Genomic DNA, 521,250 nt, shown 5'->3' on the forward strand with positions numbered 1-521,250 from the left:
TTGTTTTTATTCCTGTAGCCAGACAGTAATGTTGAAGGCTCAGGCTGAGCCGGCGCATCTGGGTCAAAGCATCATCAGAGACAGTGGCAAACACACACCCCCACCCCCAGCCCCCAACAAACAGCAGCCAAAAATGTTCAGGGCAGAGTCTGATATTTGTAGGGTGGAGTTTATTTTGCTTTGAAATGTACAAAGAGCAACAGAAACGTTCTGCAGGCAGGCTTTGGTGAGAACATCATCAGATCTGGCCAACTAGATCAGAAGATACAAAACCAAAATGAAAGACACACTACCTGTAACAATGCCTTCATGAGTATATATTTATACAGAGATAGACCTACACTGTGTATTCTGTACAAACTCACTGGCAAATTGCAATCCAAGGACAATGTGTGCAGGAAATAAAAGGCAGAAACAAGGTCAGTAGTGAGATGTTTTCCAAAGTCAAAGATCTTTGGCCACAAAAGAGTCACTCTCTGGCCCAGGAGGAGCCTCTCGTCCCAAATTTGGAGCAGGCTCCGGTCCTAAGAGAACCTGCCATCCAGCTGGCTCTCCTCTGTGTGCCTTTTTAACTGGATGAGAGATTATGAGACTTGGGTGGTTGTGTGGCAGTGGAAGCCCCACAGAGATTGGGAAGCCACACAACAGTCTGGAGATAAATAGCGCATTCAGACTGTACACAACTGATGATAATGCATAGCAAGGCAGAGCACGGGGACAGAGGGAGGAAATGCAAAATCCCCGCTGGAAAGCCATGAGGGTTCAGAGCCAGGAAATGGACACAGGCTTTTAGGAGGTGGCTTCCCCACTGCAAATACATCTCTGTCCCTTCATTTCCTGGGTGCGACAGCATCTCCTGCAGCATGAATACAGCACCCGCTGTGGCCAAGTCTAGGCTCCAGAGATGGGGGTGCCAGGAACACTGGCGGAGGGCAAAGAGTTGAGGCCAAGGGCTATGTGGGTGGCACTGCAGAGCCCCCCTAGAGGAGCTCTGAGCTCCCTCCAGCCCCTGCCCCAGGGAAGCGTAGTGACCATGGGTCCCAATTTGTGCAGCAGCGGCCCCAGGGGGTTCCATGCATTGCTACCGCCCTGGCAGGGAGCAAGCGTGCATGATGGGGACTGGTAGCTAAAGGGGAATAAACTTGGGTGGGCAAGGAGAAGGGGCCCCTCAAATGAAAAGACAGGTCCCCCCATGGTCTGAGCTGGCAGGGGGAGAGCTCCTGGGCCAGTTCCTCACACTTGTGTCTAGCATCGCTAACAGCCTGGAGTTCTAATCTCCTGGTTCCATTGTTATCCTCAGACAACTGCTCCAACGCTGCCGTTCTCTAGCCCCTCTCATCGAGGGGTCCCAGGAGCTTCGCACACAATCAGGATGCAGCCCCCAACTACCCCTGTGAGGCAGGCCTCCTAATCCCCCTTTGAGATCCACGGTACCCGGGAGAGCGGCAGAGCCAAACACAGAGCCCAGGAGTTCTGGTCCCCCCCCAGCCCCTGCTCTAGCCCACATTACCTCCCGCCATCCAATGCACTTAGAATGGTGCACAGAAGGCTGGGACCCAGCCAGAGCCCCCTGTGAAAGTGAATCTGCCCATTCACAGCACCCATGCTATCCTGGCCAGTGGGTACGTAAGGTCTTTAATAAACAAACAGCCCCCCCAGCAAACTCCCCTAGCTGGGCTGGGCTGCTGTGGAGCCCCTGTGCACAGCGCAGGGAAGAGGAACAGGCTCCGTCCCAGCAAGCCGTAGAAATCCTGGGGGCTGAGACCGAGCACCCCCCACTTGCAGAAGTAGGCAGGGAAAGCAGAGCAGGGCAGGTTCCCAAGGGACCTGCAAGGATGCCGCCCTGCTGGGCTGACTGGCAGTGTATTGACTTGGCAGTAGCACATTGTCCTTTGCTCCTAAGGAAGTTTGGAAGAGGCAGGTTTTACATCACATTGTTGCTCAAGGAAAGCAGAGGCCAGCCCCACCCTGGCCCCACTGTTGCCCCAGAAACCCTCCCAACAGCAGCCCACAGAGTCCCCCCGCCCCCACCCCACTCAGCAAGTTCAATTTTACAGGCATCAGCATGAGATTTTCCATCACAAGTACCCACCCCGGGAAATGTAACAAAGCCAGCAACTTTGGCTCAGCTGCCTGGGCCCAAATATGGACTCGGACACACATGGCTACACACTTCCACTACCATGCTGAGCAGGCCTTGCAGCAAGCCACTCCAAAGCAGCAGCGTTCAGCACCAGTGCATGGGCTGATGGGCATCATCTAGCTAGCAATGACTGGGGACAACACAGCCCCATAGCTACTGCAGCTCAGGGCCACCTCCCAGAAAGCCTCTGCTTCTCGCACTGTATCTCCCTGCAGGAGAAGGCAAGGCAAAGGCACAGTCCATGGCAGTGTGTTCAGGTGACATTAACAAGAGGAGTAAATGTGTCGACAGTGTGAGCCCCGCGTTCCCCGCTTCGCAGCAGGGAGTGGTGACTGGGCCCCACAGCCCCCGGGGAGGCAGGGCTGTTACCCCATTGTAACAGACAGGGAAGCTGAGGGAGAGAGAGGGGAAGTAACGCCTGACCCAGGGCTACAGAGGGCATCTGCCAGAGCCAGGGTTGCCATGCCGGAGTTCCAGGCTCCCTGGCCCATGCTCAGCCCATGCCAACCCCTGCAGAGTCCTCTCCACGCACTGACTGCAAACAAAATGGGTCAGTATTTCTGCCTGGGAAACATAAACCCAGAGCCCGACAGCATCGTTTCCAGTCCTTGCGCAGGCAGAGAATCAGGCCCTTGGGATCCGGCCCATGGAAAATCAGTTGCAGGCTCAGGGGCCGGCCCTGGAATGCTGGAAAGCCTGTGAAGGGCTGGTAACAAGCATGAACGCAGGCAAAGATACGGCTCCCCTCTTCTCCAAGGCCAAATGTTAACCCAGCTGCCCTGTGGACCCTGGCATGGTTGCCTTTCTCCCTCTACCAGAAACAGCCCCAGGCCAGCATGCTGCAGAGCCACTGTGCTCAGAAGGGTCTGCGCATAAAGAGACTTCACTGGGGCTCCAGGTAGTCAGGTCTGTATCCCTGGGGTAAGCCCCCTGTGGCCAGCTCTGGCACTCACAGCCTGAGGGACCCAAGCCAGGCCCTCCCCTGCCTATCACATGAATGTTTAAAACACGAACCCCCTGCCAGTGCACAGCCTGGGGACACTAGTCTCCAATCACACCCCTAGCGCAATCCCACTCCCTCCCTGGGGGCAGCCCAGACTCTCTGTTCACCTACCAGGGAAGCCAGGAGCAGGCTTACATTTGCAATTCGGGGGGAGGGAGAGGGAGAGGGAGAGCGGAGGAGAAGAAAATGGACATCCCCCCCCAGAGGTCCCTGTCTGTAATGCTTCCATGGCTCTGTTTAGCAGCGGAACGACCTCTCTGCAGGGGGCTTCTGCAGTTACTATATTCTTGGCAATGGCTCTTCGCCCACCAGCGCAGGGCACTGAAGGCAAGTCTTGCTCAGAATTCATTTCCTGGGGCACAAGAATCAGAGCTGGCATTTGCCCAGAGTTGCCCATTTGCTTCCAAGAGGTAGTTGCTGGCTAAAAGGAGGAGGCGGCAAGGAGTCTCTGGGGGACAGGACTGTCCCAATGCCAAGGCCTCATGGCAGTTAGCAAGAGGTGCCTGGGACCAGCCTGCAGTACCACATGCCGAACTGTCCCACGCCCACACTTCCCTGCTCTCCTTTACATGGCTTGGCCAGGATGGAGACGAGGCAACAAATTAGACTGTGTCAATCACCGCCAAGGATGAGAAAATAACCAGCTAGAAAACACAGGCGCCTCCACTGAATTGTCAACGTCCCATCCCCCTGCCCGACAGAGGCACCCACCACCCTCCCTCCCGACAGAGGTGCTACGCCCACCACCCCCAATCCCCCTGCCCAACATTGGTGCTACGCCCTCTGCCCCGTGTCCCTGCCCGACAGAGGCGCTGCACCCCCTGCCTTCCCGTAACGCTGGTGCCCTGTTAATGCCCATTACAAAGTTTGGATAGGAGCCGGCTGCCTTTGTGGATGGGAGCAGGTCAGAAGGGCCTGGGGAGGAGACTGGCCCGTGGTGATGGAGCTCAAGGGGTTCCAGGGAGATCGATCAGATTACTTGACATAGCAAAGGGTCCCCTGTGCTCGAGGCTCTGCCATGAATAGGAGGCACAGGAGAACCCTTTGGCCTTCATAGGAGTCTCCCCCCTGGCCAGCACACTAATGTCTCAGACCAGTGCCAGAGCCTAGGGCAGAAGGGCTTGCTGGACCCCCCTCCCCAGCTCCATTGCCCATCACGCTGAGAGGCTGCAGCCCTCTCTCCCTCGCCAAAGCCACTGCTCACTCCCCACCTGCACGGTTCTCCGGGGAGGTCCTGCCTCCCTCTCCCCTAGCTCCATCTCCCTCCCTCTCAGCCACAGCCTCTGGATTGCTCCAGCCCCCGCCCTGGGCAGCGCCCTGGCACTCAGGGCTCTTCCTGGCTCATAGGGAGAGGTGGGTGGGAGCAGGCGGCAGCCTGGTGCAGGAGACAGGTGCATTAGGCTCAGGTGATTCACCCACCTCCACCCAGCCCTAGCCCAGGCCAGGCGTGCAGCAGTCTTCTCCCCAGGCCCCACTGAAGCCTGGATTCCTGGGGGTCAGGGCTGGTTACGTAGATGAGGGATGCTCAGTAATTCTGGGGAGTCTGAAATCCGTGCTCTGGAGAAGCACACGAGGGGTCACACTGTACAGGGGGAAAGGAAAGGGGGCCATTACTTGGTGCCCTCCTCAGGGTTCCCTTCACCATCTGTCTTCCCTTCCTCCTCTGTTTTCTGGTCATCTGTGTTCAGTTTCTGCTGCTTTTTCCTCCGCACGCACTTGACGATTACCAGCACCAGGATCACCACGGCCAGGAAGCCCCCCACCGAGGCCCCCACGATAACAGCCACCGTGGAGTCGCGCTCTGGGGGCACTGCAGAGACAGAAAGGGGCAGATGAGGAGAGAGGCCGGGGGGACGAGGGAGTCTGAGCAGCAGGGAAACCAGGCAGCTCCTGCCAGCACCAATGGGACCACGTTGGCAAATCCAGGCCCTGCCCTACCTTATGTGGGGTCTGATGGGAGGAAACTTGTGCAGGGCCCCACACACAGACAGGCCATGGGTGGGAATCAGGGATGTGCTGAGAGGCATGGCCTGGAGCTGGGAGGAGCAAGCCCCTATGTAGCCACATTAATCACACGGGCCATGGCTGGCACTGCCCATGGCCTGTGAGGGGAGGGCACACTGGGACCAGCCCCACAGCCAGCTGATGCTAGGATGGGGGCGTTGGGTGGTTTCCTTGATTGGAGACCCTGAAGTAACTGTCTGAGGAGTGCATCAGCTGTAGCTCACGAAAGCTTAGGCTCAAATAAATTGGTTAGTCTCTAAGGTGCCACCAGTCCTCCTTTTCTTTTTGCGAATACAGACTAACACGGCTGCTACTCTGAAACCTGTCTGAGGAGGGACAGCGCTGGGGTTCACTTCCTGGCCACCCTGGGGACAGTCACCAGCCAAACGAGCCCGAGTCCCCACTGAAACTTCCCATCAGCCTGGCGAGCTGGAGCCACTGTGGGATGCGGGCTGGGACGGAGGGGCAGGGCAGCGTGGGGCAGGGCAGCTGCTTACACTGTGCCAGCTCTGGCCTCTGCTGTCTCCACCATTGTTCAATATAAAACAGCAGCCTCCTCCCCCCACCCCCCCAGCGGCCCTCTCCTGTCGAGCCGGGCCAAGGCCAGCTGCGCACCCACCTTCGGTGATGACCTTGAGGAAGATGCGGGCATGGCCCCGGTGCCTGTCAGGCAGGTTCATCACGTAGCAGTTGTAGGTGCCCTCGTCCTCCAGCTGCACCTGGTGGAGGGTGAAGGACACGTCGTTCTTGCTGGGGTTTCCGGTGAACTCCACCCTATTCCCGAAGCGATCCAGCCGCCAGTGCACAATCTTCATTCGGAACTGCAGGAACTGGGCAGAGACGGGGACAGGGCAGTGAGAACACAGGGGGTGCTACACCCATGCTGGTGCCCACAGAGCTCAGCTGGCCAGACCTGGGGGGCCAGTCAGAGACCACAGTACCTCTCCTCCTTTCCCCGAGGCACACGCCACACAGAGCATGGCTCCCCCGGCATCACTGGGATCACCCTGCCCTGGGACAATCACACAGCTCCCCCGAGAGCTACAGGGTCCTGGGCCTGCCAGCGGGAACAGGAGGGATTCCTTTGGTATCACGGGCTGAGAGTGGCCACCCTGGGTCAGGGCACTGGGAGCAAGGCTGCCAGCTGGGGCCAGGGCATTGGTCACTCATGGCTGTTTTCTGCCTGGGCTTTGCCTCAGCCATAGCAGGAAAGTTTAAGCAAACCAAGGGTCCAGCCAGCCACTCAGCACCTGGACAGAGTCCTTCATCTCTGCCCTCTTCTGCCTCGTTTCCAGCTAGTCCCTCCCACTCCCACTTACATGTGGCTGGGCTGAGCAGTGGCCACCTCCCGAGAAATGGGACATTCCCTCCAGACACAGAGGGCTTTAATATTCATACGGGAGTGGGATCTGGGTACCTGGATAGACCCAGTACTGGATCAGCAATCCCCGTCCTCCCACACCTCCCCCCACTCAGTGTGTCCCTCCTTCCCCTTTATCCCCCAGGAACGCGCTCAGGACCAAAGCCTGGGGCCTTGCTCTCTTTCTACTCAGTCCTTACTCAGGCCTGGATTACACTAGGAACTGACATCAGCATAGCCACGTCTCTAAGTGGTGTGAAAATCTCCACCCCTCCCCCCACGAGAGACGTAGCTACATCGACCTGACCCTGGTGTAGACAGCGCGAGGGCAACAGAAGAATTCTTCCATCAACCTGGCTGCTGCCTCTCAGGGAGAACACCTCCTGTCAGCGCAGACAGAATCTACACAGGACAGAGCTGCAGCGTTTTACCTGCAAAGTCACTGGAGCTTCCCCCGAGCACACACTGAGACATGGCCTCAGAGTGGGCCCCAGTCATCAGTGGGACCCACAAACAGGGTTGTGGGACTTGAATCTGTGTCGCCAGCTCTTGAAATTTTATAGCAAGCCAAGTGACGTTTGGGGTTTTCCTTAAAGCCCAGCTCCTGGAGTCGCCAGGGCAGGAGAATCTCAGCTTTCTTTCTCTTTTTTTAAGGCAGGAAGTTCCCAGCCCACCTGGTACAGAGAAAAGTTTGAAAACGAGACCCTGCCGGCTCCGAAAGCAGATGAGAGCCCCAAGTTAGTACTTTGGTAAATCTGATGATTTTAAGCCAATGTCATGATTTTGAGGGGCCTGGCTCGTGATGTTTGACGGTTCAGGGCTGGGCCCACAACCCCCTGCAGGAGGTACTTACCAGCTGCTCGCTGCACTTCTCACATCTCTGGTATGTCCAGTTCAGGGAGAACTGTTTGTTCTCCACTTTGTAGCAGGAGTTGAAGGTGCAGGGGAGACGCACGGATGTGCCATTCAAGGCACTGACGGTAGATTGTGCCGTGATCTCCATGCCCAGCCCACAGGGTGCTGGGCAGAAGACAGGAACGAAACAGGAGGGAGGAGAGGAAAGGAAGAAGTGAACAAACACTGAAAATTGCAAGCACTAAAGTCTGTCCCACCCCTTGGGTGCTGTGGGCCTGGCCTGCTGGCAGAACTGCCCGGGGGGCGGAGAGACCGGCAGGTACCCAGAACACACAGTCATAGGAAAAGGGGCTTTTCCAAGGGACGCTAATCAGCCCATAGCGTTGCACTGACCTCTCAGCTCTCCCCTCGCCAGTGGCAGGGTAATAACGGACCCGATGACGCGGACACAAAGGACAGACACAGCTTGATCCCAGACTGGCCTGTCTGCCCCATAGGGAGAGCTGACCTGAAAGGACCTGCCTTAGTCCTTGGCTAGAGAGAGGCTGTGTGTATGGGATAGTGGGATAACCCACCTACATGGGATTTGAATCCAAGCCTCTTGCCTGGTTTAGCAACCTGTCTCAGCCCCATGCGCCACTGCCCTGCTGCCCCCCAACTGCACTGCAGGCGTTGTGATCTCTCCTGGCCCTTCCCCACTCAGCACTGACTTCAGATGAACTCTTTTCACGGCCACTTAAATCAGGTTTGTGATGCAGAGGCCTGAATGAGCTATGCAGAGGCCTGGATGCAGCATCAGTTATGCAGGGCTCAGTGCCACATCTGCTGGGGAAATTTATGGCTACGCTCATCAGATTTCATTCCAGGCAGGACGCACTGGACGAGTGACCAGCCCTGCCAGCGCTGGCCTCTGGGGGCTGTGGGGAAAATGCAGATTCACTTCATTTCCCCCCTTAGCTGGTGTTTGAGCAACACTCTCAGGCTGGCAGTAAAGAGGCCGAGCTGCCAGATGTTCCTGCAGGCAAAGAGGGGACAGAGCTGGTTTCTGCCATGGAGCCCACGCTGCAGTGCAGAAATGGAGAGATTAACACACACAGCTCAGGGGGCAGAAAACTAGCCCTGGGGCAGCATGGCATGGAGCTCCCTCTGCCTCCCGCTCCCTACACCCCCCCTCTCCCTGCGCCCCCCCACCCCATCGCCTTGCCAAGCCCCACCCTGGCTCCCACCCACTCTGTTGGCCAAATCCAGGACTGGGGAGAGCAGAGACCACAGTGGCTCATGCTGCTCACAGCAGGGCCAGATCTGCGTGTCTCCCCTCTGCTCACTCACTCCTCCTTTCTGACTCTCCCTGCCCGTCCTGCTCTAAGGCTCCCCCTGCCAGGCCTGTAAGGGCAGGATCCCCACTGAATTCCACAGAACGCCTGCAGGTCCAAGGCTGTGCTGGGAGCAACCAGGGGCTGATGCCATCTGATGGCTCTGGGACCAGGTGGATCCCCCTCTCTCTGCTCTCAGCTCTGGTTGGGGAGTGAGCCCGGCTATGCTGTGGGGCAGAGCCCAGCTGGCAGCGTTCCCACCAGGATAAGCTACATGAACACTGAGAAGTTAAGCAGAGGGTAAGAGGCTGCAGGAAAGGGGCCAAGGAGCTAAAATGTGGGGGAGGGCATGGGCCTTTGCCACTGGGCAGCACACCCCAGTGCAGTGCGCAATGGGCGGGGTTTGGTGTAATGAGCAGGTGGGTTGTGGTTCAGCATCTGGGTCACAGAAACACACCCCCAACCCACTTAGCAGAGGCCCAGGGCTGAACGGGCCACCAGGCTCAAGCTCCCCTTCCCGACTGCAGAAGAGACCTGCTCTATGGAGACTGACATGCAAGCACGGCCGAGCCAGCACCAGATTCATATGCCCCCCCCCACCCCCCGCATTTGCAATGCTTGAGGCAGCCGGATCAGCACTCCATCACAGCTGGGGAGTTGGAGACCCTGTGCAAGAAGAAGCAGGGGCCCCTTCCCCCAGGACATAGCCCCAGCAGGAGGGTCTGACTCACGGCATTTCTGGCTGGTGCAGGACAGGAGCCGCTCAGCACCTGCAGCTTCAGGCTTTTGCCAGGCGTGTCTGCCAAGGCGCCTTGGCCCGCCAAGGCGCCTTGGCCCCCCTGGGCTGTGCTCAGCAGGGGGGTGCCCAGCTCAGCCACACAAAAAGCTGGGTTTCTGCAGCCTCCCCCATCAACACCCCCCACGGGCTGCCACGGCCCACAGGGCTGGGGGCCCCACCTGACCTCACACGGGGCCAGGGCAGCATCACTAAGAGTCGTCTTTGGAACCCAGAAACAGGCCAGGGTTCATGGAAGCGGGCTGCATGTGGGTAGCAGACAGCTGGCTTGCCTAGGCTGAGCAGGGCCTTTCTGACAATGCGGGACCATCCCGGCTTCGACTGCTGTGCTAAACGTTGCTGTCGCTGAACTCTCACAATGACACCGTGTGGCAGGAACTTGCTGACCGAGATACTGTTGTAGCTGAGCCAGCTAATTTGTTCCCTTCCAGTTAGTTTCTGGTGCTGGGGGGAGAGGCGGGCGCACAGCTGGGTTTTGCAGCAGTGGCAGCTAGAAAACCTTTTGTCTTGTAAAATGAGCACATTTGATCACTATGAGATACCAAATCAGCAGCCCTGTAGCATCCTTCCAGGTTACTGCTCTGGGAAAGGTTGAGAAGCTCCTTCAAACGGAGTTTAGAAAAGCGAGATCCAAACCTGAGCCCTGGCACCTCAATCCCACATGTGAAGAGAAGACCTAGAGCTGACGGACTGCAGCGAAAGGGAGATCTGAAAGAGCTGAGCGCCATGGGGCGGGCAGTCTCCTCTGAGCCAGTGCCTTTGGAAATGGTTCCTGCTTCTGCAGATGGCGCTTTTAAAGATTTAAAGGTGCCGTATGCAAAAATTGAAGCCATAGCAGTTCCGTAGCTAAATACCCTACAGCACACACCACGTACAAACCCAGCCCGGGCCAGTCCAAGTCAGGGCTTCTGCGACAAGCCGTGCTGCCAGAGAGATGCTCAGAGAACACCATGGTGAGTGCTGGGGAAAGCCAGCCCGGGCAGGAAATATGCCCTGGGGAGTGATTCCTGCTGGCTGATTGCCAGGCTGTGGGAAGAGCCTCAGCCCAGCCTCTTGGAGAGAGGGAGGGAGGAAAGAATCCCTCGCACGAGGCCCAGGGGATCCATGTTGACTGGGAGGGGGAAGCTGGAGATGGTAAGTACAGCACCTGAGCACAGAGCATCCTGCACTGCTCCAGCTACTCCAGCAGCCACTCCAGCAGTTGTCAGACAGGCATCTTCCCAACTCAGCTCTACGGGGCGCCGTGAGCTGACCTGCCCAGGGGCTTGGGCAGTGTTGCAACGTGAGCTTAGGCCCAGTCAGAAAAAACCTTGCCAGGTGCATTCAGCGCTGTAGGCTCTGGCCAGGCCACGGCTGCAGACTCAGCACATGTGGGCCCAGTCTGACGCCCTAACCAGCCTGTGAACACCGTCACTCAGCGATGGGGATGAGAATCCTAAACTGAGACTGCCTTTCCCCGTCCGATAACTCTGAGGGCAACCTGCCCTGCTGGGACATGGAGCCCTGTCCCATGCTTTGCTCCACAGGTCTCTGGGCACGTCAGGCCACGGGGTTCTCAGAGGCACGACCTCCAGTGACCCCCCACCCCCAGGACCGGGGGGGAGAGAGGACACCATACCAAGTCTCCTTTGGGGCTCTCTCGGTGAAGTCAGCAGAGGGGGCTGTGACAGCCGCGCTAGTCACCTGGCTGAGGTCTGACAGCGTCACAGCTAAGGGCTCCTGGGAGAGGATACAGGGGACGACACACGTGGCACATTCAGCTCCTCAGTGTAAACGCTTGCATTCCTCCCCATGCACACATCAGAGCGTGGAACATAGGCTTCTTCCCCAGAGCTGGTGGGCACTGCCGGAAGCCCTGCTAATGCGGAGTCCATTGATTCCCTGCTGCTGATAGCTTTGGACTGCTTCCTTCCCGGATCTCCACACTGTCCCATATGCCCTGTCCCCTTACACCCCTTTCCCCCAGTCTTGGGAGGCGGCATTACACACAGCCTCTCCAAAGCAAACGACAGGCAGGATTCCTAGTCGTTGAAGATGGGGAGTTGCTGTCATTTTTCTCCTCCGTTTCCCAGTCTGTCTGAGAGCAACGCCCCTGCCCCCCAGAACTCTACTTATGTTTTAATCTGACAGTCTCCTGCTTGCAGGGAATCAATACAAACAAAAAGCTGCTGACACACATTCCTGGCTCCATGGCAGGGCAGAAAGGCAAGCAACGGAGACCAACAGCCCAGCACGCCACACACCCTGCTCCCCACCAGCATCCAACAAACTGAGGGCAGCCCCTCGAATGCATTGAAACACACACCACACACGTTAGACACTTTCTTCTCAATCTGCCGGATCCGAGCAAAGGAGCAGCAACCCCAGCATTCCACCTGCGCCGGACACTATCGCACCTGCAGCAGGCGTGCTTGGAGAGACTGCGGAAAGCTACACGGGCTAGCTTAGAGATGCAGACGCAAGCCTGGAGCCGACTTTGCAGACAGGTTCCTGTCTCATCTGTAACATCAACAAGAACTGCACCTTAGCCACGCTCTGTCCCCAGTTCCCACATCAGCAGCAGCCAGACCCGCCGTCCCTCACGCTCCCACCGCGGCCCTTCCCCAGGATTGTGCTGGGGGGTGATGAAGCTGCATTAATGAGGATGGTGCTCCCCAGCTGTGGGCTGCTGGGTCCCTGTCGGATGCCTGCATGCAAGATGTGCAGTAGAAACTTACCCAGAGAGACAAGCAAGCTGAGCCCAGTGAGGCACAAGGTGGGCCGGAGAACCCAAGGCTCCTTGCTCATTTTCAAGCACCTTTGTGTATGGCGAAGATTTTGGTGTTTGTTGTGGCTGGTTTTTGTTGCTGTTGTTTGGCTTTGTCTTTTTCAGGTGCACTGGGTTACTTCCAAGACACACATCATTTTAGAGCTGCTTTATTTCCCAACCTCCAATATGGCCGGCTGGAGGGGTGCTGCTATCAAAAAAAAAAAAAAAGGCAGTAAATTTTATGGTTGGTGGATTTCATCAAAGGACATGGGAGGGCCTCAAAATTTCCTCAGAAGCAAAGAAACATGCTCTCAGCTTCTCTCCTGCTCTGCACTCTGGGATGGGGTTTTGGTGCCTGATCCTGTTTAAAATTGCCACCTTATCAAAGAGCGGAGTGGGTTTCCTCTTGAGCCAGTTAGTGCCTGTGATGAGGGCAGGAAGGGCTGTATTATTGCAGACTGTTAGTCTCTCTTCACCTTCTGGACTAAGTAATACGCAGGGTTTATTTCTCCTACAGAGACTCCCGGGGTGCTCTGGGGACTATCACATGTTAGCAAAGCACATACCTGAGCGATGCAGCCTGTGTTCGGGCTCAGTTTAACCCCCAGCGGGCCTGCCCTCTATTCCTTATGTTGTGTGGGCTCTCAGTTACCTTCAGGTGTTATCTCGCAGCTTCCCAAGCCCTGCTTGGCTTCCCTACAGCAGAGAGTTACTTCCTGCCAGACCTCGTGCAGGTGTGTTGGGTTGGAGGCAGGAGAGCAGCAAGGGACTGATTGCCAATCACACTTTCCAGGGGAACCCCGCAGCTCTGGAATAACAGCTGCTTGGCAGTGGGGTGAGAAGAAGACCCTTGGTAGGGCAAACCTCTGACGGGCCTGGGTTTCCCTTCTTTGTTTTCCCACAAAAGTTTTGGCTAAAAGCTGGAGAAGGAAACGTGCTCTTTGCTGAGCCAGCGGCTCCCCTTCCCCATTATAAGGCTGTGACATCCAGGCCCTAGGCTGCAAACCACCAAATGAGCTCCCACCGTCATTACCATTTCCACACCCAGCTGCTAACTCCCTGGGCACTCCCGTCCCAGGAGCCAATAAACCACTAGACACGGGCCCTAGCAGCCAGCAAAGGCGATGCAGCCATCTCCGGAGCAGAGCCATGGGATGGGCTCTTACTAAGAGTGGGAGGCCCAGGGGAGTTTCCCTGGTGTGGGCAGAGGCAGGGGCAGGGGAAGCTTTCCTGGAAGAAAGTTGTGCGGCTAATGCAGTTCCCTTCGCTAAGGACTGGAGAGGAACTTGAGCGCCGCGATCGCCACCCACTGGCATGAAGACCTGCCAGGTAAATCTCTCACCGCCTAGTGGAGACTGAAGCACATGTGGAATTCAGCTCTCCCGCAGCCAGGACCCAGCCTGGGACTCAGAGCCCTGTTCTGCAGAGCGCTGGGGAAAACGCAGCCCGGCCAGAGAAACGAAGCTGCCATCACCACGCAAGCTCGCCACACGCTGCTCTGCCTATGCCCCAGTGCTGACTAGCACCGCCCTTCCTATTACAGTCCTGGGCCTCACCTGTGTAGGGCTCCTGTTAGTTAGGATCAGTTAGGTTCATGCCACCTGCATCACACTTCCTGTGGCCCAAGCCCACATCTGAACTCTGTTCATCACCCACCCCGGGGACCATCAGCTACACGCGTCTGGGGCTGCCTCACTGACAGGCCATGCAGCAATGAGTCCCTCTCCTAGGCTCGGGGGGCAGAATTCTCCTCCAGCCAGCGTGGATGGAGCTTGCCCACCTCTGGCCTTTCTCTCTGGCAGAGCACAGCCTGCTCTGGCTCTCCGCATGCTGCAGACTCCGGGCAGTGCTGAGACCAGGCTCAGCCCAGACAGAGGTAATTCACAGCGCCGCGTGGCCTCTGAGAATGGCTTTGGCTGCAGCAAAGGATGTGTGCTCACTTCCCCCATCCCAGACAGCATGACACTCACTGCTGTTCTTCCCAGCCGGTGCAGAAGGGTCACGTAGTGAGGGCTCAGGAACAGGGCGAGCATCCGACCTAAATGGCTGCAAGGTGTTCCCAGCGGCATGTCCCAGACTGACCCTGCACCTCAACCTCAGCCAGGCTGACGGGCTCTCCAGAGTCTTGATGCTCCACTGAGACATTTGCTCCCTTGGTAGGGAGCAGCATAGGAACATTCACCCAGCATCTGCTCCCATCATACCTGGAACTAGCCCACCCTGCCAGCCCCTCAGTTTTTCACCAGCACTGAATTCACTGTTGAGCGGGATGAGGGAATGGGATCTAATCTAACACCCAAGGGCAAATGAGTACAGATGGGGAGGGAATTGATGATGGGGAGCACAGAGGTCCTGGTCCCCAGGATGTGGAAGGGTGATCCCTTATCCATGTGTTCCCTACTACACAGAGACCAAAGCCACCTCCTGAACCATATTGTGTCAACAAGGGGAACAGGTTAAGGCCATCTGAGCAGAGTCCACCTTCACTGAGCAGGGGAGAGGTCAAACCACAGGAGCTCAGGAATAAAGAAGACAGGGAGCACGTGTGTCTGAGGAGCAGGCTCCAGTCAGGCTAACGAGGTGCACAGCTCCCTGTTCCCTCCTGCCAGGCAGGACTCGGTGGACAGCAGCACTCGTGCAGGATCAGGCTCCCTGCTTTGCTCAGTACCTCCTTCCTTGCCCTTATGCTGGAAACAGTCCATTGCTCAGCGCGGCAGGCAGGGAAATGGCCATAAACTGACATGCTGGCAACATCGGACAGCGATGCCAGGCCCACGCAGTCAAAAGTCACAAATCGGGCCCCCAAAATCATGAGATTGGCTTAAAAGTTGTGAGATTTGGGGTTGGGTTTTGTTTTCTTTGCCTTCAAGTGTCTAAGCCTTTAGGTTGCACTTGGGTCACATTTTCAAGCTTTTCTTTGCAACCATGAAGGCTAGAAGCTCTCTCTTGTTAAACGAGAGCTGAGAGTCTCACGTAGTGACAGGACTCCCAGCGCCGGGGCTTCAGGACAAACCCCAAATAGCATGAGACTCACCGTTTTGCTAACCTGATTTCAGGGTGAGACATGAACACACACACACACACACACACAAGGTGGGGGGCTGAACACCGTGTATAGTTTGTAAAGTGCCTCGTGACCCTGCCAGAGAGAATGCACCTGAAGTATCAGATTATTCATTGAAGTACAGGATTATTATATACTAAATCACGAAGTAGATCGATTGCTTGTGTAGCATGAAGTCTCCCAACTACACTGAATAACCCCAGGCATTCCTGTCTGGGGCACCGTTAGCTCTGACATAACAGGCCCTTAGTCATTACTTACAGCCTTATATTTGTTTCAACTTCCATAAAAATTTGTTGGCATATTTAAGCCCCTCGCTCCGGTTATTCTGCCTCACCAACAGAAAACGAGTGGGGTGGCAATGTGAAACAAACGACTGCAGCATACAGTAACTTTTGCTGCATTGGCCCACGTGCCAGAGCCCACGCTAAGCACAGCGAGTGGTCCCCCTTTCTCTCCAGGAATGGAGCGAGCCCCTCTCAGGTCACTGCACGTGGGGGTGTCAAGCATCTATCGAAGGAGCCTGGAGGGAGAGCCAGAGGCCTCGGGCAGTGCACTGGGGCAGGGTTCTAACCCCCCCCCTCCCCGCGCAAGGGAAGAGACCAGGACAGGGCAGGGAGCGGAGCTGACCCACTCAGAAATAAGGGGCTGAACCAGTCCCATTGTTCGCCAGCAACTTGGAACCTCACATGCAGATTTTGTCCAGGTCGAACAGAGTGAAGAATATTCCTAGTTATTGCAGGTGTATAAACGGAGACACAAACACGCGTAGGGGGTGGTGGTGCACATCTATTTACACACACAGAGCACTGGGTTTGCTACAGTTCAACTGAACTTTTTCCCCCGGACGTCGGTTTGCTTGTTTCCCATGTGGCTCTGGTGGAAGGTGCCAGGCTGGCAGCCCAGAGCCCGCTAGGTGCCCAGGAAGCAGGTCAGCTCAGGCAGCTGCAGGGCACCCAACGGCCGATCACCGCCTCCTCGTCTGGAGGTGGGACTCTCCCTGGAGTTCTCTCTCCCTGGGTTTTGACGGCATTGACCAATATCCCAGCTGGAGAGTGGAAGCTCTGCCCCAGGGCACTGTCCCGCCCACAGAATGAGGGTGAAACCAGAGCAAAGTCCATTTATCTTCATCACCCTCCTGTGCCCCACTCCTGGCCTGCCCCAGATAGCAAGAAGTGCCCTCCCACTGCCCTGTGTGCAGGCCAGGCCGTGCTGGGCTCATGGCGCAGTCGCAAAAACAGCAGCAGCCCCATCAGAGCATGGAGTCACCCTTTCGAAAACATCCTCAAGGAGCAGCAAGTCCACACAGCGCTGGGCACCATGGGGCCCGATCCTGGCTGGGGCTGGCAGGTGCTGTCACAGCACAAATAGATTATAACCTGGAAAGCTAGAGCGATATGGCCCATACCCTGTACGGACAAAGCAGCCCTGCGGCATGCTGACAGAGTGGGTAGAGTTTGTCCCTGGGAGAGGTCAATGTCCCTGGCCGTCGTGCCAGGCTGGGCTCAGAGGTGCTTTCCCCCAATCCAGGGGGCAAGGGAATTCCTCCGCTGGACAGTTGGACTTTTCACAGGTTTTCTTGCTTTCTTGGGCTCCTTCATTGCCCAGTCTCCCCTCATCCAGCCATTCCACTGGGATCTTCTTCCTCTGCAGCTGGACGTACACGTTGTTCTCCAGCTGTGCAGTGTCCGCCCCAGGGAAAGCGGCAGAGGGGTGCTGCAGGGGACAAAGTGCAAAGCCATCAGCGCTGTCAGAGCCAGGGGGCTGTGTTAGGCCTGAGCTATACTAAAAAGTTGGATCAACCCAACTACGTCAGTCAGGTCCCCATTTGCTTTGCCCTGCAGAGAGAACAGATCCTGCCTTACACAGAGAGTTCTATAGAGTTTGCATCCAGAAGCCACCCTTGGTATTACATCTCCAATTCCACATCACCGCCAAACAAATGGGCTAGAACCCCACAGCTCGCCTGGAGGCAAACTGCACACCCTGTGCCCTCAGTTGATATCAGTGGGGTCATGCCAGTGCATGGCAGGCCCTGTGTTTGGGGGGGGGGGCCTGGTCTCCTCTCCTGCCCCAGCTGCTTGGACCTCCTGACACAGAGCTCACCATGGTCATGTAGGTCATGTCCTTTCTGCTCCACAGCTCTGCCTCCTGCCCAGCCTTGAGCATCTCCGCACAGGGTATGAGGGAGTAAATGCCTTCCTGCCAGGAAGATCAGAAAGAGACTCAGGCCCTGTGTGGCCTGTGACATGCCCGTTCCAGAGGGTATTTCCAGAGGCTCATTTCAGCTGGTGACTCTCCAGAGCAGGACCAGGCAGCCTCTGTTTTGAGAGTTCCCAGCATCTGGTGGGCAGGATGATAGACAAATGCTGAATAGCTCACCGGAGGGCCCAGCTCTGCTCCAAACTCCTTGGTCTGCTCCCCTCCCAACCCACTCAGGTATGCTGGGCAAGGCGGGGGGGGGGGGTCACTTACCAACACAGCTGTATCAAAGCAACCACCAGGGTAACCTGCATTACAGTAAGTAAAGTGCATGCTGGCCAGCAGAGTCCCCAGCCTGGGCAGTCTGACGCCCACTAACTGGTGGCAGTCACCAACACCAGATGCTGCAGAGAGAGGTGTGTAAAGCCCCCTTAACACATCCAATGGGACAGTCCTCTGCTGTGTGGGGAGACACCTTCCTGACCCTGGTGAGGAGCTCGTGCCCTGAAGCATGAGGATTGAGTGCATTGATCAGCTTATCCTAGCTAGTGTCACTGCAGAGGCGACTCTTGTGCTGGATGGGACTCATACTAAACTCCCTGCCTTCATAGTACCTAGTGTGAAAAAGACCCTTGCATCCTCTGATAAAAGCTGAACAAATAGATACAGTGTTAGACAAAGTAAAGGGCCTGTTTATTCCTAATGGGACAACAGATCCCCACAAATCCTGGGAATGCGAAGCCCCCACTTCCCACTGAAGTCTATTCACTGTGAATGTTCAGGGCCTCTGTACCTTTAAGGCCACAACAACACTTTACCCTTCTCTTATGCTTGTCATCTGAGGACATCAAAGCACTTTGCAGACATTCATTAATGAAGCCCCATGCATGTTAAGGCAGGATCATGATCCCCATTTTGAAGACAGGGAAACTGAGGCACAGAAGTGAAGTGACTTGCCAAGGTGGCTAACGTGGAACTAGAATCCAAGAGCCCTGGTTCCCATTGCCCCGGCCTAACCACAAGCTTACACTCCCTGCACTGCCCTTCGGTTAGTTATATTGCACACAATCCGTCTGTTCTAGAACGTAGCAGCTCTTGTCCCACATCCCTCTGATATGATGATAAATCCTACATCAGTCCTGGGCTGCAACAGCAACAAAGTGGCTGGGACAGAACATTGTCACAGGCCCCACACCTCCTGCTTTGAACATAAAGATCTAGTCTCTGCCTGGGCATTTAGGTAGCAGCAGGAGCCCGTTAGCTCACTCTGCTCCACTGACATTATCTCCTAATTAGGAGTCACGGCAGGATGGAATTATCTGGGGTTAATTCCAATCACCTCCTACACTAATGGCCAATGATACAGCAAAACAAATACCAGGCTTTCCTTACTGGCCCTAGGCATGTGTGAACATGCGCATTCAGTGCCTGGGGCAGGCTGGATAGCAGCTCGGCTGTCCCAAATCCTCCTTTTATTCCAGGAACTATCCCCTGGATTCTGGTGTTTCCCTGTTACAGGGTCTGGCAACATTAGCCCCACTCAGCTTGGTAAGCAGAGACTGAGTTCTCACCTCTGCTTCATCCCGACTGCCACTATCCCGTCTCCTCGACAGGGGCCCGTTCTCCGTATGTCTGGAAGGAACATCAATTGCATGAAGCTGACTCCCACAGGAGCAGTCATCTCCACCCATCCCCTCCACACTTCAGTGGGTTAATTCCAGAACTAGTGCCTGGCTCTGTCTGCATTTCTCCCCAACACTCTGGCCTTCCCGTTGGTCAGGAACCCCTGGCGACAGAAAGGAGCAAGGAAAGGCCAAGTCCGCTGCTCAGCCATTTCATACCAGTGAGTCTGGGCCTCTCAGTCACTCTTAGTGACTGGCCTTGCATCTACCCCATACGCCTTGGCCTCGCTGCAACCTGCTGTGCACAAGAGGGCTCCAGCCCCATATGCAATTGCTACAGCCAGGGATGCAGCTCTTCCCCATCCAGTGCAGGGGCACATGGGCCAGGATATTTTGGGACCCCAGCACTCTGCCTCCCCTCCCTACCAGACAAGAGATCTGTCTGTCGAACCAGGGCAGTGGAGGATCAGGCATGTCAAGAAGAGGACGTCCCCTACCCTCCCTGCGAGGAGGAGAGCTCCCAGAACAGGCAGGTTCAGCAGGGACAGGGAAAGGAGCACATGTGGAACCCAAAGAGCAGCCCCTGCACTGACGAGAGAGGAGAGGACAGGGCAGGGCAGACAGAATTGAGCCACCAGGGGGCAGAGGAGCATAGTGTGTGCGGTCACCTCGAGCGGTCACAGGCCGGGATTCCCCAGGTGCTGAAATTCACCTGCATCCCACCAGCGTCCCCCTCTCCCGTGCTGGCCTGTGGCAGGAGGTAACCACCAGGCAGGATGATGCCACACCCACCCTGCAGCTGTGGGAGCCAGGGCCTGTTACCTCTGCCTCTGGAGAAACTTCTTCAGCCCATATCCCAACAAGAGGGCCAGGAAGGTGGTCGCACAGACGTAACCCAGGATGGCCCCCCAGCCACTGCTACTGGGGCTCTTGGAGTCCTGGGCCACTGCAAATCCAGACCCTTGGGGGTGAGAGAGACAGGCAGCAGGGTTAGCAATGTCTCTGCTCCAGCACACTAGCCATCAGGAGTCAGTCTCTGCCCAGCCCATGCTGGTGGATGCCCAAGACCTGGGGAGGGGCACATCACCCCAAAGGCATCCAGGAGACGTGGCTGTCTCCTCCCCTTGGTAACAGATTGGTTGGTTCCCACAGGACTGGGGCAGAGATCCATCTCCAGGGAGCACAGCATGGAGCCTGGGGGCTGCACAAACCTGGGGATTTCTGCCCCAGTTCTCACACTTGGTGGCAAACCTGCCCTGGTGAGCCAGCACCACACTCGTGCTTGCACATCACTGTGACTGCATAGGGCTGCAGACAGCGTGACCCAGGGGGCCCTTAAGCCAACACAGCCCCATCCTGAAGGGAGGCACTTGGCTCAGGGGAAGGGGAGACTGCCCTCAGCGAAAGGGTGAGCCGATGAGGCTGCTGTGAAATTGACCAGTAGCCAAGGGGAGGCATAAGCGAGCAATGGAGGGCGCGTACATCTCCGTCCGGCAGAGGCCACATGCAGCACGGTGTAGTTTTTGAAGATGCTGCTCCGCCCAAACACCCGGATCTCGCAGGTGTACGTCCCACTGTCGTCCGCCTGTACATCCTGCATCCTCACAGAGCCGTCCTTGCGGGCCACATCGCCCAGCCACTGCACTCGGTGCTGGAAGCGTCCCACAGGAATGCTGTGGTTACTGTAGTAGAAGAAGACCATCTCCTCCTGCAAGGGGATATGGCTCGTCATGTGACTGGATGCCAATATACTCCCAAGTGTGAACTTAGTTCCTCTGAATATCCCCCCCAGCTGCTGCTCCTCCCCGCACCCCCACCGCACGCCTCTTCCTGCCCTGGCAGGTCGCTCTTCCGAGGGGAGCAGTATTGCAGCCTACACCCCACTGGCTCTCTGTTGAAAGGCCCAACAAGGGGTCAGTCAGTCCGAGTTGATATGGTGGATTCTGTGACTTGAGCACCTAGGAACTGGGATGAGGTGCCTCCAAATCGCCTCACCCAGTGACCTCAGAACAGCTGTCAGCTAGGAACAGCCTCTCCCCCCGGGCGGAGTTGGAGTTCCATCCCCCTTAGAAATTGCTGCTCTCTCTGAGCTGGGGGTGCTGAACAGTATCTCTGCCCACCCCCCCAGGGCCCTGCTATGCTCTGTGACCAGGCGTCCTGTTCTCCCTGGACCTGTGGTGCTACCCTGGGCCCTTCCTGGCAATTGGACTCACCGCCTGAGTATTGTTTTCTGGCACATGTAGCCAGTCCACTTTGGTCAGGTTCCAGTCCCCTGGCACCAGACTTTGGAAGAAACATTCCAGCAGGACAGAGTCCCCTAAGCCAGCCTCCAGCTTGGGGCGAGTGATGACCAGGCCAGCCAACACCCCCCCATTCCCTGCAGGCACCAAGGAAGGAAGAGGGATGAGCCCCGAACGGCAGAATGCAGCATGGTGCAGAGAACAGTAGTGCTACCTAGATCAGCCTGGGCCTGCCAGGTGCCTGCTCACCCTCGAAACATCCCTTCCAACCCAAAGAGACCAAGACCCTCCCTGCACCCAGCCTGGCAGACCCTGCTCCCTTCACGCAGGCAGAGTCCTCCCCCACTCTCTGACTGCACAAAATGCTGCACCCCCTGAACCAGCTCCTTCACAAAACGTCACCAGACATGGGGAGCCAGGGCAGCTCCTTTCCGCCAGAGGGAGGGTCCATGCAGCTGTTTCACTGCCGGAACCAGCCCTGGGGCCAAGTAGCCCCAGGCTGCTGGCAGAGTCCTAGAGCCTCCTGACCGTGACACCAGAGCCAGCAGAATGGTCTTTCCGTCTCTGCCCTCCCAGCAGCACCGGAGAGGGAGCCCTCTGACCGGGTCGGTGGAGGTGAGGGCATTTGAAAAGACTGGAAGCATCGCCACATGCAGGACCACTGCTTTGCACATGTCTCAGCTTGTTACGCCCAGGCTGAGGCCTTGTCCCTCCGCAGTCTGAAGCCAGGGTGATGCCGTGATGGGCTGCTGCTAACCTGGCCTCTGGGAGGTGGGCAGAGCTGAGGATGAAGTGCTAGGTCTGCTATTGCCCCCACTTATGGGCACAGCCTCCCCTAGGGCCATGCTTCCTATTCACGCCTCATACCCTCCAGGGCAGAGGCCCGTGGTGCAGCCAAGACACAAACTAAATGCTTCTGGCCCAGCCATTCCTCAGGACAGGGTCATTGCAGCGAGCCCCCAGCACTGCTGCCCTGGCACCATGTCCTGGGAAGATCCCTTTTACCAAGTCTTAGGGGCGGAGGGGTTGTCAAAAATTGCACCCCAGGATTCACACTGCGCTGGTGCAAACTGTGACAGGACTAGGCCGCTTTGCTCTTTTCCACAGCAGCAGCCTTAGTGCTGCCAGTCCAGACACTCCGGCTAAGCCGGGCATTGCAGCCCCACGGTGCCCGTTCTCCCCGCAGGGGAATCCCGGCCTCACTTCCTGTCGGCAGAGGCACGGAACAGGAAGTGGGAGAGCGCTCCACGCACGAGCCCCAGCCATGTTGCTCTTTTGAAGCAGGGGGCTGTGGCTCCTCATGAACTGTTCTCGTGTACCACTGCCTATCACCAGCGTATCGGAGCACGCACAGTCTAACGTAGATGCCCTCCCAGCACCCCTGGGAGGCAGGGCAGGGTTATAATCTCTGTTGTACAGATGGGAAACTGACACAGAGACTAAGTGACTGGCCCAAGGTCACCCAGGAAGTCTGTGGCAGAGCAGGGATTTGAACCAAGGTCCCCAAGTCTTAAACTAGTTCTCTGACCATGGGACTGGCAAGGGTCATTCCAGCACCCTGAGCCTGGCATAGCACTGGTGCACGAGCTGCATTTAGTGTGTGAATGTCAGTTCTCTCAGCCCTTCCCTCTTTGCTTCCCCACCCATGGCCCTGAAGCTCTCAAAGCCAGCTGGCTGTGTCCTCGGCTTGTCTGCACACGCAGTGACACAGCTATTGCTCAGGAGGCTGCTGGAGAGCCCTGGCAGAGGAAACAAACAGCCGCGTCAAACTGTCCTAGCCTTCGCTGGCGCAAAGCGCAAGCTCTGCAGGGCAGGGGCTAGAGAATGGGGGCAAGGAAAGGACACTAGGGGGCAGAAAAGGCCCCAGAATCAGCAGCAGCCAAACTCTCAGTGCCCCAGAGGCTGTGCAGTTTGAGTGATGACAGAGGGAGGTGGCTGGGTGAGCCGCGCAGAGGGCAGGGGTAAGGTGGGAAGCAACAGGAAATTCCCAGGGGAGGGAAACCACAGGGAAATTACGGGCAGGGTCAAAATGAGCATTAACAGATCTCAGAAGGCAGGGGGCTGATTCTCCCATTCATGCTCCTTAAATACTGGGGATCTTCAGCTGAAGGCGTTAAATCAAAGCCGATCTAATCATGCCGCACGGACTCCTGGCTTTCCTGACGCGTTAGCCCTGCTCCCGAGTTGTGGGGGGAGCTGCGTCAGGGCAGAGCCCTTGCGGAGCACAAGGTGCACAGCTGGTACTCTGTAAATAAGAAATGCAAAGTGCTGCTCTTATAGCTGCTGTTTCGCAAACAGGCCTCCTCTGTGGCTGGCTGGGGAGTTTCAGTGAAGAACACTGGGCAAAGGAGGAGCTCAAGGCACCCAGCTGCCTCTGCAGCTCCAAAAATCAATAGCTTGGAGACACTTCCCTGCAGCTGGAGGCCAGTGCATGGGAGCCATGCTAGAGTGCCCAGCGTTCAGAGATCAGAGAAATCATGAGCGTTAAGGAGGATGCTCAGCTCATGCCCCTGTATGCCTTCAAAGCACCATGCAAGCAGCTTATTAGCTTCCCTGCTGGAGACCTGAGGCACAGGAGAGGTACGTGACTTGCCCCAGGGCCAGGCCACACTGACTCAGCAGCAGGCCTGGAAGAAAGAGTTCCAGGCTCCCAGCCCCATGAGCTCCCTCACAGTGGATGGCCTGGGCTCTGAAATTCACGGTCATGAGCGAACACTTCAGTAACGTCTTGTGCAGAAGTTATGGTGGATCTCTAAGCAAAGGCAAGGGCAGGGAAAGCAGGCAGTGTTTCCAGAGGTGAAGGCAAGGGGGGCAAAAGCAGGATCTCTGCTTACCCAGTGATAGCAGTATCCGCATGAGAGTGAGGGCAGGTACCATTCTCATTTCACTCTGAAAAGGGGAGAGACAAGTTAACACAGGCTGCATGGGCCCCTGTTCTCTCCAGGGGATGCACAGCACCTAAGTCACAGCCTTGGCCCAAGCTCCCTCCATTGCTTTAACAAGACGCACACCCAAACCATGGCAAAACAGGGGCCAGGTGGCAGGGGACTTTCTGGCAGTTTGAGTGATGACAGAGGGAGACCGTGCTATTGAGTTGGTACAAACTCCCTTCAGGTAACAGGCAAGGTTGGAGTCAACCCCAAAGAGCAGAGCTCCAACCTTCAAGGAGCAGTTCCCTCCATCTCTGTCCAGTGATTGTATCGCAGCCACATCCCATTCTATCGCCAACAAGCAGGTGATTCAGAGATGGACGGGGTTGCTGGACTGACACTTCCTTTGCTTTCACTGAGAAGGGTTTGACCTATACCCCCCCCACCCCCATCCTCAGAGTCTCAGGGATTTAGTTTAATGAATCCACCAAGTCCCGCCATTACAACACTCTTTGAAAACCATGAGGCAACTGTCAGATGCGTTTCTGGTTTGAGACAACTTTGAGCTACGTGAAGGGGAAGTTGACGAGAACTTATGGTCTGGTTTTAAAATTTCCTTTTGTGTAATGAATTTTCAGCTTGGCTTGAGGCCTAAAGTTTCTGCAGAAATGGGAGGTGGTTAGGTTGGGTTTGTTCGCAGATGCTATGGCAGGTGATAGGAAGTGTTTATGCTGATACTAACAATCCAGATGCATTAATCTTCAGACAATCTCCCTGTTAGAGTGCTCTGGAAAAGTCTGAGCCCCTCTCAATGAGATCAGATCACACAGTAACACCTTTAGTCACTAGCAACAAAGTGCTGGATTTCAAACAGTGGAAACCTCTATAAGGAGAGCTTCTTTTGGGACACCTGAAATGTCCCATTTTTTACTAAATGAATAAAAAAATGGTAATAACCACTGAAAGTTTGTTCCAGCGGCATTTCTGCACCAGACAGAATTAGCTCTGTGTTTACAGGAACAAATCAGTGGAAGAAGCATTCAGCGTGACACTTTGTGTTCCAAGCGAAGAGAAAAAACGAATGAATGCAGGCACACTCAGAGCTGTGCTTTTGCTCAGCATCTGATGATCATCTCTTTCAGAACAAGAAGTTCTTGGGAAACACACACGAGTATCACGGTTGAATCCAAAGCTGGCAGTACCAAGAGTAGCAAATTATACACACACAACACATGCACAGTCTCTCGTATGAGAATTTTGTCTCTCTAAAAAGCACCACTAAATCAGCCTGTTTTTTATTTTGAAAATCTTCTCCCCTTCTGTCTGTCTCTCATTCCTGCAGCCCTGGACAAGCCAGTGCCCCTAAAACAAATTTCAATGCAATTTTGAGATGGGGTTTATCAATCCCCAAGAATCAGGGATGCTAACGGAAAGGAGCTAGAGTAAACCTGCCTCATGTAGTTGGTTTAAAGTAAAGTCGTATTCCGATCGTTCTCAGAGAATAAAGATCATTGCCTTCAGCACTGGCGCAGTGGGAAGCCATGAGTGACAAGTCTGGGGTATTTAGATGGCAAACTCCACGAGGCAGAGTCTCCTTTAAGCTGAACACCCAAACAACAGTAACCAGTGAAAATGAATGGCACACACCTGGGGATTTTAAGACAGAGTGCGCTGGCTCTATGCATGTGCTCTGGAATGGTCTGAAATGATAAAATGCTGGGATAGTACAAAACCAATCAGGAGAGGAAAATTCTACACCAAATCTGGGGATCCTCACTATGAAGGATTTCACCTCTTCTCAGACAGACATCGCTGCAGATTTCTTTTCCTCATTCAATTGTAGTTGCACAGCCCCTTGGAAATTGGTAAAGCCGCTGCAGCTCCTGAAATGGAATCCAGAGCCATCACCAGCTGCCATGGATGCAGAACTGCTTTTGAGATTGAGAAATTAAGACTTTCCAAGCTGTTTAAGTGCTTGGCTAAATACAATGGTATAAAACGGACCCTACCTTCCATTGCCCTCTGTGTGTTTGTAGAATCAAAGTCCAGCTAGCAGTATCAAGGACCTCTGTAATTCTCCTTGCTTGTGCCTCTCAGTAAAGAAATGTTTGTTAAAAGTATTTAGAATCTGCCCATTACAGTTCTGCTCTGAGAGGTCTATCCTGCACTCAGGGCTTGCTTGGAGCATGTGTTGTTCGTACGTACAATAAACAAAGCAAAGCTCCATGCACACAGCTCCAAAATCCCTGGCTGCAGCATTCCCAGTGCACGTTGGTCACACTCCTCCTAATTTTCATGTGGGGCTAGGTTGTCATAACAGCATCTCCAGCGAGGCACTTAAATAGGGGACAAGATTCCAGAAGTGCTCACTATCCAGCTGCTCCTATCGTGACGCTTATGGCCAGAGTTTCAAAACATCTCAGCACTTAACAGGCCCCTAACGATTAATCATTGGAGAATCTGACTCTTAGCATCACCAAATCCTCCATCTATTTATTACCTTATTACTCAGAATCCCATCACTGACTCAGTTTAAGTATTTCTGCACAGCAAATCTGGCAGCAGGTGCTCTGTGTGTTGCAGCTGACAATGGAGTTAGCTCATTGGGGTTCTGTCAAGTACATTATGACACTAAGATATCACAGTCCTTCCATGTGATAACTGTCCCTCGAGAGAACCTTAACACAATGGATTTGGAACCAACAGTGCCCTTCTGTTCTCCTGCTATTGAGCATTGGGAGCTTTCAGCTGCTAGGTAGCTGAGCTCAGAGCATTTAAACATTCCCGAGCTCTGCTCTCAGAAAGAAAATGAATAAAAATTATTCAGATACTCACCAGAGAGTTTGTAGCAGACCTCCAGCTTCTCACGCGAAGTGTTCTCCGCTGACTAATTCAGAGACCTACCAGAGCCTCTACGATGGCCTAAGTGAATCAGATGCTTGAGGTTGCACGTGCCGTAGCTCGGTTTCAGATCTCGTTTGTCCCATTTGCAGGGAGATGGTCGCTTTTAAGTTAAAAGGGGAAGGTGCTGATAGTCAGAATGCAGAAAGGGTTTTGGTGATCAAAGGGGAAGAGGGTTGTAGACAGATGCTTGTAGATACACACAGCACTCACATTACCAGGGGAAAAGCGGCTATCCACAGACTTAGAATGTGCCTGAACCCCAAACTTTTAATCACAGCAGACAGCTCCAATCAAATCTACTATACAACATGTCCTCCTAAATGGGGCCACAGATTCTCAAAATTCAGCTCCCTGGCCTCCCCTTACTCTTAGCCCGAGCTCCTGGGACAAAGGAAGTTATAAAATAACCAGCTCAAGGAGGGAGGAGGCTTGGAACCCCAATGCATACGGTTGCCGTATAAGTAGTATAGCCCAGCTTGTGTCTTTGTGCCAAGAAGCCGCTATTTAAATGGTAACTTTAGGAAGTCATGTGTTTGATGTCATGCCACTAGCTTTACTGTTTAGATTCTGAATGGAAAGGCAGGATACTTGGCATACATAGTTATCTGCTCTGTTGACAATTACCTTCTCCACCCTAACTCCCAATTTCAACAGCATTGTGATCGGGGTCCTAGCAGGGAGCCAACGATGGTCACTCAATTAGGGTGACCTGCAAAGAATGGAGCAGACAATCCCCATAAAGCTGGTGGATATTCCAATACTTAGATTCACCACGCCAGCACAAAACAGCTTATTACCTTACTGGTTACTCAGAAGTTCAAACAACACAGTTCCCTCAGGCCTCCATCCAGGTACCCACATCAAATATGATGACCATTTCTGTAAATCTTATTTCCTCATATTAAAAAAGCGTTCTACCAATCCCAAAGGATCAGACACATTACCTCTCAGGTTAATGAATAGTCCAGATCTTACCCAAATACATGCTACAGCCTATTCTTATTAATTAAACTAAACTTTATTAAAAAACAAGAGAGAGTCTGGTTAAAAGTTCAATATGCATACAGACATGAGTTCAATTCATTGAGGTTCAGATTCATAGCAGAGATGGTGAGCTTTGTAGTTGCAAAGAGGTCTTTCAGAAATAGTTCACAGGTTATAGTCCAATGTCCAAATATCATATTCAGGGCATACCAGCATAACTGGGACCTCAGTCTTGTGACTCAAACTTCCCCTGATGAAGCCTAAGCAGATCTGAGATGACAGAATCAGGACCCAAAGATCTTTTATACAATTTCATGTCTTTTGACAAGATGGAGTTCAAAAGGTAATTAGCATGAGTTTGAAGGAAGTCCATCACCAGTACTTAGCTGTAGAATTAACATAAGACCATTTGCTTGTTCCTCCACCATTCACGGATTACTTTCTATACATTTCAAAGAGAGATGAATACAGAGATATCCTGTGTTTACAATTTATTTAAATAATAGGATGTTCTTTTGACCTCTGAACTATCAGAATACAGCCTAGACAGGGACTGTTGATTACATCTTCACCCTACTCTTACATATGTAAATACACAAAAACACAAACATTATCTCCCCACATGTCTTTTGAGGGTTATTTATTTTGCGGGATGTTTAACCCTTTCTGGCCATGCGTCACAAGCATATATCCTGCTTCACTTCTTTTCCTACACAGGTGCTGTTCCACTGCTGGTGTGATCCATCCAGAGCTGGATTTCCATATAGCTGACAAAGTAAGAGCCAAATTTTGCTCTCACACACATTCTAAATTCAGAGCAAAGCCACGAGCTTCAGGAAGTTAGTATCGCTTTGTACCAGCGTAATTGAGCGCAGGATTTGGCCATTGTTTGTAAATGCTTTGGCCTCCCTTGGACAGAAAAGTTCCGTAGAAATGTGAGGTTATTTCTGCAAAGCACTGAGCAGTTAGCTACTGCCCAGATCGTAAAACCAGCTCCCTCTAGCCTGCCAGTAACTTTTGGTTTGGACAGTCACTGCATCACCAGTAAGTTCAAACTTATAAAAACGCTTTAGCTGTGGAAGGGGAAAATTCTTATCATTGTGCGTTGAGGTCAAGGCAGCTACCAGCTGCCGGCCCTGAATACCATGTTGCTATGCTACTTAGAGAGACAGCCTCTGGACTAGACAGTCAGATTCATATGGCACGACAGCTTACACCCCATTGATGGGATACATAGCACCACACTGACAATGAGACACCCATGCCAGAGTTTGTGGCTAGGGATTGGAGTATGTGGTCTCTCTTCTATTTAAATCTGCTCCTAAGCATATTTCCCATCATCACCATGACTCTTTCTTAAGCTCACAGCGATCAGTCAGGCCGGATAGCTTCACAAGCGCCTCTTCAAACTCAAAGAGAAAAGGAGTACTTGTGGCACCTTAGAGACTAACCAATTTATTTGAGCATAAGCTTTCATGAACTACAGCTCACTTCATCGGATGCATCTGATGAAGTGAGCTGTAGCTCACGAAAGCTTATGCTCAAATAAATTGGTTAGTCTCCAAGGTGCCACAAGTACTCCTTTTCTTTTTGCGAATACAGACTAACACGGCTGTTACTCTGAAACTCTTCAAACTCAGCCACGTGTCGGCCTATTTCTAGCCAAATAAAGAAAAACGTGGCCTGGAATAAAACAAAATGATTTATTGGCCATGACACAGCAGTGCATCTACAGCAAAAGCGATCATCCAGCTAATGCCACATAGAGAAAGCAAGTGAGATAGCGGAGATGAAGGTCACTGCTTCCCGTCCTCTCTACTTCTTATTGGGCAGGGTTGGTGAAAGAAGATTCTCCACCCCTTGCTCACCATGGGGCAGCAGTTAGGTGCCCAGCCTTCTGGTAGCTTCATAATTCTTCATTCAACACTTGCACATGTAAAAGTTCAAACTCACTCCTGGAGTTACAGCAAGCTTTGAGCGGCAGAGGATTATGTCATCTCTGCCAGGCCACAGCCCAACAGGTCATAGCAAGTGGGACACGGCTCTTTACAATACTCTCATTTAAGGAGAGACTGGGATCTTTAAACCTGCCTGCTGTTGTGTAAATGCAGGCACCAAGTGCTTTGGCTTACAGGCAATCAGAGGCACAGGTGGCCTGCCAGAATGAGGCAGGGCACTTCCCAGTTGAACAGCAAAGAAAGGGCTAGGACAAGATACAACCCCAAGATACAACCCATCTAATTCAATGGTAACACTCCCAGACTTGCACAGAAACCCAAGAATTCCACAGGCAACATCAGAGTTGTGTTCCCAGGTGCAGTCCCTGCAGAGGGGAAGCACGCAGGAAGACTTCTGCCTCTGTTGGTCAGTCTGGGAGCTGTACTGGGAATCCCATGCAGCCCTCAATGGATGGAAGCTATAAAATGGACTTCCTGAGATGACAATAAGTGGTAAGTATTGCTTAGCTTGTCCTAGAAACATAAGAATACAGAGCCTCATATGTTATCCCCACTGCTCCTTGTCTTGCAGGACTCACTACAGAGACAGATCAGCACTAAAACAGGTGACAATACTCTGAGCATAGCGCCTCTGTCCTCACAATACTTATTGCTGGAGCTGGGGGTGGAAGAAAAGTCAGGAGAATTTTCTCCATTTCCTCTATCCGTCCATGAATTTCACACAACTCACTAAACACCTCCCAGTCTGTCTATGATGAAGGCAGCTACATATGGAGGCAATTCACTTTATGCACCAGGTAAGCTCTCTGCACCGTTCTCCCCTACTCTCAGCACCATAGCACTTGTAGAAGAGAAAATGAAATGTGACAAATGTGACAGCTAACAGTGTCCATCAATGTTCAGTTCATGCAGATGCTGACTGCCCTGCTCAGCACAGCAGAGTCAGCCACTGCACAATTATTAATGGTCACGTTTATTTTATTGGTCACAGCATTATTAATGGTCACTTTTGCCATTTTGAAGCCCACTCAGCAGAAGTTTGTTCAGCTGCTTTCTCATCGTCTGAGCCTATGAAAAGGGGAGGAGTATGGTGGTTTTTACAATAGAGCCCAAAGGGTTCTTCCCTTAGACATTGCCCTGAGATAATGGCCCAGACGGACGGAGCTGGGGGCACCCTAGCCACCATTTGCCATTATTAGAGGGAAAATAGCTGCAAATTAGTCACACTTCATTCTTTACAAATAATTCTGTGCTTAGAATGAAGTTATCTGGTGCTGCAGATTGCTGGGTAATGAAGATTCAAAGCAAAGAATACCAGGGTTTCATTACAACGCAGCTGACAACTTTTTAAAACCTTAGCTGAAAGGATGGGAGGCATAAGATGGTTACCCCATCATTATAAGGCAGATGACATCAGGAAGCAACGAAAAAGCAGCAAGCTCCTTTCAGCCCACATTCAGATATGTCCTTTGCCCAATGGGCCAAATCCAGCCTTCAGTCATGCTGGTGTAACACTTCAGCAAGGATGCACCATTGTAACACAAGACACTTTTGCTAGATGTGTCTCAAGACCACCTGCTTAAGTCGCTACCTCTCACTCCTAAGTAGCCTGTGCTTTAGGCAATTTCAACTTAAGGAAACTGGAAGACAGTCATGTGATATAGGGAACAATCCGACAGACACAAACTCTACACCAGAGAATGTGCTGAGTCAGATTGTTAGGAGAGAATGAGCTTGTTTAATTGGAAGCATTGTAGTTTCTTTAAATTGAAAGCTATATTTTAGGTTTATCTGCCTCTGCCTTAAGATATTGCCAAGTGGGTTTTGACTACAAAAGATTTGCTTTTTTCAATAAATAACAAGATTTTAAAATCATCATTCCTATGACTGAATAAAAGTTGGATTCTCCCATCTCAGAATTCTTCTCCCAACGTGCCAAGAGTCACTGGGTATCCAAGAGTCCTAGTGGCCTTCTGGATGGGGATTTTCAATACTGCACATTCTCCCTTCATCTGCAGCTTTGGCCTTCCATCAGTATGGTTCCTCCTCATCCGTGTCCTGGACAGAAAGTATTGAGAGCGCAAGATTAGTCACGAAGACATGAAACAATTCAGAAGTTCAGCATAGACATGAGTTGGGCCAGTTCAGACAAGAGATTAAGTGTTTCCCAGAAGCTGTTCATTTTGAAAAAGCCAGCATTCCTGCAAAAACCTTAGGCCTAGTGTCTCTATACAAGTCTGCAGTCAAATCCTTCTGGCACGTCACTGAGGAGCCCAGTTAAACTGGCACTGCAAGAAATTCACGTGGAGCAGGTTTAAGAGGAGCAACAGCCAAACCTCAAGCACAAGGCACTGCCATACCAACCCCCAAACACTAGCTTCCTTTGAAAGCATCACCACTCCCTACGGAGAGCTGATCCAGAACAGCTCGAGCAGCCATTTCCTTCCTGCAAAATCTCCACCCAAGACTGGAGAGCCCCCAGCCTGATGCTTTAAAAGAAAAGCACATGCACTCAGAGTGCGTGCAAACAGGCTTGTGGCAGCCACACAGCACTGTTAGTGTGTCTAAATCCTACTGCTAAAGTCTGCCTTTGCTCCTAGCAACCCCATGCCTTCAGATCCCCAATATTTTATGTTAGTGACCGTGATAATCTGGTGCTTTCTCGCTTCATGCTGATCTCAGGTCATTGCTCTGACACAACAGGATGCGCAATCGTACCTGCCTTATCAGAAAACACCTCCACTGGTTTCCCACCCCTTTCATGATCCAAGTGCAAGCAGGTTCCTTGGTTTTGCTGTGTGCGACTGATTTTACAATTGAAAATATTTTTATAATGTATTAAAGATTAACAGAAAAACACGTCACAGCAGCACCCCATGCTGCTACATCAGCATCACTGAGACAAGGAGACTCCTAGAGTGCTAAATATTCTATTGTCAGCTAAGAACAACCTCTCAAATGACTGATGAAACATTCAACATGAAATTTTTACAGGATTAAATCAAAACTAAACTAAACTTTACCGAGAGGTCAGAGGAAATTATCAGATTAATCCCTCCTTGTTTTAAAACTCCACACATTTGATCAAGCCTCTCTCACTGATTCCATCTGTCTCCATTCCTTTTCCTGCTGCCTCCAGCAAATACCACCTGTGTCAGTCCTGTCCCTAAACACAATCTCACCACTGTGTGCAAGGGAACCTTCTCTACTGCTTCACCCATCCTCTGCAATAGCCTCCATCTCCCACATCAACACCAGCTTTTTTCAAAACCAAAAACTTTCTGCTTTATCCCCATGTGCCCCTCGTCTGACCTATGGTAAATGGAGCAGATTAGGCGACTACATGAGACAGAGACATGGCAGTGAGTGTTGTAGGCTTATTCCCCAGCCCTGTAGGGAAGGACACGATGAGAATGCTCCCTCTAATCATGCACATCAGGGAGCGTGTACTGGGATATAACATGCCTTTGGCTGGGGTTGTTCAATGCAGCACGGAAAGCTCGGATATGCTTTCCAAAAAGGCAAGTGCAGAGAGTGGAAGGAGAGTTTAGAAGTTCCAGTACAATAAGTTTGACACCAAAGTCACTGCAGGTGCTAGAAGAGGTTGGTGACGGGGTGATAGCGGGTGAACAGCAAGAAAAGCACAGAAATCAGACAGTTTAAACAGGGTTCTGTTGTGACCAGAACAGCTTGAGTATGAAGATTTCTAGTCAAAAAGACCCAAGCTAAGCCAAGTCTGCATGCTACCACCTTTGGAAGAAAGTAAAATGCATGTATGCGTTTCTGCCTCCAGCCTCTCCATCTCCGCACTGCTTACCCAGCAGTCACAGCCTAATAGCCCTTCTCCACCTATGGAATAAAGAGACTCACCACAGTCTCTGCAGGAAAAGGGCAGCAGAGTGAGTTAAGAGGTTAAAGCACTAGGTTTTCACCACTGGCAACATGCGGTTTGATCTGGATTAAGTCTCATGTGAAATGAATTTGGTGGGTCTCAAGCTAATCACACACACCCAATAATGCAGCACTTTCTACGCAAAAAAGACCAGACATGGAAAGCACTGAGAGGCATCAGCTGAGCTGTGTGAGGAGCTCAAGCCAAGCTCTCGGGCACTATCCCTGGCTCTAGCTACTGCTCTCAGCCCTCACTCTTATGAGAGCTAACAATGATACTAACAATTACAAGAACGTTTACTTGCACTTACCACACACTGCAAACACCATGTCCCCATCCTCCCCAGGCAGGTGCCCTGCTCAGTGCGCTCAGGCCTGCAGAAAGAGCACAGTGTTAGGTCAATGTGTCTTCTGCTCACACCCCAATGCAGCCCCGAGATGGATTGTTTTTTAACACATAGGTCACTTTCCCAGTCCTTTTGACTAATTCATCAGAAATGCCTGCTCTGTAATTATATTTTAACTAGCAAAGCAGAAGGCCGGAATGTTAGGCTTCTTATTTCAAAGGTTTGGCCATTCGATTTAGGTTTCCCATGCAATCACACTATTAACCACAGAAACTGCTGTTTGGCTGGAAAGTTTCAGCTGCCATTAACCAAAATAATATAGTTAAAAAGATTGTGAATTTAATTCTGACTTGACACCCCAGAAGAACAAAGTGGTGCATTTACAAGGGAGCCAGTTAGCATTACAGTAGTGGGTTTTTGTGATACAGACATTTGGACTGAGACCCTCCACACAGCTTACTGATCTGGACTGGATTAAGTCTGGTAATGAAGGTGAAAGGTTCTACATCTCAACAAGTTTAGCTCAGCTGCCCCACAAAGAGGATGCACAGCACACATTTCACTCAGTTACATTTCCACAAGGTGTTTTCAGAGACTCTGACTACCAGCTGACTTGTGCCCATGGACAACGAAGTCTCACTGGCAGAACCCCAGACGTTGTGGGTTATGAGATGTAGGATGACAGAAAAAACCCACCCACAACCCCAGGCCAGAGGGGAAATGGGGATTAGGTTCAATGTAAAACTTACTCATCAGAGACTTCGATGGATGATTTCTTATAGCCAGATTTTTTTCTATGCTTTAGGACTCCAAATTTCCTTCCCATCCTCACCAGCAGCAGAATGACCACAATGGCAGAGGGGAGGAACACTAAGATGGATAGCAACACTGCTGAAGTTAGCTGGAAAGAAAAGCCTGCAGGAGAGAGGGAATAGCAGTAAAATATGCCTTTGTTTCATCTCTATGGCAAATATTAATCCCACACAGCATCCTGGCCTTTTTTATAAAAAGCACAGGGCTTGCTGGGGTTAAAGGAACTTGTGACAAAGTCCTGTCAGTGATCTCAAATTCAGAACTAGACTCCTCCCATGGAGGGGAGGACAAAGATTAAATCTATCTGGCTGCAGTGAAGGAGCACAACTTAAGCTATGTCTACACTGGCAACTGAACACAAAACTTGTGTCTTTCAGAGGTGTTAAAAAAAACAACACACCCATGAAAGACAAAAGTTTTGCCGACAAGCACCAGTGTGAACAGCGCTTTGTTGGCAGGAGCACTCTCCTGCCAACAAAGCTAACCCGCTCGTTGGGGTTAGAAGTTTTTTCTCGGCAGGAGAGCCAACAAACAGCGGCTACACAGCACGATTTCTAGCAGTACAGTGACACAGCTGTGTTGCTACAGCTAAAAGCTGCGTAGTGTAGACATAGCCTGAGAGCAGCACATTCAAAGCCAAGTGAGAGGAGAGTCACATCAAACTGATGGACACACCCAATCTGCAAGCCAGGGACAGCTCTCCCATACAGGGTAGATGAAGCATTTGCCTAAGGCAGCTATTCATTAATGTTTGTGAAATGTCAAGTCATTGTTAAGACATCAGCTCCCAGCAATGCTACCTGATTAATTCTGTGCCCTCTTAGGTGGGAATCCTGGACTGCCAATCTTGTGTACTCAGCCTCTGCCGAGGGACACCCATCACCTCCACTACCACCTCCTGTTCCACTGTACATGCGCTGACCCCCAGTGAAGCTTGGAATGATCTAAACTCCAAAGACAGACACTGAGGTAGATGCCTACTCTTAGGAAAATGCTGCTGGCATCTTCTGTCTCCATACAGGACAGACACAACCTTAAGTTTTCACCAAAAGAACACACACCAAACTGCATGGATCTCAAATTATCTATCCGGAAAGGAGAGGGGCTGAGCTGATGCCCTGGTGGCATTTAAACCTGTAGTTCCAGGGAAGCTAGACACCAGATCTGGTACTTAGACTCCAAAGATTTCTGGCAAAAGAGGAATGCACTCATGAGAAATAAATAGGGAGAATATTGCCATGCTACAGACTTACCTCTGTGTGTGACCGTCAGCTTGGTCTGAGGGATGTTGTGGTGCACATCTGGGGGATTCTTCACGGCGCAGGTGAACGTCCCATTGTCATTCATCGTCAGATTTCGGATAGCAATGGAGGCATCACCCTTGGCAATGTTCCCAACCCATAAAATCCTGTCTCTGAATGTTCCCACTGCAGCTGGGTATGCAACAGACTGATAATGAAAAATCTGAAGAGGGAAGACAATCATTGTTCCAACAAGTCATTCTCCAAAAAGGAGAGAGAAAAAAACTCCTTTCGGAGAGTACAGGGTCAAAAAGAACAACCCTTTCATAGGCATCCCACCTCAGATACACCAGGGGCTCACAAACCACAACGCTGGGCACCATTGCACCAGCTTTTCAGATCTTTTTTACATTTTTACCAAGGGAGAAGAGGGTGGAAATGCATGTCAGGGTCTTCCATATCCATGATACAGCCCCGAGGATCTCCCTCCTTGCCTACCAGTCTCCAGGGCTCGCATCAGAGTCACTGTCATCTTTCTGGCCATGGAGGATCTAAGATGGAAAAGGATGCTCTGGTGCAGTGGTTCTCAACCTGTGGCCCACTTACAGCCCAATCAGCACACAGCTGTGGCCGATGTGACCTCCTCAGGGCCATACAAGTAATATACATTTTGTGTGGATGTGGCCCACATAACACACAGAAAGCTGCATATGCGGCCCACAGTAGTAAATAGATTGAGAACCACTGCTCTGGAGGTTAGGGTGCTATCCTGCAATTTAGGAGACTCAGGGTCAATTCCCTGGTCTACCAAACATTTTCTATGTGACCACGGGCAAGTCACTTAGTTATTCTCTGCCTCAGTTTCCCATCTGTCAAGTAGGGATAACACATCACTACCTCCCAGGGGGTGTTGTGGGGATAAATACATTAAGATTCTGAGACACTATGGTAATACCTTAGACAGACAGCTTTTCAAGATAATCAGTTACTTAAAGCAACAAGGGGGGTGAGGTAATCTTTTACTCAGTCAACTGTCGTTGGTGAGAGAGACAAGCTTTCGAGAGACACAAAGCTCTTCTTCAGGTCACGGCTACAACTACACCGCATGCAATCAGTTCCTTGGTCATCTGGCAGTGCCAGTCTGGAATTGTAGTGCTCCCTCCCCAGCTCCTTGTAAAGCACTGGAACCCTGTCACAGGCATGGCATGACTGAATGCTGCAACTCTGCAGATCTGATTTTAGTTCACAAAAAATAGTGCTAACTTCCCTTCAGTTCACTCCTGCTGGCTGGCAACAGGGGACTTACCAGAGCCTACTTTACACAGACATTACCACATCCTTCCAGCTACAACATACCGTTCCCAAGAGCTTAACCTCAGCTGAGCAGAGGAAATCACTGATGATTTACACAGAGAATGAGACATTTATGAATGGATTTTACATCTATGCACCTGTGACTGGATTTCATACCACTGACAACAATAACTGGTAAGAGCCCATAAATCCTTTAGGACCATCTGCCATCATCAGTACCTGCAGAGTGGCTCTGCCCACAGACCGCTGCCACTCCAAGATAAGTTATACCTGCATTCTGCCACATGGCAAAGCTGCCATGGTATGTTCTGCATGGGAGACTTTCCGGACCACGTGATCCCCAGTGTATTTATATGGATGCCTAGTTTGCAATGGGACACTCATCTCTTAAGGTTATAATACTTTGCATTTACATGGTACCATTCAGCCCAAAGGATTTTAAAGAAATTCAACCTATGTATATACAGCAGCACTGAAATGCAGCCACCTCTGGAGTGGAGGATGACAGCCAAAGAGCCCACCACACAGCAGTGGAGAAGCACACTGAGACGAACACTGACTTTTTACACTAAATGCCATGGGATCTTCAACCTTCCCACAGAGTTCTGCCCAGCTGCAAGAAAGATTCTTTGGGACACTCATCTGCAAGCACTTACTGTCTCCATATGACCACCTGTGAGAGGCTGGTAAGTCCAGTCTACAGTCAGCTTCTGAGTTATGGGAGAGAAGGATCTGAATGAGCATTTCAGGGTCACCTGTTCATCAACAAAAGCTTGTATTTCAGGATCCACTTTAATTTCCAATGAAAGAACATTGCTGACACCTGATGAAACAAGCCCCAAAGAAAAAGATTAGATGGGAATTTTTGTAAAGGACACAAGTGAGATAGCAAAGCCACTGCAGTGAAGAACTGATGGCTGTCTGAAACTACACATACCTCTATCCCATCCCCTGGCACCCACCCAGTCCCGAGAAATGCAGGGAATTCCTCTAATGGTGGCAGGAATTCAGCACTGTTTCATGCTCAGCCAACAAACAGGGTATTTGTTTGGAGGTCACTGCCAAAGCCCTCCATGTACCCAGTTATGGGGATAAACTAGTCAAAGAGTAGGTAATCAAACACAACTGGACCAGAGAGAAGGTGCAAAGTGCCAACTTCAGGGCCCTTCTTCTCATTAATAAATCAACATACAATCCCTCTCCTGAAGTTCTGTTCTGCATTTGCTCATGCCGGTCTTCTTTACTTTGTAAGCTCTTTGGTGCTGAACACACGCTTCTTTTTAAGTTTGTGAAGCACTATGTATGTTTATGGCATTACAGAAGTGTTGTGCAGTAATAAATACAAAATACGGAGACTTGAAAACAAATTATTTTTTCCACAAATGTAAGCAAGTCTTAGTCCAACTGCCTGCACTGTAGAGCGAAGGAAGCAAAGGGAGGTGGGAAAAAGTCACAACTGTCACAAATTGTAGCCAGGGTCTCAGAAAGTATGATGGGGAGAAACCACTGGCAAGTTAGTTTATCAAAGGACTTCAAAAAGGGATTTGTTTCATCATCATAAAAACATAGTAAGATGATAAGAATGGCCATACTGGCTCAGATCGATGGTCCATGCAGCCCAGTATCCTGTCTTCTGACAGTGGCCAATGCCAAGTACTTCAGAGGGAATGAACAGAACAGGCAATCATCAAGTAATCCATCCCATTGTCCACTCCCAGCTTCTGGCATTCAGAGGCTAGGGACACTCAGAGCATGGGGTTGCATCCCTGACCATCCAGGCTAATAGCCATCGATGGACCTATCCTCCATGAATTTATCTAGTTCTTTTTTGAACCCCTGTATACCTTTGGCCTTCACAACATTCCCAGCGATGAGTTCCACAGGTTAACTGTTTGTTGTGTGAAGTAACAAGTCATCAGAAGACACTAAAAATTAACACTTAGACCATATAGCACTTTTCACGCATACATCTCTAAGAGCTTTACAAAGGTGAGTGGGAATCACTCTGCACAGCTTACAGATGAGGAAACTGAGGCCCAGACAGGTGAAGTGATTTGCTCAAACAAGTCATTGACAGAGCCAAGGATTGAACCCAGATGGCCTGACTCCCATTCTAGTGCTCCCCGATCCCATATCCATTTCTATTGCTACAAGTACCTCTAAATGATGGAGTGTCTAGAGCCAGGGCCCAAACACAGACATCAGGGGAGGCTCTGCTCCCTAGACAAAGCCTGGAAATTTTAACAGCACTTATGCACCATTTCAAATGCTACAGCTGCTCCAACTGCAAGGCCCTCATTCGCCCCCACCTACTGCTGATGGATCCAAACTGGGAACTGGTGTGGTCGGGTGACTCAGAAAAGCTTGCCGGGGTGCAGCTGGGTCACTGTTAATCACTTCTGGGACACCCCATCTGAAACTACATACGCTCCCCACCCCAAACATCTCTCTCTTCTCTTTAACTGCCCCCAAACCCCCTCTGCCCCTAAAACACTGGGGGGAGGGGTCTAGTCACACCCTCCACCAAAACAGAACCCCCTGAAACAGCTCCCTTAAACGTACAAACCACAGACATACCCTCCATCAGGCTGCCCCTAAACATGCTGCCAACCCCACGCGTAATCCTTTTTCAATTAATCCCACAGACACACCCCTCCCAAATTCCTGCATCCCTCAGCCAAACCCCCTTCTTCCTCTGTCCCACCAGTCCAGCCCCTGCCCCCCTGTCTGGTCTTTCCACCTCCAACCGGGACCACCAGACACACCCCCAACCCCACAGGTCGCCAGGGCCCTCCATCCACAACCCCCAGCCCTACAGACCTCCCCAATCCCACCCCATCACCCCCAACCCCACAGACCCCCACCCCCAGTTCCCCTGGGCCCCCACCCGGGCCCCAGCCCCGCTCCTCCAATCCCCCGCCCACACCCCCAGTCGGAAGCGGAGGGCCCCGGCCCCGGCCCCGGCCCGCGCTCACCGTACAGAAGCAGGAGCCCCAGCCGGAGGAGGCCGCCAGCCGCCCAGCCCCGCATCCCGGCAGCCGCTCGCTGTGTTTAGGGCGCAGCCAGCACGGGCCTACCTGGCGGAAGGCAGGGCAAGGCCCAGGTGAGGCCAGACCGGAAGTTCGGCGCCCCTAAGGGCCGGGCGTGCAGGCCCAAGATGGCCGCCCGGGATGTTTCCATGGCAACGGGGCCTAGCCCCAGCCCTGCAGTGTCCTTACCCAGCACTGGCTCTTTGCGTAGGGGGCAGCAGCACGACCCACGTACAAGCCCCCCACAGTCCTGGCCATGGGCTCCTCCACCACACCATGACATCCTCCCCCCTCAGAGCACCAGGAATGTGCCCTGATCACCCAGGGTTCTGGTCTAGTCCCCGGGGCCAGCTGCCTCCAGCCAAATAGCCTGAACCCCGGGGGGGTGGACCTTGCGTTCTGGTTCAGGACCCATCGCCAGACAGAGCACATCATTGTCCAGTGAGATGACGTTAAATCACCACCCCCTGGCGTCATTGTGCTGTACACAATTATTCTGTTGCAACAAAAGCTTGTCGTTCAGTGACTTAGGTTATTAGTGTGTCAAATACTCTTCTTTTATTCAAACACTTTCTCACCATCACGAGGTGGGGGCTTGACAGCATGGTGTCAAAAACCTCATTGCATAGTTTCATTAAATGAGATCACTGCATCAAAATGTCAACCCATTGTGTCAAAATGTCATCATCTGGCAATGTAGTGTCACAATATGATGTGTTTTTATAGGCCTCCAATGGTGATTTTTGAGCCCCTCACAAGCACAAGACAAGTGGCAACCGTGTACAATAAACAGTGCCTTTCCCTGTGCAGAAATATATTCTGAGGTGTAGCTGGTGTTCTCAAAACTAGGGACATAAAGCTGTAAATTAGTTTGGGTCCTCAGCAGAGGAAATTATTATATGCTGGACAAGGTGTAGCTATGATTCAAATGAGAGAGCATCTAGGATAAACCAGAGTAACAGCCGTGTTAGTCTGCATCCGATGAAGTGAGCTGTAGCTCACGAAAGCTCATGCTCAAATAAATTGGTTAGTCTCTAAGGTGCCACAAGTACTCCTTTTCTTTTTAGGATAAACCAGTTTGTAATGCAACTGGCAAGGTGGGTAGGAAAGTAAAGGAATGTTGGATTGAAATGGACACAGTGAGATGAAAGGCAAACAGTATTTCTTTAAAGATGACTCTGGATTTACTTACTTCCATGAGATGGCAGTCACTGGCAGCAAAATGAATGCGCTCAGGTATCCCTCTCAAGTAACCTAATCTTTGCAAACATTGAAGCTTGATTGATAGATTCTAGAGGAAGAGTTGCCAGGAGGCAGGGCATATGAGTAGGGAGGGAAGATAAGGAGAAATGTTGTATCTGTATCATCTACCTTCCCCACTCAGCAAATAAAATAGCACTAGATGGATTCTGAGATTAAGCAAGGTAGGTAGATAAATTCTACACATATTGATAATCACTTAATTTGCCTAGGCATTACAATACTATTTTGAAGACCTGTTTGCCCTAGACCTGCACCACCTTTCCTTGGGAGTTCAATTTATTTAAGTATTTGTGGGTCAGTAGCTTTCTAATCTCATGCCTCAAGCCACCCTTCCTTCAGAACCATCCTGTTATACACTTGTTCTAGAGCCCAGTCCAAGAGTCTTAGTTTGTGCCTTTTTCAGCCCATCAATTGCAGGAAGACCTAATGAGTGCACTCTGGCAGGACTGGATATCAGCAGCAAGGCCCTGCGAAATAAGTGTATTATACAAAGGGATTTGAGGAAGGTTACTTTGTGGATAAGAAGCTGGTCCTGATATAGGAGGCAACATGCATGTCAGCACATGGGAATAGACACAGGAAGTAGCTGAGAGATGTTCAAAGACCCTTGGCCACCAACTTTCAACGGAGCTCTGGAAAATTACTATACGGGAACTGCCCTGTCTGGTATGGTGGCACCAGATGACTATCACAATCACTCCTTAAGAAAGGGATCATTACTGAGCAAAGCAAAGTGTTCCCTTCCAAAGGAAATGAATGCATTTTTGCCTCCCACAAGCAAGCAACTCAGTGCTCTGCACAGTTAACTAGTCCAGTCTCCCAAAGAAAATAATTTTAAGTTATATTTATGGTAAGGTCGTGTAAAAACTCTTCGGGCATTGTGGAAAGTTCATACTAAACATATGCACTATGCAGTGTAGTTGTAGCGTGTTGGTTCCAGGATATTAGAGAGACAAAGTGGGTGAGGTAATATCTTTTATTGGACTCGTCTCTCTCACAAACAGAAGTTGGTCCAATAAAATATATTTATCTGACCTACCTTGTCTCTCTACTCTGTACTGTGACATCCATTGTTTTCTTACCATAATGAACTTGTGCAGTAAACCGTCTAGTTTTTCAATTAAAAACAGGCAAGTAGGACATGCTTTAATACTAAAAATGGTTTATTTACATACAATGACTTGAAAAGCTCATTTAAAATAAGTTACAGTACAAAAGAGTATCTGTCTACACAGATGGACACAGCCCCTTACTGTAGTTTCTCTGTGCTGAAACAAGTTTTACAGCAAAAAAAATGAAAATATCAAAGTTGTCTAGAACTAAGCAGCTGTTTGAGTAGTATAAAAATGCACATGCACATCATCTAGATACTGCCCATGAGTCTTGATCCTACAAGTTGTTCCATGTGAGCAGACCCCTGCACCCAACCAGAGCCCTGTTGAAGTACATGGGTCTCTTCTCTATTGAAGGGGTCTGCCCAAGCAGAATCAGGGCCTTGAAATTGACAAGCAGAATTAGACAATTATGTTTGCAGAAGAGGAAGTAGAGAAACTATGAAACACAGAAGGAACGTAATACTGCTCTAAAAACTGCTACTAAAATGGGTAGCTGAATACAGATGGTATGTTAAACCATAGGATGTGCGTTTCCACAGCACAGCAGCGTCTGATAATTTAATTTAATCTGCAGTCAGTCCATTTGAAGATCCAAAATAGTAACAGTACAGATTCCATGGCTGTGACTTGCACTAGACCCTCTATATGATTTTGGGACTTGGAGGACAGAAACAAATTTTGGGTCAAGTGAAATTTGGAGAGTTTGGATAAAATGGGTTTACCTATATTAGCAAAAAGAAAAGGAGTATTTGTGGCACCTTACCTATATTAATGTCTTGCGTTCAATGTTTTGTTTTTAGTTTGAAGTGAGACTGGACACTGTACAAATATGCTCCTTCCCCAACTAACTGCTCCAATCCTTCTTTCATTGAAGTCAATGGGAGCTTTGCAGGACTGGAACCCTTTTAGCCCCTGGTTTGGAATGTTCCTCCTTGGAATCCTGCTGCAATTGTATGCGAATCCCAGTTCCAAAGTTAGAGCTGTTCGATGAGGACATGTGTGTCTGCACCTGAAAGGGCATAAGATCTGAGAGAAGAGCAGTAGCTACAGCAGAAAGAAGCTGTTGGCAATTCATTTCTGCATTGGTTGCTGCTCCTTATATGCATTCCAGTGCCCCAGCATTGTGCTGCATACAATCGTACTTACATTGCAACAAAATGTTATCATTCAGTCACTAGGGGTGTGTGTTAAAACTCCTCTTTTATCCAAATAATCACTCATTGTCATGATGTGGGGGCATCTATTCCATTGTGTCAAAAACAAAAACTCTGTTGAGAACAGGATGGTTTGCAGTATCACTGAGAGTTTCCCTAGGCTTACATTGTGGTAGTTACACTGTCATAGCGTCTGACTGTCCACAAAACAAATTTATTTATGATATCCCTGATAGGAAAAGAAAACAAATGAATTGAGATAATATAGCAAGCATTTCACAGGCAGGGCCATAAAAACAAAAATACTTGTTAAGCAAACAAGCTCATATTTTGATTTAATGCCAATTTAATACAGAAACAGCTCTGAGGTGTTGATTATTTGTGTTTTTTATTTTAAACTGAGATCTGCAGCAGCACTGAATCTGTTGTGCTCACCACATATTTAGTAATAAGATGTGCTACTAGTAACCTGGAGCAGTAATTAGCATTGAGACAAATTCCTTGTGCAGCAATGTGCATATCTAAAAGGGAGCTGCTTGCATCACTGAGAGGACCTCCCAGAATCTTGATACAATGGAACCAAGCCATTGAACTTTGATATGAAATAAAACTTTACTGTGATTAGGCACAACTGGTAGTGTTTATTTAGGAGAGAGACTCTAGGTTGGAACAGAAGTGGCTGTTGTAAGCCAAAGTTGGAGGGCATCTGCAAACTGTGCATAGGTCCTGGGAAACAACAAGGGGTGCTGCAGGTCAGGACTGAGGTGAATCAATAGAAATGAGTTGGGGGGAATCAGGTCTGGAACAGCAGAGGGAAGTTAGGATTTTGGTGCATCAGTAGAATAGGAATGGGCAGAGACCGCCATAGTAATAGGCAGGGTTCTCAGTCTGTCACTTGCAGACACCCTAAGTCACCTAAAATGTAAAACAAAAGTCAAAACTGAAATATGCATCCACTTCTAACTACCATCCCAGCCAAAGAAACAGCACACAGTCCAAAACTGTAACACTTTTCCACTTCATGTAACAATGGGATCAAAACCCTGTTCTTTCAATAAGCTGTCCCTGTGATCAAACTGTCTCATCATTCTTTTTAGAAACATTTAAAGAGCTTCTTTGTGAGAGGAAAAATAGTTCAAACCAAATTTAAGAATTAAAGCGAGAACTAATAAGAGCGTGGCATGCACAGACAGTTTGCAATGGGAATGGGTTAACCATTGTCCGTTTTCATTCAGAGTGACGATCATTCTTTTCCCCCCATTTTCTTTTTTACACATATGGCAGGGGGTGGGGGTGTTGTTTTGTGGGGAGGGAGGGAGGGAAAAACAGGGAAAAAAAGTTTTAAAAAAATTAAAAGGCATTTTTCCAAAATTCTTCCACAGGCCAAGATGAGAATTTTGAAAAATCTGTTCCTGAATCTTTGAATTTCTTATAGTTCTCTTGGGATTGTTTTCTCTTCAACAGAGTGAATCAAATGCAACTCTGCAAAGGACATACACTTCTCCAAATGGCTACAGCTGGACTGACGACCAAAGACAACTTCACTGTTGATAGGACAAGTTTCCCCTGCGTTGTTTCAATGGAAGGAAATAAGATCTCACACATTATTTTAATCCCATTGTCTTGCCGTGGCACAAATTTTAAGGGGAACAAGGGTACCACAGTTGCGGCATCAGACATCTGTAATTCAGCTTTGTTCTAACATTTGAAATCAGAAGGATTAGCCACCTGCTTCTGAAACTTCTGCAGGGGAGAAGCTACAGGAAGGAAAAAAGACAACATATTACTACAACATTCTTGAACTTAAAATAACAAAGGCAGCTGATGATATCAAAAAGTGGGAAGGTAAAAGGATGTGTAAATGCACCACCAGAGCCTATTAGTAGCAGCAGGAATATTCGTCCTGTAACGGCCTTAAAACAAGGAACGCAAAGCGACTCTAAAAGTGGAGATGAAAATGGCACTCTTATTTATCCACAAAACAGCTATATACTGGGTAGCAACTGTTCAAGCTTCCCTGCAAATGAGAATCAACCCTGACCTGGAGACACCTCCTGTAGGGTCGAGAGGGAAGTTCTGTCTCTATGGCCCATTCAGTCCTTGTTCTGTCTCTGAGGGCTGCCAATGAGGAAGCCAGTCAGTATTAATGGTGACTATGGCAGGAGCAGTTTTTGTAATGTGGATACCATGACCTGTCCATTAGGAACTTACCCGAGACCTACCCACTCATTTCACACAGGTCATGGAACAGCCATGTAAAAAACACTCTTCAAAACCTGCAGCGGGTCAGAAAGCTGTTGGAAAGCACTTACCTGCACTGTATGTACCCTTTAATCAGAGAACTTTAGTCTTCTAATAGGACAGCTACCTTCTCTTCTGTACTCTTCAGCTTCTCCTTTTCTGTTCTAGAAAAGCCAAAAGCAGCCATCAGACCCCCTGCCCAACTGGCCTGGGTTCTGAGTCATAAGGAGGTAACAAGCAGGGATTCTAGAAATCTGTTTGCCTTGGAAAAACATGAAATTGGGGGGGAGGAGGGAGAGATTGGGGTTGTTGTTTTTTTAAACAATCTTTAGTTTTTACATTTTTTGAAAAAAATAAAACCTATTACCTACATTTTAGTGTTAAGTACCAGTGTCACTTATTCAGTAAGTGACAGTGGGAGCCACGCCGCCCAGGGTGTTTCATTTTAAGCACAGAAAAACATGGATTTTTATATTTTTTTTAAATAGGAGAATTTTGGGGGGTTTATCACTGAAAACTAGGCTCCCTGGCCATAAGCCTGTTAAGCGAAAGGTACACAGACAGCTCGTGGGGTCTGCACTAGGGAGGAAAGGAGAATCTATCATTCGGATTTTAATTGGCTGTGACCCCTTTCCCAGAGGTATCCCTGCATAGGTGACCCATCCCCCAGTCCACAGTCAGCACAACAGCCCCCTTGATGTATCCTTGACCCATTCACACTCTGCTAAACACCAGCTTGTGTTTGACTGGAAAAGAAAATACCAGTCATATCACTACATGACCCACCCAAAGGTCCAGAGGGATGGAGGTGAATAGCGGGGATGGAATCAACACCACCTGGAGATCCAGAACAGCACTAATCTCTACTGGTGCCCCAAATTTGTTCCCAACACATCTCCCCAGGTGCACCGGCTGGCGAGCCAGCCGGGAAGCACATGGGGTACAGTAACTCTATACACTAGAAGACATGGTATCCTGTAGGTTCCTTTATTTGCATGGCAAATTCATTAAATTAGTTGGTTACATGTGTTTAGGCTACAGCATAGCTGTATGTTCCTGCAAATTACACAGTAGCTCAATCACAGCTGGTTAGACATGGTCCCAATTGTTAGGATATAGATATTCAGGCCTATCTGCAAAGGCCTAGACTATAAGCATTTAGGTGCATTCTTATCACTTGGCTAGTTCTAGAGGTATAAAAGAAACAATCAAAATCACTGTCCGCCGGTGTAAGGGCCTTCTCTTACTGTGACAGTCTGAGGCCCTGTTCTTAGGCTAAGGCCTTTGGCTAAGCAGCGGAGGCAGCCATAAGCTGGGAAGCGAACGGTCACATCCTCACATTCCAAACTAGTCACATTGAAATCAGGTGCTATTGGGCTGTTAGGAATACAATCCTGTCCTGATAAGTCCTATCGCCTCCAGAGAAAGGGAAGTGCCTAGAAGATGTAAAAGGAAACTTAGTTTGATAGCATCCTGTCTGGCAAGAACTCACTTATCAATAGCTGGGATGTGAAATCCTCACTTCTGTATTGTTTTGTCATTATAGTTCCCACTTTGCTATTGTTTATTTGCATGGTCTCTGTCTGGTTCTGTGATTGTTTCTGTCTGCTGTATGATTAATTTTGCTGGGTGTAAACTAATTAGGGTGGTGGGATATAATTGGTTACATAATCATGTTACAATATGTTAGGATTGGTTAGTTAAATTTCAGGATAATGATTGGTTAAGGTATAGCTAAGCTGAACTCAAGTTTTACTATATAGTCTGCAAGTAAGGGGGAAGTAACGGGGGGAAATGAGAACAGGGAATGGGGGTGGGGAATTGGAATCATGTTTTGCTAAGGGGGGGAATGGGAACAGGGACACAGGTAAGGCTCTGTGGTGTCAGAGCTGGGAAGTGGGACACTAAAGGAAGGAAACTGGAATCATGCTTGCTGGAAGTTCAACCCAATAAACATTGAATTGTTTGCACCTTTGGACTTCAAGTATTGTTGCTCTCTGTTCATGCGAGAAGGACCAGGGAAGTAAGTGGGTGAAGGAATAAGCCCCCTAACACCAATCACTGCCCCACTTTCACCATCTAAACCTTTTGAACAATGGCTCCATTGTGATCAAGTCTTTTAATGCCACTGCCCATAACATTGCCTGTTCTGCATTCAGCCTTAACTCTGGTCCCCTTGCAAACTGCTCACTAAACCCCAACACATCACCGAGCTGCAATGCCTTTAACTACAGAAACAACAAGGAGTCCTTGTGGCACCTTAGAGACTAACAAATTTATTTGGGCATAAATTTTCATGGGATAAAACCCACTTCACCAGATGTGTGGAGGGAAAAATACAGTAAGTAGAATATATATTATAGCACATGAAAAGGACTCCTCGTTGTTTTTGCTGATACAGACTAACACGGCTACCACTCTGAAATCTTTAACTACAGCGTATCTTGATAGCCATGAGACAAGCAAATGCTGTGGCCACCAGCTCCTTTTTACAGCGTTCTGATACTGACCCTTCCCACCAACCTGTAGATGTTCTGTTTTAAGTGGTTGTAAAGCTTTCCTGCTCCCTTCTAGCAAAGAAGCTAGTTACATCATTCAGAGCTGTAGTTACACTTGATCAGAAAGTAATGAGTATTTGATGTACCCCTTGGTTTAGCGAACAAGGGGTTTAAAAAAGCTAGTGTTTCTCCTAATCACACAGGACATATCTTCTGTATCAGCCACTACTCCATGGTGCTGTGTTTATCCTTAGAACAGGCAAAGCAAGCTTCCCCCACACAGACACCTCCACAGTTGGCTTCTACCCTGACTTGATGGACCCCCTCCAGGGGTCAGAGGAGGAGCTCATTCATGCTGTGAGCTCCCTGGTGTAGCTACCAACAAAAGGGCCAATTACTGACAGTTGATGGTAGGTTTTGCACTATCAACTCTTGGCTGCCGTGTGCTAGGCACTGGCCAAACCCCGATGGAGACATTTTGAGGTTTCCCAGAAGCCTATGTCCTTACGGTTCTGTCTCCGCCATCTCAATGCTCGTCTCTTGCCGTCCGTTCCGATAGTGTCGCCAGACAACTACCGCTATCACCACAATGATCATCGCAGCACAGGCAGACCCTATGACCAGAGACAGGATGTGGATTTCCGAGAAATGCACTGCACAGAAGAGAAGCAGGTGAATGAGAGAGGGCGGCTTGGTTGGGAGGGGACTTAGTGGAGGACTGGGAGTCCAGAACTCCCGGGTTCAGTCCTTCCTCACCCACATCCCTTATTGCATTCATTTATTTTCCTGATACCTCCCCTTGGTAATCCCTTTCCCTTCATGCATTCCCCCACACACGGTAGGAGATCATCCACTTGTGCCAGTTCCCTGTACCAGCTAACTTCATATTGACCAAGACAGTGCCCCGAGCCACATACCTCGCTGCACAACACGGAGTTGGATTTCGCCAATCGTGCCATCAACATCTGGTGGGTTCTTCACCTGGCAAGTGAACGTCCCATTGTCGGTGGGATTCAAGTTCCAGACGACGATGGAAGCATCGTTCCGGTCAATGTTCCCATCCCAAGTAGCTCGCTCTTTAAACCGCCCACTGGTTGGGGGATAGGGCTTCTCATAGTAGTAGAGCATCTAGATGGTCAGAGAGGAAGCTTCATCACTACTGTGCAGTGTGTGACTGTGCTCTGCCCTGTGGAGGAGGAACCTGCCTGTCTGGAATTTGTGCTCAAGCCCATTCTGCAAACATTCAAAGCATTTATAAAACAGGCAGGACAGAGATCCCAGTGTCTCCATCTCAGGTTGGGGGCCAGAGGCAAGAGAGGCAGCATGGATGGAAAGCAGACATGTAAAGGAGCCTAGACAAGCACGGTGGGATGGGATTGAGGGGACATGTCCCCTTCAAATTCTCTCTCCCCTGTTGATGTCTCCTTCACAGTGGCTGCAGGTGCCCTGCACCCCGACTTCTGACCCCATTTTCTCACCTCTGAAAGCAGCTGCAACTTCACATCCACCCGGGGCCTGTAGGGAGCCAGCAAGGCCCCAAGATAGCACAGGCTGGAGAAAGTGAATGGCTAGGGCAGGCAGGAGCTGTGCTGCGTCAGCCTCTTGCAGCAGAACTCAGAGACCATCTGACCCCTCGGGGGGGATCCCTCCTGGGGCACGTCAGGTTCGGGCTGGCCAACCATGGCCCTTGCTGACGTACTTCCCCTCCCACTGTGGGCCAGGCAAAGTCACAGGCCAGAGCTGTGGCTTCAGCAGGGACACAGGACCAAATTAGGCTGCGATGTAAGCAGGTGCAGCTGCATTTGGCCCCCAGCATTTAACCATACACGCGGGAACTACCTAAAAATGGTTCCTCTAGCCAGGTTCAATGGCCAGCAAAGACAGGACCTGAAACCAAAACTCACTGCAGAGGGGATTAGTCAGCTGAATCTTTTAATCAATTAAAGTCACAGAGTCACCTACCAGATATGCCTCTGCTAATCTGTGGTCCCCACCCACACTCACACCCTCTATTGTTAGTTACACTCCCATTGCAGCAACTTCGACACAGCAGGAGAGGCTTGTATGAGCAATACCTTATCGCCGAAATGGAGCATAAAGGTCCCATTTTATTACCACTTACAGACTCAGCAGAGTTAATTCCCTGGGGCCGGAAGTTCCAGGTCACCGTCAGACGCTGGCCAACAGGGCTGGAGCTGGAAAAGGTGCATTTTAAGCGTACACTGGTCCCATTCAGAGCCTCTACTTCCCTGGAAGTGTGAACTTCCACAGCTGCCACAGGCCAGAGTGCTGCAGGGAAAACAGGGGATGGAAATAAAAAAAGAAGCTGCAGTCTAGAAGGAAGCACCTCACCCTTTTTTGTCTACACTTAGGGCTTCTGTTTTGGGGGTTTATTAATTTCATTGGGGGGGTATTTTTAGCAATTTGAGTTTTATGTAGATGTCCAAAAATTGGGGGGGGGGGTGTTCAGGGCTCTCTCTATATATAGTGTGTGTATATAGTACAATGAGTAATCTTTGTAATGTTCCCTAGTGCACTTTAATGTAGTGCTGTTTGTAACTGTATTAAATTAAAGCACACTAGGAAACTTTTAGTGTGCCCTGGCAGGGTCTACACAGACCAACTGACGTGCAACACATTAACATTCTTTGGAAAGCACACCTGTGTAGAGCGCACTACCCTATTGTGTAGACGAGCCCTTAGATACAAGTAACCATTTCCAGTGTATTTCCATGTTTGTGAATAAACACCAATTTCATTCTTTGTGTGTCAGGAGTCTTTTATCAAAGTTTATCAGTTAAAACCAAAAATCAGAAGCCCTATCCACTCCATCTGGACTGGTGCCTGCCCTGTCAGCTCCTGTTAATAAATTACACCACGAATCGCATAGCATCTGTTTGCAGAACAGCAATATACAGCACTGCAATTCCATGACAGACATGTTAGAAGAAGGTCTACAGAAGAATTCTTCCATTGACCTACCTACTCAAAGTAATTTTCCCTCTGTTGATATTCACCCCTTCTTGTCAACTGTTGGGAATAGGCCACTTCCACCTTGATTGAATTGCCCTCGTTAGCACTGACCCCCCACTTGGTAAGGCAACTCCCATCTTTTCATGTGCTGTAATATATATACACACCTGCCTCCTGTATTTTTCACTCCATGCATCTGATGAAGTGGGTTTTATCCCATGAAAGCTTATGCCCAAATAAATTTGTTAGTCACTAAGGTACCACAAGGATTCCTCATTGTTTTAGTACCGTGACAGAAAACTCCTTCTGTTGCTGTAGCAAGTGTCTACACTACAGCAGCTGTGCCACTGTAATGTTGGTGGTGTAGACACAGCCTCAGTATCCTGGACACATTCCAGCTGGAGTGATTATATTCTGCTTCTCTCAGTTCCCCATGCAGTTCCAGTTGGAAAGAATATTCCTTCTCTCTTGTGTAGCACTGCTAAGTGCTGTTAAGCAGCTACTATGTCCTACTCCAGACAGGGTGGATGAAATCACTTCTTTACACAGTTTGTATTATTACATTAAGCATTTCATGCACTGCAGGATGAACAGTGCTCAATGAATGCAAGGTGTCCCTGGATGGGAGCATGCACGGCCCCTGCTAATATTGTTCCACAGTTATTGCCCAGCTGCTTGGTGGTGGTTTTTGGGGTAGGTTCTGTATCTCATTCAGGATGAAAGGTAACCTTTGTTGTCATAGAATCTCAGGGTTGGAAGGGACCTCAGGAGGTCATCTAGTCCAACCCCCTGCTCAAAAGCAGGGCCAATCCCCAATTTTTGCCCCACATCCCTAAACGGCCCCCTCAGGGATTGAACTCACAACCCTGGGTTTAGCAGGCCAATGCTCAAACCACTGAACTATCTCTCCCCCTTTTGTAAGGGTATGTCAAAGAAACATCCACAGTTAACCAAACCACCCCGGCTGCAGTTTATGAAAACAGGATAAGTCTACTAGAACTACCAGGAAAGAGAGAGAAAAGAGGACTGGAAAGAGAGCAGAGAGAGAAGATGAAAAGGTTAACTTGTATGGAGGCCTTTCAGCTTTGGAATCCTGATTCTGCTCTTGCTCACACTACTGTAACTGCAATGATAGAGGCCATGTCTACACTACATTCGCTACAGCCCATAGCTACAGTGACATTGTAGGAGGCACCTCCTACAATGACAGAAGGGTTTTCCATCATTCTAGGATATCCACCTATCCAAGCAGCAGTAGCTAAGTTAACGGAAGAATCCTTCGGCTTACCTAAGAACATAAGAATGGCCATATTGGATCTGACCAATGGTCCATTTATCCTATTATCTGGTCTTCCAACAGTGGCCAGTGTCAGATGCTTCAAAGGGAATGAACAGAACAGGGCAATTATTGAGTGATCCAACCCCTGTTGTCCAGCCCCAGCTTCTGGCAGTCAGAGGCTTAGGGACACCTGGAGTGTGGGGCTGTGACCCTGACCATTTTGGCTAACAGACATTGATAAAACTATCCTCCATGATATTATGAAATTTTTTTTGAACCCAGTTATATTTTTGGCCTTCACAACATCCCATAGCAAGGAGTTCCACAGGTTGACTGTGCACTGTGTGAAGTAGTACTTCCTTATGTTTGTTTTCAGCCTCCTGCTTATTAATTTCATAGCATAACCGCTGGTTCTTGTGTTATGTGAAGGGCTAAAGAACACTTTCCTATTCACTTTCTCCACCCCATTCATGACCTAGCCACATCTACACCGGGGTTAGGTCTGTATAGCACAATGCTCAGGAATCCTGGAGCACTGGAGCTATGTTGACCTAACCTTTAAGCGTAGACCAGGCTAAATGACATTACTTCTAATTTACACCAGTGTGACATCAGAATCCAATCAAGCTAGTTGCTAGAATCAAGCTAAAAGGGTAAAGCTATGTCAATAGAGGTGTTAAGGGAGATTTCACTTGAGTTAAGGTAACCCAATTGAGCTAACCATTGAAAAAGCAAAAACCCACCTTTTTTTGGCCCATGGAGAGAGGGCTTTAATAACTGGTCACTCGGACACCTCCTGCATATTGCAGGCCGTGAACCTCGTCCACCCACTCCTGTTATAGACCCCTTCCCTAAATACACCTCCCTGACAGCAGGGTGGCACCAATGAAACCAATCAGGAAACTCTGTGTTAAGGCTGACATCAACAACCCCACCCCCCCACCCCCCCCGATTTATCCCATCGCTCTTGGACACACACAGCGTTGGGGGAAACGTGAGAGAATGGTTCGGCCACTGCTGTTACTCCCAACACTATGCTCTGTGCTGCACAGGGCACAAAGAACAGACCCTGAGCAGGCAGGACACAGTGCTGCCAATTCTTGAAATGTTATTTCAAGGCTCATTATAAGTGTTTTTTTCTGGAAAAGGCCCAACTGCTGGAATCAGGTTATTACCTGAAAATCTCAGCTTTCATTGACAAGAGAAAAGTTCCCAGCCCTTGTGGTTTCAGAGAGAAGCTTGTCAAACATGATCCCTTCTGCCCCAGCATGAGAAGGCAGGTAAAAGCACCCCAAACTTCTGATCTTTACATCTTACCGTTCTCCCTAAGGCCTGACACGCATGTAGTTGGCAATGATGTGACATACTGGGGAATCCAGATTTTTTTGGGGTGGGGGGGGCTCGATTTTACTTTTCGTAACAATTATAAACTCTTGTTGTGGGCACCTTGGAAGAAGAGGGTTTGAGGGAGGGCAGACAGTGGCTTGTGGAGGGACAGTGAGACTCTTCCCCACAAAGTGGGCAGCATGGGAAAATGCCCAGAGATGGGAGATGGCTCGAGGAGGGCTCTAGTCTCATCTGAGAGAAAGAGGTGTTACTCATCTGGATTGCCCATACAGTACTTGCCGAAGTACAGACTTCACACAGCAACTGCCTTTGCCTTCGCTAGCTGCAAAACCCATGTAGCGTCCAGCTGATAGGGTGACCAGAAGTCCCAAAAATCAGGACTGTCCCTATAAAATTGGGTCTTTTTCTTATATAGACTCCTATTACCCCCCACCTCTTGTCCCGATTTTTCTCACTTGCTGTCTAGTCAACCTACCAGCTGATCACCCAGACTCACCTTGCCTTATGGGCTTTATTTCCTATTACCCTCTATGTTACAGTATTTGGCAGTATCTGGTGGGGCTCTGATATATCCAAAATGTAATTCAAAACCCTGGAATCTCTGCTCTTGGCATCCTCCTCACTCAGTTTTCTAAAAAACCCCATGTCATTTCACAGATACGTTCATCTTCTTGAAACCAGGACCTCATGCAAAAGAGAAAACACCTCAAATATTTTTTCATAGTTTTGCATTTGAAAATCTCTTTTTGGCAAAGATCAACTTTTGCATCAAAGTGAAAACCACCATTTTGAAAAAACACTTAGCGCAAACTTGGGCTGTAATTGTAAATGTTTTTCACAACAAATCACAGAAAAGCCTGCATAATGACAGGTTTCAGAGTAGCAACCATGTTAGTCTGTATTCACAAAAAGAAAAGGAGGACTTGTGGCACCTTAGAGACTAACCAATTTATTTGAGCATAAGCTTTCAGCTGTAGCTCACAGTCTCTAAGGTGCCACAAGTCCTCCTTTTCTTTTTTAGAAAAGCCTGTGTGTTCACGCACAGGTGCCGAAAGTGAAGTGACCCAAGCATCCTAAAACCACATGGGGTCTATGGACCAAATTCTGGATCTCTTCTGCGAATGTAAACCCTGTAAAATTCCACTGAAATTGGGGTATTTATTCCAGATTTACATTGCTGCAATGGATCTGAAACCTGACCTGTCTCTTTAATAGCAGGGCAGTTCAAAGAGTAAAGCCCTCCGTCCTGGCCGGAGCAGGGACTGAGAGGCCAGAGGAGAGGAAATAGCGTGTAACCCGACCTCCGAATGCTCAGGCCTCAGTGTCTAGCTGGAACACACCTGAACCTGTTTGTCCAAGACTTGTGTCCACACGCACAGTCACGCCAGGCAGCTCGCAGCACAATCAGACCAAGAAGACTCTCCACCACGGAAAGACATGCCAGAATCCCAGGGCACGACTTTAGGAGGGAGGGAACTGGAAGAACAGGAGGGTAAAAAAAGGAGGCAGCTGAGGCCAAGGGGGAAAACGCCCGAATAATTCCTTACCTAGGAGCTGTCCCCCCAGGACGAGCACAGCCCCCATCCAGCTGGGGCCATGCACGGCGGGAGGCAAGTCCATAGTCCAGAGACCGAGCAGGGAGATAAGGGAACTTCTCCGAACTGGGGGAGAAGGGAGCTCCCCGGAGTCCTACCGCCACACGCGCCCCTAGCCAGAACACCTGGCCCCCCTCCCTGCCGGGGCAGGCTCGCAGCACGGAGTCGGCTGCTGCTGCCCGAGTCACGCCCAGAGCGGCCCAGCTTGGGAACCAGCCGCGCAGCCAGCTCAGGTCTGTGCACAGCCCAGGTGGATTTGCCTGTCCCCTCTGTGTAGCAATCACCACTCCGCCCAGCTTCCCTCCTCCTCCCGCTGGGAACCGGCTCTCGGGGGTTCTGGTGTTCTTTTCCCCACGTTAAAAGAGCTTTAGTTTTTGGAAGTTCGCTTTTTGTTTCTTTAAAGCGCATGATCTTTATCGCCACTGTCTCATGCTTGTGTCCTGTTTAAACATGCCAGATAGATTCTGAATAAATAAAGCGACAAAGCCCAAGTTCGCAGGGAGATTTGCTCCTAGAAAAAAGTCTGCCCCAGTGTATTTACATACAGCATAGAGCAGGATAGCGTGTCCCTGGCAAAGCAGAGTTGTATACAGGGGTGGGGTATATGTACACAATGTACAGGGTGCAGTCTTCATAGCCACAATACAGAGCCCAGCAAGACCTGCCACTGTTCCCTTTGCTCAGAGGGATCGTGTCCCTCTACAAACGGGTCTACATGTAGCCATCCCACTAGGGCTCTCGTTCTCAAACTTTTGTACTAGGGGCTGCCAAGCTGAGCTCATTAATGTTGGTGAAGTGCTTTGAGATCCTTAGCCAAAAGTGTTCTCATTAAACCAGAGATTACACCGTTTTCCAAACCACCTGAGCCCAGGGCTTGCATGGAATCCTTCCTGGTGCTCAACAAACACCACAAGGTAACAGGAAGAGATTTTCCCCCCCAGCAACATCCCAAGGAAGCATGACAGGAGCACACACCCTAATTCCCCTCTTGTTAGTATTAGAGGAACGTAAATCACTTTCCAACTCACAGTGGTTGGGACCAGAAGTTGTTACTGTCTGATTATTATATATGGTATTATTATTATTTAGTTGGGGTTGGTCCTGCTTTGAGCAGGGGGTTGGGCTAGATGACCTCCTGAGGTCCCTTCCAACCCTAATTTTTGATGATGTTCTACAGCCAGTGTGAAAACATTTGGATGTCTCAGTCCAGTTCCCAGTGCACAATCATCCATACGGCGGGCGGAAATCTCAGTCACGACTGGCACTGACTTGCTGACAGGCACAGGACTGAATGGACCTTGAGACCGAACTCCCCTCTCACTCCAAGGGGGAGCCCCTTTAGCTCAGTGCTCAGGCACATCGCCAGAGGCAGCGCGAGGGAAACCTTGCCTGCCTGGCGCCTGTGCCATAATGTACTCATTCCCCGAAAGGACAGAACAAGAGGCAAGAGCCAGGAGACTAGGCAGGTTGATAATGAGAGGACTGGAGCAGGGGCTCTCAGATTTTTCCATAGTAGGAACCACATCCTCATAAAGAGGTTCTCCCGGGGACACCCCCACCTCCTCATCACCATCTTCTAGCATCCTGGCTGGAAATGACTGAAACTTTTATGCAACTGAACATCTGGAAACAAAGAGAGAATCCCAGCACCATGTGCCCAGCCCACCCTCTGCAAACCAACAGCATAGCTGGTCTAGAGGGCTGCCGTCCTTTACCTCCCCCAAAGCACTGTACATTTCTAGTTCAAAGAGTAACCTGTCCCTGTCCAGTCCACTCTGCACTGCATGTCACCAGACTTCCCCTCAGTTGCTATTCTGAGAATAGTCTCTCCACTTCTTTCACGTCTACAAACCACATTTATTGTTGGGTTTTTTTGTTTGTTTGCATGATGGGACATTTGTTTCCTGCCACCATCCTTGTTGCAGTGCAAACACTCTTAGTTTAGGTTTCAGAGTAGCAGCCATGTTAATCTATATTCGCAAAAAGAAAAGGAGTACTTGTGGCACCTTAGAGAATGACAAATTTATTTGAGCATAAGCTTTTGTGGAAAACACTGATTGCATCCGATGAAGTGAGCTGTAGCTCACGAAAGCTTATGCTCAAATAAATTGGTTAGTCTCTAAGGTGCCACAAGTCCTCCTGTTCTTTTTACTCTTAGTTTAAGTCACTGTCAGAAAATGTGCTGAAGATGGTTTGTGGCTGAATAGGTGCATCATGCACACAAGAGCTATGAGTCAAGTCCGTGGACAGAGCACACAGGAGTGTTTTGTGCAGAAGCAAGCTGGAAGGAACAGGGCACGTGAAAATGGCCTGGCTCCTGTTTGCCGTAGGAAGTGGAGAGGGAGCCCAAGTGAAGTACAGAGTAGTGATTTTATAATGAGCTGCAAAGCTTGGGAAAAGTTTCTGCAAGGCCTTGGAGAAGGTGAAATGAAAATGAGCATGAGTGGAAACAGGGCAGGAAAGAGGACAACCAGCAAAGGGGAAACCCTTTCCCTAGCTCTAATGTACTATGGAGAGCACATCTACTGGTTAGAGCAAGGGACCAGGCACTAGAACTCCTGGGTTCTATTCCCTGCACTGCAGCTGAGAGTATGAACTTGGGAAGTCACTCCCCTTCTCTGTGCCTCAGTTTCCCCTCTAAAATGGAAGATCATGTTGACTTGCCTCTGAGGATTGTGGGAGTTGATTACTATTTGTGAAATGCTTGGAGATCCCTGGGAGGAAAGATGCTATATTAGTGCCAAAGGTTATTTATGATCCTAAACATGCTCCACTCACTACTGGGTCAGGGAGGGCAGGCTGTGCCCCATCTACTGTTTGAGGTGCAGTCCCAAGGAGCCCTTCCAGGCCTGTGTCCGTCTAAAGTACATATATGGCTCTCCTCAGCAACCATGCCATGTAGGGCCTCCCAGGTGTGCCCAGGGTGTTGTGCCAAAGGATGGAATTTGATAGGTGTTGCATAGCCCTTGCTGGTGTGCGGAAGTGTGCGCTAGGGAAGAGGAAGAGGCCCAGCTTTACCCACATGCATGCAAGTTTGTTCTTGCAGACTCAAGTCATCAATTCACAGCCTAGGCAGCAGCAGGGGAAACTGAACGCAGCTGCTGCCATGCCCCAACCTGGAGCAACCTGTCGAGTGGGTGAGCTGATTATGTGCAGGGACACCTCAGGGGATAGGACGGGCTGGAGGGGGCCAGTCGTTATCCTTCATGTCTGTTCTGCAGAGCCACAGCACCTCGGCTCCTAACGCAGCTGCAGGTCGGTCTAGAATTACTGGGCAGAGGAACGTGGCTTGAAGTCAGGCCTGAACTTGCAGCACTTTGGCAACAGGCTTCTGTTTTTAACCCTTCACTTTTGCCAGGCAGAGGCAGGCAGTCCGCTCCCATTCCACAGTCTTGCTTCCCATTTTGAGGGGGGGATCACAGGGTAGTGGTTTCAGCGTAGATGTTTGGGCTCACATAGGCAGGGAGGAGCACTGGGCAGGGCATGAACAGAACCATGGTGTGGACAGCATGAGATAATCTGTGACCCCTCTTAGAAGCCACGCTCCTTTGGGAATTGATGCTTTTGCACTATGTCCCTGGAAATGTAGCTTTTTCTAGTTGTTCCCAGAGAAAGAAAAACATACTAGTGCCTTGATTATCAGGGTGGGTCAATATTTGTATAACACCTTACACCCAAGCACTTTACAAACCCGTGAAGACAGCATCACAGAAATGCAGCCACCTCTGGGGTGTAGCATAGCAACTAGGAACACAGCAGTGGGAAGGATGGGATGTATAGACCTAGGATCCTGGAGCAAGACCCCTTCTCTTCTTATGAAAACTGCCCAGTGGGATCTTTAATGTCCATGCAGACAACCAATCAGCTCCTGCTCAAACAATTCAGCCTGACTGCCCTCCCACAGCTGGGAACAGAGCCCAGGAATCCTCATTCCTGGCTCCCTGCTCCTTCAAGCAACTGGACTCCACTGCCTTTGACTGCAACATTAAAAGTCATTTAAAACAGAGTAGGGAAATCCTGGCACTGTGTCCAGGCAGGTCTCCAGCAAGCAGGGCATGTCCCACAGATAAAGAGTGCAAGGCAGATTAGGAGACAATGACTCGTCAAGAGACTGAATTTCAAACCAACAAAGAGCCTTCAGAGAAGGCTGGGCAATGGCAGATGATTAACCCACTCCTCACCCCCTCTCAGCTTCTGTTCCTGGGCAGCAGCCCTCATTGGGCAGCCCCGAAGTCTTTAATTCACACTTTGAAGGAAGAAGCACAAAAGCCCCAACATTAACCAACCTTTTCTGCAGACCATGAAAGCCAAAGCCCTGCTCTTCCTGCATTTTCTGAGAGGCGGGTGAGACTCAGCCATACATTTGCAGTGCTGGTGTCGGTCTCTTTGCTCACTTAGCAAGAGCAGGTCCCAGGAACTCCACATGGGCTCAGCCACATGAATCATTTTCAAATGGGAGCAGGGTCTTGTGATGAAAGCAAGGAATTGTGAAGCAGGACACTGGGGTTCTCTTCCTCATTCTACGGTGAGTTGCCCCCCCGAGTTCAACAGGGCTCATTATACCTTAATAGATGGCATCCATATAGCTCTTTCCATATTCCAAAGCAGCCCCTGGTTTGGGGTGCCACCAGTCATAGAATCATAGAATATCAGGGTTGGAAGGGACCCCAGAAGGTCATCTAGTCCAACCCCCTGCTCGAAGCAGGACCAATTCCCAGTTAAATCATCCCAGCCAGGGCTTTGTCAAGCCTGACCTTAAAAACCTCTAAGGAAGGAGATTCTACCACCTCCCTAGGTAACGCATTCCAGTGTTTCACCACCCTCATAGTGAAAAAGTTTTTCCTAATATCCAATCTAAACCTCCCCCACTGCAACTTGAGACCATTACTCCTCGTTCTGTCATCTGCTACCATTGAGAACAGTCTAGAGCCATCCTCTTTGGAACCCCCTTTCAGGTAGTTGAAAGCAGCTATCAAATCCCCCCTCATTCTTCTCTTCTGCAGACTAAACAATCCCAGCTCCCTCAGCCTCTCCTCATAAGTTATGTGTTCTAGACCCCTAATCATTTTTGTTGCCCTTCGCTGGACTCTCTCCAATTTATCCACATCCTTCTTGTAGTGTGGGGCCCAAAACTGGACACAGGACTCCAGATGAGGCCTCACCAATGTCAAATAGAGGGGGACGATCACGTCCCTCGATCTGCTCGCTATGCCCCTACTTATACATCCCAAAATGCCATTTGCCTTCTTGGCAACAAGGGCACACTGCTGACTCATATCCAGCTTCTCATCCACTGTCACCCCTAGGTCCTTTTCCGCAGAACTGCTGCCTAGCCATTCGGCCCCTAGTCTGTAGCGGTGCATTGGATTCTTCCGTCCTAAGTGCAGGACCCTGCACTTATCCTTATTGAACCTCATCAGATTTCTTTTGGCCCAATCCTCCAATTTGTCTAGGTCCTTCTGTATCCTATCCCTCCCCTCCAGCGTATCTACCACTCCTCCCAGTTTAGTATCATCCGCAAATTTGCTGAGAGTGCAATCTACACCATCCTCCAGATCATTTATGAAGATATTGAACAAAACCGGCCCATAGCTCCAGCTAAGATTAATGGGAGCTGTGGGTACTCAGCCCCTCTGACAGTCAAGCCCAAGGAGGTCTCAAGCTGGGCTCCCAAGAATCAGTGACCTTTCTGACAACCTGGGCCTAATGATTGACAGTAGTATGTCCTCTCACTGCCAGCCTTTGATCCCATCAGCTGACAAACACACCCAGCCCATCCCTGTCTGTCAGAGACCATCAGTACAAGAACCGTAAAGGGAACAAGAGCAGTGGGTTGTGCTGAAAGGTGAATGATCAGACTGGAGGGGGGTTAATAGGGCAGCTCCTCAAGGAACTGTGTAGGGGATCAAGCTGATTCAATATTTGTATTAATGACCCCAGCACAAGAAGTAGGCACGTGCTAACAAAGTTTGCTGATCAGACCAAGGTGGGAGAATCAGAATATTACACTGGAAAGTCTAGAGGGCCTGGGGTGGCAGAAACAGGATGCAATTCAGTAGTACAAAGCACAAGGTCAGGCACTTCAGGCCTAACTAAGAATCGCTGCTACAAGCTGGGGGCTCATCAGCTGGAAGTGATAGAAGCGGGGTGTGGGCGTACAGGGGCTCACTCACCACCAGAGCATCTCTTGGGACCAGGCACGGCATAGCTGCTGCCTCACTGTATAGCTCCCCCTGCTGACGGTCACGCCATCATGGCAGTGATCTCTCTTCCCACAACTTGGCCCTTTGGCTAGATCACACTTCAGTCTAACAGGGTCCAAGCAAGCTACAGTCCAATGACCTTACAGCAAGTCCTGCCTCAGTCTCTGAGCTCCACGGTTCTCACACCCCATACCACCACGGGTTTCACCCCACATTCCTCACGGGCTATCAGGGGAACTCAGGCCCTCCCTCTATGCTGGGGTCCAGCCCAGGGACCCTATAGCTGGCAGTTAAAGTCTCCTCCCTCTGACTCCTTGGTGCCTCCCACCTCTTTTACCCCCCACAGAGTGACTACAGACCCTTTCTTTTTATCTTTGGTTGATTTTTGCTGCAACAACCTCATCACACAGCTCCTTCCTATTGCAAAGGTCCTGGCTTTATAATGACTATGACCCAGCCCCTCCCCAGCTGGGCTTCACATCAATTAACTGCTCTCTCCAATCAGGTATGTTAATTAGCCTCTCAGGCCCACAGTAACCCCTTCAGGGCTTGTGTGGGGTACACACCCCATCACAGGGTCAATCCCAGGATGACTATGAGCCACTAGTGTGATGGGGCTGTGAAAAAGGCAAATGCTATGCTAGGCAGTATCAGGTGAGGCATTTCCAGTAGAGCTAGAAAAGTATTCATACCATTGCACAAGGACTGGTGTGACCTCATCTGGAGTCCTGCACACAGTTCTCATCACCCATGCTCAAAAAAGAAGAATTTAAACGGGAATAGGTGTGAAGAAGAGCTACAAGGATGATGAGGGGAATGGAGGGCCTGTCTTATAAGAGGAGCCTGGAAGAGCTTGGCCTGTTTAGCCTCGAAAAAAGAAGGCTCAAAGGGGATCTGATTGCTCTCTATAAATACATCAGGGAGGTAAATACCAAAGAGACTGAGAGCTATTTAAGCTAAAGGACAGTGCTGGTACAGAAACAAATGGATATAAACTGGCCATGAACAAACTCAGGCTGGAAATTATAAGGTTTCTTACCATCAGAGAGGTGAGGTTCTGGACTGCCTCCCAATAGGAGTTGTTGGGGGCAAACAACGGATTAGTTTTAAGAAAGAGCTGGACAAATTTATGAGTGTGATTGTATGACAGGTTTGCTTGTGATGGTAGAGGTGGGGCTCAGCAGTCCTGTGGCTCACTTCCAGTTTATGTCTCATGTGCCTAAAAGCTCATGCTTCAGGGCTTTAGCTGGCCACCTGCAAGGGTCAGGAAAGGATTTCTCCCCACCCACACTATATTCTGGATATTGTTGTTTGATTTATCTCCTTCCTCTGAAGCATCAGGGATGGCCATGGCTGGAGATAGGATATAGAACAGGGAGGGCCCCGACTCTGAGGTGGCATTGAGCATCCTCTGTCAGGCACTCAGCTGGCTGGTTCCTGCTCACATGCTCAGGGTCTAACTGATCCCCATAGCAGGGGTCAGGAAGGAATTTCCCCCTGGGTCAGATTGGCAAGCACCTTGGGGAGGTTTCACCTTCCTCTGCAGAGCGCAGATGCGGGTCACTTGCCAGGATTATCTGTGTGTATCCCACTTCCCTGCCATTACAGAGACCTTGGGCACTGGTGCACTTCAGTCCCTCCTGTTCTCTGCCTGTGGCATGTAATAGTCTAGTTTCCTGGGGGCTGTGATGCCTTGGTCTCATTTCCGTTGTTGGGTTCAGTGTGCAGGTGCTGGATGGTGCTGGTGGCCTGTGACGTACAGGAGGTCAGACTAGATGATCTGGTGGTCCCTCTGGCCCTAAACTCCATGACGCTTGCAATACTTTTATTAACTTCCAGCAGCCTGCACAGTGTCCTGTGGAGCTGAAAGCCAGGAGTTTAGCTTATCTGTCTGTACTCACAATAAAGGCAATTCACAGTGTTAATATCATGGACAGCCATCCTGGGCCAATGGGGGCGGCTGGGCCTGGCTGGAGGCTTATGGGAAGAGTCCATTCTTAATCTACAATGTCTCCTTTGCTGGCTCGGCATGTCTGAGCAGGATCACGCCCCAGGCACCGCTGGTTAAAGAGAAGCCCTGAGTGCTCTTTTGAAAGAAGATGGCATGAATAAAATTTCCACTAGCTACAAATAGCATCTCATTACATGTAATGCAAGCCCAATATACTCATAGTTACCTGAAGCCTTTAAATAATGAATTTCCAGGAAAAAAGAATAACCTGAGCTGGATTCCCCCAGCCAGCTGGGGCTGGAGGCTGGGCATGTCTGCTGGGAGGAGGAGCAAAACCAGATACAGGAACGGGCTGTGAGAGGAGATTAGGAACTGATACATCCCCAGGTCTGGCTTCTGTCACCGTTAGAGGTCTGTCTACACTAGCCTTTTCCTTACAATCTCCTTGAACACTCACAGCACCCATGCAGCGCCACCAGGAGGAGCCAGAGAGCACGCTAATGTTTGAAGCCCCGTACCATGTAACTCTGTTCGGAGCAGGTCCCGGCGACAGCTAAAGATGTTGGCACCTTGCCCCCAGTAACACCCCCAAAGGTGTAGCTGCACCAGTGTTAGCAAGGAGGGGAAATGTCAGGGTGACAAGGTCAGCGTCGAAGGCCTGGGCTTCACCTACAACTTAGGCCAACCTAGCCACATCACTCAGAGCTGTGAACAATTTCAACCTACCCGCCACTATAGTCACAGCTCAGTCAAAGAAAGAATTCTTCAGTCGATCTAGCTACAGTGGATTTACCAGAGTGACGGAGAAACCCCCTCCTTCGCTGTAGGAAGCGTCTATACTGCTGTTGCAGTGTTGCATACCCTGAGGATTGGCCTCTCCCCAACCCTTGGAGGAGGAGAACTCTGCTCCCGTGGGATGTCCAAATTTGGAAAGAAAGTGAGTTCCCTGGGCCCTAGCATGCTACAGAGGAGAAGAGAGGATGTTGAAGAGGTAGGCGCCCTCCCCCTGGTGGAATTGTGTGGCTCTTACATGGATGATAAAACCCAGTATATCTGTTTAAATGCAGCTTCCACCTATAGGGATTTTTTTCAAAAGACAATTCAAGCCATCCACCCACCTGCACATAGACATCTCAGCTTCCCCAAAACCACAGCTTCCAATGCTGGCTTTGTTTGCTTGGCTCTATCCCTCCCAGGCAGACCATAAACTAGCTTCCAGGCTCTTTAATGTGTGGGGGTCTTTTGGACATGATTTTACAAACTAAGGTCCCACCTGCCCTTGGCAGCTTTTACAGGAGAAGGGGTTTATCCCAACACCTCCTTTCTGGCGCTGGGTGCTGTTTGGCCCTGTATACATGAAAAATGAATGTTACTGGAAATGGGCAAATATAAATTCAGGTTTGCAACAGAAGTATAAATACCAAATGAAAATACAGTATAGGCTTGCTTTGAAATCCCACACCGGGCTACTTGAGTGAAAGTGAGACAATGAACAAAACAGTCAAACAATTTCCTGTTTGGAGTAGATTGGCAGTTCCAGCCTTGACACTCCTGAGTCCTAGACTGTCACAGGGACCAAAGTCAGAGCTGTCGCATATGGATACAATTAACTTAGGCTTGAATAGAGACTGGGAGTGGATGTGTCATTACACAAAGTAAAACTATTTCCCCATGTTTATTTTTCCCACCCCCACCCCCCCACTGCTCCTCGGACGTTCCTGTTAACTCCTGGAAATGGCCCACCTTGATTATCACTACAAAAGGTTTTCTCCCCCCCTTTTCTGCTGGTAATAGCTCATCTTAAGTGATCACTCTCCTTACAGTGTGTATGATAACACCCATTTTTTCATGTTCTGTGTGTATATAAATCTCCTCACTGTATTTTCCACTGAATGCATCCGATGAAGTGAGCTGTAGCTCACGAAAGCTTATGCTCAAATAAATTGGTTAGTCTCTAAGGTGCCACTAGTACTCCTTTTCTCTTTACAGTTAGAAAAATAACTGATGCATGTTAAATAACCCACTGGAATTCTTTCCTGAGGCTGAGCCCCTGAATCCTGCACTAGGGACAATGTCTACTGGATGCAGCGTTCTCCTCCCCCTCTGTGTGCTCGTTCATCAATGATCATTTTATCCGCACCAGATATATGGATGCACTTTGGGGAAGCTTCATTTAAAGCATCAGCCAGGACATTTCACTTGTAGCTGGCTCAACGGTGTTCTCCAGTCTCACTTCTTTTGGAAGCGGGGGCGGTCCCTGCTTCCATGGACAGGGTTATTGGCAGCTGGAGTGAGGAGTCACTGAGGGTCTGATCTGATTAGGGTTGCCAAGTTTGGTTGGATGTATTCCTGGAGGTTTCATCACCTGACATGATCTTTAATCAAAGATTAATCTTTAATTCCTGGAGACTCCCAGACAATCCTTGGTGGTTGGCAACCCTAGACTCGATGTTTATCCCCTTCCCCTGCCCTGCCTCAGGCACCACAGGGCTGTCACTAGGAGATCCAGCTGAATCATATGCATAGACAACAGGGAATTGAGGGAGCTAAAAACCAAAATCAATTTCGGGGTTGCATTAGTAAATAAAGGAAACACTGTGTTTGGAACAGAAGTTTCTTTATCTCACTTTGTTAAAAATGAACAAATTTAATCTGGTACAAAACTGCTCATTGGAGCGCTATTCAAGAGCTATTAGTATATTATTTTTTAACTCTAGCCTCAAAATACAAAACTTATCTACACCCCCATGCATGACCAGGGCCCAAGTTTGTTGCTTTTCTGCTCCCAGCCAGGAGCTGCCGCTCTGTTAGTCACGAACTCCACCCCTAGAGGGAGAAGAGCCGCTATCCCCAGCTCATGCTGAACTTTCCGGTGTGACGAACAGAGTGCATCTTCTCATTCTGTAATCAGCCGGCAGGCCAGGAGCTGGGGAAATGGACACAGAGCCCTGCCCCACCACATCACAGCTCAGCATTATAACTAACTATTTATTTACTTCTGGCACAGGCCACCATACACGGGGTTCTTTAGAGGCGGAAACCTTGCTCCAAGCAGCTTGTCTGTCTAAAGACAGACCGGCCAATAGACAGGCCTTGGGAAGGCGTATATATGGTTACGGTAGTCTCAGGTAATTCCTCCAGCTCTAGCAGCAAATAGCGTGGAGGGTAAGTGGCCTCTCCAGTGCAGACAGGGAGAACGTTCTACCCACAGGGACAGCATGGCAGGAAGCCCAGAGATGTCCGGGTGAGAAGCTGACGCAGGCCGTGAGACAAAGATGGTTCCAAACCAGGCCTGCAGTGACTGAACACCACCACATGGCTCCTTGGTGTCTGGTGAGAAATAAAATTGGTAGGTGCAATCCAGTCCCTAGTGGCTTCTCTACCACAAAAACACCGTCACAGCTGGCACGCAGGCTGGCAGAGGGGCCTCGAGCAGAGTAAATCCAGCACCAAAGCCTCAGAATTAGTGAGTTACTCCATTTAATTTTGTTCTGATCTGTTTCTTGGTTCCAGGCGTGTTATTCAGCTCCCCTTTACTGAGGTTTCTCTCTGCGGTTCCGTACCCCACTTGTCGCCACAGCACTTGAACACCTGTTTCTTTGTATTATTGTCACCATTGTTGGTGTGGTTTTTTTGCAATAGCACCAAGGGGCAGGAATCAAAGTGCTAGGCACTGTACAAACCCATAGCTTAGGCAGAGGCAGCCCCTGCCCTGAAGAGCTTACAGGCTATTTTATGCTCGTTGCACAAGGTGTCTTTGTCTGCCGCTGGCTGTTGCATTTCTTGCAGCCTGTTAGTGGTTATGTTTGTTGCAGTCACTTTGCTAAATTAACTGTAACATTTTGAACTTAACTCAGAAAATATTGTTTAAAAATGGTGGGAGACTCTGAAAGCAAATCTGTTGGGGCCAGGTTGTGTGTGCTCCTTTCTCCAGAACACTCTCTGGGCTGGCCTGAGAGTCACCGAGGTGCTTGCAGCACCAGCAGCCCCCTCGTGTTCTCAGTGACACTCGGAAATGTAGGCATCTCGAGCCTCCGCACTTCCTGGCAGGTTTTTTTTTTTATCATAGACATCTGCTGTCTCTCTGAGCTGCTTGCATGTTATGCTGGAAACAGTGAGTCTCCTCCGTGCGCCGCTGAACTGATTGTTAGATCCAATTCTGGGAAATAATCCCAGGCCTCTTTCTCATAAACAGAAACTTGAAAGCTCCTGTGTTCTTACTTTTTGCAGAGCCAGACTGGGTGATGCCAATCTGATTGGAAAGGGACAGAAAAGAGAGGGAGTGCGGGGAACGCCAGGATGAAGCTAGAGCTTGCTCTGCCTGTTTTGGGGCTCCTGCTCTGTGTGGGTGAGTACAGATGTCTAGAGACCACCAGGTATCAGAAAAGTGACCCCCAAGGGCTCAGGCAAGGAGGGTATTGGCGTGCAGATGGACATCGCGGAGCACCAGCAACTAGGTGTTCTTACACAGCCACAAAGACTCACAGTAAAACTGAAGTTGCCATTTGCTGATGAGAAATGTACCCCCACTAGCAGTGACGTGAGGGGCAATGGAGCAAGGAATCACACCCTGCAGAATCAGAGCAGTCGAGAGAGAGGGAATTGAGGCACTTCATTCTATATTCTTTTTTAAAAGAGAAGTCAGTTGCTGAGAAGATCCTCGTTATTTATCAGCAAATTCAATAAACTCCCAAGCCCTCACCAATGGTCTGAACAAGCTGGTGAAGGGTACGGGAAGGGCAGTGCTTTGGGCAGCAGGGTGCTCTGGAATCTGGACTCCCCTGTCCTACTGCTTGCTGTTATATTAAATCGCCGTGTGCTCTTGGGCCCGTCGCTTCACTCTCTAGATCTCAGCTTCACAATGGGTAAAGCAGGGATAATAGTATCCCCTGAATATTGTCAGGGTTAACTGATTAGTGTGTGTAGAGGTAACCAGATGAAAGACAAAGCATGTGTAAGTGTTATCACTAGATCAATATGCTCATTGGGAAATGGGCAAAAGAAATTTAAAAATAAACTCTGGAGCCACTCTGCCCGTGAGCGGCAAACGCGAGTTGCTGGCTTTGATGTGAACTGAAAGAGTTCGGGTTCTCTTTGGCCGTGATCAGTTTGTGTTACTGCACCTGTATTTATTCCGTCTGTCTAAAACAAAGTTCTGTGTGGGGATAAAGTAGCCGATCACCCTGGGGTCTGTTACATGACTGGAAATATCCCCTATGAATTCATTGATGCTGTTTACACTGACTTGAAAAATCAGCTAAAATTAATTGTCAAGTAACCATTTTTAGTGCCATCCAAGCAGGATCGTGCGCCTGCAGAGACCAGAGAGGCACATGGAGAAACAGGATTGATCACTGGTGTATGGCCAGCTAAAATAAACGGTGCCACACTGGTGTTCTGACACTGATTTGTAGTACAAAGGGAACAGTGTAGGAACCAACTGACATTAGGGGAAAGAGAGAAAGTTTCTATTTTTGTTACAAAATCAAAGACTGGGGGGCAGCAAAGGACAGAAGGAATTACAGACCTGGAGGCAGGGGTGGGGGGATTAGAGCAAGTGCCCAGTCTTCTAAGTAGCTCCTTGGGTTTTGAAGGGTTTTTTAGCCTCCAACACTATTTCCTGCCTTCATCCCCATCCCATCTTTGTCTGTGTTTCTAGGATTGGGAAGTTTGATAACATGGATTTAAAACATGAATGCTGTTGGGACTGTTTTCCAATGTCTGCATGGCACCCAGGCGTTTGGCTTTCAAAGCAGCATTATTATTGATTAGTGTTTTGTGTTTACTTCTTAGAGGCAGATTGTTACTAATAAGGGAAAGGATATTTTTAAAGAGATGAACCAAGGAGAGAGGCAGATTTGCTAATAGCGTTTGTTTTCCTTTTGCAGCTGACACCGTGGCGCAGGAGAACCGTAAGTTGATTTTACCATCAATGTTTTTAGCCATAATAAACATCTCAAAAGTGCTGCTGCTAATATTGACCCTCCCATTTCTAACCGCTCAGAGAGAATCTAAGGAATGGGGCGTCTTTAACCACTAAAAGCATATGCCCATTTATCTAAGCGCCCATTTGAGTGTGAGCATGCAAGTGTGGTCTGGGCCTAACCCAGAACCCACTGAAGTCAAGGGGAGTCTTTCCATTGATTCCAATGGGCCCTGAGCCAGCCCCTACCTGTGTGTCTGTCTCTCTGTGTGTCAGATCATAGAGAATGTCTTTACTTCTTCTTTTTAAAAATACAGATCCAGAAAACTATACCTGCATACTGGGTTCCACCTGGCTCCTTTGCAGTCAGTCGGGGTGTCTTATTATTAACAATAGTCACTGAGTTTCCCCACCTGTAACATGGGGATACTGATTCTGATCTGCGTAAAGCACTTTGAGAGCTACAGAGGAAAAAGCAAGGTATTATATTATATAATAGTGGCATTTGGGTGGCACCCAGGCCGTATTTAGGAGCAGGGTCGCAATCGGTTTGTGTTACTGCCCCTGTATTTATTCCCCTTCTCTAAAACAACGTTCTGTGTGGGGATAAAGCAGCCGATCACCTTCGCCTCTAATCAATGGTTTTGTCTGTGGGATTTCATCTCTGTAGCTTTAGTGAGAGTGAGCTCCCAGCCTCTGTAAAGCAAGTGCTGGCTAAAACCATACACGAGGACAGGGTAATCAGAGATGGGAACACGGATCTTTCTTTTATTGGCTTATGCACCTTTCTTTTGTCTAGTGTCTCTGGTACACACTGTGGGTCTGATTCTGACCCGCTCCCTAGCACTGTTTTAACGTGGCTGTAGCTTCAGGATTTCAGTGGAGTTCCTCACACTCACAAATTGCTCTACAGAGTTAAACAAAACCATTTCTAACCTAAGGCCCTGATCCTGCAGCAGGCAAACCCATGCAACCACGCAGAGCCCTGCAGTTCTCATTGCAGGCTCGGGGCCCAGACCCCCAGGAGCCTCTGTCTCCGTGCTGCACCGTCGCTGTGTCATTGCATGTACACCTTGCAATTAACCACATCGTTTCTTTTCACAGCAAACAGGCACCTCATTTCCGTTTTCCACTTTGAAAAGGGCAGCCGGGGGGACGCAGCTTTGGTTTAAAATAACGTTGCCTCACTAATCTGCTTTAGCCACCTCCGCATTTCTAAAGCATCCCACAAGCGTGGTGTGCAATTCAAAACCTCTCCCAAGGGAGGGCTAAACTGCAAGGAGACGCATTTCAGTTTGGTGACTGTTATAGGACCGGAAATATCCCCTATCAGTTCATTGGTGCTGTTTACACTGACTTGAAAAATCAGCTAAAATTAATGGTTAAGTAATCATTTTTAGTGCCATCCAAGCAGGATCATGCGCTTGCAGAGACCAGAGAGGCACATGGAGAAACAGGATTGATCACTGGTGTATGGCCAGCTAAAATAAACGGTGCCACACTGGTGTTCTGACACTGTGATTTGTGGTACAAAGGGAACAGTGTAGGAACCAGAGAGAGAAAGTTTCCGTTTTTGTTACAAAATCAAAGACTGGGGGGGCAGCAAAGGACAGAAGGAATTACAGACCTGGAGGCAGGGGTGGGGGGATTAGAGCAAGTGCCCAGTCTTCTAAGTAGCTCCTTGGGTTTTGAAGGGTTTTTTAGCCTCCAACACTATTTCCTGCCTTCATCCCCATCCCATCTTTGTCTGTGTTTCTAGGATTGGGAAGTTTGATAACATGGATTTAAAACATGAATGCTGTTGGGACTGTTTTCCAATGCCTGCATGGCACCCAGGCGTTTGGCTTTCAAAGCAGCATTATTATTGATTAGTGTTTTGTGTTTACTTCTTAGAGGCAGATTGTTACTAATAAGGGAAAGGATATTTTTAAAGAGATGAGCCAAGGAGAGAGGCAGATTTGCTAATAGCGTTTGTTGTTTTCCATTTGCAGCTGACACCGTGGTGCAGGAGAACCGTAAGTTGATTTTACCATCAATGTTTTTAGCCATAATAAACATCTCAAAAGTGCTGCTGCTAATATTGACCCTCCCATTTCTAACCGCTCAGAGAGAATCTAAGGAATGGGGCGTCTTTAACCACTAAAAGCATATGCCCATTTATCTAAGCGCCCATTTGAGTGTGAGCATGCAAGTGTGGTCTGGGCCTAACCCAGAACCCACTGAAGTCAAGGGGAGTCTTTCCATTGATTCCAATGGGCCCTGAGCCAGCCCCTACCCGTGTGTCTGTCTCTCTGTGTGTCGGATCATAGAGAATGTCTTTACTTCTTTTTAAAAATACAGATCCAGAAAACTTTATACCTGCACACTGGGTTCCACCTGGCTCCTTTGCAGTCAGTTGGGGTGTCTTATTATTAACAACAGTTACTGAATTTCCCCACCTGTAACATGGGGATACTGATTCTGATCTGCGTAAAGCACTTTGAGAGCTACAGAGGAAAGAGCTAAGTATTATATAATAGTGGCACTGGGGTGGCACCCAGGTCGTATTTGGGAGCAGGACCCTCTTGGGCTGTGCTCAGCACATACGCATAGGACACCAGTCTCTGCCCTGACTAGCTCACAGTCTAAGAACAGTGTCACGGCTGACTCAGATGGGTAGACAATGGGGTGAATTATTTCCCCTTTTTCCATTTGCATTTTTCCCCTGGGGCAGCAGTCGCACTCACTCTCTTTCCAACTTTAATTTTTCTCCATCTAATTCCGGTCCACGGGCAAACAATCTCTCCCCACCCCCATTTACCTGTGCCCCGCCCACAGTCCATTTTCACTAATCAGAGCTATTCCACGCAGTGTGCATGCTTCTGAAATCTACATTCCGATTGGCCAGTGAGCTGGAAAAGGTGGTTTCTGGGATTGTGAAGGTTTACATAAGAATGGCCATACTGGGTCAGACCAAAGATCCAACTAGCCCAGCGTCCTGTCTTCCAACAGTGGCCAATGCCAGGTGCTTCAAAGGGAATTAACAGAACAGGGCAATTATCAAGCGATCCATCCCCTGTCGCCCACTCCCAACTTCTGGCAAACAGAGGCTCAGGATACTATTCCTTCCCATCCTGGCTAATAGCCATTGCTGGACCTATCCTCCATGAACTTATCTAGCTCTCTTTTTGAACCCTGTTATTGTCTTGGCCTTCATAACATCCTCTGGCAAGGAGTTCCACAGGTTGACTGTGCATTGTGTGAAAAAAATACTTCCTTTTGTTTGTTTTAAACTTGCTGCCTCTTTGTTTCATTTGGTGACCCCTTGTTCTTGTGTTATGAGAAGGAGTAAATCACACTTCCTTATTTACTTTCTCCACACCAGTCATGATTTTATAGACCTCTATCATATCCTCCCTTAGTCATCTTTTTTCGAAACTGAAGAGTCCCAGTCTTTTTAATCTCTCTTCATACAGAAGCTGTTCCATATCCATAATCATTTTTGTTGCCCTTTTCTGAACCTTTTTCAATTCCAATATATCTTTTTTTGAGATACGGCGACCACATCTGCACACAGTATTCAAGATGTGGGCATACCATGGATTTATATAGAGGCAACATGAGATTTTCTGTCTTATCTATCCCTTTCTTAATGATTCCCAATGTTCTGTTTGCTTTTTTGACTGCCACTGCGCATTGAGTGGATGTTTTCAGAGAACTATCCACAATGACTCCTAGATCTCTTTCTTGAGTGGTAACAGCTAATTTAGACCCCATCATTTTATGCATATAGTTGGGATTATGTTTTCCAGTGTTCATTACTTTTCATTTATCAGCCTTGAATTTCATCAGCCATTTTGTTGCCCAGTCACCCAGTTTTGAGAGATCCCCTTGTCCACATGCTTGTTGACCCCCTCAAACAATTCTAGTAGATTGGTGAGGCGTGGTTTCCCTTTACAAAAGCCATTTTGACTATTGCCCAACAAATTATGTTCATCTATGTGTCTGACAATTTTGTTCTTTAGTATAGTTTCAACCAGTTTGCCCAGTACTGAAGTTAAGCTTACCGGCCTGTAATTGCCAGGGTCACCTCTGGAGCCCTTTTTAAAAATCGGCATCATATTAGCTATCCTCCAGTCATTTGGTACAGAAGCTGATTTAAATGATAGGCTACAGATGAGAGTTAGTAGTCCTGCAATTTCACCTTTGAGTTCCTTCAGAACTCTTGGGTGAATACCATCTGGTCCTGGTGACTTATTACTGTTAATCAATTTGTTCCTCTAATACACCTCAATTTGGGACAGTTCCTCAGATTTTTCCCCTAAAAAGAATGGCTCGGGTTTAGGAATCTTCTTCACATCCTCAACCGTGAAGGCCAATTAAAAGAATTAATTTAGTTTCTCTGCAATGACCTTATCATCCCTGAGTGCTCCTTTAGCATCTCGATCATCCAGTGGCCCCACAGGTTGTTTAGCAGGCTTCCTGCTTCTGATGTACTTAGAATTTTGTTTGCTATTACTTTTTGAGTCTTTGGCTACCTGTTCTTTAAATTCTTTTTTGGCCTTCCTAATTATATTTTTACACTTCATTTGACAGAGTTTATGCTCCTTTCTATTTTCCTCACTAGGATTTAACTTCCACTTTTTAAAAGGATGCCTTTCTGCCTCTCACTGCTTCTTTTGCTTTGTTGTTTAGCCATAGTGGTTCTTTTTTGGTTCTCTATGTTTTTTAATTTGGGGTATACATTTAAGTTGAGCCTCTCTTATGGTGTCTTTTTAAAAAGTTTCCATGCAGCTTGCAGGGATTGTACTTTTGGTGCTGTACCTTTTAATTTCTTTCAGAGTGGTAGCCATGTTAGTCTGTATCAGCAAAAAGAACAAGGAGTCCCTGTGGCACCTTAGAGGCTAACAAATTTATTTGGGCATAAGCTTTCATGGGCTAAAATCCACTTCATCAGATGCACACAGTGGAAAATACAGTAGGAAGATATATATATGTGTGTGGAGATAGATATCTATCTATCTATATATATATATATATACACACACACACAGAGAACATGAAAAAATGGGGGTTGCCGTACCAACTCTAACGAGACTAATCAATTAAGGAGGGCTATTATCAGCAGGAGAAAAAAAACTTTTGTAGTGATAGTCAGGGTGGCCCATTTCAAACTGTTGACAAGAAGGTGTGAGTAACAGTAGGTGAAAAATTAGCATGGGGAAGTAGTTTTTAGTTTGTGTAATTTCTCTTTAACTAATCTCCTCATTTTTGTGTAGCTCCCCTTTCTGAAATTAAATGCTACAGTGTTGGGCCACTGTGGTGTTTCCCCAGCCACAGGGATGTTAAATTTAATTATATTGTGGTCACTATCACCAAGTGGTCCAGCTATATTCACCTCTTGGACCTGATCCTGTGCTCCACTTAGGACTAAATCAAAAATTGCCTCTCCCTTGTGAGTTCCAGGACTAGCTGCTCCAAGAAGCAGTCATTTAAGGTGTCAAGAAATTTTCTCTTGATCCATTCTGAGATTATATGTACTGTGGCAAGATCACCCATGTTAATATGGTGGGTCCTGCGCTTTTCTTGGCAGAGGGGCTAAGATACCACCCCTTGCCCTTGGGCCACTGAGGTCCCGGATAGTGGCCCAGGAAGGTGGTAGAGGAGGGAAGCAGGGGAGGGATCTGGGTTTGCTCCTCACTCTGAGCCTGAGCCCCAGCCCCTGCGGGTTCTTACCCTCTTCCCCCTTGGGTGGGAACCTTTGGTCCTTAGATGTTGGGAGATGAAGTCTCCCTCCCCTACTGGGGTAGGGTCTGCCTTACTTCAGTTGGTTGGTTGGTTGGTTGGTTGGTTGGTTGGTTGGTTGGTTGGTTGGTTGGTTGGTTGGTTGGTTGGTTGGTTGGTTGGTTGGTTGGTTGGTTGGTTGGTTGGTTGGTTGGTTGGTATCAAATCATTCCCCTCTATTCTCCTTCCTCCTCCTCCCATGACTACCTGAAGCAGGGAGTTTTATTAGGTTCCTGACAGGGCTTAATTGACTACAGGTACTCCAATTAACCTGTAGCAACCCTCCCTAGTCTACAGGGAAGCACACCTTAATTAGCCTACGGCTAATATATTTCCCCTCTACCACTGCTTTCTAGCTCTTCTGTATCACAGTACCCAGTTAATATGGGGATAGTTGAAATCCTCTATTATTATTTAGTTTTTTATTTTAATAGCTTCTCTAATCTTCCTGAGCATTTCAGTCACTATTACCATCCTGGTCAGGTGATCTGTAATATATCCCTACTGCTATATTCTTATTATTCGAGCATGGAATTACTATCCATAGAGATTCTATAGTACAGTTTGGTTATGTTCATCTATGTGTCTGACAATTTTGTTCTTTACTGTAGTTTCAGCCAGTTTTCTTGGTTCTGAAGTCAGGCTTACAGGCCTGTAATTGCCTTGGTCACCTCTGGAGCCCTTTTTAAAAATTGGTGTTACATGAGCTCTCCTCCTCCAGTCATTTGGTACAGAAGCTGATTCCAGCAAGGTTTATTCAGTGCTTAAAGTGGTCTGAGAAAAGATTGGGGCATCTATCACAATTCCAGACAAAATCAGCGTTCGTGCGCAAGAGAGACAATTCCCAGTTTAACTTTGTGAGTCCACCGATTACATAATAATGGTGATCAGTTAGCTCATGAAGCCATTGCTTGTGAATGCGGAGAGTGTTATGGACTACTACTTCCCCCGAACTGATAACTAGGTGAGAGGTTTTCCATTTAACCCAACGATCTCATTCCCAAAGTCCCTCCGAGAGACAAGGCAGTGCTCAAAGTGAGCCCTCAGTGACACAGCTCCATTGTTAATTATATTTTTGCTGCGTCTGGGACCCCCTTGTCCTGCCCATTTTAAGCACTGGTTTTACTGAATACCTCTGTGTTTCTGTTGTTCTTTCTTCCCCTTTTGCAGCAATCACGGTGGTGATCTCTAAGACCAAGGTGACTCTCACTTGCCCCTTTGAAGAAGGTGTAGTATGGAAAAAAGAGGGACAGGAGCTAAAAGGTGCAGAGTATATCTATGAGATTGAGGTGTACGAGAGTTCCAAGCACGACGGGGAGTATGCATGTGGGGCCAAAGGCGAACTCACCAGATTTCTTCACCTGAAGGCCAAAGGTAAATGGGAGAGAGCGCCCCTTCCATGCGAATAAGCAGGCACATGAGATGTCATGGGACGCTACAGAGGCTAGCGATTAACTCTGTGACCTTATTGCCCGAAAGATTCACATGCCATAACGTACTCAGAGGCCTGATTTTCAGGGGCGCTGCTGGGACTGACTTCGACACTCAGCTGCTCTGAGGTCCAGCCGGCCCCCCATGAACACTGCAATTCCATGGGGCACTTTTCAAAAGAGTATGTGTTTGCCATGGGATGTGTGGCTAAGTTACCGCTCTCTGCACTGTTGTGTGGTGTGCTTTGCCCTTGCTGTGTCCTCCATCCCAGAGGTGGCTGCATTTCAAAGGCGCTTTACATGCCTAGCTTGGGAGCTGCTTTGGGATGGGAGAGGCTGTATAAATGTGAAACTATTATCTCTCCCCAAGACCAGTGACCTTTCATGGGCTTCAGAGAATCCTGAACCTTCAGGATCTTGGCAGGAGACTCCAGGTCTGGAGGCTTGGAGAGGGCACAGTTCGGTTTCCCCAGGCCCCCTTGGAAACTGAATCAATTCTCTTCCATTCTGACAAAGCTCCTTGCAGCCCATGCGCTGTCTCGGGTGTCTGAGGAGCTGCTCAGGGAACCCGAGAATCCCTGCGCTCTTTCCGGCACAGACAGAAAGGGCTGGGGGTGGGGGGAGCATGGAATGAGCTGTTACAACCCGGGGATGTTTGCACCCTGCTGCCAGGGGCCATGCAGAAAAATGAGGGGACATTTCAGTCACTGACCGCTCCAGCCACCCCAGAGGTGTTGGCAGGGTGAGGCGTGTGTAGGGGGGAACAGAAAGGTCTCTCCCTTCCCCCTTCACTTCTCCGCTTACTGTTCTTGCTCCCCTTGTGACGTGTGTGGTCTCCATCCACGCAAAGCAAGTGGGTGAGGTCTGGGCCGGCCAAACATGGGGCATTTACCCAGCAGTGTCTCTGGGCTGGGACTTGTGACTCCCACCTCCCGCGGTCCCCCTGCTCTGCCCTTCTCCCTCTCGCTGAGCCCCTGATCTGTCCCTTCCCACCCCAGTCTGCGAGAGCTGTGAGGAGCTGGATGTCTTGACAGTGGCCGGGGTCATCATCGCAGATCTCCTCATCACCCTCGGGGTGCTGATCCTGGTCTATTACTTCAGCAAAAACCGGAAGGGGCGAGTCGGTGGCAGTGCCGGAGTTCATCCGAGAGGTAAGAGCTGGTTCGAATCTCTCCTGTGAATCAGTCGCGTGAGCACCCTCAACTGGGCTGGGGTCAAGCCCACCTCAGGCTCCTCCTGCTGCTCACCACACCCCAGGCTGCCCTTCGTGTGGGGAAGGTGCAGCTGCCATTTTGTGCTGAAAGTGCCCCAGCCACAGGACCCGTTGCACAGGGTGTGGTGAAGCCGCCATGAGAGAGGCAAAGGGAGGGCAGGGCAGGCTGGAAGGGCTGGCCTGCTCTAGCCGCCTCCCTGGCAGTATCATGGCACAGCACCCTCAAGCATTCACACCACGACTCAGGCCCTAATCTCAGGGAGTTGGCTTAAAAACCACGAGATTTTATTTAAATGAGAAATGTGGGGGGGTTGTCTCTGCGCCCATCGGTGGGGTCACATTTTTAGGCCTCTCTCTGCAACCAGGAGGGCTAGAAACTGCCTTGTTTTAAAATGGAAGCTGAGATTCTTGTGCAGTCTCTTGATTCCCGCAGTGGGGGCACTAAGACATACACCACAAGTCATCGGCACACCCAAGAGCTGGCAGCGCTGCATTTTGCACCCCGGGCAAAGCGTCCTTTGATTCAGGGGCTGGAGGCCTGTGTCTTGGAGGACAGTCCTGCGTTCTGGGTGCGACAAAGGCCAGGTGCTCAGGGCTGAGGTGTCTCAATTGGGCCCCCAAAATCGGTGGACATTTTGTGCCCTGTTCCTGAAACACCCACGGAGCCGCGGGGATGAGTCACGCCTGCGAAGCTCTGTGTCTGCACTAAGAATCAGTAGTTTTCCACCTGAATGTTCTCCCTGCTTTGCCTTCCAGGCCAGAAGATGGTGCGCCCCCCACCTGTGCCAAACCCGGACTATGAGGTAATGGAAACTAAAGGGTGGGGTCCCTCTCTGCTCTTGGCCTTTCCAGAACTGTTGGGATTGGGGTCACAGCCTTCTTGGTGGATGATGACAGCTGAGAAATTACAGCATTGGTCCAGCTCCAGGCTTTACCTGGGTGGAGGGGAAGGCGTGACTGAGAGCAGGGCCATGTGTCTTCCTAAGGGTAGTTATTTATCCGTACGACAAGGAGTCATCAACAGAAGGATCATCACAGCATGCAGGGTACAGTGTGCATACCAAGAGCTGCATGCTCCCTGCACCCAAGTCACACCTGGTGGTAGCACTGAGGAGCCCCAGCCCTGGCACAGAGCCCAGTTGTAGAAGGTGCTGTTACTGTGCTATGTTAACACAAGAGCCTGTTGCTCACATCTGCTCCTGTTCCCACAGCCCATCAGGAAGGGTCAGCGGGAAGTGTATGCCGGGCTGCAGTCCAGGGGCTTCTGAATTGCCCTGCAGATGGCAGGTTGGACAAGAGCAGCTAAGGGGCCCCCAGCTTCTGTCCCATGTGATACAGATTCTCTGCAGTCCGTGCTGGGCAGCCGTGCATTCTGGGGACCAGCCCAGCAGCTACAATGGGAGACGCTGCCGCTCCTTGGACACCCTCCTTTCTGCCTTCGATTTGACCCCAGGGAACAGACGCTGACTAAAGAAACAAGAAGAAGAGGTTTTCCCCATTAAATAACCGTAGCTTTCTCCTCTTTGGGCTTCTCCTGGGACGGCTGGGCTCTCCTGATCACCCTTTCCAAACTGCTGGGGAAACCCTTTCACTCTTCAGTTTTATTTATTTCAGTCACATGCTTTGATTTTTCTCTCCCGCACCCTGCGCCATTGATCTCATCCTGACACTCGGATGGCCTCTTTCCTGCCCAGGGCAAAGAGGGACACGGTCCAGTGTTCTGAGCACCAGCCCAGGAGCCAGGAACACCTGAGCTCTGACCCCAGCTCTGACACTGAGTCTCTCTGTGATTGTGGCTAAGTCCCTCCCCCTCAGCTTCCCCATCTGTATCACTTGGGCAGAGACTCACCCGCTTCCCAGAGATGCGTTAAGTAGTGCATGTAGACCCTCTCGGAGTACTGGGGCTTGGCTGGCTCTCTCCTGGTCCTCTGGTTTCACATTAGTTCCCATTTCCCTTCCCAGGATAGTAACGATGCTGTCACCACATTCCCTGGGGCTCGAAAGGGAGATGCAATGGTCACTATGGGCCATAAGGCGTAGAAGTGGCCGTGTGCACATCCACCATATTCCTCCTTCAGCCCTGTCCCCATCTAGCTTGTGCTTTGCAGTGTTCTTCTGGCCACCGCTAGCATTCGGGATGTAAGTCCCTGTGCTGCGATCCTTGGGCCCAGGTGCAGTCTGTCAGTCATGCTCACCTGGGCCTGTCTCAGCAGCGACAGAGCAGTTCATTGAAAACACAGCTCTGGCTGCCCTTTCCAGTCATGCTCAGCATGCCTGTCCTTGCTGTGGGGTCACAGACAGCCCCAACACCCCTTTCCGGAGACCTGCCTAGGGGGAAACAGGGCTTGAGCCCTTTCTGGCATCTCTGGGATGGATAAAGTCGGCCTGGAAGGAGGGGATTTAATCATCAGCAGTGGACACCTGGCACCGCCTGGTTTTGCTGGAGGACCTGGTGGTTCTCTCAGGAAGGTGCCATGTATGGGGCCTAAATAGAAGGCGTGTGGACCCTTCAGCACATGCCCCTTCTCCCCCCAGCCTCCTCTAAACTTTGTCACAAAGCAGGTCATCTGTAGGCCCCTCAGTAGGGTGCTTAAGTGGCTGATTGAGTCTTTAACCCTTATTAGTAAATTACAGTAGCACTTGGAAGCCCCAGTCAAGATCTGGGCCCCACCGGGCTGGGTTCTGCCGAGGAGCGTTGTCCCTCCCCAGAGACATCACTGTCTCAGGGGGACGAGACGTGTGAGAGAGGACTGGCACCGTTTTCCAGTTCCAGGGGAACTGACCTCAGGGCTCCTGACCCCCAGTACCCTAACCACAGGACGTTTTCCCTCTGGAGAAGTCCTATAGAATTTAAGAGCAGCAAAACCCATAGGGCTGTGTAGAAATTAGCCCAACCCATAGAGAACTCCAGACAGAATGAGACCCTTTCCATAGGTTTTTATTTTTACTCAGCCTGTGGAATTCTATAGCAGGGCCCCCCATTCCTGTTTCAGTTCTATAGCGTGGGCCAAAACCACATCTAGAAATAGGAGCATTTTCTAGTAACTGTGTGAGGACTTTCCCAGCAGGGCTGTACAAACCCCGTGTTCTGAGTGAGTCTCCTCTGGCTCACCTTGCTCCAACCCCCTTCCTTGCTGCCTCCTCCCTCTTCTGTTACAGCTCTGGCTCTCAGGCTGCGTCCTGGCTCAATGGTGTCTGTTACCAAGATGGCGAGTTTGTCTGTATTGAGAAAGGCCTGTTTGAACATTTATGATGCAAGTATTTCTAAAAGTGCATTATGCAGTCAATAAACTGGCAGAGCTCTGCCCCTGGATCTGCATGGAAGGGTGTTTCCAATTCATTCTTTAACAACACAACTGTTGCTCAGAGGCCTCTGCGCAGGAAAGACCCGGGACTGCAAAAGCTGCTGGGGTCACCTCTGAGGTGCACTGGCAGCAGTGTACAAAGGCGCCCAGGGCTAGGCAGTGCGGTGAGGGGTAGACAGCAAACAAGGGAGTGCAGTGGCCAGGCTAGAGGAGGGATGTCATCAGCAGAGCTGGGGGTAGGGCTGGAATAGCTGGGGGCTGCAGGTCAGGCCTGGGGCAACATAAACAAGGTTGTGGTCACTTACACTCAATTTAACAAACAATTTTCAAAAGCCAGTTGAGTTAAAATGATCCAGTTTCATGAAGGTGGCAGGACAGATGTGGGGAGTGGGATTCAGACTTGTGTCCTTTTCCCGAGAGCCACATGGGTGGCTGGGAACAGACATCAGTGTCTGGCTTAGCCCAGGGCTGAGCAGAGTCAGTTTTCTATTGCTCAGAGGGGAGACATCGCTCCGGAGAGGAAGCAGCAGTAACTGGGGTGGGCTGTGGTTTAGCCCTGGTGTCTCGGCACAGCGAGGAGCGAGCACCCAGCCAGCTTCGAGCCTCGAATCAGTGTGCTTGGCCTGGAGGATGTGGTTACAGAGGCAGGCACAGTTGGGTTTACATTGCAAGCCCTACATGTCGAGAGGAGAGAGTTTGCAAGCAAGAGCCAAACAGAACCACCACCCTCACCCCACAGTCCTGAAAACCCCCCGGGTCAGGTTCGCCACTGGTGTAAATGGATGTCACTCTACTGAAGTCAAGACAGTGGTGAAGTTATTGACTGCGGCCCCCTGGTGCAGCTGCATTGCCATGGCTGGGGTCAGAACAGGGATGTGATTCATTTCACAGCCCAGACAGGAACAGCTGCTCTGGATGTGCAGTGGGTCAGATCCTGCTCCCAGCCACACCCTTGTGATCAAACTGCCTTCCACAGGGCTGCCGGCATGAGTAACCATCATCTTCCCCACTTGTCATCTCACTGCAGTGTCTCTACACAGCAGCCTACAAACTGACCCGTCTGCGTCTTCTCGCTTGGCTGCAGTTGTACCTACAAACACTGTCAGCATCATGCCTCCTTAGGCCAGAATTGCACAGAGAAAACCCCAGCGCCACATAAAGGAAAGAGGCGAATAAGGGAACTGACCCTTTCAGATTTGTACAGTTTCTCTATGCCCTGCAGTAGCAGGCTCACTCCTGGATGGAGTTACAGACACAGAGCAGGTCTGCAATGGGTGACCAAAGTCTCTTCCCAAAGCAAAGGATGGTCTCAAAAGCTGTGATTTTGCCTGGCCCATGGTTGCTGCTTCTCTGGCACAAGCGGGGTGGCTGAATGTGGCCCCCCAACTTAGGGACCAATAACATTTGAATCCTGCCACTTATTAGTAAATTACATCTACTTACCCCACAGTAATAGCACTTCACTCCTGGCATTTTGGTCTCATGTTTGTCTCCTACACTAGCTCTAGTGTCTCCATATAATTACCCACCTATCACTATGTGGTGCCAGGTAATTACATGACCCTAGAACAGCTGAATTAATACAGGGGCATTTCCTCCATGTTAACACAGCTGGCAGCTCTCTGGTGCTCACTAAAATGTGTCACCCAAATGCTTAGAAAGCCAGGAGGAGACCACGACCCACAGGTGTCTGCGACCCACACAGGGAGGGTGACCTGGTTTCTGAGGTTTTTAACTGCTTGCTGTTCCCATCTGTTACTTGCCTCCCATTCCGCCCAACAGTGAGAACTGTAATAACCTGTAAACAGACGGTTCTATTCAAGGGCAGGGAGGAGTGGGGACCTTTGGATGGAGAGGACCGCGAAGCACTGGAGCAGTCAAAGCTGTTGCTGAGCAGCTGTGTTCCAGTAGCTGTAGCCAATAGGAGAGATGGAAAAGGCTTCATAGGTTACATCTAATGCATCACATGGCGGAGGCATGTTTGTCAATCCAGACACTGTGTTCTACGGGCATGCAGAAAACTAACCTCTGTGACATTAAGGAGCCCTGCAGTCAGATCCTGAGACACAGGCCTCCCAGACTTTCCTAGGAGGGCCAAGGAATCTGTCTATCCCTGCTTCACACCCCATTGGGTGCTTTTGGGAAGGAGGAGAAAGGCACTTATGATCCCGTAGTGTTTCCCTGACCAGGCAGCATGATTCCCTCCCCTGCACATGTCCTTTCCACACTGTAGGTGTGGCATGTGGGACAGGAACTGTGTGCCCTGATGGCTAAAGAGGCCCTGCTAACGTGAGGCCTGTATGTTCCAGGCTGCTTTCCAAAGGCCAACACTTACAGACATCGAGGCAGTGCAGGTGCAGGGACTCAGCTGCTTTTTGCTCCGTCACTCGGTCCCTCTTGTTCTCTAGCCTCAGGCTCTCGACGCTTGGCCAGGCAGCTGTAATCATGTATCACAAGAGCAAAGAACTTTCCCCAAGAAAAGCAACCAAGGGGTTAAACAACTGCTCCTGGGATCCTAGCGAAATCCCCAGGACTCCGACTGGCCCCAACCTGGCAGGAGAGCTCTTACGGGGGCATGCTGCTCAGGAACCTAACTGCTACCTACAGCTGGGTCCCCAGAGGGTGCTGGGTGAGGATACAAACCAGCCAGGGGGTGGATCTAACAATGTACACACAGGACACTTGGACTCACTCGTACCTGGCCTGAGGCCAACCCTGCTTGTCTCCTGCTCCGAGGACACGCTGCGGTGGGTTCATGCTGCCCTGACCAGCCCATCATTCGCCTCCCCTCGCTGACCAGAGAAACCCCAGCCAATTCCGCCCCTTCACCACAGCCCACAAAGAACGTCGGGCCAGAGTGCAGGAAACAGGCCTCTGCTCAACTAGACAGGGCCCTGGGCAGATGCTGGGCAGGGATTTCCCTGTGACTGACACAGGGAAGACAAACACCTGACTTCTGCTCTGACACATCACCTGGCCCTCTCTACCCCTCAGTTTCCCCATCCGTAGAATGGGGCTTCCATCCCTTGCCCACCTGAAACACTGCACTATTATTTAGGGTCACAGAGGGCAGAGCTGGGCCCCAGCTCGGAAGAAATCCCCCAACCCAGACTGACAACTGGGCCACCAATTGTAATCATCCTGAGAGGCAGGGTTGGAGTGGGGCAACACCATGCCCTAAGACCTTTAGTCTGCTTTGTGGCTTGTCTCTTTAGCAGTGTCCCCTCTAGTCACAGAAACAAAAGGGCTAGAAGTTACCCGCTGTGGGCAATGGGAGGAGCAGGCTGACCAGCGGCATCCCCAGAGCCCCCTAAGGTGGAGGGAGGCTGAGCAGACTTGGCTCGCTTTGCACCATCATCCCTGCCTGTTGACGGAGAGTGCTCTGCCCTGCCCCCGTCGTGCGCGAGCAGCTCCTCTGCAGCTTGTTTTGCTCCGAGCTCTTGCTGTTTCCATTTCCTCCTCGGTCACAGCACACCCATATCTGATCTTGGGGGGAGCCTGTGTCAGCCCCTTCTCCAGCAGCAGCACACCCAGCTCAGAGCACCCCCAGGTTTAGTGCTGATGGTTTGCCACCAAGCGATCAGGCCAGCTCACAGCCTGGGCGTGTGCTGGGGGAAGGCACTGGCCGTCGGGGCCTTGACGGCTTCAGTCGGAAGTGGAAACTTGCACATGTAAAACCAAACTTATTTTGGTACAAACAACTCCCCCACAGCCCCAGCCAGATCACAGGGGGCGGAGGGGCTGTCCTGCACTTTGCAGCCCTCTGATGGAAGACGCTGCAGGAGGGCCCGGTGTTACTGACACTCTCAAGAACTGTGCCAGGGCACAAGCAGGTCTAGGTGCACCATTAGGGGAGCAGTGTGGATCAAGCTGCTGCGGTGCAGTTCGTGCCAGGGGGGTGACGATATTCTCCCCACTCAGAGCGATTCTCCCCTCCCCTCCTCCCCAAGGATTTATAAAGATGAAACCCCCGCAAGGTGGGCCAATATCCTCAGCCCCCAGGTACAGGGGGTGGATTGAGGTGCAGAAACGAAGGGTAAGTGACTTGTCCATGGTCTCCCAGCACTAGGAATGGGAACCTGGGCCCTGGCTCCCAGCCTTCGATGAGCCACAACACCCCCCCTTCCTGCCACAGGTACTCGCAGACAGTTTATAGTTGCTTGGTGTCTCTCCCCTGCCCCCGCTCCCCAGCCTCAGTGTTTTTCTCCCACACAATGTTAACAACAACCAACCGCTAGCCCAGCACAGCCAGTCTCCACACCCAGGCAGAAGCCCCCCACCAGTTCGGCTTGTTGCACTCGGGAAGGGCCCATTACTGTTCAGATGGGGTCCTGTCAGACAGGACACTCCATCAGCTGCAGGCCTGCCTGCAATGGCAAACTTGGAATGAGGACAGCTAGGTAGGATTCTGCTCCTCTCACCAGCCAGGGCAAAGCCTCTTTATTGCCAAAGCAAAAGCATCACAAAAAGCAGAGAGCTCTACGAGCCCCCTCTGCACTGCAGGGAGCCAGAGGGATTTCAGACAAGCAAGGCCCAGGATCACCTGCGAGCAGAGATCATCTATTTCTTAGACACATTAGTGAGACACCCATCACCATGGTTTCTGGCCACCGAGTTGCAGAGTGAAGGCTTTGTCGGCCGCATCGAAGGCAGCAGGATTCCCCAATATTGTTGGCTCCCATGTGGAAAAGAGACAGGATAAAGGGCCAAGGGTCACAGTTGATGAGCCCCCAGGTGCTCTCCCTTCTCATTTGCGAGTCCTGGTAACTCCTAGTCGGCTGTACTGCTCATTGTCCCGCTCACCAAGGGGCTAGGAGGAAAGGAGAAGGTAAGGCTGCTTTTTAAAGTGTTTCTCTGCTATTCAGAGTCTTACACTGCGCCCACCACCATGGTATTTGACCCCACGAGTTGGGAGCTTGGGATTCTGATAGGATAAATGGGCACAGACAGCACCTCCCATATCCTCTGCATTCAAAGCTTCAGTAGGAAACAGGCAGCCTCAGAACAGAGGAGATGTTGCCTGCACCCACATATCACAGCCCAGTCCCTGAGTTCCCAGTGAGCAGAGTTACTTATCTCAGAACCAGCTGGGAGGAGGAGGCCAGCCAGTGCTGATTTCCCACCAGTACCTGGTCAGCTCACTTCTCCATATGCTAGTTCATCTTACTGTTGCTGGCCTTTCCCTGCCCTCTCCTGCAATGCTGGGGCAAAGTAGCTGGCACCAGTTTCAGGTGGTGGGGGAGCAAAAAAAATGATACAAGCAAATGAATCAGCCTGTGCACATCTGGGTATCTGTGCCTAACATATGTCTGGGGGGAGCCTGTGCCTGGATGTGTCTGTGATCTCCTAGACAGGTGCTTGGGAGCGTGCTGCTGCTTTAGCCCTTCCTGCCCCCACTACTGCAGGCGTTCTGCACAGATCAGCCTGCTTCAGGGAGAAGGCAGGCATTTAATCTCAGCCTGAAAGTATGAGAGGCAGGGAGGGGCACCTGGGGCTCAACCCTCAGGAGGCTGTCACTGTGCAAGGGCAAAGGGGTGGTACAATTGGCTTAAGCAGCCAGCTAGGCACTCCCTGAGCTTAAGCAGCCAGCACTCTGCAGGGGTGCTGGAACTAGGGGTGCAGCAGTACCCGCAGCTTGATGGGGTTTCCCTCACACACAGGGCTCACAGTTTGATTCAATTGCTCTCAGCACCCGCACTGTAAAAACTGTTCCAATGCCTCCGGCACCCTGTTCCAGCCGCAGGGCAGGAGGTGGGAAGGGGCACAGCCAAAGGGCGTCCCAGCTGCAGTGTGTGCACTGGGGCCGGCTGCTCCAGGATGATCATTTACACCTGGCAAAGAGGGGGTACATCACGACCAAGTCAGACCCCCCCTCACTTCCATTCACCCTGGTGGGAGCATTCTACACCTGCTCTGTAGAAATCTAAATCACAAGCCAGGCCCGGGGCCTCTCCAGGCCCTAAGCGATCCCTCCATACACCAGTCCGGATTTCCGAGCACTAAGTGACGTGAAAGGCTGGCCCAGCAACCACACATCGCTCACCTGGTAGAGCTGCTCATTGGCGATCAGGTTCTGTCGGTCAGAAGCTAAAATAAATCAAGCAAAGGTCAGTGGGAAGCTCAAGGGGAGGGCAGCATTTTCAAATGACCCCAAGTGGTGATTTTCTCTCCCCCACTCTGCATCTTGTACCCACCACTTACACCTGCACAGCACGGGGTCCAACGCCACCAGTCTGACTCACGGGCATTTCACACCCATTCCACACTTCCTGTGCATGCATGGCAACAGCGACACCAGGTGCAGGGCAGCGGGCCCAGGACCCCTCTCTGCTCTCCATGGACAGCTGGGAACACGTTGCTTTTGCTAAGCATAGAGTTTTGTTCACACTACGCCTGTTCTGCTAAAATTTCACTTATTGCTCCCACTAGTTCAGCTCCGCCAGTGCGGCGCTGTTGTCAAGAAGAAGCCAACATCTACTGGTGTCACTGGGTCAATAACATGGTGCTTACAATGCTGAGAGCTACAGGAGCCCGATCTACACTAGGACTCCCACTGTCCCGTCTGTTGGGAGAGGTAAGCTTGCAGTAGCAAAGGTGGGAAACTATTGCACAAAAGCCAAATGTAGGCATTCCCTTGAGGTTTACCCTCATGTGTCTGCCCAAAATTTCACCTCTCCCCAACTGTGCTCTGTGTTGGCTGCTGCCCTCCATGCCAGGTATGGCTGCATTCCCACATGCTGACTACACAGTTTGTAAAGTACTCTGAAACCTGCAAAATACAGTGTCTCCTGCTGCTACCCCCTCGCTCAGGCAGATACGCACACGCACAGATGACAGTCTCCCATAGCAACATGCAGACACACAATTACACACGCAGACACCCTCACACTCCCTCCCCACGGGCTGACATGCAGTCCTTGAGTCATGCATGTCGGTGTCATGTAGGAGCTCCAGGCACCAAGCCAGCATCATGTGCGTGAGTGTGATGGAAAGACCCCAGGGATACTGCACAGCGAGTCCTGTCCGACCAGCCATCCTTCACCCTGGTGTTAGTGGAGATGACCAGACACTCCCTGTTCCTGCGCTGGACAGCAGAAACACCCCTCCCCCGAGCTGGACAGAGGGACCCCCCCATCTCACCTCGTAAGAGACGGCCACTGTCTTGGCCGGTGATGCAGTACACGGCGATTGCCAGGAAGACCGTGGCGATGATATCAGCTACCACGATCCCTGAGATGGTGGCTGCATCCAACTCGATGCAATTCTGGCACACTGCAAAGCCACAGACACAACACAGAGTACTGAGAACCGGGCACAACTCTCCATGCCCCACACCCACCCGCCACCTGCACAGCAGCACAGGGAGCAAGCCAGCAGGAGAGCCCTGGAGGATTTCTCTGTTCCCCCTACAAGGCCTCTCTGCTGCCCAGTTAGAAAGAGAACCCCCCTAACACACACACATTCCTCTGCTCTCCCACCTCTAAGCCCCACTCAGCCAAAGGTGACTGGACAGGACCTCCGAGGGAGCCTACCAGCACAATGCTGACCAAACAGAACAGTCACTGCTCAGCAACTCCCATTCTCTGACCAAGGCAGGGCTCGCAGCCAGCGGCGGGAGAGCAAGGTTGGGATAGGGAAGGGAGCAGGGTCTCTGGTGTGTCAGGCAGAGCACTAGCTCAACCTGAGCCACAGGGCCGGTCCAGAATGAGCTGCAGAATGGGTGTGGAGTGAATCAGCTCAGCAATCGTGCACGTGTGCATGGCGATCCAGGAACCACCCATGCAAACAGGCACCTGCCCAGGCACAAGTGCACATCTTAGTGCCTGCTGCCCAGAGGCCAGTTTTGAACACTGGGGCCCCAGGCCACCACAAGGCCCAGTCTGAGAAGTGCTGAGATTTCTGGCTGAGCACTGAAAGTTAGAGTTCAGAGGTGGAAGAGCCCAAGCAGATCATCCAGTCTCCTCCCTCCCCTACTGGGCCAATGCAGGATGGTTCCTTCCAAGACACACAGCCTGGGGGAAAATTTGGGGACAGAGAAACACACACATCTGCCACTGCTGCAGCTTTACAGAGAGCTAATGGAGACATGGCAGGTGTGTTTCACAGAAAATTTTGAAAACTTTAGTTTCCAGAACAAGGCCATTCTTCATCCAAAAAAAAAAAAAAAAGTTTGGAATTAAAAATTCCAGCCAGCTCTAGTTTTTTAGACTGGTGAACGTACTTCGGAAATACACTTGTAGAGGATTGGAATCATGACATGTATAAACTCCTCTCGGGTCATTCGCTTCCGCGCCCAAATTCAACTCTTCTCCCATTCTCTCTATTTGAGTTCCATCTTTCCACCAGGTTATATTGGATTTCGTGCCTGGAGCCAACTCACACTTCAGGACCGCGTCACGGCCACGCCTTTCCACCTTTATTTTTGCTGTAAAACAAAAATGAAGGCTGGGAAGTGATAGGTACAAAGCAGCCTAGGGGCTGAGTTGTCATCGGTAACTGAGGTTCAGAACGGAGGTCTCTTATACAAGCACTTAGAAAGGAGCCATTTCCCAGTGAGACAGAGATGGCGTCTCATAGAAACCCCTGAATAAAGGTGTTCAAACTGAGAAAATATCCCTGATAATGCAGTGATAGCTATAACAGTCAGTTATAATTTAGGTATACAATTCAGTTTATAGCTACATAGATATAGATATATAAAACCATTGATTATATTAATAAATCAATCATGTTATATTGTGTCAATTATTTGCAATAAATAACAGCTCTGGGCCCGATTCTGCCAACACAACTCCTGGGACAGTGCCTACTGTTGGGAGTAGTCCTACTCGCCCCTATGGAACTAGTGATGGTCGGAGTAAGCTGTACATCCATAAGAAGTGTTTGTAGGATCAGGTCCTTAATTAGCAGCATCTAATATCGTTATGCAGTACTTATTAATATAATATTGCAACTGACATTTTATCAGGGAGATTTTCACTCAGGCACAAAATAATTTGGCCCAGCATCCTTTGACCTGCAGTAAATTCTGGGTGTGGATGTGAGGCCCTGATCCTGCACACCCTTAAACACAGGCTGAATGGTAAGTGAAAGGGTTTGCAGATTCCGGGCTATTAATAATTAGTGATGGCAGCCGGAATTTTTTAACAAGTTTTTAAAGTAAAAATGGTGCAGAGATCAGCCAAACCGGTTCGCAAAAGATAGTTCTGTGGTCAGCTCTTTAACTGAAAACTGATTACAATGAAAACAGTGTAAGATTCACAAAATGTGTCTCCTGTGGGGGCAGGGTCGAGCCCATGGGGATTACTCCCCAGCCTTCAGAACACAAAATAAAGTTACTAGGATTGTTGTTGTTTGAGCACTGACAATGAGAGCAGTGCAGCGCATACTGCAAGGGCCGCGGCAACACAGAAACAGCTGAGAATTTGGATTACACCCCCTCCAACACACACACACACACACACACACATGCCATTTTTCAGTCACCTCCAGTCTAGGAGTCTAATTCCTGTGCTTGTTTGTGTTTGTAAATCAGGTAGTTCTGTGTCTGCTACTTGCACACTCAATTGTCACCAGTTCAAAAACGCAGCCATAATTATTTGGAGGTTCAAAATCTTTGACTGCACAAAGATAGGCTGGCTTGAGGTCTGTCCCTATATTTATATACGTATTATTAATCGCTTATATTCAGATTGCAATTATATTCTAAATTATTATGAGATAAATACATTTTATTGCTAAAATAATTATTAATCAATAGCTTAATGGATATTAAACTGCCTGGAGTGGGGACTTTGTTCACTCCCTTTTCTGTGCCATGCTTAAAAACAATAATCATAATTTCATTTTTAGAAGAGCTCAGAAAGAGGCTTTGAGGAACTACACAAACAAATATTGAATAATAATAATTAAATACATTGCTACTAACAAAGCAATATCAAAAGGTAACTGCAAACTAGACATTCAGTTAAAGACACAGCTCCCAACTCAAAAATCTCACTTCTCTGTGGAGCTTTATTCACGTCAGATGACTGTAGCTGGAGAAGATAAAAAGATGTTTTCTCTCTCTGGTTTTGAGTTTGCAGTGTTTTAAGTCAATGAGGTCCTGTGTGAACGTAGTGCACTCACTGCAGGGTCGGGGCCTTAATAGTCTGTTTCTCCTCTTCATGAGTCTTTCACGTGGCAACAGGGGCAGAACTGGCCCAAACAGCTTCATTCTGTAGGCTTGTGCTTTTCCCCATTAATTGCACTGATTACCACAATGTTGGGCCTGATTTGGACTTCACTTGCATCAGTTTTGCCCTGGAGTAACTTTGCTGACTTCAGTGGGGCTGTTACTGATCCGCACTGGGGTGATCAGGGATCAGAAGCGAGACCTTTACATTTGTTGTTGGACCAGTTTGGACAACTGTCAGTTCTTGGTTTCCCCACTGGACAGGACTGAGAGCGATTTGTCCATCAGCCCTTATGGTGACAATTCACATGCTGGACTGGATTCTGAGGCCTCATATCCCATGAGTGAGGAACTGGCTCTTTTCCGTTATTTGCTTTTCCTGCTCTAAGCTGCTGCCTAGTATTGCTCCGCACCCACGCTCAGGAAGGCAGTTCTGAGAGTCGTGGGCCCAATCCTGCTTCCAGCGACATCAATAGGAGTGATGCCATCAACTGCAGTGCGGGCAGGATAGGGCCTAATGTGAATCAGGGTGCAGTCTGTCCTACTGTAAGGCAGACTGGGCTTGTAACAGGCACTATACAAGCTAGCAAGTCACCATCATGGGCTTACCTTATTATATATGTCTCTTGTAATGTGCTTTCTTTCCTTGGGACATGAATCGATGCCCTGCTATTCAGAATGATTACTACAGAAGTGAGCATGCTGCACAGGTGAAAGGTATGACACTGACCGCCCTAGAGACTGAAGCCTTGTGTTTATCCCCAGAGCAAGCAGGGCATAAATAATGACCACCTGTGCCCCCTCCAAGTCCCCCTCCCTCCCCAATGAGCTCTAATACAAACATGGGATGCAAAGTCCTGGATGCCACGGTTATCTGTGAAATAGCCACCCTCTGTGACTTTCAAGAACAAAATGTTTCCTCCATCCAACCCTGATCAAAAAGGGCTTTAAATGAGTTCTGTAGGTTTTTTTACCTTTAACTGAAGTCTCTTGTGTGACCACACCTGAGGGGAAAAAGAAAAAATGTAATTTAGAAGTGTCACAAACCTTCCTGCTTCAGGAAATAACAACAGGACATAGGAAGAAACCGGCCAGTCTCAGCGAGAGGATACAGGGCTATCTGGGCCCCTGCTCAGACCAGGCCTGGCAATTCCTATGTTCCTGATTCCATTTAGTTATAAAGACCAACATCTTCAAAAGTGGCCACTGATTTTCAGTGTCTGGTTTGAGCTCTCCGGGGCCTGATTTTTAGCAGCGCTGAGTACCCACACTTCCAACTGAAATTAATGAGAGCTGTGGATACTAAATCAGGCCCAGGTTGGCTGAAACTGGGCACCCAAAAATTGAGTCACCCAAATGCATTGGCCATGTTTTAAAATGTAGGCTTTAGTGATTCTAGAACTCGCTACCCAATCGGCGCATTGGAGACCAACTCCTTCATCGTTGTGGCTTACGGCTCAGCAATCCACTCAAACTTTTTTCCAGGGCTGGGTTGACTGAAGGGAGCATGCCAAGGTTTTTTGGAGTAGGGGAAATCTATTTACATGGCAATAAGGAACTATTTGTTTTTAACCTTTGTATGTGCACTTAGAGCCTGTCAAACATATGTATTCTATAAGTCAGATGAAATAAAATGCAGATGTCTCTTCAAACTCAAACATATAAACACATTTTGCACAAATCAAAGATACAAATATTAATCTAATCTAATTAATTTAAAATAACCTTTAATCTTTACCTGCACTCAGCAGAGGTGCTAAATGTTAAAATTTCACCATCATTTGGGGTGTGTTCAGCAATCACGTCCCACGTTTAGAGCCATGAACAAGAACGGATAACACAAAGGGGCAAAACATACCCAACGCATACTCTGTGCAATTCCTCTGATTGAAATAGTGTGTAACTTAGGGCACAATGTGGCCCAAAGTTCCACTAACACCAACAAAACACATCACAAACCTACTGACTACATCTGAAGAGAAGTGAGGCTGCATTAGGCAAAAAAACACTTGGGGAAAAAGGGATTGCTTCCCTTTGTTATATGTATGCACTTTCCAGTGAACTCCACAAACTTTACACACTATATAATATTAAAAGAGATTAAAACATTGTATGTCTTATTTGCCTAAAATGATACAACTCAGTATGGTACAAGGCTGCTACAAACAATTATTCTTGGTCACAATATTTGAGTTTGTCTCACAGAGTATTTAAAATGATCATCTTTTAGTTACTTGCCAAACTATATCACCACATGGTCTTTCCCCCCCTTAAACTTTGCAAGTGAGCTTAATGTTCACAGAAAGCACAAACAGAGATGGAAAAGGCCCATTAGGTCTTATTGAGTCCATCTCCCAGCCAAAAAACAACCTCCAAAACCAAATCTATATAATACAGATAAGAATGTATTTCTTAAAAAGGAGCTAACAAGTTGTGTGCCAGCCCTAACTCTCACAGCTTTGCTTGCCTATCCATCTATCTGGCTGTACACCTTCCCCCTCCATTTATTTGTCTGTGTTCAGTCTTACAGATTGTTAGCTCTTCACGGCAGGGACTGTCTTCTTACAATGTCTTTACAACACTGAACACATTTGGGGCATTATGGTAGTAAAATAGTAATTAATTATTAATAATGCAGGATTAAAGATCTTACCTTTGATGATAAATCCGACCATTATTACACTGACCAGATACCCATGTCTCCCCATGGTCCTTCTCCTTAACACTAAAATGCAACTGCGGTTATTTCCTCACTAGTTTAGGAAAAATTACTTCACCCGGTTTAAAAATCTAATTCAATCAAAGGTCTCTTTTCTAAACGGCAGAGAGATGTGAAACCAGTATCAAGAGCCTTCTCAGATGTTGGCAACAGGAAGCCTAGGGGTGGAAGCCTCTGTCTTCTTTCCCCTAAGAACATCAGCTTAAAGACGTCAGGGTTGTTACCGAAGTTGTTTCGCGGTCACCAAAGTTGCTACCAACGCAGATCAGGGCACAGTATTCAGTTGCAAATAAAAGATTCTCCCACTAAAAACAAAGAAGGAAAATTGCGCCTAACTTGGGCATCTCCACAAAGTAGCCATAGTGCAGCTACCTTCTTTAGGTCCAATCACACCCAATGGGCATTTTCTCAGGTATAGGATGAGCTGAATTACACAAGCGTACTGTAAAAATATCTGTGGCCACCTCGGACTTCAGGGTTAACACCCAGCCCTGCCACTCCAACTTTCTCAGCTGCAGCAGGGATAGAGTTCAGGTCCTGCTGCTCCAGAAGCATAGGCTAGAAGGGAGCTCAAGGAGAACTGCTGTTAGAGGTATAAGCAGAGGTATAAGCTGTGACACATGAAGCAGTTCCTACTCTATCCAGCACATGAGAATAGTGCATATGCACACTAGCTAGCTCATACAATATTCTGGTGGTATCTAAGCACAATTAACTTAGTTCTTTGACTTTAGGATTAGCGCAGCCATTTCCCACCAAATGTGTTTGCTTTAATATTATTGTTGCCCACTTTTGTGTTCAGCAGTGATTCCCAAGAAAGCCCTTTGCAGCAATATCCATAGATTCATAGCCCAAATGGGATCACTGTGATTATCTACTCTGACCTCATGTGTAACAGGCCAGAGAACTTCCCACAAAATAATGACTGTTTGAACTAGAATATCTTTCAGAAAAATATCCCGTCTCGATTTTAAAATGGCCAGTGATGGAGAATCCACCACGATCCTTGGTAAGTTGCTCTAATGGTTAATTACCTTTGCTATTAAAAATTTACATGTTATTTCCAGTCTGAATTTGTCTGGCTTCAACTTCCAACTGCTGGATCTTGTTATAATTTTGTCTCCTAGATCGAACAGCCCATTATAAATATTTGTTCCCCATGTAGGTACTTCCAGTCTGTGAGCAAGTCACCCCTTAACCTTCTCTTTGTTAAAATGAATAAACTGAGCTCTATCCATTAATATAAGGTATATTTTCTAATCTTTTCATCATTCCCGTGGTTTGTTTCTGAACGCTCTCCAATTTATCAACATCCTTCTTGAATTGTTGACACCTGAACTGGACACAGTACTCCACCAGTGGCCACAACACCAGTGCCAAACACAGAGAAAATATTGTTTGTGACTAGCTTACCAAGAGATCACAATTACCATGTATCAGTGACCTGTCCTCTTCATTATTTACCACTCCCCCATTGTTGTGTCACCTGCAAACTTTATCGGTAATTTTATGTTTTCGCTCAGGTCACTGATAAATGATCCCTGCGGGACCCCAGCAGAAACACACAATATTGAAGTCCAGGTTCTTCTCACTGTGCTCCTGTGATTCCTGGCAGTCATGTCTGTGCCTGCAAATGAGCAGAATACCTACTTATTTGCAAACCAAACCAGTGTTTTATTAGAAATGATTTGTGTTGAAACAGTTCCACCTCGTGGGGAATCATTTTTAAACCAGAGTGAGAACTCTGTGAAAACATTGTACAGGACTTTCCCTCTGTTCCTTTTCAGCTGCTACACAATTATTAAAATAACCTAATCAGTTTGTGCGGGTGATCTCAGCTTTGATGAGCAAAAATGATCTGGGTGGGGTCAGTACTTTGAAGCAAGTCTGTTCAAGGAAAACCCACGCATTACAGAAAATCCAATTTCTGATTAGCTCTGTATGTGGTCCCTGAGTTAATAGAGAACCCACTGATCCACCACAGTACTAGGAGATGATGGGCTGAGTTTCTTAATTCGGGTGAAATGCAAAAACTAAAGGACCAGATTTTCAAAGGTATTTAGGCACCTAAAGATGCAGCTAGGGACCTAGTAGGATTTTCAAAAGTGCCTAGGCACCTGATTTCCAATGGCTGCCTGAATACTACCTTTAAAAATCTAGCCCTAAGTGATAAGGGCCTTACCACTTGAGATTATTAACGATACCTTGCCACACTGTAACAGTAACTGGTGTCCTTGTCGAATTACAACTCAGGATGCCTAATGGTGTGTATAAGGGGATCCATAGCCAGACAGATATACAGAGTTCACAAAGCCCTTTGGATGAAAAGTGATCTATAAATAGGGCCCTACCAAATTCATGGCCATGAAAAACGCATCACAGACCGTGAAATCTGGTCTTTTGTGTGCTTTTACCCTATACTATACAGATTTCACAGGGGAGACCAGCGTTTCTCAAATTGGGGGTCCTGACCCCAAAGGGCGTTGTAGGAGGTTATTTTAGGGGGGGGCATCATGGTATTGCCACCCTCATTTGTGCGTGCCTTCAGAGCTGGGTGGCCAGAGAGTAGCGGCAGTTGTCCGGGTGCCCAGCTCTGAAGGCAGCACCCCGCACAGCAACAGCACTCTTCCATCAACACAACTGCATCTCCCTTAGGTTGACAAAGCTATGTCAATCAAGGGAGTGTTTTTCCACATCCTTAAACAGTATAGCTATTTCAACCAAACATTTAAGTGTAGCCCAAGTCCTAGGGTATGTCTACACTATGGAGCCTACAACAGCATAGCTATACCAACCTAGCCTCCTCTTGCAGGCAGCCTACACCCACAGGAATTTTTCTAGAGTCAAGGTGGGTGAGGTAATGTTTTTTTGTTAGACCAGCTTCTGTTGGCGAGAGATACAAGCTTTCGAGATTCACAGAGCTCTTCTTCAGGAATGTTTCTGACATTGTCGGAACACCACCTCCCCCAACAACCCGTGCCATGCGGACACAGAGCACTCTCCCCCTGATGCAGCTGTGTGGACAGAAGGGTTTTGTCAGCACGCCTGTGTCGCTCAGGCGGGTGTTTTTCCACACCCGACTCTGGAACCTAAGCCCAGGTATTAAGCGTAGACCAAGCCCTGGAGAATTGTGCACTGATGCTCCGCGGAGGAAAACCCCTCCCTGACCTCGGCTCTGCCCGGGCGTGCCCAGAAGCCCGGCCCGGGACTGCATCAGGCCTGGCGTGGCAACGGCCTGGGACAGCTCTGGCGCCCGCTGATGGCCCCCGTCGCTGTGCGCGTGCTGTGAGGGCGCCTCCCGGGGAGGTGCCGCCAGCCCGGGACTGAGCGCCACGCGCGGCTCCGCCGGCCCCGTCCCGCACTGCCGGGGCCGGGGCGCGCGAGAGCCACCCCCGCTACGGGGCGGGAGGGGGTGAGAAACGAGCGCTTGGCCCCTCCGCCCCGCCCAACACGTGGCGCCTACCCACGTGCTCCCGGCCTCCAGGCGCTTCCGGCGTTGCGGGGTGACGCGCGGCGCGGCGCGGTGACGTCGGCGGTTGCCAGCTTGAGGCTGAGTGAGAAGCGGAAGCGCCCGGGCCCCGGTAAGAAGCGGCTGCTCCGCCCCCGCGCCCGTGGCGGGCGGCCCGTGGGGGGCGGGCGGCCCGCCCGTGGGGGCTGGAGCCGGCCTGGGACCCGCCGCGGAGCCCTTGCTCCCCCTGCTCCCGTCGCGGGGGCTGCCAGGCCGGGCCTCGGTTCCCTCCCGCGGCGGCGGCGGCGCGGCCGCTCGGGGCTCAGCTCCCGTCTCCGGCCCCGCAAGGGAAGCGCCGCCCCGGGCCTGCGGCGCGGGGAGCCTGGTGGGCTGCCGGGCCGGGCCCGGGCCCCTTCCGGGCGGCGGCGGCGGCGGCGGCGCCCCAGCTCCCCTCTCCGGCCCCGCAAGGGAGCCACGGGCCGAGTCGGCGGGGCTCGGCCCCGAGCCTGCTGAGGTCCCTTCCCGCCCTGCCCGCCTGTGAGCCGCTGTCCGCTGGCTGAGCTTGTGGGGCTGCCGGCCAGGGGCTGCCCGAGGCCAGGAGCATAACGGGGTTTAAAGAAGAAGCGGGTAAGTTCGTGGAGGCTAGGTCCTTCATCGGCTCGTAGCCAGGATAGTCAGGGATGCGCCCCGGTGGTCTGAGCGACCCTGCGTCTTCGACAACGGGCTAGATCGCTTAATAACGGCCTGGTTCCTCGGAGGCTTCTGGCACTGCCCACTGCTGGAAGACGGGATCCTGGGCTCGGAGGCTCATTGGTCTGACCCTATGTAGCTGCTCTTACAAGTGGGAGCCCTGGCTCGTTTTAGGGCTAAACGGAGAGTACAGACTGGCTGTACCGCTCATTGTGCGTATGAGCTCACTTGCTTAGAGCGAAAGTTTTGGGGAGCTAAAGTTTACACCTACTAACGCTTAGCTCTTATGTGGTGATTTTCATCAGATCTCAGAGGGCCTTACAAAGGATATCAGTTGCTCATCACATGCAAATACTGACTGGAAGTGCTGGTGTTATGTTTTTTGGGTGCATGATTGGAACAGTTTATCATGCACAAGTTTCCCATCCTCAGGTTCTTTGAATTGTGTGTGTGATGCGGAGGGAGGAAAAGTGTGTGTGTGTGAGGGGGGAGAGCATGAGGAAGAGGAGAAGAACACTGCGGGTGGAGAAAGTTGCATGACCCCCACCAAACCAAATGAGTTTTTGTGGATGTGGGTAAAGCAGTGATAGAGCCTTGAATTTCACCTGCTTTGTGTCCCTGCTGTCACAGTGGCTCTGCCTTACCTAACAAAGCTGACCACAGGAGCAGCTCTCAAAGACGGTTAACTCAAGTTTCCTTTCTGTGCTCCTATGGCACTCTGCAGTTTAGCAGAAGTATATGTCTGCCAACACTCTGGAGCCAGTACCAATGGATATGCTAACGTGGAGGAAACAAGGAGGAGGGAGCTACAGAATAAGAACAAAAACAAGAAAGTTAGAAAGCAAAGAGGAAAAGGACAGAGAGCACTGAGGTAGATATGGGCAGGAGAGAGAGAATGGTCAGAAGGAAGATGCAGCTACCTGTGATGCATGGCATGAGGAGACATGGGGAGGGCATGTCAATCTCTTTCAAGGGGGTTTTCACCGGAAGAAGGTTGGGAGTCCCTTCTGTACAATATTGTGCTTCTAGGGTTTTCTTGCATTTGCTCTGTCTGCAAGTTGTGGCACATTAGCTACTTTTTGGCTTGAATTAGAGCTGTTAGAGCAGGGGTGGGCAAACTTTTTGGCCCAAGGGCCACATTGGGATTGTGCAACTGTATGGAGAGCCAGGTAGGGAAGGCTGTGCCTCCCCAGACAGTCTGGCCCCTGCCCCCATCCACCACCCCCCTTCCTGCTCCTTGACCCCTGACTGCCCCCTCCCAGGACCCCCTGACCCTAACTGCCCCTGAGGACCCCACCCCCTAACCAACCCCCACCCCGCTCCCTGTCCCCTGACTGCCACGATCCCTATCCACACCGCCCACCCCACCCCACCCCCCGGGACCCCACTCCCTATCCAACTCCCCCTGCCCCGAACCTCCGCCCCATCCAACTGTCCCCGACTGCCCCTTATCCAACCCCCCACTCCCCGCCCCCTTACCATGCTGGAGCCAGCTGTGCTGCCGCGCTGCCCCACAGGAGTGGTGGGCCAGAGTACTGGTGGTACGGCAAGGTGAGGCTGCAGGGGAGGGGGGATAGCAGGGGAGGGGCTGGGGGCTAGCCTCCCCGGCCAGGAACTCAGGGGCCGGGTAGGACGGCCCACGGGCTGTAGTTTGCCCACCTATGTTTAGAGCAACAAAGTGGGTGTGGGAATATCTGTTAGAGCAGTCATTTAAATGACATTTCACTATATAATAAATAAAACATTAGCAAGTACTTTTATACATATAAACCTAAATGCTAAAATTTTTTCACTAGCTTGATTAATGTGATTTGATGCAGAACTCTGTCTCCATTGAGGGGAAAGAAGGAATGTACTTACTGCTATTGTGACTTTGAGTCCTTGAATTTTTCTGCAAGTATCAGCTGTGTAAACAGGCTGAGTAAATTTGTCCTTTGGCTTTGCACTAGATTGACTTGTGCCCAGCAGTATTCCACAAGCTGCGATTCGTGGTCTCTTGAAATGTCTAGAAGGGGATAAATATAAATTGCTCTTTCAGTCTGACAGGGATGTTGTAGTCCAGTATAGGAACAGCCAAGGCTAGTTCCTTGGCTGTTCCTAATAAATGAAATACTGCCTCCGTTAAAAACCAAATCTGGCTGCGTGTGTTACAGATTAGGAAGTTATTCCATGGTAAACCAGCAAAACTCTAGGCTTAAAATTAAGCTATGTTGCTTTCTATACTGCCTGTATTTCTGTAGGGAAGGACAGGTGGAGTGGTTTGCTGAGTGTTGCATCTGATTATTTTTATGCTCTGATGAAGAATAAATAACTTTTAGAAGAAATAGTAAGGATCAACAAATGGACTGGGTTTCCTTTCCACCATTAGCTGACATCTTTGGGTATTTCTGCCCTGAGTTTTCTCTACAGAATCTCTCTCCATGGTACAGCTCCTGTAGTGCTGAAATGGTAGGAGTGCTAGCATAGACCAGATCCAAGCATTCTTACCAGTGACAGCAGATCTAGACAACATTGCTGTAAAAACATCTGTGTCCTGTCTCCATTAGTGTTCCCACCATGGATGTGGTCTCCCAATTAATGCTAGTGTAGGCATGGCCTTTGTCTGCAATACTGTAGGACTATTTCCATGTAAGATCACTCACTGTAATAGGTGCTAAGTTACCTTAACAAGAAATGAATTTTGTAAGGTACAACTGAATTCCCTTGCTCTTTTCAGTTTCAGTTCAATGCTTAATGTTAGTGAGTTAAAATATATCCTTAAACATTTAAAAAATGTATCAAGGTAGAGTGCTTCTGTACTTCAATTTTAAAAGCTGTGAAAGCAAGCATGCTATTTTTAATAGTGGGTTCTTGGATGTTGTAGTTAAATTGTCTTAAATCTTGGATTCCTAGTTGAAAAAATCCTCCCCACTAAGGCACTTCTGGTTTTATTTTTAAACTAAGAATTGTAGCTGCTGCTCTTAACTTCTGCATTGTAATTGTCGTACCTGTTCTTTCTTCAGCCCCTCTCCCCACGTCTGGATGGAGCACACTTTAAAGTGAAATGACAGACCAAGAAAATAACAACAGCATCTCCAGTAACCCTTTTGCAGCCCTCTTCAGCTCTTTAGCTGATGCCAAGCAGTTTGCAGCGATCCAAAAACAGCAGCTGAGGCAGCTCACTGGTAAGAGGAGAAATGAGACCAAACAATGCAGCTCTAGTTGCAGAGGGTTTTCCCTAACAACATATCTGTAAGGTTATCATACTCTGGTATGCGTTTACTATTCAGGTTCAGTACCCTGGGCTGGTTTGGGACCATCCAAAAACAGAAATATTTTTCAGGTCTGGACACTTGTAGTATAGGAGCCAGGAGTCAGAATTGTCAGGTGGCCACAGTAGTATTTGTATGTCAATATAGCATCTTACTTTGTGCACTTGAGGCCTGATCCAAAGCCCATTGAGTTTACTGGGAGTCTTGCAGTTGACTTCAGTGACTTTGGATCAGGCCCTAAATTGTTGAGACAACATTTTTGTATTCCACTAGAAAATCATCTTTGGGGAGAAGTCTGGTCTGAATTCAGGACTGGGAGCCAGAAACACCTGAGTTCTGATCCCAGACTGAACACTGACTCTTGCTTTGACCAGGTCACTTGTGCCTTGATTTCCCGCCCCCCCCCACTCCCTGCGAGGTGCTGAGCACAGGGAGCTGTGGGTGCTTGGCATCAATTTTGCTGCCTCCATTTTGGGAATAATGATATCAACTATGTCACAGGAAGTCTTTAAGAATTAATGTTCTAAAGATGGACATTAGTGTATAAGGTCTAAATATTATCATTTAAAGCAATACTCTTGTCTTACCACATCCATATGGGAGTCTTTTGGAAGATAAGGAAGGAACTGGGCCATGCACCATTGCAGAAGACAAGTTGTAGAAGAGGGGAGAATGCTTGGGAAAGGGTGTGGATGTCTCCTTGACCATTCACCAACCAATCTGAATGGGCAGGGTGACTTGTTTCTTCCCCAGAGAGAGTAGTAGTCTATTTTATTTTGTTGTGACGGTAGGTCTACTTTGCTTTTCAGTAGCAATTTATCTGACGTGAAAGGCTTAAGTTTCTTGTTCTAAGACTTGCACTGTTTGGCAGGTGCCTATGTTCAGACAGTCTTTTCACAGATAAATATTTTTAAATGGCACTTTGTATTCTACAAAACAAAATGCCATTGCTTCCTTAATTCTTCAGCGTGGCGTGCAAACAGTGTATTGGCCTGTAACTCTTCTCCACGGCAGTGCCAGTGGCACTGGCAATCAATGAATATAGTGTGTAGACAGGACACAGGGTTCTTTATCAACTTGTTGTCCAACCCTGGTCTGAGCAGGGTTATAAAGAAAGGCTGTACATCCCAGCCTATACCATCACTGCCTTCAGCAGAACTGCACTATAGCCATAGTGTGCTTGCTGCTCTGCTTGCCAGATAATGAATAGTTCATTATTTTGTATGTAGAAACCTAAGCATAGGTGCTTGAAATCAGTGGCAGCACAAAGATGGGAAAGACTTGTGCATGTCACTGATAGTGCTCCCTTGGGTTAGTTCAGCCCTTTTTGTTCCCAGAGATGCACTGCTTACTCTTCATGCCACAGTGTTAATTTCTTCCAGGGCCATAGACATGTTCATTTACTATCTTCTCTTTTCCAGCAGATGAAACCTCAGCCAGCCAAGATGACTCAGATAACAGTGTATCAGAGAGTCTGGATGACTGCGACTACTCTGTGGCTGAGATCAGCCGCTCCTTCCGCTCCCAGCAGGAGCTGTGTGAACAGCTCAACATCAATCACATGATCCAGAGGATCTTCCTCATCACCCTCGACAACAGTGAGTGGACGTACACTGAAGACTTGTGTTACCCACCAGACTCTCAGGGTTACAAGATTTACAAGCACGATAGCTTAGCCATGGGAGTAGTTATGAGAGTGTGTTAGAGTCTGAGGCAATCTTGGCTCCTGGGGGTTGAGATTAAGTCTGAAGACTCATGTCAGATGTGTGTGCCTGCAGACTGCAGTCATGATTATTTATTATTTGTATTACAGTAGCACCCAGACACTAATCAGGACCAGGGCTCTGTTTTGCTAGCCTCTGTGCAAACACACAGGCAGACACGGTCTCTGTCCTGAAGAGTTTAGAACCTAATGTTAATTTCTGTTGTTTGTTTTGCAATGTTGTGAAAAAATCTGAATAAAACAGGGTGGATGAAAATCAATATATTTTTTTTAAATAACTGGTTTAAAAATTAATTAAGTTTTCCTTTAAAAATCAACCCATTTAAAATCTGAATTTAATACAAATATATTAAGGTCTGCATTTATTATAAGCTTTTAAAACATTTAAATAAAAGATAAATATGCTGAATCCATGAGCCTCTATCAAAAACTTTGAGTTAAAGGCTGTTTTTCTATATAAAGATAGATCCACCCCCAATTGCCATTCTAACTTTGGATGCCAAGCTTTATAAATATGGCAAAATAGGTCATGTACTGTATTAAGGGCTTGATCCTGTGGGGGACTTGGGCTGTGCTACTGGGTGTAAAAGACTGGTAAAGTTGTCACAGTCTTTGGGACCTGGCCTCTGACTCTAGCAGACACCATCACGTTTCTCATCAGGAATCATCCACTGAGCCCACCTTGGTGGTCTCAGACTTGTGTTGCATAGCTTCTCTCTACCTGAGAGCTGACTGAATATGCTCAAATTATGAATATTTATGATTCTTCCCATCATTCTTCATTTTCTAACATACTAAAAATGTATAATTAGAATCTGAAAATATTAAGCTATATAATTGCTTAAATATATGCATATAGTTATAGTGTACCCTCCTAGGTAGCAAAAAGATGTAACAAATCTAGTGTAAAGGCTCTATTTAGTTGTAAATCAACATGTTTTAATGGTTATACAAGCCAATGAGAATGCACCTTTCTTTAGAAAATAACTGAACTACAAATGGAAAAGTTTGATTAAAATAGATCATTTAAATTGAGATTTTCCACTTGGTCATTTAAATCATTCCAGCCTGGAATAAATGTAAAGCGCTAAAACTGAGTTTGTATCATCCCCAGTTGGCATGACCATGCAGCTAGGATACAGTTCACATCTTGCTTTCCTAAAGCCCCAGTCGGTGCCGATGTGTTTGCCCCTTACTTGTAAAGTTCACTTGTAGGGATTGGATGGGAAGTGATTTACTTGATCATCAGGGTGATTTATTTGATGTTTCATAGAAATATAGGACTGGAAAGGACCTTGAGAAGTCATCAAGTCCAGCCCCCTGTACTGTGGCAGGACCAAATAAATCTAGACCATCCCTCACAGGTGATTGTCCAACCTATTCTTAACTACCCCTATAGTTAGAAAGTTTGTCTTAATATGTAACCTAAATTTCTCATGCTGCAGATTAAGCCCAGTACTATTTCTCCTACCTGCAGTGGACATGGAGAACAATTGATCGCTGTCCCTTTTATAACAGCCCTTCACATATTTGAAGACTGTCATCAGGTCCCTCCTTAGTCATTTTTTTCTTGAAACTAAACATGCCCCGTTTTTTTAACCTTTCCCCAGAGCTCAGGTTTTCTAAATCTTTTATCATTTTGTTGCTCTCCTCTGGGCTCTCCCATTTGTCCACATTTTTCCTCAAGTGTGACTCCTAGAAGGGGACACAGTACTTCAGTTGAGGCCTGTTCTGAATACATTGGGACAATTATCTCTGTATCTTGCATCTTAACTGGATGCTCCAGTTAATGCACCCCAGAATGATATTAGCTTTTTTTTGCAACTGCATCACATTATTGATTCATATTCAGTTTGTGATCCACTATAACCCACAGATCCTTTTCAGCTGTACCACTATTCCCCATTTTGTAGTTGTCTCTGATTTTTTCCTTCCCAAGTGAAGTATTTTACATTTGTCTTTATTGAATTTCATCTTGATTTCAGATGAATTCTCCCATTTCTCAAGCTCATTTTGAATTCTAATCCTGCCTCCAAAGTGCTTGCAACTCCACCTGTCTTGGTGTCATCTGCAGATTTTATATGCATGCTTACCACTCCATTATCTAACTCCTTAATTAAAATATTGAATAATAGCAAACCCAGGACTGACCACTGTGGGCCCCCACTAGATATGCTGCCCCAGTTTGACAATGAACTACAGTCTTTCAACCACTTGTGCACCCATCTTATAACAATTTCATCTCTAGACCTCATTTCCCTAGTTTACTTATCAGAATGGTATGTTGGATTTTGTCAAAAGCCTTACTAAAATCAAGATAATCACCCCCCCTCCCCCTCTCCAATCCACTAGGCCAGAAGCCCAGGCAAAGAAGGAAATTAGGCTGGCTTGGCGTGATTTGTTTTTGACATCCATGCTGGGTATTCCTTATATCTGTAAGCACCTTGAGGATGACACTAATTGGTTGTTAATTTGATCCAGTATATTTCTAGGTGTCAAAGGTTAGGCTGTCTGGTCTATAATTCCCCAGGTCCTCTTTGTTCCCCTTTTTAAAGATAGGTATGTTTGCCCTTCTCCAGTCCTCTGGGGGGACATCACCCATCCTCCACAAGTTCTTGAAGATAACTAATGGTGCGAAGATTGCTTCAGTTAATTCCTTAAGTACCCTGGGAGGAATTTCATCAGGACCTGCTGACTTGAGTACATCTAACTTATGTATATATTCTTTAACCTTTTCTTTCCCTAAGTTGTTAACATTGCATTGAGCAACTGATCACCATTAACCTTTTCAGTGAAGTCTGAAGCAAAATAGGCATTCAACACCTCAGCCTTCTTGATGTCATCAATTATTAGCTCTCCTTCCCCATTAAGATGAGGACCTACGGTTTCCTCTCATCTCTCTCTCGCTCCTTATGTATTTAAATAACTTCTTATTGCCTTGCATGTCCCTTGCTAGGTGTAACTCATTTTGTGCCTTAGCCTTTCTGATTTTTGTCTCTTCGTGCTTGTCCTATTCTTTTGTATGCCTCCTTAGCAATTTGTCCATGTTTCCACTTTGTGTAGGATTCTTTTGGATTTTCAGCCCATTAAAGAGCTCCTGATGGAGCCATATTGTCCTCTTTCTATTCCTCCTGTCTTTCCTTCGCATTGGAAGAGTTGCAATTGTGCCTTTAATATTGTCTCCTTGAGAAACTGCAAACTCTCCTAAACTACTTTATTCCTTAGATTTTCTTCCAATGGGACCTTATCTACCAGTTCTCTGAGTTTGTTAAAGATTGCTTTTTTGAAGTCCTTATTCTGCTTCTCTCACTTCTTCCTTTCCTTAGAATCATGACATCTATCATTTCATGATTATTTTCACCCAAATGGTCTTCCACCTTCAGATTTGCAGCCAATTCCTCCCTGTTGGTCAGAATCAAGTCTAAAATGGCTGTCCCTCTGCTTATTACTTCCACTTTCTGAAACAAAAAGTTGTTCCCAAAGGCAGGAAAGAATTTTGCACCTTTCTTGGTGTCATTTGGCTGTGGGTGAAGAATGTGATAATCCCAGTGGAAACCAATCATAGGTTGATTGACTAGCCTGGCATTAAAATACCTAGTAGAGCACACTTTGTTCTTGCAAAGTGAGCTTCTGTATGTATGTGTGAATTGGGAAGTTCGCTCTTTTATGGGGCTGGCTTTAGGGAACATTGGGATATTACAATTAAAATGGATTTTTCCCAAGCTGATTCTTCAACAGGATTCTGGTGTATACCTGTGTGTTGTGCAGTGGATGTTGTATTGTCATTTGTGTACCTTTTAAAAGGATAATTGGTATATCATGTTCTAGAGTGAAACCTGTTTTTAAGCAATCATACAAAAACTACTTGCTCAGAGGAGAGAGAATTCTGTTGAACCTTAAGTTAAAAGCTACAGGAAACCTTGTGGCGGGAGGTTGGGAATATTTGATAGTTGTTTACAGCAGTTAGTTCCCTATAGCAGGCAAGGTCCACAGTGCTGAACACTCTGTCGGTAGGCACATATTTGTGGTGGTTTGTTTAAGGGAATTTGATTTTCCCCAGGTGATCCCAGCATGAAGAGCGGCAATGGAATTCCTGCTCGCTGTGTGTACCTGGAGGAAATGGCTGCAGAACTGGATGAACAAGACTGGCTTGACATGGAAAACATTGAACAGGTATCACCACTTCTCTGTCAACTTGTCTCTTTCAGGTTGGTGTCCGGCAGTCCTGAGTGAAAGAAGGTGCAGCAATTAATAAGCAGGTACCTGATTGCAGAGTATCTCCCCAAAAGTCCAGTCCCAAATGGGTATTTAATGACTCCTCTTTAAAGATCAGATCTGCATAAAACATTAATGATCTGGGAGGAGAGCTTAACTTGTGCACATGTTACCGAGAAACCAGTGTGCTCCACTCTTTTTTTGTTTTTAGACTAGGCTAACAATAGACCTTCTTTTGGTAGTCTGCTTTGGGAAGCAACCGCTGCGCAGAGCCAAACTGGCTGCATTCTGGGCACTGGGAAGGCACTGTGGTTAGTGTATAAGTGGTTATTCCTCTCCAAATGGAGAAGGTGTCATTCATTTCTGTTCATGAGTTTTGTTAGGTGAAATTGAGTTTTACTGATGGGGACGGTTTAGTTCTTACAGTGCACAAAAAATGTGGCTCTCAGCTACTAACAGAACTTTGAACTCTGCTCCTTCCCTGCACAGCATATTAGAGTTTACCCTCGAGTGCAGACTTGTTCACTCATGGTCTAATGTGCTACTGCCTATGACAACTGGGCTGGAAGTGACTTCAGGCTTATGTGGCTGGAGTGCTTATAGGGTTACCTAATACTAGCTCCTCCTAGTGGCTGCAGAGATCTGCTGCCAATGTGGGAGTCTGAATGGGAAGATACAGATTAGGAGTATGGTTAAGGAATGGATAAAATCCCAAGGCCTCTCCCACTCCTCCAGTTTAATTTGTTGTGTCTGCCTTGTGGAAGGTAAGAATGCCTTTGCTTATAACAGTGGACAGTGGGAGTCAGTGCTCCAGCACTCAGCTCTGCCACCATCCACCTCATCTAAAAATTGTAAAGAGAGCCACTCCTCTAACCGGAGTGTCATGCTAATGCTTGTCAGGTTTGTTTTCAAAGGCAAGGGTTACAGATACCTAGTAGTAAAACTGCTGTAAATTCTGAAGGTGGATGGAGAAGCTGTTGGCCTAGCAGACTGGAAAAAGTCTGAGAACCCCTGGGCTAGCACTGAACTCTTTTTATTTTTCAGTAGTGAAGGAAAGCCTAATGGGCAAAAAGGAGCCATGATGTGGTGTGAGGTATTTTTTTATGGGGGGAAGGAGGAGGGTCGTGACTTTAAACGTTGGGATTGTGTGTTCGTTTTCAGTATATGTTTAATTGCGTGTGTAGGCACTCTTCACCCGCTTGTTGCTCCAGGAACCAGGAAGTCACCTGATTTACATGACCTCTGTCAGCACACAGAATCTTTCAGCAGATAGAGATGCTGGAGAGAAACAGATTCTTCGCTACTTATATGCCTGTTTCCAGAGAGCAAAGGAAGAGGTAGGTAGGCAGGCAGCCTTGGGAAGGGGAAGTAGCATCATATGCGGTCCGATTACTGATCTGAAATGAGCAAGTTGGCAGACTATACACACATACCAGTACACTTCAGGGGACATCATTCCTTCTGTCTCAATTTCTCTTTCCATGCAGATAACCAAAGTGCCAGAGAACCTGCTGCCCTTTGCGGTTCGCTGCAGGAATCTGACTGTGTCGAACACTCGCACTGTTCTCCTCACCTCCGAGATCTATGTGAACCAGAATGTCTATGAGCAGCTGGTGGACCTGATGCTGGAGGCACTGAGAGGAGCATGTAAGTTTATAACTATGCCCCTTTCTCCTGGTGGGTTAGTAGTTATCCTCAGATGACCAAATATTATTGCTTTTTCTTTCCACTTTATAACAAGAACATCAAACCCAACTATTCTATTTAAGGTCCAAGCTTGACATTCAGAATCAAATGAGCCATGTAAGCAGTAGATAGTCTTAGAGAAATGCCTAAAGTAATAGGGCAAGTTTGGTGGCCTTAGGGAAACTCAAGGTCTTGTGTAAAGGTGAAAGTAAACCAGTTGATGCTAGCAAGACAAACTAACCCCGCTAATAGAAGACTGTGGTGAGTGCAAAGCTGACTGAACCGTATTTTACCCTTTGAGGATCTGGACATTTTGTTAACTCTTTGTCTTGTATATTTTCATAAACATAATGGGTAAAATTCTGGTGCCCTTGAAATCGAAGGGAGTTTAGCTATTGACTTGAATGGGGCCAGGATTTCACCTACTGTAAATAACAGATCTGATATGATGTACAAATTAAAATCCAAACTTATAAGTTACCTAAGGGGCAAGAAATAAGAATAAGCTCTTTAGACAACTTGGAAGAGGAGCATCTGACCATGTCAGGAACCTTAACTAATAGGTCAATCCCTAGAGTTTATAATAACTTTTGAACGGGAGGGAGTAGAGCCAGAAATGGGATGGAGCCTGTGAACAGCTCAGTTCTTTTCAACACAAAGTGTAGGGGAAATTGCTGTCTGCTTTCTTGGTTTTCTGTGTCACTAGAGAAGTTAATACTTTGGGCCAAAGTGCAGTCCATGGATACCAGTCACACAGGGCCCATCCTGGGCTCCACTGAATATTTATGGGATTGGTGCTGGGAGGAGAACTGGTCTATGGGAGTCTCTCCCTCTCTAACAAAGTATTCTGCAGAATAAAATACTGAGACCCCCTCTTTAAAATCTATCGGGAAGTTCAGGTACCTCTATTTAGTGTCCTTATCCCATGTGAAAACACAACTATGTCCACTTGGCAGGAGGAAAATGTGTCTAGTGATAAGAATGTTTCTAATGTTCTTGTCAAGCACAATTGGTCCAACTTAAAATGTGTTGGCAAAACTTGTCTCTTGATTTAATGTATCGCTAAGTAGTCAGTATCTCAGGAGTCTCTAGATATGGATTTGCTAAAGCATGAGCTAACCCATGCAGCCCCCCACAACTTGCTGTACGCATGACCTGCCATCCTGCTATGGCTGGTATTTGACAATGTGGTGTTACCTAATTGGCTGATGGTGAGGGATTATATAATGAGATGAGCCTGAAGTGTTAATGGGCTGAAGCCACTAAAAATACTTTGAATATTTCTGTTAAATGTTTTTCTACCCCCACCCTTTACTTTTTTTATTAGACTTTGAAGATGTGACTGAGTTTCTTGAGGAGGTCATAGAAGCCTTGATGATGGATGAGGAAGTACGGACATTTGGGGAGGTCATGGTTCCTGTGTTTGATATTCTGTTGGGCAGAATCAAAGATCTGGACCTTTGTCAAATCCTGCTGTACACATATCTGGATATGCTCCTCTATTTCACCAGACAGAAAAATATAGCACAGGTAAGTGTGTGTTAGTGCTGGTGAACAGTGCCAGCTGTCCACTGGAAAAGTGCTCCATAGGCAGCAGCAGGGCAAATTCCGTCTACACTATCCCACTAATATGCCTCTGCCATTACCCAGAAAGACTACTTCTACATAAGAGAGTAATTCACTTTCTGTGGCACTTTGACCCTTAGCCTTGCTGATGAGCTTGCCAACAAGGAGAGCAACTGAATACGTCCACAGGCTGCTGGGTCTGATATAGATGTACCTTCCTGTGCAATGGCTAATGGCTTTTGCTTTGGCTTTGTTACTAAATGACAGGCTGGATATGTGCCAGGCTCACATTCTGCTCTGGTGAATGTGCACTCTCAGTAAAGTGTGTTGCTATGATCCATGCATTCCAGCTGTAGTAAAGGGATTGTGTATTGGCTGCATGCAGCATGCTACCTGAGTCACAAATTATGTATTCATCTTTATCCTCTGATTAAAAAAAGAGAGTGAAATAATTTGTTCCCACATTCCTTCTCTAACAAGCTACTTCTACTGTTCTCTGACCACTCCCAAATCAACAGGTTCTCTTCATACTTTTATGAACAATAGCATGCACATTTTCTGTCTCTTTAGGTTTTTGTAGACTACATTCAACCAAAGGACCCCACCAATGGGCAGATGTATCAGAAGACCCTGCTAGGAGTCATCTTGAGCATCTCCTGCTTGCTAAAGACCCCAGGCGTAGTGGAGAGTCATGGATACTTTCTGAATCCATCCCGATCCAGTCCACAAGAGATCAAAGTGCAGGAGTCCAACATTCATCAGGTCAAGCTGAAATGTATCAGTGCCACTATCTAATACTGAACCGCAGTGTGTGTTCCTAAGGAAAGGAAGCCTTGTAATGGGTTACAGGGTATGACTTGTGCTCAGAAGATCTGGGTTCTATTCCAGGCTCTGCCACAGGGTGGCTGTATGACCGTGGCAAGTCACTCCACCTCTGTGTGCTGTGATGCTGTTTCCCACCTGTACAATGAGGATAGCACAGGCCTCACGGGGTTTTGGGAGAATAACTCCATAGATGTGGGTAAAATGCTTTGGATTGCTCAGATGGAAGGTGCTGCAGAAGTGCAAAATCTTAAAGAACTTTCTAGACATTTATGAATGAAGCATCACAAACCCTGGAAGACAGCTGTAATCCCCATTCTGCAGGTGAGAAAACTCAATCACAAAGGTTCCTCATCGAGAGCCTGGCAGATCCGGAGCAGAACCCAGATCACCTGGCTCCCAGTCACGTGCCCTACCACAAGACCATCTTTCCACCCAGTGACCTGTGAAGAATTTTGGTTTTACTTTTCATTGAAACAATTCATTGTATCTCTTAAAGTGTCATCCTTCCTTTTTGCTGTTGGCTTCAGGGTTGCTCTGTTCATCATATGTTGTTTCTGACAGGAGACACTGGTAAGGGGGCGTGGGAGCTATACCTAACCACCTATGGGTATGTCTGCACTCCAGCTGGGAGCATGCTTCCCAGCGTGGGGTCAGCAGATTCGCACTAACTCCCCTGGAGCTAGTACACTAAAAATAGTCATGTGAACCCACAACTCAGGCTAGCCACCTGAGCTCGGACCCAGGGGGCAGGCAGGTTTGGACTTGGGCTGCTAGTCCACGTCACTGCCCAGGCAGCAATGTCCCACACTGCTATTTTTAGCCTGCTAGCTGGAGCAGAGCTCCCATGAGTCTGTCTAGCCAGGCTGGGAGGCTAGCTCCCAGAGGCAGGGTAAGCAGACCCTAAGTGACTTTCCAGAAGATTAGGATGACCTGTGGACTCTCAGACCAGCCTTGGAAAGTGCAAGTGAAATGGGCCTTTTTCAAAAATGCCTTCAGTGATGGATTGGGTTTATTTTATTTTATTTTTATTTTTTTGTAACAGTTTATGGCTCAGTTCCATGAGAAAATCTACCAGATGCTGAAGAACCTGTTACAGCTGTCTCCAGAGACCAAACACAGGATTCTTTCCTGGCTTGGAAACTGTCTCCATGCCAATGCAGGCCGTACAAAAATCTGGGCTAACCAGATGCCAGAGATCTTCTTCCAGATGTATGCCTCAGATGCCTTCTTTATGAATCTAGGAGCTGCCCTCCTGAAACTGTGCCAGCCATTCTGTAAACCCAGATCTCCTAGACTTCTCACCTTCGATCCCACCTACTGTGCCCTGAAAGAGCTGAATGAAGAGGAGAGGAGAAGTAAGAATGTGCATATGAAAGGTAGGTATGCTAGAAATGTTATGCTCGCCTTGTGTTGCATTTGCTTCCATCTGGACTCACAAGCACTCAGTCTTCCCTACAACACTATACCTCATGCCTCTCCAGGAGGAAAAGGAGGCAACAGATTAGCTGGGCAGTGGAGAAGGAGTAAAGGAGAAGCTGAAAAAAGTTAAAATATCACCCACACCAAGTCAGGTCTTTCTGACTGTGCTGAAGTCCCCTTCCCAGACCCAGCGGGGCAGGGTTAAGTCACTGGTGCTTTTAATTTCTTTAAGGCTTGGAAAAAGAAACATGTTTGATTCCAGCTGTGACTGAGAAGGAGCCAGAGTTTGCCCACAGCTACAATCTGGTGACCGAGAACTTAGTCCTGACACAGTATACGCTCCATTTAGGATTTCACAGGTAACTCCACTACTAGCCTTATAAGTCCAGGAAGCGGTGGTTATAAACAGCGTTGATAACAGGGAAAGTGCCACACAAAGCTTTATTTCTTATGGATTATATTTTAAACCGGGGTGTCTGCAGGCTTGTGGGAGAGATTGTTTTGCCTAGGCTCAGGTAAGATCTGGTGTTCTCAAATAACAGAAGAATGCTAAAATCATAAGGGAAATGTGTGTTTTTAGTACCACTTGTATCCATTCAATATTTAATAAATAAATAAATAAAGTCACCAGTCAGAAATACTCCTGAACAGGGAGTATCCTCCCAGTATCTCAGAGGCCCAGTGCTGTTATGCCTGTTCTTCTGACTGTGCTGATGACACCTGAGCTCCAGACGATAAATAAAAATTCAGATAAAAAATCAGGGGTTTATTTCACCTGTGCTCAAATACAGGCTAACAAGCCCATGAACCAGGCATTATCTTTGGGACGACTGAAGAGTTGGACCCCTGGTTTGACTTTGATAATGTCTGGTTCATGGGCTTGTTACCTTTCATTGTGGTTTTCATTTAGCTGCTGATCTTTCCCTAGAAGAGAAAAGGCCTATGTCTCCTGTCCTGGACATCGTCACAGTCTCAGGATACTTGTACTCTGTAGAATATTTGAACTGCCATAGTGAGTGGGTTTCATTTTAAGCAGATTAGGAAGATAACTGGCTGCTCTTCTCAGGAAGCGGTCTGCTGGACACTAAAATGTACTATTCCCTTAGCCTCCCTCTGTGAATTGTTGCTGGGATACTGTGAGGTCACTAATGATCCAAGCATACTCACCTTCTGTGTGGTTTATTTTCTAAATATAGAAATAGCCGAAAAAGTTATGCAAATAGCTTTGTTGCTGGGAAATTGAAAATGTATGCAAGACAACATCACCACATTACTTAGAAAATCCCTGATTTTGGTAATCCTGTGGATTTACAACTGCATAGGCCAAGCTAGCCCACTGGTGGATCACCAGATTTTTCATTCTGCAGACCAGATTGTAAGAGAGCCCCTTTTCTGGAACTGAACCCTCCCAATCTCTCACTGTGTGATTCTGATAGTATTCCATTCGGCAGACCACCAGACAGGATTATTCATGGGGGATAATTTGAGGACGGTGGATTAAAATAATGCTCACTCAGTTACAACCTTCTTTCTGCTTATTCAGATGGAATGGAGCAGTTTCTAAAGCTGGTACTGTGCCCTGCTTTTTCCTGCCCTCTCAGCTGCTTCTGCCAGCTGCACAACATCACTCAGTATTACACAAGCAGGGTAAAAGTGGGTGCACATTTATGTGGGCAGTCTGTACTAAATAGATTTTCATCTAGTCTTTGGTATTCTCATTTTTGTTTTGTGGGCAGGTTGCATGATCAGATGGTAAAGATAAACCAAAGCCTTCACCGGCTGCAAGTAGCCTGGCGAGAGGCTCAACAAAGTTCTAATCCTGCAACAGACAGTCTGCGGGAGCAGTTTGAACGCCTGATGACTGTCTATCTCTCCACCAAAACATCTGTGACTGAGCCACAAATGCTACAGAACTGCCTGAATTTGCAGGTGTCCATGGCAGTTCTCCTGGTCCAGCTGGCTGTAGGAAATCGAGGGACTGAGCTTATAGACCTGACTTTCCCTTTGTCAGAGGTGGAGCACAGTGCACTGGCTTACGTACCAGGTGAATGAGATCTCTCGGGATCACTGCTTTTCATTAAGACAAACGCACCTTTCAAGGCAGAGGGCCAAGCAACTTCTCACCTTAAAATTACTTTAGTATCCTTTTCAGTTTGCATTATGTATACAGTGTATGGCCTGACTCTTTCAGAGGTGCTGAGCACCTGCATTTTGCAGGAACTCAACACCTTGCAAAATCAGGGCTGTAGGAGCTGTACAGAAACAATGTGAAATTCTGCTCCAAAATTTCAAGAGCACAGCTGACAAATTGATAAGCATCAGAGAAATGACTGAGAGTATAAACTTGTGATTCTGAACAGATGGTGCAAGCTAAGCCAGGTTGGGGCTGGATGTGTGCTGGCATGGGAGTTGTCCATGGAAATTCTGAATTTTCCAGGAAGTGATGTTACATTGGTGATCCAGTAGAGAGCACTGTTCTGTGTCAGCTCTGAGCCAACACCCATGTTTGTTGACAGGAGTCTCTGCACTGGTGGAAGTGCTGTCTTTCAGATGAGACAAACTAAGGTCCTGGCCCCTTTTAAAAGTATCAGGCGCTTTCTGTAGGAACTGAAGTGTCCAGTCCCAATGTCCTGCCAAGTTCCAATTTAGGCAGAATGTAATTACTCATCTAACATTCCCCCTGCAATTTCAATTGGATATGGATCCTTCAGATGAGGTTTATTGTTATGTACTGCTAAATAGCTGCCAAGTTTCACCCCCAAAGGTAACTTACCTCCATGGTGGGATGAAGTGATCTCCATGTACAGTAAATTGTATCAGTTTGAGGATTCTTTAGAATTGTATTTTTTAGTCAATGCAAGCTGTTCCTGTTAGGTCTAGGGATACAGTTTTTACAGGCTGTGCTGGCACCCTCAATAATTGCTTCATTTGTTCATTGGCATTAAACAGCCATGTTTATTTTAATCACCATTAGAAGCCCTGGGAAAAATCGTACAGGGAAGGATAGAAAAGAGTGCCTGAAGGAACTTCCGAAGGAGACACTAATACTTATGACTTCTGTTCACAGAATTCTTTGCTGATAATTTGGGTGATTTCTTCATTTTCCTGCGGCGTTTTGCTGATGACATCTTGGAGACTTCTGCAGACTCTCTGGAGCACGTCTTTCACTTTGTTACTGTTTTCATGGGTGATGTAGAGAGGTAGATAAGTTTCCAGCCCTTTGTCCTTTTACACTTACTGCAGAGCATCCAGAGAAAGAGACAAACAAGTAAAAATCATAAGGGGTGTCTTGAGGTTTGATGTAAACATTAATGACTCAGCTGATCTACCGGGGGATAGCCAAGAATTCCACCCATGAGAGGCACAATAAGCAAAGAAGATTACCCCAAAGCACTTGGACTTCATGTAAGACACAAATGGGAGTTCAGCATCTAGTTCCTTGTTAAAGTCAAATAACTGTAATGTTGGGAGCCTAGCTAGTTACAACTGGTTGTTAGCAAACTTCAAGTAACAAAGGAATGCCTGGCACTTGCATTTCCATTAAATGTTATTCCCCAGTCTTCCTCATGTGTCCCCTAAAGGAGGAAGCTGAAGTGCATCCCCCAAAATTGTTTTCACAACCGGATTTTGAATATTTGTGTCAAAAAAAAGAAAGGGATTTTGACAGCATTTACAGTTGTAGGGAAGAGTGGTGGGGCATCAGGAGGGGTAGTCTGGTTTATCACTGCTGCAGAAGCAAGTGAGTGTGTGTACAATAGTGTGTTTACATGTAACAGATGGAGATGTGCTGACCTCGTCTATCGGAAAAGCACCTGAAAAATACTTCCTTTTGTTATTCTACTACTACCATGGTGCCTCAGACAAGGAAACAAATGGGTACTGTGTGTGTAAAGTGGAACTTGGTCTTAGTGAGCACCACTTGTGATTGTTTGGCTATGGATCAAAAATTACTTTCCAGAATCCATTGGTGCTAATGTGTTTGCCCCTCATTTACACTGATCACTGGGGCTTTTGATTATAAGGGTCAGACTGAAAGAAATTTCAAACCAGACTTTTATTTCCAAAGACAGGAAATAATTTTGCACCTTTTTGTTGCTGTTCAGCTGCAGGTAAAGAACGTTACAACGAAGGGCCAGGCCAGTTAGAGTTATAACCTTAGTGACCTGCTGGGGCACTAGGGGACAGATGTTCAGAAATGAGCACTTGCAATTCCAGGTTAAGTCACTGGGAGCTGCAGGTGCTCGGCACCTTTGAAAACCAGGCCCCACGTATCCAGTAGAACTTGTGCTGTCTTTGAAAAAAGGAGATTTTGCCTTATGTTCATGTCTGATTTGGGAAATTTCCTGTTTTATGCAATTGGATGTTTTGCTAATGATCAAAACAGGGGTTGTCTAGATTGGCCTATCTTAGTTGTTTCTGAAACATCTGTTGCCTTGGTGCTTGTTGCCTTAGCACTGAACAAAATTATGACCAGCATGATTGATCCTTGTGGTAAGGTGTCATTGTATACACTGTGTTCATGCTATTCATTTGTTAATATTTGTGTGTGCATAATTTTTTCATGGGAACAACAAGAGCAGGTAAACTCCATCTTCTCCTTGGGATGCTATTTGCAACTGCCCAGCATGGGAGTTGGGAGACCTGGGGTCTGTTCCCACTTCTTTCCCTGACTCACTCTGCAGTTTTGGACAGGTCACTAAACCCCTGTGCCCCACCTCTATAATGGGGATAATAATGCTTACCCACCCTTGCTGAATGCTCTCAGATATATTCGTAAGAGCACTCTGTAAGTTCAAAGTACTTCTGCTGTTATATAAATAGGAGACAGAGGCATTAGACAGGTTCAGCACATAGCTGATATAGCAGAATGTTTGCCACCAAAATACATTTGGGCTAGGGCAGAAGAGCCTCAACTGATGAGCAAGCACAAACGTGCAGTTGTATGCATCACTGAGAGAATGTTCTAGGAGGGATGAGGCCAAAAGCTTCAACCTTCACTCCCTTTGTAATCTTTCTGTCTGAGGTTTAACCCCTAGTTACTGAGAACGACCATGGCATGCTGTTAGGAATGCAAGTGATAGGTCAGATGCTTTCAGTTATGTCAGAAGTTTGGCTGCACAAGTGTAGTGGTGTTAGCCAGTCCTGCCCCATGTGGATGGCCACAATCTTTGGGATTCTCTTTGGTCAGTCAAAGTCCCCTTTTGCTCTAAACTGCCCTATTATATCTGTTTTTCTTTTCCAGGATGAAGAATCCTCACCTGCGAGCCAAGCTGGCAGAAGTGCTGGAAGCAGTCATGCCTCACTTAGATCAAGTCCAGAACCCACTTGTCTCCAGCATGTTCCATCGCGAGCGAGTATTCTGCTCCTACCAGCACGCTGCCCATCTTGCAGACGCACTCATCAAGGTCTTTGTGGATATTGAGTTTACAGGTAAACAGGGAAGGGGAGGGGTTTGTCTCTTACCCTGAGAAGAATCTGTGGGAGGATGTCTGCAGGCTTTGACATACCTTGTTCTATTGACAGTGGTGCACCAAACCTAATCTATTCAGGCTTGGTCAAATCCATTAGATGGCATTTTAGCAAAAATGCAGCTATTTTGGATTGCTGATACATGCAAAACTGCAACATATCAGGAAAGTAGATACTCTGGAAAGCTACATTTCATGGTCTAATCAGGTCTATTAACATACTTATCTAGCTGTGCCCACTAGGGGTTCCACCCTGCTCCTATTGAAGACAGCAAAACTCACACTGGTTTCAGCATGAGCCTGTTCAGCTGAGGGGGAAACAAGCACATTTCCATGCTCACAGACCATCCATAGGTGGCTTTTCTCAGAGGCCCCTCCTAGACACATTTGTATTCTGACTGCCCTACATCCCAGCCACCATCCTAGCCAGGATTCTCTTCTCCTGCTCGATCACTTCCATCAGAGAGGGAGAGTCACTAGGGTGCAAGGAGAGGTGCTCCCCCTTCCTCTCACAACCAGAGTCTAAGTATGCTGTCTCCACAGCATTTCTGGCTCCTGCTTCCTGGACCTGGGACTCTGTATTCCACTGGCCCTTGCACGCTAATTGTATACCCTGACATTGTGCTCTAACGGAATTATCATTTATTCAGAGTCCTCATCCCTAAGAGGTATCCAGCAGCTCAGTAGGGTGAATCAGCACTGCTTGCCTTACATGCTTAATGGTTAATCCAGCTCCCAGTGAAATCAGTGATAGCCTTGCCACTGATGTCCATTGGAACAGGATCGAGCCCTTTGTCTGCTGGGGGATGATTGATGCTGAGTGCTTCAACTTGGTTGCTTCCTGTGAGCTGACAGTCAGCACCTGTGCTATTGCAAACCATTGCCAGGGAAGTGGTTTCTACAACACAAACACAGTGAACTCCCAAGCTGCTGTTATTAACTGGGATGAAAAACAGGAGTACTTGTGGCACCTTAGAGACTAACAAATTTATTTGAACATAAGCTTTCATGGGCTTACAGCATATGCTAGAATAACTGGGATGCTTATTCTAAGGGAAAATGGAGCAAAAGCATCTGATGTATCAGTCACTTTTTAAAAGTCTGTCTTACTTTCAAAGGCACTAGCGTTGGCCTCTTTCCTGTTTCTTTGAGGTAAACAGGCCTGAAAATCAGGGCCGTTTATCTCCCCTGGAGTTTAACAATTCCTTTAAAATAGTACAGGAACCTCTCAGATGTCAGAGTCCTGTCATCTTCCCCAGACTGAGCCAGACTGGTTGCCTTAGTTGGGTAAAACTCTCCAAGTGCATGTAAAGTCTGTATAAAATAAAGTCCCTGGGCTCTGTGAAGCTTATACAATATTGGAGCTGCATAGCAAGAAAAGATTAGGCAACAATGAGTCCAGTGATGATGGCAAGTTTATATTTGAAAGTAGCATTTAATTGGCTTTTGCTTCCTGACTTTGGCTGTGTTTCAGGAACTTGCTGTGAAAGTCATTCCATGCTGAGCACGGTGCACTGTGAAGTCAGCTTTTGAGTTTTCTCAAGGAAGTGAGCAAGTGTTGCTCTCCGGTGGCCTGATGCTAAGTGTGAACTGTAGAGAGGTTAAAAATACAGTGCCAATGCTTGCTGCTGAATTGAAACTTCCTCTCCCTTTTGCTTTTTTTTAGGGGATCCCCATCAGTTTGAGCAGAAGTTTAACTATCGTCGACCCATGTATCCCATTCTCAGGTACATGTGGGGGACAGATTCATACCGGCAAAGTATAAAGGTAAGCTAAGATAAACACATCAGTAGTTTGTTTGGTTTGTACAATGCTGTATTAAGTGTTGAGTTGTGTCCTTAAGTTTGAACTGTGGTGGAGCATTAACTCATCATTTCTGTGTGTGACTTGTAGGGTCTGGCTGATTATGCCTCGGAAAACCTAGAGGCAATGAACCCTCCTCTCTTCCTACGCTTCCTTAACTTGCTCATGAACGATGCCATTTTCCTGTTGGATGAAGCCATACAGGTAGGGCTTGGAAGGCGCTCTAGCTGTGACACCAGAAGCAGGCACAGCTCTTGTATTTGAGATGGCTGATTAAAATACCAGACCTATATCGCAAGTGAAATTAGGCTCATCCTAGCTCCTAGTGATGTCTGTCTACATCAGATGCTCTCCAAGCAGTTTGGCAGAGTTCAGCTACATTGATCATCTGCTCAGGAGAAGCCAAGAGGTGGAATAGTGAGAGGTGCTGGAGGGCATGATCGAAGGACATTTGCAGAACTGTGTTGGGACCTGGGACTAGAACCCCAGGGCTCTTGCAGACCAAGATCAGTATTGGGTTGGTGAGGCTGGAGGGAGGGCGGAAGCCAAAGCAAAAGAAGGTTTTTCAGGTCAGGACTGAAGTATATTGGCACAGTCGTGAGGAAGTCTGCCTTTTGCTTATCTGAACTATAACTGGCTCATGTGAGTCTTCTTGCAGTTTGCAAAAAGAAAAGGAGTACTTGTGGCACCTTAGAGACTAACAAATTTATTTGAGCATAAGCAGTTTGTGATTACCAAATCCTTCTGGCTTCCTTTGCAAAAGCCTTATTATCTTAACAGGTGCTGCTGTCTCAAGACAGCCTTGTCCTTTGGGCTTACAAGGCATCAGACCCAGATGAACTTCTTTGTCCCCAGCGTGTGATTATTTTCTAACCACACCTTTTGGAGCTGCTTCTTGCTACTATAAAAAGGACCCTTTGTTTGGAGAGTTCAGCTGTATGTCCCGTGGTGGAAGTGTGGGCCTGGGGATTAGCAGAGGAGTCAGGCAGCGTAGGCCTGTTTGAATGTTTATAGGTTCTTCCTAATGTTGCTTGTGGTTTAAATGAATGTTCTGTGTTTTCGTTGTTAAACGTATGTGGCCATGGGAGCCTTGTGTAAACTAAGAGAGAAGAGCTCCTGTCATTGCAGAGTTGGCTCGCTGTGGGACTTGTTGTGACCTGGAACCCTGCTGTGTGAGGTTCACTACATCACTGGGAATACAAATAGATCCACAGCTGCGAAGAAACTTAAAAGTTACTTCCATGTTATGGCTGAATCTTATTTAACCCCAAAAAATGAAATCCTTGATTAATCTGCTTCACTCTTTACTCAATCCTTCTCCGCCCACCTACCAGTTTTTCTCTCCTAGTTTCCCTGATCCTTTTTGAGGCCCCATGTAATTGTTGCTGCTGTCTTGTTCAGCCACAGTGAACTAAACTCTCTTTGGAATCTATCAGTCAGCACTTCTGCTGGTAGTAGGAAGCTCGTGAGAACTTGTGCTGACCTGGCAAAGGAAAGGCCCAGTCTGGAAGTTTGAGTTCTGTTGTGCCTGGCACCCAGAACTTCAACTGATATCCTGGGCTAATTTATTTCCTTTCTTGGTTTTGATTTATTTGTGTAATTGGTGTTGGTGACAAATACCCAACTGAAAGTACCAGAGACTTAAACCCTCTGTTTATCTACAAACCACATTGATCACAGGCAGCAGTAGTTAAGGCTTCCCCCAAACTGCTCTGTCAAGGGGCTTCAGCCTACCCTCAAGGAAAGAGAGGAGTGCCTCCATGGTCCAATTCAACCCAGGTCCTCTTTCCTGGGGTTGCTAATTTTGTAGTGATGTTTCTCTGATGTGCATGTCTGCCTTCTAGGAGACTTCCCGAGACCTACTGAACTCATGGAATGATTTCCCATCTGAGAGGACATGAAAGCATTCTGAGCTTGCCAGGTTTACTAAGCAGACCATAGCTCACTTCCTCTGCTTTATCTTTACAGTACCTTAGTAAAATAAAAGTTCAGCAGATAGAGAAGGACCGTGGTGAGTGGGACAACCTGTCCCAGGAGGCTCGTCGGGAGAAGGAGTCCAGTCTGCAAATGTTTGGTCAGCTGGCTCGCTTCCACAACATTATGTCCAATGAAACCATCGGAACCCTGGCCTTTCTGACCTCAGGTATGGACAGCAAATCCTTCTGGCTGGGAATCAGAGAGTGGCAGTGGTTGGGGGAGCTTTGCCTGGTTTAAGGGGCTGGTGCAGAAGTGTTGATTTATTCTGATGCTCAGAGAGCTGTTGGCTTCTGTTCCAGAGATTAAGTCCTTGTTTGTGCACCCTTTCCTTGCTGAGCGCATCATCTCCATGCTGAACTACTTCCTGCAGCACCTGGTTGGTCCTAAAATGGGAGCGTTAAAAGTCAAGGATTTCAGCGAGTTTGACTTCAAACCTCAGCAGCTCGTTTCTGACATCTGCAACATCTACTTAAACCTTGGGTATGTGAGGGTGTGAGAAGCTGCAGGGGGGCAGCAGTCCTGGAGAAATAGGACCCCTGTTACAGAATGGATTCATGTTGTGGGGTGGCAAAGAAAAATTATTTCTGGGTATTTATCCTGGTAATTCCATTAGCAGGACGCTGCAGAGGGCCAAATTCTATCCTGAGTTGACTGCAGTCAGCATAAATCCAACCGGAAATTATTTTGGGTTCTAAAACTTGTTTTTAAACCATCACCCCTCATCTGAGCAAATAAATGTTTAAGGCTTTAAAGAGGGACTCCAAATAATGGAGAGTCTGTATATTAAGTATAGCAGACTTTTCTGTAGGAAATCTGGCAGGTATAATGCCATTTCATGTGATATATGTAGTTCTGTTTACATTGGGGGCTGAACTCTGCAAGCTGTGATCGTGTTTAAACATGGTGGTGGTTAGCAGAGTTCTCTCACAATCCCCTGGCCAGTGTGTTGTGTGGTGGTTTTGTATGTTGTGAAAATGTATGTATGTCTTTTTTTTTTTTTTTGAAAATCATGGTAGCCAAGCTATGCTATACACTGGCTTCTTGTCCCTGGTAGGATATAACACATTTTTTAATAGGGTTTTAAAACACCCACTCCCAAATGATCCACGCTAGCAAGGGAAAACACCTACAACCCTGGCAGCAGTAGCAGAGTTTAAATATTGTTGTAGCTATTGTAAAACCTATCCCAGTGTGGAGACCAGCTAGAAGAAAAGACTTAGCTGTTATGGAGAGGAGTCTTTCTTTCACTTTGCCATCTCCTGTATATGTTTACTGAAGTAATTCAGTTGTTGTGCGGGTTGATGTTTCTGTAGCCTAGCAAATCACTCCTTTTTCACAAATGTAAACTCTTACGTTCTCTTTCTTTTTGCAATTGTGCTTCAGCGATGAAGAGAATTTCTGTGCCACGGTGCCCAAGGATGGGCGCTCCTATTCGCCTACACTGTTCGCTCAGACGGTCAGAGTCCTAAAGAAAATCAATAAGCCTGGCAACATGATAGTGGCTTTCAGTAACCTGGCTGAGCGGATCAAGGTGAGAGGAGTAAGAGGGAAGGAGGACAGTGTTGGTGATTTCATCCGTTTATCGATGGTCCCTCTAAGCAGAGTTCTCTATTAATATTTTACTATGAAAGTTCTTGAATTTGCTCCTCAGCTCCTTATCTGATTTATCTCTTTCCTTCTCCCGTGGCCTTCAATTGTTGTTCTCCCCCCACCCCCACCCCCCAACACCTACTCACATTCTTCAGTCTCACTCTGGCTCCCAGTCCCAGTATACCTCCCTGGGCTCCTCATCCATTCCCAGTGTCGTTCTGTCCCAGGACTCCATTTCCCAGTTTCTTTGCCCTGGCAGTCCCACTTCTCCCCCACCACGGTGCATCCTGGCTTCTTGTCAGATTTATCTCCTGTTCCCCCATCCATTGGTTTCCAGTCCCCTTGCTCAGCCAGTCCTTGTCTCCTCCCACACCCTGACTCCCAGCTTCCCTCTCCCCTCCAGTCTGTCTCCCCATTCTCCTTGTGCCAGTCTGCGTCCCCCACCTCTACAGGGTCTGTCTCTCGTCCCCCTCTGCATGCAGACTAAGCAGCTTCCTCTTACTCACTGCCTGGGCGGCAGTAGCAGCAGGGTCATTGAGACTATGTCTACACAGGGATAAAAGGCACACATCTGGCTGGGGTCAGCAGACTTAGGCTCGCAGAGCTGAAAAATCATTGTGCAGACTTTCGGGCTTGGGCTGGAGCCCAAGCTCTGGGACCTGGCGAGTGGGAGGGTCCCAAAGCTTGGGCTCCAGCCTGAGCCTCAATGTCTACACAGCAATTTTTAGCCCCAGTTTTGGGTAAATTCCTGCTCAGATCCAGGCTGTAGCATGTCCAGTGCAGACAGAATCTTCTGGGAATTTAGGTGTTAATATCTAAGAAGTCTCTAATGAGCATATGTAAACTGCAATTTTTCCCCAAGGTCAAATGTGAGCAGATTCTCGCTCCCAAGGATGGCAAAAGGCATCTCGCTGATACACAGGCCAGCCCCTGCCAGATTTCAAGTCCCATCTCCAAAGTGTTCCAGTGCTAGAGGTTTTCAAAGAAAAGCTCGCCAGAATATTTGAACAGGGGCATAACAACTTATTTTTCTAGCCTCATCCTTGGAGGTGGCTGAGCCATTTTGGCTGAAATTCTCCAAAAAAATTAAGCCTGGGGCAGACACCTGCCATGTAAAATTCCAGCCCAAACAGTTCAAGATAGGCAAAGTTATAAACAATGTAAACAGGGTCTTACTATGTGAAGTGTTGGGCAACTTGAACAATAGGTTAAGAATACCATCCCTGCTTGTAATATGTGTACGTAGCTTTGTAAACATGCATGGTGTTTTACAAGCCAATAAAAGATGATCCCTGATGCAAAGAGGTTAGTCTACCTAGACAAGACAGTATGCTGTAACAGCTTCTGGAAACCCCCTCAGAGCTAGTCAGTCTCCGCATCAGTGCAGGTTTTGGTGGAAAGTTACAACCATGATGCTGCTCAGTAGTGATAGCCATGCTCTTCCAACTATGATGCTGGTCAGTAGCAATGGCTGCGCTCCTTCTAAAAGCTTCCACCCCCGATTTTGCCCTGAAAGGCTTCTGTCCAGCTAAGGGAAAGCTGGTAACTCCTGTCTTCCAATAGATAGTTATATTCTTGATGCTTTTGCTGTGTCTGAAACTGAAACCAGGAACTGATTTACATTTTGATAATACTTTAACAACTGTAACTATGCAAATTAAAGAACCATTAGACTTCAGGAGTTTGCGAAGCAAAGCTGTGTGCCCAGTGTTTATTTGCATGCCACAGCTGTGTTGTCTCTTCTGGGTTCCTGCAGTTTCTTAGCCATGCTGATATCTGAGCTCTGGATATAAACCAAAAGGTTTGGTAGAGCATCCAGTTATGTTCATGGACACATTCTGCCAAGTACTTCGCAAGTGAGAAGTCGTGCCAGACTTTCTGCATTGCTAGGCTGTACTCCTTTGCGAATGTGCAAACTTGAGCTGCTTAACAAAGCTTCACAAAACCTAGTGTTAATAGCTGTGCATCTATCTACCAGTCTCTTGCAGACCGACAGCAGCAGGAAGAGGAGACCTATGCAGATGCATGTGATGAATTCCTTGATCCTATCATGAGCACTTTAATGTCTGACCCTGTGCTGCTGCCATCTTCCCGAGTCACCGTGGATAGGTCAACTATAGCCAGGCATCTCCTCAGGTATTCGAGAAGAGTTAATGGTGTCTGAGTGAGGAGTTAGTGATTCACTAAGGGTTTGCTGGGGAGGGGTTGGTAAGTGTTTTTGCTCTCAGAGATTCAGGCAAGACCGAGTGGACATCCCCCATGTATACATACAGTCTCCTTTCCAAATTTCAAGAGTCTAGGCTCTTAGCTTTGTTATATTTGGAACTGGCTTTGTAATCCGTCTTTCTGTCAAAAGCTAACCATTTATCTAGCTGTGTGCAATTTTTGTGTCCTGGACCCTGTGGAATTCAGCTTTCTGAAACTTACAAGTTGCATCCATGTCCAGATTTGCGCAGACCAGACTCATGTTTTTTGATGGAATAAAGCACATGAGAGGTGCTCAGGCCTACAGACTGAAGTGTGTGTGTGTGTGTGTTTGGGGGGGGGGGGGGGGGGGAGATTAATACTTTTTCTTTTATTTAAAGGTGATTTCAACATTGGGGAAACTGCAGGTATTTCTTCACCCTGGTTTGTTCAAAAGTCAGTGGATAGGTTGGATAGCTTAGTGAGTACAGATAAAATCCAGAAATGTCTTCCAATAAAGCATGAGATTGCTTTTTTCATCCAAATAGTAGCACATTTCAGTCTGTCTCTAAGTAATTATCTTCTGTGTGTTAAGAGTCAGAGGTTTGCTAACTGATCTGGGTTGTGGTTTAAGTTTTCTCTAAAGCACTGTTGTATACTCTGGTACTTGTGCTTACCGTGAACCTGTTCTGCTTTCCTTGAAATTTTAGCCCCAAATGTACCACTGAGAATGTGAATGATGGTGTCATTTCTGAAGGGTCAGTCTTCTGGGGGATGTTTGGGTGAAGCCTAATGGTTATACCTAGTGGCTCATTGTCCACAGGCAGGTCTGATTCACTTGAAGGAACAGGGGCTGTGCCAGTCTCTGGTCCTTGTTTCTTGGCTTCATAACATTAGTTTTTAATCATAGGACAGTACTGTCAGAGAATGAGTCTCCTTGACTTTTCCTCTTTTTCTTATAGTGACCAGACAGATCCTTTTAATCGGAGCCCCCTCACTATGGACCAGATCAGACCAAACACAGAACTGAAAGAGAAGATCCAGCAGTGGCTTGCAGAGAGGAAAAAGCAGAAGGAGCAGCTGGAGGACACACTGAAATGAACAAACGAAAAAACATCCTGACACAAATGAACAATAATTTGTTTGCAAGAGAGTGAAGTCCCCTTGCAGAGACAATGGCTGGTGCTTCAGAGAACCTGTGAATCAGCACTCTGTCCCCAAGATTGCATTTAGTGCATTGCCACTAGACCAGGAGCCTCTTGTTTAGGCGCTTCCTTTTATCCCCTTCTATTTTTTGTTTCTTTCCATTAAGACGTCTCAATAATATCAGAAACCTCAACTGCACTACAGTTTCTCAGCCCAAGAATCCTAAGTCCCTTCTTGCTCTGTTGGCCACTGGTTAATTTTCTTCTGTTTGTTCTTCACAGTGTTCACTGTTCTTAATGACTGTCATGTCACACATCTCAGCGGCTGTCAGCCACCACCAACAATCTCTTCCTTGTGACTGTTTCCTCTCTGTTACTGCTGCTTTAGCTCCAGACTTGTTTAAACTATGTAACGTTCTATCATATGATGATTAATGTGAAAAAAAACCTTTGTTCACAGCAGCTCTTAAATTAGAGGCTTGTGAGGATGGAAGAGGTTCTCTTATGCAATTTTGTCTGTAAATATTGGTTGTGTACAAGGGTTTGTGTTCAGCATGGTACATGGCAGTGGGGCAGCACTGAAATCAAAACATTTAGAACATTATATAAAAGTTGGATGTGAATCTCTTAGGGATAGTTGGATGATGTAGCCGCTGCTATAACAAAACTCTCACTGGGACGAGGGAGGTCGTGCTGGAAAAACATGATACTGGTTTTAGAAAAGCTTCTCACCTGGCTGTCGGGGACAGCTAATCTGTTACCTGCTGTTTTGCGCAAGGGGCAACCATGCAGGAACTTGACATATCCAGACACACAGGACAAGCTGTTCTCTAATTAGGGTTCCTTGAGTCTCCACATCATTTAAATTAACCTTAATTAGTAATGACCATCTGCTAGGTTTGAGAGCCTGTTGAAAACGGCACTGTCTGTGCATAGACTGTATACATATTCATACAAGTACACTATAAATCCTGCCTACATTTATACTGTACTTTGTGCATGTTAATATGTACCCAGTGTGTATATATACTTAGACACATGCTTTATCAATAAAAATGTCAAGCTTCAAGTTTCTTTGAAGTGCATATTTGGTCTTAAGATGAGCTTGTTCTGAATGGGGGATCTGGGGCAGGTATAACTCCTCTCAGTCAAGTGACACTTTATCTCTGCTGTTGTATACAACTATTAAGCTGATTTTTCCCTAGCTGGTCATAACCATACCCTTCTACTGGGGACATGTCTGCAAAAAGAAGTGCAGAAACAGCTGAAATTTTTATAATGAAAACTAAGAGTGAAGCTTGGGCCTACTGTGCAGGTTACCTTAAAGAATCAGTTAAAATGAGCCTACTAGATAAGACCTTAAAACATAAGGATCCTTCCCTGAGGGTCATATGTATATGCACTCATGCAAACCTAGGAATACCAGAATTTGAGGCTAAATAAATAGTTTAATATATACGTTTTATTCTTGAGGGGCAGGTGTGTGTTGGTTAGTTATATTTATGCATGAGGTAGGCTTACTACTCAGCTTGTGGGAAGAGGGGGTTTTCCGCTGGGAGGGAGGGAGTACTACAGGGATGGCTATCCAGGGCACCAGGCACAAGGCAGAAAAATAAGGAATGATTTTTGTGGAGGCTATCTCCAGCCCAGCAACAGGTTTCTAGTTCAGAGGACTTCACCAAGATGGTCACTGAGACTTGCTATAATTGTTCCTTCCTAAAACAAAACATGGTGTAGCGTTTACCTAGCTCAGGCAGTGATACGTTCATTACAAATGCCTTAGAGCCATTGAGAACACAAATGGGAAGAAATGGGGGAGTCTGAGAGTGCTAAATCATGGAAGTGGTAGGATTTAATCTTAAATTTTTCAAGTACCCTTGAGAGGGGGCAAGCGTTTTGGAGGCTAATCCCAAAACTGTAACCAGCATGACTTGCTTCTTGCAAACTGTGCGAACCTCTCCATGGGGTTTCTCGCTGCTGGCAACACTGCCTGGGGGGGCTGCCCCAAGGGCACCGCGTGCCGCAGGCGTTAGCTCGCTGGCCTGGCCGGCAGCCCAAACCCTGCTGGCTGCAGCGAGAGGCCTGGTAGGGCCAGCACGTGGGCAGGGACACAGGAGCTTCTGCAGGAGGCTTCTGCGCCTGCGCCGCTTTGGCTCCCTCGAAGAGACCAGCTTTACGTTGCGCGTGAGCAGCCGTTCATGGCCGATAGGTGGCCTTGGCGGGCGCCTGATCAAAATGTTGACTCTGAACGGGGAAGAAAATGACGATTTTCCCCCCCCGCCGCCCCTCCCCGCAGGGCTGGGAGTGCGTACGGGCCGTCTGGGGGCGTAGCGAGTGGCGGCGACGTTAGGCGCTGCCCGGGCAGCCCTGACGCAGGGGGCCTTGGGGGGTCCTGCTGTAGGTGACATTCAGGCTCCGGCTCCTTCTTCGGCCGCTGCAGCTGCCGCGCGCCGGTTCCGCCATGGCCCAGGCCGCCCAGAGGCTGATCCAGCGCGTCGTCACCAAGGGCCCGCAGCTAGCGAGCGGTGAGAGCGGGCCGGGGCCGGGGCCGGGGCCGGGCGGCAGCAGCAGCCTGGCCAGCCCTGCCCCTTCCGCGCGGGGAGCGCTCGCTGCTCCGGTTAGTCCGGTGTGAACGTGGCCGCCCCGCCCCGCCCAGCGCGGGGGGACCCGGTGTGGCCTCGGCGCGGGGCGCGGCCTAGCTCGGGGGCGGGCGGGCGGGCGGCCGGGAGCCCGGGCCAGGCCGCCAGGCGGACTCTGAAACCTCGTGTGCGTATTATGATCTTTTTTTGTGGTCGGTTTATCTGGGGTCTGGACCTTGGCCAAGAAATTTGGGACTTGGCAAAATAATTCACGACCCCGGTCTGAGTTGTGAGCGCATCGCCAGGTGTTGGCTCCGTGGGAGGCTTGGCTGGACGGCCTTTGTCCCCGGATTGGCCCACCCGTGTCGGAGGGTCGAGGCCTCTACTTCCTTTTACTTTCTTCGGTTGCAAGAAATGGGTTTTTGTCACTGTCCAAGTGACTCTCTCTCTGTACCTTGTAGCCGCATATTTTTAGCTTAAGAAAAAAGAAAAGCTTAAAGTGAACACTAAGTAGCTAAAAGAACAGGAGGACTTGTGGCCCCTTAGAGACTAAATTTGAGCGCAAGCTTTCGTGAGCTACAGCGCAAGGCTACGTCATACTGTTCAGTGTCAGTGAAAAGGGAAAACTAAACAACCGAGAAACTTGGCTATTGCAAGATTTTGCAGGATTTTATTGATGACAAAATCTCTGAGTTTGCAGTAAGTAGTTACTAAATGCTAAGGGGTGGGGAAGAATAACCATAGACCAATTTCAGTTTATATCTATGATAAAGAGAATTTTTTTTGAAGTATAACTCCTCTTCAGATTAATACTTCTCAGAGGGCTTTATAAAGTAAGGTATTTTTCCTATTTTAGTGATATAAAACTGAGGTACAGATATGAAGTGACTTTCAAAGGTCATGCAGTAGAGTCCATGTATCCTTTTCCAGTTCAATACTTTATCACATGGGCAAGTAAACAAAAATGGTGGAGAGAAAACGAGCTTATTATGAGCCTTTTAAATGTAAGGCCCATGTCTGTCAAGGCATTCCAGTTGTAATGGGGAAAGGGGTTAGAGGCAATTGATCAGATGCTTAATAGCCATATTTCCAGATATACTGAGCACCTGTAAATCTCACTGAAGTCTGAGAGGAGTGAGTGCTTAATACTTTCTGAAATCAGGCCTTTCCACCATAAGATGGATCCTCACAACATCCTCCTTCTACCCAAAAGAAACCAACCAATCCCAAACCACCTGAAATAAACCAATTTTAACCAAAACAGTAAATTAACAACAAAAAAAATTAAAAATCAATCAGAACCCCCTCCCCCAAAAAAGGGGGGGACATGGCAGTGATTCCATTAAGTCTACTATGGATTTTGCTATTACCAGCTTTACATGTAAGGTGCACAGATACTGTGGTGATGAGCAGCAGTATAAAACAAAATTAGAACTGCTGTTCCCCCGCTCCTACACCTGTATCTTTAAAGACAAAGATTGAGATGTACAGGGTGCACTAACTTTGGTTCCGATATTTGATGTTAGGATGTAGTGATAAGGGAAATGCTGTGTGGTGCAGGATGTGGTGGACTGTGAGCGTAATGGATGTGACAGATAGCTATGAAATAGGGAATCAGGATAGTGAGTTGCTAATAGCAAATATATAAACTTTGTTTTTGCTAACAAGCTGTATCAGCTCTTAAGAATTCTGCCTGTTCCTCCTCTTGTTTTTTGTTCTGTGCTAGTCTTGATACCAACTTTATCTTGTACTTTTGGGTCTTTCCACTTGTAGATATCTCAGCCAGTGAGAGCTTTGTAATTACAATGCAGCTTTGCCTATATTATCTGAGATTCTTTTCCATATGAAATATATGGTCTACTCTGTAATAGGTTTTCATTTAAAAATACTGCAATCTGCCTGTCCAGCTGGGGAGAGTATCTCTAAGAGCAAAATGAAGTGTCTTGAAGAAGAATCAAAAATAGACAAGGCATGACCTATTAAGGGTATTAAATATGAGGTTGTCATTAACAAAACTTCTTTTACTTCTGTGAGTTTAAATAAGTGGTTCTGTTGGCGTAGTATCAAACTACTTCACAATATCCACAACTGAAAATGCCTCAACTGTTGAAGGGTCAAGGGCATAGACTATATAGGCTAGACTCTAGGTTGAACATCTTTTGAGGTTTGAAGACCTTGGCTATACTCTAAATTGTGCTGCAAAACAACTATCCTGGCAGTTGAAGAAAGCATGGGATTTGGTGTAAGGGCTTTCAGTGGAGCAAAGGCCCTTGACTTTGGAATTCACTTTCTCAGTTGGTCTAACAGACTGAATTTTTGATCTTTTGGGTGCAATGCAGAGCGTCTGTCTCTTTTTCTGAAACTTTCACTTTATGCTGGGTTTAATTTGGAGGGTGGGTTTCCCCCTTTGAATTACTAATGTACAAGCATCCAATTGCACTCAGAATGCTTTTGTAAATTTAAAAATATTGATTTTATCAAACATATGCTGAATTGAAGGTCATTTATTCTAAAACAAAAGATGGAATCTACCTTCATGAGCAAAGACTTCATTCAGCTGTGATTATGGAGACTGGAGAATTTCCACCACAGTGTTAATTACTCTAATAGTAGAGAGAGAGGGTGTGTACTGAGACATGTATGAGAGATGTAGTTTGCAGGCCACATAGATTGAAGTTTACCTAATGTTTTAATTCTTTTGCACCATATAGAGCATAATTGTCAGTAGTTAAACTCTTTTGTGTTTAAATGCTCTCAGCCTATGCAGGGATATTGTCTTAGGTGTAGAATGCTGCGGGAGTTCTGATTGATTGAAACAATAACATTGTTTTCATATTACCACTTCTGCAACTTTTGGGGAGAGGTAGTTGTGCTGCCTAACTAGGAAAAGCTTAATAAAACCTGTTTCAACAAGCCCATCAATGGCTGTTAGCCAAGATGGTCAGGGATGCAACCTCATGCTCTGGGTGTCCCTGGCCTCTGAGTGCCAGAAGCTGGGAGTAGACAACAGGGATCACTTGATGATTGCCTGTTCAGTTCTTTCCTTCTGAAGCACTTGGCATTAGTTACTGTCGGGAGACAGGATACGGGGCCAGATGGCCCATTGGTGTGACCTGATATGGCCGTTCTTATTAAAATGGTTTGACTAGTTTAATTCTAACATCTAATTATTCATGCTTCCAATGTTGAGGCATGACATCTTAAGAATAGGAGCAACTAAAATGTCCCCTTAGAAGATTTTTATTAGTTAAAGTCCATAACACACTCTGCTGGCAAAGAACAGTGATGATATTTATCTTCTTTTTCTAATCATTATCTGGCAACTTAAATTTGTAGCTAATTGACTGACAATTCACAATCAGCTGGTAGAACTAGGTACTGACCTGGGTTCATCACATGATAAACTTTTTCATACAGGCTTCCTTGAATGGCTGAGTTCCTAGTGATACACATGTAGTGTACCTTTAATGTTGTATACAGCCTGCTTAAGTGGATTTGGATGTTGGGAGCACATTAGACCAATAATCTCCCCTGGCTTCAGTAAGCTTTGGAGTGGAATGCCAGGTGTTCATTTTCACCTAAAAACCCTTAAAGGTTTGGGACCTGGTTACTTGTGAGACTGCCTCTCTCCTTGTGAGGTGCTGCCACGGTTGAGATCAGAAGAGGTGCTTGAGCTGGAGCTTCCTCAGTATAAATGAATGAGCTTCTGGCAGGGTATTCTGTGAGGAGTCTTTGATATTTGAAATCATCATCCCATACCTGGTCGGCCAGAGTCCAGATCTGTTAACCTTCTGAGCCTGCTGCTAAATCCACTTATTTCACCTTTCTAAGTTTGAGGGTTTGGGCAGTGGTGGATATATTTATGGGCAGTCCTTCATGTTCATATTGTGACTTTTAATTAATTAATTAATGGAATAGGCAGCCAGAGCACTGGATGGTTGATTAGAGCTGTATTTTTAAAAATTAAATAAATAAATGCTCATTACCAAGGAGCAGCTCTGACTCTTGAGACTGGGTGCATGTTTGGTGAAAGCAGGAAATGAATGTGATGCATGAATAAATATTTGTGTCCAGCCCACACATCTGTTTCTTTTAGCCTCCAGTGGATTCATCCTGGTATTTTTCTCTTCCAGCTGCTGTGACTTACTCCAGGCCTCGTTTGGCCACATTTTGGCACTATGCCAGGGTTGAGCTGGTTCCTCCAACCCCTGCTGAGATCCCCAAGGCCATTGACAGCATGAAAGCTATGGTCAAAAGCTTTCAGTCTGGTCACCTCGCACAGCTCACAGTCAAGGTAACTGCAGGCTAAATAAGAACGGATGTGAATAACAGAAGCATGTTTCCCCTGGGGTTTCTCCAGCCATGCTGGTTAACACATTTTTAGCTGGGCTACATCTAGCAGCATAAAAAGCAGCCCAGAAAGTGACTTGTGCTTGCTATTTGGACTGAACAGTTAATTTGGTAGACAAGTTGTTGATAAAGCCAGGCTGAACCTGTGCTCTCAGTGAGCTCATTCTGTGACAAAAAAGAAGTTTGACTGGACAAACATCACTTCTGCCTCATGGTGGCTTTTTTCCTAGTGAGTTTTTATACACATTTTAGTATGGCCAGCTGTTGATCTTTCCACTTGGTGTGGGCAGCTGCCTTATTGTCAAAGGGACTTCTGAATGCACTGTCACACTTCTAATAGAAATACCAACGTAGCCAGCCCAGCATGTAGTGTGGTATGAAGGGATATTGGATAATTGACTAGTTTGGAATTGCTGCTTGGCCTTTGCAATAACAACCAAAAGCTTAAGGCTAGTTTTAAAACACTGCTACCTTCTACAGTGCAAAGAGGAGGGGTGGGGCTATGTTCTGTTCCTGCTAAGGCAGTGGTTCTCAAACTATTGTACTGGTGACCCCTTTCACATAGTAAGCCTCTGAGTGTGGACCCCCCCTTATAAATTAAAAACACTTGTTTATATATCTAACACCATTATAAATGCTGGAGGCAAAGCAGGATTTGGGGTGGAAGCTGACAGCGCGTGACCCCCCCATGTAATAACCTCGTGACCCCCTAAGGGGTCCCGACCCCCAGTTTGAGAATCCCTGTGCTAAGGGCTGTAACTCTCTTTTGGGTTTGGCTCATAGATCCATTTTTTTTCCCCTAAAATATTCTATCCTTAATAGGAATGTGGGCATTGACCGGCTGGATCAGACCAGTAGTTCTCCTAGTCCAGGATCCTGTCACTGATGGCGACAAGTACTAGATACTTAAGAGGAAGGTGCAAAAACCTAGAGTTGGGTAGCTATGTGATAACCTGTCCCACGGAAAGTTGCCTTCTAACTCTTAGTTTTTAGATAGCGCCTTATTCCCTTCCCAACTCTTGCAAATATCTGTTACAAATTTGAATATTCATGTCACCCATGTAAATAGCTCTGTCTCAATTAGTTTTTTAACTTGCTGCTTTTCAGTTTCATTGAATGTCCCCTTGTTCTTGTATTGCATAATGGGGTTAGCCTCCAGGCGCTTCTACAATATAAATAATAAAGCAAGGTCCAACAAACCAGTAATTTCTAGGCCCCTTTTCCAACTAGAATACCCCCTTCTTGATCTGTAAAGTCATTCAGTAATAGACTTCTTTCCCTTAGGAATGGGAGTGCAAAATGAAGACTAGTTCTCTGAACTTATTACCTGCCGATCTGGTTCTTTAATTGCTGAGTCCAGGTCTTCTGATGGATGCCCCTTTAACGCTTCACATTTAAATCTCTCTTCCTGAAGTTACCTCCAGCATTTTGAAAACCTTGTTCATTTATATAGTGTCAGTCTTCAAAATAACTTTTTAAATAAAAATGGGTCGTCTCTGCTTCAGAATTAGCTAAAAAGCAGAGGTCTGATCTTATGATCCTGAAGCATCGCACGTCTGCTGCATGTTTCTCTGGAGTCTGGCAGATACAGTTTAAGAGCTGCAGGTATTTTGTGTACAGGGTAATATTTTCCAGGAACTTATTGAACCACTGGCATCCTAGCTTAAAAACCAATAGAGCTGTTGTCATTAAGGAGTGAAACACTTGGAGAATTTGTAGGTTAAGTGTTGAATAGCATTTTTAATGTAACAGTTTTTCATTTCTTAATCCTACCACTTCTAGTAGAGCATAGATGTTTTTTTGGCAGCCGGCTTTTCTTCAACATCCATTCACGTGACTCAAATGTCAATAGGTACCAGATCTGCCCACCAGTACTGAACAGCTATTTCATAGGTCTAGTGTATTGCTTGGCACTAAAACTTGGATGGTCTTTTCAGTATTTATGCTTTACAGTATTCTCTTTGAAGGGCTCTGACAGCTAAGCTATAAGACTTGAGCACACTTTAGTATGTACTATGATTGCTTGGGTGGGGGAGAGTAAATTGTTAATAGCATTCTTTGCTTTAGCTAAAGATGCTACCTCATTAACATGGGTGGCTTTCTTGCCATCACAACCAAACTTTGTGTATGGTTAACAAAGCAAAGGGAGACGTTACTGCAATAGCAAACATTCTAAATTGTGGCTTTCTTTCTTTCAGGAAGCTCTGAGGAACGGTTTGGTGGCCACAGAGGTGCTGATGTGGTTTTACATCGGTGAGATCATAGGCAGAGGCAGCCTGATTGGATACAATGTTTGAAGACTAATCTTTAGTAGTCTTATGTTTCACTTTTTTGTCTCCTAAGTCTGTAACAGTATTTGACAAAATAAAACCAGGAAATGATGTGGAGTTGTGGTGGTCTCTGTTAGTGGTGTTTACAGTGTGAGCTTGTCCCCATCCTGTTAGCATTGCCAGCTGTGCAGAAAGGATCAGTTAGTATCTAGCTGCGTGGAGGCCATCCCTCTTCAAGCATTACCACACACAAGGAAATAGTTATACCCCTGTGCTGCTTTCATAACACTTGAAAATGTGCATCTTTTACCATACCAGGTTAACTTGGATTGAAACTTTTTTTTTCTGGTCATTTAGGACTAGTGCTTGGGAATGTCTACTGGCTATGAAACCCTTTTGTTTGGTCTGCTAAAGTGTTTATAGCTGGGGATTGTGATCCTCAGATCTGTATCACACAAGCTGCATTTTTTATTTTGATGCTGACAGTTTTAGCAGCAGATGTTACAGAAACAGTAGAAGTCAGTGCTTTAAACCATGAGACAGCAACTTGGCACCCCAGATTTATCAAATGGTATAAAGCATTTTCTTTAATTCTACCAGGCTGAGTTAAAATATGTCAGGTATACGTAAAGAGCTGGAAAAAGAAGGTAATCTGAATAGGCCTCTAAAATCTTACCTCACAACCTGATAGGTACAAGTCATCCAATAATCAATAGTCTTGCTGTGTTCATCTGAGAGGCTTTCTGAGATACAAGTACAAAAACTTCCTCACTGTGTGATCTAACCCATATGGTTAATTCTACAAACTGTACCTTTCCCTACTTGTTTTAAAATCAGGCAGAATGCTTGATAACGGCACTATCTGTTTGATGGGACTTATTCTTTACTATTTATATTGCCATAGAAAATAGAGTTTCTATTAAAAAAACAAATCAGCTGCTTTTCCTTCTTTTAGCAAGACTAGTAGTGGCTCAACTTAAAATCACCTGTTAAGCCTTCTGCAACCAGGCATGACTGCTAGTCAGATAGAATGGTGACAAGTTTCAGAGTAGCAGCCGTGTTAGTCTGTATTCGCAAAAAGAAAAGGAGGACTGGTGGCACCTTAGAGACTAACCAATTTATTTGAGCATAAGCTTTCATGAGCTACAGCTCTAGTACTCCTAGTACTAGTGGCCACTAGTACTCCTTTTCTTAATGGTGACAAGTGTTTCTCTCCATCAGAACTTCATTTAATACATGGCTTCACTGGACAAAATCCAGCCTCCTCCAAAGTAAAGATATAGAACAAAGCATAGCTTCTGTTCCTTAGCAGGATCTCTAGGCTGTGAGGTTACAGTATTGGTAGAAAAACATGATTCATCTTAAGTTTGCTGGCTCTAGAGCTTAGCACCTGACCTGTGCATAAATAGAAGATATTGGCTTACACTGCTAATAACTCCATGAGCACAAAAGTTCATTAGCAAGGACAGAGGGAACAAGCACTGAATTTCCAACAAACTTCTGCTGAAATGGGCATGTAATTTCCACTACTTCATCGCTAAAGAAAACAAAGTAGGGGCTCTCTTCTCTGCATCCAACAACACTATACTTGCCGTGAAACTGGGTATTACACGTACTGGAAACTAGCTGTTTCATAGCTAGTAAAAGCTAGTGAGTTGGAGTCAAACATCTATGCTAGCTATTTTGATAGAGAATTATGATCTGCTACAGTCCTCTCTTGGCTTGCCCTGTGATCTTCTGAGTCTTGCTTTCAGCTGCTTGGTGAGCTTCCGGTACTCTGGGCTCGGCTACTCTGTGTGACATTAGAAATCTCTTGGCATACTAGGCTAATACATAGATTACTCTTGTCTTTGGAGCAATAGCATAGGCCTTTGTCAAAAAACTTCTTTCAGTGGGAAGTCTTGCACTTATCACTTTATTGTGTAACATCCTCACTGTGCTTTCTGAATCGATACCTAACTTCACCTGCCCCTGAACTGTAGCCAGTTATGGGGTGTAGTTGCTGCTGTTCTATTGCATCAACATTTTGGATAAAAGGGACAACATCCATTTGAAACAAGAAGTGTTGGAATTAGGCCAGGACACCACTGGTAACAAGCCTTGTCTTAAGTCCCTTGGTATCTTAAATGACCAGAAGTGGTCTGGGTCTTGACCGTTCTAGGAAGCAACTTTTTTGCCACTGGTTCGCTACTGGTGAAGGGGGAGGAGGATGGAGACGGCTCTACCACACTGACAGCAAAGTACTCCACGCTATTCTTATACTAATAGCCAGTTTGTATCCAGTAGGTGGTCTAACATTTGCCAGTCAGTGAATGACAATCTCAGCAGATCCCCTTCACAAAGATGTAGTAGCCACTACTTACCCACCACACATTCCACTTTTGATTTGATATTTTGCATTTCCAGTAACTAACTTGCTTCAGAGGGGATACCAATACCAGACTCCTTACCAAGGCTGCTCTTACACTATTCCTGCCCCTGTTCTCTAGAGATGGGCGCATGGGGCCCAGGCACCTTTATGTCTGTAACTACTGAGTAAGCCTCACATTAAATGCATTCATATTAACATGAAGAATTCCTGAGCCAAAAGGTAGGATACCTCACCATCTGGTGGAGTTCAGGCTTGATGGAATAAGCTGAGACATCAGCAAGAGAGAGCATTCTATTATTCTCTGTAACATGAGCCATTTAAAGCTTTATTCATCACATGCCAGGACTTCAGAAGTGTGCCTTTCACACTTGGAAAGCATAATACAAATAGCAGGCTCACCATATACAGCTCTGATTATGGAACAGGCAACCCTACCAAGTACTAAGCAGGAGAGATGCTGACGTTTTCTTATGGAGCAAAAATGTCTTGCTCATAAGCCACAGTTAACGAATCTTTACTGGTGTCTGGCTGACCTTGGGCACTGCTTTCAAAACAAGAGTAGGTAAAACAATGGAGTGCTTTTGTCACCGCTTCCTTGGGCAATCTTGGAGTAATCTTTGAAGAACTAAGCAAAGGAGGACTTGTGGCACCTTAGAGACTAACCAATTTATTTGAGCATAAGCTTTCGTGAGCTACAGCTCACTTCATCGGATGCACACGGTGGAAAATACAGAAGATGTAATACATACAAACCATGAAAAAATAGGTGTTTACCACTACAAAAGGTTTTCTCTCCCCCCCACCCCACTCTCCTGCTGGTAATAGCTTATTTATTTGAGCATAAGCTTTTGTGGAGAACTAACGCCAGCTGCATCCTGGTGGTGCTCTTCCTTCTGATGGATTACTGAGTTGGGGCACAAACAGAGTCTGCTGCCACTTTCTGATGACAGATACAACTGTGACCCTAATTAGCTGTGGCCATTAAAAATGTATCAATAGTATTGCTGTAGCAACTAGAGGCCCAAATGGAGACTGGACCTCTATGCTAGGCATCACACAATAAAAAGATGTGCTTGTTTTTTAACCCCGGGGTTCTGCTGAAAATTCTGGGACCGATTCAGTCCCCTATTAAGTGCCCTTCACGCTGCTCTAGCGATGTAGACAAGTTGCTGCATGTGGCTTTATGCCATTCCTGCTGTGTGGATGGAGTGCTTGACCATTAATCTTTTCAGTGGCTTAGAGCAGCTGGCCGTTGGGGGTAAGATACTCTAAATTACACTGGGGAACAAGTTGGCCTCTCAAGATCAGGTTATGGGTGGCATAAAGGTGACTTAGTCACCTTTGGCCTAGCTCCTGGTTTGTGCCTCCTGAAGGTTGCAGCATAGAATCTGTCTCTTCTGCCTAATTTTCCTTATTTGAAGTAATTTTTTGCTTCCTGGCCCAAACTATTGGGTGTGCTGTGTATCTCAGTGACAGATATTAATTTATATTACCCCACCTGATTAAAGCCCATTGTGCTGTGTGCTGTACAAACACTGAGTAAGAGACAGTCCCTGACCAAAGTTCACAATCTAAATGGGTAAGAGAGGAAGTAGCAGTATCCCCATGTTACAGAGGGGAAAAGGAAAGTGAGCCAGAGAAAGATTAAGTGATTATTTTATATAAGCTATTGAAAGCCTTTTAAACAGCTGTGTAGATTTAAGAGTGTTACTGCCATCCTCACAGGCAGTCCTAGCCAGGACTCGGAGAATAGCCTTCTGTATGGTTGCACTGGAGGGAACAGACAAGAAGTGCCAGTAGGGAACTCCATCTGCACTAGGACCCAGGAGCATTTCTCCTCTCTGAAGGCTAGGCGGCTTCTGTAAGACACCCCAAAAGCTGTTGAACCAATCATTCACAACTGGGACCAGTGATGGGCAAGTCTAGCAGTAGACTCCTATGGGAGGAGTTTGGGCTGCAGAGAGGCTTAGGGACTCAGTTCCCAGCTGTCTGGAGAATGACAGTGTGTGGAATTACGTCACCCCCAACGTCTCTCAGTAGCTGACTCAGAGTGGCTTTCATGGCTGATAAGAGCAATAACCCACCCTCCCAGCAAGCAAGGAGACTGCTGTGCACCATCTGCAGAATGGGAGACAGACTAAGCATGGATGGAAAATCCTGAGCCACCTCTGGTATCCTCGTCCCTGCTTCTAGGAGTGGAGAAGTTTGTTGCTGTATAACCTTGGGCTAGAGGGCAGGGTCTGTGCTGGATGGCTGGAACCTGCAGATAAGCTGTGGTTAGTGTAGTGTCGCATCATTTTCTGCTCAGATTTTTCCTAGGCTACCTTAGATGGATCTTTGAGAAATGTTAGCTTCTGACTTTTAACCAAACCGATGAATGAGATGCTGCTGGCTTCTATTGCCTCCTCTGCCATAGCATTCATGGTTAATTAAAACACCTTAGCACAGCTTTGAACTGTTCCCTGCATATTAAAATCCTTACTCGTTTCCCAACAGACCCTGCATTTCTGCTGCTGCCTGATGTCATCCCCTTCCCTGCCTCCCACAAGGAAACAGCAGCCCTAGCTCTGCAGTGCACATGGCAGCAGAGGTTTATAGCTATTCCCACTTTTCTGAAATGACTTTAAAGGGGGAGTGAAGTACAAATGCCTGCCCACATTTTAGGGCAAAGTCCTTTATCCAGGCTGTTTAACAGAATCAGGGACAGAAAGAGGGCATTGAGTCAGCATGAGAGCTGCAGCTGAAACCAGTGTTAAGTGCACACTGACAATAGTTAGCAATGACACTAGACTTAAAGAAGAGCTCTGTATGGCTGGAAAGCCTGCCTCTCTCCAACAGAAGTTGTTCCAATAAAAGATATTACCTCACCCATTTTGTCTCTCTAATTTCAACTATGAGGCATTTCATCTGGAAAGAGAAGGCATTAATCTTTTCTTCCACAGCACGCCTATACCAATTTGTGAAATGTGACAGGGCCCAACAGAAGTTAAGAAGCATTAGGCTCCATTGCTATTTGGGTGGGATACATACAAGCTGTGCTGTGAGAAGTGGGATAAGTGACTCAGAAGGGGGGCTCTTTCTTGACAGTGTTGAAGTTTATGCTTCAGCTTGGTGTTGGCATGCTGTGCTACTGGAAGTGCTGTCTTATAGATGAGAATTAAGCTGAGATCTTGGCAGTTTGTGGTTATTAAAGATCCCAGTATTTCTTTTGAAAGCAGAGGGTTGTTATCCTGGCTAAATTTTAATTCATAGAATTACACACTGCCTCCCTCCAAGTTTAAGTGAATACAAGACTCTACTTCTTGCACTAGAGCTGGTGTAGAGAGTTGTTGGGCACTGCTAAACAGCTGATTGATTCCACCCCAGAGGTGGTTGCATTTCAGTGGTGGGAGGAAATGGTCTCTGTTTGTAGCTTACTTTTGCAACACACTCTCAGCGTGAGGGTACTATGAGAAATGTCTCTATTATTAATGCTATATTTTTCTCTAGAGCTTCCTAGCTGAATACCTTTGCTAATGTCATTTTCTATATGCAGGATGCTGCTATTCTTCCTCCTTTTAACAGGGACCCTTCCAGCCTTTTCCTCACTGGTTCTATTCAAGGGCTTTAGAGGGATCATCTCCCCATGCACTATGCCATGCTCAGTTGGCTTCCTATTTCAATTTATTTGTATTTGATACAACTTCATTGTGAAGCATTTTCTATACAAAATAAATCCCCAGATGTTTATATATGAAGCAGAGGCCCTTGGGGATGCAGCTGCCGGAAAGGAAAATCTTGTTGGCACAAACTGCCTGGGCAATTGAAATATACATGAGAGAGAATATCTGGTCCCTGTTTATGTTTAGTTCTCAAAATGAATTCAGGTTTCAGAGCAGCAGCCATGTTAGTCTGTATCAGCAAAAACAACGAGGAGTCCTCATGGCACCTTAGAGACTAACAAATTTATTTGGGCATAAGCTTCGTGGGCTAGAACCCACTTTGTCTGATGAAATGGGTTCTAGCCCACGAAAGCTTATGCCCAAATAAATTTGTTAGTCTCTAAAATGAATTCAGTTGTACAAGCATGAAGCTGAGAGCTACCACTAGAGGGCATACTTCCTACCTGCCCCTTACAGTGCCAGTGGGTTTGTCTCTTGGAGAAGTCGTGCTTAGAACACTTACTGTTTTGTCAGCCTTTGGTAGGTCATGATGTGCCTCAGCAGCTTGGCTTCGGTATCCCCTAACAAATAGGGCCCTTGCAGGAGGCAAGGCAGGTAGATTTGCCTCCATAAGAACATAAAAGGTAACTGGTCAAACTCACACAAAGAAAGACGTGCTCTTCTCAATCGCTTTCAATCTGGATTTTGTTTGAAAGTAATTGTGCCTTTTTTTAAATAAATTCTCTGCACAAAATGAACAGTAGATCCAGCCACAAGCCTCAAATGCAGCCTGGCATAAGCAAATGGAGAGAAGGGCCATCACAAGTGTCAATGTCCACCATTTTCTAGGCAAACTCCCCCTTTGGCAACTGACCCCCGAGAACACAGCATGTCACAGAAATCAAGTGGGTACTCTCTGCCTTTCATGAATGCTAAGTAATTGAGCCTCCCAACCCCCTTGCAAGGTAGGTCAGTCACCTCCATTTTATAGCTGGGGAAACAGAGGCAAAGAGAGATTGAATGACTTTCCCAAGTTTGTGACAAGCAGGAAAGTAAGTCAGGGCCTCACCCCCAGTCTTTAATGAGACACATTAAAGTTAGTGTATTTTTAAAGCCAGACATTTGCATCTAACCTAATACTAGCCCTCAATATCCTCTGCTCTGAGTTTAGCAAGCAATTGGTAATAGATCTATGACCTGTTCCCCCATTCCGCTTCCAATTACTACACAGAGAGACTAACCTCATTATGAACAAGAGGCTGTGACACCAAATTATACATCTACTAAGCTCCAAACTTTCTTCAGAAGACCATAATATAGCTGTGACCTGCACATACAGTACTTTCTTTAGAGGCTATCTAGAATCTACTAACTCTCTTCCACACACACTTGCTCTTTTATATGAACTTTTCTCCCAGCATGTCCGGCTCGGAGTTGGCCCTTTAAATCTGGCAACTCCAAGCAGATGTTGACCAAAGTAACCATTTTGTAGCTGGCAGTTGTTGACTGCACCTCCCTCTTCCCTTGCTAATAAGTGCCTGTTCTGTTTTTCCCTCTGCCTGCTGAGGAGATGGCCCTTTTCACAAAGGGAGGCATCTAATTTGAGACAGCATTGAAGTATGATGCTCTGTTTAGTGTAGGTCTCAGTAAGTACTGTTCTTCCCCCTCCACAATAAAGCCTGTGCAGGCTGCATAGGGTCAAGTGTAAGTTCCTGGGGTTTGGCTTCATTGGTTCAACAGCAACAGAATACAAATCTCACCCCAAGCTTGGCTGTTCATAGGCTTTACTGCAGGGTCTTCTTGTCTTTGCTCCAGTTCTATCTGACCAGAGATTCACTCTTGCATTTCCAGTGGCCTAATGTAGTTAACCATGCTGTACCAGCAGCTTTACTCAGCACTCTAACTTCTTTGTTAATGGGATGAGTCAACATCCAAGCATGAGGCTGCAGATCCTCCCATTCTATTCCAATTCCTCCAGGTAATCCAAGAATGGGGGTTTGGAAAACTTGTTCTACTGAATTCAAACTTGATGGGGAAACGTGCAACTTAATTTGGATACAAGGATTTTTTTTATTATTATTTTGCTTCCTATCCTACACTGTTCTGTAGCATTGCCATGTGCTGTTAAACATCCTACCAGGTAAGACTATGTCACTTGAGAACCAGGTGAATCCTGTATATGGTTGTGTAGAATGAGTTTGCAAAGTGCTTTGAGGTTAATTGGTATGAAAGATCCTTGATGAATGTTTGATACTATTATTATATTGTGGGAAGGAATTGACCCTCTTTCTCCTTTGAGTGGCAGTATAGGTACCCTGGAACAGGAAGATATCTCTAGCAATTATGTATCTCCCTTGTCACACAGTACCTATCTGTGAAGGGAAATTGTCAGACTACTTAATGATGGGCTGCAGCACCACTAATTAATTAGAGAAAGAAGTCCTGTTTGGGATTACAATTGTGATCTTGACTTCCAAAACAAGTGCACTAGCCGTGGGGTAAAAGAGCTACTTCCTGAAGGTAAATCACCAAACCTCTTGTTATAATTAACTCAGGCTTCCACTGTAGCTGACCTATCTATGCTGTTAATCCCCACCTACATTTACTGCTCTGTCCATGGATGAGAAGTTACTCAGGCTCAGACAAGTTTGACACAAACAGGGTTTGTGACGTAAATAGCACATAAATGCCATGTTGCAGAGGCTGCCAAACTCACTTCATTTTAGGACAGGAGATTAGACTTGACTAGTGAAGTGGCTGAGAGGACCTGGCAGCATTCCACCCCATTCAGGGTGCAATCTATTTTAATGGACTTAAAAAAAAAAAAAAAAAAAAAAGTCTGTATAAAAAAGTTTTAATGAAAAACCATCCTAATAATGCTCCCAAAGCAGGACTCCTGCAGCATGACAAGTGTGAAATAAATGGATGACATGCCTACAAACTCAAAATGGGCTGGGCCAGCTATTCTGTGTTCTCTTTGCTACCACTGCAGATATTAGTGTTTGGTTAATGACTTTTCTCCCTTCTCATCCACCTTCTCCTTGATTTGACAATGATGCTTTAGGGAAACACGGTACATTATGTTCAGACTTTAGGTTTTCTTTTTAAAATTAATATTAATGGTATTTCTAATAGTTTAAATCCCAACAAATTGCTGTTTTAATTAATTAAAACCATCTCCTGCAGCATTCCTAAAACAAAGTGTGCTTCTCAGATCAGAAGCCAAGGCTCAGAGAGGGAGCTCGTTACCGAGAATATGTTACATCAGGTGTTGTACTGTATTTTTGAGGAAACATGTCCCGATAGGACATCTGAATTGGATATCAAACCAATTCTTCCATGACAGATAAACTGCGAGTTGGCAGCAGGTAGACTGTGATTTTTGGGAGTGAAATCTTAGAATGACTGTTCTTCAGTCAGGTCAAAGTACTTTTGATTGGTTACTTACTGTTTTTTGTTGTTTGTTTTTCTTCCAAGAATAAAGTTCTTGCTACTTTAGCCAGACTTCCTCTGCAGAATTTGCAACCAGAGAGTTCTGTGCTAGTGCAAGAGAACAGAAAGAGAAACTGATCAGAGTCTAGGCTATTTTAATTGTTCAAGTTGAATTAAGTATAAAAAGTAAACAAACAGCACAATTGGTGCCAAGTGAATTAGATAGTTAATGGGTGCACAGGGTCAGAAAGGTCTATATCCAACAGAGAACACTCCCTCCAAAACCAGGAATTGAAGTCAAGCATCCTGAATCTCTATTTTTATTTTCTGTTAGTAGATAGCTATGAAACCTACTGGCAAAGTGTGTCTCATCACCCTTTAGTGGCCGGTCCACATGGATAACTGTACACATGCTATCCTTACTGCATTGGCTAACGTGGTGGAGGTCTGTGCTGTGGATATAAAGGTGTGAACCCTGCTGATCACCTGAGTTGGAGGTCAATATATTTCCACTTGTTAGAATTTCTTAACAGTTTTTAATTACATGATCACATTCTATTTTTCCATAGGATTCCTGCCTCGTTCAATGCACAGGTTGGTTCTGCTTTGAAGGATGAATCAGGGTTATGTAGTGAAGGAGACTGTTGTCTATACTAGGACCGCTGCCTCATGTGTTGCAGAAGTTGGCAGGTATGTAGTGAATGAAGCAGGGGATTGCAAGAAGAGAAAGGGCGGTCTCATGGTTAAGACTGTATCATGAGGCATACACATAAAGGGGCTGAATTAAGGTTGTACCTTGGCTTTTCCTAACTTCTAAGTGCTTGACTTTACAACCTTAGCATTCTTTTAACTTGGAGTTTTGGATGTAACTTACCAATTTTAAAAAACAAACTCAAAAATAATAAATTCTCTCATGTGGAACAATATTGACCCACAACTTGAGTCATCAACAGGGTTTGGACCTTTAGATCCACAGCTTGACTTTGCATTCTCAATGTTTTAATGGAGGTGTTTGATAGAAGTATCCTTATTTTATAGATGGGGAACAGAGACACATATTAATGAATTTGCCCAAGGTCACCCAGGGAGTCAGTGGCAGAGCTCGGAATTGAACCCCTCTTTCCCCCCCAATATCCTGAGTTCCATTCTAGTGCCTTAGCCACCAGATCATACTTCCTCTCAGTGCAGCCGCATGGTAAGGAGCAGGAGACATGGGCAATTGATTTATGTTTCAACTGCAAGCCTGTCCAGAGTGAAAACCCCACATTGGTAATAAATATTATGGCTGAACTCCCCTACCCTGGGAGCCAGAGCTGACCCTCAGGCTCACCCTCTGCCCACCTGTGGGGGCCAGCGGCAATGTCATGCGTGGTTCTTATGGCTGCTTTCCCTTCGAGCTGAAAATGCAGCGTCCAGTGAGGGCTTAGGAGGTGGGGCTCTGGGACCTCGGCGCTGGGAGGGTTGTAAAGAGAAAGGAAAGCACACCAGGAGGAAAAACAGGTGTGTGGGCAGCAGCAGATGGGCAGGGAGTGGTGCAGCGCGGCTGGGGATGCAGTCATCAATTGCTGCTCTCCAGAGACCTGGCTGTGCAGGCAGGCCCTGCTCCCCTCGGTTGAAGGGGCGTCGGCGGGGGGGGGACGGGGGACGACAGGACAGATTCCAAGTAGCACCAAAGTTGTCTTGTAACCTGCTCAGGGATCTTCCCTCCAAAGACTGGGAATGTTCCCTTCATGGCCATATTGAGTTTGTAAAGACTGGAGCAGTTCACAGTTTTTGTAACTACCCCTGCCCTGCTTCCCTTTGCTCTGGGAGCTGGCATTTCAGCAAGAGGAGGGATACTGGGATGTGGGCTTGGCTTGGCCTCAGACAGCTCGCTGGGGCAGGGTGGAGGGAGTGAAGACAACGGATTCTGCTGGCAGTTGAGCCTGAGCTAAGAGGAGGGCAGCTGCTGCGGCACCTGAAGTCGGAGAGAAGAGGACTGAAAGGGGCAGGGGGCATTAAAATATACCATGGAAGCATAAGGGGACAAACAGACTGGGGGAAATGGATTGGTGGGCACCAGGGAGCTGAACAGGCCAGGGGTCCACATGGGGCAAACAGATGTGGGGGACAGGAGGTTAAAAATCTGACTTAGGGATTTCCAATGGGTAAATCAGAACATGGCGGAGGGGGCTACACAGGTAGAGCAAAATAGATGGGGTATTACTGGGTGGAAAAGGAACTCTTGGAGTGAATGCTGTGAACAGGGGCAAAAACAGATTTGGTGGGAAGCTTCCCATCAATTTCAGGATGGTCAGGGACGCAACCCCATGCTTTGGGTGTCCCTAACCTCTGACTGCCAGAAGCTGGGCAGGATGACAGATCGCTCAATAATTGCCCTGTTCTGTTCATTGCCCCGAAGCATCTGGCACTGGCCACTGTTAAAAGACAAGATACCGGGATAGAAGCAGCACAGACATAAGCAGCTGTGGAGGGCACAGAAAAGGAGGTTACTTCCCCACCTGCTGATGTCCATCTGTGGAATGCAGTGCATGACAAAAACTCAAAATGAGAGAGAGAAAGATTATTCATTCATGAAATAGAACATACTGCAAGATGCCTTCCTTTAGTGTGACATTCTCTGTAGCCTCAGTTTCAGGATTCTTTATTTCTGAAGGGGATGCTAAATGTATGTGAAGTACAGGCAACTTGGGGACTAAAATTAGTGATGTTCTCTAAAATAAGGGGCATTTGAGAAGTATGAGAGAGAAGGTTTCAGCCAGTGAAGAACAGGGGAGGAATCTAAGTGTCCCAGAGGTTCACTGAACCAGTACATTTGTTTTGGAAGCTGACATGCTCCAGAATCTCAATTTTCATTAGGAAAAAAAAAAAAAAAAGGCACGTGTGTTCATTCTGCATTTAGCTCTGGACATGGTGAGGCCCATGTGGGTTCTTGGGTGATTGAGTTGCATGGTCTGGGTCCAGCTCCTATGGAAGTTCTCTGTGTCTCACACATGTGATCTGTGTGGGAGACAGACACATTGCAGTAGTCAGGGCAGGGTTGTGGTGTTTCATTAATTCTTGTTCATCTTGGTTGGGTAGAATTTTCTGTAAGTAGGTTTTAGAATTTGTCAGTTGCTGCAAGTTTTCAAGCTTGCTCCATGGTGGTGGTTTCTTCTTGGCTTCCAGTAGGAAGGAAGCCACCTGTAGGAGGAAAGTTCTGCCCAGAATGAGTCTGATATTGACAGCCAGCTGGATGCTCCAATCCAGGGTGTGGCTGGCTGCATGGGTTGGTCTGGAGAGATTCCCTGTGAGAACTTGAAGGGAAAAGGTCTGGGTAAGGAGGCTTAGGATTGTTGTATCAGAGTTGTGGTCCATGTGGACTTTGAAGTCTCCCAAGATGATGACTCTTGTGAGCTCCATCCCCATCAGATTGTGTGTATCTCTCTCTGTCCCTCTGGGAAGCCTTTGCTGCCTGGGGATCTCATCAGTAGGATGCCTGTATTCCTTTTCTCTGAAGTGGATGCACTAAAAGAATTGTATTGAGTTAACTTTCTCTGTGTCTTTGTGTAGAAGGGAATGGAATTGTGACTCTGTCACCAGGCAGTTGCTCCCTACGCCAAATAGAGCAGTCAGGGAGGGGAGACTGGGGGGGCCATTCCAGTTACGGGGCTTGGGGTGGGGGCCTGCTGGTGCTTGGCAGGGATGGGACGGGACAGAGAAGTGCTGGGTGTGTATGGGATATGTGATCCAGCTATGGCTAGGTGTGTGTGGATCCTGGCTGAGGAGCTGGTAGTTTATTTGGGGTTCCTGACTGTACAGGAGCTGACAGTGTATTGGGGAGCTGTCCTTTTATGGGGGGAAGTGTCAGTGTATTGGGGGTCCTATGTAAGAGGAGGAGGCCTGTCACTGAAGGGAGGTTGTCAGTGTATTTGGGGGGCTGACAGTGAAGGGGGGCTGCTATCTGGAGGAGCAGTCCTGACTGGGAGAGCTGGCAGTGCCTGAGGGTCTTGGCTGTGGGGGATGTCAGTGTATGGGGAGGGGGCTGGCTGTGGGGGCTGTCAGTACAGGGGGTTTCTGGGCTGGCAGGGGGTTCTGGCTGGGGGGCTGTCAGTGTATGGGGGGTCCTGGCTGGGGGGGGCTGTCAGTACAGGGGGGGCTGGGCTTTCAGGGGGGCCTCTGCCTGGGGGGCTGGCAGTAGAGGAGGGGTCCAGCTTAGCAGGGTAAGGGGGGGGCTTCAGGCGGGGGACTCTGGCTAAGGGAGCTGGCTGGGTGGGGGGAGCCAGGCTGGCAGAACTGGTGGACTGGCAGGGGGCTCTTGCAAGGGGGGCTGGCAGGACAGGTAGAGGGTGAGGGGGGTCCTGGCTGGGAGGGCTGGCAGTACAGGGGAGTCTGGGCTTGCAGGGGCGCCCTGGCTGGGGGGCTGGTGGTAAAGGGGGGGGTGGGTCCAGCCTGGCCGGACAGAGGGAGCTCTGGCCGGGGGGGAGGGTGTTTTGCCCTGGGGGCTGGCAGGGTAGGGGGCCTCTGGCCGGGGGGTCCAGACTGGCAGGGTGGTGGTGGGGCTCTGGGCGGGGGGGCTGGCGGTAGAGGGGGGTCCGGCCTGCCAGGGTGGTGGGGGGGCTGGCGGTAGAGGGGGGTCCAGCCTGGTAGGGTGGTGGTGGTGGTGGGGGGTTCTGGGCGGGGGGGCTAGCAGTAGAGGGGGGTCCAGCCTGGCAGGGTGGTGGGGGGGCTGGCGGTAGAGGGGGGTCCAGCCTGGCAGGGTGGTGGTGGGGGGTTCTGGGCAGGGGGGCTAGCAGTAGAGGGGGGTCCAGCCTGGCAGGGTGGTGGGGGGGCTGGCGGTAGAGGGGGGTCCAGCCTGGTAGGGTGGCAGGGGGTCTCAGGTGGGGGGGCTGGCGGTTGAGGGGGTCCAGCCTGCCAGGGCGGTGGGGGGTCTCGGGCAGGGGGGCTCTGGCCGGGGGGCTGGTGGTAGAGGGGGTCCAGCCTGCCAGGGTGGCAGGGGGTCTCAGGTGGGGGGGCTGGCGGTTGAGGGGGGTCCAGCCTGCCAGGGCGGTGGTGGGGGGCTCTGGGCGGGGGGGCTAGCAGTAGAGGGGGGTCCAGCCTGGCAGGGTGGTGGGGGGGCTGGCGGTAGAGGGGGGTCCAGCCTGGCAGGGTGGTGGGGGGTCTCGGGCGGGGCGGCTGGCGGTTGAGGGGGGTCCAGCCTGCCAGGGCGGTGGGGGGTCTCGGGCGGGGGGGCTCTGGCCAGGGGGCTGGTGGTAGAGGGGGGTCCGGCCTGGCAGGGTGGTGGGGGGGCTGGCGATAGAGGGCGGTCCGGCCTGGCAGGGTGGTGGGGGGGCTGGCGGTTGAGGGGGGTCCAGCCTGCCAGGGCGGTGGGGGGTCTCGGGCAGGGGGGCTCTGACCGGGGGGCTGGTGGTAGAGGGGGGTCCGGCCTGCCCGGGTGGCAGGGGGTCTCGAGCGGGGGGGGCTCTGGCTGGGGGGCTGGCGGTAGAGGGGGGTCCGGCCTGCCAGGGTGGTGGGGGGTCTCGGGCGGGGGGGGGCTCTGGCCGGGGGGCTGGCGGTAGAGGGGGGTCTGGCCTGCCAGGGTGGCAGGGGGTCTCGGGTGGGGGGGCTGGCGGTTGAGGGGGGGTCCAGCCTGTCAGGGTGGCGGGGGGCTGGCGGTAGAGGGGGGTTCAGCCTGCCAGGGTGGCAGGGGGTCTCGGGAGGGGGGTCCAGCCTGCCAGGGTGGCGGGGGGGCTGGCGGTAGAGGGGGGTCCAGCCTGCCAGGGCGGTGGGGGGTCTCGGGCGGGGGGGCTCTGGCCGGGGGGCTGGCGGTAGAGGGGGGTCCGGCCTGCCAGGATGGTGGGGGGTCTTGGGCGGGGGGGCTGGCGGTTGAGGGGGGTCCGGCCTGCCAGGGCGGTGGGGGGTCTCGGGCGGGGGGGCTGGCGGTTGAGGGGGGTCCGGCGGTTGAGGGGGGTCCGGCCTGCCAGGGTGGCAGGGGGTCTCGGGTGGGGGGGCTGGCGGTTGAGGGGGGTCCAGCCTGCCAGGGTGGCGGGGGGCTGGCGGTTGAGGGGGGTCCGGCCTGCCAGGGTGGTGGGGGGTCTTGGGCGGGGGGGCTGGCGGTTGAGGGGGGTCCGGCCTGCCAGGGCGGGGGGGGGCCTCGGGCGGGGGGGCTCTGGCCGGGGGGCTGGCGGTTGAGGGGGGTCCGGCCTGCCAGGGCGGTGGGGGGTCTCGGGCGCGGGGGCTCTGGCCGGGGGGGCCGGGCAGGTGGGAAGGGGGGCCGGGAAGCGGGGCCCCTCTCGCCGCGCTCCGTGCGTGCCGGGGCCAGGCCGAGTCCCGGGCCCCTCCGCCGCAGGGCTGGCCCCGGGTGCTGCACGGCCCCGCCGCTGGGTTGTGCAGCAGGCAGGGCCCCGGGCCCCGCTGCCGGGCCCGCGCCTGGCGCGGGGTGGGAGTTATACAGCGCCGCTATGGCAGCGTTCCGCCGCATCCAGGCCCCGGCGCCGCGCTCTGGGGTCGCCCGTGCCCTGGCTGCCGGCTCGCCTTATGCTGGGTGTCGATGGGCGGCGTATGAATTATCCAGCTGCCCGGGCCACGCCACGGCGGAGCCCCGCACCCTGTATTGCCGCGGCTGCATGCAGCGCCCCTACCGGCGCGCGCGGGGTATCCAGGCCCCAGGGCTCAGCCCGGCCCCGCTCTCTGGCTCGTCGCCTCACAGTAAAGATGGCGCACAGCGGTCGGTGGCGCTTCCCTGCCCGGCCCGGCAGCGGCGGCTGGGGCCGCCGGGGGCTGGGGGGGTCCCGCCTCCGCGTCCCGGCCGTGCGGAACCTACGGGCCCCGGAGCCGCCGCCTCAGGCCGGGGCGGGCGATGCGGAGCTGGGGGGCCCGGGCTCCGGCGGGGCGGCGGGAAGCGGGGGAGGCGGGGCAGTGCCGGGCTCCGGCGGCCCCGGGGGCCCCGCGGCCGGCGTCGGACCCGGCTTCGATGCGGCGCTGCAGGTCTCGGCCGCCATCGGCATCAACCTGCGGCGGTTCCGGGCGGCCTGCGGGTCCGAGGCGGGCAGCGGAGAGGTAAGGACGGGCCGGGGCAGGGGACAGCCCGGCCTCGCGCCCGGCGGAGCCCCGCGCTGGGCTCCGGGAGGCTGAGCCAGGGGCTGCCGGCCCCGGAGAGCATCTCCCGCTCCGCCCTGGGCCGGAGGGCACACCCCTTCCGTGCGCACACCCAGCGGGCGGAGCGGCCGCGGCCCCGGCCCCGGCCCCGGCCCGCGAGCCGCTTCCCCGGGCAGGGCACCGCACCGCACCGCACCCCGTGGGGTCCGGCCTGCTGCCCCCAGCTCAGAGCCTTCTGCCCCCGCTGCCGGCGGGCACGGCCCCTCTGCCCGCCGGGGGGCAGCCCGCCCTCCGCCCCGCGCGTGGCGCACAGCGCAGCCACGGCGCAGGTGAGCCGCCACCCCACGCATCCTCCGCCGGCCTCCTCTGGGCCGGCACTGGCCCCCCTCCGCAGCCGGGGACAGGCCCTGCTCCCCTGAGGTGGATGTGGGAGATGGAGGGGATGTGGCAGCAGCCGCAGCAGCGTTTGGTAGAGAAGGAGATATGCCTCCCATGCCGTCCCCAGGCTGAGCAGACACTCCCCACCGGCCCTACTCGGGGGCAAAGAGCAGCCCGCCTCCCCCGCGGAGAGATTGCTTCCCCCCAACTCAGACATTTTGTTATTGATCCTCTTCCTCGGTTCTTTCTCCATCATCCTTCTGGAGGAGGAAGGCGCCCTAGCAACTGCCTCTCGTGGGAGGAAGGATAGGAGGGAGGGGTGAGGGTGGGTGAAGAGCGTGTGCTCCCCACCATCAGTAGCCGCAGAAGGATGTGGGTAAAAAGCTTCCCCCCCATCATGAGCAGGTAGGGCTGATAAATGACATTTACTCTTCCTTCTCTGTTGTGAGAAAGTGAGGGGGGGGTAAACCACATCTGCTCCTTCCCTTCCCTTGATCAGGAGAGGATGGGTAAAAAGGAACTTGCCCCGTCCCCCTTTATAAACAGTAGGCGATGGAGGTCCACGACTGATGCTGAATCTTTATTCCTTTCCTTCTAAAAGGACAGTTTTTCAGATAAATGCCTCTTCTGATATGTCTAGACGTTAGAGTTTCTACATTTGTTTTCTTTAGGATTGAATGAGCAAAGGGATTTAAATAGGTAGGATTGGGGAACGTGAACAACAGCTGCTGGGGGCTGGGGAGGGGGCGGGAAGGATGCTCTGAAGTGCGCTTGACTGAAACAGAAAGGGAAAGATGTCAACAACCAGCCGCCTCCTGTGTGCCCTGCTGTTGGTGCCACAAGCGCGCTCACACAAATCCTGTTCAACCCTTCTCCCTTTCACCGCCCCTAGCTGCACCTGGGCTTGGAGGGAGACCCCAGGGGCAGAAAGGATGGGGGAGAAAGCAGCTTAATTGTAAAAAGGAAGGTTGGCATTTTTGTAGAGTTGTTCATCTTCCTGCCTTAATTTTTTTCTAAGCGTTTCTAAGGCAGCCAGATCAGGAGTCTGACAACAACCCGCCTTTTGACAGTGCTGGGAAGACATGATGGGGGCGTGTTACTTACTACTAGCTGCAGCATCCCCTTTTCTTGTTTCTCTCCTTTTTGAAGTACCACCATTCACAGCCTTCCAAAGATGGAATGTTTTCAGGCAACATATCAGGAACATATTTACTTTTGAAGGGCCAATTCCATATCTTGATTTAAAGGAAAAATCTCAAAATCACACTCTTAAAAACCAACAGGATCGCTTTCTTATGTTAATAATATCCAAAGTTATTAAAAATGAAATAATTATAGAAAGCTAATTTACTTATCATAATTTTTACTGTTTACTTTTTGTATTGTCCTCATCTGGTAAAGTAAAACCAGGCTGGTCAGTTTCAAATGTTGTTTATAGTAATTTTCACTTTCTGGGGCAGTTAGCTTACCACTAGCAGAATCCTACAGTATATGAATTGCATTGCATTGCAAGGGGATGTTTAATTACAAACAAACTATTAAAACAATTTCATGAAAACATTCCTTTTAATGTTACCTGAAAATTTTAACAAAAAATAAATATTTTTTTAAACCACTCAAATTACGCAGGTGAAAACATCCCTTTACTTAATAACACAAACTCCCTTTGGCTGGATATAATGATTAAAAGATTAGATTAACCCTGAAGTTACTGTATCAACTTGAAGGAAGTTAGTATCTTATAAATATGAATTGTCTGGTAAAAAATGAAATCTGAACAGTCAGCCTACTGATCATAGAGTTATTATTTTGAGCCATAGGAGGTAGGGGTTATAAAGAAAAGAGGATTACATATGGCAGTGGATTTTTGTCCTTTCATCCCCATGTGTATTTTGGAATTTAGAGACAATTCTAATATGTATTAGAAAATATTTGTGCGTTTGAATCTAAGGACATCATATAAAGAAAGCAGTGAGGACAAACTTGTCCTTTACTGTTAATGAAGAAAATATTTCTTGTCTTCTAGATAAATGCGTTTACTAAATGTTCAGCTAGCAATGACTTTTTGAAGATAAGCAGAAGAGCAGTATTTTGTGGTAATTGACAACATCTAATTACAACTCTGTATGAGGAAGAGCTTTGTTTGCTTGCAAGAAGGGTTTATCTATTGGGCTATGACAAATGACCTTTTAATTTTTATTAAGCTGCTGAAAAACTCCTGCCTTATAGTGTTATGGAATGGGGAAAAAAATATAGTTTCCCTGATAGCTTATTGGTTATAGCCTGTGAGGAAGCATTAGTTGAATTTCAAGTGACATCATATGGACCAGTATGGAATAATACCTGTTCAAATTTATTTAAAACTACATTGTTAGTGGTATGCTGAGACTCCACAGTAGTAAGGCAGATACCCATACACACTAAAAGTGGAAGGCAACTTGAATAGATTCAGTATTTTTTCTCATAACTGGTAGAAACACATTGCTCCCTCCTGTGTTTTCAGTAGGTAGTGTTTCCTTAAGATCAGACTAGCTGTTAGTCTGTTGCTTTCCAGGGACTTGGTTATTTTAACAGATGATCTCTGAATATGGAGGTCAGAAGGTTCGGGGCATGTTCATCATAAAGATTACACTAATCTGAAGTAATGCAGCATATTACTCAAAATCCAGCTCAAAAGTTTGTCTCTGTTCCCTGTTGAATGGGATGGAGTAGTATTCGGTTTAATATCTGGCTAATAGGGTTCTAGCCCCTGATTGTGACAGGAATTTGGGAGCAGAGCTTCTTTATCATCCTTACCTCCAAGAATCCAGTCTCCTTTTACCTAGGACTCATTGTACTTAAGTAGTGTCCTGTGAAGAGTTGCATAACATCTACATTGTTCATGATTTCCATGAAGTCAAGGATTTTTCCTGAACTAAGCTGATCAAAACCTGCTGCTTACCTGCTCTAAAACGACTCATCCTGAGTTGAAATCTTAGTGATTATGTAATATTTTATAAGTCTGAATGGAGCTAGATGTAATGTCCAGGAATCCTTGGAGATCAAAATAGCATGTAAGAAATTGTTGTATTATTGTGTACATTTGTGTTATGGTTGGTACTGTTTTTTAAGCAGCTGTTACTCTGGTCTGGTCTTTTTTTATATAACTATCAAAAATGTGGTGTTAACATTGATTCTAATTTAATGCAACAAACTCAGAAAAACTCAGTTAAGTGTGGCACTCAAACTTTCACTTACCTCATTGTGCCATCGTCCAGAACACAGTTAATTTTACTTATTATGCTGCATGTGCTGCAAATCCTAGGCACAAAAGAGCCAAAGAAAAACAGAGCAGCTCCTTCAGAGATGATTTCTTGTTTCTGTCCATTCAGTGAAACTTTAACATTATTAACATAGTTGTTTTAATTTTCTTTGTTACTCAATAATAATGTAAGGGGCGAGGAAAGCCAATGGATCTCCTCCAGTCCCCTGCCAATGTTGATTTTGTGCAAATCCATTGCTTCTAGTACAGTTCAGTTTCTTTCACTGAGCTGCATTATCTTTTTTTTTATCTGTAGAATGAAATACTAAAATGTTAGGCTTTGACTTTGCAATAGTTAGGGAGAGTTTTCACATAGTAGAACCAAAACAGATTGAAAAAATCTTGTTCACATCAAATCCTTTCTACTTGATCTGAGTGGAATCCTTTCTACTTGATCGTTACCTTGAGTTTAATAATCAGGAGGATTTTGGATAGTATTTGTTTACTTATTCTCCAGACTATAATATGGAATTTTTGTATAGTAGAAACCAAGAAAAGTGCTTATGTACAACTGCTCTTTATCAGAGTTAAATGTCGGCCCGTTATGTTGTTTCAAATAATGTTTAATTGAAGCTTTATGTTTAATTGAAGCTAAGCAAGTTAAAACAGTTACAGATCCCTGGAAAAGGCATTTAAAATGAAAGTCAGATCGTAACAGTGATTGTCGTGGCACTGGTAGTGTTGTTGTAATTGTAAATGGATCATAATCTTCTCTGAGGCAAACATCAGAGCTTTAAAGGGTTACTAATGGCTGACTTGTTTTGAAATTGCACTAGATACATGTGTTGGGAGGAGTGACTTTCTATTACTGCCGTAGTCATGCCTGAGCTGAATAGCACAGATGATTTCTTTCCTGCACTTGCATTAAAATTTTGTATCTCAGAACTTCCTCTCCTGATTTTATGTTAAAGGGTCATTATAAAACTGTGTGTGTGTGTGTGTGTGTGTTTAATTTCTGAAGTACAGTTACAGAGCTCTGCCTATTAGTGGTAGCTTATTAAGTATGTGTGGATGGAGAGATTTAGACTATTATTAGATATTTATGTAAAGCAAATCCTGACCGATTAAATGCATGTTGTAACCAGAGATATTGAACATTCCTTTTTTTCCCCACACCTGGTCTTTCTGAACTGTTCTAGGCTCCTTCATAAGAAATATTAAAATTCAAGTATAAATAATAACCATACTAAACCAGGGTCCTTTTAGGTTTTTCTCAGTGTTTCCTTACTTTGCTGAATGCTGGTTATATGCAGCTCTCAGAATACAAGTGTTCTGGGTTGTAGATTCTGAGAAAGTAGATTCTTTCTGATGGAATGTTTTATGTCCAACTTTTCAAAGAAGGCAATGATTTATAATGTACTGTTAGGTTAGGGGTGATGGTGTTGTCTCTTACTGTGTCTTGGCATGTTAACACTATGAGCATCAGAACTCTTTGGCATCATGGTTCTCTCAGCTATGCTACTCACAACACAATCCTTACAATGTTTTATTGAATTAATATTGTGTTCCCCCCCACGCACTCCCCCCAGTTTTCCAGTGGAGGAGTCAAATTATTTAACTGTGGATATTATCATACCACATCAGATTCAGTCCAAGGAATCAGAGTGGGTGGGGACAGTTGAGTAACCTGTTGCCTCCTTGAGGTAGCAGTTAATTTTTCTGCCATTCTTAATTTGGGGGAGAGGGTATAAAGAAGTTCTGGGAGTTGGGTTTTCATCTCTCTTCATCGTTAGGGTTGCCTTTACTCCCATACTGTTGCATGTGTTACACACAAACACAATATTTTGCCATATGTGTTCCACAATCACTTGTTACAAGGTGCAAAAGCACTGCCCTCTCTTTTCCCCTTTGAAACTGTTTGTGATGGATATGCATACAGGATTTACAGACATAGGTGCAAAAGCCTGCCACCTGCTTCATTTATTACCACTTAACCCTTTGAGTACTGCCTATAGCTAATGAATTGGCATTTCAAGGACCTTTTGATGTATGTCTTGTTCTGCTGTTCCCTCTTATTTTATTTGAAGTCATAACAAGATGGTTTTGGGGCATGGCTGAGAGGAGGAATAGGGTATGCAACAGAGTTAAGATTAGGAAAGATTAGATTAGGGGCCATTCAGTCAACATTTAAGTCAGTCAGAAGATGTTTGTCCCCACCACATAATTTTTTGAGATTTGGTTTTGAAAATGTATCTTGCAAACTTTTATTACTAGTTTAGAGTATATTTCTAAATTGATTCTTAGCCAGATCCTTTACTTGCCTGTTTCCACCACTCTAAACAGCCAGACAAATGTTGTAGAGGGGTGATCATAGGCATTGCAACTTTGTGAAAGCAATAGCCTGGGAGCTTCCATCCAAGGAGACTACAGCTATGGACCCACATATCTTTGAAAGTTTACCCAAATTCTAGCTGCATGTAAGGGTGGTAGCGGAAATGCCCCTGATCTTTAAATCTGTTGAAAGAATTCTCATTGGTTTAAGTACATAAATGCTGAGGCAAGAAGGCATTTTGCTGGAGTGTTGTTTTGGGAAAGTTCATATTCATATGAAGAGAAAAATATACCTTGCTTTAAGGTGGGTATTTCAGTGAGAGGGACTATGTTGCATTGGTATGGAAGGAACATGCAAAAATCCCAGTATTTTTATTCCCTTTTCAATTCATCCTATTAAAAGCTTGGCTAGAACTTAGCCAAATGGCTTTGTTGATGGTTCATCAATATGAGACAGACAGTGGTATCATTGCTGAACCCTTGCCTCTGATTCCTGCTGTCAAAGCCATTAAAATGCTTGTCAGGATACAAAAAGGGTCTGGAGATCTCTCTTATGAGGTTATTGAAAGATGCAGTTAGCCGCTTCCCCAGGACTTTCTTTCCAGATTGGTACAGCATCTTTAGAGTACAAGTATATTTATGTCTGGAAGTATCTGAATTATTTCACTATTCTGCTTTGATGTGTCTGGGCATCTTTGACTCTTAAACATAAAATGGACATGAATGATTAAAAAAATCTACAATATTTTATCTATTCTCAGTTGTCTCAGTTTATCCTAAGTATTGCTTTCTAAATGTTCCACTTAAGAAACTGACAGGGGAAGAGCTAACTTAGCAAAAGTGATGCATTGACAGGACTGATCAGTTTCCCAAATTCCATCTGTTTCACTTTTCACTCACTGAGTGCAGGATACTGAAGTGATGTACAGTTTCTTTATAACACTTTGGGTGACCCTCTGCTTCACAGGCCTTACTGAAAGGATGTTGCCGTCAGAATGAAACTGTTTCAGGTGATTCACATTGCAGAAAGCATTTCTTGTTCACTCAGGGTGAAAGTTGTGACGAGAGATTATTCATATGGAGTAATGAGAGCATGGGCAGGGTTGATAGAACACAACTAGAGGTACACCATCAACTACCTGGAAAACCTTGGACTGATGATATATTTTGTTGGAGTGTTGTGTTTTAAGTCTGAAAGTTGTCTTTGTGGCTGCTGCTTGGGATTTAGTTCATGGGGGTGATCTTTGCATTCATCTTAACTCTGTAATAGCATTGGATTTTTTCTGAGTTACGCCTAACAAATAGTATCTGCTTTAACAGACCAGACTGAGCCATATACTACTAATGCTCCTAGAATGTGCACTGTAGTAACTTTGTGAGAATAGGCATCATGATCAGTTTGATTTTCTAATTCTAAAATTAGTTGTCAGTGGAGACTCTGGAAGCTGGAGTTCTGATTGTGTTTATGCTGCTCTTCCTGTAACTTATAATTGCTAAGAATATGGGGAGCCAGTTAAAAATGTAGTGTTCAATTTGAAGCAGAATTTCTTCTATTCCTGTTGTTCCACGTTAGAGCTTGTCTTATGTGGAGGCAACACAGTGAATAATTCTGCTGTGCTTTCTGAGAGGTCTTACAAACTGATTTTGCTTAGTACCTCTATTTCTAGACTAAGTGCCAACAGATGTGACATTCTTTCTCAGTTTCTGGACAGGCATTCACTTATAAGAATATGGAAGTCAAATGAGTCCTCACTTTGCTAGGCTGGATATAACAAGAACTCCAACTGCTCTGGTGCTTGTAAATGACAATGCAGCTCATAGTAGTACTTCAGAAATTCAGGGATGTACTTATTGGGCTAGCTTAAGTATCCAGTTATTTTTGATCAGAAGGTGCACATGAACATCTAGCTTGATGCTGACATGGTAATTTTTTGCTTTGTCTTCTTTTCAATATGATGGGAGTGCATTAGATGTTGTGCCAGTAACTACTGGACAGTCTGCAGAGTTAGCTTCTGAAGACGGCCTCTCGCTTGTCTTTCTGAGGAGATAAGATACTATAGAACTGGTTGACTTTTAAAGAATGAACCAAAAACTAGGGTGTAGGAGATGAAGTAAAGTAAATCATTGTTGAAATACTCGTCTTTAAATTAAATATGTCCCCTTCCCCCAAGTGCTGCCTGGAAAGTTGCATTTTTATTTCTAGTGCTTCTGCCTGTCAGTTTTGATGACAACAATGATTCCGTTTGCCTCTAAGAATCCATATCGTGCTCCAAAACTGAGACACCACTGGAATCAGTATCTTTAGGAGAACTTTCCAGTTGAAACCCATTTTAAAAATCAGAATTCCTTATTAAATCTTTAGATAGAACAACTTTGGAAAATGCTGTAATGTTGCTCCAAAGTCTTACTAAAATGGTCTGCTAATTCATCATCATAAAGATTTGGATATGATTTTCTGTGGTTGAATTACACTGGTTGTAGTGAAAAGATTTTGTCCATTGAGTAAGAACTTTAACCTATGAACCGTCTAGATAGTCTGTAATATTTTGATAGGAGAGTTTCAATGTATTTCTGCCCTCTAGATTTAGGGGATGCTGCACCCTGTCTGTGCCATTGGGCTTTTTGCTTCCTTGTCATACTGGAGGGACTAGCCTGTTCTCCTCCTTTTTTTTTATTTTCCCAAGTGACGTTTTTGTGTTGCATTATGCTTTCTCAGGTAAATGAGGTCATGTTTAAAATCATCATGTTTTTAATCACCCTGTTATGCTTTATGGTAACTTACATTAAGATAACTAGAGAGATTGTTTTCATGCTTCAGTCTACTCAGGATGGAATGTCGATACCTGTCGTATCTTTAACTGATTCAGCATTCCAGCCTTCCACATGCATGTTGGGATTTCAACAGCTGCCTTGGTACTTTCATCTCTGATTAGTTACCAGACTACCTGGATAGATCATTATTACTTCTTGTCCATCAGTGGTGGTATTGTCATGAACAGGCCACTTACAAGCATGATTGACAGGTGTGGCCACACCTCTTTCAAGTGCAAATGAAGCAGAAAGAATTATTTGTGAAGAAAACAGCCTTTTTATTGAAGGTACTCCAGCAGGCAGTTCTAGTAACTGCCTGGTATGAAATAAGAAAGAAATAATAATCTCTAGGATATTGGGTCAAATCCAGAATTAGTTCATCCTTTTGGAGAACTGGGTTAACAGAGCTCTCAACTTAAAAATAGTCTGAATCCCAATTCTGAATTGACTAGGGTGCACAATTGTAGGAATTGTTCCAGTTTGTTGATTTATGACCTGCAGATTACAAAATCATCATAGAATGTCTGTTAACAGAATGAATAAAACATTATGAATAGTCAAAGTTAACTGAATTATGGAGAGACAAAGTCATTCCATAGTTAAGGTTGCAACTGAGTTTCTTCTTTGAGTGAGTGCTCATGTGTATTCCACAATAGGTGTGCATGCTCGCCACGTGCACCGGTGTCGGAAGTTTTTCCCCTAGCAGTACCCATAGGGGAGGAGTGCCCCCCGCAACCCCTCGAGTGGCACCTGCCTGGCGTGGTATAAGGGGATCTGCGCACTCCCCCCACCCTCAGTTCCTTGTTGCCAGACAACTCTGACAGAGGGGAAGGAGGGCAAGGTGTGGAATAAACATGAGCAACACATCTCGAAGAACACTAGTTACAGAAAAGTTAACTGTCTTTTCTGTTAGAATTTTTTTGTCAGTCCCCGTCCCCCCCACATACCCTCAGAACAGTCACATCTGCTTCAAAATGATTGCTACTAAATATGAAATAAATTGGATGAGTTCCTGAGAAATGGCATCCTAGAACCAGAGATGTTCACCAGAGTTCAAAAAGCTGTCAGTTTGAAGTAAAATGTATATAATACAAAACCTAGTAGGTAGCGCACTGCACTTGGTCTCAGGAGACCTGAGTTGTATTCCTGACTCTGTTTCTGGTCTTCTGGTTGACCTTGGGAAAGTCACAGTCCCTCCGTGCCTCAGTTCTCCATCTGTAAAACTGGATAATGATACATATCCACCTTGTAAAATGCTTTGAGATCTTCTGATGAAAAGTGCTATATAAGAACTAGATGCTATTATAATATTCCACTGGCTCAGATCTAGTGCACAGCAACACGGTCTTATTAATTAATATCCAACTTAAAAAAAATTGGAACCATTGTTAGCGATCATAGACTCTGTTGGTATTGGTATAGCATGTCAAATGACTGCTTGAAACCTATGCTTTCATGTAAAAAACCACTTCCACCTGCTTTCCTTGCCTAGGCAGAATTCATTTGAAATACAAATTGTAAATAATAATGCCCTTCAATCACCTCCCCCTCTGTCAGCCAGGTTCTCACTTAGTTTCCCCCTTTCCTGAGATAGATGCTCTAATAGTCTTCTGTAGCCCAGAGAAAGGAATACCCTTTAAAAACCGACAGGAAATTTCTCAGATGGAGAAGGTAGAAAACATTAGTTCTTTCCTCCTGCCCTGTCTTTTCTTGCTACATTCCTGAGTGGTTTCAGAGTAGCAGCCGTGTTAGTCTGTATTCGCAAAAAGAAAAGGAGTACTTGTGGCACCTTGGAGACTAACAAATTTATTTGAGCATAAGCTTTCGTGAGCTACAGCTCACTTCATCAGATGCATTCAGTGGAAAATACAGTGCTTTCTCCTCACTGTGACAGCTCTATTCCTAGTTGTCTCCTTATTTTCTTTACCGAGGCACCTGCTCCTCTCCCTGCACCCCTCTATTAGAAACACAAAGTGAGGGGGAAGTGTTCAGGAAGAGAACATAGAGGGAATATTTAATGCTTCTCTCCCTTTTCCACCTGACAGACTTTATGTGGACTGCAGCAGTTGGGGTCCCTTCTAATGACTCATAGGAGATTTGCTTCTGTTGCAGACCATAGGGAGGCAAATTGAGGGGGGGAGTTCTAGGAGCCATTTGTCTTCTGCTACACTCTGAATTCCTCAACTCTGCCTCCTCATTTGAACCACTATCTTCCTTGCTTAATTCCAGTATTCTCCAGCAAGGCTCCCTTTCCCTCCATCCCCTCTACCTCATGCCCTTTTGAACCAGAGACTCAGTGACTGGTGGTGGAGAGAGATGTGTTAGGATCTTAAGGAAGGATCTTAAGAAGACAAGGGAAAGCATTAAAATTTTCCTCCCTATTCCACTCAGTGTGCCTTCTCTGGTTTGTAGCATCAGGACTTCCTTTTGATGAGCCCCAGGAGGTTCTCAGCTCCTTTACCTAATCCTCTCTGCTTCTTGCAGACTTCATCAAAAGCCCAGCCTCCCTCGGGCACCTTATGGCCCATCTTCCCCAAATACCCCTCAAGCTTTTAGGTGTTATGAGATGCTGCACAAGCATAAGGTTGGGGGTGGTGGTGTCTCGCAGTGTGCAGAGTAATTGTGTGGGAGCCCTTGATGAGCCTCATCAGACTTACTAGGGAGTTGATGTATTTACCCAGGTGAAGCCCAACTCTTAAAGGTTGGAGGAGCTGGACTCCCCTTCTGCAGAACTGAGGGAAGGCGTTGGGAGAAGCTTCTCCCTTTCCTCATCTGAATTCTCTGCTAAATCCTATGTTAAGACTAGTAGGGAATTAAGGAAATTTATACACACACCCCCCCTCTACCTTTAAGGTGAAGCAAAAGTTGTGCATGTGGGTCATGGGTTTGAATACAAGTTGCCTTTCAAAAACTTTAGGGTGCACTTCTCAAACAAGAGAAACAAACTACTTTAACTGCCTCTGTGGAAAACCAGCCTAGCATATTCCCTTCTTTGCATGTAGAGTATCAAAAACATACACCAGAGCAAACTGATTTTATAATTTATTTTTTTTAAATTGGAAACAGGTTTCCAATACTAAGGTGATGATTTGTCCCCATACTAACATTTGTTCTTTTCACTTAAGAGTTCTAATGGGATGATCTAGACATATAATATTTACATATGGAGACATGCTAGCTCTATGTTTTTATGATATTTCCAAAATCTGATTCAAAGGCAGTTTTTATGGGATTTATTATACGAAATTAGAAATCAACAGCTCTCACCTTTTCTGAATCAGAACGTAAGAAAAGGTATGAACCATTCATGTAGTTCAGCACTAGGTGGGTGAAAGCATTTACTCCAGAGCAGTGTGTTGTGTTAGATTACATCTTGCCCCTTAGTGATTTTTATGAATTATTTCCAATCACAGGAGTGAGAGCTTTAAATAAAAGTTAGTATTAAGGATGTTTCCATCAAGGATGGAATTTTGCAAGGACTTTTAGTGGACAGAAACACCACTGAAACAAAAGGAGCTCTTATAAAGTTATGAGTTGTGTCCTTCAGCACTTCTTGACAGGCTGGGTCTTGTATATTTTCATGGAGGCTGGATTTGTACAGTTTTGGCTTTTTCCTTCTCAGAACGTTACAGGAGTGTTTCATATGTTTATGATTAGATTTTTAATGTTATTTAAAAACAACATACAAAGGGGAACTATGCAAAAATGAGGCGGTTAGTTAAACAGAAATTAAAAGGTACAGTGACTAGCGCGAAATCCCTGCAAGCTGCATGGACACTTTTCAAAGACACCATAGTAGAGGCTCAACTTAAATGTATACCCCAAATTTAAAAACACCGTAAAAGAACTAAAAAAGAGCCACCATGGCTTAACAACCATGTAAAAGAAGCAGTGAGAGATAAAAAGTCATCTTTTAAAAAGTGGAAGTCGAATCCTATTGAGGTAAATAGAAAGGAGGATAAACACTGCCAAATTAAATGTAAAAATGTAATAAGAAAAGCGAAAAAGGAGTTTGAAGAACAGCTAGCCAAAAACTCAAAAGGTAATAACAAAATGTTTTTTAAGTACATCAGAAGCAGGAAGCCTGCTAAACAACCAGTGGGGCCCCTGGACGATCGAGATACAAAAGGAGCACTTAAAGACGATAAAGTCATCGTGGAGAAACTTAATGCATTCTTTGCTTCAGTCTTCGCGGCTGAGGATGTTAGGGAGATTCCCAAACCTGAGCCATCTTTTGTAGGTGACAAATCTGAGGAATTGTCACAGATTGAAGTGACACTAGAGGAGGTTTTGGAATTAATCGAGAAACTTAACAGTAACAAGTCACCGGGACCAGATGGCATTCACCCAAGGGTTCTGAAAGAACTCAAATGTGAAATTGTGGAACTACTAACTATGGTTTGTAACCTATCCTTTAAATCAGCTACTGTACCCAATGACTGGAAGATAGCTAATGTAACACCAATATTTAAGAAGGGGTCTAGAGGTGATCCTGGCAATTACAGACTGGTAAATCTAACATCAGTACCGGGCAAATTAGTTGAAACAATAGTAAAGAATAAAATTGTCAGACACATAGAAGAACATAAATTGTTGCGCAAAAGTCAACATGGTTTCTGTAAAGGGAGATCATGTCTTACCAATCTATTAGAGTTCTTTGAAGGGGTCAACAAACATGGACAAGGGGGATCCAGTGGACATAGTGCACTTAGATTTCCAGAAAGCCTTTGACAAGGTCCCTCACCAAAGGCTCTTATGTAAATTAAGTTGTCATGGGATGAGAGGGAAGATCCTTTCATGGATTGAGAACTGGTTAAAAGACAGGGAACAAAGGGTAGGAATAAATGGTAAATTTTCAGAATGGAGAGGGGTAACTAGTGATGTTCCCCAAGGGTCAGTCCTAGGACCAATCATAGAATCATAGAATATCAGGGTTGGAAGGGGCCTCAGGAGGTCATCTAGTCCAACCCCCTGCTCAAAGCAGGACTAATCCCCCATAGTTGCCCCAGATCCCTAAATGGCCCCCTCAAGGATTGAACTCACAACCCTGGATTTAGCAGGCCAATGCTCAAACCACTGAGCTATCCCTCCCCCCAATCATATTCAACCTATTCATAAACTATCTGGAGAAAGGGGTAAACAGTGAGGTGGCAAAGTTTGCAGATGATACTAAACTGCTCAAGATAGTTAGGACCAAAGCAGACTGTGAAAAACTTCAAAAAGATCTCACAAAACTAAGTGATTGGGCAATAAAATGGCAAATGAAATTTAATGGGGATAAATGTAAAGTAATGCACATTGGAAAAAATAACCCCAACTATACATACAATACGATGGGGGTTAATTTAGCTACAACTAATCAGGAGAAAGATCTTGGAGTCATCGTGTATAGTTCTCTGAAGACGTCCACACAGTGTGCAGCGGCAGTCAAAAAAGCAAACAGGATGTTAGGAATCATTAAAAAAGAGAGAGAGAATAAGACGGAAAATATCTTATTGCCCTTATATAAATCCATGGTACACCCACATCTTGAATACTGCATACAGATGTGGTCCCCTCATCTCAAAAAAGATATACTGGCATTAGAAAAGGTTCAGAAAAGGGCGACTAAAATGATTAGGGGTTTGGAACGGGCCCCATACGAGGAGAGATTAAAGAGGCTAGGATTTTTCAGCTTGGAAAAGAGGAGACTAAGGGGGGGATATGATAGAGGTATATAAAATCATGAGTGGCGTGGAGAAAGTGAATAAGGAAAAGTTATTCACTTGTTCCCATAATATAAGAACTAGGGGCCACCAAATGCAATTAATGGGTAGCAGGTTTAAAACAAATAAAAGGAAGTTCTTCTTCACTCAGTGCACAGTCAACCTGTGGAACTCCTTGCCTGAGGAGGTTGTGAAGGCTAGGCCTATAACAGGATTTAAAAGAGAACTGGATAAATTCAAGGAGGTTAAGTGTATTAATGGTTATTAGCCAGGATGGGTAAGGAATGGTGTCCCTAGCCTCTGTTTGTCAGAGGGTGGAGATGGATGGCAGGAGAGAGATCATTACCTGTTAGGTTCACTCCCTCTGGGGCACCTGGCATTGGCCACTGTTGGTAGACAGGATACTGGGCTGGGTGAACCTTTGGTCTGATCCAGTATGGCCGCTCTTATGTTCTTAAATTAAGGGTGTTCAAATAACACAGTATTTAATGCTATTAGGTGTCTCACCCTGTTTGGGACTTGTAATGGTTTACCAACAGAGAATGACTTTACATGCCATATATGCTACAATTGCCAGGCAGTTTGGGTTTGGTATAAGGTGGTATTTTAGCTTAAACTGAATTTATTTGCCTTTGTGGTTGGGCATAGTCTTCTGTTGAATAATATAAATAAATCTTTGTACTTATTGCTTTTTTTCTGCAAATACTTTTGTGCATTTACATTGTGTTTTGTATTGTGGTATGCTTCTTGCATAGTTTCTTGATGGGCAAACCACACTGGATTGTATCAGAACAAAAGTCAGTAAGACCTCCTTTCTGTTTTTTTCCCCCTAAGTTTTAAAATAGCTCATTGAAAGTTGAGTCCTTGAAGTATAGCTATTCTCATCAGTCTTAAAATAGTTATCTTTAGCTCTGTTCACTGTATGGTTGAAACTGTGCTAGCAAGGACTATGTTTTTGTCCAATTCTACTGTTTCTATATCAATGGTTCTTGAACTGTAGGCCATGAACTATTGTGTTCATAGTCCTTCCAGGTACATTGCAGAATAAAATATTGAGAACCAGTCAGTGGGGAGGCTGAGAGACTGCCAAGTGAGCTGGTTTGTTTGCTTTTTTAAAAAAGTCTTAAAAAGTGGTCCTCAGGATCAAATATTTGGAGAGCTCCACTTCCATTATACTACTGTTATGACAGGGTTCTGCATGGCATAGAGTTCTCCACCTATTGAAACCTGCCCAGTCTCCTTTCCTCAGAGATTTGGTCCATTGTTGTTCCATTCTCATTCTTTTTCTTCATCCTAGCTGTACAACCTATTGCTATCGGATAAGAAATTCTTTCCCACCCAGCAACTTGTAGCTGTGCACCGTCAGTTCCAAGACGCAGCCTCTGTGCCTTCAATCCATGGTTTGTTGTGGTGGTACTTTATAGGAGGAAGTGTTCTACTGTAGGTGGCTGGGGTGGAAAAAGTGGGGACAAATAGGACACAATTTGGATTGCTGAGGTGAGTGGGAGGCCAGAAATGACATAAAGTAGTACTGGATCAAAGTTTTGTGGGCAGGGAATATTGGGGATGGGGGAAGTAGTGGACCATTGCTGTTGGGAGTCGTTGCTAAACTAGCCTCCAGGGAAAGGAACTGAGGCAACTGCAGGGGAAGAGGGTTAATGGGGATCTTGAGGTAGAAAGTGAAACTAAATTGACATAGGAAGGGAAAGAAGGAAGGGAATTGTGGAAACATTGCTGGTCTGGAGGACTAGGGCTCTTATCTGAAATTGGAAAGGAATATAGACTAGTGTTCAGAGGAAAGGTTGGGAGTCTGGACTCTTGGGTTCTATTCTTGGATCTGGCAGAAACTTATTTTCATCTTGAGCATGTCCCTTACCATCATGATGCCACACTTCGCCTATCTGTAAAATGGATGTATTACTTGCCTATCTGCCTTCATGTTTGTCAACAACTTCGATCTAAAGGACTCTGTAAATACTTCAAGGATTTGGGAGCTCTGGTCTGTAAAGAATAAGCATCAGTGGTTTCTTGCCTGCACTTAGTATTAGGCTACAGTTTGTTTGAAAATGCTGTGTATCTATGTTCTTGGCAGCCTTAAATCAGGGAAAATGTATTTGGGACAAATGGCTCTTTGGGATAGGTTTTGGAATGTAACTGATCATATGTAGCTTGTGATTTTTCTGTGCTTGCGCTCGCTCGCTCTCTCTCTCTCCGTTTGGAGAGGATAAACACATGCTAAAATATTTGATGGAGTTGAATATGTAGATTTTCAACACCCACTCCTTTTGTCAGTTTTGTAGAACACTTCCCTCCCCTCCCTCCCCCCACTGCAAGTATTAATCCTTTCTAAGTCAGTTCTGTGTAACATTGTTTACATCTTGCAGTGAGCCCCACGTGTTCAAGGGGAGTGGCAGAAGAGACATGACAAGGCTATTGCTCATTGCAGTGCTGTGTGCAAAATATGAGCCCCTGAGTGATGCACTTCTGCAGCATTCCTTTCACCGCTCTGCTTGGATTTCAGTTTAATTCTATTAATCTAAAATCTACCTTAAATTTAGGCATAAAACCCCTGTTTTTTCTCTTTCGGTAAAACAGTAACTAGATCTTTAAATAAATTTTGTCTTTATATTTTGACAATGTATTTGATGTGTATTTGTAGAAGAAAGTGGTTGAGCTTTGTGGTTTTTTTTCCCCCAGTGTTTTTCCTTTTCCCTTTCCCCTGGCATCAGCGCCACAGCACTGAAAAGAGACTGTGTAGTGGTGAAAAACTAGCAATTTCTCTTGTCTTCCCTTTCCCCCCAACCATACTGTGTGTGTGTGTGTGTGTGTGTGTGTGTGTGTGTGTGTGTGTGTGCGCGCTTTAACATAAAATACAGAGAATTGTATTTCTATGTGGCAGTCTGGTATTCCAGTGCTACTTTGGGGCCTATACAGATGTTATAAATAAATTTGAATGTCAGCATAATCAGAGCTAAATATATCTTTCTAGCATTGAGTCCATGTTTAGATATAACAGATTTTTGAAACTAAGAAATCTAAATTTTGTGTTGGGCCTTCTCTTTCTGGATATAATTTGCATTATTTACCCGTCTTTGCAGCTCATATTAGTATTGCAGTTCATGGATTTACCAGTGTGCCCCTGTATATTTATTGGTAAATCCCCAGAGGTCTGTGAAATGCATAGATTGCCACCTTATTCCATGAGAACAACACAGAAAGCAGAATGCAGTGACTTTTTTTGTATTTAATTAGAGCATTGAAAACCAGAGGCAATTTTTGCCAGGCAGGAAAGAATTTCTTTACCTTTAAATATTCATTTAAATCTTAATTTATTCTTAGAGTAGCCAGTAGTAAGAATTTATACAAATTATATTAATTTGCATAATTATTTTTAAAGAGACAACTCAATGGAACACATTTTGGTTCGAAATTTTGAACGGGCTTTTGTTCAGAAAATTGCGTAGTATTCTGTAAACTGTCCAGTTCTTTACTACATTATTATGAGATGGCCTTTAGTTGGACCTTTCTTTGTCTTGCTGAAGGATGTTTCAGCTACTGAAGGAGTTAAAACACACAGACTCCAGAAATATTTTATCGAGTTAACCCCCCCATGCCTTTCATGTCCTAACTTGTGTGAAGACATGTAGGGAGACTTTTCCCATTGCAAGCTCTGTAACTGGGTAATAAATGGCAACTTAAAAATGTAATTCCTGGTGACTGTAGACAGAATTCAGAGATCACTTAAGCTTTCACGCTGATTTAGCTTTTTACAGAAGATTTTGAGGGATTAAAGATCTTCTAGGCTGACTGTGTTTAGTGCAGAAGAGTTTCTTAAAATACCCATCAAGAGCCTATAGCATAAAGCCCATGACTTCAGCTCCTGGAATTATGTAATGACATCACACTCAACTTTCATTTGAAGAAGAAAAAACAAAATCTCTAGCTCTTATGGTTGTAAGTAGAAGCTTGTTAACATGAACTAAGTGCAACAGATCTAGTGATGTTTGCACACAGCCTGAGAGAGTAACTGGGATGTGTGACATGCTACATGCATCTCAGTATGGTCTTAACTCTCAGATGCACTTTGTGGGAGGCCAGGCCAACACCACCATGGAACTGTAGGACTTGTATATGGCAGGAGAAAAGTGCAGCAGGTCCAGTCAACCCATCTCAAGTAGGTACGTGCCATATTCTGGGCTAAATATGGAGTTGTGGCTGCCACCTCTACCTCTCCAGGGGGAAGAGGGGACTCCTGATGAGAGAAGGGAGCCCTGTGCTTCTGCCTCTCTAGAAGTGGGGACCCTGCCACCACCACTTTTAGTGGGGTGTGGCAAAGCCATGGGGAGCTCTGTGTCATGTTGTGCCTAGAGCCCTGGATTGCCTTAATTCACCCTGTCCCATTTCTGTGTCAAATAGATACAATCTGGAGTCTGCCTCTTGGAGTAAAAGCATGCATGTTGGGCCAATTTCTGACCTCAGATATGTATGCATCTCACATTCAAGTCATTTAACGTTATATGCTTGTGTCCAAGGGCAAAATTTGGCCCTAAGAACATAGGTTAGTATGTTTTGATCACATTCAGCAATCAGTTTATACAGATTTTTTTTCAAATATTTCCTACTGAGAATAACAGTTAAGCAGGTTAGTAGCATACGGTAGCTGTAAGCAACTGGTTTGACAGCCTTTCAGCAAAAACTCATAGGCACTGATGCTTCAGTGGTTGCAACTGGGTTTTGTTGCCTACGCTGCAAAAAATGGAGGAGGAAAGTGTGTTTCCTTCATATGTAAGGCACAAACTTACAAAGGTTTTGTGTTGTTTTCAGGCAAAATATTGCACCATAGACACAAGAAAAAAGCTTTGCTGTTGGTTCATCTTGTCTTCCTGATCAAGCAAAGTTGAAAATTAAGAGGTGGCCCAAGCTAATTCAGTGACTGGCCTGTCGGGTACTGTACTGGCATGGTTAGAACTTTTCTTTTCTGTGATTGATTGGAGTTGCTACCTTTTATTTTTAATCACTTACATTTTTGTAGTACCTCTTACCCAGAAGAATCTCAGAGCTCTTTACAAACTTAAACTGTTATAGAAACTGTTCATTGAGGGTCACGACAGCCATCTCTGAGGTGTAATATTACACCATACAACAATACATAATAGTTTAAGACAGGAAGTAGAGAATGCCACATCATTTTAAATTGTAGAGGAACTTTAGGGAGGGAAATGTAATTGCCCAAGTTGAAATTTGGCTAGGACATCTGGATCAACATGCTACGCTTATGAAATGTACCATGAAATCTTTAATTACCCCAAGTGAATAGGGCTTTTGTTTAATATGTTGTCCAAAAAGCCTGCCTTAGCAGCACAGTGCCCCAAGCCATGTTGGAGTATTGTTTTTGCACTTTTCAAAAAGGAGTACCATCTACTGAATCACTGACAGCCTTTGTTTCAGCATCTAGGTGTTGCTCAGTTGTCTCCCATCTAAACATAGATTTAGCCCAACTCTGGTTCGCTTGTGTTTTAATCAGTTGCCCCTCCCCTCCTTTTTTCTCCTATCTTTTTTCTGCTGCAGTTGTAGAAAGGCTAGGCTGAAGAAATAAGTCATGCATTTTATTCTGAAGGCAGTGAGAGTTGCGGTCATTCTTTTAAAAAAAAATTTTTTTTTTTTTCAAGAAAAATACTAAAACAAAAGCATCTCTGGAAAAAAGTTCTGTAATTTTGGGCCAGTTGCTGAGAAAGCTCTGTCCTTAGTTTTCAGATATATTACGCTTTAGGTTGACAGTTTCTTTGAAGTGTAGCTGTTGATAGAGATCTTGATCGCTTAGCAAGTGGTGCTTCTGTAGGTAACTTGGTCCATTGCTATGGAGGACCTTAAAGATGAGGACTGCTGTCCTGTAACTCAATGCCTTACGACAGTGGTTCTCAATCTATTTACCATTGTGGGCCGTATATACAGCTCTCTGTGTGTTAAGTGGGTTGTATCCACACAATATATATATTACCTGTATGGCCCTGAGGATGTTACATGGGCCGCAGCTGTGTGCTGATTGCGCTGTGGGTTAAGAACCACTGCCTTACGATAAAGCAATCTGAGTGGAGCACAAGAGTGATGTGCGTTTCCATGGCTGATATCCCTCAGGTGGCCTGGTATTTGAGCTGCAGCACTCATTTCTGAGTAAGTAAATTGCAGTAATCCAGTCTGGGAGTCACAAAGGGGTGGATTGCTATAGCCAGAATTTTTTCTGACAACAGGGTACTACTATCTTCTTGGTGAAAGATGATTTCAGCAGCTGTAGTTATTTGAATGTCGAGAAACAGGGATGAATCCAGAAGAACTTTGAGGCTGTGGACTGAGTTGCCTATTTGTGTCCATGCTTGCTCAAGAATGGGAAGGTATATAGTAGCTAGCTCTTCAGAATATTTAAGACTTCCCACTTCTGATTGTTGAATTTAGTTTCCACCAGCTGCTTTTCTTCCATTTGGTGATCTCAAACAGTGATGGGAATAGTTGGGTGATAGGGCTAACCATGTCAATGAGTAAAAGACCTGGGTGTCATCTGTGTATTGATGTTTAAGTCATGATTTTCCCAAATAAGGTTAATGAAGTTTTTGAATAGATTGGGTACTAATGTACAGGTCTGACGGACTCTGTAGGCGAGCACTCTGATAAGGGAGGATAAGTTGTCCATCACCACCCTCCAAGTGTGATCTGTAAGAAGGGATTACTTATAACTCACTGTTTTCCTAGTAACCCCATATACCTCTTCAGGGTGGGTTAGTAGTACACTGTGGTGCACAGTGACAAGGAACTCAAAGATCTGATAATATAAGCATAGATACCCTCTTCTGTCATGGGACAAAAGATCATACATAAGCATGACTAATGCCACTTCTGTTTCATGTCCTGGCCTGAAACATGGTTGGAATGGGTCCAGGATCTTGGCAGTGGGAGGGTATATCAAAGACGGCTTTTTGCGTGTTTTTTTTTTTTTTCCAATTTAGTTTTCTCAGTTGGATACTGGATGATAACTTGCAATGTTCATAAGGATCAGTGTTTGCTTCCTTGTTCACTTTAGGGGATGTGGTAAGTTCCATTTTCATAGGGGTGGGTAGTTGTCAGGAGGAGACTTGGACAAACCTAAGGCCTGGCCTACACGGGGCGGGGGGGGGAATCGATCTAAAATACGCAACTTCAGCTACAAGAATAGCGTAGCTGAAGTCGATGTATCTTAGATCAACTTAGAATCACTTACTTTGCGTCCTTGTGGTGTGGGATCAACGGCTGCCACTCCCCCATCGACTCTGCTTCCGCCTCTCGCCGTGGTAGAGTTCCGGAGTTGACGGCAGAGCGATTGGGGATTGATTTATCGCGTCTACACTAGACACGATAAATCGATCCCCAATAGATCGATCACTATCCGGCGGGTAGTGTAGACGTGGCCTGAGCGTCTTTTACTAACCAAGAAGTGTCTGGGTCAGATTTGCATGGCTTCAGGACATTTCTTGTTACCCAAATAAACTTATACATGAACTTTATAAATTACCTAGTTTAAGGCACTGGTAATATAAGGGAACATAAGTCTATTTATTCATGGAGCTGATAGAGCAGAAAATCTGTATTGGAAAGGTTTCACTCTGTGTGGGAGCTCAGCTCTGATTCAGCCCTCCTTTGGTCTGAAAACTTAGACCTTGACTACACAGGAAAGTTTTTATATAACTTTATTTTTTCAGTATAAACTGCCTTGTGTCCACACACACACACGTTTTTTTTCTTGTGTCTTAACCTGCTTTAAGTAATCTGCTTAGGAAGTGACATAACTCTATCCCAGAATGAGGTATTACAGGTATAACATTTGTGTGACTGCAACCCTGTTTTGGATTAATTATACTGCTTCTAGCAGTCCTCCAATTGCTATCCCACACTACATTGTTTCGCACCTGGAATGGCCTGTTTGATTACCTGTGGACCTCTACAGCTCTGGGGTCATCTTGACTGGATGTTACCTTTTTCTATTTAAATATTGGCATGCAGCCAGGTGTGCCCCTTTGTAATTCCAGCTCATGGCAAGTTAACAAACCAAGTCACATACCCATTATAGCAGCCATGCTTCTGGGTGATCCCATCAGGAGGCCCTGGACTTTCTTGACTTTTGGGGAGACGAGCACATCCATGCCCATCTGAGCAGCAATCACCAGAATGCCAAGATCTACTAGAGGCTGCCAGAACAAATGCAGGAAAAAGCGGTTCTATGGGGACACAGCCCAGTGCTGTGTCAAAGCAAAGAAGCCTCCGACAAAGCTACAAGAATGTAATGGACTAAAACAGGACTGCTTGTAATGCTCCCAATAGTTGCCTGTACAAAGAGGAGCTGGACTGGATTTTTGCAAAGGAGAACATCTCTGGAGTTTTGGACAGTTTGGAGTTGATCACGGAAGGCATCCAAGCGACCAGAAAAAGATTCTCCCAGACAGCCAGGGTCTCTTTGGCACACCCAACCCTGAGCCAGAGGCCCAGGAACCAAAGATGCCACCTGAATCTCAAATGGGGCCCCAGCCTGAAACTGTTGAGGAATGGAGTTGTACCAGTAAGTATTATGTCCTGTATTGCAATACAACTGTAGAGGGGGATTTAAACAACTTTGTTCCAAGTCCACGCTGACCATCACCGTGTTGGGAGGACATTATGTGCTTCCCTGCCTGCTCAGCTCCCCTTCTTCTCTCTGTGTGCTCAAAATGGCATCTGTACTGGAGATTTCAAGCTCAGAAGGGTTTATTTCCCTTAACTATCAACTCACACAACCACTAGTCAAATAGGTTGCCTCTCTAAACCCCTTTCCATGCTGTTTGATTCTTCCTGTCCCTCATGGGGAACCTCTTCCTCCGTTCAAGATGGAAGCATTTTTGGGGTTAAAACATCAAATACAATAAACATGTCTCCCAAACAATGTAAGAGCAGATATAGAAAGAGAAAAAGTAATAGACTAGGTACTTTGGCTCACAGTTTGATCAAGGCCTTGTGCTTCTAGCCACCTTTACATTGTATGAGGTAAATTGCCAAAATTAGGCTACAGGGGCATTTCAAAATGAGTAGTCATTTTTATTTTTCATTCAGCATTGTTAACCCTTTGGGTTCAAACCAGTTACTGCATGAGTGTTTGTTTTGCAGTGCTCTCTGTGCTCATCTTCAGTTGTTATAAAACAGAAGTTAAAGCAAAGAGAGTGTGCTATTTGGTATATATATCGCAAGACAATGCAGCCTTCTTGGTGCTGCTCATATTGGTGGTGTGCTTCCTTTCAATTCTTGTACCAGCTATGAGGGCATCAATTTGGTAAACAGCAGTGCTGCATATCTTCCTGGTTTGCTCATTTTCTTTTTGAACATGATCCTTCTCTGCCTCTTGGGAACACACCTTTGGGTAGCATCCCCCATAGTAAGCATAGCCTCCAGAGGTGCATGTGTAATTACTAACCTGCTCCCTTTTGCCCCCCCAGCCAACCCCCCCACCCCCATTGGTACAGGGGCCCTATATAAGGGGGAAGTAAGGTAGAAAACATCTTATCTCCAAACTCACACCAGACTGGACAGAGCAGTTGGGAATAGCATTCTAAAATTGTGAAAAAGCAACATTTTATCATTTTGTATTAGGACAATAACTACTTGTGCTGTTTCTCTGTTCTTCTAGTGCCTGAAATGCTCTGGCCCTCACAGACAGGGATCTTATCAGCTGCTGAATGCCTGGCATACCTCTGAAGGAAGTGAAAGAGGGCAAGGAAGGACAGGTTCACTGACCTCATGACTGCATTCTATCAGAGGGCCATAAAAGCAGAAGGGGGAAGATTTCCTGCAGCAGTCTTGGAGGCTCTGAACAAACGGCATGGACAAGGACGTTCAAGAGGAGGGATACTGGACCTAAAGGAGAGGCAAACAGCTCTGCTTGAGAACATTGTGTTGCTGTGTTCACAACCACCAGCCCAGCCTAGCCTGGTCCTGATCACTGAGGAGAACACAGGATACTGGGGAGCCCCTTTTCACTTCTCCAAATGACAGGGCCTTCCCACACCATTCCATCCCAGAACAGCGAACAGTTCCTACTCTTCTACCTTTTGCTTTTTTGTGGGCCCTTAAGCACAAACTTGTGTGCACCTGGCACTTTAGTCATGGTTCTGCCACAGTTCCACTGGTTTTAAGTTTGTAGTATAATGATGAATCAATAAAGGTTTTTAATATGTAAAACTCCACTGAAAAATTTAATTGAGGTATTGCTTCTCCCTAATAATATCTTTACACAAACACCTTTCATTCATTTTCTTGATTACAGTACACTACTTTTCCACCAGTACACTCTGGCCTGAAAGTTGGACCAAAACACACCCTTTACTCTGTTTCCCTGACTAGTTGGAGCACCTTGTGGAAAGGCAGCCTTTTTGGCTGTTCATAATGTACAGAAATCTCTCCACCTCGTTCTCCCACCCACTGGTGAGGATCTCTTGCTTGCTTTCTCAGATGATGAGCAAAACAGAGCAAAAAGCACTTATTCCAATAGGCAAAGATTGTTCAGAAACATCCAGCCTTGGTATGAAGCACCTCTACCTTCCCTTCAGTCTTTCAAATGCACCTTCCACTGTCATTCAGCAGCTCCTCAAATATAGTCAACAACTTCTGTCTCCTGTCCGAGTGTCCGGTATAAGGCTTCATAAGTCAGGGAACCAGAGGGTTAGCTGCGTCTCCCAAGATGACAGGAGGAATCACAGCACCATTAATGTCTGTAGACCTGGGAGAAAAAATTCCCTTTTTCAGGGCAGAGGTTTTAAATAGCTTGGCATCATGGATCTTTCCTAACCATCCCACGTTAATATCAGTAAACCTTGCACGAGGATCAACCAGGGCTTGCACCATGGAGAAATACCCCTTTCTGTTGACAAATTCTGAGGCCTGGTGTGGGGGGGCAGAGAATGTGGGTCAGGGTGGTTAAAAATTGATGATTTTTAAAAAATAAATACAGATTTTTGTATTTAAATTGGAATTTTTCTTTTTAAAAATAAACTGTTTAAAAATAAATCTGAAATTATGTCAACCTATGTTAAGGCCTAAGCTTCTTATTTATTAAAATTATTTAAATAGTGTGTGAACCCTCCTCAAATTTGAATGATACTTGAAGGGTGCAGTTATATACAGAATTAGGGGGGAAAACATCTTTAACTTTTGAAGTCAACTCATGCTTTATAAATACTTCACAATGTCATGTACTGCATTAAGTATTTGTTATTTTCAGTCTTACAGTGGAGCAAATGCTGGTGTTTATATTTTTCCAAATGTGTAAGTATTTTCAGTTTTTGTTGTGCAGGAAAGCTTTTGCCTTAGTTACTTTTGAATTCAATTTAGCAAGCAGATTCAGAATAAATTAACTAGTCCAAATGATGAAAATATTCTAAGTTCAGAAACAGGAAGTTTGAAAAAGCTAGAAAGCTTATTTTCCTCTTTAAATCTATGAATAAAAAACAGGTGGGAGAGGAGGGGATGGGATCTACTAATTCGGAAAACTTGAAGGACATAGACAAGCTTTTCAAGGTTATTTAGGCACTTAAAGATGCAAGTAGGTGCCTTGTGGTGATCTTCAAAAATGCCTATACCAATTAGGTGTCTAATTCCCATTGACTTCAGTCCGTCAATTCACTAACTACAGTTATGACTTCTTTTGTTTAATAAATCTTTTAGTTTTAAATGAAAACTTTTTTTGCTTATGTATCCAGCACATTTAAGGAAGCTTTATTTAACTAGTAAAAAACAGTTTTAAAATGTTCTTTTTGTACATTTTTAATTGAATTCTATTTTCCATCCAAATGCAGCTTGACACAGTTTCCAAATTAAAAAAAAATCTAATAAATGTCATTAATCACTTTCTTGCATAATAAAAAAAAAGTAAAAATTAAGATTCTGAATAAATGTATTTCAAGCTATATAACTGCTTAAATAAATGTATAGCTATAGTGGTGCACTAAATTTGGTACCTTTTTGTTAATGGGTATATTTGGTTGCAAATGAACATATTTTAATGTTTAGTATAAACAGCCAGTGAGAATGAACCTTTGTGTAGGAAAATAACTAAGGTAAAATGCCAAACAAGATGAAGATCAATTATTTAAGTCAAGGTTTCCTGTTTGCTGAGTTAAATCATAAGTAAAATCAGTGATTTAAATCACTGTGATTGAAATCAATCCACCCTGGCATGGGTCCTGTCAGTGGCCCCAATATAACTTGGAAATTCCAACCATGCCAATCCATTAATAAACTTCTGTGCGCTGGCAAGCCTTATGACCCGGGGGTAGCAGCACACTCTCAATAGCATGACAACAAACTTGACAGTTGGGTCTAGCAACACCAAGCTGGTAAGCTACTGAGCAGCAGCAATTGGGGGTGGCGAGCTTCAAGATGGCCATGTCCATGTGCTTCTCCCTGATAAGGTGAACTCTCATGTTGGTGTTCTTTTATTGTCCCTGTGTGCTGAGCTCTGCACAGATCTTAGGGACAGTAACTGTCTGCATCCTGAAGTTGTGCCACCGTTGCTGGTCATCCCAGTTCTGCAGCACTGTCCTGTCCCACCAGTCAGTGCTGGAAGGCCACACCCAGAAATGGTATTTTATCAAGTGAAGCTGATTCAGGAAAACGCCCTGCCAAAGTATCAGCTCAGTTTTTTCATCCTTCTCCTCATCTAGCCATCTCACTGTGTCTGTCTCCCAACCCATCCAAAGCCGTTCAGTATTATGAATGATGAAACATTTGGTGGAGCAGTTTGTTTCTGTTAATGATTCTCAGGATTGCGGTATTCAGTAGTGTTTCCTCGACTGCAGTTTGAAAATAGTGCTGGCTTGCAAAAAACAGTTGAAATTATGGGATGACAGGAGAGGAATCGTGGGACTTTAGTTTGAGCCCATGTGCCAGAATTTCAGTAGGTTCCAGTGGACCTTCCACAGTGCAGCATGACAAAAATCCCAGAATGTGTAGGGTCTTGCAGCAGAACATTACACCATGGGTTATTTGCCCAGAATGCTGTGTGGTTATTTTTCAAAAGCACAGAGCTGTGTGGGCACAGTGATTCTGAAGGGAAATAGTTTAAGTTGGCATAAAAATGTGGTGTGGACACATACAGTATAGTTATACTGGTATAATTGTAGTAGAAAAACATACATTCCAGTGCCAATAAGCCCTTAGGGCTGGGGTGGGCAAACTTTTTGGCCACAGGGCCACATCTGGGTATGGAAATGTATGGCGGGCCATGAATGCTCATGAAATTGGGGGTTGGGGTGCAGGAGGGGGTGAGGGCTCTGACTGTGGGTGTGGCCTCTGGGGTGGGGCCGGGGATGAGGGGTTGGGGGTGCAGGAGGGTGCTCTGGGCAGCGCTTACCTCAAGCAGCTCCCAGAAGCAGCAGCATGTCCCCCTTTCGCCTCATATGCGGAGGCGTGGCCAGGCAGCTCTGCGCACTGCCCCGTTTGCAGGTGCCGCCCCTGCAGCTCCAACTGGCTGCAGTTCCCAGCCAATTGGAGCTGCAGGGGTGGTGCTTGGGGTGGGGGCAGCATGTGGCGCCCCCTGGCTGCCCCTACATGTAGGAGCTGGAGCGGGCACATGCTGCTGCTTCCAGGAGCCGCGCGGAGTGGGGCAAGTAGCCGACCCTGCTCCCCGGCTGGAGCGGGGCAAGTCCCAGACCCCGCTCCCCGGTGAGAACTCAAGGGCCAGCTTAAAACGTCCGGAGGGCTGGATGTGGCCCCTGGACCACAGTTTGCCCACTTCTGCCTTAGGGTAAACTGTGTAGTTCCTACGGGTTAGGTCTTTATCTCTAGTTTGTGGAGAAGAGTGTATTGTATAGTACAAGATACGTTCTCATCTGAATGTGCTGTTTATTCCCTTCTCAACTCTTTTGAGCATTCTGTGGCTATCACCCATGTCTAGATATTATTTCCTTTTTAGCCACAGTTTGCTGAAGGAACAAGCTTTACTATAGAACAGATTTTATTTCCTGGAATTTTTTGATGGTAGTTAAATTTTTTAAAGTTCATGCCCGTGTCTTTAACTTTAAAAATCACTTTCATTGCAGGATGAGCAGTTCCTAGGTTTTGGCTCAGATGAAGAGGTCAAAGTACGAAGTCCCACCAGATCTCCCACAGGTATGTTCAACTCATAGGATTGGAAGTTGTGACATGTTGTCACTTTGCATGGTTTACTCATGCCTCTCCCTGTTCACATTGCAATAGCTTATTTTATTGAGAGCTTGCTGGAAAACAATTGTAGGTCTTTTTGTCCCACTCTGAGTGGACCACTTAGAGAACTGCTGTTCCTGAGAGGCTGTGCTTTATCCATATCTAGCCCAGGCTGTCCTACTTTAGGAGCTGCTCTTTGGCAGGGTCACAATATAAAGCGCTTCTTAGTGTTTCTTCATAGTACAGTAGGAGATATGTCAAGAAATTTTGAATAGAAATAAGGCTGACCTCCTGATCTTTTGATGTGGATTTGGAGTCCTTCACTTGCTCTTCACTCTCCAGTGAGTGTAATTAAAGTGAGAGGAGACTTTAACACACTGGTCTTTTTTTATTAATGAGAGGAGGTGGTGAGCAATGATAAACCAAGCAAAAATGGAAACGGACGAACTAAAATTAGACCTGCTTAATCTTCCTATTTGTTACAACATTGTTGTATCTTTTCACTTTGTCTTCTGAAATGTAGTGGTTGGAGTCTTACTGAAGATACTAAATTACATTGGGCAGTCTTTATGAAATTTACTTTCACAAAAAAACCTCTAAATTAAAGTGAACTTGGGTAGCTTTCTCTGTTGATCTTGAAACATCATAGACTCATAGAACTGTGAGAGATCTTGAGAAGTCATCTAGTCCAGTCGCCTGAACTCATGGTAGGACTAAGTATTATCTTAGAAAATGGCAACAATCTATTTATTCCCAGGAATACCAAGTGAGGATCGTGGGGAGCTCCCATTCTGCCTCAATTCCAGTTCTACATGCTGGGTATGTGGCAGTGGGTGGAAGTGTGGGGGAAGGAGATAGACATCTGCAGAAATTTCACAGGATCTCTAATACACTAGTACTCAACCTTTTCCAGCTGATTGTATATCACATTCTCTGTCTGGTATTAGTTCTATTGTGGACAATCTTAACAGCCCGTTGATCCTGGTACTAATGATGGTACTAACAGAATATTGTGAAAACCCCTCTGCAAACGTGCTGTTGCTGCTCAGTTGTATGTAGCAGCAGTTGCCCTAAAAAACAGTTGTAACCTTTTTTCCTCCCCTCTTGTTACATTACATTTTTTTTTTAAGAGAATGGCCCTGAAATCATACGATTGAGCATGCACACAGTGCTCTTTAAACTATCGTAGTAGTGTCATCAAGATGTAATTTAAAGAAGTCTACAATTGCTTTTTCCAAGTACCAGCCTGGCATACGTAGGTTTCAGTTCATTTCTAAAAAACCTTAAGTGAGCTTCCTTTTCCATTAGGAGGATGTTTTGAAGAATTTTTGAATTTTAGTTTAACAGGAGATTTCACTTGGAACCAGAGAAGCCATGAAAATTGGTCAGGTTCAAGTCCACTATGAAGATGACAAATCCTATACGTGTTTTTTGGCTGGGAGTCCCTTTCTAATGGAATTAAGTAATGGATTCACTGTAGTTCCTTGTATTCCCCATTCCAATGCTACTTTGATAATATGACATGCTTTCTTCTGGAGACCTAGAGACAATTCCATCTTACCTAAAAGTTGTATGTGTTTGTGGAACAACAAAATAAAACCCAAATCCAGTCTTTTGATTCAAGTCGGCAACTGTTTAGAAATAGCTCTATCATGGTCTATCTTTCTGATCTATCATGGAGCAGGGAAATTTTGTGGGAAAGAGAGAGTGAAACTGATATTAAAAGGTGAGACTAACATTTGAAGGGAGACTAACAAATAAACGGGAGTAAATTTATGCCTTAACTGAAGGTGTGGCGTGATGAGGTGTCTTTTGCTAATGATGGTCTAGTTTCATGAGAGTGTCCAACCCTATGGTAGGCTTAAGTAGCCAAAGGGAGAGATGGAGGAACATAACTTGCACATGAAGATATGATGTATTTCTCTGAAATACTGACACAAAAGTAAGTCTTTATAAGGTAACCCTTCTGACATGCAATCAACACTGGCTCAGCTGGGGTTTTTAACTCCATTTTGTTTAGTGTCTCTGATCTGATTTAGTGAGCCAATGGTACATCCTTGATAGGAAACTATTCAACAGTTGAATTTGTGTGAAACCAAACAAAGATGGAGGGCTTGGGAGGAAAGGTGCAATAGCTTATTATACTTCCTTTCAGCTCTGGAGCCCTAGGCTCAGATTTTGATTTGGTTGCAAGTGAATGAGTTTGATCATCTTAATCTAGACTTTAATGGATAAATGTACCCATTACAATATTCTACACAGCTTGGCCCAGACAACAATGTCTGCTAAGGAGAGACTTTGTACTGCAATCATGTGAATGTCTCAGGTAATGGCTGACATGCATTGGCAGAGCTGTGTGGGGACTATAGGTTGAGATTAAGGTGCATTGGCAGAGGTGGATAATGAAATCTTGCACAACTCATGGCCGACACCACTTCTGAGTGTAGTCACAAGCACTAAATTTACTCCAAAATTAAAGCAAAACAAAATCTTGAATTAGTAAAATATCAGTTTTGATTCATGCTTTTCCCAAACACTATTCTTGGTGTGGTGGCCTTTGTATTAGCAGTGGGGGTGGATGATAACCAAGAAAAAATTTTCTTTTAAATGAACTAGTTTTGAACTTTTTTCATTCTTTGTATATGATGTTTCAAGAAAGTTAATCTTGGGGAAAAAGAAAAGGAGTATTAGTGGCACCTTGGAGACTAACCAATTTATTTGAGCATAAGCTTTCGTGAGCTACAGCTCACTTCATCGGAGTTACTATTCCCTTCAAAAAGTTATTTTTGGTATTTGTTTTTATAAATGTAAAAGTTATTTTGGTGGAAAGATATTTGTACTTAAAATATGTTTTGGAAAATAAGCTCCTTATTATAAGGGAAGTGTTTTATTTGTCTGTGATGGAACCCTTTTATGTACAGGTTTCAGAGTAGCAGCTATGTTAGTCTGTATCCGCAAAAAGGACAGGAGTACTTGTGGCACCTTAGAGACTAACAAATTTATTAGAGCATAAGCTTTCGTGGGCTACAGCCCACTTCATCAGATGCATAGAAGATGCTGTAGCCCACGAAAGCTTATGCTCTAATAAATTTGTTAGTCTCTAAGGTGCCATAAGTACTCCTGTTCTTGTTATGTACAGTTCTTATTAATAAGTTGTATTTATAGGTGGATCAAAATTATGGTAGCTTGTTCTGTGCATGTAATGTGACTTGTGATGAGTAAAGTCAGATGTGACCTGGATAGTGTTGTAACAGCGTACAGAAAAGCCTAACGTGCTCTGCATTCTCTACTTCCCTCTCAGTGAAGTCTAGTCCACGAAAACCTCGTAGGAGACCCAGAAGCAGTCCCGATCGAAGTTCAGCTGCACACTCAGACTCTTCATCAGTGTGTTCCCCCCTGAGCAAGTCTGAAACCATGTCCATGGAAAAGTTAAAGAAGAAGGAAATTAAAAGTGGGGAAAAGAAACGAGGAAGACCTCCAACACTTAGTAGTGTGAAGTTCAAGTTATCACAAGTAAAGGACATCTCAGATATTCATAAGGGGAGCAAAGAAGCAAAAGAGAATCTAAAGAAAATAAAAAGGGCACCATCCACTACATTTCAGCATGCTGCAAAAATCAAGAAGTTACGAACTGGTAAACTCTCCCCACTGAAGTCTAAATTCAAGACTGGGGGGAAACTTCAGATTGGGAGGAAAGCGGTTCAGATTGTGCGCAGGAGAGGAAGGCCACCCTCTTCAGAGCGTTTAAAGGCTGCCTCACCACTAGTCATTAATTCACAGCTGGAGAAACCCCAGAGGGTACGTAAGGAGAAAGATGGCACGCCACCACTCACAAAAGAAGAAAAGACTGCTGTCAGACAGAGCCCGCGCAGGATTAAGCCTGTTAGGATTATTCCTTCGACCAAGAGGACAGATGCAACAATTGCTAAGCAACTCTTGCAGAGGGCTAAAAAGGGGGCACAAAAGAAGATTGAGAAAGAAGCAGCTAAACTGCAGGGTAGAAAGGGAAGGACTCAGCTCAAAAACATCCGGCAGTTCATCATGCCAGTTGTGAGTGCTATCTCCTCGCGGATCATTAAAACACCCAAGAGATTCATTGAAGATGAAGACTATGATCCTCCTATAAAAATAGCTCGCCTCGAGTCCACACCGAACAGCAGGTTTAGTGCTACATCTTGTGGGTCCAGTGAAAAATCAAGTGCGGCTTCTCAGCACTCATCTCAGATGTCTTCAGATTCCTCACGATCTAGTAGTCCTAGTGTAGATACATCTACCGACTCTCAGGCGTCCGAGGAGATGCAGGCACTTTCCGAAGAACGCAGCAATACTCCAGAAGCTCATACCCCTTTACCTATTTCTCAGTCTCCAGAAAATGATAACGGTGATAGGAGAAGCAGGAGGTTTTCAATGTCAGAAAGGAGTTTCGGTCAAAGGGCAGCTAAAAAACTGTCAACCTTGCAAAGTGTGTCCCAGCAGCAGTCCTCTTCCTCTCCTCCTCCACCTCTGCTCACTCCTCCCCCACCATTACAGCCTGCTACTGGCATCTCAGACCACACACCTTGGCTTATGCCTCCAACAATACCATTGGCTTCACCTTTTCTGCCCACCTCTGCTGCACCCATGCAAGAGAAACGGAAATCAATTCTACGAGAACCAACATTCAGGTGGACCTCTCTGAAGCATTCTAGGTCAGAACCACAGTACTTTTCCTCAGCAAAGTATGCCAAAGAAGGTCTCATCCGTAAACCAGTATTTGATAACTTTAGACCTCCACCACTGACTCCAGAGGATGTTGGCTTTGCATCTGGTTTTTCAACATCTGGTGCTACGGCTCCAGCTCGCTTGTTTTCTGCTCTTCATTCTGGAACAAGATTTGATATGCACAAAAGAAGTCCTCTGCTTCGAGCTCCAAGATTCACTCCAAGTGAGGCCCACTCCAGAATTTTTGAATCTGTAACCTTGCCTTCCTCTGTTAGTCGAACCACTGCAGGAACTTCTGTGACAGGCATATCTTCTAGGAAACGAAAGAGAAGAGTGTTTAGCCCGATCCGATCAGAACCCAGGTCTCCTTCACACTCCATGAGGACAAGAAGTGGAAGACTTAGTACCTCTGACCTGACAACTCTCACCCCTCAATCTTCTGTCTCTTCCTCACTAACTAACATGTCTGTTAGTTCTCTTGCCACTAGTGCCTTAAACTCAACTTTTACTTTTTCTTCCCATCCCCTGACCCAGTCTGGGGAATCAGCAGAGAGAAGCCAGAGACCAAGGAAGCAGATCAGCACTCCAACTGAGACTTTCTCATCCACTAATCCTACTCCTCTCTTTCCCTGGTTCACACCAAGTCCCCAGACAGAGAGAGGGAGAAATAAAGACAGGGCTACAGAGGAACTGTCCAAAGATAAAGATGTTGACAAAAGTGTGGAAAAGGACAAGAGCAGAGAGAAAGACAGAGAAAGAGAAAAAGAGAACAAACGCGAATCGAGAAAAGAGAAAAGGAAAAAAGGGTTAGAAATTCAAAGTAGCTCTGCTTTGTTTCCTGTAGGTAGAGTGTCCAAAGAAAAAGTTGTTAATGAAGATGTTGCAGCAGCATCTTCAGTTAAAAAAGCTGCGGGGCGGAAGAAGTCTTCAGCAGTAGATCCTGTGGCAGATGCTTCCGCTGTGGCTCTTGTAGATATGACAGCTGGCAAAACCAAAATGCCTAAGAAAGGTAGAGGGGGCTTAGAAAAATCAGATCTAAACCTAAGCCCCACTGTTCCGCCCCTGGAGAAAGACAAAGCCCTATGCCTCTCTGCTCCTTCGTCAAGCACTGTTAAACATTCCACTTCCTCCATCAGCTCTATGTTGGCTCAAGCGGACAAACTTCCAATGACTGATAAGAGGGTGGCTAGTCTCCTAAAAAAGGCTAAAGCCCAGCTGTACAAGATTGAGAAGAGCAAATCCCTCAAACAAGCAGATCAGCCAAAAGCACAGGTATTCTTTCAGACTTATTTATGAGAGGGCTTTATGGTGCATTTTGTTTTGTACTTGGATTGAAAATTGTTAATGTCATTCAGACGCTGAAAGAGAACAAATAGCATATTAATTTGAATAATGGTTAGAGCAACAGATGGTAACTAATTTGAAAATGAGAAGCACTGGGCAGAAGTTGAGGGGGAGATAAAGCTGCTGGAGTCAGTTCAGGATGGAGCTGCACACATTTTCTGAGAACAGTGCAGTGTAATTGCTCAGTAGATTTTTCTGGCTAAGTCTGATGGAGATGTTCTTCGAGTGTATTTTGAGCTTATAAAGGCAAGGCTATGGTGAATCATATAGTGATCTCTTGCCCCTTGATGTATGTTTTTGGTACCCCACTTGCTTACAAAGCTGGCATCCAAAAATGACAGTGGTCCTGATCTGATTTTTGTTTAAAGTGCGTATTGCCATGATCTCTGTCTTGTGGGATGGAAGTGAGATCCCATGAGATTTTGCATCTAAAGGAATGGGACCTCACACATCTCTCCTTCTTGGCCCCAGTGTTCTTTCACATGCTCTCACTGTAGTCCATTTTGGCTACTAAAAAAATAAACATCATACAGATGCATTTTCAGGTAATGGTTCCTATTTTTGGTTTAAACCAGAATTTGGCTTGCTGTCAGTGGTAATATTCAGGAATTGTGGAAAATAGATTTTTCAGTAGAAAACCTCCAAAGTTTTTCTCCCTGCCATCAAGTTCTGCACCCTCCCACTTGTCTACTCTGTACCACTCCATGCATTGTTGGCCAGTTTCACATAAGGGAAAAACGACTTGTCCCTAAAATTCAGCTTTGTGGGAGTACATTTGTTCATCAGAAATACCCCTGAATCTTTGGGGGGCAAATCCTGGGGAAAAAAATTAAATTACTCGATTTCTTTTAACAGCAGGGATTAGAGGCTGGTTGTGCTGTAATTTCTAGAACCTTATAAGGGGGAATACAGCCTTATTTTCATATGTCCCACTGACTACAAGGCTTTCAAACAGCCTGATTCACTTCTCTGTCGGGGTAATTAGACTGTTAGGATGCTTTAGCCTCTTTTATCCTAATTATACATGCCAGCTCTGATGTTTCGGTACTGATGCATTTTACATGAGTATATAGTATTAAGGAATTCAGGTCCTTGAAGTAAGAGGTTAAAATTGGTTATGGAACTTTAGTAAAAATAATAAGTGTTCTGCTTTACTGTTCTCTAAAGTACATCTTCACTAGGAAGGAGGCTGTGAAAACTATGGCTGACTCTCAAATTCTTATGTGACCTGCAGTTTGAACATCTGGTTTGAACCACTGTCTTTTTCTTTAAGTGTGCTTGTTGTATTTTCCAAGTACACTCAGAATGCCTTCTTCAGAAATGCATATGTTCTTGCACACCTGAAACTTAGGGTCAAGAGAGTGATTCATCAGAGACTTCAGTGCGAGGACCACGAATAAAACATGTCTGCAGGAGGGCGGCTGTAGCACTAGGCCGTAAGCGGGCAGTGTTTCCTGATGACATGCCTACTCTGAGTGCCTTACCATGGGAAGAACGAGAGAAGATATTGTCTTCCATGGGGAATGATGGTAAGTTCAAGATTTTTCATCGTGGGGTCTGTGGGTTCATACAAAATTTTTGATGCAGTTGCCCATTAGTTTAGTTTCTTGTGGGGCAATACTTATATGGTTGAATATATGTTTCTATAGACTGGACAACATGCTGCATAAGATTATACAGGGGAAGGGGAGTTAAACAGATTTCAGATATTTTGAATAAACTTCTGGTCTAAAAGGTAATTCACTAATCTGTTGACCTGTGTTCATTTGATATTTCATGGCACAAAAGTTTTATAAGTTTTTCTCATCTAAAATCTTAAACAAAAAACCACTCAATTTGTATGACTCTGAGGATGACCTTAAACTTTTGATGGGATGGATGATTTCTGAGTAAACTTGAGACTTCTGAAATGGTGTTGGTGGCTGCTGAATTCACAGCAGGTTTTTTTTTTTTTCCACAGATAAGTCATCAATAGCTGGCTCAGAAGAGGCTGAACCCCTTGCTCCACCTATCAAACCAATTAAGCCAGTTACCAGAAACAAGGCACCCCAAGAGCCTCCAGTGAAGAAAGGTCGGCGCTCAAGGCGCTGTGGGCAGTGCCCAGGCTGCCAGGTCCCAGAGGACTGTGGTGTCTGTACTAACTGTCTAGACAAACCGAAGTTTGGTGGACGCAACATAAAGAAACAGTGCTGCAAGTAAGTGTCTATTTGACAAGCTGTTTAGCTAACCCTTGCGTTGAGAGAGGAAGCCCTGGGATTATAGGTGGAGATTTTCTCATTCACTGTTTAGAAGCAGGGTTGACAGGCTTTGAAGGGAATCCCTTTTGTTTAGTCTTGGCTGGTGTTGGGTAGAGGTAGGTAAAGGACAAAAGAAAGTAAAATTGCTGGAGTATTTTTGCTCTGAATTGTGGACACCCCTTCTTCTCTACAGCTCCCCCTGCCCTACGCCACCCCCCAAAAAACTTGAAAGAGGATTGTAAGGCATGTGATATAGGAAAATGCACTGATAATAATTGCAGGCAACACCTGTACAATAATTGCAGGCAAGATTGAAATGTATTTTCTCAGATAATATGTAGAGAAGTGGATTTCTCGCTGCGTATGATGTTTCTCCAGTGTGTCTTTAACATGCAGTGAAGGAAACTCTGGACACTGGCTGAAAATGTAACTTTTTTTTCTTGATCCTTTTGATCAGTTTATCTGAACATTTTTGTGTACAAACATCCCTGGATTTGGAATTTTCCTTCCTCCTTTCTACAGTCTCTGCATTAGACTGGTTTTACCAGCCTGGATAGTCTGTTTGTTTGAGAAGGCAGCAAGTGAAGTGGCAGAAGTAAAGATTGTTGTGATATAAAGGCTATTTATAAAGTATAGCTGTGAGAATTGCTGCATAGCATGCATCTGTGTGAAAACAATCTGCAGAGTACAATCTGTAAGTAGTTTGTCTCCAAGCAGGTTTGCCCTGGCCCTGGACAAGATTTCAAAATTTCAAAAAAGATTTCAGGGTCCTGCTGCAAGAGCTAAAGGAGAAACAAACATTAACTGAGTAGACAACAGATATTGTATTCTTAATTTTACATGAAATCTAGGAATTTAAGTTATGGCAAAATAACAACTTGATGACCTTGTCTCCATGCCACTCTGTATAAATGAAGGAGCAGTTCCCATGTGGGAAGGATTCCTTTCTTATGAACCAAGTCCAAATTAAGTCACCAAATGGTTGGACCCACCCTAATTAGCCTTAATCAAAATTCAGAGAACTTGCAGTTGATGGATTTGACATTGTTTTCCAGATCTTTTAAATGTATCATGGGACTTCTATGCCTCTCAAATCCTAGTATATGAGAAAGGGAACTGATAGAGATATCACCATGATGGGGACAGAGCCACTCCATTTCTTGTGGCACTATTCACATACCTTTGCATTGGATGATTGTAGTTATTATGAGCCAAACAGAAACTCTAGGATTCCTTAGCCTTAACACTTTTGAAGAAAAAATGAATGGTTCAAAAATGGTAAGGGGAATATTGACTGGAGAAAAGGCTTTTTCAGCAGAAAACCCTGCTGAAGGGTGCTGCCGTCCTATATCAGTTTCTGATTGTTCCAACTTATCCCTTTCATCTCAGGATGAGGAAATGCCAGAATCTGCAATGGATGCCTTCTAAGGCCTATCTCCAGAAGCAAGCTAAAGGTATGCAGTGTGTATAATGAACCATCCTTTTGGCAGGCCACAACTTCTAGAATCATGGTGCTATATAGCATTTTCATTCTCCAAATCTCTAGATTGCCTTCCTTTTTGTGATTTTTGGCTGTTATAATGAAACTTTTGATACATTTCCTCTGCACTCCATTTTTAACTCCCTGCATGCTAAACACTGAACTCTTAAAAGTGAGTGTCTTGGCCACTGTGAGCTTCTCAAGCTAAGTTGCTGAACTCTTTGAACTTGCTGTGCAAAATTTCCTTTTTTTCGTACAGTTAAGGTAAGAAGGATCCATGTCATGCTACAGAAAGATTGAATGCAGAACCAACTTACTAGAACAGTGGTTGTAGCATAGGATATTGAACATGTCCATTTGACTGCCTATGTGCATTCCTTTTAGAGCACTGAGCCACTTTTTATGCTAAGGAACTCCAATATGAGAGTTCCGAGAACAGAATACGTTTTGTTCCTTGTTTGTATATAATTGTAAAATGAGATGGGTGGCTTGAAATCACATAATTGCATCTGACTTTTATTTTATTTGTGCCTTTCCTTCATAGGAACATAGCTGCCATATTGGGTCAGTATCTGGGCAGGATACAGCCCAGTATCCTGTCTCTGACAGTGGCCCATACCAGCGCTTCGGGGGAGGATACAGAACAGGGCAATTCTGGAGCGATCCATTCCTGTCTTCTGTCAGTCAGAGGTTTAGGGTCACCCTCAGTGTGGATTTGCATCCACGACCATCTTGGCTAATAGCCATTGATGGACCTACCCTATGGGAACTTTATCCAGTTCTTTTTTTGAATCTAGTCAGACTTTTGGCCATCACAACATTCCTTGGCAATAAGCTATGTGAACAAGTACTTCCTCTTCTTTGTATTAAACCTGCTGCCTATTAATTTCTTCAGGTGACCTCTGTTTTTTGTATTATAGGAAAGGGTGTAAATAACACCTCTCTGTTCATTCTTTTCATTCCATTAATAATTTTATAGACCTCTATCAGATCCCTCCACCCCTTTAGTAATCTGTTTTCTAAGATGAACAGCTCTAATCATTTTAGTCTCTCCTCATATGAAAGCTGTTACACACCCTTGATCATCTTTGTTGCTCTTCTCTGAACCTTTTCCAGTCCAACTGTGTCTTTTTTTGAGATCAGGTGACCAGAACTGGACACTGTTTGAAATGTGGGCACATCATGGATTTATACAGTGTCATTATAATATTTTCATTTATTTTCTGTCCCTTTCCTAATAGTTCCTAACGTAGCATTAGCTTTTTTGATTGCTGCTGCACATTGAGCTGTTCTCAAAGAACTATCCACAGTGACTCCTAAATTAGCTGTTACAAGCCATGAAAGATCTTGAACTCCTCATTGTATATGTATTTTTGGGATTATTTTTTCCAACGTGCATTACGTTGCACTTATCAATGTTGAATTTAATTTGACAGTTTGTTACCCAGTTTTGTGAGATCCCTCTGTAATTCCTCACAATCAGCTTTGGACTTAACAATCTTTAATAATTTTTTATAGCCTACAAATTTTGTCAAATCACCATTCACCCCCTTTTCCAGACCATTAATGAATACGTTGAACCCGACAGGTCCCAGTACAAATCCTTCAGGGATCCTGCTGTTTACTTCTCTCCATTGTGAAAACTGATAATTTACTTCCTACCTTTTGTTTCATAGTTGTGAAAAAGAAAGAGAAGAAATCCAAGACCAGTGAAAAGAAAGAGAGCCATTCTGGGAAGAACCAAGTGGATTCTGGACAGAAACCAGCTCCTCAGACTGTTTTAGCAAAAGAAGATAATGCCTTGAAGAAGAGCAGTGAACCTGCCCGAAAGCCAAGTGAGGAGAAGAATGAAGAGGGAAATACATCTGTCCCAGTGTTGGAGTCCAAACAGGTCACTGCTTCTGGTGCCAGAAAAACTGGCAAACAGGCACCCCAGCCATTGCAAGTTCCCCTTTGTCAGCCGCCTAGCTCAGGACCACTGAAAAAAGAAGTACCTAAAACCATCCCTAGCGAGCCCAAGAAAAAACAGACACCCCAACCAGAATTAGGTAAATGAACAAATGTAATGAAAATAATCAGTCACTTGTTCAAAAACAAACTAAAAACTAGATTATTTTGTAACAACTGAGAGTCTTGTATATTGAATATTAAACATCATTGAACAGTATAAAACTGGAAAATATTTTATATACTGGTGGTATCACTCTAAAATGTTTTGGGAGATGTTTGTTATTTAAATTGGATTTCTTTACATTAAACTTAATATGTGTGTAGGAAGGGATAAGGATGTCTTATCTTTATGTTTGAGTTTCCCATTCAAACCCTGGTAACCTTAAAACAGAGTTTTATAGTGTTTAGTTAAACTTTTGTTATTATCAATAAGTGGCACATCACAGTAGAGTGAAAGTGCTAAACAAAGAAGAGAATCCCTACCTGAAAAAGTGTAGTCTAACAGATATGGACTGTTACTATACGGGCAGTTTTGGGGCAGTGTGTCAGCATTGCATATGTTATGCTCTGGGGAATCAGGTGGGTTTTCAGGAGTGTTTTGTGGGGAGTGCATGTTTGCTGTGTTGTTTAGGAGGCTGCTTAAAGCATAAATGGTGGTGTCTAGTCACTAAAAAGAGATAAGGGAGCAGTTGGGAGTAAAGATTGGGCAGATCAGGGAGCAAGACCTAAAATATCTTTTCCTCAAGTGCATTATTTCTCTTCTGTTTCCTGGAAGTGGTTATTCATTCCAAGATCTAAATATGTCATTTTTCTTTCCTTCCCTAGGCATAGAGCAAAGCAAACAGAAGAAAGTTACTCCCCGTCCAAGTTTCCCTGTGAAACAGAAACCAAAAGAAAAGGTGAGATTATTTTTTTTACTACATATTCAGCAAATTACAAGAATTTCAAACTTATTTTCTATTGTCAAATACCGGTGTGCAACCCTAACTTACCTTGTTGTGGGCTTTTCATGATTAGGTAAAGTTATTACTGTGAACAGCATTTTTAGAATTAAACCCAACCAGAATTAAATTCAGTTTCTTACCCCTGGAATGTCAATCTAAAACAGACTTCAATTTGATTGCTATCATGTTTCTGGATCCTTTTAGACACTTTTAAAGGAAGAAGTTTCCATTACGTGTCCCAAGGGCAGAGTTTGCGGCTTCTTACCCTCCAGACAAGCCTTACAGATGTAAAAGGCTCCTCCTACCTCCATTGTATGAAGTCCGCAAAAATCATGAAATGCATTTAAGACATAATTGATGCATGTCAACTTGTTTGACTAAGAAATCTAAGTAACTGCAAAAATGAGTTCCATTTTAACTAACAAAATATGAACAATTTTAATTTTTAAAAACAAGCGTGATGTTTCCTTTGAAAAACAAACGAAACTGCCCATTTTTTAATTCTGTTTAAAAAAAAAAAAGGAAAAATTTGTGTAGACATTGATTACCCACAGAGCTGCCACACCATAGTAAGTTAAATATCAGCATTACAACAAGCATAATTCTGTGTATAAAGTGCTCTAAAAAGGGTTTGCAAAACTGATCATCTGCTTCCACTTTCTGTAAGAACCTTAGTTCTGAGATGCACTCAGTCTCTTTGTATAAGAATTATCAAAGATTTGTTTACTCTGGTCAGTCCTTTCTTAAAATAGTTATTTGGGGTTGGAATAAATGCAAATGTCTTTTCTTTCATCTTTAGGAAAAACCTCCTCCAGTCAACAAGCCAGAGAACAGCACACTAAATTTGCTCAGTACTCTGTCAAATGGAAGCAGTTCCAAGCAAAAGGCACCTACGGATGGAGTCCACAGGATCAGAGTGGACTTCAAGGTAAAGGGGTCAAATTATTATAGAAATATTTTGAGTGTAATTGGCTGTAAAATGAACATTGGAGCTGTTTTTTCCCTCAGGAATACTATTCTTGACTTTTTAAGTTAGTGATGTACTGTGGTATGCTCTATCCTAAGATGGTATCAATAGGAACCTCAGTATCTCTCTGAAAAGTTTTTCTGCTGTTGGAAATTCTTCCATCTTCTTTATTATAACATCAGTGTTGGATGAAGAGAATATTAGAACTTTAAACAGTAATTCTCAATCTGAGAGCAAGAATGGATGGACAGGAGTAACATTGTCAAGGAAGTAATTTCATCAAGGTGGAACTGTAAAACCACGACAGCTACTGGAGTCAAGAGAATTTGGATATTCTATTAATCCTGTGTTATTCACAGCAGCACTGGGATATGTTTGGGAGTTTAACAGTTGAATTTTGCATCTTTTTTTTACATTAGTCACTTAAATATATAACGTAATCATCACTTTCCTAATCCACCCTGGGAGTGGTAGTCTCTCTTCTCAAGCCCCTCAAGAAAAGTTTTAAAAGCAGAGGGTGTACTGAGGTCTTATATTACTTAGACTTCATACTTTTATAAAATATATTACAGTAAACTGTGAAGTATGGTCAGATTAATTAAAACAGAATTGTGAATATTAGTGTATAAAGTACACCTTGTGATATGTTGTTCTTATATTCACTTACTAATACACAAACCTGTCAGTTACAGTGGGTCCACTCATTAGCAAGAATTAGTAAGATGTGATTTCTGTTTTTAATTTATGTTATATTACTTGGACCTAAGGTATAAGTTTTTAAATGTTTCGAAACTGAAGCTGCTTAGGTACGCTGACTAACAGCAGTTGTGCAAATGTTGTGCTATACTTTTTTCCTATTGTTGCATTTTTCTTTTGTGCTTGATGTACCCTTTCGTGCTTTCAGGAGGATTGTGAAGTGGAGAACGTTTGGGAGATGGGTGGGTTAGGCATTCTGACCTCGGTACCTATCACTCCCAGAGTGGTCTGCTTTCTCTGTGCCAGCAGTGGACACGTGGAGGTAAAGCATCTTGTTCTGCTGTTGATCTTAGAATGTTTACAGGCACCAAAGTATTCAGCAATTGTGTATGCATTTCCTTTTTTGTGAAATCATGTAAAATGAGGAAATTCAGGCTAGAAGCTGTAACTCCATCCTTTGCTAACCCCGTTGTGTCCCACAGTATCTAAACACAGAGTATACAAAATCAGCTACTGTTTGAAGAGTTCTGTAGTCCTCCAAAAGAAGTGATCTGATCTATGTTAGGTATTAGGGTAACGTTTTTAAAAACACCTAAGTCCCGTTTTCAAACATGGCTTAGGAACACAAATCTCATTGAAAGTCAGTGAGACTTAGATGCTTTTGAAAATTTTGCCTCACAGGTATCTCAGCCTGTTCAAGGTTGCATGCAGTAGGGGATATGTTTGTCCCTGAAAAAATGCCTGTCGTGCTTTGTGACCACCTAGACACAACAGGGCACCAGTTGAAACTTCTGAGTAGGGCTGTCAAACGACAACAAAAATTAATCGTGCAATAACTCGTGCTGTTAAACAACAATAATAGAATACCATTTATTTAAGTATTTTTAGATGTTTTCTATATTTTCAAATGTATTGACTTCAGTTACAACACAGAATACAAAGTGTACAGTGCTCACTTTATATTTATTTTCGATTACAAATATTTTCACTGTAAAAAAAAATAGTATTTTTCAGTTCACCTCATACAAGTACTGTAGAGCAATCTCTTCATCATGAAAGTTGAACTTACAAATGTAGAATTAAAACTGTTTTATTTTTGAATGCAGTTTTTTTTCTGCAATGTAAAATTTTAGAGCCTGCAAGTCCACGCAGTCCTACTTCTTGTTCAGCCAATTGCTCAGACAAACAAGTTAGTTTAGAATCATAGAATCATAGAATACCAGGGTTGGAAGGGACCCCTGAAGGTCATCTAGTCCAAACCCCCGCTCGAAGCAGGACCAATTCCCAGTTAAATCATCCCAGCCAGGGCTTTGTCAAGACTGACCTTAAAAACCTCTAAGGAAGGAGATTCTACCACCTCCCTAGGTAACGCATTCCAGTGTTTCACCACCCTTTACATTTGCAGGAGATAATGCTACCTGCTTCCTGTTTACAATGTCATCTGAAAGTGAGAACAAGCGTTCAGATGGCACTCTTGTAGCTGGCATTGCAAGATATTTACGTGCCAGATGTGCTAAAGATTCATATGTCCCTTCATGCTTCAACCACCATTCCAGGGGACATCTGTCCATGCTGATCATGGGTTCTGCTTGATAACAATTCAAAGCAGTGTGGACCAATGCATGTTCATTTTCATTATTTGAGTCAGATGCCACCAGTAGAAGGTTGATTTTCTTTTTTGCTGGTTTGGATTCTGTAGTTTCCTCATTGGAGTGTTGGTCTTTTCAGACTTTTGAAAGCATGCTCCACCCCTCGTCCCTCTCAGATTTTGGAAGGCACTTCAGATTCTTAAACCTTGGGTCGAGTGCTGTAGCTATCTTTAGAAATCTCACTTTGGTACCTTCTTTGCCTTTTGTCAAATCTGCAGTGAAAGTGTTCTTAAAATGAACATGTGCTGGGTCATCATTTGAGACTGCTGTAACATGAAATATACGCAAAAGCGGGTAAAACAGAGCAGGGGACATACAATTCTCCCCCAAGGAGTTCAGTCACAAATCTAATTAATGCATTATTTGTTTAACGAGCATCATCAGCACGGAAACATGTCCTCTGGAATGGTGGCCAAAGCATGAAGGGGCATACAAATGTTTAGCATATCTGGCACATAAATACCTTGCAATGCCAGCTACAAAAGTGCCTTGCAAATGCCTATTCTCCATTTTCTGGTGACACTGTAAATAAGAAGAGGGCAGCATTATCTCCTGCAAATGTAAACAAACTTATTTGTATTGGTGATTGGCTGAACAAGAAGTAGGACTGAGTGGACTTGTAGGCTCTGAACTTTTTAACAAAAACAAACAAACAAACAAACAAACAAACACTACATTTGTAAGTTGCAGTTTCCTGACAAAGAAATTGCACTACAGTACTTGTATGAGGTGAATTGAAAAATACTATTTCTTTTCATACAAATATTTATAATAAAAATATACACTTTGATTTCAGTTACAACACAGAATACAATATATATGAAAATATAGAAAAACATCCAAAATATTTAATAAATTTCAATTGGTATTCTGTTTAACAGTGCCATTACAACTGCGACATGGGTGCTTAAAGTGGTTTATAAAAAGAAAAGGAGTACTTGTGGCACCTTAGAGACCAACCAATTTATGAAGTGAGCTGTAGCTCACGAAAGCTCATGCTCAAATAAATTGGTTAGTCTCTAAGGTGCCACAAGTACTCCTTTTCTTTTTGCGAATACAGACTAACACGGCTGTTACTCTGAAACCTGTCATAAAGTGGTTTATGTGTGTGAATTCCAGTGTAAAATATTTCAATGCAAATACTTGTTCTGTGAATTCTAAACCAGAATTAGAAACAGAATAGGGAGCAGTTGGGTTTGGTTGAGAAGTCAACAAAGCGCTTGACATGCTGATGTTTTTCCCCCTTGTAGTTTGTGTATTGTCAGGTCTGTTGTGAGCCTTTCCACAAGTTCTGTTTAGAAGAGAGTGAGCGCCCTCTGGAGGACCAGTTGGAAAACTGGTGCTGTCGTCGTTGCAAGTTCTGTCATGTATGTGGGAGACAGCACCAGGCCACAAAGGTACTAAGAATAACAAATGTGACCATTTTGAGAATGCTGTTTTCTTTGCCAATCAGTTCACTACTTCCAGGAACTCTGTTTAGCTTAATTTATCTAAATCATTTAGCATAGGACTGGATGTTTTGTGGGCTTAGTATTGGGATAAAGAACCTTTCAGTGCATGTGATAGTGTAGTATTGTCATTCTGGTGAATTCAGATTGACTAACTTACATATGACCTATTCCTGGAACACTGAATATTGAATCTAGTGTAAAATGGATTTTTGCATTTCTGTAGCAGTTGTTGGAGTGTAATAAGTGCCGAAACAGCTATCACCCTGAGTGCCTGGGACCAAACTACCCAACAAAACCCACCAAGAAAAAGAAAGTTTGGGTGAGTTTGCTCTGCTTGACTTACGTTCCTTAGGAACTACCAGCCAAAGCTCAAGCTATTCAATCTGCAGATCTTTTATACATGACAGGGTTTCTTACACTATGACAGAATTACAAATTCTATGTATATCCTATTAAAGGATGCTTACTGTTTTATAAGGTAAATTTGGAAAAAGTTTTATTATTAAAGGCTGGCTTTTGAATGCTCTCATGGTGAATGAACTCTCTAGCACTGTGTGAACGAAGAAGGGCAGGGATACAAGAGGAGACACAAAAACAAAAGGAGGACTTGTGGCACCTTAGAGACTAACCAATTTATATGAGCATAAGCTTTCGTGAGCTACAGCTCACTTCATCAGATGCATTCAGTGGAAAATACAGTGGAGAGATTTATGTACACAGAGAACATGAAACAATGGGTGTTACCATACACACTGTAGCGAGAGTGATCAGGTAAAGTGAGCTATTACCAGCAGGAGAGCGGGGAGGAAAAAACCTTTTGTAGGAGACACCTGTCTTTTAGCCTTATTATGAATCCTCTTGAGCAAACTGAGTGCACAGGGGCCAGGGAATTCCCTTATATTAGTAAGTAAACACATAAGTTTCCATTCTGACGTTACTGTCAGTGGACACTGGTATGGTGATGGGTGTGAATGGGATTAATGTGCTAGACTGTTTCTTGTATTTCAGGTTGTTAGCTCTTTGGGGAAGGGACTGTATTCCTCTGTACAGTGGCTAGCACATTTTGGATACTACTGTAATATAAATAAAAGTGTTTTATGCTGCTATACCTATGGCTTTGTCAACTTTCTACATTAGCCCCTCATCTAAAACAAGAGGTTGTACAGAATGTCTTAAGAATTTTGTACTTGCCAAAACCATGTTTTTTTTTTTCAAATTAAAGAGAGGTTTGAGATTAATTGTACCACAATTTCTAATGGCAAAAGTGCTAGACTGAAGCATATTTTCTGTTGTATGGTCAGCATTTTACCATGAGGAGGGAAGCATCTTCTCTGCTTCTGAAGTTGTCTGAAGTGAGGGAAATGCCTAGCCATAGAACATGGACCCAAAGATGCATATATATGGGATTTTATACACACATCCCCCCCTGTTAAATAATAAAAATTGCGAAATGGATCTTTAGAACCGTCAAAAGATAGAAAGTTGCTAACTCCTGTCAAATCTCTGTGTCCCCTCTTACAGATCTGTACCAAATGTGTTCGCTGCAAGAGCTGTGGTTCAACAACTCCAGGCAAAGGATGGGATGCACAGTGGTCTCATGACTTCTCACTGTGTCATGATTGTGCCAAACTCTTTGCTAAAGGTACAGAACGGCTGACGTTGCAACATTGTTTACGGTGACTGTAGTTTGAAGCTATTCTCAAGGGGATCACAACCATTGTAGGGAAACGTTATCACAGAATGAAGTGATGGCCTATGAGGCAGCTGAGCAGTGTTGCTGATTCCAAGCCACCCCAGTGTCACGGCCAAGAATCCGTGAAATCATAAACCAGAGAAGCTTTTGGTATGGGAAATCAGGGAAAGCAGGGTTGCTTTTTACAGTGGTTAGCAAAGAAAAGTCAACACTGCCTCTTAGTGACAGAGTTTGGGACTTCCATATAATAAGCACTATAAATTGTTGCAAGGTTTATTTCAGAACTGTTGTCTAAACTAAAGATCCTTACAGGAGTGGAGAAGAGGGTACAAATAAATCAGGCCGTGACCCTACGTACAGCACTGCATAGGTGCAGCGGAACTGGTACAGCTGTGCCAGGGCAACACATGCGGTGAAGATGCTCTATGCCGATGGAAGAGAGCTCTCCCGTTGTCATAAAAAAAACTACCTCCACGAGTGGCATAAGCTATGTCAGCAGGAGACGCTCTCCTGCCAGCATAGTGCTGTGCACATGAGTGCTTATGCTGGTGTAATTTATGTCGCTCATGGGGATGTCATATTCACACCTCTGAGCAACATAAGTTTTGCTGGCATGGGCTGCAGTGTAGACATAGCCTAAAAAACAAATACTTTGGGTTAGGTGACCTCGTCCTCCTCCTCAGTCTCCCGTGTCAGTTCAGGATCTGAATCTAAGGGGTATGGATGATAGGGGGAGGGGTAAATGACTAGACCCTGGTGGGAAATTGAGTTTATCCCACTTTCCAGATTAGCAGGATAGGTTTTTCTGTTTTATTTTGCCTGTAGAAGTATATCTTTTTCTCGTTCTCACTTTTCCCTACAAAGCTATCTGGTCAGTCTTTTATTTTGTTACAAGTCTTGCAATAAAGGTAAAAATGAAGTGCCTCCTTATAGTGGAATTGTAAGACCCACATGGATTGTAGTTTATTTTTGTAGGCATTCTTATTTTTTCTGTGTGTTGTAAGGGTAGAAGTAGCAGCAGTTTGCATTTGGGCGGGAGGTTTCAGTGGGTTTGCTTCTCAGCAATATAGTAAGTAGCCAGCCAGCCTTTGTGATGTGTATGCAGCAGCTGGAATGATGATTGAAGGTCCTGGCTTATTTACAGGAAACTTCTGCCCACTCTGTGACAAGTGCTATGATGACGATGACTATGAGAGTAAGATGATGCAGTGTGGGAAGTGTGATCGCTGGGTCCACTCCAAATGTGAAAATCTTTCAGGTGAGGCAAACTGTCTTCACTACTCAGCAGGCTTCCCTTGGTCCCTGGGCAAGTAATATGGATATATGGAAACTTTTAATGCATGGGTGTTACCACTAGACTAAAGGGATCAAATTTGAGACATTTGTCACTACTGGAGTGTCTGTTGAATTAAGCCACTGTGTCTTGTGGGCAGTATTTTAAGAAAAATACTGATCTTCCTACAGTTGAACCCATGTTTGATACTGACAGTTTTCCGCAAATTTTGATATCCTGCTTCACAAGCTACCTAACGTATTAGCACCATAGCTGAGTTTCACAGTTATCCTCTATGCAAAGATCATAAAATATTAAGGTTGGAAGAGACCTCAGAAGGTCATCTAGTAGTCCAACCCCCTGCTCAAAGCAGGACCAACCCCAACTAAATCATCCCAGCCATGCCTTTGTCAAACCGGGCCTTAAAAACCTCTAAGGATGGAGATTTCACCACCTCCCTAGGTAACCCATTCCAATGCTTCACCACCCTCCTAGTGAAATAGTTTTTCCTAATGTCCAACCTAGACCTCCCCCACTGCAACTTGAGACCATTGCTCCTTGTTCTGTCATCTGCTACCACTGAGAACAGCCTAGCTCCATTGATTGTTGATGGGAAAGACTGGGGTATGTCTAGACAAAGTAAGTGTGGTATATAGAGTGGGTCCTTTATTTATATATATATTTTTTGGCCTCTCCCTTTACCCCTCCTCTATTTAAGCAGCTCGGGTTGTGTTTGTTATATTTTTTTGTCTCCAGATGAGATGTATGAAATCCTCTCTAATCTTCCTGAGAGTGTGGCATACACCTGCATTAACTGCACAGAGCAGCACCCTGCCGAATGGCGGCTGGCACTGGAAAAGGAGCTGCAAGTTTCTTTGAAGCAGGTTTTAACAGCCTTGTTAAATTCCAGGACTACCAGTCACTTACTACGTTACAGACAGGTGGGTTCACCTCTGTGTGGAGCACAATTTTATGAGTTGCTCATCTTTGGATTGGGTTCTACTGTTGCTACATGTCTTCTTTTGGGAAGTTGATTCATTATACTTGATAAACCACAGTATATGTAATAATGTTTTTATTTTATATGGTAATCTACATAGGTAGACGTGAAGGATATGTAATCTTTAAATTAGTGTAGGACAAGTGGTGTTTTAGGGAGAGGGGGAATTTGGGACTTCAGCAGCAACAATGCCTCTCACTGAGGGTGGAAACTTTATGCTTGTAAGAAGTTGTCAGACTTGGGGAAATGAATTTGTGTTCCCACCGCTGATCACTGCCCTTTGCATGTGAACAAGCTGCTACTTGCGCCCATGCTAGGAAGTGTAATAAATTGTAAAAATGCTTGCAGACGTGGAGGAGAATTGCCCCTGTGTAGTTCACAAAGCTGGCTTTTATGAATTGGGGCTTGTTGCTGCTTAAATTCAGCAGTGAAATATTGGAATGTATTCATTTTAAGCTCTGCTGCTGAATGATTTTGCTTTCCTGTCCAGACATCATCATGTGTGCGTGTTTTATTGCCACAGTTCTGGGATAGTCTCCCTTTCGTGCCCATTACAGTTGAACTGCAATAATGGGATAATAAAATATCAAAACTTCCCACATATGCTTATCATTTCCTGGTGAAGTGACACTGTGGAACTACATTATAGGGCAGTGGGAGTTTAGGTCTCTTGTTTTGTATTCCCTACTCTGCCACTGTGCAACCCAGGATAAGTGCCTTCTCCATTCTGCCTCATTTTATCCTTCTGTAAAATGGAGTATGTTTACTTACCACACAGGATGACGATAGGCTTAATTAATGTTTATAAATCACTTTGAGGAACAGCACTGTACAAGTACAAAGTATTATGTGAAGGCAGTGGTGTTCCGCAGGCATGTATTTGTGTGGCTGCATTTCTGAATGGTCTGAAAATTGGTCCAAAACTTTGGCAGCTTGCCAGAAAGTTATTTTGTACAGCACAATAGGCGAGCATGTTATTTTGGATAAAAATGATAGGTTAATGCCTTAAGAAGGAGTCTAAATTAGACACAAAACAGAAAGAGATAACAAACAGGAGGGTGTGAGCGAGGGGCAAGAATAAAGATTGACCGTGAAATAGCAAAGGGAATTATTATTGTAGATTGCACAACATTTTAGTTCTTCGGTGAATTGTTTTATAGAATTTGGTGACCATGTCTGAATGAGGAGTAAGGGTAGAAGTCAGCAGAAGGAATCAGTTTAAAAAGAGACATTTTCCCCATTTATTTTTTTGAGGGGGACTCAGAGCTTTGTCCATTTGAGCCTACTGTTCTTACTACTAACATGTGACTGTTTTGTCACCCTATCTTTATTTCTGCAAGAAAAAGTTAGCGTGTTTAAGTGTGACTTACACTCAATATAACGCTGAATATAGAATGTTTGACCTTTTCCTTTTAATGTTAACAGGCAGCCAAGCCACCTGATTTAAATCCTGAGACAGAAGAGAGTATCCCATCCAGAAGTTCTCCTGAAGGTCCAGATCCTCCTGTTCTAACAGAGGTCAGCAAGCAGGAGGAGCAGCAGCCTCTGGACCTGGAAGGAGTGAAAAGAAAAATGGATCAAGGAGGTTACGCTTCCGTGGTATGTCAAAGTTAGGGGGTAACATCTCCTTGTTACAATTGCTCAGTTATAATAAATACCCTTTTCTGGTGACTTAACACCATCTGTTGTGAAGTAGCTCATAGAATGCCTAAGTCCTATCTTTATTGAACAAGGGAACTTTAAAAAATATTAAATATTAAATAATATTAAAGGGAAGCCTTTAAAATATTAAATTTACACCATTTTGTTACATGTTCTTTTACACTGAGAAGGCATTTGGTTACAATTGTTACAGTTGCTGGTGGAAAAATCTATAGCCAAGAAAACAGGAGAGGATACCTTTGTGTGTTACTTCTAACTAAATATATGTAGTCCAGTGACTTCATTGATTTTGCTTTCACCTGAGTTCTCTGGAAATTAATTATTCATATCTGGAAGGAAGAAAGTTTTGGGAGCAGTATATGTACAAATGCTAATGTAACTGAATCAGCTTGCTCTGTAGGGAACCAGCATTGAATAATGTGCTAATCTTACCAATTTTATTTTTTTCAGAAGCTTTTTCATTTTAAGATAGTCTTGCCTTTGAATGTATGTTCTATTTCCACTGCAACCACATGCTGTGTGTCTTTAAAATAACCGCAAAACTTGACGAAGACACTGTATAAAACACTTTGATTTTGCTTCTCTCGGTGTTGGGTGAGGGAATGTTCCACATCACTTAGAAGCAACCTCACCAGTCAGTTCGCAAATCAGTGTGCGACTTGAGGTGTAAAGGGGGCAGGATCTGACCTTTTGAGGAGCAGCATCCCATTCAGTGCGGGCTTACCGTGTGGACTAAGGATTTGGAGATGTCGCAGGTGTGCAGAAGATGGTAACATGCTGATATGAACTGTGTGTTTTCTTGTAGTTGGAATTTAGTGACGATATTGTGAAGATTATTCAAGCAGCCATTAATTCAGATGGAGGGCAGCCAGAAGTTAAAAAAGCTAATAGCATGGTCAAGTCCTTCTTTATTCGGGTGAGGAATATAGTTTATTTTTAAATGCTGCTTTCTATGTAATGATCTGTTTTTAAAAATAAAAAATAAAAAAAAATAATTGTCCATTGATTCCCAAACTTCCAGATTAGCTGTTTGTGCTGCCACTGGAATTCAAAGAGTTCATCACATTCTGTGTACTTTGCTTCTTTCTGGTTAAGCTTTTGGTTGGCTGGCCTTGGGAACTAAGTAGTACCTTGGCAGAGTTCTCAACTTTAATGAAGTCTTCTTGACTAACCTGAGATCTGCACATTTCCTGTGGATCTTGGATGAATTTCTTGGATCTTTTCATTAATATTTTCTTATATTCTAATCTAGCATTTTTTTATTTCAGCAAATGGAGCGTGTTTTTCCATGGTTCAGTGTAAAAAAATCCAGGTTTTGGGAGCCAAATAAAGTAACAAGCAAGTAAGTAACTGTTCTGCATCCAGGATCAGCACCCTGCAGTTTGTCAGCTGTCAAAGCAAAAAAGAACAAAACATGCTATTACTTAATAGTAAAAAAACAATCAGATTCCCAGATGGGTTTATTGGATGCATTTTGTGCTTCTGAAACTGAGAGACTAAAAGCATGATATAGAGCCTGGTTTAGTGTATGCTGATGTGGTGTGAGCTGCCCTCTGTCTAGCATAGCCTTCATTCTGTGTTTATATCATCCCTGAAGGAAACAGACGACAGCAACACAAATGTTGAAATGTAACTGATTGGTAGTAGTGATTTTAGTTGAGAGCATATACAGGTTTTAAGTATTGAAGGGAACTGTAACTGGATACAGACTATAGGTTGTTTACAGTGTCCAGGTCACTCGGTAGAGCCAGGTCTGACAGTTGACTCCTCTTTACGTTTTCAGCAGTGGGATGTTGCCGAATGCAGTGCTGCCCCCTTCACTTGACCATAATTATGCTCAGTGGCAGGAGCGTGAAGAGAATAACCACACTGAACAGCCCCCTTTGATGAAGAAAATCATTCCAGCTCCAAAACCCAAAGGGCCTGGAGAACCAGATTCACCAACACCGCTGCATCCGCCGACACCACCTATCTCTAGTAAGAAACCAGATCCCTGGACAGATGGCCCCAACCCTGGTGTGCCCATCCTTCTTCAAAATCTTGAGAGCCAAGGGGCAGACTGCATTAGCTCCACATAGGGACTTGTACATGTTCATTCTTTTAGAGAACTCTTGGGTGTATTTGAACAATCTGTGAATGGTTTCATGATCTCTTGCAAGTTCAAACCTTATCAAGCAATCAGCATATTTGCTGTTTTGCCAGAGCTGATTGAGGCACATCCAGGATCCTGGCAGCTCCACTCAAATAAACTGGGCACACGGGCCGACTGTAGGGAGAGGAGAAGAGGGCAGCAGGACATAGGCGGCTGGGGTGGGAGGCAGGGAGGAGAGGGGCAGGGACATGATACAGAAGGCAACCTGAAGTTGCAGAGCAGTGCCAAAGGCAGAAGAAGAGTGGCTCCATTAAAGACACCAGGAGCTGCAAGGATAGACACCACAAGCAAGATCAAAGGAGGTTCCAGTTGGTAATGGGAGCAGCCCTATAGCATGGTACTGTTGCACAGGAAGCCTCAGCCGTTGGGGTGGTGGCTGTCTTTTTTTCATCTTCTTTTCTCTCCCTGCCCATGAGGAGGATTAGGGGACTAGGTGTGAGACCTGACATTCTACTGGTCCCTCTACCTGCCTCTTCTGGGTCAGGAAGAGACAAATACATAGAAGTGCCTGGCCTGAAAGGAGGCTGTGAAGGAACACCTTAAAATAACTTAACCTGAACAGTTGTCTGGGATTCCTCTGCTGAGCCATGGCCACTATCATTTTCATTTCTCCCCAGAAAGTAGCCATGCAGCCCCTGAGGTCTGCCTTACTGACCCTGCTCTTTGGTTTAAAACACTCAGGCTAGTAATGAACGCTGCATATGCTGCTATTTGACTCTTCTACATTTGTGCACTTAAAACTCTTAAACTGAGAAGTTTTCTAAATAAGTATTTCCCTCCCCCACTCTCTCTTTAAGAACCAGTTGCCAAGAATAAACATTTTTTCTTTTTGCTGTAAGGCTCTGATAGAAGCCGGGAGGATAGCCCTGAACTTAATCCACCTCCTGATGTAGAAGACAACAGGCAGTGTGCACTCTGTCTGAAATATGGCGATGACAGTGCTAACGTAAGTACCTACACAGCTTTCTCTCTATAATAGTGACAGACTGTGACAATGGATGTACTTTTGAGCTGCCACTGATAACAGGATAGATGCTGACTGATTTCTCTGTTCATAGTTTAATATTAAAGTATTATTGCTTGCCTTTTTCTTTAAGCCTGGTTTGTTCTGATCAAGAGTGGTTTGGTTTTCATTCCAGGTTTTAATTTATTTATTTATTTATTTATTTTTGGCATTTTAAGAGTCACCCTTTTGATATGAGTTCACCAAATAATGCATGGAGGGAAATTATGAGCTGCACTCATTTCCGATGATATTTCTGATTCTGGGACGCAGAAAGAAAACCTGTAGATATAAAAGTTTAATTTTTCAGCTTCCAATACCACATTGAGAACTATGGAGCATGTAACAGGTTAAAATTGGAGCTTAACTACTATTTAGGCTGTCCTTTTTTTAAATTGAGATTAGTGCTAATTTGCTAAACTTCCTTTTTGGGTGGATTGAAATCCAGTACAAGTGGAAATCTGCTGGGATCCTTTGTGCATTGCTGTACCTTAGGATAGTGGTTTTCAACCTTCATTGAAATGTCTTAGATTTTGAAAGGAGTGCACACATCCCGTCAAAATTTTTAGGGGTCTGCAAATGAAAAAAGATTGAAAACCACTGTCCTAAGGAATCTTTGAAAAACTACTTATTACATGTTTTTCTTTAGGATGCTGGACGTCTCCTGTACATTGGCCAGAATGAATGGACACATGTAAACTGTGCTTTATGGTCAGCAGAAGTGTTTGAGGATGATGATGGGTCTCTGAAAAATGTACACATGGCTGTGATCAGAGGGAAGCAGTTGGTGAGTATAAGCAAATGTGGCTTGGTTAGGGTTGAGACTGGAGTCCATCTAAAGAATTCTTGTGGGGTTTTTCCCTCCTCTCCCTTCCTATTATTAATCTGATTTCTGATTTTAAGTTTTATCACTGTCTGTAACATAGAGTATGTTCCCCAGCTAGTCCTTAGGCTGGCTGGCATTTGAAAACCTACTTTTCCTCCTGATGCAGTGTGAGCTCCTGGTGTGGAAAAATGTTGGAGACCAAAGGGTTAATTTGCTTGTAATAGGAGGGCAACACTTTATGGACTCAGAATTTTTCAGGGGAATCTCCCATGAACAAATTCTTTGTGAGTTCAGCACTTTAGAACCATGGCTTTTATTTTAAAATAAATAGCAGCGACGAGGGATGTCAATTGCACGGCTAAATGTTGCACTAAAATATGAAATATATAACTACATGCTTCAGAGTAACAGCCGGGTTAGTCTGTATTCGCAAAAAGAAAAGGAGGACTTGTGGCACCTTAGAGACTAACCAATTTATTTGAGCATGAGCTTTCGTGAGCTACAGCTCACTTCATCGGATGCATGCTATATATCAGGGGTTCTGAAACTTTATTGCACTGCAACTCCCTTCTGACAACAAACATTACTACATGACTGCAGAAAGGGGGATTGAAGGCTGACCCCAGCCAAGCCCCAATGCTCCAGGCGGAGGGGCCAAAGCTTGACCCCCACAACCTGAGCTTGGGCTTCAGCCACAGGGCTTGGGCCTGAGCCCCAGGCCCCAGCAAGTCTAACACCAGCCCTGGCAACCCCATTAAAATGGGTTTGCAACCTGACCCACAGTTTGAGAACTGCGGCTATATATAGTTAGGACTTTCTGGTTCATCTCTGTCTCCATTTGCCTTGATTCTAGTGAGGCTTGGGTAAGAGAAAAATGCTATTCCTAGATCAAAATTCCAGGATAACTGGGCTGAAGGGTGTTAGTTCAAAATAAGTTTTTGACTAAGCCGAAATGGCTGCTTGCCATTTGAGGATATTCATAAAATCCAGTGTAGGTTGGTTACTTTTTAGAGATCTCACGTACAGAGAGAGCCATCATAATAAACTCTGCAAAAGGTTTTTCTAAATTCTGACAAGACTTGGAAAATGGAGTAACCTTCTTATTGTGACACAGTGGCTGCTTTCTTTCTAGAAGAAAGGAAATGGGGCTGAAGGCAATTGCATAAATCAAATTGAAGTAATTTGGCCAAATCTTGGTATTGCATCATTTCTCCCTAAACAATGGTTTTCATATTAAAGCTTCAAAAATAGTGATAAATTGTGCTTGTATTTTGGTCAGCAGCAAGCCCCACAGGAGAGAGTAGTTGCCATTTCTAGGTCAGGGGTACACATGAACAACTTAGTTGTGCAGGCTTCATTCAAGAATACCTGTGTGGTTCTTGTCCTGAAGGGTAAGCAAGATAGCATCTCTGTGGATTTTGAGGGACCCAGAGTTTAGGTGGAAATTAATATGTTCTTCAGGGAATTTTCTTCTTTCTCCCCTGCAAACACAACACCCGCACCCCGTTTTTCCCCCTCCACCCGCCTGCACATGTGCGCTCTGTCTCCTGTGGATGGGTTTTTGGGTGTGAGCCTATGCAAAATAACTCATTGTATAATTTTTGACTTTCATTAACACAAGCTCATTCAAAGTCTAAACCCCTTTTTCGGTCTGTGAAAGAAACAAGTGGTAGCGACGTGATGATTTGTTCAGAAATGCGTCTTTGTCATTGTTCCACGCTTCGGCTTTGTAGAGATGCGAGTTCTGCCAAAAGTCGGGCGCCACAGTAGGCTGCTGCCTCACTTCCTGCACAAGCAACTATCACTTCATGTGCTCCCGAGCCAAGAACTGTGTCTTTCTGGACGATAAGAAAGTGTACTGCCAGCGGCATCGCGACTTGATCAAAGGAGAGGTGAGATCACACACTCACACCCCTTTTTGTCTAAGGCTTGGGAGAACTAGCAATCAGCATTTTTATTTCTTAAAAGGTTTAGGTGAATGTGTCCTTCATGAGAGTAAGGACCTGACACACTAGTGGGGAAGAGAGGTTAGTAGTGATGTGACTAAGCGCTCTGAACAGGTGGGGCAAGTGCTGTATAAATCTCCACACAGCTCCATCTGAGCGACCAAATCACGTATCCATTGAGCAAGACTGTGTGAAACATGCATAATGTTTCCTTTAAAATTAATATGTTGCTTGGGGGGGGGGTTTCTTGCTCTAGGTGGTACCGGAGAATGGGTTTGAAGTTCTTAGAAGAGTTTTTGTGGACTTCGAAGGGATCAGTTTGAGAAGAAAATTTCTTAGTGGCCTGGAGCCAGAAAACATCCACATGATGATTGGTAAGGCCTGTGTCTCTTGGCATTTGTTCTGTCTTTTGGTGCTGGAATCTGATCTCCTCTCTCTTCTAGAACTCTTCTTGTTCTCTTTCTGGTTTAGGTTCAATGACTATAGACTGCTTAGGAATTCTGAATGATCTGTCAGACTGTGAAGACAAGCTGTTCCCCATTGGTTATCAGTAAGTACAAACTGTTTCATCATTGAGTAGATCTTACTGTACTTCTTATCAGTCAAGGGCTAGATCCATAGGTCTTTATTCAGGGAAATTTCCATTGAAGCTTATGGTAGCTTGCTTAAGCAAAAACTGCTCAAGAACCTTGGGGTTTGGCTGGAATGACTCCAAATAGTACAGGAAGCATATAGCCTCCAGAGTTCTGAGAAGATGAAAACTGAAGACAGGAATGTGGAGGTCTCTCTCTACATTAGTGACAATATTTATTTTATTTTCTAAATATTTTCCAGGTGTTCCAGGGTGTACTGGAGCACAACAGATGCTCGGAAGCGCTGTGTGTATACTTGTAAGATCATGGAATGTCGACCTCCTGTCATAGAGCCAGATATCAATAGCACTGTAGAGCATGATGAGAACAGGACCATTGCTCATAGTCCAGCACCCCCAACAGGCAAGTTTCTTAAGATACTTTTCTAGCGGCAAATCCTCTGTATATTTTTTTTTCTTCAACCGCATGGCTCATGATTTTTAGTAAGCAGGTGAGGGATATTCCAAAAAGTGAATTTTTTGTCCTGTGCGTTCTTGGACATAGAATTTGACACAGAATGCACTCTGTGCTGCAGAAGTGTGCTCCAGTATCTTATGATTTTATTTTAAAAAATTGTTTCTCGGACTCATGGTTGCATAGGTAATCTTGGAAACGTGAACCCAAGCTGATAGCCTGAAACAATAGCTCTGAGAGTTGTGAACTGACCCATTTGTCACAGGGGTGTTAACTCTGAAACTGAAATTATGCTTTAAATGTCAATATTGGTAAATATTTCACTGCTGTTAGTTTTAGCAAAATCACCTAACTGCTATGCCTGTTCCATAATTCCAGACTGCTTCCTACTCTTCCACAGATGCTGACAGCCTCAGTTATCTCCTTCCAAGCTGTCAAAACCTCCAGCTTCACTTCCAGACAACTTCTACAATGCAGTTATGCGTTGTCAGTACAAAAACCTGCAGTATATTAAAAACATACACAAAAGGGCGTCTGTCTTATTATTTTAGGCACCTCTGACAAAAATAAAAAACAACCTGAAACAGCTAAATGCACCAACAATCTCCAATAAAATTCCTCTCCTCTTCAAGCCGTACATCCCCAAAAGCCTGAGTATTCAGATAAGCCTTGTATTGCACCTTGAAGATCAACTGAACCTAGTTGTTCTGACCTAGAGTGAGGATAGCTCCCAAAACAATGAATCTCTCTGAAAATATCCTATCACCTTGGGGCTCCAGTTCAAGTCTCTCTTAATCACAACTGTGGCAATATTGCCGAAGAAGAGACTGTTTTTCAGGTAGGCAGGTCCTAGGCCATTTAGATCAAAAACAAATTATATACATCCTTCATTTAAATACAATTGCCACAGAATTTCAAGTTTTCTGCCCCCAGACTGCTGCAACAGAACCCTTTGAGCCTTGCTGTGGAATTGAAATCAATCTTGCTGAAGAATACGTGGGGACTTTGACTGTAGTGCAAGTCTATGGACAGAAGGGGACAGTAAGGGTTTGTCTACACACTGTGGCAGTGTGCACTAGACTGGTGTAAATTGCAGGATGATCCAAAGCATTGCTCTCTAACTGTCCTGTGTAGACACAGCTAATGATTTCTAAAAGGTTCCTAGTGCATGTTAGTACTGTTTCAGAAAGAACTACGTCAGCGGGCACTGGATACCTTTTCGAGTATGTCAGTAGGGTCTACATGGGGCAGTTGGGGCACACCAGAATATATACCCTTCTGGTACGCATTGCTTCACTGAATACCTAAGTAGGTGGTTAGAGCCAAGGCTTGGGAGTCAGGAGGCTTTCTTATTACTGCAGTGGCAAAGGTGTTCCTGGGTCTTTATTGACATGTAAAAAAACAAGGTCGTTGCCCCAGGACAAAGTATTAGTGAAGCTGCCACATGGATGGGTCATAAATTAGTTTTATGTTGTGTGTTTTTTGTCATAAGTGTTTCAGCTGAAAAAACGTATTTAGGAGAGAGAAATTAGACTATTACTTCCTGAGGATCTAATACAAGATGTCAGTGGTTTTATGTTTTGTTTAAAAAATGTATCTTGACTTCTCTGAGTGAAACTTGACAGCAACAGATGCTCCAGGGTTTTAGTTCTTAATGTCTGAATTTTTATTACTCTTACTCTGCAGCAGAAACTCTATCCAAAGAGAGTCAAAATACACCAGAAATGGTAAACCCTCCATCTCCAGATCGTCCCCTGCATTCTCAGACCTCCAGTTCCTGTTACTATCCTCTGATCGCAAAAGGTCCCAGGGTCAGGACACCAATCTATCCCCTAACACAGCGGTCTCCCGGGTCTAGGCCTTTGCCCTCTGCAGGTATTGTGCTGCTTTTCTTTTGTTGTTTGTTTGTCTGTCTCGTGCTTTGTTTCTCAGAAGTTCTGCTCACTTTAGATGCTCAGTTTGCTTGTTGTGGAGATGATAATGCAAAATGGGACATGAGGGAAGAAGAGAGATTCTGGGGGATGTGCAGGAGAGATTATTTTTCAAGAACTGCATACTCAAAACAAAAATCTGCCCAGGAAAAGGCTCTAGAATTGTAATAGCTCTCACCAGGGATCATAGTTCTGGCTTATTAAGGTCCCAAAAACTTTAAATGGCACTTTTTAGCGAGACTCAGAATTGCAATGTCTTGGGTGATCTACTGTTTTTGTGTGGTGACCATGTGTTCTTTAGATTCTACAAATGCTTTTTACAGTGGAAAGCATAGCTGCCTCTGTGGCAGGAATCTTTCTGAAATTCTTACCCCGGTTTAGATTAATTCTAAACAGATCTATTCAAGTAGAATATACTCTAAAAAGAGGTCAAATATTGAGTCACAATTTATTTATTTATTTATTTATTAAACTAAAACATTCAGAGAAGTCTACATAAAGCAGACTGTTTAGAAATCTTAGAGGAGGGAATGTTGCCTAGTGATTTTGGAGCAGGAGATTGGAACTCGGAACTCTCCAAGATTTTATTCTGAGTTTTGCCACCAAGACCAAGTCACTTCACCATTTCTTCGTGCCTCGGTCTTTGTCTTCTGTAAAATGGTTAGAAAGTTTTCCTTTACAAAGTTGAGGACTAAAGTTTATAAAAAGCTTTGAAATCCTTTGGATGAAAGATCTATAGAAGTGTAGTTTTAGTCAAAAAGAGGGGGCATACTTATTGAATTCTTTCCAAAGTGTTTTGAAAACCTACATTAAGCATGAGTTCAAATTTAGTTTTAAAGACAAAATAGTAATCCTCTTCAGTTGTCCTGAAGCTAGTATGCTCTGACATGCTATTAACATGTGTAATGTTGCCAGCAGTGAGGGGTAGCAGGTAAAATAACACTTCTGAGTTATTTTGGAGTCATTTGTTTAACTTTTGTGGTGTCTTTGTAAATCATAATTAGTTCTTGAATTCCAGACTTGAAATTGTATAGCATCGAACCCTATAGGGTATAATTCAGAAATTATCAACATTAGCTTCAAAAGATGCATAGCTGACAATATTGGATGTTTACAAAGAGTCTGGTTTTTGGGGAATACATATCTTTAGCCTTATTTTTTATTTGACAGTATTTCTAAAATGTTTTGTTTGTTGAATTTCTTAGGTATGTGCATCGTTTGTATAATCAAATTGCATGTATGTGTTGGCTATGTGATACCTATATTGTTTCACTGTATTTTTTTCCCTGCTTGTCCTCTTCAGGAAGTCCTACGCCAATGACCCATGAAATAGTAACAGTGGGAGACCCTTTATTATCATCTGGACTTAGAAGCATTGGCTCTAGGAGACAGAGTACCTCCTCTTTGTCACAACAGCAGTCAAAACTCCGAATGGTTTTTCCCACCAGAATTGGGAACACTTACTCCAGACACACTGTGCCTGGAGTATCTAGTATCGGATCCTCATCAGAACATGAATCAAGCGCAAAAAATATAGACAGCTTCAAAGGGTCAGTGAATTTAAGCGCTTCAAGTGCGTTAACTCAAAATAGCCCTAACTCTTCAAGCTCTCCAAGAATGCTAGCTACAAGTGGAAGTAAAACTTGTCATTTGGGTGGATCTCAGTCTTTAGAAATAAAACACTCTACCAGTTCAGAGTTGATGTCCAAAAGCACATCTTCAAAGGGAGAGAAGACAAAATTGTCGAGTTCAAAGGACTCAGATTCTTCAGCTCATATTTTTGCTTCACCTGGGAATACTAAAATGTCCACCCAAGTGCTTAGTACATCAGGCATAGAATTAAACGTTAATAAAAAGGGAACTTTTCAAGAACCTTCTTCTGCAACACTTTCTTCCAAAGATACAATGCCCTTTTCATCTTTTCATCAGAGAGGCCCAAGGAAAGATAGAGACCTACATATGGACCTCATACAACCAGAAAAAATCTCTTCTGTTGAAGACATAGATGGAAAGAACTTAAAGCCTGCTGGAATAAGTAGCAGGTCTTCTGCATCAAGTGAGCATGTGGTTTCCGCTTGCAGAGACAGACGACAGAAAGGAAAAAAGTTAACAAAAGACACTTTCAAAGAGAAACATTCTGTAAAAACTTTTACAGACTCAAATCAAGTGACAGCCAGTGATGAAGGAAGCTTAAAACCAGAATTTATCAATCAGGTTTTGGCAACTGAACAGATTAGTCAGAGGTTGTGTAGTAATGTTTCTGCTGAGAAAACTGGGGATAAGTCTCCACCTGCACAAGGGGCATCTAAAGCTCCATTGGTGCAAGTTGAAGTGGCCTCCAAGGAAGTGCAGGCTCCTAGAAAACGCACAGTTAAAGTAACCCTGACTCCTCTCAAGATGGAAAGTGAAAGCCAATCTAAAAATGCACAGAAAGAAAGTGATGCCGAATCGCAGAGTAAGGGTGCAGAACCAACTGCTGTGACAGAACTGTCTTCAACTTCTGGAAGCCAAGGAGATGTTGTTCAGGGAAGTCCAAGTGATATTCCTACCCAGGAATCTCAAAATAATTCTTATCCGAATCTGCCCGTTGAAGACAGAAACTTGATGCTTCAGGATGGAACTAAAGCTCAGGAAGATGGTTCCTACAAGCGGAGATATCCCCGGCGAAGTGCTCGGGCAAGATCTAACATGTTCTTTGGATTAACTCCTTTGTATGGTGTGAGATCTTATGGAGAGGAAGACATTCCATTCTACAGCAACTCAGCTGGGAAGAAGCGAGGAAAGAGGTCTGCAGAAGGACAAGTAGATGGTGCAGATGACTTAAGTACTTCTGATGAAGATGATTTGTACTACTACAATTTCACTAGGACAGTGGTTTCCTCAAGTGCAGAAGAGAGGCTTGGATCCCATAATTTATTCAAGGAGGAGGAGCAGTGCAATCTTCCAAAAATCTCCCAGCTAGATGGTGTGGATGATGGAACAGAAAGTGATACAAGTGTTACAGCAACAACAAGAAAAGTAAATCAGGTAACCAAAAGAAGTGGCAAAGAAAATGGGACTGAAAACTTAAAGCTTGATCGAGCTGAAGAAGCTGGAGAGAAAGTACAGGTCACCAAGAGCTCTACTGGCCATAAAACTGACCCAAAGATTGATAATTGCCATGCTGTAAGCAGGGTTAAAACACAGGGTCAGGATTCCTTGGAAGCTCAGCTGAGTTCCTTGGACACAGGCCGCAGAGCTCATGCTAGCACACCCTCAGATAAGAACTTATTGGATACTTTTAACACAGAACTGCTAAAATCAGACTCTGACAATAACAATAGCGATGACTGTGGAAACATTCTCCCTTCGGACATCATGGACTTTGTACTAAAGAATACACCATCGATGCAGGCTTTAGGAGAAAGCCCAGAGTCATCTTCATCTGAACTTCTAACACTGGGGGAAGGGCTAGGTCTTGATAGTAATCGTGGCAAGGACATGGGTTTGTTTGAAGTGTTTTCTCAACAGCTGCCAACTGCTGAACCAGTGGATAGTAGTGTTTCTTCCTCTATATCAGCAGAGGAGCAGTTTGAGCTGCCTTTAGAACTTCCATCAGATCTCTCCGTTCTAACTACTCGTAGTCCTACTGTGCCCAGCCAAAACCGCAACAGGCTTGCTGTAATTTCAGAGTCTGCACTCTCATCTTCGGGAGAGAGGTCTATATTGGCTTTACCTTCCACAGAATCTGGAGAGAAGAGAGTTACAGTCACAGAAAAATCTGCCTCTGGTGAAGGGGATGCAGCTCTTTTAAGCCCAGGGGTAGACCCAAGCCCTGAAGGACATATGACTCCTGATCATTTCATCCAGGGTCACATAGATGCAGAGCACATAGCCAGCCCACCTTGCGCCCCAGTAGAGCAAGGACATGGCAGCAACCAGGATTTAACTAGGAACAGCGGTACTCCTGGACTCCAAGTGCCAGTATCTCCTACTGTTCCTCTTCAAAACCAAAAATACGTTCCAAACTCCACTGACAGTCCTGGTCCATCTCAGATTTCTAATGCTGCAGTACAGACAACCCCACCCCACCTAAAACCGGCCACTGAAAAACTTCTGGTAGTCAATCAAAATATGCAGCCTCTGTATGTCCTCCAGACTCTTCCGAATGGTGTTACACAAAAAATACAGCTGACTCCTTCTGGTAGTTCCACACAGAGCGTAATGGAGACCAATACTTCAGTGCTAGGGCCCATGGGAAGTGCACTTACATTGACTACGGAATTAAATCCAAGCCTGCCATCATCTCAGTCTTTATTCCCCCCTACTAGCAAAGGACTGCTGCCTATGTCCCATCACCAGCATTTGCATACCTTTCCCACAGCTACTCAGAGTGGTTTCCCACCAAATATTGGCAGTCCTGCATCAGGTCTCCTTATTGGTGTACAGCCACCTCCTGATCCTCAGCTTTTAGTGTCTGAAGCAAGCCAGAGGACAGACCTTGGCACTACAATTACCACCCCGACCTCTGGCCTTGGGAAGAAAAGGCCAATATCCCGACTGCAGTCCCGAAAGAATAAAAAGCTAGCTCCGTCTGGAACCCCTTCTGCCATAGCGCCTTCTGAGATGGTTTCCAACATGACTTTGATTAATTTTGCTCCCTCCCAACTTTCCAACAGCCCATTAGATTTGGGGACCCTTGGAAATTCGACACCCCATAGAACTGTTCCCAATATTATTAAAAGGTCCAAGTCTGGAGTCATGTATTTTGAGCAAGCGTCTTTGCTGCCCCAAGGTGTGGGAGCAGCCCCTGCTGCGGCAGTTGGCGCTTCACCCAGCATTATTGGACCAGAGGCCGGCCACCTCACGACCGGGCCAGTGCCGGGACTAGCATCAAATTCGTCAGTGCTGAATGTTGTGTCCATGCAGGCCACAGCAGCACCTAGCACTGGTGGGTCAGTACCTGGCCATGTTTTGGGACAGGGTTCTGTAACATTAACTAGCCCTGGATTGTTGGGAGACCTTGGCTCAATAAGCAATCTTTTGATCAAAGCCAGTCAGCAGAGTCTTGGTCTTCAGGAACAGCACATGACTTTGCCACCAGGTTCTGGGATGTTTTCACAACTGGGGACGTCACAAACTCCAGCTACAGCAGCAATGACAGCTGCATCAAGCATATGTGTATTGCCTTCAGCACAGACTATGGGCATGACAGTTGCTCAATCATCCACTGACCCAGAAGGTCCTTATCAGCTTCAGCATATGACACAACTTTTAGCCATCAAAAATGCTTCTTCTCAGCTGGATCTTGCCACTGCTTCAGCACCTCAGTTGTCAAGCTTTCCACAGCTAGTGGACATTCCTAACAACACAGGACTCGAGCAAAGCAAGGTTTCCTCAACTGTAATGCATGCCAGTTCAGCTTCGCCTGGAGGCTCCCCATCATCTGGCCAACAGTCTGCAAGTAGCTCAGTGCTTGGTCCCACAAAAATGAAGCCAAAAATTAAACGAATTCAACCACCTTTAGACAAAGGGAATGGAAAGAAGCATAAAACTCCTCACATGTGGACCAGTCCCCCTGAAGTACACATTCCAGACAGAGGGGCCAATGCTGTATCCCCAGTCTCAACTGCAGGGTAAGAGAAACATGTGTTTGCTTTTGTGTATGCTTGAGGTTTTGTTACCATGGTAAAAAACTGGCTCTTGTTGCACTGGTCCCCACATCAAATTTCCTTTTTATCTTCTCATAGTGAATCCTTTAGTAGTAAATTCTAGAGTAGCATTCACTGCCATCAATGGACATCTGGACAGGGAAAGCAGATTTCTAAAGAAATCAACACACAGTCTTTGCCTTAATTCATGATGGACAGCCCTGACAGATTTTTGGTAACCATTTATTTGGGGGAGCAAAGTTGTTTGCGAACATGGTACCTCTAGCTGTGCTATAATTTAGTTAGTGGTTAGCTATCATGTTGATAGGTGCTTTGAATCTATCGATATATACTTTTAATCCTAAAATCTGGCAGCATTTGGCCTGATTAGAACTTGGATTGAAACTCTGCAAGGAAGACATGGTGGTTATAGGAAATGGTGGTGGTCTGAGGAGGTTGCAGTCTTCCAAGCCAGTACCAAGAGACTGCTCTGGTATGTTCCTACAGAAGTACTATGCTGCTTGCGATACCAGCTTTTTAGGTAGAACTTAAAACTGAGCCACTGACCAGCTGTAATCACTTGAAGATCCCATGGTACTTTTTGCAAGAGGAGAGTTGATCCCTAACATCCTAGCCAAATTTCTAATTGGATTATTACAGTCTGCCTTCCCACATTCCCCTGCTATTTCAAGTGGCAATGGGATTCTGCACACCCTAATTGTTGTGTGGTATTGCTGTGTCCTGTTTCACTTTTAGAAATGTCTATATTTTAGTGGCTAAAATATCCCTACATATATTTTGTATATATGTATGGTATCCCTACATATAGTTTGTAAATTGTTTTGAATTCATTCTGCCCTATATTTTGCCCTTTCGTTTCTCTTTCTTGAATGCCATGGTCCAATTTTAAAATGTCACGGGAGTAGAATACTCCCCATTAAATATTGTTAATAGTATGTTAATGCTGCTGAGATTTAATTATATGGTTAATTGTGTGTTAATGCTTCTAGAGCCTTGGACAGATGTCTTTTTAGTTGTTTAATTAATTAAAGGGTTAAAGCTGTATGCCAGTTAATGTCAGTAATCACACTCCATTTTCATCATGCAACTGAGTTTTCTCTCTTTCCTTTGGAAAGAGGAATCACAAGTTATAGGGAATGTTTATAGAATTTAAGGCCAAAGAACTAATTAGATAATTTAGTCAGATCATATATATTACAGGCCAAATAATTTCACCCCATTACTCCTGTACTGAGCCCAATAGCTTGTGTTTGACTAAAACATCTTCATTAAAAGCAATCAGTCTGCATTTGAAGAGAGTTTACCACTTTCCTTGGTAGCTTGTTTTGATGGTTAAATGCCCCCACTTTTTAAATATTTGTTTTCTAACTTGAATTTGTCTGGTTTTAACTTCCAGCCAATGGTTCTTGGTCTTCAGGAACAGCACATGACTTAGCCACCAGGTTCTGGGATGTTTTCACAACTGCCAGTTAATGTCAGTTTATAGAATTTAAACCTATTTTAAAGAGCAGTTTATTACTTGGTATATTCTCTCAGTGGAGATACTTATACACTGTAATCAAGCCAACTCTCAATCTTCTTAGGTCCTTTCCAGTCCTATATTTATATAATTCTGTGATTTGTTTTGATAAGCTAAACAGACTGAGCTCAAGTGTCTCACTGTATGGCAATTTCTTTCCAGTCTTTGAATTGAAGTAGCATGTGTCTTGGTGATTTTACTTGAGGTGCAGATCTGTAGGAAGAAGGGAGAATAAGGACTGTGGACCTGGGTGCTGAATGTGACACTTAACATTTTCGTTCAGAAAGTCCCCAAGTATCCTCTCTGTGTGACGTTGCCAGCAGTCCATATGATAAGGGATTTGACCAAGGGCAACCCAGCAATCCACTACAGTTCCTGGAGGTCAAGGGACCTGCCCAAAAGTACTGGGCAGGTCTCTTGACCTTTAACTCCGGTTAGTTGGGTCATATGACTCCGGTCAGATGACTCAGTTCTACAGTTCTTCGATGTTTTTAACTCAGTGCTGTAAGTCTGTTTTGAAAAGCAATTGATCCACAATCTTTTAGACATAATTGGTCTTCTATTTGTAAATATTTTAGGCTATTTTTTTTGCCAGCATACCATCCTTTATGGAGTGACCCATGGTTCCATGCTTATGGTTATGCAAAAACATCCTTGTAAAGATCCTAGAGTACTCCATCCCTTTAAAGTGCAAGTCTTGAATCTGACCTAAAGCACTAGCAATTTGATCTACTTTCTGTCCTCTGGCTTTACAGTAGCATTTGTTCCTATTTTTGTAGTTTGCTGAAATGGTGAATCACTTATGGCAGGTCCCACTAGATCCATTATTTCTTGGTCACAGTAAATTCTTATTTGTATAGTCTTTTGAATTATCCCAAATCTTTCTGTTCCAGGACTCCTGCAGTGAAGGCAGACATTCAAGATACAAGTATAGATCAGCTACCACAAAAGCCATCTGGGCAGCCTGCAGGGTAAGTATTAAAACAAACCTTTCCCATTAGGTTTTGCTGGTTTATATTCAGTACCTTATAAACAAAATAAAACTCTGTTCTTCCTCCTTGTACTTGTTGCTGTTGTTGTAAATTAAAATACCCCGGTAGCTTTCAGTCTGGAATGTATGTCACTTGTTAGCCACAATATTAAATCCTTGTTTAATCTAGTAGAACAAGATTCATTGTAATAACATAATCAGAGCACATGTTACAGTGATAAATGTCACAGAAATAAACGTTAATATATAAGAATTTTTTCATTTTCAGTTGAAACCAGCTGATTTTTGAATACTTGATTCAGGAGTAAATGCTTAGAAATAGTTGCATACTTGTGGCTTTTAAATGTTGTTTGTAATTCTTTTTTTAGGGCTGGTAAAAACTACCAGATTAGCAACCCTACAGGTCAAAATCTGATATCCACAGAATGGATACAGTAGTGCAAGCTTTCCCCAGTTTTCTTCAGTTGATTGCTTTGCTTCATTCTAGAGATGAGTTCAAGACTGTCATCCAGGGGCCAGTTTGTGATGGATTTTGTCAGGTGGATTGTTTCCCCTGAGGACTGACTACCTCTTTTTAAAAATCTACTCTCAGTTCTTTAGTGGAAACGTTTGATAGTTGTCAGTGTCCTGGTTGTGATTGAGTCTTAAAGGAAGACACTTAAACTGCAATATTAAAGAACAATACTAATCTTCAAAAATAGATCTACTTAACTGGACACTGTCAAGTTGAAAACCACATTTCTGTCTGAAAACTTTGGGGCCTGATTAATTGTTGCTGTTATTCCAGATTTAAATCAGCATAAGGGGTTGTCTTCACTAGCAAGTTAACATGAGGTGGTCGTAATAACTCAAACCACTTATGCACACCCACCTACCCACAGAAACAGCCCCACCCACCTGTCACTCATGTGATGACCTGTGTGTGGTGTAGGCAGTAAAACAAGTTAGCTGTCATGACTTGAGGTAATGGGACAGACCTTGAGCTTCCCTCAAGAGCCACTAACTTCACCTGTCTATAACGTGGCCACAGGCCAGAGTCATAACACAACAGTTGAGGGCCTAGGGTTGCCAGGTGTCTGGTTTTCAACTGGAACGCCTGGTCGAAAAGGGACCCTAGTGGCTCAGGTCAGCAGTGCTGACCAGGCCATTAAAAGTCTGGTTGTCGGCGCAGGCAGGCTTCCTACCTGGCTCCGCATGACTCCTGGGAAGCTGTTGGCATCTCCTTCTGGGTCCTAGGTGGAGGGATGACCACAGGGGTTCTGAGCGCTGCTCCCCCCTCCAGTGCCAGCTCAGCAGCTCCCACGTGGCCAGTGGGAGCTGAGGGGGCAGCGCATGCGGGCAGTGCCCAGATCCACGTGGTCGCGCTTCCACCTAGGAGCCAGAGGGAGATGTCGTGCTTCTCGGGAGCTGCCTGAGGTAAGCGCCGCCCGGAGCCCACACGCCCGCCTGCGCCCCAACCCCCTGCCCTGAGACCCCTCCTGCACCCCAAACCCCAGCTCCACTCCAGAGTCTGCACCCCCAGCCAGAGCCCTAACCCCCTCTTGTACCCCCAGCCCAGAGTCCCCTCCTGCACCCAAATCACTCACTCCTGGCTCCACCCCAGAGCTGCACCCTCAGGCGGAACTCTCACCCCGTCCCACATCCCAACCCTCTGCCCCAGCCCGGAGCCCTCTCCAGCACCCCAAACCCTTCATCTCCATCCCTACCCCAGAACCCGCAGCCGGAGCCCTCACCCACCTCTCGCACCCCAGCCTGGTGAAAATGAGTGAGTGAGGGTGGAGGGAGAGCAAATGACAGAGGGAGGAGGATGGAGTGAGCAGGGGGCGTGGCCTCAGAGAAGGGGTGAGGCGGCGGGGAGCAAGGGTGTTCGGTTTTCTGCAAATAGAAAGTTGGCAACCCTCTGAGGGTTATTAGTCCTCTAGTACCTGCCCACAATCCTTTGGGGCTACTACCCTATGGCCTTTTCTTGCTGTCTATTTCCTGACCAGGAGTCCCATGCCATGACATCTAGGCCTGCTGAGCCTTTGTTCTGCACAGTCACACTCAGCTGCCAGTACCAGCAACTGCACTGATCTATCTTTGGCATAAAGCTCAAGTTTTTTTTAGAATGGCCTCGAAGAAGAGGCCTCTCAGTGTTCTGCCAGTTGCTTGGAAGGAGCTTCTCACACAACTCCGGGAGTGTGGCCCACTCTTAGTTGTCTCATGGCTGCTTGGTGATGTAGTCTCATCACTCAGTGCTTGAGGGCCTGATCCGGAACTGCCAATCAGTTGCTCTGCATGAAGCTTTTTGCTCTCCTTGAGAAAGCATACCATCACTTCTGCATGGTGACAGGCTGCTGCCCACCATGCCATATGCCCTGCTTCTTCCTATTTTTGCCAAAATGAGAGTTGCACTAGTGCCAACACCTGCTATAGATTGTTTTTCTGAGTTAGATCCAGGCCTTGCCTCCAAGTTGGAATGAAGGAAATGGACAGAAATTTTGAGTGCACCAAGCCAGAACTGATTTACTTTAATGACTTGTCAGGTTCATACCACTTCTGCCCAGGATCCCCAAAAGGCACGGATAGGTTCTCTCTCAGTACACTGAAAACATTCATAGAATTGCACGGTGGTGCTATGAACCATGAGATGTGTCCCAGGTCCCAGGAAGTCTTAGTGCTACACACAAGTGAATAGAGTGCCGGTGTGGATAAAGGCCACTACAGCCCCTCTTCTCCCCCAAGCTTGGCGGCTGTTCTGTAGCAAGGCCGCTCTCCGTTGTGAAATGCGTACACAGTGGAAATAATGAGGGTGAATCAAGTTAATTCTGTAGTGTGAATGCATGCTAAGTGTTATAACAGCATAAAGCTGAAATTATGCAACGGTGAATCAGGCCCCTTGTACCTACTGTAGTCACAGGTAACACGAAAATTTCTGTACTGAAATCTAAAAACTAGTTTTTTTCCTTTTCCAGCTTGTATCCTTTGTGCATGGATAGGCTATGTCTACACTGTCAATAGAATGACAAAACTTTTGTCTTTCAGAGGTGTTAACATCCACCCCCTCGCCCCCCGAAAGACACACGTTTTGCCACGACAAGTGCCTGTGTGAAGGAGAGCGCTTCTGCCGACAAAGCTAACGCCGCTCGTTGGCAGTGGAAGTTTTTTGTCGGCAGGAGAGCCGACAAACAGTGGCTACACTGTGCGATTTTTAACGGCTAAAAGCTATGTAGTGTAGACAAGCCTATAGATTTCAAGGCCAGAAGAGACTACTGTGTGACTTCCTATATAATACAGGCCATAGAACGCCCCCAAAATAAGTCCTAGAGCAGATCTTTTTAAAAAAAAATCCAATCTTGATTTAAAAATTCTTAGTGATGGAGAAGCCACCACGTCCGCTGCTAAATTGTTCCAGTTGTTAATTATTCTCACTGTTAAAAATGTACACCTTATTTCCAGTCTGAATTTGTCTACCTTCAGCTTCCAGCCATTGGCTCATGTTATACCTTTCTCTTTTAGATTGAAGATCCCATTATTAAGTATTTATTTCCCATGTGGATACTTATAGACTGTAATCAAGTCACTCCTTAAACTTGCCTTTGAGCTCCTTGAGTCTGTCAGTATAAGGCATTGTGAAGTTCTGGGGTGCAATCAACTTTTGTCTAGTTAGGGCAGTGTGGTTCGTGGTTTATGGATTACATACATTTCACCATGATATCATTGACCAGTGAGTTATTAGTTTTCCAATATAACTCTCAAGGCATATTTTGTACAAAGATCATTACGGTAATGTGTAGGGTGTGAATACAGAGGTACTTTCAGTCACAGGCATGCAGTTTGGTTCACTGTTCTCTTGCACAGTCAGTTTCTTCCTTTCTGAAAGGATCCTTATAAAAATCTACCAGAGAACTGAAAAACTCTTATAAACATATTTGGAATAAGAGTATTATTTAAACTGTGTTCTGTTAGAAACTGGAAATTTTTATATGTAATCAATTTAAAAATGTTCAAGTTGACATTGTCTCTGTGAAACACAAACCACCCCAACTGGTTAGATGGATCAGCCAAAGGAAAAAACAGGAGCTGCCTTCTGAGGGGGGGGTTTATTGCCGAGCATTATATTTCATTTTCTCCCTTTCCCCAAGGCAAATGGCAATTCTTACAGAGCCACAGTCAGTGCAGAACACAGCAAATGAGCAAGAAAATACAGGTATGTCGCTTCTTCCAAAAATACAGTTTCTTGGCAGCCTTTGATGTTGAACTATATAGAGTCTTTTCATGTTTGACCACTTTAAAGAACTCTTAGTAGCCACTGTATGGTTTTCTGCTAGTTTTGGAGGCAGTTACGTTCCAGTCACAGAAATGTGAATTGCATGTGTGGTTGTAGTTGTAGAAATTTGCAACTTTGATTTTTATGTTCTCACGTTGTGGTGTAATCTGGATTTCACTTTCTAAATGGATGTAAATCCATGCTCAGGACCTCAGTTCTTGATCAGGAAATGAGAGCTCCAGAACAGTTCTAAACTTTAGAAAGTCCCATTCTAGACTTTGTTTGGGAGTTGAGTTTAAAGTCTGCTTATCACCCTCGTGCCCGTATACAGAGAACGGAATTAAAATTGTTGTGGTAAAGCTGTTGTCCCATTAACTGCAGTTTTCTTTCTGTTCATCATCACCAGAAATTGATATTCCTGTAGTAGCTCCCCTGGAGTATGATTCATGGAAAGACCTGTCTTTGTTTTCCCCTTTTATCATTCCCATTGCCACTGGTGATGGTTCAGTAGGTAATCCATTATTGTGGAACTTTAACGAGTCACTTAATATCATTAGCAGAATTGTTCTGGCTGAGTCCACATGCCTGCATGTGGACGTGGATTCTGCTGAAACTGTACAGCTGACTACTATAGTGTATGCTGTTCTCCATGCAGAGGTAGATGTTAAATTGCATTACAGATTCTACAGATTGTATTAACCTCTAATGCAGTGGTCCCCAACCTTTCTCGTGGGACTAGAATATTGCTATTCCCAGAAGACTCTGGCGGGCGCCGAGCACCCCGCCACTGAAATGCCGCCGAGAACTCAACAATTCTCGGCGGCATTTCAGCGTTGGGGTGTCCTGCGGGTGCACAAAAGTGCTCCAGTGGGCGCCATGGCACCCGCAGGCACTGTGTTCGGGATCCCTGCTTTAAAGCAACCAGGAGTTGGTTTGCATGAAAAGGATCTCAAAGCTAGGGAGTAATCCAGGCACACTGATAAGGGAGGCAGCTCAAGAACGATACTTACGTTTTGGTGGCTTCTTAGAAATAATCATCCATTGTTCAAATCAGGGACAAATTCTTTTCACCATTAGGTATCTGTTTGTTTGGTGGTGGGAGGTACAATAAAACTTCATTCTGCCCAACTGTATCTTCATATCGGTCTGTCTGTCTTCCAGGATCCAAAGCTTCTGAAGAGGAGGAAGGCACTTTCAGCTCCCCACTTATGTTTTGGCTGCAGCAAGAACAAAAGAGGAAAGAAAGCCTTGGTGAGAAGAAGCCAAAGAAAGGACTAGTTTTCGAGATCTCAAGTGATGACGGTTTTCAGATCTGTGCAGAAAGTATTGAAGGTGAGGACAGTGATTTCTGGTTGCAACTTTCTCTAAGCTTTGTTCCCAGAGGTTAAAAACAAAAGATGCTTTTTGAGAAATTGTGATCTCTGTATCAAGCGTCTCCAGAATAGACTTGTCTTCTCTTAGAGATAAAGCTTTGGAACAAAATCCTATGCCAGAGTGCCTGGTTTGTGTTAAATGTCTGCATTGTTCCTCTTCGTCTTGAAATCATTGACCAATAGTGTTGTTGGTATATAAAGTAGTGGTGGGACAAAGCAAATAATGAACACAGACCAGGCATTAGGTCATCTAAATTTTGTTTCAAAAGTCATTGCTAAAGCAACTTATTTGCCTGTGCACCATTAAGTTTTTTTGAAGAGGGTGAAAACTGTATAACTACAGGAGAAATAATGAGTTTATGGCCACTGATTGCGCTTCTCTTTACATTTGCCACATGGCTGGTACTGTGTGCGCGCGTGCATTCACACCCGCTGGACTTGGCTGCATCGCTGCAGACCTGACTGAATGAGAAGACAATCAAGAGACATGCCGAGCAGCTGTTCCGGTTACTCCTGATGTCTGATAGATGCAAAGCTTCTTTTATTGTTTTGTCTTCCATTTTCTAATCGCAGATGCCTGGAAATCACTGACTGATAAAGTTCAAGAAGCTCGTTCCAATGCCCGTCTGAAGCAGCTATCGTTTGCAGGTAATACCAACCACTGAGGTTGTTTCCTCTTTGTCAGCAAGTGTATTTTAAAAGCAGATAAACCAATGTCATGAGGAAATTGTCAAACAAGAGTAGAGTCTTCAGAAGAAAAAGGTCAGTTGCTTATAGACAGCTCACTTCTTTGAAGGAGAAACATTTTCGGTCGTAAATATTTTGATTTAAGCCGGGCAAAGCTCCTCAAGGTTTGCATAAATAAAAAGCTCCAACATTGCAGCAACAATAACGTTTATATGAGAATGATCGGGGCGGGGATTTTCTCTCTTATTACCTGATTCATTACTTTGTGTCAGGGTTTGTGTCTGATCCACTGAGCAAGCTACATTTGCTGTGAAATGTTGGACTTTTATTGAACAAAGCTTATGGCAATTTTGCTACTTTTTCAAATGAGAAAATTATGGTACTTCTCTTAATGTATGGTGGCTGGCCACCTGAGCCTATTTGACCTTTTTATTCTGTGTATGAGCTGCACAGATAACACTAGTTTAGATGTGTCCTGGAGTTCTGCTGTGAAGTTGTTTAGCAGCATGGTATGATCAGAAATCTCCTCGCTTCAGGTCAGACGGCCTACAATGGCATGTAGCAGATCTGCGATGCTAGCAGCAAATACCTCTGATGGCCAGCGATGGGACACTAGATGGGGAGGGCTCTGAGTTACTTCAGAGAATTCTTTCCCAGGTGTCTGGCTGGTGGGTCTTGCCCACATGCTCAGGGTCTATATGATCCCCATATTTGGGGTCAGGAAGGAATTTTCCCCTGAGTCAGATTGGCGGAGATCCTGGGGGGGGTTCGCCTTCCTCTGCAGCATGGAGCACCGGTCACTTGCAGATTTAAACTAGTGTAAATGTTGGATTTTCTGTAACTTCAAGTCTTTAAACCATGATTTGAGGGCTTCAGTAACTCAGCCAGAGGTTAGGGGGTCTATTATAGGAGTGGGTGAGTGAGGTTCTGTGGCTTGCAGTGTGCAGGAAGTCAGACTAGATCACGATAGTCCCGTCAGACCTTAAAGTCTATGAAACAGTAGTGTAACTACATAGTATACAAGTGGAATGTCCAGAGTTACCCTATAAGCTCCAGTGTGTGTTTTTTTATTAGTTAGGCATAGTTTATAAGCCTGCTATAGGAGTTAGCATTCTGACCAACTTAATCACCGGTTTTGTTCAATATCTTCATAAATGATCTGGAGGATGGTGTGGATTGCACTCTCAGCAAATTTGCGGACGATACTAAACTGGAAGGAGTGGTAGATACGCTGGAGGGGAGGGATAGGATACAGAAGGACCTAGACAAATTGGAGGATTGGGCCAAAAGAAATCTGATGAGGTTCAATAAGGATAAGTGCAGGGTCCTGCACTTAGGACGGAAGAATCCAATGCACCGCTACAGACTAGGGACCGAATGGCTAGGCAGCAGTTCTGCGGAAAAGGACCTAGGGGTGACAGTGGACGAGAAGCTGGATATGAGTCAGCAGTGTGCCCTTGTTGCCAAGAAGGCCAATGGCATTTTGGGATGTATAAGTAGGGGCATAGCGAGCAGATCGAGGGACGTGATCGTCCCCCTCTATTCGACATTGGTGAGGCCTCATCTGGAGTACTGTGTCCAGTTTTGGGCCCCACACTACAAGAAGGATGTGGATAAATTGGAGAGAGTCCAGCGAAGGGCAACAAAAATGATTAGGGGTCTAGAACACATGACTTATGAGGAGAGGTTGAGGGAGCTGGGATTGTTTAGCCTGCAGAAGAGAAGAATGAGGGGGGATTTGATAGCTGCTTTCAACTACCTGAAAGGGGGTTCCAAAGAGGATGGCTCTAGACTGTTCTCAATGGTAGCAGATGACAGAACGAGGAGTAATGGCCTCAAGTTGCAGTGGGGGAGGTTTAGATTGGATATTAGGAAAAACTTTTTCACTAAGAGGGTGGTGAAACACTGGAATGCGTTGCCTAGGGAGGTGGTGGAATCTCCTTCCTTGGAAGTTTTTAAGGTCAGGCTTGACAAAGCCCTGGCTGGGATGATTTAACTGGGAATTGGTCCTGCTTCGAGCAGGGGGTTGGACTAGATGACCTTCAGGGGTCCCTTCCAACCCTGATATTCTATGATTCTATGAATCACTATCTAAAAGCCACTGTCCTAGATGGCTGTAGTTCATCTGCTAGTTGCTGAACTGGGGATATGTCTTGATGCAGAGACTGAAACAAAAGAATTTTTATTTTAAGTTCTCATTAGAAATCAAACAATGTAGCTAATGCAGGGCTCTGGCAGGAGCTTCCACTGGTTTCTAATGGGCTGGTTTATTTTCCAGACTGCCTGTTTTCACTGACGCCTGGTTTCTTACCCTTTCCTTTTGTCCTTGTTCTAGGTGTGAATGGTTTGAGGATGCTGGGGATTATCCATGATGCTGTTGTGTTCCTGATTGAGCAGCTTTATGGAGCAAAGCATTGCCACAATTACAAATTTAGATTCCACAAACCAGAGGAGACCAATGAACCCCCATTGAATCCACATGGCTCTGCTAGGGCTGAAGTCCACCTCAGGTAAGCGTGAGCTTTCTGATGGGTGGGACTTGACCAGTCTACTAGCCAGAGTAAGAGACTTTTCCCCTGGCAAGTGAGAGGCATAAACTGTAAACTTCTGCAGAATTTAATCTTTAAACTAAAAACTAAATTATAGGTTTAATGGTATCTTCCAAATGTAAACTGATGGCCTGTATATTCCTGAGTCTACATGCAGCTCTAGAACTTCTGTTGCTCTTAGCTTTTTGCCAAGCAGTAGGAAATTGAAATTAATAAGACTTCCCACTTTACCATTTCCATTCACAATCCTAAAGATTATGTTTATTTGGTGTTGCTGCCTTACAGAGCTTTGATCAGCACCTGAGGTGAGCATGAATCACTGAGAAGGAGATGTTTCAGAGTAGCAGCCCTATTAGTCTGTATTCGCAAAAAGAAAAGGAGTACCAGTGAAGTAAGCTGTACTTCTGAAGTGAGCTGTAGCTCACGAAAGCTTATGCTCAAATAAATTGGTTAGTCTCTAAGGTGCCACTGGTACTCCTTTCCTTTTTGAGAAGGAAATGAAAGTTAGGCCAGAGAAGTGATAGAGTACCAGACACACATAGCCCTTGCAGCAGCCAAGATATTGTTGAAAACTAACTTTGCCAGTAATACACATGTTCTTTGCCCTCCAGGAAGTCAGCATTTGATATGTTCAATTTCCTGGCTTCTAAACACCGCCAGCCGCCAGAATACAACCCCAATGATGAGGAAGAGGAGGAAGTGCAGCTGAAGTCTGCTCGGTATGCAACTGGATTTATGTCCCCAAAAGGGAAAAGGGGAGGGTGCTAAGAAGAAAAGCCAAATATTTTGGTCTTGTCTATTGCACCTGGAGGTGTGGTGTTACAACTTTAAATGTACAAAACACTAGAAAATAGCTTGTAGAGGACAATCCTGCATTAGCAGGGGAGCTGGCTACTGAACATGGCCAGCCTCTCTCAGATCTGTTTTCATGCTACTGCAGGACGTTCTGATCAGAATTCTGGGAGAATAAGGCAAAAAAGATTACTTATATTAAATTTGCAGAAGAGGAGAGCTGGTTAGCAGTAAGGAGTTTGTCTGAGATCAGATGTTGAATTAAGAACAGCTTTATAATATAATATTTATAGAAAAATACATTGTAGTAATTTTGGTTGCTTTCTCAGTGGGCATTGGGCTGCAGTCTCACAGTGACTAATTGTTAATATTTTTGAAACTATACCGACTAATGCTTGGCATGGGCTCTCGAATAAAGGTGATCACTTAGCAGTGTCTCTTTGTTCTAGGAGGGCAACTAGTATGGATCTGCCAATGCCCATGCGATTCCGACACTTGAAGAAGACCTCCAAGGAGGCAGTTGGTGTCTACAGGTATGGTTTTACTCTGGTGCTTTAACTCTGTCTAGGGCAGAAGGAGATTAAAAATTGAAAACCCTTTCTAAAGTCCAACAGGAATGTTGAAGGGAAAGAGTTCTCTCTCTCTCCCTTCGTCTCTTCCCTTTCTTTGTTTTCAGGTCAAATCTTTAAAAAGCTGATCCTCAGTACAAACCACTTATTCCTGCCAGCTCACCTTGGTGATAGCTCAGGCATTTATTTTTGGGGTGGGAAGGGAAGCTAAAAATGTTTTGGTTACTTGCATATGGTAAAAACACAGTGAGGAGAGTCAAACCCTTCATCCCTTTGATGAAGAGTTAGCCTGTGTGCTAAGGTTTTCTGATCTTCAGTTGAAACAGCATGGTCCAGTTGCATTGGTTGATATATTCTCTTACCTTGTTTCTTTTCACTAGGTCTCCCATCCATGGCCGGGGCCTATTCTGCAAAAGGAACATTGATGCAGGTGAGATGGTGATTGAATATTCAGGCAATGTCATTCGCTCCATCCTCACTGACAAACGAGAGAAGTACTATGACAGCAAGGTGAGTTCTGTGGCTTTCATCAACATTTGTAAAAGGCACAATTAAACTCATTCACAGCACTTTTCTCCGGTTGGCGAGCTGAAGGGAGCATTCCCAAGAGGAAACTGATAATTGTCTTTCGCAGGGGTTATGGAACTGAAACCCTGTGTAACTATGGAAAAATATATGCCCTAATGTGTGGGAATCCTATAAAATATTAGCACTTACATAGTACTCCTAATCTTCAGTGTACTGTACAAACAGCTGATCCTCACAACCCTCTGTGGGGTAGGGAGTATAGATGGGGAAACAAAGGCAGAGGAGCTAAGCTCTTAGCCCCAGTTCAGAGAGGGGATTGGTGTCATAGCGAACGTTAGTACAGAAGAGTTTCTGGGTGCCATTCCTGTGCTCAAACCACTAGATAATGCATCTGACCACATAAATTGTAAAGGCCAAGCAAATTTTACATTCTGATGTGTTTGCTTTGGACAAGGCCTGAATAAAATGCCCATTGTTGGCAACTTCTCCTATACATATCAGCAATTTCTTCTTGGAGACTCTCTTTTCTGTTTGTGTTGACGTAGACATTTGCAGAAAAATGTTGAACTGAAAATAATTATGAAAAAGAGGGAAGTTTCACATTTGTGACCTTCCAAGTGCTTTCTGACAGAGCCAAGATGTGTTTGTGGTGACTTTAAAACTAGTGACTTCCAGTTGCAATTCAGTGTTATGACCTCCAGCAGCAGTTTGTAGAGAATGGGCCCAGATCCTGGCCAGACTTGGTCTGTGGGGATTGCATGGGGCTTAAATATGTCTGTCTGGGTTCAAGGGTGGGTTAAAGGGAGTCAAGTATATGTACAGTGCAAACTTTAATAGGCGAGCAAACTGCACTTGAACTCTGTGGTCTGGGGTTCTAGACTTCCCAGTTTTTCCAGCACTGACTGGAGCTCTAGGAGCACTTCCTTTGCTTCCTCCAAGGGCTTAGGAAATATTTGAGCCCTGCATCAACACTGCGGATTCAAAGGGTATGAGGATAAAATGGCTCAAGCAAGTACCTTATAACTGAAGAGTGGCTACAGGATTCTAAGGAGATCATGGTTCCACACCGACTACATGTTGATTTCTCTTGTTTAGTTATGGTAATAAACAATCTCCTGAAACTCCAGGCAGGGGAGAGGGACTCTTGGCTTCCCTGAACTCTAAATGCCTTTCTTTCCTCCATGCCCAGGGGATTGGCTGCTACATGTTCCGCATTGATGACTCCGAAGTGGTAGATGCCACTATGCACGGGAATGCAGCCCGCTTCATCAACCACTCATGTGAGCCCAACTGTTACTCCCGCGTAATCAACATTGATGGCCAGAAACACATCGTCATCTTCGCCATGCGCAAAATCTACCGTGGGGAGGAACTCACTTATGACTACAAATTCCCCATTGAAGACGCCAGCAACAAACTGCCTTGTAACTGCGGCGCCAAGAAGTGCAGGAAATTCTTAAACTAAAACTTTCATGAGCTGTGAGTGAGCCCTGAAGGGCCTGGGGCGAACCAAAGTTACAGTGCATTTCTTTCCTGCCATTTGGGAGGGAGAGGGGAAGACAGAGACAGAAATGAAGATTGACTGGGGCTCAGGGACGTAAGTGATGGCTGCGCTTCTCCGTCAGAGTCCACATCTTCATGTCTCACGTGCGCACAGTTATCCTTATGAAAGACACAGACGATCAGAGAAGATCCTCAGTATGATTGTTATGCTTTTTCCACTGCCCTTTTTTTCCCCCCTCCAGTATTTGTCCGTCATTGTGGGATAGTGAGTGGGAGAGGGGGAGGGTGGATGGATGAGGCAGAACAGACCAAAACTCATATATGGGTAGAGGCCTCAGATTTTTGTCCTCCTTTGTTGTTTCTGGTTTGTCGGGACTCCATGACCAGCTTTGCCAGGAACGGCAATGTGGAGTTTTCAGTTTCCTTCGCTTGCTGTGTCATAATTAAAAGAAGCACAGTATGTGACTGAGCTTTTCCACTGGAGAGAGATTGTATCCCATCAGCCAGCTCCATGAAGGACATTGAGTGTCTGTGGTTCCTTCCACCATGCATTTCCAAAACACTATTTGTGAGCAGGCTGGGTTTTATCAGACTTCTTAGAGCAGCCATAGGTGACCCAGTGCATTTCTCTTGGTTGGTCTGTCTTTTATTGGGGCCTGGAAAGAGTAAATAAGGCTAGGGTAACCTACAGCAGCCTGTAAGTGAACTGAAAAGGGTTTCAGTAGGATTTTCCTCTGAAATTTCTGTTTTTGTATAAGAGAATTTCTAGCTGTCTCTAGTAAAGGAAGGGGCTGTATTGGGTTTGCCAACTGATTACAGTGATTCACTCTTCAGGATTTACAGCCCAAAGTGGAAATCCTTGTCAGCAAAGCCTTGTTTCAGTAATGAAGTCCTCTGTAGAGTAGGAACAACTCTTCTCCTATGTTTCTGCCATCAGAAATGGGCACTCTTCTTTGGTCTAGGGAGCTGAAGGGTTTTCCAGCCGCACAGAGATCTGCCTCCCTGCCTCTGAGCCTGTCCAAGCAATGGAAATCCATGAGCAGAGTAGGAGGACCCGCAACTGTCAGAAATGGAGACCAGTTCTATTAGCTAGCCAGTACTCCCAAACAGAAACTAGCAAGGGTGATTTGCAGAGGTTTCAGCAGGAGAGGCTCTGCTCAGATGGTTTAAATAATGTAGTAGGATAAACGAATCAAGCAAATGAGTGATTTCTCTAAGCACATCCCTCTCTCTAGATCCATTTCTAGGTTATGGTTACTTCAATCTTCCTTGTAAGACATAGGAATAGGCACCAAAAGGGGATATAAAAGCTCAGTAGAAATGCAAAGCCAAACACTAACAGTCTGAGCATACTCCTTGTAGCATTTAAAAATGTGTTTAGGAAACCAGTTTGCAACTGCCACAATTAAACCCACCTGAGTGAAAGAGCAAATTCATTTAAAAAGCAAAACAGAATGACACTAGTCCTGGTTCATGTGGGATAACTCTTCCCCCCTCCCCCCCCATCTTTGGATCCAAAAGAAAAAAAAGCCCCAAGCCTGTTAAATTAAGTGATTGGATTTTACTCTGTTCTGTTTACAGTGTAGTATTTAAGGTTTTATAAATGTAAATATATTTTGTATATTTTTCTATGAGAAGCACTTCATAGGGAAAAGCACTTATGACAAGGCTATTTTTAAACAGTGGTATTATCCTAATTTAAGATAATCTGTTTTTAATAATTTTTTATTTTCATAGGATGGTTATTGGAAATATCTGGCTGGACATAGTCTGATCCTTCCTCCAGAGAGAGGGATACTTTTATTTTTATTTTACTTTTAATCTTGTTCTGCCTTGTTGACTTAAGTAGCTGTTTCCTGGAAGCTTTGGCTGGACCTTAATTATATTAATTTGTCAAGGGGGAGGGCATGGGGAACAATCACCCAACTCAGGAGGAGTTTGACTCAGTGGAACTTTATTTGAACGTCTGTGTTAACATTTTTGGTACAGTTTTCCTACCGCTGGGCAGAAAGAGGCATGATTCTGCCTTGACACGTGCCACTGTTCTATTTATAGAAAGGTAAAGGAGAGGGGGTAAGAATTGCTATCTTCACTTTTCCATTAGTTTGTTCAGAGCTCAGAATTAGGAATATGGCAGGAAATATGAATTTTTCCACCCTGCTCTTTCCACTTCAATCCTGCAGAGCAGACGTGTCCTCCTCAGTAACTCACTGATTCTGCCAGGATACTTACTGAGAGTGAGTGGTCCCTGCATCTCTGGAGAGATCACTTAAACTTAAGCCCAGGACTGTGATTGGTAGCAGGGAAAGCCAACTTCCCATCACTCAACTATTGTGTTTCTAAAGCAGCTTCACTGGATAAAGAGCCAGAGTGGGTTTTCATTCTTGGAAAATTCTCAACTCTTCAACCAGAGAAACTTGGTCCTGTGGAAATTGATCAAAGCAATAGAACCCCAGCCCTGCCTTTGTTCACCATCATTGTTAGGAACAGGTGTGGGATTTGTACCCACAAATGCACTTCACAGCCCCGAGTGCCTCTCACTTGGAAACATGAATTTTTCCTTTGAACAGTAAAATTATAATGCACACCCACTCCTCTCCTCTGTCCCTGTGGACAGGCCATCTACAATTTGCTGAATTAGCAAATTGAAAGGCTGCTATGAAACAGCATCAGCAGCTGCCTATGGAAATTGGACAGCATTGACTAATAACTCCTTAGCGCTCACAGCTTAGCACTATGTATCTGTGTCATTCAACCCCCAAGACCTCTTCCTCTGACCTGAGAATGAAATGCAGCACGCAGAAGGGTCAGGAATTGCTGTTTCCTTTTTTATTGCACTGTGTGATTATTATTTTGTAAAACTTTTTTTTAAAGGAAAAATCAAAGTCAAAGCTGCCTGTGTTACTGAAATGATTTGATGCACTGACAGTTTGGGAATGCACACACACTGAGAGGCCAGAAACCATGTCTGGGGAAATCTCAGCTCAGCATCCCTAGACACAGCTCTTCGCAGCAGTGCTGGGGAACAGTTCCAGTGCTGGACACACCAGTGAATTTTACCTTCAGAATGGTCTAGTTCAATCATTTCCCCCCCCTTCTCCCTCCTGCTGATATCCCTTTATCTGGCAGAGAATCAGCCTCTGCAGCTGACAACAATCCCATTCTTTTCTCTTGCCAAAAATCTGTGTCGCTATCAGCTATTTGATCAGCAAAATTGAGTCCTCACCAGAAATCCACACTAAGAGCAAGTTCTGATCAGGACACACTGCTCCCACAAAACCCCTTAGTTAGGGGAAAAAACACAAGAAGAGGGGGAAAAAATAAGTGAAGGAGAAAACAGACGAGAGATACCACCTGAGTCTCTCTGAGAACCAGGCACTAGAAATTTCCTCTACCGTGAGGACTGAGAGCGCAAATGGATCAGGCTAGAATTTGGTGGAAGATCCAGCTCACTGAATGCTTTGCTGCTATACCTGTTGTGGCTGCCTTAACGAGCAGCCACTGTGGCCAGTGAAACTGTCTGTAAACCAGAGAAGCTGAATTGTGCTGACCTACAGGCTGGGCCAGGGGTCCCCTTGGCTCCCCACTTCCATTGTTCTCACCAGTCTGTCTCCAGCACAGAGGTTTTCAGTCACTTACAGTTTTAAATAAATAAAAGGAAGGTGGGGAGAAGCCTTGGCAGCTAGTATTTAAGTTTTCAATGATTCATGTGTAAGACACAGGCCTATGTGCCCTTTAACCCTGTTCTGCCCAGGCTAATAGTGAGCACAATGCAGCTTCCTCATATATGAATGTATATTTTATAAGGACTGACATAGATCATGATATCTGAAAATACTAAAAGTCAAACCTTAAGGCATTTATTTTTATTTGTACAAACCAATTTTTTTAAAGGAAAAGCGGGTCATTGCAAAGGGCTGGGTATAATCTTTTTATTTCATTTTCTTTCATTTCCAAGCAATACCAGGTTCTTCAGCAAGATGGTCTTTGTGCAGAATCATGCCATTCAAACCCATACTACTGGTCCATACTCAACACACTTGCGAGTTTTTTTTATAACTATAAATATGATATATATATAGGAACTAATATAGTGATGCACCATGTAATGAAGCCTAGTTCAGTATCGGTCCATGGCTTTTAATTCTCTTAACACTATAGATAAGGATTGTGTTACAGTTGCTAACAAAGGCAGGAAAAATAATCAAGCTGTGTACTTCTGGGTTAACAAATGTAACCTGAAGGGGGCTTGCTTGGCTCTAGAACACCTCAGCCTGAAGAGTGTAGCTTCCTGCAGAAATGAAATACTTAGCCCGTCGTTTCCCTGCTTGAGGATTTTTCTGACCTTCAATGTTACCAGTCAGTACTTGTACAACTTGTTTCTTTGTTTTGTTTTTGGATTTTTTTTTTTTTTTTTTTTGGTTATGAATGTTGGGGTACCACCTGCATATAGGGAAAATGTGTTCTGTGCTTTCCTGGTATCTTTTTAACAAGGTACTGTAGCTTTGTCTATCAACCAAGAACTATACTTGTGGTGTTTCTTTTATTAAACTTAACAGTCTCTTTAGTAAATACAGGTAGGTGAATAATTGTTCAAAAAAAAAAAAAGCTCTACAATGGCAAGGTCACGTTCTAGAAATAATACATTTCTCGACAACTTATCATGTGTAACGGATCTTTTTATTTCTTTTTTTCTTGTGTTCTTCCAAGCTTCTGGTTTAAAAAAAAAAAAAAGAAAAAAAAAAGAAAAAAGGAAATGTCTAAAGTACATCAGTGTTAACTCCCTGTCACAGGGATGAAGGAAATACTTTAATAGTTAAAAACAATGCTGAAAGCTCTGCGAAAGACTGAATGTAAAAATAAAAGTGTATATAGTTGTAAAAAACAAAAAGGAGTTTTTAAACATGTTTATTTTCTATGCACTTTTTTTTATTTAAGTGATAGTTTAATTAATAAACATGTCAAGTTTATTGCTGCAGAGGGTGACTCTTGATTTACTTTATTTTTTAAAAAGCTGGAGAGGAGGTGTCCCAGTGCCACGGTCGCTCAGCCTCATCATGTGAGTCACCCTGTCTTCAGAAAAGGCACATCGCTGTCACGTGGCTTCGTTATTACTATTTGTGTTGTTGTGCCAGAGATGGGACTGGTGCGCTGCAAAAGAGATGAGTCCCTGTCTCAAACGGGGATGGTTCTTGACAGGTAACCTTGAAACATAAGGGCATGCAGTGATGTCATGAAAGAAAAGTGACCTATGGAAGGGTAAGGAAGAAGGCCTCGTCCCTCCCAAGTCCTTGATCCCGCATCGTCACAGAACAAGTGAAACACCATTTGTAAAAGTCACCCAGGTGTTAAGCAGACCCTGTGTGTGTGTGTACCTGGTGACTTGTTTGTGGGATTTTCTGTGGCATTGGGCATCCATGTTCTAAGCTCTTAGGGAAACATTCACATATATTCAGCATCTCCCTAGCATCTTGGCCTGTGATACAGAATTAGTTCAAAGCGTTATGAAACTCAACCCACTGGAAGAAGAGTTTGCTATCCAAGTGGTCTATATGCTGGTAGAGCCCTTAGGCCTCAGTTGGGGCCGCATTGCAGGGCACTGTACAAACAGCCAGCCAGCCAACAGCCACAGATACGCTGAGGGAATATGGATACAACAAACAATCCAACGACCCTGGGGAGGAATTGGCCCTCCTGGGTTAGTTTCATGGATGGTGGATGGCTGGTTTCAGTTGAGGGCAAAGGAAAGAAGGGGAAGAACAACAGGCCCCACTTGTCACCTGCCCAGCAATGACCTCTGCTGTGGTGCCTGGAGAACCATCCAGAGGGGCATCCTGAGACGGACAAGGCAATGGCAGTGGGGATTTTATCAGGGGTTTTCCTCAGGCATGAAGGCAGCACAGAGGTGTCAGAGAGAAACTGCCTTGTGGGCAGTGAAGACTGGGAACACTGGCAGAGCGAACACAGGTTGACATCACCATAGGTAAGTAGGTCACCAAGTGGAGTGGGGCAACATTATGAACTGCCTTGAAGGTAAAGACAAGAAGCTTTTATTTGATACACAGGTGAAGGAGAAGCTGGCAGAGGGACTCAGGGCCTGACGTCAGAACTCCGAGAATAAGATCTTGGCAGAAGCATGGTGAAGACACAAGGGGAGAAAGGGTGCAGGAGTCCAGGCCAGACAAGGAGAGGATTCTGTAGCCAAGACATTCAGGGATCCGGGCTTGGACAACAATTCTGGCTGTGTATACAGGGGGGAAAGGCTGATGCCAGAGGAGACGTGTAAGAAAAATGTCAAGATTTAGCAATGGCCTGAATGTGCATCCAGTTTATTTCCATGTCTGTGCAATAGAAACTGGTAGTGCTTTGGGTGGGGCTAGAATCCCTTTCCCTACCCTCTCCCACACACATCCTGTTACTTACCTCAACACCCGCAATGGTTTTAGTGAGTTCCGCTCACATTTGACATTTTGAATGTCTGGACCCTGCAATTCTACTGCTGTCCTTGCCTGCAATTAACAGCCAGCAGGCCCTCTGGAGGCTTTATCTGCCTCTGGCCAGGGACAGAATGCTAAAAGGCCATGTGAACATTAACCTCCCCTGCTGCTCTGCAGTTCGGTGCCCCCATCTCCTCCCCCACTCCTATTGGCTGCTTTTAGGCCAGCCCCCCACTTGTGTCTCCAGACACCATTCCTGTCTTGCTAGAGGTGCCTTTTCCTGCCTCTCTCTGTGTGCTGTCAAACATGGCTACAGCCCAGGACAGGGCGGTTCTTCAAACCATCTTTAACCCCAGTGCTCCTTTTGGGGACATCCCCGCCTCAGATGCGGGAGAGGAGGCAGAGGCAATCCAAGGGGAAGGTGAGGTTTGATTCAGCAGCAGTTGTACCTCTGGGGGCTTAGATTCTTGTTGGTAACTAAATGTCTGTGCAGCGGCTGTGATTTCCCCTTCCCGGTGGTGGACTTTGCCACTGAGGAGGTGTGTGCTGGCACTGGCTAATGATGGGAAGAACTGTCTTCATTGTGAACAATGGCACTACTGTAATCCGAGAGAAGTCAGTGGAGTTACACCAGGGAAGAACTAGTCGCATGGATGTTGTGGAATGATCCTGTGTTCCCCTGGCAGTGACTGATGGGGGCTTGGAAGCTAGGGCAGAGCTCACTAAGAGCTGGAAGGAAAGCATGCTGATCTCTAGAAAGATATGCCAGTTGGACTAACTGGACCCTGATGAGACTGGGGCCCTCACTAGTTAGCACCTGAAAGCTCTTCTCAGCCCTGGAGGGGAAAATCTCTACAATGCAGAGAAAGTGATGCAAGAGAGCTGCCTGCTTGCTGTCTGTCACTTAGCTGAGCGGGCTCCATGCTTGCCGTGGTATGGCGTCTGTACAGGTAACTCAAGAAAAAAGGCGCAAAACGATTGTCTGCCCTCGCTTTCACGGAGGGAGGGAGGGAACGGGGGCCTGATGATATGTACCCAGAAGCACCCACGACAATGTTTTAGCCCCATCAGGCACTAGGATTTCTACCCAGAAATCAAATGGGCGGTGGAGAGTGCGGGAACGGTGGGATAGCCACCCACAGTGCAACGCTCCGGAAGGCAACTCTAGCTTCGGTAGACACTCCGCCGACTACATGCACTTAGAGCATTTGTGTGGGGACACTCACAATCAACTGTATAAAAACGCTTTCTCCAAAACTGACTTATATAAATTTGACCTAATTTCGTAGTGTAGACAAGGCCTTAGATGAGAAGAGAACAGCAGGTCCCTGCATCTGTTACTCCTTACCAGATAGTGGTGCCGCTGGGAATTGGGGGAGGGCCCACAGAGCAGGGCCATAATTACAGAAGGTGGAAGTGTGGTAGCAAATACCTGCCTGATCAGCTCAGCCTGCCTTCTACATTCGGCCAGCTACTGAAGCATCTTTTGGCCTGTCAGACTGTCCTGCCATGAGCACCAATGCAGTTGGTTTGAGAGGCATCTCAGGGCCACGTCGCTTTCCCCCAAACTCACAAAATTGTTACAAATAACCAAGGAGTCTGGCCTGGATCAGGGTGCTGACTGGATCCCACTGGACCCACCCCTGGGCCAGGCAGCCCTTTGGAAAGGAATCACACAGGAGACTGGAGAGTTCCTCTTCTAATTCACTGGGGAGCAGCTTGGACACTATGGCATTGGGGCCAGGACCCAGGCACTTTGCAGTGAGGTTCCTGGTCTCTCTTTGGGGCAGCAGGTTTATGTGAATCTGAATGTGTGGGAATTAAACTGCAAGTTGGATTTAAATGCAGCCTGCTGCCCAGTCTGCATATCTGCCTGAGTAAAGGTGACCAGTAGGGATCTGCTGTCACAGCAACCCATGACACGCCTGGGCACAGCTCTCAACCCTTGGTGGATCAGGAAAGCAGAGCCCAAGACTAGTTCCGAGCCCCCATATTAACCCTTGGTCCAGTGGGCTCCTGTCCCATGCCTGGTGGTTTTGAGACTCTCCCCTCACTGTGCCCTGGTCTGGCACAGGGGATCACACCCCCCACAAGCTGGGTGTCTGCCCAGAACGCTGCATAAATTAAGTTTTTCTTTTATGCATGTCACAGATGGAGCTTTCACCTCAGAGCTGCTGGAGCAAGTCAAAGAGCTGGAGCTGCAGGGAGTTTTGGCAGCTGAATCGGGAAATGTGAACATGGCCCTTGAGAGATTCAGCCAGGCCATTTGGCTCCTTCCGGAGCGAGCCTCGTGCTACAACAACCGTGCCCAGGCCCTTCGTCTCAAAGGGGATGTGGCAGGTAAATGAGGAGGGGGGTCATGCCCATCACCCCTGGGTTAGCAGTTGCCATTGGGGAAGGCTGCAAACAGGTGGTCTGGTTCTAGGAGTGACGGGGCCAGGCGTGGGGTCTGATGGGCAGCAGTGCAGTCACAGCACAAGGTACGTGAATTGCACACAATAGAGAAGCAGGTTCTAAGCTCAGCACTGGGAGCCAGGAACTCCTAGGTTCAATCCTGACTTGTGACCCAATTTTTCATGTGATGTCCCTGTGACCCAGGACTTTCTTTTGTGGGTCCTGAAATGTCCCTCTTTTTTCAGTCCTATTGTTTGTTCCAATATGTAGCAACACTGTGTAGAATTTGCTCTGCATTTACCAGGAACACGCTTTCAGGGTGATAAACGGGGTTTGGGGTGGAATAGGAGGGGTGGAGACACTACTGGAGAGGCGCTGGGGCTCACAGTCGATGTTCATGATTCTTGGTCCGTGTTCCGCAATAGATAAATTCAGAACAAGTTACTATGGAAAAACTCTCCCCTCTGAGAACCTGCCCATGTTGTGGATGGGTCAGAAGCTGGTGCACAGCATAGAAAATAGGCACTTTTGTCTATTGAATGAACATTTAATAACCCTAAAACAAGTCCTCACAAAAGGACCCTATTTTTTTATTTTGAAAATGTTGTTACAGCATCTCAACTGTGAGACACACTCAGAGGATGGCTTTGGTCACTGCCATGTGCCCTGTCTGTACAAGAGGGATAATACTTAGCTCTTCCAACAGAAGGCAATGGAAAGTACCCAGTGCTGTGCATGCTAATCATGGATCTGAACCCCTAGGAGCCTACAGCTGAGTCCCAGCACATTATACTGACCAAGGCCAGGCAGAGTTCACCCTTCTTCCTTTCTGTCTCCAAACAGGTGCGCTGCAGGACCTGGACACAGCCCTGCGCCTCAGCAGGGGCACAGGCCGTGTGGCATGCCAGTGCTTCGTGCAGCGAGGTCTCATCAATGTGCTGCAGGGCCATGAGGATAATGCCAGGCAGGATTTTGAGCAGGGAGCCAGACTGGGTAGCACCTTTGCTCGGCACCAGCTGGTCCTGATGAACCCCTATTCAGCGCTCTGCAACCAGATGCTGTTGGAGATGATGAGGAAGCTGCAGAACCCAGACATCCAGGGAAGCAACTAGAGCCCATCTGTCCAGGCAAGGGGTCAGCTGAGATTGTTCCAGGGGAGAGGGTTGCCGCTGAATCATTCTGCTGGGCCCGGCAGACAGGATGCCTTCCACGTGCCCCACATAGAATCCTGAACTCTCCACTGAGGCAAGGACAGCTGAGATCAGGGGTCTCAACCATTTTCTTTCTGAGCCTCCCCCCCCGCCCCCAACATGCTGTAAAAACTCCACGGTCCAGCTGTGCCTCAACAACTTTTTCTGCATATAAAAGCCAGGGCCGGTGTTCGCAGGTAGCAAACAGGGCAATTGCCTGGGGCCCTGTACCACAGGGGGCCCTGCAAAGCTAAGTTGCTCAGGCTTCGGCTTCAGCCCCAGGTGGTGGGGCTCGGGACCCTGGGCTGCAGTCCTGTGTGGCAGGGCTTTGGTTTTTTGCCCTGGGCCCTAGAAATTCTAATGCCAGCCATGCTTGGTCGACCCCCTAAAGCCTGCTTGCAGCCCCCTGGTTAAGAACCACTGGTTTAGACTGGTGCATCCTGAGCAACGGCCGGATGTTTGTGGGGAAGTTTGTCTTTTGCAGAGCCTGAGGCATCTCAATCCTGGCCACCTCCCCTGCCCTGGCACAAGGCATGATCTGCAATGTCTTTGTCACAGGCAGGTTCCCAGATGAGGCCCCCAGGCAGGTGAGCCACTTGGCAGGAACTCGCCAGGAGTGGGCCACTGTGTACAAACCAGCACAAGCCACTTCCTCCCCAGAAGCATTTGTCGTTTCTCGTAAAGCTTTCGAACCTCATGAGTGGATCGGCTGAATTGGAATCGCGCCATGTTCTGGACAAGCCTCCCCTGCGGCTGTTTCTCACACTTGCCTGCTCCAGAGAAGAGCTGACCCTGCTTCAGCTTGGGCATTGGTCTTCCCTATCACAAATAAACTCTCTAGTTTGACTGGTGCTGGGCTCCAGTTGTCTGGGTGTAATTAATGTTCTTTTCACTTTTAGATGTAAGTAGTAATAAAAGAGTGCTCTGAAAAAACCCAGCCCCTTCCTATGTCCCTAGCAAATGTAGCCATTGGGTTCTTCAGTTCCCCAGGTCCTTGTTCACATGTCACTCAGCTGGGGCCTGGAACTAGACTTGCCTATGCTCCGTGACGGTAGCCTACTCGACAGCACACTGCACTGGGTCTTTGGAAACAGGATTCAATTTCCTGCTCTGCCCCGGTCTCACTGTGGGATCATGGGCAAGTCACTTAGTCTTTCTGCCTCGGTTCCTTTGTTGGTGGGGCTTGTCTTTTTTAACTGTTGGCGTTTTGAGGCACTGTGCATGTTCAATACTTAGCACAATGGGCCCTTGATCTTGACTGGAGCCTCTCTATGCTCCTGTGGTTTGTGTTTTGATTGCTTTCCTAGTGCCGGAAGTGGCTTAGGCACACTCTGTACCTTCATTTACACTCCCTCTTGGTGCTCAGCATGGTGCTGTTGTGTTTAGTTCTCCAGTACTGACACGAAGGGACTGTCTAACCTCAAACATTTCTCATCTGAAATCATTGCAAACATCCCTCTTGGCAGTGGGGTTTTTAACCCTCTTTTCATTTTGTTTCCAGAATGTAACTTCTAGTTCTAAGCTGGGGCAGCATCAGCTCCAGGTGTGTGGGCTGGGCCTGCATCTGCTGTTACAGCTGGGCCTGCTCCATCAGCGCAGCACTGTCCTAGGGTTGCTCAAAGGGCATTTTACAGAGGAACTGTATGCGTGAAAAGCAGTAGACCCAGTTAATCCGACCTCAGCGTTCACACGAGCCAGCGGCTCCTGGAGAACGGAGTGGGTTCGGATTGGTGCTCAGGCCGAGCCCTTTGGCCCCACCCTGCCAGCCAATGGGGTTTGCAGCCCAGCCGCAGGGCCGCGCGAGCCCCGCCCCCCGCGAGGCCGGGACTGCAGCGGGCGGGCGCAGAGCCAGGGCCGCTCCGCTGCGCTCGCGCCGGGCGGCTGCCGCCGGGGCCGGGCCGGGCCGGGCCGGGCCGCGCCGCGCCGCGCCGCGCGCTCTGCAGCGCCCTGCCGGGATGGGCGGGCCGCTGCCCGCGGGCCCCTGCAGCGCCCCCCTGCAGCGCCCCCGCGGGCCTGAGCGCTCGCGGGGCCGGCGGGGCTCGGCGGGCGCAGCTGCTGATGGAGCCGCCGCAGTGATCCCAGGTAACCGGCCTCCGCCCGCCGCGGCCTTGGGGCTCGCTGGCCAGCAGCGCTGGGGGCCGCCGCCCGGGGGGAGCCTCTGGGGGGCGCGGGGCATCGGCCCAGCCCGCGCGCCACCCCGGGCTCCTCGCGCCGTGTGCCCCGCCCGTGCGCGTGCCCCGTGAAGGCACACCATGGGGACGGGTGGGTGCGTGCGCTGTGCGGGGTTCGGTGTGAACCCCCTTCCCCCCCCCCGTAGCTCCCCGTGCGGAGGCCTGGCGGGGGATGTGCTGACACCCGGGGGCCTGCAGTTGGGTGGTGACCGCTGAGTGGCGAGCTGGCCCCTGGGGGTCTCCAGGGGTCGTGGGGGCCGCTGTGGGCAGGCACGCTGCATTGGTCACCTGGCTAACACCCGGCGCAGTGATCGCCCCTCGCTTGGCCGCGCAGGCAACGGACCCGAGTTCAGGGGATCCCTCGGAGCCCACTCTAGGAGCAGCATCCCTGCTCCGCCCTCCCCATGGCACTCGGTACTGTCTGACTCTCTCCTAGTGCTGGGGCGCTGGTGAAACTGGGGACCCGACCGGAGCACAGATGGGGCTCACCAGGAACCTGGCCGGCTGCGGTGCCATCCTCTCCCATGCACTGCTGCTGCTCCACATTGGGGCACTGGTGCAGTCAGGTAAGGCCCTTGCCTGGAGGGGAGTCCCCGTGCCCTGTGGGGAGCTGGGCAGGCCTGGGCCCTGTGCATGGATAGTCCATGCAGTTCTCGGACTGGACTTGCCCCCTGCCTCCATGCCAGCTTGTGGGGGGCCCCCTGAAACTGAGTGAACAGGCGCCGAACCTAGCCCTCTGCGTTGGCTGTGAGGCAGGAGGCTCCTGGAGGCCATGCCTACCAAGACTCCCTTACCTGGTCTGCTGCAGTGTCCTCTGCCCTGGCTGGCCCAACTTCCAGCTCCCCAGCTGGTGTCTTAGCCAGCTCAGAGCAGCCCCACTTAGATTCAGAGCTCCAGGGACTTGTTCCAGCCGCCTAGGGCCTGTTTCTATGTTGGTGAAATGGATCCCTGGTGTGTATGGAGTTGGAGCAGGGCATAGGATGAGCTCCTGGCTCAAGTGTGCTGCTTTGTTGGCTTTTCCCTCCTGATTCCCTGGCAGGGCTGGGGGAACCAGATCCCAAGATCAATGGGCAGTCACTGTTGGTGAGCACCATGCAGGAGGATGAGAGCCGGGACTTCACCTGCCAGGTGGACAGCTGGCAAGCCGTGCCCATGCTTACCTGGTACCTGAATGGCGAGAAGCAAGAGACCAATGGTTCCACAGTGTTGGCCACCTTGGCTGAGGCCTTTGAGCAAAGCTCCAGCACTTTCACAGTCACGGCGCAGCGCGCAGACAGGGAACTGAACTGCTCACTGACAGACCCAGCCTCTGGCAAGACCTCCAACGCCTCGGTGCTTCTCAACGTGCAGTGTAAGGGCTGGCCCCTTGGGCTTTGCCAGGGCTCCTGCTCTGTACAGGCCAGGTCCCTCGTCCGGAGAATTCATTAGGGGAGAGACCAAGGGGCACCCCTCCCCACAACACACACCTTAATCCCATTTTGCATCCCCTCTGCTATTCCAGCCGTGCCCCCTCTCTCCCTCTACAGCTCTGATAATACCCCTTGATTCCAAGCCATGGCCCCTGGCTATTCTAGCCTGGCCCCTGCTCTCCTCCCAAGTTCTCAGTCCTGACCCCACTATTCCAGCCCTTCCACTTTTGCCCCCAGCTTTGCTGCTGCTGCTTAGTCCTGGCTCGCACCCAAAGCAGAGGTGGCTGGTCATACAGAGCTCTGAGGTGGACACAGTATCCTGGGCTCCACCAGATATATTTCTCTGGAGATCTGAGGAGGGTTGGTCCCAGCTCCCCTGAACAGAGAGGCTAACAAGACCCCTCCTGCACTTTCTCCAGCCAAGCCCTAGGCAGTTAGACACAATGGAATGGCAGAGGCTTCCTTCCCACCCATGGTTGTGTGTCTGGACCAAGGAAGCAGCCAGAGCAGGGGCTGGACTGGAAGGGGTTAATTGTGGAATGCCCTGGATGCCCTGGCCAGTTGCAGGGAGGCTGTCATCATTATTCTCATTAGCAGCTAATTGGGGCCCTCAGGAGCTCTGTGCTGCCAGCACCTCAGGGGTTTGAGCCCCACATGTCATGGTCAGATGTGCAGAGAACACAGGACACTGACCTGAATCCATCACTAATAACAACGAAGCCTCCTCATTAAAGTGCTGCACAAACATGAAATTATGACTTTTCCCTCCCACCGCTGAGACAGGAGGCCAAATTCAACCCTGGCAGAGGAACCCTGCCCCTCAGCTCACAAGCCCCTGCTCCCAGCACACAGCCATCAGCCCTGACCCCCAGATTCCTGCTCTAACCACTAGACCCTGCTCCTTGTTCCCCAGCTCTAACTACTAGACCCCGCTGCCTCTCCAGTGTTCACTAGGTTCACGACCAGGGGCCAGCTTTGTTTCATACACATTGGTTTGTGTCCCTTCTTGCCCAGTTAAACCGGAGATCATGACGATGAATGCCAAGTACCAGGAGGCCAAAGACCCAGGTCTCTTCATGGTTCTCTTTGTCCTGGTGCGGGCCAATCCCCCAGCCAGCATCACCTGGATAGACCAGGACGGGCATGTGATGGTGAATACATCCGACTTCCTCATCCTGGACACGAAGAGCTACCCCTGGCTGACCAACCACACCGTGCAGGTGCAGCTCAGCAGTGTGGCCAAGAACTTCTCTTTCACCGCAGTCAACAATGTGGGCATCACCAACTCCTCCATCCTGCCACCAGGTAGGTGGGACCCCTCTGGGAGTTGGGCACTGGGACTGGAGAGTGTTGCAGAATCAGGGCCCTTCCCCCACATCTCATCTTGGTCTGGGGTGATCCACAAATCCGGCAATGGTGGGAGAGGCTGCAGCCAGTGCAAGCAGGGCTGTGGGGGCAAGTGCCTGAGTGAGGGGATGTCCATGGGGAATCCAGATGTTCTGAGAGCTTGTGGGGATGGACACTTCTTTTCTGTTACTGCCCTGTAGAGGAGCTGATACCTCCTTTGTCTCCCCAATATACACACCCCTGCCCTGGGGCAGGATCAGAGCTGGCGCCTCCTGGAGGGGAAAGGCCCTGTATCCCATTCCCCCCCAAGAAAGCATCTGTTTTGTGAGAACAGTTTTACAGAGGAGCCCAGCTGTGCTTCACGCTCCCTGCTTCACTTTGGGGGAACTGGGTAGTGAATGTAGAGACCCATGTTATCCTTCTGAAGCGCAACATCCCAGAGCTGAAAGCAATTATGAGCCAAATCATAATTCTTCCTTGTGGGCTTTTAGGCACATATATAAAACAAATGGAAGAAAGGGGAAGTTGTTAATAATGAATATAAATCAGAAGTTAAGAATTGTAGAAAATTAATAAGGGAAGCAAAAGGACATAAGGAGAAATCTGTGGCCAGCAGAGTTAAAGACAATAGGGACTTTTAAAAATATATTAGGAATAAAAGGAATCCTAACAATTGTACCAGTCCACTGCTAGATGGAAATGGTAAAATTATCAGTAATAATGCAGATAAGGCAGAAGTGTTCAATAAATATTTCTGTTCTATATTTTGGGGAAAAACAGATGATACAGTCTCATCACATAGTGATGATAACACTCTTTCCATTCCGCTACTATCGCTGGAGGATGTTAAACAGAAGCTAGACATTTTTAAATCATCAGGTCCAGATAACTTGCATCCAAAAGTTTTTAAAAAGTTGGCTGAGGAGCTCACCGAACCATTTATATTAATTTCCAATATGGGTTGGAGCACTGGGGAAGTTCCAGAAGACTAGGAGAAAGCTCATGTACCGATTTTTAAAAAGATTAAATGGGACAATCCAGGTGATTGTAGGCCTGTCAACCTGACATCGATCCCGGGCAGGACAATGGAGTGGCTGATACAGGACTTGATTAATAAAGAATTAAAGAAGGATGTAATTAATGCAAATCAACATGGATATATGGAAAATAGATCCTGTCAAATAACTTGATATCTTTTTTTTATGCGATTACAAATTTGGTTGATAAGTGTAATAGTATGATGAAATAGATTTCTGTAAGGCATTTGACTTGGTACTGCATGACATTTTGATTTAAAGAAGTAGAATAATATAAAATTAACATGGCACACAGTAAATGGATTAAAAACTGGTTAAATGTAAATGTATCCATCTAGGAGCAAAGAGTGCAGGCCATACTTACAGGATGAGGGACTCTAGCCTGGGAAGCAGTGACTCTGAAACACTTGGGAGTCGTGGTGGATAATCAGCTGAACATGAGCTACTACTGTGATGCTGTGGCCAAAAATGCTAATGAGATCTTGGCATGCATAAATAGGGGAATCTTGAGTAGGAGTAGAGATCATTTAACCTCTCTATTTGGCACTGGTGCGACTGCTGCTGGAATCCTGTGTCCCGTTCTAGTGTCTACAATTCAAGGGGAGTGTTGATAAATTGGAGAGGGGTTAGAGAAAAGTCATCAGAATGATTAAAGGATTAGAAAATGTGCTTTATAGTGATAGACTCAAGGAACACAATTTATTTAGCTTAACAAAGAGATGGCAACTCGATTACAGTCTATGAATATGTACATGGGGAGCAGAGACGGGTAGAACAAGATCCAAGGGCTGGAAATTGAAGCTAGACAAATTCAGACTGGAAAAAAGATGTAAATTTTTAACAATGAGAGTAATTAAGCACTGGAACAATTTAGCAGGGGTCATGGCGGATTCTCCATCACTGCTCTGGGAATTTTGGGGCAAGTTCCCTGGCCTGTGTTATAAGTTCAGACTAGATGATCACAGTGGGCCCTCCTGGCCTTAGAATCTATGAACCTGTGATGTGGGAGCCATAGATGCCAGACAGCCTCTGGTGCTGTAGGGGAATGGCCAGCGAGCACAGCCTGTAGGGTGGTGTAGGCCTGTGCGTGCTGCGTCTAGAGGTCTCTAATGGGGGTGGCTGGCTCTGATGCAGGTCTCCTGGATACCCGTGTGGAGCTGCCCCTACTGGCCATCATTGTTGGAGGAGCCTTGGCACTGGGGACTCTCCTCTGTCTCAACACCCTCATCATCTGTGTCATCTGCAGGAAGGGGAAGAAGGCGTCAGGTGAGAGGGATGTGTCCTTGCACTGCTGGTGCCCTGGACACCAGGACTTTTCTTTGGGCCTGGGAGCGCTCCCTCCCACAACCCCTTGGGTCACGGGCCCCGGTGCCCCTGCTGTGCCCAGCTCTGTGTAAAGGCCAGGATGCCAACTTTGCCCCTAACACGCTCTCTTCTTCGCTAGGGCTCTCTGGACCTATGCCGCTGCCTCCAAGGTAACCCACCCCTGCCCCTCGCTGCGGGGTCTCTGTTCTGATAGGACTTGGTGGAGGGGTAAAAGTGCCTTATTATCCGCCCTCCCTCACCGAACAGCCTGAAGCCTGCACCTCCCCTCCCCCCATGCACCAGTGCCTGCCTCTTTAACCCCTTCACTGCTTTGGCATGTGCAGTTTTTGGGGAGGGTCTGGGGCCGCTAGGAGCACATGGGGATGGCTGAGCTCCATGTGGTGGGATACCCTGGGGCTGGGATAAGTTTGACGTTGTTGCAAGGTGCCAGGTTCACAGTACTGGAGATTGGAGTCCTCTACCCCCAGAGCAGGGGCAGCCTGGGCACCCAAGCCCTGCCCTGCCCTGCCTGGAGAGACCCTGTGTAGGGGCAAGAGGAGAGTCCAGTGTGTAGGGCCAGCTGGGGCTGACTGTAATTTGGGCCCTTGGGAGCTAGACTGACTCCTGCCAACTTACTTCAGAGAGGGGCCCCAGCTGCTGCGTGGGGAGTGTCCAGTCCCTACCAGGCTGGGCAGGGCTTCCTATCCAGACCTCCCCTCGATCAGTGCTGGTTCCATGGGACACAGATGTAGCAGCAGGGGCTGAGGGCCAACCCAGCCCGGAACGAGCCAAATCCGCTGACACCTAGGCATGAGCTGGGGGCCGGGCCTCTGGGCTGGGAGGGGGGGGGGGGGGGGGCGGCGGACGGGCCTCTGGGCTGGGGGGGGCCTGCGCTGCAGTATCTGCTGTGCCACAGGAGGGGCTCTTGCAGCCATTCAGTCTTTGTTCTTGCTGCAGCGATTCCAACAACCTGAAGTTGAACAGCGTGCGACTGCCCCGAGAGAACATGTCCCTCCCGTCCAACCTGCAGCTCAATGACCTCACGCAGGAGGCCAAAGGTGCGTTCCTTACCAGAGCCAGGCAGTTTAGAGGGATGTCCCTTCTGAGTTGGGCCCAGCTGCCCATAGCATATAGGGTGAGATTTCCCATTGACCAAGTGTGAGCCTTTCCCCAGGACTCCTCTCCTGCCTCTGTCTGGGGCAGTGGCTTCTCCTTTGATTGTAGCTCTGAGCACTGGGCTGGGTCTCTGCTGCATTTGGAGGTGGGTTGGGACTGGGCCAGTATCCCGAGGTAGGGGAGTTCCAGCTCTGATGGGGGAAGTATAGATATGTGACACAATGTGTGTGATTCCTCCTCACTCCAAACACGTCCTTCCCCTGACAGCCAGCCATGGAGATGCGGGACTCCAGACCAAGCGGAAGGACGATGCCCTGTCGGAGCCAGAGAACAGCCTGGGCCTTGGTAATAGAGGTAGCAAGTCTGGGTGGCCCTGTAGGGGCAGGGAGTGGATCTGGGAGAGGTGGTTCCATCCTGTGATAGACTAGTGCAAATGGCTCACTACTGGGTGCAGTGTCGGCAGCAGCTCTGCACTGGAAGAGTGGGGAGATCACGTATAAAGTGGGAAGGCAGCTGCTGCGTGGGGATAACAGTGTGGGGGCTCAGAAGGGCCATACTGCCGGCTCTAAACCATGGGAACCTCTTGCTTTGGGTCAGTGCTAATATGGCCCTACAGGCAAGTATTAGATAAACAGCAACGTACGCCTACCTCTTTGAGCAGGATCCCTCACTGAATCTAATTGCCCACGCTGTGGTTCAACTTTCTTTAAAACTTTGTAGCAAACATAAGGAGGTCAACAAGCGTGTGGGCAAGGGGGTTATAGTGAACTTAGATTTTCAGAAAGCCTTTGACAAGGTCCCTCACCAAAGACTCTTAAGCAAAGTAAGTTGTCCTGGGATAAGAAAGATCCTCTCATGGATCGGTAACTGGTTAAAAGATAGGAAACAAAGGGTAGGAATAAATGGTCAGTTTTCAGAATGGAGAGAGGTAAATAGTGGTGTCCCCCAGGGGTCTGCTCTGGGACCAGTACTATTCAATATATTCATAAATGAGCTGGAAAAAGGGGTAAACAGTGAGGTGGCAAAATTTGTAGATGATACAAAACTGCTCGAGATGGTTAAGTCCAAAGCACACTGTGAAGAGCTACAAAACATGATCTCACAAAACTGGGTGACTGGGCAACAAAATGGCAATGAAATTCAGTATTGATAAATGCAAAGTAATGTATATTGGAAAACATCCCAACTATATATATAAAATGATGGGGTCTAAATTGGCTGTTACCACTCAACAAAGAGATCTTGGAGTCATTGTGGATAGTTCTCTGAAAACATCCACTCAATGTGTAGCGGCACTCAAAAAAGTGAACAGAAAGTTGGGAATCATTAAGAAATGGATAGATACGATATTTTCTGTCTTATTATTGCCTCTATATAAGTCCATGGTACGCCTACATCTTTAATACTGCGTGCAGATGTCGTCGCCCCATCTCAAAAAAGATATATGGGAATTGGAAAAAAGTTCAGAAAAGGGCAACAAAAATGATTATGGGTATGGAACAGCTTCCATATGAAGAGAGATTAATAAGATTGGGACTTTTCAGCTTGGAAAAGAGACGACTATCATATCCCACCCCCTTAGAGGTCTATCAAATCATGACTGGTGTGGAGAAAGTAAATAAAGTGTTATTTACTCCTTCTCATAATGAGTGGGGTCCTGCAGGGATCAGTTCTGGGTCCGGTTCTGTTCAATATCTTCATCAGTGATTTAGATAATGGCATAGATAGCACACTTATAAAGTTTGCGGATGATACCAAGCTGGGAGGGGTTGCAAGTGCTTTGGAGGATAAGATTAAAATTAAAAATGATCTGGACAAACCTGAAAAACGGTCTGAAGTAGATAGGATGAAATTTAATAAGGACAAATGCAAAGTACTCCACTTAGGAAGGAACAATCAGTTGCACACATAGAAAATGGGAAATGACTACCTAGGAAGGAGTATGGTGGAAAGGGATCTTGGGATCTTAGTGGATCACAAGCTAAATATGAGTCAACAGTGTAACACTGTTGCAAAAAAAAGTGAACATCATTCTGGGATGTATTAGCAGGAGTGTTGTAAGTAAGACAGGAGAAGTAATTCTTCCGCTCTACTCCATGCTGATTAGATCTCAACTGGGGTATTGTGGCCAGTTCTGGGCACCACATTTGAGGAAAGATGTGGACAAATTGGAGAAAATCCAGAGAAGAGCAACAAAAATGATTAACGGTCTAGAAAACATGACCTATGAGGGAAGATTGAAAAAATTGGGTTTGTTTAGTCTGGAAAAGAGGAGACTGAGAGGGGACATAACAGTTTTCAGGTACATAAAAGGTTGTTACAAGGAGGAGGGAGAAGAATTATTCTTCTTAACCTCTGAGGATAGGACAAGAAGCAATGGTCTTAAATTGCAGCCAGCGATGTTTAGGTTGGACATTAGGAAAAACTTCCTAACTGTCAGAGTGGTTAAGCACTGGAATAAATTGCCTAGGAAGGTTGTGGAATCTCCATCATTGGAGATTTTTAAGAGCAGGTTAGACGAACACCTGTCAGGAACGGTCTAGATAATACTTAGTCCTGCCTTGAGTGTAGGAGACTGGACTAGATGACCTCTCGAGTTCCCTTCTAGTTCTGTGATTCTATTACGCAAGAACTAGGGGTCACCAAATGAAATTAATAGCAGGTTTAAAACAAACAAAAGGAAGTATTTCTTCACACAAAGCAGTCAACCTGTGGAACTCTGCCAGAGGATGTTGTGAAGGCCAAGACTACCAGGGTTCAAAAAAGAACTAGATAAGTTCACTGAGGATAGGTGGCTATTCGCCAGGTTGGGCAGGGATGGTGTCTCTAGCCTCTGTTTGTCAGAAGCTGGGAATGGGTCACTTGATGATTCCCTGTTCTGTTCATTCCCTCTGGGGCACCTGGCATTGACCACTGTCTGCAGACAGGATACTGGGCTAGAAGGACCCCTGTTCTGCCTTCTCCACCTAGGATGCCCTGCCCCTTCCTGCTCTCCCACTTGCCGGTGATCAGCAGGTGCTGGGGGGGGAGGGGGGAGCTGATCTGGGGCTGCAGGTGTGTGCTGAGCACCCACTTTTTTTTCTGGGGGTCTCCAGCCTCAGAACATGCACAGTGTTGGTGCTGTGTGGCTGTTCTGATGCTCTTAATATTAACTTTACATGTTTAGACCTTAGCAGAGGTTGTCATTATTTCAAACCTATTTAACTTTAAATGGGCTGAAAGTGGAGGGACTGACAGGCAACTGGCATGGATATGCTTTGAAATGGCCTGAGTGTTGGGGCTTTAGCGAGCCTGGGAACAGTGTAGCACCTGCCCCCATCAGCTTAATACTGCTGCATTCCCTGACCCACAACCTGGGCTGACTGTGCAGTAGGGCCCTTGTAATGGGATTTCTTTTGTCCTCCAGGTTTCGCCCAGTTCCCGATGGTTGGGCACATTTACAAAGTGTCCAGCATGAGCAGTGATGAGATATGGCTGTGACTGCTGCGGGGTCCAGGGTATCCCTCAGTCTCCTGGGATGAGTCCACTGATCCATCAGCACTGCAGACCCATCCAGGAGCTGCCATTCTCCCCAGAGGCTCCCCCAGGATCCCAGACAACAGAGCCAGCTCAGAACAAGTTCTCCGTGTAACCACCACCAGAGCTCCAGGTGAGAAAAGTGCAACGTCACTAACTTCTTGTGACTGCAGGTCTTCCACACCATCCTGCCCCAAGGATCTCTGGGTTCTTCAGCTCTCGCACTTGAATAGGTTAGCTAGTCTCACCTAAAACATCATGGAGTCTGATTTTTAAGAACTCTCCCGTGTGCGGGGAGACAGGTGGAGCACCAAGAATAGGAATGGCCTGTGCTCCTGCCCAGCAGCAAGAGGAATTCATGCATGCAACAGCCATGGTCATTTCATTTCCACTCAGCCCTGGGAGCACCCAGCTATGTTCATCTCTGAATGGATCAGGGCTACGTTCTGGAGCTCCTGTGAGGAGTCTGAAACTGGTGAGAGTGGAAGAGGGGGAGGTAATATCAGCATCTTAGGGAAGTAAATGAGTAGAGGGGGATAGGCAGTAAACCTGCCTCACTCAAACTCCAATCTCAGTCAGTCATACATTCCCTCTCAGGCCTGGCCAAGTATCTCAGTCCAGTGACTTCTAAAGTGGCTCCTGATGTTGGTGTCCAGTCTGACTCCTGGGGCTGGTGCCTGCTGCTCGGAGGGGAGAGAGAGTAGGAAACCCAGAAGATCGGGATCTAGGGGTTCCAAGACTACTTTAGAAAACGTGGCCTGTCCCCTGTGTATGTTGAGTATCATACAGTGGGAGATGGAACAGACTTACCTCCCCATGGGGCTGGGAGGGGAGAAGCACTCCAGGAACGGTATAGTGCTAAAACCTGAAATAGCAAGCAGTGAGGCTGTTATTTGTCAGCTGCTCTAGTTCTGTGTACTCACTCTGCTAGGGAAAAGTAAACCTCACCAGTTTGGGACGAAACAGCAAAAAGAGTGTGAGTACCCCCTGGTGCTTCTCAGCCTCCAGTTAACTCCAGCCCTGTATTGGGAGAGCAGTGATGGTCTGCTTCTGGGTATCCTATAATCAACCTCTTTGTGAGAAAGAACATGGGGTAGTTTCTGCTTGGAGCCCACAGCTGTCTCCTGGAGAAGAACTTGAGTAATAAAAAGGGAAGTTCTTAATCTTTGAAAAGAACATTTATGAGAGAGGTGTCCCTGCTCTGCCCTCATTTACACTCATGCAATTCCCCTGTGGACACTGGACAGGTATGGGTGTGCCTGAGGGTAGTTATCACTCTAATTCTTCACCCCTCTGAAGCTAGGCACTGCAGCACAGAGGACACTTCTATGTGAAAAACCACTGTGGAACCCTAACCCTCCATTGCAATAACTGGTGTGTAATTCCTACAGTCCAGAGTTGCTGCAGCACCTGGTCACTAGGATGGCGCTGAGGTTTTTAGCCTTTGCTTTGTTAGTGTCTTGCTATGGCAACAGTCTCTCTTGGTGAACGTGCATCTGGAAAGGGCAACTCTTTCCTGGGAGACTCCTATTTGTGACCCTTCTCTCATGCCAAGAAGTCGGCTTGGCCTGGGTGCCAGTGAATAAGTACAAATAGAGGTGCTGGTGGAAATAAATACACATGGCCATACAGGCTGACCAGCCTCTGAGTAAAACATTAAGCTATGCATCAAATTATCTAGCAGCTGTTAGCTCAGTTACTTGTTTTAAAATGCTGCATTGTTAGCTGAGGCATGTTTTATGTAACTTAGGCACTTTAAGAATAAAATGCTATAATCAAAGTGTAATACAGAGCTGCTTCTGAATTGACTGATGCTCTGCCTCTGGCAGGAGTTGATGGGATGGAGGAACCTACCTTGGCTTAGCTGCTTTAATGGCTGACTCCCCTGAGGGAGCCTTAAGTGGTCTTCGCCCCAAGGATCTCTTTCAGAGCACTGACCCAACAGTGTCTGGAAAATTCTTCCAACAGCAATAAACCAAATAATTGTCTGTAGCAGTGACTGGTTGTTTCTGGTGATCCGTCCTCTTCTCCCAAAATGCAGGACATGGCTCAGAGGTAGTGCCCCCATCTCTACCCAGAGCCTGATAAAGGGGACATTTCATGTGTTAACTGATGCTACCTACAGGAAACAAGGGGGAAACAGACTCCACTCTGCCTTAATATGAAGGTAGTACCACCCTCTGCCTCATGTCCATCCCCTTAATTTTCTCCCTTGAGTGGCTACTACTGGGCTCCTGCTACAGAGCAGAGGTCCATCCACAACACCACGTTCTCCCCTTCAATTGCTTCCAGTGACAGCTCTTCCCCCTTGCAGCACAGGTTTACACAAGCACATGAAGCGTGGTGAACAGATCACTATTAGAAATGCCTGAGCCCACCTCCAGGTGAATGACATGTTTGTGGCCCTTAGTGCTGTTCATCTCTCCATTTAGTGGCTGAATCTTATACTCATCTCATAATGGAGACTGCTGCAGAGAAGCAATTCAAAGCCCATTCCTGCAGTGAAGTCCTGGTTCCCCAGCAATGCAGGCTGGGTCTCTGGGCTAAATTCTTTTAAATATTTGCGTGGGGGAGAGAGAGTCAAGTTCCCAATCATTAGAACCAACTCTGAAGCTCAGCAGGCTGCAGAGCCACAAGGTTCAGAGTCTAGAGAATGGCTACAAAAGGAGTCCAAACATCTGCCTGAGCAGAGGGAGGGTTATGTCCTTAAGGAGATGCTCTGCCCAAGCTGATTTCAAGTATCAAAGACACCGTTACCCTTGCTGAGGTGCTCCCACTCACAAGCACTTGTTTAATGCTGAATCCTCTGGGAATGAGCCAAAGGAAAAGGGTCATGCAGCATTTACAATTAAACACCATGAGCTAAATTCTGACCTCTGCTAATTCATTGGAGTCGTACGCTGTCCATCTGCCAGTACACACAGAAAGACTGAGGTTTCAGTCATGCTTTGCCTTGCTCTGCTGATTGGCTTAGGCCAAGGCTCTACTCCTAGGTGCAGGTCCCAGCTCATGAAGAAAGGGTCTTTTTCTCAGCTGAAGCTTAACACTTCTATCTCTCCTGCTTGTGAGGGTGGATTCGATGGAGGACTCCCTACCTTTCTCCCTTCAGCCAGGGCTTTGAAATGCTGTGGGGGAAAGGAGACTGCGTTAGTGTAGTTACTTGCTCTCGTCACTTGACGACACACACAATCAGCTGTTTAGAGATAAAATATTTAGACCACCAACTCCCAAAAAACCATCAAATTCCACTACGACAATATTGTAAGTATGAGGCATTCTTTCAACTCACCCCCACAAAAAGGTACACTTCTAAGCAGAAATTGATGCAATTTGAAAAGCTACTCAGCTACATTTATGAAACATAATGGCTTCCTTTCCACTCTACACAAAATAATCTGTTATTTAGAGGAAGAAACTACATTGATAAAAAGAGAACGTTGATGGAGGAGGAAAGGGGAAACACGGGGCATACCCCACACTTCCATAAATACATTAATAAAAAATGAAAAGTACATTCACATTCATCAGTGGAACCTAAGTCCCCTTAGAAATAAGTGAATTTATTGTACAGGGATGGGCAAATACTGGAGAGAACGTAAGGAGGATTTCTCCATATATAGCATATTTGTCCAAAAAATAAAGACATTTTGGAAAATCCTTGGAGACTCGAGAAGGGAAATAACAGGGCGTCAGTATTTTATTGAATTGTCCTGCAAACTGCTTTTTATAAGAGCCCAAAAGAATCGATCATTCATTCTCCAGCTGCTAGCAGAAGTACCACAGCATTTGGTGGAAGAGTAGTGACTCTAAAACCAGTGACTGAGATCAAGAGGTGTGGGAAATTCTGGTACTAGAAAAAGTAACTCAAGTCAGTGTTCTACATCAGAGATAGAATAGCTATGTATTGACAAAGGGGGAAGTTGGTTGGAGTTTGCTGGAAGAGGGTCACTATATGCAAGTGTTGTATGAAGGAATGAATCCTTGTGAGGCATGGGCATGGGATGTGTGCAAGGTCAAAAATGCATTACAGCTAAGATTATTAGGAAATAACGGTAACACTTCAGAAAGTGATGTTCTTTGGCTAGGACAGGCACTGTTGTCCTGGGCTCTTCAGCAGTGCAGGGGAGCTATTGTGAATTTCAGGACAAGTGGCTTAACACTGCCTCTCTTTCTCCCTGCGTGCCCCCGCCCCTTGAGCATTCTAACAGTGATAGCCTGGAAGGTGGCGGACAGGGCTGAAGTCACCTACCTGTGAGTTCTTGAACTCTGAATACAGCGAGAAGAGGACATGCAGGGACTGGACCCGACTCTTATAGACAGGAATGTCCAGAATAGCTAGGACAAAATAACATAAGGATACTGAGCACAACCCTGCTGCCTGGATATTGGCCTCCTCCGAGTAGCAGTATCCCCTGAGCAGCCCCAGTGTTTGGGGCTTTACACATTTAGTTCTTTCTCCCAACTGCAGTCACCAGGAGATGCATCAGCTTAGGTCAGGGCTGAACTTAACTGCAGGTGTCTTACATTTCCTAACTGTCGTTCCATCTCTAGTGCTGCTAGGCTACAGTGCAGTCAGGAGGTTAGCAGTGAATGGTGAATAGGACAAAGCCTGAACCGAATATCCAGAGGGAACAGACATATTTAGAAATATGGGACCCATCTGTTTCTTTGCACAAGGACATGATACTGGGAGCACAACACCCATCTCCAGGAAAAACAATTTTTGGAATGAAAGCTCTGGGTCAGGGTTATTCACCTTGATGCAGTGTGGAACTGCTAGAGGTTCTGAAGGGACCTCCTATCAGCCCGCCCACCGGGGGCAGGCTCTCTCCCACACCTGGGGCATGATGACATAAAAGACTAAGCTTGAATGGGAGGGGAATGCAACTAATTCATCTGCAATACCTCCTCTAAACAGCCTGAGAGCACTGCTGTCGGGAGGAAGTGCTGCCTGCTCAGACACCCCTTTAGGCACATAACACTTTAGCTTGTGCATGGTGGTGCTTGGAGGATGGTGAGGAGCTGGCACTCCGCTGCCTCTGAGAAGAAGATGAGAGTGACACATATGGGTCCTTTGCTTACCACATATCATGTCAATATACTCAGCCAGGCCACAGTTGATGTCCGCAGTTGGAAGGCTTACCTAGACAGGACATGGTAAGACATGGAAAGAGTGACTCATGATCCAGCTCTTGTTCAGTTCCCATACAGCAAGAATACGTACTAGTGTTACCCCAGCACAGAGCAGGCACAGCCTGCTTTATATGGAGGGAAGCCTCTGGGGCTCATTCTTTGCTTGGTGTCTTTACCAACATGTGGATGCCCGTTCACTAGAAATTGAGCTGAAACTCACTCATTTCACACAGGCTACTGAACAGGCATCACAGGGTGGCAGCTCTCAAGCACCACTGACTAACCTGGCTGGCTTGAGTTGATGAGCTAGAACATACCAAATTAGCCTGGTCATTGGTTGCAAGGTGGTTTTCCATTATATTAATGCAAGAAACCCAAACAACTCTGAGCCAGCCTGCATTAATGAGGGATAACACAGAGTAGGCAAACAGCAAACAGGCCAAAGTGAAACAAAAGCCCAGATTATGCCTGTAATACACAACTGGGGTAGCTGTTAGACAGGCTGACAACATACCTTTCCCAAGAGCTCCTCAAATTCTGGGGACCATTCCTGCATCAGAGTCTCGATATCAGGCATTGGCCTGCAAGGGGAGAAAAACAACCCTGCACGTAAAAACACAGTATGCCAGGATTAATTTTGCTGGATGTGGGGCTTCCTGACAGTGCACTGACAACAGACTGGTGTGAATGGTGAGAGTGTGACAGCAACAGCACTCTTGTCCTCACAGAGAAAGAAAACAGACACACATTCGCGCCTATAAGCACACACAAGTGTGGTACTGATTAAGTAGCTTTCACAGTAGTCAAAACAGGTGCCAACTCCATATTGCAAGAGACAAGAGCAAGTCATCCACAGATTTCACTACACCTGCTATAGAATGAGAGTTACCGTACTACACCTCTGGAGGTCTGGGATCAAGTCTGATTTGGATCACATGGGAAAATGAGTTTGATGGTCTCAGATTAATCCACACATCTGGACATCACAATCTATATACGCTACAAATCTCTTCACACGAGAGGCTTATGGGACAGCAGTGGGGCTTGCTGGCTGGGACTGAGGAGTTTTGGCAGAGGTGTGTGGTGAGCTCAGGCCTGGAAAAGCGGGGAGTATCCAAGTCAGGATTGGGGATACTGGCAAAGCAGGGTGAGAGCTTTTCTAATAAATAATAATATCTTCCTCAAAGCACTTTGCAAAGGTGCTCAGGATTTAGAGGGGGACCAAACTCACTTGCAAAGTTATAGACACAAACACAAACAGCTGTATGTTTCAAAATCAAGGGAGAGTTTTGCTGAGGAGTTATGAATCCATAGGAATTTCAGTTAAGAGTGGATGAGCCAAGTAAAGGTAACATGGAGAGAATGCACACATTCATTCCTAACTCTTGCCTGTGTCAGAGATTTTGACTTGTACACACAATCCATAGCTGTAACCATTTACCAAGTATCTGATGAGAGATCAATTCCTTCTTCACAGTCATGGCAAGAATAATTCTGATGAGGTGATGTTTTTATCTTCTCTAAATAAATCATTAGTCTAACTCTGTATCTGCATTTCTAAAACCCCTTTCACTGCAGTGCAACATACTGTAGGTCAACAAAGTTCCTCCTCTCTCCTGACTCTGCATTTTGAAAAGAGTTAACTATAGTTCTTTGCTGTCATACAGAGCCTTTCATCTCAGGGTATCTAAGCACTTCACAAACATTAGAGAAGCCCCTCAGTCCTACTCTCAGGTAAGTCAGTATTACTATCCTCATATGACAGGTGAGGAAACTGAAATACAAGGTAAGTGACTTGTCCAACATCAAACAACAGGTCAGTGGCAGGGGGAAAATAGAACCCAGGAGTCCCAACTCTTAGTCCCCCCACTCAAGCTACTTACACATGCACCCTTTCTACAAGGGCAAACTAGAGCTATCCGAATTACACAAAGTCAGCAGGAGAGAAATTCCATCCATTAAAGGATACTCAAACTGCATCTCTGCATGTAAGACAAGTGGTAAGGAGTAAGCCGAGTAAAATACAAATGCGGGAGGGTACAGAGAGCTCACCTGGTGTAGTGCACAGTAGCAGGAGGTTTGAAGCGATGTAACTCGCTGATGCTCTCGATCCAGTTATCAATAGCTTTGGGATTCTTCTCTGCATTCTCCAAGCTCTTCACTTTTATTTGCTGCTGAGAACAGAAATGAGAATCTGGAGACAGACTTTCCAAGACTGGTGGGTCCCTGCAAACCCTATGCTTCATTCCTGGCTGGATTGTGTGGTTTTGGTCTCTTTCCCAGCTGCGCTATACTATCCAGTGTCTGCATATTGGAGCAGAAGAGCAACTGGGAAAGAACACAGTGACCCAAACCAGACAGCAACAACCACAGGGGAATGAAGCTCTAACCCAAGGAAACAAATGGATCCAAAGTCTGTTTATGAAGACGTGTGTGTGAATGAGAGCAGACACACTGTAGTCTAAAGGCGTGGGTGGGAAAGATGTTTTCCTGTTCATGAGAACTTAGTCAAATCCTCACTGTGCTGTAACCATGGTAGTGGTACAGCCACACAGGTTAGAACAAGACTCCATCTTTCTACCAAGCTTAGTGTGGGGTAACCAGCTCTTTTTCATTCATAACTTACTGCAACATTGTGCTGTTTGGAGTTTTCCGTTAACCAGAGAGAGAGCACCGTGGAATCTGACTGTTTTGTGGATGGCTCATCCAGTACCAACAGGCCAAGGTTATCTGGCTTCCCATTGGGACATGGAACCTGCAGATAAACAAAGAGGAACTGAATTTTTTTTCTTCTAAATTCAAAACTGGAGTTTAAAGGCTGTTTAAAATGAGCTTCTCTAAGTTATAGACTTGGAAGATCAATTTTCAGAGTAACAGCCGTGTTAGTCTGTATTCGCAAAAAGAAAAGGAGCACTTGTGGCACCTTAGAGACTAACCACACGAAAGCTTATGCTCAAATAAATTGGTTAGTCTCTAAGGTGCGACAAGTCCTCCTTTTCTTTTTGGAAGATCAAAAGAAACAGACTGGCCTTAGAGAAAGAGGTGAGAGAGAGAGAGAGTTGTAGAGCTGTATGGCAATTCTGGAGCAGAAAAAGAGCTGCAGCTTAAATGGGATGCTACAGAAAACAGAGCAAGAAGGAACATCAGAATTAAACGACTACCTGAAACCACTGAAGGAGGATGTACATGGTAAAGTTGTTAAAGCTGAGCTCACCGGAAGAGGTGCAAGTGGAGAGAGCAAAAAAAGCTCTGCTCTGTCCACTTAGGTCTCATTGCCAATTGTGCCCACATATCTATTCAGGGGACACCATCACAGGGCCTAATAACATCAGCCACACTATCAGAGGCTCGTTCACCTGCACATCCACCAATGTGATATATGCCATCATGTGCCAGCAATGCCCCTCTGCCATGTACATCGGTCAAACTGGACAGTCTCTACGTAAAAGAATAAATGGACACAAATCAGATGTCAAGAATTATAACATTCATAAACCAGTCGGAGAACACTTCAATCTCTCTGGTCACGCAATCACAGACATGAAGGTCGCTATCTTAAAACAAAAAAACTTCAAATCCAGACTCCAGCGAGAAACTGCTGAATTGGAATTCATTTGCAAATTGGATACTATTAATTTAGGCTTAAATAGAGACTGGGAGTGGCTAAGTCATTATGCAAGGTAGCCTATTTCCTCTTGTTTTTTCCTACCCCCCCCCCCAGATGTTCTGGTTTAACTTGGATTTAAACTTGGAGAGTGGTCAGTTTGGATGAGCTATTACCAGCAGGAGAGTGAGTTTGTGTGTGTATGGGGGTGGGTTTTTGGAGGGGGGTGAGGGAGTGAGAGAACCTGGATTTGTGCAGGAAATGGCCCAACTTGATTATTATGCACATTGTGTAAAGAGTTGTCACTTTGGATGGGCTATCACCAGCAGGAGAGTGAATTTGTGTGGGGGGGTGGAGGGTGAGAAAACCTGGATTTGTGCTGGAAATAGCCTAACCTGATGATCACTTTAGATAAGCTATTACCAGCAGGACAGTGGGGTGGGAGGAGGTATTGTTTCATATTCTCTGTGTATATATAAAGTCTGCTGCAGTTTCCATGGTATGCATCCGATGAAGTGAGCTGTAGCTCACGAAAGCTCATGCTCAAATAAATTGGTTAGTCTCTAAGGTGCCACAAGTACTCCTTTTCTTTTTGCATAATAGACTCAGAGATCTGATTGTGAAATTTCATCATTATCAGCAGAAAGATTTAATTTTAAAAAAACAGAGAGCAGTCAGAGCTTTTATTCAAAGGCCTCAGTTTTTCCATAACCTCTGTGCCCTTACTTTAAAAGAGAGAAGAGAGCTGGAGGAAATTACAGCAGCACTCAGGAGGCCAGATATCCACTGCAGACGGGGATCCCATTTACACTCTCATACAGCTTCCAAAATCAGTAGTATGATACAGTAAGAGACTGTAAATAAGAGAAACCAATACACTCCAGTCACTCGGGTTAGAAATCCAAATCTCAGACATACTGGAGGATAATCCAGAGGTAAAACTAAGGATGAAATTCTGAAAAAAACCTTGGTAGATGGTGAAATCCAAGAAAAGAAGGATAGGAAAATACAAGACAAAAGACTGAAATAGCAGAAGTGAAGCTGAACAAGAGGACTTGGATCCCTGAGGGACATGTGAAGAGTAACTATGTTAATGTTGTAAGAAGAACAGTACTAAATTTGCTTTAATTGTGGTGATCATAACTCTGATAACTGTGTTCTGTATTTTAACAAGTAGACAAAATAAAGGACAATAGGGGGACTACATAGGGGGCCATGGACAGAAGAGATTGGAGCAAACTTAGAGCAGATGGGGAGGAGCCCGTAGGGGTCCTGTATTAATCCCCCCCATGTAACTCAAATGACCAGATGGTAATCTATCCCTATTTCCACGGCATGCATCCGATGAAGTGAGCTGTAGCTCACGAAAGCTCATGCTCAAATAAATTGGTTAGTCTCTAAGGTGCCACAAGTACTCCTTTTCTTTTTGCGAATACAGACTAACACGGCTGTTACTCTGAAACCTATCCCTATGATAGAGGCTTAAGATCCCATAAGAGAAGAATATACCACCTTTGGTATATTGCAAGAGAAGCAATCAAAGAGTTCATAGGGAGAATACAAAGGTTTAGGGTTCAGCAAAGGACATTTGTTTTGGGGACTGATTTATACACCATGTTGGTATTTTATTTTTGGATTTAAAAGAAGAAGAATGCAGGAGAGGGGAGGAACCAGGGAGGCAGTGGGGAATTAATACAAAAAATACTATGGAAGTTCACAAACCGAAATCAAGCCATATTCAGGCACACAATTGTGAATACAATGTAATTAGAAATGAGAGAGAGAATGTCCACACAAGGATTCATGCCTTCAAACAGCTAAAGCATCATAATAATTTCAAGTTTTTCCATAAGCCATTCTCATGATCCCACATGTGGCAATCAGTTAGACCCCTGAGCATGTGAGCGAGAATCAGCCAGCCAAGCACCTGAGAGAAAGGATGCTTGGTGCCACTCAAGAGCTGTGGGTTTCCCTGTCCAATGTCCCCAGCTCCAGCTGTGGCCACCCCTGATGCTTGAGAGGAAGGAGATAAAAAACAAAACAAAAACGGAGTAGATGGTGGAGCATCCCTTTCTGACCCTGGCTGATGGTCAAAAGAAACACTGAAGGATGAGCTTTTAGGAACATAAGATGAACTGGAAGTGAGTCCCAGGATTGCTGAGCCTTGCCCCCTACCATCACAACCAATCTTGACACACAATCAGACTCATAAAATTGTCCAGCTCTCTCTAAAACTAATTGAGTTGTTTGCCACCACAACTTCTGTTCCAGAACCTCACCCCTCTGATGGTTAGAAACCTTCTTCTAATTTCCAACCTTAATTTTGTGCATGGCCAGTTTATACCCAAATACTGCAACATTTTGGAGACTGGGAAATTATACTTGGAGGAGACTTCAAATGCACACATATTCCTTACTGGTACAGATTGGATAAAAGAGACAAGGTGGACAGGGAAGCAGGTGCAGCATTGATTTCTCTGATTGCTGGAGAGAATTGAACACTGGGGAACAAATTCACACATTTTAATTCATACCCTCATAATATATATACTAGACTAGATTTAATGTTAATCACTAAATCCTTAGTGAAGCAGACTAGTGCTATGGAAATTGGCACCATTACATGGTCAGGTCATGCCTCACTGGAAGTAATATTTGTTAGCATCATCCTAAGATCACTTTTTTGGAAAATGAACTGCTTGCTTCTGCAGGACAAAAATGAGGTTGCAATAATTAAAAAGGACATTGTTCTATACTTTAAAATAAATAATAAGACAATATAAAAAGGTCTTCTCTGGGAGGCAGGTAAAGCAGTATTTAGGGGCCAGTTGATAAGCAGAGCCTCTAAATAGAAAAAAGAAAGCAGCACTTAAGAAAAATAAAACCAGAATTGCAGATAAAAATGTTGCGACATTCATAACAACACAGGTTCAAAAAAGTATATAAACAAATAACTAATATCAGGGGAAACTGAATGTGCTGATGGCAGATGCCACTGAAAAAAACCCTTAGGTATAAAAGCAGATGTTTTATGAAAGAGGAAATAAAAGTGATAAGATAGTGACACAAAAATTAGAGAGGAATAGATTATTCCACCAATTAAAAACCATCAGCAAAAAATAGTTACACAATGCAGTGAAATATATGCTACTTTTGTTCCTTATTATAAAAAACCCTAAACTTCAGAGTTTGACCTATCTGAGGTAATTCAAAAATATTTGGAATTAGCAGGCTTGCCAAAGATAAACAAAATTGATAAAGAAACTTTAGATAAAGAAATAACAGAAGAAGAAATCTCAAAGGCAAGAGCAAGGATAGAGAAACAACACTAGCACCTGATGGTTTTGCAGCTAAATTTCACATAGTAGTTAAGGAGTTATTAGTGGGTCCCTGAAGGGTATCTTCATTGCCATTCTGCTATGGGAGGGACTTCCACAACCTATGAAAGAAGCTACTGCTGGTCTCCCGAAAGTTGGAAAAGACTTTACTTTATGCAGCTCCTATAGGCTTATATCACTGATGAATCACAGCGAAGATTTTAAACAAAAATACTAGTTAGCCAACTGCCATCCATGCTCTCAGTTTATATAAACCCAGATCAAACTCGACTCATTAAGGATAGACAAAGTCAGACAATATTTGGAGAGTACTCAATCATTCATAATGCCAGTTTAAAAATAATCAATTAATTTTGTTATCACTTGACCCAGAGAAAACTTTTGATAGAATAGGGCAGAACTTGCTATTTCAAGTCCTGTCCCATACAACACTGGCCCACAGTTCCTTAATTGGATAAATGCTCTTTACATGAACCTAAAAGCAGCTGTGTGAATTAATGGTGCTTAATCTCCCATGTTTGAATTATACAGAGGGACTAGGCTGGGATGTCCATTGTCTCTTACTTTTTGCCTTTGCATTGAGGATAAGGAATAATGAATTGAGCACAGAAATAAAACTTGCAGGAACACAACAGAAAATAGTTTTTCATGCTGCTGATATTATATTTTTTTTATCTAACCCAAACATTTTCCTAAAATCAGTATCTTAAAAAAAAAAAAAATCCGTGACTTTGGAAAGTATCTAAATTTAACAAAATTTTGACAATTCTGAAATGTTAGCTATGAATTTGCTGGACTCTGATAAGTCATTCCCCCAGAAAACATTTGGGTACAAATGGGCAACAAATTCTATAGGGTAGCTAGGAATTCAAATCTCAAACAACCTAGAAGAGTTATATGATTAAAATGTCAAACCATCAAATGTCAGCAAATGAAAAGAGATCTGGAGTGCTGGGGTAAATTTTCCTTTTCTTGGTTGGGAAGAAGAGCCACAGTTAACATGCCATGGATATCTTTCTTGTTTCAAATTTTTTTGTAACCACCCCAGATAAAAATCCTAGCAGGAATACAAAGGAGGATGTTAGATTTTATATGGAATATGAAAAGAGAGAGTGAGTGCAGATACTTCACTCAGACCCATTAAATGGGTTGGACTAGCTGTTTCAAATATTACAAGGTACTGTCAAGCCAGCCAGCTCAAAATAGTAGCAGATTGGGAGCATTCTAACCCAGTCACACACTGAGTCTTTACTGAAAAAGAAAACTGTGGCTGTGTAAATATTGCTAGGCTACCAAGGATTAATAAAAAAAATCCAGATATTTATACAAATCCTTTAGCAAAGGCTATTCTATGGGTCTGTGAAAGAACTAGATAAAAAAAAAAAAAAAAAAAACTTATCTCCTGATACTGTGACAGGGTGCACCAACCCCACACTGGTCCAGCAGGGGTTAACCCCACACTATGGGCCAAGGAGGCCAAGTCCCCATAAGTGGGTTTGAGCCCTTAGTCTAGCACCCCGTGTGCTGAAATTGCTGCTCTTCCAACAAAGAGAAAAGCAAATGCTGCTTCTCTCACTAGATTAATATTGTTTTCATGGGAGAGAGCACTGTTTGATCCTGCACAACAGGAGTTACAGGGGAAGGTCTGAAAGCTGGGTACCTTTAAGAAGGCATCAATGTCCCCAACAGCTGGAATGAAGTCTGGAATGAAAGGCTGCAGTTTGTGTTCAAGCTCTATCATTTGTGGAGTGTACCTGAGAATTACACGGGGAAATTATCATCCAGGAAAGAAGCATTTCCTTCTGTAAACATTTCACCCCCCACAACAACATCCCAATGCAGACTAGTTCTCCTTCTACTCACCTCCTTATATACTGGAAGAGCTCTTTAATCTCTGCAGACACTGGTAGATACTCGTAATCTGCAGGGTTGTAGGCACTAGAGAAAAGAAGAGATATTCAAGACCAACAGATTCATGCAGATTAACTTTATGGGGTACTTATATCTGATTCTCTGTGGATGTGATAGAGGAAGAGAGGGCCTTGGATGCTTTCCCCAGTTTAGCACACCTATGCGGAGGGGTGGATCTGGCTACAGAATAAATTTACAGAAGAGATCAAGAGAATCCAGTCTCTGACATCTTTAGGAAATGCTGCAAACTCTTCCTCTTTGAAGACGTGTTTCCACCATAAGAACACCACTCACAACACTGACACCCCCTTTTACCAGATACTCCCTTTTTTTGATTGGAGTTTAATTAATAATACCATGGTGATGGGCAGCAGACCAGACTTTCAGAAAAGTTATATTACAATAAGTGTAATGATAAAACAATTATTTCCCATGGGCCAGGCTGGCTTGCATGCTAGACATCTGTATGCAGATGAATTGTCTGCAAAAAGGCAATAAATGTATTCTTTGTCTTTGTGCAGCACAATGCATTGAGCATATTAATGGGCCCCCTAATGTACCGTGCCCTCTATTAGTGCAGTTTATTATACTAAGTGACAGTTTATGCCAGGCTCCTGGGTACCCCCTACACTACCTCCAAGAGGCTGATTGCATTGGTTATAAAGTTCATGAGTAGGCATTTGCAGGAAGAAAACTGGGCAGCTGTATTTGAAATTTAAGAATCCTATCTGTGTCAATAAACAATCCAATTTTCAAGCTGTCTAAGAACAGTTCTATTGTATGAACAGTGCGCCTTTTCTGATGCTTTTTAAACCCCAGTGACACTCTTTCTGTCCACATGGTCAATGGAATTCCTCCTCCTCCTCCTCCCCACTTAATATAACTATATCCTTGTATCTTCATTTTCAGGGCTGATACTCTGAAAACAGCTCTCCAAACCTTGGATTCAGACTTACAGTTCCCATTGCAGCACTCCAACCATAGTACCACTGAGCTGTTTGGGGATACTTGCACCTGCACATTATCTACCTCAGCTTTTAAACCCCTCATTCCCACAATAGCTAACCTAAAGACATATCTGCACAGTATTGTTAGACTGTAACATTATTCAACTGGGTTGTTAGGAGTCTTCTCTCAGAATGGAGACCTTGACTTTAATTCACATGGCTACTCTCACTGTTATTAGGAATTAATAATCCCTCATACCCCTCCAGAGAGGCTCCATGCTCCTCTTCATCATCGTCATCATCCGAGTCAGTTTCAGACGAGTCGTCCTCATCCTCCCCATCCTCATTCTCACTAAATACTCGCTGCGGGGCCAACTGGGCTAACTTCTTCTCCTAGGTCAATGTTAAAACCAGAGTTATGGTGCAACATACATTTCTAGCAGCCCCATTTTCCAGCTCTATCATCTTTCATTCTAAACAGAAAACACCCTCTGTCCAAAACTGCCACAAATAGGGTGGGGCACAGCTGTGTAAGAAAAAACAACTTCCTCTAGTAGCATGGAAAAGGAATGCCACCACAGACATTTAATCTAAGGTTGCCACTGCTCTCAGTCTGACTCGAATGAATGGTTTTCAGTGGTGGTGGGGGGAATGTTCAGTTCTAATAAATAATAATTTGTCTTTCTCCTAGAGGATCTCAAAATGATTTGCAAACATTACTCCGCCCTCTCCAAGTCCCTGCAAGGTAGCTGGTAGTATGACCCCACTTTACAGCCAGAGAAACTGAAATACTGATGGGGGGGAACTGGCTCGCCCAAAGTCATTCAACTGATTGGTGGCAGAGATGGAAACAGAACCCAGGAGTCCTGACCCAGAGTCATCTTATCTTCTCTAACCTGTAAAAAACACTCCCTACCTTTACAGCCAAATGTGGGTGTAAGCCCTTGTTTTTCCCATCCCTCTTTTTATCCCACTTCAGCCACTGAGTGACAATGGGCCTGGTATTCATTATATCCACACTGGATGGTGTCAGCTGCCATGATGTGAAAATCTCCTTCCAGATCTATTCTTCCTAATACACTTAAATTGTTCCATCTGTTCTAACTGAAGGAAAAAGCAATCTGACCCTTCTTACCTTCACCCTAGTATAAATAACGTGTCTTGCCAAAAGATACTTCAACTACATTTCTTTCTACTCAAAATGTGTCAAAAATCACAGAACTTTCCAAGCTGTTTTCCTGCAATTTCCCCAGTAGGACTCAACATGCAGATAACAAGGCCCCAGTAGATGGGGCTACAAAATGCTGTGATCAAGCATAACAGCAGAGAACATGGGCAACCTCATACCTTGTTTATTTCTTCATCATACTCATCACTGCTGTTATCAGCCATGTTTTTGAGCTGTGGGCATGTGGACCTCGGACCTGTTGAAGAGATCACCAAGGTTTCCGTATGCTACCCAAGTTTGGGTTGTGGGATTGCGACATCGATTGTTACATTGAGGCACTTACGAATGAAGCCCTATCTACACAGGCCTTACACCCAAGTTTAACAATCATGCTTATTCACATTTTCAACTTGCTTTGGCTGAACTAGAATATAATGCAGGGGCTAGCCATGGTGGTGAAGCCCAAATCCATGTTAAACCAACCATGTCCTAGATGCAGACCTAGATTTCAGTGACAATTGCCATTACCACATCTGATCTCACTAGCTTTGTTGCAATGAGCACATTTCATTAATAAAAATGTGTGAATGTATTCTATTTTACCTCCTGATAGTAATATGCTCATGAGCAAATCCCAGTGAATCTGCTCACTCTCCCAATTTTATGGAGAAGACTTAAATCCCATCAGAATATTTTTAAGAAGATATAATAACCAAGATCAAGCTGCCAATAGCATACCTGAGGTTGGTCAGCGTTTTAGTTTTAAGGAAAGAGACAAATGGTTTTAGTAAGATAGACAGAAGCAGGATGTGAAATTAGGCTTTCCCTACCTTGCTGCTGCGGAGTTGGTGTGTAGATACTGGCAACCTCTTCTGAGTCGTTAATCTCTAGACTCTCATCATAGGGCTGGTTTTCAACTATTTTGGTCTAATAATAAACACAAACACTTTCGGATGACGTTTACAGGGCCGCACTTTCCCTTTCATGGTATTATGGGCTCGCCCTAGTTCATGACCGCAAAGCACTTTGAAGATGAAAAACCTCTTTAATGCTGCTCATGTGAAAGGTCCCATCTGCTCCTGGGGGTGCCTCACGGAGGGACCCAGTTCGGCACGTGGGCGCTCCGCGGGCCGTCGGGCAGTTAGGGACCCAGAAGCCCCGCATGGCCAGTGCCCCCAGGCCCGGGGCTGGCATCCCACCGAACGCCCCCGGCGACTGTTTTACTCCCCACGGGCGCCCCTGCGGGAGACTCGGGTCCCGCCCCCGGGCACCTCGCGCCGGGCTCCCTCCCCCGCCGCGCCTCCTCCCACAGGCTGGCGCTCGGTCACCTGCAGGGCCTCCGCCATGTCCCGGCCTTTCAGGGCCCTGCTCGCCGCCTGGACTCCATCCCCGCCGGGCCCAGCCTCTGTACCGTCACCATAGCGATTGGAGAGCAACTCTCGCGATAATTTGCAGTCCCAGCTCTACGACTGTCCGGCGACCAGCTCGCCTCACCCAGGATCACGTGGAAATCTCCTCCCCCTAGTGTCTATGGTTATGGGAAAGCTTTGAGCAGCGGCCCCTAGTGGTCGAACAGCTTCACGGCAAGAAAAGAGGGACGGCGCGTCGGGTTTTGGTTCGCCAGCCTCATGCACAGCTCCAACTCAGGTTGGCCTTACTCTAGATCGGGTAGGCTTGGTCTAGCGCACTATCACCCCGCCCAGTGCAGGAAGAAACGCTCCGAGCTGTTCTAGTTCGAGCTAGATTGGTTTACAGCACTGCAAACTCCCATCGTTTTAATGCAGGAAGGACGGGAAAGGGACTGCAGTGTTCTAAAATGGACTAGACTGACTCCGAGCAAAGCAAATCCTTCTAACGCCTCTCGGGCTACAAGGCAAGGGGAGCTTTCTAATCCGTCATAACTTGCCGAGTGCACGTCAAAGCCTCCGTCAGCCTGCCTGAGAAGAAAAGTGTTGTAGCGGTGCGAGTGGCAGGGTGTTAGAAAGACAGGGTGGGGCGGGAACATCTTTTATCGGACTAACTTCTGTTGGCGAGTGCCTCAAGCTCCCGAGTTTGTCTCTCTCACCAACGGAAGTTTGGTCCAATAAAAAAAATGTTACCTCACCCCCTTGCCTCTCTGGGAGGGCAAAGGCGGCAGGGGTTAGGTTTGCGCTACATCAGGAGTTTTCAATCTGAGGTCCATGGATGGAGAAAGCAGGGGCGGGATTGGCAGACCCTCTCTTACCATGAGGTCTTCAGGTGGACAAGGCCCGGACTAGCCTGTGCCCTAGATCCGTCTAAAACAAACTCCCCTCAGCTTCACTCTGGTTGCATCGACAAGCCCTCGCTCCAGGCTTGGCCATGCCCAGCGCTCCCTACGGGGTCAGCTCGCCTGCTGTGGGGCATCTGCCGGAGAGGCCTGGGGCGGGGGCTGGTCTAGAGCAGTTGGCTCTAGAAGTGGGTGGGAAGCAGACCCGAGAGCGGCCCTGGCGCAGCAACCCCCCAGGCACGGGGGACGGCAGGCGACTCAGAGGCAGGGCCCCACGCCGGGGAAGGCGGCGCGGCGCGGCGCGGCGCGGCCCTCCCCGCATCGGGACCCAGCGCTCCACGGGGGCCAAGGCGGAAGGCCCGAGACCTGCGCCCCCTACCGGGGCGGGGGAAGAGCAGGACGCTCCCGCCCCCTTGCGTGGCGGCGCTTCCGGCTGGGGACGTGGCTCGGCGCCGCCATCTTGTGGGGCCGCTGGAGGGAGACGCGGCGGCCGCTGCTGAGGCCGCGAGAGACTGAGCGCGCCGGGCCGCACACACGCTCCGCCGCCATGGTAAGGACCAGGCCGCATCCCCAGCCTGGCCTCCTGGGTAGCGGGTACTCGGAGTGGCTGGGCCGGCCTGAGCCGGTCGCGGGAGGCTGGGCCGTGGGGCACGGGGTGGGGGCGAGGAGCTGGGCCCAGCCCTGAAATAAGGGGGTACCAGGCCTCTTCGTGCCCCTTCCTAGCGCCTTGTCGCAGAGGCCGCTCCGTGGAAACAGACTGGTCCCCTCAGCCAAGGAGTCTCAGGCCCCGGGGCTCCCCACCGGCTTGTGTCTCGTTGTCGCTGCAGCCGTAGTTCTCAGACCCTCGCGTGGGACCTGCCTCTCTGGCTGCCACCCTGCACCCCAGCAGCGGTGCGTGCCTTTCCCCGCTACAGCCGGAGATCCCCTACGTCTTCCGTGCACGGACCCGGGACAGGCCGCCATGCCTGCACCTGGGACTGGTTCTCTGAGGTACGCCTATGCCCCCTCGCAAAGCAGCCTTCTCCGGCAGGGTTCCCAGAGCTTCCTGGAGCCAGCCCCCGTGTAACAGAGGGGGTGTCTTGGGGGCACTTTGCCTCCCGTTCCGCATTGTGCAGACCTCCACTCCCATTCTTGATCACATAAGGTCTCTGCAGCAACGACAGCAGCTGCTTACAAGGAAAAAGAGACTAGTATGGTTTGGATCTCAATCTAATTTGACAGCTGAAAACAAGGAGGACCAGTGACCAGCAAGTGCTCTGCGGCCCGGAGTTTGAAAACTTCTGGTTGGAGCACAGGGTTTGTAGTCAGGACTCTTGTAGTCTTCTTCCTATTGCTGTCCCTCAGAGTGAACGTTGGCCATGCTATTTTGTCTCTGTATATTTGTTTCCCCACGTATACCAATATAATTATATTGATGTGAGAGTATTGAATATTGAGTAAAGCAGTTAGATTTCACAGATGAAAAGTGCTATAGAAATGCAAAATATTAGTATTTTTTCCTGCCATACATGAGACAAATGGACCGTGTGTATATATGCATATATAATATCATGACTATATATACAGTTGATTAAAATTGGCTGTTTGAATTACAGTATTATCATACATGCTTTTTTACAGTACTTTACAGGCAGTAGCAACCCTGTGATGTAGATATTATCTCAATTTTAGGTTGGTAAAACTTGAGGTACAGAGCAGTTAAGTGGTTTGCACAAAATCACATGAATCAATGACAGGTCTGGGGAAAGAATTCAGTTGTCCTTACAATCCTGTTGTGACCTCAGATCCCTGTCCTTATAGAAAATGCACTTATGTTGGTTTCTTTATATAGTCCATGGCCAACGTTTTCAAAACTAAACATGGACTTTGAGTGCTCAACTGAAGGTACCTTATTTTCAGAGAATGGTTATTTTGCACTTTCTGAAAATCAGGTTCCTTTAAGGCATGGCAAGTTGGGCATGCAGAATTACTAGTCCCATAGTTTAATATTAATCCAGAGTTTGTACAAACATATTAGAAGAGCTATGTGATCTGTATTTGAACTTCGATCTATACAAATTGTTACCCATCTTGCTTCATGCAGGGGATTTGAAACTGGTACGCAATTATTTTATTTTCTCTTTTTATGAACTCAGGTATAGTAGCTATTTGTATTGTAAAGAGGCTAGCTTGGCTCCTAATTGCAGTAAATCACATTTCACTCTCCTTCCTTTGTAGTAGCATGGCTTGTACACAGTTTCAAGCGTGTGGTTTTTGTGACCAAAGACAGTGTGTAATTTGCTTACATTGCTCAATAAATTAGTAAATGGATTTAAAACAGCTTCGTACCCTGTTGGAGGTGGTGAAACAACTTGGATTTGATCAGAGAAAAGATTTTTAATTACAACCTGTCAAATTTTCCTCTAGTTCATTTAACAAGTCATGACAATCTAGCAAGCAAAGTGCAGCATGAGATAATATACACAAAAGGACAGCTTAATTTAAAAGGACATTAACTTTTGGGATTGCTCCTTTGAATAATTGTTCTTCCCTCAAGCTATTTTTGTGATCTTTGAATTTAATGGGAAAAAATATTTGTACTAATGGGAAAAAAAATTGAAGTAATTTGAACCTTTTCTTAGTAAGCAAAATGTGTAATGCATCAAAATCAAGTGCTGTATAACTTAATTCCTGTTTCAGGTTCATAGATCATTTCAGATCCTTTCTACTCAAATATCGGGTAGTGATTGAGTATTAGTTTGATATAATTTTTCACTATTCACATTTCACGGCTCCTTCTACAAGGAATTGCTTTGCTATAACCTTTTATTGCTGGGAAAATGCTTTACTTAATTTAGGGAAGCTAAGAACAATGTACTTTTAAAACAAGTTCCAAACCAAGAATACCTAATTTAACTTTTGTCCTCTGTCCAAAGGAGTTAATTGTTTGCATAGCAGAATACGGATTTTAAGTACCTTTAAAAAGACTTATCCCTTGCTTTCACAAATTAGTAGTCTGAAAAGAATTGTTATGGCAGGTTGAAAATTTATCTTTTTTTTTATAATGTGGTGTGTGTGTAATGTGCTCTCTCCGCCCAGAAGATACTGTCCTCCCAGTAACAAAATTGTCGATTAATAAATAAAGCCATCCTTTTAAAAACTAGTTGAATATTCAAGTGGCACGTTTGTAGTATTAGTTACGTCTAATTAAAGAAATCCAAACAACTGAAACTGGTGTTTGCTAACGTATTCTGTCTTTAAGTTACAAACAAGATTTGCCATATGTAATAGTTCAGCATAGGAATTTCTTGAAATATTTGATCTAGTAGTCTTAGATTACTCAGATCACTGGGACATTTAATATGGTAAAACAGTATTTTCATACTCTGGATCCTTGCAGAGTAGAGACTGAGGATGCTGTTAACTTTTCTGAATCTCCTCTCTTGACATGGTTATTGAAGCACTATGTACATCGAATAAACACTAACAGGTCAATGTCCAAAACCACATGGTGTGACTGAACAGTGGAATATGCTCAAACCTGACACACATGCCCTTTTTACAGTCCTATAAGCTGTTCTGTTTGGGTTGTCAGTGATTGGGATGAAGCAATGACACATAATCAGTCTTTGCTTCCAAAGTGGTAGCTCTTGAATCAGAGGCATAGTGTCAATTACAGGATCTGTGGTACCTTATAAGCATACAATAACCTGTGATTACTCCCCTAGGTAAACTGCCTGTACAGTTTAAAGGCCTTTTAAGAATATTAAGGCTGTCTTCTTTAGTGTAGCCTCATGTTCTTTTGTGTGTGTGTTTACTGTCTCATTCAAGTGATAGTAGGTCAGACTCAGCCTCCTAGGAAAGTTGAAGGCTGTAAACTTTTCAGTCCTGTCCTTGCTTTCCATTCACAATCCTTTGCTTCATCTGATGGGAGATCCCATCTCCAAAAAGGCTGCCAGTTCCTCATACAGAAGTGCCCCTTTAAAGGGAGGCATTAATTGTGAGTGATGCAGTAAGTATGCTTGGTGCATTTGGACTGTCCAGCACCATGCTCTGAGTCCCTACTAGGCAATGGTAGGAGCCTGAGGCTCACTTCTAACCTGTCCATACCATGGACTTGCATTACTCTCTGAGTTGTTGGTTTAATGTAAGGACATTGCTGTCTGGATGGGATTTAATCAGTTTCATCAAGGCATCCAAGCATTATGTCCAGCTATGAGTAGCTTGTGCAATGTGTGGTTATGAGCATATTTTGGCAAAGGGTCTTAAATTTGTCTATATTTGATAATTGCACTATTTGCTTAACTAACAAAGAGCTCAAAATAAAGAAGCAACATCTTTGTGAGACTTCAACAGAATCTGCCTTGTATGGCTAAACAATTCAATTGAGAAGTTATGGTAATCTTTTTCCATTAGAGAGAAATTATTTGATAGGAAGCTGCAGGAAACTGATAGAACTATAAGAGATAAATTGGCATCCGTCTCACTACTTTTGAATTTCATCAATGTGATAACATCTATGAAAAGCCCAAGAGATGCTCAATGAACAGTAATTAATATGTTTAATATTTTATTAGCATAAATGTGTTATCAATTGACTTTTTAAAGGGATAATGTGAAAAGAAAAATTAAATTTAAAAGCATTCCCTCATTTGTTCTTAATGTTTATATTAAAATAGAATTTAAAACAATTCTACCTTACTTTTCAGTATCTTTGCGTTTGGATTACTTTTTGCGCGTTACTCAGTTTGGCCAATAAAACTTGGCTTGTCAGTTTCATGATAACATTCAGAGCTCTGTGTTTGTTCTATTACAACTACAGGATGTTCCAGTGTGGGTTTCCAGTACCACCTGGGAATATCATTTAAGAAAATCAAGTTTGGTGAAAAGAACCTTTAAAAGAAATCTCATTAAATCCTTTCTGTTGATAGTAGATGTGGTAAAAATATTATATTTTTCCTCAAAGGCTACATTTTGGGCCTAAACTCCATAAATGTCCCTTTTAAACAAGCTTATCTATGGAAAAGGCAGCATCATTTTAATAATGGCCAAAGCACATTGAAGGCATTGCAGGCAGTTAATGTTTTCGTAGCTGTGTTCTGACACCTGCCCTTCCCATTGGCAAGTGATCTTTTGGTGTGATTGAACTATTAGTAGCCTCACTGAAGACAATGTTAATGGAATGTATAACTTACTTTGCTACTCTAGCAAGTAACATTTGAGATCCTTTTTTGTGTGCTTGTGCATTATTAAGTGTTCAGAACACTTTTGCGATTTTACTGTACCCTACCTCTGTGTTAAAACTAGTCTGTGAATTAGCTTAGCTATGTCAGCTCTGAATGTGGGAATGGGAGGAGCACCAAAAACAGAAGTGGGTCTCCCCCTTGAAAAATTCTGTTCGCCATGCTAAGAGGAAGCATGGATGAAAAATATACATGTTCATGAAAATGTTTTTTGTTTATCACTAAGTATGCTAGGCACTATACAGATGAGCGTGAATATATGGTCTCTGACCAGAGTTTCACCTACATAGACAATTAACGTTATCTCAAAGGTTTTGTGGGACTGTCTAGTCTCAGAAAATCTGTTTGCTTGATGAATTAAACTAACCACTGCTTGTCTTGCCCATAGGTGCTCTTGGCGGCAGCCGTCTGCACAAAGGCAGGGAAGGCCATAGTTTCTCGGCAGTTCGTGGAGATGACTCGAACCCGCATTGAGGGGCTGCTGGCAGCCTTCCCCAAACTTATGAACACTGGGAAACAACACACATTTGTGGAGACAGAGAGTGTGCGATATGTATATCAGCCAATGGAGAAGCTGTATATGGTATTGATCACCACCAAAAACAGCAATATCCTGGAAGATCTAGAAACACTCCGGCTCTTCTCTAGAGTGGTAAGGACTTTATTCCAAGCTTACTTAGGACAAGATCATCTGAATTTTGTATTGAAGCAATGATGTTACAGAGTGCTGTATTGGAGAGCTATTACTACTGTATCTACTGCCTCATAATAGAATCTGATCTCCTATGGTCCATTAGTGACCCGGAAGTAATCATTGAGTGTGATCCCATAAGCTTCTGCACTATTCTTTGACTGAGACACATGTGGAGGAAGTCTCTGGCTTTGAGTTAATCAATGAGATTTAAACCAAAACAGCCCAATCCTTCAGTAAATTAAGTATTTGTTAACAAGTATGTAGTGCTGTAAACAAAACTTTTGTACCAGTTGTACAAAATAAATAAGTAGAGTGGATTTAATTTACTGTATGCAATTGCTATAGTAGTACTCCTACTGCAAAAATCTATCTGCATAGTATTGTCTGTATAAAGCTTTGTTTGTCAGCCAGATACAGCCAGGGGAACTCTTGGAAATCACAGCTTAGTATCTGCTGCCTGTTCAGGCTTCTGTTAAAATGTAGCTCAAATAGAATATTATATTTAAAGTTAGTCTTAAAAGTGCATGCTTTAATAGTGACATTCAATCTGCCTATTAAGCAGTGTAAAAAAGCAATGACTGATTAATGGCTTTAAATAGACAGTGTTGGGGTGGCATTTTGGGGCCAGGTGAGGCGGGGAGGGTTACAGAAGTGATGCCTTTGGTTGAAATTAACCCCAGTGCAGATCCTACACGAAGCTGCAGCACCTCTTAAGTCTCACACCATAAAAATAGAATGTAAGTAGTGCATAGGCCTTCTGCTAAATCTCTGCACAGGGATGAATTCACCCTGTACATGTGGTAGGAGGGTTTGCTGAGGTAGTCATCTTCTCTTCCTCTGTGGAGACTCTTCTTTAATTATTCTCCCTAACCAGATTCCTGAATATTGCCGAGCTCTGGAGGAGAACGAGATCTCTGAGCACTGCTTTGACCTGATTTTTGCCTTTGATGAAATTGTTGCCCTGGGCTACCGTGAGAACGTAAACCTGGCACAAATTCGGACCTTCACAGAGATGGACTCACATGAAGAGAAGGTGTTCCGAGCAGTCAGAGAGGTGGGGCAGAGCCATTCCATGTCTTAGTTGTTTGAAATGAAATAGTCTGTCGTGTGTCCAGGAATTACTGCTTTTTGTACTGTGAAGTTGCTGTTTGTTCCAGGTTTGATCATAACCCTTAATTCTTCAGATCAAATTGTTTACAAAATGTTAAAATAAATTTGTCCTGCCTTCATCTCCTCTTTCTTTTATTGATTAATGCATGGAATAGAGCAAAGTCTTAAAGGTCTAGTCAGTCTCTGGTCTTTTTCCTCTAGACTCAAGAGCGTGAGGCAAAGGCTGAAATGCGCCGTAAAGCCAAGGAGTTGCAGCAGGCCCGAAGGGATGCAGAGAGACAGGGCAAAAAAGCTCCAGGCTTCGGTGGATTTGGCAGCTCGGCTGTGTCTGGGGGCACGACTGCAGCCATGATCACAGAGACCATTATTGAAACAGAGAAGCCCAAAGTAGCACCAGCACCAGCCAGGTATGAAACTGGTTCAGGTAGACTAGAGCCCTACCTGGGACTAGTGTAGATTCCTGCATCAGGATTGGGGTCCCGCAGGATCTGTTGATGTAATAGTGGGAGCCGGATTAAAATGGTCCGGTGCAGGGCTCTAAGAGAGAGTGCATCAATCAACAAGAGAAAAGATATTGTGGACTGTTTGTGAAAATGAGAGTCCAGTTTTAGGTTGTCCTGCTGATTAACTGCTTTGCTAGACAACTGAAATTAAATGATCTAGAGGGATGTTAAAAAATGCACAATATGTAAGTGAGGGAGGTACCCATGGACAGGGTGTGTGCGCTAGTGCTCTCTACTACTTTGTGCATATGTCAGTTTCTTCTAGCTAAGTTTGAGTTTTTCTACCAGCTAACATGTATTTTGGATGTTTTGAGCTTTGACTTTACCTCATGATTCTGCATGTTTGCAGCTTTCTAGTAATCATGGTGCTTCTATGCATGCGGCTGCTGAGTGGAATAAAGATGCTGGATATTCCCACTGGGTTGTTTTAAAGCAGTATTGAGAATTTTCATAAAGCAGAAACCTCTCTTCTGACCTTGGGTGGATCTGTACTTGTTCTTCTAACAGCCTAAATTGCTGCCCATGCCTGTTGCAGCCATCACATGCTCTCTAGACTGCCCTTTTTATGTATAGGAGTTTTTGTGGCACTCACCACGACCGTTTCCAAGTGCCTCATAACATTAACGAATCTAACCTGACAGATAAAATTATACTGTCCTACCTCACAGATCTATCCCCATTTTACAGATGAGGAACTGAGGTATGGATTAAATGACTTGCCTAAGGTCACAGAGCAATTGGCAGTGCTGGGAACAGAATCCAGATTTCCTAAATCCCAGTTCAGTACCTTACCCACAAGACTATCCTTTCTATTCTTAACGTGTCTTGAAAAGGGTTCAAAAAGTAAAAGCTGCGATGATGGAATGGTTCAATTGTAATGACGTGAAAAAATTGTGGAAAGTTTGTATCTGCTACCATAATTGTTGGATAGATGCTTACATCTTATTTTTGTTCTTTAGACCATCAGGTCCCAGTAAGGCTTTGAAGCTTGGAGCTAAAGGGAAAGAGGTGGACAACTTTGTGGACAAGCTGAAATCAGAAGGAGAAAATATCATGACCTCTTCTGTAGGCAAGCGTTCCTCAGAGGCAGCCAAGGTTCTCGCTCCACCTATTAATATGGAGAGGTAGGTATTGTCCTGGGCTGTAAGAGGATGCTCTTTTCAGTGTGACTGCAGGCTCCAGTGATGGCTTCTAGATCTGTCAAAGCTCTTCACTTTATTTTATAAAATAGATTTCTTCCCACCATTCGGTTCTTACATGCTGACCTTTAGCTCTTGTGTAAAATTTTCAAGAGGCTCTGAATTCATTTAGGCAAAGTCCCATTTTCAAAAGTGACTTAGGTGGTTAGGAGCATAAATCTCATTGAAAGCTATTGGAACTCATGCTCTTAAGTCAGTTAGGTGATTTGGAAATGTTACCCTTTTGAATTTTAGTTTCAAATATCCAGCCTAATTTTTCCCTTTCTCCCAATACTCTCATTTCCTGGTGTCTGTATCCTTCAGATACTTTGAGACAGCTGTCTTCCCACCTCCCCCATCTGCTGTTAGCTAAACTATACAGAGTTTGTAATAGTTCTTCATACTTCCATTCCTCTGACTCCTTAACTATTTTTGTTGCTTTTGTCTGGGACTTCTCAGTTTGTCAGCAGATACCAAGTATCGAGGTGGCTGGATCAGAAATCTGCTTTCCCTGCTCTGAGTGTTGGTGGAGTCTTGAAGAGTTCCTGACTAATTGCCAGTTAGAGTACATGTATGCACATTTCTAGTTTCCATGTTGGAGCACAGAGCCGTCTGCTCCCATTAGAGATGACATACCAGTTTTATGAGATTAAGTGAAACATGACCAGGGCTGCCCTCCTTTCTAGACAAGTTTCATATTGCCTACATGTTTTCTGTTCTGTTCTGAATAGAATAGCTTGGCAGTGCAGTACATAAACTCGCTTAGTGTCTTTTGAAGCACCAAAGGTGTCCCTTTGTTTTTAAGGTAAAATGTAGAATTCCTCCCAGTGTCTAGCTTTTTCTTTTGAAAACTGCCTGAGCTTTCTGCAGAAGAAGAGCCAGGGTTCTGTATTTAGGCTCTCATCTGTTCGAGACTTATACCACACTCAGTTGATTCTAGTGTCTTCTGTGTGAATCTGTTTAGAGCAGAAGAGCATGTTTCCATAATTCTGTTCTGCACCACTCTGCTCTGGGTCATTCTTTTTATGACATCATCTTCTTGGACACCCTTTTAAAAAATTAGTTTGTCCCTGTCAGATCTTAAAGGGAGGAAATAACCATCTTGCCTGTCAAACCAGGGCATTTGGTGTGTATTGGGCTTTCTTTTCTGTGCAGCGTGCATATGAAAATAGAGGAGAAGATTTCCTTGACTTGTGGCCGTGATGGCGGGTTACAGAACATGGAGCTGCATGGCATGATCATGCTGAGGATCTTAGATGAAAAGTTTGCCCGGATTCGCCTCCATGTAGAAAACGAAGACAAGAAGGGGGTACAGCTACAGGTAAGGCTGGCTGATGGTCCTGGCTTCCGTACATGCTTCTGTCGTGGATGGTAGCAGCACTGTATTGTATATTTTTATCCAAGTTCTCCCAATAGATACAGTGGAAAATAGCACACAGTTACAGTAAATATAAGTGCAGCACAAATAAACAGCTAAATCTCATGCTCAAAAGACTCAAGTTAACTTGAAAACTACAGTTCCTTACACTTATCATGCTCCCACAGCCTTATCTATCCTGTGATGTATATTGACGCACACTTGATTTCACTTGGACTTTGCAACAGTCCCAGTGTGTTGCTTGACACTAGTTATATCATGAGAGCTTCCTTTGTAAGGAAGAGAATGTTTGTATCAAGTTACTCTCAGCCAATGAAAAATGATTTAATCAATCAGAAGACTGCTTATTCTCCCAGTTACTTTTGCTGTTGTCATTGCTCTTAATATCAGAGACGGTCTCTAGAACCACAGCTTTTGGGCTACAGTCAGTATTGTAAACTCAGGAGACTGTCACATGTTCAACCTTTCCTCTCTCCACGTGGTTCCATGTGCTTGCAGAGCCCTGAAGGTTTCCCCACTTCATATGCCCTGTGTCATGGCCATCATTAGAACTTCTACAAACTCAGTAGTGCTTCTGCTTAATTGGTCAGAGGGTCTTGTGTTCAGTGATGGACTTTCCCAGGATATCACTTTCCCAGGGGGCTGAGAATTCTTCCTCAACACTCCAGCACCTGCTGCTCCAGGAAGAGTCAGGTGGCAGTGACAGCTTCTCTCCTTCCAATATAACTTAGATGCTAATCACCAAAAAGTGGCTTTGCTGAAATAGCTGCACACATCTATTGCTATAGTATAATAAACTTGTTTTTTATAATCCAAGTGTTAATTTTCCCTATTTAGATGGTTTAACTTTTGCATTTATCTGAATTTGGTCAAGGAAAAGAGTTTCACTAGTGTCTAGTCTGTTCCACCGAGTTGCAGAAGGCAGGGGGCTGTTCTTTTGTTTAAAAATAAGTTTCAGTTTGAATTTATTTTTAAGTGGAAATATTCCTGATGATCTCAAGCTTCATTAAAACTTATTTTATAAAAACCTAAATGTCAGCCCCAGTTTATCTGCTAGAATCCCCTTTAAAAGGAAAGCATTGGAGAAATAGGCTAAATGAAACTTTTTGGTAAACTGGCCTTCTGTTTCTTGGAGTGAACTCTGGATTGCCGAGCAACCGAGATCCTGTAACACTTCGAAGTCGGCATTTTTCCCTGGCAAAGGAATTCATGTGTGGTCAGGAGCACCTCACAAGAAACAATATTACCTGGACAAATTTGTGCTCTCCATTGAGTTAAAACTAAAACAATGAACAGTTTACCCAGTCTGTGTGTTCCCATCTCCTTCATTTCAGACTCACCCAAATGTGGACAAGAAACTTTTTACTGCTGAATCTCTGATTGGCTTGAAGAACCCAGAGAAATCATTCCCCATTAACAGTGATGTGGGGGTGCTGAAATGGAGGTTGCAGACCACAGAAGAGTCTTTCATTCCACTGACAAGTGAGTGAAAGCATGCATGTGGCATTCTTAAGGTAGGATACTGGAGCTTGGGCTGAAGAGGCTGTGATTGGCCTTGGATAGGAAATGACAATTCATCTGCTACAGCAGGCTCTGCCTTCAGCAGAATGTTTTACTCTTTGATATTATCCAAGGGAAGACATGATTTTAGTGCCTCTTCCCTCTGTAACAATCACTTTAGCCAGTCAACAGCCATTTTCAGTAATGCTAGATGATACTGAGTTTCTTGCTCTGCAACTCAGTCAAGTGGGCTGGCAGCTCTTGAGTGTGATTGATATTGATGACTATTCCTCCTTCATTCAGTGCTGTCCTGCATTTTTCTAAGTGTGTCTTTCTCTTGAGGCCTGTTCCTATAGAACAATGTCACATGATCCAGTGTGCCCTTTTGTACCCTTAGTTAACTGCTGGCCGTCAGAAAGTGGGAATGGTTGTGACGTTAACATTGAATATGAGCTGCAAGAGGAGAGCCTAGAACTGAATGATGTGGTCATCACAATCCCATTGCCGTAAGTAGGATTTGGGGATGGGGCTGGAGTCAGTAAGTACCTGTAAATATCCTGTAGGTTCTTTCCCTTTCCAGCAATCATGGGGGTAGCGTAGGAGGGGATGGCATTCATATGAAATGCATGTGTCTGCTGTAAATCCAGTGCTGTCTTGTTCCCCATCTGAGGAGCTGTGACTGCCTCTCTTACCCTTTGCGGACTGACTGTTCTCCCTCCCTCACCCATGGTTGGGGCCCTATCAAATTCACGGTTCATTTTGGTCAATTTCACAGTCATGGGATTTTAAAAATTGTAAATGTCATGATGTCAGCTATTTAAATCTGAAATGTCAGTGTTGTAATTGTAGGGATCCTGACCTAAAAAGGAGTTCCAGGTGTTGCAAGGCGGTTATAGCGGGGCTGCAGTACTGCCGCCCTTATTTTTGTGCTGCTGCTGGCGGCAGCGCTGCCTTCAGTGCTGGGCAGCTGCAGAGCGGCGGCTGCCAGCCGGGAGCCCAGCTCTGAAGGCAGAGTTGCCACCAGCAGCAGCACAGAAGTAAGAGTGGCACGGTCTGGTATTGCCACACTTACTTCTGCGCTGCTGCCTGCAGAGCTGGGCCCTCAGTCAGCAGCTGCCGCTCTCCGGCCACCTGGCTCTGAAGGCAGCAGCACAGAAGGAAGGCTGGCGTGGTGTGGTGTTGCCACCTTTACTTCTGTGCTGCTGGAAGAGGCGCTGCCTTCAGAGCTGGGCACCCGGCCAACAGCTGCCTCTCTGTAGCCACCCAGCTCTGAAGTCAGCTCTGAAGTAAGGGTGGCAATACTGTGACCCCCTAAGACAACCTTGTGAACTCCCTTTTTGGTCAGGACCCCCAATTTGAGAAACACTGGTCTCCCCCTTGAAATCGCTATAGTATAGGGTAAAAGCGCACACAAGACAATTATCAGATTTCATGGTCCGTGATGCATTTTTCATGGCCGTGAATTTGGTGGGGCCCTTCCCATGGCTCTTGGAGAGCTTTTAGGAGTTGAGCTATCCCCTTTGGGGCTGTTACAAATGTGTCTTTAACCTGTGTGCAAATGAGCAGCTCCTTATTGCCCTGCTGTAGGTCCAGTGTTGGCGCCCCAGTGATTGGAGAGATTGATGGGGAGTATCGCCATGACAGCAGGAGGAATCTCCTTGAATGGTGCCTACCAGTGATAGATGCCAAAAACAAGAGTGGCAGCCTGGAGTTCAGCATAGCCGGGCAGCCCAATGACTTCTTCCCAGTGCAAGTCTCCTTCATCTCCAAAAAGAATTACTGCAACATACAGGTATGGCCACCCCCAACTTCTTATGTGTCCTTCTGGTGCAGAGCTTGGGAGGTTCTGCCTAGAAGCCCAATGCACTGCAGTCCTCAGAATGAACAGTCGCAGTGGCACACTAATTGTTTTGTGGACAGGTGTTTGGCTCTGCGTTCGTAGCACCCACTCACCTGTGTCACTGATACTCCTGGAGCTGTCCTGATACTGATACCGTCCAGCCCTTGCTTCCCTTTGCTGGCTGCTCTGCCACACACCCTGTTGCACCATTCTCTTCTCAGACAGATTCTCTTCTTATTCTTTTTCTGCTGGATCTTCCCCAAGAGCAGCTTCTTCATTTTATATTGCTGCAGTTCCCACTCACTGCTTTTCAGCCCTTGCGAGTTGCATGGAGGCTACTCTTCCTTCAGCCCAGTACATTATTCCCACCTGGCACTGCTGAAAGATAGGCAGCAGTAATGAGGATGGCTTGTGCTGTGGTTTCTCAGATCTCTCAAGTTTGGGAGGTGGGGCTAGATTAGCACTAAATGGGAATCTTCCACGAAATGGTTAAGTGCTACCTGAGGTGGTTGTGGTGAATCAGGGCATATTTGCCCCGTTTGCACTGCTCCAATCGATGCAGCAAGTGTTGATTTAGCAGGTCTGGTGAAGACACGCTAAATTGAGGGGGGAGCACTCTCCCATCGATTAGTATACGTAAGGGAAGTTGATGGGAGATGCTCTCCCATCGACACAGTGCAGTGGTAAGTGGTAAGGGGATCTAACTACGTCCACTTCAGTTACGTTATTCACGTACCTGAAGTTAAGAACATAAGAACGGCCATACTGGGTCAGACCAGAGGTCCATCAAGCCCAGTATCCTGTCCTCTGACAGTGGCCAATGGCAGGTGCCCCAAAGGGAATGAACAGAGAAATTATCATCAAGTGATCCATGCCCTGTCACCCAATCCCAGATTCTGGCAAACAAAGGCTAGGGACACCATTCCTGGCTAATAGGTCCATCAGTGGCTATCTTCCATGAATCTGTCTAGCTCCCTTTTGAACCTTGTTATAGTTTTGGCCTTCACAACACCCTCTGGCAAGGAGTTCCAGAGGTTGATAGTGCGTTGCGTGTAAAAACACTTTCCTGTGTTTGTTAAACTTGCGACCTATTAATTTCATTTGGTGGCCCCTTGTTCTTGTATTATGAGAAGGAATAAATAACACTTCCTTATTTACTTTCTCTATACCACTCATGATTTTATAGACCTCTATCATATCCCCCCTTAGTCGCCTCTTTTCCAAGCTGAAAAGTCCCAGTCTTATTAACCTCTCCTCATACGGAAGCCATTCTATATCCATTCTAAGTTGTGTAAGTTAGATCTATTTACTGCAGTAGTGTAGACCAGCCCTCTGTAAGTGCACACAGCCTGATGTTAGGGACGTTATGCTGCCATCTCCTTCATAAGAGAGACAGTTCCTAGGCACCCGTGTTAAAGATATTTTTCATGAGCTAGGGCATTAATGCTGGTATCCTGGCCAAATTCCATCTCAGATAATTCCACTCAGCTTTTCTAAAACTTGCCCTGCAATTTCAGTTGGATCTGGATTTCTTCCTCAGTGCCTTTCCTAAGCATTAATCACGCTTGTCCTCATGAGATGGTGGCTAAAGCAATCCATTTATCAAAGTGTTTGAGAAGTGTTCTGGGGTGGAAAGCGAAGGATGATAGATCACCTGAAACAAATGAAAATTCCCTTTGTCTTAATGTCAAGGCTTGTTTGGGTGGGGTAAACAGTCACAGGATGGGGAACTGAAGGCTAATTATCTACCTGCTTGGTCAAAATGAGCAGCTGCAGTGTGACCTTTCTCCTCCTTGACCCTTAACCAGAAGCCACAGTTCAGTTCAGTTCTTTCCACGGTGCTCTGAGCAGAGACTTAGTTGTTATCATAAATGAGGTAACTGTCTGGATCCTTGTCCTCTAAGGACAGCTGAGAACCACACTCTTCTTACTTAGGATCTCAAGCTGAAGTTGACATTGTGGTTCAGAGATGATGTGCCCAGCCTCCCCAACCCCTTTGTTGTCCTGGTGTGAACTGAAAAATCTCTGCTTAATTGTGTATTGGAGGTAGAATATCAAGTGCTGAACTAACTGTGTGTGTTATCTCCACAGGTTACCAAAGTGACCCAGGTAGATGGGAACAGCCCTGTAAGGTTTTCCACGGAGACCACCTTCTTGGTGGACAAATACGAAATCCTGTAACACCAGCAGCAGGGAATAACAAATGAATTTTTTAAATTAAAAGAAAAAAAGGCTGAAGTTTATTCTGAATGTCTGGAACGCCGCAGCCCTCTCTCTGCTAGGACACACGGCTCTGTCTGCCCAACTGCAGTGTTCCTGGGTCACGGGCATTCTTTGGCAGAGAATTGACATGATCGTATGGGGGGAAAGGCTGCTAATTTCTTTGGCAGATTGTACTGGCCATCAGTAAAGCAGGATCTCCATTGAGAAATCCTGGCTTTGATACCTCCCCTTCCTCTCTCCCACAAAGCTGGCTACTTAGCTCAATGCCAGAATGAAACTACACCTCATTCTCTTCCTTTTTAGTATATCAAGAGTTCTGTTTCTTTTGTTATGATTGTTGCAATTTTAACTTATCCCCTGCCTCCAGCACTTGTTTCCATGGATTCAAATATGCATTAAAATATTCTATACATGGGCATTATGCCTGCTGGATCCCTTTCTCTTGGGAATGGAATAAGCTGATCAGACTAGGCCTCAGTTTTAAAGCTGAGGTTTTGGGTGGTTGTAGTAAACCTGTTCCTTCCCTTTACCTGTACTCCTGACTTGCTGCCTGTTCAGCTCTGCTTCTTGGTGATGGACCTGCACTTGGGCCAGCTCCCACAGTGAGCCCATGTGCCTTTGGTGTGAGTTAGAGCAGAGTTGTCTTCCAGCTGGCAGAGAGCATGCAGATTCTGAATTGACTGGTTCAAACTGCAGAAGCGGGGGGCACCTGGAACTACTCACTTTTGCTGGAATTTCCTGTCACTGTTTGGTGTAGCCCCTAGGCCAGATGCTTGAAATAATTTTGCCTGGTTTAAGTGAACAATCTTTGTTGCCTTTCTTGATCCATTTGAATCTTCCCCAGTAAATTGAGCCCCCATACCTGCCAGTATGCATCTTAGCCCTTCCTAGATGCAGCTTGTAAAAGGGTATGGAGCCTGCCTTGTTCAACCCGATAAACAGGTCTGAATTACTCTGACATATTCATGCTTGGGTAAGTCTGCTTGGGCCCACGTAAGAGCCAAGGAGATTTATCCTGTTGGCACTTACTGATGGAGTAGGAGAAGGGAACCCTTGGTTGCAGCACAGAGATTTCAGGTAAAAGTCAAATGTACTGTAGTGCTTTAAGTTTGCCCTGTGGTGCAAGGTCTGCACACAGCCACACTCCCTTGCACCATAGAAAAGGTGTTTCCTCTCTGACTAGCTGGAATAGCATTGTCTACCCCGTCCTCACTTAAAACATTTCTCACCTACTTTCTTTAGAACCATTTTTGATGATATTGGGAGGTGGTCTCAGCCTGACTACATCTGAGCTGTGCCTGGCTGATCGCACAACTTCAACAAGGAACCTTGCTAACCACCATTGTAGCAAGGCCTCATGGTTCTATCCAAACATAACTATTTTGCTGGTTTGTGGGTGACAGGAAATGAAGTTTCTTGCTCATGGAAGTCCTAGAAACTCATGCACTGTGCTCCAGTGCGAGAACACCTGTTTCAGACTAAGTGCACACCAATGCTTGTAGGGTCGTCTGCCAAAGAAGTTAGCTGTCTCTCCCGTGTTATCTTAATTGCATCAGTGAGGAAACATAACTCCAGTTCTTTCCATGTGAGGGTGATGTATTCTGGGAGAGGGGAAGCAAATCCTGTCCTGTAGTTAAGTAGACTATGAATCTTAATTCAGTTGTGTTCAAGAGTTGCTTGTCTGTATGATTTTAAAATGGAGTCAAGTTTAGTTTCAAACATCAAAGGAGCATTTTTCTTAAATTACTTTGGGGGTAATATTTAAAAAAAAAAAAAAGTTTTGTAACCCTGTATAATAATGACCTAGGGAATAGAACACATTCCAGTGTACACAAAGAATACAAATCCTTTAATCAAATAAAGAGTATTATAAAAAGCAATCAGCCGAGGCTTTGGCCTATTCATGTGCTGGAATGGTTCGGCTTTGATTTGTTCACAACACACTCTGGGAGATAGGGGGAGCCAGTAATATCAAAAAAAGTGACCACAGCTCCATGGAATTCATTGGAATAATCAGGATTGGGACAGCTCCTGGGCAAGAGTGATAAATTTATCAGAGGGATAAATACCGGAGAGGAATTATTTAAGCTCAGTACCAATGTGGACATAAGAATAAATGGATATAAACTGGCCATCGGGAAGTTTAGATGAAGGTTTCTAACCATCAGAGGAGTGAAGTTTTGGAATAGCCTTCCAAGGGAAGCAGTGGGGGCAAAAGATCTATCTGTCTTTAAGATTAAACTCAGTAAGTTTATGGAGGAGATGGTATGATGGGATAACATGATTTTGGTAATTAATTGATCTTTAAATATTCATGGTAAATAGGCCTAATGGCCTGTGATGGGATGTTAGATGGGGTGGGATCTGAGTTACTACAGAAAATTCTTTCCTGGGAATCTGGCTGGTGAATCTTGCCCATATGCTCAGGGTTTAGCTGATTGCCATATTTGGGGTCGGGAAGGAATTTTCCTCCAGGGCAGATTGGAAGAGGCCCTGGAGGTTTTTCGCCTTCCTCTGTAGCATGGGGCACGGGTCACTTGCTGGAGGATTCTCTGCTCCTTGAAGTCTTTAAACCACGATTTGAGGACTTCAATAGCTCAGACATAGGTGAGAGCTTTTTCGCAGGAGTGGTGGGTGAAATTCTGTGGCCTGCGTTGTGCAGGAGGTCAGACTAGATGATCATAATGGTCCCTTATGACCTTAGTATCTGTGAATCTCAGAGTTCTGTCTTATTTCCTTTAAAAAAAAAACAGTAAAAAATGACAAACTTCATGAAGGATTTTTGCTCTCATTGAATCTTTCCAGGTTGCATTTTGGTGAGCGGAATTGGATGACTACTTCCCTGTAACAAACACTTTCCAGACTGTTTCTTGCCATATGTTATGTGCAGAATCACATCCAGCAATGTCTGCTAGCTCTACTATGTAGGTATGACCTGGATGACTTGTGAGAGGCCATGGCAATTACTCTGTGTAGGTCTTGGACCTGTTATTCCACTCAAGAAATATTAAACCCAGAAAGGTGACTGATAGAGTATTTTTTTAAATTGTTGCCCCAGGGTAAGCCAATATATAACTTAAGTCAAACCTATTTTGGGTTGGGGGGGTTGTAGTGACCCCTCAAGAACACAGGTGTGTTCAGTCTGGCCAAAAATATTAAAGGTGTTGTGGTAACGCCCTCAAACTGTGGTAACCTCTCAAGTATAAAAAATTAACGCATCGTAGTATAAATTAAATAAATAGGCCTTGGGGGGTGTGTGTGTGTCAGTGTAAGTAAGGGTCACCAAAAGACGCCCAAAGCACCCTGCAAAACCCACAAGCTCGTGATCAGGGCCGTCTCTAATGCAAGCCCGGTGGACCGCACCTCAGTAAATCGGTAAAAAATCCTAACTAAGGGGGTTGTCTCTGCATGGCATCGCCTGTCAAGCACCCTGCCTGGATCTAGGGTTGTGTGCCTTTATCATTCTTGTCCCTTTCTCCCACGATTATGAGCCACTGACTGGTATGACATCTCACTAAAAGCGATTAAAAGTAAGCGGCAACTAGCCAACGCTCTGCCAAAAAAAGATGTAAAAGGTTTGTAAACATCTTTATTTTTATAGGAAGAATTTTTTAAATAGTATGGTGGGTTTTTTTAGTTTAAGCCATTGCAGCGGGCAGGGCAAACTTTTTCTTAAAAAAAATAGGTAAAAATCAGTCCAAAACTGTCCCTGCTCCACCAAAAAGTACACCTGCTTATTCAATGTTTGTGCATTATAGTCCTAAAACTTATAAGTACTTAAATGAAATTTTTTACACGTGTAATAATTCATCTAAACAATTCCCACTAAAAGGTACCTTCAATTTAATTAAAATTGTCCGCCTCAAAGGCGCTCTTGTGTCACCAAAAATCCCACATGGGCAGTAAAAACAGTTTATTAGTTTAAAAAAAAAAAAAAAGCTACAAAGAGACTCCATGAATCTCGGGTGCAGAGTCTAAAAGACTCCCCAAAAATATTAAAAACACAAATGCAAAAGTTAAAAATCAGGTGTAAAGCATCTGGCTGTTTCCCAGCCCGAGCAGCAACTTCAACTCCCTCAGCTCCCTTGTATCCCCAATTAATTAAATCTAAAAGCAAAAAAAAACCCCAGCCAAAAATATTATGAATTTTTTTAGTGCTGTTTGGCAGCTGGTAGCGCCTTCTTCCCCTGCAGCATGTTTTGCAGCCTAATAATTTACAAACAGGCAGTAGTGTTTTACAAAGGCAGCCATCGCCTCCTGCTTCTCCCCTACAAGTTATTTCCTCATCATCAGTTCAAAATGCAGCATCTTCAGTGCTAATACAAGCACGGGCTTCGCCAGCCGTTCTTTCGGGGGGGGGGGGGAGGGAAGGGAAGTCTCCTGCTGTACTGCCCAGCCTTGATGGGTTGGGGGCTGTTCCCGATTCCACCGGTATCTCACTAAACTCAATCGCCAACTGTACCAAAAATTAATTAAAGTAGTCAGCACTATTCCAGGCTCCCTTAAAACAACTGCCTAAAAATAAAAACAATTTGGTTACAGTGCATGCCCTTTGGACACCTAAAAATCTGGTTAAAAAATTCCCTAATATACAAAAAAATCCAAACATTTTTTAAAAAACAACCACCTCCAAACAGTAATTCAATGTTATAATCTATCATGGGCTAACATCAACCAACTTTTGCAAGCAGTTATACCCTCTAAAGTGCAACAACAACTACTTGCTAAAGCCCAGTGGCCCCCTGCTAATCCCGAACAAAAAGCTAACCTAACTCAAGCTAAAAAAAAGTTTAGTAACTGCCATTCCGGAAATTTGTCCCCAAAAAACAAACAAAAATTGACAGCTGTAAACAAAATAAGGGCAAGTCCCCTGCTAATTACTTAAATAGGCTAACTAAGGTGTTTAAACAGCATTTGGGAATAGCCCGGCCCGTTAACAATGCCAAGGAAGCAGTTAGAGCTGCTTTTGTTCAGGGACTTTTGCCAAAGGTTCATCAGCAGCTAAAACTATTTATATTAGCTGGCAAACAAAACCTCTTTCTAAATTAATAACGGTTGCCAACCACTGTACAGCTTGTCTAAAGCAAAAAACACAAAAACAAAACTTTTAGCTTTGCAGCTACAAACTTACCAATCCAAAGATCGTGGGGTAATAAAAAGTGGCCAAAAACACAACAACAACAACAACAACAAAAAAGGTCCCCCATATTTCCCCCCCCCCCCAATACTGTGTGCCACTACTGTGGCCAGGTAAAGCATTAAAAAAATAAACGCCCAAACCAACTTCCTCAGAATCACCCAGCCCCTTTCCCAAACCCTGATGCGCCTACCTTTTCTCCACCAAATAACCCCTATTAAAAATTGCAATAAAATCTAGCATGTTCGGAAATTCAGTATTTCCTAAATAACCAGCTAATGGCCATTCAAAATAATCTTAAACATCAGGCTTGGCCCACTGCCCTTACTAGTGCTTCAAAAGTACCATCTAATTTGTGGCCATAAAAACACACTTAAAAATTTTCAAAATAAATGTGCAAGTACTCACGGTGCTCCTTCCAAGCCTATGGGCCGGTTAAAGAGGTATGGGCTCCCACATACCAAATCCTGCCGGGTCCATAAAAAAAATGCATATAAAACTAAAATATTCACCATAATATCTAAAAAATTAGACCACCTAATGTGCCTAGCCATTTTATTGTTAGTGCTCCTAAAATAACACCCAATATTTAAATTAAAATCAATAAACATTTTAGCCTTTAAAACCCCTGCAGCTTCAATGTGTAAAAAAATTAAAGCAAAAAAAAGTTGTCACAGCGTTTAACAAGGTTTGTTAAAAAGGTATAAAACAAAAAACCACCCTAACAAAACAGTTACTATTCCAAGTTAATAATATCTGTGTGTATGTAAAGGCCACTACTTTGCTAAACATGCATTTTAACCTCACCGTGACCATGGAACATCACTTTATATATTAGCCAGCAAAATAAAACCCTTCAATTAAATCTTAGTTTTCAAATTTCTTTTATTTAAACCAGTTTAATACCCAATCAATTCCAAAATTTGCCTTCACTCCTACTAAAAGTTCAAAAAATTTCTAATTTACAGGGTCTAATCCATTTGCTACAAAACATGTATCAAATTAAAAAACATGCTTTTCACACAGCCTATAAAGTGTCTACTTTATGTATTAATTATAATGTAATGTGCTATATAACTAAAGCAATAAATCAACCCCAGCATATTGTTACAATAAAAGCAGTAATGCTTATCTTGCTTTTGTTTAGTATAAAAATGTTGTTATAAAAAAAGTAATAACAAAAATGCCTTTCATATTCATACTAATCATGCATTATCATTGTATCCAGCTAAAATTTATAAAAATAGTCCTAACCCTTTTAAACTAAAAACAAAAATGCAAAGCATAATGCAATTAAAAACTTTAAAATGTTAGTTGTGCTGAGGACCGCACAAAAAAAAAATAAAAACAAAAATTAAAAAATTTAACTATAAGCCCCTCAGTTATATCAAAACAAAGCACAGTCAAGCTAACTCTAAAATCTCATAATGCAAAACTTAAGAAAGCAAACTGTGTCTATAGCAAATAAAAAACAAAATCAATGTAACCTAATCTTACAAATTTTATAAAAACAAAAATAAAACAAAAATAAGCAAAACATAACATAAATTGCAAATGTTTTTTAATTAATGCATTCCATAAAAAATATAAATGTTAATAGCTTATTGTTTATACTTTAAAAAAACTGAAGCAAAAATACTCTGTCAGCTATATTTCTTCCCTGGCAATTGCCTAAAATAAAGCTGTCTCTAATTTTGTTGCATTCCAACCTAAAAAAAAATTTATTTTCTTTCACAAGTGAATACATTTAAAGTGTGATTCAAATAAATTAAGAGGACTCGGGTGTTTTAATGTTGGGTTAAGCGGATATGGAGACCCTCTAGCAGGTGCCTAACAGCTCTAGCAACAGTTACATTCCCTTTCAGCTAAGCCTTGGTCCCCTATAGACATGGAGACCCGCTCCCCTAAAAACCTGTAGCTGAATATTTTTAAAACGTAGTGTCTCCCTAGTCTCCAATAACACAGGCAGCACATGACCAATGAGGAGTACTTGCCTTACTGGAATCTACTACAGGTCTCTAAATGTTATCTAGAGTCCTTAAAAGAAAGATAAGTAAAATAGTCCAAGGGTGAATGCTACTGTCTCTTCCCTCACCCTCACTCTCACCCTGGTGTATTATGTGAAGAGTGGGTAATATGGCAGAGTAGTCTGGAACGGTGAGGTGGAGAATAAATTAGAATTTTGAAAGTGTGTTAAAGAACAAACTCTGATAAAAGATGAAGTTGCCCTGAGTGGAGCCCTACGCTGGATTGTTTTTTAATCCTACTCCCACCTGCTCCCACTATTGCGAGATCCCAGCCCTACTGCAGGTCTCTACGCTAGTCTCGTGCAGAGCTCTAGCCCAGAGAACATGTTGTCGTTCTCCTAGCCCCTTCCGTTCCCATCTCAAAGCTCTTCTTCACTAATAGTAATGAATTACATTTCACTATGCTCCTCTGCCACAGGGAAGCATTATCCCAATTTACAGATGGGGAAACTGACACAGGAAGACCTTGGAATGGAACCTAGGTTTCTTGGCTCCTGGTACTGCTCTTTAAAAAGGACTTGGGGAGATGGGAAGGAATCAGGCTTGTCTTTTTTTGCTGCTTGTTGCTGAAAGGTTTTTGTCAGTGTTTTCTGCTTCTTCTTTTAGATTAGTGCTTCAGATCTTGTCTATCTTGGGAGATTCTGTGGTGACTAGAGAATGAGTGAAATTGTGACAGAGACCACATTGAAAGCTGCAGCGAACAGAGACCACATTGAAAGCTGCAGCGATTGAGGGGAAGTGATTTTTAATCATTATAATCACTTTGTATTTTGTTGACGCTTCTTTCACTGCACTTCGGAGAAAAGATGTCTCTTTAAGCTACACAACTTCGTCCCCTCAGTTCAGATGTGAGTGCTCAAAGTACCCATTTCTGAGACCCCCAGCAGACTTCACATTCCTGTTTTTTGCCAAGGTAATAAATCATGCAAGAGAACACTGTAAAAAATGGTACATCCTTCTTTTTAATACTTTGTGGGTCGCTTCTAGCCTTCTCTTCTCCTTTACCTGTTCCATGGTGTGGTAAGCCTATGCCAGCTGATGTCTCTGCACTGCTAGGGATGGCTCTTTACTATCAGCAGCATAGTTGCTGCCTTGCAGCTCTAGTCTTCAGATGCAGTGTACAGTAATTTTCCCTGAAGTTACTGGCAGCTATTCACATCCTGATATGGGAAAACTTCAGCTGATATAAATCAAACTCCTAGCCTGTAGACTGCCGTAGTGTTGCTTTGGTGCCCCCACAATCCCAATCCTACTGTTAACTCAGGCACTCTCTACATGGGAAAGGTGTTTTCTGTATGAACTAAGCTGTGAATTTAAACTGACAGTGTTGTTGCTACCTCTGGTATGGAGACACTCTTATACCAGAATAAGTGTCTCTTTTAAGGCTTTGTCTACACTACAGAGTTTTGTCAACAAAAGTTATGCCACTTTCATTAAACCACTGTTGCATGTCTACATTATGCTCCAGCAGAGCACATCCACACTAGCAGCTCTTGCATTGACACAGTTATCTAACTGGGCATAGGGTACTTTGGGAAGGGTTTGCAATGCCTCATGGGCCGGGTACAGCATCCTATGATGTAGATTTCTCAATCCCATCGCTCCATGGGCATCCTATGAGATTGCCAGCTGCTTTTCAACTAAAGTGGGGTGGGGAGAAGGGGGAAGGGAGAGTGTGTGACAGGGCGTGTGTGTGTGAGGTGGGAGAGACAGACTGGGGAAGTGAGTGAGAGATTGTGTGTGTGGGGAATAGATATGTGAGAGAGACTGTGTGTTTTGGGGGAAGGAGGGGGGAAGAGTGTTTGCATGGTGTCTCTTAAATTGACACAGCTGCCTGAGCAACCAATCCTGAGGGAGGGGGATGCCCTCCACCCATATCAGCCCCCCCATTCTACGTTAATGGCTCTGTGATTCCCTCTCAGTTCTCCCATAGCCTCCTCAGCAGCTCTGTGAGCACTCCATGCTGAGAAATGTCAGAACTTCCCAGAGATGTGAAAGGGGAGGGGCACGTGCCTGCGTAGCTAGATGCAGGGTAGACAACTTCAAAACAGTGAACAGAGCGGGCATTGTGAGATACTGGGGGAGGCCAGTTATGTCGACATAACAAACAGCAGCACCTACACTGACCCTTTTGTTGCTTTAACTCTGCCACAAAAAGCTCTATGCTTCTCATCAAGGTGGTTTTATTTTGTCAGTGAAACAGAACAGTTTTGCTGCCAAAGGTAGCTTTATAGAGTGTACAAAACTGTTTTGTAAGAAAAAGCTGCTTTTATTTTTATCTCATAGTCCTTCCTCATTTCTGCGCATTGGATTAGTAGGAAGACATTGGTTCTTTATATAGACACATCCCTAGCTTCATGTGTCCTGGAATGTGGCTACAGAAGACTAGACAACCACTGACTAATTGCTGAGCATTCAGCAAAATGTGTCTCTGCAGACACTGCCCAGTTCAACTCCTACGTTGACCCTGCTTAGAGAGTTCTAAAGAAGATGGGCACCAGCTTGCTATTTCTGAAAATCATTTCCTGTCCAGTTCCATGAACACACCTGGGCCCTTGAACTAACTGTGTTTGTGCTGGACCAGGAAGCAAAAAATGATGAGCAAATTTAACAAAGTGGGAGGTCTTGTACTGAACATTGACATTTCAGCTGTCCTGTTCCAAACATTTCCTGAGCTCCCAGGTCACGGTGCTTCATTATAATGGAGAGGGGTTTGGGTGGCCAAGAGCTGATGTAATTTAAACGATAAATGGATCTATTTATTTTTTCAGTGAATTTGGTTTTAATTTGAAGTGTGTTTGGAGAGAGTCCCTGACTGTTTATCCCTCCTCTTGGACAGCAGCTGGCTTTGCTGCTATCTGCAGCAGGGTAATTTAGCTTAACTCTCCTGTGAACTGTGAGTATAGCTAGTCTGTTTGTTACCACATCCTCTGTTTTTTTGTTTTTGTTTTTTAACCCAGCAATTATGTCTAGATTGTTAGCTCAGTGGGGAATAGGGACTGTTATTTACCATGCATTTGTTTAGTGCTAATACGCTGGAGCTCTGACATGGTTGAGGGCTCTAGGTCTAGAGATAGATGTGAAGAGCTAAAACCTCACCAGCCCCCATGCACAGTATGTCCCCTTGGTGGGTTTTGAAAATAACTACTAGTTTGACCAAGTTTATACTGTTCAGCCCAAATGTGTTTGGAACTGATTTAGCTGGAACTGCAGGTTCATGCTGCTTCCAAAGCCCAGTGTCAGGTAGGGCCCAAGTGTGTGTCCTGGTGTATCCCTGCCCACTTCTCTCCCTTGTAGGAAACTCTGGAGTGGCTGAAAGATCTGCCCTCATGCCTGTTCTCATCCTTCCTGTTCTCATCCCCGAGCTCTTGGGCGTCTCAGCTGTACAGTCTGTTGCATAACTAAAAATGCAGGGCTTGATAGATTGCAGATGTTGTCCTGTGGCATTGTCCAGTTTACGCAGTGACTGTGGGAACTGGAAGTTAAGGCTACAGGCTGCATTGCATTGTGCTTTCATCATGTCATTTGTCAGACTGAATCTGACTAGCGTGCCTGGAAGTTCTTCCTGTCCTGAGCTGCTCCTGCACAGTGCTGTGTCTTGCTCACTCCATGGCTTCCAGTCTTTAGACACTGAAATAGCTGCTGAGCTTAAAGACCTGTTGGGCTGCAGTGATTTAGTGCTCTGTATCTAGTCAGGCTAAGTTTCCCCTCTGCACAGCTTTGGTAGGGTTCAAAGGCCCAGCTCCCCTGTCAGTGACTCAGAGGAGAAAGCAGGGCCAGGAGCATTTCAAGGGCGTTTGTCTCAAGATTGTGGGAATCTGTGCCTTGATTTTTCTCTTTTCCCTTTGCCCGCCCTTCCTGGCTTTTCAGAGACGCCTTCACAAACCTGTCCTGGATTGGTCTGTGAATGGGCCAGGCAAATCACTACCACATGCCCCCTCTACCCTGTGTGAGTGAGGGTCTTCGTGGCAGTGCTCAGCTAGGGAGTTTGCTGCCAGGAAAGTAAGGTCCGTTCTTGGAACTAGGTCTAGGTCCGCAACAGTAGGAGAGCTCCTCACGCTCTTTGCCATCTGCCTTTTTATCATTAAAAGGAAAGGGTTGGAGAAGTATGAGGGGGTGAAGTAGGAGCCAGACTCTGATTCTCTTCCAAGAGGATAAACATCTCTATAAACACACACCAGCATATGCATGTACCTACAGCTGTACACCCTATCAAACCACTACACACTCCTCACAATTCTCCCCTGAAGAGGATGGAAGAACACATCGCAGGTTGTGTGACAGATGTTCCTTACTGCATTCCTGCTTCTCCACGTGGGCGCCAATGATACTGCCAAGAATGACCTTGAGCGGATCACTGCAGACTACGTGGCTCTGGGAAGAAGGATAAAGGAGTTTGAGGCGCAAGTGGTGTTCTCGTCCATCCTCCCCGTGGAAGGAAAAGGCCTGGGTAGAGATCGTCGAATCGTGGAAGTCAACGAATGGCTACGCAGGTGGTGTCGGAGAGAAGGCTTTGGATTCTTAGACCATGGGCTGGTGCTCCAAGAAGGAGTGCTGGGCAGAGACGGGCTCCACCTAAAGAAGAGAGGGAAGAGCATCTTCGCAAACAGGCTGGCTAACCTAGTGAGGAGGGCTTTAAACTAGGTTCACCGGGGGAAGGAGACCAAAGCCCTGAGGTAAGTGGGGAAGTGGAATACCGGGAGGAAGCATGAGCAGGAGCATGTGAGAGGGGAGGGCTCCTGCCTCATACTGAGAAAGAGGGGCGATTAGCGGGTTATCTCAAGTGCCTATACACAAATGCATGAAGCCTGGGAAACAAGCAGGGAGAACTGGAAGTCCTGGCAAAGTCAAGGAATTATGATGTGATTGGAATAACAGAGACTTGGTGGGATAACTCACATGACTGGAGTACTGTCATGGATGGATATAAGCTGTTCAGGAAGGACAGGCAGGGCAGAAAAGGTGGGGGAGTTGCACTGTATGTAAGAGAGCAGTATGACTGCTGAGAGCTCAAGTATGAAACTGCAGAAAAACCTGAGAGTCTCTGGCTTAACTTTAGAAGTGTGAGCAACAAGGGTGATGTCGTGGTGGGAGTCTACTATAGACCACCGGACCCAGGGGATGAGGTGGACGAGGCTTTCTTCCAGCAACTCACAGAAGTTACTAGATCGCAGGCCCTGGTTCTCATGGGAGACTTCAATCACCCTGATATCTGCTGGGAGAGCAATACAGCGGTGCACAGACAATCCAGGAAGTTTTTGGGAAGTGTAGGGGACAATTTCCTGGTGCAAGTACTGGAGGAACCAACTGGGGCAGAGCTCTTCTTGACCTGCTGCTCACAAACTGGGAAGAATTAGTAGGGGAAGCAAAAGTGGATGGGAACCTGGGAGGCAGTGACCATGAGTTGGTCAAGTTCAGGATCCTGACACAAGGAAGAAAGGAAAGCAGCAGAATACTGACCCTGGACTTCAGAAAAGCAGACTTTGACTCCCTCAGGGAGCTGATGGGCAAGATCCCCTGGGAGAATAACATGAGGGGGAAAGGAGTCCAGGAGAGCTGGCTGTATTTTAAAGAATCCTTATTGAGGTTACAGGGACAAACCATCCCGATGTGTAGAAAGAATAGTCAATATGGCAGGTGACTGGCTTGGCTTAACAGTGAAATCCTTGCTGATCTTAAATACAAAAAAGAAGCTTACAAGAAGTGGAAGATTGGACAAATGACCAGGGATGAGTATAAAAATATTGCTCGGGCTTGCAGGAGTGAAATTAGGAAGGCCAAATCACACCTGGAGTTGCAGCTAGCAAGAGACATTAAGAGTAACAAGAAGGGTTTCTTTAGGTATGTTAGCAACAAGAAGAAAGTCAAGGGAAGCGTGGGCCCCTTACTGAATGAGGGAGGCAACCTAGTGACAGAGGATGTGGAAAAAGCTAATGTACTCAATACTTTTTTTGCCTCTGTCTTAACGAACAAGGTCAGCTCCCAGACTACTGCACTGGGCAGCACAGCATGGGGAGGAGGTGACCAGCCCTCTGTGGAGAAAGAAGTGGTCCGGGACTATTTAGAAAAGCTGGACGAGCACAAGTCCATGGGGCCGGATGCGCTGCATCCAAGAGTGCTACAAGAGTTGGCGGATGTGATTGCAGAGCCATTGGCCATTATCTTTGAAAACTCATGGCGATTGGGGGAGGTCCCGGGCGACTGGAAAAAGGCTAATGTAGTGCCCATCTTTAAAAAAAGGAAGGAGGAGGATCCTGGGAACTACAGGCCAGTCAGCCTCACTTCAGTCCCTGGAAAAATCATGGAGCAGGTCCTCAAGGAATAATTTCTGAAGCACTTAGAGGAGAGGAAAGGGATCAGGAACAGTCAGCATGGATTCATCAAGGGCAAGTCATGCCTAACTAATCTAATTGCCTTCTGTGACAAGATAACTGGCTCTGTGGATGAAGGGAAAGCGGTGGACATGTTGTTCCTTGACTTTAGCAAAGCTTTTGACACGGTCTCCCACAGTATTCTTGCCAGCAAGTTAAAGTAGTATGGGCTGGATGAATGGACTATAAGATGGATAGAAAGCTGGCTAGATTGTCGGGCTCAATGGGTAGCGATCAATGGCTCCATGTCTAGTTGGCAGCTGGTATCAAGTGGAGTGCCCCAAGGGTCGGTCCTGGGGCCGATTTTGTTCAATATCTTCATAAATGATGTGGAGGATGGTGTGGATTGCACCCTCAGCAAGTTTGCAGATGACACGAAACTGGGAGGAGAGGTAAATACGCTGGAGGGTAGGGATAGGATACGGAGGGACCTAGACAAATTAGAGGATTGGGCCAAAAGAAATCTGATGAAGTTCAACAAGGACAAGTGCAGAATCCTGCACGTAGGACGGAAGAATCCCATACACCGCTACAGACTAGGGACCGAATGGCTCAGCAGCAGTTTTGCGGAAAAGGACCTAGGGGTTACAGTGGACAAGAAGCTGGATATGAGTCAACAGTGTGCCCTTGTTGCCAAGTAGGCCAATGGCATTTTGGGATGTATAAGTAGGGGCATTGCCAGCAGATGGAGGGCCGTGATCGTTCCCCTCTATTCGACACTGTTGAGGCCTCATCTGGAGTCCTGTGTCCAGTTTTGGGTCCCACACTAGAAGAAGGATGTGGAAAAATTGGAAAGAGTCCAGCGGAGGCGACAAAAATGATCAGGGGTCTGGAACACATGAGTTATGAGGAGAGGCTGAGGGAACTGGGGATGTTTAGTCTACAGAAGAGAAGAATGAGGGGGGATTTGATAGCTGCTTTCAACTACCTGAAGAGGGGTTCCAGAGAAGATGGCTCTAGACTGTTCTCCGTGGTAGCAGATGACAGAGCAAGGAGTAATGGTCTCAAGTTGCAGTGGGGGAGATTTAGGTTGGATATTAGGAAAAAAATTTTCACTAGGAGGATGGTGAAGCGCTGAAATGCGTTACCTAGGGAGGTGGTGGAATCTCCTTCCTTAGAAGTTTTTAAGGTCAGGCTTGACAAAGCCCTGGCTGGGATGATTTAGTTGGGGATTGGTCCTACTTTGAGCAGGGGGTTGGACTAGATGACCTCCTGAGGTCCCTTCCAACCCTGATATTCTATGATTCTAAGTGCTCAGAACTAGTAACTTCTGAGGATGAGATAGGAACCTGAATCAAGTCCCTGGATCTTTATGGTAAGTCTCTTCTGCTCTCTGTGTAGTAATAGACAACCACCTAATTCTCAATTATTGAGGGACAATCGCCACTCCTTGATATGTTTTGCTTTCCACAACCAAATTTCTGTACAACTTTTCATGAGTGATGTGTACCTGAGTACTGGGATTCTAATATCTAAACTGTGTATTGTTAAATCTATTCAGCTAAATTTGGGTTATTGCTAATTATGCACTATATGTATTGTATGACTTTAAAAACAAACTTTGTATTGGTGGATAATCTAAGCACTCTACCCAAATGTACAGACACTCTTTTTTCTTAACGGATGTATTATGTAATTTTTTTAACATTAGGTTTAATAAAAATTTTAAATCTGTTTTTTTCCTCCTGGAAGCGTCACGGGGAGGCGCTGATGTTTGCAAAGTGCCTTGGAGTCCCTGTGCTGGGAAGTGCTCTAGAAATGCACAGATTTGTTCTCTCCACAGTACTGACTACACCAAGCTACAGGCGCCAGCCCCAATTGCTGGGTGAAGCCCGCAGTTCCAGGCTTGTGGAGACCACGAAGTATTTTTAACCGGGGGGGAGGAAGGAACGGGGGTTGGGTGGCACCGCTGTGGGAGGCAGGAACCCTGCGTTCTGTGCTGGAGTGGGGCTCGCTCTCGTCTGACCTGAGGCAAGTCCATGCCCCTCGCCCTGCCTCAGTTTCCCCAGCAGCAGCGGGGTGCGAGGCTTAGCTCCTTGGTTTCTGCAGAGGACGTGAAGCGACTTGGCGGGGAGGTGGGGTGAACGCCGCCAGTTCCTTTGTCCCCTTTCGCCGGGGCCGGCGGGGGGCGGGGCAAGGCGGCAGCGCACCTCCGCTGCCCGGGGTCCCCGCGCTGCCCCAGCCTCCTGCTCCCTCCCGTCGGCGTCCCGCCCGCCCGCGCGCGCCCGCCCGCCCCCGCCCGCCGGGGGTCAGTTTCCCCGCGCGCTGCGGCCCGCGCGCGCGGTGGGCGGTGACCGAGCTTCGCCGGCGCGCGCCCAGCGGCTGCTCTGAGGGGAGCGCGGCCCGGCCAGGTAAGGGGCGCCCGGGGGCGGGCTCCGTCCCTCCGAGAGCCGGGCACCCAGGACGGCCGCGCGCCGCGACCCGCGCGGGCCCCGGCGAGGCGGGGGCGGAGCGCGTTGCCCGAGGGCGGCCGGCGGCGGGTGCCCTGCTCGGCCGGCTGCGCCTCGGGTCGGCGCCGGGGGCTGTGTGTGAGCCGGGCCGGGCTCTGCTCCCCGCGGGGCCCGGCCCCCAGGGCAGGGCGGGGCCCGGGGGAGCGGGGCCCGGCGGCTGGGCAGGTGGCGTGTGTGCTCCGCGGGTGGCGGGGGTTGGCGCTGCCCCGGCACTGGCTCTGCCCGAGCGGGGGCTGGGCCAGGTGACCGTTGTCTGACCCTGTTTGGCCCGCTGGGGAGCGGACAGCCCAGGTGCTGGGACTGAGAGCCCAGCGGGTGACCGGGCTAAATGTCCCCTGTAAATCTGGAGCCCTTTTCTGAGCTGGGTGACAGGAGCGCGGGACTCGTGAGATGCCCCTACCCCCGGGTGGGTGCTCGGGTTAAATGGGAGCGTGCGAAAGGGGCTGTTGCAAACAACCCGAGCTCTGTCCCCTACCCGAGTCAGGGCTCGTGCTGTCCCAGGGAAATGGCTTTGGCAGAATTCCTTGCATTTCTGACATTTTCTCCCATAATCTGTAACAGCAAATCTTTGGCATGCAGCCTCCTCTCCCCGGGAAGCGGAGGGAGCTCAGGGTTGCAAAGCCAAAGTGAAGGGGAGTCCTTACAGACCTGTAGCCTCCCCACTTCTCTGAGAGTTGGGTTAGAGTCCCTGGACAGCTTAGTGCAGATGGCTATTCAGAGTCCAGCTACACACAAGGGGAGGCATCTTGGTTGAATGGACCTATGGCTAGGGGTTAGGAGCCAGGAATCCCAGCTTTGGTGTTGACTTGCTTCACCTCTCTCTGTGCCTGTGAAATGGAGAGATGCTAACTAACTAGGCATCCGATGAAGTGAGCTGTAGCTCATGAAAGCTTATGCTCAAATAAATTTGTTAGTCTCTAAGGTGGCACAAGTACTCCTTTTCTTTTTGCGGATACAGACTAACATGGCTGCTACTCTGAACCCTAACTAGGCTTAGAGTCTGTGCTTTGGGAATGGTCACTTCTGTGTGAGTGTGGCAGGAGGGCTCTTGTGTGGGCCACTGTTGCCAGCTGCTGCTGTCCTTGTGGTTATTTAGCCATTGGCAAGTCAAGTGAAGGAATGATTTGAGCATAGAATGCACTTGGAGGAGAGGACAGTGATCAGGAACAGTCAACATGGATTCACGAAAGGCAAGTCATGCTGACCAACCTGATTGCCTTCTATGATGAGATAACTGGCTCTGTGGATATGGGAAAAGCAGTGGATGTGATATATCTTGACCTTAGCAAAGCTTTTGATATGGTATCCTACAGTATTCTTGCCAGCAAGTTAAAAAGCTATGGATTGGATGAATGGACTATAAGGTGGATAGAAAGCTGGCTAGATTGTCGGGCTCAACAGGTGCTCAACGGCTCGATGTCTAGTTGACAGCTGGTATCAAGCGGAGTGTCCCAGGGGTCGGTCCTGGGGCGGTTTTGTTCAAGTTCTTTATTAATGATCTGGATGATGTGATTGATTGCATCCTCAGCAAATTCGCAGATGACACTAAGTAGAGGTAGAAACACTGGAGGATAGGGATAGGGTACAGAGTGACCTAGACAAATTGGAGGATTGGGCCAAAAGAAATCTGATGAGGTTCAACAAGGACATGTGCAGAGTCCTGCACTTAGGACGGGAGAATCCCATGCACCGCTACAGGCTGAGGACTGACTGGCTAAGCAGCAGTTCTGCAGAAAAGGACCTGGAGATTACAGTGGATAAGAAGCTGGATATGAGTCAGCAGTGTGTCCTTGTTGCCAAGAAGGCTAACGGCATATTGGGCTGCATTAGTAGGAGCATTGCCAGCAAATCGAGGGAAGTGATTATTCCCCTCTATTGGGCTCTGATGAGGCCATATCTGGTATATTGCGTCCAGTTTTTGGCCCCCCACTACAGAAAGGATGTGGATAAATTGGAGAGAGACCAGCAGAGGGCAACAAAAATGATCAGGGGGCTGGGGCACGACTTACGAGGAGAGGCTGAGAGTACTGGGCTTGTTTAGTCTGCAGAAGAGAAGAGTGAGGGGGGATTTGATAGCAGCCTTCAACTACCTGAAGGGGGGTTCCAAAGAGGAGGGGCTCGGCTGTACTCAGTGGTGGCAGATGACAGAACAAGGAGCAATGGTCTCAAGGTGCAGTGGGGGAGGTCTAGGTTGGATATTAAGAAAAACTATTTCACTAGGAGGGTGGTGAAGCACTGGAATAGGTTACCTAGGGAGGTGGTGGAATCTCCATCCTTAGAGGTTTTTAAGGCCCAGCTTGACAAAGGCCTGGCTGGGATGATTTACCTGGTGTTGGTCCTGCTTTGAGCAGAGGATAGGGTAGATGATCTCCTGAGGTCTCTTCCAACCCTGATCTTCTATGATTCTATGATGGCTGGGACCCTGTGAAGTGGGGATTATATATTTTGCCCCTTATCCTTGTCTATGTCTATGCACAATCCTGGGGTTCCCTTTGATTTGGTACTGTTAGGTCTCAACTTGGCTGTCCCCTCTGTGGCAGGGAGTGATGGCTGATGGGTAAGCCCACACCAACCAATAGGAATCCTGATCTTCCATGCTCATGCTTGGGAGGTTCCTCTATGGCCAGATATGTTCTTTCTGCCCTGTTCACCTCCTCCTTGAGGGTTCCTGAGCCCGATGGCCAGTCTGCCCCAGAGGAAACTGCCCAGCTGCTCTGTGCTGTGTGTGAGGATTTTCTTCTTAAACGTCCACTTGCTTTTTCATCCATCCTCATGTAAAAATGCTGAGATGGCTGAATGGGCCTGGATTTCAGCTGTTCCCTATGCTGGGTTTCCAGCACTTCTCTTTTTAGAACTCGGGCACGTTCTTTGTCAGAAGTGAGGGGTGTGAACTGCCAGTAATATTTACACCCCTCACCAAAAGAGGCAGGACCAGAAGCTTTGGTCTCCTGGCTCCAGCCCAGTGCACCTTCTGTGAGGCCTAAGAGCATTTCCTGGGGGAATTTCTTCTTCCTGCCTTGTGATACTTTACCTAAGATGTGTGACAATGCTGCCAAGAGTGAGAGAGTCACCCGGTGCCTAATGCTTGGCAGGTCAGCAAATAGTCTCAATTCCCTTGTTATGTCTGTTTGTAGAGCTTTAAAACAGTGACACCTGGAAATATCTGTGGTTGGACTCTCATGTAGTGTGTGTCCCCTCATGCCCTGGTGTTTTGGCTGGTGCAAGTGAGCACTGCTGCTGCTCTGGCTTGGTGGGATTCCTCAGAGTGTCTGTGGGTGGCAGTAGAAGAACACCCTGCTGCTCTTCTCTTATTGGACCTGGGCACTGTCCTGTTCCCATATAATGAATTCAAACAACCTTTATAAATGATGTTCAGGTCAGAGCTGCCTTGGGCGTACTGGTGTGTCATATCTGCTCCTTGAGATTTGTTGTAAAATACAGATCAGTAACCTCAGCCTTGTTTTCCTTTATCTGGGAAAGGGAGTGGGGTGGGATGCTGTAGTTTGGATTGAGGGGCATAGGCAAAGCTGGGATAGCAGGGAGCTAGGAGTCAGGGTTGTGTGCACGTGTGGGGAACCATGGGGGACTGTAGGTTGGGATTGAGGTCATCTGCTGATCTGGGGGTGAAGGCATGGCTCCGGACTGGGATACCAGCAGCGGGCTGCAGGTCAGAATTTGGGGGCAGGAGCAGAGCTGTATGAACGTGGGGGACTATAGGGCAGGGATAGCAGGAGCGCTGTGAATTGGGACTGAGATGTATTGGGTTGCCTAAACTCAAAGCCTTCCATGGTGCAAAAAGGCAGAAGATAGAGATTTATCTAGTTAATTCTTTGCAGACTGCAGTCTTGTTCCTAAGCATTACTTTGACAGGAAGTTCTGTTGTGGTAAGGTGTTAGCTGTCTTAGCTGAGGATTCTTCATGTATTAGGTACCCTATTTAATTGAACATCTGAGCCCAGTCTGTTTGAATAAACCCTTCCAGACCTGCCCCTAGTGGGTGATGGGGGAGGCAGCGCTTGCTTTATGGTTTCTTTCTGCCCCTCTGGATGCCTCCGTTTGCCTTTGTGTCCTTTATATTTCCATAGTGTTAAAAAGCAGGTCCCTATTTTGACTCCAAATCTCCCTGGCTAGCAATACCTGGTGGTGGCAGGCAAAATGGAATTTGTGTGGGGCTGGGGGGCAGGAGGGGTTGACTGCTTTGTATGGAGTATGGCAAGAGGAGTTGAGGAAATGCTCAGGGCTGGAGCTGGCAGCTGTGCACACTTTAATGACCCCAGTAGGGGAGCTCATTTCCTCTGGGGAGCTGAGATCAGCGGGTGGGGCAGAGAATTCTGTCTCCCAATGTAACTATCTTGGAGCTAATTTATGTTACTGTTATTGCCAGGCGTGTTGTGTCGCCTTGGCAACATGTGACCAGTGCTCCACTGTGTGTAGTCTTCGGGATGGAGAGTGTATGGGGTGTTTCCGCCTAGAAGGAGCAATTGGAGAAAAGAATGAGGGGAAGGAGCCTCTGGGGCAGGCTGGCCTCTCTACTGGGCCTTGCACCTGTGGTGACATGGCTGGTCGTTTGCCAAGAGGGGATCAGAACAAATACTGTAGCTGGAGTCCCAGCAATGGGGAGCACGGCCTTTGAGATGAGATCAGACCCAAACAGTGGATTCAAATCCAGGCTTTGAGGCCAAACTGCCCTCCCAACCCTCTCATCTCAACATGCTGAAATGTGGAGTGGGGAGCCTGGGTCACTGGGTCACACTGGGTCCAAGCTTTCCTGAGCACCAGACTGTTTCAGCTTGTTGTAGAGATGAGTGCAGGCTGAGTTTAGCCTATTAACAGGGACTGGGCCTGATGGGGTGTTTCAGACAGTGTGACACCAGCTCCATATTAGCTCTCGCCAATCTGGGCCCTTGCTGCAATTTAGTTACTGTGGGCTGCCTGGCGCAAGTCCCCTTCCCACCCACGTTTGTCTCCAAGACAATGCTCCCGCCTCCGACATTCCCAGGCTGGAAGCAGAACAGCCCATTGCTCACTGGGATGGGGTGGCAGCTTTGGTGCCTTAAACTCATTAACAGATGTGGAGTGAATGTACAGCCAAGTTGAATGCAGGGCCTGGATACTGTGTGGTGTACCTGTTAACTCAGCTGCTCTGACTGCTTCCAAGTGACTCATTGAAGAGAATGGGGGGTAGGGGGAAGAAAGAGGCCAGGGATGCTATATTTCAGGGCATGTAACATCGGGTGCTGCAACTCCTTGTGGGTTACCCAAGTCCCCTTCTCTTACGCATTCCTTCTGCCACACCTGCATTCAGCCGTTAGAGAGGATGATAGACATTGTCCAGCTTCCATATGGTGTGTATAGATGTACACATGGCCAAATACTGTTCTTGGGCACACCCAGGCTTCCATACTCTCGGTGTATTTGCAGACTGATTCCGACCTTCCCTTTGTAGCTGCAGATACAACTAAATGGGGCACAGATGGGTGCTCCTTCCCCTTGTGTTTTGTTGGTTTTAAGTAAGATAACAGCAGGTACCATCTACAAGGTGCTTTATAAAAATAAATTAACCCAGGCTCACAGTGCCCTTGGAGGCAGGGCAGGGTTATTATCTCCATAAGAAAACTCAGGTACAAAGCGGGGAAATGATTTGGCCACGTGTGACTGCTGGAGGTGTGATATGCATCCCCCTCTGTTTGGTTGGGGGTGGGTTACAGTTATACAAAGCTGCAGTTACTATAGTGTCTCAAAGGGACCCCATTTGGAGGCTCGTGCAGCGATGCACAAGAAGAGGGGAAGGTGAGCACTTTGGAAGGCAACATCTAAGTCGAATGGACCAGCTGGATCTCAAAGGGAAACAAACTTGATCATAGAAGATTAGGTTTGGAAGAGACCTCAGGAGGTACTAGTCCAATCCCCTGCTCAAAGCAGGACCAACACCAACTAAATCATCCCAGCCAGGGCTTTGTCAAGCCGGGCCTTAAAAACCTCTAAGGATGGAATGACCTCTAAGGATTAATGAGACACCCAGGAGTAAAAATCCTCCTTCCCCAACCCTCCTGAAGCCAAACTAGGCTCCCAGCCCTACCACTGCATTTCAGAGTGTTGCCACTGATAGCCCCAGCCCAAGAGAAAGGGGCAGGAGAGATTCAGCCACAAGGCCAGTTGGTCCCACCTGATGCTTCAGCTCACTGTCCCATCCCTGTATTGTGACCAGGCTACAGAGACTGCTCAGCTCAACAAGAATCCGACAGCAGCAGCTGACATTTGAGTGCAAGCTCCAGCCTGAGTTGTCAAATATTTGTAATTTTCATGTCCAAATGAGGGGCTTTGGCAGAGCTGGGTGTAGGATCCCAGTGCTGGAACAGTAGGGGGGCTATGAGTTGAAATTGAGGGACTTTGGCAGAGTTGTGGGGTGTGTGGGGAGGGGGAGGTCCAGTGCTGGAACAGTATGGGGGGTTATGAGATGGAATTGAGGGGCATTGGCAGAGCTGTGGAGGAGGAAGCCCAGGGGTGGAATAGCAGGGGTGCTGTGAGTCAGGATTGAGTGGCACTAGCTGAGCAAGACTGAAATTCATTTTTGTGGGTGGCCTCTGTGCACCCATCCTCCTTACGTTGAGGTAAGGTCCTCCTCCGCGCTTCCCCTCCCATGCTCACCTCTTCCCTTCCTGGAAAGAACAGAGGTCTTTTTCTTAACTTTTTAAATCATTTTGTATTGGGATTTCTGTGGGAACTGGAGACATGAGCCCCGTAGATGCCAAGGAGGGAGCAAGCAGGGGGGAGTGATCTCATGGGGGAGTGTGAGGGGTGAGCATGGTCTCTGCTGTATGTGAAGGCTCTGGGGCTGCTTTTCTGTTGACCGTTGCTATTTCATGGTAGCTGAGCCCGACCCTTTGGCATTTGAAGCCTGCGCCTTTTTTTGTGGCAGGAACAAGTGAAGTGTTTTGCAGGCTGCTGTGAGAGAAGAAAGGCTGCCTTGTTGCTGCCAGAGGTGGGGCACCCGGCTGGGCTGGGCCTCACTCCTTTGCTAGCATTCCTAGAACAGAGTCTGCTTGTGAAGGGCAGCAATCACCCTTCGTGCTGGGGCTTCCCAGGAGGTGAGGTGAGAGGCTGGGATGGGGGGCATGGAGGAAGCATGAAATATGCCCTGAGGGGGACTCCCCAGTTCCTTATCTTCTTGCACTGGGGCGTTCCCTTTGGAGAGCCTTAGAGATAGCCAGGTCCTTGGAGCGGCCACTGGCTCCCACAAGAGTTCCAACTGGGGCACTGGGATGGGGGAGATGGTATCAAATCTTTGTGGAGTGGTCTGGGGGATCAACATCCCCCTCCTCTGGAAAGCAGTAAAATCCCTTATAAGGGTTATAGCATCTCCATGGTTATGGGTCGGAGGAGGTGGCCTGCTAGGCTAGTGTGAGAGTGGGAAACCTGGACTTGTCTTGTAGTTAGAATGGGGTGGGAGAGGAATCAGGACTCCTGGATTCTATTCCTGGCTTGAGGAGGGGAGAGGAGTCTAGTGATTAAAGCTGAAGGATGTGTATGGAGAATCTGAGAGTCAGGACTCCTGGGTTCTAGTCCTGGCTCTGGTATAGGAGAGGCAGGCACCTAATGGTTAGAGCTGGGGTGGCAAGTCTGGGAGACAGGACTCCTGAGTTCTATCCCCTGCCCTGCACTGCTGTGGTGACTTTCCCTCTCAGTGCTGGAGTTCCCCCATTTGTGAAGGGGGTACCTGGCTCATGGGAGCTGGGTGGGTTTGGTGCTGCCATGCCCAGATCGATGGAAGATGCCAGAGCATGGCCCAGTGTGACGCTTGCCCCTCACCTCCCACTGACTCTGTGGATATGACTGCGATCCTGTGGCCTGCTGTGGTGGGAAGGGGTTAATCTCCAAGCATGATTCCATCCTGGCCTCCTCTCTCTTCCTATTCAAGAGTCCGGCCCCCTGCCTGCCTTTCCTCTGGCCTAGCAGCAGCCAAGAGCTAGCAGCTGGCTGCAGCTGCTTTTGGGGAGAAGGTGCAAGGGTTGGGGAGAGGTTAGGGCTGTGGGCCCTGCTGGCCTGGCTCTCCCCACTGGGGTCTCCTGCCTTGATGCACCTGTCACCTCCGCAGGGAGCTGGCAGTGTAGACTGTTCTCTACGACTTCTCCTGCAGCTGGGGTAGGCCGCACCCCAAGGCCACGGGATGAGCAGAGCATAGGAACATGAATCCCCTCCACTGAAGCTGGTGGTCGGTGCTTGGCCCAGTGCCAGGGTGAGGATCCAAGGGCAGGTAAGATGCGGACCTCAAAACCACACTGTGGCTAGGGGTGTGGCGTGTGTGGACTGGAGCAGGGGGATCACAAACTCTAAGGCTAGCCCTTCCCAGTGCTCATGGGTCCAATGGGCTCCTTGTCCTGCCAGCATCCGGGCTCAGACCCTGACTTGGGGGAGCTGGAGCCCAGGCCCAGGGGGGGCTCCTCTAAACATCAGGGGTGGCTCTGGTCCAGTAGGTGGCTGGCACAGGCTCAGCTGCATGGTAGCAAATGTTGTCTGAGCAGGCAGGGGAGCAGGTCCTAGAGAGTTCCAAACCGCTCCATTAATATGCTGTGTGGAAGCTGTGTTTCCCCCTGCACAACCCCATTACTGTGTCTCCTACTCTGCCACGACCACCCCCGATCCCAGTGCCACATCTTTCCTCTAACCCCTTTCTCGCCCGCAGTGCCACACCCCACAGGAAAGGCCCTGGCTGCACAGCCCACTCAGGAAATCTCATGTAGCAGGTTGGAACTCCTTCTGCAGCCATAGGAAAGTGGCAGCAAATGGAGAGAAGTCCTGGTGGTAATGAGCTAGTGCCCCTTCTCTAACTTGTTCACAAAAACACACACTGGCCCTCTATGCAGCAAGGGATAATCCTGCCCCTCAGTAGCTGTAGGCTTGCGTATGAGAATCAGGGAGTGAAGGGAAATGGCCCTGCGTTACTGTCCAGATCGTGAGATGAGGTTCAGATGTGCTGATCACTGGCAGCTTGCAGTGGCAGGAGCTCAGCCCCTCTGACAGCCAGATCCACATAAATTCTCCTGGCTCTAACTCCAGAGCTATCACTCAGCCTCACGTCCAGTGTGCTTCTTTTACAAATTATATTTCCAACTAGGCTCCTCTGCTCCATACCCAAGGCCCCCCTAGGGGGGAAGCCTGGCTTTCCTTGGTGTCAGTGGGGGCTGCTATGAAAATTGGCCCTGAATGCCAGTCTAGGCACTTCAGCTTGAATTCTGTCTGGTCTTACTCCCAGATGCTGTCCTCTTTCAGCTGCCTGTTCCGGAGGGAGCCAGGACCTTTACTGTGAGCTGATGGTTGTTTTTGTTCTTTCCCAGCCCTGGAGTCAACGCTGTCTTTTTCCAGCCTTTCATTTTTTCCGCAGTGTGTAATAGCTACCCACTAGCTCCCACTCTTCCTGGCTGGGCTGTGTGCTCTCGCTCTGGGTATGGTTTGTGGTAACCACAGACCATGCTTGCTTTGACAAAGTAGGGAGAGGATCTCTGCTTGCTGCACTGGTCGAAGCCTGAGGATCTGGTGGGCTAGCATTGCCAGGGCAGCCTGTAGATAGCTCTATCTCTAGGGACAGTAGGAAAAGCCCAGACTTTGCCCATCTGAGGGGGCTGCGCTGGCATTTTTCTCAGAGCCCAGCCATGGGTTATACATATGCTGTACAGCAGAGCAAATCACAGCTGCCTTCAGCTGGAACCAGAGAAGCATTGCATGCTGGGCTAGCACTGGTATTTTCCAGTGTCTTGGGTGCTCTGATAGGTGAAGGCAGCACTGGGTCTTTGAGAAGCCCATGAGGTGCAGTGATCCCAGGCTTCACTAGGGCCTTGTCTAGGCCCTCACACTCTACTAACCCATCTCCCACAAATGGCCTGTCTTCTGGATGGGATGTGGACTGAAGTCCTGGTCATTTGGGAGCAATAAAGTTCCCAAGACACTTTCCACAAGCCAGGGCATTGACTCCAGTGTCCTGGCCAAAGCCCATCTTGGGTAATTACACTCCGCCAATCCTGCCCCCAGCAGTTTCAGTTGAATATAGGTTGTTATTCCCTGTCTGCCCTAACCTGTCACTGTGCTGGTGTGTGGCAGCTGCCATGTTTCACTCCAGAGGTGGTTGTATGTCAGTCCTGGGGGAGTGATGTTTCTGTCGAGCATTGTGGGATCCTTCTAGGTGAAAAGTGCTATGGGAATTATTCCCCTCTTCAGGGTCTGCCTCCGGAGCATCATACTCCCTGCTGGCCAACTGAAAGAAAAGGCCTGGGGACTGAATATGCATGTCAGGCATGGTGAGCCAGATTTCAATCCCCAGGGCCCTATAGGCCCTTTCGATGCATTAGACACAAGCATCTGTGAGATCTGGGTCCCTTTAATGTGACCCAGGAGCAGCGCAATCCTGTTCTGGCTGTGTCTGCAGTGGGTGGGCTGCTGGATTTGTGGGAGCAGAGACTAAACAATCTTTCCATGAACTCGGAGTGGCCCCAGCCCTTGGCAGGAAAAGGCACAAGAAATGCCGAGCTGGTGGAGAACAGCAGGGAGCTACTGCAGTGTTGGGAGGTCAGGAATCGCCACTGACCCGTGGTGGGACTTTTGCATGTGTTACAATCAAAAAGAAAAGGAGTACTTGTGGCACCTTAGAGACTAACCAATTTATTTGAACATAAGCTTTTGTGAGCTACAGCTCACTTCATCGGATGCATTCAGTGGAAAATACAGTGAGGAGATTTATATACACACAGCATGAAAAAATGGATGTTTATCATGCACACTGTAAGGAGAGTGATCACTTAAGATGAGCTATACATATATATATGATCAAGTTACCCAAGCCCATCCTGTTCTCTCAAATCCTGTTGGGGCCAATGCTGACCGGGGGTGGGTGAAGCAGGGCCAGGGAAGCTTCCTGGGGGTAACAGAGGAGAGTTCAGTGTGTTTTCCTGAAAGCATGCTGGGGCTCTTGGGAGTGTCAGTGGCTGAATTCGTGAACATTGTTCTCCATTGACAATGATAGGAGAAGGCTAAGTCCATGCTATCACCTGCAATGCAGGCTTAGCCTGTAGATGGTGCACTGGTGTCACACAGCTTAGCATGCTTTTAATGAGCCATATGTGACCTAGTTCTGCCTTAATACCAGCAAAATAACGTTTTACAAAGAGCAGAGGCCTGGTCGGGGAAGGAGGGGCAGGGCTTCCTCTTCCCCAGACAAATGCGACAAGCAACTCTAATTCCCCTCAGACCCTCTCTCTGTAGTCCTGTTTGAGCCCTGCATTGGTGGGGGAGTCAGTAGTCCAGTGCATCTTTCCAGCTCTGAATATTTCAGCACAATACTCTTCCATCTGAGTGATTTGTCTGCAGCTCCTTGGGGAAGGAGCAGTGGCTCCCTCACTTGGGGTATTTACACCAGCCTTCACTGGGAGAGAAGATTCTTTTTCCTGTCCTGCCAGTCTGAGTGCCGTTAAAGAGCTGCTGTGCTGGAGAGCTGGCTGGCCTGTTCCTGTACACCTCCCCTGACCAGCCTTGTGCAGGGTTTATGATGCTAACGTAGTTCATGTTTGTAAAGAGATCCTGGGAGATCCTTAGGTGAATGGGGAAACAGGGCCATGTATCCCATGCTCTGCACATGTTCTGTAGAATTCTGTACATAGGTGCTCTAAGTTACTGTGCTTTTTGGGCGTTTGTACCACTCACTGTCATTTCGCATCAGCGGAGACCCTGTGTGCAGAATTACCCAGTTCAGCTGGGGTCCAAGCCACATGCCCCTGTGGCCATTTCTCCATTGACTTGAGCAGGAGCCAGCAGAGAGCAAATGAGGATCAGGGACTCAGTCACGCATAGCCCCGCTGGTAAAAGAAGGTTATAAGGCCATAAATCGTGCCCCCTGGTGTCCAGCTCTCAGTGCTGCAGCCATCAATCTCTCCTAATGCAGTGTCTCTTTAGTCCTGGGATTCATACACCGCACCTGTTTCTAGAAGAAAATAATGCCAATGCAGAAGCTGGGTGAAAGCCTGAAAGCTGCTTGTGTCTATGGGATAGGGGGAGCAGTATGATGCAGAATGTGTAGTGCTGATGATATGTTGCTTTTCTTTGGAACTCTTCATCCAAGTACTGGTTACAAGCGGTATGAGCTCTGACAGCCTGTGTGGATAGGTGGGTGTGGACCTCACTGTACAGATAGGGAAACTGAGGCACAGAGCAGTGAAATTACTTGCCAAAGGTCAAGCTTGGAATAGAACACCGACATCCTGATTGTCCATCCCCTGCTATAATCACTAAACCACTCTCTCCTTTCATTGATCAGGCCTAGATAATGGGGCCTCTTGATCACTCACCTGTGCTTGCTGGGCTGTTTTGAACTTTACTCTCAGCCTGTGATCTCATGTGTCTCATTGATCCAACCTTCTGCATCCCCTGTTGGGGAGGGAGAGGCGTGTCTCTGCCGCATAGCCCCATGTACAGTGCTGATTTGGTTCTGTCGTTGTATTCCTGTTACTGGAGTGCTCTCTCAAGTCCTAACACCCCCTCTGTGTTTCTGGTTCCTTCCCAGGAGAGTGCCAGGCACATTGATGAAGTTGCCATGGAAGCTTCAAACAGGAATGTTACCAGCCCGACCCGCAAAGTCCAAGCAATCATCCAGGTGAGTGTGTGCCAGGGTCACCTCCTCCAGCCAGTGCATCACCACTGCCACCTTGTGCTGGGGAGGGCAGACTGAGATAGCTTTGGGGGCTAATGCCCTGTCCTTCCATCACCAGAGACTGGCACTGGGGTCACAAATGAGCAAAGGTTATTGGTCCTAGAGAGGGATTCAGGGGCGATGCTGGCTATACAGGCTGCTTAGGTCCCCATAGTGATGGGGCCAGCAGGAAATCAGGGCATCCCGAAAACGCAAGAGAGAGCAGCCCCAAGTGCTGGCGGATGGGCCTGGCAATCCCCTGAGAGCATAGAGAGAGTTTATTCCCTCTCCCAGGCCTGAGTCAGGCTTCATACATGACCCTGCTTCGGTTATGAGCCAAACCCCAGTTCCAGATGGGGGTTGGGGGCACTGGTTCCAGGATGGGCAGTTCAGCATCCATGTCCTTGCACTTTGGCCCAGCTGGCCCTAAAGGCTCCTGGGGGATCTTTTGGAGAAGGGACATGGGAACAGCTTGCCAGTGAGGAATTGTGGCCCCATCACGCTAAGAGGCTGTTGATGATTTATAGTCAATGAGGCATGATCCCCCACCCCAGAGCTGAAGAATGGCATGGCTCTGTGCCACATCTCCCACCCTCTACTCCCTCCCAGAGTTCAACTCTGAAGGGATCTTGGTATCCTAAATAACCCCAGGACTAGGGTGTGGGTGGCTGGTGCTGCCCTCTGCCAAGTGCCATTGGGTCTTTCCTCCCAATCCTATTATGGGATTGGCTGTAAATCCAGTTGGGCTAAATGGCTAGTACCTTGGATCCTATTAAAAAGAACCTGAGCCCATGGAATCCCCCTTGCCCTAGGGCTGGGCTGTTTTCACTTTTCATCCTTCTAGTCTCTTCCCCAAGCCTGCAGCACAGAGCAAAGATCACAACCGGCCTGTCCTGAGATCTGGAGACGTGGGGAAGGCTTACAACCCTTGGACTCCACATCTGAGGAGTCCACTCCTCAGCTTGCTAGTCTGCTGTCTGGAGCCTACACAGGGCACTCTGTGTGCTCTGGAAAAAGGGCTGAGGGAGACACCCTCAGAATGTGGAGCCAGGGGCCCAGCAGTCTGTGCTTGTGGGTTTGTGTGGGTTCATGTTTGTGTGTGCTTGCATCCATGTCTGCATGCATGTACATGTAGCTGGTGGGTCTAAGTGAAGCCTGGTTGGATTCTGGTTTACCTGCAATAGGTTCAGGGGCCCAGGGCAGAGGGGAGAGCCCTGCCCTGCTCGCTGCAGCCAGCCATCCTGTGAGACCTCCACTTATGCTCTGCCGTGTCATATAGAGCAGAAAGATAAGGAGCTCATAAATATTTATGATCGATCTTTGCTGTGCAAAGTGGGAACAGCTATAAAACCTATCTGAATCACTGATTGTGGACAGACTGCTGGGTAGGAGCTAACCCACAGCACAGACCCTGTCTGTCTCCCTGTCCATCCATCCATTTACTGGCATGTTTCAGGGGCTAAAGTGGCTCCACTGCAGCAAAGGAACCTGGAGAGCATCTCCCAGTTGGAGGCCTCAGCAAATGGGGGGCAGGGGTGGATGCCTTCTTGTCATGGTTAGGTGTGGCCCAGAACCTGCAAGGATGCAGGGGGATTATGGCTGGTGTGTTGTGTATCCCCACTTCCACTTCCTGCTTCTCCAAGCAGGGGAAGGTTTGGCCGGTGAGTTTTCTCTGGAGCACTCCAGTATGGTATGATCTGGATTGGGAATTCCCCCACCAATGCTGGCTCCACCTGCACTCAAGCCCTAGGGACTAAGCCACCCATGGATGAGCAAGTCCTTGGAACATACCCCATCCCTGCCTTTCAGAAGCCCCACTGGCCTTGCTCCTCATTTCAGGGGTCTTGTTTGCACACCCCTACCTGTTCCCCAGACATGTATCAGCCTTGTCCCTGTGGATCTGGGCTCCTTCCATCCCTGCTTCCTCTCTTCCTTTTCCCGCATGTGGGGTGCTGCCAATGCAAGAGCCACCTCCTCTGCAGCAGCTGGTGCCATATCTACCTCCCTATATGTATGTCCTGATGCCGGACTGACAGCTGTGGAGCCCTCTGCTTACCTCCAAAATGGTCAGTGACAAGGTCAGCATCCACAACCTGGCCTGCGCTGGAGGGGTGAGAAGAGAGGGCAGTCCCAATGGCCTGTTCAGCCCTTCACCTTTTTCCTGACGCTGCCAGTAAGGGACTGACTGGGGAGGGAGGGGTTTGTACTGTGGATGCTGGTCCACCAGGAATTGACTAAAAGAAAAGGAGTACTTGTGGCACCTTAGAGACTAACCAATTTATTTGAGCATAAGCTTTCGTGAGCTACAGCTCACTTCATCGGTTCCACAGTATGCATCCGATGAAGTGAGCTGTAGCTCACGAAAGCTTATGCTCAAATAAATTGGTTAGTCTCTAAGGTGCCACAAGAACTCCTTTTCTTTTTGCGAATACAGACTAACACGGCTGTTACTCTGAAACCAGGAATTGACTGTGACTCACCAAACTCACTGCATTTCCTGCCAGTTGGAAAACTTCTCTGTTCGCATCTAGGAAGGGCTCAGGCCAGTGACCTCTCCCCTGAGTTCAGGGATGAGCACGTTCTAACCAGGGGTTCTGCTTTATCCTTCCCTACAGAACAGCCCTCTGGACCTAATAGACATGGGCAAGGGGCTGAAGGTCCAGACCGATCAGCCACATCTGGTGAGCTTGGGCAGTGGCAGGCTTAGCACCGCCATCACTCTCCTGCCCCTAGAAGAGGGTAAGTTCCCCTTGCTTGTGCTGTGACGATGGGCCGAGGCTGATAGGGGTTTGGAGCTTACCTGGAGGAGGGGGTGTCACTTTTCCTGCCCTCCTGTGGCTGACACCCACTGTGTAACTTACACTGGGTGGAGACCAACCATCATACCATGGGAAAACCAGACTGTGGAGAGGGTGTGCTTGTAATGGGTAGAACAGGAGGCCTAGGGGTTCCATTTCCAGCTGTGTTATAGACTCGCTCTGAGGCCTTGGGCAAGTCTCCTACACCCCAATTTTCAAATTAGCTATTAATTTTGAATGGCCCATTTTAGGAACCTTGGGCCTGATTCTAAGAAGTGGTCATTAATTTGGTGGTGTCCAACTGGAAACGATAGGGCCTGACTTTCAGGGGAGCTGAGCACACACAAGCTTCCAGTCATGTCAGCTAGAGTTGTGGGTGCCCAGCACCCCTGAAAGTCATCCCGTAGGAGTCTCCAGTTGGGCTCCCCAAATTAGTCACCACTTCTGAGAATCTTAGCCTGCCTCCCTCCATCCCTGTTGCTAAATGGAGCTAATATTCCTGCCCCACCCCAGTATCTGATATGGACCTCCTGCCTGCATGGATTGTAGGGTATAGTTAGTGGAAGATTACATGGTGCTTTTGGAGCCCAGATGAGAGGGGCACAGTAAAAGACATGGCTGTTGATGGCCTGGCACGCAAGATGCTGCTGCACTGCACTTGCCTTCTGCCACAGTCGAGGCACAGACTGAAGGCAGTGTTTGACCTGTGGGATTCCCTCTGCTCTTGCTGACTACTGTCAGTGTTGGCCTGACTGCTGCTGCCACCCATGCCCTTGCCCCCTCCCCCCCCCTTCCCCTCCAGGTGTGTGGGCTTTGCTGTGATCCGCTTTGTGTGGCTGTAACTTCCTGCAGGGTGCTGAGAAAGCCCCATTAAAGTAGCCACATCTAGAAACTGAATGTGGGATCCAGAACCTGGGTTAGTCCCACTGAAAACTGGGGTGGGGAGGCACAATCTGGATCTGGCTGGGCTACCCATAGCCCCTGGGGGCGGGCACTAAGTCCCACCCTTCTGTAGTCCCATCGGTGGGAGCTGGTGCTGCCACACCCTCTCGTCTTGCAGGGACTTGGGTTAACTTCACACCGATGTTCCTGGTTTATGTGAGCTCAGCAGCCCAGAGCCAGATGGAACCAACATCCCAGTGAAATATGGGTTGGCAATTGTGTTTCAGATCCAGCCTTGGCTCCCAAGAATGGAGGGCGGGAGAGGCACATAGGGCATCTGTTCCTCCCCTCCAGACAGTGGGTGGCTAGCTCCTGAAAAGTTTCAATCCCCAATAACACCCCTACCTGGCAGCCCCTGTGAATGGCCCTGCTACAGGGACAAGCACATGATGATCAGAACCGAGCTGTGCCTCCCCATCCCTGAGCCACTTGCCCCCTGCCTCTCAGTTTAGGATCAGAGACTCCAGCTCCTTCATGGCTCAACCCCTCCAAATGTCAGCCCTTCTCCAGCAGTTGGTGTTAGGAAGCGAGGCCTTAGGCATGCATCTGTGTCCAATAATTGTTATTGAGGCCACAGTGCAGCATCAGATTAAAAACCGGAGAGAAGCAAGAGCCAAGCTCTCCCTGGAGACATTGCCGTTAGCAACCTGTCTGCATCCTTGGCCTGAGAGGCAGGGAGCTGCCAGATCTGCTCCCTGTGGAGACATCCAAGATCTCACTGGGAAGGATTCGCCTGTGCATGTGTGACATGCCCACATGCCAGCCCAAACCACAGACCCTACCGAGCCCCCTGCACCTCAGACAGGAAAGGGGAGCAGAGCCGAGCTTCTTCTTGGGCCATGCATTTGTTACTTAGTGAGCCTTTCTTTTGGACACAACTCACAGTCTAATGTTAGTCAGCAGGGGCCTGAGAGTGTGAAATGGGAGGGAGCCAAGGGGGGTGGGGGAGGGCTTAGCCAAGAGCTTGTGGCACAGAGTCAACAGAGGAAGCTGCTAGAGATAACTGGATCAAAGGAGAGTGGGAGTTGCCTGCCCAAGGAGGCAGCTGGAGATTGGGGTTGCAGTGGGGTGGGAGGAAGAAGAGGTGGAGGGGCCATGGGAATTTGCCTGTCTGATCAGAGAGAGGGAAGGAGATAGGAGTAGGAGGAGGAACCTGGGGGCACAGTGGTTAGTATGAAACAGGATTCTTTATCGCTAGCCTCCTCCTGCCTCTTCTGCTGCATCTCTGCTTGAGTTCATGTTCCAACAAGGGACAAGACTGGGATGTGTGGGTCGCTCTTTGGGTGTCTCTGACCACCTACATTTAGCTCTCTGTTGTCTGTCCCCAAGTGGCCCCATTTCTTTCCAGCAGCTAATATGCTGAGACCCTGTAGGGTGAATTCCTGTCAGGGAGCCAGTGCTGCCCAGGAAACAGCGTGATCAATAGCAGCCCTGATAAAAGCCCCAAGGAGCATAGGCTCTGACCTGAGGACCTGCAAGGTCCCAACTCTCTGGCCTGGCCTTTGCAGTCTGGGCCACAGACAGGAGCCCAGTGCTAATCTCTGCAGCTAAGGAGAGAGCAGCGCTATGCTGGGCCCTGCAACGCTGTCCAGATCTTCTCCGTGGAAGGACTCCCCTCTCCTCTGAAGTACGAAGCAGCCCTGTTCCTCCAAGCGCTGCAGAGTGCTGGGGCAGGAGGGACAAATCAGCACTACCACACAGCCCTGTGGGTGCAGACTGCCTTGCCTTTGGAGCTTTAAGAGTCAGCCTGGCCTAGAGGAATGAGCACAGGACTTCTGGATCCTATGTCATGCCCCTATATGAGGGGCTTGTACCTCCATTTCCTGAGGTGGTGTGTGTGGGAATCAGTGGCTGTTCGTGGTTTGTTTGTGTTTGTGTGCTGGTGATGGTTACAGGTGATGGTGATGGTTACTGGAGTGGGGAGAGGCTGTTTCAGTCTCTCTCTAGGGGACCCACCATTGTCTAAAACTTGGTGGCTTGATGTCCAGGCCTGCACTTGCTCTGCAGCATCAGGGCAGGAGCTGCCCTCAGCCCTGGCTGCAGTCCCGTTATTCCACACAATTGAAGTGCTGGTTACGTGTCCCCCCTCCCCACTTTCCAGTTCAGGAGCTCCTCTTAGCAAAAACTACAGAGGATGCTTCCTGCCCAGCCCCCACCTTCCTATCACATGGTTCCCACGCAGGGTGGGGTGCACACCAAGTGGGGTTTTATCACCAGTAATACAGGGTGAGTGGTCACCTCTCAGCCTCTGTAAATGGGGGTGCTTGACCTGCTTTGGCCTCCCTTCCCAAGCACTGGATCTCCTTGTTATGACCCAAGGAGCATTAAGCAGATGTTTCTCCTTGCAGGGAGGACCATGATCGGCTCGGCTGCTAAGGACATTGTTCTTCAGGGGACTGGGTTGGCCTCTGAGCACTGCTACATCGAGAATGTGTGTGGGACCCTCACCCTGCACCCCTGCGGGAATGTCTGTGCCATTGATGGCCTGCAGGTTAAGCAGCCCACTCGCCTGACACAAGGTAAGGTGCCTACCCTTGGGCATCAAGGCTGGCTGTGGTGGGGGCAATGCATAAGAGGACACTCCTGACTGCTCAACTAGCTCCAGGCCTGTGCCCCTCAGTCCCCAAAGATTGGTGATGTTTGGGTCAGGTTCTGACTTTCCTAGCTTTGTAAGGTGGGTCCTGACTTCCTCTGACTTTGGATATGTTTGGAGCCAGCTTCTGCTCTGCAGCTAGGGTACATCTTTGCCTTGGAGCTGGGTGAATCATAGTTCTCCTGAGAGCAGATGAGGGTAACTAGGCTTGAGAGAGTGCCCAGTGCAACTTAGCCCAGCCTCACCGTTTTACGGAAGCTTTGTTGATCTGGGATCGGCTTCAGGGTGAACTTGGCTTGTGTTTTCAGCGAGTCACTGCTTTCAGTGGAACTAAAACCCCAGCCCTGGGTGCGGGTGCAGGTCCAGCGCCAGTGGTGACTGCTAATTAGGTGAAGCCCAGTTCCAGTAACTATCCTGTTGGGGTGCTGGGTTAGTGGGGATGTCCCACCAGGAACAGAACCTGGCTTGGTTAGTGTGCAGGTGGCATGTTCTGACTGCACAGCTTCATTTGAGTCCTGGCTGAACAGAGATTCCCCATCCTCCTTCCTGAAGGTGCCTCCAACAATTGCTGTAGGTTGGAGTCTCCTTTATATTTTAGCCATTGAGTGCTCTGACTCAGCTGTAGGGATCTGCGTTTGCCTCCCTGGTTATGTCTACATAGCAAATAAAAATCCACGACTGGCCCATGCCAGTTGACTTGAGCTCACTGGGTTTGGACTGTGGGGCTGTTTCCTTGCTATGTAGACTTCTGGGCTCGGGCTGGAGCCTGGGCTCTAGGACCCTGTGAGGTGAGAGGGTCTGAGCCCGAAAGTCTACCCACCAATGAAAAAGCCCCAAGCCTTGCGACCCTGAGTCGACTGGCATGGGCCAGCTGCGGGTTTTTCTTTGCTGTGTAGACATACTCCCTGTTACCTTGATGAGGGCCAGTTCTCCTTAACGTCTGATTGTCTCTTCCCCTGGGCACATGTGCTCTTTCCAGGGGGATGATGCTACAGGCCCTTCTTGCCAGTGTTAATTGGAATTGTCCAGGCTTGTTGTATTTCTGAAGAAGTTTCTGGTCCCTTTTGCCTTGCTAGCATGGCTGTGTGCAGTTCCAGAGCAAGGAAGGTTGGCCATTGTGGAAATGCAAGACTCCCAGCCTGCCGCCACATCCTCTCAGCCTTCCAGAGCTCCATGGAGGACAAAGAGGGCAAGGACAGCACAGGCAGCTCTGATGATGGGAATTTCTTTAGCAATAATAATCCTTTCTAGAACCTCAGTGTGACTCACTGGTCAAGCTTGTGTTGTGTCCCCTTCTATTGGCAGTTGCACTAAAGGGTAACAGCCTATTACTGCTACCAGCTAATGGGATTACTCCTTTAGTTTATGTGGTCAGGGTGCTGAAGATCCTTGGGTTCAAACCCTGCTACAGGCTCATGCAGGGGGCTATCATCGTTTGAGAGGTCAGTCTTTCTGGTGTCTAAAGGAGGGCTGTAAAGAGGAGAGAGTGCTAGACTGTCTTGGGGGGAAGGCAAATTTGGGACTAAGATGAGGGGTAGATGGGGACAGGTGTGACCCATCCTGCATCCTCAGTTTGTCTACTAGGAGCAGGTTTGGGCTAGAATCCCTAGTAGCTGGAAGCCTGGCATGGACTAGCCCTATTGGCCCATTGCCACATGATGCTGTCATGCATGGCTCTTAAAAAGAGATGCTTGCTGAACTTCTTTGCACCAGTTCATCAATTGCACTGGAAATGGCTCTCTGCTAACCTGTGCCCCAGTTTCTTGCTAGCCGATGGAGAAGCATGCTGCTTTAGGGGAGCTGCCATGCGCTTTGCTGGGTAATCTGGTATTAAGGTCTCTGGCACAAAACACAGAATCCAGCTCCCCCTCTCTGATGGAGAGTTTATACTGTCAAATATCAAAGGTGCATCCTGAGCCATCTTCTGACAGCTGCAGAAAGCAGAGGCGGGATCAGCTGCCAGGAATTTATTAGAGCCTCTAATAATGGTTGGGCTTGTTTGAGGCAGAAAGAGGGGAATTTAAAGCTGATTGTTTTAAAAGAACCAACCAGCTGACAAACAAAAAAGGCTTTTTAATCCAGATGCCTCCTTTTCATGTAATTATTTCAGCTTCTAGGGTTCAGCTTTCCTGGGCCATTTCCCAGGCTGTCCCCTTCCCCATCTATCCTTAAAAATCTCAGTGTGCCTGAGTCACTCCCTCTCTGATGTACTTCCTGTTGGTTTCATTTGCCATAACCAGGCTCCCTCATTTCCCTGCCCTTTCCATTTGTCCCATGGCTGAGATTTGCCTGGCTTAGACTTAAAGCTCTTTGAGGCAGGGTCCCTGTCTCTCTGCTTGGCCCTTTACAGAATTTGGGGGCGGGGGGATCCTCAATGTTAACAGGCCTTCTTGTTGGGGTCATTCTAGAACTTTAATTGCCAGGGTAATGTGCTGCAATGACATCTCTCTAGAGCTTGAGTTGCCATAGCAATGAGCTGCAGGCTTGTAACTGTTATGGCCAGCTGGTGGCTGTGCTCCGGGAGGGGGCTCTGAACACTGAAGAGGAACAAAGAGGCATGAGCCTTGCTCCACCTGGAGAAAATCCCAGCCTAGAGGAAATGATGCAGTGTGGCCTCTGGAGTTGCAGGCACCATAAGTGTTATGGGATAGCCCAGAGCCAGACCTTCTTTCTCCCAAATGCTCTTAACAGAGGAGTGCAGCATTTGCCAGGACAAATCTGAGCTAGCCCTGATTCCTCTGCGTGCCACACTAGATCAGACCATATGGCCGGGGGTCCTGGATCCTCATGCAGTGTCCAGTGCTTCAGAGGAGGCTTAAACATCCTATCAGATGCCTGGCCAGTTGTGCTGAGCTGCGTGTGGGGTGTGAGACCTTGGCTCAGCTCAACATGCTGCTGGAGACAGGGATACTGGACTAGACAGACCACAGTTCTGTTCCTGTCTGATAATGCCAATGGCCACTGGGCTGTGAGGTGGAGCTGCCGCCCCGGCCTAGTGTGAGGGATGGTCTGAGTTGACAACCACCTCAGACCTGTGTCTCCAGTAAGGTGTTTTGTGAGGCAGCGGGTGGGGCAACACACCTCTCTGCTAGCAGGGTTTGCTTAGCTGTAGTGTACCTACTCCCCGTGTGCTCCAGCGTGGGCTGGCACTGTAACGCATGGCACAGCTGGCCAGCATCCTGTCAGGCTCCTCATCTTCCTCTCAGTACAACTGGGAACATAATCCTCACCCAGCTAGCAACACTGTCTGTGATGTAAGCTCCTTTGTTAAACCGTCTGCTGTGTGTATCCATCAGGGAAGGAGCAAGGTCTGTGCCCCCAATTGGGCCTGTTGTCCCAGATGGAAACACCACAGGCTCCCATCTCGCTGACCTGGTGCTTTGTACCCATTTACCTTGATTTGTAGCACAATACAGGGTGCAAAGCAGATTGTATGTTACTTTTTCTAGTAGTTGTCACAGGGAATGGGGAACCAGGAATCCTGGGTTCTACACCTGGCTCTGTTGCTGACTCACTGTCTTGGGCCCTCTCTGTGCCTCAGTTACCCCACTTAGAAAAGGGTGCAACGACACTGGCCCTGCTTTGTAAAGTGCTTTGAGACCCTGGCAGAAATGCTACTGTTAGTTATCAGAGATGCCCCAAGGCACTGGCTGTGCAAGCCCACAGTTTCACATGACCTCTTTGTTCAGTGGAAGGAGCAGGGGAGTGGGAGTAAGGACTCCTGGGTTCTTTTGTTCCTGGCTCTGCTATTGGTGCTCTTGGCTTGACCTCTCTGTACCCTGATTTGTGTCTGTGAAATTGAGATACCAGCTCCCAGCCTCATAGGGGAAGGGAGGCTGAGCCAGTTGATATCTGCACCAGGCTTTAAAGGTACTGAGGGCTGGCTATTGCTGAGCTCAAACTGGGATGAAATGGTAATCCTTACACACTCAGATTTCCTATGGGCGATAGTAGGCCCTAAAATATTTGCAGGGGACTCTGCCTTTCTGTACAGGCTGCCCTGCTGGAGATTTAGCTCATGCTATGCCTCATAAATAAACCCCCAATTTAGCTGTAAATGACACAGTCAGCCTTAATACTTCATGGCTGAATGACATCTTTTACAGCACTGGCCCTCGTGTTACCATAGGAGTCAGCATAGTTACAGCTTGTAACAGTTACAATGTTTCTGTTTGTGATAAAGCAGCTGCATAGAGCTGCGTGGCAGGGGGGGAAGAGATGGGGGCCACAGGGAATTTTTGTGCTTGTTTTTTGCTTAAATGTTTCTTAGTATACTTGCATTTTTTACAGGTTTGGTGACCTGTTTGGTTCCTAATTGATATTTCTGCCATAGGACAAGTGTAATTCATTACAATCACCCATGCACGTGCTTTGGAGGATAGGATTAAGATTCAAAATGAACTGGACAAACTGGAGAAATGATCTGAAGTAAATAGGATGAAATTCAATAAGGACAAATGCAAAGTACTCCATTTAGGAAGGAACAATCAGCTGAACACATACAAAATAGGAAATGACTGCCTAGGAAGGAGTATGGCGAAAAGGGATCTGGGGGTCATAGTGGACCATAAGCTAAATATGAGTCAACAGTGTAACACTGTTGCAAAAAAAAGTGATCATAATTCTGGGATGTATTAGCAGGAGTGTTGTAAGTAAAACAGGAGAAGTAATTCTTCCGCTCTACTCCATGCTGATTAGATCTCAGCTGGGGCATTGTGGCCAGTTCTGGGCACCACATTTGAGGAAAGATGTGGACAAATTGGAGAAAGTCCAGAGAAGAGCAACAAAAATGATTAACGGTCTAGAAAACATGACCTATGAGGGAAGATTGAAAAAATTGGGTTTGTTTAGTCTGGAAAAGAGGAGACTGAGAGGGGACATAACAGTTTTCAGGTACATAAAAGGTTGTTACAAGGAGGAGGGAGAAGAATTGTTCTTCTTAACCTCTGAGGATAGGACAAGAAGCAATGGTCTTAAATTGCAGCCAGGGATGTTTAGGTTGGACATTAGGAAAAACTTCCTAACTGTCAGAGTGGTTAAGCACTGGAATAAATTGCCTAGGGAGGTTGTGGAATCTCCATCATTGGAGATTTTTAAGAGCAGGTTAGACGAACACCTGTCAGGAATGGTCTAGATAATACTTACCCCTGCCATGAGTGCAGGGGACTGGACTAGATGACCTCTCGAGGTCTCTTCCAGGCTTATGATTCTATTTTAGGATAGGAATGGTAGGGCGTATAATAAATCAGGACTGAGGGGCACCGGCAGAACTGTGTGAGGTGGGGAGCCCATGGCTGAGATAACAGTGCACCTGTGGGTTGGGATAGAAGGGCATTGGCAGAGCTGGGGGTGGGGGGAATCCCAGGGCTGGGATAGCAGTGGGGCTGTAGATTGGAATTGAGAGGCACTGTCCAGAGGTGATGAGGGAGGGAGCCCAGAAGAGGAATAGCAGGGAGCTGTGAGTTGGGATAGAGGAACATTAGCAGAGCTGGGTGAGGGAAGCCTGCACTGTGTCTTGTCTAACCCAGGGGTTCTCAAACTGGGGGTCGTGATCCCTTTGGAGACTCACAGCTCGTGACCCCCCACCCCAAACCCTGCTTCACCTCCAGCATTTATAAAAGTGTTAAATATAAAAAATGTGTTTTTAATTTATAAGGGAGGTCACACTCAGAGGCTTGCTGTGTGAAAGGGGTCACCAATACAAAAGTTTGAGAATCAATACTGTAACCTATCTCAGGGTTTCCCCTCTTGCATGTCTTAGTAGTCATTGGCAGCACTCTGCACGCAGATCCACTCCTCACTATGCTGGTTCCTGAAGTTTCTATTTGCAGGAATCTGACTTATGCAGAGCATCTGAACATAGCCTGACTGCTCCCAGGGAGCACGGTCAGTGAAAGTTCCTTTGCCTTGCTAATGAAATCCCAGAGATAGACTCAGGCTGAATCAGATTTGTCCCTAATTTACTCTCTCTAAATTGAGGCTTCCTCCCACTACAATCACTATAAACAGACTTGTTCCCAGACCCCACTGCTCCTTCTCTGTGCCTGTCTGGGAAGTTCATGCAACGTGTAGAGAGTGCGATCCCGAGGCCCAATGCATCCTCACACTCTCTGCCCATGGGCAGATAGCACAATAAACACACATACCACAGTGCACTGGCCCACAGGCAGTCTAGACAGATGCAGACAGACACATGTGGACACACGCATGTGTGACTCCCACCTATGCCCATTGTTAGCATTGGAGCTGCATTTCTTTGGGTTGTATCTCATAGCAGAGCTGGGACCTGATCCCAGTATGTGCTGATTGCTGTAAGTGAAGCCCAAAACATGATCTGTGCAGAGGCACCGTGGGCTGTTATTAAGGTGTCGTCATTTTGCTGTATGGTATCCAGGGGAAGGGAGCAATTCAGTTAATGATAGCGCAGTAGACACAGACTCTGGTACAGACCTTCGAGCGTGGCGGAGGAGAATTTCTCCAGACCTGATCCTTCCCCCTAAATCCCACTGCCGCTTCCTGCAACTCCTCCTTCCCCACTCCTGGCAGTGCCTGGCAGCCTCTCCCAGATGCTCCTGTGTAAGGCTGGCTGGTAGGCTGTTGGCCTCTGATACGTTACCTTTCCAGAACCTTCACACTTGGGGAGATTTCTGAAGGGAGAAGCTCTTGAACGGAGACAGGTGATGCAGGTGATGGATCTGGCCTTGTTCAGAACATTCTCATGAGTGTGTTGCCCTGGAAGCCATCTATCGTGGTGAGAGGTAATATCGCTCATCATTTTGCTTTTGACATCAGCTTTGTATCTGGATGGATCCAACCAGTGGAGAAATAAGGGCAGGCTGGGCCCTCGGGGTGGGGGAACTCAGGATGCTGGAGGTGGACACCATCCCAGCAAATCCTGCTGCCACTTGCAGTCTGCTCTATTTGATGAGATTGGCAATAACAAGCTTCCTTGGGTGCCAGATCCTCCCTCCAGCTCCTGTCACAGGAGGTATTTAATGCCATTTCCATGGGAAAAGGGGAACTGGGGGAGGCTGGGGACTTCATTGTGCCCTTCTTTTCTGTTTTCACTCTTTCCCCCTCTCTGCCTGCTGCACTTCTTGCCATGTCAGGCAGTTAGGAGCATTTGCGTGAATTATTCAGCCCTGGGAGGCACTGTGACCTAGTGCACAAGATATCAGACTAGAAGTCTATTCCTGGCTTTGTCACGGATTTGCTGTGCAACCTCGGACGAGTCACTTAACCTCACTGTTTGCCTATCTGTAAAATGGGGATGGTAAATGGCTTTGAGAGCCATTGGCTGGAAAACCCTTTGTAAGTACTCAATGTAATCAAGACAGAGGAGTCAATCCTGCACTCTGTTATTCTGGGACATCCCAGATTTGGACCTAGCACCCTTCTATGTCTTCACCCCCCAAAGACTTGATTCAGCTGTCTCATATTAGTGTAAATCTGGAGACACTCCCCTGAAGTCAGACTCATTAGCTGTTCTAAATTGATCTTGGTGTGACAGAGATCAGAATCTGGCTGCTGAACAGGAATGAGACCATGCCTATCGTGAGCCCATGGGGTCTCTGTGTGAGGTTCTCCTGCACCATGCCTGGGAAATGGGTCTCCTTTGGAGCAAGTTTGTCTACAAGGACAGCAGAAACTGTTTTATCTATGCTGCTCTAACAAGCATCCCCTGCCCCTGTGCTGTGTACCAGTGTTGCTGGCCAAGGATCTACTGTCCTGGCTCATTCTGTGCTGTCTTATTTTGTACAGCATTTAAGATATTCTTTTCATTCTCCTCCCCGTCAGGTTGCCCAAATTGTGCTGCGAGGGGCGTTGCCCCCTGCTATACCTGTACTCTTGTGATGGAAATTACAATGCATTTTCTGGATGTAGCAACAGTAATGCTAGCAGGGTCATCAGCATGGAAGCTAAGCTGTTCAGAATTCCTGGTCAGAATTCAGCCATTTCCTCTGATAATTATGTATATTTTCCACATTACTCTGGAAACTTTGAACCAGATGTGTGAAAACTCACATTAGAATAGAAAATTACACGCTATAAGCAACTCTAACGCTGGAGCATCTGAGGCCCATCACTTAGGCCTGTTAGAAAGCAAAAACTAATTAGGCGAAGACACAGGGACTGAAGACCAACCAGCCCATACTCTATGCTTATCTTAGAAACATGGTTAAAGTGTTTTATTGTATTCAGCCCTGGCAGCGCCATACAATGTACGTGTACACACACACACACGAGTGTGTGCATGTTCTCTCTTCCTCAATCTGGAGTCACTCCACTGACTTCACTGGAGTTTTGTTGCTATAACAGAACACAGACTTTGGACCACACATGCTGGAGCATTACATCTTACACCTTCTAGGTTGTAGCTGCCTTACTGAGGAGCATGTTTCTCTGACGAATTTATACTGGCTTCTGTTTGGTTACAAAATGGGAATTTCCCATGGACATCCCAGGAGCTGACTTCACTCTTGGTGGGGGTTGGGGGGGACAGCAGTGCTATGTTGATTTAGCAGCCGTGAGTGAGCACAGGCCCTGAACAACAAGAAAAAAACACCTCAGAACACTTCCAGGTTTCACAAGGACAAAGGGGCTTATTTTCCTACCCTGTCCTTCAGTAATGCTTTTCACACTACCACAGTCAATATCTTTGTGCAAAGATGGTGTCATATTTTCCACAGCTGCTTTAGTTTTCCAGTTGAATCACATTTTCTGATCATACTCTTAAAAAAAACAAAAACATTTTTTAATTTTTCTTTTACAGTCTGGAAGCCTTCCCTGGGGTGTTAACAGGGATTTTAATGGAAAATAATGTAGATATTTTTCTCCATTACTGAGTCACACGGAAATCTTCACCACTGTCACCACCAGACTTCTAGTGTAGCGTAGATTGCCTCTAACTCTGGGAAATATTTGGTAACATTGGAATTCTTCTTAGCAGGTTCACACACACACATACTCCGCTCCTGCCAATAAAACATTGCTGATCAATAGTGCTTTCCAGTTCTGTGGGGAAAGAGAGAGAAAATGGCCGCACTATTTATTCCTGCCACTATGGATCCTGAGCACAATGTTTTCCCTGTCTACACTGGCACAAAGTTAAACTGCTTCCAAAAATGGCATTACTCCCAGTGATTGATGCTCCATCAGTGCATCAAGTTAAATCTCATCCATAACCTTGCTTGAATGCGCTTTGCAACGTGTGAGCTGCGCTCCAAGGCAAAGTAGGATCTTGTATTTCTGGATGCTTTTTATGCTAACCTAATTAAACTAGCAATTAGAGCAGTGGGCTCGGATGGAGTGAGGGCTCCTGGGTTCTATTCCCAACACTGTCACTGTAGCTCATAGAGTGAGTGAGTTAAATTATTTAAACTTTGAGCCAATTTTGTCTCTAGTATAACTCCTTTTAAAACTATGGAGTTACATGAGGGATGAATTTGGCACTCTGTGCGTCAGTTTCTGCATTTGTAAAATAGGACTGTTAATATTTCCCTCCCCTCTGTAAAGAGGATAGGTTCTCAGATTAGAGCAGCTATATACACAAACTATCCCATTTTGTAATTTATTTACCAGAATTGTATTGCATGTATGGGAGGAGTGTCTTTTCTACGATCTACTTTGGTAGAGCTGTGTATTGTACATGGTAACGTGGTTGTACAAACCCCCTAGAGTCTGATTTTCCGTTCTCAGGCTACCCTCTGCTCCACAGAGCTGCACTTGAGATTAAACCTCTCTAGCAGCATTCGACCATGGCTCTTCAGCCTGTTTGCAAAATTGTTTTTCAAAGCTGTCTTGTGGATTCAGAACGATAGGCTCATAACCTGTGCTGATCTCCTTGGTATGCTGGCACCTATGGTCCCTGCCTGGGTGCTAGTACCCTGCAGGGTAGGGGCCTGTTTCATGCTGCTTTCAGGTGTCACCTTATAGCAAGGTGACTCAGGAGAGTTTAGGTCTGGGTCAGGCTATTCAGGGAGTAAATTGCCAATAAAGAATGAATCAGAAAAAATCAAACTAAGGAAAAGCCCCTGCTGAACGGTCATGACAGTGAGACGCAGACACCACCATATTGCTGGGGATGGGGGAGAGATGCAATGGTTGGAAATGGGACTCAGCCACAGAATTCTGAGCACTACCGTTCCATTGAAATGGTCTTGCTGATCCTATGAGGTGTTGAGCTTCCTCACTTTCTAGGGAGTTACAGTACTCAGCCCCATGCCCTCATTGTGAGGTTTCATATGCAAACAGAGATGCTGCTTTTGTGCTAAGTTTTAAATGTTTTTTCACTTGGAATCCTAATGGGTTTCCATCTGCTCCAGGTGGTGCTGTGAACCCTTCCCCCAACTGCAGTAGACCACTGGAATTCACTGCAAGCCAAGGCTGAACTGACCATGCTAATTTTATTGTCCAATCTGGGCATAAAGTGCAGGATGTAAAACAACTATCTGCAGAAGCAGTAGGAAGTAAACTTTTCAGAATTCACTGCTTTACGAGCTTCAAGCAAGAGACATTAACTATATTACTCCTGGGGGAATTTTGTACCACTGTGCAATGCAGAATTTTGCAGAAATTAACGTGTGCGCAGAATTTCCTTTCCCCCACAGAAATGGGCTGCAGTGCTGCTGCCCACCATTAGGGGCCTTTGGACCTGGCAAAGCCCAGCTTGCATATAGAAGAAGACACTGCCCAGGAGAGGGGGAGGGAGCTAGAAGGTTCCTGCCAGCTGCAGTTGCCATCATGCCCTGAGGGAAGGAGAGGGCTGTGTGCAGGAAACTCCATGCAAGCCTGGGACTGCGCATCAGGCTGTTTCTCCCTCTGGATCTCGGGGGAGGTGGGGCGGGTTTCTGGGCAAGGGGGGGTCCTGCGGCTGGGCTCTCAGGGGAGGGAATGTAGGTATCTGGGCAAGGGGGGCCTGCGGCTGGGCTGGGGAGAAGGTGTGAGTATCTGGGCCAGGGGGGCCCTGCTACTGGGCTCGAGGTGGAGTGGGGTGCAGGTATCCAGGCTGGGTGGGCACTGTGGCTGGACTTGGGGGGAGGAGTTGTGGGTGTCTGGCGCCCTGGCTGGGCTCTGGGAGTGGGAATGGGGCAGAGCAATAGGAACTGGGTTGTCATAGGGGTTTCTTAAACTCTACTCCTGGGGGAATGTTTGTGTGTGTGTCTGTATTGTTACAGACATACTTGCTGACAGGTATTTTAAAAAAAATTACCAGAATAATTGAAACTGGTGTGATTAGGTGGTGTTGTTTTGACAAATAAAATTTGCAGAATTTTAAAATATTGTGCGCAGAATTTTTTGGTGTAGAATGTCCCCAGGAGTAACTATATACATTGTAACAACAAGGAGTCCAGTGGCACCTTAAAAACTAACCGGACTTTGTTGTTTTTGTGGATACAGACTAACAGGGCTACCCCCGGACACTATATATACATTGTAGTAAATGGCATGACTGCCCTCTACTGGCTGCAATCAGAACTGCTCTGCTACATGCCAAATGCCCTGTAGGGCTAATGTATAAAACAGGGTTTTTCTGGCTTAGGTGGCAGGGGTTCATGCTTTGGGAATGGGAAGCACTGGGTTGTGTCCTGGTGTTGCTCTGAAGTTCTGAATGACTGAACATTTGTTAGAGCAGGGGTCCCCAACCCTTCAGTCTGATGCGTGTGTGCAGAGCCCTGTGGGGCTGCCAGTGTGGACCGGATTGCAGGATCTGGGCCTGTATTATTTTTATCTTCAGCGTGTTCCCTTTGAAATAGAAAGTGTGGGCCACCATAGGAGCCTACACGGGCTGTTCTGAGTGGAGGCCCAGTGCTGGGACCTGCGAGGAGTCGTAGTGGCTTAGCTTGTTGCACTCTGCACTACTTGCCTGGTGGGCACACTTTGAGGCTACAGCAACCTTTGCTCCCCATAGCATAAATGGAAAGAAGGAGGCAGAGATAGCGGGAGAAGGAAAGGCCAGAAGGGACAATAGAAGAGGGGGGATGAGAGTTATGTCCGTTTGGGACACCAGGGGTGGGCATAGAGTGGATCTCTGAGAACAGGGCCTACCCAGGGCACAAATCCAGGCACCGCCAGGCTGGGATAAGGGAGACAGACAGCAGGCATGGGTGTGGTAGGTGGGATACAGTGGATGGAAGGGAAGATAGAAGCAGGCAGGCATTTTCCCGTTCTGCTAGGGGACAAGGGCAGTGCCTGCTACATCCTTCCTGCTACTGAGAAACAGGGAGAAGCTGTAAACTACCTTAAGCGCAGCTTCCTCCTGCAGCACCCTTCTCTGCCCTGGCCCGGCCCCTCGCCCGGCCAAATCCGCTCCAGTGTCTCCTTCCCCTCCCTGTTCTGGCGCCCCCCCACCCCCTTTATCCTCTCCCCCCCTCCAGCTCTCCTCGCTGTCCCCTCCCCTGCCGGGGGCGGTGCGCTCCCCTCCATTGGAGCCGCGGCCGCTCTGTCTGCGGGGAGGAGCCGCCCCCTGAATAGACCCTTCCACTCCGGGGCGGGCACCGGGACGCTCGGCAGCGGCGCGGAGCTCGGCTCGTAGCGCGTCCTTCCAGTCCGGTCCCGCGCTCATGGTTAGTGCCCCTACCCGGGTACCGAGCAGGGTCTGGCGGCGCAGCTCGGGTAGGGTGCATGAGCAGTCTCCTTCTCTCCCGGCCCGGCGGGCTGCCCAGGGACATGGCTGGGGGACTGGACCCCCCGCCCCGGCCCTGAGCACAGGGAGCCGAGGGGCCCAGCAGGCTCGGCTGCTTCCTACTGCTGCGAGCCCCAGTCTGGCTGCCGCGGGAGAAGGGGGCACTGGTGACGGGACGAAATAGGCTGGACTGGAGGATACATGTAAGCGGAGCGCACGGGCTGGGGTGTCTGGCCCGGCCATGGTCCCTCGGACCCTCTCCGCCCTGGGTGCTTAGCGTGACGAGGGACGTAGCCAGGAGGGCCGGGACTAGGGGCTCACGGCAGCACTTGCTGGGTCCCTAGCTCGCGTCCGCAGTCGGTGGGGCTTTCGCCTTGTGTAGTACCCAGCCTGCGCTGGGCGCACGGCGAGAAAGGAGCCCGGCGCTCCGTGCCAGCCAACAGGGAGGCCAGGGCTCGCCTCTGTATCGCGGGCTGGTCCTTGCGCCGTTAGACTTTAATTATAACTCCTCCTCCCCGCTATTTTGGGAGGCTAGAATGTGGTACCAGAATTAGCTTTGGGCGCTGGAGCGTGGCAGATGGTACAAGTCTCCTCCCACCTGGCTATACACTAGCCAGAGTTGTGTCTTGATGGCATCTCTGTGTGCAGGTGTGTGTGTGTGTGCATTCACTCGTGTACCAGTACGTACATATCTGTGATGTATGTATTTGCATGTGACTTTTTAAAAGGATGTTTTCTTAGGTCACTTTGTTTGAAAATAATTGGTCTTGTTTGCACTGGGGGGTGAAATTTATTTCCCCTCTGATGTGTTGGCATTTTTCCTTGAGACCTGGACAGCTGTGCAGCTGAAACTGACTTGAAAAAAAGCTACATATAGCATGAAATACTAGCTAAATATTCCTCTGTGTATTATATATACACATACATGTCGTGAATGTGTGCTTGAGGGGAATTAATTGCACTTATTTTCGTGTGCTAGTTGCACATGGTCATCCCAAATGAATGAAAATAGAAAGTTAGTTGCCCTCCCAGCCATCAGTGCTATTCATATCACAACAGAGAGCTGCTAAAGACATAGTACTAAATTCAGCTCTGGTTTAGTGGCTTAAAACTTTGTTGAAGTAGAGTTGTACTTCTTTGGCCCATAAACATTTTCCTCTAAACACAGTGGTACACTTTAATGGTCTCTGTCCCCAAAATGATGCATTGATGTGACATGCATACCTCACTCCTGGGAACAGTCAAATCCTGAATGTGACACACCTCCCCATTGACTTTGTTTTCCTTGCTTTGTGGATCAGATATTGGGAAATTCCAACGTTTATTTTGGGCTACTGTTCTGTGTTTGGGGGGAAGCAATGGTATATCACAGTGCCGTTATAAACTGAGTTCATAAGTGGTTGCCACACAGTGCTGTTTGCGACCTTCACTTTGCTATCATAGAATCATAGGGTTTTTTTTTTTCCTCTTTCAGGTTTGTTTATTTTGTGGCTGTGAGAGCAGGTATGGGACCTGAAAAAACTTGAGTGGCTTTTTTTTTTTTTTTTTAGCTGACTTGATTTCAATTTGATGATACCCCTCTAAACAAAGTGAAAGTAAGATCTGTATTGTATTCCTGGCTGTGAGAGCTGGAATCTTAGTGCCTCTAGGTTGTACAAAAAACACACTTGTGTCCACATGAGCAGGACCGTGGGGTAAAGGGAATGTGTTCCATTAATGTTTTGGGGGAGGTCCGGATTGTTGTTGTCTCAAGTTGCAGTGGGGGAGGTTTAGATTGGATATTAGGAAAAACTTTTTCACTAGGAGGGTGGTGAAACACTGGAATGCGTTACCTAGGGAGGTGGTAGAATCTCCTTCCTTAGAGGTTTTTAAGGTCAGGCTTGACAAAGCCCTGGCTGGGATGATTTAACTGGGAATTGGTCCTGCTTCGAGCAGGGGGTTGGACTAGATGACCTTCTGGGGTCCCTTCCAACCCTGATATTCTATGATTCTATGCTCCTTTTCCAGTGTTCTTGGAAATTAAAGTGAGGAAATGTGATCATCACAACTAAAGTGTTGGCACTAGCTATATTTTGTTACCCCTTCTCCACTCCCCACCACTTTTATCTTTCTTGGTGTTGGATTGCATTGGAGCCAGAAATCAGGGTTCTGTAAGGTGGTGATTTATCTTTGAATTTCCTGGAGTGGAGGAAGTCACACAAAGGGCTGGGGCTAGAGCATGGAGGGAGACCCCATGAATGATAATCCAAATCCCAGGGAATAGGGAGGCAGGGGAATGCAGGCTAGTCCTTGACTGTTTAGAACCAGGGAACAGATTGTTTTAAGAGGGGGATTTGCCCACCCCCTCCCAAGTACAGCAGTGATTACATACTGGGGAGCTTTTAGTAAAGAGCCAGGCATGTAATTCTGAGTCTCCAAATGATCTGTAAACCCAGCTGTCAGGGTTTATACAATCCCAGGATTTCTACATGAGACTTTCTTTTTTTGTTAAAAAGCCAAGGAGCATTGAAAGCTTGTTGGAGTCTGTGTTCAGAAGTGATTTCCCCAAACTCCACTCTCTGCTGTAGGAACCACCTGTTTCTTTAAAGCTCCTTGTCCATGACTTTCTGCCCCTGTTTCCGCTTTTCTGTGTCTAATGTGGCTGGATTGAGGCAGGTTGGAGAAAAGGCTCCTTGCTCACCTCCTGTGGTTCTTCCCCTGACACTTCCCCCTTCTTCTGGCCTGTTGTTAGAGATCAGATAAGCTTGTGACTCCAGTGGAAGGGATGGGGCTTTGATTAGTGTGTCTATAAGTTGGAGTTCTGCAGAAGATGTCTTTCTCTCCGTGCATCTTGGAATGGTGGGAGCCATATGTTCAGGAGTAGATTTGAGGATCCTTATAAAACTTTTAATAAAATGGACTGGTGTTGTCTGTTAGTTTACTAAACCCTCCAAGGGCAGTAGATTATGGGAAGCTGCTGCTTTCTTGGTCACCAGCAGCAGAGAGGCTTATATGCGAATGGTGGTGGGAGAGAGCTTCAGGGTCTACTGAGAGTGGATGGGAAGGCAGGGTTAGGCTGTTCCCAAGAGACTTCATTGGAGAAAGTGTAAAACTCACACCCAGGCTGTGTGAGATGCTGCCTGGTGACAGGGCAGAGGCTGCTTTTCATCTGTTCACATAGGTGTGACCATGACTTTCTGCTCCATCCTTGTAGGTAGAAAAACCCCAAACTTCCTCCCAGAGACAACTGCAGAGCAGCAAGTTGAACTGATCATGAGCTATAGAGACCATGCTGATAGTTGTGTTAGAAATGCTTCGCTACTTAGGGAGTGACTGGAGTCTAGTAGTCTAGCAAGGAAATTAGAAGTTAAGACTCCAGCTCTGCCATTGACTGTGTGTCCCTTGGGCCATTTTATACTTAGCCTATCTGTGCTCTTGCTTAACTAAGGCATGAATTGGTTTTAGGGTCTAATCATCAGGTCTGGAATAAACAGATTCCCTAAAGCCACAAATCCCTGCAGGGCTAGCTCAGCCTGTCTTCCTGATTTGGATAAATCAAGTTCCGTGCAGCCTGCTGTGTGTGAAACACACTAGACCTTAAATAGCAAGGCCTGATCAGCCCTGCATGGACAGTAAAGGTCCCATGGCACTTTCTGTAAAGTTTTTGTCCAACATTTTCCCTCCCCCACTGCCACGTGCTATTTCGGTCCTATCCCTGTGAAGGTGACCACATCTCAGTTTATGCCCATAAACTGTGTTGGGACCCTCTTCCAAGCACTATGGATGTGGAAACGGTTCTCTCATTATGGTCGTTAAAAGGAGGAGTGCGTATTTCCCAAGTAGAATAGACCTGGAGTAATAGGATTATTAAAGTCACTGGGTCGGAGGCATGGGGCACTATCTGTGAGCTCTATTTGCCAGGGCTTGGTGGGGGGACATGTTGCCATATATGTGTAATGATTGTGGGGAAGAGCAGTGTCTTATTTTCTCATCTCCAGTTTTCTGCATAGATAGTGCTGGTGCAACTGTCTTTCTTACACCATGCAGGGGAAGGGAGGGGAGGGGAGCTCCTGAGCAGCATTGCAATAGTTGTGTCTGTGGTGGATGCAGCTTGGCACTGCATTGTAATATAGCAGAACAGCTGCATTTTCCAAGAGGAAGATCAGATATTACAGTGGGGAGCTCCCCAAGTGTTCCAGCATTGGGGGGCGGAGGTGGGGAGAGGAAGTGCTGTATGCACTGTAGACCTGGGAGCTCTATCCCTATGCTGTGGTTAATCCAGACAATGTGTCAATGCTGCTGTAGTCCTAGCTACTATTTCCCCACATCTGGACACTAATATAAAAGCTATGACTGTCTGAGCACTGGAGAGAAGGCAGGAATCCCCAGGGGCAGCTCTAGGTTACTGGCACACAGCTTGCTACCCTCCCCGCACCATTTTGTTTCTTAATATTTATTTTTCTGTTCCTTTTATTTTTCCTGTTTTTTTTTTTAACACAATCTTTGTGCTTTGGGGGCTTTCCCCCTTTTCCTTCTTTGTTTGCCCGATCTGAGCCTTTGTTTTTTCTAGCCTCAATCCATGACCTCAGGTACAGGTTATACCAAAAACCCCAGGCTTCAAACCATGCCAGACCTGGCACAGCTCTTTGCTCTGAAGCAATGGACATTAAAACTGCCTCTGCTGCCTTGGGGTGGCTCATGTGCCCTCCAAATGTAAGGTCTGTTCAAGTTTTAAAAGCAGATCTTGAAAGCTTAGGGAGAACAGGATGAACTTGCTACTGATGGAGCATTCTCTGAGACTGCTATAGACCACCGGACCAGGGGGATGAGGTGGATGAGGCTTTCTTCCGGCAGCTCGCGGAAGCTACTAGATCGCATGCCCTGGTTCTCATGGGTGACTTTAATTTTCCTGATATCTGCTGGGAGAGCAGTACAGCAGTGCATAGACAATCCAGGAAGTTTTTGGAAAGCGTTAGGGGACAATTACCTGGTGCAAGTGCTAGAGGAGCCAACTGGGGGGGGAGCTTTTCTTGACCTGCTGCTCACAAACCGGGAAGAATTAGTAGGGGAAGCAAAAGTGGATGGGAATCTGGGAGGCAGTGACCATGAGTTGGTTGAGTTCAGGATCCTGACACAGGGAAGAAAGGTAAGCAGCAGGATATGGACCCTGGACTTCAGGAAAGCAGACTTCGACTCCCTCAGGGAACGGATGGGTAGGATCCCCTGGGGGACTAACATGAGGGGGAAAGGAGTCCAGGAGAGCTGGCTGTATTTCAAGGAATCCCTGTTGAGGTTACAGGGACAAACCATCCCGATGTGTCGAAAGAATAGTAAGTATGGCAGGCGACCAGCTTGGCTTAACGGTGAAATCCTAGCAGATCTTAAGCATAAAAAAGAAGCTTACAAGAAGTGGAAGGTTGGACATATGACCAGGGAAGAGTATAAAAATATTGCTCGGGCATGTAGGAATGAAATTAGGAGGGCCAAATCGCACCTGGAGCTGCAGCTAGCGAGAGATGTTAAGAGTAACAAGAAGGGTTTCTTCAGGTATGTTGGCAACAAGAAGAAAGCCAAGGAAAGTGTGGGCCCCTTAATGAATGAGGGAGGCAACCTAGTGACGGAGGATGTGGAAAAAGCTAATGTACTCAATGCTTTTTTTGCCTCTGTCTTCACGAACAAGGTCAGCTCCCAGACTGCTGTGCTGGGCATCACAACATGGGGAATAGATGGCCAGCCCTCTGTGGAGAAAGAGGTGGTTAGGGACTATTTAGAAAAACTGGACGTGCACAAGTCCATGGGGCCGGATGAGTTGCATCTGAGAGTACTAAAGGAACTGGCGGCTGTGATTGCAGAGCCATTGGCCATTATCTTTGAAAACTCGTGGCGAACGGGGGAAGTCCCGGATGACTGGAAAAAGGCTAATATAGTGCCAATCTTTAAAAAAGGGAAGAAGGAGGATCCTGGGAACTACAGGCCAGTCAGCCTCACTTCAGTCCCTGGAAAAATCATGGAGCAGGTCCTCAAAGAATCAATCCTGAAGCACTTACATGAGAGGAAAGTGATCAGGAACAGTCAGCATGGATTCACCAAGGGAAGGTCATGCCTGACTAATCTAATCGCCTTCTATGATGAGATTACTGGTTGTGTGGATGAAGGGAAAGCAGTGGATGTATTGTATCTTGACTTTAGCAAAGCTTTTGACACAGTCTCCCACAGTATTCTTGTCAGCAAGTTAAGGAAGTATGGGCTGGATGAATGCACTATAAGGTGGGTAGAAAGTTGGCTAGATTGTCGGGCTCAACGGGTAGTGATCAATGGCTCCATGTCTAGTTGGCAGCCGGTGTCAAGTGGAGTGCCCCAGGGGTCGGTCCTGGGGCCGGTTTTGTTCAATATCTTCATAAATGATCTGGAGGATGGTGTGGATTGCACTCTCAGCAAATTTGCGGCTGATACTAAACTGGGAGGAGTGGTAGATATGCTGGAGGGCAGGGATAGGATACAGAGGGACCTAGACAAATTGGAGGATTGGGCCAAAAGAAATCTGATGAGGTTCAATAAGGATAAGTGCAGGGTCCTGCACTTAGGACGGAAGAACCCAATGCACCGCTACAGACTAGGGACCGAATGGCTAGGCAGCAGTTCTGCGGAAAAGGACCTAGGGGTGACAGTGGACGAGAAGCTGGATATGAGTCAACAGTGTGCCCTTATTGCCAAGAAGGCCAATGGCATTTTGGGATGTATAAGTAGGGGCATTGCCAGCAGATTGAGGGACGCGATCGTTCCCCTCTATTCGACACTGGTGAGGCCTCATCTGGAGTCCCGTGTCCAGGTTTGGGCCCCACACTACAAGAAGGATGTGGACAAATTGGAGAGAGTCCAGCGGAGGGCAACAAAAATGATTAGGGGACTGGAACGCATGACTTTTGAGGAGAGGCTGAGGGAACTGGGATTGTTTAGTCTGCAGAAGAGAAGAATGAGGCGGGATTTGATAGCTGCTTTCAACTACCTGAAAGGGGGTTCCAAAGAGGATGGCTCTAGACTGTTCTCCGTGGTAGCAGATGACAGAACGAGGAGCAATGATCTCAAGTTGCAGTGGGGGAGATTTAGGTTGGATATTAGGAAAAACTTTTTCACTGGGAGAGTGGTGAAACACTGGAATGCGTTACCTAGGGTGGTGGTAGAATCTCCTTTCTTCGAGGTTTTTAAGGTCAGGCTTGACAAAGCCCTGGCTGGGATGATTTAGTTGGGGATTGGTCCTGCTTTGAGCAGGGGGTTGGACTAGATGACCTCCTGAGGTCCCTTCCAACCCTGATATTCTATGATTATGATTTCCTCTGGTACTGAGATCTTGGCACTGGATAAAAAGATTACACCATGTACTGAGAATCACATCCAGTAAACAGCCTGGAGCGGTACCAGTATCAGTACTGGACTCAGTGCCTTCAAAACACAAGGACTCTTCTAAATCCAAACTGAAATCATCATCAGTTACAATGTCTTGGAGAACGCATGGACTACACTTTGGTACTATCTTCAATATCTCCTGATGTACTGATTCCAGAGTACCCAGTACTGTCCAGGGTCCTCTTCCATAAGGAATGTGAGTTACCATTGCTGAGCGGTACCGAACGACATTCCCAGCTGGTACTGACTTACATCCTGGAGTCGACCCTTCCATCTGCATCGACGACTCATCCTTTGGTGCTGATACAGCCACTGGTTCCACACCAACCTTTTGAGGGTACTGAGAGGGTCTTCCAGTTAGTACTGACGTATTATCTGGAATTCCCTTAGCAGCCAACACCTCAGCCCTCAGTACTGATGCAGTTGCAGGACTCATCATGTTACCAACACAAATACTGTTACCGGCACCGTTTTCTCCTCCTCCCCTGATGGTCATGGGTGAGAACACCTCATCTGATTCTGAGGTGTCTATACAAGGCTTCTCTACCTTTTCATTTCAGCCACCCCTCCTTGAAGTGCACCCTGAGGAAGAAACTCCCAGCAGGAAGTGTACCCAGCAATACTGGCAAGAATAACTTTTCAGGCCCAACCCCCTTCCCTTATGCCCCACCACAGTGGGGATTTTGGAACCAGGGGCCCCTTATGGCAAGCTCTTCTACAGGGTTCCATTGTGTAAGAGGTCATGCCAAGAGCACCAAGCCCAGGTCCTTTTCTGCAGGAGTTGCTTACAGAGGAGCAAGAGCCAGCTGGGGAAGAATAAGTGCCTCCTTCCGATAAATCTGCCTCCTCACCAGACGCCTAACTCTCTGGGTGTTGAGGTGGTTAATGAATGAAACGGACAACATTGTTGCCGCTTAACACCATCTGACAGGGAACTGAAATGGCTAGATCTCCTTGGCTGCAAAAGCTACTCCTTGGCCTCATTGCAGTTCAGAGGAGCCAGTTGCCAAACCCTGAGGGCAAAATATGATTTTACGAATTATTCAAATTTTTCATCTTTTGTTGAATATCTGCCACAGAACAAGAGGGAACAATGTCAGCTCCTCATAAAAGAAAGCCATAAAATCATCAAGGCTTCTCTCCAGGCCTTTCTTAATGCTGCCAATACAGCTGCAAGTTCCATGGCTATGGCAGTAGTTGTGTGTGGTGCATCTTGGCTGCAGTCTTTGGCCTCCGCCATAAGGTACAAAATGCATCAAGGACCTTACCTTTGAAGGACCTAAGTTGTGCAGCAGCGCCAGGGGTGGGTCCCTTCATTCTCCTGAAGATGCCCAGGTGATACCACAATAACTGGGCATTTATATACTTGTGACAAATTAAAAATATAGTAGATCATAGACAGCTCAGTGGTCTCATCTAGTCTACTGCCAGCTCACGAGACTGACAACCCTACAGGAAGAAGCCCAGATTCACTGAAAAGGAGCTGTCCTCCATAGTGACACTGCAGTTGGCAACATCCTCAAAACAACCATTTTGACCCATTAGTTGAAGGCCACGAACTGTTTTCCTCTCTGGATCCCACATCGCACCTATTCCCCCTTCCACCCTTACAGGTATCGTCTCTCCCATTGTCTGTCTTCCTGGGAGCTCATTACTTTGGACAGATGGATGCTGGAGGTGATTTCTATAGGCTATTCCATCCAGTTCACCACCTTCTCACCCTCTCTCCCCAACCCTCTTCAGAGACCCACTCATTAGTGTCTGATATCAGGGGGTTGGTTCAAAGCACAACTGGGATCTCCTGAAGCGTTAAGAGGCCTGTCCGTCTGATGTAATTGCTGCTGAGTTCGGCAGTTTGGCACTGTCAAGGTTCCTTCTCCACTCTGAACTCTAGGGTACAGATGTGGGGACCTGCATGAAAGACCCCCTAAGCTTATTCTTACCAGCTTAGGTTAAATGCTGCCACCACCAAAGCGTTAAACAAAGAACAGGGGAAGTGCCCACTTGGAAATGTCTCCCCCCTCAAAATATCCCCCCAAGCACTACACCCCCTTTCCTAGGGAAGGCTTGATAAAAATCCTCACCAATTTGCATAGGTGAACACAGACCCAAACCCTTGGATCTTAAGAACAATGAAAAAGCAATCAGGTTCTTAAAAGAGAATTTTAATGGTATGGATGGTAAATACCTTACAGGATAATCAGATTCAAAACATAGAGAATCCCTTGAGGCAAAACCTTAAGTTAAAAAAGACACAAAAACAGGAATATACATTCCCTTCAGCACAACTTATTTTATCAGCCATTTAAACAAAACAGAATCTAACGCATATCTAACTAGATTGCTTACTAACTCTTTACAGGAGTTCTGACCTGCATTCCTGCTCTGGTCCCGGCAAAAGCATCACACAGACAGAGAGAACCCTTTGTTTCCTCCCGCTCCAGCTTTGAAAGTATTTTGTCTCCTCATTGGTCATTTTGGTCAAGTGCCAGCGAGCTTATTTTAGCTTCTTAACCCTTTACAGGTGAAAGGGTTTTTCCTCTGGCCAGGAGGGATTTAAAAGTGTTTACCCTTCCCTTTATATTTATGACAGGCACCCATGGTGCATTCACTGCCTCCTCTGACTAGGGTGCAGTGCCCTTGGCCTCCCATAGCAGTGTGTCCAACCAAGTCTCAGTCAAGTCTTGTGTGCTCTGCTGAGATAGCTCCCTCTACAGTCCAGGCCGGCAAGCTGGCCTGGACTTTCCTGGCAGAAAGCTGATTTTGCCCTCTCTCATTTGGTGTGATTGGGTTGGAGGACCCAGAGGTGTTTTGATCTGGGCTTTCAGACCAACCCCAAATCTTATAAGGGACTAGTTAACATCTATACTGGCTCCATGCCAGTGCCACAGATAGGTAGAGGTTCCTGCTTGGGCTCCTCTCTGCCCCAAGCCTTGGTGTGAATTCTTCCACTGGCATGTTCTGTGCGCGCTGATAGCCTGAACATGAATAGCTAGGTGCTCTGTAGAGCTTCCTCCCTTCCCTTCGCGGTGTTGAGTGTCTGTTCTAACCCTGCTGCTCAGGCCCACAGCACCCACTGGGGGGAAAAGGGGATCATCCCAGACCCCCTCCTTCTCCTATGATTGTTTTTCCCTGCACATCTCGCTCCCCTTGCACATCGCACTCCCCCAAGATAGAAGTTCCTTCCCTCCTATATGAATGAAGAACCATCCCCTGGAGGGAGATATTTTCAGCCCTGGCTGAAGCTGAAGAGCAAGGTTCCGCAGGGGATTGGCAAAGTGCTTCAAAGCTAGGCGTGTCTGAGTAGCATTCCAGCTCCTTCCCCTCCAACTGCAGGTCACACAGACATGTTCTGCAATGTGTTTCTTGCTCAACACAGAAAAGGGGAGAGAAGCTGATCCTAGGAATGCTGCCCCCGTCAGTGCTCTGGGATGGGGTCACACATGGTGGTGCATTGCTTGCCGGCCTATGACTTTGGGGTACCATGTGGCAGCATTCTGTCTGGTGCTCAGTGCTAGCCTGGGTCTGTAGCGCTGGAACAACATCTCTGAGAGCCATGCCTATGGGCAGAGAGCTGACCTGGGCACCGGGTTTCCTGCTATTTGCCTTTAAGTTTCAACCTTAACTTTTTCCTGCAGTTTGTGGGGGTGGAGCACAGGAATTAGCAGCAGGACTCCTGAGTTCTCTTCCTGAATCACTACACCCTGTTACCTTACACAAGTCACTGATATCCTGGCTATCAGTTGCTGAGCACCCCTTGCTGAGTGGAGTCAATGGCAGATGTGGATCCCCAGCACCTCTTGCCGTTGGTCCCTTCCTCTTTCTGTGCCTGAGCTTAACATCTGCCCGGTGGGCCTAGCAGGGTTCGGTAAGTCATAGGGGAACTGGGGAGGGGGGCGGGGGGGAAGAGGGGCTTGTTTGTGAAGGTTTGTAAAATGCTTTGGGATCATCTGATGGTAGGTGCTAGTGGAGGGCAAAGGGTTAAATGAGTCTAATTTTCTGTGTTCGCCCTCTGTCTAAGCTAGAACATGACCTGGTTCTTCCCTCACTTATTCTAGTGCCATTACACAGACGTCGGGGAACTTCCCCAACAGGAGGAGAATCAGACCAGGACATAGATCAGCATTTGTCAGCATACCAAACCCTTTGCAACGTCTGACTCTCCCTCCAAACTCTGAATGTTCAGTTCCTCCCCAGCCAGGGGAAGCAATTCACCCTCTTCTTTCTTGCTGGTTGGATATATAACAACACACTCTCTTCGCCAGGTTGCAAGTTTGAGATCTCTGTGCTATAGACACTATTCTGTCCTCTGCAGCCAGGAAGGGACTGTGCTTCTTATTTCTACTTTCCATTAGCTCTGCCTTCTGCTCCCCTTTTGCAGCTCTTTATTCTGGTAACTGAGTCAGCGTTAGCAGTGGGACTCTGCTTAGGAGCGGCTCTGGCCTTTTCTGGGTTGAGATCCTTGCCTCTAAAGTGTGACTTGTTGGCACTGCTCTGGGACTTGGTCAGACATGTTGATAGCAACAGAAGCAGAGCTAGATGGCAAGCATGGTTGCTCACTCCTTTGCACTCAACAGGGCATGAACAAACACTCAGCATGTGGGTCAGCCGGGGAGACTATGCCAGGCAATTGGAGTAGGAATGGTCCTGCCTGTGATCAGGCCAGAGCCCAGAAGAAATTCCCCACAGTCTCTGAGCCTTGCCACCCTCCAGGAGAGATTTCAGCCCCCAGCTTTGCTGAGCCTGGCAAGAAGAGAGATCAGTCCCCTCCTCCTCTTCCTGTGCAAGGTGGCGAAAGCAAGGGGGTTGCTGGATGATGTGAGCAGCAGGTAGGAAAAAACCCCTTCTTTGTGCAATGTGTGGAGTGCCACACCAGGGACAGAGTCAAACACTGCTGGGCCTTTCTGACCCTGACTGATATTGGCATATATGCCTGTAGTTGGGGCTCGTGCTTCAGAGCATGTGCTGGTTCCTGAAGAGGGTCAGGAAGAATAACCTCCCACCCAGGTGCAGCATTGTCCCAGGTGCTCTGTGGTCTCTTCTGCTGCCTGCTGAAGCCTCCATGTTAGGCTAGGAACTGGAATTGCTGAAAATGGTCTGATCTGGTACGGCACATCCTGAGTCCCCTGGGATCAGCTTACAGATGTGGGATTCTTCTCATCTCAGGAACAGTCAGGAAAGAAAGAGATGCTGGAGCAGGAAGGTGCTACTCTTGTATTAGCGATTCACAGACCAGAGGTGTATAGCAAGAGCTGGATGTTGCAGTCTGGCATGCTTATGGATTTGCTTGTACAAATTTATGTCTTCTCCTTACCCACGGTCTGAAAAGGCTGTTTAGGTTCCTGGAACGAAGGGACAGGGACTAGCTTCTGTAACAGGCTGGGCTGGGCATAGCAACAGTGGCTAATTATAATTGCCATGTATGTGTCTTGTTCATCTGTCGTCCTTGAAACACTTTACACAGGTGGGTAAATAGCCTGCTCCCTGTGAGCCCTGCCCTTGACCCACCAGAGAGAGGCAGTGTGCCCACACTGAGTGCGTGACAACCCCATTCTCCTGAGCCCCAGACCTGTATCTGATTCACTGCCCCATGCCACCTCCCTGGACAGTCATTGTGTCAGCTGTCCTGGTGTCAGTCTAAAACACCCCTGGGATGAGTATCCAAGTACCACACTGCCCTTTGTCCCCCTTACAAGAATGATCCATGCTCTTGACTATAAGGTCTCTGCAGCTTTGCTGAGACCGCATCTTGCCCGTCCTTGGCTGATGGTGCATAATGTAGCAGCTTCTGTGAAAGAAGACATGTGGATACCATCAGAGAGGCCCAACCAGCCCCTACTGAATAGGAAGGAACTCGCCACCCTCACCTTCTTCTCTGTCCACTCAAAACTTGTCATAAAGATATTTAAAGCCATGACTTCTTACGTGGGGCGTGGTCAGGAGGGAGCTAACAGGAACAGCTACAGCCAACAGAATTATCTGCCTATTCTCTGTGACCAGCACTTTCAAACCTAGCATTAAGCACCTATTTCTGGACTCTGAGGGGCTGAGCATGTCTGCTGCATATGATGTGAACTGTGGGTGCTCAGCACCTCTGAAATTCAACCACTTATTTGGGTGCCTGATATGGATGTAGGTGCTGGACTCTAGGCTCCTTGTTTTAAAGATGCTCTATTTATTTTTGGATTAGGCTCTCCATGGGCTTTTCTAACATTGAGTTTCACAACCCACTTCCAAGGTGATACTGACCCCATTTTACTGCTGGAGAAACTGAGACAGATCTGAAGTGACTTGCCCTGTGTCACACAATGAATTTGTAGCAGAGCTGGTGCAACCCAGCCTATAGACCTAAGGAGTCCTGAAGTGAGCAATATACCAACAAGCCTCCCTCCCTTTACTATATTATCCACTGCCATAATTGTCGTGTGTTGAGAGATTTGTGTGAATATTGAATTATTAAATGAAATTGTACAGAGATTGTCGGGCATTTGAATTGTAACTGGAAAAAAGTGGGCAGTGACACCATTGTTGTAGCCCTGCTGCTCACAGAGACCTGTCCATGTTAGAGCAAGGAGAGCAGCGGCTCTAGATTAGAGGGGATGGATTCTGGCAGGGCCAACTTGCTCTGTGGTGGAGTGTGCCCTCCCCAGCCTCAGCTCACCTTAGAACTGCAGGTGACAGTGCTAGCCAGAGTGTTCTCACAGCCTTCAATGTGACAAAGGTCTCCACTCCTCATGAGTGTGAGGGGCAGTTGCTATTCGCTGCTTGGGACTTGAGCAAAGATGGTGATTTGCAATCCCCTTTCCAGCAGCCCTGGCCACAGCTCAAAATCCTCTCTGTCAATTAAACTTTATTGTAGTGGTGCAGCAGCACCACTGTCGTTAAGGTTCTGTCACAACATCTATTTAACGGTTCATCTTTCAAAGTACTCTAAAATTGACATGCTTTATCAGATTTCTGTGAAATTTGGTGTGCCTGAGGAGGGTGTGGGGTTGGATTAGTGACCCATATTTGGAGTCATTTGAGCCAAGGGTTCCAGAGATATAAATTCCTCCCCTCTCCCCCTCCCAACCCAGCCATATTAAAAAAAGCTTCTAGGTATGAGGTTTTTGGTTTTGCCCAGCACTAAAGACCAAACTATTGAAGTTGTGCAGGTCAACCTGGTTTCAAACTAAAGTTTTACCTAAGGTAATGTGTGGCACTCACTAGGACTGTGTCTACACCATAAAGTTTTACCTAAGGTAATGTGTGGCACACACTAGGACTGTGTCTACACTGCATACCTTACAACGGGCAGCTGTACCATTGTAAGGTGCACTATGTAGCTGCTCTTTATTGCCAGGAGAGAGCTCTCCTAGCGACAAAATAAAACCACTTCCAACGAGGGACAGTAGCTTCATCAGTAGGAGCTTAGCTCCTGCCAATGAAGCACTGTCCACACAGGTGCTTTTCTTCAGAACTTTGGTTGTTCAGGGGGGTGTTTCTTCATGTCCCTGAGCAACAAAAATTTTAACAACGGAAGTGCCTGTGTAGACATGGCCTACATTTTCGGGGGACTGAAACTGAGAACAGTATTGAAGAAAATGTGCACTTGTTACACTGCCCATGCACCAGTACAGAAAAATGGCTAAAGGGTTTCCATTCCAGACATTTTATATGCTTTAATCCTGAGTCCCCTCCCCCCCCTTTTTGTCTTTTAATAGTGTTAGGTGGAATCCAGTGGGTGAGAGGAACGGATTGTAAAAGGAGATAAAGAGCTTGTACATTTCAGCAATTGTGGGGTTGGCAGAGTAAAGCTATATGTGTTAATGGGGTGTATTGGGGCAATGCTGAAAGAGGGCAGAATTAAGGTTGCATGGGCAACCTTAACTGTATATTTCCCGGTTTTCATAAGTTTGAGTTTTACTCAATTTGGTGGTCTGGAAGGGGATGACATACAGTAGTTACGAACAATACTGGAATGGAGGTTGTTCATAACTCTGAAATGTTCATAACTCAACAAAGCATTATGGTTGGTCTTTCAAAAATTTACAACTGAACATTGACTTAATACAGTTTTGAAACTTTACTATGCAGAAGAAAAATGTTTTTAACCATCTTAGTTTAAATGAAACAAGCACAGAAACAGTTTCCGTACATTGTCAAATCTTTTTTTAAACTTTCCCTTTATTTTTTTAGTAGTTTTACGTTTAACACAGTACAGTACTGTATTGGCTTCTCTTTTTTCTCTCTCTGCTGCTGCCTGATTCCATTTTTCCTGTTCCAAATGAGGTGTGTGGTTGACTGATCAGTTCATAACTCTGAGGTTCTAGTGTACCACCAAGCAACCTTAACTCTAGGTTAACATATTTTTTTGGCATTGAATATATACTTTTATAAACATTAATTTAGCTGGATGAGGCCCCTGTATTTGTACATGGGGCAACTGAGCACAAAGCAGTGACTTACCCAGCTTACAGTGAATTTGTGGCAAGGCCAGGAATAGAACCTGGGAGTTGCAAACACCCATCTCCTTCTCTTGCAGCTATACAGTGCTCCCTCTGTTAAGGAATGGGAGGAGACTGGGGAACAGCCTGAGACAGAAAGTAAAGTGGTATAAGAACAGAAAGCTACCAATAATAACATGTTAGGAGCCCTATTGCTTTGTAGGGAAAAATTCTCTCCTCTCCCCAATTCCCCTTTGATCGACAACAGGAAGTGTGAGATTGCCTGGGGAAGTGGAGTGAGAGCTTTCAGCAAATACTGGAAGGGAGCAGTTGGTTGGTATTGAGGAGTGTTGCCACTTAGCCCTATATAACTTACTTATTACTTACCAAAACCCTGTAACACCTTACCTGTCCCAAAAAAGTGCCCCAGTGCCTGCACTGATGTCTTGGGTCAGGGCTAGTTCCTGGTTTGCTGGCTCCATGAAGCTGAATGCACTGGCCACATGGCTAGTCAAGGGACTCCAGGAAAGGCATACTCCCTTTTTAATAAGGTAGTAATTCACTTTCCATGTGGAAACACAGTGCTGGGACCTGGTCTTCTCTGGATGGCTGATTCTGAGTGCATTCCATCCAGCCCAGGGGCAGAGTCACTCTTAGATCCTCACCCATTTATAGAACTCATCTTGGGTCCTGATTTCAGAGAAGCTGACCTGCAGCTGTCATTGAGGTCAGCGGGCCCAGATCATTTGAAAATCAGGCTCCTAGTCTTTAGTGATGGTCTTTTTACCCCTGCAGTCTCCGTGCACATGCATCAGCCATGAGTGCCTTTTCCTCTCCTAGGGAGTGATAACAATTATGTGTGCTGGTGGGCGGCAGGTGACACAAGTTTGACATTTGGCGCTGATGTGTGTATGTGCAGGGCCTGTGTTTATATGCCTGTCTGCACATCCCCCAAGCCACATTCCACACTCATGGCTCATCACCAGCTTTCTCCAGAGAAGGCAGTTGGTTTTGGCCAAAAAAGATGATCTGCTCATGCAGACAGGAGCTGTCTTGTCTGCAGTGCAGACTGCCAGCTGTGGCATCCCTGGGGTGTTGCTGACTTCCAGTAAAATGTGAATCCGCTGTTTGGCCTCCTGCACACAATCACATTTTCCCCTGGAACCATGCTCCCTATCCATACTTGTTTCCCCACCCTCTTGCTCAAGATGCTGTCTACTCCCTCATTTCCATGATGCTTTGGGGGGAGGGAATGGCGGGGAGGAAATATACCCTTGATTCCAGCCTCTCTCCTTGGTCTCTGAAGATGGCAGAACAGCCTGTCCCTAGGAAGAGCCCTCTGGGCTGCGCCGTACCTTGAAGCCCAGCTGTTCCTGGCTCCATCCTGCCTCTTTCCAACACTTTGTCTCTGTGTCTTTGCTTTCTGTCATGAGTGGAAGGTGGAAAACACCACACAAGTGAAGAGCAAAGGCCTGGTCTCAGTGTGGAATAGCAGAGGCTGAGTCTATTCTTTTCTGTGTAGGTTTTTATATCACGCTTATTACTGTAACATCTGAGCACCTTCCACTAATGCATTAAACAACATGAGTACATGTCTGCAACACGTTTGTTCTCTCATCCTCTGCCCAGAGGGAGAAGCATATGTAAAGGAGTGTCTTGTTTTGGTAGGGTTTTTTGTTTTTTGTTTGTTTGTTTAAATAAATATACCTGTTGCTATGTGTTTATATTAGACATTACAAAGTCAAAGAAATGTGCCTTGCTCTTGGAGTGGAAAGTGGTGAGGTTTATGATGGTCCTTAGTTCTTGCGAGTTCATAACACAGTCTTGGACTGCCCTCCGAGAAGGTTCTGTCTCCTTCACAAACCAGCTTTACTCCTATTGTTGAGAATTTGCTTGGGTTCAGATTCAACCAACTGCTCTTCATCCATGAGCTAAACTCATCCAAGCACTGGGAAATCTTGTTGGTAGTGGCATGGTCGTATGTGGTGAAGGATAGATAGAGCTGTGTCATCTGTATATTGCTGGCACTTGAGTCCCTGTGATCTGACCAGTTCACCTACTGGTTGGATATAAATGTAGAAAAAGATCAGAGAGAGAATTGATCCTCGTGGAACCCCACAAGCAAGGGGTAGTGGTGTAGGTGCAGTTTCCCATCTTTGGATGCAAACTGCGGGAAGGACCCAAACCATTTTAGTGCATTCCTCTGGACTCCTGCCACCTCTCTCAGGTGAGACAGCAGTATCTTGTGCTCAGCAATGTTAAACACTGCAGAGGGGTGCAGGAGGATGAGAATGGATATCCATCAGTGCCACAAAGCAGTTTCAGTTCCACATCTTGTCCTGAATGCAGATTCTGCCAGGTCTAGATTGCTGGATTCAGTTAGATGAGCTTGCTCAGGAAAGGGAGGTTTGACACTGGGCAATATTTGGCTAGGACTGATGCAGTCTTGCTGCCAGCCCATGTCTAAGGAGTGCTACAGCTGGGCTGCATGTATCCCAACCTGCCTTAGGAAAGGAAAGGAGGATCTGGTGATGTAGGAAGTCTTGGGTATGGTGAGTCAGTGACTGCACCCATAATTGGCGGTCCCAGCACAATAGCCTCCCAGTGATCCTTCAGTCTTATGGTATTTGCATCATGTCTCTGTGCAAAACTGGCTCTTATCTCCCTCGCTGCCCTTGGACTTGAAGCTGGGTGGGTGGATGGACACTCCTGTCTCAGCCCAGGCAGGAGAGAGGAGGGTGTACAATAGAGAGCAATTGTCTGAGTCTGGAGCACAGCTGCGCTCCTCTCTTTAAGATGCACAAGACTCTTCTTTTTCAAGCTGCCACCTCTTTGCAAGGCTCCCTCTGCTCATTCTTGGGAGGCACAGATGAGCGCAGCAATAACCAATCACAGAATGTCTAACAGGGGAAGTGAATGGCTCAGTGGGGAGGTCAGATGTCTAGTTAGCAAGTAGGTTTGAGGGGCTTCCCCTCAACCACCTCCAATAGGCTTGTGCAGGAGATATTCATTCATAGTCTCACACCTCTTGACAGGCTATGGTCCTGTACCATAGGCTCTTGTTCTAGTGCACCCTCACAGCACATAGTATCTGCAATACCCACTGAGCAAAGTGACACGCCAGCTTCTGTGAGTTCCACATCAGCCCTGTGACCTGACAACAAATCTCCAATGTGCCTGAAACCCACCAGGCCCCACCCTCAACCCCTCTGTACCTGGCATTTGTGTCCTCCTCGCTTACGCTACGCTGCCAGGCATAAAGGGGTGGGCTAAGAGTTCTGTTGGTGTCTCTCTGCCACCAGAGGCTCCTCAGGCCTGGCTCTTTAATCAGGAGCCATGTGTGCAGCTCCAGTGTGGGCAGTGGGATCACTTCATGTGTCCAAGGGTGGAGTTTAGCTTTGGCTCTGTGTAAATCCTGGTGGGACTTCCGTAAAGCTCCTTGTGGTCCTTCAGGAAGGGAAGTGTAATGGCAGTGATTCTGTGCCTAGCTCAGTGGGCTCCTGCGCCATGACTCAGGATCCTGGTGCTATGGTGATACAAAGAATGATTCCATCAATGTGCCTACTGTCTCAGGGCAGCTGGACAGCAAGCTGGTACATTTGGAACAGAGAACCTGCCAGTTCCCTGGCCATGACCAGAGTTTCCCAACTGTTGGGGTGTGTACAGTAGATGAATCCCTTGGGGGTGCATTGTGGACAGAGAGACCCTCAAGGACTGGGGTGGCCATGTTCACTGTATGCTATAACCTGCTCCATCTCACTCTCTTTCCCCAAGGGTGCATGATCTGCCTGGGGCAGTCGACCTTCCTCCGGTTTAATCACCCTGCTGAGGCCAAGTGGATGAAAAGCATGATCCCAGCTGGAGAAAGGAGTCCTGGGGCCCCATATGGACTCATGGCAGGTAGGTGAAGCCTCCATGCTCAGGGCCTGGGAGTGAGTACACCTGTGTTCTGTTCTTGACTCTGCTGCTGACTCAGGCAAATCAGTTTCCCCTCTCTGTGCTTGTTTCCCCACCTCTAATGTGGGGATAATAATCCACCCCACCCCCCCAAGCAGCAGCAGCTTTGTCGGCAGGAGAGTGTTCCTGCCAACAAAGCGCTGTTCACACCGGAGCTTTTCATCAGTAAAACTTCTGTCATTTGGGGGGAGGGGGTGTGTTGTTTTAACACCCCTGAACAACAAACGTTTTGCCCACAAAGTACCAGTGTAGACAGAGCCTCAGTGTAATGAGCTCAACAGAGACCAGATATTCAGTGGGGCAAAGGTCAAACCCTGGGCCTTGGAGAGAGAAGTTTGGGGAGGAGGCACTGCCAGGGCTCAGATTGGCATTTCTGTCCAGTGCTGTGGTCTTTTCTTCTGTAGCTACTCCTACTCTCTGCCAGGTTGTTGCTGCGCTCTCTGAGCTACTGTGAGTCACCAGTGCTGGGTTTGGTGCCTGTCCAGAGTCAGAGTGGCAGCGATGTCAGGCAGGAATCTCTCCCTCTCTCACCAGTAAAGGAAGGGGAGAAAGGAACTCATTTGCTTCTGAAGGATCAGGTGGAGGCTGCTGATGGAAGTGGGAGATTGGGTTTGATTGACAGGTCTGCTCCTATAGGCCAGTTCTGCCATCACACCAAATGGAAATGCCGTGGCCCAGGTCTGCAGTCCTTACTCAGGCAGCACTCCAGTTTGCTTCAGTGGGAATTTTGCCTTGAGCAAGGGCTGCAGAGCTGGGCCAAAGCCTTTCTACTTAGTGTGATGGCAGAACTGGTCTATTGGATTTGCAGATGTGTCCATCAAGCCCAGTCTCCTACTTCCAGTTGCAGCCATGACTGACCTTTGTTTAGGCTGAGTCAAAGCTGATGCCATTAGGGCTGGCAGTGAGTGACTGGGGGAAGTAGGTGAGGGATGATAGCTCAGTAAGTCCATTCCTGTGAGAGCATGCGCCTAACATGGTTGTACAGCCACACGTTGGAGTTATGGTTCGCCATGTGACCCAGCCCAGAGAAGCTACAGGGTGGCCTGCACAACCTAGGATTTAATGTCTCTCAAGTGCTGAGCTTTCTAGTCCCTGTAGCACTGTTTGGTTTAACCCTTCATGTGCTGTTATCAGAGCACCCTCACCAAGATACCCGCTTGACCCTTCTTGGGGGATGGGCAGTGAGGCGGTCTGGCTGATGCAGACTAAATGTTGTTCTCCTTAATGGCCACTTGATACAGACTTGCTGACTTGATGCCTACTGTGGGAAGCATTCAGTGAGAGTCTGTGCTAGCAGCACAGCGATACTGGGAACCAGCCTGGGAGATAGAGAGGGAGCAGAGGAGGGAGTTCACAGAGGCTTTCCAGTAAGGGAGTCTGGCTGTTGACAGCTAGTCCTTTCCTGCTTGCATTCCTCTATCTGTACAGTGGGGCTTGTATTGGGGCAGTCTCTGAGCACACCACTTTGTGGCATGGCACGCTACTGCACAACCTACATAGCTTTCAGCACATCCAGTTGCTGCAGTGACTTAGGGTATGTCTACACTATGAAATTAGGTTGAATTTCTAGAAGTCAGTTTTGTAGAAAGTATTTTTATACAGTTGATTGTGTGTGTCCCTACAGAAATGCTCTAAGTGCATATAGTCGGCGGAGTGTGTCCACAGTACCAAGGCAACCGTCGACTTCTGGAGCGTTGCACTGTGGGTGGCTATCCCACAGATCCCGCACTCTCCACCGCCTATTTGAATTCTGGGTAGAATTCCCAGTGCCTGATGGGGCTAAAACATTGTCGCGGGTGGTTCTGGGTACATATCATCAGGTCTCCGTTCCCTCCCTCCCTCTGTGAAAGCAAGGGCAGACAATCATTTTGTGCCTTTTTTCTTGAGTTACCTGTACAGACGCCATACCACGGCAAGCATGGACCCTGCTCAGCTAACCGTCACCGTATGTCTCCTGGATGCTGGCAGACGTGGTACTGCATTGCTACACAGCAGCAGTTTATTGCCTTTTGGCAGCAGACAGTGCAGTATGACTGGTAGCCGTCATCAATGTAGTCCTGGTTGCTCTTTTAACCGGGTGCCTGGGCAAACATGGGAGTGACTCAGCCAGGTCATTTCCCTTGTTTCATCTCATGGCGATTCAGTCCTGCACTGTCTTTTAATCTGCAGCTAGCAGAAGATGATGGCCAGTAGTCATACTGCACTGTCTTCTGCCGAGCACCCAGGTGTTGACGATGGCTAGCAGTCGTACTGCACAGTCTGCTGCCAGCAAGATGTATAAAGATAGATGAAGTGGCTCAAAACAAGAAATAGATCAGATTTGTTTTGTATTCATTTTCTCCTCTCTCCCTTCCTCTGTGAAATCAACAGCCTGCTAAACCCAGTTTTGAGTTCTATCCTTGAGGGGGCCATTCAGTTTCTCACAAAGCCACCCCGTTTGTTGATTTTAATTCCCTGTAAGCCAACCCTATAAGCCATGTCGTCAGTTGCCCCTCCCTCCATCAGGACAACGGCAGACAATCGTTCCGCGCCTTTTTTCTGTGTAGGCGCCATACCACGGCAAGCATGGAGCCCGCTCAGATCACTTTGGCAATTAGGAGCACATTAAACACCACACGCATTATCCAGCAATATATGCAGCACCAGAACCTGGCAAAGCGATCCCGGGTGAGTAGGTGACGTCAGCGCGATGACGTGAGTGATGAGGACATGGACACAGATTTCTCTCAAAGCACAGGCCCTGGCAATGTGGGCATCATGGTGCTAACGGGGCAGGTTCATGCGGTGGAACGCCGATTCTGGGCTTGGGAAACAAGCACAGACTGGTGGGACCACATAGTGTTGCAGGTCTGGGACGATTCCCAGTGGCTGCGAAACTTTCGCATGCGTAAGGGCACTTTCATGGAACTTTGTGACTTGCTTTCCCCTGCCCTGAGGTGCAAGAATACCAAGATGAGAGCAGCCCTCACAGTTGAGAAGCGAGTGGCAATAGCCCTGTCGGAACTTGCAACGCCAGACAGCTACTGGTCAGTCGGGAATCAATTTGGAGTGGGCAAATCTACTGTGGGGGCTGCTGTGATGCAAGTAGCCAGCGCAATCAAAGATCTGCTGATATCAAGGGTAGTGACCCTGGGAAATGTGCAGGTCATAGTGGATGGCTTTGCTGCAAAGGGATTTCCTAACTGTCGTGGGGCCATAGATGGAACCCATATCCCTATCTTGGCACCGGAGCACCAAGCTGGCGAGTACATAAACCGCAAGGGGTACTTTTCAATAGTGCTGCAAGCAATGGTGGATCACGAGGGACGTTTCACCAACATCAACGTGGGATGGCCGGGAAAGGTACATGACGCTCGCATCTTCAGGAACTCTGGTCTGTTTCAAAAGCTGCAGGAAGGGACTTTATTCCCAAACCAGAAAATAACCTTTGGGGATGTTGAAATGCCTATAGTTATCCTTGGGGACCCAGCCTACCCCTTAATGCCATGGCTCATGAAGCCATACACAGGCAGCCTGGACAGCAGTCAGGAGCTGTTCATCTACAGGCTGAGCGAGTGAAGAATGGTGGTAGAATGTGCATTTGGACGTTTAAAAGCACACTGGCGCAGTTTACTGACTCGGTTACACCTCAGCGAAACCAATATTCCCACTGTTATTACTGCTTGCTGTGCGCTCCACAGTATCTGTGAGAGTAAGGGGGAGATGTTTATGGTGGGGTGGGAGGTTGAGGCAAATCGCCTGGCTGCTGGTTACGCACAGCCAGACACCAGGGCGGTTAGAAGAGCACAGGAGGACGCGGTGTGCATCAGAGAAGCTTTGAAAGCCAGTTTCATGACTGGACAGGCTACGGTGTGAAAGTTCTGTTTGTTTCTCCTTGATGAAACCCCCCGCCCCTTGGTTCACTCTACTTCCCTGTAAGCTAACCACCCTCCCCACCTCCCTTCGATCACCACTTGCAGAGGCAATAAAGTCATTGTTGCTTCACATTCATGCATTCATCACACAAATAGGGGGATAACTACCAAGGTAGTCCAGGAGGGATGAGATTGATGAGATTACTGGTTCTATGATGAGATTACTGGTTCTGTGGATGAAGGGAAAGCAGTGGATGTATTTTTTCTTGACTTTAGCAAAGCTTTTGACACAGTCTCCCACAGTATTCTTGTCAGCAAGTTAAAGAAGTATGGGCTGGATGAATGCACTATAAGGTGGGTAGAAAGTTGGCTAGATTGTCGGGCTCAACGGGTAGTGATCAATGGCTCCATGTCTAGTTGGCAGCCGGTGTCAAGTGGAGTGCCCCAGGGGTCGGTCCTGGGGCCGGTTTTGTTCAATATCTTCATAAATGATCTGGAGGATGGTGTGGATTGCACTCTCAGCAAATTTGTGGCTGATACTAAACTGGGAGGAGTGGTAGATATGCTGGAGGGCTGGGATAGGATACAGAGGGACCTAGACAAATTGGAGGATTGGGCCAAAAGAAATCTGATGAGGTTCAATAAGGATAAGTGCAGGGTCCTGCACTTAGGACGGAAGAACCCAATGCACCGCTACAGACTAGGGACCGAATGGCTAGGCAGCAGTTCTGCGGAAAAGGACCTAGGGGTGACAGTGGACGAGAAGCTGGATATGAGTCAGCAGTGTGCCCTTATTGCCAAGAAGGCCAATGGCATTTTGGGATGTATGAGTAGGGGCATAGCGAGCAGATCGAGGGACGTGATCGTCCCCCTCTATTCGACATTGGTGAGGCCTCATCTGGAGGACTATGTCCAGTTTTGGGCCCCACACTACAAGAAGGATGTGGATAAATTGGAGAGAGTCCAGCGAAGGGCAACAAAAATGAATAGGTGTCTGGAACACATGAGTTATGAGGAGAGGCTGAGGGAACTGGGATTGTTTAGTCTGCAGAAGAGAAGAATGAGGGGGGATTTGATAACTGCTTTCAACTACCTGAGAGGTAGTTCCAGAGAGGATGGTTCTAGACTATTCTCAGTGGTGGAAGAGGACAGGACAAGGAGTAATGGTCTCAAGTTGCAGTGGGGGAGGTTTAGGTTGGATATTAGGAAAAACTTTTTCACTAGGAGGGTGGTGAAACACTGGAATGCGTTACCTAGGGAGGTGGTGGAATCTCCTTCCTTAGAAGTTTTTAAGGTCAGGCTTGACAAAGCCCTGGCTGGGATGATTTAATTGGGGATTGGTCCTGCTTTGAGCAGGGGGTTGGACTAGATGACCTCCTGAGGTCCCTTCCAAACCTGATATTCTATGATTCTATGAGGGGTGGTGAAGGAGAGAAGCACCAGGAGGGGTGGTGGAGGAGGGAAGGACAAGGTCACACAGCACTTTAAAAGTTTAAAACTTTAAAACTTATTGAATGCCAGCCTTCTGTTGCTTGGGCAATCCTCTGGGGTGGAGTGGCTGGGTGGCCGGAGGCCCCCCCACCGCGTACTTGGGCGTCTGGGTGAGGAAGCTATGGAACTTGGGGAGGAGGGCGGTTGGTTATACAGGGGCTGTAGTGGCAGTCTGTGCTCCTGCTGCCTTTCCTGCAGCTCAACCATACACTGGTTTGATCCTCCAGCAGCCTCAGCATTGAATCCTGCCTCCTCTCATCACGCTGCCGCCACCTTTCAGCTTCAGCCCTCTCTTCAGCCCGCCACTTACTCTCTTCAGTTCACCACCTCTCCTCCCGGTCATTTTGTGCTTTCCTGCACTCTGACATTGTCTGCCTCCACGCATTCGTCTGTGCTCTGTCAGTGTGGGAGGGCAGCATGAGCTCAGAGAACATTTCATCACGAGTGCGTTTTTTTCTCCTTCTAATCTTCGCAAGCCTCTGAGAAGGAGAAGATCCTGTGATCCTTAAAACACATGCAGCTGGTGGAGAAAAAAAAAAAAAGGGACAGTGGTGTTTAAAAAGACATATTTTATAGAACAATGGGTACACTCTTTCACGGTTAACCTTGCTGTTAACATTACATACATAGCACATGTGCTTTCGTTACAAGGTCGCATTTTGCCTCCCCCCAGCACGTGGCTAGCCCCTTCCCCCTCCCCATGGCTAACAGCGGGGAACATTTCTGTTCAGCAATGGGCAAACAGCCCAGCAGGAATGGGCACCTCTGAGTGTCCCCTTAAGAAAAGCACCCTATTTCAACCAGGTGACCATGAATGATATCACTCTCCTGAGGATAACACAGAGAGATAAAGAACGGATATTGTTTGAACCCCAGCAAACATACATTGCAATGCTTTGTTCTACGATGATTCCCGAGTGCGTGCTACTGGCCTGGAGTGGTAAAGTGTCCTACCATGGTGGATGGAATAAGGCTGCCCTCCCCAGAAACCTTTTGCAAAGGCTTTGGGGGTATATCCAGGAGAGCCACGAATGCCAGGGCAAATTAATCATTAAACATACTTGCTTTTAAACCATGTATAGTATTTTAAAAGGTACACTCACCAGAGGTCCCTTCTCCGCCTGGCGGGTCCGGGAGGCAGCCTTGGGTGGGTTCAGGGAGTACTGGCTCCAGGTCCAGGGTGAGAAACAGTTCCTGGCTGTCGGGAAAAATGGTTTCTCCACTTGCTTGCTGTGAGCTATCTACAACCTCATCATCATCATCATTTTCCTCGTCCCCAAAACCTGCTTCCGTGTTGCCTCCATCTCCATTGAAGGAGTCAAACAACATGGCTGGGGTAGTGGTGGCTGAACCCCCTAAAATGGCATGCAGCTCATCATAGAAGCGGCATGTTTGGGGCTCGGACCCGGAGCGGCCGTTCGCCTCTCTGGTTTTCTGGTAGGCTTGCCTCAGCTCCTTAAGTTTCACGCAGCACTGCCTCTGTCCTTCATGCCCTGGGAGATTTTGACAAATGTTTTGGCATTTCAAAAACTGGAATGGAGTTCTGATAGCACGGATTCCTCTCCCCATACAGCGATCAGATCCTGTACCTCCCGTTCGGTCCATGCTGGAGCTCTTTTGCGATTCTGGGACTCCATCATGATCACTCTGCTGATGAGCTCTGCATGGTCACCTGCAGCTTGCCGCACTGGCCAAACAGGAAATTGAAATTCAAAAGTTCGCAGGCCTTTTCCTGTCTACCTGGCCAGTGCATCTGAGTTGAGAGTCCTGTCCAGAGTGGTCACAGTGGAGCACTCTGGGATAGCTCCCGGAGGCCAATACTGTCTAATTGCGTCCACAGTACCCCAAATTCGACCCAGCAAGGCCAATTTCAGCGCTAATCCCCTTCTCGGGGGTGGAGTAAGGAAATCGATTTTAAGAGCCCTTTAAGTCAAAAAAAGGGCTTCGTTGTGTGGACAAGTGCAGGGTTAAAATGATTTAATGCTGCTAAATTCGACCTCAACTCCTAGTGTAGACCAGGGCTGAGTCACATCAGAGTCCACCCCTTCCTGGGCAGTAAACTCCAAACAAACACAAAACCAAAACAATCCTCTATCCCCTGTGGGCTCAGCTCCTCAGCCCTCCTGGGCTCTGCTCAGTTTCCATCACTATTTTATAGAGCCCTGACTCGTGAGGCAGCTCTCCCTGGAGCCTCTAACCCAGGGGTTTCTGTGGGAGCCTCCTTCCAGATTCCCCTCTCCCCCAACTGAGCATCTCTTGACTTTTTATGAGCACCAGGTGCTCTCTAATTTAGTCACCTGACCCTTCAGCAGCTACTCCACCTTCGGGGCTGGGACCAGGCCCCATTAAAGGATGCTAACCCGATGACAGGGCCCGTGACCTTGCCTCCTTGTGAGACTTAACTCCTTACTGTTTGGAAAGCACTTTGAAGAGCTGAGTGGTTGGCAGTAAGGGGGAGGTCAAGCTGGAATCCTGTACCAGCAGTTTATAGCAGAGTGCATCCCTCCTCCCAAGCACCCATCATGGGCAAAGTACATCGATGAGGCACTGAGAAACCCTAGGGGTGTATTCTTGGTCCCATTGAGATTGCTAGCAGAGCCCTTGCTGATGTAAGTGGGGCCAGGATTTCACCCCAGGACTTGGTGTTGGGACACAGTTGGGAGCCTGGTGCGAGTCCCATGTGAAGATGTGTGGGGTAGGAGGGCATGTTCTATGTAAGAAATGCTGGCTGTGGTGAAGCACTGCTGGCTCTCCCTCCCTCCTGCGTTTTTTGTTTCTCAACATTGTAACCACGGAACCTGACCATGCGGTGTCTGGTTAAGCAGTACTGTCTGGGACGCTAGCCCCCACTGCTCATGAGGGAGCGGTGCTTATGTGGCTGAATGCCACCTGCCCCAGTTCACTCCACTTTAATAAATGAAACACACAGGCAGTTTGGCAGGCAAAGCTGCTATTTGCTCATGACATAAATGATCGTTATTGAAGTTTCGGTTAAAAACTCCATTACACTGAATGCAGATGTCACCCAGCACAGATACAGGGCCATCTTGAGAAAAGCCCTGCGTTAATTGGATCTCTCAGTTTAGACATACCAGCGTCCCCACTCCTGCCGAGGGCCATTGGGACACTGGACCCTGATAGAGGAGCTGTTAGGAGCTTTGTGTTTCCAGCTGGTGAAAAAAATCCCAGGGTTGGGGGCTGAAATGTTTCTAAAATGATCTCTCTGCTTGCTAAGAGATGCCTGCTATTTGCATGAATACGAATAGCATTTACTCTGGTTTGTGGCCTTTCCGTTCCTGCACCCACTGTTGACTCAGCTCAGCAACTGCACTTCTGTTTGTTAATTATTAATAGTTGTCTCCAAAGAGTTTAATTGTAGCAGCTCCTGAGCTGAACCCTTGGCTGAACACACAACCTGGCTGGCATTTCACACCAGCTCTCCTGGTCACAGGGCAGGTTCCAGAGACCTTCTAGCCCTCAGAACAGCATAAAACACAAGGTCATGAGCCTCATCTGATGTGTCTGGAGCTGGGTTGGGGAGCTGCAGGCAGCGCTTGTCTGTAAGGGCGAATAAATGTGAGATTCAAAGGCTGCTTCTTCAGCCCGGGGGTTCATTGTTACTTGCAACTTATTTTATTTAGTGTTTCTCTATGGAGTGCAAGTCTCCTTCACTTTCTGTGGCTGTTCTCCCCCTCTCCCACTGGCTATTGATGGGAGACTGGGCTAGATGGGCCTTGCTTTTATCCAGGCCAGTGTGCTGTTTCAACACACCTTCTCAGGCTGTGCAGAGCTTCCAGCGCCACTCCATACCTCCCCTGCAGCTCCTGGCATGGTGTTATGGCCAGGATGTTGCTGTGCTCTGGCTATTCCTGGTTGCCAGAATGACCCCTTGGGGCTATAGGCAGTCTTCAGACATAGGTCCCAGGAAGAGGAAGCACACAGGTAGGGCAAAGCCTTCTTTGCCCTTCTCCCCTGCTGTCCCTGCAAAGCCAGGACAGAATTTGGCCCACACTGTTTACCAAAGCTCACAAGAGAAGGGCTTCTTTTCTCTCTGCCCACCATACCTGTCCTTTGCGACCCACTCCCATCAGGAGAGGCTTGGGTTCTACTCCCTATGAATGAAGTATTGCAGGGACCTCAGATTCCTCATGCTGTGCAGTCACACACAGCCCCTAAACCCCAGGTGTCAGGGGACGGGAGCTTAATTCAGAATGACATCTTCCCCTTTGCAGACTATTAGCAGTCCCAATGGAAGTAAGCTCTTTCTCTGTTGCATCAGGGTTGTGTTTGTCTGGGACTGTAGAACAGAAGGCATTAGCTGTTTGCATGGAGGAATGGACAGCTGCAGCATCTCGGGCCCTGACTGCTGTCTGGGCCTGCATTGGCTGTATCAAACTAGCTAGGATGATGCACAAGGAGAGGAGATAGCCTATGTCACAAGCCTGGGAGATTACTGCCTGGGGTAGCTTGATACCCACTAGAGTGTGTGAGGGACCACATGCTGCTGTTAACCTGCTAGAGCAGCATGTGAGGGAAGGGAGCATGTGGAGCCAATTAGTGTGTCAGAGCTTCTGGAACCCCAGAACCCCCCCCCCCACCCCCACCAGGAGGGCCAAGAACCATGCCTGGGTAGAAATTGGAGAGGAGAGGTCTTACACTTTTCTTGGACAGCCTCAAGACTTTTCACTACGGCAATTTGGTCTGTGGCATAGAAGTATCCATTCCCTGCATACACAGAAGTCAGCCTAGGATGAGAGTGGGGAATTGTCACTGGTTCCCATTGGATACATCCAGCAGAGCCCTGTTCGATGTCAGCCGAGGGCTCCAGGCAGAACTGAATTCACTTTTCTTAAGTAATTTGATTTCTGTCCCTTTATTGCCTATGACTGCCTCTGCAGTGAGTGCTCGTTCTGAGGGGGCAGGTCCCAGCACTGCAGTCAGCCAGGGGGCCGTCTGGATTCTGGCTTGCTGTGGTTTCAACACCTGGAGATGCTTTTCAAAGGGAGCTAGTCCAGCTGGTCTGATTCACCTCTGAAAATGGTCTCCAATCTGAAGGCTGGTCCTCACCTATCCTGTAGCCAACTCTGCCCTGATGTTTTGAAGAGAGGGCTCTGCAATGTCCTTTGCTAGCATGTGTTTGTATTACTGATGACTGTTGATGGTGCTGGCCACTGGGGAGACATAGGGGCAGAATGGGTTGTATGAAGAGGAGGGCTTGGATAAAAATTGGTTGCTTAATTTTTTATCCAAAAAAAATGAGATTTTTGCATTTAAATTAGAAACAGGTTTATTTTTAAAAATAAAACTATTTAAATGTAAATGTGAAATTATGACCAGTCTACATTAAGGCCTAAACTTACTGTAATCTATTAAAATAATTTCAATTGAATAAAAAAATATTAAGCAGTACATATTTGCCGTGAAGTTTTGAAGAACTGGAAGTCACTGGCTAAGCACCTGGAACCAGAGTTTACTGAAGTGCTAAACCAGCTTTCAACAACAGTATCTTTTCTGCAGGAGCAAAGAAAATATTTTTTTCAGTTTATTCAACTATTTCAGTTCAATAACTAGTTCAGTCAAAGTTCAAAAACCAGTAGGAGTTGAAAAAGCAGAAAAACTTGTTTTCCTCCTTCAATCTATTAATAAAAACCAGGTATGAGAGGGCTGAGATTTACTAATTCTAAAATCTTGAAGACCAGAAAAATCGGTTCAATTCCCTAACTACTACTTTTATTTAATAAGTTAATTTTAAATGCAAAACATATTCTGTAAATCTTTTTTTTTATTTTATATCCAGCACATTTAAGGTAGTTTTTAATTAATAAAAACAAAATTAAAAAGCTGCTTTTGTGCATTTTTTACTGAATTTGAATTTCCATCCAAATTGTACCAAATCACAAGTAAAAAATTAATCATCATCTGGTTAACAAAAATTTAAAAAGTAAGAATCTGAATAAATATTTAAGCTATATGACTGCTTAAATAAATGTGTATAGATATAGCATATCCTCCTGGTTAGCAAAAAGAAGCAACAGATTTCAGTGTACAGGCTGTATTTAGTTGCAAATCAACATATTTTAATGTTTACCAACAATGAGAATCAACATCTCGTTATGAAAGTAACTAAAGTACAAAAGCAAAGCAAGATTAAAATCAGTTATTCAAATCAAGGTTTCCTGCATGCTGATTTAAATCATGATTAAAATTGGTGATTTAAATCACTTTGGTTTAAATCAATCCACCCTGCTGGGTCTTTTATGTCCTGCATAACCTGTGGGTATCGATGCCAGGCCCCTCTTGGGGGAAACTGGGAGATTCTTGGGCCGCCCCTGTGCTTCAGAGAATGTCTTGTTCTGACCCAGACATCCTGCTCAGCATCTTCCTGCATCCAGTGCCCTTGGAGATGGGGTATGCTGAGAATTTGCTGTCTCGAGATCAGTAGCGGGCAGGGCTCTTAAGGGCTTTCACTCTTAGGACAATCCAGCCACTTTGCCACCAGGAACGATTCCGATTCAGAGGTGTTGGCCTTTGCTGACTGCCCAGCCATCATTCGACCAAACCTGTGATGCTGCTTATTGTAGGCTGAGCATGTGGTGCAGACTCAGAAATTCCGTGACCCATCAGCCCCAGCACTTCCTTCCCTGCCACCCATAGCTAAATAACAGTGGAGCCAAGGCCATATGTACAGTTGGAGGAAGGAATTGACAGTCTAATAGGTCATACTGGCTGTAGAATGTCCGTGCCTGATCAGGTAAAGAATGTGAGCGAGGCCAAACAGCAAAAATTAAGATGTTTGTACACCAATGCGAGGAGCCTAGGTAACAAAGTGGAAGAACTAGAGCTACTGGTGCAGGAAGTGAAACCAGATATTATAGGGACAACAGAAACATGGTGGAATAGTAGTCATGACTGGACTATAGCTACGGAAGGATATGTGCTGTTTAGTAAAGACAGAAATAAGGGTAAAGGTGGTAGAGTAGTACTGTATATCAATGATGAGGTAGAATGTAAAGAAATAAGAAGCGATGGAATGGATAAGACAGAGTCTGTCTTGGCAAAAATCACATTGGGGAAGAAAACTACTAGAGCCTCCCCTGTGATAGTGCTTGGGGTGTGCTATAGACCACTGGGATCTAATTTGGTTAAGAATAGAGCCCTCTTTAATGTTTTTAATGAAGTAAATGCTAATGGAAACTGCGTGATCATGGGAGACTTTAACTTCCCAGATATAGACTGGAGGACAAGTGCTAGTAATAATAATAGGGCTCAGATTTTCCTAGATGCGATAACTGATGGATTCCTTCATCAAGTAGTTGCTGAACCTACTAGAGGGGATGCCATTTTGGATTTGGTTTTGGTGAGTAGTGAGAACCTCATAGAAGAAATGGTTGTAGGGGACGACCTTGGTTCACGTGATCATGAGCTAATTCAGTTCAAACTGAACAGCAGGATAAACAAATATAAATCTGCAACTAGGGTTTTTGATTTCAAAAGGGCTGACTTTCAAAAATTAAGGAAATTAGTTAGGGAAGTGGATTGGACTGAAGAATTTATGGCTCTAAAGGCAGAGGAGGCCTGGGATTACTTCAAGTCATAGCTGCAGAAGCTATCAGAAGCCTGCATCCCAAGAAAGGGGAAAAAATTCATAGGCAGGAGTTGTAGACCAAGCTGAATGAGCAAGCGTCTCAGAGAGGTGATTAAGAAAAAGCAGAAAGCATATAGGGAGTGGAAGATGGGAGGGATCAGCAAGGAAAGCTACCTAATTGAGGTCAGAACATGTAGGGATATGGTGAGAGAGGCTAAAAATCAAGTAGAGTTGGACCTTGCAAAGGGAATTAAAATCAATAGTAAAAGGTTCTATAGCCATATAAATAAGAAGAAAACAAAGAAAGAAGAAGTGGGACAGCTAAACACTGAGGATGGAGTGGAGGTTAAGGATAATCTAGGCATGGCCCAATATTTAAACAAATACTTTGCCTCAGTCTTTAATAAGGCTCATGAGGATCTTAGGAATAATGGTAGCATGACAAATGGGAATGAGGATATGGAGGTAGATATTACCATATCTGAGGTAGAAGCGAAACTCGAACAGCTTAATGGGACTAAATTGGGGGCCCCAGATAATCTTCATTCAAGAATATTAAAGGAATTGGCATATGAAATTGCAAGCCCATTAGCAAGAATTTTTAATGACTCTGTAAACTCAGGGGTTGTACCATATGACTGGAGAATTGCTAACATAGTTCCTATTTTTAAGAAAGGGAAAAAAAGTGATCCGGGTAACTACAGACCTGTTAGTTTGACATCTATAGTATGCAAGGTCTTGGAAAAAATTTTGAAGGAGAAAGTAGTTAAGGACATTGAGGTCAATGGTAAATGGGACAAAATACAATATGCTTTTACAAAAGGTAGATTGTGCCAAACCAACCTGATCTCCTTCTTTGAGAAAGTAACAGATTTTTTAGACAAAGGAAATGCAGTGGATCTAATTTACCTAGATTTCAGTAAGGCGTTTGATACCATGCCACATGGGGAATTATTAGTTAAATTGGAAAAGATGGGGATCAATATGAAAATGGAAAGGTGGATAAGGAATTGGTTAAAAGGGAGACTACAGCAGGTCATACTGAAAGGTGAACTGTCAGACTGGAGGGAGGTTATCAGTGGAGTTCCTCAGGGATCGGTTTTGGGACCAATCTTATTTAATCTTTTTATTACTGACCTCGGCACAAAAAGTGGGAGTGTGCTAATAAAGTTTGTGGATGATACAAAGCTGGGAGGTATTGCCAATTTAGAGAAGGACCAGGATATCATACAGGAGGATCTGGATGACCTTGTAAACTGGAGTAATAGTAATAGGATGAAATTTAATAGTGAGAAGTGTAAGGTTATGCATTTAGGGATTAATAACAAGAATTTTAGTTATAAGCTGGGGACGCATCAATTAGAAGTAACGAAGGAGGAGAAGGACCTTGGAATATTGGTTGACCACAGGGTGACTATGAGCAGCCAATGTGATATGGCCGTGAAAAAAGCTAATGCGGTCTTGGGATGCATCAGGCGAGGTATTTCCAGTAGAGATAAGGAGGTGTTAGTACCGTTATACAAGGCACTGGTGAGACCTCACCTGGAATACTGTGTGCAGTTCTGGTCTCCCGTGTTTAAGAAGGATGAATTCAAACTGGAACAGGTACAGAGAAGGGCTACTAGGATGATCCGAGGAATGGAAAACCTGTCTTACGAGAGGAGACTCAAGGAGCTTGGCTCGTTTAGCCTAACCAAAAGAAGGCTGAGGGGAGATAGGATTGCTCTCTGTAAATATACCAGAGGGATAAATACCGGAGAGGGAGAGAAATTATTTAAGCTCAGTACCAATGTGGACACAAGAACAAATGGATATAAACTGGCCATCGGGAAGTTTAGACTTGAAATTAGACGAAGTTTTCTAACCATCAGAGGAGTGAAGTTCTGGAATAAGTTTATGGAGGAGATGGTATGATGGGATAGTATGATTTTGGCAATTAATTGATCTATAACTATTCATAGTAAATAGGCCCAATGGCTTGTGGTGGGATGTTAGATGGGGTGGGATCTGAGTTACTACAGAGAATTCTTTCCTGGGTATCTGGCTGGTGAATCTTGCCCACATGCTCAGGGTTCAGCTGATCGCCATATTTGGGGTTGGGAAGGAATTTTCCTCCAGGGCAGACTGGAAGAGGCCCTGGGGGTTTTTCGCCTTCCTCTGTAGCATGGGGCGTGCCACTTGCTGGAGGAATCTCTGCACCTTGAAGTCTTTAAACCATGATTTGAGGACTTCAATGGCTCAGACATAGGTGACAGGTTTATTGCAGGAGTGGGTGGGCGAGATTCTGTGGCCTGCATTGTGCAGGAGGTCAGACTAGATGATCATAATGGTCCCTTCTGACCTTAATATCTGTGAGTCTGAGACACAGTTTTATTCAATGAGCTTTTATTGGCAGGACAGGCTGTATAAGTGTTTTATTGGCACGACAGGCTGTATAAGTGTTGGCAAATCTTCAGACCAAGTGCACATTGGGATCTTCAGACCAAGTGCACATTGTTATTATAAAAAGAAAAGGAGTACCTGTGGCACCTTAGAGACTAACCAATTTATTTGAGCATAAGCTTTTTTTATTTTAAAAAAATATATATTAAAAAAAAAAAAAGGCCTAGGTTGCTGAGGTCTTTGCCGGGCAGGACTGCTCCCCTCAGGATGGGATCACTCCCAGCATCTGGGGCTTGATCTCCCAGGGCCAGGCGTGTGTCATTCCTCAGCTGGTGGCAGGTGGCTCTGCTGTGTTGTTCTGTCTCCCATGGTCAGGTGCAGATTTTCCTTGTCCCTCTGCAATGAGATCTCTCTTATGATTCTGGGTTTTTGAGGAAATCTCTTCCTTGCACTCCCTCATATTTAGGATGTTGGATGGAAAGTGTCTGTGTCTCAGTCTCTCCTCTGTCCTGCTAACTGCACAGTTGCTTCTTTCTGGGTTCTGACCATGCCTTGTGGCTCACAGTTTGCACCTGGTTCTCAATTTGATGGGAGTCTGCCTTTGTTTTACCCATGTCACTATGGCAAAATATTATCTGGTGTGACTTTTCTGGGCAGGGACCTGGCACAGTCCAGCTTGTTGCTGTTCTTGATTTGTTCTTCCCAGTGACAGGTGTGTTGCTGTTTTAAGCATTGGTCGATCACACAAGCTGAAACAAAAGGCCGGTGCTTCCAGATGAAAAGCACAGAGAATTCGGTGTGTGTTTGAGGTATGGAGATCCCTGTGCGTGTGCTGCAAGAGAATTTGGAGTCCTGTCAGGCTGTTGCTTGCTGGTGGTTACCTGAATGGGGCAAGCTGACTGGCACAGAGGGAATTACTAAGGGAAAGTTGGTGTCAGGTTTTCTTGGCCTGCCTGTTGCAAATGGGAAGTGCTGTCTTTGCTATGTGGCTTCTGTCTCTGTTCCCTTTCTTGTTCAGTCATTTGCATTGTCTCTTGATTTAGGAATACTTGACTGAATTAAATAGACTTGCAGGTCTCTGCTCCAGGTGATGAGAGTTCAGGGTCAAGACTCGTGGGTTCTGTTCCCAGCTCTGTCACTGCCTCGCACTGTGACCTTGGGCAAGTCACTTACACAGGTACAGAATAGAGCTTATGATACAAGGGTTGTGAGGCTGCAGGATGTCTGTGAAGTGCTTTGGGATCTTCAGACCAAGTGCACATTGTTATTATAAAAAGAAAAGGAGTACCTGTGGCACCTTAGAGACTAACCAATTTATTTGAGCATAAGCTTTCGTGAGCTACACACGAAAGCTTATGCTCAAATAAATTGGTTAGTCTCTAAGGTGCCACAGGTACTCCTTTTCTTTTTGCAAATACAAACTAACACGGCTGCTACTCTGAAACCAATTGTTATTATAATAACCAATTTACTCCTATGAAATAATTCCGCAGGCAGATGTGGTCAGGAATCTTGTATCTGCGGAAGAGCTGATTTAATGGAAATAAATTGAGCTTTGGTCTGCCTGGAACTGATGAGCAGATTAACCTGCCAATCAATCTCTTCTCTTACAGTAACTGGCCATGAGACCATGGCTTTGCCCATTAATTCAGCACTCACTGTGAGCCACTCGTGCCGGGAGTCTGTCTAGTCTTCCAGAAAGCCAGACAATAAGTGCCCCTGATTGGGTTATTGCTCTGGCAGTATTATTACTGCTTCTCCGTCCTTCCCCTTCATGATTCTTTTCATTTATTAAAGGGGAAAAAACCCAGCCACTCTCAATCCCGGCTGTGATCTAACCGTGTCTGACAAATGCTGCAGGCCAGAGCAATCTGGTTTCAGCTTGACATTTATGTGGCTTCAAACAAGAGCAATACTTTCTCCAGGAAGCCAGTCAGCTGCCTTCTGCCAGCTCAGACAAGTAGTTGGGCATTGGCCATCCAGGGGGCCCAGCTAGCTCTGCAAGCAGAAATTGGCGCCCCGCAGGTGAGTGCCGTCACCCCCCTCTGTAGAGCCTGGGATGATGTGGCACTACAAGGGGAAGGGATTAGCTCAGGGTCACACAGTAGGTGAGTGGCAGAGCCAGGAATAGAACCTAGGAGCACTTGAGTCAGGCATCCTGATCTAACCACTTGACCTTGTTGTCTCCACAGCTAGAATGACTCGAGTAGCTGTTATTGGCCCTGTAGAAGTCGGGTGGAGACAGGAAGGTTGGTCTGTCCATCATTTGGGTATCAGCAGGCAGTCGATGGCTTGTGTGTTTAGAGGGGATGCACCCTAGAAGCTTGTGACCTAGTTGGCTGTTTGTTTCCCTCTGCTGTGGTTGCTGGTTGCTGCTGGGAGCGTTAGAGTTGGAAAGGTGCCCTGAGGTTGTGGCTTAATTAATTGGTGTTTGCAAAGTGTTTGGAGATGCTCTGAGGAAGGGTATAGCAGCACAGAGTGATGGTGCTGCTGCTGCTTTTGGAGGTGGCTCTGCCCTTGGAGGGAGCTGCCTCCAGACGTGGCTCACCCCAACCCCAGAAAAGTGTGTATGGGAAGGGGGAGCTGGTACTCAGGAGGTGCAGAGGCACTTGGCAGCTTTTGACCAGCTCACATGTGCAGTGTTTGCTCAAAAGGAGGGAAGACGTCTAAACTCACCTGCTGATGCGGGTCTATCCTGGGGATGAGCTTAAAGGGTTAATTGAGTGTATTGCTTCTCAGAGCCTGTGTAGCTGTGGGGAGCGCGGGTTCTATGAGGTCAACATTTGGGACCTTGAGATACTGTGCCATGGATAGTTCTTGCTTGGCGTACGGGGCCAGTTTAATGGGAGCCAGAAGCTTCAATCCACCTTGCAGTTTATTGAGCAAGGAGCTGATAACCACACACCTGTTTAGCAAAGGAATTGGCCATTTGCCACCTGCTGAGATCCCTAGGGTCCTGAGGCATTGGGGGCCAACACAACTTCAGCTTTAGGGGTTTTGGTGGGGGGGGTGTTAGTTCAGATCCAAGCGGCAGGAACTGTGGGGGGAGCCGCTTTGCATTTATCCCCCATGTCCTGAGGCAAGTGTGTCCTGGTCTGGTTTATGGCTGACACATGGTCCCTCCCCCAGCTCAGCCTGCTTGTCCCTGTTTAGAGATGTGTTGTATAGTTCAAACTCTAGAGCCCGGGCAAACGTTATGGCAGCAGCTGGCTCCATGCTGGTTAGTTAAATTGTTTCTAAGGGACATTCAATCAAATAATATAATTATCTTCCCCTTTCCCCCCCCTTATTGTCCCTGAAACTCTTTAAATCCCCAAGACAAGCCCCCAGAGGCCCCATCCCCAAATCCCACCCAGGGAGCAGCTGCCCCTCCCTCCGGTCTGCCTGATTTCTGATTTTGCAGATCTTACATGTTCTTCCTTCCCCTGTCCCTGATTGCAGCTGGGGAAGGAAAGGGAGTGTTGACTCTGGGCCTCAGAGAAGCAGGGGATAGTGACATTTTAGCTGGGAGAGTGAAACTGGAAGTGCTCTGCACCCTGGCTGCTGCTGTAGTGGGAGTGGGAGGCAGATGCTCAACCACATAACAGATCTAGAGTTGGCTCTCATTTGCTGCATCTCCCTCCCTTCCCTGCACTGCGGGTTCAGTTTTGTCTACAAGACTCCAGAGAAAAAGACAGGCAGCCCCAGGGACTGATTATTATGTGAACAGGGAAGACACAACAGCCAGTTCCATCTCTGTAGGAGGAGGTGAGGTATGTGCAGCTGCTCCCTGCCCACAGGCAGAGCCAGAAAGAGGATGCATTAGCATCACAGGGCTTTGCAGCCTGTGTGCTGGAAAGAGCTATCAAAAGTCACTTGCCTGGGCAATAGGGCTAGTGGGACCCCCGGATAGTTACTGGAATATAATCCCCACGCACCTGAACTCCACGGAGATGATCAGCATGGAAGATCACAACGCTTCATAAGGGCAGGGCTTAACCTGAACCCCAGGGGCAGTAGGGCAGGGTGGGGGGGACAGTTCAGCACAGGGCCAGCCCTGTGTGTTTGAGTTTCACAAATGAAAAGCTCCAGTAGAGGGTCCAGGACCGGTTACTAAAGCAGCTGTTCTGTACAAAGTAGCTCCAGGCAGGAGATGAAAAAGACTCTTGTATCTGACTGAAGCTGCAGGAGGAATTTAAGGAAGTGGAATTTAGCTAGGTCAGTTGTTAATATTCCTTTTCTTCTGAGATGTGTCCTGGTCTCCTACTGGCCCCAGGTAGTCAGGGCCTCTGCTTGGGTCACATCCAGAAGATGGCACATGCACAGCCCCACGCTGAGGCACTGGCTTGGAGAAGAGCACTCACAGGAGCATGGACATTGCCAGGCTGGCTCAGACTGTGTATCTTTCTAGTGCAGGGGTTCTCAAACTGAGGGTCAGGACCCCTCAGGGGGTTGTGAGGTTATTATGTGGGGGGTCGCTAGCTGTTAGCCTCCACCCCAAACCCCACTTTGCCTCCAGCATTTATAATGGTGTTAAATATATAAAAAAAGTGTTTTTAATTTATAAGGGGGGTCGCACTTAGAAGCTTGCTATGTGAAAGGGGTCACCAGTACAAAAGTTAGAGACTCACTGTTCTAGTGCTTCCTCTCCTCTCCCCTCCCAAAGAGGCCAGTCCCAGCTGCCGCAGTGAATGTATCCCTCTAATGGCTAAGTATGGAATAGCCTGGCTATAGGAAAATGTCTTCTGAAACCTAGTCCTCATGCTTAGAAACTGAAGGGTTACTTTCCCTTATCCTGTCTAATGGAGCTGTGGCTGTTCCCCTTTGCATTGCTGGCACCACTTCCTACAATGCCGAGCATTCCAGCCAGCATGCATATGCAGCACACACCTGCAGCGTGGCTCCGGCCTCCTCCAGAATGCAAAGTGCTAGTTCCGAGCAATTAGAACTTCCAAGGGGTATCCTGTAATGTGGGAAGTGAGGAGAGGAGGAGGAGGATTGGCAGGTGGAAATCTCTTGTGTGGGCACCTCCTACTGGCAGCTTCCTGCTGCAATGTTTCCTGTGGGAGAGGACAGTGATTTGACACTGGCTCCTGTCCCTTCCCTGTAGTGAGGTTGGCTGTGGTAGCAGTAAATAGCGGTTCCCTATCAATGGCTCCATGTCTAGTTGGCAGCCGGTATCAAGCGGAGTGCCCCAAGGGTTGGTCCTGGGGCCGGTTTTGTTCAATATCTTCATCAATGATCTGGAGGATGGCGTGGACTGAACCTTCGGCAAGTTTGCAGATGACCCTAAACTGGGAGGAGAGGTAGATACGATGGAGGGTAGGGATAGGATACAGAGGGACCTAGACAAATTAGAGGATTGGCCAAAAGAAATCTGATGAGGTTCAACAAAGACAAGTGCAGAGTCCTGCACTTAGGACAGAAGAATCCCATGCACCTCTACAGACTAGGGACCGAATGACTAGGCAGCAGTTCTGCAGAAACGGACCTAGGGGTTACAGTGGACGAGAAGCTGGATATGAGTCAACAGTGTGCCCTTGTTGCCAAGAAGGCTAACGGCATTTTGGGCTGTATAAGTAGGAGCACTGCCAGCAGATGGAGGGACGTGATCGTTCCCCTCTATTTGACATTGGTGAGGCCTCATCTGGAGTCCTGTGTCCAGTTTTGGGCTCCACACTACAAGAAGGATGTGGAAAAATTGGAACGCGTCCTACGGAGGGCAACAAAAATGATCACGGGGCTGGAGCAAATGACTTATGAGGAGAGGCTGAGGGAACTGGGATTGTTTAGTCTGCAGAAGAGAAGAATGAGGGGGGATTTGATAGCTGCTTTCAACTACCCAAAAGGGGGTTCCAAAGAGGTTGGATCTAGACTGTTCTCCGTGGTAACAGATGACAGAACGAGGAGCAATGGTGTCAAGTTGCAGGGGGGGAGGTTTAGGTTGGATATTAGGAAACACTATTTCACTAGAAGGGTTGTGAAGCACTGGAATGGGTTACCTAGGGAGGTGATGGAATCTCCTTCCTTAGAGGTTTTTAAGATCAGGCTTGACAAAGCCCTGGCTGGGATGATTTAGTTGGGGATTGGTTCTGCTTTGAGCAGGGGGTTGGACTAGATGACCTCCTGAGGTCCCTTCCAACCCTGATATTCTATGATTCTGTTATATAGAGGAGAGGTAGGTAGGTCCAGAGACCGAGGCCAGACTGATCCACCAGGCTTTGGTGGCCATTGGTTCCTCCATCGCCAGCCTTTTGGAGAGCAGGCCCTGCGTTGTCGTCTTTCCCCTAGAGTCTCCAGAACTGACTTGCAGCTGGGGTTTTGTGGGACAGTGCTTGGGCCGTCCTGCCTTAGAAACGGGCCGTTTGCCTCATGTGGAGCAGGGGTTGAATGTTTGCTCCCTGGCACATGTTGGTTCTGGCCTGTCTCTGCCCACTTGGCCTGGTTGAGTGGAGGGGTTTGGCATGGGTTGGGCTGTGAGGTTAATGGTGCTGTCTCCTTGGCTAACATGTGCTCCTGTCTCTCCCTCTGGCAGAATCGGAGAGTCTAGTGAATGGCAACCACCAGCTGTCTCTGAATGATATCCATAAGGGGCAGGGAGTGAGGCCCCGGCCCAGCCACAGCTCCCTGGTCAGCTCCATCGAGAAGGACCTGCAAGACATCATGGACTCTTTGGTGATGGAGGACTCGAGCTCTTCCAGAAAAAAGCTCTCTGCCAATGTCCAGTCCCCTGTGTCCTCAGTGGTGAATGGTGGCGGGCACTACTTCTTGTCCCCACCCTTGAGCCCTGGGGCCATGTCTGTGGGCTCCAGCTATGACAACGCATCACCACCCTTCTCCCCGCTTTCATCCCCAGCCAGCAGTGGCAGCTACACTAGTCACTCTCCCAGTAGCCAGGAGCACGGACCGCCCATCCCCCCAGTGGTGCCAGTGCGATCTTCCAGCTACAACCATGCAATGCAGCCCCCACAGCAGCGGCCACTTCCACCTCTATGTGGGGGCTCCAGCCTGGACTTGAGGAACAGCACCATGGACACAAGTGAGACACAACTTGCAGAGAGTCCCAAGATGCAGAGGAGGGCAGTGCATGGCATTCCCCTGAGCCCCACGCCTGGCCAGAGAGCCCTGCACCCTGAAGGCCCTGGGCTTTCAGCCTTTTCCAGTACCCGGAGAGCTGTTGAGAGCGCACAGGTGGGCCATCCTAACCAGCACATGCCCCCGGTGTCTGTAAGCCTGAGCGACTATGTAACAGGGAGCCCCCAGGCTCAGCCTACCAGCAGCCCCCGGCTGGCACCCAAATTTCAGTCACCATCTGCTCAGAGGTTGAAAATGGTAGCTCTTCAAGAGCGCCCACCCAGCCCCTTTAGGGAGGGCAGGGAGCCCCCTGGTATTGACAGGCACCTGGCCTCCAGCCCCTCCCGGCAGGTGTTGGCAAGAGTCTTCCAGCCCCTGGAGACTGCGGGTTTCATCCACATCAATCAGGACAGCCGCTCTCTGCAGCCCCCTGAGAGTCCCAGAATGAGCAGAAGGAGCGTGGAGAGCATGAGGGACTTGCCTCCCCTCAGCCCTTCCCTGTCTCGCCGGGCAGCACCGCTGCCCTCTGCCTTGTCTCCCCAAGCAAGGACCCCCCAAGAAAGTCCCTCTCAACAGACCAAGCTGGCCAAGGAGGTTCCTGAGAGCCCTCGCATCCGGCGCAAGGCAGTCAGGCCCCTGGAGAGGCATGAAGACTTCTCCTCCTCCTCCTCCTTGACGGGAAAGAATTTGAGAACCAGGAGCCCCTCACCCATCTTCCAGTCAGAACTTACTTCCCAGCATAAGCCCAGCTTCGGCATCACCCTCAGCCCTGCATACAGCCTGGGGTCGCTGGTCATGCCCTCACCCCGTCAGAGCCCCCGGGCACAGAGGAAGCTGTCAGGAGATCTGCGGCTGCCTGTGAGTACAAGGGAGCGCAAAAACAGCATCACTGAGATCAGTGACAATGAGGATGACCTGCTAGAGTATCACCGACGGCAGCGCGAGGAGCGGCTGCGTGAGCAGGAGATGGAACGCCTGGTGAGAGGCATGGCATGCCATGGGGACAGGATGGGACGGGGCCTGGTGAGGGGTAGGGCATGGCACGGAAATGGGGCCTGGTAAGGAGTTGGAGATGGGGCATAGCTGGGGAAGCGCTACAGATAGATGTGGAGTTCTAGGGCAAGGGGGAGCACTGGATGTTGAGGGAGAAGTGAGGTCTTCTTTAGTCCACGCTCGTTGATACTGTTGCCCATTCTGAAGAGCACAGGTAGCACCACAGTGGGTGAAGCACTGGATGTTTAGGAATATCCGGTTTATCCAAGACCCTTGCAGCAGCTGGGAAGAGGCTCTTGATGTTGCTGGAACTGGTTGCTGTGATGCTGGCTAGGTTGCTTTGACTTAGACCAAGGTAGATCAGGTCTCAGGGCATCAGTTGGTCATTGAGAGGGTCAGAAAGGAGCCGCCATCCCACGTGGTACTGTTGGCCGGCTGCATGCTGGGCTGTTTTGCCTCCCCTCTGTGCACCATGGGAGGCAGGACACCAAACTACCTGGGTACGTGGCCTGAGCTGTGCTGGTCAATCCATTCCCTGTGGGATTTGATTCCTGGGTCCTTTCTGCCCTGCCCACTTCAGATTCACATGCTGTATACAAGTGGCTGCATCCTCCCACAGCTGGGGCAGCAGTGGTAGGAGCTGCCCCACTCATTAGTCTGCTGAGCAGCTGGGTGAGACTCTGCATGTGATCCTTGCCTGCTTTCCTCAGCACAGCATCCTCAGCTGAGGAGTTAATGTGCTGCATCTCTGACCTTCATTCCTCACAGCTGTAAGCTCAGATGCTATCATCTGCTGACTGTATCCTGGGCCCCTCCAGTTTCACATCATGTCTGGCAAGTTCGCTGGAGCCCTGGGGGCTGCTGTCGCCCTTGTTCCCTGTCAGAGCGGTGTTTGCTGAGAGTGAGACACTGGCTGCAGTGACCCCTTTTCCCTCCCCCTCTGTTCCAGCTGGCATGCTGCTTTATAGGAGCAATAGCACTGCAATTCCTGCTATAACGCCCATTACACATCCGTGGCAGGGGGCATAATTAGTGGTCATAGTAAGGTACTTACTGGTGAGCCCCAGGCTTGTAGCTTGCTACAGAGCCTGGAAAGCTCTTGCCTTGTGTACATGACCTACAGGCCCCCTGACACCCTCAAATGCCTAGCAGGGATTTGTGAAGGGGAGGCAGGAAGCCAACCACAGTGCCCTCCACAGGCCCAGCCGATCCCTCAGATAGGGGAGAGAGCGGCTCTGCTGATGGCCGAGGGGCTTGTGGCATTGGCTACTGGGTTGCTTTGGCCTTGCACAGTCTCCAGGATGCATAGGGTCTGGGATCCTCCTTGTTCTGGAGCAGTTGCCAAGCCCTCCCCTTAGTCTGACTCTGCCTTGTGCTTGCACACACTGCTGTGGGCCTGACCCTGCTGTGCCACATACTGGTACGCAGAGCACACGGCACTGGAAGGTGTATACATCATTGGAGAGCTCTCTAGTCTCTCCACTCACCTCACTGGCACTATACGTTCTTGCTGTCACAGTGACCTGGGATTTTTTATACCCTCGGTGATGTTTTGAGTTTAACTCTTTCGAAGCCCAGACCTGCACCCAGATACCAGGGAGCCAGGCAGTTGGAATAAGGGCTTGTGTATTCTTGCAAAGGGCTTTGGAATTTTACTGTTTTCAAACTGCTGTGCATTTTGCTGCAGTTACTAGCAGCTGCATACCAATAATGTGCATAGGCCTCTGAGTATCTGGACTCCTTGCTTATCTGGAGAGATTACCACAAGGAGCAGCACTTGAGCCTCCCTTCTGAATACAGATAACTGGATTATGCAGAAGCCAATATGCAATTAACTATCATAATAGGACAGGGAACCTAATGGATTCAAGTCAGGACAGTGCTGGCAGGTCATGTAGCTAAATGATGTGCATTTATATGGGGTGAACTGTAAATCTGCAGAGCCTGTGGGTTGTATTATTGAGTCTCCATGTACAGGGTGGGGTGTGAGCCTACAGGGTATTGACTGGCAGAGTCTGGCCTGTGTGTATAAGACTTTGAGGCCTCTTCTCTAAATGTAGGCCCTCAGGATTTGACCGTATGCTCTCTGGGGGATGCCAGACTGGTACTCCAGCTTCCTGCCAAAGTAGTTAGCTGCCTGGGCCCTTTTAATTGAATTGCACGTATTGTGCAGATAATGTTCCAAGGGTCCTGGCAGATGGGAGGTCTTGCGGGCACTTAGGCCCCATATTTAGGCCATGGGATAGAGTTTTTATAGACTAGGCAGCTGCCTGGCTTGGGAGAAGGGTGGAGTTTGCCTAGTGCATCTGTCTCTTCCTTTGTCTGTGTGTAGCCAATAAAGGGGACCAGTCCAGGGTGATTCAAAGAGATTGTGTAGCAAAACCCCTCCCCTTGCTACCAGGTGGTGTGCTGGGGCAAGCTAGATGGTAGTTGCTGGGCAGAAGTCTCTGCACAGGTAATGGGATCAGGGAGGCACCTATTGACTGCACTGCTTACCTTAGGGGGTCACTGCTTCAGCCAGAGCCAAAACCACCGAAGATGGCTGTTGAGCTGTCCTTTGTGAGAGCTCATGGAGTGTCTGGTCTGTTTTCCCAGGAGGCTGTCCAGCACCCAGCCATGTGCTTGGGGACAGGGGAGCACAGCTCACCTCCCTGTCCATGGCCTCAGACTGCAAGGGTAGGATTTGACTAAGGCAAAGGGCTCAGTGCCTGAGATCCCTTTCTTTAAGGTAAAGGGTTCCCAGAGGAGCGTAGGGTTTGCAGACAGGTCTGCCTTCAGAATTGGGACAAGTATATGAGGCAGAGGGCCTGGGTCTGGGGTCGAAGTGTTAGCTGTCCCTGACTAGCATGACTCTGACTGGGCTGCATGCTGTGCATGATCCAGGCTTGCTCTCTGGCTGCGCCCAAGGCTGGGGGATGGCCAGGGAGTAGTTCTACTCCTTAATGTCTGGCTCAGGCTGTTATGCTTTGGCAAGTGGCAGTCAGTCCCTTTCCTAGGTGCTCCCAGAGCTATGGCGTGGAGTGTAAGAGAGTCTCTCCACACCCAACATGGAAGGAATAGGGTGGGTGTCAGCTTCCTGGGTTGGTGCAGGGTATCATCACCCTCTTTATCCTGTGCACTGCAGTGAGACCCCGATTTCCCCTCCCTTCCATGCTAGGGGCCCATTCCAGCCCTAAAAACTCACCCCTGAGAATGGTCCTTCCATCCCCCAGTACCTCATTATGCCAGCCCAGGAGAGGCTTACGCCACAGCTCAGCAGCCTACGGGTGCCCCTGCTTTGGGGATAGTGAACACTGCAGCACGGTGCCAGCTGGAGGTTTATAGCGCCCTTGTTAATGTGCTGTCTTGCTCAGTTCAGAGTTGACATTGGAGAGAGCCTGACTCTCCCGCCTGTTCTCTCTGGACCTGAGGGTTGATGGTCACTGTAGGGCTGGGGAGTACATAAACCCTCAGGCAGTGGCTGGAGGCATCAAGTTGTGGGAGGAGGCATAAGGGGTGAGACAGGCACCTCACAGACAGGATGGGAAGGTTGCTCCTGCATATCCCTGTCCCTTCTAGCAGGAGAGCGAGAGCCTATGGGCACTTTGTCGGCCCCAGCTATAGGGAGACACTTTCCACCCTGAGCAAGGCTGGATTGGGAGTCTGGGATTCCACAGACAGCTGGGCGGAGGGGGAAGAGGGCCAGGTGGGTGCTGGGAATTTGCTGTGGGACCAGTGTCAGAGGGGTGCACCCCATTTTCTTAGACTATTCAGATGTAACCCACTCCACACATGGGGCCTGGCTTCCCAACCCAGCCCCTTCTGTGTCTCTTGGCTGAGCGGGAAGCTGATGTTGTGCCCTTGCCCCTGGCAGTCTGGTCCCCAGAATGAGAGGGAGATGGTTCTGAAAGCACCTACAGCTCTGTGAATCCACAGCAGCGGAACACAGGAATGTCTGGGGCAGTCCAGCTTGGTTGGGGCTCTGCCTGAGCCAAAGGCCAGGCTGTCCTTGGGCCTGGACATCCACCCCCAATATTATTAATCATCTTTGCTATAGTAATCCCTCAGGACTAAGCAAGAATGGGGGCTGCTGAGCTAGGTGTCAGAGCCTGGCAGGCTGCCCTTGCCCCCCCTTGTGAATCCTTCTGGTGGCCAGCGCAGTGCAAGGGGCCATGAGGTGCCTGGTGCGGGCTTCCCAGGGTAAGGCTATGGAGGGGGCAGCCAGGCACTAGGTTCCTGAGCTGACTATCCCCCTCTTTTATTCAGGGCCTTTCTGTCTGAGGCCATCCCTTCTGTTCCCCCAACAGGGAGCTGACCTGGCCCACAGGTGGAGCCCACACTCACCCCTCTCTTGAATGTCCTTTGCCCCCTGCAGTGCTTGCCCCCTGGGTCTCCCAGCCTGTCTCAGCCTCTCCCAGCCCAGTCAGGTCAGGATCATCAACCGCCATTGCACCCATGGGGAGACGGAGGCACAGGGAGGGTGTATATCTTGCCAAAGGTCATGCAGCGTGTCAGTGGCACAGCTGGGAATAGAACCCAGGTGTCCTGATACAACTGGGTGTCCTGACTCTGTTCTGTGTTATAACCACAAGACCATAATTCTCCTCACGCAGGCTCAGAGGAGGATGGGGGATCCTTTCTCCCAGGCTGCATCTGGCTGGGGTGGGGGAGGGAGTCCTGTTTACTCAGAACTGACTCAGGTTGGAGCTGCAGTTTGCACTCAGACTGCCTGATTCACCGTCCAGAAATAGCGCTGTGTAGTGTGCGTGGAGAGCCATGCGGCTCTCCAGCCTGGGGCTGTAGTCTATGTAATTAGTCTATCTCTGACTCCCAGCCGGTCACGTGTCTCCCGTGGGGCAGCGGGTTGGCACCCTGCATGGGGTGGTGCTGAATCCAGGTGGGCGAGAGGGTGAAGGTGAATTGCTTCCCTGGAGGAACATCTGACGGACCATGAAAGTGGGGCTGGATCCCTCTGTGAGTATGTGGACCTGGGGGAGGAAGTTATGTGGGGGTGGGGCTAGCAGGAGCAGCTGTGAGCTGGGTGCTGAATCCGTCCCTTTGAGCCATGGGGAGCACTTCTTTTGTGGCTGCTGCAGTTCACCCCCTCAGTCTCTAGCCAGGGTCAGTGCAGGTTGGAAAGGCTGCTGCAAGGCTTTTTGTGCACCACTATCCCAGGCTTTCCTTTGTTTCCCTCCCTTTCATTGCCCCGTTTCCTTTGTTTCCCTCCCAGACCTTTGCCCCGTTCTCCTCCCTCGCTCTACCTGGGCTGGGAATGCACCTGGAGCGGAGTGGGTGCTTGCGCGGCTGTGCTATTTCAAAACTAAACTCACTCTGCTCTGTGGCCTGTCAGTCATTGTTCAACAGTGGCCCAGGACTGGAATAGCTGGGGGCTGCAGGTTTGTACTGAGGGCGCTGGCAGAGCTGTGGGACGGAGGTCGGTCTTCATTGTCCCTCTGATGCTATGTGTGGTGCCTGCTGCTGTACAATCAGTCCCTGATTTTCATCCCTTTCCCAAAAGCTGTCAAGGCCCAGTGTCTGCCATCTGGGCTCTTCAGATTCTTCCTCTCAACTTGCAGAGCTGTTTAATTGTTGGCAGCACCCTTTGTGGCATGTGACCCGTATCTCTGTGGGTCCATCAAGCCACTGGCTTCCCAGACCAGTTGAGATTGGCTGTGAGACTGAGCTGGTAAGGGTTGTGAGTTTGTATCTGCATGTGTGTGTGTGCACACAGCTATTCTTGCTTCCTTAGCAGTCTCCTGCCACTGATTCACAGGACAGCACTGGCATCTGCAAAGCTGGTGGTCACTCATGCGCCCAGGCAGGTGATGGGAGCAGCCTGTTGGGAAGGAGTAGAGGCTGAAAACTTGTTGGAATAAATTCCTGGGATTGGGATTGTCAGGCTTTGGGGAGTGGTAACAAGGGGTTGCAGGCACTTTTGGTTGGGTAGGGCTGCTTGGGAAAGCAACTCAAGGGGTAGCCTGGTCCCCTGCATACCAGACAAATGCTGTGTGGCTGGTGGTTCCTTGCAGTGGGGATGGATATCAGTTAGGGAGAGAACACAGATTAGTGGTTACAGCAGAGCACTTAGAACCTGGAGTTCTGGGATCATCTCCCAGATTTTCCTTGGACCTGGTGTGTGGCCATGTTAACCTGTATGAAACAAGTGGTTCAAACAAACCCTTCCTCGTCCCTGCCCTTCCTGTACATTGGAGTGAGTAATAGCACTGTACTCTGGCCCAGAGTCAGGAGTGTCAGTGAGCAACATCTGGCAGAGGGCATGGGCGGGGCCAGGAATGTGTTAGGACAGGTTGTGTTGTGTGCACACTGTGTAACTAATGAGTGACGGGGACCACTTGTTCACCCAGGTAAACCTGGGGAGCTCTGCAGGCTTTTAGATAGACACGTGTGTCCACTCACCTCCCAGGAGTGTGTTAATGAATGAGAACCAAGTCCCTCGGCACCAGGTGGGGATTCGTGGGGCCTTGGAGAGGCACAGTCCTGCCCCTCATGATCTACCAGGAGTTGAACACTTCACTATGATTAGGAAATGACTGGTCTTGGCACGTCTGTTTTGTCTCTGTGCTGCTTCTCCTTTGGGGGGAGGGGATTGCTTGCCTTTTGTAAACAGGGGGACCCATCTGGGGTGTGATTTGCAGCAGTGTACTGAAGCTTGAGATGCTGTAGGTGACCTTGGACACTGATAGAGAGGTGGGGAAGGGGATGGGTCCATGCATTCTGCTCCCCAGGGTGACTAGCAATGTAGATAAATCCCTGCTGTGTGAGTATGACTTTTGTCCTGAGAACATCCCCTTAATAATACGGCACCAGCTTCTGCTTGGTTTCCTACCCCGGTGGGAAGCAAATGCTGCCAGACCCTGGGGGCTCAGATCATGGGAGGGAGAGTGCTGTGGAATCAGTGATTCTGGAGAGAGCTGGCAGAAGCAAACCCTTCCTCTGGTTGTTGCAGAAGCAGCTGCCCCAGAAGCATGTGGGATGCTGTGTCGGGGTTGATTTGCTGGTGGGATTTGAAGAGGATGGGACATTTGTTGGGGTTCCCTTGTTTTCCTTTTCCCTCCTCAAATGTCCTGGAGCAGCTGGATGGGCTCCACTGAAAGCAGTGTAGGCTGCTCCTATCTCTTTCAATCCCCACTCCAGGGATAGGCAGTCTGGCTCCACACCCATCCAGTGGAGAGGAGGACTCTGGGTGCCTCCCTCTGGGCTATGTGGAGCTGTGCTGCTGAGCTGTCTCAGTGGCCAAGGCATGAAGCTCAGATTGAGCTTCACAGCTCATCCAACATCTCCAGGTGCCCTTCTGGCCAGCAATGCCTTGATACAAATCCAAGTCCTGGGAGAAGCCCTGCTCTTGAAACAGCCCCTGGCACCAACAGGCAATTGTCTCAGGTCCCTGGTTCAACTGAAGAAGTGCTTTAGTCTTATTTTGGCTTTAAACCAAACTTAGTTCTGTTTAGCTTTAGTTGCTTAGGAATCAATTTAAGCTAAATTGCAGTCAGAGCATCCACACTGGTCTGCTCCAGTTCAACTAAATGAGTTTAACAAACAATTTAAGCTAACCCAGTACCACTTTCTCATGTATGTCCAGACTCTGCCCCATGCCCTTGCAGGAGCCTGGGGAGGTTTGTTCCAAGCCATTCCCTTATGCTGGGGCCCCTTGTCTCTGGTCCTGAGCATAGTCAGGGTGACTCCTCAAGCCAGCAGTTCAGTCTGTGAATGCAGCATCGAGCTGCCTAAGCCCAGGGGGTTAGGGTGTCTTGGTGCACCCTGCCTGTTTGTCTGCAGCTGGGCACTCCCTTCTGTGTGGTCTAATGGTCTGAGCATCAGGCATGGAGAGGGAGCTCCTGGAGTTGCAGAGTCCACTGAGTTCCTCATCCTCCTAGGTACCAGCCTGCAGCTACACAACATACATCTACACTGGAGTAAGAGACCTGTGGCAGAGCTGCAGCTGGGCCTGATCAGCTAATCTGGGCATGTGGGGCTTGGGCTAAACATTACTGTGCAGATGTTCAGGCTCAGGCGGGAGTCTGGCCCTGGAACTCTCCCACCTCGCAGAGTCCCAGAGCTCGGGCTTCAGCCTGAGCCTGGACATCTAGGCAGCAGTTTTACAGCCCTGCAGCCTGAGACCCGTGAGCCCGAGTCAGCTGACCTGGGCCAGCCACAGGTGTTTAATTGCTGTGTACATGTACTCAGAGGGTCTTTCAGCCACAGCTTTTAAACCCAACCTCCTGTCTGCTCTCCATGGACATTACAGATCCCCTCAGCACAACTGGCAGCAAGAGAGATTCATCCCCACGCACCTGAGCCAGAATTTCTCCTCCCATCATTTGTGGGCTGGTTAATGTCATCTGCCCCAAAGGCGGCTGCAATTCAGTGGGACTGCACATGCATCCTGGAGGATCCCAGACTCCTTGGGTGAAGCCCTGTTAGCGAGATGCAGCTGGATGCCTCTGTGTTGAGGATCCCCTGAGAATGCATGGGGATACACTTTCCCCATGTTGGCCAGGCTAGAGATGGGGAGGCTTTGGAATGAGCTTCCCTTCCTTATCTGGCTCACTGCCATGTGATCCAGGCCCAGTTATGCATGCTAGAAATGACATGGCAGCAGGAGATGGGAGAGATGAATGTTCATGATGTCTGGGCACTTTACTGGGAGAGCTGTATTAAGGCTTGGTCCAAGCAGGTGTCTGTGTCCCCTGTTTCTTCCCCCCAGGACTCAATCCCATCTGTCAGGCCCAAAAGAACAAGGCCAGTATGCAGGGGAGCAAGGGGTGGGGGATCAGTGTTTTAGTCCAACACAAGTGTCACTTCAGGGAGTTTGATGTCACAGGGTGATGCAGGGATGGAGTACAAGGGGGAAAGCCCAGGGCAGTGGGGCCTGGGTTCACATGCCTTCCAGTTCCTGCTTGCTTGGCCCCCCATATCTGTGTGAGGACCCATCCCACCAGGCAACCCACCCACCCCTTCCTCCCTGTAACCCTTGCCCAGGAGCGCCAGCGCCTGGAGACCATCCTGAACCTGTGTGCGGAATACACCAGAACTGATGGCCTCACAGACACAGGCAACTCGCACCAGCACTTCCCAAGTGACGGAGATGCCACCACCAACATCCTGACAGCCAGGAGGCACTCCAGGGGCTCTGCCAGCTTGGCTGCCTTGGGCCTTGGCAAGGCCATAGTGGAAACTGGAGAGGCCACAGGGCCCCAGCAGAGGGAGAGCCTGGAGAAATCAGATGAGGAGAATCTGAAGGAGGAAAGTAGCAGCACGGAGAGCACACACCACGAGGTGAGGGGAGACAGGGCCCAGTGCATGGAGAGCACCCACCATGAGGGATGGGGGGTCAGGGCCTCCCCAGCATGGAGAGCACCCACCATGAGATGGGGGGGTCCCCACATGGCGCAGAGCACACACCACAAGGTGCATGTGGGCGGGGTCCACAGCACAAGAAAGCACCTGCCCTGAGGTGGGAGGGTGGAGGTTGTTGGTTCTTTTTTTGGGGGGGGAGGAGGGGGAATGTCCTGCAGGGGACCATACTGCTGCTGGACTCAGATGTGCTTATGACCCGATCTGGGCATGGGCAGTGGTGGGTTTCTGGGTGTATCAACACAAAACCCCATGTATGAGACTGCAAGGTTGACTGGTGGTACAGCAGAATCCCATGGGGGCACTGGTAGCAGGCGCTGGGTGGAGAGGGCTGTGCATTGAGAGTCACACATTGTGCCTGATGCACCCCCATCTCTGCCCTACCTTGGAGGGCTGTCGCTGGTGGGCTGACGGGGATTGGGAGTGGCTGTGAGCTCTGGGGCAGGGCCCTCTTTTTGCTGAAGTGTTGTGTGCACTCCCTACTCTGTGAATAGCAAATAAGCAGTCCCCCAGTGATGTCGCTGTTTCTCCCAAGCAGCACGAGGACTCAACGGGCTCCAAGACCAAGGAGGCTGCCCTGCTGGAGGAGGAGTGGGTGCGGGTGCTGGGCCATGTGGATGAGCTCAAGAGCCATGTCAAGGAGCTGGAGCAGCAGCTGCAGGAGTCGTCCCATGAGGTGGAGCGAAACCCTTTCTACTGCTCCTGGGGTGGGGGAAGAGTGCAGGACACTCACTGGGGGCCAAGGTGGACCCCGGCTGGGCTCCATTCCCCTTAGACTGGGGAAGGCAGGGAAGGGAACCCGGACCAGAGCCTTAAATCTGACCCCTTCAAAGTTTTGTTTGTTTGGTGGGGAAGAGAAGAATGGAGGGTCAGAACTAACCCTGACAGGTTGGGTCTGGCTCTGACTTGAGGCTTCATGGGGCCTGTCTCTAATTCCCATGTTTGATGGAGCCGAGATCTCATGGGGAGAGCATGTGAGGTCTGAGAACCATTGAACCTGAGCCATTAGCCTCAGCGCTGACCTCCATCTGGGCCTGACCCAAAACCAGTTGCCCTCCTTGGCTTATCTCTGCCAACAGAGCCATGTCCCACCCAGGCGTTGCTGTGCCTCTGGGGGTCCTGCGATGAGGTTGGGAGATGAGGGCTGGCGGGGGCAGCACTGCTGTGACATGGCTGTGTCTGCCTAGGCGGAGATGGAGCGGGCACTGCTGCAAGGGGAGCAGGAGTCGGAAGTGATACAGCTGCAGCAGGAACAGAAGATCGTGCAGCAGCTGCAAGAGAAACTATGCGAGCTGGACTCCAGCATCCAGAAGGAGCGGGACAAGGTAAACCCCAGAGCTGAGAGTTCCCCTGTCTGTGCCTTGGAGCAATGGGTGCAGGGTGCACCCCCAGAGACCCCCCAAGGGGCTGCTGAATCCCAGGTCTCTTCCCTGCTGGAAAGTGTTGTTCCTTCGCACATACTTCTGGATCCGATGCCAAAGAGACTGACCTATCTGGTCATCTGCTGATCTTGGGGGAGAATGGCATAGGTTCTGTGCACTGCACACACTGGCCATCCGTCCCCAAGAAAGCCTGTGTCATCTGCCTCTGGGCCCCCCTTCTCAAAGGGTTTGCCATCACCTGGTGGGCATCTAAAGTGCCATTTCCATGAGGAGGGGGCTGCCGCAGGCATGTTCACCCCCAGATAGGAGGTGCTGGATTTATTGCAGCCAGCTTGAGAAAGCACTTCCTCTACTCAGAGCATTTCCCTTCTCTCTGCCATTGTCTGGTATCCTGATGTGGACTGGCCACTGGCTTGGGAGCTTTGTCAGCCTGTCTGGGGTTGGAACTGTCCATTCTTGGGGCTCTGGTGGGGGAGGGCAGCTCCTTTCGGTGCTTGGGGTGCACTTTGGGAGTCACCTTTGCACTCATTGAACCTTTCCACAAAATGCCAATTTCTGGAGCTTTCTCTGTTGGCCTCAGCCTTCACCTGGGCAGCACATGGGTTACTTGTCAGTCATGCCCCCTTGCTTCCTACACTGGCCTTGGTGTATAAGGTTTTGCAGTGAGTTTGTCAGTTCTCTATATGTCCCACCAATCGACAGCTCCAGGTGCTTGTGTGCAAGTGGTGATGACAGCTGCAGTGCTTAGCTTGCTGGAGACTCTCGTGTCACTCCATTTAAAGCATCATTCAGCTTTGACCATGATGCCACCAAGAGGTCATTAATTTCCCAGCTTGTTGCCTGAGACGTGGTTCCCAGAATGCTGGAGAGGAGGGGGACAAGAGCCAGAATGCACCTTCCAAAGACCATTATCTCAGCCTCCCTTCCAGTTCTGGGGTCTTGCTTGCTGTATGCTTCTTAACAGGGGAAACAACACCTCCACACCCATGCAGAAACGCGCACAACTCCAGAAAGACATCTGAATGCAGCTTCCTCTGTGGTACCCATTGCAACCTTCCAACACTCAACCCTGAATGTCCCCTGCAATAATCTCTGCAGGACAAACTGTACCCCCATTCCCATCAGAAACTGCACCAAAACCGCCCTTCCTGCTGATGATTTCTGCCCTTCACAGCAACAGAACCCTCTGCTGGTGCCCCCTCAGAACTGCATATCCACACAGGGACCTATCTCAAGGAGTCTTGTTGGAGACGATCCATTCCCATGCAGGAAGGTAGCTGACTGCACTGGAGTGCAGTCCCAGGCTTGCCCGGAATGCATCACTCTGTGGAGCAAGGATCAGTGGGAGCTGAGCACATTCCCAACAGTGAGATCAACTTTCACTCTTGTCCAGCTCTCTTAGAACCTTTGCCCTTGTCCCTCCAGGGATTCCATACTGTCCCACACAGTGAATGGATGTTTTTGCGGTCCTTGCCCTCTCCATGGCAACCCAGTGGGGTGTAGCCATGCTGGCACCAAGGCTAGAAATGCACCAGGTCCTGATTCATTTCATTGGTGACTATTTCTGAGGCTGGACGAGGTGAAGCCTGTGAGTGGCAGGATGCAGGCAGCCCCTCCTGCACAGATGCAATGTGCTGGGATTGTTTTTTTTTTAAATTTTACAGCCCTTTTGCAAACCATGCCTAGTGAAACAACCAGCTCCATATGGAGTCAGGAGAGGGACTAAAAGAAACCACACTCCCAAAGTCTCTGCCGTCTTAACCCTTCGCTTTCCTAATCAGTCAGCACTAACTCTCTCTAACGGCGCCCACTCTGAAATGTGTCTCTAATCCCTCATGCCTCTGCATGCTATGGGGCCCCCATAACCTCTAGCACTTGTGCACACTCCAAACACCTGGGCCTAACTTGGGCAGCTGTTCTTTAGCAGTGCTGGTTCCTTGAGACACGTACTCTGAGCTGCCCTGGGACAGGAACTGGTGCTTCTGGACTAGCACCTAAATCCACCTGTTAGTATAAATTCAGATCTCCATTAACCCTGTGGAAGCATGTGAGAGAGAGAGACATGGATCACTGTTTGTAGTGTTCCTGGTTTTTAAATTTCCTTCCCAACATTTAACCACATGGTGCAGACAGAGGAGGAGGTGCAGGGGGCATATTAGGGACAGTCAGAGTAACCGCAGCTGGACATGTGCCTCTGGGAATATTGTTTGCTTTACACAAAATATGATGAAAAATCAAAGCTAATAGACTTTGATATTTGACTTGGGTTGAGAATTCAAGCTTTCTTACATGATCTTTATTCACCCTGGTCTGAGTGAGCAGCATGAAAATCAATTTGGCTGCTCCTCTGACCAATTAGACCCTCTCTGTGACAGCTATGTGACTGCTTACCAATTGTTAGTGGCATAACATCCCTGGATCCAGGTTAATTTGGGGACACAGTTGCCCATTCTAGCCTTGCTGTAACCAGCTCCTATGACCCACTTCTGATTGTAGTGTAGATGGGTTCCTGGTGTATCTAGTAGCCTACCCTGTGGGGCACTGACATGCACAGAGAGAGTGGATTCTCATGTTGATAGGGTCTCATGCTCTGACTCTTTTGGTTACAGTGGAGTGTTTCCTGGCCTCTTGCTAGGAGTTGGCAGAGGGAGAGGGGGATTGGGTTAGCTCCTCGGAAGATGTTACTCCTACTTTTTTTGCATTGTGATTCTGATGGTTTAACCACCACCCCAAGGTGAAGGAAATATCCTGTGTGGCATTCTGGCTTTGCAGGTATTCTTGGGTTCTTTCATGGGACTAACTGGGGTGATGTGAGCTTCAGCATGGAGAGCTAGTTGGAGGCTGAGCACCTTGGGGAGCAGGGATGGATTTGCTGCCAAGAGGCTTGTTGGTAGCCACAAGGTATAGAGATGAAGGGCAGGGCATAGTTCCATTCCGTCAGACCTGGTGTAAATTTGGGGTGACAGTGATGTAAAACCTGTGTGAGTGAGGGGAGAGTCAGGCCTGGAACTCTCTAGGTCACCACCTCCCTCCCCTCTGGCTACTGCAGGAGCATTCATTATGGTCTGTCTGTTCTGTGGAGATGCCCCTGTGCCCCGCACCCGGTATGCCCCACTTCATACTGGGAGCTGCATATGTAATGTTTCCTGGGAGCTCCTTAATTCTAAGGAGGATTTTGCCTGTGGCTTTGATGTGGTGACTTTGCTTGCAATGGGGGGTGAGTCTGCCCCAGCTTGCAGTGCAGAGCAATGAGGCATCTCTGATTAAAGCGAGCCTCCTGGCTTTCACACTGAAGTGCAGTAGACACCTTGAGTGCATGAGACACCTTGAGTGCATGGGGGTTTCTTGCCAGTCTGGAGACGTGACTCACTCCGCAGCACTTTGTCAAGTTAAACAAGCCATCTGGCATGAGGATGCTGGCATGCTTGCGGATTGCTAAAAGGCAGCAGACTACTGCAGGGATGAGGAGGTGGCAGGGTACTTGATGCAGCTCTGCCCAGGAATTCTGTTGTCACTGAGAAGCAACTGACTTTAGTGGATGTAACTAGCTGAGCTTGTATGGCAAATTCTATTCTGTTAGAAATGAATTGTGTGATCTCATCCATGCGCATGTGTAGATAGGTATTATAGTGTTGTCTGAAATGCTGGGTGGTCATGAACCTTACTCACATCAGTCTAGTAGTGCAGGACATCTGGCGATGTTTGGCACTGGAAATTTGGACCCCAAAAGCATAACATTAGTGGTTAAAGATTTCCTAGAAAACTGCAGGAGTTTGTTTGGATGAGTCCAAATCCTCCATTTAGCAGCCTCTGAGTGTGATGGGGAGAGCATGGATCTCTTGTTTTGGAGACAGCCTACAGCCTTCCAAGGCCTGTGCCCATGTTACTGTATGGAGGGGTGGCACTCAAGTTATAAGGTGCAGGTACTCTGAGGGATTGCTTTCTGGTGCTTAGAGTATGGGTCAGGGAGTCTGGACTGCTGAGTTCTATTCATGGCTCAACCACTGACTTCCTTTGTGTTCTGAAACAAGTCACTTTACTTGTTAGTGCCTCAGCTTACCTAGCCATAAAGTGGGTTTCATAACACTTCCCCTCACTAAAGTGTTGGTAGGGGTAATCAGCTTCTGTTTCTGACTCTTCAGATAAGAGATTCCTAGAAGCCACAGAACATTGTGCCATATGTAAGTAGATGTTGTAAATGCTTGTGGTCACAGGTTCATACTTCTTTTAAAAAACAATTGCCCAGGTAGCCAGCACTCGGTGCTGAAAACCAGAAATAATAAATTCTAGAGCTGAGCCCAAACTAGTCCCCAGATCTTTCATTCATAGATTTTAAGACCAGAAAGGACCATTAAATCATCTAGTCTGACCTCCTATATAATACAAGCCTGATAATTTTATCCAGTTACTGCTGTACTGAGCCCAATACTCATATGATATAATATACTGCAATAATCTGAACATCCCAAACTTCTCAGCAGTTTAGATCCAAACTTGGGTCCAAACTTAATGGTTCAAACCATTTTTAACATATTCCGTACTGCCCTGCTGGTGCCACCCTGTAAATAAAGACACTTGTGCCTTGTCCAAGCCAATTACTGCCACTGTTGTTATCTCATTCAATCGCAAACTTCTCAGTGACTCCCAGGGGATTTGAAAACAACGCAGGGATTGGAGGGAATATTCCTATTTCCTCTTTCTAATTTGCACTAACTGGTCTCATCATTCTGGGTTGGTATGAGAGAGAGTCTCACGTTAGAGGGTTTTGATGCAGATTTACCCCAAATTAGGGGTAATCCAGTCTGGGGTTTCTCCCATTCAGTTAGTTACTTATTCCTGTAGGTGGAGGTAAAATGGGCAGGATGGGAGGAAGGATTGTCATGGGGCTATTGCTAGGGAAAGGGAGTCGAGAGTGTCCTGGTTCTCCAAATGTCTCACTGTGTGACATTAAGCAAATCACTTGCTGTCTGTCTGCCTCAGTTTCCCCACCTGTAAAATAAGTATAAAATCCCCTGGACGTCTTGAGACCAAAGTGTTGCTTTCACTGGTTGCAATGCATTGCTTTGTTAATCCAGGGTTCCTGGACACATGAACAGTGGGTTTTATCATAAATTTTTATGCTGGCAGAACCCCCAAAAGAACCCTAGGAACTGCAGGGGGCTCAGCTCCTCTGAAAATGCAGCATGTTGATGCAGGACTGAAGCCAACTACATATTTCAACTGGGTCGGAGAGTGGGGTGGTGAACCTATTTCTTCCTCTCTTTAGACCAGGAACAAGTGTTTTCTTTATATCCTCTCCATCACTAACTCACTTAAATAAAACCTGAAATGTTCCTGAGGACCCAGGGAGTTAACCTGTATTAACTGAGCAGAGATTGGATCTTAGTCTCTTGTTTTTCATGTTGTCCATAAGGAAACAGAACGCCAGGACATCCCTGTCTATGGAACAGGACGTTTGACTGGTAGTGTAGTCTCCGCATTTGACCTGCTTTACAATTATTTGATGGTGTCCTGGATTTGAAATATCTGTTATAAAATGATGTTCCTGAGACTTACTTAAAATAAAATATAGGGCCTACGAAAATGCCTCTGATGACCGATTGTGCAGAACACCTAATTGACAACGCCATTCCCAGTGCTGTGCTGACATCATCCCTGATGATTGAAGGCGTGTTAACATTAATCTGCTCGAGACCAAGAGGTGGCCTGGTATGTGCTTTCTGTAAAGCCTTTGTCTTGAGACATGAGACTGAGGTCCAGTCCTGAGCAATAACTGTTCTAATCCAATCCAGCCCTGGATGCCAACTGCTTTTGCTGTTTAAGTCTTTTTGAAAATGCCTCTTTGACATGCCCCTCCCCTGTGCCCCTTCTCTCTCTGGCTTGAGCCACTGTCTAATTCTCCAGCTTCTGCATGGCGCGGATTTGAGAAGTGTGTTTTCTCTCTTTTTTTTTTTTGTTTTTTTGTTTTGTTTTTTTGTTTTTTCCCTGATTCAGGAAAGGGCAAAGGTTGATGCTGAAAGGAAGGAGCTAGAGAAACTCCAGGCGCTTTACAATGAGTCGAAGAGCCAGCTTGATAACTGCCCTGAGTCAATGCGGGAGCAGTTACAGGACCAGATGAGAAGGGTCAGTGTTTAACCCCCACCCTCCTGGATCACTGCCCACTCCCCCTCACCTCCATGCCCACAGTTCCAGCCTGAGCCAGCACTCCACTGGTGCCATGTGCCAAACTGAATGCAGTACACCAAGGGCTGGAGGAGGCTGGCATCCAGGTGCCATGGTATTGGTAAGTTTACCACCCAGGATGTAGCCTGGCTGGTGCACCAGCAGATTGCAGAGCAACTCTCCGCTGCTGTTGATACTGTAAGCAGCTCCAGTTCCACATGTCCCTGTCTCCGAATGCCATAACGCCTCATTGCAGCCTCTCCTCTTGGCAGCAAGTGAGGAGGGGGCAGGTTTCTTTCCCTAGTGCTCTCCTCCTTTTCCATCGGCCGCTTCTCTGGTCACTGCTACTGTTCTCTGGGGAGTGCTAATGTAGCAAGTGCTGCAAGCTCCCTTCCTGCCCCCCCCCCCTTGTATTAGTGCCTGGAGGGGGAATTCTGAGCACTGGAGCAATGTAGTACAAATCCCCCTGTCCCCAGATGTGAATTCAGTCCCACTCTCCCCCCACCCACCAACAGAAACCAGCAATTTGGCTGCTTGGCCAGCTCTGATTTTGACTACAGACTCCTGTCAAGCATGGAAAATGGGCAACCCTGCAACACTTGTCTCCTTGAGCTAAATCCTCCACCTAGGTGCTGCTCCTAAGCACCTGCCTCTGCCAGGGACAACTCCTGTGTGGCTGGAGGCCAAGAGATGTAAGGTGGGGTTTCTGTTCAGGCAGTTTTTGTAGAGGAGTCTGCACCAGGGTGCAAAGGAATGAATGTCTAATTCAGAGACCCCAGGCCTGATTACTTAGATTGGACCTGCCAAGTGAAGCTCTTGCGCTCTGCCCCTTGAACTGCAGTGCAGCAAGGATACTCGGCATTGGTAGAGATGGAAGAGGCCTATTGAAAATGCAGGTGCAGCCAGCCTCTGGGTGCTGTACTGATACTGGACACAACTTTAGCCTTAATCCAGCTTCTGTGAAACGAGAGGCCGGCAAGCCTCAAGGGACTAAACTCTATATCAGTTTTCTGCTGTTTCCTGTGGACATGTATGTATACAATCCAGGCCAGATAATGTCAATATCGCAGTGCTGCAGCATTTTTTCCCATTAGCTGGGATTTTCCAGGAGCGTCTGGGAATGGAATATCATCCTTTTATTATGTCCAACTCTTTTAGTGCAATAAATTAAAGCATTTTTCCTGGTCCCCGCAGGAGTCACAGCTAATCCCAGCCTGAAAACCTATGTCCAGTTTAAAATGGAACTCAACAGATGTCTAATGCATTGAGTGACATGTAGAGATATGTAGAGCAGGAAAACAGTGTCTCCCCATTGACACTGAACAGGCACGTTTCAACTAAATAGATGCTAAACGGTTTGCATGGAAAAATTCTTCACTGAAATGGTCAGGCTGAAAAATATGTATTTTAAATAAAATGCAAAAATCCCAAGCAAGCTAAAACCTAACCCTAACTTCTGCAGCTTGTTACTAACCGACAGAGTGACTGGAATGTAAAGCATTTAAAACATCAGATGCACTGTTCCCGCAAGGCAGTGTTTGCCTCTTGCTTCCTACACAGCAAAGCTAGCCTGGTCAGTTTCTTTTTTGAGTTCCTATGCTCCAGCTCCTGTTGGATTTGCAAGAGTTGCAGAGGGATGTTTACATGCAAACAAAATCTTGTTTAATTAATACAAAATACATTAATAACTAAATAAAAATACATGACTAAAGGCTCTTGCTGTTAGTGTAGAATTTACAAACCCTGAATTTTATCCACACTTGCCCAAGAGATGCCATCAACATTAAAAACTAAATAAAACAAATGTTTTTTACACAAGCTCAGTACTGCACTGTCCAGGAGGTGATCTAGCTCAAACCCTGGGAGTCTCATCCATCTCTGGGCTATGTGGTCACATTCCTGGAGCACACTAACATGTTGGCTTGGCCATACTAATTATATTGGCGAAAGACCTTCATGTGACCCCAGCTCGACAGCCCCACTAACCTATGCCCACAGAGTGCCCAGCTGGCATCTTTCATAGAAGTAACTTTTAAGAAAAAAAAAAAGAAGTAAGGGAACAAATCTGCTGTTTGAATCTCTGCTGCCAAGGATTGGTGGGCTGTGCAGAGCCCCTGCCAAGACTGCTTTGCCCTGACCCTCTTTCTAGCAGATCACAAGTCCCCATTGTCCTATGGTGCACATCATCCCCTACCCCAAGCTATTATCTCTTTTTCTCTGCTGTAGTCGGCAGGGAACTCTCTGGGCTGGACCTCTCTCTGCTGATCTGTGAGCATCACATAGGTTTGCAGCACTGTGGGAGGATGGGTCAGGCCAGTGAGACTGGTGGCGAGAGTGCATTTCTTGTCTAGAGTTTGTGCGTGTGGAGCAGGAGACCTTGCCTGGGTAGGTCCCTCGGCTGGGCATGATTGCAGGTCCCTGTTGAGCAGGAGGTCCATGTCTCACGCAGTCAGAGCCACCAGCTATGCACTGCCCCGTGCCTCCCAATAAGCAACAGGGACATGTAGAGCTTCCCCCCTGCTGCAGCAAATGGAGCTTTGCTCCTTGCTTTCTCAGTGACCTGCTCTCCTGTCAGAGCAGTCCCTGCCTGGTACATCTGAGTGCCATGGGGGCAGAGGGGAGGCATCTCTGTTTCAGAGGGAGCTGAGCAACCATGGTTGTGTGTTTGAAGGAGGCAGAGGCCCTGGAGACGGAAACCAAGCTGTTTGAGGACTTGGAGTTCCAGCAGCTGGAAAAGGAGAGTCGCCTGGAGGAGGAGCGTGAGACTGTGAGCCAGCAGCTCCTGCAGAGCAAGGCTGAGTGCCACCGCAGTATCGCCAAGAGGAAGGTGGGGAGAGGATCCTGGACCCCTGGGCAAAGATTGTGGAGCCTGGGCTCTCCCTTGTCCCAGAAGTGTCCACTGCAGTGAGGGGGAAACTGACTCCTCTGTAATCCCCTCCCAGCCCACCTTAGCCTAGGACTCCCCAGCCCAGCTTTGCTCTGGTCTAATCTCCTCTCCTAGCCCCTTCCTGTAATGCCCTCGGCCCTGTGGTGTCCCTGTGCTCACAACAGCCCTTTGGCTCCCAAGCACCATCCCCTCCTACAGTTCTCTCTCTGCCCCAAGCCAGCCGTATGCCTGTTCTGGGAGTGGATGGAAGGGCTCCAAATACCTGCCCAGACTGGTAAGGCTTCTTCCTCCCTCCCAGCCAGCTACTTCTTCCCAAGCTGTCCTGCAGGGCCTGGTGCCAGCTCACCCTTGCCTTATTTTCTTTAAGGAGCGGGTGGCTGCATTGGAAAGCCAGGCCAATCACATCCGGCTCCAGGCTGCCCAGGAGTCTGAGCGCCTTGCCAAGGAGAAGAATACCGTGCTCCAGCTGCTGCAGAAGGTAACATCCTGGAATCATGCTGGATGGAGATGGGGAAAGGGGTTCACTGGGGTAGTGTGTGCCAGCCCAGGCACACTTAGTAATACAGAGTGCACTGCCTTGGGGGACTGGACCCTGTTTCTGCACTGCTATGTCCTTCAAGTCCAAATGAGTCCATGTAGCATACGTGCTCTGCTCTCCAGCAATGGGGTCATGTTACACATTGCCTGTTGGAAATAGAGAGGGCAACTGTACAGGCTGCACTGTCCTGGCTCGGCTTGTCATGTCTCTCCCACCTTGATGGAGATGGACCTGGTACTGAGCCCAGACTTTTCAGCTGGCCTATATCCAAACACTGCTCCCCCTGTCCTGGGGAGAGGTTCCAGTTGGGAGCCCAGCTGTACACCCTGACTCAGGCTCACCTAGTGATAGGAAAAGGGCTGAGAACCCCTTTGCCTGAGGCTGGGCTAATGCCACTCGTGTGACTGTCACTAGCTGCCTCTGCTTGTGGCTGGGAGAAGAACGGATCTGAGCAGGAACCTCAATGACATGGTCTCTGTCAATGTGGTTGCTGGCAGGAAGGGCCCAAGACGTTTCTGTGGCTGCCCTGGTGTTGGCCTCACTTTGGGATGCTTTTCAGGACAGTCACTAACTCTCTTGCTCTCCCCCTTTTTCTCCTTGTTGCTGTGCGCTCAGGAGAAAGAGAAGCTTGTCTCCCTGGAGAGACGGTACCATCTTGTTACCGGCGGCAGGAGCTTCCCCAAAACATCATCTGCACTCAGAGAGGTAACTAGGGGGAAGAGGGATGATTAGTCACTAGAACTGCCCTCCCTCCACAGTGCCATGCTTTCCTGGGACTCCGGCTACCTTGATGGCTGGGACCCTGCCTCTGGACCCCAAGAGGTGTAAACAGTGCTCAGACTTGTGTGATTTTTGGCACAAATGCCTGAAAGTCCCAGTGCCCTGACAATGAAAATGCCTCTCAGCTGGAGAGGGCTCTCTCTCTCTCTCATTGCAGCGGGGATCCTGTATCCCTTTGACAAACCCTCCTGGGGGCAGAGCCACCAACACCATGGAACCAGAGTTTAACCTCCACACATGGGTTTGCCGTTAGCTGGGTGTCCTAGTCATGCCATGCAGCATGGAGCTTAGAGACAGGTTCTTACCTGGTTGGCCCCAAACACTGACAGGGAAAGGAACCTGATCCAACCTTGGGAGCAGAGCATCATTCCCTGGATATGTGTTGCTTTGGACACCTGAAAGGGGGGTGGCCTTGGCTAACCCACCCCAGCCCCCAGACCAGTCCATGCTGTTAGGGTCTGACTAGCATCCTGTAGCCCAAGAGTGCATGGCATGTGTGAGGATGGGGGTTCTAATGGAAATCTTGCATGGCTGCAGGAGCATTTCTCAGTACGTCCCATTGCTTAGTGGGGACTGCAAGCACCAGTTGCATCAGCTAGGGCTGGAATCCTTGTTCCATGTACCAGGAGAAGAGCATGGCACTGGCTCTGTGCAGATCATACATACCAAGGTGTTCAGCATGGGAGGAGGGGATTAGCCCGTTACCCCCTCCCCCACCAATGTTATTAAGTACCTTTATTCTGGGGAGGGGCAAAGTGAGCTAGTGGCCAGCTGGCCCTTCCACAGACTCCGCCATATTGGGTGCGTGATTGGAATTGGCAGCCAGGTGGGCATGTGAGTGTGTTGATGTGGAGACTAGGAGCATCTCCAGGGAGGGTTGGCTCTACACTGGAGGGCACAGACCCTTTTCTTCCCTCCTGTGGTTAGAACTCCCAAGGGCAGAGCTGTGACAATCCAGCCATGGGATATGTGATGCCTGGTGCCTTCAGTCCTGTTACTGAGATGGTCTGCAAGGTGAAATCTTCCCTAAGGCTGTGCCATGAAGCTGCAGTGCTGTCAGCCAGGACTGGCTGGCTGGAGGCTCCATTAGGCGATGTCCCTGCTTTATGCCTGAGGCTGTTCAGTTGGGAAGGGATTCCTCTGTGCTGTTTTGATCTCCCTGTTTCTGTGCCTGCTTTGCCCTTCTGACCTTTACCCTCCAACAGGAAACACTTCATATCTCAGAGCCTTATGACCTGTTAGAGGAAACTAAGCCCCAGAAACCCCTGCCAGGGGCAAGTGCTTCCTTAGGTCCTTTCTCCGCCCACTCTTACCCCAAGATGCAAGAGGTAACGGGACTAAATGCATGTGTTCGCTTGCTTACTGCTTCTGCTCCTCTGCCCAGAGTGGGGCCAAACTGCTATGTGCAGCCGTCTTATCAGGGTCTTGTAAATAATTCAGTCGACAGGCAGGCCAGCAGCTCTTAAATGGGCTTGTGTTACCATCAATGACTTAGGCCCTCTCAGATAGGCATTGAAAAGGCTCACTAACAGGGCACCATCAGATTAACAATCACATATTTCTCACGCACCTTTGAAACACCTGGGATTAACACTCCTCACACTTGATGCTCTTTGAACTTCATTCAGCTGCACAGCTCTCGTTTCTAGCCAGTTTGGCTTCCTGGTTCACTTGCATTGGCACCATACTGCAGTGTGGCTTAAATCCCAACAAAATGCCTTGAATGTGTTTTTCCCTCCCATTTCGCAGACTGCAAGCTTAAAGCTCCCCAACAACATCCCTTTAATTTCTTCTGTTTGCCTGTTTGTTTTCTATTTTTTTTAAATAGCATCAAAATCTTTGATTTAGAAATAGTGAGAGAGCTGAGAACCAGTTCCAAACCAACTGGCAGGAGAGGCTGGGATTCTTAATTGGACGTTGCTGCCAGTGTCTAAACAGTTTGGGGCTTTAACAAACATTTCTATTAATGATGCTTGGCAACAGATGCCAGATGCTGTGATGTCTGGCTGGCGACAGCAGGGGGCACTATGGATGGGTCTCGGGGTCTGCCCTGACCCACCTACCCCCTTTGCTGTGTTACTTGGTAAAGGGGGAGCTTGTTCCAATACCACATGCCAATTCCTATCCATCAATTGCTCTTAATTTAGTTGCTTTCCTTGGGCCAGTATCCAACGTGCTGTGTTTCCTATTGCTGCTATCTCCCCTTGGTGCTGGAATGGAGCATGTTGGGCTCTTCTGATGGTGGGATTGCACTGGATGTTTTGTGTGGTGTGTGCAGTAAAGCTCCATTATAGGCTGAGTACTGCAGCAGCATGTGGTCCCTTCTCCCACCCACCTACCACATGTTCTGAAGCAGGCCAGCTGAATCCATTTCCATCTATCGATCCCTCTGGATCAGATGCTAATTCAGATGCCAAAGGAGGTCCAGATTCCCTGTCTCAAACTGTCTCAGGTGTGTATATTGCAACCAGGTGGCAGTAAATGCAGCCAAGCTGCGGTTGGCCCAGTCCTCCAAGTTCCAGGAGAGAGAGAACAGGAGGGCTGGCGACCAACGGGAGACACTAGGAATCCTCAAGCTCTAGGCCAGTGGAAATAGAACAGCAGCCTAAAGGTGAATGGCTGTGTGTGCCATGGTGATGTCCTATTCCATGGACAGCCAGACCACCTAAGATAAAGCCAATTACACAGTCGTGTAACCTTCAGAGACTACAAGTCCCAGCATGCTCTGTCCCCGTCCAAGTGGCACACCTGGGATAACAAGTCCTGCCCTGCAGTGCTCCTCCTTCAGGATGAAAGATTTCAGAGTAACAGCCGTGTTAGTCTGTATTCGCAAAAAGAAAAGGAGTACTTGTGGCACCTTAGAGACTAACCAATTTATTTCAGCATAAGCAACATCCGATGAAGTGAGCTGTAGCTCAGATAAATTGGTTAGTCTCTAAGGTGCCACAACTACTCCTTTTCTTCAGGATGAAGTGTTCCATGCTAGGACTTGTAGTCCCCACAGGCTGCACCTCTCTATGGAAGAGGAAGTCGGTATGTAAAAGAGATCAGCCAGCTGCACTATGGAGCCCAGGCAGCACTGTGGAGCTTTACTGCTGTGTTGTGGTCGGTACCATGGGACCGGTGCATGAGTCTAATTCTCCTCCTTCTTCATCGTGGATTTCTAGGAATACATGAGGCTGTCTGACGTTTTCAGATTCTACTGCAATGTGTACGGCCCTGGCCAGGACACTAAAGCTTCTGCTGCTGCCCCTGCTGCTGCTGCTCCACTCTCTTGCTTGCCTGCTGTACCTCCTGCAACCAATGAGGTACCTGCTCCTGAGCACGCTGAGTTTTGCTTACAGTGTTTCTGGCTGGGTAGTAAAATCTGTACTCTAGTAGCTGACACCGAGAGCAAGGTTGCCTTATTGCTCAAGATGGGTCAGGCTGGTGCAAGGGATGGGGCCACCTTACCATCACCGGTTCCCTCAATGCGCCTTCCTGGAGCAGGTTGGTTTTGGCTTGGTGCAGCCCCCTGGCCTGCAGCTGATCAGGCAGTGAATTCATGCTGACTGGTGAGAGAGGCTGAAATGGTCATTTCTCGTGACTAGGGATCTCTCTCCCTTGTGCTGTAAAATAGAGAGCTTTAGACTCGTAGACAGCACTGGTGGGCTAAGTTCCTTCTAAGCTGAGTGGCTGCACAGCAGGCTATCAAGGGCGATGCAGGTAGGGAGAGGTGCCTCTTCCCCAGCCCCAGTCTCGGAGCTGCTGGGGAGAGGCGCCTCTCCCCTCGTCCTGGGCTGCTGCGCTGAGAGAGGGCTGGGGAGAGTCCTCTCTCACCGCCGCAGCCCTGAGACAGCCTGCACCCCAAACCTCGCATTCCTGGCCCCACCCCAGAGCCTGCAGCCTCAGCCAGAGCCCTCTTCCCCTGCACCTCAAACCCCTCTGCCCCAACCCTGAGCCCCCTCCAGCACCCCAAGCCCCTCATCCCCGACCCCACCCCAGAGCCTGCACCCCCAGCGAGAGCCCTCACCCCCCCCACACACACAACAACCTTCTGGCCCGGAGCCCCCTCCCGCATCCCAAACCCCTCAGCCCCACCCAAGAGCCCGCACCCCCAGCCAGAGCCCGCACCCCTCTGCATCCCAACCCTCTGCCCCAGGGCTGAGCCCCCTCCCTCCAAACCTGCTCAGCCCCTCACCACACCTCACCTCCATATTGGTGCACATAACAAAGTTAATTCCGCACATGGATGTAAAAAATTAGAGAGAACATTGCTGGGGGTGGGGTGAATGAGTTAATTCTTTAGTCCTCTGAAGTTGGCTACCTGGGCAAGGTCCCTCCCTGTTCTCAGTGGAATTCCCTTAAAGAGAATTTGGCTGCTGGGGTCTGCAAGTGAGATATGTGGGATCAGCTTTAGGTTGAATTAGAACTTTGTTACAAAACTGCCATTCAGCTTGGCATAGACAGTCTCAGCTGAACGGCTGCAGTAGCTTTGGGGCTGCAGGTCAGGATTGAGGGGCATCGGCATAGCTGTGTGGGGGGAGCCCGACACTGAGGTAACTAAGGATGGAGGTGACTTGGCAGAGCAGCATGGAGATCCTGACAGGCTACCAGCCTGGCCTCTCTCTGGCTCAAGTGGGTGCTTATCAGTCCCAGGAGCAATAATAGTTCCCACAAAAATTAAAAAGTAAAGTGAATCCCCCTGCAGAGCTTATGCAGATGCCACTTCTGATGTGCTGCAAGACCTTCGGGCAAGTGGGTGACAGCTGGGCTCAATGCAAATAGCAGCTGTTCCTGATGCTGCTCTGTGGAGCTGAGCCAAAAACCTTTGCAGCTTGTCAGGAAGTTAAACTCTCCTGTTGTAATGATCTCCCCTGGGATGGGCTTTCAGGCTGCTGAGGTCCTTGCCTTTTCACCTCTCTGCCTGTCTGGCTCTCATTGCTCTGATCCTGTTTCCGCTTTTCACTCTGCTGCTTCTCTCTGCCCCAGTACGTGACTGTTGACCAGCTCTCAGGGATTCTGGGCAATGTCAGAGCTGACCTAGGGCTAGCCCCTCCTGCTTCCCCATTGGGCCATCCCACTTCAGGTTTCGCCCCTCAAGCTGCTTCGTCTGCAGGCTGCCTTCCTTCTCCTGTGCCACCTCTCTCCTCTTCCTTCATCTCTGCTGAGGTTTGTGTCCATTGCATTTTCCTCTTGCCACCCCTTGCACTTTCCAGGGGAACACTAGTGGCTAGCTGGAGGGAGGGCTTGTAAAACCTCAGAGGTCCCAAGCTGGGCGTCAGCACCCCCACACCATGTGCTTGGGATGGGTCCCAGAGAGAGGCTACCAGGCAATAGGGATCCCTTCTGGCCTGGGATGCAGTCTGAATCCTAGCAGGTAGGCATGCCCAGCACAGACACCACTAGCATCATCAGCACGTTAGCGACTTTGGCAAACACTGAATCATCAATGGAGGCTGATTCCTCGCAGTGCAGAACACCCACATGGGGCAGAGGAAGAGCTGGTCCTGCTGCATGATCCCTCCACAGTGCCACACCAGCTCCTCTTGCCAGCTCTAAAGCCTCCAGACTGATTTAATGTTGAGCTCTCATTTGGTTGTGATGAGGGAGCAGCATGGCTCACCCCTTGGGGCAAGGTGCCCTGTGTGGGTGTGTCCGGCCACAGAAGGGAAGGCAGATGTGGGGCTCTGGGGCCTATGACCCACAAGCAAGTAGGGAATTTTGTTTGCTCTGGATCCAGATGTGCAGCTGCTCTAGGGGCTGAATCCTTTTGCCAGGGACTCTTGTACTGCTCGGTCCACTGAACTGTCTGAATGAGCGCCCTTTGCTGGGCACTGCCATGCAGCCTTGAGGGGAGCTTGTTTCCCAAGAAAGGGGTGTCCACCTGGCCCTGGGAAGGTCCATCTTTGGAGTCTGCGGTGGGACCTGTGTTCCAGAATTCAGAGCTGAATTTCCGCAGAGCCCTGGAGTTCAGGGCTGTCTGCGCTAGGGGCCAAGCATCCCTCACTGCCATGTCAGTCCACAGGGTGAGGGAGACGGGCTGGGATCCCCAGGTTCCCTCTCTCACTGCAAAGCAGAGTTGTGTGCTGCTCCCCTGCCCAGTGCCCTCATCACAACACTCAGCTGGAGGAAGAGCTAGGACTGGCAGCAAAGGGGAGCAGACCCAGCAAGAGGACTGGTAAGGGGTAAGAGTTCATGGCCTAGGACTGAGTTTATGCCAGGGATGTCTGACATCTTCCTGTGTGTGCAGGGTCCCTTGTGAGCCTTGCGGCATACCATAGGTGGAGGGGGAAGGAATGACACCCTTTTGAGCCCCAAGCCATGGGCATCTACTCAGAACAATCTGTCCCAACACTCCTGGGTTCAAAAGGGGTTTGAGAACACAGTGTCTCCGTCCCAGCCAGCCCGACCTCGACCCTGCTGCACTGTTGCCCCGCTTTGCTGCAGCTCCAGGGTGAAGCAGGAGTAGCTGTCTGCACAGCTCCCATTGCAAGTGTTGGTGCCTATGTCCCCCCTCCCTGCCTGTGTCCTCTGCTGCCTTTCATTTATCTCAGCCCCTCTGTGAGGACTCACAATGCTCCTACAGGGCTTCCGTGCCACATCCAGTTGGTTTTGCTCTAAGCCATGCAGACTGCGGTTGAGTGTCTGTGGCTTTCCAGTGCTCGCGGTAGCGCCTGCTGCTCTGGCTCCTTGATGATGGGTTGTGGGTGGAAGATCCTGGATCTGTTGTCAGCACAATGCTGGGATTTGGCTGCAGATGAAGGGTCCCATGTTTTAATTCCCAGGAAGAAAGGGATGGCGCCAGTTTGGGCCCCTGGTGGGCTGCAGGGAGCACTGGGTTCTGTTTCCCTCTCCCCACATCCAGGTCCCTGGTGTGAGCATGCAGGGATGGTGCAGGGTTTCTCTTACTGTTTCATCCTCCATCTCTCCCCTCCTGTCTCTCACACCCTCTCTCTTTAGATGGAGAAGCAGCTTCAGGGGGGCCCAGTGCAGCTTTCTGCCCTGGATTTAGAGAAGTGGTACATGGCTGGCTTCGAGGCCTCCTCCCCCGCCTCTCCTCACTCTTCCCCTCCTCCTCTTCCTGCTAAAGCTCACTCTTCTCGAAAGCTGTTGCAGGTAATTGCCCCACCCACTCCCCATCTCCGGGCCCTGCAGGGGTGGACAGTTTTGGCCTTTTGGGTGCTCACAGGCTGCAGGGTTGGGATCACAGAGATGCCTAGGGAGGGGGCTCTTGGCAGCAAGGCCAGCTGCAGCTGGACTCAGCTAGTTAGATTAGTGAGACTGGTCACCCAATGAGGGAGTTTCCGAGCTAGGGATGTTCTGAGTCCCTTCCCAAAGCCAGCTGGGATGGAGGGAAGACAGAGGTAGTGTGACCCAGATTGCCAGTTAGTGTCAATTGACTCCGCTCCCATGAATCAATGGAGCCAATTTGCTCCCTCAGTAGATTTGACCCAGAATTTGGTTGTTGCTTTGATTTCCCACTGCCTGGCTGGGTCTGTTACTCTCACAATGTTGCAACTGGCGATTTGGGGGGGGGAATTATTCGCTCAGGGAAGTATTTATTATAATTTATGCCATGTCATGCCAGCACACGGTGCTCAACAGACACATTAAAGAGCCCCACTCCTTGCCCTGTCTTGTGTAATTTAGGGTTCGTCTCCACAGAACACAGAATCAAAGTAATGAAATGATTTGTAGTTCACTTTTAGTTACTCCACTGCAAGTCTGTGAGCCCCAGTGCCAAGTGAGAATGAATTAAATAGATTATTTATCAGTGTAAGACCTGTTGCAATAGCTGCTCATGCAGATTTTCCCTTGGGGAGCTGATGGTTCGTAGAATCATAGAATATCAGGGTTGGAAGGGACCCCTGAAGGTCATCTAGTCCAACCCCCTGCTCGAAGCAGGACCAATTCCCAGTTAAATCATCCCAGCCAGGGCTTTGTCAAGCCTGACCTTAAAAACTTCCAAGGAAGGAGATTCCACCACCTCCCTAGGCAACGCATTCCAGTGTTTCACCACCCTCTTAGTGAAAAAGTTTTTCCTAATATCCAATCTAAACCTCCCCCACTGCAACTTGAGACCATTACTCCTCGTTCTGTCATCTGCTACCATTGAGAACAGTCTAGAGCCATCCTCTTTGGAACCCCCTTTCAGGTAGTTGAAAGCAGCTATCAAATCCCCCCTCATTCTTCTCTTCTGCAGGCTAAACAATCCCAGCTCCCTCAGCCTCTCCTCATAAGTCATGTGTTCTAGACCCCTAATCATTTTTGTTGCCCTTCGCTGGACTCTCTCCAATTTATCCACATCCTTCTTGTAGTGTGGGGCCCAAAACTGGACACAGTACTCCAGATGAGGCCTCACCAATGTCGAATAGAGGGGGACGATCACGTCCCTCGATCTGCTCGCTATGCCCCTACTTATACATCCCAAAATGCCATTGGCCTTCTTGGCAACAAGGGCACACTGCTGACTCATATCCAGCTTCTCGTCCACTGTCACCCCTAGATCCTTTTCCGCAGAACTGCTGCCTAGCCATTCGGTCCCTAGTCTGTAGCGGTGCATTGGATTCTTCCGTCCTAAGTGCAGGACCCTGCACTTATCCTTATTGAACCTCATCAGATTTCTTTTGGCCCAATCCTCCAATTTGTCTAGGTCCTTCTGTATCCTATCCCTCCCCTCCAGCGTATCTACCACTCCTCCCAGTTTAGTATCGTCCGCAAATTTGCTGAGAGTGCAATCCACACCATCCTCCAGATCATTTATGAAGATATTGAACAAAACCGGCCCCAGGACCGACCCCTGGGGCACTCCACTTGACACCAGCTGCCAACTAGACATGGAGCCATTGATCACTACCCGTTGAGCCCGACAATCTAGCCAGCTTTCTACCCACCTTATAGTGCATTCATCCAGCCCATACTTCCTTAACTTGCTGACAAGAATACTGTGGGAGACCGTGTCAAAAGCTTTGCTAAAGTCAAGAAACAATACATCCACTGCTTTCCCTTCATCCACAGAACCAGTAATCTCATGATAAAAGGCGATTAGATTAGTCAGGCATGACCTTCCCTTGGTGAATCCATGCTGGTTGTTCCTGATCACTTTCCTCTCATGCAAGTACTTCAGGATTGATTCTTTGAGGACCTGCTCCATGATTTTTCCAGGGACTGAAGTGAGGCTGACTGGCCTGTAGTTCCCAGGATCCTCCTTCTTCCCTTTTTTAAAGATTGGCACTTCAGGTTACAGCCCCTTTCGTTAATTGAGTTCCAGACCAGCCCTTGATCTCAGCTGAGGAACAATAACCTGTTGAATGACATTGATGAGTGTGGAGAGGAGAGAAGTACCCGCAGTAAAAGGCCCCCTCAGTATACCACAAGTCCCAGGCACCAAACCCCAGGAAGTAAGAGCTAACCCTCTCATGTCCAAGTCCGCTGCATGCAGCAGCAAGCTTCTTTAGTGCCTGGGGCTCTTCAGAGGAACCAGAGCAGCAGCAGTGGGAAGGTCTGAGCCCTCAATCTGTACCAGTGCATGTGCCATTCCATCTTCGTGGAGGTTGTACTGAAGTTTGTAGAGGTGACTCAGCACAACCTTATGGGCTCTATGCTCACTCTCAATGAGTCCAGCTCACAGGAGCTCAGCTGCTGAGTCCAAAAGTTGCTTTTTCTCCAGGTTGGAACCCATCTCCTCACCAGGGGTAAAGGCTCTGCTATTGGAATAGAGTGTAAGGCAACCTAGAGGCCAGTTTGCTCTCACTGTCTAAAAGCCCTTGAAAGCAAGTGTGAGTCACAGACACTGCATCTGGAATGAAACACAATCTCACTGTAACAAGGTCTCTTCTCAATTTAACAATGGGAGTTGGTTTTCAGAAGGGCAGGTGTTTGCTCAGAGAGGGCACGTTCCTGGGCCCTGGGTATTTTGTACCCTGTGGAGCAGCTGGCCAGCATGGGGCACATTCAGACAAGATGGAGCAAAGCTATGGGGAATATCCTGTAGGGAGGGAGCCTGTGCTGAAGGACTGGGGCTGAAGGAGGGACGTAACTGAGATTAGCATTACCTCTGCTGCTGTTAACAAGCTGGGCTCTCAGGCAGCTGCTGTCTGCGCATGTGTCTTATATGTTGAAAAGATGCAGATCCTTCAGGTAGATCCAGGTTGCCATCGTATCAGAATCCCAGTTTATTCTCCTGTTGCTACCTAGGCTCCTTTCCCCTCTCTCTGCCTCTTTCGGGGTTGGAGTGGTTCAAATGCCATGAATCTCTGTTACGGGTGCTGATGGCTCTGGTAACCATCAACTCTCCCTAAGCCTCAGCCAGTCCACAGGGTCCTGTGCTGTGGCCTTCATCTGCCCTTCTTAGTCATGTCTGGGTTTGTGTCCAGGTCTATCGTGCTAAGATGGACAGCGACCCTGGCAGCAGCCTCCCACGCACAAAGAGCGGGTCTGCATCATCCTCACAGCTCAGTGTGGCCACACTGGGACGCAGCTCCACACCAAAGGTATGTGCTGAGGGGGGCTGCAGTACCAGCATTGTCACTCACTTCCCAAAGGAGGGGCTTGTTCCAATCCATTGACCCTGGGGTGCCTGGGCTCTGGGGCTCTTGGTCTGCAGGAAGATAGTTGGGAGGCACAGCCTGGAACCCTGACTTGATGCCCTTTCACAGCAGTACAGCAGGTAGATCTATTAATATCTCCATCAGCCAGACTGTGTATAACTAAGGCCCTTTACTGCAGTTTGAGCCCATGAGCCAGGGACTTGGCATCCCACGGGGGCTTCCTCATCCTTGTTTTTTCACATCCCTAGGGTCCCCTGCACCCACAGAATGGCACAGGTAGCCTGCCACGGAACCTGGCAGCCACACTACAGGACATCGAGACCAAACGCCAGCTGGCCCTGCAGCAGAAGGGTAAGTGCCTGCTCCAAGGGCATCCCACAGCGGGGTGGGATTCAGTCTGCCCAGGGAGCGATAAAGGAGATGCTCCAAAATGCGCTGAGTGGTTTCTCTGGGAGCTGGGGTTGCTCTGCCCCTCCCAGGATGTTACTGCCCTTGCTTGTGCCATGTGTCCTGCACAAATATCTCTGCTCATTATGTGTTACTGCTGGCTGTGGTTCATTAGACATCCCGCCTGGGGAACTCCCAGTGCCTTTCTCATGCAGTGGTAGGAGGAGAAACACCCACTTCCTAAGCTGGCGGCAAACAGTCTCTTTGCCTGGAGCTTTTACTACTCTGCCCTCCTGAATGATGCAGGCCCAGACCATGCTCTAGTCTGGCTGTGCGTCACAAACACATGAGGCTCTGGTGATGCTCACAATTGAGAGACAGGGAAGGAGGGTTACCACCGATCTGCCTGTGGAGGGAGGGTTGGCTTGAAGAGAAATTATCTCTTTGTGAGAATGGTCCTGGGTCTCTTGCTCCCTGGGCTGGAGTTACCAGAAACTCAGCAAGTACCCAGCCCAGATTGGGGAAATCCAAATCCACTGGGGAAAGATGCCCAAGCCTCTGCAACTTGGGCTGAGCTAAGCCTATGGTTTCTCCTCATGTACTGCACCTGCCTCCCAGGTGCTGGGGGATCGGTAACTGTTTGTGTTAGGAGGGGGGCCTGAGAATACCTGGGGGCCACAATTGAAACAGAACAACCATCTAGGTTGCTATAAGCCCCTCTCACTCCAAGGGGTGTGTCAGGCTGCTGCCTATGCCACTGGCTTTGGAGTCTGGAGCAGTAGTTGGGCCTGTCTTCAGAAGGGTGAAGGGCTGAGTTGACCCAACTGGGATTTGAACCCATTTCCCGGGAGTCAGGGTGTCTTAGCTGATGCTTGGCCCCTGAGGCCATCCACTGGAGCCATAAACATGCCCACCATGAGGTGGTCTCTTCTAATGGGGGAGAGGAAATGAAGGAGTATGGATCCACGTCAGACCTTTTGACAGTCTTTTGACTTTAATATGACTGGTCAAGTCAGCTGGAGTAGACCACGAGGATCACGGGAAGGGGAGAGGTCAGGACTCTCGCAGGTGGGTGGGGGGATGTCATCACTGAGTTGTCACATGCTGCTTTGCTGCATGTGAGCAGCATTGGCCTGTCTGGGCCCAAGCGCTCAGCTCAGCTGGCAATTCCCAGGCTCTGTCCATGCTTGGCCCTGGTCATGCTCCAGTGTGGCTGTTGCTAGCAGTTGCTGTGACCCATGTGCGCAAGGCTGTCTTGCCGGAGAGCCCAGCTAGGCCTTTAGCAGTTTGGCAGGATTCTCGGAGGAAGAACTCCCATCAGTGATAGACCCAGCAGTGCTCCCAACAGATTTCATCTTGCGACTCGGTTGCAATCCCTCTGACCCTTGTGAGATCTGTTCTTTGGCAAGACAATAGCATGGTCCTGCAACACAATGAAATGTGGCAGGTCCCATCTGCCCACAGTAACCATGCTGGGCTGCAGCATGGCTGATCGAACACTGTAGATGAGACTAAAACCTTAGCTAACCCTGCACAAGGGCACCCTTCCCAGCAGCAGCCGCAGGGAGAAGGCAATGCCCAGAGGAAGAGGAAGAAGCCAGGAGCCTACCAGGTTTGGTTTGGCTCTGACACAGACATTATGGCTCTCTCATGGTCTCTTGCTTTTCCCCTCACTCCCAGCTCCACACAGTGCATCTCCAGCTGTTACACTCCCAAGAGAGCCATTGCAGCCAGGCGATGTGTCAGTTAGAGAGTAGGAAAGGCTAGGACTCCTAGATCAGCCCTAGGACTTGGAAAGGCTAGGACTCCTAGGCAGCAGCATGGCTGTGTGGTTCAAGAAGACACCTGATGCCATCTGCCAAGGGTGGGGAGGAGGTACAGACCCAAGGCCAAGGTGTCAGTGTGTCTGTGAGTCCGTTTGCAGTGCTGGACAAACTGGCCAGATGCTTCCGGGGCATCTTCCCCCAAGAGCATCTCCAGCTTGCACTTGGGAACCAGCTTGTTTTCCCCTGGCATTAGGGGCTGGTGCTGACTGACGCAGATGGCTTGTTCCTGACCAGCTCAGGTTTCCCCTGGATCAGAGAGCACAGCCTGGAGGGAAGCCCTGAGCATTTTTCTCCCCCATAGGCCATGTCAGCCAACACCTTTCCTACTTTGGTCAAATGAGCTCTGCAGGACCCTGCCTGCCTCCTCTTCCTGCACAGCAGCATCTCCAGTGACAGCAGCTCAGTTTGCGCCTTTCGGTGCCTGTGCCTGCCAAGCAAAGTGCCGAAAGCTGGAGTTCCTTCAGGAACCTGCTGCCTAGTCCTTCTGCCTCCCTGCATCCCCCCTCTCCCTGCTACACCCCCCAAAGCCCCACTGAGCACGCAAACCTAGTATCAGGCTGCCTAGTCTATGAATGCTTTGCCCAGCCCTGCCAGAATGAAGCATGCGCCCTCCCCTTGCTGTCTCTGCTCTGAGTGTCTGAGGGATGGGCTGGAGGCCAGGGGAAAATAGAGACCCAGGTGGAATGGTCCATGCAAGCTGGGAACCTTGAAGGTTGGATCTGGTTATGTGCATTTTTGGCAGGAGGGAGGAGTGGGGGTAACTGATCTAAATGGGTCTGGAAAAGGTGAGGAGCCCCTTATGGAGCCACATTGGGAGCTTCCAGTGCATCCACCCAGTGATCCAAGAACACAGCATGACAGTGGGGTGTGCCGTCAGTGGCCAGTATCATCCAGGCAGTTTGGGTCAGACCTGCCTGATTCCTGTCTCACTGCCAGCTCCCAGATGGGAATTAGAGCTGGGTAAAGTCGCCATGCGGCAGGGCTGCTGCAGCTGCACAGTAGTGGCAGTGGCTCCAACTCCTCAGGGTGAGTGACTTTTCAGGGAAGCCCTGGTTTCTTGGCTGCTGCATGGCAGCAATGTGCATCCTGCCCAGAGACCAGGCTTATCCCTGGCTCCTCACATGCACAGCAGGGAATTCCCTTTGCCTTCAGACTCAGTCACAGCTGTGGTTCGAATCCACATTTATCTCTATTCCACTTACTCTGCATTCCCACAGTGCTGGATAGGGGCTGCCACAGGAGCTGTAAAGAGGTTTGGCCATGGGTGATGGAGTTCTCTGAAGACTTAGTGTGCTGCTTTCCCTTTGGCTGAACAGGCAGACATGAGGAGACAGGGGCATGTTTGTCCTGGGAAATGGATGGGCATGCACAGTGTTTAGCAGGGTGGGTATTCTCGCACTTGCATGGATATCATAGGAGAGTCTCTGCTCACCGTCATTAATGCTCTGATAGGTGTAGACGTATTTATGGACACTTAGACAGCCACATACTTGTAAGTCCAATCACGCACTATGTGGACTTAGTCCATGACAGCTGGATGCACTGGGCAATTCAGACTCGTGCCTTCCTGGCCAGAGATGGCACAGTAGTAGAAGCTCTGTGTGAGCCATGAGCCCCAGGCAGTCATGGCGCTGGGCACAGAGTGCAGGCTGCTTGAAGGCTGCCTGCCAGTGCCCAGGCCGTAGCTACAGTAGCCAGTCAGGCCCCCTCCTTACCCCTGGTGATCTGCCCTCTGTTCTTCTTCCCTGGGGTACAGGGCAGCAGGTGATTGAGGAGCAGAAGCGGCGCCTGGCGGAGCTGAAGCAGAAAGCAGCTGCTGAGGCGCAGTCCCAGTGGGAAGCCCTGCACGGGCAGCCTCACTACCCCCCTTCTTCCTACCCTCCGCTCATGCATCACTCCATTCTCCATCATCATCCTTCCCATGGCATCGGGCACCGGGCCGAGGACATGGACCACGCCTATGACACACTCAGCCTGGAGAGCTCAGACAGCATGGAAACCAGTATCTCCACTGGTGGCAACTCAGCCTGCTCGCCTGATAACATGTCCAGGTAATCCGGGCACCTGCTCCAAGCCTCCATGGGCAGGGTAATACCTGCCCTCTGGGCAGCCTGCAGAGGGGAGGGGTGCACACGGGCTGGTCCCTGTCCTGACAACAGGTGATGTGGAGAGAATCCGACCCGTTCAGGAGAGCACATTCCAGATGCCTGGCCTGACCTAAGGGAGCAGCCAGCTGGTTTGGGACAGAAAGCCTTTCACCAGAGGGCCGCCAGGTTGGTAATGAGCAAAGCATGTCCACTGGCCTCTGTATGAGGTGAACTGGGAGGGGCTCAGTGAACCTAAGGTGCCTGAGGTCTCTGATGGGCGTTTACTCCGGGCAGCATCTGCCACAGCTCACACGGCCGTGGCAACACTATTTTTAGCAAACTTGCTAGATGAGAGTTAGCACAGGTGCATCTACATGAGCTGAGAATCACCCTGCCCCCACAGCTGAGGGCAGGAGCCTGGTCATTCAGGGCAGGGGGAGAAGGGACCTGGTCACTAGCAGGAGGGAGGGCTAGTTAATAAGTGCAGGGGCCTACAGAGTTTCACTGGGTTGACAGATGAGACATTTGTGAGCATTTCTGACAACTTCATTGCAGCCACCTTCCATCATCCATCCCACACACCCCAGCCCCGCTCCCCTGCTCTGAGACTCCCCAAACTCCTCAGCACCCGTCTCAGAATCCTTGGGCAATAACAGCCCCCACCCCCAGCTGATTGTGGGAGGGTTGGATGAATCTGGTGAAGCTTGAGGCTGGCTCCCCTTGCTCTGCCCAACATGAGAGCCTGACTGTCAGGCTCTAAGTGCAGGGTGTTGGGAAGTTACTGGGCTGGGCTGTGCACAGCAGCCATGCAAGTTGGGGATTTACTGGCTTGTGTATGCTCTTTGGGAAGGAATTCAGAGCTCAGGCGTGTCAGTAAAATCATGAATTCTGTCTGTCTGGAGGTCCATCCTGGCTCTGTCTGCTCTGCAGCAGGGTGTTGGCAGAAAAAAAAGCCCATAAAACTTGTCCATGTTAATTCTGTCGGTGTCTGTGGTGATTGGTGGTGTGAGGCAATCCTGTGGCAGATGCAGTGTTAGAGGCAGCTCTAGATGTATGAGAGGCATTGGGCTGGGGCAGAGCAGGCTGTGTGGCCCCATTTGATTCTCCAGGTTACCCTCTACAATGACAGGTTTCACAGTAACAGCCGTGTTAGTCTGTATTCGCAAAAAGGAAAGGAGTACTTGTAGCACCTTAAATTGGTTAGTCTCTAAGGTGCCACAAGTACTCCTTTTCTTTTTGCCTCTACAATGAATCCCTGACTGCAAACAGATCCCAATAAAACCCATGGTTGGCATCATGGCTTGGACCCACAGTGTTCTGCATCCCAGATCCAGGTCCCTCCCCCTCAAGCGAAGGGAGAATTTCCATTAGCTGTTCCAGGGCCTTTATATTCTAGCCCTTTGGGACAGGAGTTGTCTTCCTTCAGGCAGCACCACAATACACTCATACAGATTTCCCTGGATGTCAAGTGAACGATCCATGTGTGGGTGTCTCCCTGAGGGGAACACATGCTCCCAAAATGTGTTTGTGGACCCCTGCTGGGCTGAGACAGAGAGGGGGGTGCAGTGTCCAAGTGCAGAGGGACTCATCATACCTCCTCCACAGAGTAGATGCCACTGCCAGTTAATCCCTAAGAGCCCTTTCTGTGAAAAATCATTCCCTCACCGAGGTCTGGCTCACTAGTCTTGACCCTGAACTCTCAGGAATCCCATGCTCGCCCACCCCTGGACACTAGTTAGGCAGCAGGGCCAAGCAAACTCCCAGTTCCCTAACTGCTATCCTTTCCGGACACACTCTCCACCTGTGTGGAGCAGCCAGGCTCCTGGCCCAAGCGGGGATTTCAGGCTGTGATGGTATCAGCTTTGTCTTGCAGTGCCAGTGGGGTGGAGGCAGTGAAGATTGAGGAGATGGAGAAGATGCTGAAAGAGGCCCATGCAGAGAAATCTCGCCTGATGGAGTCACGGGTGAGTTGGGTCTGTATGCCAATGCTAGGGAGCTACACTCAGGAGCATTCTCACCCTCTGTTTATGGGGACGAGGAAACTTGCATGGAGAGGGGGATCCAGTCTCCAGGGTTGCCAGCCATCCACTGTCACACCCACAAGTCCTGCGTCATTGAGTAGTGCCTGTGGTAGCTAATGCCAGGCATGGGGTAGGCAGGGCAGAGAGGGGATCTTGCCATGTCCTTTACTTGGCAGGAGCGTGAGATGGAGCTGCGGCGACAGGCCCTGGAGGACGAGCGCAGGCGACGGGAGCAGCTGGAGCGGAGGCTGCAGGATGAGACGGCTCATCGGCAGAAGCTGATAGAGAAGGAGGTCAAGATGCGAGAGAAGCACTTCTCCCAGGTGAGGGGAGGGATGTGGAGCAGAGAGGAGGGCAGAGCAGGGGATCAGGGGGCAGTCCTTTTCCATCTGCCTCTGGTGTTAAGGAGGCTGCATAGTGCCGTTTCAGCCATAGACCTAGCATCCATGCATGCATGGAAGGTGCCACCTGGCATGCAGTTCTCTTGGTCTGATGTTGGAGCATCTGGGGCTGAAGGGTAGGGAAAGGGTCAGGGTCTCTTGTCCCCTTTTGAGACTTAGCCAGCACAGGCCCCATGGCACTCTTAGCATCCAAGATGCTGCCACCAGTTGTGTCACCCTCCTAAGTGCTCAACTCTCCCACTTCCTTTACTCTCAAGGGCGGCGACTGCCATTGGGGTGGCACTGACGAGGCTGCGTTGCTTCTCCAGGCACGGCCATTGACCAGGTATCTCCCCATCCGCAAGGAGGATTTCGACTTGAAGACACATATTGAGTCCTCAGGCCACAATGTGGACACCTGCTGTCATGTCATCCTGACCGAGAAGATGTGCAAGGGGTACCTGGTCAAGATGGGTGGCAAGATCAAGTCCTGGAAGAAGCGTTGGTTCGTCTTCGACCGTATGAAACGCACAGTCTCCTACTATGTTGGTAAGAGCACCCCACTGTTGCCCTACTTTCCCCCAGTCTCTGTACAAATACCCCACCCAACTGCCACCAAAGGTGTATTTAACCCTCAGGAGGACTCATCACATCCATGTCACTGACGGTGTCTCAGGGATGTCTCTCCTGCTGTGGCTGCCAGAATCCCTGGCTCTAGCTAACTCATGTGGAGTCTGGCTCAGTTCCAGCTGGGAGCCAGCCTCCATGCTCTTGTCTTGCTGCCTCCTTCTCTGTGAAGCCTGGTGCTGACAGTGCCTTGCCTTTCTCTCTCATGCAGATAAACATGAGACGAAGCTCAAGGGAGTGATCTATTTCCAAGCCATAGAGGAGGTTTATTATGACCATCTCCGCAGTGCTGCTAAGGTGAGGCCTGGGCCCTGCCCTGGGTGTGGGCTGGGGAAGGGGAAGGGCTGGCTGGTTAATGCTGTTCCTGGGAGGATAGGGGGGGTCCTCAAGTGTAATGGTGCAAGCACAGCCTTACAGCACCGGGCTGCAAGAAGCAACATTTTGGGGAAGCAGGGCTTCATGAAGAAGCCCATTTGCATCACTATGCCCACCCCAGTGACAAGTTGCAGCACTGTGATGTGTCATGGGCCCCTGGGAGCCACAGATGTCCCACAAACTCCAGAATTGCCCCATTGTAGGCAGCAGGGCCCAGGCCCTTGGCACCAGAAAGTGTGCCGTTCTGGGCCAACAGGACAATGCAGGGCCTGTGCTATAGAGCCTCTCTCCCACCCCAAGGGATGGGTGGGATTAGTTACTGCCAAGGCTTCCTGGAGTCAAAATCAGGTTGTGGCCAGTGGCCCAGATGCCAGAAATGGCCTTAGTGCTGCCCATTGTCCAGGTCACTGCTGCGCTCTCCACCCAGGGGTGGGTGACTGTGACTCTGCCAGAGGTTCAGTTGGCATGGGGGTGGATGTGGCTGGGAAGGGAAGGGGTGTTATCTCCAGGCACCTAGAGGGCGACACTGGGGCAGCTTGCCCAGCACTGTGCGCTGAATCCTGTAGTACAGCCTGAGCCACCTCCCTCATATCTGCAGGGGGAACTCCAGCACGCACTCACTCACTGTCTGTCTGCTGGGAGATACAAATCCAGCATGTCGGGGGGGCAGACAGTACGATGCCAGCACTTGGGTCACTAGCATGTCCCTGGACGTCACAGTCTTGGCCCTACAGGAATGAGTGGGGGACAGGCCGAACTACCTCTGGGACCTCATTTCCTGCAGCTTTCCCCAGAGCAATACTACTGACTGGAGACCTCTGCACGCATAGGCCTGTGCTCACAAATCATACTGCATGGACAGCTGGACAAGCGTAACAGTATCTGAACCCAGGGCAGGCTGAGCTCTTTGTCTATTTCTCTCTCTTTTTTCCCCCTCCTCCTTCCTATTCAGAAAGGACTTTTCAACCTCAGCCTAGCAAATGTATGTATCCCGCCCTCTGGGCTCTGCTGTGCCAAGCACTAACCCTGCTTTCACAACGGGTTCCCATTAACCCTTTGCTGCCAGGAGTGCTCTAACCTGCTTTGTGTTGGTACTAACAGCAGAACTGTCAGGCTGCCAGTCCTGGGACCAGGGGACCCTGGGGTTCAGGTGCAGCCAGAACCAGCCTTGTTCCTTCAGAAAGCAGGGTGCGCTCAGCCACCTGTCTCTCTAACCTAACCACACCAGCCCCCCTTCCCTCATTCCTATCCCCAAACCCCTCTTCCTGGGGGATGGGTGCCTTGAGGCAATAAAGTAGCTGAAGTTGCAAGTGCCCTTGGAGTCCCTGGGGAGTGATGATGCAGGCTTTGCAGGGGTGAAGGCCCTTTCCATTCCTGGAAACCTTGCAGCAGCTAGCAATGCTCCATCAGCACTGAACAAGCTGCAAGGCCCCAGCGCATGAGGTGCCTGGTCCCCTCTTGCCATAAACATAGCTGAGCTCTGGGGCCCCCAGTCACTGGACGAGCAAGGGCCAAACTCAGTGTATTTTTAACATGTGACTTTCACCCGAGGGGAGAAATTTCTCAGTTTAAAACCAAGGTTTTGAAAGCTGCTAGTGGCACAGTGATGAAGCAGGGCTGCACTGCTCTCTCTGTGCAGCCAGGAGACAGCAGGTGTTCAACCCAAACATTACAGTTTTGCTGGCTGGCTTTAAAATTAATAACAAGTGTGGAAAAATAGCTACCAGTGTACACCTCTGAATCCCAGCAGCCTTCATATGGCACCAAAGGAGAAATTTCAGCTGGAATCTGCTACGGGGAAATGCGGAAAACGGATCTAAAGTATCTGGGAGCACGTCGTGGAGGGGCAGTAGCACGAGCCAGCACGATTTTATCTGAAGATAATGCAGCCTGCTGCTGGAACCAGCATGTGACCCCTTGAAGGTCAAGAAGCTGCCACCGCTGTTGGGCTGAAGGGAGAGCAGTGTGACTCCAGGAGCAGGCATGACTAGGCCCTGAGCTGCCTGCCAGTGGAATTGATTGAAAAGTCTTGTTGGCCTTTGACAGAGCTGGAGAGTCCCATATGCTGCAGAAGGGGAACGTCTCTTTACTTGCACTGTAATTCCATGCTGGCATCATGGGGGGGAACCCTTTCCAGCACTATCTTCCCTGAGGCTGCCTATAGCTGCAGTGGGAGTGTCTGGCTGATGTTGACAGCTTTCTGAATGAAATGAGAGTGACTTTTCAGACCCCTGGTGTAGTGGAGCAGGGTTCAGATACTCAAGGCTGGGGTCACAGAAGAATCACATCCAAGCCTGAGGGACAACCATCATGTATCAGGCCCTTGCATCGCTGTGAAACACTCAGACTTTGAAATCCCACAGGACTGGCTCCAGGTCTTCATTCTTCTGAGTTTCATGCAGGTCACTCTATGGGAGTGTGTGTCTTGGATGAGATCTTGAAGCCCAAGAGCCATTCCATTCTGCCTGGACCTACATCTGCAAACATCATGCCTACGGTTTCTGCCTTCTTATCTCTGCCTCATTGCAGAGAACAAGGGGAATCAGGGCAGGGATGAGCCCAGAAGACAGCAAAGCCATGTCTGAGGAGAGCATGGTGGCAAGGAACTGCTATGGCAACAACCCAGAGGAATATGGATGTCCCTGCTTCTCCCTGTGGAGCCTGAACAGCATTTCCCCAGCTGGAGAAGACAGGACTAGGGAGGTGGCAATAAGAACTGGCTGGTGGAAGGAGGCGGGGCTCTTACCTGGAGCCCAAGGAAGGAAGTCAAACGGAGGGAGACAAGAGTTTGAACCCAGGGTTCACTACAGCCTGCCTAGGCTCGGGGCTTACCAGAATGGGCTGTGCTTCAGGTCTCTGTATGGCCTTCAGGGCTGCCTAGGTGGAGTTCCAGCTCACTAATTAAGCCAACAGTTTGGACAACGCTATGGGAGTGTCAGTGCAAATGCTTGGCGAGGTACCACGAGGTACATTCATCCCTGAGGAGCCTATGAGTCTCTGGCAAGGCTCTGCCTTGGGTGGGCTCACTGAACAGAGCTCACGTGGTGAGGCAGGAGTGCTGCAGGCCCACAGGTCCAGCCTAAGGAGGTGGTGAAACTGTGTGGCTTACCCTAGCAGGAGAGTGAGCCTGGCACACTGAAGGGGTTCCTCCTAGAGTCCATTCCAAAGGTGAGGCCATAGCACTGATCCTATGGATCTGTGACCCCTTTATCCAGCGGTTACCATGCTCATCTGTGATGTGGGGCACCCTGCTTCAATATCCCCCTCTGCCTGGTTAGTTGAAGGGATGTGAAGAGGGATCTTGACTGCCCAGATGAGTGCTCTAAGCTATGGGCCACAGAAATGGGGGGACCTCCCTCATGCTTGCCTCTTGAAGCTGTTCTGCTTGGCTTAACTATTCTTTGGGCCAGCCTATGGGAAAGACTGGTGATTAACCTCTGTGCCTGGTGTGTGGGAATTGCTGGTTCAAGTCCTCCCCCACACCCCGTGGAGAAGCAGTTTGGAGAGAGCTCTCCAGTAGCCCAGATATGGGCCCTGGTCTTTGGTGTATGTAGTGCTCATGGGCTTCCTCATTCCTGCCTCTTGAAGTTGTTCCACTTGATTTGACTATTCTTCTGGCCAGGCCAAAAGCCAGAGTTACTCTATAGTCCAGTAGTTACGGTACAAGCTTGGGTCTTGGAGAGCCTGGTTCAAATGTTTAGCAGGAGTTTGCACAGGGATTTCCTGCCTCCTCGGTGATTGCCCTTTAGGGTGGAACATCCATGTCTGAACCCCCTCCCTTTCTCAGGAAGCCATTCCTACTTTGGGACAGGAAGGGGATTTGGACAGGGCTTGCCCACCTCTGACTCTCCCTGGGAGGTGGGAGCTCCCTGTTCACACCCCTCAGCAGCGAAGGGGAGTGACCTGGGTCTGCCACAGCCTGGGTGTGTATCCTAGCTGTTGGGGACAAGAGTGATTTGAGTCTTTTGTATGGCCACAATTACTCATTAAACCAGCTAAGAGCTGCTCTGTATAGTCCAGTCAATTTACAAGGCCCTGCACCTCAGGCACCACATCCCCTCCACTGAGGCAGAGGGGAAATTTGAACCAGAGTCACTCACATCCCAGAGAAGTGCTCTAACCCCCATACCATCAAGAACTGTGGAGGTAGACTTTGGCCCAGTTATTATGTAAAGTGGACCAGTGTCAATAGAAAAGACTGAGGGAACCCTATGTCAGAATGTCCAGCATTTAGGCCCTTCACTTGAGAGATAAGGGAGCCTGCTTTAAATCCCATCTCAACCAGCAGAAAAGGGATTTGAACCAGCAATTCACCACCCTGTTGGGGGAAGAATCCAACCACTGGATTACAGCAGGACTCAACGTAGGTTCTAGCCAAATTACTATTGAGTAGGGCTGTCCTACTCAATTCAAAAAAATTAATTGTGATTAATTGCACTTATAACAAATTGAAATTTATTAAATATTTTTGGATGTTTTTCCTACGTTTTCAGTATTGATTTCAATTACAAAACAATACAAAATGCACAGGGCTCACTTTATATTATTATTATAGATTACAAATATATGTACTGTAAAAATGATTTTAAAAAGTATTTTTCAATTCACCTCATACAAGTACTGAAGTGCAATCTCTTTATTGTGAAAGTGTAATTTACAAATGCAGGTTTTTTTGTTTTGTTACATAACTGCACTCAAAACCAAAACAGTGTAAAACTTTAGAGCCTACAAGTCCACTCAGTCCTACTTCTTATTCTGCCAAATCGCGAAGACAAACAAGTTTGTTTACATTGACGGGAGATAATGCTGCCTGCTTTTTATTTACAATGTCACCAGAAAGTGAGAACAGGTGTTCGCATGGCACTTTTGTAGCCGGCGTTGCAAGGTATTTACATGCCAGATATGCTAAACATTTGTATGTCCCTTCAAGCTTCGGCCACCATTCCAGAGGACATGCTTACATGCTGATGATGCTCGTTAAAAAAATAATGCGTCAATTAAATTTGTCACTGAACTCCTTGAGGGGAGAATTGTATCTCTCCTGCTCTGTTTTACCCGCATTCTGCATATATTTCATGTTATAGCAGTCTCGGGTGATGACCCAGCACATGTTCATTTTAAGAACGCTTTCACAGCAGATTTGACAAAACACAAAGAAGATACAGATGTGAGATTTCTAAAAAAAGCTACAGCACTCGACCCAAGATTTAAAAATCTGAAGTACCATCCAAAATCTGAGAGGGACAAGGTGTGGAGCATGCTTTAGAAGTCATAAAAGAGCAACACTCTGATGTGGATACTACAGAACCCAAACCACCAAAAAAGAAAATCTGCTTGTGGCATCTGACTCAGATGATGAAAATGAACATGCGTCGGTCTGCACTGCTTTGCATTGTTATCAAGCAGAACCCATCATTAGCACGGAAGCATGTCCTCTGGAATGGTGGTTGAAGCATGAAGGACCATATGAATCTTCTGTGCATCTGGCACGTAAATATCTTGCAACACCAGCTACAACAGTGTCATGCAAACACCTGTTCTCACTTTCAGGTGACATTGTAAACAAGAAGCAGGCAGCATTATCTCCTGCAAATTGTAACCAACCTTGTTTGAGTGATTGGCTGACCAAGACGTAAGACTGAGTGGACTTGCAGGCTCTAAAATTTTACATTTTATTTTTTAATTGAGTTTGTTTTTTTTTTACATAATTCTACATTTGTAAGTTCAACTTTCATGATAAAAAGATTGCACTACAGTACTTGTATGAGGTGAATTGAAAAATACATTTTTTTGTTTTTTACAGTGCAAATATTTGTAATAAAAAATAAATATAAAGTAAGCACTGTACACTTTGTATTCTGTGTTGTAATTGAAATTAATATACCTGAAAATGTAGTAAACATCCAAAGATAATTAAAATAAATGGTATTCTATTATTGTTTAACAGCACAATTAACTGTGATTAATTTTTTTTAATTGCTTGACAGCCCTACTATTGAGTTATTTAACGAAGGGGGACCAGCTTCAATAGGGAAGAATGAAGGGCCTCCCTCCTCCATTGGAATACCACCTGTCCTGCACTTAGGCCATACACTTAGCATTTGAACCGTTTACCTCTTAACACTTTTGCCTAACAGAGTGTTTTCCTTGCCCTAATGGAGCCAACTGATTTTCTGAATGCTTCCTAGGGTGCATAATTAACATGGGGAGAGGGTTTCAGTCACTGCAACAGATGCTCCAATGGGAGCAAGGCTACAGAACTGTTCTAACTGCATTTGTCTTTATTTTCTTCTAGCAACTAGCAGATATTCTCCCCATTCACTTCCGAAGAGAGGTTTGTCTCAGTGCACTTGTCTCTTTGCCTCTCGCTCTTTCCTCTTGTTTTGTGGGGTGGTGTGACCTTGCCTGACTGGTTGGGTCCCCAGCCTGTTTGTAGCAGTCTGTGTGCTCATTTGTTTTTAACTGGCAATGCAGAGTCTTGCTCAACCCAGCAGTCTCTGACCTCCCTGCACAAAAGGCAGTTTCACTAGGAATACACTCTGCAATGGGCTCTATTTCTGTATTGCTCTTGGTGTTTCTGAACCAGTAGCCTAAGGCTCCTCTCTCTGCAATGGGGTGGGGGTTCCTTTACAAGATTGACTGGGTGTATGGTGTGCATGGCCAATACAGTCTCGCCCTAGAGTGCTTTGGGCCTGCTCCCAGGAGAGAGAGAGGAAGTTTTCCCTTCAACTTTGATAGGAGCAGCATCAGGTACTGTGAAAAAATAGTGACTAGGGTGAATGAGCATCCCTTGCACTTGCCATTGGGGTTTCATGCAGGAGAGATCAAAGTGTGGGTTGGAACCACAAGCACTTGGGGGCTGTGCTGAACAAAATGGGGAGAGCATTTTAGGTGGCTGGACTCTGGGTTGCAGAGATAGGGCAGAGTAGGAGGTATCACCACCTCCTTTGACCAGGTCTAGCAAAGTGCCACATATCTGTCTCCTACTGACTCCAGGGACAACTGAGACCCCCACAGCAGGCTTCAAGACTAAGGCTCTACCTCTGCACCCACCCAGCTTCTCAAGTATCTTTCCCAAATGGCAGCAGCTTGGGTGGAACTGAGGGCGGGTTGGATTTTCCTTAAGCAGTAGGGTGTTGAGGAATATCCTCAAGGTATCTGAGGCATGCATGCATGGAATGAGGAGTTTGTGTGATCAGAATCTGCTCAGCATGTGGTCTCCCCAAACAAGTGGTAGCCTTGACTCTGAACAGCCTCTGCAACAGGCTGAGAGCTGTGAATGTAACATCCCCATTAAATTGTTGGGGTAGCTCCAGGGCTGAGATCAATGAATACAGCTGTTTCTAGCATTCAGCTGCCAATTCCAGTTAGTACCACATGTAAACTCTGCCCCTATCTAGCATGACTCAGAGTATGCCCTGGGTATTTATTTGTATCCTATGAGAGTTGCCTAATGCTGGCCACAGAATCTGCCAGTGCACGGAAGCCAGACCTGCAGCTCCCTTCTGCCCTTGGTAAGGTTCATATGCCAAGGTCTGAGCCTCTTTTATACTGCCATTCTGTGCTGGCCTCAGCCTGGCTGGGGGTTAATCTGTGCGTGCTGATTGGCTGCTCAGGAATGTGCTGTGTGATTGGTCTGATTCTAGCAGCACCACCCTGCCTGAGTGGATAGCTTACTTACCAGATTTGTAGGAAGAATGTATTATCAGATGAGAAGTCACGGCACACAGCTGATCTGACTTGGCTATGGCCATGTTTGCACTAGTAGAGCCAGAGATAGACCCCCCCAGGGTCCTGACTCTATTCAGTAAGGTCACAGTGGCTCTCAGATTGGCTGGTTGTTAGACGCAGTAGTGGAACCTTTAATCCTGTGTAAGCTCCGTCCTCCACAACCCTAGTGTCCCCAGTGCTGTTCTGACAACATTGGATTGGAATGATGAGTCAGTACAGTAGCTTCAGCTTTTGGGTTTCTCTCCATGTGCTGAGAGGTCTCTATCCTGTTTCAGCCATTCCTCCTCCAGTGTTGTGTCCACAGATCTCAAGTGCCTGGATTTCCATCATCTCAGGACATCCTATACTTCATCTTCCCCTTCTCCATTCATTCAAGCTGCTGCCTCATTCTTCAGGCCAAATCCTACTTCTATTAGGCAAAGCTTTCATTGACTTCACTGTGACTAGGATTTGTCTTTATGGGTAGAAGCACACTCAGTGTCTGACATATCCCTTACACAAGGGCCTGCCCCAGGAGGTGGACATATCAAAGGCAGAGGAACCTCAGGCAGGTTGGCACTAGGGGCTCTCTCCCCCCCCACTCCCCCTCTGCCCAGCAGACAGTCTTCCTCTTCCACCAAAGACTGGTGGAGCTGGGCAACAGCATGACAGGCAGCTGTACAGCCTTGAGCCTCTGCCGGAGCACTAGCTGTAGTTAGAAAAGTCCTCAGCAGCCCTTAGGTGGAATGGGTTCTATCACTGAGGGAAGAGCTGGCTCCCTAGTTACTGCAAGAACAAGCTCCTCATGTTTTTCTTTCACCTCTGCAGAGTCCCAACCCAGCTCTTACCTTCTGCGTCAAGACCCACGACCGCCTCTATTACATGGTGGCACCATCAGCTGAGGCCATGAGGATCTGGATGGATGTCATTGTGACTGGAGCAGAAGGCTACACCCAGTTCATGAATTGATGGGGACCAGGAGTGCTTAAGGTGGAGCTGTTCCAGACCTGCCTTCTCGTCTTCTCCCAGATGGATTTGCCATTGACAGTCCAAGATAACCTAGAGGCCCCACCACCACCTGGTACAGCAGACAGCCATTTCCATCTCCTGCCACCTGGGGTGTTTATCCCGCAGCAAGAAGATCTTGAATATAAGGGTTGGTTAAACATGCAGATGTTGGCTGTATCATGCCCTTTGGGCCCTGGTTGGTTAAACCTCCCTGCTGACTAGAGGGGCCTGGCTCCAGGCCCAGCACTCTTGCCATCTTGCCATTTTCCCAAGAGAGCTTTGGGATGTTGTTTGAATAAATGTGGGGTGGTTGATTTTCCAGTGGGGGGGATGTTAAAAAAAAAAAAAAAAAAAACAGAAAAATCAGCCGTGTAAAGCCAGGATTTTTTTGTTACAAAATCCTTATTTTTTCATATTGTAGCCATTCCTTGTGGAATAGTGGAATCGCTGTGGCGTTTCCCCTTCTGCCTGCACCAAATGCCCTGTGCTTTCTATTAAACACAGTGTAGGTGATAAGAGTGAAGGCACGGGCCTAGCTAGTGCACAGGTGCGGTGTAATCGTTCTCACATGGAACCGAGGTGTTAAGCAAGGCTGGCACAGAGGCCCAGCCAAGAGGGTTTTTTATATATATAAAAAACAGTACAGAACAGGCATTTTATTTTTCAATGGAAGCATCAATGGGCTAAAAGGTACAGAGCAGAAAAGCTGCCAAAGACCATCCCACCGGTACCAGTGCAAACTAGGCCTGAAGCTTTTGGATTAAGGAACTAAGCTATCTAAATGCTGCCACTTTTTAAAATTGGAGATTGTTGGGCATCACCATGACAACTGCATCACAGATACATCTGGCGTATCCTACCAGCACCAGTGACCAGACCCCAGTTTGCCCCACTGTCTGCTTGACTTGTTTCCTTTTCTTGTGCCATTCTCACCAGTGCCAAGGTTGCTGCAGGTGCCAGCATGTGCACCATGACAGTCTGGCCAGATTTACTGCAGCTGCCTGTAACAGTGAGGGGTCTGTCTGTGTCAGACATCTCTCTGCTCTCCTGTGCCTTGACCACATCTGAGGATCTGTGCATCAGCCCAGGCAAGGTGCCTGGCTGGAAGGTTCTGATGGGTTATAGTGTGGCGTAAAGGTGGAAGTAGTTGTGCCAGGTGTGCAAATGTTGTGGAATGAGGGGGAATATTTATGTCTGCCAGGGCTTGTGATCTCTCTCATGCACTAGGCACAGAGGTGTAGTCTAATGGAACAAATGGCTTGTTCTGCTGACACTGTGAGCTTTAAAAAGTGCCTCGCCCAAAGGAGATACCAGGAGAGCAAGGTAAGAAGAATGCAAAGCCTACAGTTAACTGTCTGCACATGCCTCATGGGGTGACAGAGCCTAAATTCACTTCTAAAGGCCAGATGGTGTGAGGTGCTGAGCCCCCTCAACGTCCCAGAGAGCTGAGGGTGCTCAGCCTGTTGTAGCATTCGGCCCATACTATCCAAGCCTGAAGCTGCTCCAGCTGTAGAAGTGGAAGTGACAGCACTCAAGTGCTTTGCTGACTGGCTAAAGAATTGGGCCCCTTGCCATCTTGTGCCCCTTTAAAGTGGCTAACTATACCTACCCCCATTAGCAAAATCCAGCTGAGAGCTAGGAATTTCCACAGCCTTCCTCTAGGCCTTAGTGAAGAGTTAAGTTTCACACAGCTGAAAATCCCTTGAAAGAACAAGAGTATTTAAATCCCACCTTGCTTTTATAACCTTGAAATCCTTATTTTCTAAATATCTTTTTTAACCCTAGGTATCTGAATTCCTAAAGTGCCACTGCTGTTAGGCCTAGCTCTCCTTTTGTCCAGTTTGTACCTCCCTCTGCTGACCTAGGCTGGGGGCAGGCAGCAGCCAATCCAGCCTCTCTCCTTTTTCAGTAGTTGTAGACAGACTGCAAACAATAAAGCCTTTTGAGTAACAGACTTGAGATTATTTCCACCTTTCCTGCTCTTGAGCCAAAGGGTTCTCAGTAGGCACTGTGCTGGGAAGACACCTGCCTTTGAAAGTGCTCTGCCCTACCCCTATGAAGTTTGGAATGGTGACAGCCTCAGTGACTGTCCAGACAAAAGAAATAATTCAACAAACTCTACAAGTTTAACTATTTACACATCTCTCTGAATGAGGGGGATGTGGAAGGGTGGCACAGAGGGAGCTTGGTGAGAATGAAGGGATAAAAGGATCTGTGGTAGGAAATGAGCTGGGCTCCCAGCAGTAAACTATGACCCTCTTATTACATTTTTATAACATGTTTATCTTTCATTCCATTCCAATTTTGACTAAAAATAACCCCACCTTTCAAAATTATGGAATTTCCTCCCACCTGGAAATGCAAGTTTCTGACTAGTTCTAGCTGGGCCTTAGCATATGGGGTCACTCAGCATGCAGTTGATGACTTTGAATGAAACCACTGTGTCCCATAGCCCCTTAAGAGTTTAGTAGAATGGGCTGCTACTGCTAGCAGTCATATTTCCCCTCTGTGCCCGTGGCCGTGTTGCTCCTGTTCTGCTGTGGCTGGGAGAATTGAGGTGCAGAATCTGTACGGTAAGTGATGCAAAAGCCCATCAGGCAGTGGAAGAGCAGCAGGTGACTGGCAGGTGCAATACAGCACTACTGTTTTCCTCATGTACAGGGGAGCTCCAGTCACTGTGCCAGGTGCTGCACAGACACACTGACCTGAGATGCAGGGGCATGATGGGAGCCCAGGCCCTGGGGTCACATCACAGTTTGGAAAAGGCATTGTACGAGCTGTGGTTGGGAATCAAAGGCACAAGAAGCGCAAACAAGAACAGGTTCACTTTTTGATAATGAGGGCCGCATGCTGCAGTGGGAACACTGACAGGGAAAGGGACCCAGGGAGCAGCAACATGCTTCAAGGTAACAGCATGTTCCCTTGCTTGTAGCAGATGCACGTGTAATAGCCACAGTGGAGCCTGATCTAAGGTCCTCCAAAGATAAAAGCATGAACTGTTACAACTTAGAGCCAAGGTACTGAAGCTGTAACAACTCATCCTCTATGGAGGGGGGATACATAACACACTCCCTCAGGGATCTCACCTGTGCACTAGCCATCAACACCAGGGACCATTACTCTCAGGGCAGAGTCTACCTATAGGGGCTGAGATGTCTTAGCACAGACCTCCACAAGAATCAGGGCTCTACTTGTCCCAGTAGCCACCAAGGCAGGCATGGCAGCAGAGACCAGTTTGATAAACACTAATGAAACAGCAAGAGCATGAGAATTGCAGGTAGGGGGCTCAGCAAGGCTGCATGCACAGGGCTTTAGTCACAACTATTGTTCACCTGTGGCTGCTTTGCTGTCCCAGCAGGTATAGAAAGAGGTGGCTGCCCCAGATGAGCGCACCCCCCTTCCCTAACTGGCTATGAAGCCAGGGCACTGTTCCATACACATGGGCTTGTCTCCTCTGGCCCTGCTGCCGGGAGCCCAAACCACTTCCCCTGTCATTTCAGGTTAAGGAGGAAGATGCAAGCAGCAACAATCCAGGCCCCGAAGGGGTTGGAGGGGGAGCCAGAGGTCAGACGGTCACCATAGAGATCCAAGAGCTGCAGGACTACACCATTGGTCCAGCCAAATCCCTCCTGGCAGGGGAGAATGCAGCATTAGCAAGGCACATGCTCCTGTTATCTAGGGCAAGAGCTTACACATGGCTGCAGCATCAGCTTCCAGCCCAGCAATTTGTCTGAAGGCAGAACAGGGGGCCTCCCCCCATAAGGAAAGCACATCCTCCCTGCCTAGTGAGAGATTGTAAGCACACATCCCAACCCTGTAGGCATTGAAGCATTTCAGTACATGCTCCTACCTGGACTTGGTACTCTCCTCCTGTCCCTGGCTTCCCATCTCCATCGACATTGTACTGGGGAGAAAGATGATTATTCAGAAAGCCCCATTAGAGTGGGGGCTAGAGTGTTCCACCCCCCCAAGAGTCCAGGGAAGGAGGGGCAGGCGCAGATCCAGCTCTTGTGTTCACAAGCACAGGTGCTTAAGGCAGAGGAAGCTGTATATCAGGCAGGGGCAGAAAGCAGCATTGGAAGAGGGGGGAAGGGACAGAATGACAAAGACCAGCCAGCACAATAGAGAAGACCTATGGCTGACCAGCCACCCCTACCCCCACATTGGACACATCTGCCCATGGTCAAGTCCGCTCGGATGAACTGTCTGAGATAGGATCTGGTGTCTCTACACGTGGCGCCCTGCACTGAATACAAACTGACAATGAAAGGGTTAAAACAAACCGAGGGTCCTTTAGGGTAGCAGCCCTGTCTCTTTCCATGCAGGCACTGGGCACTCTGAGGTAATCACCACCAGCTGCCCAGGATCACAGGGGAGGATGTGTGCATAAATTCCACTTGAAAAACTCCTACCCACAGGGGCTGCAGCCTGGCTGTCCGGGACCACCAATGGCTTTACCTTCTCAAACATGGCCTGGTACTTCTTATATAAGGCAAAGTTGGTTCTGATCCAGTTCTGGGCCAAGGCAAAGGCAATTTCTTTGGCTCTCGAGGAGCTAGACTTGGCCAAACCTATGAACACAGATAAATGCCAGGTCAGGGACCTGGTCACAGCAGATGCTAGAGCTCCTGCAAACACTAGCCTTTCCATCCCTGCAAGAGGTGACAATAGAGTCCTCACTGGAGCTCAAGGCCACCCCAGGGAGCCAGGCAGTGGCAGGGGCTTTGTACAATTCTTCCACCCCCTCCTCCAAAAGCAGGCTTCCACAGGTTGGGACCAAACCATGTGGGTTTTGCTCAAGTGAAGGCCACAGATCAAGGCCCTCAGGGCTTATGGACTCTCAAGCAGCTGTGGGGAAGGTTACTGGAGCCACCTGGCTTTTCCACTGAGCAGTGTCAGTGGTTGGATGGCCCGCTGTAGCAGCAGTTTGGGAAAGGCCCAGGTGGGAGAGTCTCCCCCAAACCAAGATGGCACTGTGACACGTGGGCTCACAGCCTGGCCTGCAGCTGCTGCACAGTCAGGAACCAAACCCACAGAAACAGAATCAATCAACAAGGCTACAAAGCAGCATCAGCGTGGAGGACAGGGATTGAGAGAGGCATAATGCAATACCTAGAGCGGGAGCATGGCTGGGACAAGGTGCAAGGAAACAAGGGGCAGGGAAACAAGGGGCAGGTCCTAAAACAATTTGGAGGTCTGGTACCAAACAGCAAATTCTCCAATGGGCTTCCTGTCCTGCAAACTAAGTATGAGCACAGCAACATCCTTACCTGCAATCACCATATGCTGCAGTGGAGGCCAGGCATTGGGCAGGTCCCACTGCTCCCCAGTCCTGGCAAGTGAGGTAGGGAGCCCATTCTTGTAGGACAGCACTGTGCTCCCCTGCAAATGTAGACATCATATTGAGTGGGGGTACTGGGGTCCCCAGCGAGTCACCATCCAGGAGACAGAAGGCTGCAGAGGGGATCTAGGGAGAGAGGACTTTGTTGGCTAACCTGGTCAGCTACTCCTAGCCCAGCCAAGCTCCTGAGATGGGAACAGGTATGGCCCAGTGCAGGAAGCGGGCTCTAGGAGTCACTAGTGGGTTGAGCTGGAGGAGCAAGTCCTGGGAATCTCCTGGCAAACACTTGGGATGGGCCTACATGAGAACTGGGCTCCAGCTCCACCTTGCTCTGCTCTGTGCAGACAGCACATGCCAGGCTCAGTAGGAAGGTATGTGGTATCCACCACTATCTGCAAGGAACACTCCCCACGTCATGGGCTAATGGAGACTGACTGGTCTGTTGAGGTGAGGACTCTTACCCACATGAACCCACTCACCTCTAAGTACTGCACTGCCCTCTCAGCTGCAGCCTGGTCTGAGAAGCAGTCAGTCCACAGGGGTGCCAGGTTGGAGGGGTAGAAGGCTGGGTTTGGCTGCTTCTTCAGGAGGTTGAAGTCCAGCCAGACTCCAGCAGCCTCATTCCAGAAGACAGCTTGGACAGACTCGAGCCTGCGCTCCAGAGCAGCCTGGAACTGGGCAGCCTTGGTAGTGTTTCCTTCGAGCGAGAGAGAGTGTGAGAATGGCTGATTACACTAGTGAGGGGCTTGCAAAGCATCCACAGATTAACTACAGCCCAGCCTCAATGTTTGCTGTGGTCCACGGCAGTGCTCACTGCAGACTCTACAGTCCCAATGCACTCCGAGCAGCATGGCCTGTGGCCACTGCTCAGTATTCGAGAGGAGGAAGCTGAAACCCACTCCAGCTCAGGCAGAGTCAGCTGCAGTCTTCCAGCTTCTATTTGCTGACACAGCCCAAGATGGGGAAAGGCAGGTGCCCTAGACAAGACTGATCATTACAATGCCCATCCCCTATACACCTGATGCCCTCCCTAGGCTCCCAGCACCTGAGAATTAAATAAACACAGAAATAAATGAAGTGAGCAGCAAAGTGGCTTTACCTGGGGCAGAGAAAAGTTAAACTGCTTCCTGCTCCCACTTGCAGGAAGATACCACTGGGCTGCACTGCTGTTTACACAAGCTGCTCTGCGGGTAGCAATGCTACTGGATGCTGGGCCCTTTCCCCACACAGGGGATGTTGCCCCAATAACTACATCTTGTGTCCCTAGCTCGTGGAGGGGGAAGAGATTCAACAAGCATCAGTATCTCCAAGGGAGGCACTTCCCAACAGTCTCTTTACCCAATATCCTGTAGAATGAAGCCAGCAGGTGCTCCGTCTTGCACAGAAAGGCATTCAGATCCACTGGCACTACAGCCCTGGCTTTGGTATCCTTCAGTTTCGCAGGGAGTGGGGGAGGCCAGGAGAGGAACCAGCGAGAGGAAAAGTCCCAGCCTGACTCTGCTGCAGATTTTAGCTCTGCCCAGAGCTCCTGCCTGGCATCTACAAGACACACACAGATTGGAACAGATACTACTCAATGTCCCCTGTGGCAGAAGATTTAGTACCTCTGCCCAGGGTGACCACTGGCAGGAAACAGCAGAGAAGGGAACACAGGTTCTGATGGGATGTGAGTCAGTGCAGCTGGAACCAGGTCCCCAGACTGGGGCAATGAGGATAGAACCATGTGTTAGAGCAGGGACCCTAGGCCTGAGCACTGACCCCCAAGCACAGACAGACATAAGGGCTATGCTGGTTCAGCTGGAGCAGAGGTTAAGCAGCTTCTATCACACTTTCTTAGCTCCATCCCAAGGCTCCTTAGAGAGAAGGAACTGTTAGAGCACAAATCCTGGGGAGCCCCAACAAATCCTGTCCTGCAGAATTGACACATGATGTTTCCCTGGCTGAATCATGGGAACATGTAAGAGCCTGAACCCATGCAGTCCAAGGAGAGTGAAACCATCTGGTGGGCACGATCACACCACCCAGCTTCCCAAGAAGGACACCAGGATTCTGTGCAGAGAGCTCCAGCAGTGATCACAAGAATCCATGGCTAAAAGGAGCTTAACCCCCAACGCCACCACATCTGTGCCATGGCCTCACCTCCCACATATGGGAATTCCATATCCAAACCCCTTCCCAACTCTCAGGAATCTCTCCGTGCCTCCCACCCAGCTGTTCTGCCTCCCCCTGGTACACGGGTACCCACATTTAGGTGCAGTCAGTGAAAAGCAGCACAGGCTGTTCTGTTCTAGTGGGCATTAGAGGGACAGCATCTGTCACATCACATAAATATCTCTTTACCTTCATTTAAGTCAGTTACCAACTCCCAGTCTTTGCTGTAGGACTCTGGTCTGCAGGGGAGGGTGGACAGGGGATGGGAGGCAGAGAGATCACCAGGTCAGTCCCGTTCTTAGTAATTTCCTGGCCCTAAGCAGGCAAAGGCTGGGATGCCTGGCATGCAGAGCCAGATCTCGCAGTGGCTTTGCACAAGGGAAGCCAGAAGCTGAGCTTGTGGGCGAAATCCTATCAGTGGTCCTACAAAGGACCAGTTGCCAGGCACTGCAGCATGATGACCCTGTCGGACATTGAGGGCAGCACAAACCCCATAAAGCACTGCTCCACCCTCAGCAGTTCCAGATCTCAACCAGCAACCCAGCTGCTGGGCTGGAGAGCGCCTCCTCAAGCTGTCTGCACAGTGGACCTTCAAGTCTCCAAGGGACACATTCCTCAGGGTAACAAGAGGCCATGATATCTTTGCCTGCCGCTGCAGATCTTGCCTGTGCATGCTCTGGGACAGGCGCAGCTCTGTGAAGCAGTTTGTTTTCTGCAGGGGCTGGAGAAGGACAGCCCACTCTGCACTGTGACGTCAATGTCCTATCACAGGGCAGGATTCGGAAGAGACAACAACACAGCCATGCCCATCGGCACCTGTCTCCATCACGGGACGGGGAGTTGTCTGTGGAACATACTCAGTGCCACTGTAGAGCTTTTCTAGAGACCTGCATGTGCAATAGCCCCCAAAAGAGGGGGGCAGGAGGATTATCCCCCGCTGTTGCTGGGGAAACTGAGGCATGGGAGGGACGGGTGAGTCACTTGCCCAAAGCCACACAGTGAGTCAGTGGCAGAGCTGGGAATAGAACCCAGGAGTCCTGACTCCCCCTCTAGTGTAACTCCATTAGATGGTGCTTGTTGGGATGGTACCTGGGCTCCCCAATCTGAACGCTGTAGTAGTTCAGAGTGTGATTCCTGTCCCCAACTGTGAGGCTCACAGAGCGATTCCTCTGCCAGAACTCGTACTCCACCTCCAGCAGATGGATATTCTCCCTGGGAATCAGACCACAGGCATGGTCAGTGCCTCCTCACGGAGCAGTCTCTTTCCATGAGGAACAAATCACCCAGTCATGGGTCTGCCCAGGAACTGGGGGGACAGAAAGCCCAGCAGGGAATGAACCGCTCCAGGGAACTTCCCAGTGGGTGTTGCTCAGTGTATACTTTGAAGGGCATACACAGCACAGACCATACCTGGAGCAATGCTCCTCCTGCCTCCAAACTGTTGGCCAAGCAGAGTGCAGACCACGCTGGCCCTGGGACCAGTCAGTAGATGGTGCATATGGCAATGCTGTACCCAATATTACAGCGATGGGCTCTTGCTGAGACTAGCCAGGCTCATAGGGGCCTTGGGTATGCTTGGAAATCTCAGAGGAGGAGAGGGCACAGGCAGGGGCATGTGTGCACCCAGAGAGGGGGCTCTGCCAATTGTGAAAGGGGGACAGGGGTAAGAGTCACAGACACCTGGAATACGGAGCACCCAATGGACAGGCTCATGGTCACTCCAGGTCCCACCCTGTCCGCGCATTTGCAGCCAGTCCCCACCCTCAATGCTATGCAAGATCCTTATTGGTGCCATAGGAGATGGGGGAGCTTTACTATCTTAGGTTACAGGATGCCAACTCATGTCCTCTGCAGCCATCTGGACCTGATCCTGAGGGGGAGCCCAAGGGATCGGCACCAGCCATGGGGGAGGGAGGGAGGGAGGGAGGAAGAGGTAAGGAGAATCTACCCCTGCCCCCTGGTACATGCAGGGTACTGGTGACGCCTAGCAGAACTTCATGCCCACCTGAGAAACTCTGTGTCATTGGCGTGGGCCAGGTAGGCATCCATCATCAGTGTGAGGAAAGGTGGCTGGCTCCGGCGCAGGTAATAGACTCGGCCTCCATTCGGGATGTGCCCATACCTGCTCATCAAGGGAGAGACCATGTGTTACACAGCCCCTGGGGAGGAAGATGAAGGGCCCTGCAGAAGCCGCCCCACTTCCCACACTGCACTCTGAGCAGGGCCCTGCAACTGTGATGAGATGGCAAAAGTTGGGAGGACAAGATGACATATGCCCCTCATGACAACTGTCCCCACCCAAGCATCCTCAAAGTGACGCCCTGTCAGCATAGGGCACTGGCAGAGCTAGGGCTGTGTCACTTGGTCAGCTCCTCATGCTTGGACAGGGATGGAGTGGCTTCAGAGCTGAGGGAGGAAGGTAGCAAGCTGCCAGCCAGCCTCCTCTCTCTACCTGCCTTAGGTCAGGGTCTCACCTTTCCACCAGGTACAGGAAGTTCTGTATCATCCCCTTGGCTGTGACTGCCATTTCAGAGAGGAGCAGCCCTTCAATCACCCAGTAGGAATCCCTGCAGCACAAAAGCAGCAGCTACATGAGCGATACCAGATGCTTTGGGCTTGTGGCCCTGCATGAACCAAATGTAAGCTGTAATAGTCCATGCTCACACCCAATACTCTCCCGAGGCATGGGCTTCAGGCCGGGGCTGAGGACAGTCTGTCTGCACCCACGCCTTACAGTCATGGCCGCACTTACGGTGCGACAGGACAGCTTGTCACATAATTTCAGCAAGTACAATTATTTGAAACAACCCCCATGCATACTGGCCAGGTGAACAGTACCAGTGACAGCCAAGCCTAGCAAAACTCACCAGCTCAACTGGCATGGGTCAGAGCCAGGGTTCCAGCTGTGGCTGCAGCTAAGTCAGTTCGAGGTGTAACCAGGACTAAGCTCCAACACACCAGCTGTTACTCACCAGTAGTAATATTCAATGAACCTGCCACCGGGCACCATCAGAGGGTGCGGCACATAAATCTGAGAGTAAAACATCGGGTGAGTCCTTACATCATCTTTGATCTGAAAAAGAGATGATCCAAGTTGGTCACCACTCCCCACAACCCTTTCCCACAACCCCCAGCTCCCTAAGCCAGTTGCCCCTCCTTCAGCCCCCACAACGAGCCTGGGCCGAATCTTCACTGCACTCTTTTCAAACACAGTGCACAGAAACATGGTCACCCCCCACCAGCATCTCTCTACCTTTCTCCCCAGGGATTTCCACCTGGCATTCAGATCTGATGCCCATGCCTGGAGTTTCTGGTCAGAAATCTTGGCTAAAATCTGTGGGCTGGAAGATAAAGAAGAAAACACACTCAAGAGAGGAGACAGCTACAACCAAGCACCTAGTCACCACAGGCAACGGTTGCTTCCAGAAACTGCATGTGACATACTCTGCCTGATATAATGCAGCAATCTATGGGTCACAGCACCCTTCTTGGCTCCCACTCCCCGCAATGCATAGGTCAGAATGTGGCTAAATCAGCAATTTAGCTCTAGAGACCTAACCTTCAATCCTCAGTAGATCACAGCTGGATTTGGAGGCATGAGGGTGTTAGCCTGAAAAAACAATCTCATGTTCTAGTCCATTTCATCACAACTGGTAGTCTCTGCTCAAGCCAAGCCAAACCGAAGACTGGACTATCAGCAAGGTCTGCAGGTCAGGATGGAGGGGCATTGGCAGAGATGAAACAGCCGGGAGGCTGCAGGTCAGGGTGAGGTGCATTGGCAGAACTGTGAATGGGGAACACTGATTACACCTTGCACTGATTACAGCTACCACATCCCCCAAGTACTAAAAACAAAAAAGACAGCTGTAGTCAGCCCCCGTCTCCAGAGTGGGACAGAGCCCAGCACAGTGCAGTCTGGCTCCCTTACTCCCATCACCAGGGCAGAGTGCAGCCCATGGAACTGTTAAGAGAATTCCCTGAGGCTCATCTCCACACTCACTCTTGCAGGGGCCCCTTTGTGTTCCATTTTGTACCTGCTCGTCCAGTCCTGAGGTTCCCATTGCTCAAACTCCTGTCCAGGGTCACTGAAGGATGAGCTCACAAACTGTTGTAGCTGCTCTTTGGACAATATCCCCCCTGGAGTCACATTCACTAGCTGCTGAAACTTCTTCAGAACTAGTTCTGGGGAAAATAAAAGAGCAATCACTTATCTACTGCCTTGGCTGAGGTTCTGCCAACACGAAGACCATGAGTGGTGAAGGCATAGTGACTACTTGGTGTAGTATGTACCAGGGCACAGTGTCACTATTCCCACTAATCCCCTGGGGCACAGCACACACCTGTGCATTAGTATCAGAATTCCTAATCATCCTGTACGAGTGTGGTAGGATGGGCACAGGGCCCAGCTGGCACCAACAGGCATGTGTGGGGTTAGACTGCAGGTGTCTGGCAGGAGGGAAAAGGGTAAACAGCTCCGTGTCCCTAGCCATACTCCATTGCTGACCTGGAGACTCCCGCAACGGCATGTCAACAAAGTGTTTGTCATCAGAGAAGAGCCTGGCCAGCTGGACCTGCTTCAGGAGGTCCCCAGTGCAGTAAATCTGGCTGAGGAGAGAGAGAAAAAAAAGGGGGGGAGTGAAATTCAGACACATCCAGGCATGTCCTAACCCATGCGGTCCAGCCAATTCCTCAGGAAGCAACCAGCTTATTTCTGCTAGATACAACCTGCTTCATTAATTGCAGAATGATACAGGCTTGTTAGTATGGACAGCAACCCAGACATGCTGGAGCCTTAAGGCAGGGGCCAATCCACACACCTACAGCTCCAAGCTGTGTTCAACGAGGGGGAAGAAAGGGGCAAGTAACCAGTTATACAGTCAGCCAGCCAAGGCCTGTTAAACCCACTTATCTATAGGAGTTTAAATGTGGTCCCTTAACTCTGTTTGAACCCCCAGCATGGATGGTGCCTAAGAGACCATTTACACTGCAAAATCAATTATGACTTGGTCTCACCTGCCAAACAGAACCAAACACATGTTACAACCATTTACAGAACCACATAACAGACCTGTAAAAGTGCCTGGCTAGAGCATGGCTCTGACACATGCAGAGCAGGCCATATGCACCAGCCAGGCACTACCCCAGCTGTGTCTGAAGGGACATTGCCAACGTGGAACTCTAACAATGTTAATTAGGGTTTAAAGTACTTCCATATCCTGCCTTTGACTCCCTGCCACTCTCTGGGATTGTTCTATCACATTTTCCTTTTTTTTTAAACCTATGCAAACAGTACAGGAAGCTGAAAGACTCTGCACAGAGTAATCACACTGAAATGAGAGAAGAATATTGTTACAGGTTGGGTTAAACTACTTTGAAACTGGTGAGTGTAAACTTCATTCAAAATAAGCCTAAGAAACAGGGGCCTCAAATTAAAAAACAGACTCGTGTCACCATTCAGTGTGGGTAGGGGGCTTTGCTGGGGATTGTTTGGTAGAGTAGTGTGTTTCTCTCCCACACAGACACAAGAGACACACAGAAGTAGCAGAAAGCTAGATGCAGCCTGAACAGCCACAGAAAGCAAGACCTTAGTGTGATGATCGGGCCTACAAATTTATTCTAATTCTGAGCTCAACAGTAAAAAGTATGTGAAAGTTCATGAAGTGTCACATTAACCTGGAACAAATGTTTATGGGAAAAGATATGGAAGGGAGACTGACTGAACTAATCTAAACAAAAAGGCCTAATGATATAAAAGACGGTTACTCACCTTTGTAACTGTTGTTCTTCAAGATGTGTTGCTCATAACGATTCCAATTAGGTGTGTGTGTGCCATGTGCACCATCGTCGGAGAATTTTTACCCTAGCAACACCCAGTGGGTTGGCTGTGGAGCCCCCTGGAGTGGCGCCTTCACGGCGCGAGATATATACCCTAGCCGACCCAGCGCCCCCTCGGTTCCTTCTTGCCAGCTACTCCGACACAGGGGAAGGAGGGCAGGTTTGGAATAGATATGAGCAACACATCTCAAACAACAACAGTTACAAAGGTGAGTAACCATCTTTTCTTCTTCGAGTGCTTGCTCATATCGATTCCAATTAGGTGACTCCCAAGCCTTACCTAGGCGGTGGGGTCTGAGAGTGAGATATCGCTGAGTGCAGCACCGCTGAACCAAATGCCGCATCGTCTCTGGATTGCTGGACTATTGCATAGTGAGAGGCAAAAGTATGCACGGAAGACCAAGTGGAAGCTCTACAGATCTCCTATATTGGAACCTGTGCCAGGAAAGCTTCCGACGAAGCTTGAGGCCTTGTGGAATGGGCAGTGAGGGGCTTGGCAGGGATGCTGGCCAGGTCATAGCAAGCACGGATACAGGACGTGATCCAAGCAGAGATGCGCTGTGAAGAGACCGGGAAGCCTTTCATCCGGTTGGCCATGGCGACGAAGAGCTGGGTCGTTTTCCTGAACGCCTTTGTATGCTCATTATAGAAGGCAAGGGCCATACAAACGTCGAGAAGGTGCAGCCATTGCTCTCGCCTAGTAGCATGATAGAAGACTGGGAGGAAAATGTTCTGGCTGACGTGAAAAGTTGATACCACCTTGGGAAGGGAAGCCGAGTGAGGGCGTAGCTGCACCTTGTCCTTATGGAAAGACCGTGTATGGTGGTTCCGAAGTGAGGGCTCTGATCTCAGCTACGCGCCTCGCTGAAGTGATAGTCACGAGGAAGGCTGTCTTCCAAGAGAGGTACAGAAGTGAGCAGGTGGCCGTCGGCTCCAACGGGGCCCCTTTAAGTCTGAAGAGGACCAAGTTAAGATCCCACATGGGGACCGGTTGCCACACCTGCGGATGGAGATGGTTCAGGCCCTTAAGAAACCTACTGACCATTAAGGTTGGAGAAAACAGAACGTCCACTTTCTCCTGGGTGGAAAGCCAAGTTGGCTGCCATGTGCACTCTAACAGATGATATTGCCAGACCTTGCCGTTTTAGGGACAGGAGATAGTCCAAGATGTTGACGTCTCCGACTCAAGGAATATTTCCAAAATACCTCTGAACAACATACTAATCCACAGAGGCCTCCCTACCAACACTACAAAAAGAAGGATTCTAGGTGGACTCCTCTTGAAGGTTGAAACAGCAGACTGGACTTCTACATAGAGTGCTTCCACCGACGTGCACGGGCTGAAATTGTGGAAAAGCAGCATCACTTGCCCCATAACCTCAGCCATGCGGAACGCAATGCCATCCACAGCCTCAGAAACAACTCTGACATCATAATCAAAAAGGCTGACAAAGGAGGTGCTGTTGTCATCATGAATAGGTCGGAATATGAACAAGAGGCTGCTCGGCAGCTCTCCAACACCACTTTCTACAAGCCATTACCCTATGATCCCACTGAGAGTTACCAAAAGCAACTACAGCATTTGCTCAAGAAACTTCCTGAAAAAGCACAAGATCAAATCCGCACAGACACACCCCTGGAACCCCGACCTGGGATATTCTATCTACTACCCAAGATCCATAAACCTGGAAATCCTGGGCGCCCCATCATCTCAGGCATTGGCACCCTGACAGCAGGATTGTCTGGCTATGTAGACTCCCTCCTCAGGCCCTACGCTACCAGCACTCCCAGCTACCTTTGAGACACCACTGACTTTCTGAGGAAACTTCAATCCATCGGTGATCTTCCTGATAACACCATCCTGGCCACTATGGATGTAGAAGCCCTCTACACCAACATTCCACACAAAGATGGACTACAAGCCGTCAAGAACACTATCCCCGATAATGTCACGGCTAACCTGGTGGCTGAACTTTGTGACTTTGTCCTTACCCATAACTATTTTACATTTGGGGACAATGTATACCTTCAGATCAGCGGCACTGCTATGGGTACCCGCATGGCCCCACAGTATGCCAACATTTTTATGGCTGATTTAGAACAAGGCTTCCTCAGCTCTCGTCCCCTAAAGCCACCTACTCTACTTGCGCTATATTGATGACATCTTCATCATCTGGACCCATGGAAAAGACGCCCTTGAGGAATTCCACTATGATTTCAACAATTTCCATCCCACCATCAACCTCAGCCTGATCCAGTCCACACAAGAGATCCACTTCCTGGATACTACAGTGCTAACAAACAATGGTCACATAAACACCACCCTATACCGGAAACCTACTGACCGCTATTCCTACCTACATGCCTCCAGCTTTCACCCTGACACACCACACGATCCATCGTCTACAGCCAAGCTTAAGATACAACCGCATTTGCTCCAACCCCTCAGACAGAGACAAACACCTACAAGATCTCTGTCAAGCTTTCTTACAACTACAATACCCACCTGCGGAAGTGAAGAAACAGATTGATAGAGCCAGAAGAGTTCCCAGAAGTCACCTACTACAGGACAGGCCTAACAAAGAAAATAACAGAACGCCACTAGCCGTCACCTTCAGCCCCCAACTAAAACCCCTCCAACGCATTATTAAGGATCTACAACCTATCCTGAAGGATGATCCAACACTCTCACAAATCTTGGGAGACAGGCCAGTCCTTGCCTACAGACAGCCCCGCAACCTGAAGCAAATACTCACCAACAACCACATACCACACAACAGAACCACTAACCCAGGAACTTATCCTTGCAACAAAGCCCGTTGCCAACTGTGTCCACATATCTATTCAGGGGACACCATCACAGGGCCTAATAACATCAGCCACACTATCAGAGGCTCATTCACCTGCACATCCACCAATGTGATATATGCCATCATGTGCCAGCAATGCCCCTCTGCCATTTACATTGGTCAAACTGGACAGTCTCTACGTAAAAGAATAAATGGACAAAAATCAGATGTCAAGAATTATAACATTCATAAACCAGTCTGAGAACACTTCAATCTCTCTCGTCACGCAATCACAGACATGAAGGTCGCTATCTTAAAACGAAAAAACTTCAAATCCAGACTCCAGCGAGAAACTGCTGAATTGGAATTCATTTGCAAATTGGATACTATTAATTTAGGCTTAAATAGAGACTGGGAGTGGTTAAGTCATTATGCAAGGTAGTCTATTTCCCCTTGTTTTTTCCTACCCCCCCCCAGACGTTCTGGTTAAACTTGGATTTAAACTTGGAGAGTGGTCAGTTTGGATGAGCTATTGCCAGCAGGAGAGTGAGTTTGTGTCCTCGGGAAAGGGGGCGGGGGGTGAGAAAGCCTGGATTTGTGCTGGACATGACCCACCTTGATTACCATGCACATTGTAGGGAGAGTGGTCACTTTGGATAAGCTATTACCAGGAGGAGAGTGAGTTTGTGTGTGTGGTTTTTGGAGGGGGGTGAGAGAACCTGGATTTGTGCAGGAAATGGCCCACCTTGATCATCATACACATTGTGAAGAGAGTTGTCACATTGGATGGGCTATTACCAGCAGGAGAGTAAGTTTGGGGGGGGGGGGGGGCGGGGGGTGGAGGGTGAGAAAACCTGGATTTGTGCTGGAAATGGCCCAACTTGATGATCACTTTAGATAAGCTATTACCAGCAGGACAGTGGGGTGGGAGGAGGTATTGTTTCATGATCTCTGTGTGTATATAATGTCTGCTGCAGTTTCCACGGTATGCATCCGATGAAGTGAGCTGTAGCTCACGAAAGCTCATGCTCAAATAAATTGGTTAGTCTCTAAGGTGCCACAAGTACTCCTTTTCTTTTTAGTCCAAGATGAGAGGCATGGACGTTTGCAGGGGGGGCGTGCCGCGTTGAGCACACCAGCAGGAGAAACGCTTCCATTTGGCCAGGTACGTGGCTCGAGTGGAGGGCTTCCTGCTACCTAGCAGGACCTGCTGCACCGAATGGGAGCAGAGAAGCTCCGAGTGAGTTAGCCATGCAGCATCCACGCCGTAAGGTGGAGGGATTGCAGGTCGGGGTGACAGAGGCGGCCGTGGTCTTGTGAGATCAGGTCCGGCCAAAGCGGGAGTGGAATCGGGGCATCTACTGATATCTCCAATAGCGTGGTGTGCTAGTGCTGCCTGGGCGACCAGGATCAGACATGTTCTGTCCCTGCACACCTTGAGTAGGACTTTGTGAACCAGAGGGAACGGAGGGAAGGCGTAGAACAATTAGCCCTTCCACGGGAGTAGGAAGGCGTCTGTGAGAGAACCCAGGGAGCGTCCCTGGAGAGCGCAAAATATCTGGCACTTCCGATTGCTGCGCAAGGCAAACAGGTCGACCTGGGGAAACCCCCACCTCAGGAAGATGGAGTGAATGACATCAGGACAGATCGACCACTTGTGGGACTGGAAGGACCTGCTGAGGTGGTCCACCGATGTGTTCTGGACCCCTGGGAGAAAGGACGCCATCAGGTGGATGGAGTGGGCTATACAAAACTCCCACAGACAAATGGCTTCCCAACAAAGGGGGGAGAGCGAGCTCCCTCTTGCTTGTTGATGTAGAACTTGCCCGTGGTGTTGTCTGTGAGGACCGCCACGCGACGGCCATGTAGATGCTCCCGGAATGCTTGACACGCCAGGCGCACCGCCATCAGCTCCCGTACGTTGATGCATAGAGAGAGTTCGGCTGTGGTCCATAGACCCTGCGTCTGGCCATCCACCGAGATGGGTGCCCCATCCAATGGATGATGCGTCTGTGACTAGAGACAATGAGGGTGTATGGAATGGGACTCCTTCCCATACTGCCCTAGGGTCTAACCACCAGCGAAGAGAGGCTAACACCGTTTCCGGGACGGTGACCACCATGTTTAGGCTGTCTCGACTTAGGGGATAGACTGTTGTCAGCCAGGCCTGAAGTGGGCGAGGCCACAGTCTGGCATGCCTGGTCAAGTATGTGCAGGAGGCCACGTGCCCCAGAAGGCTTAAGCACGTCCTTGCCGTTGAGGTAGGAAAACTTTGGAGGCTCCGGATGAGACTCGCCAAAGACTGGAAGTGGGCGTCCGGTAGAAGAGCTCGGACAAGTCTGGAATCTAAGATTGCCCCAGTGAACTCTATTCTCTGGGTTGGATCCAGAGTTGACTTTTCCACGTTGAGGAGAAGGCCTAATAGACGAAACATGGCCATGGTCGCTTGGATGTGGGACTGCACCTGTTCCCTGGTGCGACCTCGGATAAGCCAAACGTCGAGATACGGGAATACTTGGATTCGTTGCCAATGGAGGGAAGCTGCCACGACAGCTATACATTTGGTAAATACCTGGGGGGCTGCAGAAAGACTGAATGGAAGGACCGTGAACTGATAGTGTTCGCAGTTGACCACAAAGCAAAGGAAACGTCTGTGCGCTGAATGAATCACTATGTGGAAATACGTGTCCTTCATGTCAAGGGCAGCATACCAGTCTCCAGGAAAGGTATGATGGTCCCCAAGGACACCATGTGGAACCTCAACTTTACCATGAATTTGTTGAGTCCGTGCAGGTCCAGAATAGGCCGAAGCCCACCCTTTGCTTTGGGGATTAGGAAGTAACAGGAGTAAAAACCCCTGCCCCTTAACTCCCTTGGAATCTCCTCGATCACTCCCATGGTTAGGAGCGTCTGCTCTTCCTGCATAAGGAGTTGCTTGTGAGAAGGGTCCCTGAAGAGGGACGGGAAGGGAGGGTGGGGAGAAAGAAAATTGGACAGAATATCCCTTTTCCATCGTGCAAAGAACCCAACGGTCCGTAGTTATGAGGGACAATGCACAGTGAAACGGGATAAACAATTCCGGAACAGTGGGGAAGGATCCTGACTGATGTCCGGTACACCATCCTCGGGCGCACCTTCAAAAGTTTTGTTTGGGCCCCGCCGGAGGTTTAGCTGGGCCTTGGTTCTGCCCTGGCTGGTGGTTGGTGTACTTCTTACACCACATCTCCTACAAAAGTTCTGCCTTGGCTGAGGAGGGGGATAGGATCGTTGAGGCTGGGGTTTTAAGGGCCTCCGTTGTGTGACCAGTGTGTGCATCCCCAGGGAGCGCATTATGGCCCTAGAATCTTTAAGGCTTTGGAGCCTGGAATCAGTCTTATCCGAAAACAGGCCTTGTCCTTCAAAGGGAAGGTCCTGTAGGGTTTGCTGCAGTTCTGGCGGCAGGCCGGACACCTGCAGCCAGGATATGCGCCGCATGGCTATTCCCGACTCAAGGGTCTGGGCAACGGAGTCCGTGGCATCTAATGAGGCCTATAAGGAGGTCCTGGCCACTTTTTGCCGTCCTCTACCAGGGCCCCAAACTCATCTCTGGACTCCGGAGGTACTAGCTCCTTGAATTTTAACATAGAGTTCCACGAATTGTAGTCATAGCAGCTCAGGAGCACCTGCTGGTTCACGACCCTGAGCTGCAGCCCCCCTGAGGAATAGATCTTGCGCCCGAACAAAATCGAGACACCTGGCGTCTTTCGACTTGGGCGCTGGAGCCTGTTGCCCGTGCTGCTCCCTCTCATTCACCAAGGCCACCACTAGCGAACACGGCTGAGGGTGAGCATAGAGGTACTCATAATCTTTGGAGGGGACAAAATATTTCCTCTCCACCCCTTTAGCAGTTGGAGAGATGGATGCAGACGTTTGCCAGATTGTTCTGGCCATGGTCTGTATGGTGCGAATGAGTGGTAAAGCCACTCGAGACGGGGCCTCCGCTGACAAGATGTCCACCACCTGGTCCTCCAAATCCACCACCTCCTCCACTTGGAGGTTCACGTTCCGTGCCACCCTACGCAGGAGGTCCTGGTGGGCATGGAGGTCTATTGGAAGGGGACCCGAGACCGTTGTCCCAGCCACCGCCTTGTCTGGGGAGCATGAGGACGACGCCACGGGAGCCAGGGGGTCCAGTGGTGTTTCCTGCTGGGTCGGGTCTTGTAGTCTGGGGTCCACGACTCCGGAGTCTGGACCCTGCCCCGGAGTTGAGGCTGTGGTTTCCATGCCCCCCGGAGCAGGATGGCTTATGGTTGCCTCTGGCACCTGAAGCTCTGAGTGGGCTGAGCGGGAGGCCCCGGATGGGGTGCCCTGGGCTTGGTGGTAAGCCCACAGTGCCCAAAAGGGCCACTGGGCAGACCCTTGGACGGGATCATGGTCTTTCTCTTGCCAACGGGCAGCATCACCCTTGCCGAGGCTATGAGCTGTGTGGCCGGGTCATGAGCCCGCATCGGACTGCGATGAATGTGAGGCAGATCGCGAAGGCCAAGGCAGTGCCGAACGTGTCTGCGTCAAGTCACCCGGACACGGTGGAAACTGGTACCGGGTGCCCGGGGATTGGTGCCACGACTGCGGGGAGCAGCGCTACAAAGCTGGGGTGCAGTGCCGAGACCGAGACCGGTGCCGAGGTCTGGACCGGTGCCGCGATCTGGATCTTGATGATGATAGTCTCCGAGAGTGGCACCAAGACCTGCTCCGGGACGGTGACCAATGTGTAGAGCGGTGCCGGGAGTCTGACCAGCCCTGCGAGTCAGATCGGTGCCATGAGTACGACTGGCATTGCGAGTACGACCGGCGCCGCGAGAGGGAGCGGCGTCAGGACTGTGAGCGTCACAGAGACTGAGAATGATGTCGGGAGCAGGAACGGATCCAAGAACGGGACCGATGCCGTAGTTCCAAATGAGGAGCCGATGGCCGGATCAGGGATGGTTTGCCCCGGGACGGTACTGCACGAACAGGAGCCAGTGCCACGGTTTGCGGTGATGTCGACTCTGTCATCGCAATGAGGTCTCTTGCCGCTGCAAAGGTATCCAGCATTGATAGGAGCTGGGGCTCAACCACGCTACGAGTCGGGGAGCCCGTGTGCGCCGGACTCAATGGCTCTTCCCTCGGTGCCAGAGTCAGAGGCGCCAATGTCGGCGCTTGAACCCTCGGTTGCTCCACTACCGGATGCAACTCCGAGGGCAGTCCCGGGGCGCTGGCGACTGCTGAGGTGGAGCAGCTGTCTCCGGCCTGCGGTGCTGCTTTTGACCAGGCGAATGAGAACAGTGCCGGACTGACTGCACCTGTTGCGGTGCCAGGGAACTTCGGTGCCGCGGGTCTCTGTCAGAGTCCAACTGCGGTGCAGTACCTACTGCTGCTGCCGGGCCACTGCGCACTGAGGCGGTCGGCACCGGGTCTCGGCTTGCTGCTGGTGGATCTGGGCGAAGAGCCGCCTCCATCAGGAGCTGTTTTAATATAAAGTCCCACTCCTTCTCGGTCCGGGGCCAAAATCCCTTGCAAATTTTGCACTTGTCTGCCTGGTGGGATTTCCCCAGACACTTCAGGCAGGAGTCGTGGGGGGTCTCCCGTTGGCATGGGCTTAGCACAAGATGAAAAAGGTTTAAAGCCCAGAGCCTTGGGCATGAGCCCAAGCGGCAGGCGGGGAGGAGACCCTTTCTAACCCACTACTATAACTATATTAAAACTACAACAACTATAACAATTAACAAACTATGAAGACAGTATCGCTAGTGTGGAAGTAGATAAAGGGAATTTGAATGCAGGCCTCTGAAATGAGCAGGAGTCAGGCTCACACTAGCTTTAATAACACAAGATTTGTAGAAGCGGGGATAGTGCGAAGCGAGTGGAAAACAACTGTGAAAGAGGCTGTTGTGACCTTGTATTAGATAAGAATAGAATGCAGACTATAAGAGAAATGGTAAGAAAAATAAAATATCATGAAGGAATATGTATAAATATGCAGTTGTTGCTTATTATTGTCTGTAATAAAGGTATAAATACTTGCTCAAATTGTTTATCTGGGAGAGACCTGCCTAGGTGGGGGAAAACCCTGTGTCCTAGTGCACTCTGTACCTCTGTGCAATTGCTTGAGGTAATAAAGTGTATCTGATTTGCTGCACCCAACCTGAGAGCGAGAACTGTGTTTTTCTCTGACACTAGGGAGAGTGGAGAGCCGCAAAGCCGAGCTCCACAGTTCCAACGACAGTCACGGGCAGTGAGAAGGAACTGAGGGGGCGCTGGGTCGGCTAGGGTATATATCTAGCGCCATGAAAGCGCCGCTCCAGGGGTCTCCACAGCCGACCCACCGGGTATTGCTAGGGTAAAAATTCTCTGACAATCGTGCACGCGGTGCACGCACACCTAATTGGAATGGATATGAGCAAGCACTCGAAGAAGGAGGAGAAGGGCCCATAGGAGGGTTGGGGAGGGGAAGGGAAAAGAGTAAAGATCTTAGAGAGTGTACACACACACGTCTTATATGCCGCTCTCAGCATAGTCTTATTGATCTCCCAATCTTCTACCAGCACTGTGCGTCTAAACAACTCTTATTTGTATAGCACAGTCCAGGACACTTTATTAGAAAAATAATTAGACTATGTCCCTGCCCCAAGATCAGTCACCAGGAGACCCACCAAACCCTCAGGGACCCAGGAAGTAGTTACCTCTCACAAGGAGGTGGGAGCCCATAGACCAGTCCTTGCCACCCTAGCACAGAAACAGAGATGCCGACAAAGCACCAGGCTGTCACCAAAATCCTTGCAGAGCAAGCCATTTGAGAGGAGAAGAATGAAGTGTTTGCTGTTCTGCTGAATCATTAAGTTAGTTGCACCAGATTCCACCCACCTGTGCAAAGGTCTGTGAAGCAAAGTCTGAGATAAACTGCATGCATTAAGGGGGGCTAGCATTAGATTTCAAAAGGTGTGGCTGCTTCTTCAATCCTCGGCAAAGAAAATTATTTGGAACTATTTGCAGTAGCTTTATCTCTCAGAGACACAGCCTGAAAATTCGGTCTTTCTTGATACTAACCCATTAATAACAGTCCAAGTCTCTAGCACAGGGCGGGGTAGCTCCAGGAGCTCTTATGGCACCATATGGCAGTAGTGCACCCCATCATGGGGTGAGGAGGGGAGGAAAGGAAGGGAGTTCAGCAACAGAACAAACACGTCCAAGTACACTGTACACTACAAAAAAAGGCCTGTGTTAAGGGACTTTTACTCCAAGCCCCAACATCAGGCACCTCATGAGGGCAGAGGAGGCCAGAAAAAGAAAAGAGGAGTGAGTGAGGAGGGACCCATGAATGGATAGAGGAAACAGAAGGAACCAGGGTAAATAAAAATCAATGATTAAAAAAAAATTGTTGTTTTTTTTTTTAATACTTTTTAAAATTTAAATTGGATTTTTTTGATAAAATGCTTTTTGAGGAAAAAATCTATCTAAAGATAGCTATAATTAAGATGCATTATAGCTCAAAGATATCTCATCATGGAATAGAGATTTTAAATTCCAATTCTATAGTATGAGACAATATATTCATGTAATGTTTAAGAAAAGTTTTGTAAAGGAATTCCAATAGTTCACGGATTAGGGATCCAATTTTATGGGGTTCCAGGGGCTTCTGTACAGATTATTTAGGTTAATCTTTCTATCTACCCAGTGGGACTCAGTGCTCAGTCTAGAAGATACCATCAGAGATGCTTAGTTTTGCAGTTCTCAAACTGTGGATTTGTGTCTCCAGAGATAACATGCTTTTTAACAGCAAAAATGTTTTAAAATAAATAATATAGAGAGGGGAGAAATAACGGATCTCAATCCTATTGTCCCTCTGCAAAATTGTGTACACAGAGTAAATCCCTTACCTCTCTCTAAAAGTGCAAAGTTTCAAAACGTTCAATGAACAGAAGATTGTTGGGGGCAGAACAGATCTGGACAAGGAGAAGAAGTCTGGAGATAAATGTGAGAAGGGAAGGACAAGACCCAAGAACCTCTTAAAGCCAACTGGCAAGGAGGTTATAGAAATGTCCTAATTCTGATTCACCAAAGAATGTCATGTGAAATCTTACATAAAGCCAGGGTCACACTGATCAATAATATCATTGTGAAATGTATGTACAGATACCATATATGGAGTTATGTATATATACTGGGAATAACTTGATACATGATCTAAGAATTCAGAAGTAACCAGCAGAGGGAGAGAAACAAGTTTTCTTTCAGACAAAAGATGTTTATCAGTCTCTCTCTGTTGGATGTAAATTAAGCATTGTAAATTAACACAATGATGCCCCTTTACATACAAAGGTTTAAAGAAATGTGAAGTCAACAAGGCTGCAGCACACTTGAAAAACAATCCATGGGATGGTTATGCCTCCCTTACCCTGCACCTAGGAAGGAAACAGGAAGTCCATTTACGGATTCTCAATCAACCTTGGCTGAAGATGCTGCAAAAGTCTTTGTGTGAAAAACTTCTTTAGACTCCAGGTTAACTTATTACTTAAGTTTAGTCTCTAGAAGTCATGTAATTTTGATTTATATGTAACCTTTTGTTCCCAATATCTTTACTGTCTCCTGAATCTGTAATCCTTAATAATAAACTTATTCTTGTTTTCACTATAAAGATATATAAGGGCCATGATATTAAGTCAGGTGCTGATCCTAAGTTGACTCACACAGGCTAGCGTGCACACTGTTCCATTGAGGATAGCAGACCTGGTATTTCTGTGAGTCTTCAGTGGATAAGGGGCTTGACACTGCAGGGAATGCTTCAAAGGGGCTCAAGGACTGGGGTGCACCTATTGCTAACCTGCAAGGCAAAGTAATGGTTGGCATAGCCCAGAGGTGTGTGCTTGGGTGGCTAATAGACTAGCGGTATCAGGGAGCTTACAATCAGTTAAGCACAAGCAAATGTCCCTCATGCTACAGCCAGGAGAGTAACAAGGTGATTCTCAGCCCTGGGTACCCCAAGAACCATCAGTGTTGTCCATAGCCCAGGCAACAACAGAACTCAGTCCTTTTACCATGTGGGCCTCTCGCATTTCCCCTGAGATTCTGTGAATATGCAGGGGGCAACTTCACTTTGCAACAAGCTCCTGAAAGAGTCTGGTTTGTTTTAAAGCTCTGAGTTTCGTGCTGATGAAAGATGCCAGCTTACCAACGCTGGAGACTGACTTTACTATTCACCCACTCCACACAGCAGGGGCAGTAAGGCAGGCTTCCACCCGATGCACTGCCAGCATGCCTCCAGCTTGACCTGGAGGAAGCCCCAATAAGGGAGTTCCATCTCCTAGACCAGAGGTGGGCAAACTACAGCCCGTGGGCCACATCCAGCCTACAGGCCCTCCTGCCCGGCTCCTGGCCAGGGAGGCTAGCCCCCGGCCCCTCTCCTGCTGTTCCCCCCCCCTCGGCAGCCTCAGCTCACGGCGCCACTGGCACAATGCTCTGGGCGACAGCGCTGTGAGGTCTTACCGGGCAGCGCAGCTGCAGAGCCTGGGGCTCTCGGCGGCACAGCTGTAGCACTGCCAGCCACCGGTGCTCCAGGCAGCATGGTAAGGGGTAAGGGGGGGTTGGATAGAGGGCAATGGAGTTCGGGGTGGTGGTCAGGGGGCGGGTGTGGATATGGGTTGGGGCGGTCAGAGGGCGGGGAACAGGGGGGTTGAATGGAGGCAGGGGTCCGGGGGGGGGCAGTCAGGAAAGAGTGGGTGTTGGATGGGGCGGTGGGAGGTCTGGGGGCGGTCAGGGAGGGGTGGATGGGGCAGGGAACAGGCGGGGTTGGATAGGGCGAGAGTCCCGGGGGGGGGGGGCATCAGAGGGTGAGAAGAGTGGGGGGACGTTAGCTGGGGGTGGGCCACGCCTGGCTGTTTGGGGAGGCACAGCCTCCCCTAACCGGTCCTCCATACAATTTCAGAAACCCCATGTGGCCCTCAGGGCAAAAAGTTTGCCCGCCCCTGTCCTAGACCCAGCTAGGCATTGCCCTCACAAGGACCCAGTTAGTGTCAGAGGAACAAAATGGAGACCTGTCTCCTAGCAACTTGATTGAGACCTACTAATTTGTTTAATAAAAGCTACCAAACAGCCTCAGATGGGGACAACTTTTGGTCCTTAACATCCTTGCCCTAGATTTTGGCAACAAAGACTCCAGTGCTGGTGTGTCTGCCCCACCCCCAAACTCTCAAGCCCATTAAGTCCATCATTATTTTAAATTATCATTTTCGCCAATATCACTGGAAGATACAAATCTCACTCCCTCCCTCTTGACATTTTCCATTTGGCAAGTAGTGATCCCTATCCTTTCCCCTCCCACCCTACATTTAGAATGGCATTTTAAGATAACTGCTGCTTCATTTTATTTCACTAACAGTCAGGACAGATTTTATATCAGGGCTAGCTATATGAAGACAAAAGCCACTTCCCTTCTGGTCCGCCCCACAAATTCTGGCAGCTACTTGTAGAGGGGGACGTGCATTTCAATAGAATGGGGGATGTTTCTTTTAACCCTATGCTGCACTGAGATTTTTTTAAACTGAGCGGAATACTCTGCATCAAGTTATTCTAGGGCAGGCTGCTATTGAGAGTCCTCTTCAGAATGATACAAACACACATAACAGGCAGTAAAAACAATGACCCATGCCTTGCAGTATTCAGGAAATGCTTGAATGCAAAGAACATCCTCTTCGCAAACCTCTAAAATACTCCAGCAAGTTTAGCACCCCATGTGTCCAGTTGCTCTAGACAAGACTTTGGGTATAGCTACACTTCAATCAGAGCTATCTCTGCAGATGCGGAAACATACCGAGTCTTCCCAGCCTCAAGAGACCTAAATCATGAGTTGGGCACCAACAAGTCTGAGGTTTTTCTCACACACACACACACACACACACACACACAGAGGGGTGGTTTTTTTGCTTTTACACACACCCACCCCGAGGGGGTTTTTTGCGCTTTTACACACACCCCACCCCCCAAGGAGTTTTTTTTTGCGCTTTTACACACACACCCCCCCCACCCAGAGGGGTTTTTTTTTTGCTTTTACACACACGAGGGTGGGGGTTTGGTCTACCTTTTGATGTTTGAACTCCCCTTGCCCACCCCCAGTGCAGGTAAGAGGGAGACACGGAACTGGGCTCCCCCAGGCACCCTAGCGAGGGGACTCTGGGCCCAGGGGCAGGAGCTCTCGGCCCCCATCCGCCGGCCCAGCAATTAAAGCAAATCCGCCCCCTCGCCCCAAAGAGCCTCAGCCCCGCCCCCGGGAGCTCAGCAGCCCGCGGGGAAGCCGCGCTCCGCCTCACCTCCGCTCCTTCTGCAGCTCTTCCTCGGCCTCCGGGGCGGCCCCAGGGGCTCCTCGCGAGCCTCGGGCGCTGCCCAGGCCGGCTGCGGCAGCGAGGCGGGAAGGAGCAGATCCGCCATCTTCTCGCGGTTGCTCGGAGGTGAGCGCAAGACAGGCCCCGCTTCTCCCCCTCAGCGGCGGCTTGCGTTGCTGAGGGCCGAGAGAACGAGAGCGCGCTCTACCTTGCGTAGCTTTGATTGGTTATTCTCCCAGGGGCAGCCGGCCAATCAGAGGGCGCTCACTCCCGCGAGGCCTGGTCGCGGGCAGGCCCGTGCTCTCGGGGCCTGCTGCCGCTGGGCAGTCACCCTCTCCCTGCACGACAGACAAGCCCTTCCCTCTGTCCCAACAGACATGCTGGCCCGAAGCTAGAGCCTCCGCCCTTGTCCACCTCCAACACGCTGGCTGCCATGCAGTCAGCATTTACTTCTTTGCTCCGGTCGTTAGGCTGGCAGATCCTGCCTCAACCCACAGAGTCCCACAAATGCTTTCCAGGGTCTGCCTGTAGATTAGCAGCAATCTTACTTCTATTACCAAAGGCCTCATGAGACTAAGAGACCATATTGTGATAGCTAGGGAACAGGAAGATGCCTGCCTTAGAGAAGAGTGAGAATAGGCACAGAACTGGCCACCACAAAGCAGCATTATCTATGCATTCATCATGCTTATAACTAGACCTGGAAACCTCAAAGTACTTTGCTTGCACAAACAAGTTTATAGGTGCCCACATCCCAGAAAGGTACGAGAGGGGATAGCAAACTGAATGATATTATTTCATCACTTCATTTTCATAAAATTCACTCAGTGCAAGGAAGTTGTGTTGTAAGAGAGAGAGAAAAAAAAAAAGTGAAAGGTTACCAAGCAAATTTTCCCATCAGTCAGTGTGGTTTTGAAGGTGAACTAACCCCATTCTTTAGATTTCAGATGAGACAGAAGATTTGGTACAGTGAACTTTCAGGTGCTATTGTGCTTTTTCCTCACTCTCCACTACTGGTACAGCACACAAAAATAAACACAAGTCCTGTCCATGCTACAACTTCTGCCATTGCTAGTGGTAGCAGCATGGGTCCTAAATTTGCAAGTATAACTGCAGTGTTATAGAATACCCATAAAAACAGAACATGCAGCTGTACCAAAACTCAAGACATTTGGATAAGTATTAGACTTCTGTACTGTAAGACTGCCATGTCAGACACATCAATACCCAAGTTCAGGAGAGACAAAGTTGATGTGCTTTTTCTTTTCTTTTTTTTTCCTTTTTCTTTTTTTTTTTTTTTGTAACACATCACTGATTGCTATCAAACCACTTCAGACAGTTGATATGACATAAGATTTTCTATTCCAGATTGCCAGAAGCCTGTACCTGTTTCAGAAGGCTAACACCACCCCTACTGTAGTTGATCAAGTTTCATAATTAAGTACCGCACACTGGTAAGGTGTAGCAGCTAGTTTATGAGATAGAAAAGGTGTTATAGAGTTAAGTGCCAAATAACTTAATCCCTAAAATTACAACAAAAAAAGTCTAGAGAAATGTAAGAAAAGATATGACTAAAATTTGACCCAATGCCAATCCAGGGGTAGGATCTAGGGGTGGGAACCTCCCCCTCACACACTATTTTAGGCACCTGAGATTTTTATCATAAATTGGGGATACCATGATCAAAGACAAGCAAGAAGTTGTAACTAAATGTTTGAGTTTTTCCTTTTCCTGTACAGCAAGCAGTAAACAGGGGTCTTTTCGGTAAATGTCTGGAGAGTGATTCCTCCCTAGGTGAGGCTTCTCTTCTCTTGGTAACTTAAGACCAAAGTATATTATTTCCCCTGTCTTCATGTATGAGATAACTAAAACAGTTTATAGATAGGCAAATGACTTTCATCTAAGGATTGGTAGATTCTGTTTGGTATATCATGGATCACAAAATCATTTCTAAAACAGGTAGAGCTAAGTGATCTTAACTAAGTCCTATGAAACTGAAATATGTACTTAATTCAATTACTTAGAAGAAGCCTTTTAAAAGTTACTCAACTGAAATAATGTTTCTTATAAACCCACATCACCACTTTCAGGACCACTCCTTAGACAAGCAAATTAATTAACATTAGGAATCTTAAATTCAAAGTAAGTCCCATTAGTTGTTTTCCACAATTAGCTTACTTTCAGTCTGAACAATCTAGTGTTAACTGAAGTTATTAGTTCTTTAAGTTAAAACATACAATTTCAATATGCCATTACAATTATTACAAGAACAGTTTAATCCCCTGGGAGTGCTTTTGCAAACATCTCACCAATGATGCTGAAGTCTTGGTGGTATCGCATTGCGGAAGCAGTGCTGGAATAACAAGTTGGTTCTTCTTGATTGTGTATGATGGCATGTTTACCTTTTGTTTGTTTGGAGATGAGATGGAGTGTGGTAAGTTGGTATCTGAATTCAGAAATATTTATACTCTTCTTCCATAGTCTCACTGAAGGTGGAGTCTCTCTTTCAGGGGCTTGACAGGATCCAAATATCAGCTGCTGTTACTTTTACTGGCTCAACACCTTTATAGGATGGTCCTAGTAGCATCTTCAGTTCATGAATATGCAACCTGCTAATACATACAAAGTTGTAAATCTTCAATATCCTGGTCATATTGCTGGTCTCTCTGATGGAAAACAGTGCCATTTACAGTCAACTATTTAGTTCATTTGGAGATATTTATTCATCAAGGTTTAATACCTGAATTTATTTCAAATTACTCCAAAACACATTTCTATTTAAAATTTGCTCTGCTTTTAAGTAGTCATTTTAAATTTTGGTAATTCTTAAACCGAGTCAAAGGCAGTGTAGTCTAAATACTTGAAGATGTGGTTCTTTTTTCAGACGTTGGTAAGAAAGTTTCTTAAGCACTACCAGATACCTAATTAATTCCCCAATTAATATAAACATTCTATAGTCAAATAGCTTCTTGTAGTAGTAACCAGTTATAAAAAGATCACTTGATTTTATATTCATACATGAATAGTGAGATGTTATGTAACAGTACTATAAGGAAGTTACTGCATCATATATTTGCGTATAGATACAAAGTGTTTGCAAATGACCATCACAAAAGGAACTTATATCACCTTAGGCATTTAAGGCATTAGAAAGGTTCTCGCCACTATAGTGGAAACATGTAGAAGTAATCAACATAATTCCCACTTTTATGCATTTCCTTAACATTAAACAGAGTTTAGAGTGCCTATATAGATATATATATATATATATATATATATAAATAAAAACCACCTTTCAACTAGAGTATGTCTAGCATTCTTTGTGCAAGGTTAAAACTGAAGTGTCTTTCTGGAGAAAGGGGTGATAAAAGATTCCTGGCCTAGCTTCTGTGGCCTTGATAAACCAGGTGCTCATATCCCTTAAAGAGAGGTGTCCTGCTCTTTGAGAAGACACTCCTGTTGGCTATTTTACTTTTAACCAAACAGTTCCCAACATTACTAATCTACAGTAGCTTCACCCACAATTCACAATTAAAAAGTTCTTACCAAATGCTATGCAAGGCAGTGGTCACATTTATATTGCTAGAAAGATGCTTAAAACAAAAAATAGGTACAGTATTACAGCAAAACAGAAGAGTGGTAAAGGCAAAGTGTTATTTGAAAAGATGGCCCCAAAACACTGCTCTTCTGTACCAAGGTGGACACAGCAATACCAATCTATAGAGCTTCCATATTATAATGGAAAGAACTATTATTTTTACAGAAGACACTAGTCAGACTTATGGACTTGTTTCACACACAGAACATTTCCAGCTAAAGAGGTAGTGTTGCCTAGTGGACAGCTCTGGTTTCTATTCCCAATTAGCCAGTAGCCTGCTGGGTGACCTTGGGCAAGTTACTTCACCTCTGATCTCCTTTGTAAAGGATTTTGAAATCTACTGATAAAAGCTCTATGTAAGAGCTAGGGCTTATTATATACCCTCCCTCTAATTACTCAATTAGTATAATCACAGTAGAGAATATCCATTTGATAAATGCTTCAGCAAACACTCAACTGTGGTAAGTATGGTATTGCCAGCCTGAAAACAAAGGTGGCATGATAATTCATTAACAATGAATCAATTGTTCAAATCAAATTTGTATTTGCAAAAATTGTACTGGTTAGCCAGGTCTGTGGGCAGGTGCTTTGCAAGCTAATGTACCCTCCTGCTGAGGACTGGTATTACGTGGAGTCCTTTATTTCCTCCTCACATGGCTGTCAATACCCTAAAATCCTGACTTGCAACAGCCCATGCTGTCTGAGCCCTATGCCTCTCCTAAGCATCCTGTCAATTGTAAAGTGGTTTTGCGATATGTACAAAAACACAGAGCTGTGCAGAGACAAGACTTTTTACTCTGATTTAAGCTAAACAGAAACACAGGTTTTCACTGAACAGGCACTGTAGTAACTAAATGTGTCACTAGCACATTTCCAGTGGTTTCAGGCGGCTAGTTAAAATTTGTAGTCCAAGACCATTATTAAAACTACTGGCCCATTAAAAAAAATAAAATAAAAAAAATCTACACATATCTCCGATGGGCAATTCGTTCGAGGTAGGTGTCCTGCACAGTAAGTGCTATTGCCATCCAGCCTAGCCCCTTCAATAGAAGTTAGTTTGTACACAAGACAGCCCTGCTAACAGGTAAAAAATTATCTTGCAGGTGTCACTATTCTGCTATTTGCTTCAGCTGTAATACTGCTGCTGAGCTTGTAGAATTCTTCTGCTATACAGAAAGATTGACGCTCCCTTCTGCGATCATTGCTTTATTTCTCAGGCCAGCCTGAAGCGTGCACACTCACAGCAACAACATGTATGCAGAATTTGGATGGAGGAAGAAAACAGGAATGAAACTTCTTGCACAGTAGTACAGAAAACTTGTCTGAAGGACAAAAGCAACAGGAAACAGACACCAAGACAAATCTGGAGTTCCAGTGAGCATTTATTGAGCTTAATCAACAAAATCAGGATTTTACCATTCATCTTTTCTGTACTCTGAACTCAGTGAAGATTTTCACATAGTCACAGCCTTCCATCACACGCATGTACATACAGATATACACATTCCCAAGGAAAACTCAGCTCCACTGGACAGTTTGCCAATTAAACAAAAAGCCAATTTTTCCCCTCCCTCCCTTGAATGTTCCAAGTTCTAGTCCACCCTGTTCACTTATCAGTGGAACACAGCCCTTTTAACAGGGGACCAATGGATTATAAACGTATTTGAATTGCAAACAAAAAACTTTTATTTTAAATAAGTTCCAGTTTGTTTCAATAAAGGGAACAGTGACTATTTTTCTCCAGACACCCCTTCCCCACAATTAATGGTTAAAATACAGCAAGCCTGTATCTTAGTATACCCTATCCCTCCCCACTCCCATCCCCATTTCTGTCTACACAAGAATTTAACAATGCTTCAAATAGGGGAACACTTTAAGCTGCAGAACAGTGATGGGAGCAAAGCTACAAGGCATACTACCCTCCTCGTGTACCGATTTTTCATCGGTCTGACATATTTTTCACTCCAGAGACCATGTATTTGTTGTAAAGAGAAGTCTTGGTTTAAAATTGGACTAAAAGGGTCATGGCATCCAAATGTTCTTGGCTTGGACTAATTTTACCAAACTTTTGCCGTGGCAGCAACACTTATTCTAGTCCCTGAGACCAGAGTTCACCCTGTTCCCATGAACCAATAAGCTCCTTGGCACTGGCAGCATTATCAAGTCCATTGCCGGCAATGGATAGTACACCAATAGAATCAGACTCCTAGCATTAAGAGACAGAAGTTCATATGTTTGTAAAAAACTAACTAAAACAGCGCTTTTAACACAAAGGCTGAATGATGGTCTCTTCATGGCAGCATTATGTCAGTCACTGATGGAATACGACCATCTGAAACATTTCTAAATCCTTGGTGCAGACACCCTCCCCAACACTAAAATAAAGAACAAAGTTAGTCAGAATGAGATGATTTGATGCCAACATATGTAAGGTCTTTGTGTCAAGTTTTCATGTTCTCACCCTGCTCCATATAAAGACACAAAGCAGAAGGCAAAGGAAAGATGCTCCCATCTCATTCTGGAAATGAAAATATTTAAGACCAACCCACCCCCCCTCCCCTTGGCGAAACCCTCCAGCTACAGCAGTGCATTTGTACAACACACTTTGAAAAGCCAGTCTAGATTTTTAGTCACAATTCAACTGGCTACAGACTTGTGCCCCCATTTCACTACCACCTCCTTCCACTTGTGGGATTTAAGATACAGAATCTAATGTCAGATTTATAGGTTAACAATGTATTTTTTTGCTTTCTTGGGGGAAAAAAATATGGAAAAGCATGTAAAATTCTCAATATCCCATTAAGAACTTGATCACAGAACAAATGTTTGACCTGGGGATTATTGAAAGCAGGTATTTGCTCTGAAATAATGAATACATGGAAATGTTGGCAAGTAGTCTGTAAAAATAAGAAGCCAGAAGAAACCTGACGGTCAAGTTTTACACACTCCTTCATGAGGGAGAAATAAAGACTAGGATTTTCCTAGTCATTTGGAGCATCTTTCCTTTTGCAAGTTCATATACATTTTAGAGATAGCCTATTAGCACCAGAATCAGACTGCTTCCTTCCTCTAGAGAAAGCCACCTAAAAATGGTGCCCCTGATAGTCTAGGTAAGTGCCAATCCTCAGAGGCAGACTTTAATACTTTCAATTTAAAAATTCTGTGCTTCAAGAGGGACCATCAGAACATGGCACCAGGCTAACCTACCACAAATCCAGGCAGAGCACGCACTTTTGACTCTCAGCACGGCTATCCTTTTCTCGTTGCATGTGCATGCTCTGTCATAAGATAATTTTTATTTACACTTTTCTTTTTATATTTGTTGCACTAAAATGATCCCTCTTCTGTCTCACTGAAAGAAAAAAAATCATACACTGGCTGCAGTACAAGAGCAAGATTTTACTTTTGGTCAAAATTTACCACCCACAAACTCCCTCCCTCCGCTAAAAAGCACCCCAAAACTACTTGTTTACATTTGGTACCTACCAACTTAATAAGTGGCTCACAGAGTGCCTGTGACCAAGCTCGAGTTTGTACTTTAGTGCAGCTTTTGCTACAGTTATTACAGAGTCACTGTAGATTAGGGGAAAAAAAAAAAAACCCCACACTTTTCACCTTGAAAGTTGTTACCAGGAGGCACCTGGCTCTATTTCTGATCCTCAAGGAGCTGGATGGATAAATCTGGCCCCCCCACCCCCCAAAAAAACCCCAACAAAAAGCAATTTCACTTTTTATAGTCAAAATGGAGAGAAATTATTAATTCCCATATCCATATTCAGGTAAACAAGCACGGTGTGAGTACAGCATCGGTATATGCAAAGTACAACTGACCAAAAGGGACTGCTTTCATCCAGGTGCCTCCTGACAAACTGTAGTTGAACAGGCCAAAAGGAAATTAAAAAAAAAAGTTTACTGGTTTTGATTTGTCTCATTCCTTTTGCCTGTAGATCAGGCCAAACATCAAGCATGTTGGGAGGGGCACAATTTAAAGCAACACTACTTGACCATAAAGCATTCTCCAGTAATATACAACGCAGAATGACAGACAGCAGTTCATGCCAAAAAACAGAAGATGGCAAGCAGCTTTCTGTGCCTTCAAAGTTAACAAGTTAAAGGATTTGCTTTTTCCTGCTCAAATCTATATAAAGGTTGTTCTGGGCAGAGTATGCACAATGCTGCAGGAGGTGAAACACCCAAGAGAGCTCCAGAACTGTCAGTTTATGCATGTAAGTTGGTTCTGTATTGTTTCTTTTAAACCCAAATTCACACCTATGTTCTGCTCAGCTACACTAATAGCTACTGGATTTCCCTCATGCCAAGGTGGAATACAGGTCTTTGCCCTCATCAGAGCTTGTAAAGTTCCTGGAATTTTAAGAGGGAAATCAAAGAGTACCTCAAACAAGTTAAGCTATGGTGTTTGAGGCTTTTCCAACCCCACAAGTAATCTTTTCCAAAAAGAGCGGCACAAGACAATATTGCAAGCACCAGAGCAAACCCACCCTGACAAGGGACACTTGTCTAGGCCTGCTCTTCATAGCGGTCAGAGCACTTTTCAGATGTTTAGTGTTGCAGAAAACTGAGCCCCTCTCACCTTTAGCTGCTCCCATAATCAGTCTAATCCCTTTAGCCCCAGCAACTTTCATTAAAAAAAAAGTTATATATGAACCCAAAACAGAAAAAACGTATTTACAAGTTTATACAAGTATACACATCCAATTTTCAATGGGACACTGTGCCAGAGGAAAGAGGGCCACGGTTCTGAAATAAGTCTACATATCAAGTGCTATAACTACTAATGGAGACTTATGGAAACCAGTCTTTAGTGTTCTGCTAGAGCATACGAGCTTTTCATATGGCTCCTGCAAAAGATGATAGGCTGCTCTTTCCTTCTAGAGCTATGATGTTGCACCTAATCAGCCCAGATTTTTAGCGGTTTTTGTTTTAAATACATGTATTTACAGTGTGGGTGAACTGCAGTTGCATATCAACTCCTCCAATTTAACAAAAAGTTAAACAAAAAAAGTGTTACATTACTGATAGTTTCATCTCACAGCCCTGGGCTTGAATATTGTGGGGGGAGGGCAAGAGACGGGTTGGGAACTTTTGAACTGGAAAGAAAAAAAGCTGTTGATTCCACGGGCTGTATCTGAAAGGTGATATTCTGAATGGTCTCATAGCATAAGGCACTTTGCACGAATAAGTAACAAGCTGTTTAGCTTAAAAACGGATGAGTAACCAGGGAGAAGTTGAAATGCACTCAGTCAGCTGTTGGAGAATTTGAAATTGCAGACAAACTTCTGTTCATCAAGTTTCTTCTCTTTTCAGGGTTTCTCTTCTTCCCTTGCTGCCGCTGCCCCTGCGCCCCCCCCCAAAAGAAAAATTTTTAAAACCAGCAGTTTAGTGCAACTAATGTTCAATCAGCACACAGTGCAAACAAGTGAAAAAACAAAAGTATTCCTTCTTTTATCTTCTTTCTTCCTTGTTGCCAAATTTAAAAAGAAAAGAAAATATGTCTGAGCTCTTTAGTCTTCATAGTTCCAAAATGAAAAGAAGACGAAAAACCCAAAAAGAGAAGGATATCCCCAAAGAAACGATGTGTCACAGATCTGGATCAAGGGGCTTCAGCTTCTGGTGTTTGTAATCAAAGCCTAAAAACCAAAGATCCTGCAGTTAGTTTTCTCTAAAATTGTTTTAAAAAAGCTAGGAAGAAAATACAGAAAAGTAATTCAGTTTTATGATTTAGCAGCTTTTAAAGCTAACTGAAGTTCTGTTCACTTTGCTTGAAAGTTATACAAGCCTAACATTCCCTACTAAATGAAAGGCTATAGCATATATGTTGATGACTGCTTTTATAGCAAACCTAAGTGTCGAATAAAGTAACAAAACAGGAAGCTGCCACTCATACTGGGTGATGGAAAGGGAACAGCCCAAAAGATGAATGCATGGAAAAAAGGAACTTTCCTTTAAAAAAATAGGAAGCCATCGTTTAGTTAAGTGGCTAAGCTCTTTAATCAAAGATTTCAGAATAATTTATTTACAACTCTGAAAGCCTCCTGTATCTCAAGCACCCAAATCACAAGTGCAGGCTACACTTCCATGCCTCAGACTACCCACAATACACACTTTCCGCAGTCAGTGGCTCTCAATGGCAGCTCTACGAGGTATGCTAGCACCACACTCCCTTCTGAAGGCATTCTAAAATTAACCAATTCCTGTACGCTAAATCTCTAAGTTACAATATTACCATTAGCCACCAACTTTTTCCTTCAAAAAGGAGTCTGCTCTGCCAGCCACACAGTGGGTACAAGTTAGCCTGGCTTGATTAGAATTATTAGTTTCCCCTTCAATATTTCCAGTGAGGAAACAAATGGTTAATTTTTCCTTGGCATAGTTTAATGAAGTTAAATAGTCTCCTCCTATATCTAGTTTCAGGGTGCAGCTCTTTCTAGAACAAACAGATTATGCATTGTTTCAGAGATCCATTAAAATTCCTGATCAATGTTTTGGTTCCTGCTTCCAGAAACAAAAGAATTGACTCTCTTTTTTATCATCTATAGGAAACATAGTACAATGACTGAGGAGGTGGAATCAAGTATCCACAGTCTCTGAAGGTCTATGTTGCTAAATTATAACCTCAGGGTATGTTAACTAGCACTACAATTCCAAACAACAAACATGAGGGATTTACCTCATCAACTGCAAACATTTTTGCTGGGTAGGCTGAAGCAGAAGCAGGAGACTCCCACTCTGTGGTGCTGGGAAGTGAAACTAGCGTTTTGGATTTTTTTTTTTTAAAAGCCATTTCAGAGAGACCTCTAGTGGCAACCAAAGTGAATTACAGAAATAAACCATCCTTAACATAACAGCTTCTCTCTCCTTCAAGGAGCCTACACAAGCAAATACTGCATCTCCAACAGATCAGGAAATGGGAAAGACTGTAGGCTCCTGGGTGTCTGAATCTGTTCATTTCAATAGATGAAATGCTTGGCTTACTGTTTCCCTAACAGAATGCATCTTTCCTCCGCACTCCCCACTTTCTCATTGCAGACATCAGCCCATCCTTCCTATATTCCTATTACTCCATAACCCAAGGATCATCTTTGGCATCTCTCTCTCCCTTGCCTAATACATCCCAGACAACATCCGAGTCCTTCCATTTCTTCATTCATAACGTTGCTAAAACTAGTTCAGGCCCTCCTTTTCCATCTTGCCTACTCTAACCTCCTCCTATTTGACCTCATTAATACTAGCAATGTAAATATCAGTTAAAAAAGTGAACCAGTTTAACTATTTAAATTATATAACTTAACTAGTTAACCAAGGCTGCTCCGGCCCAGCCAGTGCCAGGGGCCTTGCCAGCATGGTGGAGGTCCTTCCCACCAGCTCAGCGCTGGGGTTCCTCCAGCTGGCACGGGGCCACCAGGTTAACGGTTAAGGTCGGTTAACGGTAAGTCTAATTCTTACCGGTTAACCTTCTATACCCCTAATTAATACACCCATTGCCCCTCACAAATCCGTTCAAAACAGCTGCTCAGACATTTTTCTTACCCATCACATTCCCTTTGAGCCCTTGTGTTAGTACTCCATTTCATACAAAGTTAAAATTTTGTCCTCACACTCAAGGCCCTTCACAACTCTGCCCCTCCCTACTCATTTAAATAGCCTTATTGCATCAGCCTTTCAACTTTCTCCACTCCAGTAATGCTAGCCTCATCCACTTGTTTCTCAGATTCTCCCACAGCCATTTCTGCACTTTCTTTCTTGCTGAACCTCATGCATGCAACAGCCTCCCCAAATTGATCCATAAGGCCATTACCAGCTCCCTCATCACCCACCTCTGCTGTAATGCTTGTGAGAAGACAGTTAACCAATAGCAGCTGTTTCAGTTGGGAAGAGCCAGTTTCTAAAAAGAAACTGAAATCAAGACCCATACATTTTCTGCAATAGCTAGTCTATGCAATCAGGTGTATTTACTTTCATCCCCTCATCCCTTGTGTCCCACTCCCTTGTTAGCTCTTTGGAGCAGAGACTCTCTTACTGTATTGCCTATACCAGTGGTTTTCAACCTGTAGTCCACAGACACCTGGGGGTTTGCAGACTAGATCTAAGATTTCCAAAGGGGTCTGCACCTCCATTCAAAATTCTGAAATTAAAAAAAAAAAAAAAAAAAGTGGCCTGTACAAAGCCTAATACAATGGTGTCTTGATCAGGGCCTCTGGGTGTTACCAATACTAATAAATCAATGAGGATAAGAGTCCAAAATTCAGCAGAGAGCCACGTTTATTGCCTCTTCCCTTCTCAGAGTTTCTTGTGGCCAGGCAATAAACTCTTATCTTATCTCGAAAACGCACACAAAAGTCAGCAACTCAAGTGAGGAAAAGGCTGCTTCATACATTAATAAATCGTAAGCATGCTATGCCCATTCATTAATTAGTTTATCCATTGAGTTCACAACACCTGTTCATGCATTTTGGCACAACATTACTGAACAAGAGGGTATGCAGGAGAATGACAGAGTTCAGATACCGGATTAGATCAAAACAGCTAGTCTGAAGGCTACCTCCTTATTTAGTGCAGCTCACCATGCAGAGTGGAATGGACAAATCAAAAATCAAAGGGGAAGGAAAGATAAGAAAAGTGAAGTGAAGTGATCCGTACAATCAACTTATTCTATCTGCCTCAATTTATTTCCCCACTGCCACGCACCCAGCCTTCAATTCAGTGGCTTTCTGAGCAATCATATACGCACATGGTTAAGGTTTCTCATCATCTACAGGTTCAGTATGGTATTCTGCCACATACAGGCTCTTGTCAATGTTGCTTGGGATAGGTTTAATTTCAGTTCCCAACTGCTCCTCAATACTTTTCAGGTTGAATCGATCATCATAGGTGATCAAGTTGATGGCCAGGCCCAGGTGACCAAAGCGACCTTCACAAAAAGAAAGGCTAAAGTAGTAACAGTTTTATCACACAAGTCTGTAGGTTGTCACATGACCAGCTTACACGTGATCATGCAGTAATAAAAAGGTAGTTTCAAACAAGACTGACCAATCCAAACCCTCAAGCACATCAGTACAGTAGCTATTTCAAGTTTCACATCCCCATTTATTGCTGTATTTTTTAGTATTGCTTCAGAAAAGAAAAGAGTGACATTTCTGCTCCTCAAAGGAGAAGAACCATATTAAAATACACCAATTAAACTCTACAGATTTCTGAACAGTCTCCTTTCAGGCTATTATCCTGTCTGATGTCTGCCCAATGACAAAATTTTATTGAAAAGTTAAGCCAATAATTGTGTGCAGAGGTTTTTGTTTAAAAAAGGGGGGTGGGGCAAGCACGCAAAATTCAGTGTTTTTTATTCTCCCTCACCCTGATAACTCAAACACAACTGAATTCATACTTTACAGATTGAGTCCTCTCTGATGTGCCTTTGCTAGCTAGGAATGAATAATTTTAAGTTTCAATCCACTGACATTCAGACATCTGACAAAAATTTTTGGAGTATACACAGAAGAAAAAAGTGTCATGGTTACAAGTGTGTGTTACAAATGTGTGTTTACCAGCGGTTAATAACTGAACTACATCATCCTTCCTCTCCCCCCTTGACTTTCCTTTCTTTCTATTCTCTTGAAACTTCCTTCAATCCCCAAAAACATTCAGCTTCTCCTCAAAAAAACAAAAAAGTTAGTATGTCTGTATAACTATTATACTAAGTTATGGTTGTGTTTGAACTATTTTGAAAAAAGGGAAATGTTAATTTACAATATATTGCTATTGTTGATCCTGTATTAAGATTTACATACACATACATGCGTCAAGACATTAATTGTAATGTCTTATTGTTAATGACCCCAAGTATCAACAAAAATCTTCTCTCTCCCTCCCCGCAGAAAAGCGTGTTTTTAAAATGCACATGCACACAGCTATTTGAGTAGTTTTCTTAGATTGCCAACAGAAGGAACCTGTCTTAGGAGGCTGAAAGTATATTTTGATTAAAATATTTAAAAATTAACAGATATTTGGGCCAATTTCAATAACCTAACCATTTAATCCTGTTTTGTATAATGTTCCAACACACCTTAAAAGAGAAGGTCTTTACACAGCTTTTCCTTGGTGAAAAAGGAATGAAGTTTATCTTTGTACAGGCCATTTTAATTAAATTAAACAACCCACCAATTCGCTTCAAGCCATTTGAGAGATACCCACAATACTTCAGAATAAAAAGCAGAAGTAAATCTGAGCAGTAGCAAATTATACTTATTTATTTGCACAGCTTTCCTGAAGAACACTTCCCTTCCCTCACCTGATCTGCCAATACGATGGAGATACGTCTCTGCCAGCTTTGGAAAATCAAAGTTTATCACCACATTCACAGCTTGGATATCAATACCTCGGGTAAACAGATCTGAAACAGAATTCCATTTAATTAATGGATTTTATTTCACCAAAAACCACTACACTAGCTGGAATGGGAGGGTACAACAGGAGCTAGGGGAAAAGGCTACCTAGGATGGAGAGGTTACTTGAGCATGATAAAATACCCTTAAAACATGGTTAGTATATTTAAGAAACTGGATGGTGAATCTCTCCTGTGAGAGCTGCTTATTTTGTATTTAAGTTTTGTTTAAAAATCTTCCCCTCACCCATTTTGGGCCTGGATAACATTGTGAAGAACCATCAAGACACGAGCTTTCCAGACTTGGTATTGAGGATCCTTCATATGAGGAACAACTCCTCTAACATTTTGCCTACGTCTGAGCATCCATTTCACAACACCCTTTTCCCTTGAAGGGAAAGTACACCATTTTCAATTGAGTCTCTAAAGGCTTATCCAACTTGTTTTCCAGCTAATTTAACTATTTTGCCTTTCTTCTGATGCATTTTGGAGAGGTTACTATTCTTAGAATACAAGCTTCCAATCAGGTACTGAATTGATGAAGTCAGCAACGCCACTCGTCAGCAACTACTGCAGTGTGGAATCCTGACAACAGGCTGAATGAAGGCAGGACTGCAGTTTCACACAGTTCTCTAAGTGTGAGATTAAAACAGAACACTTTAAAAACTTTTTTTCAAAATAAGAAATCAGCAATTTACCTTAATTTTGTTATCTAAAACCCCCCACAAAAATGTAACAGAACAAAATTAGTGCAGATAGAATACCTACATACTTTTTCAACTAATTAATATTTTACTTGTATAAATGTTAAAAATACTAAGGTTGTGGCAAAGGCTAAATTACAAGGAGGATTCATAGGCAAGTTTGATCCTCAATACTTGACACAATAATGTGCAAAAGTAAGCTATACCTCTCTATGTAGAAATTACTTTAAGTTAGTCATGACTCATGCACTCTGGTAGTTGTTATCCTTTCAAAAACTAAACACCAATTTATGATGAAGTAAGGTAATGACTGCTACCTACAACATATGGGGATGCTCTGCAGGACACTAGGAGCTTGGCCAGACTATGTAACAGATAAAGTAAGAGGCCCCAAAGGAAGATGCTACAGTTATTAAAAAGGTTAAACAAGTTTTTTCTGGTTTCAGAGTAGCAGCCGTGTTAGTCTGTATTCACAAAAAGAAAAGGAGTACTAGTGGCACCTTAGAGACTAACCAATTTATTTGAGCATAAGCTTTTGTGAGCTACAGCTCACTTCATCGGCTGCATTCAGTGGAAAACAGTTTTTTTTGTTATATTTCAGCTGTTTCTAAAATTATCCTATATAAAGAAGTATGTCTTAAAAGCAGTCCATGTGTCAAATGCAAGACTAATTAAAGGGCAGTTTTATAAATTACTCTTATACAATCATTTAGGTGGGACATGAATAAAACTCAGCATAACAGGAAGGATGCTACATGGTTCACGATAATATGCAAATAATGAATGCCTCAAAAACATTCCAAGTCAGTGTTGGGGGAGGAGGGCAGGAGAATTTAACATTTGCCTTTTGTCCTTATTTAGCCCCAGTCTGCATATATATGCCTGAAATCTCACCTTAGGCGTTCTTGCACAATCTTACTGTAACATTTAAATAGTAATGTTACATAACAGAGATACAAATTGATTGTTTAATAATTTGTTAAACTAAGCACCTAGGAGAATAAAACAGTGTTATAAGAAATAGCCAGCATGGATTGGTCAACAAATCATGTCAAACTTAATTCTTTGTCTGGGTTACTGGCCTTGATTTTAATAATGCTTTTGATACAGTTCCACATGATTCTCATAAACAGATTAAGGAAACATGGTCTAAATTGAATTACTATGAGGGCGTGCACAACTGGCTGAAAGATTGTACTCAAAGAGTAGTTTAACAGTTCACTGTCAAACTTGGACAATCTAGTGGGATCCCAACGGGGGGGGTCAGTCCTAGGCCCGGTACTGTTCAATAGTTTCATTAAAAATTTGGGTAATGGCAAGGAGAGTAAGCATATAAAATTTGCAGAGGACGTCAAGCTTGGAGGGGTTGCAAGCACTCTGGAGAACAGGATTAGAATTCAACATGATCTTGACAAATGGGAGAATTGGTCTGAAATCAAAAAGATTCAATTCAATAAAGATAAATGTGAAGTAGTACGTTTAGGAAAGAAATATCAAATACATAACTACAAAATAGGGAATAACTGGGTAGGTGGTAGTACTGCTGAAGATAATCTGGGAGTTATAGTGGATCACAAATTGAATGAGTCAATGCAGTTGTGAAAAAGGTTGTGAAAAAGGCTAATAATCTGGAGTGTGTTAACGGGGAGCCCCATATTAAGACATAGGAGGCAACTGTCCTGCTCTGCTTGGCACTGGTGAGGCCACAGCTGGAGACCATGTCCAATTCTGGAGACCAAACTTTAGGAGAGATGTGGACAAACTGAACAGAGTCCAGACAACAGCAACAAAAGTGATGAAAGGTTTAGAAAAACTGACCTTTAAGGAAAGGTTAACACAAATAAATGTGTTTAGTCTTGATAAAAGAAGACTGAGTGAGGACTTAACAACTGTCTTGAACTATGTTAAAGGCTGTTATAAAGAGGACAGTGATCAACTGTTCCCCACATCCACTGAAGGCAGGACAAGTAGTAATAGGCTTAATCTGCAGCAAGGGAGATTTAGGTTAGGGATCAGGAAAAACGTTCTAACTATAAGGGAAGTTAAGCTCTGGGAATAGACTCTGGCATTCCGTTCATTGAAGGTTTTGAGAAGGCTTGAGCAACACCTGTCAGATGGTCTAGGTTTACTTGGTCCTGACTCAGCACTCAGGGGCTGGACTACATGACCCCTCAAGGTCCCTTCCAGCCTGACATTTCTTATAGTCTTGAAAGATTCTGATCACCGAAGGTTAGTATAGTTTTCTTCATTATGATAAAAAGCAGGTGAACTGATTGCATCTATAGTCTGGTTCCAGTTGCAACCTGTAGAAGTCAAATGATCTGTGTTTGCTACTAAAACTGAAAAAGGATTAAACAAAAGAAAGGAAACACTTACCAGTGCAAACAAGATTCCGGCATAAGCCATTTCGGAAATCGTGGAACACACGATTACGGTGTTCCTGGGAAAGCAGAAAAAAATAGCAGCAGCTTTTACAAATTGAAACATGGGTCCTACTACTTCTCTCCCCCATGAGCCGGAATAAACACTGGAAAAATGAAAACTGAACACACTCTTTAAGAATAATACTGAGCACTTCTTGTGCTTTCATCCATTTTACAAAGTGCTTCAACAAAAGAGGCTTTTGGTACAACTTTTGGGTATAGATATTTAACTAGTCAGAAACTGAAGCAATTCCCGTGGATGGACAATCTGTTTAAGAGTGCCTCTTAAAGTAAAGAGATTTAAAGTGCTCTAACTGAAGAGCGTCTATCCAAAGGGCTTGTATGAATTTAACTACATCAGCTTCTGTACTGAAAAGCTACACAAAATTTTATTTAGAGAAGGCCTGAAGCAGACAAATTAAGTGATTTGCCAGAAGTCACAATAAATCAACTGGGATTAGAAATCAGGTCTCCTAGTAGTACACTTGGATTACAGCTGTCCTAAAGAAAATCTAAAATCTGAAAAGTTACTTATTTTCATTCCAGATATTTTGACTATCAAGTCTTTTTCAAGACATTGTGTTATTTGTTGAGTAAAAATATTCAATTTACTTTATTGCTTAGAGATCTATTCATAATTTGTTATAAATCCATGCACGACAAGTCAGTCTCTTTCTGCTAACTCAAGTCTTCACTCACTACTCATTTTTTAGTGTATATATTTTTACATATCAATAACCATGGCCCCATCTTGGCAGCACTGAAAAAATTCAAGCAGTATCAATCTTAATCAACCAGTTTAAATAAATGATAGGCCTGAGATGCATAAACAAATATGCAGTGCATTGTGCTGTGAAGATCAGCTAGTTGGAAGTCTGATTTGTGCCACTAAAAAACAACTTTTTATTCAGACATCAATGAACAGTCAATATTGACAGCAGCCAGAAAACACATTAAAGTTTGTTTTCCGCCCGGGGAGTATTTGGATTAGTCGTCTTACCAGTGAGTAGCAGCTGAAAAGTTCTAACATCCATTTATAAAAAACAAATGCAAATCAAAAGGTTTTAAAATGAAATTTGGTTACAAACAGCATCTGAGCCTACCACCAATGTTTGCTAGTTTGCGGAGACAAGATCAGTATTGAAGTCTGGTGCTAACCCATGATGAGAACTGACCTAAAATTGTCAAACATATCAATGGAATCACATAAGACAACTAAAATGTAAGACATGAAACGTGTATCAAAACTGGTTTTAATTAAGGTGCTTTTGATCATGTGACTGAGTTGCTGTGCTAAGAAATAGGATCACAATTTCTTTAAGCAGTACAACACTTTTGAGTTACAGTTCTTGAAGGACTAAATATTACAATTCTAATTCACACCTGTATTAAGTTTTTATCAGTTGCTTTCATACTAACTGGTATAGCTTCACACTCACCTGCCTCATTTTAGCATGGATATAGAAGCAGGAATAGCCCAGCTGGGAGATCTTCTTGGCTAGCAGTTCAACCCGTTGTGAGGAGTTGCAGAAAATGATTGACTGGTTAATCTGGAGCTGAACAGAGAGAGAGGCGTTAAACAGCAGCAGAATTTTACTTACAAAGCTTTGAAATCTGAGGAGAATGCATCCCTTTCAGGACTGCAAAACATGTATCTGGGATTCCAGCTATAAGAAGTCACTCACTTTTCTGGCTGCAAAGAGAAGATAATGACAGTTCTCCTATCGAGAGGACTGCAGTTTAATAGTACAGCAAGAGAATATGCATTTTCAGAAAAGATCCTGGGCTTCAAATTTCAAAGCTATAGCATCAAAGTAAATAGCTGTAGCTCACGAAAGCTCATGCTCAAATAAATTGGTTAGTCTCTAAGGTGCCACAAGTACTCCTTTTCTTTTTGCGAATACAGACTAACACGGCTGTTACTCTGAAACCTGTCAAGATATCACTGTTCATTTAAAGAAAGCCATTTTTTAAACAATAAAAACACTAGGTTAAGAAAAATCTCCTTTCTTGCTAGGATGCATATCTTTGCCATTAGTTATGTTCTGAAGGATAAATGAAGTGGTTCAGACTGGTGTTCTAGTCGCATCACACTGCCCAGTAATATACTTACCCTGGAGAATAGCGTATTGAGGCAGTGTACTTTCTGCCGCTCAGTTACATAGGCATAGTACTGGGTAACTCCCTTCAAGGTCAATTCCTCCATCAAGTTAATCTCATAGGGTTTCTGCAAATGGGAATTCTGAAATAAAGAGGCATTTCAAATTAAATTAAGGTAGAAAAGACATGCCTGTCTACTCACAAAAATTAAGTATTTTCTTACCTAACCTACTATCCTACCATTTGAGATGCATCACCTGTCAACAGTTATGCTAGCACAACCCCAACAGATAAAGCCAAACAGGAATGTGCATCCCAAGACTGCAGTTGCACAGATAGTTTTTTCTTATTAATACTGGCTATGTACAATGGATGTTTATTTAATATTCCCATTTAATGTTTTTTTAGGATACAAAACTAAATCCAGAATGCAACTTAGAATACCCATGCATAAATCACATCAAGAAAAAAAAACCCATCACCACCACCCTGTTTATATGATGCACATTTACTTATGTGCATGAGGGCAAAGTCTCCAGACATCCATGCACTCCATACCCAAACGGACATCAAGAGGCCACTTACCATGAACTTCTGTACACTAAGTGGGAAAGTGGCTGAGTAGAGCAAAATCTGCCTGTTTTTAGGTAGCGTAAGAATAATGTCCTCCATTATTTGAACAAAATCCTGAGATAGCAATTTATCTGCCTGTGATGAGAAGAAAAAAATATATATACCAGTCCTGCAAATTCTGGATTTTTTTATTAATGTTAAGTTAGAAGAACATGAAATATAACTAATGTTCTCCTCAACTTGTGAGGTAGAAAGCTTGCTTTGGAGTATACTGTTTCATGGACAGCTTTATTTACCTACTAGGAAAAAGCTTTACTTCGACTGCAGAGACACAGAGAAATGCAATTTATGCTGCCTCACTTCCAACTCTTCCAATTTAAGAGCCATACCAGACTGAGGAAGGAAGAGTACAAGAGATTTCCCATTCCTTAACTGGAATTGATAGATTCTAAAACCAGAAGGGACCCTTGTGATCATCTAGTCAGACCGCAACTCAGGTCATAGAACTTACACAAAATAATTCCTAGATTCTATATATCTTTCAGAAAACATCTGATCTTGATTTAAAAATGGTCAGTGATAGAGAATCTACCAGCACCCTTGGTAAATTGTTCCAATGGTTAATTGCTCAATGTTTAAAACGTACACCATATTCCTAATCTGAATCGGACTTGCTTCAGCTTCCATTCACTGGATCATGTTACACCTCTCTCAGCTAGAATGAAGAGACCATTATTTAATATTTGTTCCCCATGTACATACTTACAGACTGATCAATTCCCCACCTTAACAGAAGAGCAGCCATACTAGGTCAGATGACTGATCTATCTAGCTTAGTATTGTCTGTCTGACAGCAGCCAGTACCAGATACTTCAGAGGGCAATTTCAAGTGATCCATCCCTATTGTCCAGTCCCAGCTTCACACAGTTGGGAGGTCTAGGGACACATGGAGCACAGGGTTGTGACCTTGAGTATCTTGTCTAACAGCCACTGATAGACTTATCTCCCCCCCCATGAACTTATTTAATTCCTTTCTGAATCCAGTTATACTTTTGGCCTTCATAACATCCCACAGCAACAAGTTACACAGGTTGACGGTGTGAAATACTACTTTTTGTTTTAAACATGCTGTCTAGGAGTTTGATCTTGTGTTACACATTACCCTTCGGGTAAATAATGTTGTCCTATTCACCTTCTCCACACCATTCATGATTTTATAGAGCTCTATCACATTCCCCCCCCCAGTCATCTCTTTTCTAAAGTGATCAGTCCCAGTCTTACTGTCTTCTCATACAGAAGCTGTTCCACACTCCTAATAATTTTTGTTGCCCTTCTCTGCATCTATTCCAATTCTAATGTATCTTTTTTGAGATGGAACAACCAGAACTGCATGCAGTATACAAGGTGTGGGCGTACCATCAAATGTATATACTGACATTATGATTTTTATCTTTTATTATCTATCCCCTTCCTAATGGGTCTTAACATTGCCAGGTTTTTTGACTGCCACTGTAAATTGGGTAGATGTTTTCAGAGATATCTCCACAATAACTCCAAGGTCGCTTTCCTGAGTGGTAACAGCTAATTTAGACCATATTTTGTCTGTATAGTTGGGATTACGTTTTCCCAATGTGCATTACTTCAAAATTCGACGTTATTATGTCCATCTGCCGTTTTATTGCCCGGTCACCCAATTTTGTGAGATCTCTTTGCAACTCTTCGCAGTCAGCTATTTGTTAAGTGAAACAGATTAAGCTCCTTGAGTCTATCATCATAAGGCAGGTTTTCTAACCCTTTAATAATTCTCATGGCTCTTCTCTGAACCCTCTCCAAGTTTTCAACATCTTTCTTGAACTGGAGACCCCAGAACAGGACAAACTTTTCCAGCAGCAGCCACACCAGTGCCAAACAAAGATAAAATAATCTCTACTTCTACTCAAGATTCCCCTGTTTATGTATCCAAGGATAGCATTAGCCTTTTTGGCCACAGCATCACACTAGGACATCAAGTTCAGCCAATTATCCAGTATGAATCCAATGTCTATTGGATGTAGCAAACTTTCTCACATCCCCACTCTCCCAGCCTCCGACTCAGATTCAGTTGTTTCAAGAGAAGTTAGAAGGAACGTTGCTTTTACTCTACTGGAGAACAAATATTTAGTAACACACTCTTCAATCTAGCAGAAAAAGCCAGAACATGATCCAATGGCTAGAAGCTGAAGATAGACAAATTCAGACTGGAAATTATGCATATATTTTTTTAATGGTGAGAATAATTAGCCATTTGAACAGTTTACCAAAGGTCGTGGTGGATTTTTTAAATCAAGATCAGATGTTTTTAAAAAAAGATACGCTCTAGGAATTATTTTGGGGAAGTTCTATGGCATATGTTGTACAGGAGGTCAGACACCTTGGAATCTATGAATCTACTGGATCTTTGTATATCAATTTATACTGAAAGGTTTGTATTACAACAAACAGTCTTTTTAAACGGAAGAGTAAGAGCTACCCATTTCAGAACAGAGATTGTAGGACCACTGAGCGTTAGGTTAACAAAGTAAGGGGAAAGCAAACTTTCCCTATCAGTTTGCTTTTAACAGTCTCTGAGAAAAGTACATCCTGAAAACTCTTCCCCCCAGGCTACTTCCCCACCCCGAAAAGAATGCAGAAATGGATCATTCTTAGCTTTATGTCATCAACAGAAAGTCTGAAAATTTTACTGGCCAGCAATGCTCAATGAGCAGGCCTGCCGAGATGTGTCATTGTTTTAACTTCCTGTTAATGATCTGCGAAACATTGAAAGATATTTAAGACAGCGACTTGCCTCATCCAATACTATCATCTGGACATGTTCAACTTTTGCTACTCCTTTCTTGATGAGATCCAAAATTCTTCCAGGGGTAGCTATCACCACATGCACTGTAAATTTTATAAGAATACACATTTAGGTGAATTTTTGCTTGGATACGACAATTACATTAAATCAACTTTAAGGGCCTGTTTGTACCAACAGTTTGTGGAAAACTGGGGTGTAAAATCTACCTCAAGGTAGCCTGACATGCACTAATCATCTACGTGGACCCCGTTCTCACATGCTATAAGTTATGTAGTATGCTCGGAGGTATTCCGGTTTCAAAGTGGTATAGATCGAAGTGCACTACAGAACTTACAGTGCACTGAAGTAGTGTCCACCTGGACAGTTGGCACATGACATATTCACACCCCAGTTTCCTGCAAACTAGACGCTTGCACAGACCAGTCCTTAGAGATGAATATAGAAGGGATGCATAAAACCTCATCCTGGCTCATAAAAGGCCAATGCTAGTATAACAGTAGCTGAAAGGGAGATATTTTAATGCTGTGTTTTGCAGTACTGTGCAAGCCACTAAGGAGCAGCAACCTTAATTGGGAAGTGTCCTTACCTGTATCATCAAGCCTCATTATGTCATCACGCAGATTGGTTCCTCCTGTTGTTGCCATCACTTTGGCACCTCCCATGTGTTTGCTAACCTGGATACAGATCTGACTGACCTGCAATGCTAGTTCTCGAGTGGGAACAATCACCATTGCTGAAAGAGAAGATGCACAAAATCCTCAGCACAAAGGATGCATTTTATCTTTTAATACTGCCTTCCTCCCAGTTCAAAAAGGCACGAAAGAATGACATCCTTATGAACACGTGTACTCAAACTCTATGATGAGTAAACTTTAAGAATTTTCATAAACCTTCTTAAACCCGTTAATGAGTCGTCATGGAAACGACACGGGTATTCTTCATGACAAGGAAATACCACTGTGTTGAAGCACGGTAAGTTAACTGGCATTCCTTGTGTAGGATTAAATAGTGCCAGACACAACTTATACCCCCAGACACCTGTACGCCACACTTCTTTTTCAGGGCATATAAGCAAGGATGATGAGAAATTTGTAATAGCTGAGATTTTCAAAGCAGTCTTGGGGATTAATTTTAATTGAAAGTGCGTCCAAATCCCCAGGTTGCTTTGAAAAATTCAGCCACCAATTTTAGGTATAAATCTGCAGGCCATCAAGCTACACTGATACCTACAATCTTCTAATGTCCCATCCCACCAATACTGGTGTGCAGCAACCGGGCTACTCATGTTAGTTCCTAGATGGAGCTTTATGTACACCTGTCTTCAACCCACCTTGTATATTGTCCTTCTTTAAGTCTAGCCGTTCAAGTAAGGGAATGAGGTAGGCTCCGCTCTTGCCCGTTCCATTTTTAGCTCTAGCCAAAATATCCCTACCAGATAAAGCAATGGGAATACTCTCCTCCTGAAAAGCAAGCACAGGGCAATGCAACAGTAAAATAACCTCAACTACAACTTTAAAAAAATAGGCCCTGTTTAACACTGACCCTGATAAGGGACAGGAGAATTTTCCAGTGCAACACTGAGTTATAAGACCTATACATGAAAGTACACCAACCTCATCACAAAGACAACAAAGTGATCAAGAAAGAGCATTTCAGCATCCCACTTGTGAGAAAACTGCTCCCAGTATCCCATTTATCAATGCCATACTACTCTAGCCTGGTCATAGGCAGAGTGAATGGACTAGCTACCACAGGAATGATTCTAATGTGCAGAGTACATACATATTAAGTACAACAAAGGAGATGGGGGAGAGGTGCTCTCAAACTATACCATGGGGAGAGAAAGGCTCTCCACCATAACCCCCATTCCAGACACCGATTAGGCCAGGAAAAGTAGTAGGGAAAACTGCCTGTGTGACTTCAAGATCGTGTATATATTTTACCATTACATCATGAAAACAGAGGGCTTATTAGCTTTTGAAATTTAAGACATCCTTTATGGAGCCAGCTCCAGACTCAAAGACCAGAAGTATTTTTCTTTCTGCCGTTCAGTAAAAAGTATAAAACCATTCTTTAACACTTAGACAAAGTAACATAGAGATAACAGAGCCCAAGTTAAGATAAGTGTTCAGAATGCCTTGTATCATATTCTCCACTGATGAAATGAAATGGACCAGTTGTGTGTACTTTAATTCTTCTCCAGTGCTCATTTAAAAAGCCACCACACACACACACACCCCACCCACTAAAAATAATTTGCAGATCACAAAACAAGAGAAACATCAGAACAAGAGAGTGAGAGGACTTTATGGGGGGTTGTACTAGCTTCCATCGAAGTACACCTCCGTCACCTTTTGCCCCACCTCTGCTGAGAGGTTTGTGATTAGACTGGCACAGCGCTAAGGGGTGAGATGAACTGCGGTAAGATTCTACAGAGATTTTTTGTGATGACTACCTCTGTGGTGCTCAGATCAACTCAGAGCTATTAAGTTTGTCCATAAAAAAAGAACAAAGATTGTTGATGTCCACAGGACTACTTACACATTTGAAGCATCTTCGCAAATTGGGGCCTACAACCCCCTAACCTCTCTATGATAAACAGAATCATATGTCAAGCTTTTAAAAGGTAAAAAAGCCAAATTTCTATGTTACTAGGTATTTTTTAGTTTAGTATGAAGTAAGTTTTTCAGAAATTATACGGTCAAAGCCTTAGTGTCAAAAACTCAAGTATGCCCAAAAGCTTTCAATAACTGACTAGGAGATATCTAAGTTGAAACAATCCGCATGTGGCACAAAGAATCTGTTCTGTACTAACCTGAATAGGAGATGGCTTTTCCCAGCCCATTTCAAAAATTCCCATCAGCAACTCCCGTTTCAGACAGTAATCTTCAAACTCATTTCCTTTTGTGGAGGTCACATCCTGAGCAATTAAGAAAGTAGAACGGTAACACCAGTTCATACAAATTATCCCCATAAATTGGTCTGACTGAATTAACTTACACAGATTATAAAACCAGGACAAAGACAAGGCAAAATGCAGTAACAAGCCCTTTCCCACCCTCCATCATCATACAGTAGTTCACAAAAATCTGTGTAGTGCAACCATGAATAATTAGGTAGTATTGGTTACTGGGGAACCAAGCAAAGTAATCTGCATACACACTTAAAACATATCCGTTTTGAAGCAAAAGCACTAATAGACTTCATCCTGTAGTATTCTTAAAGTAAAAATATATCCTGAGTTTCAACATATTTGTCAAGTATCTCTACGAATGTATATTACTATCTCCTTTTAATTAAGTTTTAAAAACAGATCAAATGAATTTTCTCACTGCTAGCACACTGTCACTGCAATTTATCTCACACTCACAACCCATTGCTTGTAGTGACCTTTAAAACATCCTTACCGAAGTTTTGATTCTCAGATCTTTTGGAGGGAGTTTTAAAGTCTTCTTCCAGTCATCACCAGGTCTGCAATGTGAAAGCACTAGTTAATAACCCTAAATAATTCTATTCTATTTTAGTAACAATTAGTACTTTGCACAAACTAACAAAACCTCAACCTGCCTGCAAGGTAATTATTTCCCCAGTTTTACAAATGTGGAAACTGAAGTACAGAGATTAAACTGTTTACCCAAGGCAAGGACCACCATGGCAAAACAAGAATCAGAACTCAGAAGTCACTGAATTCAAGTCCCAAACCCAGAGCATTATACTTCCCTCTAAACAGCATCCACTTAAATGGTGCAATGTAGTAAATGCACCAAAGAACCTGGCATAATTATGTCACCCAGAAATGCTGCTCTTATCTTAGACAATTTTAAGAGAAGAGTCTCTCAAGCACAGATTATCTACTCGCTCTTATAACCATTAGCAAATATGATCAACAACTGTTCACCTCATCAAGTTCCCCTCACCATTTCAGAGCCAAACATGACAAGTAACATACTGGAAAAGAAAAGGAGTACTTGTGGCACCTTAGAGACTAACCAATTTATTTGAGCATAAGATTTTGTGAGCTACAGCTGACTTCATTTGATGAAGTGAGCTGTAGCTCACGAAAGCTTATGCTCAAATAAAATTGGTTAGTCTCTAAGGTGCCACAAGTACTCCTTTTCTTTTTGCGAATATACACTAACACAGCTGCTACTCTGAAACCTGTCATAATGGAAAAGGTTAGTTTCCTTAATATTAGCCAACCATTTCTTTGGAAAAAGATATGACAGTTCTTATAATCCTATGACAACACAGTACTGGTCCATGATAACCTGTATCTGCTCCAAACAGTGTCAAGTGCTCATATTTAATGTCTTGAAAGACATTAAGAACCCATAAATTTATTTATCTAATTTGCACAATGCTAAACCATGAGGGGGGGAAAGGAGAAAAAGTTTTCTTCCCATCCCCAGCTGATGGGCTAACAGGACATGGTGAGCTGATTATCAGCAACTCATAAGATTTTTTACTATTTAAACCAAAACTATATGTTGGACCACTTTTGTGAATTGCATTCTCTTCATCTGGCAGGCAGTTTCTTCAAAATTACTAAAGCAGTTAAAAGCATAAAGATGTTTATAATTTTCATTCATGCACTACGGAAGAAAAATAGTTATCCATACACAAGTCTCTAGTTCTTATACAGACCAAAACTTGAAACTGGATCTGGAACAGTTCTTTACTCCAATTTCCAACTCCCAAATCCACATTTTATAATGCATTTTCAGAAATTCCTAAATTGGGAAGGGGGAATGGGGGAGGGGTTTAGTGTTGCACTTGTTCCAGGTACACTTTATTCAAACCTGTACTGGTATAAAAAAGTGTTAAACTGGGGGATCAGACATTTTTTAAATCATGTTTTGCAAATCAATCAGGAAAGAAAATGAGTGGTTTAAGGTCAATGAAAAACTGGCATTCCCAGTTTTAAAATATTTAGCTCTAGTTCTAGCATTTAATGAAAAATATCTACTAAATGTCATATAATTGATTTGTGTGTGTGTATATATATGAGTGGCGTGGGGGACAGGGACACAAGACAGTTCTCTGAACAAAGTGACTTTAAGGTCCATTATGTCACAACTTGCCACCTGTATTAAAACCTATAATCATACACACTCATATTAAACTACAATAGACTCCACGTCTTCCCCTCACCCCAGCATCAATCCTGAACAAGGGATCAGGATAAGAAGACGTTTCTGGGGAAGAGCTATCAAGAAAAGGAATTAAGATAGGCTATCAATCTTTGCTTTTCAATAGTATACAACTTGACAAAATGCCTTAACTATTAATTCTCACAACTGCTAAATAACCAGGATCTGTCAGAGAAAGTCTATTAATTTCACATTTATTTTCTCAATTATCAGTACTTCATATTCCTCATTTGACAGCCTACACTGAATTTTAAAGTAACAATAGGACATAAAACTTATATCAACACAAGAATCTTAAATTCTCTCCAATGCCTGGTAGCTCAAACAAGTGTTTCAGATGCTGCTTAACATTTATGCAAATACTTACTTAATAGCGGTGGTCATACTCTGTGCTTGCTGTTGAGTGCCATTATTGATTGTGTTGGTGTTTTTCAGCTGATTCATCTGTTGTTGAGTCTGTGTCCCCCCACCTCCTGGGCCCCCACTTGGTTTTACAGGGCCTCTCAGCTGCCCATTCTGACTGGATAGACCCATTATAACAGGGTTCTCTGTTCTGGCCGTGCTCATGTTTTTATTTGTAAAGATGTCTTTTTAGACTTCAAAACTTTGAAAGTCAGTACAGAAACTGTAATAACAGTTTATTAGACTCTCCAAAATGAAGAGATAAATAAGTCTTGCTCAATATATGAGTCCTTTATTGCAATGCAGGCAAGCACCTGTAAGTCACTCAACAGTAAAGTAGTAACTTGCTCTGATGCACCGTGGAACAACTTTTTTTTTTTTTAAAAAAAGCCCTCTAACAAAGTTGAATTATATCTGAATTCACTCACTTCAGTCTGAAAAAGATACAGAAAAAAACAATTAATACATGGATTTAGGGTGTAAAAATATATCACATTACTATGATCATTACAAACTATTTTGATACTTTAACTGAAGCATCACCAGAACAAGCATCCAAATCCTCAGTACTTTAAACAAAGGCACCCAGAAGATCAAGTGTCACGAATAAACCAAAAGTTAACTTCCCTACTTAAAACTGAATACACAACTATCGTTTTATGGCATCATGTGGAACTCTGTGAAAATGTGCACTCTTGACATCTTTTATGTGATGAAATGCTTTACAAATATTAACTACACCCCAGGAACATAGGTATGAGTCATAGAGATTATTTCACCCAAGCTTGAAGTGCAGCCAAGGGGCAGAACACAGCAGCTGTTTACCACCACAAAGCAATGGTGCACATGAATTAAGGACAGGAGATGAAGAATAGGACTGTATTATCTCGGCTCTATGAGCTAAGATCAAGTGTAAGTAGTCTCTTGGCCTATCCAAGGCCGTGATCAAGTATCTTGATGTTTTTGGTCTTTTGGCCTTGAGATGAAAACCTTGCCTGTGTCTCTTGGACCTTGAAGTGAAAAAATTATCTAAATTATAGGGAGAATTGGGGGTGGGCGCACTATGCAATTACTTTAATATCTCAATTGGAGGAGTAGGGGAGAGAGAGTGTGGGTGGGCTTACTAATATGATAAGTAAGATGAAAATCATCTGAAGTAATCAGAAAAACACTGGAAATCCGAAAGTTATAAATTCTATTTCTGTTTAAGGAGAGGTTTATTTTAACAGCTGGTTTAACAGGTAAACTACAATTTAAAGAACAATAAAACTTTAATTTCAAATAGCGAAACCAAGTCCTTCACTCTCAGTGAATCAAAACAGCTTCCTGTTTTATTACATTCACAAATCAAAAAAAAAAATGCTCACAGTGGTTAAGTTTTCTAATTAGAGATAGCAATTCAGATACAAATGTATCATTAGAGATTTCCCTCTTAATTTTTTAATTGAGCTAACACCCTTTGAGTTACGTTCAAAATAAGTCTGTCACTGGAAAACCCGCCTGGTGCTCTCAGAAAACAGATACATACAGAACAAATTTAAAGTTAGTGGCAGGAGTATTGGAAAAGTAACTATAGCTGACTGTTTGGCTAACAAGATATCAAACACACACACACACGACCTGTACTCTTCATAGAAAGTAACCAAAGTACAAAATTGTAAGATTAATTTGTTTGAAGTAACCCTAGAATTGTTACTAACAAGTAAAGTCTACAGGCCTATCAATAGCAGTTTCAAAAAAGGATTTACAGACTTGACATATAGTAAGTATCATTATCTCAAAGCAGCTGCATTTTACACAATAAATGTAAAACAAAGGCAGCACTGGTTGATTACTGCACTCTTACACAAATGTTGTTTATAAAATACCTCCCCATACCCAGGTAAAATCCACCCAGAGAATTCAAATATTAACATTCCTTAAAGGGACACCAATATCTAGTCACTTTAAAAACAGTTAAAACTAGTTTCAGGTACTACAACCGGATTCTGAATATTTCTGCCAACTTTTATAGTTTTACAATCAAGTTTTTATTTTTTTTTCAAACATTCCCTTTTCCTTTATTTATTTATGTTTCAAAGTAAAGACAGAGCAAATGACTTACTATGGAAGGGAAACAATTAGTATATGAAGTACTGCCAACTGCACAAAGCAATCTTAAAAAAATACTTTCCTCCAATCTTAGTCAGTCATTTTAGATGGTACTCTTGTTATGAGTAGGTGAAATATTTTCGGATGGATGTCATTTTCAAGTACCTTTAATTTACAGGGACACTGTCATAGTAAAAATATTTTTATTTTTAAGAACTCAAGGGAAACACTATTTGGATTTAGACATTTCCCTTTTGTGTTACAACTCAAATATCAAGCATATAGCTAGGACAGTAGAACAAAAAAGATAAACAGAAGAGAGATACAGCAAGAGGTAAACTCAACTTTAAACTTTTTTAATAATGTGTTGTTAGTAACCCACTTTCCTTTTTATTTTACCTGGCAAAGTGCCTTTAAATATCTTAACCCACACCCACAGTAGGATCCCAAAACTTTAAAGTATAACATGTAAGAAAGTAAAACGATATTTAATAAATCTGAACAAACCTAAAATTTCAGGGACAAGCAACACCACCATTTTGAAAGCTAGTGCCCTCTACTAGCAAAGCTCACCACCCCCAGTCTAAGCATTTCCTTTCTTGATTTTGACCACGTATGCAGACTATGGAAGCCGCTGCCACTACACATTTCCACTGCCCTTTTGCAGTAAACATCCTCCTTTCCCTGAGGAACTTTGATTTTTGCCTAAAAAGAGCACACAATGCTACATGAAGAAACACAAAATTGGGGGGTGCTTTTTAAGTGACCCCAGGAACCACGTCTTCCATTGTTTGCTAGGGTTCAAGCAAACAGTCCTACAGAATCCTGAGGCCGAGGTGAGCTGCTCCAGAACCGACCTATATTTCCTCTAATGTAAGAACCTCACTGCAGCTTCAATCAATTTAGAAATTTCAACCATATGCTCATCCTTCTCCCCACCTCCCCACAAAAAAATAACGGAACGTTTCATTTTCAGAAACAAACAATGGAGCGCAGCAACTTAAGCACTTTTTATTGATTCACTCCCACATCGCCATGGGCCTCTGCCTGGGACTGACAGGAGCTCTAGTTTGAGTGTCCGGAGAAGTCTGTGCAAAGCTTGGGGAAGGGGGCGATTTCACCAGGCAAAAACAGGAGCAGCCCGGCTCCCCCACAGCCGAGGGGCGCCCCGGTTTAACAACAAACGTACATAAGCCGGGTTTATTTGCGGCCAGACTGGAGCAGCCTGGAGGAACAGGCACAACCCTAAAAATTTATCTGCGCAACATCAGCGGGCACCCGACTCCGGCAACATCCGTCGGGGAAACAAAAGATCATTCCCGCCCCCTCCGGGACCCAGGCACCGAGGGGGCGGTGCTCCCCAGATACACCAACCCCGCAGGCCAGTGTAGGGTCCCCCACCAGAAACACCAAGCGCCCCCGCACCCCTCAAGGTCAGACTACCAGATACACGTCTTCCCCCACTTCACGGCCTCCCGCCCCACTCCTCCACCACCAGCCACCCACCCCGCAGCGCCGCCCCCTCGCGAACCGCTTGCTCCCACCCCCGGTGTCCTAACATGCCTGCAACCCCCCCCCCATGGGACACCGACCCCCGGCGGGCGAGACGAGACCCGCCAAGTCCCTCCGCAGCGCTCCCCCACCCCCAGTCCGAAGTGGCCGCCCGCTAGGCCCGGCCCAGCCCAAGCCCTTCTCCAGGGCAGGCCGCAGGCCTCACCAAAGTACAGGTAGCCGATGCCCGCGCGCCCCCATGCCCAGCCCCGACAGCCGCATCCCCGGCAAGCTGCTCACCGCCGCCGCCGGCTGCGCTCCCCCGAGTATAAAAGTCCTCGCACTCGCCCGCTTGGTGCCTTGTTATGGCGATTCGACGCTCCAAGATGGCGGCTTCCTTCTTCCTCCCGTGTGCCCTCCCCCTCCTGGCCTGGTAAGCAGGCAGGCCCAGCCCCTCGGCCCGCCTCCGTTACCTCAGCGCTAGCCTCGAAGCGGCCTCCTGGCGGAGCCGGTGCGCCCCCGCAGCACACGCCGGCTCTTCACACCGGCTCTTCACACCGGTACCCCACAGGCGGCAGCAGCCCCGCGGCGCCAGCCACGCCCCCAGCCCCACCTACCCCAGCTCCCACGTCGCTGCCAGCGCCCCACGCGGAGCCCACCCAGAACCCGCCATCACCTGCTGTTCGGCGCTTCCAGGCTCGGCCGGCCGAAAGCGCACTCCGCGACAAGCCGCGTGTGCCTTTCCGCCGCGCCCGCTTCTGGCCGCCCCGCGGCGGGGACGCCCGCCTCAGTCAGGCTTTTACCCACCTCACCCTCCCGCCTCAGCTCAGCCTCGGCCATTTCCACGCCACGCTCATCCGCGCTTCTTTTAAAGGGGACAGTCACAGTCTGCGTTCAGCATCTACTGCTCCCTCCAGGCCTGCCCGAGCCCCGCCAGCTCCTCCTCCTCGCGTCACTTAAGCCTCCCCTGCCCTGGACAGCCTGGGCTCCCTGCCTGTCTCGCGGGCCGGAGCCGCGGCTGGACCGCGCGGCGGGGAGCGGGCTGGGTTGTGCGCGGTTTCTTCGCGCACACGCGCCGCCATCTCTCCAGCCGCGAGGCTGGGCGCGCGGTTTCTAATCGGCGTGAAACGAGGCTTCGCGTGTCCCTGAGGCGCCCCAGAGCCGCTGCGAAACGCGGCCGCGGAGCAGCAGCCGCTTTCCCGCCCTGGCGAGGGCTGGGCACGCGCTCACGTGGGCGGGTGAAAAACCGCCTCACACCGAGCGTGAGTGAAGTGGAGTGAGAGGGAGTTTTACAACGAGGGAAGCGAGACTGTACGGCCCAGCCAGCCTCCTTCTGTTGCATTAAAAATAAATGAAGTAGCATTAAACAGCTGCTTTAAAGGAGCCTCCACGGCCCTCCTCCTTCCATCAGCGATTCACTGAAGGAGATGTCAACATCCCTGTGAAACCCACATTAAAATCAGTCCTGAAAGAGAGAGAGAGACTGAGACTTTAAACAGCTGCCTTGACATGAATCCAAGACGAGGGAGCGAGTGGCCCTCCAGGTGAGACGGTGACTTGGTACATCTTCTCAGTTAAGCTTCCCCCTCTTCATTAATTTTACTTTAATTACATGTGCAGAAATAGAACAATGCTTTTTTTAAAAATAATCTTGTCATCTAAATCCGAACTACTGGCACTATTCCAACAGATTTAGAGTCAGATATAGTATAGTTGTTTCCTCCCCGGTGATACGGTTTTAAAATTAGCGACTTTAAAAATTTAAGTCTCATTTCTACACCAATAGTAATTAGGAGATTGTGAAACTATTCCTGGCCAGCATGAAATAATTCTGTTAAGGTAACTTTAAAGTGAGTCAAACTGAAGTAAGAGTCAGACAGCAAAACCATTGGTGACATTGGTTGAGACTACTCAAATTAATAGTACAGTAAGTTATTTTCTCAGTTATAAGGATCAGCTGACCAAGACTTTCCTTTCATCCTTTAATTAGAAATGAACAAGTCTCCTATATTTTACAAAGGACAAAAATATTTCAGCTTTGCTGCCCCCGCAATATACACAGTCTATTTAATCTCAACTGGAAAAAATATCGAATGCTAATGAAAAAAAATAATTAGAGAACTAAAGTTGACTGTTGAACATGAAGGAAAAAAAATCTCTTTTAAAAATTAGGTTATTTAAAAGGAAAACTTGTCTTAATAGTTGCAAAACTTAGTTGCAAAATAGAAAGGAAACAGTAATTTATTAAGCAAAATATTTTGGATATATTCCTAAAGTATTTAAATTTAGTACACAAGTTTATATGTCCATCACTCTCACTGCTTAATTTGTTATAACTATTGCAACAAAACACTTTAGAATTCAAGGTTATCTTTATTTATTCTTACATCAGTCAGCACCAGCACAAACTTTTTATTAATGCCTTATGCCTTCTTTTTATGCTCTCCCACTTAACCAATTAGCACTTTAATTACTTTGCTGCACTGTGGCTTTTAAACCATTAGTTACTAAGACACCATCACATCATTAGTCAATTAAGTACCAAAAAATTAACATTCAAATGACAAATGTTTAATTTTCTATGGCAGGATCAGGAAGAAACCTCTGAAGACATCAGGGAACACAGGAAAAGCAGATTTGTAAATTCTATCAGGGCCAAATTTAGGGGCAGGTGACCCAGGTGACTGCTGGGGTGCCAGGCTTGGAGTGATGTTTTTGTTGTTAGTGACAAAAGGGAAAATAGAATGCTAGAAGTAAAATGTGTCAGGTATTCTGTAGGTAGATTCATTTTTCACTAACCTCCTAGAATGTTCTGGACCTTTGTAGAATCTTGTCGAACCTTCTAGACTTTCAGAGAACTACCTTTTCCCTGAACCTCCTAGAATGTTGTCAGCCATGCCTTTGAGGGTATATAAGGGACGGGGCATCACTGCTCAATTTTATATGACAGGGAGTATAAATCATCCATCAAACTCCTGAAATGGGCTACAAATGCAATAAAAAATAAGGTATTCAAAAGTTTAACAAATGGAGTTGGGGGGAGGGCGCTGGAGACGTTCCTTGCCTGGGCACCATTTGGTCAGGGGCTGACCATGAGTACTATATCTGAAACTTTCACCCACAGAGCCTTGTATTTGATAAGGGATGATCTCAGGCATAAGTACGGTAAGTGCTGGAGGGCCTTGCAGTTCTATGCCAGTGATGTGCTGGAGGAAACTCTTGGGACCTATTTCTATTATTCTGATGCCAAAGTGCATGGAGAGTTGATTTTTCCTGCCTCGGAGGGAGTCATCCCCTCTCTGAATACTGCTAACGTATCCCTTCCAGGGATTATTTATTTCCATGTATTGTGTTCTGCTAATCAACATAGTATGTTTTTTCAGAAAGAGAATATGTTTCTAGCTAAATGCACTTCATACACATTTGATGCCCAGTAGTCCTGCCTTCTTCATCAGCTTTATTTAAATGAGAATATAAATGGATTCACCAAGTCTGTCCATTGGCTCATCCTGGTACATGCGGAAAAAAATATGGGAATCCCTTGTTAAAATAATCGGTAGTATAGTGTTCTCTGCTGACTCCAAAATTGACGGGCCATCTCAGCCTTTCCCCCTGGCAGAGGGGTTGGTGAGTCCGGAAACTCACTGTTACACCAGCCAGTCTCTGGTGATGGAACAAGAAGGTGAAAATATCGCTTAACCTTTTTTTTTCTTTTTACTGAGGTCCTGCAGGCCAAAAGGCTAACCCTGTAGTAGATGTCTGGTGGAGGCTGGTAGCTGGGGTATTGATTAACTTAACTGTGAGAACTTCAGTGGATAATTCAGAGTGCAAATGGGATGTACAGATGTGACAATTTGGGAATCTCAGTACAAATTTATGAATTCTGGATGATATTTTTAATTGTTACTATGAAAGATGCTGTATCATGAATGTCTAGATGTATGTGTATCTATCATGTCTTACCAGCATGACAGCATGTCTTCCTCATACTGAGGACAGTAGGAAATACTTAAAGTTAATGACAATACTTTGGTCACAATATTATTCTAGAAAGTAAAAACTAGCTGCATCCTTGGGAAACCAGTTTTATTTTCCCCTCTGAAGGGAGTAGGGAAAGAGAGGAGCAGACCAAAAAATGGCCAAGTGTCCAGGAGAGGTTTAATAAACACATAGGAACAGAGGAACCAGACAGGAAGAGGAAGTGTGGGGGTAGGAAAGAGTAAGGTGGTCATGCAAGCTGGGGAACGACTTCATGAGGGAGAAACCACACAACAGGTAAAAAGTCTACATGAGGCAGGGGTCATTCTGCCTGCCTTCCTGGCCGTAAATGGTCCTCCCCCCCCCAACCCCCCAAGGACTCTCAAAGGAAGAACAAGTGACGGATATTGCAGTTTAAGAGGTTTATTGTTTGGTATGATCTGTACTCTGCTTCATTTGAAGAGCATTAAGGTGTTTGTCTCTGTGCAGTGTGTCTCTGTATGTGTGCTACGTGCTTCACAGTTACTGTGTCTCCAGAGACAATTAAACCATAACCAGAAGCTTCACACCTTTTGCAGTGTGAAGGAGGGAGAGGGTGTGTTTAAGCAACTGGGCTATCTTGGGTGTCAGCACTTGTCCTGGGGGCCTAGGGCAGGTGGGCTGAAGAGCTCCATTTCTGTGAAGGGATAACAAACTGAGAGCCAATGCCCAGACAATGTGCCAGAGACACCAGGGAGGACAAAGTTCTGCAGCCTGATGAGACCCAGAGAAGCTTAAAACACCCAGGAAGTCAGAGGCTAGATTACCCTCACAGCTTGTCTGGGGATCCAGTCACTTTTGTGAGTTGCCCACCTATTGTCTTGCCTGTGGACTACATGACCCGCCCATCTCTGCTTTGCATCGTATGTTGCCTGCATTACATCGGTCACCTCGGTATGCCATCTGATCTCATTAGGTAAATTTCTTCTGCCAAACAAGCCACACAAAGCAGAATAAACTGGGGAACTACCTTTAAAAAACAAAAACAAAACCCTCTTATATAAGCAGCTAACAACTATTTAATAACACATCCATTGAATTCTCAACCCAACTAGTACATTTCCATAAACTATGATCCATATACCATGTATCCGCTACCAAGAGAGAAGCTACCAGCACATCACTGTGGAGTAAGTCTTTAACACTCACATTTCTCAAATACCCCTTCTCTAGGCAGGCTAGTCTTTCAGGACATTTAATCTCCCTCTCTGATCTTCAGTATCTCACCCTTTCATTAGAGTCTGAGTTCTCTTGTTGGTTGTTTCTCCTTTGTCCATTCATAATAATCAGTAGGTTGGTAAATGCCAGAGTCCATATCTCCTGTCAATGTTTTTTAACTTTCTGGGATTACTCTTAGATCCCTTCAGTGATGCCAGTATTTGTGCCTTTGGTCTTTCTGGATTACATAAATTCTTGGGTGCAGCTGTTCTTTAACAGTATCCCTTTAGCCCCAAGTATTAGAGGTGTGACTCGTCAGGCACACTCTATCATCTGGGCTAAGAGATGGGAGATCTGGATTACATAAATATTGTCAAAATATTATTTCTGCTTCCACTTCTGATTTTCTTTCATCTCCTGTATGATTTCATTGTCATGAGATTTCAGCACATTATCATTCTATGTCTGTGCATATCTGGTTTCTGCATCAGTCAGTGGTTTGGATGTATATTCTACTGGTTGCCAGCAATCATTGTGTTTCTGTAAAATCACTGTACCTAACCCAGATTGTGAAGCATCTGTTGAAAATTTTAATATGCCTGTTTGGTGCGTACTACTTTAACTGGCTTTTGTATCAGTTTTGGTATCAAACTTTCCCATGATTCCTCCTGTTCTGCACACCAGTACCATTAATTTTTACTTTCTAGGAGTTTCCTTTCTACATGGATGGATACCTGAAGGGACTTGCTTGTTTTTCTGGATTGTATGTTCACCCTGCAAGCAACTGAACTCTTGAAACAGATCATGATACTCCCAAATGAGTGCCTCATAGTCAAGTTTAGTATGATCTTGTAGTCAGAACACCTATTTTACCAGATTTTCACAAGCTGCCAAAATTTGTGTCACCTCCTTTGGTACTATAATGAACAGGAAGGAGCCTGTACATGATGTTCTTATATTAGATGCTAGCGATGCATATCTCCTTCACTGGTATATTTGTTGCAGAATAACCAGTTACTTTTATTTTTGTTGGTCTCGGTTTCAGTTTCTTATTAACCTGTGCTTCTGTGTCCAGTTTGAGTGGAATAATTATTTCATCCCCTTTCACTGGTAATATGCAGTCCCTCATCAGTTTTGCTTGATCCCAGCACATCTACATAAAACTTCTAAACCAGCTTGTTTTCAACTGCATGCATTTGACTTTTCTGCCTTTGGGATCTACAGCATTTTGCAAAAAAAAAATATTTTTTTTCTGCACATTTATAACAGTTTCCCAAAGGCACAATGCTCTTTTTTGGGCCATGCTGCAATCCACACCTTCCACATAGCTGTCTGTACCCAGTCTACCTGCAGTAGTGGTTTTCATAGTGTGTGGTTCCACTTTTTGATTTGACCTTTTCTGGCTATACTCTTTTTGTTGTTGTTGTTGTTTTTAGTACATGTATAATCCCTGCTGGTGAAGTCAGCTCTTTGGCTTGTGCTTTCACAGGTTCTTCTGCCCTGCATATCTGGAAAGTTTTTTCTAAATTTAAATCTCCTTCATGGAGTAGTCTATTTCTTAACATATTGTCTTTAATGCCACAGATTATTCTGTCTCTGACCAGAGAATCTGTCAGCTCACCAAAGTTACAGGTTTTACTGCGGTTTCTTAATTCCGTGACACATTGCTCTATGGTGTCATCAGTTTATTGCATGAATGTAAAAAAATTGTCTCTCTTAAAGGTCTCATTCCTGTTTGTCATGCAATGGTCCTCAAATTTAGTCAGTATTTTACTTACCTTCATACATTCACCTTCAGCAAACTTAAAGTTCTTCTATATATCCAATGCTTCCTCCCCAGCAACATGCAAAAAGATTGATGATTTCACTTAATCATTTTGCTCCTTTGCCCCTGTGGCTACTAAATACAATTAAAATCTCTGTTGGAATTTTTTCCAATTCTCTGCAACATTGCCTGACAGTTGCAGACTGGATGGAGGTTGCAACACATTCATTTTTGGCTTTTTTCCTTCTAAAGCTAGCCAAGCTACTATTGTGCTCATAGAATACATACAAAAGCTTTTGTTCGTCTCTGTTTGTTGCTCCACATGCTCCTCTTGCCTCTGCTTTCAGTTTTAAATACAGCAGTTAACTTCAAAATTACTGCAGTCTCCTTCTCATTCTGCACTTCTGACACCATGTAATGATATTGGGTTATTAAATAACAAACCAGTGTATGAGAAATAAACACAACTTTTATTTAAATAATAGAGGATATCTGTGGTGAGCTGCTGTATACATTGTGTTCTCAGTCCCCCTGTTTCCAGAGCATATCTCAAAATTCTTATATTCATAATACTGTCCCTTATGAGTGAGCCTCTCTATATTATAATCTTGAACAAACATCTCTCTATAGACTCTATATTAGGAGGTTTCCCAAATGTATCAAATACTGCAGTGCTCTGTCCCAGTGAAGAAAAGGGAAGCTGTTTAATTTGCATAGATTTTGTTAGGTCTGATGCAAAATAACAAATATATATATTCATAGAAATGTAGGGCTGGAAGGGATCTTGAGAGGTCATCAAATTGAGCTTGCTGTGCTGAGACAGAACCAAGTAAACCTAGACCTAGATCATCTCTGACAGTTTGTTTAATCTGTTCTTAAAAACCTCCAATGATGGGGATTCCACAACCTCTCTTGGAAGCCTGTTCCATAGCTTAATTACAGAGTTAGGTTAGATATTAGGAAAAACTTTCTAAGTCTTCCTTGCTGCAGATTAAGCCCTTTTCTTCTTGTCCTACCTCCAGTGGACATGGAGAACAATTAATCCCTGTCCTCTTTGTAACAGACCTTAACATATCTGAAGATGATCAGGTTCCCCCTCAGTCGTCTTTTCTCAAGACTAAGCATGTTTAGTTGTTTTAACCTTTCCTTATAGGTCAGGTTTTCTAAACCTTTTATCTTTTTTGTTGCTCTCCTTTGGACTCTCTCTAATTTGTCCACATCTTTCCTAAAGTGTGGTTTCTAGAATTGGACACAGTACTCCAGCTGAGGCCTCATCAGTGTTGAGTAGAGTGAGACAATTACCTTCTATGTCTTACGTACAACGGTCCTGTTACTCTCCCCCAGAATATTAGCCTTTTTTGCAACTTCATCACATTGTTGACTCATATTAAATTTGTGATCCACTATAACCCTCAGATCCTTTTCAGCAGTACTACCATCTAGCCAATTATTCCCCCATTTTGTAGTTAGGAAGGAAAAATCAAATGCACAAGTGTAGTACTCTGCACTTCTTCTTGTTCCCCCCCATCCACTAGTCAATAACCCTATCAAAGAAGGAAATTAGGTTGGTTTGGCATGATTTGATTTTATTCCTTATAACCCTGATATCCTCTAGGTACTTACAAATTGATTGTTTAATAATTTGTTCCATATCTTTCCAGGTATCAAAGGTTAGGCTGACTGATCTGTAATTCCCTGGGTACTCTTTGTTCCCCTTTTTAAAGATAGCTACTAACTTTCGCCCTTTTCTAGTCCTCTGGAACTCACCCATCCTCCATGAATTCTCAAAGATAATTGCTTACAGTTCTGAGATGGCTTCAGCTAGTTCCTTAAGTACCCTAAGATGAATTTAATCAGGCCCTGCCAACTTGAATACATCTAACTTATCTAAAGATTCTTTAACCAATTCTTTCCCTATTATGGCTTGTTTTCCTTCCCCCTTGTTGCTAATATTAGTTGTATTGAGTGACAGTCCCCATTAACGTTTTTAGTGTTGCTGAAGCAAAATAGGCATTAAACACCTCAGCCCTCTTGATGTCATCAGTTCTTAGCTCCCCTTCCCCACTAAGCAGAGGGCCTACACTTCCCTTCATCTTTCTCTTGCTCCTAATGTATGAAGAACCCCTTTTTATTGCCTTTGATGTCCCTTGCTAGGTGTAATGCATTTTATGCCTTAGATTTTCTGATTTTTCCCTACATACAAGCCTCATCCTACTCCCACCATTTACCTATCTACCCACCTCACCCACTCTAGCCATCTCTTACCTGCCTGCAAAACTCGAACTGTGCCACCACACTGTGGCAAACCCTCCTTCACATTTGTGAGACCTCTCGTAATCCTCCTTCCCTGGATTGGAGTTGATCTGAGCAATGGAGAGTAGTGGACAGGTGTGACCAGATTTTCAAAAGAGCCCAGCATGCAGTAGTTTCTAATGCAGTCAGTAAGAACCATTGGGTGCCTGGCTCTTTTTTTTAAAAATCTGTCCCTTAGGAGTTTTACTTTCTGCCATGGCCCAGCAAAACAAGCTAAATGGCATTGGGGCTAGTGTCTAGACAGGTGGTTTTGGAGTGTACAGGCTGTGCTGGCCTTATGGTTGCAAGCAGTTCATCTTAGGGTCTACTTACTAATTTTTAATTTCCTTCAGGCTGGTCCTTTTAAAAGCTATTCAGACTGAAAGTCGTCTCTGTTTTGCATCTGTCTCTATTCCACTTTCAGTTCTTGTTTTGATGCAAAGATTCATAAAGTCTCCTTTCAAGGGAATACCCCAAATGTCGTCATCCTGCCACCTCTTCACCATTAACTCTCCACCAGAACTACCCAGATAGTCACGTGGCTCCAATGACAGACTGAAATTCCCTAGGGGAGGGAAGCTTTTCCTAATGTCAGAATTACCAGGAATCTCCCTTCACTCGAGCTGCTGCAGGGTCAGGTTTCTCAGCTCTTCCTCACAGGCTTGGCCTGATGAATCAGAATTTCTATTAATCATGGATGATAGAACAAAGATTATATTTGCTAGGTGGTCCTGCAGTTAAGTAGGGGACTGGGAGTCAGGATTTTATTTCCAACTCTACCACTGACTCACTTTCTAACTCTGAGGAATGAGTCACTTCATTTCTCTGTGCTTCTCTGTACTTATCTGTAATACTGAGATGATGTTACTGACCTACCCACGTGAGGCTTCATTAATTATTCAAAATAATCTGAAAGGCACAATATGGACCTACTTCTATGAGATAGTGAGCACTTCCTAAGCCGTGCAACGGTGACATTTGGTCTCATGACAGTGTCATGGTTTTACTCTGGAGTAGTGCTGTCTCCTTAGAAGGACTGTTGGGCGAAAACCTTGGCACTGGACCCTTTGAATTCTCTTGCAAATAATTAAAGATCCATGGCCCTCTTTGCAAAAGTAAGGGTATTACCCCGAGTGTCTTGACCAGGCTAAGTCTGGGCAAGTGCATGCTGCCTACTGTCAGCTCTTGCTTTAATTTTATAAGGTAGGGTTATTCACCTAAAGCCAGTAAGTTTGTAGGTGTTGGACATCTGGGATGTTCTGAAAGAACTTGGTCACAAAGAGACTATAATAGCTGAGGCAGGAAGAAGAGCAGAAGATAGATCAGCTCTGTCTCTCTTCTTCCCTTCATCCCCTGGAAGGCATGGCCTAGGTCTAGGACAGGAGATGGCTATAGTGCCCCAGGGCAATTAAGCACTAAGGAGAGTGGCTGTTGCATGTAGTTCCTGGGGAAGGAGGCCAGCAGCACCCACCTGAAAGGCAGCCATACAAAGGGTTGGAGGTGAGAGGCTGTAGCAGTCCAGTGGCCTGGCAAGATAGAGGCTGGGAAGAGACAGCCCAGTAGGAATCTGCCATGGAGATATGCAGCTTCATGGGAAAAGTAGGAGCCAGGGAGCAGAGTGGGCCCAGGAGAAGCTGCTCCAGGGTCTCAGAATATTAAGGCGAAGCTGGCTTGCAACAGGTGTGAAAGCTGCCAGGGAGCATGGACATTGACAGATCAAACTGACAGGCAGCCCACAGATGCAGCGTGAACCAGGAGTGGAAGGGGCAGTCCATTAGATGTTGTGGAAAGAGGACGCAGCTAGGCTTAGGGGAAGTCTCCCCAGGGAAGGGATAGGTGTAAGGAAGCTGTTGCATGCTGAGCCAGACGCAGCATTACAAACCTGCTCTCTCGGAAAATGCTTGCTTTAGGGGAGAGGAGTGGGGTTCAGAGTGAGACCAGTAGGGGTGCAGCTACCTACTACAGCAGAGTAACACATGATAAATGGAGAACTGAGCCAGTGTGTACAGGAGAGGAGGACAAGATAAGTCTGAGAAGGGACTTTGCATTGTGATGCCCAAAGCTGAAGACTGTTGAGCAGAGAACATGTACCTGCCAATAGGGAGATGATGCAAACGGTGTCCCATGAGACCAATACCACCACCAGGGCCAGGCCCTGTCTTGCAAGCCCTAGGAACTGATTTGTCCTCCCGGGAAAGAATAGCGTTGAAGGTGCTTGATAAACCATGACAGGTTAGCCTTTCCCCTGCTATTGCCCAGCCCTGAAAGGCAGAGTTAACTTTTCACCGGCACAGGTTTTGCCCCTAGGGTATCTGCTTCCTTTCCTTTTAGCCAGCCTGCCATATCAGATAGTGTTTTCCTGTTAGCTGTATGTGTGTGTGCGCACATGCATGCTGGGGACTCACGGTGTTACAGGCCAGCCTTTGAAGTACCTACAGCCCTTGCGTTTGAACTTTTGGCACAGTGTCTGAAAAGGCCGGTGTGCCGTGATATCCATGGAATCCCCAATAGATTGGCGGTGCTGCAGTTTTTGAGGTCTACTCTTTTGTCCCCAACTCTGCTTGATGCATTTCCTCCTGAGAGAGATGCAGCGTTTTGGCAGTGGCTATAGGGAAGGCCTCTCTCAGCCTATCTCCTTTGTAATTTTGTACAGTGCCTGGGAGCGTGCAAAGACGTTCAGTCACTAAATAATAGGGGGGTTGGGGGGGATCCTGGTTTATCTTAACTGGCTGGATGCATCAGTTTCTTCAGGCTCCCAGCAAACTCTGCTTGAGAGTCTGGGAAAGGAAGAGTAGGACACTATCGGGGTGTCATCAGACGTCACCAGTGTGGTGCTCTGCTCTGTTCAGTGATGATAACAGTCGGCTGCGTGTGTGTGTGTTCCCTCTGTGTGCTGCCCCGGCTCTGCAGATAGCTGGCACAGCAGATGTCATGAGGAAAAACCCAATGGCCACAGACTCCGATAAGGTATGAAGGCACCCGGCCAGGTTTATTGCCAAACTAAACACAGTCTCTAGCTCCCCGGATCAGAGGTCTACAGTTCTGCTAGTACATATGTGCTCCCTGACACTGGACTGGCTCAGTCAGTGGCAGTATTTACCACTGCCCCCTAGGCCAGACAAAGACAACCACTCGGATGCATCCTTATACACAGGTACAAACACATTACACGTCACTCCTGATGTATTGAGGTACAACCCCTCTATGTAGTAAGGTCCCGCCTCTCTTCTTGTACATGTTGGTTCAAACAAAACAGCTCAAGCCATCATATTATCCTTCTGCCTGTCTTTAGGATGGGTCACCCTGTTCCTTGTTATGTGTGGAATGTGCAAGTATCTGAGTGTTCTTGGTACCATCCTGGCACGTTTATATCTTTAGTGTCCAGTACCTTTTAGGTATGTGTATTTTTGCAACATCAGCCCTTTCCTTGCCAGCTTCTGTGAGCAGGGCCTGCCTCAGGCTCACAGTTTAATTTTGCTTTATGTTAACAAAGTCTTGACCATTTCTTTAGTTCAGGCCTTAGGCCTCATACCAGGCCTCTGATACAAGGTTTTATGTTTCAGGGCCTCCTCTTACTACAAGAGGCAGGCTGTCATTACGCAGCTCTGTGCAATAGCAGAGAGTTGCTGGACCTGTTTGGAGGTAATTCTACCTCCATGCTTTGCTGCAGAAAGCTTAAAGGTTAGAAGCCTGTTCCTAAATAGAGGCATCTTGTTACTCCCTCGTGTGTCTCTGTATTTGTAAGGCTCATGCCTAGCAGGGTTATACCAGATACATGCAGGATTTCTGGGCAGACTGGCCCATAGTTCACACCCTTGGATGATGTTTCCAGCTTACGGTTCCCACTGCCCAGTTTCATCCCATTTGCTTCTAGTTACACCCCATGTACCATAATAATAGTGTGTTCTCTGCCGACTCCAGAATTGACAGGCCATCTCAGCCTTTCCCCCTGGCAGAGGGGTTGGTGAGTCCAGAAACTCGCTGTTACACCAGCCAGTCTCTGGTGATGGAACAAGAAAGTGAAAATATCGCTTAACCTTTTTTTTTTCTTTTTACTGAGGTCCTGCAGGCCAAAAGGCTAACCCTGTAGTAGATGTCTGGTGGAGGCTGGTAGCTGGGGTATTGATTAACTTAACTGTGAGAACTTCAGTGGATAATTCAGAGTGCAAATGGGATGTACAGATGTGACAATTTGGGAATCTGACAGTACAAATTTATGAATTCTGGATGATATTTTTAATTGTTACTATGAAAGATGCTGTATCATGAATGCCTAGATGTATGTGTATCCATCATGTCTTACCAGCATGACAGCATGTCTTCCTCATACTGAGGACAGTAGGAAATACTTAAAGTTAATGACAATACTTTGGTCACAATATTATTCTAGAAAGTAAAAACTAGCTGCATCCTTGGGAAACCAGTTTTATTTTTCCCTCTGAAGGGAGTAGGGAAAGAGAGGAGCAGACCAAAAAATGGCCAAGTGTCCAGGAGAGGTTTAATAAACACATAGGAACAGAGGAACCAGACAGGAAGAGGAAGTGTGGGGGTAGGAAAGAGTAAGGTGGTCATGCAAGCTGGGCAACGACTTCATGAGGGAGAAACCACACAACAGGTAAAAAGTCTACATGAGGCAGGGGTCATTCTGCCTGCCTTCCTGGCCGCAAATGGTCGTCGTCCCCCCCCGCCCCCCCAAGGACTCTCAAAGGAAGAGCTAGTGACGGATATTGCAGTTTAAGAGGTTTATTGTTTGGTATGATCTGTACTCTGCTTCGTTTGAAGAGCATTAAGGTGTTTGTCTCTGTGCAGTGTGTCTCTGTATGTGTGCTACGTGCTTCACAGTTACTGTGTCTCCAGAGACAATTAAACCATAACCAGAAGCTTCACACCTTTTGCAGTATGAAGGAGGGAGAGGGTGTGTTTTAAGCAACTGGGCTATCTTGGGTGTCAGCACTTGTCCTGGGGGCCTAGGGCAGGTGGGCTGAAGAGCTCCATTTCTGTGAAGGGATAACAAACTGAGAGCCAATGCCCAGACAATGTGCCAGAGACACCAGGGAGGACAAAGTTCTGCAGCCTGATGAGACCCAGAGAAGCTTAAAACATCCAGAAAGTCAGAGGCTAGATTACCCTCACAGCTTGTCTGGGGATTCAGTCACTTATGTGGGTTGCCCACCTATTGTTTGCCTGTGGACTGCATGACCCGCCCATCTCTGCTTTGTAAGGCTCATGCCTAGAAGGGTTATACCAGATACATGCAGGGTTTCTGGGCAGACTGGCTCATAGTTCACACCCTTGGAAGATGTCTCCAGCCTACAGTTCCTATTGCCCCATTTCATCCCATTTGCTTCTAGTTACACCCAATGTACCATAATAATAGTGTGCTCCTTGGTAGAACTTTTCATCTGTAGATTTCAAAGCACTTCACTAAGGTCGTTAGTATCATTATCCCCATTTTGCTGATGAGGAAACTGAGGTATAGGGAGGGGCTGTGACTTGCCCGTGGTCACCCAGCTGGTCAGTGACAGAGCTGGGAATAGAACCCCGGTCTACAGAATCACAGTCTAGGGGGCTACCCTGCCTCTCTAAATAATGCCCCTCTCTTTCTTAACACTTATGTCCTTCAAATACCTGTAGCTATCCGCCCTCCTGTGGGCGTTTAGCCAAATTTGATTCTTTAGCTCTCAGTCCTTCCAGCCTCTAAATACTGTGTGTTGCTCTTCCCAGTACCGTACTACATGGCTCTGGTACTGCAGTGTCCCAGGCAATTGCATTCTGGTGCTCATGAGTCTACATAGGGCCTTGCGCTGTCAGTGTACCACCCAAAGTGCCATGTCCTATTCCCCTGGCAACAGCATGCCCTAGCAGAGTGTGAACTCTCCGCCTCTTGTTTGGATAGCTGCTTTTCAGCCTTACCTCCTGGGGCATGAAGGCGAGTCCACACAGGCCACAAGGGTGTGTGTGTGTGTCTGTCTGTCTCTGTCAGACAGGGTGGGTAAGGTAATATCTTTTATTGGAGCAACTTCTCTGGTTGGCTGTCTGTCTCCACTTTGGCAGGCAGGAAGTGGCAGGGTGGGTGCGGAAGAACAGTATAATACTTTCCGTAGGACCAGCCATGTGTCCAGAACTGAATGCAGCATCTTAGGGGCAGAGGTGCTTCTCATCACAGCTGCCTGCTTTTCTTCAAGCTGATTGTCTTACAGGCAAGGGGATGCAGACTGACTGAAGCCAGTGCAGTGGTTCGCTGCTCCTATGATGAATGGCATAAAGGCCAGTGAAAGCAAGGATTGTGCCCCCCCACTTCCTCTGCATGACTGCCATTCAGACATCCTCTCCAGCATGGCGGCCTCAGTGCCAATGCACTCTGCCTTGCAGAGATCAGGCATTACCCTGGACAGAGCTTCACACCTCTGCACTATGGTATCTGTCAAAACAAGGATGAAGAAAAGAAGGCCAGGATACCATGTTGCTCTGTCCTGCTGAGCTAATGGTTGGGTTTGGGCACCATGAATTTGCCCTTCCCTCTCCCACTGACACTGCAACATTTTTGGACAAGACAACAAACAACCCCTGCACACCAGCAGAGACGACATCCTTCTCAATGGGAATTTGAGTAATGCAGTAGCTACAAGGGGACTGTATAATCAAATGGACTCTTACTTTACACCGAGTGTTGTACAAATATTAATTAATTAATTATCTGTTCCCCCATTCCTGCTCCAGCCATTCTGCCAATGTCCTTCTGGAGCACACTGTTCGGTTACTTTGGATAATGGTGAGAGCTGAAACAGAGGGAAGAAGAGAGAAACTGAGGGCTTAAAGCAGCTGGTGCTATTAGAGTTAGAGGACCATGTCTTAATCCAGTCCATACCTAATCCAGGGCATTTTTGGGGTTAGAAATAAACTTTTCCCATAAGTAGAACATGTCTTAAAATCTTAGATATTTTTTGTACATTGCCCAAACCCAGTGCAGTGTCTTCTATAAAAGCCTCTGTACTGGATTAAGGATTTGGGAAGGGACTTGGGGGCTTTGCTCTGTTGCAGATTATGGGAGCTTTTGATTATTCAAAACCATACTTTAAAAAACAGTTTAAAGCCAAGATGATAGAGCAAGATTCTAATCTGACGCTCAAATAGGTCATTCTGAGCTTTGAGCTCATTTGCCTTGCAAAGCTGAAAAGCTCAATACTTTGTTGATGAGAACTAGATTCCCCGCCCCACTCAGTTAAATTATTAAGCCCTCATCAGAAAGGGAAGTTGGTTGATATTCTCTGTCAGAGCCTCTACCCAAACCACTGGAGGAGACAAACAGTGCCTCCCAAATAATGGGGCCCTACAGCATCTCTATGAAGAGCTATGACATGGTAAGTCATGCACGACTCTTTGTTTTTGCAATGTCCATGTGTTTAGGTTGAGGATTCTGGGGGGGTGGCAGATCTTCTATCTGGGCTGAGGAGCTTGGCTTTTAATCTCTCCCACCCACAAACACATACTTTCTCCCTTTCGTTAAGATACATTTGGTCTCAAGCTAAAATTTCAAACCATTGTAGTTGGACTCCAAAGCACCTATTTAGGGATGTTTTTGTCAGCTGCAGGAGGTGCAGACGAGAATGCTAGCCCTTCTCACATGCTGTGATTACTGATGCCATATCTTTAAATTGTTTTCTTAGTGGTTGGCTCTATAATCCTTTTGTTGTGGGTGCTGGGATTGCAACCTCTGTTCTTGTGGCCGAAAGGCTCCTTCTGAGATGGTAGGAATCAGATGTGTCTCCTTCCTAGGTTAACTTGCTTAGAGAGAAGCCCACCTTATGTAGTCATTTAAACAAGCAGAGAGTGGGTTTAAAACACGTATTCTGACTTGACAGCATTTTACACCACCGTGCACTGATGTAAATGAGTGCACAAAGTGCCGTTCCATAGGAAATCAAACCCACTAACTTTAACAAACAAGAGTAACTGGATAATCTACAATAACACTGGGAAACATGGAAGACCTACATCCCACAATAACAATTGTATATTCACATCCCTGCCTGCATTTTATCCTTTCCTATGTGTGGGTCGGCTTGCAGAGCCTGCCTGAGGGCAGTTCTGTAGCATATTTATATTAGCGTTTTTTTACTGGGAGAGAAGCTATACTACAAATATCCTAGGTTTGAATTATGACACAGTATATTCCATCCTCTAATTAGCCTTGTAAATTGAAAACAATAATATCTTTGAAAAGATGATTGTTCCATGCTAAGGAAAGCTCACATCAGATTTGCCACAAAGCCTGGCTTTTAAATAGAGTGACTCAGAAGTTTTTCAACCTTTTTTTTTTTTTAATTTAAAGATGACTTTTTGAAGGAAATTGTTTTGTTTCTGTTCAAATCAAAACATATTAATTCCATTTTGGTTTAATTTTTCTCCTTACCTTTTTCTCCCTTGTTTCCTTTGGGGGGGATAGTGAGAAAAGCAGACCTCACCTCCCCCCAAAAAACAACAAACCCCAGAACAATTTTTGATTTTAGTTGAAAAATCCTGTGAAAACTTTAAAACAAAATGAACCATTATTTTTGTCACAATTTTTTTTCAAACGGTACTTCCCATTCTTTGATCACCCTGACCTCTCCTTTTAAATGAAAGGCTCAAGCAGGAGAATCGTGGTGGTAGAGTTTAGCTGGGGGTAAAGCAGAGCTCACTCCCTAATGAAAAAAGTGAAAAGTGGGAGCAGCATCTCCACTGCAGCAGCACTGGCTGAGTGCAGGGGCAAAGCCTGGGGCGCGGTGGTCAAGGTACAGAATCCAGTGGGGAAGCTCTGCAGAACAACTCTTAGTGGAATCTTAGACCAATTCTGATTGTTTTTTTTTTCACTCTCCTCCCAGTTATATGCCTGATGTATAAATTATCCTATTGGCAGAAAAACAGCTAAGATTGGTGTCGTGTCCTTACTGCTTAACCTGCCCAGGTCCAGATAGGGGATGTAGTCTGAAACAGACACAAAATTATTCATGCAAGGAAATTAAAGTGCTGTGGGATTTGTTCCTTGGTTGTGAATAACTTTCCAGAACTTCAGCTCCATGACTTTATCTCAGCTGTAAATGATATTCAACTGTGAGGGGAACACCAGATCTGTGTGGAACATGGATGACTTTGGGACTGAAGAGATAGGCAGTTGTGAGGTAGAGTAGAATTAGTTTAATGTCCTCCTAGGAGTTGAGGGAGGCTGAACTTGATGAACTAATAGGGGGATGTTTTTTCCATCTCTATTTTCTAGGAGCCTCTTAAGCAGAAAGCCTGAGGGATTGCATTAAATAAATGTAATCTATCTATCTTCCTGCAAGGGAAGATACACACACACTTAGTGCCATGTTTGGCTTGCCCGTTCTGTTTTATTTTACATGTAATTCCCCATCATTACACACAAATACCCACAGCAGTGACAAACAGAAAATATTACATAATCCTCCTGTTCTATTCCTTCCTCCTTCCTTATTTTTAGGTCCCTTTTTTCCTCTACTAGAGCAGTGGTTCTCAAACTTTTGTACTGGGGACCCCTTTCACACAGCATGACTCCCTCCCCCCCCCCTTATAAATTAAAACCACTTTTTTATATATTTAACACCATTATAAATGCTGGAGGCAAAGTGGAGTTTGAGGTAGAGGCTGACAGCTTGCAACCCCACCCCATGTAATAACCTTGTGACCCCCTGAGGAGTCCCGACCCCCAGTTTGAGAACTCCTGTAGTGCAGGCTTCTGTGTACGCACACGTTTTCCCAGCAAATCCATCCTTAAAGCAAAATTTTGAGTCCCTGGCCAAGCGGCAGGAGTTGGAGAGAGCATATTGGCATTATGAGTCATGGGGACTAATCTCTGCCCCTATCATACTGAAAGCTGTAAGGTCCCTCACATCTTTGTTCTAATAGCCCTAGTGTGTCACACTCTATGCAACTCTTGTAGCTGCGCTCCAACCCCTTTCTGCTTCAGCTTGGATTAGCAATACCTAAATGCTTTGTCTCTTTGACTCATCTATGTCTGCTTCCACCCACACTCGCTACTCTCTCCCAGCCTGAGATGTACATGAGAGGACGGCTCAGTCACTGCACTGTGCACATTTCCCAAGCCAAAGGCGAGTGGCTTACAGTAAAAAACAAACAATACCCTACCTGTCACCTTATCAGAGATGAGATGGTGGCAGATAGTGGTGCTCGAGTGCAGCGTCTTCTGTTGTAAACGCAAGGTGATACTGACAGCCACTCGCTGCAGTTAAAACGGTTTAGCACTGCACAGTCACTGCCCATGTTTTGAAGGGTTGCTATCCTTTTGTTTTGACACCATGCTGCGCTCTTGTGATTAACCCTGCATTCCCAAATTGTTCTGCGCATCTCCTCCTCCCTCTGATGCTTGGAACCCCTCCAACCCTTTCCTGGTTCTTGGGGAGCTTGTTTTCTTTTGCTAAGGGAAAATGTAACTTTTTTTTAGAGAAGGAACCTTGTATGCATTTAATGAGATGCTGTGCACATTCACAGTCCACGTTAATAGTACAAAGAAAAGGAGTACTTGTGGCACCTTAGAGACTAAAGCTTATGCTCAAATAAATTTGAGCTGTAGCTTACGAAAGCGTATGCTCAAATAAATTTGTTAGTCTCTAAGGTGCCACAAGTACTCCTTTTTGTGAATACAGCCTAACACGGCTGCTGCTCTGAAACCTGTTAATAGTACAGCAGCTGGTGGGCTGCAGATGGCATAGATCCTGAGGGCCCTTTGAAACAAGAACCCCTTAATGATGTATTTGTCAGGCAGGAGGTCATATAACCCCCCCAGCATTGGGTTAGCTCTTGGGCATTGACCCTTGCCATAGTCAGTGCTATTAGCACAAGTTCCATGGGCATCATTAACTCCTGGTATGTACGCGAGATGGTCAATTGCTAGGACATATTTTTAGGAACAGAAAAAGTTGAAATTGAGGGTAATTTAAAGATTCCCTTGCCATATCTCCTCCTTCACAGCTATTTGTTTTGCAGAGTTTTAGTTAGTGGAGGTGAGTGTTGGTCCCTCCAGGCTGGTGCCCTGCTGTAGCTTTAGATGAAGGCAGAAAACCCGACCAATTGTGTGGACTGGATTGGGGGTGTTTGTGGTTTCTTTCCTGACCTTTTGGCCTATTGGCTAACTCCCAGAAGCATCTCCCAAGAGGAGGCACTGGGGAGACAAGAGTAAAGCAGCACCAGCACCCTGCTATTTTCCAAAACTGCACTTTAAAGATTTGTGTGAGTGCACAGCAGCTACAGCTCTCTGCCACAGTGCAACGTCCCATGGGTTGCTCTCTACGGGTGAGAAGCTAACAACATGCCATTGCCTTAAGTGAGGCCTTCACTTGCTACAGCCAGAGATAGCTTGTGTGTGTTTCAGGGGGGTGTCCCCAATCAGGGAGCTTTCTGCCTCTGCCATATGGCCTTGGGTCTCATGACTGGGGGGATTCACACTCACTGTATTTTACAGGACAGTTGAGATGTTTCTTTAAAAAAAAGCAACCAAAAAAAGAAAAAATAGCTCTGAAAACAGCTCAAGCAGCACTAGTATTTAGCTAATGGGGGAAGGTGCAGCAGGTGCAGGCAGCTACAGCTGGCAGTGAAAGGTATGAAAACAGCGAGCAGAAACTTCCGCTGTGGTCAATGCAAGAGTCTCCAGAGTAGGTGTTTGGGAGGGGTAGAGCGCTCAGTGTGACTGCAGGGGAACCCTTACCATCTTCTAGTTAGTATTTGTTGAGCTGTCTGACTTTTTTGCCATGAGCCTTTGCTCTGCCCTTTGTTCCTCTTCTCCTCATTGATTTCTACCCTCCCCTTTTCTCCTCTTTTTCTGAGCACCCTTGTTTTGGCAAGCATTAGGCTCTGTCCATTGCCTGCCTGGAGCAGCACAGGACGGTCAGAGCATATGCTCCACAGTGATGGTGGGCTTTGCCAGAGCTGCCAGCTTTCTAGTGCTAAGGTTTTGATTTGATTTCTGCTTTGAATAAAAAACTTGGTGTGTGATACAGCTCCGTGGGTGCCAAAAGGACTATAAAAGCAAGGAGGGCAAGCCCCCCCACCTGCAGGATCTTCTTTAAGTCCCTGCCCTCCCTCACTCCTTACCCTCCTTGCTGGCAAGCCCGAGGCCTTTGGGTAGTGGGTCTGTCCTGCTTCCCAAACCTGGCTAGGCCCCAGCCCCTAGAAGCCACTGCTGTGGTTTCAGCCACCAACAGGTGAGGGGCCAGCTGCAGGCATGCAAGACAACACACAACAGGACCTGACCAGCTGCTGCACGTGCCACAAGGCAGAGCAGAACCCAGCTGCCGCTAGCCAGGCACAGTGTGCTCCCTCTCAGCCAGGTTCTTAAAAAGTAGGAGGCAATGGCCCTCCCATCTCCAGTGCCTACGTATAGCTCGCTCCACTGGCCAGCTGCTGCATTGTTCCCAGTGCAAATCTCACTTTGTGTGGCAGCATCAGAGCCTGCATATTGGGCGTGGACCTGATATCACAAACTCCCAGCAGGAGTTCAGCCCAAGGGGCTCAGACAGACATCGTGTCACCCTGTGGGACATTACTGAGTCCAGAGGAGTGGCAATACATCCTCCGTCTCAAGACGCAGCATGCTTTGTAATAGCTCTACAGACAAATCAAAGAAAGTCCTTGCCTGGGGCCAGTGTGTGAAGGTAGTTTTGGGAACAGAATATGGAATTAACATGGTAGAAAATGACAGAAAAATTAATTAGAGGGACACAACCAAGCCAGGTGAAATGGGCAACACAATGGTGACTAAAGTTCAGTGTTGATAAGTACAAAGTAATGCACATAGGAGGGGAAAATGTACTATTCATAGACCGTACCAGGTTCTGAATTAACTGCATCAACTCAGGAAAGGGCGTGAGGGTGGCCAGCTCGATGGAGGGCTCTGCCCAGTGTGCAGCAGTGGTCAGAAAGCAAACAACCTGTGAGTGTCACAAGGAATAGGGTGGAGAATAATATGGAGAATATTCTAATGCCTCTATGTAAACCAACAAGATATCCTCCTCCAGACTAGGGTCTAATCTCGTCTGGCATTTCCTATGTAATGGTTGGGCTTTCTCCTGGGAAATGGCTGTACAGAAACTGCAGCCTGTAATGGGATTCTCCTCCTGTTCTGCAGAATTTGCTGGGGGAATTCAGTGACTATGACAATGACAACACCACAAGATCCTATGAGGACTACTTTTGTCCAGATACAGTCTTGTCTCCAGCTGGCGATCCCACACATCCTTTCAAGAAGATCTTTGTGCCCTTAGTCTACCTTCTGATATTTCTTCTGGGGACCTTGGGCAATGCCCTGGTATTGATCATCCTGGAGCGCTACAAGCGTGCCCGCACTACCACCGAGAACTTCCTCTTTCATCTGGCCCTGGCCAATCTGGTGCTAGTGCTCACCTTGCCTTTTGGTGTGGCCGAGAGCTTGACTGGCTGGATCTTCGGCACTTTCCTCTGCAAAGTCCTCAGCGCTGTTCATAAGATCAACTTCTACTGCAGCAGCATGCTTCTAGGCTGCATCAGTGTGGATCGCTACCTGGCCATAGTGTATGCTATCCACACCTACAGGAAGCGCAGAGTCAGGTCCATCCATCTCACTTGCCTGGCCATTTGGTTCATCTCCCTGGTGCTGACCTTGCCCGATCTAGTGCTCATGGAGGTCTGGTCAGACAAGAGCAACCACAGTGTCTGCAATTTCCAGCAAGTTGGGATTCATGGCAGCAACATGTGGCTGGCAACCCGCTTCCTGTATCACATTGTGGGTTTCTTCGTGCCCCTGCTGGTCATGTGCTACTGCTATACAGCCATTGTGAGGACCCTGTGCCAGTCCCAGCGGCTGCAGAGGCAGAAGGCCGTGAGAGTGGCCATCCTGGTCACAGGGGTGTTCTTACTCTGTTGGAGCCCTTACCACATGGTCATCTTTTTGGACACACTAGACAAGCTGGAAACCTTACCGAGCGATTGTGCCTTGGCGGACCAGCTGGCCACCAGCATCATGGTGACAGAGGTGATTGGCTTCACACACTGCTGTCTCAACCCCATCCTCTATGCCTTTGTTGGAGTCAAGTTCCGCAACGACTTCTTCCGGATTCTCCGTGACCTGGGCTGCATAAGCCAAGAGACCCTGCAGGAGATCCTTGATGTGACGAGGAAGAGCAGTGGGATTGAGTCGGACACCATCACTTCTGTCAGCACTTTCTAGTGAGGAAAGAACTGGGCACGGGGCTGAGATAGACCTTGGTGTTCCTGGCCAGCAGAGCATGTAATGCCCTTTGAACAGGACTCAGCTTTGCGCCTCAGTATCATCCCTACCACTTCTCTCCTTTCCACAAGAAACTGAGGTCTAAAGGGCACCATTAAAACAGCAAATACTTGCCAGCTGTTACCACATATTTACTTCCTGTGCTAAATATGTGGAGAAATGGTTTGTGGTAGCCCTTGGCAAATACTGACTTTACATAGCAACTACTGCAAAGGGGCTGACTGGGACCCTAGCAAGTTAGCTCTGATACTGCATCCTCCCCACTGTAGGAGCCCCAGTGTGCAGAGCCAACCACAGAATTGGGCCCTTAGAAAGTGACAAACAGGAAATTCCAGATGATGGAGAGATTTTTATCAGAGAAATGGAAGAGCATGATTTAGTCTGTACTGCTTATTAAGGTGCTCAGAAGAAAGTGATATAGCCCAATTATTGCTTTTAATTAGAAACTGTTCTATGTTTAATGAAAGTTATGTAAAATATGAAGAAGTTTAGAGTATGTTTCAGTTAGTTGGGCACATAGCTGCATGTTACTCACCATTCTGGTCAATACAAAGGTCTGGACACTGTTTTTCTGACTGCATCACAGAATCTGGAAGTAGAAGAGGCCTGTGAGGCAGCCAGCCCATCTCCTCCAGCAAACATGGGGTTGTCTCCTGTTGTGCCTTTCCTGGGACTTTGGGCAGGTTGGGTGCCTTGATCCCACATGGTGGTGTTTCTGCGACTCACATTGGGAGACTCTTCCATAGGCCCAAAGACTTTACTGTCAGGAATTTCTTTCCTGCCCATAAGCTGCACATTTTCAATCCATTTTATTGCTATTAATAATTCCAATTACTGACTTACTGGAACTAATTGATTTCCTTTGAGGGTGAATATTCTCTGAGCAGGCCCTGTCCAGCCTTGTAACTGAATGGTGGCACAGACCTCTCCTACTTTGATTACTAGTGGGGTGGGGAGGGAAAGAAGGCTGAATGTGTTACTGATTTGCTTTGTGGTTCAGTTGCTGTATCTCTTGGGTGTTGAGAGCAAGAATTCCCGTTATTCCAGAGTAAAACAGAACATGGAAGGAGAAGAGTTGTTGGGGGGCGGGGGGAGGGTTTGTGGGGGTTTTTTTCAGGGGCAGACAAGGGAAAGTTTTTTTTGCTATGCTTTGTACTGTGCTTTCAGGCATTCTAGCTCTACCTGCATCGACGGTGTTTTTAAAAATTTCACTTACTAGATTTTAGGGAGAAAAGATCTGAACTTTGACTTCATACCAGAGTTGTGGGTACCCAGCAGCTCTCAGGATCAGGCCTACTCCACACAGACATGCACCAAACTAACAGCAACAGCTTTAACCCACAGCTGGGGTTATTTCAGTGCAAGTCTGTGTGTAGAGCAGCCATACGGGACTCTGTCCCTGTTGATGTGATAACAGCTAATGGAAAACAGCAGTTAAACAATGTGTAGGCAATGCTGCTGCTTTCTTTGTTTTTCTTAATAGGTAAAGTGTTACTTTGGCTTGAAATGTATGTTATAGTTCTGTCTAAAGAGCCACTGGCCACCATTCATCCCAGGCACAACCTAACCACAAATACATTGGTAAAAATCTGCTCCAAAATTAACCTGCTTTGCTAGGCAAAACTAAAACTATTTCTGCTGATCAGTATTAATTTCAGTGTTGTCAAACTGCCCATGTGGCAGGGTGGATGTTTGAGCTTTGTGCTAGGGTCACTAATAGCAGTCACCCAATAACAAAGAGACCAACTTCAGTTCACTCACCCCTTTCCAGAAAAATGATCTGTCAGAAGAAGAATCTGTAGGGGAATGATCCATATTTAAAGGATCACTTCTGGGCTAAATTCAGCCCAAAATGGAGGATCAGTGAAGCCTTTTACTAACTCTAAACCCAACAGGAAAAGTCCAAGGTTTAGAGGGTGTTTTTTTTAAATTCCAAGGGATGTAACTTTAACAAAAATAAAAAACAATCAAACATTCCCTGTGGTGTTCACAGCACAGCCATTGAGGACCCCAGTGAAGCTGATGAGGTTGTTCTTATTGTCCAAGCAGGGAGAAATGCCGAAAAGTTTGTTTAAATTGTGCTACTGGGGCAAAGTCTAGCTAGAGTTCATACATTATTTCAGTGTTCATAACTGAAAGGGGATATTTTGAGAGGCTTTATTTTTTTTTATGATCGCTTATATCTTGTGTCCCTATAAACTCACCATAAATTGTCTGCTTTTTTTTAAATGAACTATATTGATTAATTAAATAAAGTACTTTTTCCACGTTGCATGTCTCATGCTTCTGCAGAAAGTCAGCTGCAGTTTTCAATATTCTGAAACACAGACAGATCAGAGAGACCAATTAATAGCTGCTGGCTGGTCAGATGTCTTTCTGACAAGTTCTGCATGGAGATAAAAGGAGCCTTTCATGTGTTGCTTATGAGGATCACTGGAATTTGTTCTTTTCACTAGTGCTGCAGAAGGCTCTCTTATTTTAGGGCATGTGTAAGATCCAGGTTTAGCTCAGTTTTTTTAACAAGGCCTGCCTAGAGCACCCATCACCACAGTACTGAGACATCAGCTAACCTTAATAGGTTACCATAATCTACTTTATTCAAGTTTCAGATCTGCCAACCCATAGCAGAGTTAGACTCAAAGCTCAGCTGCTTTAATTAAGAAAAAAAAAAACTGGAGGTTGTTTCATAGGAGAGGTCTTATTAAAGTGCTCACAGTGTATTAGGCCCAGGGAGAGTTGGTGCTCCCAGGTTTCCATAATCGCTATAAGAGCGGTCTGGTGGCCTTGGTCATGTCACATAGCCTTTCTGCCTTTGTTGACCATCTCCAAAATAGGGATAATGCACTGCACTGCAGCCCAGTCTTGCAGACCCATGCCTATCTTGTGACAACTCAGATCAAGGAAAGAGTGAGACAAAGAAAGAGGGGCTTCACCAGGGCTTAAATTCAGCTGGAGCCACCAGTGTGGAGCTCTGATAAATATTTTCAAACCTGCAGAGGCACCAGGACTAAAGCCCCAAGCCCTGGTGCCCCTTCTCCTCCCCACCACCACCAGGCTAAAGCCTGGAGCCCCTAATGGGGTGGGGTGCTCCAGGAAATAATCTTTGAGAATTTAAGCCCTGGGCTTCACCAAAACACACAGGAAGCTGGACATCGAATGCAGCAAAGTCTGTAACAGCTGTGAGTCTGTTACATGCCCGAATCTCTGAGCAGCTCCAAGCAGGGCAGAGGAGCAGTGATCATGTAAGAAATAGCTTCTCTAGACTGAGAGCTGGACCTGCCCCTAGCCCATACCTGAACAACTGGGATAGATGGGCCTCTGGGTCTTTTCCCAGATAGAATCCAAGGCTCAACCTGGCAGCACACATTGATTGGCAGCTTTCAAAAGGGCACTGTTACCAAAGTTTGCCAGTCAACAGCACAGGGACACAAGTGTACATACAGCAGAGCACCCATTAGGACATGTAGCTTGAAGACCGAGCGTTACTGCACAAGGTGAGTAACTTCTTTCTGCATGCCAACTGATAATACCATGGGCCCCTGTAACAGGGTTGGCACCTGCCCTCTGGTTGGGTGTGTCAGTGGTCTTTAAACCAGTCCAGCCCTGATGTTGGGCTGTATTCCCCAGGGCTTCCTCCCTGGAGACACTATCTTCCTGTGGCCCTTCCCAGGCTCAGTCCCTACTCGGTGTTCGCAGCCAGTCTGGAGCTCCTTCATTGAGCCACCAGGCCCTGCTAGCAAACTGTCTTTGGCTCAGTCCTAGCAGCCAGCCAGGAGCCTCTCACTCCCCCATTCCCTGCCCCCACTTTGCTGTCCATTGTGCTGTAGATCCCTCAGCTAGACAGGCATGCAGTCCTTTCTTCTCCAGCTTCCAGCAGCAACTAACTGCTGCGCTGGTCTGCAGCTTTTTTTATATGGCCCTCCTGGGCCCTGGGTGGCTGCTTCCCCCTGCAGCCACTCTAGCCTGCTTGGGGGACTGCTCCACTGCTCCTCAGCTGGGATGAATGTGGCAGGCCCCTGAGGCCACCAACAAGGGGCCTCTGGGCCTAGTCCACCCCATCACACCCACAGAAAGGGGGCAGGGGGTTTCCTCATGTTGTTTCACTTGACTTAACTATTCTAGGGGCCAGTGAGTGGGTGAGACTCCTTCTCTAGGCCAGTCCAGTGACTCCTGTAGATTGTGGGAAATGCTGGGTCAGAACACCCACACAGGTCTGTTAAGAGAAGGCTTGACTAACCCTTTCCTGTAGCCCACGTCTGCACCCTAAACTTTAGGCTATCATGATGAGGTTGTTCCTCATTGTTGCCCCTTGAAGCCGTTCACTTGAATTAACTATTCTTTGGGCTAGCCCATGGGCAAGACTCCCTCTGCAACCTGGTGGTTAGGTTACATGCCTGGCCTGTGGGAGATGCTGGTTCAAATTATCCCTGGGCCTGTGGAGAAGCAGTTTGAAGAGGGTTCTCCTGCAGCCCTGGTGTGTGGCCTGGGCTTTGAAGGATAGTGATAAGGGACTCCCTCACTCTTGCCTTCTGAAGCTATTCCAATTGATTTAACAATTCTTCAGGCCAGGCCAAAAGTCAGAATTACACTATAGTCTGGTATTTAGGGTATTCACAGCTGGGTTGGTGGAGATCCTGGTTCAAATCTCCATTCTGCCTGTTCAGCCGGGGATTGAATTTCCTCCCTCCCAGGTGATTGCCCTTTGCAGTGGGACATCCTTGTCTGAACCCCCTCCCTTTCTCAGGAGGCCATTCCCACCTTGGGACAGGGAGAGGATTTGGACAGGGCTTGCCCACCTCTGACTCTCCCTGGAAGGTGGGAGCCCCCAGTTCACACCCCTCAGCAGAGAAGGGGAGTCACCTAGGGTCTGCCACAGCCTGGCTGTATATCCTAGCCCCTAGGGATAAAAGTTATTTAGGTATTTTCTCATTAATTAAACCAGCAGGACCTGCTCTGTTTAGTTCAGAGTCAATATTGCCTGCACCTCAGGCACCACATCCCCTCCACTGAGGCAGAGGGGAGGATTTGAACCAGGGTCACTAACATCCCAGAGAAGTGCTCTAACTGCCATACCATCAAGAACTGTGGAAGTAGACTTTGGCCCGGTTATTATGTAGTTAAAGTTGACTAGTGTCAATAGAAAAGACTAAGGAAACCCCATCTCAGAATACCTCCCAGTCCAGCACTTAGGTCCTTCACGTGAGAGGTAAGAGAGTCTGTTTCAAATTCCATCTCAACAAGCACAAAAGGGATTTGAACCAGGAACTCACCCATTCTGGAGCACATACCAAAACCACTGGACTATCAAAGGATTCACAGCCTGAGTTTGACCCAATTATTTAGTGGCAGCAGACCAGCTTCACCAGGAAAGACCAAGGGAGCTCCCACATCAAAACACCTCCCACTCTGGCACTTAAGCCATTCACTGGAGCTAAGAGAATAAAGTTCAAATCCCAGCTCAGCAAGCAGAAAGGGGGTTTGAATCAGCAACTCCTATGTTCTTAGCCAGGAATGTAATGCATAACTTGTGTCTCAATATATTGAAGTCTGCTGCACTAGCTCTGTGTGCAGAGTTGGGACAGCACATGGAAAGAACACAGACACGTATGCCAACTGACATCATTTGCAATCAGAGAGTGAAGATTATTTTGTAGCCTTTGACTACTAGCTCCAATGTAGCAGCCAGAGAATAAAGCCAACACTGCTCCTTTCCTTCACTGCTTCTGCCCAGCAGGAGCATGAGGGAGACTGGCTCAGGAACATCCATGGCTCTCTGCAGTTCTGAGAGAGCAGAGAGCTTAGACACACATGATTTATGGTGCAGAGAGCTAGGCTGACAGGGAGGTAATGGGCTCTTTTATTGCCTCATGGTAGCTGTTTCAAAGTGAATGGAGAGGATGAACTACCCAAAAAGCAGCAACAGAGGGTTAGCCAGTGGCCCAGCTCAGCAGGACTCGGACATATAGCTGCTAGTTGCTGTTTGGTAGAGCCCCAGCGAAGAACTGGCTTGGACACATGCTTTTCTTCTGGTTGTTTTCTCCAAATTATGTTTGTTGAGCTCCAGATTATGTTTAAGGAATGAGGAGAGTTGTTGCCGTGTGAAGGGCAGAGATGTTGTTAATGCCCAGATTATCCAAACTACAAGTCAAATCTGAGCTTTTAACTGCAATCCTTTCCAATGACCTCAACAGCAGTTTTCTGCTCCTAGCAGGAGCTGATGCTGTAGTGGCACCTATGATCAACAAACATAATTTGGAGAAAACAACCAGAAGAAAAGCAGGTGTCCAAGCCAGTTCTTCACTGGGGCTCTATCAAACAGCAACTAGCAGCTATATGTGATTTGATATGAGCCTCCAGCTACAATGGGCCACACTAGCTAATGTTGAAGAAACTCAGACCAGTGAAGACAGGCTCCAGGGATCGGGTTTTGAAATTTCTTTTTAATAAAAAGGCACCTATAAAACAGGTCAATACATTACAGGCAGCACAGATACCCAAAAAACAAGCCTAAAAATTGTTTCAAAATAAAAACCAATAAGATGTCTTCACATATTGTATTTATATATTTATATTTTTATATATATATTTATATAATGGTACAAAATGACTGGGGAAGTTTCTCCATGGGATGACAGAGAAAGGGGGTCAGTCACTGTTACCTTGACATGAAAGCTAATTCTGGACATGTGATTGCTTAAAATTGCATTGGAAAGACATGTTTTCCTTTGTTTGGAGCAGGAAAAAACATTGACATATCATAGTTAGAAACACGGGGGCATCCGTAACCATGATAGGGTAGAAGTCAGCACACAAAACTCAAGCCAATAAATCAAGCAATAAACCACAAGACGAGACCAGCGCACAGCAGAGGGTGACTGAGAGCAAACGCTCTGCTGAGGCCTAACAAGGGGTGGCTGCCATTCACCTCTGAAAGGCTCCCACCATATTGCTGATGAACTAGACCTGTTTGGGAGATGGTACCCGAAGCAAAAAAAGGCACCACTCAGCATTGCCGGCCTCCAGATTCAGAAATCGTGAAGACTGGCTGCTAGGGCAGTGGGGGTTGATTATGACATCCCAGTTGGCTGCTCTGAAGACCAACAAAAAGTGCCCCAGGAGAGCCAACAGCCTTGCAAAGTACCAGAATTTCCCTTTTGTATTCAGGGCAGTTGGGCTGTAGGCCTTGCTCTTTCCAAACTGCCATGCAATCTAATGTGGAATAAATAACATCATTGCTGTCACCTTCCCTTTCTGTTACCTGGAGTGCCATCACTCCCACCTGCATCTGCGAGCTGTCTCTCGCTTTTCTAGACAGTCGCATTGGCTTTCCTCACGCAGACATATTGCAACTTGCAGGCTCTGACTCATGTGGGGACAATGCTGACAGAATAGAGACCCAACACCTCAGGACATTTCTCAGCTAGACCAGGTGGGTAGAGGTGTGGGAGGTCTACACACTGGAGCTTTTAATCACTCGGGCCAAAACTGTGGCTGCCTGGAGACAAAGATGAATTTTATTTTAAAGAATATTATGGCTTTAAATAGACAGACTTGATGGTGGGGGGTGAAATGCCCCAGCGTACGGGGCCAGGGGCTTTTGTGGTGCATGGTGCTTGTGCTGGTCCTGAGCAACTCCCAATAGTGTTTACAAGGGAAATGCTAGCAGGCGTCACCCCCTAAAGCATTGCCAGGGGGCAACATGGATGTGGCCTTTCAGACAGTTCAGGCAGAAATAGGGAAGATTTGTTTTACCCTTCCAGGCTCTGAAATGGGTAAACCACCCCAGTTAAAAAGCAAGGTGCCTGAGTGCACTTACTGAGAGTGGGAGGTTGAGGGGACATCCTCCTTGGCCCTTCGACAGGGCACTGTCCCAGACAGAGATGGGCAAAGCAATGGGTTGTTCCCATTTTACCAAATGGGACAGAGCTGGAAAAGTGGCTCTGGTTTTAGCTCATTGCTGTTCTGAGAGCCACACTCAGGGTCCCTAGAAACAGGCCCAAAGCAAGAGACCAGAGATCAACACCTGTACCTAGTTTGGATCCAGACTTCCCAGCGAGCCCCACTCCCAACAAAACACGCTCAAACTTGGGAATGTTTCTGTCTAAACTTTTTGGTTCCAGCCCATTGGGATCTGGCCCAAGAGACTGTTGGGCTGGTGGAGTTCAGCAGCCTTTGCTAACAGATTCACTATTGGAACCACAAAGAGAAGGTTCACCTTTCATGCAGTGCTTCACAACTTCTCGGTCAGTGGTGCAGAAGCTTTATTTCTCCTCCATTGTGGTGCTTAGGGAAGGGGCCCATTTGCTATGAGAGGGGCAACAAAAAGGCTGGCTTTTCTAAGATAATCCTCAAATTGGTGGTAGGTTTGGATCCAAATGACCATGGGGCACCCTCTCTTTAGAATATTTTCCTGCAATCCACAGAGACTGCATGCACACATGGATTATCTCCAACCTTCCTCCAAAAAGCTGTCATAGCACACTGCAAGGAGGACTCTCTGCAGGAAGGGGGTGCCAGACATGGGCACACCCCCCCCCCACACACACACATTAAACTTGTGCTTGCAGTGCACGCTTTAAGCAGCCTAGAGTAGTGGCGGAAATGAAGTCCCAGCTGCTCCTATGAGTAACATGGAACGATCTGTGGAGGAGACATCTCCCAGCATAGATTCTAAGGCCAGATGAGACCATTGTGATCATCTAGTCTGGCTTCCTGCATAACACAAGCCATGGAACTTCCCTGAATAAATTACTCTTTGAACTAGAGCTTCGTTTAGAAAAACATCAGCTCAGTCAGAGCAGGAGACCTCTTGTATCCAGATCGAGTATTGCATGCAAGGACCTGATGTCTCTACAGGCTGCACATCCATAGTAGAGAGCAGGGCTGCTGCAGGTGGTTTCAGGGTATAAAGGTAGCCTTACAACTGTTGGCCAACTGCCTATAGTGCCTTTCATGGAGGAGTCTGGGATTCTCAGATCGAGAAAATGGAGTATCTTTACCATAAAATGCCTGCTTTTATGCATCAGGCTAGCTCTCCCACAGAAATGTGCGCACTTAGGAGGCAAAGGAGTGTAAAGAAGGCAAGGGGCATAGTGTGGCAGGGTGAGATGTGTGAACTCATGTAGGGGGTAAGCGGGAGCAGAGCCAACAAGGGGTAGGAGATGCTCTGTGGGGTGTGTGTCTTGAGTTCCCTCCTGGCCTCTGCACAACACACCAAGGAAGCACAGGACGGAATCAGCCAGTCAGAAATCCCAGCGT

General features: G+C 46.9%; 16 protein-coding genes across 32 annotated transcripts; 9 read left to right on the forward strand and 7 right to left on the reverse strand.

The window, feature by feature from the left end:
- Positions 1-4,756: 4,756 nt before the first annotated feature.
- On the reverse strand, positions 4,757-12,261 carry SCN2B (sodium voltage-gated channel beta subunit 2). Its single transcript, XM_077839906.1, has 4 exons — positions 12,192-12,261; positions 7,364-7,530; positions 5,770-5,980; positions 4,757-4,956 (listed from the first exon to the last, which is right to left on the reverse strand). The coding sequence occupies exons 1-4, from the start codon at positions 12,259-12,261 to the stop codon at positions 4,757-4,759; spliced, it is 648 nt and encodes a 215-aa protein (XP_077696032.1).
- Positions 12,262-30,470: 18,209 nt separating this feature from the next.
- On the reverse strand, positions 30,471-40,118 carry LOC144278511 (myelin protein zero-like protein 3). The gene is made up of 6 exons (XM_077839843.1): positions 39,983-40,118; positions 38,330-38,496; positions 36,372-36,582; positions 35,055-35,220; positions 34,270-34,333; positions 30,471-32,125 (listed from the first exon to the last, which is right to left on the reverse strand). Exons 1-6 carry the CDS (start codon positions 40,116-40,118, stop codon positions 32,099-32,101), a joined length of 771 nt encoding a protein of 256 aa, XP_077695969.1. The 3' UTR covers positions 30,471-32,098.
- Positions 40,119-46,578: 6,460 nt separating this feature from the next.
- MPZL2 (myelin protein zero like 2) lies at positions 46,579-60,613 on the reverse strand. Its single transcript, XM_077839881.1, has 5 exons — positions 60,454-60,613; positions 51,096-51,262; positions 49,891-50,101; positions 49,482-49,626; positions 46,579-46,639 (listed from the first exon to the last, which is right to left on the reverse strand). Exons 1-5 carry the CDS (start codon positions 60,611-60,613, stop codon positions 46,579-46,581), a joined length of 744 nt encoding a protein of 247 aa, XP_077696007.1.
- A 7,725-nt stretch (positions 60,614-68,338) lies between these two features.
- CD3E (CD3 epsilon subunit of T-cell receptor complex) lies at positions 68,339-81,969 on the forward strand. Of its 2 annotated transcripts, XM_077839878.1 has the most exons (8): positions 68,339-68,435; positions 68,552-68,669; positions 70,210-70,233; positions 72,236-72,259; positions 77,178-77,381; positions 78,436-78,588; positions 79,407-79,453; positions 79,862-81,969. In XM_077839878.1, the coding sequence occupies exons 2-8, from the start codon at positions 68,621-68,623 to the stop codon at positions 79,916-79,918; spliced, it is 558 nt and encodes a 185-aa protein (XP_077696004.1). In that variant the 5' UTR covers positions 68,339-68,435; positions 68,552-68,620; the 3' UTR covers positions 79,919-81,969. The 2 variants fall into 2 exon arrangements, with proteins under 2 accessions (XP_077696004.1, XP_077696005.1); XM_077839879.1 differs by lacking the exon at positions 68,339-68,435 and having other exon boundaries at positions 68,462-68,669.
- Positions 81,970-86,356: 4,387 nt separating this feature from the next.
- On the reverse strand, positions 86,357-95,409 carry LOC144278561 (T-cell surface glycoprotein CD3 gamma chain-like). The gene is made up of 6 exons (XM_077839920.1): positions 94,783-95,409; positions 93,104-93,133; positions 90,177-90,380; positions 89,096-89,227; positions 87,999-88,042; positions 86,357-86,765 (listed from the first exon to the last, which is right to left on the reverse strand). The coding sequence occupies exons 1-6, from the start codon at positions 94,835-94,837 to the stop codon at positions 86,703-86,705; spliced, it is 528 nt and encodes a 175-aa protein (XP_077696046.1). The 5' UTR covers positions 94,838-95,409; the 3' UTR covers positions 86,357-86,702.
- A 2,944-nt stretch (positions 95,410-98,353) lies between these two features.
- UBE4A (ubiquitination factor E4A) lies at positions 98,354-128,907 on the forward strand. Of its 4 annotated transcripts, none has more exons than XM_077839682.1 (20): positions 98,354-98,429; positions 101,989-102,150; positions 103,659-103,835; positions 108,021-108,133; positions 109,360-109,512; positions 109,663-109,822; positions 111,189-111,391; positions 111,998-112,189; positions 113,295-113,628; positions 113,904-114,030; positions 115,408-115,715; positions 116,739-116,871; positions 118,914-119,101; positions 120,806-120,906; positions 121,033-121,146; positions 122,911-123,085; positions 123,219-123,399; positions 124,303-124,450; positions 126,488-126,645; positions 127,656-128,907. In XM_077839682.1, the coding sequence occupies exons 2-20, from the start codon at positions 102,030-102,032 to the stop codon at positions 127,792-127,794; spliced, it is 3,225 nt and encodes a 1,074-aa protein (XP_077695808.1). In that variant the 5' UTR covers positions 98,354-98,429; positions 101,989-102,029; the 3' UTR covers positions 127,795-128,907. The 4 variants fall into 4 exon arrangements, with proteins under 4 accessions (XP_077695808.1, XP_077695811.1, XP_077695810.1 ...); XM_077839685.1 differs by having other exon boundaries at positions 109,387-109,512; XM_077839684.1 differs by having other exon boundaries at positions 103,662-103,835.
- A 1,298-nt stretch (positions 128,908-130,205) lies between these two features.
- Positions 130,206-137,154, forward strand: ATP5MG (ATP synthase membrane subunit g). Its single transcript, XM_077839871.1, has 3 exons — positions 130,206-130,363; positions 134,551-134,711; positions 136,966-137,154. Exons 1-3 carry the CDS (start codon positions 130,300-130,302, stop codon positions 137,062-137,064), a joined length of 324 nt encoding a protein of 107 aa, XP_077695997.1. The 5' UTR covers positions 130,206-130,299; the 3' UTR covers positions 137,065-137,154.
- Positions 137,155-153,153: 15,999 nt separating this feature from the next.
- On the forward strand, positions 153,154-239,533 carry KMT2A (lysine methyltransferase 2A). Its single transcript, XM_077839834.1, has 37 exons — positions 153,154-153,498; positions 182,091-182,160; positions 185,495-188,166; positions 189,590-189,767; positions 190,199-190,433; positions 191,865-191,929; positions 193,632-194,003; positions 194,731-194,804; positions 195,649-195,777; positions 196,721-196,834; positions 199,412-199,558; positions 199,836-199,931; positions 201,134-201,254; positions 202,450-202,563; positions 203,104-203,217; positions 203,335-203,519; positions 205,004-205,177; positions 206,046-206,156; positions 206,509-206,582; positions 207,024-207,217; positions 208,232-208,338; positions 209,045-209,182; positions 210,955-211,113; positions 211,424-211,541; positions 211,639-211,717; positions 212,002-212,162; positions 213,900-214,088; positions 215,448-219,759; positions 222,208-222,285; positions 226,430-226,494; positions 227,716-227,886; positions 228,501-228,575; positions 230,950-231,124; positions 231,775-231,882; positions 232,405-232,488; positions 232,905-233,034; positions 234,242-239,533. The coding sequence occupies exons 1-37, from the start codon at positions 153,154-153,156 to the stop codon at positions 234,515-234,517; spliced, it is 12,009 nt and encodes a 4,002-aa protein (XP_077695960.1). The 3' UTR covers positions 234,518-239,533.
- Positions 239,534-240,794: 1,261 nt separating this feature from the next.
- TTC36 (tetratricopeptide repeat domain 36) lies at positions 240,795-245,492 on the forward strand. Of its 3 annotated transcripts, none has more exons than XM_077839836.1 (3): positions 240,795-240,837; positions 243,144-243,332; positions 244,230-245,492. In XM_077839836.1, the coding sequence occupies exons 1-3, from the start codon at positions 240,822-240,824 to the stop codon at positions 244,496-244,498; spliced, it is 474 nt and encodes a 157-aa protein (XP_077695962.1). In that variant the 5' UTR covers positions 240,795-240,821; the 3' UTR covers positions 244,499-245,492. The 3 variants fall into 3 exon arrangements, with proteins under 3 accessions (XP_077695962.1, XP_077695963.1, XP_077695961.1); XM_077839837.1 differs by lacking the exon at positions 240,795-240,837 and adding an exon at positions 240,845-241,413 and having other exon boundaries at positions 243,150-243,332; XM_077839835.1 differs by lacking the exon at positions 240,795-240,837 and adding an exon at positions 241,420-241,942.
- Positions 245,493-246,546: 1,054 nt separating this feature from the next.
- Positions 246,547-265,968, forward strand: TMEM25 (transmembrane protein 25). 5 transcript variants are annotated; one of them, XR_013348584.1, is made up of 11 exons: positions 246,547-246,658; positions 247,184-247,313; positions 247,787-248,098; positions 249,171-249,461; positions 251,675-251,806; positions 251,985-252,015; positions 252,803-252,903; positions 253,229-253,315; positions 256,368-256,610; positions 263,278-263,344; positions 265,949-265,968. XR_013348584.1 is itself a non-coding variant. In XM_077839703.1 (9 exons), exons 2-9 carry the CDS (start codon positions 247,226-247,228, stop codon positions 256,439-256,441), a joined length of 1,116 nt encoding a protein of 371 aa, XP_077695829.1. In that variant the 5' UTR covers positions 246,547-246,658; positions 247,184-247,225; the 3' UTR covers positions 256,442-258,469. The 5 variants fall into 5 exon arrangements, 3 of the variants coding, with proteins under 3 accessions (XP_077695829.1, XP_077695831.1, XP_077695830.1); XR_013348583.1 differs by lacking the exons at positions 263,278-263,344; positions 265,949-265,968 and adding an exon at positions 258,307-258,469; XM_077839703.1 differs by lacking the exons at positions 263,278-263,344; positions 265,949-265,968 and having other exon boundaries at positions 256,368-258,469.
- IFT46 (intraflagellar transport 46) lies at positions 259,235-275,136 on the reverse strand. 4 transcript variants are annotated; one of them, XM_077839708.1, is made up of 12 exons: positions 274,803-275,136; positions 273,409-273,505; positions 272,758-272,834; positions 271,670-271,803; positions 270,416-270,490; positions 270,213-270,306; positions 264,237-264,365; positions 263,663-263,784; positions 262,125-262,191; positions 261,560-261,620; positions 260,727-260,812; positions 259,235-259,602 (listed from the first exon to the last, which is right to left on the reverse strand). In XM_077839708.1, the coding sequence occupies exons 1-12, from the start codon at positions 274,803-274,805 to the stop codon at positions 259,507-259,509; spliced, it is 1,041 nt and encodes a 346-aa protein (XP_077695834.1). In that variant the 5' UTR covers positions 274,806-275,136; the 3' UTR covers positions 259,235-259,506. The 4 variants fall into 4 exon arrangements, with proteins under 4 accessions (XP_077695834.1, XP_077695833.1, XP_077695832.1 ...); XM_077839707.1 differs by lacking the exon at positions 274,803-275,136 and adding an exon at positions 273,907-274,781 and having other exon boundaries at positions 263,663-263,781; XM_077839706.1 differs by lacking the exon at positions 274,803-275,136 and adding an exon at positions 273,907-274,780.
- Positions 274,210-292,354, forward strand: ARCN1 (archain 1 coat protein complex I subunit delta). Of its 3 annotated transcripts, none has more exons than XM_077839702.1 (10): positions 274,210-274,225; positions 280,437-280,700; positions 281,617-281,796; positions 282,054-282,259; positions 283,315-283,479; positions 284,689-284,854; positions 286,246-286,393; positions 286,809-286,917; positions 287,999-288,203; positions 290,343-292,354. In XM_077839702.1, exons 2-10 carry the CDS (start codon positions 280,503-280,505, stop codon positions 290,430-290,432), a joined length of 1,467 nt encoding a protein of 488 aa, XP_077695828.1. In that variant the 5' UTR covers positions 274,210-274,225; positions 280,437-280,502; the 3' UTR covers positions 290,433-292,354. The 3 variants fall into 3 exon arrangements, with proteins under 3 accessions (XP_077695828.1, XP_077695826.1, XP_077695827.1); XM_077839700.1 differs by lacking the exon at positions 274,210-274,225 and adding an exon at positions 275,249-275,376; XM_077839701.1 differs by lacking the exon at positions 274,210-274,225 and adding an exon at positions 275,718-275,816.
- A 17,736-nt stretch (positions 292,355-310,090) lies between these two features.
- Positions 310,091-429,860, forward strand: PHLDB1 (pleckstrin homology like domain family B member 1). Its single transcript, XM_077839655.1, has 28 exons — positions 310,091-310,126; positions 314,641-314,712; positions 319,006-319,095; positions 321,747-321,870; positions 325,220-325,390; positions 357,673-357,798; positions 379,682-381,198; positions 390,193-390,489; positions 391,103-391,243; positions 391,755-391,892; positions 397,944-398,072; positions 400,783-400,938; positions 401,366-401,476; positions 402,152-402,241; positions 403,522-403,644; positions 405,484-405,624; positions 407,288-407,467; positions 409,259-409,414; positions 412,675-412,791; positions 413,097-413,199; positions 416,818-417,112; positions 419,022-419,112; positions 419,346-419,492; positions 419,828-420,098; positions 420,388-420,473; positions 421,504-421,533; positions 426,847-426,885; positions 429,090-429,860. The coding sequence occupies exons 1-28, from the start codon at positions 310,091-310,093 to the stop codon at positions 429,228-429,230; spliced, it is 5,118 nt and encodes a 1,705-aa protein (XP_077695781.1). The 3' UTR covers positions 429,231-429,860.
- A 2,226-nt stretch (positions 429,861-432,086) lies between these two features.
- TREH (trehalase) lies at positions 432,087-461,792 on the reverse strand. The gene is made up of 16 exons (XM_077839656.1): positions 461,751-461,792; positions 456,707-456,894; positions 441,266-441,366; positions 440,796-440,943; positions 440,015-440,102; positions 439,734-439,834; positions 439,236-439,328; positions 438,767-438,883; positions 437,851-437,973; positions 436,951-437,000; positions 435,949-436,149; positions 435,090-435,307; positions 434,540-434,651; positions 433,728-433,840; positions 433,120-433,173; positions 432,087-432,898 (listed from the first exon to the last, which is right to left on the reverse strand). The coding sequence occupies exons 1-16, from the start codon at positions 461,790-461,792 to the stop codon at positions 432,761-432,763; spliced, it is 1,887 nt and encodes a 628-aa protein (XP_077695782.1). The 3' UTR covers positions 432,087-432,760.
- On the reverse strand, positions 461,681-489,175 carry DDX6 (DEAD-box helicase 6). Of its 2 annotated transcripts, none has more exons than XM_077839986.1 (14): positions 489,159-489,175; positions 484,866-485,334; positions 482,756-482,819; positions 482,164-482,268; positions 480,679-480,808; positions 479,935-480,081; positions 479,333-479,431; positions 476,525-476,643; positions 475,953-476,081; positions 475,279-475,395; positions 473,793-473,856; positions 470,620-470,721; positions 469,066-469,245; positions 461,681-465,964 (listed from the first exon to the last, which is right to left on the reverse strand). In XM_077839986.1, exons 2-13 carry the CDS (start codon positions 485,063-485,065, stop codon positions 469,070-469,072), a joined length of 1,452 nt encoding a protein of 483 aa, XP_077696112.1. In that variant the 5' UTR covers positions 485,066-485,334; positions 489,159-489,175; the 3' UTR covers positions 461,681-465,964; positions 469,066-469,069. The 2 variants fall into 2 exon arrangements, with proteins under 2 accessions (XP_077696112.1, XP_077696111.1); XM_077839985.1 differs by lacking the exon at positions 489,159-489,175 and adding an exon at positions 488,783-488,922.
- A 15,745-nt stretch (positions 489,176-504,920) lies between these two features.
- On the forward strand, positions 504,921-513,061 carry CXCR5 (C-X-C motif chemokine receptor 5). The gene is made up of 2 exons (XM_077839758.1): positions 504,921-505,075; positions 510,856-513,061. The coding sequence occupies exons 1-2, from the start codon at positions 505,037-505,039 to the stop codon at positions 511,930-511,932; spliced, it is 1,116 nt and encodes a 371-aa protein (XP_077695884.1). The 5' UTR covers positions 504,921-505,036; the 3' UTR covers positions 511,933-513,061.
- The last annotated feature ends 8,189 nt before the right edge of the window (positions 513,062-521,250 follow it).

The sequence above is a fragment of the Eretmochelys imbricata genome, chromosome 22, assembly GCF_965152235.1.
Source record: "Eretmochelys imbricata isolate rEreImb1 chromosome 22, rEreImb1.hap1, whole genome shotgun sequence".
Classification (NCBI taxonomy): domain Eukaryota; kingdom Metazoa; phylum Chordata; order Testudines; family Cheloniidae; genus Eretmochelys; species Eretmochelys imbricata.

What these genes read in the sequence shown, in the direction of transcription:
- DDX6 (XM_077839986.1), bottom strand. Translation starts at nt 485,065, where the DNA reads ATGAGCACGGCCAGAACAGAGAACCCTGTTATAATGGGTCTATCCAGT. An exon ending in AATGAGGCTTGATGATACAG is followed by an intron (nt 479,432 to 479,934) that starts GTAAGGACACTT and finishes TAAAATTTACAG; the next exon opens with TGCATGTGGTGATAGCTACC. An exon ending in CCATCGTATTGGCAGATCAG is followed by an intron (nt 469,246 to 470,619) that starts GTGAGGGAAGGG and finishes CTTTTTGTGAAG; the next exon opens with GTCGCTTTGGTCACCTGGGC.
- TTC36 (XM_077839837.1), top strand. Translation starts at nt 241,299, where the DNA reads ATGGCTACAGCCCAGGACAGGGCGGTTCTTCAAACCATCTTTAACCCC. An exon ending in AGAGGCAATCCAAGGGGAAG is followed by an intron (nt 241,414 to 243,149) that starts GTGAGGTTTGAT and finishes TCACAGATGGAG; the next exon opens with CTTTCACCTCAGAGCTGCTG. An exon ending in TCTCAAAGGGGATGTGGCAG is followed by an intron (nt 243,333 to 244,229) that starts GTAAATGAGGAG and finishes GTCTCCAAACAG; the next exon opens with GTGCGCTGCAGGACCTGGAC.
- ATP5MG (XM_077839871.1), top strand. Translation starts at nt 130,300, where the DNA reads ATGGCCCAGGCCGCCCAGAGGCTGATCCAGCGCGTCGTCACCAAGGGC. An exon ending in GGGCCCGCAGCTAGCGAGCG is followed by an intron (nt 130,364 to 134,550) that starts GTGAGAGCGGGC and finishes TTTCTCTTCCAG; the next exon opens with CTGCTGTGACTTACTCCAGG. An exon ending in TCGCACAGCTCACAGTCAAG is followed by an intron (nt 134,712 to 136,965) that starts GTAACTGCAGGC and finishes TCTTTCTTTCAG; the next exon opens with GAAGCTCTGAGGAACGGTTT.
- TMEM25 (XM_077839703.1), top strand. Translation starts at nt 247,226, where the DNA reads ATGGGGCTCACCAGGAACCTGGCCGGCTGCGGTGCCATCCTCTCCCAT. An exon ending in GGTGCTTCTCAACGTGCAGT is followed by an intron (nt 248,099 to 249,170) that starts GTAAGGGCTGGC and finishes CTTCTTGCCCAG; the next exon opens with TTAAACCGGAGATCATGACG. An exon ending in CCTCACGCAGGAGGCCAAAG is followed by an intron (nt 252,904 to 253,228) that starts GTGCGTTCCTTA and finishes TTCCCCTGACAG; the next exon opens with CCAGCCATGGAGATGCGGGA.
- SCN2B (XM_077839906.1), bottom strand. Translation starts at nt 12,261, where the DNA reads ATGAGCAAGGAGCCTTGGGTTCTCCGGCCCACCTTGTGCCTCACTGGG. An exon ending in CAGCTTGCTTGTCTCTCTGG is followed by an intron (nt 7,531 to 12,191) that starts GTAAGTTTCTAC and finishes TCTTCTGCCCAG; the next exon opens with CACCCTGTGGGCTGGGCATG. An exon ending in AGAAGTGCAGCGAGCAGCTG is followed by an intron (nt 5,981 to 7,363) that starts GTAAGTACCTCC and finishes GTCTCTGCCCAG; the next exon opens with TTCCTGCAGTTCCGAATGAA.
- CD3E (XM_077839878.1), top strand. Translation starts at nt 68,621, where the DNA reads ATGAAGCTAGAGCTTGCTCTGCCTGTTTTGGGGCTCCTGCTCTGTGTG. An exon ending in CACCGTGGTGCAGGAGAACC is followed by an intron (nt 72,260 to 77,177) that starts GTAAGTTGATTT and finishes CCCCTTTTGCAG; the next exon opens with CAATCACGGTGGTGATCTCT. An exon ending in TCTTCACCTGAAGGCCAAAG is followed by an intron (nt 77,382 to 78,435) that starts GTAAATGGGAGA and finishes TTCCCACCCCAG; the next exon opens with TCTGCGAGAGCTGTGAGGAG.
- UBE4A (XM_077839682.1), top strand. Translation starts at nt 102,030, where the DNA reads ATGACAGACCAAGAAAATAACAACAGCATCTCCAGTAACCCTTTTGCA. An exon ending in ACATGGAAAACATTGAACAG is followed by an intron (nt 108,134 to 109,359) that starts GTATCACCACTT and finishes TTGCGTGTGTAG; the next exon opens with GCACTCTTCACCCGCTTGTT. An exon ending in TTCATGGGTGATGTAGAGAG is followed by an intron (nt 116,872 to 118,913) that starts GTAGATAAGTTT and finishes TTTCTTTTCCAG; the next exon opens with GATGAAGAATCCTCACCTGC.
- MPZL2 (XM_077839881.1), bottom strand. Translation starts at nt 60,613, where the DNA reads ATGATTCATGTGGCTGAGCCCATGTGGAGTTCCTGGGACCTGCTCTTG. An exon ending in TTTCATGGTCTGCAGAAAAG is followed by an intron (nt 51,263 to 60,453) that starts GTTGGTTAATGT and finishes TTTTCCCTGCAG; the next exon opens with CACTCTGGCCTGTGGCAGCT. An exon ending in GAGATGGCGGAGACAGAACC is followed by an intron (nt 46,640 to 49,481) that starts GTAAGGACATAG and finishes TGGCTTTTCTAG; the next exon opens with AACAGAAAAGGAGAAGCTGA.
- IFT46 (XM_077839706.1), bottom strand. An exon ending in CATGGAGCCTCTCTGGAGGG is followed by an intron (nt 270,491 to 271,669) that starts GTATGAGGGATT and finishes TCTTTTCTCTAG; the next exon opens with TGCCTACAACCCTGCAGATT. An exon ending in CCAAACAGCACAATGTTGCA is followed by an intron (nt 263,785 to 264,236) that starts GTAAGTTATGAA and finishes TTCTGTTCTCAG; the next exon opens with CAGCAAATAAAAGTGAAGAG.
- LOC144278511 (XM_077839843.1), bottom strand. Translation starts at nt 40,118, where the DNA reads ATGTTTGGGGTGGGGAGCGTATGTAGTTTCAGATGGGGTGTCCCAGAA. An exon ending in TTTGGATCCATCAGCAGTAG is followed by an intron (nt 38,497 to 39,982) that starts GTGGGGGCGAAT and finishes TTGTTTCATCAG; the next exon opens with GTGTCAGCAATGTTCTTTCA. An exon ending in CAGGTGGTCATATGGAGACA is followed by an intron (nt 36,583 to 38,329) that starts GTAAGTGCTTGC and finishes TTCCCTCTTCAG; the next exon opens with ATTTTTCATTATCAGTCTGT.
- LOC144278561 (XM_077839920.1), bottom strand. Translation starts at nt 94,837, where the DNA reads ATGGGGAGACATGGGTATCTGGTCAGTGTAATAATGGTCGGATTTATC. An exon ending in GGTCGGATTTATCATCAAAG is followed by an intron (nt 93,134 to 94,782) that starts GTAAGATCTTTA and finishes TTTTCCCCTCAG; the next exon opens with GTGTGGTCACACAAGAGACT. An exon ending in CAGTGGCCGTCTCTTACGAG is followed by an intron (nt 88,043 to 89,095) that starts GTGAGATGGGGG and finishes GATTTATTTTAG; the next exon opens with CTTCTGACCGACAGAACCTG.
- TREH (XM_077839656.1), bottom strand. Translation starts at nt 461,792, where the DNA reads ATGGAAGGCTGTGACTATGTGAAAATCTTCACTGAGTTCAGA. An exon ending in CCTCAGGACTGGACGAGCAG is followed by an intron (nt 440,103 to 440,795) that starts GTACAAAATGGA and finishes TTTATCTTCCAG; the next exon opens with CCCACAGATTTTAGCCAAGA. An exon ending in TTCCTGTACCTGGTGGAAAG is followed by an intron (nt 438,884 to 439,235) that starts GTGAGACCCTGA and finishes CTTGATGAGCAG; the next exon opens with GTATGGGCACATCCCGAATG.
- CXCR5 (XM_077839758.1), top strand. Translation starts at nt 505,037, where the DNA reads ATGGGGCCCTACAGCATCTCTATGAAGAGCTATGACATG. An exon ending in CTATGAAGAGCTATGACATG is followed by an intron (nt 505,076 to 510,855) that starts GTAAGTCATGCA and finishes CCTGTTCTGCAG; the next exon opens with AATTTGCTGGGGGAATTCAG.
- KMT2A (XM_077839834.1), top strand. Translation starts at nt 153,154, where the DNA reads ATGGCGCACAGCGGTCGGTGGCGCTTCCCTGCCCGGCCCGGCAGCGGC. An exon ending in GACACCCCAACCAGAATTAG is followed by an intron (nt 194,004 to 194,730) that starts GTAAATGAACAA and finishes TTCCTTCCCTAG; the next exon opens with GCATAGAGCAAAGCAAACAG. An exon ending in TCAAGTCCTTCTTTATTCGG is followed by an intron (nt 206,157 to 206,508) that starts GTGAGGAATATA and finishes TTTTTATTTCAG; the next exon opens with CAAATGGAGCGTGTTTTTCC.
- PHLDB1 (XM_077839655.1), top strand. Translation starts at nt 310,091, where the DNA reads ATGGCTCCGGACTGGGATACCAGCAGCGGGCTGCAG. An exon ending in TACCTCCTGCAACCAATGAG is followed by an intron (nt 405,625 to 407,287) that starts GTACCTGCTCCT and finishes TCTCTGCCCCAG; the next exon opens with TACGTGACTGTTGACCAGCT. An exon ending in CTTCTCGAAAGCTGTTGCAG is followed by an intron (nt 409,415 to 412,674) that starts GTAATTGCCCCA and finishes GTTTGTGTCCAG; the next exon opens with GTCTATCGTGCTAAGATGGA.
- ARCN1 (XM_077839700.1), top strand. An exon ending in GTAGCACCAGCACCAGCCAG is followed by an intron (nt 282,260 to 283,314) that starts GTATGAAACTGG and finishes TTTGTTCTTTAG; the next exon opens with ACCATCAGGTCCCAGTAAGG. An exon ending in GTCATCACAATCCCATTGCC is followed by an intron (nt 286,918 to 287,998) that starts GTAAGTAGGATT and finishes GCCCTGCTGTAG; the next exon opens with GTCCAGTGTTGGCGCCCCAG.